The sequence below is a fragment of the Ascaphus truei genome, chromosome 4, assembly GCF_040206685.1.
Source record: "Ascaphus truei isolate aAscTru1 chromosome 4, aAscTru1.hap1, whole genome shotgun sequence".
NCBI classification, from domain to species: domain Eukaryota; kingdom Metazoa; phylum Chordata; class Amphibia; order Anura; family Ascaphidae; genus Ascaphus; species Ascaphus truei.
In genome coordinates this window covers 361984429-362401928 of record NC_134486.1, presented here as the reverse complement: position 1 = coordinate 362401928, position 417500 = coordinate 361984429, and the positions used below count along the sequence as shown (strand labels likewise).

At 45.2% G+C, this 417500-nt stretch overlaps 2 protein-coding genes across 9 annotated transcripts in view; both read left to right on the top strand.

The window, feature by feature from the left end:
• The first annotated feature begins 96120 nt into the window (after positions 1 to 96120).
• MBOAT2 (membrane bound glycerophospholipid O-acyltransferase 2) lies at positions 96121 to 344740 on the top strand. Its single transcript, XM_075598324.1, has 13 exons — positions 96121 to 96617; positions 164854 to 164999; positions 166110 to 166187; positions 253253 to 253348; positions 259283 to 259338; positions 271275 to 271329; positions 292027 to 292210; positions 322158 to 322350; positions 323354 to 323457; positions 327195 to 327259; positions 329308 to 329440; positions 333924 to 334075; positions 343110 to 344740. Exons 1-13 carry the CDS (start codon positions 96546 to 96548, stop codon positions 343330 to 343332), a joined length of 1557 nt encoding a protein of 518 aa, XP_075454439.1. The 5' UTR covers positions 96121 to 96545; the 3' UTR covers positions 343333 to 344740.
• Positions 344741 to 381270: 36530 nt separating this feature from the next.
• The window catches only part of KIDINS220 (kinase D interacting substrate 220), a 175620-nt gene continuing 139390 nt past the window's right edge, over positions 381271 to 417500 (top strand). For 7 of the 8 annotated variants that reach the window (XM_075598322.1, XM_075598321.1, XM_075598320.1 and 4 more), the window contains exons 1-3: positions 381271 to 381389; positions 398189 to 398337; positions 402272 to 402370. In XM_075598322.1, coding sequence (XP_075454437.1) covers positions 398230 to 398337; positions 402272 to 402370 — 207 coding nt within the window. In that variant the 5' untranslated portion in view covers positions 381271 to 381389; positions 398189 to 398229. Of the gene's footprint in view, positions 381418 to 398188; positions 398338 to 402271; positions 402371 to 417500 lie in introns of all 8 variants that reach the window. The other variant, XM_075598316.1, reaches the window with a different exon arrangement.

The window sequence follows — 417500 nt, the reverse complement described above, 5'->3', positions numbered from 1 at the left end:
CGTAGACACGCAGGCACACGTAGACACGCAGGCACACGTAGACACGCAGGCACACGTAGACACGCAGACACACGCAGACACGTACACACACGTATACGTAGACACACACGCACGTGTACACACACACACACGTGTACACACACACACACACACGTGTACACACACACACACACACACACACGTGTACACACACACACACACACGTGTACACACACACACGTGTACACACACACACACACGTGTTACACACACACACACACGTGTACACACACACACACACACATGTACACACACACACACACGTGTACACACACACACACGTGTACACACACACGTGTACACACACACACGTGTACACACACACACACACACACACACACACGTGTACACACGTACACACACACACACGTGTACACACACACACACGTGTACACACACACACACACACGTGTACACACACACACACACACACACACGTGTACACACACACACACACACACACGTTTACACACACACACACGTGTACACACACACAACACACGTGTACACACACACACACATGTACACACACACACACACACACGTGTACACACACACACGTGTACACACACACACGTGTACACACGTGTACACACACACACACACACACACACACACACGTGTACACACACACACACACGCACGTGTACATACACACACACACACGCACGTGTACATACACACACACGTGTACACACACACACACACACGTGTACACACACACGTGTACACACACACACACACACATGTACACACACACACGTGTACACACACACACACACACACACGTGTACACAAACACACGTGTACACACACACACGTGTACACACACACACACACACACGTGTACACACACACACACGTGTACACACACACGTGTACACACACACACGTGTACACACACACACGTGTACACACACACACACACACGTGTAAACACACACGTGTACACACACACACACGTGTACACACACACACGTGTACACACACACACGTGTACACACACACACGTGTACACACACACACGTGTACACACACACACGTGTACACACACACACACACGTGTACACACACACACACACGTGTACACACACACACACACGTACACACACACACACACACGTGTACACACACACACACACACACGTGTACACACACACACGTGTACACACACACACGTGTACACACACACACGTGTACACACACACACACACACGTGTACACACACACACGTGTACACACACACACGTGTACACACACACGTGTACACACACACACATGTACACACACGTACACACACGTGTACACACACACACACACACGTGTACACACACACACACACGTGTACACACACACACACACACGTGTACACACACACACCCACGTGTACACACACACACACGTGCACACACACACCACACACGTGTACACACACACACACACACACACACGTGTACACACACACACGTGTACACACACACGTGTACACACACACGTGTACACACACACACACACACACACGTGTACACACACGTGTACACACACACACACACACACACACATGTACACACACACACGTGTACACACACACGTGTACACACACGTGTACACACACGTGTACACACGTGTACACACACACACGTGTACACACACACGTGTACACACACACGTGTACACACACACGTGTACACACACACGTGTACACACACACGTGTACACACACACGTGTACACACACACACGTGTACACACACACACACGTGTACACACACACACACACACGTGTACACACACACACACACACACACGTGTACACACACACACACACACGTGTACACACACACACACACGTGTACACACGTGTACACACACACACACGTGTACACACACACACACACACACACACGTGTACACACACACACACGTGTACACACACACACGTGTATACACACACACACACACACACGTGTACACACACACGTGTACACACACACGTGTACACACACACACGTGTACACACACACACACGTGTACACACACACACACACGTGTACACACACACACACACACACGTGTACACACACACACACACGTGTACACACACACGTGTACACACACGTGTACACACACACACACGTGTACACACACACACACGTGTACACACGTGTACACACACACGTGTACACACACACACACACGTGTACACACACACACACGTGTACACACACACACACACACACACACACACACACGTGTACACACACACACACACGTGTACACACACACACACACACACACACGTGTACACACACACACACGTGTACACACACACACACGTGTGTACACACACACACACACGTGTGTACACACACACACACGTGTACACACACACACACACACACACACGTGTACACACACACACACACACGTGTACACACACACACACACACACACGTGTACACACACACACGTGTACACACACACACACACACGTGTATACACACACACACACACACACGTGTATACACACACACGTGTATACACACACACACACGTGTATACACACACACACACACGTGTATACACACACACACACACGTGTACACACACACACGTGTACACACACACACACACACGTGTATACACACACACACACACACGTGTATACACACACACGTGTATACACACACACACACGTGTATACACACACACACACACGTGTATACACACACACACGTGTACACACACACACACGTGTACACACACACACGTGTACACACACACGTGTATACACACACACACACGTGTATACACACACGTGTATACACACACACACACGTGTATACACACACACACGTGTATACACACACACACACGTGTATACACACACACACATGTATACACACACACATGTATACACACACACGTACACATACACAATGTATACAAACAAACATGTATACACACACACACACAAACACGTGTACACACACACACACGTGTACACACACACACACGTGTGTACACACACACACACACACGTGTGTACACACACACACACACGTGTACACACACACACACACGTGTACACACACACACACACACACACGTGTACACACACACGTGTACACACACACACACACACACGTGTACACACACATACACTATCCCCAGCACCACCACATCAGCACACCGGTATCCCATGCCCCCCCCCCCCCCAGCACACTGCATTCTCGGCTCCCCACCACTCCCCACCCAAATGCCACCCCCACACCACAAACATCCCGGGCAACGCCGGGGCTCTCAGCTAGTGCTTTATACAGTACAGTGGCATACTTATGTTTACTTCCCTTACATCCATACCCTGTTAATGCAAGATACAATCTCATTTGGCTTTGCAACTACAGCCTGACATTGGGCACTATTGCTAAACCTTTTGTCTACAAGCACTCCTAAACCTTTCTCCATCAAGGATTGACATAAATGGGGCAAAATTAAGTTGTAAATTGCCTGTTTATTCTTGTTTCCCAAATGCATAACCTTACATTTATCTGTATTAAACTTCATCTGCCATTTACCTGCCCAAATTTCCAGTCTATCCAAGTCCAGCTGGAGAGAAATTACATCCCGTCTGATTTAACTACATTACACAATTTACTTTGCTCTCCATGCTGACCTCAAGGTCCTTAATGGACAAGTTAAAATCAGTACAGATCGCTGAGGTAGTCCTTTTACAACTTTAGCCCATTTATGACAACTATTTGTTGTTCATTCTTCAACCAGTTTTCAATCCAGGTGCAAATAATGTTACTACCAATTTCCTTTATTTTGTACACTAACCTCGTGTGCTACGATATCAAAACCCTTTGCAAAATCGAAATAGACCTCACCAACTACATTACCCTGGTCTAAATTCCTACTTACCTCCTCAATGAAAATAATAAGGTTAAATGATCTGCCCTTTATAAATCTATGCTGACTATTACTAATAATGTTGTTATTCATTAGGTAATCCTGAATATTATCCTGTACTAAACCTTGAAGTAGATTCCCCACTATTGATATCAGACTTACAGGTCTGTAATTCCCCGGTTGTGATCTAGCCCCCATTTTTAAATATAGGCACCATGTCTGCTTTACGCCAAACTTGTGGTACTGAGCCTGTGGAAATGGAGTCCATGAATATTAAATGTAATGGTTTGGCCATTACTAAATTTAGCTCCTTACGAACTCTTGAGTGATGCCATCGGCGCCATGTTCTTGATTCACTTTTATTTTATGAAGCCGTCTATCAACTTCTTCCTCAGTGAACCAATATGTTATATCTACTGCTCTTCAATTAAACTCTAACATCTCCTTCCCAGTGAATACTGAGTTTGTTCTTTGCCTCTGTCCTCCTCTTTCTTTTAGCTGTAGGAAACTTAGAAGCCTGATCAGTGCTGAGAATCACTGTGTAAGCCCGTGTGTAACTCCAGTGGTACATGTACTACAGGTTGGGAATCCCTGCTTTATCCCAAAGATATTACAGTCTACTTCTGACAATGACTCCCTCCCCTGCAGTCACATTGCAGACGTACCTTCTACATGATGACATGTGGCTTCCTGCAGTACTGACCGTCCTGTCCTGGGCTGACAAGGAACAGGATCTGTATGATGGGGAAAAAAATGACACTATTTACTGTGGTGTTATCTCTGCAATATGCAATCCATCAATGAGGTAAACTCATAATATGAGAGAGTGACCAACAATGCACTACACAAAGTGTATCCCCCAAACTCTTGACTTGTAAACAATCTTAGTTTTTTTTTTCCAACTTCATTTTTATTGTTTTTTTCACAAGGCATACAGACAGTTATACACTTTATCACATGAGCTCCCCTACCCAATTGTCTGGACCATGCCTCATGACACAGAAAACACTTAACACACATAACCAGGGAGGGTGGAGGAAGGAGGGGGTGAATTGCAATTTTTTTCTCTTCCTTTTGATCACAGATGAGCTGTGACATCTCCAGTCACCTTCCAGAGTCCCTGCCAACGTGTCTCCGGGTTCCCCAATTTCCCTTGCATGTATCCTAGAAGGGACAGTTTAATACTATGCCCTCCCTCTGGCCTTGAGCAAAGGAGAATGCACCTGATTCTATTATAGCCACGCGGTGGCATTGCTCACCCCTTGAATGTCTGTCTGTGCCAGCCTTTGCAACCAAAGCTTTTGGAAATATATGCCAGTGTCGTTAACCAAACTTGTTAACTTTTCCACCTGGCAGACAAACCAAATTCTGTTCCAAATCTTGTCGATAGATGGGATTGTATTTTGTTTCCACAGCGCTGCGATTTCACACCTCGTGGCCGTCGCAAAATGAGCAACTAATTTGTTTTCCGCTCTGGCTAGATCTTGTTCAGGTTTGTTTAACAGAAAGAGCCAGGGGTTCATCTGAATTTCTAGGCCCAAAATACTCTGTAGCCAATAACGAATTTGCTCCCATAGTGGGGATATTCGAGAGCATTATTGAGGATATTCGAGAGAATTCAGGGCATTATTGAAAACCCTGCTCTCTGATTGGATAATGCCCGGAATTTTAACCAATCAGTAATGCCTGGAATTTTAGCAGCTTGCAAAGTGCAGTTTTCAATGTGTTTATTTCCAGTCAATCAGCTTTCAGAACAGCTGAGACAGGGCAGGGGATTGGTTAGAATGAAGTAACAGCTCTGAGACAGGGCACTAAATGGCTGTCGGTACAATCATGTGACCAGATAGTCACTAGATACAATTGGTGCACTGTTAGAGACATGGCAGGGCTCAAAAAGGGAAGTGCCGGAGCCTGTTTCAGAAGAAGGGGTTGGGACTTTGTAAATGGTCGCTATAGAAACAAAAAATGCTTGTTACATTAGAATACATTCAAAACGTCATTTAGAGTTATTTTAAAAAAATGCTACAAGTATTTTCTCATAGTACAGAATTGATTTAAAAAAACACACATGCAAGATATTGCTTGGTCTGTAGCTTTAATAAGGTCGCTCACAGAAAAAGCAGCGGCAGTGTTATAGCGCTAAATTGCTCAGAATGTATTGCTTATGACTTTTTATGCATATGTAACACCCCTATCCCCCCAAGGGAGATCAGTTTGGTAATGGGGGTTACTGGTTCTGTGGTGCTAACCTGTTTGGGGACACAGGAGGCCTAAGCATCCACTCATAGGGGGCTTGGGGTGCAATGTGCAGCGCCTCCACCTGTGAGGATCCCGCCACAGACGAGATGACCCATCACAGGAACCTATATATCTATACCGTGAATAAGCACTCTCACAGCAGTGTAACCAATAGAAGACTTTACCAGCAGGGTCCCACATAAGGCCTCGCTCAGACAGGCTGCTACACGGACGTGCGTCCGCGAGCCTCTGTCTGCTGAGCGATGTGTGAACATCCCCAGCAGACAGAATGACGCGATTAGGGGTGTAACTTGAGAGAGAAAAAAAAGTGTGTGAGTTTCTGATTGGCTGGAGAAGTGCACGTGACGCGGCTGTCGCTTGAAATTTCAACTTCAGTTGAAAGCTTGAGCTACAGCCGCGAAAACGCAGCACTTCCCCGCCGGGGGTCGTTTTCTGTTTGAAAACTCCCACAGAACACAGCGAATGAGCGGGGAACGTGCGCGCGCACGTCGCATCGCGTTCTGTCTGAGCTCAGCCTTACACATATGCATAATAACAGCAGTAATACCAACACAGCAACAATAACAGCAGTAATACAAACACAGCATTAAAAACAGCAGTAATACCAACACCCTCCCCTCTTACAGTTGTGTGCAGCTCTATCCCCAATATCCCTGGGGTTGTATATGTCCGCCCAAGGTCACAGGGGGTTGTGTGTGAGGTAGCGCTACCCCCCTGATGTCGTTAGTGCAGTGTGGGTACCGTCCTTTTAAATACTTAACCAGCAATAGCCTCCCCCTTAGGAGACTGGCATCCGTGGTGTCCCACGATGTGGGGCCTCCAAATAAACTCCCCTCGCTCCTTAACACCGGCAGCCACTCACGTGATCTCTGGGCCTGAGGAGTTCCTTCCTGAAGTCTGCTCCGCTCTGCAGCTGCTATCACTACAGTGAAGGGTCCCTAATTTATGGGCAGCCCTACAACACTCAGGACTACCATGGCTGGGGTCTAACTGGGCCCTCTGGGGAAACCACTAATCTAATCCCTGGTTTGGCCTGATGAAGTGATGTAGGAAGGAATAGTTATATGGAGCAATAGAAGTTATTGGGGCTGTTATATGGAGCAGTAGAAGTTGTAAGTGTGTTTGGATAGGGCAGTGCTGATTCACAGCTGGTAAATGTGGGTCTATTTTCAGATGGGACATGAAGGACAAGTCAAAATGTGTAAGTGATTTCCCTCTCCAGACACTGACCTGGTCCTATATAAGGCTCTGCTTCCTGCAGTACTACCTGCCCCGTTCCCGTGATGTGAGGGGAACAGGGACTTGTGCAAGGAATCCGGGACCTGCAGGAAAACAGAGGAAAACTATAATACTTTCACCCAAATAGTTTACAATCAAGTTCAACTGTGTAAAATTTAGACAACAGATACTTATCCGATATTTGTATTTATGATCCCAAGGAAGGCAAATAAAAAAATCCAATTGAAAAAACCCTATGCTGTCTCATAAGGGAAAAAAAATAATTCCTTCCTGACTCCAATAATGACAATCAGATTTCTCCCTGGATCAACATCCTTCCCATGTTCACTTATTTGGTATATCCCTGTATAACTTTCCTTTCTAAAAAGATGTCCAACCGTTAATTTTTAAGATATTTATTGTATCTGCCATCACAATCTCCATGGGTAATGAATTCCACATTTTAACTGCCCTTACTGTAAAGAACACTTTCCTTTATTGCTGGTGAAATCTCCACTTCTCCAACCGTAAGGGGTGTCCCTGTGTCATTTGTACTGTCCTTTGGATGTAAATAAATCTAATTTAGCTTGCTTTTCCTCAAATAGTAAGTCAGATTTTCCATCCCCTTTATTAATTTGGTGGCTCTTCTATGCACTTATTCTATTTCCATAATGTCTTTTTTATGGACTGGTGTCCAAAACTGTACTCCATATTCAAGGTGTGGTCTTACTAATGCTTTATACAGTACAGTGGCATACTTATGTTTACTTCCCTTACATCCATACCCTGTTAATGCAAGATACAATCTCATTTGGCTTTGCAACTACAGCCTGACATTGGGCACTATTGCTAAACCTTTTGTCTACAAGCACTCCTAAACCTTTCTCCATCAAGGATTGACATAAATGGGGCAAAATTAAGTTGTAAATTGCCTGTTTATTCTTGTTTCCCAAATGCATAACCTTACATTTATCTGTATTAAACTTCATCTGCCATTTACCTGCCCAAATTTCCAGTCTATCCAAGTCCAGCTGGAGAGAAATTACATCCCGTCTGATTTAACTACATTACACAATTTACTTTGCTCTCCATGCTGACCTCAAGGTCCTTAATGGACAAGTTAAAAATCAGTACAGATCGCTGAGGTAGTCCTTTTACAACTTTAGCCCATTTATGACAACTCTCTGTTGTCCATTCTTCAACCAGTTTTCAATCCAGGTGCAAATAATGTTACTACCAATTTCCTTTATTTTGTACACTAACCTCGTGTGCTACGATATCAAACCCTTTGCAAAATCGAAATAGACCTCACCAACTACATTACCCTGGTCTAAATTCCTACTTACCTCCTCAATAAAAATAATAAGGTTAAATGATCTGCCCTTTATAAATCTATGCTGACTATTACTAATAATGTTGTTATTCATTAGGTAATCCTGAATATTATCCTGTACTAAACCTTGAAGTAGATTCCCCACTATTGATATCAGACTTACAGGTCTGTAATTCCCCGGTTGTGATCTAGCCCCCATTTTTAAATATAGGCACCATGTCTGCTTTACGCCAAACTTGTGGTACTGAGCCTGTGGAAATGGAGTCCATGAATATTAAATGTAATGGTTTGGCCATTACTAAATTTAGCTCCTTACGAACTCTTGAGTGATGCCATCTGCGCCATGTTCTTGATTCACTTTTATTTTATGAAGCCGTCTATCAACTTCTTCCTCAGTGAACCAATATGTTATATCTACTGCTCTTCAATTAAACTCTAACATCTCCTTCCCAGTGAATACTGAGTTTGTTCTTTGCCTCTGTCCTCCTCTTTCTTTTAGCTGTAGGAAACTTAGAAGCCTGATCAGTGCTGAGAATCACTGTGTAAGCCCGTGTGTAACTCCAGTGGTACATGTACTACAGGTTGGGAATCCCTGCTTTATCCCAAAGATATTACAGTCTATTTCTGACAATGACTCCCTCCCCTGCAGTCACATTGCAGACGTACCTTCTACATGATGACATGTGGCTTCCTACAGTACTGACCGTCCTGTCCTGGGCTGACAAGGAACAGGATCTGTATGATGGGGAAAAAAATGACACTATTTACTGTGGTGTTTATCTCTGCAATATGCAATCCATCAATGAGGTAAACTCATAATATGAGAGAGTGACCAACAATGCACTACACAAAGTGTATCCCCCAAACTCTTGACTTGTAAACAATCTTAGTTTTTTTTTTCCAACTTCATTTTTATTGTTTTTTTCACAAGGCATACAGACAGTTATACACTTTATCACATGAGCTCCCCTACCCAATTGTCTGGACCATGCCTCATGACACAGAAAACACTTAACACACATAACCAGGGAGGGTGGAGGAAGGAGGGGGTGAATTGCAATTTTTTTCTCTTCCTTTTGATCACAGATGAGCTGTGACATCTCCAGTCACCTTCCAGAGTCCCTGCCAACGTGTCTCCGGGTTCCCCAATTTCCCTTGCATGTATCCTAGAAGGGACAGTTTAATACTATGCCCTCCCTCTGGCCTTGAGCAAAGGAGAATGCACCTGATTCTATTATAGCCACGCAGTGGCATTGCTCACCCCTTGAATGTCTGTCTGTGCCAGCCTTTGCAACCAAACCTTTTGGAAATATATGCCAGTGTCGTTAACCAAACTTGTTAACTTTTCCACCTGGCAGACAAACCAAATTCTGTTCCGAATCTTGTCGATAGATGGGATTGTATTTTGTTTCCACAGCGCTGCGATTTCACACCTCGTGGCCGTCGCAAAATGAGCAACTAATTTGTTTTCCGCTCTGGCTAGATCTTGTTCAGGTTTGTTTAACAGAAAGAGCCAGGGGTTCATCTGAATTTCTAGGCCCAAAATACCCTGTAGCCAATAACGAATTTGCTCCCATAGTGGGGATATTCGAGAGCATTATTGAGGATATTCGAGAGAATTCAGGGCATTATTGAAAACCCTGCTCTCTGATTGGATAATGCCCGGAATTTTAACCAATCAGTAATGCCTGGAATTTTAGCAGCTTGCAAAGTGCAGTTTTCAATGTGTTTATTTCCAGTCAATCAGCTTTCAGAACAGCTGAGACAGGGCAGGGGATTGGTTAGAATGAAGTAACAGCTCTGAGACAGGGCACTAAATGGCTGTCGGTACAATCATGTGACCAGATAGTCACTAGATACAATTGGTGCACTGTTAGAGACATGGCAGGGCTCAAAAAGGGAAGTGCCGGAGACTGTTTCAGAAGAAGGGGATGGGACTTTGTAAATGGTCGCTATAGAAACAAAAAATGCTTGTTACATTAGAATACATTCAAAATGTCATTTAGAGTTATTTTAAAAAAATGCTACAAGTATTTTCTCATAGTACAAAATTGATTTAAAAAAACACACATGCAAGATATTGCTTGGTCTGTAGCTTTAATAAGGTCGCTCACAGAAAAAGCAGCGGCAGTGTTATAGCGCTAAATTGCTCAGAATGTATTGCTTATGACTTTTTATGCATATGTAACACCCCTATCCCCCCAAGGGAGATCAGTTTGGTAATGGGGGTTACTGGTTCTGCTAACCTGTTTGGGGACACAGGAGGCCTAAGCATCCACTCATAGGGGGCTTGGGGTGCAATGTGCAGCGCCTCCACCTGTGAGGATCCCGCCACAGACGAGATGACCCATCACAGGAACCTATATATCTATACCGTGAATAAGCACTCTCACAGCAGTGTAACCAATAGAAGACTTTACCAGCAGGGTCCCACATAAGGCCTCGCTCAGACAGGCTGCTACACGGACGTGCGTCCGCGAGCCTCTGTCTGCTGAGCGATGTGTGAACATCCCCAGCAGACAGAATGACGCGATTAGGGGTGTAACTTGAGAGAAAAAATAGTGTGTGAGTTTCTGATTGGCTGGAGAAGTGCATGTGACGCAGCTGTCGCTTGAAATTTCAACTTCAGTTGAAAGCTTGAGCTACAGCCGCGAAAACGCAGCACGTCGCCGCCTGGGGTCGTTTTCTGTTTGAAAACTCCCACAGAACACAGCGAATGAGCGGGGAACGTGCGCGCGCACGTCGCATCGCGTTCTGTCTGAGCTCAGCCTTACACATATGCATAATAACAGCAGTAATACCAACACAGCAACAATAACAGCAGTAATACCAACACAGCATTAAAAACAGCAGTAATACCAACACCCTCCCCTCTTACAGTTGTGTGCAGCTCTATCCCCAATATCCCTGGGGTTGTATATGTCCGCCCAAGGTCACAGGGTGTTGTGTGTGAGGTAGCGCTACCCCCCTGATGTCGTTAGTGCAGTGTGGGTACCGTCCTTTTAAATACTCAACCAGCAATAGCCTCCCCCTTAGGAGACTGGCATCCGTGGTGTCCCACGATGTGGGGCCTCCAAATAAACTCCCCTCGCTCCTTAACACCGGCAGCCACTCACGTGATCTCTGGGCCTGAGGAGTTCCTTCCTGAAGTCTGCTCCGCTCTGCAGCTGCTATCACTACAGTGAAGGGTCCCTAATTTATGGGCAGCCCTACAACACTCAGGACTACCATGGCTGGGGTCTAACTGGGCCCTCTGGGGAAACCACTAATCTAATCCCAGGCGGCCTCACTGGCTCCCAGGACACTCCTAGCACCTCACGTGCTCTGGCAGCACGGACTGCACATGTCACAGTCCCAGTGTATCATCCCCTGCCTCCTCAGTCAGCCTGAGGAGCTGTGTAACGCCCCTAGTGGTGAGAAGGAATACCCTGCTCCACATAATATACAAATACAATTTTATTGAATAAAAGGTTCTTGGTGAACAAAGGGACTTGGTAAATCTATTCTTGAGGGGAAGCCCTATGCTAAGAGCTTGTGATATAATTACAAGAAGGTGTGTATCTTAAAGTGCTTAAAGTGATGGTGTTGCGACTACCTATTTGCCCAAGATTTGGCAGCCATTTTGTTTACCCTAGAGGGAGATTTAAAGCCGGTAACTTAACCAGTAATTATCTCAAGAAGCAAGGGGTCCCCAGAACTGAAAATAGAGGGGTTCAACCGTGGAAGACGCCCCGATTCCCTACCTTAAACAATACGGTTAGTTAGCAGTAGACTAACTTCCATTCCATTTAACTAAGGCTATAATGCATCATTATCTGTGTGTTATCTTGCTTCTCACCATATTAAACAGCGGTCCGAGCTTAAAATATGTATTATACATGCTCCTCCCAGGGCATTAGTCAGGGTCTGGGACACTAACAGGGCATCTGTGTCACCATCTTTAAATCACTCCTTCCTCCTCTCTTCCCTCACATACTGCTATCACTTTTAGATCTCATATTTTCTGCACTATTTTATAATCTGATCCCATTTATCATCAGGAGGATGAGAGGTTAGAGCAGGCAGATACTCACGCTTCATACTCCACTATAGTGGCTAAGGTGGGTTTCTTCACCACTCTTCTCCCTACTGGAACCCTGTAACAAGATACACAGAAGCTCAGAATGAGATTAGTGCCACCTTTATATGATAAGAGCGGTCCTCACTTACAGAATCCTGGGAGTCAGAACAAGCTCAGATTCACCCCCAGGATTTCCATGCTTAAGACACATTTTTATCACACAAAAGCAACGTGACACTAAGGTGACTATTAATGTATACATACCAACAGGACTGGCTGTTTTTGAATGGTGAGAGATATAACAGGGGAAGGGGTCTCTCTGTGTTAGTCTGCTCTGTGATAGTCTGGCCATGGGGGGGGGGGCTCTGTGACAGCCTGTGCTGGGGAGGGGGTCTCTGTGACAGCCTGTGCTGGGGGAGGGGTCTCTATGTAAAAGCATGTGCAGGGGGGGGGGTCTCTCTGTAACAGTCTGTGCAGGGGGGCGGGGGGTTCTCTCTGTAACAGTCTGTGCAGGGGGAGGGGTCTCTCTGTAACAGTCTGTGCAGGGGGAGGGGTCTCTCTGTAACAGTCTGTGCAGGGGGAGGGGTCTCTCTGTAACAGTCGGTGCAGGGGGAGGGGTCTCTATGTCACAGTCTGTGCAGGGGGAGGGGTCTCCATGTAACATTCTGTGCAAGGGGAGGGGTCTCTCTGTAACAGTCTGTGCAGGGGGAGGGGTCTCTATGTAACAGCCTGTGCAGGGGGAGGGTTCTCTATGTAACAGCCCGTGCAGGGGGAGGGGTCTCTATGTAACAGTCTGTGCAGGGGGAGGGGTCTCTATGTAACAGTCTGTGCAGGGGCAGGGGTCTCTATGTAACAGTCTGTGCAAGGGGAGGGGTCTCTATGTAACAGTCTGTGCAGGGGGCTGGGGTTTCTCTCTGTAACAGTCTGTGCAGGGGGAGGGGTCTCTCTGTAACAGTCTGTGCAGGGGGAGGGGTCTCTCTGTAAGAGCCGGTGCAGGGGGAGGGGTCTCTATGTAACAGCCTGTGCAGGGGGAGGATGTGACGATCATGAGGGTTTGGCCCGGGATTATCGGGGTTACCCCCCAATGGCCCCCTCTAACCTCGCCAGGGAGACAAGAGGTTAACTGGGCTGAGGCCCAGAAATGTGATTTAACCCTTGTTATAACATGAAAATGTATTTTCCCCTGTTCCCCTGTTCCATTGTAATGTCTGGTTAATCAGTGTCTGCATAACACACACACCGGGACTTAAGGGGTTAATAAGCTACAGTTTAAGAAAATACCCCGGTATTGTGTCTTTTCAGAGAATCTGGACTTCAAAAGGCTTAATTGAAGTTGAATGTGAAAAGCAGAAGGTTTTTTTTTAGTGTACAGTATGTTAATACCTGTTTGCAGGCAGCTAGTGTGGATTGTGAGCATTATAACTCACACTAACAAAGGCCTCTGATTAAGGGGGTCTGGGCTTAGGTGTGACACGTAGCCCCAGTGAGCAAAAGGTAATTACCTAATTGTTTATGCGGGAGGCAGGCACAAGGAATGGTTAAGTGTTTGTTATTCACACTTACAATGGAAGCCAAAAGCCTGCTTCAAAGGGTTTATTGATGGGGCCAGGGTGGTGCTACCCCAAGCAGGATATCTGAATGGGTGACCTTATTAAATATAAGAATATTATGAGATGTCCTTGGCTGAACATGCTAAGAATTACATATGTGTATTCGTGGGATTTAGCCCATTTTTTTGAGTGTAAACACTGTGTATCTAACAGCTACTAAGTGCCAGATATTAATATCTCTATTAATTTTCATATTACACTGTAATGTTTGGTCTCTCTGAGAGCACCCGGTGTGACGGAATGAAAACTGAACTGAAGTTAGGAAGTGATTTGCAGTAAATATGAAATTTTGGTTGAGTTCTGAGAAACTGCCAACCCCCTGTTATGATAATGAGCAGGAAAGGCTAGAATTTACATCGGCTGGTCATCAAAGGCTAAATTGCTAATTGCTTATGCTTGGCCCAACTGACCAAAGGAACTAACCAGTTTAAGTGTAACATTTCACACTGGTCAATGGAAGTCCCAAGTCAGCTTCAAAAGCTTCAAAGGGACTTTTGCTAGTCGTCGCGGCACCTATGGTTAAAGAGATGAGTTTGACATAGTACATAAGTCAGAACCACCTTTTACCCATTGTCTTCATGGTCATGCAAATGTCTTCATGTAATGTCTTGATGCCTGCATGCAAAGGCTTCATGTTCTGCATGTGTCCAGCATGTATTGCTGTGATGTCAACTGAAATATGGGAGAAATGGCCCAGTCTGTATCCTGATGGCCTTCTGTCCTAATCTTTAAGTAAGTGTCTATATTTTGCTGTTATTTGTACATTTTTTGTGTGTTCACCTATCCTAAGGAATAAATACAATTTGTTATATCTAAGTCTCGTCCCAGTTCAAACCCAGGTATATATATTTATATATAGTTTTGGTGTAAATTACAGCCTGTCACAAGCTACCGTGACAGAGGGGTCTCTATGTAACAGCCTGTGCAGGGGGAGGGGTCTCTATGTAATAGTCTGTGCAGGGGGGGGTCTCTATGTAACAGTCGGTGCAGGGGGAGGGGTCTCTATGTAACAGTCTGTGCAGGGGGAGGGGTCTCTATGTAACAGTCTGTGCAGGGGGAGGGGTCTCTATGTAACAGTCAGTGTAGGGGGAGGGGTCTCTATGTAACAGTCAGTGTAGGGGGAGGGGTCTCTATGTAACAGTGTGTGAAGGGGAAAGTGTTGCTGTAACAGTCCGTTCAGTCTCTTAATGTTTAGGGTCTGTCTCTGTGTCACTTTCTCGGTCACTCTCCCCCCTCTCAATCACATTGGCTGCTGGATTATGTGGAATAGAGAACCCACAAGAAGGGAACGGGAATATAGAGAAGATAGAGACCATGAAAGAAGAAATTTTAGTAATAGAAGAGAACAGGAAAGATATAGATCCCCATGGAGGAAAGAGAATCGTTTTGATAACCAGGAGCCTCCTTTTTTAGAACAAAGGAGGGGATGGGAGAAGGACAGAGAGCAGGAGGGTTACTACCCCAGAATGTGGAGGGCAACATCAGCCATAACCTCAAAAGGAATGAGAAATGGGGAAAGAAGAGAGGTTGTAGAGGGGGGAAGAAGGGACCTAAGAAGGTAAATAACACAGTTAAAAAAATAGGAATCTTCAATTTAAGTAAATACAAACTAAAAGATGAAGAAGAGGCAGTTTTAAGTAGAGGCCTGAATTTCGCTCCATCTAATAGAACATCATCATTTCAAATGTTCATTGATGCGCAGAAATACGTAAGGCGCCTGACATTGAAAAGGTATTATGCCAAAACAAATCAACAAAGGGAAACGGAAACTATGACTGTACAACATAAAGATGATCCATTTTTACATACCGATTTAAAAAAACCATCTAAATTTTATCCCAGTTTCTGTAAGGGTCCTTATCTGGAAACCTTTCAAAAACTAATTGAAGAAGACCTAAAAAAAATAAGTGTTCAGAAAAATAGGAATAGACCAAATCTTAACAAGAATGAAAGGAAAATACTAGAAGATCTTTCAAAAAATAAAGAGATTGTAATAAAACCAGCAGACAAGGGGGGAGGAGTTGTCATCTTAGATACATCAGACTATGTTACGGAAGCTGAACGTCTTTTGGGAGATGAAACTACATATAAGAAATTAAAATCCAATCCAAAGATAAAATTCACAAAAGACATGTTATCTATGTTAGACGGTGGTCTGGAACAAGGGATTCTTTTAAAGAAAGAATATGACTTTATTAAAATAGAGAACCCAAAGACACCAGTCTTTTATTATCTCCCGAAACTACACAAGTCGCTCATTAATCCCCCGGGAAGGCCAATAATATCGGGGATTAATTCACTAACCCAAAACCTATCTGAATACATAGACATGTTATTACAACCTGCAGTGAAAAAACTTCCATCACACCTAAAAGACACAACTCAGATACTTCAGCTGCTAGAGAAAGTGGTCTGGCAACCAGAATTTCTGCTGGCAACCTGTGATGTAACATCACTGTATACGTGTATAAATCACACACAGGGGTGTAACGCGACCAAATACTGTCTAGAAAAACATTTAACAATAGCACCAATTCAGTTGGACTTTATTATTGATGGGATTAAGTTTATCCTTGACCATAATGCCTTCTGGTTCGGGGATGAATATTACTTACAAACAAGAGGAACTGCGATGGGCACCAAATTTGCCCCCAGTTATGCAAATCTTTTTCTCGGTTGGTGGGAGGACCAAATCATTTGGCCCAACCAGACATGGGAGGCAAATTTGGTGCTCTATCGCCGCTATATTGACGATATTGTGATCATATGGAGGGGAGATATGATCTCCCTACAAAATTTCTTTGACACAATAAATCAGAACAATGTCAATCTGAACTTCACATATAACATTAGTCCCACAAAAGTGGAATTTCTGGATTTGGAGATCTTTATAGAAAAGGATAAAATCAATACAAAAACACACTTTAAATCTGTCAATTGTAATAATTTTATTAAAGCAGATAGCTGCCACAAGAAAAACTGGCTTGAAAACGTCCCCTATGGGGAATTTAGACGTTTAAAAAGAAACTGCACAAAACCAGAAGATTACGAGACTCAGATTGCACCTATGAAGGAAAGATTTCTGGAGAAAGATTATAAAGTCCAGACAGTGGAAACAGCTATGCAAAAAGTAGAAGGTTTAAGCAGAACAGAACTGCTAACATATAATAAGAGAATACCAGCTGATAAATTTAAAAACAATTTTATTCCTTTTATTACAGCTTTTAGTACACAGTCCAACAAAATTATGGGTATTTTAAAGAAACACTGGCATATTTTAAAACAGGATCAATGGCTTGCTGAGATCGTAGGTGAAAAGCCAGATGTGATATTCTCAAAAGCCCCAAACCTGAAACAAAAATTAGTTTCCAGCTACCTTCATCCTAAACAGAACCAATGTTGGTTGGACAAATTGTCTAAAGGGTTCTCACATTGCTTGAACTGCATAGCATGTAAGAACAACACTCAATTAATTAGAAAATGTACAACTTTTAAGAGCAATGTTTCATCACTTGAATATCCAATAAAATCGCACATTAACTGTAACAGTAAGGGTATAGTATATGTGTTGCAATGTGGATGCAATCTCCAATACGTAGGAAGAACAATAAGGAAATTAAAAACACGCATTGGAGAACACATCAGGAACATTAAAAACGGATTAGAAAACCCATAGTGTGTCGAATCACTATAGGCTCAGGCATAATAAAAACCCTGCCTGTTTAAAGTTCATAGGAATTGAAGAGGTAAAAGCAGATTGGAGAGGAGGAGATTTCATTCAAAAAATATCACAAAGGGAATCCTTCTGGATCGTCTCCCTCCAAACACTCACACCAAAAGGGTTAAATCTAGAGTTAGAACTGACATCATTCATTTAATATTAAGACCCTGATTATTCATTCATATTTTATCTCACAGCACAGTTAGAAAGTTATACCAGTTTTAATAATTCATTTAACTAATTATCTAAATTATTGTTTTAATTTTCATTTATGTATTTATCTATGTGCATAAGAACGATCTAAACAATGTAATTACCTATGCAAATGGATAGAATGAGGAACAGCGTTGGATTGGACAATCAATGAACTGATAAGTATAAGGAGTGCTGTTACCCTGCATGTCTCAACGTCACTGAGGAAGCTTTTAGCGAAACGCGTCTGACGGCTTTTTGGTCCTCGCAAGCCACCATACCCAGGAAGAAAGTGAAATCCCAGCTAGTTAAACATTTTCGCCGAAGCGCATGCGCATGCGCGGACGGCAGGCAACGGAAGCAGCAGCAGCAGTGGGGAGTCTGACGACCGGGAGGAAGACCAGGCTGTGCACAAGTCTGGACGAACCACCCGATCCTCACCCGTACCACTGCATTGCCTTCATCATCTACTGGGACAGACTCCACGCGGATACCTAACCATCTGGGAGGCAGTCCAGGCAGAGACTGAAAACTTCACCATTCCATGCCATTTTTTAATGGTCGCTTGTGAGTTGGCAATCTCTTTTTAATCAATTTTGTTAAATAAAAACGGTGTTATACTATGTTTTTTCTGTCTCTCCCCTTTCTCTGAGGTTGTTCTGTGGAACACACACCATACTCAAGGTGGATATAGAGGTTTTAACGTAAGTGTGCTTCCTTAACACCATATCTCCAGCATACCATTGTGTTTAACCCTTCCTGATTGTGGTCCCTCTGTCTGTTTACATTGCATGTGTCCTGGAAACCTGAGTAAGACATCGCGCCGGAGGATCCCCCCTTCTTTACTCGTCTGTAACAATCAAGAGGTTGTTGAATCACCTCTTACAGAGACTCTGGCAGCAGGACTTTACTCTAGATGGGACTGAACTTTGAATCCATTTTATACGGTTGGCGCAGTTATTTTATTTTCTTTGCGGCTGCTGGATTATAACTGAAAAGATGAAAGAAAATAAATTTGTAGGAATTATAATGAAATAAAACACACTTCCTTTAACCCTTACTTACGTAGGTCAATTTACAGAGTTTCTCGTATGTTTCTATAGAGACACTATGTCGAACTGTAGACATGAACCAATCCATATAACTCCTCCTATTAATTAATATAACTGCACTCTATAACTCCTATTGCACCATATAACCACTCCCTATACTGTAACTCCTATTGCTCCATATAACCACTTCCTATAGCTCCTCCTAATGCTTCATAGAACTGCTTTCTATAGCTCCTCCTATTGCTTCATATAACCACTTCCTATCATTTCTACTATTGCTCCATATAACATCTGCCTATTACTCCTCATATTGCTTCATATAACAAGATCCCTATCATTTTTTGTCCTATTGCTCAATATAACTGCCTTTATGAATTACTAAAGGGAATGAGGCCGCTCAACCTATGGTGTACACAATAATAAAGTATCGATAGCAGGTGCTTATGGGATGATTAACATTTAATTACAGATATGATCCAGAGAGGACCAGAAAAGAATCCCCAAAGAAACAAAAGCACTCATGCCAAATAAAGTAGAGTTAGATAACAATGATCTGACAGGTTCAAATTACCTGCATTACAATGTATATGGGGATTAAGTAACCCTTTGAGTCCCACCAGGTCCGATCAGAAAAATAATAAATTTTTATTTAGTTAATTATTTAAAAACACGAACATAACATTCATACTTTTAAAATCCCTCAAAACGGAGGTGGCTATTGTGATCAACAATTGTATCAGGAATATACCCAAGTTAACGTATGTCCTGTTGACTCACAGACATCTCTGTCGGTATAATCTATTGTTTACCGAACTAGTAATGAGATCCTTAAATAATCCCCTGGGTTGTAAATAAACAACAGGCTGTATATCTTTATATAGTGTGCAGCTGGTAAACTTTATTATCTGTGCTGCATACAAATTTGAATAGCAGTACCACTGTGTCCAGTTCGTATATACAGTCAATGTATTGAGTTAATTGTAATGGATACAACCTGTAGTTACTTGTCACATCTAACTGAACTGTATCGTGGGTCAGTATTTCGATTCAGAAATAGAGTGACTATATACATCTAGGACCTTTATAAGTCCTCTTCTAGCTAAGATGACAATGCATTATGCCCAATGGTATGATCTGTGATCTCGGCGGATCATTGCCAGTGTATCTCTTATCCAGCACCGCTGTATATATAAGCCTGTCTTCACTAGGGTCTTAGGATCGCGGGGATGTCGCCACCTCAGATGACGTCAACTAGTGACGTTACTTCCCGACGGCCGTTTCACGTAGGGTTACGCTTCATCAGGGGAGGGCGTAACCCTCCCCTGATGAAGCGTAACCCTACGTGAAACGGCCGTCGGGAAGTAACGTCACTAGTTGACGTCATCTGAGGTGGCGACATCCCCGCGATCCTAAGACCCTAGTGAAGACAGGCTTATATATACAGCGGTGCTGGATAAGAGATACACTGGCAATGATCCGCCGAGATCACAGATCATACCATTGGGCATAATGCATTGTCATCTTAGCTAGAAGAGGACTTATAAAGGTCCTAGATGTATATAGTCACTCTATTTCTGAATCGAAATACTGACCCACGATACAGTTCAGTTAGATGTGACAAGTAACTACAGGTTGTATCCATTACAATTAACTCAATACATTGACTGTATATACGAACTGGACACAGTGGTACTGCTATTCAAATTTGTATGCAGCACAGATAATAAAGTTTACCAGCTGCACACTATATAAAGATATACAGCCTGTTGTTTATTTACAACCCAGGGGATTATTTAAGGATCTCATTACTAGTTCGGTAAACAATAGATTATACCGACAGAGATGTCTGTGAGTCAACAGGACATACGTTAACTTGGGTATATTCCTGATACAATTGTTGATCACAATAGCCACCTCCGTTTTGAGGGATTTTAAAAGTATGAATGTTATGTTCGTGTTTTTAAATAATTAACTAAATAAAAATTTATTATTTTTCTGATCGGACCTGGTGGGACTCAAAGGGTTACTTAATCCCCATATACATTGTAATGCAGGTAATTTGAACCTGTCAGATCATTGTTATCTAACTCTACTTTATTTGGCATGAGTGCTTTTGTTTCTTTGGGGATTCTTTTCTGGTCCTCTCTGGATCATATCTGTAATTCAATATAACTGCCCCCATTAACGTCTCCTATTGCTACAGAGAACCACTACCTATAACTTCTTCTATTGCTCCTCCTATTGCTCCATATACCCCCTCCCTAAAACTTCCCCTATGGCTCCATATAGCCACAAAGAGTGTAACATTACAAGATTATGTAGTCAAGATCAACACCGTACCAAGTATTCTACCCCGCACAGATTTGCCATCTCCATGCAAGGCTGTTACAGGCGATCGTACACTAAATAAATACATTTTAATTATAGTGTACATGAGCAGGGGGTCTCCTGAGCTGAACCGCATTGGTTTCAGGTCCGAGGACCCCCTACTTCAGGAGATACAGGCCGCGTTATGGGGTGCCGGTATCCCAGCAGTTCCCTCTCTTCTCTGGATTGATATTACTCACGGCACTTTCAGCTCAGGCAAGAAATCAGCCCCATAATTTATATTAGTAATTCTAATATTCTGGTTCTACTTTGTCATTTTTATGGCCTTATTTTAGTAGCTTAATCAATTCTATTATGTGCTTTTTGTTACACAATTATCTGTTTACTTGTGCCAGTGACTATTTTATTTACTTAGTATGGGACTTTTAGTTTCAGCTAGAACTTAATAGGTTAACGTTTCTCTTGTCAATTACGGGTTGCCAGGCAACCCACTGGCTATAAGTACACAGATCCTTTGTCCGTTTATTATCAGCCCTTTGAGAAAGTCGCCCTCTGGTGACGAAACACGTCAGGGAATCCGATTGCGCCATTACGTCATCGCGACGCTGCGCACCCGCACGAGGCTGCACTGAGCGCGAGACTACATTGCGGCCATTCAAGTTTGAGAGGCGATCTCTGGGACTTTCATAGACGGATTTTCTGTTGGCGAATTACACCTCTGGCCTCCTGCGAGCAGTACCATCTCCACGCAGCCCTCGGGGAGCTTTCATTTGCGGACGTTTGCAGTTCAGAGACCGGATGGTGGTGATTTATTCACAAATTGCTTTATTGATTGTTACTCTTGTGAGTGCATTTCTTCCCCCCCCCTCCCTTCCCCTCCTTTTTAACATCAAATGTACCATTTTACGCTATGGGGCGTGCGCTCTCTTCTTTTTCTCATAAATATATATACACACACACACACACACACACACACACACACACACACACACACACACACACACACACACACACACACACACACACACACACACACATTATATATGCTTCTCTCTCCCAGGGCATTACAGAGTCAGGGTATGTGGTCTGGGACACTAACAGGGCATCTGTGTCACCATCTTTAATGACTCCTTCCTCCCCTCTTCCCTCACATACTGCTATCACTTTTAGATTTCATATTCTCTGCACTATTTTATCATCTGATCCCATTTATCATCAGGAGGATGAGATGTTAGAGCAGGTAGATACTCACTCTTCAGATTCAACTATTGTGGCTAAGGTGGGTTTCTTTGCCACTCTTCTCCCTACTGGAATTCTGTAACAAGATACACAGAAGCTAAGAATGAGATTAGTGCCACCTTTATATGATAAGAGCGGTCCTCACTTACAGAATCCTGGAAGTCAGAACAAGCTCAGATTCACCTCCAGGATTTCCATGCTTAAGACATTTTATCACACAAAAGCAACGTGACACTAAGGTGACTATAAATGTATAGATACAAACAGGACTGGCTGTTTTTGAATGGTAACTGTTGGGAAAAGGTGACAAAGTGAGAGATATAACAGGGGAAGGGGTCTCTCTGTATTAGTCTGCTCTGTGATAGTCTGGCCATGGGGAGGGGTCTCTGTGACAGCCTGTGCTGGGCAAGGATCACTGTGATAGTCTGTGCAGGGGGAGGGGTATCTCTGTAACAGCCTGTGCAGGGGGAGGGGGTATCTCTGTAACAGTCTGTGCAGAGGGCCTCTCAATGTTTACGCATATCCCTACACTGACGCTTCACAAATAAACGATAATAATAAGTTGGCGCTTCACAAATAAACGATAATAATAATTATAATATTTTTGTAAACTGGGGAAATCATCAATAGCAGTATGAATATGTCTCTTTATGACAGATACGCACCATTTTTATTCACAAGAAGAGCCCAATTTGTGTCCTGGGGAAAAAATCAGAAAACATCGGGTCATTTTTTTACAAACTTAAAGTGTCATTTATTAGGCTGGTAATATTTTCTGTTTGTCACGAAAACCAAATATTGTCTCTAATTTGAGCCGAGGTTGGAATTGTCTGATTTCTCCCGGTGGGAAGAGGTACCACGTCTTGTAGCTGCCACTGTGGGATATTAGATTATTTTTCGGTCTATTCAGTCCCGTTATTGGTATGTTACATAGGAACGCCCAGGGGTGCAATCTCCTGTCTGGCCCAGTATTCTCTGTAGCCAGCCGTGTATTACTGCCCAAAGTTTGCCATCCTTGTGCAGCCCAACCACATGTGTATGAAGGATCCCTGTTCCCTGTATCCTTTGAGGCATAGTGGAGAGGATCCTGGGTATATTTTAGCCCAGGGGTCTGCAATGTCTCAAGGAAGGAAGACATTTTATAAAAATGTCTCTTTCTCCAAAATATTCCGAGAGCTGCAAGACACGCATGAATATTACACCCCCACAAACACATACATATACTGTACACACACACACACACACACACACACCAATAGGTGTATATACTGTATAAGCATTAACACACACCGAAATATGTGGGGGAATAAAATGCATCTCACAATAATAAGTCCCTTTATTTTTTTCCATTTATTTTCTGTGCAAAACAGTGCCATTTGCAAATACACACATACATACACACATACACAGACACACATACACACACACACACACATACACACACACACACATACACACATACATACACTACCCCCAAAAAAACACTTACACGTCCCGGCCCCCCCCCCAAAAAAAATACATACACACACACTCACTCCTCCCCCCCCCAAATACACAAACACAACCCCCCCAAAAAACACACATATATACTGGGCCTCTCTCCCTCAATGTCCTGCCGGTGGCAGCGGGAGGGGTTAGTCGGGCCTCTTGTTGCCACTGGGCCCGACGTCTCCCCAGCTGCTTGCCTGCCTCTCTGTCCCTTGTACTGTCCCATGCTGGGCTCTGTGACGTCAGCTCACGATGGAAGTTGCGACACTCACTTCCGGCGCGCACCAGCTTAGAACAATGGGCAGCAGGTAGGGGGCAGCACCCTGCAGAGAGCCGTAAGTAGGAGTGGAAAGAGCCGCATGCGGCTCGGAGACGCAGGATGCCTAGCACTGTTTTAGCCTGTTTAGTGGGTGGGTCATTTGGGTTTTTATCTTGGAATCTTGAAAGGGTTAAATAAAGCCGCAGCCCATCATGATTTCCAGCAGGGCTTAAAAGTGACAATAATATTAGACTTTTATGCCAATACATGGCAGAAATGCAGAACATACGTCCCGTACCAGTGCAATAAAACAGCAGCAGAACTCTGGGGTTGTTAAGAGTCGGGTAAATCTCTTCCCATTATATACACTTGGTGCGGTTTCTTACATGTGGGCTGTGGACATGTTGCATGCTGCATTTAGAGAGTGGCCTATCATACCAAGTACTCATGTGAAAGGCAACTGAATGGTAACCAACCTCCTGCAGTGGATTATGTACCATATGGCCCTTCCAGAGATCAGAGTGGTCAGGAAAGGAGGTGTATTATCACCAACACTGACCAATGTAATGCAGAATAGCCCTAAAGAACCAAAGGGTTCTGCACGGAGAAAGAAACATTGTATGATAGGTTCAAGTTACTTCTTACCAGAAAATTTATGTAGCTTCTATGTACGACGTATTGCCACCACAGCTTTGCACGCTCTCTGTAAACGAACACAAATAACAATGTTACAGCTCCCAATGTGGATAGGCTCACAGCGCCACACTTTACAGACACAAGACACACCTGAAGTTACAGACAAAGGCAAAACAGTGACAGTAGCAGACATAGGGACCTGTCCATTCAACTTTGATATTGTCAATGCAAAACCACCCAGATACTGCATTAAAATCTGGCGTTATCATCGTACTCATAAGGATTGTCACTGCTAAGACATTGCTCAGTTTAAATAAATTGCATGTCATTTTCTCCCAATTTGCACTGGTTCCCAACCTGTGGCTTGCAAACAACATGGCATGAGTGGCATGAGATAGATACGTTTATAAGGTGCACGGCTTTGTCTCCTACTGTGCTGTCTCTCTTTATACCGCCGCTGTGCTGCTTTGACTTCATGTTGCATTTATATGAAGCCGAAGGAATCGGCATACTGGACCAATATGCTTACCATGAAGGATAGGGTGTACAGTCCAGAATAGAACAGACGACAGGCCCAGATTCTTTCTACAGTCCCTTTAATTAGGATTTCTGCCTTTAAGGGTGTATGGGTGCTGTGAATTTACCTTGGTTCTTCTCAGGGTTGCTCATGGATCCGTGCTGGTTCTTGGCAAGGAGTCGGGTGAAAGAAAGAGGGCGCCAGGAACTTTTTACCTTTTATTAAAAATCGACAGGACCGGCTTTCAGGCTACAGAAGGCAGCTTCTGGCTCTAACATACAGACACCCACAGTCAGTTTTCCTATCATGAGGTTTGTAGATAGAGTGGCTGTTTCAAATCTTCCCTCTACTGCCTAAGGCCTCGGGCATAGACACTTCGCCCGTGCGGAGGCGCGCTGAGACTCAGGGAAAGTGGTGCTTTCCCTGGCCTTTGAGCGCGCGCCTTCCGTGGGCGTGCATGGGGGCGGCCCGGTGACGTCACGGAGCTGGTTCGCCCTCATTGGGCGAACCACTCAGGTGACCGGCCCTGTGCTCCGGCGAGCGCCAAATGTAAAATTTTGCTAAGACACACACTTTCGGACGCTTGCGGAAGCGTGCGCGAGCCCCTGCTAAAGCCACTCTCATTGCGGCTGCAGGGGCTCAGTGCTGAGCGTGGGCGCGCCTCAGCACAGGTCAGCGCATAAGCGCTGACCCTGGATGCAGCCTAAGGCCGAGCTCACTCTGCCTACTGCACGACGTGGTGTGCGCGCATCCGCGTGCCTCTGTCTGCTGGGCGATGTGTGCGCATCCCGAGCAGACTGAACGACGCGACAAGGAGGCGGGACGTCCATACCCTCCGTCATCCATGTAATTTAAACAAAAAGAAAGTGTGTGTGATTTTATTGGCTGGCGAAGTACACGTGACGCTGCTGCCGCTTGAAGTTACAACTTCAGTTGTCTCCCTCAAGTGCAGCAGCGGCAACGCTGTACTTCGCCGCCGGGAGTTGTTTGTAGTTTGACAACTCCCATTGACAAACATTAAGGAGTGACGAGCGTGCGCGTCGCGTAGCAGCCAGAGTGAGCCGGGCCTAAGACAGAGCTGGAACCTTTTCCTTCAATTCCTAGCAGCTCTCTCATCAATGAGCCCCCGCTGTGAGGAAACTACTCCCCAATGTGGTAGGATCCTGCTTTAGTGTAGTATCTAAAAGGACCCATAATGCTGGGAACTTTCCCTAACCTGGAAAACAAAGGTTGTTGCCGATCCTATTAGAGAATTTATAAACTATATACATGACAGATCAACTCCTCTGGTTCCTCCTGGGATCTAAAGACAAAATGGCCTTTTATACCCTGGATGTGGACTACAACCCCACCCCAGTTACTGGGCAGATTAAGAACTGATTTATAGTTGCAACAGGATGACCGCATGCTAAATGACCCTTCTAGCAGCTTCTAGAGGCAAGGCGAGACACTGACTTTTAAAAGACAACATTAAAAGCTCAACTGTGTAACAAATAGGGCCAGTAAGGATTAACCCCTACAATGCCTGCAGGGATCAGGAATAACCAGGGCACAAATTAGCACGGGTGCTACTACACTCTCCCCTCAGTGAAATCCCTCGGGGTCCCTGTGCAAGGTAGACAATTTGTACAATATTATTATTTACACAATAAAAATACAATGGTACAAAATACACTTCCACACTTAAGATAAGCCTGTGCAGTTAGGCCTATAAATAATACACTATAGAGAAGCCCAATGCTGCATCCAACATGACAAAAATACACAGTAAAATACTTATATATTCCCTTGAAAAAGGGTCATTTAGTTTAACCCTTTGGCTAAAGCGTTGTAAGCTTGCGAGCCATGACAAGGCAGACCCTGTTCGCAAGTCCTAACACTACCAGATAAAATACTAATATACCTCTATTAGGATTAAAATTCTCATTTACCTCTATTAGGAGGGAGAAAGACCACAGTGGGTCTATATCCAGCAGAATGAGGCACTTAGACAGAAGGATGATAAATACCCAGTATCGAGGCATTTCTCTTCATGTCCCTCTGGCAGTATAAGCAATTTTACATCTAGTGCCCTTGAAAATATCAAGGTACCTGCCAGGGGTGGTAATAGAGAAAACATCCTCAATCGCAAGGAAATGTTTTGGATCCATTCTCTGGGATCATTGTCTCCACGAGGGATGAACACTGACTGGGAACCGAAACATTTTTTATGTTAGCAACTAGTCAGTGCCCATCCCTCGCTATATGTGTCCAAGATACCCCTTGGTGATGGACAATAATAATAAACATAATGTTCTTTAGCCAAATACAGCATGAAGGTGTGTGCAGTATGGGGTGAGTATCTTTCCTGCATTAGGGGGTTATTAACTCATTCCTTGCTGGTTCATACTGCCAAGTCTTCAAATAAAACACAGTCTTCTTCCAGAATCCTCTTAGGATAAAGTCCAGGGGTTTCAGGTCCAACCCAACAATGCCTTCCTGGACACTTTACAAACTGGCTAAAGTAGCCAATAATCCATGACCCAAAACCCCATGGTCATTTTTCCCCACTAATCCTACTCGATCTGCCTGCTGCCTTCGATACTGCTGATCACTTTTCTCAATATTCTAAACTCTCTTGGAATCTGCAACAAAGCTCAATCCTGATGCTTATTATACAGACGCAGTCACATGTATTGTCGAGCATTCAGCCAGGAAACCGCAGTTGAAAGCTGCCTGACCACTGCCACCTCGCGGATTCGCCGTAGCCAGACTAATTGCCCATCAGGATTAACACAGGGTGGTTCTGAATGAGACTTCTGGTGTGTTAATCCTACCTAAAGATGTCTTTCTGGACTTGCTGGTTCGCCAAATTAAGATTTTCTTCATTAAATTCAATATACTGTATATCAAATAGTCGACAGCACGGTTCTTTTCTTAATTTAATCAGGGACAACATAGAATACATCTTTCACAGCATAATTTCAGTCACCAGGTTGCCCCAGTCAGGCATACTGTATAGTTGTAGAGTGGAGAATCTTAGCTTGTTCTTTGCTTGGTGGTAAAGTGATTGTGAATTCCATCAATTCAAATACAATCTTTATACTTTTCTCTCACGGTTTTCCTTGCTCTGAGCTCAAACTACTCTTGGTTAATTATCAATCTTAGAACACTATTTCTTCATTTACTTTGATGTAGAAGAACCACTTTGTTCTGTTACTAAAAACGTATACTTCTTAATCTTTTAATACCTCTCTCCATTGTATTGTCTTTTACTACTACTGCAGCTATCTATTTAATTAACCTTTGAATTCAAAACTCTTTCAACTTAGCTAATAAACATTTCTTCACCTGCTATTTTCAGACTGATTTAACTTCTTATTATAGCAGCTAATCATTTTTCAGTATTATTCTAACTTAATACTAAATTAACCAGTCACATGCTGAATATATATGAATATAGAGAATATAGTATATTTAATATTTAGGATTGAAATCATCCTATTTCACTACCAGGCCGCACCAGTCTGTAAGAGCTGCGCAGTGAGAGCAGACAGAAGCAGTTCCTCTCTCTGCGCATCTCTGGCAAGCGTTCGCAATGATTTTATTTTAATTACATAGCATTGAAGCAGAGGGACTCTGGAGCTGAACCGGATTCATTTCAGCCCCCTGAACCCTCTGCTTCCCGAGTTACAGGCCCCAGTATAGGGTACCGGTATCTCCTTCAAGTTTAAATGTCCCGGTCACATGACGTGGGAGAATTAAACTTGTTGGAGATACCGGCACCTGTAATTCGGGAAGCAGGGGTCCCTGGGGCTGAAATTAATGCGGTTCAGCTCCAAAGACCCCCTGCTGGAATACTCTGCTATGTTAATTCTGATACACAATTTCCCTCCCTCTCTGGACTTGGCAGTGATCAGGCTGTACTTGGTACACGGTTCACCAGTTCATGTTCAGGGCAGGACTACAATAGAACTGGCTGCATCTGTACTTGTCTCATCACACATATTCATGCTCTGTTGCTAACAGGTCTATGTCTTCTGTTGATCTGTCTGTTGGTGTACCTCAGGGCTCTGTTCTGGGGGTCCCTTTCTCTCTCTCTACACACTATCATTTAGTAAACTTGTCAACTCTTTTAGCCTTAAGTATTATCTCTATGCAGATGATACGCAGGTATATCTATCCACCCCTACCCTCACTCCTGCAATCCAGTCCCTAAGTGTCTCCTGGCTATATCCTTGTGGATGGCACTCAATGAGCTTAAACTTAATATGTCTGCGCAAAAACTGAGCTCTTCATATATCTTCCTAAGCCTGGCCTAATATCTCCTTTTTCCATCACAGTAAATGGTACTACCATCTATCCCGTCGCCACAGCACATTGCCTTCAGTGACATTTGACTCTTCCCTTTCCTTCTCCAGTCACAGCATGGCTAAAATGTGTATATTCTTTCTCCGTAATATTGCCTGTATCCACCCTTCCCGCATTCAGTCTACAGCTAAAACTAATGCATCATGCAGGACCTTATCTTTCCCATACTGCTAACAGGCCTCCCTACCTCACAACTTTCTCCTTTGCAATCTATCCAAAATGTTGCTGCTAGAAAAATTTCCCTTTCTCCCAAAATAGTCGCTGCTCATCTCCTCCTTACTTTTCTCTCCTGGCATTCCATCAAATTTTGGATCACCTATAAAGTTCCCCTTCTTACCCTCATGGCTCTCCACTCATCTGCTCCTCCCTACATACCAGCTTTGTTCTCTCTCTATGCCCCTGTTTGTCTCTTGTTCTCTACCCATAACTGTCTCCTCTCCACCCCTTTCACCTCTACTGCTCGCTTTCGCCTTAAACCTTTTTCCCTCACCTATGGAACTCCCTCACACTCAGTATATGCCACGCACCACCTCCTCCTCACCCCACTAATCTTAAAACTCACCTCTTAAATTAAGCATTTCATTAGCCTGGACTCATGGCTTTGTCCCACACCCACAGTACATCTGTGGGCACTATATAATAAAGATATCTTATTTATTAAAAAAAATGTTTTACCAGGAAGTAATACATTGAGAGTTACCTCTCATTTTCAAGTATGTCCTGGGCACAGAGTTATAAAAAATACATGGTTACATTAAAAGAACAGAGTTATACAGTCAATTCACAGACATTTCATGGACAGATAGCGTTGGAAAATTGGGTACAAGGGATAAAGGGCTTGTGAGTTTCAGATTGAAATAGAGCAGCTTTAGCATCACTTTAACATCACCAAACAGCAGCAAACGACTCACACCCTTTGGCTGCGTCAAAGGCTCTCCACCTTTGGGGCAACATAAATATACACTGGAGTGGTTGAGATTAAATGCAGCTGTAAACAAAAAGTTATTTGTGTCCTCTTGGTTCATTAACATTCCAGTGGATGGGGTTGACATTCCACAAAGTACAGGCAAATGTTAATAGAAAAAGAATAAAGTAGCACTAAAACTAAGCATCAATAACAGTTAATACATGTAGCCCTCTTTCCCCCTAGTGTGAAGAGTCTACTGGTGCTGGCATTACCTGTTGGCTCATGGAGGTCCCAAGCCTCCGCCACGGGGAGCCCGGAGTGATAAAGCACAACCTATCTCGGTGCAGCGCCTCCACTTGGGAGGGATCCCAACTTAGTGGGTGGAGCCCCTCACAGGAACCAAAATACTGATACACACAGTATATAATAACCATAACCTTTACTTGGAACATAGATAAGTGAAGTAAATGAGAACAATAATGCTACTGGTTACAGCTACCCCTTATAGCCTCGAATGGCATTACCCCACCACTGTGTTACCCCCACACCGTGTCCACAGTACCTGATGGGGCCCTCGGGCACCCAACCACCCTGGTGTCCAAAAGAAGATAACTCCTACCCCTAAATGTGGTCAGCGCTGCCACTATGGTGTGTGTGAATTGGTTGGTGCACTTAGTGAGGTAGGTACCTGCCAGGTGCTCCGGCACCCGGGCGCGCCGACTGGTAGCTGAACAGGTTCCGCTGATCCAGCGATGGTGTCTGCCTCTTGGGATGGGTCCTCCTCCGTGTGGGTGGTATCCAGCTGGAGTGTCCCACATACAGACAGTCTCTACAGTCTACACTATGCAGTGTGATCTGGTCCCAGATCACAATCTTCAGGTTTGCACAGCGTTATAACTGTGTCCCTAAACTAAACGGCTAATTGGCCAGTGTCCCTACCTAAGGGCCTGTCCCTATAGCAGCCACAATCTTGGTGTAGGAGTCAGGGCCTAGCGGGGGTCTCTGGCCTAGTGCAGGGGCCACAGACGCCCTGCACATACAACCTACCATATCTGTGTCCCAGCTCCGACTGACTAGCGGGGTGAGAGTGCGCAAAATGTATCCAATCCTTGCAGGGAGCATACTGCAGCCCTATTGGCTCTCGCGCGACATGTGGTTTGCAGCCCTGAAGGTTGCTGGGGGTTGTAGTCCCCACAGAGCACTCTCCTTACTGTTTGCCTTGCGCGCCTGTACTGCACATGAGTGGCATCTCGCGCATGCGCAACATAATCCAAGATGGCGACGCCCTGATCGGGAGCCGCCGGCGCAATCACCTCTCCCCCCTGCAGCAACCATACTCTCCCCAGCTGCAGCTGAGGTAAGGGGAACTGGAAGGGGGAACCCAGGCCACATACAAAACTCAATAAATGTGAAAAAGAACCCTTAATGATCACATATGTATAAATGAAGGGCGGCTGCAAAATAAAACACTGACCAGCTGGTCAGAGAAAAACGATATGTAATAAAGATAAATTTGGCGCCTATAATGCGCTTAACATAACACTAACAATTATAACATTGTTAGTGTTATGTTAAGTGTATTATAGGAGCCAAATGTATCTTTATTACACATGCAAATGTTAACCCAGTGGGTGCGGTTGATGTTCCACAAAGTACAAGCAAATGTTAACCCTTAGCACGCTGGTCCTGTGCAGAGGGGAGCAGCTCTTGGGGAGCCCCATCAGGCTGTCCGCCTTTTATGTATATACAGACATACATAATCAGGTTAATTTAGCGATGGCAATAGAAATAAGTATATACGCATAGATATAGGACGAACAGATAAGAAGAGTAACATTAAGGAAAAACCCAGGGAGCAAAAATACCTAAGAGAAAATATATAAAACTACCATAGTGCAGTTAACGTTTAAACAGAACACAATAGTAATATCAGAACTCTCAAATTAGCATATAGGACACACTAGATAACATTAATAAATGTCCATTCATACTGTAGATATCCAAAAATAGAAAAAATGAGGAACAAAAATAGGAGGTAGTATAAAATCCAGAAGAGAAACACAGAGCCAAAAATAAAATACCAAATAGCATTTATCCGACACTGATAAAAATGGAGGCTTACAAGATTCCAAATTGGTTACAGCATGGGTGTAGGGATAAAGATGTTAGCCGAGTCGCATTCTCGGGATCTCTTCACACCACCGCTGCGTCCACTGGTCTCCGTCCTGCACCTCTGCTCGGAGCCGATACGTCACTTCCGGTTCCTCTAACACTCGAAGTAGACGTCACAGGAACTCCAACACAGACTCTCTTCCTCAAGATACACTGGCGACACACTTTATTCGAGCTCGGCTAGTCCCACGAATTCGGGTATACTCGGGTGTATTGAGGTTTGTGACTGTTTTCTGCCCGAGTGCATTGCGTTATTTTCCAGGCAGGGATTGAAGCATTTTATTCCCGCTGGCTGCAATACTGCACAGTATATATATATATACTGCATTACAATTCATGAATTTATGACATCTGGTAGACACGCGAAGCATTGCAGCCTATTAAATCCTAATCATTATCATTTAACAGATCAGCCGCCCGTCAGCCAGGCATGAACCATGGCTGGGAAGGCAAACGCAACGGGGCTTGTCAGAGGTGAGGAGCGGCGCATTCCAGGTATCTGCCAGGTACATACTGGGTATTTGCTCGAATAAAGTGTGTCGCAGCAGTAATACACTGAGTGCTACGCTCTACGCGTTTCACCGTTCTGAATGACGGCTTCGTCAGGAGTAGCTTTAGCCCATAGGAGTATACTTTATATACCCTTTTAACTAACATTGACCTTTCCTCCTTGTGACAGGAAGGCCTGCAGCCGAGGTCAGGGAACAGTCCACACGTGTAGTTTCAGGATAATGAGAAACGTTCAATGGCTTTATTTCTCCATTAAAACATAACATGCGGGTACACTGTCCCTTTAAACAAATAAATCCTGCTCCATGTTGGGAGAAAAACTAACTAACACAGCAGACCTATCTAGCAGGCTGGCTGGCTAAACCATAACCAAACCTTCAGAGTCTTTTAAGCAGTCATGAAACAAATGAAACAAATCTTACTTTGGCTGCAGTAAGTAGTGTGCTGTATCCGTCTGTCTAGCAGCACATCTATCCATGTGCTCTGGTCTGAGAGAGCCAGCTACTGCTAGTAACAACATCCTTTTCTACCTTGCTGGCTCTCAGGTGTCAGATTACATCCTGACTACCTAACTTCCACCTGAGTTAACCCTTATGAGTGCTGGATGAAGCACTCAGACATATGTCTCCCAGGCGTAACTGATAGGAGTTGACTTCACTCTGTCACATACCTCCCCTGTTTGTGTGTGGCTCGTGTCCCACACGGGTAAAGCCCGACCCTACACTCCTTCTCTTGACAAAAAATCAGCATTTCCATGGTCCTTTCCGGGTCTATGCTGAATGTCAAAAGAGAAGGGTTGGAGGGCCATATACCACCTGGTCAACCTTGAGTTTGTGTCCTTCATGGTGTTTAACCACTTAAAGGGCGCATGGTCAGTGACCAGGGTGAAGTGTACTCCGGCGACATAATGTCTCAAGGCCTCAATTGCCCATTTTACCGCGAGGCACTCCTTCTCAATGACGGAATACCTCACTTCCCTTGGGAACAGCTTCCGGCTGATGAACAGTATGGGATGTTCAACACCATCAAATTGCTGGGACAGCACTGCTCCCAGTCCTACCTCTGAGGCATCCGTCTGGATGATGAAGGGCTCTTTAAAATCTGGGCTCCGAAGAGCGGGGCCCTCTGACAGGCACTTTTTTAGCATGTCAAAGGCGTCTTGGCACTCCCAAGACCATTTAACTTGGGTCGGGCACTCTTTTTTGTCAGATCTGTTAGGGATGCAGAAATTTCTGAAAAATTGGGGATAAACCGCCGGTAATACCCTGCTAACCCCAAAAGGGCGCGGACCTGTGTCTTTGTCTGTGGGGTGGGGACTTCCTTAATGGCGGCCACCTTGCTAGCTAGTGGCCTTACTATCCCTCCCCCAATGGCATAGCCCAAGTACTTTGTAGTGGATTTACCCAGGGCACATTTTTGGGGATTTGCAGTGAGCCCTGCTTCTCTTAAGGACGTTAGGACTGCCCTTAACCTTTTTATATGCGACTGCCAGTGTCTGCTATAGATGACAATGTCATCCAAGTTGGCCGCGTCATATGCCCTATGGGGTCGTAGTACCTTGTCCATTAACCTTTGGAACGTGGCTGGAGCCCCATGTAACCCAAATGGCATAGTGACGAATTGGTATAAACCGAGAGGGGTTGCGAAGGCAGTTTTGCATTTGGATTCTTCTGCTAGAGGTATCTGCCAATATCCTTTCGTGAGATCTAGGGTGGTATACTCTGCTTTACCAAGCGAGTCAAGCAATTCATCCACCCTAGTCATGGGGTATGCATCAAATCTGGATACAGCATTTACCTTTCGCAGATCGACGCAAAACCTCACCTTCCCATCTGGTTTAGGGACCAACACGATAGGGCTACACCATTCGCTGTGGGACTCCTCGATCACGCCCAATTCCAACATGTCTATTATCTCCCTCTCTACCAGGTCTTTTCGGCCCTCTGGCAATCTATAGGGACGGGACCGTACTTTTACGCCAGGTTCTGTCTCAATCCTATGCAACACTAAATCAGTCTGCCCTGGTAGCTCAGAAAAAACATCTGGGAACTGGTCACATACCTCTAGTAGGTCTGACCTTTGTTCCGTTGTTAAATGCCCTCCCATGGGAACCTGACGGTCATTGTACGTACTACCCTTTGGAAGCTGTGGACCTAAATCCGTCTCTCCTTCCCGAGGGTGAATGAACAGCGATTTCATCGTTTTCCAGGGTTTCAGGAGGTTCACGTGGTAGATTTGTTTACCCTTCCTGGACCCTGGTTGAGAGATCTCATAGTTCATCTCCCCAGTGCGGCGGAGAACTTGGAAAGGACCCTGCCACTTCGCAAGGAGTTTACTCTCTGATGTTGGTAGTAGTAGCATCACTTGGTCCCCAGGTTGGAAGACCCTCAAGCGAGCATTTTGGTTGTACTGCCTCTCTTGACGTTCTTGGGCAGATTTGAGGTTTTATTTAGCAAACCGACCTATCATGTCTAGGCGGTTTCTAAGGTCTATGACATACTGAAGGGTATTCTTGGAGGGGGAAGGCTCCTCCTCCCAGGATTACTTCAGTAGGTCGAGAATACCCCGAGGTTGGCATCCATATAGGAGCTCAAACGGGGAGAAGCCTGTGGATGATTGTCGAACTTCACGTACCGCAAACAACAGGAAAGGGAGAAGTTCATCCCAAGCTCGCTTTTCAGTGTCCACAAACTTCCTAAGCATGGTTTTTAAAGTACGGTTAAACCTCTCTACCAATCCATCAGTCTGAGGATGGTAGACCGAGGTCCAGACGGATTTTACCTCCAATAACTTCAGGACATCCTGCATTAACTTTGCCATGAAATTTGTTCCCTGGTCAGTTAACATTACTAGGGGAAGTCCTACCCTAGAAAACAGTTCTAACAGTCTGTCAGCAATCTGTTTAGCAGTGGCTGATCTCAGAGGGAAGGCCTCAGGATATCTGGTGGCATAATCTACAACAACGAGTATAAATTTATGTCCCTTCGCAGAGGGTTCTAAAGGTCCGACCAGATCTACCCCAATTCTCTCGAATGGGACGGCTACCAAGGGCAGAGGAACCAAGGGAGCCGGCTTCTGTCCTTTTTGGCTAGTTAACTGGCATTCAGGACATGTCTCACATAGTTTCATGATGTCACCATGTATGCCTGGCCAGTAAAACCGGGACGAGATGCGGTCCATGGTCTTATCTCTGCCCAAATGACCACCCCATGGGAGAGTATGGGCTAGGGTGAACACTGTTTTAATTAACCCTTTAGGGACTAGCATCTGTTGAATGATCTCCCCTGTTTGTGTAACCTTATTCACACGATATAGGATGTCATTCAACAGTTCAAAATGTGGGAACACTTTTACACCTTGTTCATCCATTATCTTGTTGTTGACCTGTACCACCTTCTCATATTGTCTAGCCAGCGCTGGGTCCTCCCTCTGCCTCTGACGGAAGTCAGGAAGATCCAGGTCTGGCAACATTCCCGTATCTATCTGTTCCCCACCCTGGTCATCCCCGGCCATGACCTGCAGTCCTTTGGGCTGACTAATGTTACCAAGAGTCCCAGCCTTTCTTAACCAGTCCTCTTTTTCCGCACGTCTCTGTTTACGTGTCTTTGGGACATGGTGTCTACGGGGAAAAATGTCTGGGGAAAAAGGGAACAAGTCTCCGGGCTTCTCCGGTACCAGAGAAGTAGGCTCCGTAGGAGTAGGAGCCAACAATGTTTCGAGGTAGGGCCAGTCTCGGCCAAGTAGAACAGGAGCAGGTAGCCAGGGAGCAACTCCCACTAGTAGGCTAGCCTCTTGATCCTGGATACGCAGTAGTACGTTCGCCGTCGGGTATCTCTTTGTATCCCCATGGATACACTCGATATTCCAAGGAGAGTCATAAGATAGTCTATTGCTTGGAATTAGGCCCTCTAGGATCAGGGTTTTTCCAGAGCCCGAGTCCAGCATGGCGTTTACTTTTGTCCCCTCCAGAGATGCTGGGACTAACCACGGATTGTGGTCCCCTCGGAGACAAGCTGTGGCAGTAGTTCTGCCATATGAACAGTCCATCTCATCATCTCCTGAATCCGCAACCTCGGTCGTCAGCGGAAGCTCTCGACGGGGCTCGGTGTTTGGACCTCTCCGCTGTTGGATAGGATCCTCCCTTCTGGTTGGTGGGGTTATCCTCTCCACTGGGTGGGTGACAGGAGTCCAGGTTCTCGGGGAATACTGTGGGTGGCCGCCTCCCTTGAGTGATCCAGTGGCCTCGGACCCGGGACGGGCGTCTCTGCGAGAGTTTGTACCAGGAACCCTCCGAGATGGGAAAGGGTCTTCCGATCGGGTTGACTGGATCTCCCGAGCTGGCGGGTTGTAGACCCCTCGATTGTCTGCTCTCCTGCCTCTAGCATCACCGGAAGCAACTGGTGTTTGCACCGGCCGTTCCCAGCTATCCTGTTGGGTGTCGTCGCCCAGGAAGTTTTGCACCAAGCGGACTGCTGACTCCAGGGAAAATGCAGCGTGTCTTTTTACCCAGGAGCGGGAGGAGGGGGGACAGTATCTGTATGAACTGTTCGAGCACAAACTGTTCAAGGATTTCTGCCTTGGTATGCTTCTCCGGTTGTATCCACCTGGTACATAAGTCTACTAAGCGGTGGGCTACGACCCGGGGTCTGTCTCTGTTTGTATATTTGACTGTCCGGAACCGCTGTTGGTAGGTCTCTGGCGTGAGGCCTAGGCGATCCAGAATAGCAGCCTTTAGTTTCTGATAGTCCATGGCCTTGTCCGCTGGAAGAGCCTGGTAGGCTGCTTGAGCTTCCCCTATGAGGAGTGGAGCCAGAGTCATTACCCAGCGATCAACTGTCCAGCCGTGGGCCGTGGCTACCCTTTCAAAAGTGAGGAGAAATGCCTCTGGGTCTTCGGTTGGCTTCATTTTAGGCAGCATCACCGGTGGGTTATTTGGAATCCCTGGTCTGCATGGGGCTGGGCCTTCAGCCAGCAATTGGAGTAGCTTTTCCTCTCGCCGGGCCTGTTGCTCATCTTGCTGGGCTTGTCGCTCAGCTTGCTTCTCTGCTAGCTGGAGCTGTTGCTCAAGGAACTGAGAAAAAATTGTCTCCATTTTTTTTTGTGTGGCCCTTCAGATACAGGGGCCGTCTGAAATCCCACTTCTGACACCACTTGTGGCAGGACGGCGTGTAGCCGAGGTCAGGGAACAGTCCACACGTGTAGTTTCAGGATAATGAGAAACGTTCAATGGCTTTATTTCTCCATTACAACATAACATGCGGGTACACTGTCCCTTTAAACAAATAAATCCTGCTCCATGTTGGGAGAAAAACTAACTAACTAACACAGCAGACCTATCTAGCAGGCTGGCTGGCTAAACCATAACCAAACCTTCAGAGTCTTTTAAGCAGTCATGAAACAAATGAAACAAATCTTACTTTGGCTGCAGTAAGTAGTGTACTGTATCCGTCTGTCTAGCAGCACATCTATCCATGTGCTCTGGTCTGAGAGAGCCAGCTACTGCTAGTAACAACATCCTTTTCTACCTTGCTGGCTCGCAGGTGTCAGATTACATCCTGACTACCTAACTTCCACCTGAGTTAACCCTTATGAGTGCTGGATGAAGACTCAGACATATGTCTCCCAGGCGTAACTGATAGGAGTTGACTTCACTCTGTCACACTCCTATACGTCAATGAACGATGACATCTAAATTAAGGGTAAATGGCTATGTGGACCCTCCCCAAAATAGAATCATCCCAATATAAATTTTATACATTTCATTAAAATACAACTTTATACTTTTAATTAAAATATAACTTTGACACCTTGTCCTCCTTTACAACATAAGGAACGGACCATTATTAATAATAATAAAAACATAAATTAAATACTACAAATGTATACTGTATTACACATTAAAACACAAATCACCAAATATATCCCCTATCTCTTAAATAAAATATAAGGAAGATGACGATTGTTGAATCTCAAAAATAAAAGAGAATACAGCGTTAGTAGGAAATTACAGCAAACATTAGGGAAATGTATCTTGTCCGTATTTTCATTCAAACTTTTTATACCAACCATTTATATCTTATCTTATATACAGTCCCCTACATACCCCATCAAATAAGGGGCTCTGTATAACAATTTAGCAAAAAAGTCTAAAGGAAAGCACTTAATTCAAAGTCTACATTTAGACCCAATGGTATAAGTGACTTCAACGTGAAAATCCAAAAACTTTCTCTCATTTTCAGGGCAATATTTCTGTCCCCACCTCTCCAATGTGGTAACATCTGTTCAAGTACTGTAAACTTAAGGCCTGATGTATCTCCCTGATGTTTTTGAATAAAGTGGTTTGATAGAAAATGTGTGGTAACCTCTCTTCTCACATTCCCAATATGTTCGAGTATGCGAGTTTTGACAGCTCTAGAGGTTTGGCCGACATATTGTAACCCACATGGGCAATATATAAGATATACAACTGTAACCCATATCCCCCCCCCCCTTAGACTCATTTGACATATCTACAGGCCCGACACAGTTTATTCTACCATTTGCCCGTTTTGTGCCCCTTATGAACGGGGCTTATTCCGGCTGGCGCCAAAACGGAGCCGTGAGCGAGCCGCATCTTTGTGTGTGTGTGTGTGTGTGTGTGTGTATATATGTGTGTGTGTGTGTGTATTTGTGTGTCACCACAAGTACCCAGTCACCCACCCACCCACTCACCCTCTCCCACCCACCCTCTAACGCCCACCCACCCTCTCCTGCCCACCCACCCACTCCCACCCACCCACTCACCCTCTCCCACCCACACACTCACCCTCTCCCGCCCACCCACCCACTCCCGCCCACCCACCCACTCACACTCCCACCCACACACTCACCTTCTCCCGCCCACCCACTCACCCTCTCCCGCCCACCCACTCACCCTCTCCCGCCCACCCACCCACTCCCTCTCCCGCCCACCCACTCACCCTCTCCCGCCCACCCACCCACCCACCCTCTCCTGAACTCACCCTCTCCCGCCCACTCACCCTCGCCCACCCACCCACTCACCCTCTCCCACCCACCCTCTCCCGCCCACCCACCCACTCTCCCTCTCCCGCCCACCCAGTCACCCACCCTCTCCCTCTCCCGCCCACCCAGTCACCCACCCTCTCCCTCTCCCGCCCACCCAGTCACCCACCCTCTCCCTCACCGACCCACCCAGTCACCCACCCTCTCCCTCACCGACCCACCCTCTTCGTCCCACCCTCTCCGTCACCCACCCACCCTCTCCCTCACTCATTTATATCTGGCTTTTTTTACTAGATTAGTAAGGAACTATGTACAGTAACAAGGACTAGTTGTAGTAAAGTATAAATGTAATACAATAAATAAACGGTTATGTCAAAAACAAATGTTATTAGTTCTTACTAGGAATTTTATTCCATTTCTTTTTTTAAAAGGTGGGACTGGGGCGAGTAGATTTTTGGGTGATTTGTCTAGATAGGTGTGTGTGTGTGTGTGTGTACACACACACACACACAAGCAGTCTGACAGAAGTATTCTCTGACTTCCAGTGTCTGCCGCTGCTACAGCGTAACTCCTCCCTACCGCCCTCCTGTCCCGCTCCTGTCCCATTCACATGGTCCTCTTCTCCCTCCGCCACCACTGCTGTCCTCTGCCGCTGTCGAGCTTCGCTGCAGGATGCCGTCCTTCTCTCCCTCCGCTGCCGGCTGCTGACCTTCGCTATATATCCATACATACATATACATATATACATACAGTATATATATAAAAAAAAAATATATATATATATATATATATTTATATATATATATATATATATATATATAGAGTTCTTCAGTATTTATTGATACCTTTTTTTTATTTGGACCAACAATTTGTGTCATGGGACAAGCTTTCAAGAGTTTTCCTCTTCCTCAGGTCAAGCAATACCATAAATATATACGCACATAAACATGCGCGCACACACAGTGTATATGTGTGCGTGTGCGCATGTTTATGTGTGCGTGTGTGCATGTTTGTGTGCGTGTGCGCATGTTTGTGTGCGCATGTTTGTGTGCGCATGTTTGTGTGCGTGTGCGCATGTTTATGTGTGCGTGTATATGTGTGCGTGTGCGCATGTTTGTGTGCGTATGTTTGTGTGCTTGTGCGCATGTTTATGTGTGCGTGTGCGCATGTTTATGTATACGTGTGTGCATGTATATGTGTGCATGTTTGTGTGCGTGTGCGCATGTTTGTGTGCGTGTGCGCATGTATGTGTGCGTGTGTATATGTGTGCGTGTGCGTATGTATGTGTGCGTGTACGCATGTATACGTGTGTGCATGTTTGTGTGTGTATATATGTGCGTTTGCGCATGTTTATGTGCGCGTGTGCGCATGTTTGTGTGTGCCATGTATACGTGTGTGCATGTTTATGTGTGCGTGTGCGCATGTTTTTGTGCGTGTATATGTGTGCATGTATGCGTGCGTGTGCGCATGTATGTGTGCGTGAGCGCATGTATGTGTGTATGTGTGCGTGTGCGCATGTATACGTGTGTGCATGTATATGTGTGCGTGTGCACGTGTATGTGTGCGCGTGCGCATGTATATGCGTGCGTGTGCATATATATATATCTATATCATACTGTACAAACACATACATACACACCTAAGCTCTGCAGGGTCCTGTGCCTGCAAAATGTCTCTGTAAAGTGCTATGTAAAACTAGCAGCGCTATACAAGAACAAGCCATTATTAATTTTAATAACACACATTGAATTGTACACATTCACATACACACAAAATTAAATATACATATTGTTTACAGTATTATATATACAGATTTGATTTTAAATGAGTTGTTAATATTTAACATTAACTACACACGTGCAATGGAATAAGGTTTAATTAATTAATTCTGAGCTACTCCTTTTCTGCTGCTGCTCTGTCAGTTCTGGGGGAAGCTCATGTGACCAGGCAATGACTGATACATTTGTGCTCATGCACGTGCACGGCTGTGGTGGGGGCAGGACTCACAAAGGGGTGTGCCAGAGCCTGTTACAGAAAAGGAAGAGGTTGTGCCTTTCTAAAGGGTTGCTATAGAAACAAAAATGCTCGTTACATTAGAATACATAAAAATTTGTCTTTCAAAGTTGTTTTTTAAAAAAAGAAAATGCTACAAGTATTTTCTCACAGTACAGAATTTATTAAAAAAACCACACATGCAGGATATTGACTGAACTGCAGCTTTAAAAAGTTGATAGGGTGTTAGAGCGCCATCTAGTGTTATTTTTGTATAGCTTCTGTTTTTTTCTATTACTAGCTAGGCTGCACCACTTGTTTATTATGGAAGATATAGAAAATGATAGCAACTTTTCCAATGTTTTTTCTAGAAGGCACACAAGGGTTGTGGACTTCAATAGTATTCTTAAGTTAAATTTGGACTCTGACCCTATTGTAGAGGAGTCTAATACTTTGGAAGCTGAATTTGAACAACTGGAAAAGCTGTTTATCAAAGATATCAAGAAATTTTGGGATTACACTTTTTTAGAACAGTACATTTTAAGTGGTAGAATTCCAAGAGGTTTGAGACTCAAGAAACATCCATCCATAGATCTTGAGGATGAGGTTTTTCTTGAGAAATGGTACAATCTGCTAGAAAAATGTTCACATGATTTAATGAGTCTAATTATTGAACAGCAGAAAAACCATGTTCTGCAAATTGATATTGAGGTCAATGAGATTGAACTGAGAATTGGCAAATTAAATCAAACCTCACTATTCAAAGAGAAAGATACCAATTTGCAGAACAAACTGGATAAGATCAGAAAAGAGACCATTACTAAAAAAGTTAAAAAAAATCCTTAGAGATAAGGAGGATTATAAGGATGGGCCTCCAAGAAAAATTGATCCAGCTGAGAAAGAGAATATAAAGGGGAAAATAAACCCAGATATGAAAAACCCAAATAAATCCCCACAAAAATCCCTGCCCAAGAGAGAAAAATCAAGGGAAAGGAAGAAATCAAATAAAAATACAAAACATATACCCACTAAGTATAGAAAGAGTCCAGAACGGGATAATTGGAGAAATAAACAATTTAAATCTCCTCGCCAGCAAGGAAAAAAGCTAGCTAAGGTACAGATTAATTTAGAAAAAACACCAAAAAGGACAATCAGTATAGATTTTGATTCCGAAGTGGAAATAGTGACTAACAATAGAAAAGAACAGAGGGAAGTTCAAAAAGATAAATTGTTCACTAAGGGTGGTTCCAAACATGGGAATAAAAAGGATTTTTTAGGGGAGGGAGAGTCCACTTCTTTTCAGGGAGCGAATTCATATGCTCCCCTGATAAGAATGGATCCCTCATCAGAAAGGAAAAGAACAAGAAACGACAAAAACGGGGAAGAGGAAGAAAAAAAGAAACATCTCAATAAAAGCAGGAGATAGGGAACAATATCTTCAACCTCAGTTCTAAAGTACTATCTGAACCAGAAAAATCGCTCATCTCAAAGGGGCTGAAGTTTGCTCCTACTGTGGGTCCTAGCAACTTTGGCCTTTTTTTTAGATGCGCAGAGATTTCTAAGAAAACTCACTATCAAAAGATTTTTCAGATTAATAGAAGTAGAACTAAGGACTACTGAAAATGTAGAAAGAGATTCTACTGGGACTAGCAATAATCAATCTCCACAAAGGAGACCTGTGCTGGTTCATTCTGGCCTCAAGTTACCATCAACATTTTACCCCAAACATGTGAAAGGTAAAAATTTAGATATATTCTCACAGTTGGTACAAAAAGATTTTGAAAGATTAGTTGAATCAGAAAATTGGTTTGATAATAATCTGAACAAACTAGAAAGAGAGGCATTAAAAACCCTCCAAGAAGACACCAATGTGGTCATTAAACAGGCCGATAAAGGGGGCGGAGTGGCCATTATAAATAGAAGTGACTATATTGCCGAGTCAAACAGGATTCTAGGGGACACAAATACGTATTTACCTCTGAAAAAAGATCCCACATCAGATTTTCTAAAAGAATTAAAAGTCCTGTTAGATAGGGGTAAAATGGAGGAAGTAATAGATACTAATAAAAATAATTAACTGTATCGAGAGAACCCTGTTAGACCCATATTCTATTACCTTCCCAAACGCCATAAAAGTCTTATCAATCCACCGGGGAGGCCAATAATAGCAGGCAGTGACTCTCTGACTTCCCATCTATCCGCTTATATAGACACCTATCTGCAGAGATATGTAACAGAACTTCCCTCTTATTTTAAAGATACGACGGACATTTTGCGTATCTTAGATAATCAAGTGTGGGAAGAAGGGTGGTTTCTGGTAACTTGTGACATCACCTCACTATATACCTGTATAAGCCACAGAGACGAACATGAGGCAGTTGATAGAGCATTAGCAAAAGACTCTGAAATTCCCAATGAACAGGCTAATTTCATTCTTGATGGCATAAAGTTCATTTTAGAACACAATTACTTAATGTTCGAGGGTACACACTATTTGCATAAATGTGGCACCGCCATGGGCACAAAATTCGCACCCAGCTATGCAAATCTTCTCATGGGAGCATGGGAGGAAGACTATATATGGTCCATTGCAGAGCTGGGTGCGAATTTGTGCCTATGGCGAAGATATATAGATGATATATTCTTCATCTGGAAAGGGGATGAAGAGAGTCTGTTGAGGTTTACCCATTATCTCAATGATAATCCACTTCATTTAAAATTTACGTGTGAATACAGTCAGGAAAGAGTTAATTTCTTGGACCTGACGATTTTCATTGAAGATGGGTTAATAAACACACAGACCTTCTTTAAAGGTGTGGACATTAATAACTACATATCCACTGACAGTTGCCATCAACCTAAATGGTTACAAAATGTCCCATATGGACAAATAAGGCGGACTAGGAGGAATTGTTCAGATGTCAGTAGTTTTCACAAACAATCAGCCTTCCTACAGGATAGATTCAAAGAAAAAAACTATGATGATGAGATCATTACTGAGGCTATAAAAAAAGCAGAGGGATTGGACAGAAAAGATCTATTGAATAATAAAAAGAAAGTGGGATTTAACAAAAATTTTGAACTTTGTTTTTTGACAAACTATAATAGGCAATCTGAAAGAATTTCCAAAATTATTCGTAAGCATTGGCACATTGTCAAAAATGATCCCGTATTAGGAGAAATAGTCCCTGAAAAACCTACAATAATCTTCAAAAGAGCTAAGGTGCTCAAAAAATAGATTAGCCCCAAGTGCATTAACCAAAATTATAAAGGAAGGTAACAGATGGTTAACCCAAACAAAAGTTTTTTTTGGCTGTACCACATGCATGGCATGTAAGCATAGGTCAGATGATAAATTTGGATTTGCTTCAAATGTCTCAGGACAAAGATTTCAAATGAAACAACTTTTAACGTGCAAATCAGACTATGTTGTATATCTTATATATTGCCCATGTGGGTTACAATATGTCGGCCAAACCTCTAGAGCTGTCAAAACTCGCATACTCGAACATATTGGGAATGTGAGAAGAGGGGTTACCACACATTTTCTATCAAACCACTTTATTCAAAAACATCAGGGAGATACATCAGGCCTTAAGTTTACAGTACTTGAACAGGTGTTACCACATTGGAGAGGTGGGGACAGAAATATTGCCCTGAAAAAAAGAGAAAGTTTTTGGATTTTCACGTTGAAGTCACTTATACCATTGGGTCTAAATGTAGACTTTGAATGAAGTGCTTTCCTTTAGACTTTTTTGCTAAATTGTTATACAGAGCCCCTTATTTGATGGGGTATGTAGGGGACTGTATATCAGATAAGATATAAATGGTTGGTATAAAAAGTTTGAATGAAAATACGGACAAGATACATTTCCCTAATGTTTGCTGTAATTTCCTACTAACGCTGTATTCTCTTTTATTTTTGAGATTCAACAATCGTCATCTTCCTTATATTTTATTTAAGAGATAGGGGATATATTTGGTGATTTGTGTTTTAATGTGTAATATACATTTGTAGTATTTAATTTATGTATTACATTTATAATTTTTTATTGTTATTAATAATGGTCCGTTCCTTATGTTGTAAAGGAGGACAAGGTGTCAAAGTTATATTTTAATTAAAAGTATAAAGTTGTATTTTAATGAAATGTATAAAATTTATATTGGGATGATTCTATGTTGGGGAGGGTCCACATAGCCATTTACCCTTAATTTAGATGTCATCGTTCATTGACCTATAGGAGGAAAGGTCAATGTTAGTTAAGAGGGTATATAAAGTATCCTTCTATGGGCTAAAGCTACTTCTGACGAAGCCGTCATTCAGAACGGCGAAACGCGTAGAGCGTAGTCCTCAGTGTATTATCTTGAGGAAGAGAGTCTGTGTTGGAGTTTCTGAGACGTCTACTTCGAGTGTTAGAGGAACCGGAAGTGACGTATCGGCTCCGAGCAGAGGTGCAGGGCGGAGACCGGTGGACGCAGCGGTGGTGTGAAGAGATCCCGAGAACGCGACTCGGCTAACATCTTTATCCCTACACCCATACTGTAACCAATTTGGAATCTTGTAAGCCTCCATTTTTATCAGTGTCGGATAAATGCTATTTGGTATTTTATTTTTGGCTCTGTGTTTCTCTTCTGGATTTTATACTACCTCCTATTTTTGTTCCTCGTTTTTTCTATTTTTGGATATCTATGAATGGACATTTATTAATGTTATCTAGTGTGTCCTATATGCTAATTTGAGAGTTCTGATATTACTATTGTGTTCTGTTTAAACGTTAACTGCACTATGGTAGTTTTATATATTTTCTCTTAGGTATTTTTGCTCCCCGGGTTTTTCCTTATTGCTTCTATTTTGGACCTTGAAACAGTCCTCCAAGAGTTTGAGTATTTTATTTATCACTTTTTATTGCATGGCACAATATTTTGATTTATTGTCACTTTATATGTTCACATTCACTGCTTAAAAGGTTGATAGGGTGTTAGAGCGCCATCTAGTGTTATTTTTGTATAAGAAGAGTAACATATTTATATGTAACTGGTGGACCCCCTTGTCTGACCCCCCCAATCTCACATTGGCCCGTGTGGTCTAACCGGTCCCCATTACGTGATCGTGTATGGTGGTGCACCTGCAAGTAACAGGACTCCTGAGTCTCCCGCTTGATGGTATTAGGGGATGTCATCAGGACAGGCAGCTGAGGTAGTGGGTGCGAGTCCAACTTACTTCATGTGCAGCGCCTCCACCTCATCAGGATCTGTGCTTCCGCAGGGAGATGGTCCTGGTGAGGAACTCCTTGGTGGTGCCATCCACTGCTGAGTAACTTCACTCCCACACAGTGGATGTATATGCGAACAAGACATCTTTATTTGCATGGTATGGGCAAGCTGCCCCTCACAGATAGCAACTCAGCCGCTCATCTCTGTGCAGCACTCCTGTCATGGAGCAAGAATCACATTCCTGCCCGACCCCCCTTCTGCTTGTCAGCTCCTTAAGTTCAGCTGCAGGCATTGGTTCCACATACACACACTGTGCCTGTGTAACATGCAACAATGTTGCATTTCTTGCCTCTGAGCACGTAATCAGTGAACTGCTACCGCAGCTTCTCCAGTCCTCCCAGTTAATGGACTTTCCCATGTTCTCCCCTGTCCTTTGCTGACAGTTAGTGCAGTCCCACTCAACCTTTAGTGTGACCCCTGCCCCTCACTTCCTTTTCCACCCTAGATTACAGTGAGTACAGACCTGTCTGCATCCACCCCTGGTAAGGCCTTTCTCTCTTACCATAGTCTAACCTCATAGAAGCATCCCACATAGAGAAGCACTCTCTGCCTACACTACACCCACAAGTTCCTGTGTTTTCTAATCCAGCAATAAAATTAAGAAAGACATTAAGGACTTGTCATGCTTTGGAAGAGGGAGGACATGAGTTGAGCTTACTGGAACTAATCATACATCATTCGTGACCCTGGTTCCAGGAAAGTAAGAGAGAGACCGTGTATTAGAGGTCTACGCAGAAGCTATCACTCACAGCCTTCATGCTACAAAAGTGCAGCTCTACACACCTATACAGCAAACTGCTACAGCTTTCTGCAAAACAAGCAGCAGTTTAAACAGAATAGTAAAAAGAGGACCGTGTGCCTTGGGAAATACACACAGAGGAGCTGCTACCCACAGCCTTTATGCTAAAGAAACAAGCACGCAGCTTACATAGCAAATAAACAGCAGTCTCTCACCACATTGCACAAGCACGTTGCTACACAGAGCCACAAGCCTCTACACAGCAAACTACCACAGCTTTATGCAAAGACAGTGAGCAGCCTTACTTTGCTAATAGTACACAGAGCAGCCTCTGCAACTGCACACAGTCTGCAGCTTTCACAGACAACCTGTAGCTCAAACTGCACAGCAGCCTTGCAACAAACAGTGCTTCTCTTACAATACCTAACTGCCTTTTTCTCTGTCTGAGTCCACCCGCTGCTCAGCCCCACAGTGAGGAGCCAACGGACACCTGTAAGTACAGCTACCCCAACGCTGCACGCTGCAGGACACCGCTCGGCACCATCTGAGACAGACGCCCATCGCTGACAAGGTAAAAAGACCGCACGCCACACGCACTGGCAAAAGGCCTACACACACCTACAGCATGGCAGAACTCAGAGCCTCACCAGACATCACGCAGGAGAGCGATCACTCAGACACAGAGACCGCCACGCAACTGCAACAGGCGCAGGCAGGCGCAAGGCCCAAACGGACCGTCACACTGACACAAAAGGCCCGCGAAAAATACGAGACTGACATTGAAGCGCACCGCGCTAAATTAGAGTTGGCCTGGAACACTACCACACTTGGGATACGCAACGTCGCCGCCGCTGGCAATTCTGTACAATAGCTCGAGCAGGCAATAACTCAATTAAAGATAGACCACTTATGCTACCAAGGGCTGTCAGAGGCATACGTCACTTACCTGGCCAGGGCTAATACCGGTGAAAGCCTGCATGAAAGGGACTTACAGCACAATACGGACTCGACACGTGATAGCCGCGTGCGAACCGCCATCGCAGACGCCCAAAGCGAGAGAAAAGAGCTCCTCCTGGAGACCGCATCGCAGCGCTCGAGCACATCCAGGCACTCATCAAGGTCAGCGAGATCAGCACAATCTCACGTGTCTAGCGCAAGCACAAACGCCACCAAGGCGCGAGCCACCGCAGAGGCCGCACGTGCCAGGGCCGCATACGCTCAGAAAGAGGCAGCCATGAAACTAGAAAGGGCCCGCATAGAAGAGGAGGAGCAGACCGCGGCTGCCACCGCCGCTGCGGCCACTGCCACCGCCGCTGCCACCGCCACCGCCGCTGCAGCCACTGCAACCGCTGCACGGAAAAAGACAGAGGTGGACGTTAGCCTAGAGGCCATAAATCAAGAAAGAGAAGCTGCTGCCGCTATAGCCCAAGCCGAAGTCCTAGAAGCAGCCGCGCAACAGGATGGCGGGGAGCAACCGTACAGACGGATTGCCTCAGAGGATCCGGCCCGACGCACTGAAGACTACGTAAGGAGCCTCTTCAGTGTAAACACCAGCGCACCATCTCAACACGGATGGAGCGACTCCACAGATACCGAAGACCATGCTAGCCCCACGAGGAGAAGATGCCTTTCCTTCAATGGCACATGCTGCCTGGGATAGCCACAGCCACAACAGTGATCCACACGCCAGCGTGCACACGGATGCACCACAACGGGCTCGCCATCCAGGTACACCCACGCGGGAGAAAACAGCCCCTCACACTAGCCAGCAGCCATCACGCGTCCATGCCAAGGAAGAGGCGACCGCACGACCCTCCCAGCAACTACCTCAGAACGGGACAAACGCGCCGATGTCTCAGGTCTGACAGACATAGCCAAGTACATGATCCGGCGCGACTTGGTGCACGCAGGACTCATCAGCTTCGACGACCGCCCTGAGAACTACCGGACGTGGAAGTTCACGTTCAAAGACGCAATTGACAGCTTGGACTTCTCAGCAAGGGAAGAGCTCAACCTGTTAGTCAAGTTCCTGGGGAACGTATCCAGGGAGCAAGCGCAGAGACTTCGGACGGCAAACGCGCATCAACCCCAAGTAGGTCTTGACCTAGTGTGGGAAAGGCTAGAAGAGACCTATGGCAGCCCTGAAGCAGTCGAGGATTCACTCTTCAAAAGAATCGAGAGCTTCCCCAAGATCACAACTAAAGACTACTCGAAGTTACGAGATCTTGGAGACCTGCTGCAAGAACTGGAGTTCGCAAGGAAAGACCATTCCTTAATAGGTCTCAACGCCCTAGATTCAGCTCGTGGAGTGAGACCCATCCTGGAGAAGCTACCCTTCAACCTCCAAGAAAGGTGGCTTTCACAAGGTTCCAAATACAAAAGGGAGAAGCAGGTTGTCTTCCCCCCATTCTCATTCTTCGTGAGCTTCATCCGCGAAGCGGCAAGGACAAGGAACGATCCCAGTTTCATCTTAGGTGCGCAAACCACATACAGTGCGAGCAGCCTGAAGAACGAGAGACCAGCGACGAGATATGGTAACCCCCAAACACCCATCTCGGCCCGCAGGACGGACGTGCCTCCCACGACCCAAACTACTCCCGATCAGTCGGTCGCCGGAGACAAGGAACCAAGGGACCCAAACAGGGAATGTCCCATACACAAGAAGCCACACCCACTCAACAAGTGCTTTGGGTTCAGGATGAAGTCCTTAGAGGAACGCAAGAGGTTACTTGGAGAATTCGGAGTTTGCTTCAAGTGCTGCGGTTCCACGACTCACCTAGCCAGGGACTGTAAGGAAGAGATCAAATGCACAGTGTGCGAGAGTGACAAGCACGTGACAGCATTACACCCAGAGGCGATGACACTCCACCAACTCAAGAACCCATCCTCCATAGCGGAGCATGGCGGGGAGAAAGAAGGAGAGTCAACATCCGTCACATCTCAGCGCACTGAAGTTTGCGGAAAAGAAGGCGACAAAATGTCCTGCTCCAAAATATGCCTTGTCGCAGTGCACCCCCAGGGACAACCTGAGAAGGCTATTCGGATGTACGCAATCCTCGACGACCAGAGCAACCGATCACTGGTCAGGTCAGAGTTCTTCGACATGTTTAACATACAAGATGGTGCTTCTCCTTACACTCTCAGAACGTGCGCAGGGCAAATGGAGACCACAGGGAGAAGAGTGAATGGCTACACCATATGCTCAATAGACGGCAAAGTGAACATGCCCCTTCCCACACTCATCGAGTGCAACCACATGGCCACAAACAGGGACGAGATACCCACACCAGACTTGGCACTCCATTACCCCCACCTCAAAGGAATAGCCAACCACATCCGGCCGGTGGAACAAGACGCCAAGATCCTGCTGCTGCTCGGTAGGGACATCATGAGGGTACATAAAGTCCGTAAACAGCACAACGGACCCCACAACGCGCCATACGCCCAAAGACTCGACCTAGGATGGGTGATAGTGGGCAACTCGTGCACTAACAAAGAGCACGGGCAAGACTACGTCGATGCCCGCAGAACGGAGGTGACAGAATGTGGACACACATCTCTCTCTGAACCATGTCTTGGCCATCTCCAAGTGACCGAAGGGCCAAGTGAAGAGAAAAGACAAGGTCATACCCCTGAGACCAACAAAGACACCCTCACGCCGATGGGATGCGACAATGGCTTAGGATGCTCAGCAGTCCAGACAGCCAAGGATGATGAGTCGATTCCACCGAAGGAAGAGAGTAACCTCCCAAAGGTGACCGACAAAGGGATCGTCCTAAAAACAACAAACAATCAGACAATGCTCCCGCGAGCAAGGGCACAATTAAGACGTACAGTTGTTCCTCCCCACAGAGTATCAAGCAACAGAGCAACCAATTGCCACGGCTGGCATAGCCGCAAAAGATTGCGCCTCACAGGCGAAGCCACAGTGTCAAAAGGACTGTTCGTTCAAACACGTAAGAGGGGACAGTTGCAGAGACATTTCCCAAAAGGATTTACAAGGACAAAAGAGACTGTTCTTCGTCATGTCCAGGGAGAAAACAACCTCCCGATGGCAGTCAACAAAGAAACACAAAAGCGTTTCACCAAACTACGCGGAGATGTTCTCGTGCAAGAGAAATGTACCGATGAACTACGGTGCACAGCGTTCCAGACAACAAGGAACGATGACAAACAAACACCATCAAGGGAAGATAGAGGATTCCCGAAGTTAACAGTCAAGGAGCTCTCTAAAGACGGACTAAGCAGTCGGGTGACTCCGCTACCATTCCGTTCACCAAGGAGGCGCTTCCCAAACAATGGAGAACATGCCATCTCTAGGTTCACCTCGCACCCCTGCGGCCTACAAAGGGAACCAGAGACCAACAACAACTTTGTGGTCTTCATTCAGAAGATATTCTTTACCGGCCACGCAAAGTCAGCACCTCTAATGGAGGAAGGCGAAGAATGGCGGTACCTCCAATCACCTGGGGCCTACCACCCTCAGGAAATCAAATCCGGGTAATGTTCAACCCCAGCGCTCAGCTTCAGGGAGTCTCCCTGAAAGACGCCCCCTTCATTGGATTACATTCGACAACCAGTTTTCCAGGGACAGTAATCCGCTCCCACAAGGAGCCAAAAGCCCTCTCCTTCTGCCAAACGCCAGGTGATAGAGCAACAGGCTGCCACGGCTGGTATACCTACAAGGGGATACACTCTGTGGGCGAAACTACAGAGACAAAAGGACTGTTCTCTTACAAGACTAAAAGGAAACAGTGCCAGAGACTTTTATACAAAGACATTGTGGTGCAACCAGCAAACCTGGAGCTGTGCATCCACCCTGCATCCTTTGCCAAAGAACCTTGGCCAAGGGACCTTGATACCAGTGTTACCGGCCGGTGTCACATCGCTATGTGGACATGGACTCTTGCATTGTTTGAGAATGTGATGTTATCTTTGTTATGCATTGCACATATGTTCCACATATTCCAGTTATATAGTGGTATCTCCAGATACCAGACGGGGAGTGTCATGGAACAAGAATCACATTCCTGCCCGACCCCCCTTCTGCTTGTCAGCTCCTTAAGTTCAGCTGCAGGCATTGGTTCCACATACACACACTGTGCCTGTGTAACATGCAACAATGTTGCATTTCTTGCCTCTGAGCACGTAATCAGTGAACTGCTACCGCAGCTTCTCCAGTCCTCCCAGTTAATGGACTTTCCCATGTTCTCCCCTGACCTTTGCTGACAGTTAGTGCAGTCCCACTCAACCTTTAGTGTGACCCCTGCCCCTCACTTCCTTTTCCACCCTAGATTACAGTGAGTACAGACCTGTCTGCATCCACCCCTGGTAAGGCCTTTCTCTCTTACCATAGTCTAACCTCATAGAAGCATCCCACATAGAGAAGCACTCTCTGCCTACACTACACCCACAAGTTCCCTTGTTTTCTAATCCAGCAATAAAATTAAGAAAGACATTAAGGACTTGTCATGCTTTGAAAGAGGGAGGACATGAGTTGAGCTTACTGGAACTAATCATACATCATTCGTGACCCTGGTTCCAGGAAAACTCCATTAGGAAGGTCCCTTCTCCCTAATAGTTCTGCTTTCCACCTTTACTCTCAAAGAGATTCCCCAGCTTCTCTGGCTGCTGTAAGCTCCTCTCCTGAGCTGCTTTGTCTCTCTCTTGAGCTGCTCTGTCTCTGTCAGCTCCTCTAACTCTCTCAGCTCCTCTAATTCTGCTGCGTCTGCTCACTGACTCACAGCTAGCATGAGACACTGCAACACTGTTGCAGACCTTCACGTGCCTCTCACTGAACAGAGGCAGCACAACAAAATGGAACTGAACTTCTAACTTTAGGCAGTGCTGTGTCTTATATCACCCCCCAGAGAACAAACCTGCTCTGTACCACTAAGTGTGGGCACATTGCATGTTGTCACTTCCTTTGGGGATATATGACACCTCACCAGGGTTTGAGGGCAAACCTCCATTGATTGTTGCTGGCAATCCTGCATACTTACCAGGTTTACTGCCAGCATGAGAAAGAGATATGTACACCAATCTTACACATGGCTACATATATATATATATGGGAACACAAAAGAAAAAGATACCTCTGAAATAGCACTCAGACAAATAATTGCAAAAATATAAAGGGTACTTTAATTAGATTCAAAAGATAACAGAAAAACAAACAGCTAACCAATGAACCCGCCTGACTATAATAGATTAGTGGACAAAAGAAAATAACAAAAGTTAATGTATACAAAACCCAATAAAAATAAAAGAAAAGTTGATGCCCCAAAGAATAGACCTAACTCACTGAAGGAAAAAGTAATTTCCTGCAGTGAAATAAATCAGACCGGCCGGTCCCAAGGAATATTGCTAACTGAAGGACATCATACAAAAAGGTCAAAGATACAAACTAACAAAAGCATACAATCAAAGAAAACCATGGTGCTGAATTGATGACAGTTGAAGTGTTAAAAAAAACACTATAGTAAGCTGGTTGCAGTACAGATGAGATTAATAAAAAAGCATACATATACAAAACTTCATTTAGTAACCCAAATACATAAAAATACAAATAAGATGGGGAAACAAATGAGAGGTAAATAATCTGAGATACTCAGCTCCTGGAAAACTGAAGTACTGCAACCATCAAACAGCACAGCAAAGTCCACTATTAATGTCCAAGGATATAGGACATAAATGAAGGTTCAAAATAGAACATAGGCAGGCAGGGTCAGCAGCAGCAGAAATTAAAATTAGCCCACTTTTAATTTCTGCTGCTGCTGACCCTGCCTGCCTATGTTCTATTTTGAACCTTCATTTATGTCCTATATCCTTGGACATTAATAGTGGACTTTGCTGTGCTGTTTGATGGTTGCAGTACTTCAGTTTTCCAGGAGCTGAGTATCTCAGATTATTTACCTCTCATTTGTTTCCCCATCTTATTTGTATTTTTATGTATTTGGGTTACTAAATGAAGTTTTGTATATGTATGCTTTTTTATTAATCTCATCTGTACTGCAACCAGCTTACTATAGTGTTTTTTTTAACACTTCAACTGTCATCAATTCAGCACCATGGTTTTCTTTGATTGTATGCTTTTGTTAGTTTGTATCTTTGACCTTTTTGTATGATGTCCTTCAGTTAGCAATATTCCTTGGGACCGGCCGGTCTGATTTATTTCACTGCAGGAAATTACTTTTTCCTTCAGTGAGTTAGGTCTATTCTTTGGGGCATCAACTTTTCTTTTATTTTTATTGGGTTTTGTATACATTAACTTTTGTTATTTTCTTTTGTCCACTAATCTATTATAGTCAGGCGGGTTCATTGGTTAGCTGTTTGTTTTTCTGTTATCTTTTGAATCTAATTAAAGTACCCTTTATATTTTTGCAATTATTTGTCTGAGTGCTATTTCAGAGGTATCTTTTTCTTTTGTGTTCCCATATTTAACTTTTCCTCAAGCACCACCTACAGTTTATTTTTTCTATCTGTTATAATTATTTCAGGTATATTTTTCCTGATTTAAGTAGGTTATTTAGACTTTGCATTAATTTTTTGGAAGTGATGCGGTATTCATTTTTGTGTCTTTGATATATATATATATATATAAAATCGAATGGTTAGTGCTATCTGCGGTGAATCTGATTGGTCCTCAGCCTCTGGCCAATCAGATTGGTGGGTCTGACGTCACCCAACTGCCACTCTCTTCCCCCTCGGCGCCACACACACACACATACACACACACACACACACACCTCTCTCTGGCGCTCATCTCTCTCTCCCCTCCCGGCGCTCATCTCTCCCTCCCGGCGCTCATCTCTTCCTCCCGGCGCTCATCTCTCCCTCCCGGCGCTCATCTCTTCCTCCTGGCGCTCATCTCTCCCTACCTCCGCTCACCTCTCCCTCCCTCTCTCCGCTCACCTCTCCCTCCCTCCGCTTACCTCTCCCTCCCTCCCTCCGCTCACGTCTCCCTCCCTCCGCTCACCTCTGCCTCCGCTCACCTCTCCCTCCTCTCACCTCTCCCTCCGCTCATCTCCATCCCCGGCGGGGGAACAGGCACTGGCCAGGCAGGCTGCAGCTGCCTCGCGGTGCCTAAGATGGCGCCCGGAAGGACCCCCTTAATCCCTCGCGGCACCTAAGATGGCGGCGCCCGGAAGGACCCCCTTCCTCCCTCGCGGTGCCAAAATGAGAAAATGGCGGCGCCCGTAAGTAGAGGTAGGTGTCGCGTGTGTGTCGCTCTAGGTGACGTGTGTGTGTGTGTGTGTGTGGGACTGTGTGTGGGACTGTGTGTGGGACTGTGTGTGGGACTGTGTGTGTGTGTGTGTGGGGGACACTGTGTAAGTGTGTGTGTGGGACACTGTGTAGGTGTGTGTGTGTGTGTGTGTGTGTGGGACACTGTGTAAGTGTGTGTGTGGGACACTGTGTAGGTGTGTGTGTGTGGGACACTGTGTAGGTGTGTGTGTGGGACACTGTGTGTCTGTGGGACACTGTAGGTGTGTGTGTGTGTGGGACACTGTAGGTGTGTGTGTGTGGGACAATGTGTGGGTGTGTGTGGGACACTGTGTAGGTGTGTGTGTGGGACACTGTGTGTGTGTGTGTGTGTGTGTGTGTGTGTGTGTGTGTGTGTGTGTGTGTGTGTGTGTGTGTGTGACACTGTATGTGTGACACTGTGTGTGTCACTGTGTGTGTGTGTGTGTGTGTGTGACACTGTGTGTGTGTGTGTGTGACACTGTGTGTGTGTGCCACTGTGTGTGTGTGTGTGTGCCACTGTGTGTGTGTCGCCCCCCCTGCCTTTCACGCCCCCCCTATCTTTCACGCCCCCCCCTTCCTTTCACGCCACCGCCCCCCCCTGCCTTTCACGCCCCTGCCATTCACGCCCCCGACCCCCCTGCTTTTCACGCACCCACCCCCCCTGCCTTTCACGCCCCCGCCCCCCCCTGCCTTTCACGCCCCCGCCCCCCCTGCCTTTCACGCCCCCTCCCTCCCTGCCTTTCACGCCCCCTCCCCCCCTGCCTTTCACGCCCCCGCCCCCCTGCTTTTCACGCCCCCGCCCCCCTGCCTTTCACGCTCCTGCCCCCCCCCTGCCTTTCACGCCCCCGCCCCCCCTGCCTTTCACGCCCCCGCCCCCCCTGCCTTTCACGCCCCTGCCCCCCCTGCCTTTCACGCCCCTGCCCCCCCTGCCTTTCACGCCCCCGCCCCCCCTGCCTTTCACGCCCCCCCTGCCTTTCACGCCCCCCCCTTCCTTTCACGCCCCCCCCTGCCTTTCACGCCCCCCCCTGCCTTTCACGCCCCGCCCCCCCTGCCTTTCACGCCCCTGCCCCCCCTGCCTTTCACGCCCCCGCCCCCCCTGCCTTTCACGCCCCGCCCCCCCTGCCTTTCACGCCCCCGCCCCCCCTGCCTTTCACGCCCCCCTGCCTTTCACGCCCCCGCCCCCCCTGCCTTTCACGCTCCTGCCCTCCCTGCCTTTCACGCCCCCGCCCTCCCTGCCTTTCACGCCCCCGCCCTCCCTGCCTTTCACGCCCCCGCCCCCCCTGCCTTTCACGCCCCCGCCCCCCCTGCCTTTCACGCCCCCGCCCCCCCTGCCTTTCACGCCCCCGCCCCCCCTGCCTTTCACGCCCCCGCCCCCCCTGCCTTTCACGCCTCCGCGCCCCCCCTGCCTTTCACGCCCCCCTGCCTTTCACGCCCCACCCTGCCTTTCACGCCCCTGCCCCCCCTGCCTTTCACGCCCCCGCCCCCCCTGCCTTTCACGCCCCCGCCCCCCCCTGCCTTTCACGCCTCCGCGCCCCCCCTGCCTTTCACGCCCCCCTGCCTTTCACGCCCCACCCTGCCTTTCACGCCCCTGCCCCCCCTGCCTTTCACGCCCCCGCCCCCCCTGCCTTTCACGCTCCCACCCCCCCCTGCCTTTCACGCCCCCGCCCCCCCCTGCCTTTCACGCCCCCGCCCCCCCTGCCTTTCACGCCCCCGCCCCCCCTGCCTTTCACGCCCCCGCCCCCCCTGCCTTTCACGCCCCCCCTGCCTTTCACGCCCCCCCTGCCTTTCACGCCCCCCTGCCTTTCACGCCCCCCCTGCCTTTCACGCCCCCGCTGCCTTTCACGCCCCCCCTGCCTTTCACGCCCCCCCCTGCCTTTCACACACCCCCTGCCTTTCACGTCCCCCCCTGCCTTTCACACCCCCATCCTACCTTTCACGCCCCCATCCTGCCTTTCACGCCCCCCCTGCCTTTCACACCCCCCCTGCCTTTCACGCCCCCATCCTGCCTTTCACGCCCCCATCCTGCCTTTCACGCCCCCATCCTGCCTTTCACGCCCCCCCCTGCCTTTCACGCCCCCCTGCCTTTCACGCCCCCCCCGCCTTTCACGCCCCCCCCCCCCGCCTTTCACGCCCCCCCGCCTTTCACGCCCCCCCTGCCTTTCACGCCCCCCCCGCCTTTCACGCCCTGCCTCCGGGCAACGCCGGGTATATCAGCTAGTAAGAAATAAACCAATAATAACAAGCACATCATTCGTTCGACAATGTAGAAGAAATAGCCGACATATTAGTGCTTGCATTTCTTCAAAGTCTGTTCATACAAAGAATATTCACTGAAAAAACATATTTCTAAGATGCCAGATAATACAGCAAGAAAACAATAAATGTAAAACATCTGTACAGTATGTAATGGTGGTTGATCAGAAAGTGACTGGTCCAAAAAAGGTAGCAAGTGCAAAACGTAACTGTTACTGGGTCAAACCTCTGCAAGATTGGACTTAAAAAGGATGTCATGCTTTTTCTTATGTAAAAATATGAGATTTGTTCCTCTTAATACTACCCGAGTCCTCCCACGTTACTGTCTGGGCATTTTTAAAAAAAAATCTCTTTATTTGTATTTTCACAAAAAATATCCATTTTAACATATAACAGATACATTGTCTTCTCTCGTTGGCTCTAAATACTTAATTATACTGTCTGGGCTTTTATCAACTTTATTGGAACTAAATGGTGCCTGTTTCTTACACCGCCTTGGGAAACTTGGGAGGGAACACGGTTTAGCTCCAGGCACCCTCTGGGGGCGAACTGCTGCTTTAAACCACATGAGAAATAGTCTTTTTATATTCTGCAACAGGATTCACACTCCCTGCTCCGACTGACACTTGTAATTACACTAGAGCCTCACATTTGAAGGTACCCCAGATGAATAGGAAGTGTGTGCTTTTTCAGGCGCGCAGAGCAGAAGGAAAACGATTCTGTTATTAAAAGCACCGACTTTCTAAAATAAATATAAATATAAAATGCAGACTGGCAGGTTTCAAAGTCAATATTTAAATACAAATATAAAAATATATAATGTACAGGCAGTCCTCGGTTATCCGACACAATGCGTTACTCAAAATGGCGTTGGATAGCGAAACGTTGTAAAGCGAAACACGTTTTCCCATAGGAACACTGTTTAAATGAAAGGTTCTGTTCCTGAAGGCATTTTTAACAATAAAATACACCAAATATTTTACGCAGGCAATAAGATATGCAGCACACACATATTATATAGTGTACTGTATATACTGTATTATATATATAATATAACATAATAAATAATATATTATATAGTATAATATAATATTATATAGTATAATATTATATATATGCTCTTACGACGCTTTGCAACGTTGTTTATGTGTATGTGTGTATATATATAGACACATACACAACGTTGCAAAGCGTCGTAAGAGCGTTGGATAAGCCGTTTTGGCGTTGTATAAATGAATATAGGTATGCATTGCATAGCGTTGGATAAGCCATTCGTTGTAAAGCGAAGCGTTGTAAAACAAGGACTGCCTGTATTAGGTCTTTTCTTCCCTGCACTTTGTTGCACACACACTTATATGTGTACTGTACATACCAAATGTATATTTGGTTCCCCTTACTCCCTCCCTGACTGTGCCTTAATCCCACGCCTGCACTGCAAGTGCTTTTCTCTCGTACCTCCTTCCTTACTGTGACAAAAGCCATTGCTATGGAAACATACACACTTCCATGCTGTGACAGACGGCCAAGAAATACACAGGTTGTCCAACCGTAAACTGAACAGCAAACATATAACTTCAGGGATGTCACCCTCCGAGGACAGAAACCCACGCAGTTTGGGGGTTCTGGGCCAATAAAATGTCAGATTAATACCTTTTTTAAATGGCTCTCTCAAGTTATCACTTTTACCTTACTTTTATTCTTTATGTTTTCCTAGAGCTGTTTTTTCTATTTACAACAGAGTACTGTCCACTTTTTGCAAAAATGGCAGTATATAAAGGGTCAGGTGACCAGAATTTGACACGTTGACTTTTAACGTGCCGCAAATTTATTTAGGCCACCTTTTTACGTTTTTGTTATATTTCTCGTGATAAAAACGGCTAACGTTTTTGAAACGTCACCCAAAAATGTTCACATCCCCATTTAGTTTATAGCCATTCAACTTTGGGGTCGGTTATCTCTTTGTTATGGGCCTCGAATTCTCTGTAGCACTGAGCAAGGGCAGGAAAAGTTATGCAGTGTGTTGAAACATCATTACTCCCTGCTAGGGGGCTTTGCAAAGCAATTTGTTGCAGGCCTTTCTGTTAGTGAAAGGATTAAGCATTAATCCCCCCTCAAAGAAAAGTTTCAATAAAACAAACTACATTTCTGGATATCTTAAAGCAATAATCCCACAGAATTAACCCATTGCGTCTTTTTTTTTTTTTTACAGCATGTGAAGTATGGGTTTTACAGAGCTGAACCGCATTATATTCAACTTTTGGGATCCCCATCTCCAAAGACCAATAGTTACTGGAGTTCTTCCAGGGTATCTAAATGGCCATCCAATAAGGCAAGATGTTGTGGCTATTTTGCATTGCCTGCAGAGTGCAGACACTGGTATCTTGATAACTAGGGGAGATCACTGGTGGTGAAAATAATGCAATTCAGCTCTGGGCTGTCCACCTCCCCGGTTTCCATGCTTTTAGAAAAAAACAATGGATAAAACAAACAGGCGGGATTGCTGCTTTAAAGCGGCATTCCCATCTTCTGTATGTGTATCTTTATTTATATAGCGCCATCCATGTACATAGCGCTTCCCAGCAGTAATTCCCGTGACATAATATTATAACATAAGGGGAATAAACGGTTCAAACGTTAAAGTAACACCAGGAAAAGGAGTCCCTGCCCCAAAGAGCTTACAATCTAAGTGGTAAGTAGGGAGAAGTTAGAGACGGTAGGAGGGTGTTCTGGTAAGTGCGTCTGCAAGGGGTCAAGGTCAGTGCATATGAGATGTATAGTATTGATCTACGGAGCTACCTATATACTTTGTTAAAGAGTTGTGTTTTAAAATGGGTCTTGAAGTTGAAGAGAGCGGGTGCTAGTCGGATATTGAGGAGAAGGGCTTTCCAGAGGTGTGGAGCAGTGGGTGAGAGGTTTTAGGCGGGATAGGGCTCTAGATACAAAAGGGGTAGACAAAATTCCCTTCTGTGTAGACAGAATACATCGTTGAGAAGAACGCAAGATTCTGGTGTATAGCGAGAAATTAGGACTGAGATGTAAGGAGGGGCAGAAAAGTGACTAACAGAGAGGAGTAAAGATCCAGAGAGGATCAGAACAGAATCCCCAAAGAAACAAAAGCACTCATGCCAAATAAAGTAGAGTTAGATAACAATGATCTGACAGGGTCAAATTACCTGCATTGCAATGTATATAGGGATTAAGTAACCCTTTGAGTCCCACCAGGTCCAATCAGAAAAATAATAAATTTTTATTTAGTTAATTATTTAAAAACACAAACATAACATTCATACTTTTAAAATCCCTCAAAACGGAGGTGGCTATTGTGATCAAAAAATATATCAGGAATATATCCAAGTTAACATATGTCCTGTTGACTCACAGACATCCCTGTCGGTATAATCTATTGTTTACCGAACTAGTAATGAGATCCTTAGAAAAATCCCCTAGGTTGTAAATAAACAACAGGCTGTATATCTATGTATAGTGTGCAGCTGATATACTCTGTTGTCTGTGCTGCATACAAATTTGAATAGCAGTACCACTGCGTCCAGTTCGTATATACAATCAATGTGTTAGGTAAATTGTAATGGATACAACCTGTGGTTACTTGTCACATATAACAGAACTGTATCGTGGGTCAGTATATCGGGTCAAAAATAGAGTGACTATATACATCTAGGACCTGTATAAGTCCTATTCTAGCTGAAATGACAATGCATTATGCCCAATAGTAAGATCTGTGATCTCGGCGGATCATTGCCAGTGTATCTCTTATACAGCTCCGCTGTATATACAAGCCTGTCTTCACTAGGGTCTTTGGATCGCGCGGATGTCGCCACCTCAGATGACGTCAGCTAGTGACGTTACTTCCCGACGGCCGTTTCACGTAGGGTTACGCTTCATCAGGGGAGGATGAAGCGTAACCCTACGTGAAACGGCCGTCGGGAAGTAACGTCACTAGCTGACGTCATCTGAGGTGGCGACATCCGCGCGATCCAAAGACCCTAGTGAAGACAGGCTTGTATATACAGCGGAGCTGTATAAGAGATACACTGGCAATGATCCGCCGAGATCACAGATCTTACTATTGGGCATAATGCATTGTCATTTCAGCTAGAATAGGACTTATACAGGTCCTAGATGTATATAGTCACTCTATTTTTGACCCGATATACTGACCCACGATACAGTTCTGTTATATGTGACAAGTAACCACAGGTTGTATCCATTACAATTTACCTAACACATTGATTGTATATACGAACTGGACGCAGTGGTACTGCTATTCAAATTTGTATGCAGCACAGACAACAGAGTATATCAGCTGCACACTATACATAGATATACAGCCTGTTGTTTATTTACAACCTAGGGGATTTTTCTAAGGATCTCATTACTAGTTCGGTAAACAATAGATTATACCGACAGGGATGTCTGTGAGTCAACAGGACATATGTTAACTTGGATATATTCCTGATATATTTTTTGATCACAATAGCCACCTCCGTTTTGAGGGATTTTAAAAGTATGAATGTTATGTTTGTGTTTTTAAATAATTAACTAAATAAAAATTTATTATTTTTCTGATTGGACCTGGTGGGACTCAAAGGGTTACTTAATCCCTATATACATTGCAATGCAGGTAATTTGACCCTGTCAGATCATTGTTATCTAACTCTACTTTATTTGGCATGAGTGCTTTTGTTTCTTTGGGGATTCTTTTCTGATCCTCTCTGGATCATATCTGTAATTATACCTCAATCATCCCTTAAGCACCTGCTATCGATACCTAATTATTGTGTACACTACAGGTTGAGCGGCCTCATTCCCTTTAGTAATAATTAACAGAGAGGAGTACAATTTTGTAAGTAATAAGGGATTTAATAGGAAGCTAGGAGAGGGATTTTCACAGGAGAGACGCTGAGGCAGATTTAGGAGAGAGTAAAGTTATTCTAGCAGCAGCATTAAGGATAGATATGTAGGGTAGACAGATGTGAGAGGCAGGAAGGCCGGACTGCAGAAGGTTGCAATAGTCAAGACGGGAGAGAATAAGGGCCTGTGTTAGAGTTTTAGCAGTAGATCGAGAAAGGAAAGGGCTTATCTTTGCAATGCTGTGGAGGAAAAATCTACAGGTTTTTAGCTACACTGTTAACGTAAGAGGAGAATGTGAGGGAGGAGTCAAATGTGACACAAAGGCAGTATTCTTGGGATACTGGGTGTATGATAGTTCTGCCAAAAGTAATGAAGAAGGATACAGTAGGGTCAGGCTTGGGAGGAAGTATGAGGAGCTCTGTCTTTGACGTTAAGTTTGAGTCGGTAGAGGGCCAACCAGGATGATATAGCAGAGAGACATTCAAAGACTTTGGTCTGTACAGCAGGTGTAAGATATGGGGTTGAAAGGTAAATGTGTGTGTCATCAGCATAGAGGGGATATTGGAACCCAAGAGATGTGATTAGCTCTCTTAGAGAGAGTGTGTAAAGTGAAAAGAGAAGAGGTCCCAGGACAGAGTACTGGTGTACCCCCACAGAGAAATCAATTGAGGAGAAGGTGGTGGCAAACAAGACACTGAAAGTATGATGGGAGAGGTAAGGCTAAGGCCCCAGTCACTCCGCGTGCTGGGATCGGAGCACCTGGCAACGCATGCACCTTGTCAAGCCGCAATCTGTGGTCTGTGAGGGGAAAGACAAGATCGCAATGGTGGGGCGTGGCGTGACATCACATGGCTGAACCGCCGCCGTGACATGGCCTACACTCCGTCGCCACTTGTAAAGACAAAATACTTGTCTTTACAAAATGCGGCCGCATCGCGATCTCTTCACGCACACAGGCAGGTATAGGCCTGGATCTTGTTCCCGCAGTGCACGCCATATCGAGCGCTGCAACTGATACTGGGGACCTAGCCTTAGAGGAGATCCACGATAGAGCTTTGTTACGGATACCGAGTTTGAAGAATGTTAAGGAGAAAAAGGTGGTCCACAGTATCAAGGGCAGCAGAGAGGTTGAGTAATATAAGCAGGACTTTGGTCTTGGCAGCATGGAGGTCATTAATTATCTTGGTGAGGGCTGTTTCGGTGGAGTGAGCAGTGCGGAAGCCAGATTGTAGAGGATTTAGGAGAGTATTGAAGTAAAAAAAATTGAGCAAACGAGAGAATGCAAAGTGTTCAAGGGGTTTAGAGGAAAATGGTAGGAGGGAGATAGGCGATAGTTAGTGAGACAGGTAGGGTCAAGCTTGCTATTTCCAGTATAACTGTTGCATGCTTGAAGGAGGTGGGAAAAGTACCAGTGTGGAGGGAGAAGTTGAAAATATGTGTGAGTAAACGGATAACAATGGAAGCTAGAGGTTTGGGGAGATGGGAGGGAATGGGGTCAAGAGGGCAAGTGGTAGACGGTGATGAGATCAGCAGCAACACTCTCTCCTCTGTGACAGAGGGAAAAGGAGTCAAGAAAGGCAGGAAGAGAGTTAGGAAGAGGAGGTGTAGGATACAGAGGGGATGTCTTGATTAATGGAATCCAAAGAATACTTTGTCAAAGCATGGCAGTGAATGCAAAAAAGCATTTTTCACCCTCTTTTGTGCCAATAAAGTTTTTGTAATCAGTAAACCTGCAGTCCAGTTCAGGAGTTTTCTTGCGTTGTCCACCACCATTCATATCTTCGTTTGCTGCTCTTATGCAGCTGAAGCACACGCATAGATTCATGAAACAGCAGGGACTGAGTGAGTACTTTTTTTTCAATTGTGAGGGGAAGAATGAAAAAAAAATAAAAAAAGGGGGGGGGGACAACAACCATTTTGTGTCAAATTTCTTACAAACACAACAGTCAAATTACGTATCATACACCATTTGGTAAACACCATATTTTACGTTCAGCACTCCCATATCCTCTCTCCCTCAGGGAGCGCACCCCTATCCAGCATCCCAGGGATCCCAGACCCTATCATACTTCCTAGTGGTGTGGTTCAGAAATGAGATAAGTTTCTCCATTAACTGAACATCATTGACCCTTCTAATAACCTCTCTTCTGGAGGGCGGGAGAGTCTTTTTTTACACCGCTGCTACAGTACATCTAGCTGCTGTTAGAATACGCAGGATCAATCTTTGTGTATAATGATTCACCTCTTCCATAGGTTTAGCTAGGATAATCAGAGTTGGGTGTAGCGGGATTTTGATGTCAGTCGCATCTTTTATTAGTTTCAAAACTGTCCTCCAATCCACCTGCAATACTGGGCAATACCACCATATATGTGCCAAATCTCCTAACTGTCCACAACCCCTCCAACATCTATGCGAGGTCCCCAGGAACATCTGCTTTAGTCTTTTGGGGGTGTAGTACAAGCGTAACAAAATGTTATATATATTCTCTTTTGTTACCGTACGTACTGTATAGAGGTTTTAACCTCATTGTCCCAGATATCTTCCTAGTTCTCCCTTGTTATTTCAGTCTGGATGTCCAGAGCCCACTGGTCCATATATTTATGGTTTGGTGTTTCTTTTTTTAAGCGTTAGTCCCTGGTACAGAGATTATATCAAACCTCTTTGGTATTTTTTTATTTTACATAAATCTTCAAATTGTGTATATCTAGGAAATTCCTCATCATGGAGGCCCTGACACACAAAATGTCGGATCTGCACATACCTAAACAGCTCAATTTGGGGCAGACCATACTTTCTCGTCAATTCCTCAAAAGACATTAGTTTGTCCTTTTCTAATAAATCTCCTACCTACAGAATTCCTCTGCCTCTAAATTTCAAAACCCTGACCCTGAAACCCGGGGTAAACCCTGGATTACCGAACAGGGGCGCGAGCCTAGAAGGAGTCGACACAACCTTATATTTCTTTTTTGCCACCTGCCAAATTTTCAAAGTAAATCCAATTACTGTCAGTTCCGACCGTCTTCCAGGACCCGTCTCAGAACTAGACCATAACATAGAAGACAGTCCAATCTGGGTTTTTAGCGAGCTCTCCAGGTCCACCCAGGCATAACCTCCTCTCGGGGAGTGCCAGTAAACCATTTGTTTTATATGGGAGGCTATATAATTGTAACGGGTATTCCCTGTGAATACAGACGCTACTACTGCTGTGTATACCTGTGTGGCTCTCAGGAGCCTAAACCTCCGCTCAGGGAGCCTGGGGTACATACATATAACAATCTCGTGGTGCAACGCCTCCACCTGGGAGGGATCCCAACGGAGTGGGAGGAGGCCCTCACAGGAAACAATCACGGTAAACACACAGTTGTAAAACAGGACAGGCTTTACTGCATATATGTGCATAACATTCAACGTTGCATTTGGGTAAGGTATAACGTACACCCCGCTCCCACCACGTGTATCCCCACACCGTGTCCAATCGCACTATACAAGGCCCTTGGCCACTCTCCACGTCGGTGTCCCCAAGTGATACCCCCACCCTTTAGGCGTGCTTCTTGCGTTGCTGTACAGTGTTGGTGCACTTGAAGAATGATACCTGCCAGGGGCTCCCACCCCGGGTTCCGCAGACTACGACAGGGATTCCGCCCGATCCGACGTCGTCCCCCGCACCGCGTTGGGTGAATTCCGGCGTGGATAATATCACCTTAGTCTCAGTGTCTTTGGTGGCGTTCTGAGCCCAGAACCCACCTCGCAGGGCTGCACGGCTTCAGCTCTGTGTCGCTGGCTATGCAAACAGCTAATGGGGCAGTGTCCCTATCTAGGGCCTGTCCCTATAGCACAACAAGCTACACAGTGGCTCAGGACCTAACTGGGACCTAGGGGGCTGCTGGCCTAATGCAGTGGGTCACTGACCCCTGCACTCACCTCCTACCCTTAGCTTGTTCTGGTCCTGACTAACGTGCAGTTCTAAACCCCGCGAAATGTATCTAAAATCCCTTCGGGAGGGAGATGCTACAGCCCTATTGGCTCCCTGGCGTCACGTGGGGTCCCCTAAGGCTCATGGGACCTGTAGTCCCTATCTAGAGCCCTCCTCTGGTTGGCCCGCGTTTGCGCGCTTGTCCTGCGCATGCGCGAACTTCCCTGCCGGTCACCGCGCTGAAATCCTCACTGCGCATGCGTGCGCAATGCAATATGGCGGCGCCCCGCACCGGGACCCGCCGGGAACCCTCACAACGCGCCCGCGGCCCTAACAACCGGCCGCACGCGTCCCTGGCAACCTCCGCACTAGCTCCTATCCGTCCCCCCTTCCTGAAACCGCCGACGGGTCCGCCATGGGGCTCAGCGGCACCCGCGATCACCAGTCAGGGGAGGGGGTGGGGGGGCGACAGGCAGAGGGGGACCTGGCTACATAATATTTTAGAATATTTGGAACGGCAATACCACCTTCTTCCTTGGCGTCCAACATAATTGACCTTGCTATCCTCGGTTGTTTATGTTTCCAGATAAACTGCATAATTCGATTCTGAATTTCTTTTATATTTGAATGTGGGACAGCTACCGGTAATGTCTGAAAATAGTACAAAAGTCTAGGGAGAATATTCATCATAACTGCAGCTATGCGCCCTATCCAGGATATACAATGAGAATTCCAGACTGTAGATCTTTTTTAATTTTGGAGAATAGGTTAGGGTAATTATATTTATACTGTATAATGAATAATAATCTCTGGTAAGATAAATTCCTAAATATTTCAAATGGGTCTTTTTCCATTTATAGTCAAAATGTCGTTTACTGTAAGTACCTCTACCTCTTTTTCCGTTAGCGTCAAATTTTAGAGCTTCTGATTTTCCCATATTTACTTTATACCCGGAGAGCTCAGCAAACCCCCGAAGGGTGGACTGCAAGTTCAGGAGAGATGTCAATGGGTTGATATACTGTAGTAAGAATAACATAATCTGCAAACAACAATATTTTAGAGCATTCATCTTTTTTTTTTGATCCCTTGTATATTTGGAGAGGTTCTGATGGTGGCCACTAGATGCTCGATTGTCAGAGCGAAAAGAAGGGTGATAGGGGGCACCCCTGCTTGGTCCCATTTTTAATTTTTATTAGATTCTAAAATAGGGAAGGGGAGAGAGGGGGGGAAGCTTAATAAGAAAACGGTAGTGTGTGTAATTAATCAAAATTAGAAAAATGATAATAGGGTGCAAATAGGGATAACGATAATACAAAAGATTCCCCAATGAATGCACTCAAATTATCGAATAATGAAATGGTTGATAAATTAAAATTAATCTTTAATATGAATAAAGTTTAAAATAAATTGGATAGAGGGTTATGGTAATATGTACTTAGACCATTCCCTAATGACAAACCAAATCCTAATCACAAAATTAAGTGTTAATCTAAAAAAATTGCTAATAAAAGACACAAATAATAAATATATAAATATATATATAATAAATATATAAATAAATATATGGTGCCATCTTTGAAAATCCAAGAAGGATGACCGGGTACTTAGCCTGTTAACCCTTTGGCTCCCTAGGATGCCTGCAATGCATTGCTCAGTACTTCAGTGCCTCTTCTGGCAGCTCTGGGGTTAAAATACATGTTTACAATATTTTTTTCTTTATTGAATGTGCTTCTTATTGCATAGAGTTATATTACGATCACAGCCCATACAAGAATTTGTCATAACATGTGTGATGGAGAATCTTACAGTGTTACATATTAATGCAACAGTAAGAGATGTTAATCACTTGGATCTCTTTCATTTGCAGTGGCTATGTCCACAAGGTGGCGCCAGTTACATTGTATTATACTGTGTGGGAAATGCAGGCCAAGCTTGAGTGATGTTGGGATATTCTCTTGCAGTGTCCCCTTACCCTACCTCTGTTGGGGGTGCGGGGGATGAGAGGCTTCTGCAAGGGGGACCGGGTCGCCAGAGCTCCTTGGAGGCACCTCGGACAGGGCGCAACCATCTTGTTTTATGTCACGCATGCGCAGGAGACCCTGTAGCAGCGACTATTATACCCAAAGCTCCGCAAAGGGGAACTACAAGCCCCAGCAGCCCCTGGGACAAAGACCACATGGCACGTAACAGCCAATAGTGCTGCGAGGATGCCCTGCAGCAAGATAGTTACATTTGGTGTGCTAGGAGAGCCACGTCAGTCAGAAGAGGGAGCTGGATCAAGCAGGTAGGTTCTCAGAGATAGTGGCTCTGAGACTAGGCCTAGTATATCCCCCTTTAGGCCCCAGCTAGGCCTCGACTCACAGTAGCTTGTAGTTGCTGCAGGGAAGGCCCCTTAGATAGGGATGCTTCCCCATTGTACTGTCTAGTGTCAGGGACACAGTGAGGATGCCACACGTGATTGCGTTCTGTGATCTGGGACCAGACAACTCCATTGTAAAAGACTCTGTATGGTGATATTATCCATGCCGGAATTCACCCCATGTGGTGGTGGACACCATCGCGGACAACGACAATGTTGGATCAGATGGAACCCCTTGTTAAACTACATTACCCGGGTGCTGGAGCCCCAGGCAGGTACCCAACTAAGTGCACCACCACTTCACGGGATAGCTATCTCCTACACTTTTGGGTTAATCCTGACATTGGGGGGAAAGGACATCAGTGTATTGGTGCCAAGTATCCTATGTGCTTTGGGGACACTCATTGGTGGTACGGGGCTGGGCCTATTATACTGTGTGTAGTACAGGGTACTGTTATAGTGTGTTCAGTAAAGGTTGTTATTATATACCTGAGTGTGTGTATTATTGGTATTGTTTCTGTAAGGGGCCTATCCCACCACGTTGGGATCCCTTGCAGGTGGAGGCGCTGCACCGAGACGTACCAGTATCACCCAGGTTTCCAGTGGCGGAGGCTCAGGCCTCCTGGTTGCCAACAGGTAATAGCAGCATTGGTAGGTCCGTCCCTGGTACGGGGGAACAAGGGCTACACAAGCTTTATCCGTTCACTTCACAGTTTAATACGCTGGTGCAGCTTTTATTATGCAAAATTCAGTCTCATCTTGGTGTGCTTCAGTTTTTATTTCTTTTCTCTGTCTCAAGTTGGAGTTGGGGAAGAATCACCCCGCAAACAGAAGGATCTTTCACATCAAGAGGATCTTTCACATCTACACAGGATCTTTCACAGCTACAAGAGGATCTTTCACATCTTACCCAGGGACATCCTTGAAGGGTTTTTGCACAGAAGTTTAAGTGTCAAAATACTTTTAAAGGGAAACTTTTGTACAAAGATAAACTAATACTATTGATTTGTAGAACAAAAGGTGTACAAACAGCGCTTATACAAACAACAAATGATAAAACCTTAGATAAATTGTCCGAATGGTAGTCCTGGAGCTGCCTGTTGAGATTGTTCTGGTATCTTGCACCCAGACTTGAATTTGTGGACAAAAGCAACCTCCTCTGGCGCTGAGGTGGGGACTTGAATTTTCTTCGTATAGACTGTGACCTCAGGAAAAACAAAAGACAAAACATGCAGGAAGCCTGCAATAGTGTATTACCCAAGGGATACAAAACATATATAAGGAGCAATTTATTAATTGAATTATCTATAAAATATACATAAAAATATACATAAAAATTATATAAAATATATGAACCAGTGCTTGGCACTGACTGGTGATGTGGACAAGCTGCTTGCACACTATCACAGTGGGAGGCTTGAAATTTGTGTCCAAGACTTCTGATCTTTGCTCCGCCTGGTAAAAATTGAAAACCTACTCACCAGATGTGAATAGGTCAAATGCACTGGTTAATGGTCTTTAAGGCCGGGATGCACCGTCCGCCTGGCGGTGTTTGCGTCTCCTGCTGCCGGGATCCTATCTTGTGCTCCGTCGTGAATCACTTCATGGAATGCACCCGATCCGCTCGCGCAATGACGTCACCAATTCTCGTCCACTGCTACGGTGTCCCAACAGTACCAAAAACCATCCAACGCGTTTCGAAAGCTCTATTGGTGTCTTTCTTCGTCAGGGATCAAGATAGGATCCCGGCAGCAGGAGACGCAAACACCGCCAGGCGGACGGTGCATCCCGGCCTTAAAGACCATTAACCAGTGCATTTGACCTATTCACATCTGGTGAGTAGGTTTTCAATTTTTACCAGGCGGAGCAAAGATCAGAAGTCTTGGACACAAATTTCAAGCCTCCCACTGTGATAGTGTGCAAGCAGCTTGTCCACATCACCAGTCAGTGCCAAGCACTGGTTCATATATTTTATATAATTTTTATGTATATTTTTATGTATATTTTATAGATAATCAATCAATAAATTGCTCCTTATATATGTTTTGTATCCCTTGGGTAATACACTATTGCAGGCTTCCTGCATGTTTTGTCTTTTGTTTTTCCTGAGGTCACAGTCTATACGAAGAAAATTCAAGTCCCCACCTCAGCGCCAGAGGAGGTTGCTTTTGTCCACTAATACTATTGATTTACTTTAATAAGGTTGAAAACCTTCTGATTAATTTATAACTGTTTTTGAATGTTCTTTAAAAATGCACTCGCTCAAAATGAAAACTTCTAACCCAGGGGTGTACAATGGGGTGCTCAAGCACCTCCTCCCCCCCCCCCCCACCCAACAGGTCAGGTTTTCAGGTTATCCCAGCTTCAGCACAGTTGGCTCAATTAGAGGCTCAGTCGACTGAGCCTCTGATTGAGCCACCTGTTGTGAAGCAGGGACTGATTGAGCCACCTATACTGAAGCAGGGATATCCTGAAAACCTGACCTGTTGAGGGCAGGAGGGGGCTTGAGGACTGGAGTTGAGCACCCTGTTCTAACCCACCTTCTCTGAACATGAATATGTTGTGTTCTGTGAGAGATGCGGAGTATCCCGACACACTCTACCCACCACACCACTGGATCCTTGGGGATCGCAGCCCCTCTGCTGCACAGTTTAATTTTTTGACCACACAGGCCCTTGTTAGGTCTGCCCTATTGCAATTTGTGTGATAACCCTTAACCAGCTACAATGGCCAACACATCCATCCTTCCCAACAGCAGTGATTTCCCCTTTACTTTGAGCATGGGGCCACAGAGCATTTAGGGCTGTTATATACAGCGTGCGGCCGCGCGTGCCTATGCGAACACGCGTGCACGTGCCGCATGCTTTTCCTGTGTATAGAGCCGGGAGCTGCGGGTAATGTGTATGTGTGTGTGTATGTGTGAGTATATGTGTGTGCATGGGCGTGAGTGAAAGTAAGTCCTAAATAAGATTTTTTAAAGGAGAAAAAAAAAGTTTAATAAATATTTATTTTTTATTTTGCAATCATTGACACACACACACACACACACACACACACACACACACACACACACACACACACACACACACACACACACACACACACATACATTTGAGCGCAGGTAGCGGCGCGAAAAGATGAATTTCTTCATCTTCGCCGCTGTCTGTCGGCTCCCCTCTCCCTGCCGTGCGCGCGCCCTTCTATAGAAAGGCTGACTCACGTCAGCCAACTAAAAATCCGCGCGCGCCCCACACTATAGAACGTGCCTACGGTGGGATCACTCTCAGACAGCTAATTCAGGGAATCTCCAATGCAGTTTTTTCTCCAAAGAGATGAATCTTCAGGCAGTTGGATGTATGTAGTTACACACCTACATTGCTTTACATAGATGCCTGATTTTATATAAGTGTAGCCCCCTGTAAACAGCACGGGCTATATATCTTCCTCCTACTGCGGTAAGTCCTGCTAATGGCAGGCACCAGTAGTAATCATGGTTTTTCCCCCTTGAAAGCCCTGCCTGAGTGATTGAAGCAGGCCCCTAACTCTGCTGCAGGCATGAGACAGAGGGGAGGTCCTGTTGACATCATGAGGGGCGGGGCTGCTTCTATTTAGTAGCCCAGTTCCTGTAAGTGGTAAGTCAGTTCTGCCCTGGGAACGAGAGAGAGAGAAGTGAGTCTGTCCGGGAACCCGGAGGGACGAAGTCAGTTGCACCAGAGTGGGAGAGAGAGATAGCACCTCATACATACATTTGGAGAGTGAGCCGAGGCTCCCATGGACCAATGCCCCTCCCCCTGATATAGGGGCGAAGGGGAGATTCTATACCCGCCCAGGGGATACCCTCTGAAGTGGGCGTTGGGTATTGCGACCCACCACAGACCATCCTGAGGCGAGCACACTTGGAGGGAAGGAGAGGAGGAGAGGCCTATACAGCTGGAGGGTCGAGAGTGAGAATACCGCTGGGTGCTGCTATCCTTGTCGTGTTCTGTTCGGAGCAATAAAGAGACACTACCACTTTACCAAAGACTGTGTGTACTTTTGGAGCATCCCCCTGGGACCAGGGGTTATTCTTCTATACGGGAGTATAGACGATGGAGGCGCTGCACCACCACTAAGGCCATGGAGGCTACTACCCCAGAAGCCTGGTCCTGTCTCCCCAACACTAGCGCGGGAAGCTCAGGCCCTCCTGTTCCTCACAGGTATGCACCACTCAGACACATGTAATCCGCCCTCACGCACCCTAGATACAGCAGATGAGTCTAGGGGGGGGGGGGGGGAATATGGGTTAAATAGGTATAGCTTGCAATACAACATACAGATGTAGCAGACATAACCGCACCCGTTAATGCAAATTTAAACAGTAGCTGTATTTAAAACATGAGTTATTTAAAGCACCAATTTCCCCCCCAGAAGACTAGGCATTTAACTCATATAATGTTAGCGTCTTATCCCCTGAGTGCACGGATGCTTTTTTTTTTTTTTTAAGTGCTTTTCGAGTGTTAAATAACATGAGATTCAGATTTATAATGGTCTGCTTGTAGACTGCCCGAACACTTAATATTTGAAACAATTACATCTCCTAAACAAAGCATCAGATTTTAAAAATATATAAAAAATAAATTAAAAAAAAGCTTTGAAAAAGAGAAAAAAAATAGATGTGTAAAAAAAATTATGCAAAACATGTGAGCTGCTTATTTAGTGAATTATTTCTCTTTAACGAGAGTAAAAATGTCTGCTGCAGCTGTATGAGGGGTTGTCACAAGTCAAACAGAGAGGTGCAAATGTTTTGCGAGTGAGTTAAATCTGATGACTTTTGCCATAGCCATTTTTTTAATTACCCAAATAAATTGACATTGCGTGTGGCAGACAAATCTGATAGGTTATCTAAAGAAATTCCCAAATGCAACAAAATACTCAAATTCAGTTATCCATGTCTACAAGCAATGACCCTTATTCGATACGTTGTGTATCCCGTCTTAGTCTTGCTCATGAAGATTTCATCTCCGTTCATTTGAATCGGGGATGAAATCTCCCCCAGCCTGGGGAATAACATATTTAAAGCATATTGAGCAATGACTGATTGCCAAGATATCTAAAGCCCTCTCCCACGTTAAACATTTCTCACTGACTGCCCCGCACCTCTGGAATGCTCTTCCCCTCAATACCCGACTAGCACCCACTCTAGACACACTTGCTTAAAGAAGCGTATGAATAGCACTGTGGATATTACTGAACACATGATACATAAAGCTTGGCCCCCTGCAGACGCACTTACCAGAATTCCCTCTTACTGTCTCTGTACGTTCTCCCCATCAATTAGATTATAAGCTCCTCGGAGCAGGGACTCCTCTTCCTTAATGTTACTTTTATGCCTGTAGCACTTATTCCCATGACCTGTCATTTATATTATCTGTTATTTATTTGATTACCACATGTATTACTACTGTGAAGCGCTATGTACATTAATGGCGCTATATAAATAAAGACATACTGTACAATACAATACAATATCTACATGTGAAATGTTCTATAGATTTCCACAGATGGCTGCTAGAATGGATATACCGGCAAAAAGGCTTCTGGGAGAAGAGATTAAAATGTCCTGCCAGGCACTTACTGATCAGAGATTACAGTGCTACTTTTAGCAGTCATGATGGTGGAAGTCATTGCTGTTCTGTCAATGTGTGCTGTAGAAATTACTATGATAATGAGTTAACACTGAGTTGCCATGTGCATTCCTTGTAGGCAGGGACATGACACATTGTCATTGCTTTTGTAGTATATACCAGGGGAGCGCAATATTTTTTCCCTGCGTCCCACTGCGACGCATGACCAGGAGCGTCTGAAACAAGGTAAGTAGAAGTTTACAGAGGCCCTGCAGCTCCCCCGGCATTAATTTAAATGTATTCGGGAAGCGTGTAGGGGCCTTTGTAAACCCCACGCCCCCTGCAGTGAGTCTTGCGCCCCCACTTTGCGCACCGCTGTTGTATACTGTATGTACTGTAGCTCACCCACATTTGCTTCAAGGAAATGTCAGGTCTCTGTGGTCTCGAGCCTCGTGAAACACAGTGCAAAGAAAGCCGTAGAAGACTTTGGATGTTTACAAATGATTCTTACTTTCTATTTCGAGCTGTGTGTGCTCATGAATCATATACACTTGTAAGTGGGGAAAATAGGTGTTACAAATAATATTATATTTGGGCCTTCCATTCTCTTATTTATCTTACGACTCTATTAGGGACCCGTACTTTTTTATTTATCTTATTTTTATACTTTTATCTCAAATCCTCTTTAACAAGATTTTTGCCCAATATAACGATGTTCAAGGTTTTATTATACACAGTACATTCGCGTGTTTTCATACAGTACGTTGCCATGTTGCTAGATTTATGGTGGATTTCTGAGCATTCCTTATCAAACATATACTTAAAAATTTGTAGCCGAGTCCCCCTATCCTGCATCCAGTGCAGTGGAGCTGCTCAGCTGGTAGGCCAGAGCTCGAACGATTGGGAGTGTGGGGGAGGCCATTTTGTTAGTCGCGCATGCGCAGTGCGGTGAGGCGTGCATGCGCAGTGTCAGGAGTGCAGTGACCATCTTAGAATGGCTCCGCATATGCAGCAGCGGGACTACATGTCCCAGAATCCTCAGGTGGGAGAGAAGACCACATGAGACTGTCCCAGCCAATGGGATTCGAGCAGGAGAGAGGAACAGGATATACTCCCGCGCTTCAGACTTGACAGAAAAGCGAAGGAAGAATGTAGTGTCCAGGGAGCTGTGCTTCCTGGACTAGGCCTATACTTTGCCCCCTAGGCCCCAGTTAGGCCCTGAGACACTTGTAGAGGAGTGTTGCAGAGTAGGCCCCAGATAGGGACTCTTCCCAGTAGTATTATTACTGCTCCGGTGGTGGACAGGCACGTGGCATTCTGCAGCCTGGGACCAGGCCACAGGATCCTGAGACATTGCGCGAGACCCTCCGGCTGGAGCTCACACTGCGAGGAGGATCAGGACCCTTAGGAGAGAGGGGAATTGTGTCGGAGACCCCGCTACATGGGACCCGCTCCAACACACCCCTCCAAGCAGCACCTGGGTACTGGTGTACCCATGCACGTACCCAACGTGCACAAACATCTACAGGGGGTAGTGCTACCTCACAATTGGGTGGGATTGCTGGGAAGGACACCAGAGGTTATTGGTGCCACAGCCCTTCAGTAATTTGGGGGAACCGCTAAGTGTTGGGGTCATTGCACTATACCATGTTGGTGCCTGATAGTGTGTGTTATCTGTGTTAGTGTGTGTACAGTAAGGATTAGTTATACACATTGTGTGGTGTATTACTTACTACTGTGTATTGGTTCCTGTGAGGGGTTATCCCGCCAATGCTGGGATCCTCATAGGTGGAGGTGCTGCATGCAAGAGAAAAAACCTCACCCCAGGCTCCCAGGCCTCCTGTGAACAGACAGGTACAGCAGTACGCGTAGTCACCCGCGTAGTTCTCTTAGGCATAGGGAAAGGGGGCTGCACACGTAAGGCAAAAAGGAAAACGAAAAAATTAAGGATATGTTTATTTCATTTTTTTATTATTAAATGTGATAGACAAGCAAAATTCCAGGTTTGACTCATTCTGTCATCTAACAAAATATCTCGTACATAAAAAGCAAACTGGGGCTTTCCGTGTAAATTATTGTTCTCTAACCAGGAAACAGTGTATGTCTTCCACTCACCAGAAGAAGGCGAGGAAAAATTGAGATCACTGGGTTTACTTGAGCCAGAAAACCCAGAGGCTCCCCAGCGGGACCGTCTCTCACCCAAACCACAGTGTCCGGCATGGGAGAAGACTCCTACTTCAAGGCGAGCAAAAGTTAAGCCTATCTGATGACCAAGAGCTGACTATCCACTAATAATTTACCCAAGACTACACTTCAGGCTGTGATATGTTTTGGGCTCAAGTTGCAAAGGGGAAACGGTGTCCACTCCAGAAATGTTTTGGAAAGTTAATTAAAAGTTATGAGAAATTCGAAGTTTGCCTAACAGTCTGAACCACTCTGAAAGATCAGAGCTGATTGCAAAACAAGAAGCAACCAAAGACAGTATTTTAAGCTGAGACACGCTCTAAATATGGTTATAGTTTGATGTATTGATCACTCTAGAAACGTTTTCCAGAACTAAACATCGTTTTTGAGATATCTGAGGAGGGTCTGTCAGCTTAAAATGATCTGAAAGACTAGAGCTTATGGTATATTAAGACCTAGCCTAGTACAGTATCTCAGGCCAAGGCGTGTTTCGGATATAAGCTACAGGTTGATATGTTGCCCACTCCAGATAGGTTTTTCTATAAGTCTAGTGGCTAATCTTATGCTATATCAGGTACTAAAAGTTAGGTTCTAAGTATATGTTTTGTTCTATTGAGGGGAAAAAAAAAGGTGATGTAAATAATTGTAATATTTGATTTCCCCCCCCCTCTTGTTTTGAGGTGTATGACCGCCCATACAATGGACCCTGTATTCTATGGTGTATCTCTTATTTTTTACTCTCCAAAGGTTTTGCCCCTGAAAAAAGGAATACTGCGGCGTTGGGCTGCTGGGCCACTGCCTGCCCCCATGTTTATTTACCCTGTGTATGAGATAGCTTCACATCACAGCACTTAATTTGGTTGTTCCCCCCAAACTATGTTTGGAAACCGGGGTCCTCTGTATATTCTACCCCACCTTGTTTACCCTTTCCCCATGTCGAGTTCTACAAGCATTTGTTATTAATGCTTAACAATTTGTGTATCTTCTGGTATATATACTTTTGTTTCAAAAGATTAATGAATGTCGATGCGCTGATTTCTCTGAAGGATACATGTAGGCGGACGCTCACAAAGGTATGCAAGGGAGACTGGTTATAGTGAAATTAAATAAGGCTTTTATTGCGCCTGTTTCCTTAACATCAGGAAACCATCCAAACAAGGGGTAAACAAAGCTTCTATTCACTTGCACGTATTTCTAGTGAAATACTATGCAATCCACCACTCCCTTTAGATAAGCATGTCTCCCAGCCCCAAACATATAGCATGAAATGAACAGATATAAAAAGTCTTATAAATGAAAGTCTTATCTGTTCCTTGTGGTTTGGAGGGAAAATCTTCTCTGTTACTGGTTGCTACCTTTTCTTCAGGATTTGTCAGCATTCAGGTTTAGAAGTTTCCTCTGTGTCTTGCAAGCAGCCTCTTCTGGTACAGTAGACTCAAGACGTCTGTCCCCATGTCATTCTCACAAGTTGTGAGAGTAAGGGACAATCTCTGCTGTCTCCAAGTTCAGCTCAGGTGTGAGCTAAGGAGTCTCACTTCCTGTCTCAAAAGACAGGCTTTTCTAAGCAATCTAATCAGGCAGGTGGTGTTTGTTAATTGACTACCAGCAGTTAACCACCACACTGCTGGATTAGAGGCACATTACCTGAACAGGGATAACTCCCCTGTTACAATACACATTATCACTCTGTTCATCTGGATCATATACCATCGAAATATTACCATGCCAATTAATATAATCTCTCAAACTACCAAGGGCTTAAATACTCCCCGAAAGAGACGAATAGCTCTTTCAGAGGCTAGAAGACCAGGGGGAGATATAATTATGTTGCAAGAAACCCATCGGAAAAAAGGAGATCAATCATTGCTATTTAGTAATGATTATCCTGCAATTTACCACTCATCAACCCCTACGAAAAAAAATGACGTAGCCACACTTTTCCATAAAGATTTAAATTTTAAAGTAGACAAAATCAAAACAGATCTCGCTGGAAGAATTTTGGTTATCACAGGCTCGTTGGACTCCACCTATCTAACGGTAGTCAATATTTATGCCCCTAACGAAAACCAAGAGGCTTTTTTTCCAGGAGTTAACAAATTTAATTTACTCTGTCCAGAACGGTCTTTTAATCCGAGCGGGAGATTTAAATTCAATAATGGATCCAAATTTAGATAAACCTCCCAGTCCCGCACTACCACAAAGAACAGCTTATTCTACTCATGGACTTGTTTCTATGACCAAAGAATTGTTGTTTGTAGACCCCTGGAGATTAATGAATGCTAAAGTTAAGGACTTTTCCTTTTTTTCCCCCATCCTCACAATAGCTACTCACAAATAGACTATATTTTGGTAGATCAACAAATTAGCGACAATATTTCCTCAGCAATAATTGTCCCCTCGGCCTGGTCAGACCACTCTACACTTATGACTAAATTGGACGGCCTCACTACCAAAAATAAAACAAGATCATGGTCTTTAAATTAATCTTTATTGATGAATCCACATAACCTCCAATTAATGGAAGAAGAGCTGGCCCAATATTTTGACATAAATAACACCCCAGAGGTTTCTTCTTTTACTCTTTGGGAGGCACACAAATCAGTGATTAGAGGCAAATTGATAGTGCTGGCTTTCCGGAAAAAAAAAGAAAAACAAAAGAAATTGAAATATTAACACAAAAACTAACAGAACTAGAATCTATCCATAAAACAAACCCCTCCTGGAAAAACTATAGACAAATAATTTCAGTAAGAGGCCAATTAAATCTTCTGTTGGTGACAGACGCACAGAAGGCTATGTGTTGGACTCAACAGAAATACTGATAAAGGGCCACAAGCCCGAAACGCGTAGGTGTTCTCTTTTTGTGCTATTTTTGGTCCATTAAACTTTTATTGTGGGGACGCACCTCTGTGTTTAATCACACTTTAAGTGGAACCAGTGCTTTGTTTTTTTCTCTTTCTCCTCTGAAAAAAGTAACAAGGCAGATAAAATGCTTGAACGCAAGTTAAAACAAAAACAAGAAAAAGCTAAAATTCATAACATATACACTGAAAATGGTCTGATATCCCACAGCCCCAAAATTATAAGCGAAGCATTTAAAGAATATTATACCTCCCTCTATAACTTACCTGGACCAGTGAGAGAGTCTGCCAAAAATAAAAGGGCAAAAAAAATTCGGAACTTTCTAAGTGAATGCCGTCTCCCCACACTTGAATCAAACGATATAATAAATCTCGAAAAACTATAGAGCCACTTTAAATATTTACCCAAGATATTCAATGAGATGCTCCTTGGTCTTCCCCCACCAAGAGAGATATGCTTTGAGCATCTATAGTGGTAATTCCAAAAGAAGGAAAAGACCCCCTGATGTGTTTAATACGCTTGTGCTCCTGCGCACAAGCCGGGGAAGGGAAGGGACCCGGTAGCGAGGTGGGGAGAAACCGCAGGAGACTCGATAGTTGCCGCGCAGCTGGGGAGCGGTGCACGTACTCACGTGAGCGTGCCGTGCGCAGGAGAATGCTCAACGCGTCCGGAGTGGCGGAGCCAAGCTCCGTGGCACGGCTAGGCCAGCTGCATGTGCGCACATGCTCTGACAGCAGAGCGAAGATGCGCGCACTCTCAGGCACCAACGCGGGCGTGTGAGGTGTGCCACTGGTGAGGAGCAAGGGGGAATAGAGTCCAGAGCACGAGGTCACAATAGTGGAGTGCATCCTGGAGGACGTCCAGCCTCCTTAAAGGCATAATGCCAATAACTGTATAGTGCAGCAAAACTAAATATAAAGTAAGGGTTCTTTAGTTAAATGCTTTGGCCAAAGTATTGTAAGCCTGCTACCACGTCAAGGTAAACCCTATTCAGCAGGTCCTACACTACCCGCACGGTAAACAAACCTCAGTAGTAGAATGAGTGACTGTACCAGTCTTCCGGGAATCCAAAGCAGGTGAGTAAAGGTCCCAAGGAAATCCAGGCAGGAACAGTATGTGATGGTAGTACTTGCAGGAACCCAGACAGGTAGCCACTGAGTGCTATTTAAAGGGCAGTGACAGCTGATAGCAATGAGAGTCAGAGTGAGGCTTACTTCCTGTTAGGAGGAAGAGGGCACGATTTGCCAGAAAACAAGATGGCGTCATTTGCTTCAGTATGCTAGAAGTCACTTCCTGTAGAGAAGACAAGGCAGGGGCGGAACAGAGGCGCGGCCTCTGCAGGAGCAGGGAAGAGTTCAGGACAGACAGACATCAGATAAACTTGACTCGCAGCTAGAGGGCGGCGATCAGAAGCTCAACAGGTAAGGAGGGAACACGCTGCAGGGGGCGTGTTCCACGCATCGTAACAGTGTTCTAGCTACAGGCCTATCTCTTTACTAAATACAGACCTAAAAATATATACAAAAATCTTGTCAACTAGACTAAACAGTATTCTCCCTAGACTAGTCCATCCGGACCAAGTGGGTTTTGTCTTGGGCAGACAGGTCCTTGACAACACAAGGAGGACAGTGAATTTGATACATATGGCAAAACAAACAGCATGCCCATCTCTCCTACAGTACTTTCACTAGACGCAGAAAAAGCGTTCGATAGACTAGATTGGAAGTTTATGACGGCCACGCTTTCACAGATGGGATTTACCCCCAAAAATTTAAATCATATAAATACTCTACACTGCTGCCTCAACGGCCATAGTGAGAACCAATAATTATTTGCCTGATCCTTTTCCAATATTAAATGGAACCAGACAGGGGTGCCCGTTGTCCCCCCCTGTTTGCCCTGGCCATAGAACCATTAGCCTGCCAGATAAGATTGAATTCCAATATCTCTGGAATTTCTGTCAAAGAAAGAGTTCAAGATAGCTCTCTTTGCGGATGATATATTATTGACGCTTTCAAAACCTCTTATCTCACTCGCCAATCTATTCCAAATTCTATCGAAATATGGTTCTCTTTCAGGATACAAAATCAACAATACTAAATCTCTGGCCCTTAGTCTAAATCTTCTTAAAGAGATGGTAAAATTACGCCAACTTAACTTCGATTTTAGATGGAAGATTGTGACCGAATCTCGGAGTCCCTACGCCTCGCCCATCGTGGTGGTGAGAAAGAAGAATGGATAAGTAAGATTGTGTGTCGACTACCGGACACTGAACAACCGTACCGTACCCGATCAATACACTCTTCCCCGCATCAAAGAGATTCTCAACGCACTAACTGGGAGTCAGTGGTTCAGTGTTCTGGAGTTGCGATCTGGGTACTACCAGGTACAGATGAGTAAAGAAGACGAGGAGAAGACTGCCTTTGTGTGCCCCCATGGCTTCTAGCAGTCCACGCTCATGCCCCAAGCATCTGCGGGGCTCCAGCAACATTCCAATGCCTAATGGAGAAAACCATTGGAGACATGAATCCTCGGGATTGTTTGGTTTACCTGGACGATATTATTGTCTTCTACTGATACTATTGACCCTGGAAGAACATGAAGAACGGCTGTTTAAAGTGCTGCACCGTCTGGGGCGAGAGGGCCTGAACCTGTCACTCGACAAATGCCGGTTCTGTCGTACCTCGGTGACCTACGTGGGACACATTGTATCTGCTGATGGAATCGCCACTGATCCAGCCAAAGTCGAGGCTGTGGTGAATTGGCCGCAACCCGAGAATGTCATGGAAATACGCTTTTCCTCGGCTTCTGTGGCTACTATCATCGCTTTGTGGAAGGGTATTCCAGTAATTCCAAGCCTCTAAATAATCTCCTTAAGATATACCCCGAAGATACCGGGCGAAAGGCCCCCTCTGCTAGACAGCCGTTTGGTGACAAATGGCCGACTGAATGCGAACGGGCCTTCGTGGGCCTGAAGAGGAGTTTAACCAAAGCACTTGTTCTTGCTTATGGTGATCCAGGACAGCCCTATGTCCTCCATGTAGACGCAAGTCTTAACCGCTTAGGGGCAGTCTTGCACCAGAAGCACCCGGAGGGACTCTGTGTGAGGATTCACCGTTCCGGCATTCAGGGACCATCCCCTCACCTGGCTGTACGTCGTGGGCACTCGTCTAGTCTCCTCGCTGATGCGCGCTGTAGGCTCCGTCCCCGCTCTGTTAAACAACACCAGCATGGCATTGACGCGCGTTCCAGGCTCTGCCCCCGCTCTGATGTCTCAAGGAACCGGCGTGGGAGTATCACACACTCCAAGTCCCGCCATCTGAACCCTGTGACACGTGCGGTGCGAGGAATCGGGGAGTGCGTCCCTTGCGGCGCGTTCCCTCCTCGCCTATCTATAGTACTGCAGCAGCGGCTGCCGAAGATTCGCCCCCCGCTGATGTGCGCATCACCGTTCTTGTTACAGAGTGTGCGCGCACCCGCTCTTTCTATGCACGGTCACTGAGCATAGCTCTGCCCCCTCGGGACGCGCCGCACCTCCGCTGTGCGCGGTGCACGCGCATGACGGCGTGCAACGAGCCCCAGCTACGTGTCAAGCTTGCTATGAGCCTTGTCTCCTGCAGCCTATCCTGGCATCTGCGGAGGCCCCGCCTCTGCTCCCTCTCCTACTGGTTCCTGTCTCCTATATAAGACTGCCTCTTCCTGGTATACCTTGCTGAACATAGACTTTGTGTAGCCTTGTGTGTGCCTGGCTTGTCCAGCCCTGTCTTGCTTTGTTTTTTACAGTTATCTCCCGTGTACCGACCTAGCTTTGGATTTGGATTCTCTCTGGCTCGTGACCCCTGGTTTATGGATTAACCTCTCGTGTACCGACCTGGCTTTGCATTTGGATTCTCTCTGGCTCTTTACCCCTGGCTTACGGATAACGACTACGTGTACCTCTCCTACCCTTGGAACCTGGCGAGTATTGGATTAACCCTTTTTCTTCATACCCAGACCCAGCAACGCTACAAACCATCTACTGGGCCCGCCTTCGCTACTGTGGGTGTGTGGCATTGTCCTTCCCACCTCAGTGCTGGGGTCAGGTCTTGTCTGTGGGCTCGCACAAGCGTGACATGCGGGCTGCAAGTAACCTCTTACCTGATCGGCTGCATCATTGGACAAACCTGTGTGTACCAGCAGCCTATGACGATTCACTTCCTGGTTCTACCCCTGCTTGCTATTGGAACCTCCTTCCTTATATACCCTGCCCTTTCAGATTACCTTTGCTGAGCATAGTCAGTGTGACGCCGTGCCTTGCTGCATTCTGTTCCTGATACCTTGTTTTGCCTTGTCTGCCTAATTAACCCTTTGTTGCCTGAACCCTGCTAGTTACTTGGACTCCGCTTCTCTCCGCTCCTGACCTTGGCAAAGTACCCCGACGATCCGCTCTTCTACAATCCTGACCTTGGCAAAGTACCCCGACGATCCGCTCTTCTACAATCCTGACCTTGGCAAAGTACCCCAACGATCCGCTATTCTCCAATCCTGACCTGGCAAGTATATACGACTACTCTGCACTCTATAACCCTGATCCGGCTTGCACGACCAATCTACATCCTAGACGCGCCCGCGTGGCTGTGGGTTGGCGTTTCTCAATTCCCTACCTCAGCACCGTGGTCGTACTTCGTTTGTGGTGAGCTACTCGTTACAGTATGCTCAGCCATACAAACTTCGACCCCGCTGAGGTAGGAAGAGTCCTGAGCACGCACGCCAATGCTTTGTCTAGCATTGAGGAAAGACTTGCATCTTATGACCATTATATGCAAACTATCTGTAACATACGTGCTTGCCACAAACTGCTACCGGACCGCGGGGCTGAGGTGGGGATATATAAACACTGACCTTAGGCCACGGAGTCAGGTCCGGAGTGCGGATTCCATAATCAGACCCCTGTGTGTGTCGCTGTTTGCTCTCTCTCCTGCACCGCAGCATTCAGAGATCACCTCCAGCAGACCAGCACTGTTTCCAGTGCGATACGTCACTTCCGGTTTCCTCAAAGAGCTCCGTCACGTCACTTCCGGTAGGGCTTGTGATGGTCTGCTGGAGGTGATCTCTGAATGCTGCGGTGCAGGAGAGAGAGCAAACAGCGACACACACAGGGGTCCCGGAGCAGAGGCAGTGTGGCTCCCCCTGGGTTGTGAGAATATATACCTGTGGATTGGTTCCAGTGCTTCCGAGTCGCCTGGATTTCGGTGAGTGGGCATCTATTGTATTGAGACCACGAGGACATCAAGAATTCTCCCCGCATCTAACGAACGGACGTCCGGCGCCCCCCAGCAAGCGGCTATCCCTGGCAAAAGACCCCGTACCACTGCACATGTCCTACTCAAGGACGGTGAGTAGGATTTCAGTTTTTACCATCGGCGGAGCAGCACGGCTTCATTCAGCACAAGCGCTTGGAAGCCATCATTCATTTATATAACAGGAGTTCACCTACTGTTTATTAATCCATTATACTTTTTACATCAATTGTAGATGCAATTGTTTTAATCATTAAATGCTCTTTATACTTTAACATCCAAGTCTTATATTGTCCAAAGGGTAATACACTATTGTGGTGTTTTTTTGCATTTCTCTTGTCTCCCTCTCTGAGGTTTTCACCTAAGAAGAAAATATTGCACAAGACTCTGTTCCATCCACTATCCCTCAGCGCCATAAGAGGTTAATCCACACGCATCTTCTAATCTGGTTGGAAGATCCCAGATCAACCTCTCAGGCAGCTCAAGGACTACCTTCGTCATAGACTGCATCTCTGGTTTTGTTCTTTTGTTTGCATTATCATTTTTGTATATCATTGTTTACACTAGCGCTCATTTACACTTATCATTTACCCCCTCAAGACAGGTACTGGTCACCTGGAGGACATCCAATTTAATGTGATTCATACGCCTTCCGTAGCAGTAATCCTTGGCCTTCCCTGGTTACAGATTCATAATCCTCGGGTGTATTGGCTAAATAAGGATCCCGTTCAATGGAGCTCTTTTTGTACCAAGAACTGTATCATTAAATCCAGTAGCATTTGTGGTACTACCCCGGCTGAGGCAAAGGAAAGGGTACTTTTGCCTGAGGAGTATGCCGAGTTCAGCGACGTTTTCGATAAAGTTAAGTCTGAGGTACTACCCCCACATCGTCCGTACGATTGCCCCATTAAACTACTCCCGGGTTCTTCTCCCCCAGAGGGGTTTCCTACCCTTTGTCCATGCCTGAGACCAAGGCCATGCGAGAGTATATTACTGAGAATCTCCAGAAAGGTTTCATACGTAACTCTACTTCTCCTGCGGGTGCCGGTTTCTTCTTCGTGAAGAAAAAAGACGGTTCTTTACGCCCTTGTATCGACTACTGGATTTAATGATACAGTTCTTGGTACAAAAAGAGCTTCAATAAAATCACCATTAAGAATCGTTACCCTCTTCCTCTTATATCTGAGCTCTTCGATCGCCTACAAGGCGCCAATATCTTCTCTAAGTTGGATCTACGTGGAGCCTACAACCTCATCAGGATTCGCCAGGGTGATGAGTGGAAAGCTGCTTTTAACACCAGAGATGGACATTACGAGTACTTAGTCATGCCATTCGGTCTATGTAATGCCACAGCTGTGTTTCAGGATTTTGTCAACGAAATCTTTCGGGACCTTCTCAATTCTTTTGTGATCATTTATTTAGATGACATTCTGATTTTCTCCAAATCCAAACAAGAACATGTGTCCCATGTAAAGCAGGTACTTCTTCGCCTACGAGAAAACCAACTCTTCGCCAAACTCGAGAAGTGTCAATTTCACCAAGCCTCAACCGTTTTTCTTGGATACATTATCTCCAACACTGGACTTACTATGGATCCTGCTAAGGTCAAAGCGGTACTGGATTGGCCTCAACCCACCACTCTCAAATCCATTCAATGGTTCCTCGGATTTTCGAACTATTATCGTAAATTTATTCAGAACTTTTCTTCATTGGTAGCTCCTATTACTGCCTTGACCAAGAAAGGAGCTGACCCTACTTCTTGGCCTCCCATGGCCATTCAGTCCTTCTCTCGTCTTAAGAGTGCATTTGTCTCCGCACCTATCCTTATTCCTCCTGATCCTAAACTGTCTTTCACCCTAGAAGTAGATGCATCAGACATCGGTGTTGGTGCTGTCCTTTCCCAGAGGAAGAATCCTCAATCCAGATTGCATTCCTGTGCATTTTTCTCCAAAAAAAATTCTTCCGCTGAGTGCAATTACGATATTGGGAATCGGGAACTCCTGGCTGTGAAATTAGCATTAGAAGAATGGAGACATTTTCTGGAGGGCACTGAGAATCCCATAACTATCTTAACAGATCATAAAAATCTGTTATACATCGAAGAGGCACGTCGTCTTGGAGCCCGTCAAGCCAGATGGTCATTATTCTTTTCAGGATTCAATTTCATAATATCATATCTGCCTGGAACAAAAAATGTCAAGGCTAACGCCCTTTCCCGACAATTCTCTTCGGACGATAAATCTGAGGACCAACAAAGGCCTATTCTCCCTGCTAAGTGTATTCTTTCTGCAACCACCTTCAACGTTCTCAAAGATATTGTACGACAACAAGATCACACCCCTGCAGATCTCAATATTCCCGAGGGTCGTCTGTATACTTCTCCTACGCACCGCAGGAAAGTTCTCCAATGGAGTCCAGTGCCGCTGGTCACCCAGGTACCAGAAGAACTTTAGATCTGATTTCCAGAACTTTTTGGTGGCCCAGGATTCAGAAAGATGTCAAGGACTTCGTAGCCGCATGCCCAACTTGTGCCAGGACTAAGACTCCCAGGAATCTTCCTTCAGGACTTCTCCTGCCCCTTCCTGTTCCCAACCGACCATGGACACACCTGTCCATGGATTTCATTGTGGATTTACCGGTATCCAAGGACATGAATACGATCCTGGTGGTCGTGGATCGATTTTCTAAACAGTCCCACTTTATACCTCTCAAAGGTCTTCCCAATTCTTCCAAACTGTCCGATGTATTCATCAGAGAGATCTTTCGATTTCACGGAGTACCCCTGGTTATCGTGTCTGATAGGGGTTCACAGTTTGTGTCTAGCTTTTGGCGTTCTTTTTGCCGACAACCGGGCATTTCTCTATATTTCTCCTCCGGGTACCACCCACAGACGAATGGTCAAACTGAATTGTTTCCCTAGAACAATACATAAGATGTTTTGTTTCAGATTCCCAAGATGACTGGTCTGAACTTTTGCCCTGGGCAGAATTCACCCATAACAACGTACAAAGTGGATCTACTCTGGAATCCCCATTTTTTGTAAATTACGGGTTCCATCCTTCTACACTCCCTCTCTCTGTATCTTCATCAGGGATTTCCGCGGCAGACGACAGGATTAAAGCATTGCAAGATCTTTGTAAAAAGGTTCAGGCAAACATCAATACAGCTACCAATAGGCAGAAGACCCAGGCTGATCGCCACCGCCATCGCCACTGCTCAAGAATTCAAGATTGGCGACAAGGTTTGGCTCTCATCCAAGAACATCAGGCTGAAGGTACCATCTATGAAGTTTGCACCCAGATTTCTCTGTCCTTTTTCTATCTCAGAAAGGATTAATCCCGTGGCGTATCGTCTCGCGTTACCTCCTTCTATGCGGATCCCATCCGTTTTTTCACGTCTCGTTACTTAAGCCAGTGGTCCAGAATACTCACTCGGTTCATTCGCCTCCCACTTCATCTCATATGGTACAAGGCCAACCTGAGTATGAAATATAATCCATTCTGGACTCAAAGTTCTCAAGAGGCTCATTACAGTATTTGGTACACTGGAAGGGTTATGGCCCAGAGGAAAGATTCTGGGTTCCTAGTCATCATGTTCATGCTTCCAGGATGATCTGTAACTTCCATTCCAAATTTCTGGATAAACCTTCATGGAGTCGCCCGGATGTCGCTCCTAGAGGGGGGGGGTACTGTGAGGATTCGCCGTTCTGGCGTTCAGGGACCATCCCCTCACCTGGCTGTACGTTGTGGGCGCTCGTCTAGTCTCCCCGCTGATGCGCGTGGTAGGCTCCGTCCCCGCTCTGTTGTTAAACAACACCAGCATGGCAGTGACGTGCGTTCCAGGCTCTGCCCCCGCTCTGATGTCTCAAGGAACCGGCGTGGGACAATCACACACTCCAAGTCCCGCCCTCTGAACCCTGTGACACGTGCGGGCTGCAAGTAACCTCCTACCCGATCGGCTGCATCATTGGACAAACCTGTGTGTACCAGCAGCCTATGACGATTCACTTCCTGGTTCCACCCCTGCTTGCTATTGGAGCCTCCTTCCTTATATACCCTGCACTTTCAGCTTACCTTTGCTGAGCATAGTCAGTGTGACGCCGTGCCTTGCTGCATTCTGTTCCTGATACCTTGTTTTGCCTTGTCTGCCTGATTAACCCTTTGTTGCCTGAACCCTGCTAGTTACTTGGACTCCGCTTCTCTCTGCTCCTGACCATGGCAAAGTACCCCGACGATCCGCTCTTCTACAATCCTGACCTTGGCAAAGTACCCCGACGATCCGCTCTTCTACAATCCTGACCTTGGCAAAGTACCCCAACGATCCGCTATTCTCCAATCCTGACCTGGCAAGTATATACGACTACTCTGCACTCTATAACCCTGATCCGGCTTGCACGACCAATCTACATCCTAGGCGCGCCCGCGTGGCTGTGGGTTGGCGTTTCTCAATTCCCTACCTCAGCACCGTGGTCGCACTTCGTTTGTGGTGAGCTACGCGTTACACTCTGACCAGTAGCCTACATCAGCTGCAGTTTGACTCCTGGAGAGCAAAATTACCCGGTACACAAGTTGGAGTTCGTTGCCCTCAAGTGGGCCATCGTGGACAAACTCCATGATTATTTGTATGGCGTATCCTTTGAAGTGAGGACGCATAACAAACCCCTCACTTACATACTAACATCAGCCAAATTAGATGCTACCGGCCATCGATGGCTGGCTCTGTTTTCAAATCACCAGTTCACACTGAAGTATAAGCCAGGGCCTCTGAATATAGGAGCAGATACCCTATCCCGACGACCAGGGCTGAGCCCCACTCCCAACGATGACGACTGGGAAGAGATCCCGGGACCAGGGATGGAGAGCCATGTGCAGCACGGCTGCTGTCATAGCAGATAGGCTGGCCTTCTCAGAATTGAGGGTCGTGGACTCATTAGAATTTCAATCTAGGGCCATCCCTGTCGCTTACTGTGATCCAGAAGGGATGAATATCACCCACGATAAAATCATAGTGTGGAGGGATATGGTCCAATACCAGGTCCGGGACTCCATAGCGGGAGTCATTCGTCAAACTGTCCAGAGAAACAAGCCTGGAATCCTGAAATGTGCTCCTAACGACATGGTCGCCATTCTCATGCGAGAAGTCGATAAGTTCGAAATCGACAATGGGCTACTCTACCGGGTGGTGCAACACAACAACCACCCGGATAGACGACAACTGGTTCTCCCCAGGAACCTAAAGCATATGGTCCTGAAAGTCTTGCAAGATGAGCATGGATAGCTCAGAGTGGAAAAGACTTTCGGACTCGTCAGAGACAGCGTTTTCTGGCCAAAAATGCATGAAGCGGTAGAACGACACTGTCAGCGGTGTTCCAGGTGTATTCAATGCAAGACGCTGCCTACCAGAGCTACCCCAATGGCTCACCTGAAGAGCTCGGGTCCCATGGACTTGGTGTGTATGGATTTCCTGTGCATTGAGCCTGATGCCCGAGGTATTGTAACGTCATCACGGACCATTACACGCGATATGCACAAGCCTTTCTGACCAAAGACCAGAAGGCCATCACGGTAGCGAAGATTCTATGGGAAAGGTACTTCGGGCATTATGGCCTACCCTACTGCCTCCGTTCCAATCAAGGCCGGGACTTTGAAAGCAAACTAATCCGGGAGCTACTCAAAATCCTAGACATAACCAAGTCTCGGACCACTCCCTACCATCCGGAGGGTGACGCTCTGCCGGAGTGATTCAACAGGACGTTGCTGGACATGCTCGGCACGTTGAAAGGCGCTCAGAAGATGGAGTGGAGCTGACATGTGGAGACTCTGGCACAATCGTATAACTGTACCCAACATGAGTCCACGGGATTCTCTCCATACTTCCTTATGTTTGGGCGAGAAGCCAGGCTTCCAGTAGATGTATGGTTACGAGTATCAACCGATGGGATACGCAATGCTACGCACTTCAAATACGTGCAAAGGCTTCAGGAAAACCTGCAACAGGCTTACCAGCAAGCCGAGAAGTCTGCGGCTAAACACAACACCAATAACAAGAGGCATTAGGACCATACGGTCAGACACCGGGAAATCCTTCCTGGGGATGCTGTGCTTTTCTGCAACCTAGGGATTCCTGGGAAGCATAAACTCGCTTACCGTTGGCGTGGCGTGTCTATGAGGTCGAATCACAGATGCCGTGCCTCCCAGTCTACCGGATAAAAGATACGGATGGCCGAGTAAAGGTCTGGCACCATAACCATCTTCTTCCCATTCCACAAGTAGGAGACAATGAACCAGAAATACCGGCTGCACCCCTGGATGGTGAACCGGAGCACGTAAATGATAGCCAAGAGACCATTAATGATCATCCAGAGGGTGATGAAACCATAAATGAGATTGTAGAGGATCCAATGGAGGAACCCTCTCAAAGGGGACCCTAAAGTCCCGGAGCACCTCCCGGAGGAGCCACGGGTAAAGGGCCCTGACAACCAACGCCCTCTAGGGTGTCCCTGGACCCCAGAAGCCCATGCTTCAACCCAAACAGAGACTATTCAGAGACATTATTACCCTCTATGGGAGAGGCTTAGCCTCAGGACTTGACATATTACTCCCCAGAGGGAGTAGCTGAAGAACAGCTCCGGCAGAGCCAAAGAGTTAGGTACCCTCCAAATCGGGTAACCTATGATACAATTGGGGCACCCCACTATGAGGCTCAGCAGTGGTCTCGGAGCAAAAGCCAATGTGTGATTGTGATGCTCACACAATTGTGCAACATTGTTTAAAGCCGATTCAATGTGATAAGTTGTAATATTTATACATTGCATTTTCATTATATAAGTTATGTGTGATAAGGTTGTGTTACGCTGTTCCCAAGCGGGATCGTTGGTATTTTTCACTGGGGGAGGATGTAGCTTTGTCCCCCTGCCCCTAACCCCCTTACCTCCGATGTGTGTGCGGGGCAGGAGGAGGCGAAGGCGGCTGTGGCCGGGCAGTGGACGGGGACCCCACTTAACTCCGGTGCGGGTAGTGAGATTGCGGTGGGGTGTGTGGGCAGGAGGAGAGGCGACCGGGTCGCCAGAGGTCTGCGGCGGCTCCCGACACAGGGCGTCGCCATCTTGAGTGTGTGCGCGCATGCACAGTGCGCTTGCGCGTGCGCAGTGGCGTCCAGAGTGCGGTGGCCATTAGCAGGGCCATACGCACTAGTGAGCGCCATGGGGGGCCACCTGATGCCACACAGCCAATAGGGCTGCAGCAATCCCCTGCTCCCTGATATTGATACAATTTGCGTGTTTGGACCACGCCAGTCTATGGAGGGAGCTGAGGTAGTGTCCAGGGAGCTGTGCTCCCCTGGACTAGGCCTAGCTTTATCCCCTTAGGCCCCAGGTAGGCCCTGAGACCCACTAGATTGTGGTTGCTGCAGGGACAGGCCCTTAGATAGGGACACTGCCCCTGTATATTGTAGTGAGGGACAGAGCAGCATCCTGGCTCTTGGTGGTCTGGGACCAGATCACCCTATGGAAGAGACTGTACTTGAGGTGGACACCCCACTGGTGATCACCCCACGCGGAAGCACAGGAGTCACGAATCACTGTTGGGTCCGTGTACCCCATCGCAGGACTCAGTGCCCCCGGGTGTGGACACACCCGGCAGGTACCTTTATCCAGCAAACGCACCATCTCAACACTTTACTGGGGGCAGCACTGTCTCACACATTCAGGTGGGCTGGATCTTGGGGACACTGGGAAGGTTCGGTGTCCAAGAGCACCTCAACACCTTGGGGACGGTATACCCTGTGGGTTGTGGACACAGTGTTGGGAACACGGTGGGGGGGGAGGTTATGTCCCTGCGAGTCTTGGCGGGTGGCTGCACCTCATTAGTGTTCAGTAGAGCTGTTCATAATATAAGTGTGGTTCATGTATATGTCTGTTTGTGTGCTTATAGTGAAGTATCCGTGTTTCTCCATATTATTGCGTATAGTTCATATATGGTCCTGCACGGGTTATCTGACATAGTTAGGATCCCGCGCAGGTGGAGGCGCTGTCACCTATCGAATCAGGTACACCCCAGGCTCCACTCAGCGGAGGTTCAGGCCTCCTGTGAGCCGCAGGTAAAGCACCACACACACCATAGTCGCCTTATCTCCCAGGTGGTGGGGGAAAGTGCGATACAGGTACATGACCCCTACCAGGTTACACTCTTTTCTCCCAGGTGTCTCCCCATTGTGCTGGCGTGGCTGCGGTGAAATGGGGAACATACCGCATGTGTTCTGGTCATATCCTAAAATCTAGACAACGTGGGGGGAAGTGTTTGCTCTCATAAATAAGATCCTGGGGATCACTGTTCCACACGATCCTCTATATATATTGTTGGGAAAACCAATGACCAACAAAAACAAAAGGGAAGCCAAAGTTATTTCTCACATTTTAATTGCCACTAGGTGCACAATCGCCAAGAACGGGAAACAATCTCCCCTCCCCCATCTTTAAATCAAATAAACAATAAAACCTGGCATATAGTTTATATGGAAAACTCTCAGCTTATATGAATGGCTCCATATCTCAATTCTCGGAGATCTGGACCCCTTGGTTCCGGCATGCTGGTATATCTTCATATTTAGATTAAAATATTCTGAAAGTTGTGATTTATGTTGTATCTAAATCGATGTTCACTATATTATATATGTACAAAATGCTGTCCCCTCTCCCCTCCCCCAACTCTTTCCCAAATGTGATATTTTTTGACTATATGAGAGATAGAGTGGCTCAGTGAGTAAAAGACACTGACTGGCACTGAGTTTGAAGCAGGGGAACCTGGTTTAATTCCCGTTGTTGGTTCCTTGTGACCTTGGGCAAGTCACTTTATCTCCGTGTGCCTCAGGCACCAAAAACATAGATTGTAATCTCCACAGGGCAGGGACCTGTGCCTACAAAATTTCTCTGTAAAGCACTACGTAAAACTAGTAGTGCTATACAAGAACATGCTATTATTATTATCATATGTATCAACGTTCCTCACTTCCCTTCCCCTTTTTTATGTATACCCCCCCCTCCCCTTATCTTTGAAAAATTATTAATAAAAACTTAAGTAATAAAAAAAAAAAGAAGCAGAGATTCTACACTTGGAAACACCTGGTTAAGGTGAGTATTATAATTTTTTTAGCAAATTGGGGACAAATGTTTGCTCTAAGACGATATTATCCATATTTAAAGGAGAAATCCATGCAATATCCTACGTGTGTGTGTGTGTGGGGGGGAGCTGCCAAGTTACCCTGACTGAAGAATTGATTGAAACTGAAAGGCGGCCATTTAGTGAACCCTGACAAACAGGATCTTTGCTGATCGATCACGGGAGAACAAATTGATCGGCAGCTTAGGTAAATCATTTTTAGTAAAAGGCAATCAAAGACTGCATATATTAAAACAAAAACAAGTTTTTTTTGTGTGTGTGTGTGTGTGTGTGTGTTTTTTTAAAGTGCAGCTTGGATTGCCTCTTTAAATTAAATATCATCGTCTTTCTCGAGGCTGCATTGACATAATGAAACAGATTTTGCAGAAGTGTCATTCAACAGCAGACGCCTTTTCATTTTCACCTAGTGGGAGTGAGAGGAAGTTGAATCAGACACACGTTGTCAGTTATTTTGAGAATGACTGTAATAAAATGTGCTTTCTAGGCTACCATAGGGCAAGCGTTTGAGGTTTCCTAGCCAAATCCCCCCGTTTCCCTCCCTCCCTCTCTGCCTGCCTGTAATTCTGCATTCAGTACAGTGAGCAGCGAGAGGAGGAGGAGCAGCAGCAGCAGCAGCAGAAGTCTGTGCCTTTGTGATCTCAGTGCGTGCAGATTGTCTTTGCAGTGAAGTGATCCTTGCCCTTGTGCATAATGTGACAAAGTGCCACTACATATATCTGTTTCATTTTTTTTCTTTTTAGGCTTGGATTGCCAAGACATTTTTTTGGTGAGGGGGGAGGAACACAGCATTTCCTTTAGTTTTGGGACTGGCTGTGTTAGTTTGTGCACTGGAGCTGGCTGCACACCTGGGGGTTATCCATTGGTTTGTCTCTTCTTCGGGATCTGAGTGAAGGACCTCGTCCTGCCCTACGGGTCCTGGCTTTAGGAGAGGAGTTAGGACGGAAAAAACGTCTTCAGCATCACCTTCCTCAGCCTCATCAGCAGGATTGTCATGGCTACAAGCACGACAGGCTCTATGCTGCTCCTGCCCCTCAGCAATGCCGTGCAGCTACCTATAGACCAGGTAAAGGTGTCAGAGGAGAAGATGTGGTCACACGGAAACATAGCAGGGGGTTGTGTTGTAGCGGTCACGCTGCTGGACTTGCATGCACGTAGTTTTGGGTTTTGTATGCACATTTACTTAGCCCCCACAGTGTACTCAGCGCTTTACACAGACAATACAGTACAGGGAATTATAGCCCAATAAGCGCAACAAAGTCAGATATAGGAAGGGAAATCCCTGCCCCGGGGAGCTTAACATCTAAGCGGTTAGGAACATATTGCCTTATCTCCTACCCCGTAACCGCAATAGTAATACTGGTCTGCTATTCGGGACTGTTCTGTAGACCCGTGTGCCAGAGATGGGCCACATGGATTGTACTCCAGGTATGACTGCATTTAAAGAAGATGGTAGAACATGTTGCCACTAAAAAGTATGTGTGTGTCTGTGTGTGTGTATGTATGTATGTATGTATATATTAAAAATAGATAGATAAGACCCATGCTTTTTATACTGTGACATCTTGCAATTTATCACACCAGTAATACCACTGAATGCTCCAGATAGGCGGTGATACTCAGCGTTACTTTGTGATAGGTCATGTTACCATTAGTGGCAAGATCTTTAGATATCTTATTCACCTATTTATAGAACATAAAACTATAGACGACTACACTTAAATCCAGTTTTTTTGGGGGGGGGGAATTTTGACTACAATAGGTGAGAATTGATTTGCATAACAAGTATTACAGTCCCATTTGGCAGCAAAATGGTTAATAGGAGCACTTGGAGGGCAGAATACAGATCTCTTAGATGCAGAAGTTTACGCTGCCTCCGGCCTGGCAGATTCAGCTGATTCAGTAAAGAAGGTTGATTAGAGATACTGTACCACCTTTTGAGACATCAAACAAAGATATTGCGGCCGGATTACAACTCCCCAAAACCTTCATTGATGAAGTTGATGTTACATTGATGCAAAGAACCTTAATACTGTACATTGACCCTAAGAAACTTGAAATGAGACACTTCGCTTCCCCAATACCAGCCTTCCCCATAACTAACTACCACATTTATCATTTCTACCTTCTCCCTGAAACACATACTCTCAAGGCAATGGAAATCAATAGAAGATGAAGTGTTCTCCTGCGTTTTTCTACCCAACTTTCCTCAAACCGGTTTTCATGTGTTGGTCAGTATGGTGGCAACTTCATAGCAATGTGTGACACCGTATTCAATGTTCTATATTAAATTCGAAGTAGCAATGTGCAAAATGTGTTTTTTTGTTTTTTTTATTTTTATGTTTATTTGAAACATTACTGTACCTGAAAAGGGGGCCATCTTATTCCTATCAAGTGGGATAAAAACCTCATGTATCTTGGAAGTCCCCCGAGGTTGGGGGACTGTGGATTCCGCTGAGAGGGCTTCCCAAGGTCAGCGAATTTCTGCTTTCAAACTCTGAGCCCCCCATAAACAAACACAATGAACCGGCCATATGCAAATTCCAGTAATCACCTTTATTGACATGGTTTAGGCCATCTTGTTTTCCTCAAACCATGTATTATGGTAGCCTGGCATTATTATACTTATCATAAATGGCAGCATTGTAAGAGTGTGGCCATCTTTAAAGCACCCTGTTGCGTCACTTTTGCAGCACTTTGTGTCATTCAAGGGAAATTACTTATGTCACTTCTATTCTTGCAGTAGTGTGGTACATTTTCCATGGGTTAAAGGACAGCGAGGCTTAAACCGCTGCTATACAAAGAACACAGACATCTGCTCCTTATTTTCTCCACATGCATCATGCAGTGTAGTGTGGGAGTGCACAGTATATGTATAACCATATGTATGAGAGAATACTGGCCAATATGGACGCTCCTATAAATGGAGATTGGAGAAGGAAATGTATTGGTCTTAGAGAATTTCAACCCGGGAGAGACATTTTTAGAATGATACCTTTTTCAGCTACTTGTCACAAGTCAACGTTCAACGCAGGTAGGGACGGCCTGCATAGTATGTATGTGAGGAATAGGAAATGTGTGGACATAATTCACACAAATATGCAGTTAAGGAGTCGAAACTGAATACCCACAAGTGCATAGCCGTCAATAGATTTATTAAACTGTGTTTGTTATATGCACATATATACAGCCATACGTAAGGCCATAGTTTATATATAATGTGTCTACAAATGTTAATTAGGGAAGGTGTGTGTCCGTATAATATATACAGTGTTCGACAAACCTATACATTTGCACGCCCCGGGCGAGTGGATTTAACATTGTGGCGAGCCCCTATTGGCCCAAGCAGCACACGTGTGGAACTAGGTGGTGAGTAGATTTTTTTGTTTGGCGAGTAGATTTTTTGGTGATTTGTCAACAACTGAATATATATATATTCAGTGGTCGACAAATCACCAAAAAATCTACTCGCCAAACAAAAAAAATCTACTCGCCACCTAGTATATATATTATACTCACACTATGTCTACACGTACATGTCAGTGAATGGTAATATACAATTATAATGTTTTATGGCTACCAGCGTAGATGGGAGTGTGAGGGGAGATAAAAGGATTTGTACAAGATCACAAGTAGCAGCCACTTAGTGTATACGCCAAAGTGGCTGTTCTGGCTATTTATTTACCAAAAATCCCCATAGGGTTTGATGGAGATTTAAGGGGGACAATGATTTTATTGGTCACTTCAGCCCATATAGAACAAAGGCCCCTAGGCTCTGGATGAGCTTAAATATTCATAAATATAGAACACTCATGTTAGAGAACTCTTGCAGTGAAATTTGTGTGCGTATGGGAGATAAAGGGATTTGCACAAGATCACAAGTATTAGACTCAGATTGGGTTCCTCTTCTTATTTAAATGTGTTAATTCCATTGCTGCCAGAGGGCCCAGCCAAGCATGTCAGTATGCCAAATGCCATGCGTTGCTGGCACCTTTTGTGAGAACTGAGTTCTTTTTCCACAGTACTATGGCGGCCTTGCTGGACCACAAGTTGCCATTTTTAAAGCACTCAAAGAATTGCTGACCTATCTGTTGGCAAAGCAATTAACAACCAGGCCACTTGTTCCCCAGTGCTATTCATACCAGTAAACAGAATAATTTATACATATATGTGGGTGTGACAGCAGATGTATGTATCTTATTCAAATATGCAAGCTATGGGAATATTCTAAATTGTTTCCATTTGTCACTGTGGGGTTATTTCTTCTGGAGGAATGGCAAACATCCGTATCTTTATTGTTGGGGCTTGGGCAGGGCGAAGTATCCTCTGTTTCTTCCCTATGAGGTCTGTTTGTTTTGCTTCCTGCTATTGGTTATAGCAGAAATACTCTCTGGAGTGGCGTTGCAAGATGTACGTGTGTCAGTATGCAAGGATTCCTCATACAAACGCCAAGTGTCCTGTGGTGCTAGCTTCTAGCAAAGAAGTGCGTAACTGAGAACTTGGGGGGGACTTAGTCATGTCTGCCTGTGTTCAAAATATCCCAAGCACAAGATCTTAGGAAAAGGATTTCATTGCGCCTGTGTTTTTAATTCTACAGTGCAGTGTTACACTTCTACAACCGTCAGCAATCTGCGCTTCATGACTTTCCAAGTCTCCTCCACCATTCTCCAATTCTTATCCTGGAGCACAATGTGGCTGGTGAGCCAATCAGTAGCCAGAAGGCAGTTCTGTGATGTGCAAAGATTGACAGGGTCAGGTTATCTCCCCTGTCCGGAGATGTAGGGGCAGATTTGTTTTGGGATTGCTTATGAATTAGGCCTCGTCCACACTGCTCGCGGCTGCATGCGCTATGGTATGCGCTATGGTTTGCGCTGCGCGAACAAGATATGGCCCCAGTCACTGCCTGCGCGCGCCTGCAGAAAGCGCAATGCGCGGCCACATTTGCTAAAAGACAAGAAATGTGTCTTTTTTTGAGGCAGCTTAGCGCTGGCTACATCATGGCGGCGGTTCAGCCTATGAGGGCGAACCAGTCGCATGCCGTAATTGCCGCGCTCCCACCACGCCCCCGCCACAAATCTTCTGGACGCTTGTCCCATCGCGACTAGGACCGCAGATCGCAGCTTACGCTGGTGCACATGCTGCCAGGCGCTCCGACGCACGCGTGCACGCAGTGACTGGGGCCATAGTCTTAGTCGGTTGTCTCGGTTCTTCGGTAAAGATGAAGATACATCATTAAAGTGAAATACTGGGCGCTCAGAGGTCTTAAACATGGATGCTGTGTAATTATTGAGTGATGGATGTTTCAGTACACAACAGGGACCTTTATCAACACAAACATGGTGGTAAAGGTCCCTGTTGTGAACCGAAACGTCGATCACTCCATAAATACACAACATTCATTTCTAAGACCTGTGAGTACCTAGTATTTACATTTATTAAAATATATACATAAGCATATTGCAGGCGCACCTCAACATTATTCATATAAGGCAAGTACATGTATCATACAAAATGCAATATAAAGCAATACTGTACTACACTTCAAAAGTTATCAAAATAGATATATCGTTTATTAAACAAAACCAATGTTTCGGTCCACGTTGGGATCTTCACCAGGGAAGTTTTTGTTTAATAGACTATCTATTTTGGTCACATTGTCTGTCTGTAGTGCTGTGTCTCCTCCATCGTGTCTGGTTTTAGGTGAAGTATGTAAGTATATGTGTGTGTGTGTGTGTGTGTGTGTGTGTGTGTGACTAAATGATATTATTAATAGTAATAATATCACTCAAAAATCCACATTAGTGGTGTTAGTAATATTAGTAATGATATTATTAAAAAACTATATTCAAAAGTTCTCCTTGTGGGCCAGCTTCACACAGTAGAATAACATATACACATACAGTGCACAACTAAAAAGTAGCAATGGTGCGGGTAGGACTTAAGTGCTAGCAAGACCTCCCCAAAAAAGTCAAAACATCTAAAAAGTCTGCACTTTATTAGCAGAACATACAAAAGCTACACAGCGACGTTTCAGACCCCCATGGTCCTCCATTCCAGCTTGATAAAAGAGCATGGAGTTCTCAAAAGTCACGGTGTCGTTTTTGTATGTTCTGCTAAAAAATGCAGACTTTTTAGATGTTTTGACTTTTCCGACTTAAATTTTAAGTGCTGTGGACTTTTTTTTTTTTTTTTTTGGACAGTGAAAAATGATACTGTATACGATCAACAAATCACTAAATTAAAAGAAATCAGAAAATTAATATAAAAACATATTTTTCACAATACGGTGTGCTAAAAGAATGTGTGTGTGTGTGTATAGCACAGTTAATCAGCGACTCAAAGAATTTATACTTGTGAGTACACTCATGTGGATTTCTTTATCTTAGTGCAATAATAAAGCATACTGTGCAATGTGAAGGTGATATATATTATACATATGCATACATACTATATGTGTATATATGTTAGATTCTGAAGGAGGAGATAAAGGTGACTATAATACATTCGTGATATCACTGAGTGACAGTTTATCTTTATGGGGCTACTCTTTAAACTAATGAACCTTGTTCTTTTTCTTGATTTGCTGTAATAATCTGCATTGTAACAATGCATCAAATACAGGCTGAAAGTGAATGTATTGGAGATAAGATGGCGATTCTTTAAAGCAGCCAGCAGCAGTCCCACCTGGCCACAGCCTTTTTTTTTTTTTTTTTTTTTAACATGGTGGGACCTGGGGGAGGGGATCAGGGTTAGGGGAAGTACTATAGAGCTGAACCATACTTTTTATGAGCTTCAGGGATCCCCCAATTGCAAGATATTAACCAGTGATCTTGCTCCCTGGAAATAAATCAAAATGGCCATGAAATCTCACAGGTCCCACAGTCGGCAGGAATCCGCAGCGCCCTCTGTTCTTATGGGACAGCTAAGCTATTTAAGTCACCAGCAAAAACACTGGTAACTTGACTGGTAAGTATCTGAGGGAAAAGGGTGTCCCCGAAGCTGAAAATAACACGGTTAAGCTCCAAAGGAACGCCGGTGGCAAACACACACTTCTGTCAGGACTGCTGCTTTAAACAAGCATCTACTGTCCTCACATACTGTAAATCAGGAAATATGGTGTATATAACTGTTATGCCAGTGGTTTCCAACCTTCTTTTGTTTTTGTTTAAAGAACCCTATAATTGTATTGTGAAATTCTGCGCATTCCCAACCCTCTCTAATAGTGTGTCTGAGACCAGATGCATTGTAAGGAACCCCAACCCTGAGATGCATTGTAAGGAACCCCAACCCCGAGATGCATTGTAAGGAACTCCAACCCTGAGATGCATTGTAAGGAACCCAACCCTCTCTAATAGCGCGTCTGAGATCAAATGCATTGTAAGGAACTCCTACACACTCTAATTGCGTGTTAGAGATAAAATGCATTGTAAGGTATCCCGACCCCCTCTAATAGCGCATCTGACATCAGATGCATTGTAAGTAACTCCAACCCTCTCTAATAGTGTATCTCAGATAAGAGGTATTGTAAGGAACCCCAACCCTGAGATGCATTGTAAGGAACCCAACCCTCTCTAATAGCGCGTCTGAGATCAAATGCATTGTAAGGAACGCCAACACTCTCTAATTGCGTGTTAGAGATAAAATGCATTGTAAGGTATCCCGACCCCCTCTAATAGCGCATCTGACATCAGATGCATTGTAAGTAACCCCAACCCTCTCTAATAGTGTTTCTCAGATAAGAGGTATTGTAAGGAACCCCAACCCTCTCTAACCTTGTCAAAGAATAGTATAAAATCACCTTCATCTTTAGGAATTGGTAAAAAAAAAAAAAAAAAGTTATACTTTGCGAGAACACTGACGCCTGCCACATCTGTATAAGGAGCAATGTACAGTATGGAGGCCCATTGTGATTTGTATTTTGATATACTACGCTATATTGTACGTCTTCACCTTACAGTGCATGGGACAAATATTTAGCAGAGGTGGCCAGAGCTCAGTTAATAAAGATAATTAAAAAAAAGTTGAATAGAATTAAGAGGTAAGAAATGGCTAATTACATTTCAATTGCTGGCTTTTTTTTAACAGCATTGAGTTGGAGTATATTGGGGATCCAATTGGGGATATGTACGTTGTTGTTGTTTTTACTTTTGCCCTTATTAATTAGAAATGCTTGGGTAATACAGTAGGAAAAAAAAACACATTAATCAAGTGTGGTCAAAGTTTTAACATCAAGTAGACAACAGGGACACGCTACGTGGACCATTATGTGCTGATAAGTTCTCTTTTTTTCATATTCCTCTGTTTAACATTTTCAGCAGCTTTGAATGTGTGAATTCCCGCATATTTCTGAGAAGAGTTGACATGATGACTAGAAAGGCGAGCTTCTGCTTAATGTCATGGTCCACTTCAATTTTTGCGTTTCCACTTCTACTCCTCAAATAGAAATAGAATATTGGGGAAGTACTCATTTTGTGCCTATAATTGCAATATTGACTTGCTATATGAATCACTTGATTTTAAAACTCTAAATATTGCTGTAAGGAAACTGTAGAAAAGTATAAACATGCTCTATTTCATGTTTCCACCTTAAAAGCAGTGGTCCGTTGTTCTCCCCTTATTTCTTTTTTTGTTGTTTTGATGGTGGGGTGTGGTATTGTTATCTTTTTCTATATTACCTGTATGAGGTGCCCTGAGAGACGATCCGTGGTTCACCAACCTCTGAAGATCCCCTGGTTCCCAAGACATTCCATTTTTTTTTCACAATATGTCCGCCAGGGTCAGTCTAGCTGGGGCGACCAATAGAAAGCTCTGATGACATCAGGAGATGATGTTGGGACTTTCTATTGGTTATTCCATGGCAATATTTGTCTTGTATCTTGGAATCAGGGAGTCTGCGCAAGTAGGGGGACTGCGAATCAGCTCCGAGGGAACACCTGGTGCTGAGTACACAGCTCAGGTGGCCTAGAAAAGCAGTGGTTGTGAGTTCTAGTCCGGTTGGGGGTCTCTCTCTCTCTCTTTCTCTCTCTCTCTCTCTCTCTCTCTCTCTCTCTCTCTCTCTCTCTCTCTCTCTCTCTCTCTCTCTCTCTCTCTCTCTCTCTCTCTCTCTCTCTCTTTCTCTCTCTTTTTCTCTCTCTTTTTTTTTTCTAGCATAAGCGGTATGATGGACTTCAGTGAAGTCTCACTGATAAAACCACTACTTTTTCCATTAAAGTGACTCTTTTGTTCTAAAACAGGGACTGTGAGGTTTTAACCTCCAGAATTGCGGTTCTAGAGGTAAGGCTAATACGCTTTTAGGATTGTAAACGCTGAATAGCAAGTATTTGTTGCTGTGCTCCACTTGAAAAGGTTAAGAACTAGTTTAACATGATGTGACATGATTTTTTTTGTAACTTCTGACTAGACGAGTCAGTTCAGTTTCGCTTTGATATGATCTTCATATTTTACAATCCAGTGTGTTATGCTGTGAAAACAAAGTTCAATGATACTGCCATATGTTTTTCCATTGCTAGATTGGTATTTTTTTTCTGCTTAGCATAGGTTTTTTTTTTTTTACAATGAAACTGATGTGGGGCTTGTTTATCCTCTCAACACCAAGTAGAATAATAAGGTGCTTAAGGTAATGGAATTCTTAATGTGGAGTAAAAAATATATTCCCTGTACCTAAATAAAACACCCCCCACATAAGGTTGTACTTAGCATAAAACAAGGCAATAAATATATTGTGTCAAGAAAAGTGGACCAACTTTTCGACCGTTCTCAGGTTCGGTTCTATAAGGGGATAGAAACTTTGGTCCAAATTTCTATGCTCAATATATTTATTTTAAATCAACCCCTGTTCCTATTTACCTGGTAACACACAGGATATACTTAAAGGGCAGCCCTCAAAAGGGCCACACACACACACGTGTAGTCTGCGGCGAGTACTGTCCCACTCCTCTTCTTACACACGGAACCAGTGATTAACAGCGCAGAGCAGCGGGGCAGCACAGTATTTATCAGCGCACTGTTATTAAGCAGCTGAGGGAGTGGTGTGTAGCTACAATTCACGCCAGCATTTCTGCTCCCTCTATACCAAGGAGAAATGGAAAGTGGGCTGCTGGGTTGGCCAGAGGTTGGGGGCCACAGGTGAAGCCCCTGAGGGCTGCATTTAGCCCCCAGCCGCCTGTTGCCCACCAATGTATTAAAGTCCTAATGTATTTTTATTGCCTCAGTATTTAAACAATACAGGCATACCCTGCATTAACGTACGCAATGGGTCCAGACCATGTATGTATAGCGAAAATGTACTTAAAGTGAAGCACTCCCTTTTATCCACTTATCGATGCATGTACTGTACTGCAATCGTCATATACGTGCATAACTGATGTAAATAACGCATGTGTAACAGGCTCTATAGTCTCCCCACTTGTGCACAGCTTCGGTACAGGTAGGGAGCCGGTATTGCTGTTCAGGGCGTGCTGACAGGCGCATGCGCGAACTGCTGTTTGCCTATTGGGCGATATGTCCTTACTCGCAAGTGTACTTAAAGTGAGCGTCCTTAAACCGGGGTATGCCTGTAACTTCTAAAAGATATTATATAGATAATTGTTTCTGGTAGCACATCGAAAATGAAAGCGCTTACAAATGGCTAATTATTATCATCAGGATTTTATCCTAAAATGCCAACATACTTCATCCCACACCACAGCGCATTGGGTAATAGGCCCGTTCCCATTTTTACAATGGTCACAAACCTTTTGCTTGTCAGATTTCTGTAGTAAAACGGGGAGGGAAAAGGATTGCTAAAAAGCTACGCCAACAAGAACAACAAAATCATCATTTTGAAACAGTTTGTACTCGTGCTTAAAAAAAGCCACAGACCGTTTCTTTTTGATGTCACATTACAATCAACATTTTGATATTGTCCATAGATCGTTCGTATCTTTTATGTGGAATTCTGGAGCCGTACGGTAGTATTTTTAATATTTTTGGGGGGCGTGGTGTAAAGGACTATGGAGTTATTGTTTTTATGCACATTGCAAATACATATCAATCATTTTAAGGAGGAGGAACAAGCCGGTGTGCCAAACATGTTAGGAATACGTTTTATGTTTACGTTTTTTGGAAGGATTGCTGCAAATGTAGAAATGTGAAAGAGCTGCAGATTAAATGATGATGTTTATTTGTCATGTTACTGACGCCAGCCAAGCGCCTCAGGTTAAGAAACAGCTGCAACATAACTGGGAGCTGATGTCACGGCTTCCTACTGGACAACCCATGGCCATATTATTCTTTTACTTTAGAAATAAAAAAATAACTCTGCAACCAGTCTTTTTCTGTAACCTAAGGTAGGTGTGTGTGTATGTGTGTGTGTGTGTGTGTGTGTGTGTCTGTGTCTGTGTGTGTGTGTCTAGATAGATAGATTCCACACATTCGTTAGATATGGTGGGTAAAAAAAGTGACAAAAAAAACACTACTGTAAAGCATATAGAAAATAGAAATATTACTGTGTGCTCATTTGCATGTCTTAGACAGGTCTGCAACCCCGCCTTTCACCATTATCACCCAGCATACAGTGCTTCCGCTGCAGCAAGGGATTCTGGGAAATGACATGCAAATGAGCACACAGTGCCACCTTTTGCTTCAAATCCATTTTGACATGGACCCCTGTAAGCTTATGCTTGCTGCATTACACAGATTTTCAGCACAGCCTGAGTTAAGATGCATAGCCAGGAAAACTACCCACAGACAGCTGTTTCGACCTTTTGTGTCCTCAGTGTGAGGCTGGTTACACTGGCTTTGCAATTTGAAGCTTTGATAGATAGCCACCACACATTAGTTAAGTTATGGTGGGTAAAAAAAGTGACAAAAAACCCTCCGCGTAATGCAAATATTTCCATTTGAGATGTGTATATATATACACAGTGTTCGACAAACCTATAGATTTGTACGCCCCGGGTGAGTGGATTTAACATCGTGGTGAGCTCCTATTGGCCCAAGCAGCGCACGTGTGGTACTAGGTGGCAAGTAGATTTTTTTGTTCGGCGAGTAGATTTTTTTGGTGATTTGTCGACCACTGGATATAGATATATAGAGACAGAGAGAGAGAAACACACAAAATGTTACCCGCATTCGCCTGCTTCTCCCCCTGCAACTCCTGTGTCTCCCCCTGTGTTGCCATGACAACGGGACGTTACGCGGCGTCACATTGTCATGACAACTTGACGACGCGCAGCCATGTTCACGGGAGTTTCAGGGGGAGACGCAGGAGAATGCCTGGAGCCGCCGCACCATGCCGCCGGTAAGAGTGCCTTTTTTTTCGAGCGAGTTTCATTTTTCTATACTTTGCCGAGCACTGTAAATAATTATATATATATATTAAATCAGGACTTTAATAAGTAATTCTTTGGGCTCTGAATGAAATGTCTGCGTGTTTTGTAGAGAGTATTTAGATTTCAGACACATTTTACTACAACTGTTATTTGTGTGTTAAGTACATAGCTTTTTCGTTATTAAACAAGGTCCTTAGACTCAAACATATCTTGTTTGCATTTATGTTTTAGTGGTGGCGAGTAGCTATAGGTTGCAATAGAGTAGGGGTAAATATTCACTCATTTGAAGTGCCTTGCAGGGGCAAAAGTTGAGTTAGCTAGTTTATACAGTATGTGTATTAACCCTGGTTACATATCTGTCACATGCGTACTGTTAATGACAATTGTATATTGGGATAGATTGAGGGGAGACATTGTTAATTTGAGGGTCCTTTGTTAAGGTGAAAAGTGGGTCAGCTAGGAGCTGTGTATTAACCCTTGTCCCATATGCAGCTCACATGCTCACAGGGATGCCGTACGTGACAGAGACAATCACATGGTTTTTCTTTAGTGGGAAATGGGGCGTGGAACATCCTTCCAGCTAACATAGCTGAAGTGAATACAATATCATTTAAACAAAAAGCTCGGAATAGGCACAAAAAAATTTGATATTATTTCCAGAAGAGGGTATGAGGTTTACAGTTATTTGGAAGGGCCAAATGAATGTCAATTTCTGTTTCTACTCAATGAAATGAATGTGCTGTCATGTAATTGGAGAGCAAGATACTGCTCTGGGACAACATGTGCAAAACCAAAGCTGTATCAAAGAAATCTCCTGAAACCATTTATTCTCCTCCTTTCAGAAGAAGAGAGACGTTTTGATGTGTGCTTTTCACTGGCAAGTGAAAGGTTTAGTGTAATTTATAACTATAGACAGTGAACATTGTTCAGATGCTGTAATCATTTTATTTATAGAAAGCAGGACGGGGGCCTGTGTACTGAGATCATATTTGCATATTTATTGCGCATCAAAACTTTCGAGCTAAACCGAAGTACAAACCGTTATAAGATTTGCATCGTATGATGATGATGATGATTTGATGAAGCATAGTCCGTTGTTCGAAATGTATTTTGACGCGTTGCGTCATGTTGAATTCCTGATTGCACACAAATTCCGTTTTTAATTAAATTGTATTTTTTCTTTATTACTTGTGTAAGTAGCTCGTATGCTCCGGCTTCGGAGTGTGTATCACCTCAGCAGGCGGCCGACCTCCCCTGAAACGCAACAATGCCCCCAGTCAAGTTAAAGTATTCAACATACTGTATACACATGATGGTAATACACTTAACGTAGCTACAGTAATGCAGTTAAACATGAGTCTTTATCCTTTATACAGGATTACGGGATTTAACCCTTACAGAATGGTTGTGCATCTGACGGTCAGAGGCAGCAGACGGGCTTAACCTATAAGGTGCGGTTGCCAGGCTGCCTCCTCTGTCACTGTGCCATTTTACCAATGATCCATAACGTCACTTCATAATCTCTCCCTCTGGGTGCATCAAAGATGAAGACTCAGGCTGGACTGTGTTTTAAATCTGTAAGGTCACAGACGAAAGAGTCTAGAATAAAATGTCTACACAGAGATGCAGAACAGCTGTTTTCAATGTGTAAACTAAACCAGTGAATTTGATAAGGTGGTATGTATCAAATTCTAAAAGGTTCTTTCCCTTCTCTACTAGAAATACTTAAGCCTTTCATATACATTTCATGCCAAAGGAATTGCCAATCTGTAAGAAGCACGTGTTCTTGAAATTGCTAACGCAAGAGCATGGGTCAAACTCAATCGCCTACTATGATTTCTATCCTCCCAGCCTTGTGTAAAGCCATAGTCTCTTCCCTCTACATGTGTGGTGTCTAGTTAAGGGATCCAGAAGAAAAGAATACGTAAAAGTGGGTTAACTAAGAATGGGCCCAATGGTTAAATCCAGTATCCTCCTCCAGTTGTAATGGTGATAAATGAAATATTTAAGTGAAATAAATACTCATGAATTAGGGTTACATATCATACATGTGGGACTTGAGGCTACAAAACGGAAGTTTTGATATGCCTCCCTGAGTTACCCAAGAGATGCCAAATATGCAACTACCTTTCTGTTATACAATGGTAGTTTGTCAAAAGGATGCCACATCAGAAAGGAGAAGCTAAGCCTGCCTAAGTAGCTATGTATGTAGGAGCATGCTAAGGACTTTTGTAGCAAGGCATTTTTAACATTTAAAATGACTTTTAAGGCCCAGACCCCCAAAAGGGTGCTGAGCTTTAGCACTCCTCGACTCCCATTCATATGAATGAGTAAAAGTGTGCTAAATCTTAGCATCCGCTTGTGGATCTGGGTCTAAAAGATGCATTTTTATCCTGCGTCACTTACAGTAGTGTCCGTGTATGTCTTTTTCTAATGGTTATTATCTTGTTTTTTTTTTCCTTTTTCCTGTCTGTGTATATTTTCTGGTTGCTCATATTATCAAAAAGTATCTGTATGGCTGTCATTTCAGATAATAAAATAAATATATTTACATTAGAGATATTTTTGTGTATGCAACCCCCTCCTTGGCAGGCTCAAGGGAGTGTTACGTCAAGATAGTGTGATTTAGGCATAAATGCTCAGTGTGGTTGGGTTACCTTTCTCAGGGCGTTGGCATCTGTGCAGGCTGGTGCTGTAAGCGTTGGTTGGAATACAGGGAACCAGGAACTTTTACTTAGCCAAACAAGTTTCTTTATTCTACATCTTGGATATCATACACTCTGCCCATGGCTTGTTCACACTTTTTCAGTGGATAAACGGCAATCCCTTGCATGTGGACATGGGGTTTGCTAGCTGCCTACCAGGACTCTATGCACCTTCTATCGAGGACCCCGTTATCCTGTCAGCTCGTGCAGATCCATCCTAGTCCCTACATTGGTTTGCTAGTGTGCTATGTGGGCTTGCTTCTGTAGGCAAGTCCCCTGTATGACACTTTGAAGCCCTTCTCGAGGAATCCCCTAGCATGGGTGTCACACACATCCTCTTTAGGAAGGGTAGGATATTCCTCCATTATAAAGGGCCCTGTTTTTAAGTAAGGGACACTTTTCCCTAAATACAGAAAACAAATAAAGGTGACACATACTGTAGTTACACACTAAAGGACAGGCGATATATACAGTGAGGCTCCTCTTATCCTCCAGGAACCTAAGGAGCTTCTGCAGCTCTATGTATACCCTCCTGTGACGTTACCATCGCCCTGGATACAGGGGGAGGGGTTTGGATGTTGCCTAGGATTTGCTTAGAGTACCGACGACGCGACATCGCAGCAAAACAAATGTATTTCCGCCGTCACATGCGCTTATAGTAGAAGCGACGCGGCAGCGTGATGGATGGTCGCGATCGCCGGAAGTCCATTCAATTTGATTTTTCCAGCAACCGCAGCGAGAAGTCACCGTTGCTGTTGCCGGCGACGACACTATAAGCGCAGCCTAAGTCCTTCTGACTAAGGTGGCAGACTAAACATCTTCTAGAAGGTGGGTGTGGTTACAATTATACACAATGCCCTGCACCTGAGGGCAGAATCCACATCTTCCAGAATGTGGGCGTGGCTAAGCCTCTGCCAAGCTATTCTGCAGCATGCTATGGTAAAGGACAGGTTACCTTGTAACAACCCATGCAGTTAACCCTTTAGGGCCCTTAACCACATAAGTGCACATATTAATACGTTGAGCCTCAGTCATACATTATGTGCTATATGTAGCTCCCCCCTCCCACCCTCCCTTGGGATTACTATGGCATTAATGCAGCAATACTAATTTCCAACTTTTAAAAAATATATATTTTTAAATGTGACAATGTATAATTCTACATTCTTATTTAAACTGGCATTCGTTTTGTGCTCCTGTTATAAATCTGCCAAAATCCTGATTGTGTGCCTAACATATGGCTGTTTTGTTCCATGTAATAACTTGGCAGCCACAATGTACAGTGTATCCTTATATTACTAAGGTGACATTATCTATTGTTACAGGTTACAGCTCAAACTGCTGGGAACATTTGCAACAAATTATCCCAAACAGGAAAGTGTTGCAAATATCTTGCACTGCTGGGGAGGTGGGCTAAAACCTGCTATAGAATTAAAAGGATGCTTTAAAACTCATTAAAAAATTCTCTTGAGTTGAATGAAAACAAAAAAAGTCACTTATCTAATACAACAGAACGGATTTATTAAAAACAAAACAAAAACATAAGTTTTCACGTTTTGCTGTTTGAAAGGATTACTGTGTGGGCTCACACAGCGTAAGCCCCCCCACCCAGTTCTTCCTGGTGACCGTGACATCACAGTAGGGTATATAAAGTGGGGGAGAAGGTTCTAGAGGTCAGGTCCAAGGAGGAGTTCATTGTGGGGGGACATCACTGTGTATAATGTATATAAGTTAGTGCAGGGGTGAGCAAACTTTTTATGCCGAGCCCCCCTTTTCATCCATAAAATTTCTCGGGCCCCCCCTGCCTGATGTAATCAAAATCACATTGGAAAAAAAAAACCTTTATTAAACGGTATACAATATAAATCCAAATATGTCTAAATACTTACATATTTCAACAGCTCGCGCGTGCAAAATTAGGCTGCGTCCACGCTGCCGCTGAGAGCGGTGACATCACCAACTCTCCAAGCATGAGCGCAGGGTGTCCTGCATAATTTTGCAAGGGTGGATCGGGGCTATTTGTGTGTGGCTGTGTGTGTGTTTGTGTGTGTGCATTGACTGGTGCTGAGCGCACTTCAAAGTCAATTTTGTTTGTCTCCCCAAGCGCCAAACTTGGGAGAGCGTACGTGCACAAAGGCAATACTTTTGGGGGGCATTCATCCACCTCTTTGCTACCTCCCTTCCCCCCCCCCCCTTTTTTTCTTCCTTCCCCTCCATGCTTTTTATCTTGCTATCCCCATTGTCATCCACACTCCTACCTACAGTATTATTTTTTTCTGTTTTCAATGTTGTGTTTTCACTTATTTTTTTACATTATTTCTGTACATTCATAGTATGAGTGATATAGTGGCAGCCGACCCTTTCACTCGCAGAGGATCACAGCGAAGCAGGTTGCAAGCAGAGGAGAGCAGGATCACAGCGCTATTGCAGGGCAGACACCGGAAGGAGGGGCGTTTGACTTCACCGAGCTCCTCCTCGTATCTCTGAAGCCCCCGCGAGTGCGCGCACACACCATCACGTAGCCGCCACCTGCACTATCCTGTTCAGCCACCCGCACACATCTTCGGCTGCCCACCCGCTCACATCTTCGGCTGCCCGCCCGTGCACATCTTCTTGGCCGCCCCTCGCGCACAGCTTTTTTGTCCTCCCGTGCACAGAGTCTGCCGGCCCGCTCACCCAGTTTTCGCCACACACCGCCTGCGCCCCCCTAAATAATCTTGCGCCTCATTGCCCCCTAGTTTGCACACCACTGCATTATAACACACACTCTCTCTCAATCAATCACCACATACACACACACACACACTCACACTCACCACATACACTCCATCAATCACCACACACACACTCAATCCCCCCCCCACACACACTCAATCCCCCCCACACACACACTCAATCCCCCCCACACACACACTCAATCCCCCCACACACATAAACTCAATCCCCCCCACACACTCAATCCCCCCCCACATACACACTCAATCCCCCCCACACACACACTTAATCCCCCCCACACACACACTCAATCCCCCCCGCACACACATACTCAATCCCCCCCACACACACACTCAATCCCCCCCACCACACTCAATTCCCTCCCCACACACACACACTCAATGCCCCCCACACACACTCAACCCCCCCCCCCCCCACACACACACACACTCAATCCCCCCCCCACACACACACTCAATCCCCCCCCACACACTCAATCCCCCCACACACACACACAATCACCACACAAACACTCAATCCCCACACACACACACAATTTCACCTGGGGGGGCGACATGCTCCGATCCCCCATCCCCCCATGCTGCTGAAAACTGGTGCGGGAAGCATACAGGAGGAGAAGGAGGGTCTGTCTGTGTGCAGAGAGAAGCCCCGCCCCCTCTGCAAGACACAGACACATAGAAGCAGCAGCACTGAGCTTCTGGCCGCCCGTGCACAGCTCTGTCCGCCCCCAGGTTTCCCTGCATGCAGCCCGCGCCCCCCCTACATAATCTTGCGCCCCCCGCAAGGGAGCACGCCCCACAGTTTGCGCACCGTTGAGTTAGTGTATAGATGATCCTATAATAATTGTATTGTTTTGTAGCTAGGCACAGTGTCCGTGGCCATAGAAATGGTCTCTCGTCTCCCATGGTGGGATCTTATGCCCTGAAGGAATTCCCCCAAACTGTAACCCCACAGCATTGCAGGATCAGCCCTACTGGAGGGTCCTCGAATAACTCTTACCCAGAAGGCCACGCGGTGGCGTGCAGATCCCGAGAGGGGTATACTGATGAGAGGAGAGAGTAAGGCCCCGAAGCCACTCACAAGGGATGGATCACTATCCAGGAAAGGTATCCGTGATGTAACACAGGATGAATGAAGCCTTTGCACCCCCTTTAGCAGGCCGACATCAGGGGAGGCTAGGGGAAGATAAAATAAACAATACAAACAGTGGAGAGATCAAATACTGTACATATTGTGACTGAGCCTTTATCCAAGGCGGTTAATAAAGCACTTGTTTGTATGAATACAGTTCCTGGCGCCCAGGCTGGGCTTTTCCAACGCCCAGCCTGCACAAATCCAGCACCCTGACAAGGTAACAAAGACTGAGTAATGCCATGTAAATAGATCATTGATGTAAACTCCTTAGGAGCCGGGCAAGCAGGGTTACATATACTTCAATGGATTGTTGCCCAGATCACTTTTCTGACAGGTTCAGTGTGTGCTTAACATATTGCAATCACAGTTGTAACTGCTGAATAATAAGGACGACCCAAGTACGTATGCAAATAATACATATTCAAAGCAGGCTGGTCTCCACACCCCCGTGTTTGGGTTCGTTTTGCAAAGTGATGGAACATTGTTCTTTCTTTGCAATCCTACAAGGTATCATGTTTAGAAAACAACACAGAATAGATCTTTAAAGCATTGTACTGACGTGGCAATTGGTCTGTATGTGCCCAGTAACAATTAAGTGAGGCATTTGTTTCTGCTGCGGGTATCTGTTAACCACTGAGGAGAGGCTGACTGCACACAAACTTAACATCAAAACCTGCTTACATGATCATTTGCAATTCGATTACTTACAAGTGTCACAAGAAGGAACACTGCTGCCCAAAATAGCTGGGGCTTGAATATTTCCCACTGAAGCTTAATAGAGAAGTCTTCTTTCTTTGTTCTATAACTAGAACGGGGTCAACAAAAGCTAATCAGAGACCCACAAATGCTGCTCCTACTTACCTCTATGTGCCCTCTAACCAATGTTACAAGTCAAAGTACTGCAGTATATTGGATTATTTCTAAAGATAAGAGATTAAGCAGTGGCGTAACTACAATTTTTGTGCCCCCCAGCAATTTTTTTCTAAAGGCTCCCTTCTGTCACTTTCACTCCCTCTCCTCTGTAATTCTCCCCCCTCCTCTCTAACTCTCTATGCTCTTCCTATAACTCTCCCCCCTCTTTTCTCCAATTCTCCCCCCTTTTCTTTAACTCTCTCCCCCTTTTCTCTAACTCTACCACCCTTTCTATCTCTCACCCCCTCCTCTCTAGCTCTGTCTCTCCATCCTCACTAACTCTCGCACTTTCCCCCACAAATCTCTAAATCTCACTCTTCACCCCTCCTCTTTCACTTATCCAGCTCTCCAACTCTCTCTCCCTCCTCACTAACTCTTTCCCCCTTACTCTCTCACTTTCCACCCTCCTCTCTAACTCTAACACTCAATTCCCCCTTCCTCTCACACTCAATTCCCCCTTCCTCTCACACTCAATTCCCCCTTCCTCTCACACTCCATTCCCCCTTCCTCTCACACTCCATTCCCCCTTCCTCTCACACTCAATCCCCCCTTCCTCTCACACTCAATCCCCCTACTTCCTCTAACACTAATTCCCCCAACTTCCTCTCACACTCAATCAGCCTCTCTTTTACTCTGCAGAAGTTGGGCCCAATTTTTAAGCAGGCCAAACTTCTAGCACCGACCGGGACATGGGTACACCAGCATGAGGGCCTGGCAGCAAAGGAAGGCCCCGGCAGCCCGACACAGAGGTTGGTCCTGACCTCTGGCCCTCCCCAACTTCCAGGACCCCCTGCTCTTGGGCTCCCCTGCCTTGTTGGGTTTTGCAATAGTGTAGTTACGCCTTTGAGATTAAGGGTGATGTATAAAGGTTAATATGTACTGTTCATACTGTGTACACTTAGGCTTCAATTATACCAGGAGCTGCAGAGAGATCCAGTGATGTCATCGTAGCGACGCTACATGCGCACATGCAGTAGCACTTTGTAGCACTGCTGCAGAGAAGAAATGACCAGTTCATCACTTCCTGGTTTATTTAAGATGCACAGTAATTGGCCGTGCCAATCACGTGATGCGGCCGTCGCTTGTGAAAAACAAAATCTCAAATCTCTTCATGACAGAAGCTTTGCAGCACGTCGCGGCGCTACCGTCCCGATTGGTATGTGCGATTTCATTGCATGTGTTTTGAAGCTGCGCAGCGTTGCGCCATCACGCGCGATTTCTGGTATAATCACGGCCTTATTCATGCATGCTTTTGCTCTCTAATGGTTGTGTATAGAAGTGTTACGATTCAGGTCCATTGTGTTACACTTTTAGTTCTTATTTTCTAAATAAATATATCATAATTGGAAAAATGGATATATTTGAGATGGTTTACAGGTGTTCCTAACCAGGTGACAAATCATTCACAATAGTGCTCGCGCGAAAAGTAAAAGGCACTCGCCAACATCCCTGGAAATCCCACACAGAATCCAGACGGCAGCGTCAGCAGGACAGAATCCAGACGGGAGCGGAAGAAGAAGCTGGCGGCGGAAGAAGACGATGACCTGGCAGCAGGAGGCGTTAGAAGGCGGGTTGCGGCAGCGGCAGTGGCAGGAGAGAGAGTATTATTATCCATGTGAGCAGCAGGAGAAAAGCCGGATGCCCGACCCGGAAGTCTTCAATAAGTCACTGAAGACTTTCGGGTCGGGCATCCGGCTTTTCTCCTGCTGCTCACATGGATAGTAATACTCACTCTCCTTTTGCCATCTACCGCCCCCTGCTGCGATGCTCATCGTCTTCTCCCGCCGCCAGCTTCTTCTTCTGCTCCCATCTGAATTCTGTCCTTCTGCTGCCCCGCCTGCTCACAAAATCAACTCGCCCCAAGCAAGGGGGCGAGTGGATTTGTCGAGCACCGTTCATAACGGTCCTTTACATTGGGGGGGTGTGTATATATGTATGTGTGTATCTATATAGTCAGTAAATGTTCTTAATTATTTGTGTAGCGCTGCTTCCCCCCACCCTATGGAAGATTTGTCGATACTAAGTGTATAGTGGTGCGCTTTACCTGTTGGCTGACAGGAGAGCTGAGATTCCGCCGATGGTATTGGGGAACAGGACAGGCTTTTGGAGGTCAATGCAGAGTTCTTTCTTTGGGTGCCAGCGTCTCCATCTTCCACAGGCTCCAGTAGTGCTGGAGGCAGTCCCTGTAGAAGAACGATCATATACTCCCCCCTGATGGACTGCAGACTAACGCCAGGAGTGTAGCAAAGCAGGAACATCTTTATTCAGTATCCACTGCATACAGCATGTTACTACAGTGAATAAAGCCTTCTCACTCAGGTCACAGACATCTATGGTCCCTGTGTCGGATGGTATGATTGAGGCCTTGTCTTTCATCCTTTGCTATGTCAGTCCCCCTATGGGACTGATCATATAGTCCCACCCCACAGGGCAAGACAGCAGCTCAGAGTACTCACTCCATAGCTAGAGTACTCACTGACTGACTAATTTAGGGTTGCTTCTTCCCTAGTACAGAGGGAGAGGTTACAAGGTCTGCACACAGGCCATGTCCCGCCTCCATCCCTGTCACTCAGGGAAGCTGCTTGTGCGGGGGCAAACCCAAGATTGGGCCTGACACTGCCTGCATCTACCAGGACTTGCGTGTCGGGGAGGGCAGACGGTAGCCAGAACCAGCGATGGCTACATTTCGAATCTCAATTCTTCATTCCTAGGAAGCAATGCCTCTTTAGAAATATACTAAGGCAGATGTTACCAATCTGCACACTGTTTCCTTGGCCTCTTAACCTCAGGTTGGTACAGGAGAGGGGCAAACAGAAAATCATGCACAATATTCGCACATTAGCACAACAGGTGTAGATTCTATGCTTTGCTACTATAAATCGTTGGTTGTAGAAGATGTTATGGTGGTAACAATAAGAGATTGGTAACTGCTGTTAAGTCCTTACCTCCTGGTTAGTATGTCAGCCATCTTTCTCCAGAAGAATTTCTGCTTGAGTCACAAACTTTGCAACAAAGGATGCTGGGAGTTTAAAGATGTAATACTCTGTGTGAGTTGGATTAGAGGCGTCTAGTGTGTTGTGTGTTTAATTTCAGGGAGTAGTGTTATTGAAGGAGGCCTGAGTTTACTTCCTTCTCATGCTACGGTGAGATAATATTTGTCACAGTGACTTTACCGTTCCATATTTGTTACCATGGTTCCCAATGTACTTCAATCACAGGAAAGTATATTTTGATAAAAGAGGCAATATTGATAATTGAAGGCTTTGAAAGCATCTGCACATGAAAGCTATTTTCTGTACAAATGCGGAAGAGGAAAAAGTCAAATTACGTTCGCAGAAGTACATAAAATATCTTCAAGTCATAAATTAATTGATTGGGATTCATTTATTAGTCTCGCACTGAAATACTGCAGCAAAAGCAAAGCAAACAACGTCATCAAAATTATCAAAGGAAAACAAAGAATATGTTTTCTATGACATTCAATTATTTCCTTCATAGATACGCTGCTATTTTATGCCCCTGTTTTGCAGATGGTAGACTTTGCTAAATGGAGCCCATTGGGTTCTCTATATCAGGTACAAGAGATCTGATGCACAACTGTTAGCCAGAGAAGGTGCCATTTCAGGCATGTGCACATCTCCGAACTCTTCCTATTTCTACTTCCAGTATCACCACTCCTCAAATCATGAGCTGATATGAGCTATGCAAAGTACCATAAAGTAATGTTTTACACATAGTCTTGTTGTTTCTAAGGTCACTGGCTGCTGGTAGGGCCTCTAGAATGTGTATTGCTGTCTCTCCAGCAGCAAAGGGTTTAGTGCACCTACAGTATAAGGGATTGAACTCCATGAGGTGATACGTTTGCTGCCTTGGAGAAGGGGCCTCCATGTGTATTGAATAGAGAACCTATTCTTGAGCACTGACCACCTCTGAGTTAGAATGGAAGAGAACTTTGGGCATGGAACACCAAGCGCCACATTACAAAATACAAAACATTGAGTTTGTTGCATTGAGTACTGATTTTGCTTTATGAACTTATAAGTTTTTATACATTTGACATTAGTTCACAAGAATCACAACAAATCAGCTTTAGATATTTTATTTATATTTAAAAAAAATGAAGAAATGCTTAATTCTGCTGTATATTTTGGAAAGTGGTTCGTTCGCTATGCATTTGGACACCACTTAAGATATCGTAACACAATTTTGCATGATGGTTCCTGAGATCAAGGAGCAGGTTTTTGTCTGTGTTGGGAAATTGGATACATTCTATGAGTTATTATAATTTCTCTGACAAGCAAGTCAGCCATGAAGTGTTGTACCTGGTAGGCTATGTATCTGGCACGTAACATCATACTGGTGATATCATAATGCACATAGCCTGGTGGCAGATAGCTATAAAGTTTACACAGAGCTGATGGAGAAAGAAAGCGAGGAAGTCAGTTGGCACGTGAGAACGTTAAACATGCTGGAGGAGGAGAGGAAGGGGCGGAAAGAATTGGTGACATAAGGTATTAAAGGAGAAAGATGAAAGGGGTAGTGGTGGGGTGAGAGGAACGAAGGGATTAGGTTGTTTTACTAGAATTCCTGAGGAACGCCAGGTACTTTCAGCTAGTTGGGCTACATACTGTAACGAATACATGTCATACTGTACAGTGTATTTGATCCATATAACAAATATATGTCAATGTGTTGGTTACTCCTTCATCTAAACACTCTTCTTGAAGTTAGCAGAAACAAACAGAAAACTGAGGGGGGGGAAACAGCATCAGCTTTATTAACGGAAAAATAACCTACTTCTCTAGAGCTGTTAAAAAAATGTGCATCATCAAAATAACTCTTGTATTGTATGTTTCACAGCCAAACAGCAAGTCTGGGAATGTTCCTGTATACGAACAGCAACTCTATGTTCCTGCTTTCAAATGTATATTTAACTTAGACAGTCAAACAATATTCAGTACTACAATTAGCAAGACTTTTTTTTTTTTTAATACATATTATTATTTGATTCGCCATGAAAAAGGGAGAAATCACTGTATGCACATACACTAACGAGCCAATTAGTAATGGAGACGTGAGTTGACATTGTCTGTGTCAGTGAAAAGTGCCACTTAACTTCCAGACATTTCAAATACTGGCTTGTGTCGTGAAATACCGAACTCTGCCACTCAAAGTTGCCACACATCATCTTTATTTCAAAAAGCGCAGCATATTTAAAAAAATACCAGCTGTTGGGGCTATCAGAATTGTTAACAACTTGGCCATGCTATGAAAGAGCTGAGCAGTACCACAAATGGCACACAAAAAAATACAATTGTTTATAAATAATGTGTGTTTGTGTACACAGAAGCTCTTAGCAGGAAAAATTTGGAGAGCAGCAAGACGTCTCTCATTGGTGCCTATTCAATATGTTGGGAAACTGTCTTCCCTGTGTTGGAGAACATTTAAGTCCCATTCATGGGAACGGAACGGAGTTCATCTCCAGCACTGGGAAACTTATTTTCATGCGGAAAATGGAAAAAGCGGTACATTTTCTAAGTAATTATGAGCGAGTCTGACTAATAACTAGGTAGACAATTGGAGTTCAGTATGATTTATTGATATTGGATGGGATTGCTGACTTACTGTAACTATAGCTCAGAGTTCTAGGAGCCATACTGGTCCTGGAGAAGTGTACATTTATTGTAGGTTGTGATACTGTTTAGGAGACCAACGTGAATGTTCTTCACAGATGAAATAATAGTGTACAGCGTTTGGTAACCTCAAAGCTCTTTCCTTCTTCAAGTGTACACGTCTTCCTCAAGCGTATACTTGAAGAAAAGACCTGTGAGTCTCCAAAAGCTGTGTACATGCTAATTTAATCTATAAAAACTCTAATTTTAGTCCCGTAGAGAGGTATCAGAACCAACAAGTCTACTTTTAAATATAAATACTTAGACCTTGCTTGGACACAACAAGGGCCAGTACAAGCTATATGCAGCACTGTGCATTCCTACATTAGAGCCTGCTGTGCAGAGACCAGATATAAGGTATAACTGGCAGTAGCATATTATTTTAAAGTAATTTATTCCATATACTGTTAAGGATTCAAATCAAAACGGAGTGTCTTGTAGCAGCAGTTTGCAAAAATCTATTTTATCATTAAGAAAGTCCCCGTGAATGCCAGTCACTTTTTCTACTGCTTCCTACCTTTTATTTGCTGAGCACTCGAGCATCTGCCATCAGTTTGCGCACGTTCCCTTGTTACTCTACTACATATATTTGTGTGTGTGTGTGTGTGTGCTTGAGTGTAAAATGATGCAGATCAAGCACGTCTGCTTTAAAAAGGAACCTGTAATTAAAGATATCAAATGCCTCCTTCCAGAGTTGACGTGGTAGAACCCAGGGCAAGTCTACTAAAATGCAGAATTTACAGAGGTGGGAAATCCACTCTTATTTCCCTAACTACCCCGCCCCCCCTCTCCACCCCGCCCCCCATTCATCTTCTGTCTCCTATCTATTGACACGAGCTCATATTACCTGTATGAATATATACAGCACCTGACTGTTAATTGTTTCAACATGTCCCCCACCCTCTCTTTTCTGTACTCCACAAGATATTGTGGAAATTAACAGTTGGAAAAAAATGCAGGATTTAAACTTTGTTTGATATTTTGGATACTGCCAAAACACATATTTACATATTACATAGTAGCTGAGGTTGAAAAAAGACATTCGTCCATCAAGTTCAACCTATGCTAAATTTAGACAACAGATACTTTATCCTATATCTATACTTACAGTATATTGATCCAGAGGAAGGCAAATAAAAAACCCCAGTGTCATATCATCCAATGATATCTCTTAAGGGGAAAAATAAATTCCTTCCTGACTCCAAGAATTGGCAATCAGATTACTCCCTGGATCAACATCCTTCCCATGTATACTTATTTGGTATATCCCTATATACCTTTCCAAAAAGATGTGCAACATTTTTTTTTAACAAATCTATTGTATCTGTCATCACAGTCTCCATGGGTAATGAATTCAACATTTTAACTGCCCTTACTGTAAAGAACCCTTTCCTTTGTTGCTGGTGAAATCTCCTTTCCTCCAATTGTAAGAGACCCTGAGTCCTTTGTACTTCCCTTGGGATAAATAGTTATTTTGAAAGCTCCTTGTACTGTCCCCGAATATATTTGTATGTAGTTATATCCCCTCTTAGATGCCTCTTTTCTAATGTAAATAAATCTAATTTAGCTAGCCTCTCCTCTTAAATTAGATTGTCCATCCCCTTTATTAATTTGGTGGCTCTTCTCTGCACTCTCTCTAGTTCCATAATGTCTTTTCTAAGGAGTGGTGCACAGAATTGTACTCCATTTTCAAGATGTGGTCTTACTAATGCTTTTTATAGCATTAGTAAGACCATACTATGCACATGGTACATTTGAATGATTACCTGGTGTTTCAAGAGAAGTACTTTGTCTAATGCAGGGACCTATGTGGTCCTACTTGCATTTTCAGTTAGCCATTAAAATGTATCATTTCCACCCCATTTTTGTAATGTTTTACACAATTATTTTTTTTACAGGATAAAATGATACTATTTGTCCCAGCACATATAGTATATACGTTACTATAATTGGTCATTGCAATAGGCTGGTACAGGAGTACTTCTATAACAGGGGTGTGCAACCTGCCGAGGATCAGTTGAAGTTCTTTAGTGTAGAGTCTGTTACTTTATACTGTATCTATGTATAACCCCCATTACAATTGCATTAAAAGGTTAACTGTATAGGTCCATGCAGGGGAGCATCCTATTTCTATCACCTAGTACAGGGTGATGGCATAATTTCAGCCACTCCCCCTGCTGGCATGGTGATCCGTGATGGCACTGAAGGTTCTGGAAGTCAGGTTCCTGGGAGAGTCAAGTGGAGGAGAGTCACTGTATATAGTGTAGCTGGTTTATATGTTTAGGTAGTTTATATCTGATCTATCCCTGTTTTTTTATATTACAGCTACAGAGAGTAACCCACTCGGGTAGTGTCCTTCTCTAAATTTAGAGTTCTGTCCATAAGGAGGCCTATGCACTATAGAGGCCCCACATATAGGATACCAAGTGCATAGAGGGTCGGCAACAGAGGCCGATTCGCAGCTGACTCAGTACCGGAAAGCCAAAAAAAATGGACCCGGGTACAGTACCAGGACACAGATCCCAGAGGACTTGGATATGGTCCGAACCCGTAATGGGACCAACTACGTGGGGTCTGATGGATGCTATACAGAGAAGGGATAGGTCATAGACACTATATTGAGAAACAAGCCATAGTACCTCTCTAGGGGTACGTGAAATGTGCCTAGAGACATTGGATTCAGATCATGTGAAAGTATCAGAACTGTGCTCAGTATGACGAATCCTGTTATCGATTGTAAATAAACCAAACTTATTGCATTAATAAAGTTCCTGGCGCCGTTCATTCCCACATTTGTATACACGCCCAGCCTGCACGAGTTCTGCACCCTGAGGAGGTAATGAAAGAGGCTGAGCACCACTGTGTAAACAAGTTACCTCAATATAAACTCCTTTAGAGCCGGGTAAGGAGGGGTTACATACTGTATGTATCCAACCATACCCCTTATCTGACTAATGGAAAAAGGTTGGTTCCATAGCTAGACTAAGCTTTTGTTGGTACCTGCTGTGTCTTGTCACGCATCAAAGTCAACAAGAGCTGTCAGATCCTCTGAAGATTTTCTCATTTGCCCTTTTTTTTCTGGAGGCTGGGATATGTAGGTATCATAGTGTGCAGCTGAATACATTAAACATGTCTCTAAATGTGCTATTTGCAGTGGTAAATTGTGCTTTGTAGTGCTGAAGCAGTGGTTTAGTGAGTAAAGGCACTGACTGAGAACACCAAGTTTGAAACTAGAGGAGCCTGTTCTAATTCCCCATGTCGACTCCTTGTGACTTCGGGTAAGTCACTTTATCTCCCTGTGCCTCAGGGACAGGGATAGATTTTAAGCTCATCTGTACAGGGGCCTGTGCCTGCATAAATGTTATGTACAGCGCTTGGTGTACACAGTCAGCACTAAAATTTTTTATATATATAATTATATTTGTACTGTATTCTGCGTACTTCAGGCCCCAGTGACCGCAGAAAGGGTTAAGCTACAAGTGTTCATTTCCTACCTCCCACCCTATTGCACTCACCTGCTCGCTTCAAACATTTATAAACTTTTACAGTGTAACCCCTTCACCGCTGTGGGGGCCTTCAACACACTGCAAAATTGGCCTAATATTGGAGAGAAAAAAACACCTGGTTTATAAACAAAAATATAGATATACCATTTATAATAATAATAATAGTAGCTTTACAGATACATTTTGCAGGCCCAGGTCCCTACCCCGTAGAGATTACAATCTATGTTTTTGGTACCTGAGGCACAGGGAGATAAAGTGACTTGCCCAAGGTCACGAGGAGCAAGGTTCCCCTGCTTCAAACTCTGTGCCAGTCTTTAGTCACTGAGCCACTCCCTCTCCTCAGAAATGTAAGCCGGTGCATTTTTCTAATAACTTTTTTTTTTTTTAAATTTGATTTATTTAATCAAACATCCAATCTGGAAGCTAATTACTGCACGAATCCCAAAGACTGCTTCGCTAAAAAAACCTGCCTTATATTATGCAGTATATTGCAGGTCCCATCGGCGCCAACGGGACATGGAAGTTGTCCTGATATCTGATTTTGTTCTCCCTTGTTTCCTGGAAAATGTGCATTTCAGACCCGCATCCCGTATTAATATAGTGTAACGCACAGTTACTAACAAGTAAGTACCGGCACTCACTGTCTAATAGCTAAATGATGAAAACAGTTGTAATGCAGAATAAACATTTAATAATAAAATGAACCAGAAATAAATCAAATGTGTTTGCAGAAACCAGTATCACAAATGGGCATGTCACAAAGTGAGGGGTGGGGGGGGGAAAGAAGGAAAAGGGGAAAAAACATGAAACACAAGGAATATACACAAAAAAACGGAGAACGGAAAGTATGCTAGGGGGGCGACGTTTCGAGGGACTACCTCTTCATCTGGCCCATTCCCCCTGGTCCAAAAGGACCGAGAGGTACTTCCCTAAGCCTCCCTTCCCCTATACCTGGTCAAATCAGACACCCCTGAAAAAAGCTAGTAAACATATGGTGTAAGCTAAATACAGCTAAACAGCTAATAGCAGGGCAGCAAGAATCCACTAATGGTACAGTTAAAGTACTCCACACGAGCAGCTGAAGGAGCAGAGCCACTGAGGGTTTGACCACTTCATTTATTTTTCTAATTAACCTTTCACTGACTTTGTGGACTCTTGGTGCTCATTTGCAAGCTGCTTTCTTGCAAGCTGTGTTCAGCTTTAACTGTACCATTAGTACATTAGTGTTTTTTAATGTTTAACATAGGGTTGAAGCAGCGGGTCCCCGGAGCTGAACCCCCTTAATTTCAGCTCCGGGCACCCCCTACTTCCGGTGATACCTCCTTAGGGGGTGCCGGTCACCGCTCAGCTTGCAGGGTTCATGTAATGGAGTAGTTTCGATGGTCCCGCGCACCGTGCGTTATGTCATCAGGCTCTCTTTCCTATTGGCCCACGTGACACGGGGAGGGTTAAACTTTGCAGAGAAACCGGCGCCCCCTTTTGGAGGTCCGTATCTCGGGAAGCAGGGGGTCCCTAGAGCTGAAATGAATGGCGTTCAGCTCCGGAGACCCCCCTGCATCAAGCCTATATTACAAAATAATAAATAAAAACTGCACATGAATTGCTTTTTTAACCTGTTGTATCATTCTGCTGTAACATGTTATTGTATGTGCTTGGTATATTATTTTTCTGTTGCTGTTGTGAATCCCACATTGTACTGCGCATTGGCGTATGTTAATGCCTCATAAGAAGAAATTAGATATTCAGTGTTTTCCCTGTTTGTTTTACAAATGTTCACACATACACACACATATATACACACACACACATACACACCACACACACACAAACACACACACACACACACACACACACACACACACACACACACACACACACACACACACACACACACACACACTGTATTGAGAATCAAACTTGTTCGACATCAAAAAGTTTGGATTTTTATTTTTATTTTCACACAGTTCATAAAATTGACTTTGTGTTAAAAAATACAAACGTGTTCTGCATGATCACATTTTCACCAAGGCTATTGTGAAAATGGTGAAACTTGACGACCCCATACGATGCTTGCGAATGTTGTAACTATCAGAGTGAAGAAGAGGCATGAAGGAGTCTGCAGAAGTGAAAGGGAAGGCGTGATGATTAAATAGTATTTGGATTCTGTTTGAAGGCACAATCCATGCGATATCCTACATGTGTGTGTTTTTTTCATCAGTTCTGTAGTATTAGATGATGATGAACTCAACCATTTGTAATGAGTTTTAATATACTGCGCATTCTTTGATTTCTATAGCAGGTTTTAACCCACCTCCCCAGCAGTGCAAGATCTTTACAACACTTTCCTGTTTGGGATCATTTGTTGCCAATATTCCCAGCAGTTTAAGCTGCAAACTGTAACAATAGATAATGTTACCTTAGTAATACAAGAATAGATAGTTGCCAGGGCTGGACCGAGATATTACAGCGCCATGGGCAGATAAAGAATAGGGTGCCCCCTCCTCCGGCAGTGTCACGTGGTGACACGTTGCCATGACAACTGTACAATTGTGGGGGTTGGGGGGGGGGGCACGGGAGTGCGGGGACTGCCAGCATGGGGGCGCAGGGAAAAAAGTTTGCGCCCCCCCTGGACTAAGCTATCAAGTAAAGGATATAAGCCTTATTTGTGTGAATTATTTTAAAAGACTGATACATCACAGTAGCAGTTCAAATACGAACTAATGTTAAACATAAGCAATAATGGGACCGATTCTAAATACTCTGTTGCGGACGTTCAGGCCATTGTTGGATGGAAATATGTAGAATTGATCCCAATGTATGTAATACACTTAAACTCGTTCATACCATAACACGGCCTATGCTACTGTTTGCAGTTTCAGTTCTTTTCGCTCGGCTTGTAACAAAATCCCGACTTTATTGTACCTGACGAAGACTTGTGCCCTTCTCTAGAAAAATGGTATGAAAGCAGCGGTCCAGGCGCAACGTCAATTTTTGTCATTTGTTTTTTTACTTGCCCTTTCCAACGCTTTTTTTATTTTCAATACCTAAGGCTGGGGCCATGGTACCGCAGACCGTGCGGAGGCATCCGCACGCTGAGCGAACAGACTGCCTTAAGGCAGTGTTCACATCCATGCGGCGTGCGTCCGCGCGCAAGCAGGAGGGGGTGCGCGTTGCGTGAGAAATCAGTTAAACTGATTTCTCAGCGCGACAGAGGGAGGCGAACCAGCTCCATGATCTCACTGGCACGCCCCTAGACACGCCCACGGACGGCGCACACACCATGGCCAAAAAACGCACCCGCTTCAAGCGGGTGATGTTACGGCGAATGCACTTTGTCCCCAGCCTTAGGCTTCATTCAGGAGATGTAAGCATTTGAAATAATAAGGTTAAAATGGAGGCCAGTGCAGTCCGAAGGTTACCATGGTAACCGCCGAAGCTAGAGATGAGGAAAATCATTATTTTGTAACACAGCAAACAACATACAAAAAAGAGCAATTGCCAAAAATATCAACCTCGTAGGACTAAAATCTGTGAGATTTAAGGGGCTCTACATTAAAACACGACCTGTTAATGGGAAAGTATTCACTTCTACAGTATCAGCGAGACTACAACTGAAGTCAATGCGACTGTTACTGCGAAGGACAGGCTTAGATGGGCCCATTTTATTTTCCTCCTACCATTCAAATAGATTTTTCCTCAGGGTAACTGGCGTGAGAGTGTAATGAATGAGAGCTGCAGGACTGAGCGTGTCAGCAGTAATCAGGAGCAGGTTGTCACTCGATGGCTGTTATTTAATATGTTATGAAGCTTAGGAAGGTTTCAGCTTCGGGCCATATTGAATTGGGTTGATCCAAGAAGGATCAGAAAGAGACCCCAAAAGTTGCACACGTGCCAGTGTATATAGTGGTATTGTATGAAATAGGGATTCGAAATATCCCTGAGATGTAATATCTCATAGAGGCAAGTCTGTTGACCAATGGATCCGCACTTACAATAAAATAATACAATTTTGTTACATAAATCAAATATTACAGTGTGATAAATTCAGTGATATCTTAAAATCCCTAGAGTGGTGCAGAGACACTATAGTACATAGGATAGTATAGACACAACTATTGGTGTAATAATACTGTAGTTGGAAGATGACTATCTCAATATTAACCAGTTAATGTCCTATTATTTAAATAATGGCCAGTCACATGTAAAAATCTTTCTGTCTGCAAGGTATTTCATTTCTTGCCATTCTCTCTCATTATCAGACTGTGTAAAATCACCAAGAGACAAAATAACAAGTTTGTACCACAACGTGGGATCCCCTGCCTTCTATAAAAGATGCCATAAATTAAACTGAAGTTGTTGTTTTTACTGGCTTATAAAAAAGGAGACTTCCTTCCCAGTGTGAAAATCAATCCCTTTCTATTCACCCCCCCCTCTGCGCCCCCTTATCAGTGGGTTAATGGGGTATTCTGCACATCGGGGCCTAGAGGTCTTCTGCAGCGATGGTTGTTGAGCTGTGGTCTGGCAGCGAGCCAGGTTGGCTCACGGGTTGGCTAGCCGTGTTTGCCTATCCCAGAGAACTTTTGGGATTGGCAGTGTTTGGGGGTTGATAAATCCATTGTAGTTAATGCAGCAGTCCGCACTGATCAATATTTAACTTTGCAAGTTGTTTTCTTGCCCTTTACAAAGCTGTTTTTATTTTGCTCTGATGCTTCGTTCGGAAAAAATAAGCATTTGAAATATTCACTGTTGTGAGAGGTTAACATGAAGCTCTCCCCAGAGCCCAGTGCAGTCTAAAGGTTACCAGGGCAACCTCTGAAGCTAGGGATTTAAAAAATCAATCAGAAGAACACTTGGTCGATCCTAGTGAATAGTGAATACATTGTTCCTATAGAAAATGTATGCATGTAAACAGTGGACTACAGAGGTACCCTGGCAGCTATAGATGTCCTAATCATGAACATCAAGACTGCTTTCCAAAAGTACCAACCTGGGATCCATTACAAAAACAACAACAAAACATAGAAAGGGGGATTGCCCATTTGATAAAATGATATCGCTTGATCTTGTTAACCAGAGATATATTATAGTTGGCATCTGTAACCTAGTTTAATAATCATTTCATGGAGAAAAAAAAATGCAGTACAAGCAAATGAGCAAAGGCATTGCCTGTCTGAACAGGATGGTTAGATGGGAACCCTCCAGGTTTGGAGAATTGTACAGCTGATCGGATGGCTCTATGTAAAACCCATATGCCCTCATTCAGATGAGGGAAAGATCTGGCAGCTCTAGAACTTGCTATTGGCTCAAGCATCATTTTCTGTAACAGTGTGTCAAACACGATGAAAAAAAGAAAAATCCCTGGGATCAGCCCTTTTGCTGCCGGAGGGAACAACCAATAGATTATCGTAATAATGTGTCTATAGGTCTGTCACGTATACAGACCGTAATAATACTGAAGCACCTGTCGTCCGCTCCCCTCCACCCCCCCTGACCCCCTCCGAGGCCGTGCAAAGACAAGGTTTCCCTCACTGCCACACACATAGCAGATTTATTCCCAGTGCATGTATTCCCCGGGAGAAATTACAACACCTAATTAGTGCTCTCGCGTAACAATCTCTGGGGTAGGACTACCCTTTGTCCTGTTTCTACTGTACAATCTATTTTGCAACTTGGTAGCCTCCCTTCCATATACCCCGGCGGTAAAGGGCAACATTTTGCTCCTTATTGTAGTCAAAGGGTTAATATTGATCATCAATTATGAACATTTGATTTTTTTGACTGACACGAACAAGGTGTGTTGCTGTGTGATTTATTGTTTTGTGTGTGAATAATTTATTACATTGTCCCTGTCAATATCGACATGTATTATACATTCAGTAATACTTGCCGTGTACTGTCCAATGGCTCTCGGGTCTAAAGCGGGTAATTTGTTAATATTTATATATGTATGTATATGTATATGTATGTGTGTGTGTGTGTGTGTGTGTGTGTGTGAAATAGATACTACAAATCGTACAGGTGCCCTATGGCTAAGCGATTTCACTTCTATGTATTTTTTTTTCTTGCACTTTACAAGTGCCAGTCCTTCTTGTTGATATACAAGCTGCGATAAAATGGAAGCACCCAGCTATGTTGCACCATTATACCATATTTACCATTTTGATTCCCATTTTATGGAAGTCTAACATATTGCAAAATGTAGAGTTATGGCACTGAGCACTCCCCCTAATTCTTTATTTTTTTGGGGGGGGGAGGAGGCAGGGGGACATCTTCAGGGCTGAGCAGCGCTATTCTCTACTGCAGCTGTACGGTTGCCAGGTGTCCAGTATTGAACCGAACTGTCCTGTATTTGGACAATACCCAGTAAAAAGTTACATGTATAGCACTGTTTCCACCCCCCTCCCCCCCACCATATGGGAGATATGGTGGCTAGGGAGTGTGTGGTGCGTTTCCTGTGGCTCACAGGAGGCCTGAACCTCCGTTACTGGGAGCCTGGGGTGAACCTGATCCGTCTGGCGACAGCGCCTCTACCTGTGCGGGATCCTACTAGGTTGGATAACCCCGTCACAGGACCCAATACAATAATACACACACTGATATAGATAAGTTTACTGCATGCGTATGAAAAGGGAATAACAATATACAAATATAACACCCACACCAAATAGGCCACACACGGCCGTAACCCCACAGTGCCCTCCAACACCGTGTCCACACCCTGATGGGATATACCTCAAAGTAATGAGGTGCCACTGGGCACCCAACCACCCTAGTGTCCACAAGAGTCAACCCACCCAATGTGTGCAACAGCGTTGCCCACAACCCATGTTAAAGTTGGTTCACTTGTAGATGTAGGTGTGATACCTGCCGAGTACTCCAACACCCGGTAGAGCTGACTGAAGACACAAGCCCATCCGGTCCCACGTCGTCGTCGTCTGCGACGAGTCCGCCTCCACGTGGGGTGGTGTCCAGCTGGAGGGTTCCACTGTAATAGTCTCTTATCTGTGAGGTGATCTGGTCTCTCACGCTTGTACTACAGGGGCAGTGTCCCTAACTACCGGGCCTGTCCCTGCAACAACCACAGGTTCAACAGGGGAGTCGGGGCCTAAGGGAGTCTCTGGCCTAGTGCAGAGGTCACAGGCGCCCTGCACACACACCCTACCCTCTAATTGTCCCAGCTCCAACTTGTGTGCTCTCCCGCGCGCAAAAAGTAACAATCCTGGTCGCAGGGGAATCTGGCCGCGCAATTGGCTGCTTGCCTGCACCTGACAAACAACCCCAGGGCCTTCTGGGGGCTGTAGTCCCAGAAGAGCCCTGTCCCTCTAATGGCCACCACTTGGAGATATTCTGCGCATGCGCACCAATACTCAACAAGGCGGCACCCTGCAAAGTGGGCCGCTGGTGGCCTCCGGCGACTCAGTCGCCTCCCTGACACTGCCACAACGCTCCATTGGTTCTCCCGCTGTAGCGTAGGTAAGCTGTGAACCGGGAAGGGGACTAGGGGACCCAGGCTGTACAGGTAATACTGGACATGTACGTGTCCAGTATTACCTCTCTGGACATAGTGACCTAACCGGCTTGGGGAGCCGCAGGATTTCCCCCAGCAGCGTGAGAGATGAGCTGTTCGGTGGCTGGGCAGCTTCCTGCATTCTGATTGGCTGCTGTTGGGCAATGCAGACAATCAGGAGGAGGTGTCAGGAGCCTGAGAGTGGGGTTAACTAGAGGAGGAAACCGCATGGAGCAGAGAGATAGGTGTGTGTGTGTCTCGCATGTCCGTGTGTGTGTCGAGTGCATCGCATCTATCACAATTGCGTCCAGTATTTTTGGGAGAAGCTACATGGCAACCCTAACTGCGGGTACAAGAAAGCTACCTGTTTCATTTTTCTTCCATAAGTACTGTAAACACAGAAAACCTGTTGCATTAATTCAAGCGTTAATGTGAATGGGGGCTCCCTGGAGCTGAGATTAGCGCGGTTGAGCTGTGGAGGATACCCATGGTTCCAATTAGAAATCAAATCAAATCTTTAAAAGCAGCAGTTTTATATTTAAAGTGTAATTGCCGAAAATCACAAAAAACAAATCTTCTGGCATTTGCAATACATAATGCTTTGTTAAAGGGTTACATGTGGTCTTTTGAACAACCAAACACATTTATAAACTGCAGTAATAAGAAAAGCAGTCTTAATTAAGGCCGCAATTCCATCTACTTGTTTTTTTTAAGTTGTTTTGTAATTGATTTTTTTAAAATATAATTAAGCTGAAAGCCGAACGGCGCAATTGTTCGCTCCAGGGACTCAGGTCCCTGAGATGCGCGCAGTACCAGTTTAGTTGCCAGTGTTTCTGCTCCCAGTAGGGAAATCTAAGTGTGTACCAAATACCATGGGAATAGAAATGCAACATCATCGGAGGGAAAAGCTACAACATAACATCAGCAACTAAACCGGTAAGTATCGTGGGAACCGAAGGGATCCGTGGAGCTGAACAATAACTCCGGTGGACGCCCTCGTTCAAATTATGTAAAAAAAATAAAATAAACTATTGAGTAAAATGAGGAGGATTGATGCTTTCAAATATCAGTCAGTTTTGTACTGGTATTTGTTAAAAAATATGTACTTGAGATGTTTATAAAAAAAAAAATAACCCCGAGAAAAAATGTGCTGTTGGCGTGGGACTGTATCTTTCCAGCATCCGTGAGATAAGTGGTCAAGTAACTAACAGACTTCTGATTTACCTCAAAATCTTCTAGGCCGAGGCAGAAATCCCAATAACATGCACAGCAGGTCATCTGCCAATGTATACCTGCCTATCCTATGTATATCTGAATGTTTATTTTTTTTAAACCACGAGTCATTTTTTTTAAACATTTTTTTTTAACGATGTCTTTTATCTAACTTTGTCCCTAGGATAGGACGCTCCTTTGCAAGCATTCCAACTTTTTTGCAGCATTTCTTCCTTTCTGAAAAGTTCTTCTCCTGTGACATTGATACCAATGGTTGCTCTCCAGATGTCTGAAAGCCTCTATTATTTCCTGCCTTCTCTCTGTCGGACAGCCACATGCAGACATCCCAAGGACGTCAGCGTAGGCTGGATTATTGCTGCAGGCTTCGTTTTGTCGTTTTAATTAGCTTGCGAGATTATCTCAATAAATACTAGGAGCTAATTTGTTATGATTCAGATATTTCTATTTGCTGAGCAACCAGTGTTAGAGTTAGAGAGAAAGTGGCATTAGCGCTCATCCAGGCTGAGAGCGACAATGTGTTTGACCTGCGTCCACATGCCCGTGAGTGCACGGCGCTCAGATGCTTGGCGAGACAAATCAATTTGATTTTGCCGCTGGCTGGCGTCTCACGTGAACTGTTCGGCCAATGAGGGCGAACCAGCTCCGTGACGTCATAGCCACGCCCCCTGACACACTCTCCCACGTGCGCAACTAGTTGGCCAGCAATAGCCAGCGTGCTCGGTTACACCCTGGCTGCGGCCTAACTGTGCTAGGGTCTGTGATGCAGATGTAGCAGGACTTGCGGTCTCCCCGAGCCGTGGCTGAAACGCTTAAAGCCGCAGGTCTGGAGATCGTGCTGCCGCGGCGTCGCTACGGGAGCTCCAGGCTTCCGGATCGTACCAACCACAGAGATAATCTTCCAGCACTGGGGCAGGCCCGGTCATGAATTAAACTCATTAACCCTTCGAGTGCCCCATGGCCTTGTGCCAAGGTCATCCGACTTCTCGCCCATGTGGCCTTACGACGTTGTCCCAACGTTATGGACTATTTGGTCATTTGTAGAGGAGGTGGTGACCTTGGCTCTCATTGTGATTGGAATGGACCATGTCATCGCTGCACTAGTGATCACATGACCCGAAACCTTCCAGCACACAGAAGGGTTAAGTTATGGGGGGGTGGGGGAGGGGGGAGGGAAGGGGCCAAATGACCCAGTTACACTTTTCCAGCCCACTGCTCTTTCTGTCTGTGAGTCCTATTGTATATTTTTGGTTTCCACACCCCTGGTTGGGTTATATGATCTCTGGGACAGGGACTCCTCATTTTCTATTTTATGTTTGTAGGGGAAAATTATATTGAAGGGAAGAATTATGTGAACTTCACATATAGGGTGTAACCGGAGAGAAACACAAACTAAAGTCAGGATGAAATAAGGTTATTATTCAGTGGGGAAATAATTAGTACTGTGCATGCACTTTTTAGTTGTTAAAGGAAGTAGTGGGGAGTCTAAAGCTGACTCAGCAATAACAGGAACTGGAATTTGTATATTGTGCAAGCAGGTCATGTCAGTACCAACATACCCCGTGTGACTTGCAGTGGTGTGTGATTTCCCCTTAGCTTGTAAATATATATACTGTATATTGAGAGGACTTGCTTAACCCCTTCAGAAGCAGATAGGACAGTTTTGCTTTTCTGCCTCCCCTAACAAACAATAGAATGTACATTTCAGTGCGTCTTTGCCGGCACACACCATTTGTTTTGAAATATTTATGTGATATTAGAAGTGATATATTTCTTCTAACAAAATATTTATCAGTCCTAATGTAAGTTCTACCATGGTCTGGTCCTCAAGGGAAAGAGGCAATGATGACTCATATTGCCCAGATTTTAAGGTGGTGATAACATTGTGGACTAAACGACTTAATTAGGTAACCTTGTATAATAAGCACAGAAGTCAAGGACCATGGCCCGCAGAAATATATGAGCAATGGTATAATACCGTAACCCACCACACAGGTTATTTTGCTTGAAATTAGGCAAACCATAAATAACAGAGCAGCTGCAAATACTAGCAGGATTCTAGGTTGTACTGTATATGGAAAGGTGTACGCGGCAGAAATAGTGTGTTCAGCTCTGGACAGGGCCAGCTTGATGGCGGTGGTTGCACCGGGCCCCACGATTTGCAGAAGCCCTGCTGTCTGCTCTGGGACCCGACCTGGGGCGCAGGACCGGCGGCAGAGGAAGCCCACCCAGGCGGAGATCATGGAAGTCGGGCCCAACTTCTTCTGGTGGGGTCCAACTTCCATGTCAGGACACCCTGGGTGTGTTCCTACCAGTACCGCCGCAGAGGAGCTCAGAACCTAGCCAGCTAAGATTCCCCCTGCATGCCCCTTTTTTAGTCCGTATACTGTAGCTCTTATTTGTGTTCTTGTGTTGTGCTTGCTGGCTCCGGCTGCAATAAATATTATACTGCTTTGTCCTATCTGCTGCCTTGTTCCTGGTGGTAAGGTCTGGTCGCCCGTGACATTCAAGAACCGCAACAATTTAAAACCATTATGACAACATAAAATACATATACAATATATTTCGAATGCTGATTCTTCTGCTAGCTCTACCAATACTTTAAGCCATTGCCGTACATGTTTTTACCTCATGCCATTAGTATTTGATCATCTTGTGATTTGATTTGACCTTAACCGTTGCTTATTTTCTCACTGTTTATTTTACACCATCCGGTAAGCTTCCCAGGCCCTATTAGGATCCTGTATACATAACTGGGATTCAGCATTGTCCTATCTATCATATATATATATATATATATATATATATATATATATATATATATATATATATATATATATATATATATATATATATATGCGCAAATATAGCTGTATGCTCATCTGCATGTCTTAGGCAGGTCTCATCAATGTGGGGTTGATTTTACTGGGAATGCAGCAAGCTTAAGCCTATAGGGAACCATGTTAAAAATGGTTATTGAGGCAAAAAGTGACACTGTGTGCTCATTTGCATGTCATTTCCCAGAATCCCTTGCTGCAGTGGAAGTGCTGTATGCTGGGTGATGATGGGGAAAGGCGGGGTTGCAGACCTGCCTAAGACATGCAGATGAGCATACAGCTATATTTGCATATTTGCTTTCCTGTGGAGGGTTTTTGTCACTTTTTTTACTCACCATAACTTTACTCAGTATTATGTTTTATATATATATATGTATATATACTGTATACTGTACTGGCTCCCTAGAAAAATGTCCTAATTTTATATGTAGGAACCATATACTGTACTGTACCTCTGTATATCTCATATTGATTACATTTAATGGTTTGCCTTATAGCTTGACTGGCGGATTTCAACCTAAAAGTCATGCCAAGAACCAACCCGTACATTGTAAATTGTTGTGTATTAGTTGCTTGAGGTCCCGAGGTAACGTGCTAGTAAAGCTTTCTTCCTTCAGTGGTTGCTTCTACCCAATCCAAATGAAATAGGCGAAACATCTTCTCTTTTCACAATTCTACCGATGCAGGGGTATAGTATAATCATTGCTGGAGGATTGTTTTCCTGGCAGCCATAGCAATGACTTTTGTTATTGGCGCTTGCCTCCTCATTTGTGATATGCCCCCCATCTCCGGGGTCACAGAATTTCCTTATTGTTTCCCAGAAATGTTGGATCCCAGTTCTATAAATCGTGCAGTAGTTCAGCTCCCACAGCCGTGCACATTGGGCATTTGCTATCTGGAGAAAGCTTTGCATTGAACCTACATTTAGGGGTTGTATAAATTATATGCAGGATATTATACTGCATTTCCTTATACATTATTGAAGAGATAAGTTTAAGAGACTTGTTAAATTGACAGAAGCTGTCTTCTATGGTCATATCTGGACATATAAATTAGATTTTAATGGGACCACTTAGCCTTTCAAGAGTGAGACTCCTTGACAACACTTTGAGGAATGTTTGGCACAAGAGCGTTACTTTAAGTAATGAGTTTAACCATTAAGTAGTGAGATCTCACAGGCTTCCGTAAACGTGTCATCAAATCTCAAATGTTCATTTCAGTAGCTGAAGGAACTATTGTATTGTTTTGTGTTCCACTATCCAGCTATGTTGTGAGGTGTCTGGCCCAGGAACTCTTCCATCCCAATGTGTATATGCAGCACGTGCTCACTGGGGGAAAAAGCCTCATCTCCCTGTGAAGAAACAAAAAACCTGATCACAGTGAATAGTTCAAAATTGTAGTAGCTGTATTGGTGTGTACTGTATATTTCTTAGGTTGTGAGCCAACATGAGATTTATACAGAGGTGAAATTCTAGTGTATTTATTTTTTTTAAACTCAAAGGTTTCTTGTGTACACCAGAAGCACTAATTGGGAGCTGGCATTGGTTGAACGCATCGTTAATTATTGATGGGATACTGTTTGGGGGACTTTGGTTGCTAGAACCAAATAATGTAGATAGTCAGAAATGCTTATACTCAAGTATTGTGTTTTTTTTATTTTTTATTTCAGCAAGCCAAGTGAAGACATCAATTAGTTCAGGGGTGTTGAACTCCAGTCCTCAAGGGCCACCAACAGGTCAGGTTTTCAGGATATCCCTGCTTCAGCACAGGAGACTCAATCAGTGGCTCAGTCAAAGACTGAGCCACCTGTGCTGAAACAGGGATATCCTGAAAACCTGACCTGTTGGTGGCCCTTGAGGACTGGAGTTGGCCGCCCCTGAACTAAACTTTGTGGCCACTTTGGGTGTGTATTTGTCTGGTTTTTGTTTGTTTGTGTGTCCTCTGTCCACAGGCCAAACAAGTTGACTCATTGTAATGACATTTTGAGGGTACCTTTCTGCCACCCTAACTCAGATCTGCCAGAAGTTTTAACCAAATCGGTGCAGCCCCCCACCTTGGAATTTATTCTTTCTTTTTTGAAGTGCTAAAAAAAAATATGAAAGGTCCATCTCTTCGACCGGATTCTTGATGCAAAACGTTAAATGCATTATTTTTCCATGTGTTTTACATTTTCAGACAATGTGCTTGCACTAAGAGAAATTAAATATTTGAAATAAAAAACAAATTGGTACGCACAGTAACAAACACTGTGCAATAACCTGGATATTTACTTTGGCATCTAGGTGGCGGTGATAATTATAAATGCGCAAGACGTTTTCCACGATGTCGGTATAACTTCCTGAGAATAATGCGTTTTTGTGTTGTTTGTTTTTCAACTTTCTGACAGTTTGTTGCGAATGAGATTGTTACATGGAAGTGTTTTGCAGTTTGTGATCTTATATTAAACACATTTCTTTTCAAGTCGCAGTAATGTGAGAGTTGAGGTGGTATTCAGTATGTACGTTTCTGTTTGACTTCCGCTTGATCGTTGTGACAGACAATAGCAAACCTTTCTGGACCACTTGGTTGCCGGTGCTTCAAGTGTCTGTGCAAACCAGTCTTATTTATATAATGTCGGAGCAAAAAAGCTCAAAAGTCCGGTGCTCAAGAGTTCCTCACTGGTTAATGTAGGCAGGGGACAGGGTCTGCTGTGTAACACATGCAGTTACTCTCCACGAGAGTCTGTACTCACGGCTTGTTGCGCAGGCTGAAGACAAAGAGAGTCCTGTTGTATAAAACCTCTGTAGTAAGTAGTGCTCCGCTCTGTAGCTCCTATCTGGTCACAAATCTCGACTGGCCCGTCACATCAGGCACCGATGGTGTCGAGTGGGGGATGTCTGCGCCCCCCTCAGTTGTGGATCCGTTCGGTGGCGGTCACTCGGCACACTGCGTCTCCGCTTGTGGAATCCCCACGGGACCTCCAGTCTCTCTTCGGCATCAGACTGACGTCACTCCTTTGCTGGATCAAGCACTAGTATGCTATGGTAGCCTGTAGTTGAAAAGTTCAAATCCCACACAAGTCCCCTGCTCTGCGTGCTCCCTGGTAGACACAAACCAGCATGTAAAACACCCCAATGGGGGAAAAAAACAGACAGTGCACAGCTTCAATCTTGGGTTGAGATAATCAAAAGGATTTATTATATTAAAAACATGGACAAAAAAATACTGATATTGTCACTAACGCGTTTCACACGCAGGGTGCGTTATCAAAGAGTAACAAGTGATCACTGACTGACATTCTTATAGCTCATCTATGACACCTCCTTCCAAAATCTAACCAATCGTAGAGATGATTCTAATCACTAAGAGATGTTAATATGCAAAATAGAGGGAGTAGGTCACAAGAAGCAATCAGTGAATAATCTGAACAAACATTGAACCAAAAACAAAGAGACAATTGTATCTCTATAAACATGTACAAACATTCACAAATATATAAATACTCATATAAAAACAAATAACAAAACTCAGTCTATCTTAATAGACTACCATGTATGTGTATATAATATAATGTAATAGAATAATCTATAGATCATAAGTGTGTTCAGACCAGAATTCCTGGAACCTTAATGAGTAAAATTCATGAACTATATAACCCCATATCACAACATATATGAATTGTAGATTGTAAACAGTGTATCTAATCTAATAACAGTATAATAAATAAATATATGATATGAATGAAATTCATTAAATCCGACATTTCCTATATAACAGAAATAACTTGATTGAGAAAAATACCAGTCTTATTTATAGGCTCGTATAATACCCCAAAATTGTGTGAGAGTTAAATTGGCCAAATATTACTGTTTTAACTGAAGTTTGACATTACGCAGACAATTTGATGACAAAATCCACAGATTAATGGCGTTTCAAATTTTTTTTTGCTTGCGTTATGAATCTTTATCCTATTAAGTTTAATCCCTCATCCCTTAACGTGGTATAAAATATAGCGTTCTACAGCATGTTCATTTTCTGTGGGGGACACTAAACATCATGACCTGCACCTTTAACATCATGTGCACTCATGACAGTCATTTTGTTCCTTGTGATATGCACTGTGACAAGCTTCTAAAATGTTAATAAGCTACAGTACAAACAAACACACTTGTTTTTTGAAGGCGTGTGAGCATTAGTCACGGGTTATGTTTTGTATCGAAGATTTCTATATTACGTTCTGAGGGCCTTTTAATATTGACTTTACCCAGTGCAAAAAGCCCCACTGAGTAACTAAATGCTTAAATGATCGTTTTGTGACGATTGCCTTGCAGACTTATAGCGCAGTACATACAATGTCATTTTAAAAAAAGCAGTATGAAAGCGTACTGTTCTAAAGACCGGGTTGGCAATAAGCAAGAAGTGTTCTGTGTTAAAACAGCAGGACCTGTTCAGCAGTTACTTTAATTGTATGAATTACTGTGCGTCAGAGCAGGAGCACAAACTAGAACTACCTTTTTTCAAAAGTGGAGTATGGAGTTGCTGTACCCATCCCACATCCTAAACATGTTGGGGCAACTACAGTACTACTGTATAACCTGTTACAGACTGACTTTCATGTTTCTCAGGTGCCCTCTTTAAAAAGGAAATCCAAGCGGCACTTTAAATTTAAAAAAATAAATGAAACTTTCTTTTTAGTTGTAATTAATGCAGACTTTGATTATCTTTATTGAAAACGAATTACCAAAGCTGCCGATTGATTAGTTCCCCCCCCCCCTGTGATCGATCAGCAAAGATCCTGCTTCCCAGGGTTCACTAAATGTCAGCCTTTCAGTTTCAATCAATGCTTCAGTCTAGGTACTAGTATTGTTACTAAGGTACCATTATCTATTGTTACAGTTTGCAGCTCAAACTGCTGGGAACATCGGCAACAAATGATCACAAGCAGGAAAGTGTTGCAAAAATCTTGCACCGCTTGGGAGGTGGGCTAAAGCCTGCTATATACAATTATGCTCATTGTATTAAAACTAATTAAGAGTTGAATGAATTTTTTTTTAGTAAGTTATTACAGAACTGGTTTACTTAAAAAAACAAAACACATGTAGAGATACATGGATTGCTACTAAAGAAACTCTATGCTCTTAAATCCTGTATGGTCTTATCCTGTTTTTCTAATCATTACATATATCTGCCCTTCTCACCTCTAATCTCCCCCTGTCCCCAAAAATATGCTCTGTGTTGCTCCTGTAATTTTTGTATTGCCCTTGTCCCTCCCATATGGCTTCCTACAGTACTTCCTATCCTTTCTGCCCCCCTGTATTCCTCATCGTAGGTGCAGGAGAGATGTTGCTATGCTTTATTAAGGTCCAGTTATAAAGTCCAACAAGTCTTCTTGGCACTTCTCATTCTTTTTGTGGGCCAAGTGGTATAGCAACTGGCATCATGTGGATAGAAGTAGAAAGTAGAAGTTTTAACTAAATGTAGCCATGTATCTACTTGGCTACTAATCTGCCCTACCTAACACATAAGCCCTGGTACCAGCGCAGGCAGTGTTAGGGTTAAATCTATGCCCTTGCTGCTGCAGCAAACAACTCCCTTGAGTGACAGGGTGGGTGGGCCAAAGGCCTGTGTTCTGCCCTATCTGGGGCTCAGCTCTAGGACCCTCCCCCTGGCTACAAAGGCGGGCTGCAGATCCAAATTCTAGTCTGTTCTCTGAGTTGTAGGTAGTGTGGAGCCGGGGCTCTGGCCACCTTCCTTCCTCTCCCGCAGGGGAGTTGCACACTACCCTTATTCCACCAGGGGATATGGGAGCTAAGGATAGACCTTTGGGGCCTCAAGATCCTTGGGTTGTTTCCAGGGACCAGAGAGAGAGGAAGTAGTGTACATGTTGTTATGCTGTACTATGAAGAATAGAGAAGTTCCTGTTTTATACTCCTGCCTGAGACTGCAGTTTATCAGGGGGAGTACAAGAGGGTTTTCCTGCAGGGACTGCACCCAGTTCTGCTGGGGCCTGCAGGAGATGGAGGCGCTGCACCAAGTGAAGAACTGAGAAGAACTCTAAAGGCTGTCCTGTTCGTCCTCACAACCACCGGCAGACACGCAGTATCCTGTAAGCCTAGCAGGTGAGCAGCACAACACCACCAGGTAACAGTGACATCTCCCAGAGGCTGGGGGAACACCTGTTACATCAAATAGAACACAAGTAAAATGAGTGCCAGGCAACACTTTAAATCATCTATTGAGTCATCTCACCACTAATCCCTGGACAATATGTTATTCCATGGTATTGACCTACACTTAACATGTTTTCTTTTCCATTAGCTCGCTGTAATGCAGACAGATTAAATGTATAGGCATTTCTGTGAAGTGCTAAGGTCAACAATCCTTCCCGATCTTTGCCGTATCTAAGTGTCTTTACTCTGACAAACACATGCTAACAATAATTTCTACTCCGTTTCCCCATGTCATTATCACTAGGGAAACCCTATATTCTATACTGCGTTGTTGGATGATCCATGAAACCTTGTAGGACTAAGAATAAAACATGGGCGACATTTTAACCACCATCAATTTGTGGATTTTGTCATCAGACTTCTCCTAGTATTCTCAAACTTCCATTAAAACGGTAATGTTTGGCCAATTTAATTCTCACACTATTGTGGGGTATTATACGGGCCTATAAATAAGAATAGTTTCAGCAGACACTCGAGGCACCGGCAACAAAGTTGTCCAGAAAGCCGTCTATTGTCTGTCACGACGATCAAGCGCGGTCTTAAAGGCAAACCAAAGAAAAGACTCTGGAGGACACAAGTTGCAATTGAGTGTTCAGTGACTGGTATATAATGATGGGCAAGGGAAAATAGAAAAGAGATGCACACAACAAAGGGAGGAATTATACAAATAAGAATATCAGCGTGTAAGTGGAGTGCAAATCTCACTTCAGGTGATACACACAGAATAGTGTGAACGTGCAAACAGATAAGGAGCTGTCATTATAATTAAAGTAATTCAATACATGAATTGGAAAAAGCTCCCTTTGGAAATTGAAAGTCTGCTGCTGTTCAATACTGATATCTCGGCCTCACAGACCTAAGATAGGTGCAAAAAAAGAGAAAAAAGCGCAAAAACTCTCATGGTGTAGTGTTTGAGAATATAATGTCGGTAAAAGGTAATCGTAAGATATGCACGTACAGCAAGATTAGTTCAATAAAAAAGGTATAAAGACAGTGAAGGTGAGTCCTCTAGAATGGGGCAGACACTCACGCCGGCACCCGGCGAGGAAAACCATGGCTGGGATGGAAGAATAATATTTTCACATTATTTCTATGCACGGCTATAGCCAGGCTTTTGTTTTCTATAGCTATAAGAAGGGTCATGCTTTTGTGTTTCATTGCGTTATGGGTTTAGTGTGTGTGTGTGTGTGTGTGTGTGTGTGTGTGTGTGTGTGTGTGTGTGTGTGTGTGTGTGTGTGTGTGTGTGTGTGTGTGTGTGTGTGTGTGTGTGTGTGTGTATCTGTAAGTTCTTTGTTTAGCTGGGCTCCTGGTCTTATCTATTAACTTCCCCATGTAGAGTCAGAGATGAACCAGCTGTCGGCCTTGAGAAAGATGAGGTAGCTCAGCACGAGTTTTTTCTTTTGGCTTAATCTGCTAAAATACTGTATATTGCAAAGTGTATAACCAAGAAACTGCAAGAAAAACCAGGGGAAAAAAGTATGTCCAATGAAGTCATATGGGCAGACATTGCAGAAATATGTATGTCCGCCCCTTCTTCTCGTATAAGATAGCTTGCTTAGAGCCTATAGTACAGTGTCTTTGTGTTAAGTCAGACAGCAATGTTTTATATTAAATGCACTCTTGCAAGCAGCTGCAGCAATAAAGTTTTTCAACAGATTGTTTTTGCCTAAAAAGAATACGTGTCGGACTACACTGGTAACACAATGGAGGTAAATGGCTGGTAACCGTGATCATGGGAGCAGTGTTGGGAAAATGTCTTGCTCACGAAACTAATTGTAGTCCAGACCAGGGGAAGCACCACAACCTGCCACTCAAACAGCCGGAGAGACAATTCCGCTCCGCCTCGGGCAACCCGCCTCGGGCAACCCGCCTCGGGCAACCCGCTCCAGGACGCACACCATTGACGTCACTGTCGCACCCACCGGATGAACAATCTGGGAAGTATCTTATAAACAAAATGGAACCTGTTCTTAATATTAAATACCAAAGTAGCGCTGCAATGTTAGGGGATGTCCTGAATCACACATAGTAACTAATAGTGTCCAAAGATATCCAACGCATTGTGTGGCCCTAATGCTTATATTTTTGTCCACCCCCAATATCACAAACAACAAAACACAATGTACCAATGACTATCTCGTTAAAGTCTTTACTTCGCTCGCTCATCCAATAAACCACATTCATTGCCTGAGGGGTTTACAAACTATAACAGCGGACTTTAGCACAAGCCCTTTCTATGCTGGAAGAGCAGCAGTATAGTACTGCCGCCAGTCTTCCTGGTTCGTAACATGTGGGGGCTTGGGGTCGTGGTCGCGACTGGCCCCTAGTTATTCAAATGGATGTGGAGCCGATCAACAAAATCTCCTCCTAGATAATGAGCAAAATTCATATGCCGTTCCTTGAATGTCATAGGCCCCTAGAGTGCTGGCCCCGGTAACGTTCAGGGAAAGTCATAAGTGCACCCCAAGGGTAACCATTTGAGAATGGCACATGTTCAAACCGTTATTCAATCTCCATTCGTGTGAGTAGGGGTAGTTTCTACTTACGGAAAAGTAGTATTAAGGAGCTTATATTGTCCGAAAGGCCAAATCTCAATGTTGGCTTTCTGTAGTGACTTTCTCCCTGCGCCTCAGGCATCAATATTAGATTGTAAGCTTTTTAAGTCAGGGACTCGTGCCAGTACAATTCTATGTACAGCTCTGCATATATTGTCAATAAGAAATACATTTACCTAGTGTGTGTATATAATAAATATATATAAAGCAGAAAGTAGCCGTGTTAGTCCAGTTGCGATAGTGCAGAATAAACGAGTTCTTCAGTATTAGGTGATACCTTTTTTATTGGACTAACAATTTATGTCATAGGACAAGCTTTCGTGAGTTCTCCTCTCTTCTTCAGGTCAAGCAATACTGATATACAAAGGAATCTATGGCTAAAACAGTAGAGAGGGGAAAAAAAAAAACAAACAACAACAGATATGTATGGTAGATAAGGTAGGGTGTTAAAAGTGTTTGAAGCCAGGGGATGGTGACAAGGAAAGGTGGGGAGGGGGGGATGCTTAGCTTAGCGCCCGCTCAGCGGGTATCATCAGTGTGAAGTTGGTTGTACTGCTGGCTTTGCAATTTTCAAGACTGTAGGGGTTACCATACGTATATATACCATACCGTGTATATATACCATACCGTGTATATATACTATATATATATATATATATATACAGTGTTCGACAAATCACCCAAAAATCTACTCGCCCAACCAAAAAAATCTACTCGCCACCTAGTCCCGCCCCCAACCCTCTCTCCCTCCCCTGCATCTCCCATCTCTTTCTCTCCCTCCCCTGCATCTCCCATCTCTTTCTCTCTCCCCCCTGCATCTCCCATCTCCCCCCTGCATCTCCCATCTCTTTCTCTCCCCCCCTGCATCTCCCATCTCTTTCTCTCCCCCCCCTGCATCTCCCATCTCTTTCTCTCCCCCCCTGCATCTCCCATCTTTCTCCCCCCCCCTGCATCTCCCATCTCTTTCTCTCCCCCCTGCATCTCCCATCTCTTTCTCTCCCCCCTGCATCTCCCATCTCTTTCTCTCCCCCCCTGCATCTCCCATCTCTTTCTCTCCCCCCCTGCATCTCCCATCTCTTTCTCTCCCTCCCCTGCATCTCCCATCTCTTTCCCCCCCCTGCATCTCCCATCTCTTTCCCCCCCCTGCATCTCCCATCTCTTTCCCCCCCCTGCATCTCCCATCTCTTTCTCTCCCCCCCCCCTGCATCTCCCATCTCTTTCTCTCTCCCCCCCTGCATCTCCCATCTCTCTCCCCCCTGCATCTCCCATCTCTCTCCCCCCTGCATCTCCCATCTCTCTCCTCCCCCTGCATCTCCCATCTCTCTCCCCCCCCTGCATCTCCCATCTCTCTCCCCCCCTGCATCTCCCATCTCTCTCCCCCCCTGCATCTCCCATCTCTTTCTCTCCCCCCCCCTGCATCTCCCAACTCTCTCCCCCCCTGCATCTCCCATCTCCCATCCGTCCCCCCTCTGCATATCCCATCCGCCCCCCCTCTGCATCTCCCATCCGCCCCCCCTCTGCATCTCCCATCCGCCCCCCCTCTGCATCTCCCATCCGCCCCCCCTCTGCATCTCCCATCCGCCCCCCCTCTGCATCTCCCATCTGCCCCCCCTCTGCATCTCCCATCCGCCCCCCCCCTCTGCATCTCCCATCCGCCCCCCCCCCCTCTGCATCTCCCATCTCCCCCCCCTCTGCATCCTACCTCAGGCAGCTGCGGGTTCGTTCGGCCTAGGCAGCTGATTCGGCGGAGGCACGCGCTCACTAGCAGCAGGTGCCGCACTGCTAGCGAGCGGCTGTGAGCGGGCTCTGGGTGGGGAGAGCGAGCCGCGGGGAGGGAGTGCCGGGACCGGAGGGAGGGCTGGGGAGCGGCAGAACCGGGGTGCCGAGGGAGGAGGAGCTGGGGCACCGGAGGGAGGCAGAACAGGGGTGCCGAGGGAGAGCCGGGGGGAGGGAGTGCCGGGGTGCCTGTGGAAGGAGTGCCAGGAACCAGAAGGAGGGCCGAGGAGCCGGAGTGAGGCAGAACCAGGGTGCCGAGGGAAGAGGAGCCGGGGGAGGGAAGGCAGGGGAGAGCGGGAAGCCATGTGGTCGCCCCTGCGACTGCTTTTTTTTTTTTTGTCAAAGCCCCGGCATCCCATCCAATCCCCTGCGGCCCGGCATTTTAAAGTCCCGCCCCCGGCATCCCACCCAATCCCCTGCGGCACACAGCTCTCGTCCTCCCGCTCGCCCTTCGTGCTCACCTGCGGCGACGCCGGAGTCAGGGTTGCACAGGTGCACGTCCGCTCCCCGTTCCCCTCTCAGATGTCCATCCCCGTCAGTTCTCCCGCTGGTTGGTTATTGTGCGGCGAAGCTTGTTTCAGGTTGTCCACGTGCGGTTGGCGGCCATCTTGGGAGCCTCAGGGGATCTCGGTCGTTGATCGAGAGGATTTATTTATTTTTTTATTTTTAAAAAATTGAAAATTTTGGCGCGAGCAGGGGAAAATTAATAGAGCCGCAGAACGGCTCGCCAGCAACCTAAATCCACTCGCCACGGGCGTGTGATTATCATTAATTGTCGAACACTGTATATATATATAATATATATATATATATATATATATATATAGATAGATATAGATATAGAAAAAATAGAAAGCAGTTGGCACACTGAAAACAGGTTATCCACTGATGCTTATCCCATATATGCACATACACAGAAAGATTTTACCAGATAGAGATCCAGGAAAAACGAGACAGCACACAGTCAGGGAAATCCAAAGCTGATGTATTCAGGATAAATACATAGGCACTACATCCTCATGTAGTGCCTATGTATTTATCCTGAATACATCAGCTTTGTATTTCCGTGACTGTGTGCTGTCTCGTTTTTCCTGGATCTCTATCTGGTAAAATCTTTCTGTATATATATATATATATATATATATATATATATATATATATATATATATATATATATATATATATATATATATATATATATATATATATATATATATATATATATATATATACACATATACACATATACACATATACACATATTTGTAATCTTTTGTGATTTATTGGTTGCTATGCACATTTGGTTGCTAGGTTCACTTGTCTCTAGTCAAGTACAGTACTAGTAAAATCTTTATTTTTTGCCATTCAAGCTTCATGTATTTTTTACTTGTATATTTGCGTGCTGGGAACACAGTTCTTTAAAAACATATGGCTTCTATACAGAGTGAAACAATGGAAGCACATGTTCAATTGTCAGGTTATATGGGACTTTTTCAGTGGGAAGGGACATCGGATAAAGAAATAATGATTTCGTGTATTGCACGCAGAAGAGAATTGGGTTCCCTTATAATGCATGCTTGTGTCAGTCAGCATATTCCCTATACCTATTTAAATAGCAAAACGTTCTCCCATTCCATGTCTAATACATGACAGACTCTTACACAGATCAATGTCATAAACAGAATGGGATTAAAGAGTTTGGATTTGGAATTCAAATCTACCTATAGGCTTCAAAGGTGCAGTCCCATGTACAGTACTTGTGTGATATTGCTTACAAGAAAAATACATGAATCATCTGGATTTAGCCTACTATTATACATTATCACTGGCATCAGAGTGATTTTGCTTCTTTTTAGTTTATATTTGTGCAGTTAGGGGAAATTCTTCTAAAAGACAGTAGTGCCTCAGGTGGTGTAAATAGTGCAAATCTTGATAGTGACCCGCATTTCGTCAGACTTGCGCTAATTAAGAAGTGTTTAATTTGCAGATTTAGCATCATTTACATGCATTTTCACACCTGGCAGTCAAGACACAAACTGTTTACTTGCTGCTTTCATACACTACAGATATTTGAAAGCCAGAGATTAACCACTTCCCACAAGTTTCCATCCCACATTTAAAGACCTGGGTCAGTGTTTTTTTAACATTGCGTTCCCTGGTCTTTCCTAAAGCGTTCCCTGCAAGTCATTGAAAATTGTACCAAATACAGAAGAATGTACAATGCATGTGATCTCAGACACACTATTAGAAAGGGTTGGGGATCCTTACAATGCATCTGATATCAGACACACTATTAGAAAGGGTTGGGTGTTCCTTACAATGCATCTGATATCAGACGCGCTATTAGAAAGGTTTGGGGATCCTTATAATGTATATGATCTCAGACACGCTATTACAGAAGGTTAAGGTTCTACAGTATTTCACAATATAATTATACTGTTCCTGAACCCAAAAAAGTTGAAAACCATTGACCGGGGTAGTGTGACACCCATATACAGTCTTTTAAACCCAATCATTTAAAAATCTTCATGCACAGATTGAAACATACAGTAAAGACTTTTTCATACAATCAGTGCATGTGCAAATGTGAGTACACAAAAGTAAATGAGTATTTTTGTGTGTTTAGGTTTGCATATGAAGAGGGGGGTGTGTTGGAATGACAGGGGTCTGTATACCATTAATGTTAAACATACCTGCTGTCGCCCCTTGACGTGAGATGGGAGCTACTGTCTCCCCTAACGCTGTATTGCATTGGTGCTTGTAATTTTATGATATTACTCAGTGATATTTTTGTAAGGAAAAAAGGTGCTGGAACCATAGGCAAAGAAAAATAATAACATTTACAGATTACAACAAATCCAGCATTAAAGAAAGGTGGCAGTAAAAGCATTTATCCCATCACAGTGCCATTATAGGGCGTTTCTGCAAGAAAAAGGTGTCAGAAATACTGTAGCTTTAGTGTTGGTAGTTCCTACCCTCTGATTCTCAGGAATCTCTGGTACTGAGAAGAGAAAGGGATGGAAGGAAAGTCCATGCGGTATCTTCTGCGCGTCGCCAGTGGTCATAATTTGGAGAGGATCGGAAGAGTAGGGGAGCATGTCGCAATCTGTCACAAGTCTTCTCTGCACCTCCTGGGCCTTCTATCAATGAAGGCGTCATTTCAAAGGAATGGCTTACATTGCAGGCTCCTCTGCCACCACAGTGATTCAGGATACAAACCTGTGTATCATAAAACAAATCACAAAGTGGTAGTGACTTTGGAAGCTCCTGCGGAGATTGATCGCTATACTCCCCACCCTCTGTGCACCTGGGGTGCTGTGTGGCCCCTTGGCACCTTACTTACTGTGCGCCCCCTCCCCCCACCTCCTCCCCCCCCTCCCGACATGCTAAGGAACCAATTCTACTACCTAGGATTGGTTAATAAGGCTGATTTTTCAAATATAAATTAGCAGGCAAAACTTTGCCACTTACTCCCCTGAATTTCTTCTCATTCCGAACGCTTTGTGTACCAGTGTGTGTTAACGAATTTGTGCAGTGGGTTGAATTGGCACCAGTTACTGGCAGTCGGTGTTCGCAGCTATAAATTGCACTATTGCTCCAAGAAAGGCCAGTAAAGCATTACTTTCTAATGCATGGGGGCGCAAGCTTGGGGGGCACGGCACTTACAGAGGCCCCGCACTCTTCCCCAAAGCATTTAAATGAAATGCCGGGGGAGCGCGCGTGACTCTGTAAGTGCCTTACCTTGTCTCCGGTGGCTTCTGGTGACGTGACATCAAATTGCGTCGCGGGGTCACAAGACGTTGCGTTGTCATGGTAACGTGACGTCAGAAAACGCTGGCGAACAGGTAAGGGGGGCAGGTGAGGGAATAAGTGTTCGTAGATGGCAGTCATTGGTAAGAGTGACTTTTACTGTTGTTTTTCTTAGTTCTTCAAAAGTTCTTCACAAGTGACAATGACAGGCAGGAAACTACCAGAAAGGCCCGGTAAGAAGATTGTTTTCCAGTCCAGGGTTGTTATTATGACATCAAATGTAACCAACCCTACTTCTGCTTGAAAAAACAAAAAAATCATATATATATGTCTGTGTCTGACATCACATGCTTCATATCTGATGATTATCGTGCTTAACACATGCTTTCAAGTGACTAAGTCATGCTTGACTATAATCTAACCCCTAATCTGCCAGAAGGGTCATCAACTGTATTTCTCAGCAACATAAAGTGTGGACCAGCAAGCAGCCTATTAAATAGTTCTGCAACAAGGGTGTCAAACTCAGTCCTCAAGGGCCACCAACAAGTCAGCTTTTGTGGATATCCCTGCTTCAGCACAGGTGGCTCAATCACTGGCTCAGATTGAGCCACCTGTGCTGAAGCAGGGATATCAATAAAAGCTGACTTGTTGGTGGCCCTTGAGGACTGAGCTTGAGACCCCTGTTGTGTAAAATCCACCTTCCAGTTGATTTAGCCAGAACAGTTTACACCAAATAAAATAACGGAAAAGAAGAAAAAGAGGTTTAATATAATTGTCCTTTTTGGTACCGTATTGAATCTTTATGTCCGAGTGAGGAAGGTAAATAGATTTACAAACTACACATTGATGTGATTCATAACCCCCAAAGAAGAAGAAAAGATACAGATATAATCTGATGGCAGATAAGAATCTCTCTCTATTTTTTTTTCTTCTTTGCAAAATGTTTAGTATAAAAGAGTAACCTGCTGCACTTGCTTCTGAGTCTTGGGTGTTGGTGCAGAAGTAGAAGGGCGAGCGGAGCGAGTCCCAGATCCACAAAAGGGTGCCACGTTTTAGCACGTCTTTACTCGCCCGCAGATGAATGGGAGGCGAGGCGTGCTAAAGCTTGGTACCCTTTTTTTTTTATCTGGTCCGTAGAGATGCAGTATCTTCAAAGAGAGAGTGAGGTTGGTTAGTGGTGATTGAATGTCAGAGTTTTACTGGGTGATTGTTGGTGAGTGCGAGTTAGTATCAGTGTTTGCTGGTAGAAGTTACAAGTTATAATTCTTTTTTGTTATTTGTTAGTTATGTTATGTTTTTTTGTTAACAGGATTGAAGCAGGGGGTCTCCGGAGCTGAATCCCATTAATTTTATCTCCGGGGACCCACTGTTTTCAGAGATGCTCACCTCCATAGGGGGTGCTGGTACTGTATCTCTCTGCTTTTTAAGGCGCCCGCGTCACATAGGCCAATAGGAAGCCGGACCAGATGATGACACTGCTTCCTATTGGCCCGCAGGATGCAGCAGCTATGAAAAACGGCCATTACGTGATCTCAGCTGGCGAGCCGGAGCGCCTACCGGCACCGCCTATGGAGGCAAGTATCTCCGGAAGCAGGGGATCTTTGTAGCTGAATTTAATGGGGTTCAGCTCCGGAGACTCCAGCTTCAATCCTGCAGTATGAAAAAACCTTTGTCCGTTTGGATTGCCTCTTTAAACTAGTTACATACTATAGTTAAGTTAGTTAATTAAGTCGTTAATTAAATAGTTTATATATATATATATATATATATATATATATATATATATATATATATATATATATATCCATGTAGAGGTATCAGTACCGTGTTAGCCGAGCTTCAATAATCAAAAAATAAATAGATGATACCGTTCTGTGGCTAACGAAATGCTTTTATTTGTGCGAGCTTTCGAGATACACTGATCTCTTCTTCCAGCGATGTTACAATGAATGAAGCAAGCAAAAGCTATACTATAAACAGTGTCTATTGGAATGTTATCTGTGCTGGCCCTTCCCCCGGTGTGGGTGTGTTTTTATTGCTGGAGGTGTCAAAAGGTTCCTGAAAGCAAGTGATGTAAGAGTATGTGTGTGTATCTGTGTGAATATAAATGAATGGAGAGCCCACAGTATATACAGTGCTTTACAAAAGGTGTGTGGAGTGGGAGTGGATATAAATGGTGTGGGTAGGTGTGGAAATGTGAGAGATTGTAGCACAACTAAAAGTGTGTGTGGATACTATGTGATCCCTATAGGTGTATAGGGATGGAAAAACAAGGAGTATGAGTATGTGTGAGAGACAGCTGTGTGTGCATACATATAGCATAGTATGTACAGACATGGCCTATAGCGCTCATGGGAAGAGAGTTCACTTGTGTCAGTAATGACTCATAAAATTTCGATCTCTGTTTAGGCCACCGCTAAGTGGCCCGAATAGTTGCATAAATTTGTATTCATGCAACCGTCTCTCTTTCGGTGTTTTAAGATTACCTTTGAGTATGGCAACCCTCATATCGTTCATCTGATAATTTTGGTTATTATGTCTCACTAAATACAAAACATTTTTGACAACCTCGTGGAGTGCTGCCTCTGATATTCGCTTACACGGTATCGTATCACCTATTTGATTCATATAGGATTTGCACCCACCTTTATCTACCTGACGGAGTGCCTTGTTCTTATCTATTCTATATATATATATATATATATATATATATATATATATATATATATATATATATATATATATATACAGCTCAACCCCACCCCGTTATAACATGATGCAAGCGTGGCTCCCAATTTTTTATTTATGAATACTTTACAACACGATTATTGGTATCTTAAATACTTTATTGTACAATGCATACAATTGTACATTATTTCTAACGCGATCCGCTTATAGCGCGATGTGATTCTTTGGACCCCAAGCACAGCGTTATAAGGGGGTTGAGCTGTATATATTATATTAAAACTTATATTTGTATTTGTTTTGAAAAATAAAGAAGAACGGGGTACAGAAAGAAATGAAAGAAGGGGAAGGGGGACATATCACACACAGACAGTGTTTACATACAATATGGTAACTGGATACGCAGATCCCATGTAACAATATTTGAATAAATATATTGGAACCCAAACTCCATTGTGTGTCCCCGGACTTGCGTGAAGACTATTGATAAATGAAGTAGCAATAAGAGGGAGGGAAGGGGTGTCGGGTTGGACATCCTGAGTTCATCATGAATATAATAGAAGTCATGTTTAAAAAATATGAACAGGCTTTGTGAATAAATGATAGGCATATCCATATTTCCACACAAAGGAATGAACCTGCTGACTTTAAAGCTCAAGTTTAGTTATATTTAATTATAGTTTGATTAGTTAGTTTACATTTTTATAGTTGTACAGGCATACCCCGCATTAACGTACACAATGGGACCGGAGCATGTACTGCACCGACACACTTTATTCGAGCAAATACCCAGTATGTACCTGGCAGATACCTGGAATGCGCCGCTCCTCACCTCTGACAAGCCCCGTTGCGTTTGCCTTCCCAGCCTGGGTTCATGCCTGGCTGACGGGCGGCTGATCTGTTAAATGATAATGATTAGGATTTAATAGGCTGCAATGCTTCGCGTGTCTACCAGATGGCATAAATTCATGAATTGTAATGCAGTATATATATATATACTGTGCAGTGTTGCAGCCAGCGGGAATAAAATGCTTCAATCCCTGCTTGGAAAATACCTCAATGCACTCGGGCAGAAAACAGTCACAAACCTCAATACACCCGGGTATACCCGAATTCGTGGGACTAGCCGAGCTCGAATAAAGTGTGTCGCCAGTGTATGTAAAGCGAAAATGTACTTAAAGTGAAGCACTTCCTTTTCCCCATTTACCGTTGCATGTACTGTTCTGCAATCATCATATACGTGCATAACTGATGTAAATAAGGCATTTGTAACAGGCTCTATAGTCTCCCCGCTTGCGCACAGCTTCGGTGCAGGTAGGAAGCCGGTATTGCTGTTCAGGATGTGCTGAGAGGCGCATGTGTGAGCTGCCGTTTGACTATTGGGCGATATGTACTTACTCACGAGTGTACTTAAAGTGAGTGTCCTTAAAGCGGGGTATGCCTGTATAGTTTTTGTTAGTGTTAGTGTAGTTATTTTAATTATTTTTTAATTTGATAGATTTTTTTAGTAAATGTAATATTTAGTTTTCTCTCAGTGTCTTTATAATTTGGTTCTTTTTTTATATTGGACTTTGACAAGGTGGCACTACAGCGACCCAGTTTAAAGTTCGGCAGCCCTGGGACACCCAAACCACCAACACCATCATCACTGACTCCACTTCCACCACCTTCACCGCTAACACCACCACCGCCTCCATTTCCACCGCTATCACCACCATCACCACCGCCTCCACTTCCATCACCTTCACCGCTAACACCACCGCTGCCTCCACTTCCACCGCTACCACCACCATCACCACCGCCTCCACTTTCATCACCTTCACCGCTAACACCACCGCTGCCTCCACTTCCACCGCTACCACCACCATCACCACCGCCTCCACTTTCATCACCTTCACCGCTAACACCACCGCTGCCTCCACTTCCACCGCTAACACCACCATCACCACCGCCTCCACTTCCAACGCTAACACCACCGCCTCCACTTCCACCGCTACCACCACCACCAGTAGTTGTACCTCTGCCAACACACAAGTAGTAGCAGGGGAAACAGTGGAAGAAGTGGGGGAAGGCACAGTCTCACTCTTCTTAGCCTGGTACACATAGCGCCTTCAGTTTTATTAATATGTTGGCTGAAGACGGAGAGTTGATGTGGACCTAGTGGAGATTTATCCTTCAACCTTATCTTTGTTCGAGCCAGTGTATGAATGGGAGCCACCACCACCAGCGGGACTACCACTATCAAAGTAGAGACTGGGAGGTAGAACGACTCAGGGTCAGGAACTGAGAGTGGAACACCATTGAAGTCATACCTCTGGGTAGTGTTTATAATAGAGTGTATATTCTATAAGAAATCAGTGGGGCTGAGGGAAGAGACGACATACTGGAAGACCACATGCTGAGGTATCCCACAGTGTACTGCACCGACACACTTTATTCGAGCAAATACCCGGTATGTACCTGGCAGATACCTGGAATGCGCCGCTCCTCACCTCTGACAAGCCCCGTTGCATTTGCCTTCCCAGCCTGGGTTCATGCCTGGCTGATGGGCGGCTGATCTGTTAAATGATAATGATTAGGATTTAATAGGCTGCAATGCTTCGCGTGTCTACCAGATGGCATAAATTCATGAATTGTAATGCAGTATATATATATATACTGTGCAGTATTGCAGCCAGCAGGAATAAAATGCTTCAATCCCTGCCTGGAAAATAACTCAATGCACTCGGGCAGAAAACAGTCACAAACCTCAATACACCCGGGTATACCCGAATTCGTGGGACTAGCCGAGCTCGAATAAAGTGTGTCGCCAGTGTATGGGTGACTCAGATAAATGTGGGAGAGGGACAGACCAGGGTGGCCTCCTGCATTACCTCATCAACATCATGAGTCCCTCCAACCGTGCCTTTATAACATTCTACTACACCAGCCACAACAAATACAATTATTTATTTACTTGTATGTATTTCAAGTATTCATTGTCCAACTACAGTACTACTTTGTGGCTGGTGCTTCTAGTGTGCTACTACTGACATTGTGCTGTTGTAGTAACTTAGTAGACACTTTTCTGAATCTTCACATTTAGGTAATAGAAATGGGCAAACTGATGCCAGTATTGTCACTGCTGACCCGAGCTTTGGGCTCCCCAATAGGCCTCAGTAGCCCATACAGCACCACCATCAGATGTCACTTGTATGTCCCCTCAATAAGCTTGGAGTTCTATTACCCTGATGTCGTTAATAATATCTTTGTGCTGCTCGTAGAGCTGCTGAACAACAAAAATAAACACATTAAATTATGCCACTAACAAGTTGGCTACAGACACTGTATTGATGATTAATGATGATGGCGGTGGTGGACACTAGTACAGTAGATAGTAGGTACATGAATGGTGGGGGTAATATTCCATGGGCAGGATTGCTCTGTTGGCAGCTTAGTCAGTGCATCGTCACCCACAGCTTAGCATGTGTCTCAGACTCGTCACTCTCACTGAATTTCTCTTGCAGTAGACCACGCAGCTGGCACACAAAAAAACACTATTCTGTAATAATAGTTTCTCGTCACAGGACACCCAGGCATTACAGATGGAACAGTTATGACACTCAACACGACAAGCACAGGTGCCTTGCTAATATTCTTGTGGTCACACCCACATACAGGGTCTCACAGGGGCATTTCAATATTTATACCACATTATCTGATTGACAGGTAAGGAACTTGTTAATTGCATATAGGATTCCCCGGTACGGGGATGAGAAAACGTTTTCCCTTTTTATGATCGCATTACAATTATCAGGGATGGGGAAACCCTCGGTGGTAACATGGAACCCCCCAAAAGCAATTGAATTGATGGTGTTTAATGCTCAAAGCAAGGTACTGTAGGAACACAAAAGGCAAAACAAAAACTTAATTTTACTGTTGCGTCTGGAGAGATCAACTGGTGATGGTATATCTCGCTCAGTGTCTCCTAACTCCTCAGCACTCCACTCCTTAACAAGCGCTTGTCCTTGTGCCAAGGTAGAAAATAGTGCTTTTAATCTAATCTGTCGAAACAAATCAACATCTAAATCCAATTTGTTACCATAATATGTTGGTACGTTTCCTAGGCCAGGGTTGCGCAAGATTTTTTTTGGGGGGGGGCGCGTCTCTTACAGAGGCCCGTGCTGTTTTCCAAAACAGTTTTAAGTTCCGGGGGACCGAGCGAGACCTCTCTAAGTTCCCTTGACAGATGGCTTCGGGCGACGCATTGTCATAGCAACGCGGTGTGACGTCACATGACCCTGCGGCGTAATTTGATGCTTGAGACAAGTTAAGGGGGACGCGAGCAGTGGGGGAGAGCAGGCAGAGGACACCGGGAAAAAAGTTTGCACACCCCTGTCCTCGGCCATTATTGAGTACCTATATTTCCTTATCCGAAAAACTCCTTCTGATTAATCAGATAATCAAACATGTCCCGTTTAAATGTACATCATTTTCTCTCTTGTTTCTCCTCTCTGTGTCTCTATCATTACATCCAATTCCCCTAAGAGTTTTTATTCCTACAGATAGCTTACCTCCTTCCTAATTTTAACTAGCTCCCCTTGTAATCCTTCTATAGTTAACATAATCAAATCCAGACTACATTTGTTGAGTATCCTTTCCCAGTCTTTAATAAATGTTTCATTATTTTGACAAAATATAGGTCTTACATTAATCCAGACACCCTATGGGATCCTCTTGGCTCTCAGATACTCAACCAATGTACTGCAGAGAATAATTAATAGCTTTTTTTTTTTTTATTAAGGACTCAAGCCGTTTAGTAAGATTATATTTATCATCCAAATTTAAAGTCATACTGTACATTCTGTGTTCTGAAACAATTCTAAAAGTCTGTCTGTATCAGTTTGTGAATAAGCGAGTCAGTCAGCTTTAATACTGTACTTCATAATGCATTTATCTCTCTAAAAAACATGTTGGTGCTGCTTAATTTTGGAAGGAATTCAATAGTGATACAATTTGAATAAGCGCACACACAGTGGGAAATAAAAAATGCAAGGATACCAAATCATAGAAAGCATGAAAAATCCCTCTCCTCTTGATCATGATGTCCAACTCGTATATCCACCAAAACTCCCTTCTCTTTAATGATGTCATGCGATTTCCCCCATGTCTACAGTAGGTTCAATTACTTTCTCTATTTCATGCATTCTATGATTTGGTATCCAGATGTCCAATTCTTTTATTTTATTTTTATCCATAACAACATACTTAAAAAGTGTTTCAAGTTTAATCTGGTTGGAATAGGGATAGGTTATTGCAATTAAAAATACTCCGCTATCTTTAATAAGTAGACCATTGTAAACAACTAGGTTGATAACTGCAGCTGATAAGGTTCATGCAGGTGGATAGGATTTTTTTTTAATCAGTCTTGGTATTGGGTTTTTCATGCGTTACATTAAACAGCATAACATTACAAAACAAATAAACGTGTATATTTATACACAAACATAAATATTAATGTTAAGCATCCAACTTTAAACAATTTACACAAATGTGCAAATGATATTAAATCCAAGACAATGATTTCTTTAAGTCACTTTTCAGCTTTCTGTGTAGTCTTACAAACCATGCACTATTATACTGTAAGTTATTGCCTTTGTCTTGCTACGCTATCTATCCTGGGTTATGTTATATCTTCACGGTATTCTGTTCGCTATGTCCTTCCGATCGTTGTCCGAGGAGGCTCCAGGATGAGTGCTCCAATGTCTGTCTGATCATATCTCAGTCCTGTTGGGGCATTGTATCAATAAACTGTTCCCAATGCTCAAGGAGTTTTTCAGTTTTAAGTTCTTTATTTGTTTCGGATGCAATTTGTCTAATAGCATTTATTTAGCCAAATAGTCCTTTATGATTCCCAGCGTGCGAGAATCATAGTTAATACACTTTCGCATCATCGATTTTGTTGCTACAAGCGGGACAATCTCTGCTAACCTCGGGATAGTTTATACCCAAATTAACCTCCTTCCTGCTTTCATATTACCAAACAGTAGGGACAATGGCTCTTTTACGGTCATTACCACAGTGATGTTGGGTATATATTGCATAACCAGGATCCAAAAGTCAGAAATACCCAAAGTATCCGCCTCCCCGGAAAAAAATGTTTCTTTCGATATCGATTGCCCACCTGTATCAATTTACCAGGATTACAGCGGAAGAAGAAGCTGGCGGTGGGAGAAGACTATCACCATGTCGGGAGCAGCAGCAGGAGGCGTTTGATGGCGGAGGCAGAGGTAGCAGGAGGAAAATATCCATATCTATGTGAGCCGACGGAGAAAAGTCGGGTAGGAGCGCGCCCCTGCATTCCGACCCAGAAATCTTCAGTGACTTTACTGAAAACTTCCGGGTTGGAACGCAGACGGCTTTTCTCCTGCTGCTCACATGGATCTGAATACTCTCCTGCTGCTCACATAGATCTTAATACTCTCCTGCTGCTCACATGGATCTTAATACTCTCCTGCTGCTCACATGGATCTGAATACTCTCCTGCTGCTCACATGGATCTGAATACTCTCCTGCTGCTCTCGTGGATCTGAATACTCTCCTGCTGCTCCTGCTTCCGCTGCCTCCGCCGCTGCCCGCCTTTCGTCATCAAACGCCTCCTGCTCCCGACATGGTGGTCGTCTTCTCCCGCCGCCAGTTTATTTTGCTCCCGTCCTGCCAGTCCTGCCGCCGCCTCGCCAGCTCACAAAATCCCCATGCCCCTGGCGAGGGAGCGAGTGGATTTTTCAAGCACTGTATATAAATATACGTGTATATATATATATGTGTGAATTGGAGTGCTACTGGGATAGTGACGGGAAATACATTTTCCTCAGATTCGATGCTGGCTCGTCGTTGAAAATAAATGATCCAAATGTGGGAAAATACAGATTTCTTGTTTGTAGTTTCCAACTAATACGCCCGACACAGGTTTCTTTCAGTTCCAATAGATTTATTCTTGAGGCAGTTACCACAATACCAAGCTTCAGACAGTGCAGGTAAGATGCAGATTACAAATGGAGAACAGACTTTTTTGGTAGAAATTTCTGTTCTGTTTGAAGAAACTATTCTCCAACAGGCATGATATAGCTTTTTCCAAACTACAAATGAACCCTTACATGGCTTGTTAGTAGGAAGAGACAGCTACTAGAACAAAGAACAAAACATATATTCATTCTTGAAGGTCGTTTATCCGCTATCTGTACACTGGACCCTGGCTTATCTCATTCCGGTGTATACTCCCATTTGTACCACAGCAAATGTCCCATTTGTACCACAGCAAATGTGTTTCTTTTGCATTACATAAAACTTTGTCTCAGCAGTTTTACAGAACATGCAAAATGGAAACTTCAGCGAAACTGAATTGTAAACCCCTAAAATCTGTAAATCCCCCCTCGGTGCCTAATGGCGCTTCTTCTTAGTGGAGTCTTAATAGAAGATGTTTCTGGGACTTGTTGGCCTCAGTGATAAATCTTCTAATGAATACATTTAAAAGACAAGAAAGACCCCAATGCTACATCCAATATGACAAATTAATTAGTACACTACTATGTATTTTATTTACATATTTTTCTTCATAAGTATGGGTTATTTTGTTCAATCCTTTGGTCAAAACAGTTTAAGCCTGCAACCACATCAAGGTAAACCAGGGGTGGGCAAAGGGCAGCTCGTGGGCCACATTGGAGCCGCGGAACGGTTACCTGTGGCCTGCCCAGGTAGGTACCCGCTCCCTATCTGTGCGACGGGGAAGCGTCAGAGGCAGCAGCAGCTCTGCAGTGGCGGAGGAGACAGCAGCGTGGTGAGACCCCACCCAGGTGGTCCTCACGCGAACGTTAGGACCGCCGGAAGTCAGGTCCAACTTCTGTAATCAGCGCCTGGGTGGGCTCCAGCCGCGCTGCTGTCTCCTCCGTTGCAGAGCTGCTGTCTCCTCCGTTGCAGAGCTGCTGTCTCCGCCGTCGCCAAGCTACTGCTGCTACCTCTGATGCTGCCTCTGTTGTCCCGTATCACAGGGCGGGACCGGGGGAGAGGGAGTCAGGGAGAGCAGAGAGAGATAAGGACAGTGAGGGAGAAGGAGAGAAGGGAGAGTGAGGGAGAAGAAAAGTGAGAGAGCAAGGGGAGTGAGTGAGTGAGTGAGTGAGGGAGAAGGGGAGTGAAAAAAGGGAGAGAGGGGGGAGAATTAAAACAGAAGGGTGAGAGTGAGAAAGAGAGTCAGAGAGTGAGGGGGTAAGGGAGATGCATGAGGGGGAGAAGCTGGTGAGGAGGGGAGCTTTGGTAGGCTTTGCTGGCTACCGACTTAATGTAGATTCTACATTAAATATGCGGCTTGCAAAGCTTACCAAAGCTTGTCAAGTGGCCCTCCAGCCAAAATAATTGCCCACCCTTGAGTTAAATCCATGTTGGCAGGTCCTACACTACAAATATCATATGGTCGTATGTATTTCTTCCACTGCATACAGAGAAGAGGAAACAAAACAACACTGGAGCCAACAGCATGGGGTGCGTGACATAACATAACATAGTCTTGGGAGATAAGATGTTCATTCACTTTAATGAATGTAAGCCTTTCCACACTGCTACTAGAAAAATGTGTTCTACGTCCTGTTATAATGGACCCAGCTGTGCTGAACACTCATTCAGATATCATGCTGGCAGGTGAATACAGTAGCGGAGGCATTCTGATGCCTCGTGTGCCAGATGACGAGTCTTCTTTTCATATCCAGTCATTGAGAGAGCCAGTCAGGAGTGAGATAAGTTGTGTCATTTATGTATGCTGGCACCATGTTAACCGCCCTTCCTCCTGTTTGCAGCCTTGCATGCACCGAACCATGTATCAACATGTCCCACAGGCAACTTTCTCGGCTACTGCTACTTACACTATTAGTAGCACAATCACAACCTTCCCCCAAGCCTCGGCCTGACGTTTGGGTACTAATTGAGGTAGACGCATAACTACTTCTACTATTATTATCAGAAGTACCCGTATGCCTACTATTCCCTAAGTTATTTGAATGCTCTTTTAGCGGTCACTGGTGTAGATAAGTGTCGGTCACCCCCTTCCTGTGATGTGTGGCCACAGCCCTTCACATTCCTCCTCCACTCTCTGCCTTTCCTCCTCCATCAAAGCTTGCACTATAGACACCAGTTTACCCCTGCACTGGATACTCCCTGCTTCCGTCTAGGCAGGAAATGCTTCATTTGTTTGGCACATAATAGCAGTTATCTCCACTAACTCCGTAAAGACAGTGGCCATCCTCTCTGTTTATGCAGTACGGAGTTTCAACAGGCTATACTTTATCTTTCAACTGTAGCAATAATAACACAGAGAGTAGCAGGAATCCAAATACAAGTCTCTTACTAATAGGACACCAAGAGAGAGGTAAACCAATCCTAGTCTTGCCAACTAGTTTTTTCTGGACAACCGTTTCCAGCCCAGTGGTGATGGGTTTGTCCTTCTTACCTGAGGAGGAAGACGATGGCAAAACCTGCCTTTCTGATTTATTTATTCTCATACTAGAAGGCTGTTGCCGGGGGTCAAGTACAACTGCCGTTGTTTTCAAAGGAGCAACTACTACTCTTTTCTCTGGGGTCCCACTTAAGTCTTTACCGACTGCTGTCACCATAACCATGATCACAATGACCATCATCACCACCACGCCAGTGCCCTCTTGTATCAATGTAATTGGACGTTGTTATTGTATTATAATTCTCAGAGTGTGAAGGTCACCAAATCACTGTCTACTGTGTAGATAACACTCCCTCTCCCACCCTGAATGTGTTCCCCATGCACAAGCACATGGTGTGTGTGGGTTGTCTCGGCATTGGGCGCATGTAGTAGTAGTTTTAGAGAATTTTGAAATGTGGTGAAATTAGGCAAAATTGCAACGTGCAAAGCACAGATATTGGCTATTTGGACCGTGGTAAATTGCTTGCGAACTCTGGTAAAAATTTATCGCTGGAAACAAATGGCAAATTTCACGCGGTTCACTACCTCCTGTGAATGTTTTGTACATCTCCAAGCCTGCCCATTTTAATCTCCTTTGATAAAGTCTCCTTTGAGACGAAACGCGTTAGTTTTACACTCTCTGTATGCCTTTCCGTTTTTTGGATGAATAAATAATATTTTTTACTTATACTGCGCTTGGTTGATTCCGGAGCTTGGCGAGCAGTGACCACCAATTTTACCACTTTTCCTGCATTTTAATCTCCAGTGTAAAACCTCAGAATTTATTCAATCCTTGGCTTTATTTCATATTTAAGAGAGCCTTATGTCTAGCTCAAGCATTTCTAAATTCCCCTAGTCTTTAAAATTCTACCAACTCTGCTGGAGGCTATTCCATGAATCAAATCTACGTAAGTACCAGCACTCACTGTCTAATAGCTAAATGATGAAAACAGTTGTAATGCAGAATAAACATTTAATAATAAAACGAACCAGAAATAAATCAAATGTGTTTGCAGAAACCAGTATCACAAATGGGCATGTCACAAAGTGAGGGATGGGGGGGGGGGGGGGGAGGAAGGAAAAGGGGAAAAAACATGAAACACAAGGAATATACACAAAAAACGGAGAACGGCAAGTATGCTAGGGGGGCGTTTTTCGAGGGACTACCTCTTCATCTGGCCCATTCCCCCTGGTCCAAAAGGTCCCAGAGGTACTTCCCTAAGCCTCCCTTCCCCTATAACTGGTCAAATCAGACACCCCTGAAAATAGATAGCAAACATACAGTGTAGGCTAAATACAGCTAAACAGCTAATAGCAGGGCAGCAAGAATCCACTAAAGTCCCTCGAAACGTCGCCCCCCTAGCATACTTGCCGTTCTCCGTTTTTTGTGTATATTCCTTGTGTTTCATGTTTTTCCCCTTTTCCTTCCTCCCCCCCCCCCACACCCCTCACTTTGTGACATGCCCATTTGTGATACTGGTTTCTGCAAACACATTTGATTTATTTCTGGTTCGTTTTATTATTAAATGTTTATTCTGCATTACAACTGTTTTCATCATTTAGCTATTAGACAGTGAGTGCTGGTACTTACGTAGATTTGTTAGTACTATACAGGGGAATAAGGGTCCCCTTTTGTTCCGTGCACCCTGCAATTGCATAAATGTAACACTATCAGAGTGCTGTCTATCGTCCCCTTTTACCCTATTCCATGAATCCACCCACTTTTTGTGAAGTACTTCATCATATTTTCCCTACGCCTGCCAACCTTTAGCTTCCCTTCTCTTTCTCTGTAATATGCTACTATCTTGTATTTTGTTGAAAAAAATAAATATATATATATATGTATATAAAAGTTTCTATCAAAGTGTGTGCGTGCGTACGTGTGTGATATATCTAGCAATACGTGTGTGTGTGTGTGTGTGTGTGTGTGTGTGTGTGTGTGTGTGTGCGTGCGTACGTGTGTGATATATCTAGCAATACGTGTGGGTGGGTGTGTGTGTGTTTGTAAATTACTCTATTCACTGAAACACAAATATTACAAATAATACATGGTTCTGTTAGATTTCTTTGCCCTTGTTTATAAATAATATGCCATATATATTGTACTTCTTGTTTTCAGAAGTTTACAGAGTTTCTTTTAAATGTGTGTAACCCGTTGTGTATATTGGTTATAACAATGACGTTTATTGTATGGGTATTTGATTCATTGTGCTGCACTGGAGGGGCCAGTGACTCATTGCACATCTGAAGTGGGTGATCACTTTTCAAGTGGTTCTGTGGGTCCACAATAATACAGATATTTTTATTCTTTCTGCAGGTCAACTTTGTAGTGTGCCAACTGTTTGCCTTGCTTGCTGCTATCTGGTTTCGCATCTACCTTCATTCAAGCAAAACAAGCTCCTTTATCAGACATGTAGTGGCAACACTTCTGGGCCTGTATCTTGCACTTTTTTGCTTTGGATGGTAAGTATGTTACTTTACCTCTAAACTGATGTCATGGGTCCCTCTGACAGCAAATGGGTTAATGCTAGAAAACCCTTAACTGCCTTCATCCCCTGGTGTAGCCCTTTCAATGCTCATGATGCTAACAATATGTTGCATGTCCCCTCTAGTATTGAACAGGTTATGGATGTATCCATTTGTAGTCAAACTCAAATTCATATATATTTTTTTTATTAGCTTCTTGTCTGGTTTTCACTATAATGAAAAAAAAAATATATATATATTTACACACACATCAGGATTTTGGTGTAAATACTAATGAAAATAAATATAAAAAGAAGCATAGGTTGTGGACTATTGTGGGTGCCACATAAGATGCCAGTCCCCATCGCTACCCTTCTCTCTCCCGTCATCTCCTCCATGTTAATTGTTATCCTGCTGGTTCTTTGACTCGGTAATGGGAAATTTGGAGTGGGGGAGGCTGGGCAGAAGGGACGGAAATGGAAGAACTGAATCCCGCAACGAGTGCTGTTATGGAAACGGTTAAAGGACCTACTTTTTACAACATAAAGTATACATTAACCAGTCTTAATATGATAATAATGGAATGCTTTTATCTTGGTTGTGATTACACCATTAACAGGGGAAAAAAATGAAACGGCGTGGGGAATGTGTACAGTAGATCTGGCATGTGGTTTCTGTGGATCCCTTGTGGTTGCATCTGCTTTAGGACCTTATTCTAGATCCTTTGAAGTGGCTCTTTACAGCCGAAATTCCCCATTAACTTAAATGTGGAGTTTTGGCCGGGAAATGGTCCAGTCGGCCGTTTTGGCAAACCTAGAATAAGCCCCTTACTCCGTTGTAACACTGCAAGCACAGCAACGTCTGAGTTCAAGAAAACACAGATTCAGAAAACACACGGAGAAGGGCTCAGCTTTGCCTCAACCTCCTCAGGTGTCCTTGTTTGAAGCGAATTGTGAATGAAAGGCTTCCGGGACTGCAGCTTGAGAACCACTGAGCCTTAGAGTTCTTTAAAACAACTTGGCATTGTAGAGGCAAAGTAAAAGCCAACGAGGTTATTAGTCAGCAGGTTACTAGCCGTGACTGATGCACTGTTGTTTTCCTCCCTAGGTACACCTTACATTTTATTCTGCAAAGCGGAATCTCATATTACATCATGATCGCGGTAGGAATGGAGAGCATGCACAAGTAAGGTTATTTTCCTTCGAGCAGCATATAAAATAGTGAATGTGTAGTGCTGTGTGCTTCATGTCTAGGGTGATGAAGTGTGCATCTAACACAGCCCATCGAACTGCAATCTTCAGAGTGTAGAGTGCCTGTCTAATATAGGCCCTTTGAAGCACTGTACGTATGTGTGTGTAGGACTTGGCGTTTGAAATGACTTTTTTTTGCATAGGTCCTGATGGAACTCTACTTTATACAGTAGAGTACCTTTTTTTTTTTTAATAAAAGCCACATCCATAAAAGGTTGTACATTACCTTTCCATTATACAGTATATGGATTCTATATAGTCTTTCTTTTACTGAGATAGACCCCTTCTGCGCTGGAATTGGATGTATAAAAACCCTTTCACTTCTAGAAAAAACAACAACACGTTGTAGAACTGGTACAGTAGCAAAGGAAAGGTGTTAACTAAAAGAAACAGGTAGAGGTATTAGTCGCCTCCTTGAAGTTATTGAAATACTTAATACTGTAGACTGAGAAAATTTGTGGACGTTGAGGGTTATTCTTTAAATTGGGATAGTGCCTATTGGGGTTGTCCAACGCAATAGAAATTTCCATGCAAGTGTCTCATTGTGTTTTAATGCTGGAGATTCTGTGGAATTGTTCTACTATCACGGGTCCATAATAGGAAGAAAGTATGATGTAGTGGTTAAGATATCTTGACGAGAAATCTCTTGGGTTTGGTTCCAGCCTCTCTCTTTTACTTTACTTATTACATAGTAAGAGGTGGTAAAAGGGTTTCCATTTCCTCACACAGTCAATAATATTTTGGGCGCCTTAGTACATGTTTAAATACAGAATGTGTAGCAAATAAAAACCATTACAAAATTACAGGGCCTTGCTTAATATGCTGCAAAGCTGTCTTCCACGTATCAATGAAGATTTCTGCCCCATTCCAATGAAAAGAACCAACATATTTACAGACAAGGGGAAAGACGAGTGCGATTCAAGACTGAGGCGCTCATCTTTTTAAATGGAAGAAAGGAACCTTTATAAAAACCTTTACCTTTATAAAATGTATACAGAGTGTGCGTTGTTAGACATTGTACCCCAGGGGTGCAACAAACATTGAAGTCCAAAATGTATTTGATTCTGAACCGATGTGAACATCCATATTGCCTTCATAATAGATGTACTTGCTGTGCCAATATGTCACCCTTGTTATAATAATGCTGTCTTGTAGGATTTAGGGAGGCCTGTCGTATGAGGGCAGTGTTCACCCGTCTTGAAAAATAGTCATTTTTTTTCATATCATGATTAGCGAAACGTTGGGTACACTTTCTGATATCTCTAACAGAGCTGGGAAGTGTCTACCTAACTGGAAACCGTATCTGAACAGCCTTTCTCCTGCGCTCTGTAAGGAAGACGTGGCTCTGTGTAAATACTCAGAATGGGTATCGGTTGCATTATTGAGGGGGAACCTGGCAAAACCTGAATTTGATAGACAGTACTGTAAGGAACGAAGCAGAGGTGCAATGGTAGTTGGAACGTTTTGGATTGATATAAAGTGGTTGGAGTTTGTCACCGCTCCCCCATTCCTCCCCCACCCCCATTTTAATTTTATTTATTTATTATTTGTTTTCCCCCCAAATGGAGAGAAGGTGGAGTAGAAAGACTTTCTATTGAACTCTATAATATACACTCCACTTAGAAAAGTATATATCTTTAAGGTGTGAACCAGGCTGTTTGATGGGGAAGATATAGTTTGTTGATTTTTAATTATAGAAGGTATGTTATTGTGACATTCATTCTGTACTTGTAACTTGTAACAGCCATATATCCTTTTACTGGGGTTTGTTTTCAACATTGAAGTGATAACACTGGGAATATTTGTCAGGATCCGTCTTATATTAGGTTCACTTGTAATAAAGAAATGTATATGTGTGTATGTATATGTGTGTGTGTGTATACAGTATGTGTATATATATATATATATATATATATATATATACACACAATTTGAAGAGCCTCCTTTCATAGTCCTGGCAGGCCCATTCTAATTTTCCTTCAACCTTTTAAAGTAGGGGAACCCACAGCCATGCCGCCCTTCAGCTGCCTTTGAGCTGATTGATGATACAATGGCAATCCTTACAACTAGTATTGTTTATAGGTCAATAGATATGGATATTTGTTTGGAATATAATAGACTATTACTTGTAATTGACCACGCTTTGACATCGTCATTGTAGAAGTAAAAGTAATTCTTTGAGTACTGAGGAAAAGGCGATTAAAATGTTCTTTTTTTACAGAAAAAAAAATCTGTATTTAAACAGGAAGATATTTTGATATGACAAGTTCTGAAGATAAGGTGTCTATAGTGAGTCCTTAGAATTTGTTTTCTTTACTATGCCTATTTCCATGAAAAAAAGGTAAAAAATGCACTTAATGAGTTTTCCCTCTACAACGACAATATATAATGGCATGAGATCAAAGTTGAATGTGGCTGGAACTGCACCTTTTAACCAAAGAACATGTGCATCCATTCACTGCATGCTGCAATCCCTAAGGAAACAGCACCGGGTGTTATTACTGTAACAGAATCTGTTTTGATACTGTTGGACTTATCAGGATGCAAAATGCACATCACAATGTACAAAATGTGGAATGTCCCACAGGCCCACATCATTACTCCATAAATAAATGTGTTACTGTTTTGTTGTTGTGTCTGGATGTTTGGACCTTTTTCCGTACACTTGCTTGAGGCTTCTCGTCATCTACTCTGTTGTGTTTGTACTGTATTTTGTTTTTCTGTTACTTCACCTACCGTAACTCTGGTTGTGAAATGTATTTATTGCATATTATGTTACGGGAGTTAGTGAGATCATAACAGGTCATTTATTATCGACTGTACTGGCTTTTTACCATACTATTGACTGGGCATATTAGTAAAATCTATGTTGCGCCATAAACCTATGTACTGTACTTTTAGGGACTTGGGAACATTTATAAATGCCGTTATTTTACTCCTATTTTCATTGGGAAGTCCCTGGGTTGGTACACACCCAAGTTGGTACACACCTGGGTTGGTACACACCTGAGTTGGTACACATCTTAATTAGGACACACCCATGCAATCCCTGTGTATAACTTGCCTCAGTTACTTCTATCTCACCTGTGTGCGATCCAACTTCTTGCTTAATTTGTATAATTAACACTTACTTTCTAATGTAAAGATTGACCTAGATAGTATGGATATCTATCTTATACTGTATGTAGGGCTTAGACCTTGTTTAGTGTTTAATTTATAGGTGTGTGCATTCTACAGGGTGTCCACACTAAAAATGGTACAGACCATTGTAAACATTTTAAAAAGGCACAGTGTGTTTACTTGTAGGCAAATTAAATTACAAAAAATATAATAATTGAATTAAAGAATTATTTTTTTTGTTAAAAAAATGTTTAATCAATTTACAGTACATAAACCTCCCCCGGGTGTTGGTTACTAAATGCACATTAGGAGTTAACAGTAGAGTAGAGGTTAAGATCCACCCAGTGGTGACACAGCAAACTTTGTCACAAGAGGTATAAAGGAGAGAAGCATAGGATTCTGGGAGAGAGCTACAGCATTGCAGCAGAAGAGACGCTTCAGAGATTAGAGGTAGGGGAAATGTTCCCCAAAGTATAGGATAGAACAGGCCCCCCTTTTATTGTTTCAGACAGGTACAGTGCCCCATCAGTTAGGATCCTCTAGTATGGCCATTTGAAGTAAAAGCATGTCCCAGTAACGAGAATGCAGACATGCCTCAGTGGATCAAGCAGAAGTGCCTCCAGGATTTCTGGGGATCAGCCCTGCAAGCAGATCTCCCCCCCCCCCCCCCCAACCGTGTTCAGTACTTCCTGAGGAAGTGGCTGTTCCAAAGCAGGAGTGGGGAAGTAACAGTAACGTTATACAGGATCTCAGCAGGGGCCCACAGTAAAAGGGACTGCAACCATGGTAATAAGAAAGTGGGGCCCAGTCCACCAGATGCGTATCAATAAAGTAACAAGTACATACACCTCCCATGTGTGTTAAGAGTGGGCACTCAAGGAAGACCTGCATAAAGAGTAATATCGGTATGCATGAAAAGTGCAACTATGTTGAAATCTATATGTACTGTGACTGCAGTTAGGGTTGCCAGGTGTCCGGTTTTGAACCCGGAAAGACTGGTATTTTGCCACTGTGTCAAGTAAAAAATGAGAGGTAATACTGGACATGTATGTGTCTGGTATTCTCACTCTTTGGACGTGCGGCGGGAAGCGCGAGTGCAGGCTCCCCGCTCTGACCTCCGATTGAGAACAAAAACCCTGCGCGCAGAGCCAAGGAGAAGACTGACCAATGGGAGGGCTCTATGTCATTAAAGCTGCAGCTCAGTCTCTTTTTTTTTTTTTAATTAATTTTTTTACTTCAATAGTTTCATGTGGGCAATCTCTAATTACCTAAAGAACTGTATAGCTGCCAGTCAATTCGTTCTCCATGTATTGATCGGCAAAATTTGTCAAGATCTTTAGAGATGGCATATGTTTTTCTTCTGCTTCTGTCACTCAGTGGAAGCTCATGAATATTCATGAGCACTCCTGCACTGACATGTGCTAGAGGGGAGATTGCGTGATGCCTCTGCAACAATAACACTTACCGGGATTCAGACGCTGTGACGCATCTCCATGGCAACGCGGCATCATTTGACGCCGCAGGGACATGTGATGTGACATCACATGAGTCAAATGATGCAGCGGGTCACGTGACACAGGGGTGTGCCAGGGCTTGTGACAGGACATGAAGGGGCAGTGCCTTAGCAAATGGCTGTTAAAATACAATACAAGAAAATTGGTCTTTCAAAGTTGTTTTTTTAAAAACAGAAAATGGTAAAAGTATTTTTTCTTACTACAGAACTGATTTATTAAAAAAACCACACATGCAGGATATTGACTGAACTGCAGCTTTAAGGAGCGTGCACAGCACCCCCATCTGCATGCTGGGAAATGTAGTTTCCTTTCATCATATCCCAGCTTTACCTGTGGGAGAGCAGAGAAGAGCTCCACTGTGTGCCTCCTGCCTCCAAAGAAAGCTCTGAGATATTGATAGTGCCACTGTCTGCCGGGAGGACCTCCACAGGTAAGACAATAGGATGAGGAAGGAGGAGGAGGGTGGTGGTGTGAGAGGTGGAGGAGGATGAGTAGGATGGTGGTGTGAGAGGAAGATGAGGGAAGGGGTTGAGAGGATGAGGGGGTTTTTTAGGGAGGGCGAGAGGATGAGGGGTTTGCAACAACCTTGGAAGTAGTGGGAGAGGAGCATTAAAATCAGTATTACTTGCCGTGTATGACTGCATTTATGTTATTTATAAATTATCCGACCGCTATGTCATTTTAAAAAAAATCACTCCAAGTTTGCACCAATTTGCACCATTTCATATTCTATATCGTAGAAAATGCTGGGAGGGCGCTCAATCCCCAAACCCCTCCCCAGAGTTTCTTGCAAAATAGAATTGGTGCAAACTTGGAAAAAATTACATAACGGTCAGGTCATTTATAAATAACATACTCCCCCACAGACTTTTCGAGTGTGTCACGTTTTTCACCATTGTGTCCAGTATTTTTGGAGAAGCCACCTAGCAACCCTAACTGCAGTGTCCCCAAGCCTGGGACATTAATACAGTAATGATTGAGTTTGCACTAGAAACACTCCGGGCGCCCATCTTTTCCATTGCCCAGCAGACCACAGACAACCCGTGAGACAAGGTAAATCAATGCGGATGTCTAATACAGGGGTGCGCAAACTGGGTGGCGCGCCCCCCGAGAGGGGGCGGGAGATTTGTCTGGGGGGAGGGCGGGCGGTTGCAGAGGCCCCGCACTCTTCCCCCAGGCATTTAAATTAAATGCCGGGGAGATTGCGTGATGCCTCTGCAACAATAACACTTACCGGGATTCAGACGCTGTGACGCATCTCCATGGCAACGCGGCATCATTTGACGCCGCAGGGGCATGTGACGTGACATCACAGGAGTCAAATGATGCAGCGGGTCACGTGACACAGCTGCCAGCTAGGAGGGGTGCGCGAGCTCCGGAGCAGGCAGACAGGGGGGCGCAGCAGGAAAGTTTGCGCTCCCCTGGTCTAATACACCGCTATACTGATGTAACGTCCCCAGTGAGCCGGGCAGGGAGGGTTACAAGTATAACACTGTTCTAACAATTGAATACAAAATAAACGATCAGCTGTATAGACAATGCCACCAACGGCGTATTCCGTGCCTCTTCTAGTGAGGACACCGTGTACCTTACCCCACGAGCGGCCGCGGCTGCTGGTAACTGAACAAAGAATATGTGTTTGAAATCAAACCCTTGCAGCTCAGCCAAACTTTGCAACATACAGTATAATGAATCTACAAACAAAGTAACAGCCCTCACTCATGGACTTCTACCGCTCATGTTTAACGTTTGCTTAAATTGCTATGTTTTACAGTTTAGTTCAAGTCCAGGCTCAGAAAAGCAGGGAAACAACTTCAGTGGAATACTTTTACTGGAAGGTTATTTAACCCCTACACTGCCAGGGGGGTTAAGAAATCCTACCTCCGTAAAAAAAAAATAACGCTGCTGCCACACTTCCAGAAGTTACGAGGAGTCTTTTAGTCTGTGTCCTTAATGGCCACAATAATAATACTCTGTTATTTACACCTGCCGGAGGGAGGTTTGAGACGAGGGTTGACATGAAACGTAAAGGAAATAAGTAGCCTTTACATTAGCAGTCTGTGACTTGGTGCCAAGGGCAGTGAAACCTCCTGTCAGTGAGGTGTGGGGAGGAAATAAGTGAGATTGCAGAGTCCCTCATTCACAGGCATCACGATCTTCTTTTATCAGGGAGGTGAATGATATCTTTTTCAGCAACACACTCGGGCATCATTCTGATAAACACAGAGAGATAGGAAATGTGAGAGAGCAAGGTGTAAAGTCATCCAAAGAGATTTTTTATTTTACCATGTTGTGTGAGGGCTACAATTCATATTAATATAAAAATCCATCATACATTTATTTAATCGCAGCAATATTTGAAATGAACAGAAATGATGTTTAAATCCAAGAGAGAGTGGGGATGACTTTAAATGCACAATGTAAAAAGCTGGCAGAAAAAAACAAATCGGTTTTAATGTAACAGATCGCAGTTATTGTGCAACAAAGAAAACATGGAATTGATAAGCAAACTGGCAGAGGTACAGGCATAGTCACGGGAAGTGCAGCGCACAGCAGTAGAGAGGAGCAGGTCTAGCAGTAAAAGTCCTTTATTTAACAATTCATGATGTGGGACAACAGCAAACCTTCAACTTCTTGATAAAGTTCCCTTGAACGAAACGCGTTGAAGGTTTGCTGTTGTCCCACATCATGAATTGTTAAATAAAGGACTTTTACTGCTAGACCTGCTCCTCTCTACTGCTGTGCGCTGCACACCCTGGCTTTGGATTCACACTCAATACAGCTGCACGCTTTGGAAGGGAGACTGGGAAGGAAGGAATATTAAAAACAGTGAGTACTATACCTGGGGCTACCTAATGAGGAAAGAGGGGGCTGTCTATGGGCAACCCACTCCAACCTTCAAGGTACCTTATGCCCATTTAAAGGCACAGTACTAAAAGTAAAACTGTTATTACCCAGATAACTCTCCCTTCCTTCAATACAGTCCCAGCACTTTTTGAGCACCATCACAAACATACAATACATAGTCACGGGAAGGTCCACTGACCACTACATGGTCTGTTTCTGTACAAAAGTGGCCAAGTAGCTATCTACTTGAGTACTAAAACTTGGACACCCTGTCTCCTCGGTGTCTGGATACCAAAAGAAGCCTTTACTTGCAGAGAAGCACACATAAAATAAGGTATGCTGGGTAAAAACGTGACAGCCAGTATGACCATCTGTTGAGACCCAAAAGGTTGAAATAGCTGCTCTGTGAGTAGGGTTACTGGTGATGCACTTCTTTCACCCAGGCTGTGCTGAAGCGCTGTGTAATACAGCAGGCATAAGCTTATAGGGGTCCATGTTAAAATGGACACGAAGCAAAAGGTGACACAGTGTGCTCATTTGCATGTTATTACCCAGAATCCCTGGCTGCAGCGGAAGCATTGTATTCTAAGAGATGATGGGGAAATACATAATTCCGGCCTGTCTGAGACACGCAAATGTGCTCAGAAGTGGTATTTTTTATTTGCGGTACACTTGCAAAGAAGCATACTGAGAGACACACTCACTCTGGTAGTGCTGAGAATGCTGTTTTGCGTGGTTCATCACTAAGCATTTATCTTGTGTGGTCTGCAATAACGCTATCCTATTGCTACAGTACTAGTGCAAGAAGAGGCTTTATTGCTTCTATGCAAATTCAGTGTTCTGTTAATTAAAAACACAGGTTAATGTCCCAAGGAGAGTAACGGTGCGTGGGAAAATACCTAGCAGTCCCACATGCAAAAGCACCAAATAAATGCTTTCTGGGACACTTTAGAGAATGTTAATTGAATTACATTTACAGTTTCATCCATTACCAATCACCAATACTTAATTATAACAGAGCGGTTTAACAAAAAATAAAAATGATCCAAAACGTTCCATTGAATATTTGCAAGCTCTTGTACACTCACCCTCAAAGAGCAACACATTATTTACATGTTCTCTGATGGTGATTAACCTAGAAACCACACCTGAGACACTGCAAATATGTTCTGTTTCAGGCTCTTGTTTAATATGCTGTTGAATGGGTTGCCAGGTGACTTCTCAAAAAAATACTGAACACAATAGTGAAAGGTGCGATGCTTTCGACAAACACAGACACGCGCCTGAGATAAACACACACACACACACACATACACACACACACATACACACACTCGACTCACACCTCACTCTCTGTTCCATTCTGTTTCCTCCTCTCCTTGGTCCCAGACCTTCAGGCTCCTGACACCTCCTCATGATTGGCTGCATTAACCAGCAGCAGCCAATCAAGATGGAGGAAGCTGCCCAGCCCCCTAGCAATAGCCTTGCTCTCTCTCTGCTCGGGGAAATCCGGCGGCTCCCCAAGCCGGCCAAGTAACTATGTCCAGAGAGGTGATACCGGACACATACATGCCCAGTATTATCTATAATTTGTTTACTGGACAGAGTGTACAAATACAGGACAGTCCGGTTCAATAGTGATTGGCAACTCTAGCTGTGGAGATTGTGTCCCACTCACTTGAATGGGGTTGAACTCTTCTCCTGCACTGAGATGGGCTTCACAGCATATTGAGAAGACCATAGTGGTCTGCCTTTCTTTTGCATGCCTTTGATCCTCTCACATCTCCTGACGTCTGAGCTGAGGTGCTGACATCATATGCTGTAAACCAAGGCTGTTTTTCCTGAAGATCCTGACACCTTTCTACCTATTGTGTAGATCAATGCGGTTTACTAATTGACCTGCTGTAAGTAGGCATTGCTACAGAGCCAAGATATATATGCTTTATCCAGATTGAAAAAAACTTATTGCACTATTGTATGCTTTTATTTTCTATTTTTCATGGTGTATCCCTGCTATCTTCGCTCCCTTCCCATCCCGGACAAGCTACTATTGAAAGGAATCTGTACACATTCCTGGAAGGTTGAGAATTTGATCAGTGATCACCTTGACACAATTATTTTGAATTTTATTTTATTTTTGTGCACTATTCAATCACAGATTGGGTGTGGTTAGCGCCGGTAACAAATCACTTTAAGTTTACTAAGTATACAGGATTGCCAGCATCAATCATGGAGGTTTGCCCTCACACCCTGGTGAGGTGTCATATGTACATGAGGGGAGTGATAACAGACCTTGTGTCCATTGTTAGTGACACAGGAGGTGGAGCTATTCCCTTGTTATATAAGACACAGCACTGCCCAAAGTTAGTGTCTCTAAGTTGAAGGTCAAGTGTGTTAACTAAGAGTTCAAGAGAGTGGTTCTACAGCAAGTAGTCAGACCTGCAGCAGTAAGGCTGGCAGGGCCTACACGGTGTCCAGGGACCTGGCACAGGTGGTGATCTCCCTGAGGGGAGAGGTGATCCAACTCCATTGGGAGGGCAGATCTTCTGAAAGGAGAGTGCTGTAGAAGATGAGCGGCTAAGCTGTTTGCTGCGAGGGGCAGTCTGCCTATACCATCAATAAAGATGCCCTTGTTCACAAGAACCCCCATGTGTGTGGGAAGTTACTCCACAGCGGAAGGCACCACAGAGGAGTTCCTCATCAGAACCATCTCCTTGCGGACGCAGAGATCCTGATGAGGTGGAGGCGCTGCACTGTATGTAGGTAGGTCTCGCGCACACTACCTCAGCTGCCTGTCTGGGTTGACATTCCCCATAACAACATCATGCGGGAGACTCAGGAGTCCTGTTGCCAACAGGTGCACCACCAGACACGACCATGTAATGGGGACCGGTTAGACCACAGGGGCCAATGTGAGATTGGGTGAGTCAGGAGGGTCCAGAAAAACCGTTACACCTGTAACAGGGGAACGCGTGTTACCAACAGCTGGAGCTATTGGATGTCGGCCAGGTAATGGTTAATCCCTGCCTGGCGGAAGGCAGAGCTACTAAGGAGCCCAGCTGAGTTTAGCAATGGTTTAAAAAGCAGGAAAGGGAAGTGTTTCTCTCTCCCCTGGTCTGTGTACAGACCACATGTGCGTGTCCTCTACACAGAGACACCAGGTCGTGCAGGCCAGTTCTTCATATAGATATCTATAGCCTGTACTGTATATGGACTTTCATACGCTGAAGAAGCTGAACTTTGGCTAGGAAAAGCCTGTGTTTTTATGTTGTTGAAATTTCGGCTGAATAAAAGCCTACGCTATTTTTCCCAAAACAAGTCTCCTGTCTTCTCCTCTGCAAGCATCGCCTACAGTTGGTGTTTGACGTGGGATGCTATAATTGATGGCATCATAATTGCTATATCAACAAAGAAATAAGTGGGAGCTGACCATTTACAGGTACATTTCAAGACCCACAAATAGGTTAATCATAAAAGACATTAGCCAATATTGTAAAACCCCTCACAAGCATCTGGTTTCCATGAACCATTACAAGTTAAAATACATGGTTAAAGCATATACATTTGTTTGATTTTTAGAAGAACCCCATTCCCACCTTTAATCTATAGAGCATGACTCTGCCATTAGATATGGTTGGAGGTACTGCCCTTTTAAAGAGTGAGTAATAGATACAATAACGTAATTATTTGTGGACATAAACATTACATTCAACTGTGACCAGCTGGGTATTTCTGAGCAAGCATGTACTGTATTTCTATTGCGATGGATATGAGATGCTTCTGAGACACAGCCTCTATTACGCACACTTTCTCATCCACCCACTCTCCAGGACTATTTCCTAATGCAGTAATTCAGCCATCTGATGAGAATTATCGAGCAATAAAACTAGAGATGAGCTGTATTCTTGCAATTGTCTATTTTCAATTTTCACTGAACAGTTAGCAGAATATGAAATAAGTAGTACATGAACTAATGGTAGATTGTGAAAGTTTTTCCTTTTTTGGGGTGGGGGTATTTCCTTTTACATTTGTGGATCCCGCAGAGTACAAACAAGCTGCACCTCTTTCAAGGAATTCCCGATTGCCGTTAAATTATGGCCACTGTTAGCCTCAACTCTGGTTCTACAACAGTAAGAATTGGGAGGTGTTGGACTTCAAGACCCCTGGAAGAAGATACTGAGCAAGCAAGACCCCGAAAGAGATTGAGAGACTATTACAATTCCAGCATGGGTGTAACGGACGTGCTCGCCACAAACCGGGACTGGACCGTGGGTCTGAGGTGGGGATAGATATACACCGACCTTAGGCCACGGAGTCAGGTCCAGAGTGCGGATTCTGTGGCCAAACGTAGCCGGTTCAGGATTGGAGAAGGCAGGGTAATCAATAGACAAGCCGGGGTCAGGGCAGGTGGCACAGGAGTGATGGTCGCGGTCACAAGCTGGGGTCGACATTAGGAAACTTGAGCGAAGCTGCTTCAGCATAGAAGAACTTCAGGAAGGAAGGAACAGGGGATCCAGTGCTTCAGCATAGAACAGCTCTCCCTAGCCGGGTACAGCTGTGAGTAGTGGAGGCTTCTGGAAGCAGGAAGATTACAGAAGGTATAGCACAGAGGAGCCAGTGCTTCAGCACAGAACAGCTCTCCCTAGCCGGGTACAGCTGTGAGTGGTGGAGGCCACTGGGAACCGGAAATGCAGACAGGCAACAGGAACAATGATGCAGGCCTCTGCAAGGAGAATATGCAGACAGGCAACAGGAACATTGATGCAGGCCTCTGGAAGGAGAATATGCAGACAGGCCACTGGAACAACGATGCAGGCCTCTGCAAGGAGAATATGCAGACAGGCCACTGGAACAATGAAGCTTTGGTGCTGGGTACTCCAGCGCTTCAGCACGGGAAGCAGGAATGGCTAATGCAGGAGTGTTTGTGGCAAACACAGTTACATCCAAGTAGAACTTGGTTTATGCTCAGCAACTTCCTGGGGGGAGGGGCAGGAGTTAAATAGAACAGGCAGCCAATGAGACAGAGCTGCATAGCAGGCAGCAAGAAGCAGGTTGCAGTCTAATTGCAGGAGCAGGTGATTCTTGATTGCAGGTTCAGACAGAGGTTTGTCTGGAAACACTATAGCTCTGTAAGGCGGAGTTCCAGCCAAAACCCAGGAGCTGATTCCTTACAATGGGATACCGTATGCGGTTAACAGTATGACACAGCATGGACAGGTGAGTGTACAGATATGTACAGCTGCATGAAACGGCAAAACAGCAAGTTCTTTATCAGTATCCTCGCCCAACAACATGACCAATGTGATGCCAAGCCTGTCTGAAAAGGATTACACTGCTATTGAAACTACAATACCTTCCCCCTACTTACTTCTCAGCGTCTATACATCAAAAATATAGTTGCGGAATTGACAGGAAATATGGGTGTGGACTGGCGTGTGCAGAATGTGAGTGTGGCGGAATAGTTGTTTTAATAGGCATAAATATTGTACCAGGAAAGCTAATTCTTTCTCTAGACCGGTAGCCGTGCTCAAGAGTAGCTCCCTTTCACACAAAGGACTACACCTGTATTATATACTGGGCATATTAAAAGGGAAATTACTTCAAGGAAAATCTTTGTGTCAGAAACATCCTTCTTTCATTAGGGGATCGCTGCTTTAAACTGAGATCATTTCAATACTGTTGGGCTGATCTTTATCGTGCAATACCATCTTTAAGTCTTATCCTATCGTGGCCGTCTGAACACAGCTGTAAGAAGATCCATCCCCTCTTCACCCACTGGTTGTCGGTCCCTTTTCCACTACAGCTCATTGCCTAAAAAAACCCAGCTATTTCGTGAGTTCCTTCAGCGTAGGGGGGTTATCCCTGGTCCCCCCACAGATCAGACTATATTCTGGGGTTTTTTTGTTTTCCTTATCCCAGCGCTATAGGTTCTACCTTCCTGGACACTTTGCTTTCTCTCTGGGTGAGAGAGTGAACCTGAGCTGCAGGGACAGATAAGGACAATGTTTGTCATATTCAGCTTGCTTTATTCTAATCTGTGATTTGTTGCGCAGTTTTTTTTATTTTTCTTTCCTGTAGCCACAGAACTTAGTGACGGTTATTCCTTAAACGGCAATAGTGCCTATCGGGGCACTATTTTGTGAAAACTGCCATTGCAGGCAATAGGAGTTTCTGTGTGATAGTGCCTCGATTGGCACAATGACAGTTTAATGAATAACCCTCAGAGTGTAGTGTTACAGCAAACAGATCATTAGGTTCACAGCAAGGCAGCATTTAAGCAGTCACTCCAGCAGTGTAACAAAAGTTACAATCAAATTAACAAAAATTGAAAATGAAAAATGTTGCACCTGGAAGGTAATGCAGGTGATGTGGTCTACTTAGATTTTGCAAAGGCTTTTGATACGGTTTCACGCAAGAGGTTAGTGTAGAAAATAAAGCAAAATTGGACTCGGTAAAAATATTTGCACCTGGATTGAAAACTGACTAAGTGAATGGAATTACCCTATAACTCAGCGGTGTGACCATTAAATGTGTTAAATAACTAATAATAAAATGATATAAGCGTGATAACCGTATAACTAACAAATAACTCACAAATTTGTATACAGACAATAATGACACAATGCAAAAACCCGGCGCTAGTGATATCAACAGTTACCCCAGTCCTAAGCAATGTCCATGTATGAATTGGAAAAGTTCTCTTTGTGTTTCAAACAAAACTGAAGTGGTGGATCCGCTGCTGGCTGGTCTCTCAAAGTCCCCCGACAGGTAAAAGAAAAAGGGGGAAAAAACCATTGTGCAGCAACAGGCCCCAAATAACAGCTCTAGATGATTCTAAGGTATTCAACTTACAAGAGTAATGTTGTTCAGTGGAGAGAATCTGTGCTTTCACCAACGTTTTCCTGGACCTCACGAATCCCACGTGTTGTCAATCTATGGTCAGCCCCTTCTCCTGGTATCTCATACAATGATAGTCCCAGAATGGAAATGACATAGGAGATGATGGTGCAGATTGCTAAAAAACTTTAATAGAAATAAAAAACAGCCAAAAGCTTACTCACATAAACTAGGCTGCTGTACAACAGCTGACAATGTGCCGTCCGCAACTTGTGTAAAGGTAAGTGATGATAATACTGAGCTGGAAGCGCTCTCACTGCTCACAGCTCCACTACCGGCTCAACCTCCGCGCAATTAGATGACGTCACACGCTGGCGCCCTTGACGATGGACACCTCAGCCTCTCAACTCCTCCTTCCCCAAACGCGTTTCGTGACGCTAATGTCGTCACTTCATCAGTGATGTAGGGGAGTTCATGATTACTGGTGGTATTTATACCATAAAGAGTGACATACACCCCTCATGGTACAATGTTTGATAAAATATAATAAAATGCACCTGAACACTATAGCATGATTACTGCCACTAGGGCTGACCCTGGGATTAAGTGGCACTTATCTAGCAAGTTAAATCAAGGTTATTAACAATTTTAATCACAATTAAACAAATGATGTTAAATCGAAATACAAACAAATGAATTCATATAAATGAATTCATACAGATGAATTCTGATTGACCGATCAAACATTGTACCATGAGGGGTGTATGTCACTCTTGATGATAACTCCTGGCAACCAGCCCTTACCAGGGCTTATACCTGGAGGTATACCTGGAGGAGGATAGAACTATAGCCCTATTTCTTACCAGGGCTACACTAGCATAGGTTGAACTTGATGGAAATATGTCTTGTTTTCTAACCGCATCTACTATGAAACTATGTGAAGAGTAAAAGGTTGGACAGCCACACTTTTCTCATGCAGTCTGTCTGAGCGCTTTGCCTCAGCCCTGATATACTGTAGGGTTCGCAGCCTGGTTAATTAATCCACTGCCCCTATACAGGTGTGCCGATGAGTATTCTAAAACGTATCTGGGGCAATCACCAACATGATCCAGGTACATACTGGGTACATGGGAGGTGGTTATCACTGCTCAACCTTAATATTCAACAATATTATACAAAACATGGCGGTGCATGGGGAATGAGGAACATATGTTTAACAGGTGACCCAGAATGATCACGGAAAAGATTCCCACCAAATTGCACGCAGCCTAAATTATCATAACAGTATCAAGGGAACAAATTGGTCCCAACATCCATATAATGCAAAAAACCAGGAGGTTAAAAAACAAAAATAAAAAATTATTTATTAATCTATGCTAACTCTTCTAAGTGAAACAAAAAAATGTATTTTTAGAATTTTATATATATAAAAATAAAATCATTTAAAAAAGAAAGCACTGGAGTATGCCTAGAGTATTTGTTGCATTCAGGTATATGCATGAAGTATGCAAGTATATGCATAAGGTAATTGTGTGTTCATTCACACCACATGTGAGCAAGGCAAATTCTCAAAACAGTGTGCAGTCTATAGTCAGTGACTCCTCACTGAAATCAGGTAAGTATTAGATGTTAAATACACACATAGTGTATACTTCAATCTTCCATAGAGGATACTAAGTGTAACCATAGACTGTTGGAGAATGACCCGATAGTAATATGGGCAATTGGGCGACGCACTCACTGATGACGTCAGCCGGTTTCGGAGCAGTGAGGGAGTATGCCGGGCAAGAGTAAATTGCAAGCAGACGCAGCTGAACGGTTGTATTAACCATATTACTATCGGGTCATTTTCCAACAGTATGCATACATCTAGCATACTTTGACTGAGTACAGAATATAGTAATTTACAAGCCACGAGGATATTAACCCCTTGTATGGCAGTCAAAATCACTCATTAGATGTGGATACAGCCTATGCAATTGTAAATATATATTTGGGGAATGGCAGCTACAATTGTATCTGTTTTGCTGCTAATGGTTATATTTCAGGTTTATAATGTCACATAATTTGTGGTCTATGGTTACACTTAGTGTATACTTCAATCTTATGCATATACTTGCATACTTCATGCATATACCTGAAGTCATAGAAGAGTGCAACAAATAGGCATACTCCAGTGCTTTCTTTTTTAAATGATTTTATTAATATATATATAAAATTCTAAAAATACATTTTTTTGTTTCACTTAGAAGAGTTAGCATGCTGGGTACATGCTGCAACATTTCAGTGACATTTCTGCAGACAGACTAATGGTCCATTGGATTAACACAGCGGGGGTCCCTGGCAAGTCCCTTCAAACTGAATGGGACTGCCTGGGACCCCCGCGGTGTTAATCCAATGGGCCATTAGTCTTTCTGCAGAAATGTCACTGAAATGTTGCAGCATGTACCCAGCATGTACCTGGGTCTTGTTGGTGATTGCCCCAGATAAGTTTTAGAATACTCGTTGGCGCACCTGTAGCTGACAAATTAACTCTGCAGCTCAATGGGGCGGTAGAAACTGTTTCAGGTGGAGGTAGTTTGCCTTTCAGAAGGGACAGGGTGGAATTTCCTTTCAGTATTTTACTCTCTGAAAATATCAACAAAACTTAAGATGTCTACACCACAAGTTTTATGAAAAAGTCATGAGCCATTTTATGAACATCTACAGTACAGTGTACTGTATGTCATTCTACCCTGTGCCATCTACCGGACCGGTGATAACGTAATGATCTGGAGATCTGGCAAACACCTGTGCTATAGAGTCAATGTTGCATTTGAATAGCACATGGGATAGGGGTGTCACAACCAATCTGGCGGTAACTGCCATTCATATTAATACCAGTTACCACCAGGTCAGGGTGCAATACCTGGCATCACGACTTGATGAATCGCATGGTTTCTTACGGTCTGTTTCCTATTAAACTAAAGCACGCAATGAATCACTAAAGCTTTTTTTTAACAGTTCCTTTCACTGGGGCTCAGCGCGACCTATGGATATTATGGAGCAGGAGTTAAAGAATTCGTGATCCAGCCAGAATGACTTGATTTGCCCATTAAAAAAAAATGTTTGTAGCTGTAGTAAATGAATACTTATATTCAGCCTGATCCCATTATAAGCCTCTGAAAGTTGGGATTTAAACAGAATGGAGCATGTCTCATAATAAAGGGGTTAAACATTTTCATAAATGATAAAAAAAAGGGGATTATTGTACTTTGGAGGAAATCTGAAATGCTCTAATTTAAATAATTATTTCACAGGTTTAATTCATTTTCATCTCCGGTGCTCAGCGAAATTACTTTCCGATCATCTGTTTGTGGATGCTAAACTGCTTATGCTTTGAATGTAGAATAGAGGTCATACCTTCCAATTATTTGCTTATGTTTATTTAGCTACTAGAAAAAGGGCAGCAGTCAGTAGGAGATACATTTCTAAAAACAGACCACAAAGTTTTGCCTTTAGCCTTGGTAGATATGAACATCATGTGCTTGTATCTTGTGTGGAGACAGAAATGATAAATGTATTAAACTGGCTACATCCTGTAGGACAAAGGAAACCCTCTTCCATGCTTGCTGGAGGGCACTGCAGCAGACTACTCTGGAATATATTGCGCACCCACTAGAGGGGATAAAGTTACGTTTATAAAGGTGCAAACCTGTTCACCTGGCCATTTTTTGTTTTTGTTTTGTTGTTGTTGTTTTAATAGATGCAACAGTTGCTTAACTTTTAAGGCAATGTAATTATGCTGCCAATCGATCCATTCTCCCGTTATCGGTCGTCAAAGATCCTGCTATCCAGTGCACCCTATATGGCTGCCTACTTCAAAAGAGGAAGTATTGTGGCTTCCTAAACGATTTCTATAGGAACTCAAGGAAGCCTAATGCATTAAAACTCATTGAAGATCCTGAAACAGAAAACCGAACCGTTCGATAGAGTTTGGGTACTGTGGACTTATAATTAAGGCTGTTAAAAATGGGGCATGGATGACCCAGGTGGGCACCGCATCCACAAGAATAGAGAGCGTTGGTAGCGCACAGCCAGGGGGTCCTGTGATGTTTATACAGGAAAAGGAAACAGCCAGACCACTCCAGAGATGAAAAAATGGTATTAAATTTATTGCATGCTGAATCTACACAAAAAAAAAACGGACAAGTAAACGCACCTACGCGTTTCGTACTCAAGGTACTTTATCACATTGAGTACCTTGAGTACGAAACGCGTAGGTGCATTTACTTGTCCGTTTTTTTTGTGTAGCTTCAGCATGCAATAAATTTAATACCATTTTTTCATCTCTGGAGTGGTCTGGCTGTTTCCTTTTCCTGTATAAACATCACAGGACCCCCTGGCTGTGCGCTATCAACGCTCTCTATTCTTGTGGATCTTCAACAGATGGACCGCACGCTACCAACGACAAGAGTGCCCCCCTGGTAGTACAGGTAAAGTGCCGCAGTGCCTTTTATTTACTCCTGTTTACCACGGTCATTGACCATTCATTTCCAATACACTGGTTGGGTTTGATTATTTCTAATCCTGTGAGAGTCTGGCTGACTCCACTTTTGTCCCACCAGTTGTTAATTAACTTTATTGGGGGCACTCCATCGTAATGAGGATTAACCCATTGTGGATTTATTAACTACTGGACATCCATTACAGGACTGGTCACAATTAGGAGCATCACATCTACTGCACTTCATGGGGCACCGCATCCAGCCCCTGGTCTCTCTGGGTTGGGTTTTTTATCTGTGGTGGGGTCGCCGATGGGGTGGAGGGGGATACACTACCCCCCCCATCCTCTCGGCTCTCCTCTGTTCCCACCCCCTCTATCTCCACTCCCCCTTTCCCTGCTTTCTTCTCTCTTCCCCCCCTCTCTCTCTCCGTCTGTCCTTTAAACTTCTAGACCAAGGGGTCAGATCGAAGATCCTCCTAAAAATGTTAACCCTCCCGTACGGGAGCACATTGAGACAATATAGCACACCTCTGGAAGCATAGGAGGTCTCAAAAGGCAAGGTGCAGGCCGATCGAATTTGATTAATCAACTTTTGGATGTTACTGGTTGTTATATGTATGTGAGGAGTATGTACACTGTCTGCAAACGGCCCTGTGATATGTATGTGCCCCTCTCAGAAAAGCAATAAAAGTGTTTGAAAAAAACAAAACTAATTGAAGAGCACAGGGGTAGATCCTCAAAGGTCTGGCACTTTTGTGCTAAGAACGGATGTTACATTTTTCAGTTTAACGAGTATCCTCAATACTAAGGATATGCAAAACGAACATCCGTTAGTCCGCTCATTTGCATATGGCTAACGTGGCGTTATCCTGCTAATGCAGTATTTGCCATAAGATAAAGAATGCATCTTCCTTCTCAATCAATTTTTTTATTTTTAATCAACCCCTTGGAAGAAATAGTGGCCATGAAGGCATGCATAGTGTAACCCAGGGGTAAATAAACACGTCCTAACTACCCTACTACCCATTGTATGTCATAGCAGTACAACCACAATGGCATAAAACACCGCTCTAACCCCACCACCCAGCAAAACAACCCCCTACAGTAATGGGCAATATTTAGGGTGACCAGATTTCCAAAATGAAAAACCGGGACACATTAAAAAATTATTTATAAAACAAATGACATCACGTGACGCACCCCATTGCCATGACAACGAGACACTGACGTCAGGCGGTGACATGTTGCCATTACAATGTGGCATCACGTGATGCCTCGGCGACATATTACGTCCCGTTGTCATGTCTACTGGATGCCGCGTGACGTCATGGAGTCTCGTTGTTATGGCAATGTGCATTACAGTATGTGACGTCGCGCAGCCATGTTGATGGAATTTGCAGGGGAGGATACAGCCACACACACACACAGAGACAGTGACACACAAACACAGTGACAATGACACAGACACACACAGTGACACACAGACAGTGACACACACACAGACAGTAACACAGACACACACAGACAGTGACACACAGACAGTGACACACACAGTGTCACACGCAGTGACACACACACATAGTGACACACAGACAGACAGTGACACACACAGTGACACACACACACACACACACACACACACACACACACACACACACACACACACACACAGTGACACACACACACACACACACACACACACACACACACACACACACACACACACACACACACACACACACACACACACACACACACAGTGACACACACACACACACACACACACACAGTGACACACACACACACACACACACACACACACACACACACAGTGACACACACAGACACAATCAGCCCACCTCTGCAAACACACACAAAAATAAGGCCTCTCCCCCTTGGGGTGGGTAAGGTGCCTGGGAGGGGGTATAAGGGGGCATGTGGGTTACCTGGGGCCAGTGGATGGGCTGCTGGAGCAGCATAGGTAGCCAGTGCAGCTGAGAGACTGGCAGGCCCGCGGAGCCTAAAGGGAGGGACAGAGGGGCGGAGCCTAAGGAAGGGGAGGACCCGGCATTACTGGAGGAGAGAAGGGAGGGGGGCAGTGCTGAGGGAAGGGCACGGCTTGCAGCACCTCGTCAAAACTCCACACCCCGCCCGGCATTCTCCAACAATCACAGCTGGCATTCTCCTGCTTTCTCCCCAAACCCCCCCCCACTCCCGCCTGCCCACTTGGGAGGGAACTCAGCATCCTCCGCTCCCCGCAGCCCCAAAAGCCGGGACCCCAAGTACAAACCGGGACATTTTGAGAATCAATTGAAAACCGGGACAGCACATGAAAAAACGGTACTGTCCCGGCTAAACTGGGACGACTGGTCACCCTACCAATAGCCACCTTTGGCTAATAGGGCTTTTGGCCATAGAAAACCGCTACATCAAATAGATTACAAATTATAAAGGGAAACATGGGAAAAAGGGACATCAAAGAAAACATGCAAAGTCAGGCATATGTGCATCTAAAGAGGGATGGGATAAAATAATCCATAACCTCTACTGTACCATGGGATTACGCAGCATACAATGTGTGTATAACTGGCCTGTTGGACACTAGCGCCACTTTTCTTGAAGAAACTTCTCTGTTAGTAAAGTTCTCTGGCTGAGGTGTCCCAGTGAAGCTCATTAAAGTTTCTATTAACTTAGTTAGAAACTGTCCCACTTTGCATTTACAGTACGATTGCATTTTCAGTTACAGAGGTATCAGAATTCCTATGTTTAGCAATTCCTATTTTTCTGATATTATAAATAAAATAGGAAAACTTTTAATTAACGACTTCCTAAAACACATGATACAGTATGCTTTTCCATGTGCAACCCTTGAGAATATTCTGAGGAGGCACCTTTAGGCACTGGTTAAAAACCATGGCACCAATGGCTACGGATTGTCTTCATCGCTTTCCCGAAGCAGTGAAAATTGCCTTAACGGAACAGGAGGACCCCCCCCCCCCGCCCTTTTTCTGTTCACGTCAAAATAAGATGCCTTGACCCAAAGAATCACGCAGTTGCGATTTCAGAAGTCCAGCAATATTCGCGTGCCTCCAGACTTCTGACTTTGAAAAAGATTACCTTGCCTGCACTTAAGGTGTTAAACATGTTACTGCAAGTCAGAAAGGGCATGAGTGGACATATATACACACACACACACACACACACACACACACACACACACACACACACACACATATCTCACACAAACTATTTTTCAAAAATGTTGGCCAGCTTGCCTTCTACAAGCATTGTCATATGTCCTAATGTGCTCTTCTTCAGCCGTTACGCTGCAAAACCTTTCAATACATCTTAAATTGTGCAGCAACCATTTAAATGGTATACAAGGTGTTAGATTACCTCAAGTGAGAGAGGAGGAATGGGAGTGGATGAGACTAGAGAGGAGGAGTGGGAGTGGGAGTGGGAGGGGGGTGAGAGAGAATGGGGCAGGGCTATAATAATGGTTTTGGGTTTTGTGGATGGCTAATACCCTTGCACCACCCCTGCCACTACCACGATCACTGTGTGTGTTTGCGCAGTGATTCCTGGGTAGCCTTTGCTGAAGCAAATAGTTATTATCACTTTTTCAGACACTACCAATTTAATAAGGGGCATATGAGAAATGTTCATTTGGGAGCCAATGTCAGACAGCAGAATGAGCAAGGATACGATTGCCATTATTTGGAGTCAGGAAATAATGTATTTTTCCCCTATGAGACAGCATTGGATAATGTTTCACTGTTTTTTGTTGTTTGTCGTCCTATAGATCAATATACTGTAAATACAAATAAAGGATAAGGATCTGTTGCCTAAATATAACATACAGTAGGTTGAACTTGAAGGACATTCAGTATGTCTTTTTACAACCCCATCTCCTATGTAACTAATTCTGTGCTTTATGTTAATTTTGTACAGGGCAGTGTGTGTGTGTGTGTGTGTGTGTGTGTGTGTGTGTGTGTGTGTGTACAGTATATAAATATATATATGTGTATACCACCATGGCCCGTAGATGAACTGCAAGTGATCCGAATTTCAGATGAACAGTCTGTCGTGATTAAGAGGCTTTTTTTTTAAACTGTAAGCAATTAAGTAATTGATAAGACTTCCACAGGGAGCAGTGGAATAAAAACCAGCCAGAGGATTAAAGAGCAGATACTAAATGGGTTTGAGCAAAATGTCACGGTTCCCATTTAAAAAATTTAAAAATAAAATGTTAGTAGAAAGTACTCAAAAAGAACTCCAATGTATGTAACATGACGAGGTAACAAACAAGGTGTGACAGAGACACTTGGGGATTATATATCATCATCATCATCATCATCTTTAGCCACTGCCATACGAAAATGATGTAATGAGCGAGTTACGAGTCACTCCTTGTACATTGATAAAAGCCCCCGATGCAGTGGCAGATGGGAGCTGAAATATGGCATTTCACTTACCTGCCGGCCCTCCTCCCACGTCGTCATGATGTCACTGCATCACGTTATGGCGTATTGCCCTGGCAACGTGTGGCCAAATGACGTTGCGTCGCCATGATGATGCAGCGTCGATGGAGCAGGGCCGCTCAGAAAAGGTAAGTCTTACAGAGGCCCCCCACTGTAAGCCCAGCTATTAGTTTCATTGCTGTGGGGAAGAGCGCGGGGCCCCTGTAAGCACGCCTGCTGGGCTTGTGCTGAGGGGATTATGTGGCATGCCCGCAGCACCGACCCACTGAGGCACGCCCGACAGGGCTATCCGAGCATTTGCCCTGTGTCCCGACAGCCCAATCCGCCCCTGCCCATATGCCTATACTCTTGTAATAGTTATATAGATAACAATGCATGTCGCGTTCTAGGTGAGGTGGAAGTGCACTGTAATAAGAACAGACATTGGGATTGGTGATTTAGCCGTTAGCCGCTAAGAGAAATGCACCTAGAAGAAATATTTAACATGAATGCTATATCCAGTGTTTCTACCCGGCTTCCTCATTACGTTTGCTAGGCAGCATTCAGTACACTTTATGCTTTCCTGGCATGTACAATTGTAATCAGTAGCTGATTAGTGATTTAAAATGAGATTGGATTGGCTACTGAACTCAGGAAGAATTGATTGCAATTTATCAGTAGCACTATCTTTCCTGATTAAACAAAATGGAAAGAGAAATAAAAGGTCTGGTGTTTGTTGCAATGGCACAAGAAGCAGATAACAGCCCTGTGTATTTATTATCATACTAGCTGAAAGTAGCCGGCGTTGCTCGGAAATTCTCGGAAAACCAAAAAATACTGTGATTTATAAATGAGTAATTTAATTTTTTTGTTTCTCATTGTGAATGCCCCAACTAAAACAACAACTCCAGCCATAATAGTTTAATTGCCTCTGAGGTCCTGAAGGGTTTGATGGAGAGCCTCTAAGGCTGCGCTTATACTGCTGGCTATGCGACCGGCTTAAAGGCTTTATGCGCCGCCCCTCCTTTGTGACGCTAAACTAAATAATGGAGACCACACAATGTTGGAAGAAAAGGTCACAGCTTTATTTTAACATCCGCTGTTAAAATCCTACCAGTCTGCCCGCCAGCCAAGCATGCTCCATGCAAAATGGGGGGGAGATCCTTGCCCAGCGGCCAGCGATTGGCCCGCTCCCTCCGCCTGCCCGTAGCATGTGAAATGGGGGGGGGAGATCCTTGCCCAGGCGGCCAGCAATTGGCCTGCTCCCTCCCCCGCCCGTAGCATGTGAATGGGGGGGAGATCCTTGCCCAGGCAGCCAGCAATTGGCCCGCTCCCTCCCCCTGCCCATAGCACTGTAAGATGGGAGGGGGAGATCCTCATTCAGCCGATGTTGGGCTGCTTCCCTCCACCTCCCGCCCCTAGGGTCAGCTTAGGCCAAGCCCTAAAGCTGGTGCCCAGCCTTTTACCAGCGTTGATTGGGCATAGGCCGGCCCGGCCCTAAAGCCGGCGTCTCCAGCCTGCCGAGCTGTTCTAGGGGCTCCAGCTGACAGGCGGACCTTAAAGTCCTCACCCTTTCTCCGTCTCCTGAGCTTGGCTGGCGGGAGCTCTGCTGTGACGAGGAGACAAATTGCTCCTGTGTGATACAAAATCATGTTAATATAACACTCCAACAGTTTAATACAATAGTCAAACATTGGGGATGGGTGGGTGGGAATACCGTTAGCTCTGTCTCTCTCCCCTGGGCCCGCACTCTTTATACCCTCTCCCTCCCCCCCCCTGTTTTGGAGGGGACAAGCAGCCTTCCCCACTCCGAGGGGGAAGGGGGGTTAGCCGACCGCCCCCCCAGCTCTCGCCAATCAGGACGTCACAGCCCTTAAGGAGCCTACAACCCCATGCTGGGGCCTCTGCCTCTTCAACGCGACATCATCCGCCACCGTAGCTATTGTGATTCCTGCACTCTAGTGCAGGAGACCAAGGGAGGGCGACAGGAGGCGTGGCCGTGAGCAGTTCGCCCTCATTGGCTGAACCGCTCACGTGCCGCTGACTTCACGTGGCTATCGATGAAAAAGTCAAACTCCTTTGACTACCGTTGCTCTGAAGTGCCGTCGCACACACTATGGGCACCCGCAGCAGACTGCATGTACTTGCTGCGCGACGTCGCAGTCGCCGTAGTCCGCATTATAAGAGTAGCTTAATGCTGCGTGTTGGTGGGACATTGTACTCTCGTCCCAAACAATGATTTCTCACTCTTAGGCCGCGGTCATGGTGCGGGCGACAGCGCGCGTGGCTCTAAAAAAATGCAGAGTATGTGGTTATTGTATATGCGGGTCCTGTGTAGGTAACCTTTTACATCCCTAGAACCCTACACAGGTGGAGGCGCTGAAACCAAGAAACGTTCCAGAGATTCACCCCAGGCTCTCACTGGCGGAGGCTCAGACCTCCTGTGAGCCTGACAGGTATACTGCACCACACCTGGTAACATATAGGTTCCCCTTCCATATGCCATATATGCGATTGGGTGGGGGGGTATACCCGTTACACATACAAAAAGCATGCGGCACGTGCACACGCGTTTGCATAGGCACGCACGGCTGCATGCTGTATTGAACGACCCTAAAGCCTTGTTCAGGGTGCCAGAGGCAGGAGTTGGAGGGCGGGCGTTCGCGAGGGCGGGCGGCAGTCTGCTGGGTGATGTGTGTTCATCCTCCCAGCAGACTTTTTCAGGAGTTGAGGGGGAGGGGGCGGGGCTACAGGCGTGAGCTTAGGGATCCAAGTTGCAGTCTTGAAATCATTCGCAAGAATGATTTCATTGGCTGCCGAGGTCCCAGTGACGCTGCTGCAGCTTCAAAAAACGAATTGGTTTGTTTATTGAAACTGTAGCCAGCGTCAACTCCGTACTTCGGAGACAGGGCAGCTGCTACCCTGACAACCAGTATTCAATTTGAATACATTGTGTCCCACGGCAGCTCACACGTCAGCACGCCCTCCCTCCGAAGCCTGCACCCTGAACGAGGCCTAAGTGCCACAGCCCCTCCAGCACTCGTGATGACCGATGACGGACCTGAAAAGGAGGAGTCCTCTTCTTCCTGTAAGATCACATTCAACTCAACGCGATCTCCCCTACAAAAACAAGCAACCAGGTTATGACATGCCATGGAGCACCCAAGGGGTTAAGCAGTCATAAAAGGCAGGAAAAGTAGTGGCTGTGTAGTTAAGCTGTTGGCCTCTCTTCAAAGCAAATCTTTCCTCGTTGCCCATCTGTCTTGTCATGTCAGATTGACTGATTGGCATAAAAAAGCAAAAAAATGTTATGTTAAAATAAAATAACAGATTGCGAATTACTGAACTGTGGCTCACACTTAATGCTCCAGAGTCGATTAACTATAGGTTATTGTCAGCTGAAAGTGAATGCACCTTTTAGTTGTATATTCTCGAAAAGACTGAATGTTGGTAACCTTAGGAGTGTGCGGAGGGATTGTGTACAAAGTATATTTGTCTACTTTCCGGTGTGAAGGCTGCAGATCTATTTCTGCTGAAATCTGAAATGCTGCTCTAGCAGGGCTGATTGTTGATTACTTTTGGTTATTAATTTCATTCTTTTTGCAACGGAGCAGGGGTTTTCAAGAACCCATTTCCCCCCCTCTGTTTTTCTGACCAACCATAAATACATTTATATTGATAAATATATACTGTATATTTTTTTATTTTATTAATAAAGATGTGTATTTTAATATTGATTTATCATATATAGCATATCATAGTAGTCGTCAAGGAATCCACCAAAGTGAAAAAAGCAGTGAACTGCAGACGGGCTAAGGCTTAGCCGCTAAGCACAAGGTATGATAAAAACAGGAGTTTATTGAACTCGTGGCACATGGAAAACAATACATGTGCCTATTCACGTATTCATGTTGACATCCGGCTGAGGGGGGCCGCTGTGCGTTACTCGCCTTCCGTCACTTGCAGAACCCGGTTCCTGTTCTTGCCGCTGCTGGTTCGTCAAGCGCACAGCGTCACCTCCCATATGGATGTTTATTTAAGGAGGTGACACGCCAAGGATACCTACTCTTTGACAAAGTGCTGAAGAGCACGAAACACGCCAGAGTATACCTGTCCCGTATTATTTTCCATATGCCAAGGGTTTAATAAACTCCTTTTTTAGCATACTTTGTGCTTAGCTGTCTTTGCAGTGTACTGCTTTTATTCACTTGGGTGGGTTCCTTTATGACTACTTTGATCATTCCAGCAGGAGCACGCTTTTGGAGTCTTTCACCACCAAGCCGTGAGATTACAAAATAGATTGTAAGCTCCACAGGGCAGGGACCTGGGCCTGCAAAATGTCCCTGTAAAGCGCAACGTAAAACTAGCAGCGCTATACAAGAACATGCTAAAAAAAATAATTTGTTCTCAGCTATTTGTCAGCTCCATGGTATTTGACCTGCTCTTATTGGTGTTAGCTACCCTTTGCTAATTGGCAGCTGGAGATTAATAACCTGCTTATTTACATTCACTTCAACAGAATATTTTTTTGTTTGTTTTTTTTAAAACCGAACACATAATCAACATTCTTTTTCATGTTATGCCAACACATTTAGGAATAGCACTGATAAAAGGATAACTGGGCTTCATGCCTAGAACACGAAAATTCCTCATCAATGTTCCGGATTAGACTTTTCTCCATCGTGAGGAAAGGAAACTGAATTTCTTTCAAGAGCATTATCGTGGACTGTAATATTATAGGGCAGGCAGTGGTGGATTTCACATTAGGCCCGATAGGCCAGAGCCGAGGGCTGCAAAATTGCCCATTTCTTTTCCCCTCTATATGCAGAGAATGTTTGGCCACAGCCAAAACACCGCCAGCATTCTGCCGCCGGGACATGTCGCTGCAGGCCAGCTCGCCGCTGGACAACCTAGGTGTGCTGCGTCCAGCCGCCCTTAGGTACTGGCCCGTGTCTGCCGCCCTGCTTCCCCTTCAGTATCCAGCATCAAAAGACGCTGCATACGTCACCAATGTGATGTTGCACGGCGGTGCGTTACCATGGTAATTTGCCATGGCAACGAGACGCCTTGCAACATCTGCGGCGTCATTTGACGCTCGATTTTGAAGGAGAAGCAGGGCGGCAGAACGAACATGGCCAGCACAGGTAAGTCCCTTCCCATTGGGTTCGATAGGCCGAGAGGGCGGCAATGCAAATGAGGGCGGACATTTTTGCTGCCCCAAAAATTTGTCTCCTTAGGCCCGGGCCTAACGGGCCTAGTGAGAAATCTGACACTGGTCGCGACTGACCGCTCCAACAAGCCAGGTCTGATAAGCGCATGTTTAAATGTCCAGCGCGGGACATTTAAAGATGGAGCGGCTGGTCCAGGCAGTGTAGTGTTTGCATGCAAGATATTTAATCCCGCTCTCTTCCCCATGCTGGGGGCGGGGGGCCTCTGTAAAGTTTTTACCTCCCTCCGCCTTCAGCCTTGCAGCGTCAAATGACACTACTACGTCACATGGCGTTGTCATTGAAATGTGGTGTCACATGACACCACGTCAGGAAGGAGGAGACGGCCCCAAGGTAAGTGCCTATGGACAGAGGTTTTTTAAATCTGCTACTGAGGGCAGAGGTGGCCAACTCAAACCCTCAAAGGAAACCAACATGTCAGATGTTAAGGATATCCTTGCTTCAGCACAGGTGGCTTAATCAGTGGCAAGTCTAAACAGCTGGAATTGCTGCGTTAAGACATTTCTGCTCTCATACTGTTATCTTTATTCTTTTTCTGTCTCGCATCTCCTTTCATTTTCTGACTAATTATATTACGAGCTGTTGAATATATTTATTTCCCATGATGTAGTAAGGTGCTCACTACAAAACAAGAATAATTATTATCCAACTCAAAAGCACGTTTAAATTGGTAGCAGGCTTTGCAGCGGCTATAACACCAGCTTTACAATCTTTACATGGCAGTCTCATTGTACCAGGAAAAAGCTATTTTAACATCAAAATGCTATACACACGAATACTACAAATATAAGTCAACATATATTAGACCTTAATAGTAAGGGAGAAAAAAAGGCTTTATTGGACAGTGCTCTTACAGCTGAGTGAACACAGGAGACGTTGTGTCACCAAAGGCTACAGTAACATGGTTCACATATTTATATGGTATGATTGCACGGAAATCGTTGAACGCAGCAGCTAGTATTCACGTAGTTACTTTAAAGGTACAACACATGTTGGCACAGCTGCTACTGGACACCACGCCAGACCAAGATGCTCAGTGCCAAGGCATTATCGTTTAGTTTTATTACCCCATTAAGAAATAAATCGGATATCATGCGAGAGTAAGGGTGATATTGTAGTAGCTGCGAGAAGTGCATATCTGTGAACAAAAAGACCTTTTTTCGCTCGGATAGGCAGGTTCCCGCGTTCTTTAAGCCCTTCTCGCATGTCGAAACCGTGTAGGAAAAAAAGGCTATTTCAGAAGCAATTTCATTCTGGCTCTATAAATCCGAGTGATATGAGAAAAATAGAGCAAACTCGCAATTTCTGTCCAACTCGCTGGAATTCTAACAGCTCTGTTAACGCAGAAAATCAAAACTGCTTCAAATAACTCACAGATTGTGTCTCGCCAACTCAAGGCTGGTGAAATAGATGCATCATTACAAGCATGCTGAGCATGCACTCACTTAGTTACTATGTCTGAATAGAATAGAATAGTTAATGTATTCCCTTCTACATTACTAACTCATGATGTGCATGGCTGCACACATTTTAACCCTTATATGAATATAATATCACACAAATACATGACATGTCTGATGGCCTCATTAAATGACAAGTGTCCTGATCAAAAGGCACAATCCCTAATTAGCTGCCTATTTAAATCCCCATTTTATGATCATTAAAAAAATAAATAAATATGAAGCACATCATGTCGTCGTGTGGAGGCGCTATATCGACGACATAGTCATAAAGATATGGTATGGAACAGAAGAGGATCAGTCTGGGGGGTTTTGCATTATGTTAATGATGATGCATACTTCATTAGGTTTACTTTGGAGTCCAACAGAAATAAGTTTGACTTTCTGGACTTACATTTAAACTGTTCCAAGGGATGGGTGGAGGTTTCCCCTTTTGTTAAACCTACACCTGGGTATACTATCCTTAGAGCTGAATCATGTCACCCATCCCATACAATTAAGGCTATTCTATATGGACAACTATTAAGATTAAGACGTAACTGCTCAGATCCTGTTGAGTTCAGAAGAGAGTGTAATACTGTATATCTGTCGAATTTATTTTTAAGAGGGTATGCCCCTAAAATTAAACATGCTTTAAATAAAGTTGCCAAAATATCTAATTTAAAAAAACCTGAAAAAAAGGAGAAAAATAATTAATCACCATATTTTATTACATCTTTAAGTTCTATTATGCTACATGTATTGAACAGATTATTCATAATAATTCGAATCTACTCGTGGCTGACCCTTATTTTAGGGTAGCTCTGGGTACTGAACCAAAAACGACATATACTGTAGTAAAGCTCCTATGCTCCAAAATCGGTTGGCCCCAAGTAGATTTGCAGATAAAAGAATATGTCAAAGTAGACCTGATAAATGGGTAGAAAATATATAATGTGTGGGATTTTATCCAAGCTATAAATGTACGACCAGCTCGAAACAAAATAAGCAGACAATTGTCTTAAATTTTGTTAATGGTAAAAGTTTTCTAATGAAATCTAGAATTTCATGTAATTCAACATACAGTATGTTGTATATTTACTGCAATGCAACTGTTGTATTCAGTACGTGGGTTGTATATTAGAACATTAAAACTCAGAATACTGGAACATTTTAGAGCTGTTAATAAAAGAGATATTTTATATTCCTTAGGTGCTGCCAGTATCTCCTGCTCAGGTTTAGGTGTCCCATCATATATATGGGTCAATAGGAAGCCGTGACGTCCTAGGCGGCTTCCTACTGCCTGATTCAGCTTTGTAACCGGCCTCCCATGATAGCTACTGAGCCGCTCTGTGGTACCGTCAGCAGGATAACTTACTCAATATGGTCCTCTACCAACCACATGCTGCCTGGTTGCACTTTGATATGTCCTTCTGAAGTCATTCTTCTCTTAAACTTCTGTGACTCCTACCTGGGCCTTTACAGATAGCCCTTTTGGACACGTTTTCTTTTTGAACAAAGAGACTTAGATTGTGTGGATGGTCTTTACCCATTCAGTTCCAACGTGACTTGCAGTGTATTTCTTGGCAATGCCTTGAAAACTCCTCTAAAGCATAAGACATTAGGGTTGTCATGGATTGCCATGGATTGACAAACCCCACTGACATTGCAAATGCATTCAATGATTACTTTGTGGGGTGTGCCACTAACTTATTAGCGAAACGCAGCCCAAACCACAAATCTGAATCTCATCCTGGGAGTACACACATAGCCCCACCCCCTCCCAACACTGCCCACAATTTTCAATTTGGCCCAGTATCTGAAGAGGCGATTACACAAGCGCTCCTCAAACTAAAACTAAGCAGCCAATGTGGACCTGACTTACTACAATCTAGGTTCCTAAGACTTGGTGCCCCAGCCATTGCCAAACCAATTGCGTCCATAGTCAACTCTATCCTGTCTGCAGGCCATATCCCTAAGACCTGGAAAACTGCCAGAGTTGTCCCAATCTTCAAAAGTGGGGACAAAAACACTGTCTCAAACTACAGGCCAATCTCACTTTTCCCAATTCTATCCAAAGTTATGGAAAAATGTGTCCACTCCCAAATAAGCGATTTCTATACCATGACAAATTTCCCTAGCCAATTCCAATCTGGCTTTCGTCCCAAACACTCCACCGTAACTACCCTGCTAAAAGTTTGCAATGAAATCCAGTGTGGAATGGAACTGGGACAACTCACTGGTGCAGTATTCCTAGATTTTGCAAAGGTTTTTGACACAGTTGATCATGCTATCCTGCTTAACAAACTCAAGAGCTCTGGAATAGGGAAGCATGCTTTAAACTGGTGTAGCCCCGGTCCCCTTGAGCTTCCCGAGATCCCCCTCCTTGTGGGCAGCGCAGTCGCGGGTGCCGTCGGAGGCAGCGACGGACCCGCCAGCTGCTTGCAAGGGTGGGGGCCAGAGCAGGGAGCGCTCCGAGTCCTGGGAGTCTCGGCGGCGCACCCGGCTAGCGGGGGCCGCCATTACAAAGGCACGCGCATGCGCAGTGGTCGCGCATGCTCAGAAGACACTAGGGAGCTGCGGCGGCCATTAGGAAGTCGCGCATGCGCAGTACGAGCATGCACGCGGCCCCAATACAGCTATAGCCTCCGCGGGACTACAACTCCCATGAGGCCTAGGGAGACAGGCACCAGGTGCCTCATAGTGGCCAAAAGGAGGCCAGGATTCTCGGCAAGAGCAAAGAGATACATTTCGCGGGCTTGGGAGGAACGTCAGTTGGAGCTGGGAGCTGGGTGAGTTAGGGTGTGGGTGCAGGGAGCAGTAGCTCCTAGCACTAGGCCTAGTTACCCCCCAGAGGCCCCAGATAAGTTACCATTCCCCCAGTTTGTGGTTGCTTCAGGGACAGGCCCTACGTAAGGAGATCTGCCCCTTTAGCTATTTGGTTAAGTTAGGTCACCCTCAGTGTCGCGCAGCCTGATTACTGGGTCTGGGCTCAGACCCCCCCAGAGTTATATAGAGACTATCTTCACGGAGGCCACGCCAAGCCGTGACTGCGGCCGGCCGGTTGCAGATGGATCCCCGTCAAAGTACAGACGGTGCAGAGCCGTGGTGATATTATCCACGCTGGAATTCACCCCACGCATAGGAGGACATCACGTCGGATCAGGCGGATCCACTTCAGTGTATAGCGGCACCAGTGGCTGGAGCACAGGCAGGTATCTATAAAGAGTGCACCAACACGTCCAGGGATAGCGCTATCTCCAACACACGTAGGTGGGTTTGGACAAAAGGGACATCAGGGATCTGGTGTTCGGGGAATATCTATGTTGATGGGTGCACCCGGTGCACGTCCATGTGTATGACTATATGTATTATTCTGTGTGGTACAGGTACCGAAGTTATTATTAGTAGTTACAATAGTAAACAGTTATTAGCATACACTGTGTGCGTGTTTTATTATTGAGGTTCCTGTAAGAGGACCATCCCACTCAGGTGGGAACCCTTGCAGGTGGAGGTGCTGTGTTCGACGAATCAGGTAACCCCAGGCTCCCAGTGGCGGAGGTTCAGGCCTTCTGTGAGCCTATCAGGTGATGCTCCACACCCGGTAACATAAGTGTAGATTTCCCCACATGGTCCCCATCTGCGATAGGGGGGGGGGGGGGAAAGGTGTTACACTGGTTTCAGTCCTACCGATCAGGAAGATCCCAACATGTGTCCATCTCAGGCTCTAACTCCAACCCCCTGGATATCACTTGTGGTGTCCCGCAAGGCTATGTTCTGGGGCCCCTACTCTTCTCAGTGTTCATTAATGATCTTCCCACAGCTTATAAGGAAGCCTCAATACACATGTATGCAGACGACACAATCCTATATGCACACAGCCATAGCCTCTCTGACCTTCAACACATACTTCAGTCTGACTTTTTGAGACTCGAAAACTGGATTTCCCAAAACAAACTGTTTTTAAACACTGACAAGACTGTAACAATGGTATTTGGGACCAAGACTACATCTTTAAAGCTTCCAGTGACTGAACTCCTGATTAGAACCAACGCTAACACCACCCTAACCCCTGTCACTAGTTTTAAATACCTGGGCTTATGGTTTGACTCCCACTTAACATTCAGGATGCACATTGATACCCTGACAACCAAGACCTATGCCAAACTAGGGTTACTTTACAAGAACAAATCCTCCCTAAGTCTTCTGGTCAGAAAGCGTATTTCACAGCAGATGCTAATGCCAATTATTGACTATGGAGACATTAGTATATGGCTCGGCACCTCAAACCCACCTTAGCAAACTTGACACCCTCTACAATTCAATTTGTCGTTTTGTTCTCCAATGCAACTCCAACACACATCACTGCGAAATGCTCAAAGAACTAGATTGGTCATCACTAGAGTCTAGGCGCAAAGTTCACCTTTCCTGTCTTGCCTTTAAATTCTTCATGGGCAAGCAACCCAGCTACCTGAACAAGCTCCTCACCTCTACCACTTGCAGCACTTATCACCTGAGATCAGACTCCAAAAGACTGTTCATGGTCCCAAGGCTCAACAAAGTATCCGGACGTTCCTCCTTCTCCTACCGTGCACCCCAAAACTGGAACAACCTACCAGAGACTCTCACATCCGCCACCAGTTTAAGTTCTTTCAAATCTAAGGCTGTCTAACATTTTAATCTGGTCTGTAACTGTTTCATACGCCCATAATATATATTTTCTTTAACTCTGCATGCAATGTCTTGTATATAATGTATACCCTGTTCATTTATGTAACTGTATTTGTAACCATGTATTATTTGTTTTACTCTGTGCCCAGGATATACTTGAAAACGAGAGGTAACTCTCAATGTATTACTTCTTGGTAAAATATTTTATAAATAAATAATAAATAAATAAATAAGTGGTATATAGCCATATAACAAAGTGCCAAACTATTTATTCCCTGAACTACAATAGTTTCTCCTCATCAGACCAAGACTGAACTTGTGCATATTTCAAGTATGCCTTCCGAACGACAGAGGTTCTTTATCTATGCTATTTACATTTGCTAACTATTATGATCTTGTTGAAGGGGACCCAAGATAAAATAGAACTCAAGTGATTATTCTTCACTGTTAGATGAACAGATTATGTTGTGTAAGCCCTTATTAGTTAAGCCCTTATTAGTGAAAATACACCCAGACTGAAGAATAAACAATTGGGAAGTTTCTGCTATAGACCCCTATTGCTCACTGCATTTTTGTTATTTTTAGGTATTAAAATATATTTAGCCGGAATATATGTATTTCTGACGTATGTGGAGTTAAAAGGTGATTTGCTAATAAAAAAATTAGAGTAACTTTTAAAATACGTGCCAAAAAAGGGAGCAGTGCTTGTTCTAAACCAGTTTGATCTGCCCGCAGTATACTTCAGCCCATAGTCACTAACCGGTGTTATCCATATGTACAGTAGACACGTTATGGTAGAACACCCTTGTTGGCACATTCACTTGAATGATCCATAAAATATCATCTGACACATCTCCAAATCAGCCCTTTCTATGAAGTAAGCATATACCTCAGTAATGAAAATATACTGTATCACCTCAAAACCGGTCCCCGTGACCAGTTACTGAACACTGCATAATTTTCAAATGTCCATCACAGACAGGGCTGGTTCATCCATTAAGCCAATTAGGCAGTTGCCTGGGGCGGCAGAATTTGGGGGCGGCAGCCTTTTAGCGAGAGGATTTCCTGATGTCCAAGAGCAGGGCCTTTGCTTGGGGGCTGGGCAGTTTCCTCCATCCTGATTGACTGAATTACCTAGGAGCAGCCAATCAGGAGGAGGTGTAAGGAGCCTGGGGGCGGGGCTAAGCATGGAGCAGAGGGAGATGAGGCTGTGGGTCTCTGTCCTGTCTGTCCTGCTCTGTTCTTTGTGTGTGTGTGTGTGTGTGTGTGTGTGTGTGTGTGTGTGTGTGTGTGTGTGTGTGTGTGTGTGTGTGTGTGTGTGTGTGTGTGTGTGTGTGTGTGTGTGTGTGTATATTCTTCGGACAGTTACTGCATCCTGACACAAGTTCTTCCAAAGCATATATTGGATAAATCACCCCTTGAATGCCAGAGAACATTGTAGGGCTGCTTTTATAGCAAGAGAGGTGCACCTGGATCGATATAGTTCATATAAATCATTGACGCAGGCATTGAAAAAATGGTTTGATGTTCTTGCAACACTTCATCTTCAGCAGTAAAAAGGTTAATACTTCACCAAGACACCATTGGGATGTACAAAGCAAATGTAAACAGCGGTTGATTTACTATTGACAAAGCAAATCGTAATTGCAATCGACTAAAAAGGCCAGGTTCATTTACATTGCCTTCTCTCTTCGAATATACTGTGGCAATACTCCTCAGAAGAGAGGAGACTTCCTGGAATATACGTTGTCACTGTGGTTAGCATTCCTTGAGCGCAGTGAACTAGTGATAGAATGCTATCTCTTTATTCCAACATGTATTGCTCTCTCTGCACGTACTCCAGATCACATTGTTATTAGGCATATCATTTACTAGCATTGACGCAGCAATCTCCACTCGCTGTTCTCCTGCAATGTTTGATAAAAACGTACCTCGGTAAAGGACGGGACGGTTCAGGAGCATAATTGCAGGCGTCTTCCCCCAAGATCACGGTCTTTGCTTTCTTTTCCTTTATAGGGCATTACCATGATAATTAGTATTGCAATGTATGCATGTTATGTTACGACCTGCAGGTGACACATACAGTATATACACATTCCAACCCCAGTATGCATAGGGGTGCCACATTTACGTTTTGAGAATACGGGACGCCGAAATCCAGTATGAAAGTGTGATGTCATAAGGAGTTAATGACCTTCAAAATTGCTATATCAAATATGGTGAATATTTATACGCTCTTTTTAGTTATATTTGGTTGTTTCGTACCTTTGCAACTGTTTGTTTTCCTGCTTTGGTTTTTATCATCTCTGCTCTTGGCAGGCGGGGAAAGACACGCACTGAGTGATAGGAGGACAAGTAACGCCTATAGGGTTTGGTGTCATGGTATTATCAGATGATCAGGCAGTGTCCTAACGTTATTATTTTAATAATTTAGTAAGGTGACATCTATTGGAAAAGGTAACTACTGTATTACACTCAAGTAGAAATCTATAACATTTTTATGACTAGTTTCATTTCAGTCATTTAAAATGTAGACATTTCACTTCAAGGCACTAAAATACGCAACTATTATGCGTCCCAACAGACCTTTTCGGGACAACGAGACAAGTCAATGAAATATGGGACAATCCCGTATATACGGGACGTCTGGCAACCCTAAGTATGCATTATAAAAACATGACATAGAATTGGTCTTACGTGTGACTACACCTTTAACTAGTGCATTGCTAGAGATGTTCATTGAATGTCAGTAGAGAAGATCGGGAGGTCTACTTATCAAAGTCTCCCAAATGCAGATTTGTCAAAGAAATGAAATTCCATTGAAAACAGTTGGATTTTATCCTTTCATAAATCTAGTGCAGTACACAGTATCTGTTTCAGCATTGGCCTAGATTGGCAGCCAGGAAACATTGATAAAAGAAACCCCTAAGGCTGATGGAGCGCTTAAAATTAACAGGGATGAAAACCTAAAGCCTGTTTAAAATAAATATATGTATAGGAAGGATTCCACCAGGGAAAAACGGAGCACAGCAAGAAGTAAAGGGGGCTAGACACCAGTATATAGAGGGTTAAAAATCCTTTAATCCATGGTAGACATCATGGTGTGGGATAAGTAAAATCTCTAACGCGTTTCGGGCAGTCGCCCTTTGTCAAAGAGAATATATCATAGCCAATCATATTGTAGTATGGCGATTTCGTGCCACTGAATACATACGTCATACATCAGTTGGAGGCGGGGGGGGACGTCTATATCAGCTGTTACAGATCCGGTGTGTAAATATTCTCTTTGACAAAGGGCGACGGCCTGAAACGCGTTAGAGATTTTACTTATCCCACACCATGATGTCTACCATGGATTAAAGGATTTGTAACCCTCTATATACTGGTGTCTAGCCCCCTTTACTTCTTGCTGTGCTCTGTTTTTCCCTGGTGGAATCCTTCCTGCTCTATACCATACGTGATGCATGCCAACGAACCTACCAGCTCTTAACTGTGAGTACCCCACTCCGAATATTATGGATTGGGTCTTCATTTTCAATTGTGTCTTTCTCCAGGGGGACGTTTATTACTGTGACAGTGGTGGGCAAGGGGTATACACTCAGAAGTGGGAGTGAATGACATTGGGACTTTAGAGTATAAGAATATTATATGCATATCAGTAAAGGTTATTCTTGTTTATTCATACCACGTGTGTGTCATTGGTTTGAGTCTTGTGAGGGGCCCCTCCCAGGTGGAGACGTTGCACCATGAGATAGTTATATATATGTACCCCAGGCTCCCCAAGCGGAGGCTTAGGCTCCTGAGAGCCACACAGGTAATATACAGTATCCGTAGCATCTGTGTTCACAGGGAACACCCGTTACATATATATATATATATATATATATGTATGTATGTATGATTGTGTACACATTTTGTACTTGGAAAATGGGACGGCACCATTTAATGAAAAGGTTGGAGATAAATGTCCATCACTGAAAGGGTTAAAGCAGTAACTTTCACTTGCAACCTGATTTCTGTGGTTTAGTTGGCTAAAGGTCACTGTGAAATGGAAATGATAACACTTTGGAACAGTAGATCAGAGGTCGGCAGCTCACATCTCCACTTCCTTTCATTTTGAGCTAACTTTGAGAATATTTGGCATTGTTAGCGCTGACAGCTTTCTGATTACATTTGGTACAAGAAGCTGCAAGCTTTGTTGAAGATAGAACTGGTGAGAGCTGAGTTATGTGCTGTTCCAAGAAGGACGGCTACACTCCAGATACAGGAAAGTCAAATACATAACTCTTTTAGTGCCAAGTGTCATTGGTCTGACTGATAGAACAGTGATTTATGTGTCAGATGTGTACTCCTATGATCAAGGTCCATACAGGGGACCGAAACGTTGATCTTTACAATAAAGCACTTGATTATGTCCTTGAGATTTCAATAATTGCTAATGTGATTGCGATAGACCCTATTATCTATGAACAAGGATGAAACATGATTCTCATCGACTCTTTAAGCATCAGCCACAGGATGCCATTTCCAGAAAGAGAGCTGTGAGCCTCACATTCACCTCTTTCATATATATATATATGGAGAAAGGTCCCAGTGGGGACCGAAACGTTGAGTCAATAAATGTCACTTCTTTGCATATAGGAGTGCCTGTCCCTTTGTTCCTTTTTCCTTTTATATATATATATAACTACATATATATATATATATATATATATATATATATATATATATATATATATATATATGTATATGTATATGTATATGTATATTGTGGCAGGACGGCCTCGCGGCGGGTCAGTAAGACGCTAGACATGAGGAGAAATGTTCAACTATAGTGGTTTATTAGCCACAACCAAATTAAAGTACGGGTGCACTGTCCCTTTAAAAAGACTTTCTTGAAATTAAAGCCTATTCCCGTTAGGGAAACTAACTCACTTCTTGAGCCCTTACTAACAGGGCAGCCAGCTAATCTGGTTATGCCCAAAACATGTGCTACACAAAGGATAACCAATAAGTATCATAACAAAGTCTTATCTGTAATGCAGATCCAACAGCAAACAGGAACACGGTTCCGGGGAGCAGGCTGTGTCCAGCCTCGCAGCAATCTTTATCTTTATCCTTGGTTGGGGTCCCAGCTGGTCCCAGCAGCAAAGCTCCTCACAGGACCGGGGGACCAGAGCAAGAGCTACGGCTTCCTAGCCAGGAGAGGTCTCTCCACCCTCACGTGGAAAAACAAGCTCACCGTGTGTGAGCAACTTCCTGCTTTATAAAGCACTTGTTTCACTGATGAGTTCAGCCCCTGTTTAATCAGTCTTCAGCTGTGCTTTCTCTGTCTGAGGAGATTAACACTCGGTGAACTGGCTGCAGCATCTCTCCATTCACTGTTCCAGCCTACTGAGTCAGTGATTCTATCACAATATGTATATATATATATATATATATGTTTATATATATATGTATATATGTATATGTGTAGAAGTGTCTGTACTGTGTTAGCCGAGCTTAATAATCAAAAATGTAACACCACCGGAAGAAGATATGAGTGTATCTCGAAAGCTTGCACAAATAAAAGCATTTTGTTAGCCACAGAACGGTATTGTCTACTCATTTTTTATTTTATATATATATATATACACAGTGTTCGACAAACATATACATTTGCATGCCCCGGGCGAGTGGATTTAACATCGTGACGAGCTCCTATTGGCCCAAGCAGCACATGTGTGGTACTAGGTGGCGAGTAGATTTTTTTGTTCGGCAAGTAGATTTTTTGGTGATTTGTCGACCACTGTATGTATGTATATATATATATATATATATATATATATATATATATATATATATATATATATATATATATATATATATATATATATATATATATATATATTATATATACATACATACATATATTGCACAATTGGTTCAGCACACTTGGAACCTTGGACCCTTGTCAAGAACCAACAGGGCCCGGGATGTCAATCAACAAATAAAATATATTTTATAGTGTGCTGGACCATTTGTGCAACCCATATTACTAAACCTGCCTGTGACACCTTGGTTTAAAGCCAATAGGTGTGCCTTACCAACAGACTTTTTAATATACATATGTAATCCCCTTTGGGATTACTATGGCCTTAAAGGGTTAATTGTATGGGCCCACACAGACTAACGCCCTTTTCCCTATCAGATGGTGTTGAGTGAGTAGAGTAGAATCATAGCCCCGCTCACTTCTGCCTAGTGATGTGATTGCAGGATATATAGGAGGGAGAGGGTTTTAGAAGGTCATGTTCTAGGAGGAGTCGCAGATGAGGGACCTCATTGTGACTAGTATAAAGGTTTATAAAAATAATATAGATATGTCTAGTTTATGGTAAGTATCCCCTTTATTATGTTATAGTTAGGGATAGTGTTCCCAGGAATGGCTTCACACTACTCTTAGAATTGACATAAAGGCAGTTTATGCCCCAAAAGGGCTCTTCAATCTGCAGCCCCGAGGCATAGTTGGACCAACCCCATCGGAGGGGGTCCTAGTTGACTCTCACCCAGGAGGTGATGGCATTCAGTACCCGAGACGTGGATACTGACCACAAATAGAGAGAGAGTAGTACAAGGCCCAGCAGGGGCCCAAAGGAGATGGAGCATTATCGACGCTACAAAGCAGAGGGATCACTTAGGTCAGGGGTGCACAAACTGGGTGTCGCGGCAGTTACAGAGGTCCCGTGCGAGGCCTCTATATTACTCACTTACCTTCTCTCCGGTTTCGGGCAACGCTTCGCCATGGCAACGCAGCATCAAATGACACTGCTGGGTCATGTGATGTCATGTCACATGACCCCGCTGCATCATTTGATGCTGGATACTAGGTAGGGGGTCGCGAGCACTCGGGCTGAGCAGGCAGGGGGGCGCATGGCCAAAACTTTGCGCACCACTGATTTTGGTAACAGGGATTAGTCAAGCCTCAGAACCTCCCCTAGTGGGCCCAGATTGGGAGCAGCTAGGGAAGAGGATACAGACACCACACGCAGAGAACAGTGAGTTACACAAAGTAATGTGTACAATGTAAATGAGACTGCATGAATCCAGCCCCATTGCAAAGTAATCAACACTGAGCAAGCCAATTCAAGAGACATCTGATGTAAACTCGCTAGGAGACAGGCAGGGAGGGTTACAAATATATACACAATTTTGATTTCAGAACAAGTCAACCCTTATTTCTGGTTTGGTTTCAATTGTATATTTGATCTTGTGACCTCACCAATCTAATTAGTATTCAAAACAGTAAATAATATGGCTACACACATTTTGTGTGTCGGTTACCCATTTTACACTCCCCTACTAATAGGTTTATTTTTTCTTATTTCATTGCAAAACACAGATGAGTCCCATCATCTTAAAGGAGCATCCCAAGCAATATCCAACATTAAAAAAATCAGTTCTGTAGTATTAGATAATACTACTTTTTTAATTATTATTATTATTCAACTTAATGCCATTTAAAATACTGAATTTTAGGTTTTAAACACTATGGGGCCTATGCAGAGAGCAGCGCTATTTCGAAATTCGCCATTTTTTGGAGAAAATCGCGCAGAAAGCAGCAGAAAATGGCGAGTTCCGAAAGACGCGCCAATTTTTCTTTTCTAGTTATAAAACTCGCCTCGCGGCTGGCGAGAACCTCAATCTCGCCAGTTTTAAAAATATCCGTATGCAGAGAGGCGCGAACGGCATCTAGCGGCTGTTCGCGCCAATAAAATGGCGCGATTGTCTCAGTTTTAACTCGCCAGAAAAAACTGCCGCTCGCGGCCATTGCAAAGGGGAAAAAAAAGCCGCGAATTTGTTTTAACACATTTCTGAAGCGCGCATCTCGCCAATTTAAACTCGCCACACGCATCCATGTTAAACATAGCAGAATTCGCACTTTTCTGCATATGGAGATTAAAACTCTCCAAAAAAGCTACTTTTTAATAAATTCGCCAATTTTAAAATTCGCTGCTCTCTGCATAGGCCCCTATAGGTTTTAAACACTTTCCCAGAAGTGCAAGATCTTTTTAACACTTTCCTGTTTGTGATAATTTGTTTCCAGTGTTACCAGCAGTTTGAGCTGCAAACTGTAACAATAGATAATGTTACCTTAGTAATACAAGGATACATTGTAGCTGCTGAGTTACACTGACTGAAGGATTGATTGAACATGAAAGGTAGCCATTATGTTAGGCACACAATCAGGATTTTGACGGAGTTATAACTTAGTAATATAAGAATACATTATACTGTAGCTACTGAGTTAGGCTGCGGCCATGCTAGTTTAGTTTCGGCAATTCAAATTGTCCCTGCTTACACGCTGCTTGAGCGCGGGCAATCAATCAATTAAATAATGGGAACAACACGCTCTCTTAAAAATCCGTATAAAGTTTGAACAAGGCTCAAATGAGCAACCTCACAAAGGATGATGCACAAAAGAAAAGCAAATGTGTGGTGCTCAGAAAAAAAATTATTCTCAATTATTGATCCTTAAACTACTAGATAAACGTGAGCTTTATTGGATATTCACGTTAAAAACAAGAATCCCCTCTGGCCTGAACTCTGATTGGGACATGGCACCTTTTCTACATTGATTAGTGATTAATGTTTAAGGATCAATAATTGAGAATTAATTGTTGTATATGAATTATTTAGGTATTTCCTTAGAATCTATAGGAAGTTTCCTCATTTTTTGCACATTGCCTGCATTTTCATTTTTTACTTAAAACAATGATGTTACAGCTATCTTGTTTTATGAATTTATTAAGACCATTAGCATTATTATAGCTTTAGCATGTGTGGTTATCCCTCATTATGGTTCATCATTTTGATAGTATATCATATAATAATTTTAACACTAACCAATTGGGTAAAACATTACAATTGTTTAGTACTTATTGTTTAATTGTTTAAATTGTTTAAATTGTTGACCATAGTTTAGTCACTTCCTTATATGTCACAGCACATTATACTACTTTTTCATTTTTCAAATGGATTATGACATTTTTTATGTGCATTTATTTAACAGCTTTAATTTATACCTTGTGTATGAATATGCACTTATATATTTAATATCAAGTCTATCCGTTTGATAGGTATGTTTCTTCTTTCTTTTAGTAGGAATATTCATAGTTTTGTTCATGATATTTCTTTTTAATTTGCATTCTGCTTTCTATTTTAGTGTTTTTTTGTTCTTGGGGGACATACCAGGTACTCTTATCTGTATCTTTAGCATTAGATTTGTTTTTTTTGTTATGTTGTTAATAAAGTTTGTATTTTTTGTATTCCCCACGTCGCGCGTTGACGTTATCACGCCGACGTCACTTCTGAGAGTTTCAGGAAGTGGTCGGCTAGTGGATAGCAGTGCGCTTCTGGTGGATATATAAATGGCTAGGTGAGTACTTTTTAGTCACCTTGAAAAAGAGCTTGTGCTCGAAACGCGTTGGTGGGGGGCCCTGTACCCCGTAATGCTGCTGTTATTTTTGTAGATTCCATTAAATACACTTTTTAATGGGCACACGCTCCCTTGGATATCCTTTATTTTTTTGTTTCCTGTGTTATTGGTGCCTGCTTTTTCCTACTGTTTCTCTTATCTAATACTACAGACCTGATTTTTTTTTTAAACACACATGTAGGATATTGCTTGGGATGCTCCTTTAAGATGATGAGACTCATCTGTGTTTTGCAATGAAATAAATAAGAAAAAATAAACCTATTCAGGCTGTTGTGGTTGAGGCCCTGGATGAACGCCTTCAGGGCTAATGTTGTCCCATCCCAAATGATGAAGACGTCATCTATGAACATCAACCACAACAGAACATGTTGAGTCCCGGGATTAGACTCCTCTTGGAACACAACCTCACGTTCCCAGAATCCAAGGAACAGATTGGCATAGGAGGGTGCACATGTGGCGCCCATTGCCGTTCCCTAATCTGCAAATAAAATTGACTTTTGAATACAAAATAATTGTGCGTTAAAATACATTTTAATAATCGCAACAAAAATTCAACCAAATCAGGATCCAGGTTGCCACCGTTTAGAAAATACTGTGCTGCCTGTATTCCATCATTATGATGTATACTGGTATAAAGATTTTCAACATCACAGGTGGCCAGCACGGTACATCCTTCCAGGGCAACCTGGTCCAGCCTAAGTAACAGATCTATTGTATCCATTGCTGGACTTGTGCTAAGTACTTTTATGTACCTCTTATGGCTTTGTTGTTTGTTTGCTGACACTCTACATGCCCTTCTGTGTGTGTCTAATCAATGTGTATTCATTTCTTTATTTTCATGCCAACTTGTTGTTATTTTCACATTGGACCACAGTTAGAGGTTTTATTTTGGTAGCATGTGAGCGTCCGGTCTGAGTGTTTAGAGGCAATTACATTTTGCCTCTACACTTTTACAATCATGGGTATTACTACTATTTAATTAGCACATAGGACCAGCATCTATTAATTTATATTGATCCAGCAGGATATACTGTTGTCTCTCCTCTCAGGTTAGCTAATTTCAGTTTGTTATCTTTATTCTGTCAGGAGTGTTCAGTATTACTTTAGTCTCATGGACACCACTGGTTCTTTTTATTCTGTTTTATGTTTGTATGTGATGAATACATTTTGATATAATTAATGTACGCTAGAGTGCTAATTTTGGGGATTCTTTGTTTCTCTGTAGGTTTACATATTATTCTTATCCCCAGCACCGCCAGTAGTGTTATTCTTTACACTTTATTTAACTGGCTTTAGCACATTTCACTTCTATAGGTCTGTTGCAGGTTCTTTCGTGTCATATATATATATATATATATATATAGCGGCACACTGCTGTATATGGGCTGGACCGCGTTAAAAATAAAATCAATTTATTGGGCTTATCGCAACATCGTAAAAGAGGAACAAAGAGGACAGGCAAAAAGAACCTCTGACGTGTTTAACACCTATGGGTGCTTTATCAAAGAGCACCCATGCACTACACCATTTTTAGTGGTGTGCCACTATAATCAATGATATATAGTTTGGCTACACGACAAATGAATGTAAGCAGACCCTTCTGTTCCCAGCCTCATGCATCTTTTGCTTGGGTGTATACTTACATGCATATACTGTATACATTGTATTGCATTTAATTCAGACGTGCACACCTAATACCTTAGAAGTGCACGCAACAGGTAATCGATAATCACATACAAATATACTATTTATGGCTCATATCAGAAATGTTCTGCAGAAATGTGTACCATGATAATGAAGATAATCCAAAGCAAAACAATGCTGTGGAAACTACCCTCTGATTAAAAAAAAACAAAATCAAGAACATATTTTCTCTGTAAGGGAGGTAGAAGTCATATTACCCCTTCGTTCTATTTTATTCTATTTAAATGCCCGCTCCGTTCCCAATAACAATGACTCCTGAAGAAGGAAGTAGTGAGAAGATTTTCTAACAAAGTATCAGTCTAATATTGTAATCAAGTAAGCAGCTAGGAGAAAAATGCGTGTTTATCATGCTGTATATTACTGAAAATTATATATTTATCAGCTTGTCCTTGGACTTTTAATAATATGTAACTTGTTATGAGAATTTTGTAATTAGAACGTGAGAACAAAAGTGGCAATCCAAGCCGCTTCCCCCCCTTCATTTTTTTTAATATAGGAATGAAACAGGGGTTATCTGGAGCTGGACCCCATTAATTTCAGCTCTGGGGACCCCCTGCTTCCAGAGATACAGACCACTAAAGAGGTGCTGGTAGCCACTCCGGGGTTCAATATATATCTGCTTTTCAAAGCTTCCGGGCCCTGCGGCCCAATAGGAAGCTGTGACGTCATCAGGTTCGTCTTCCTTTTGGCCCATGTGACGAGGATGCTGAAAACTGCAGGAGATACCGGCACGCCCTGTGGAGGTAAGTATCTCCGGGGCGCCCCGGAGCGGAAATGAATGGGATTTAGCTCCGGAGACCCCCTGCTTCAAACCAATATTAAAAAATGAAGAAGAAAAAACTTGTGTGTGCCGAGCTCAGTGCTCCTCCGTGTTGTACCTCGCTTGGGCACCTCGCTTTTTTTTATTATATATATATATACACCCACACATATATGTGGCTATTTGTATGAATGAATCTCTATAGAGAGAGAGAGAGAGACACATATATATTATATTATTATTTATACATTAAAGCACCAATGCTGTACACTGTGCATTACAATATATATATATATATATTTGAAAACAGGGATACATAGACACACACACACACACACACACACACACACACACACACACACACACACACACACACACACACACACACACACACACACACACACACACACACACACACACACACACACACCACCATATACATATACGTGTGTATAAACATAGCCTTGTCTATTTAAAGCAGAGAATAATACATACGGTAATACCCAATGTACTTGGTAAGCTGTTCACAATGTCTCTAAGATCTTTCTTCTAGGTCATTAAGTCATAAATCCCATCACGTTATGTGTACATGTTGGATCTTTTACCCTATGTGCCATACTTTGCAGTTACTAATGCACTTGCTAAATCCACTTTCCCTAGGCCATTACCTTGCACTAACACACTTATTTATGTATTTCTTAGCTACACTCCTTTTGCAAAGTGTATCTCCTGAAAACAAACTACATACAGTCTAGACATTTTTTGCAGCACTGAAGTCTTAAAGGAACATGTACTCAACATCAGTATGAAAAAAGGTTTACATTGTACTCTTTTTTCTTAAGGAACACACTGGGCCTTATTCATTAAGCTGTGCTGTCTTTATTCAGCCTTACTCAATAAACTGCAAGTCAATAGCACTTTTCACAAGATTGAACGGTTATCATCAATGTTGCAGCGTAATAAATAAAGCCCATTGTTTTTAGAAAGTGCCACACAATGTATACTCTTCTTGTAAACTAGAATGTTGGCAATAATATATACTGAATGTATCAATCTATTGGATCTGTAATATTCCATTATGGAAGGAATACGTTTTAATTAAGTTATCTAATTGGGAATATGTTGACCACAGTGCTGCTATATTCCTAATTTCCTACACTTGTTAAGCTCTTCTTTTTCGATCTGCAGTATCCACTGAGCTAAAAAAAAAAATCAACCATTATTGCTTTTGTTGAACTCATTTGACCTAATTTACAGTATTGAATTTATTTGGAATTTTTCTTTTAGCAATGGGATTACGGTTTAGTGCGTCTAGTATATAGTGCATCATCAGGACCCTGGGAATTATATATTGTTATATTATTGATAATATATAGCTTGGTACCACTTTTTACATCCCTTTGTCATTATTTATATATTTAATATATATAATTAGACTGTAAGCTCCTCGGGGCAGGGACTCCTCTTCCTTAATGTTACTTTTATGTCTAAAGCACTTATTCCCATGATCTGTTATTTATTTGATTACCATGTGTATTTCTACTGTGAAGCGCTATGTACATTAATGGCGCTTTATTAATAAAGACATACAATACAATACAATTATAGGCTATTGACAAATAATGGTAGGATAATCGTGGTCTGCCTGTGACTGGCAAGTGGTGGTGTGACCTATTTATCGTAATTTTCCTTGTGCTAAATGTTATTTCCTTGTGCTAACATTAACGGAGTTTACGGGATCTGCATTGTGATGTTATTGGTTCATTAGCATCTTATTCGCACACACATTACCTTAACGTCTATAGAAAATTAGAGATGTTTTTTTCAGGTTTTCATTACGTTCTTCTCTTTAGTGGATAGGCGTTAAGATTATCGTCATGATAATTTGGGCTAAAGCACGTTAAATAGCCTGACGGAGCTTTGTGGATCTGGGTCTGTTATAGAGTCAATGAATATCGTCATGTAGCTCACACAATTGTGACACAATTTCCAGACATAAAGAAAAGGGAATTCTTTTTAAAATGTGGAATTTTACTTTGAATCATTTGAGATTGTAGGGTTGGAAAGAGGAAAAATGAGTGCTTCTCCATATCACTCAGTGCCACAACATTTAGCCATTAAAGGTGCATTTCTGCCTACACGTAGGTCATTTATTAAATATTAGATAGAAAGCAGGGGGTCTCCAGAGCTGTACCCGATTTATTTCAGCTCTGGGGACCCTTTGCTTCCTTAGGTAGTTACCTCCGTAGCCAACGCCAGTAGCAGCCCCGGCTGGACACACAATACGGGGGTTTAAAGCTCCAGCCAGGCCAATGCAGGCCAATCAAGAGCAGCAACATCATCCATCGCGGATTCCTATTGGCCCACGTGACGCGGGACTTTCAAAGTCGCAGAAGATACCGACATGAGCTTTTTGCAGTAAGTGTCTTGGGAAGCACAGGGTCCCCAGAGAAGAAATGAATGGGCTCACTACTGGAACACTTCCTGCTTCATACGTATATTAAAAATAAGATTTTCAGGAAATGCCGCTTTAAATGTTTCCTCTTCAGCCACATGATACTTCTTTTCTATAAGGGGAAAGCTTGCGATAAATAAGCAGGACTTTGTTGTGGGAAAAGCTGAGATCATTTTGTGCCTCGGCAGTGTTGAGAGATACAGAGGATGTTTGAAATATTTGAAAGGCCTAAAGTGCTTCTGTTTCTTCTGGGCATTTGGAAATGTTTGTTAAGAGCCAGCTGTATATTGCCCTTCTGGACACTCACCGTAGCAACTAGGCAATCAGCACAGTGATGAGGTAAAAACATACACAGTCCTTGAATACAATACCAGGGCCACAGGAAATGGGAAATGTCAACAGCTTTCAACTGATAAGTTTCTTATTTTTTTTTCAGTGAACGAGCTAGGAAAGTGTGGAAAAACAGCCAGCCTTTTAGACACATAAGCAGTACATTCACTTTTGCTCGCTAATGCCTCTATTTAATTTGCCGTGAGGCTGGCTTCCCAGTACCGGAGATGATATTAGCTTCATTTAAGCGAAATGGACTCAAATGTTTTCCAGCACAGATTGACCTCTTCATGGTGTGTTAAATAGGCGCCATTAAAAGCCCCAACATAGTTATTTTACAATACATTTTCTAAGTGGCTCTCTCCTTGCCCTGTATACAGTACTACTCAATGGGTCTGCAACTGACTTTAAGCAACTGTGGTTTTGCAGCCCGATTGTTACGTCCCCTGATGTGCAGTGTAGAACTTCGTCCTAGTATTTCCACCACATCAATGGTCAACACAAATATATGCTAAAGCCCTATGGGCCTATTCATTAACCCCTTCATGCACTCACGGTCACATGGCCGCTTCTCCAAAAGTTATAACGTGATAGCCTGTGCCACTGTTGATGGGACGGAAGGGGAGAAGTCTTCTGTTTCTCTCCTGGTATGATCGCGTCCAGGTCCAGAATTTGATCTTTCCTAGAAACACGAGCAGGTAGATTATGACGCCCCTGTAGTGCCAGACCCTACGATGTATCTACGTCAAACGGCACCCAAAGAGTTAAACCGACAGTCCTGCCACGCGAAACCACCTGAAAACAGAATGAGAAGCTCCATGTACCTATTGAGAATGGGGATCATGATTGTTGATAACAACTAACCTGATACAAGAAGGAAATGAATAATTATGGGCAGGAAGTCTTCATAGTGGCAAGTTGGGGGTAAAAGCGTCGCCATTGGCGGGTTTGGATAAGTGGGCGGTGCCAGAACGACAGTTGGACTTACTGACAGAGTAAGTGTCAACCATTTTAGGTTAACACCGAAAGAAGTGTTTCTCTTCCCACCCACTCCTGTTCATATTCTGGAGAAAAAAAAAATGTGTATCATGTATGTATATATTTAAGTGAAACATACAGAACACCCACAAGCTCATATTGAACCCCCAAAAATGTGGTCTGCTGTGCAGTTGGCTCAAGGGCTTACAACAATTTGGCCAAAATGTTAAACTAAAAGACCATTTTATTTAATAGTTATCTATACATGTATATTTAGGCACTGTACCATGTAAGTTTTACTGGATGTGCACTGAGCTCTGTCTGTGTTTTATGTTATGTCTCTGGTTTTAAATATATATTTATGTGAACTTACTATGTTCAACAAAAATGATGTAAAATTGATATATGGCAGGATGTGCTTGTCAGTTGTATGCTGTTAAAGGCTGATAAGATTTCTGTCGGCCATGTACGGGGCTCGGGAAGGTAGCACGACGCCTATATCTTTGCAGCTCGGGTTGCTCTAGCCTTTGGCTTGATAAACTTTAATACATGCCCACTGGCATATGTTAAAATATGTTAAATGGAAAGGGATGGCAAGGACTATGTTTGTATTTGTTTTAATAAATGCTGCGGCCGTTTTAATCCAAATACTTTGTCTACCTGTTTATTACGGTTTTCGGTGTCGACGGCTTGTTTAAGGATAATGGAAGAGTTCTGCGATCATGTCATTTGATGTGGTAAAAACCCTGAGTGTTCACTACTGTATATTCATTAACAATTATTTGTGCCAAAGGCTTGCTGCATGAAAAACATTTCATCTGCATGCGCTTTCCACATAAAATGTTACTTTTTTTTATGTTATACTGTATGTGTTTCACAACCTTCCCCTTTCCTTATATACTGTACCATATTTAACCAATTGAATTTGAAGTGAGATATAAATAATGTATATACTTTGCATACATAATACATTGTTCTGCATATACAGATCATGCACAGCTTTCCATATATAATTCTTATTTTAAACCATCTCACAAGTTGAATAGGTTAAGCATGTTCAATGTATATAATAAACAAGGTATATTACCGTAAAGGACCCTTCCCCCTCCCTCTCTTCTCCGCCTCACAATCCACCGTCCGGCACGCCTTGTGGAGCTGAGATCTGTGGGGGACCATTTCCCTGTGATTACCGGATAGTATGTGAAAACCACATTTTGTGAGGTTTTCTAATTTCCATACAAGATTTGCACAGCCGGAACCAATTCCCGACCTAAAATGCAAGTTGTTTGCATGGTCTGAACACGCGAGATGTTTCCGTGCGACAATGCACATTTTCGCACAGAAACACCTGTCTCTCAATTGTATAAATTAAGCTCCTGAGGGCCTTGTTCTGTATCTGCCGAACTGACTGTGCAGACTGTTTTTGGCTGATTAGACCTATATACTTTGATTGGGATTATCAGATTAAAAAAAAAGCCTGAACTGCCACTCTGGCAGGCCTATAATTCCCCCCTAAATCAGGGCTGTCAAGCTCCCGGCCCACAAGGTGTTGCCATGTGGCACGCACCTGCTGAACCGACAAGGGGATTGCTGGCACAACAGTCCCGTGTCCAGCGAATACGGAGACCCGGTTGGTGCTGGAAGTTGAGTCTGGCTCCTTTCCCCTTGCTGATGTGTGCCGCCGACTCCTCCTCCCGTTGTTGAGCCCACAAGTATGGCCCGGCTAGAAGTTGGGCCCAACTTCCGCGGAGCTTGACATCGGGGACTGCCCCCATGGTTCGGTGTGGGGCTATTGTGGGGAAGGGGAGCTGGTGTGGGGCTATGTATGATGGGGGAGAAAGCAAGAGGTGGGGGAGAGAGGAAGAGTGATAGAGAGATGGGGAAGAGGGAGAGAGAGATGGGGGAGAGAGAAGGGATATGGGGAGAGAGAAGGGATGGGGGAGAGAGAGGGGTTATGCAAAGTAAGAGAGAGAGGGGATATGGAGAGAGGGGATGGGGTAGAAAGAGAAGGGATTGGTGGTAGAGGAGATGTGGGGGAAGAAAAAGAGAGATAGCAGCAACATTTACATATTTTTAATAAGAAAAACTCAATAAAAAAGTGTCCGCGTAGGTTATAATGACTGTTTATTACATTTTTTTCTGGCGTGGCCCGAGTCTTGCAGTCGGACTGAAGAACTGGCCTCCCAGCTATGGGCCTGCCCTAAATAGTTATTGCGTTGGTTGCACGGAGGGAATAATACAAATCAGGATCACAGCATTTTTATAGGCAACTCTGCTGTACACATTCTTCATACATCTTTTTGATGACATCAGTAACATTCCTGATATCTGTGCGCATGAGTCCAGCTGTTTTGTAGTCTGCCTGCATCATCTGTTTTATTAGCCGTAGAAGATCCCCAAAAGAAGCCGTGGAATTGTTTCAGTTGAATCATACACTATGTAGATACCCACAGCTGTGCCAGTTTGCCAGTTTATGATGAGCCACTGAGGTCTGCTACCCAGCACAAGATTAATAAGGCAGCTTGAACAATGCCAGCTGTTAAACTGGACAGACTGAGGCATCCTGTTAACCTCTTCACTGCCCGAACCCATCTGACCGCAAAGGGGATAAATACGAAGCTTTGTTCCCTGAACAGCTTGATCCATTTACATCTATCCTGCTTTGTAAGTTTTCAGTGACTGACATTGTACTTTTGTTTTCTCTAACAAATTATTTATTTCAAAGAGGCAATCCAAGCGTCACTTTAACGTGTTTTTTTTATACATGCAGCCTTTGATTACCATTATTGAAAACGAATTACCTAAGCTGTCGATCATACAGCAATCTGTGATAGATCAGCAAAGATCCTACTTCCATCAGGTCGTTTAATAGCCACCGTTGAGTTTCAATCAATCCTTTAGTCAGTGTAACTCAGCAGCTACAATGTATCCTTGTAACATTGACTATTGTTACAGTTTGCAGTTCAAACTGCTGGGAATATTGGTAACAAACTATCCCAAACAGGAAAGTGTTACAAATATCTTGCACTGCTGTTTAGGCGTGCTTAAACCTCTGATAGAACTCACAGGATGATTAATATATAAAAAGGCATTACAAAATGGCATTACGAGTTGAATAATACAAATTTTAAAAAATGAAGTAAGTATTTAAAACTGTAGTATTTAAAAATACTATAACACTGATTTATTTAAAAAAATTTTTTTAAAAACACCTATTACTCTGACAGCTGACACAAACAAGAGGTAAAAGCAAAACAGGCCCTTAACTCTTTCGCTGCCAGAGGCGGCAGACATACAGTGCTCTGCAATGCGTTACAGGACCCTCTGGCAGCAAAGGGTTAAAATGACATAAGTTTTGCAAGTTTGGATTTGGATTTACATTTGGATATGTATATATATGTGTGTGTGTATATATATATATATGTATGTATATATATATATATATATAATATATATATATTTGCTGCCCGTCTCTGTTGTTACTATTCTATTACCTGTATGTTATGTGGACATCACTTACACGATGTTGCAGCGTCAAATGACGTCACAATACCATGGCAACGAGACGCAGAGAGACGTCAGGTTGGTCACGTCGGTTCAGAAGGAGAAGTCGGGCGGCAGCAAGGATGCGGTGCCAACAGCTACAGTAAGTGCCCGAGAGCGCAGCACATGTATATGGGGGTGGACATTTTTGACACCCCCAAATTTTGCCGCCATAGGCCCCGGCCTAATGGGAAATCTGCCACTGTCCACAGCACTGAGCCAGCACACAATCTTTCCAGCCTTTGTTGAATGAAACTCATTATTTGTATGAAGAGTCCATGCGAATTTCATTAGAAGCCTCCTCCTTTCAATGACGCAAGACATTTCCTGAGCTTCCAGACAATAGCTATTCCCATGACCTCATGGTGACACATATACTTAGGCTTCTACCTGATATACCCTTACAATGTACATTAGTCTCCTCCAAGTAAGTGTTTTTAGAGAGTATATAACATACTCATAAAATTGAAGGCACTGGGTGCCACACTTAGGGGAACGAGTAGGAAGGGGCCCTCCCCAACTTCTTCCACTGTTAACCCTGCTGCTGATGTGGTGACACGGGAGAGTATTAGCCCATTTCAGCGACCCCCTAGCCACTTGCCCCTTTCGTGGCGAGCGGGAGTCAGTGTATCATGCTTATTTAAGCCAAACTGCAGCCCCTCTGATCCACCTTGAGTGGCCTTTTCTGGCTATACTTGCTACCTTGCTACTCAGCTACCTGAACAAGCTCCTCACCCCTACCACATGCAGCACTTATCACCTGAGATCAGACTCCAAAAGACTGTTCATGGTCCCAAGGCTCAACAAAGTATCCGGCCGTTCCTCCTTCTCTTACCGTGCACCCCAAAACTGGAACAACCTACCAGAGACTCTCACATCCACCACCAGTTTAAGTTCTTTCAAATCTAAGGCTGTTTCACATTTTAATCTGGTCTGTAACTGTTTCATTCGCCCATCTTATACTATATTAGTGAAAGCACTGTATGTTTGCCTGCCTGCCTGGATGTCCGGTGTCCCTAGGGGAAATCTCATTGGTCCCTTGGCCCTCCCGCCCCCGCACACCTCTCATTGGCCTGAGGCGGAGTGACACAGGGACACACACACAGGGACACACACACACACAGGGACACACACACACCAGGGAACACAGGGACACACACACACACAGGGAACACAGGGACACACACACACAGGGGGACACACACACACAGGGACACACACACACACAGGGACACACACACACACACACACACACACAAACACACACACACACACACAGGGACACACACACACAGTGACAGACACACACACAGTGTCACACACACACAGTGACACACACACACACACACACACACACACACACACACACACACACACACTGTTACATACATTAGCGGGGCTCACAGTGTTAGCAGCACCCGCGCGCACCTCCTCCTCTCCCCGTGTCTCCCGCGCTTTCACCCCGACCCCCCCCTCCCCCGGCGCCGCTACAGTCAGCGGGACACACACACTATTATTACCCCTTCAGCGCCCCCCCCCCACCCAGTGTCAGCGGCCGTGCGAGACCCCCCTCTATATCTCCCACCTCTCCCACCCCCCCCCCACACATATACATGCCCCCCCTCCCCGGCGCTACAACTCACCCCTCCCCGGCGGGGGAACAGCCAGTGGCCAGGCAGGCTGCCTCGCGGCGCCGAGTGCCCAAGATGGCGGCGCCCGGGACACAGCGGGGGAGCGGCCACAACACGCTGCCTCCCGCCTCAGATCCACGTGGGACCTGCCGGATGGGTGAGTGAGCGGTCTTCATCTCCCCTCCACCACCCCCTTCACCTCCCCTCCACGCCAGTGTCAGTGTCTCCCCGATACCCCCCCCCCCCCGGCGCCGCTACAGTCAGCGGGGGAGCGAGCGAGCGCCCGGGACACAGCGGGGGAGCGGCCACAACACGCTGCCTCCCGCCTCAGATCCACGTGGGACCTGCCGGACGGGTGAGTGAGCGGCCTTCACCTCCCCTCACCCAACCCTCACCCCCCATCACCTCCCCTCACCCCCTTTCACCTCCCCTCACTCCACTTCTCCCTTCCACCCCCCTTCACCTCCCCCCCTCCACCCCCCCTTCACCTCCCCTCCACCCCCCCCTCACCTCCCCTCCACCCCCCCTTCACCTCCCCTCCACCCCCCCCCTTCACCTCCCCTCCACCCCCCCCCTTCACCTCCCTTCCACACCCCCTTAACCTCCCTTCCACCCCCCCCTTCACCTCCCTTCCACTCCCCCCTTCACCTCCCTTCCACTCCCCCCCTTCACCTCCCCTCCATCCCCCCTTCACCTCCCCTCCACCCCCCCCTCCTCCCCCCCACCTTCACCTCCCCTCCACCCCCCCCTTCACCTCCCCTCCACCCCCCCTTCACCTCCCCTCCACCCCCCCCCTTCCCACCGCCTCCCCCCCCTTCCCACCGCCTCCCCCCCCCTTCCCACCGCCCCTTCCCTCCACCTCCCCCCGCCCCTTCCCTCCACCTTCCCACCGCCTCCCCCCCCTTCCCACCGCCCCCCCCCCCTTCCCACCGCCCCCCCCCCTTCCCACCGCCTCCCCCCCCTTCCCACCGCCTCCCCCCCCCTTCCCACCGCCTCCCCCCCCTTCCCACCGCCTCCCAACCCCCTTCCCACCGCCTCCCAGCCCCCCTTCCCACCGCCTTCCCCCACCCCTTCCCACCGCCTCCCCCCACCCCTTCCCACCGCCTCCCCCCACCCCTTCCCACCCCCTTCCCACCGCCTCCCCCCACCCCTTCCCACCCCCTTCCCACCGCCTACCACCCCCCCTTCCCACCGCCTCCCCCCCCCTTCCCACCGCCTCCCACCCCCCTTCCCACCGCCTCCCACCCCCCGCCATCCCACCCACCGCCTCCCACCCCCCGCCTTCCCTCCGCCTACCCCTTCCCACCACCTCACCCCTCCCCCCCCATCCCACCACCTCCCCCCCCTTTCCACCACCTCCCCCCCTTCCCACCACCTCCCCCCCCTTCCCACCACCTCCCCCCCTTCCCACCACCTCCTCCCCCTTCCCCCTCCTCCCCCTTCCCACCACCTTCACCCTCCTCCCCCTTCCCACCACATCCCCCCTTCTCTCCCTTTCCACCACCTTCCCCCTCCTCCTCCTTCCCACCACCTCCCCCCTTCCCACCACCTCCCCCCTTCTCCCCCTTCCCACCACCTCCCCCCTTCTCCCCCTTTCCACCACCTCCCCCCTTCTCCCCCTTTCCACCACCTCCCCCCTTCTCCCCCTTTCCACCACCTCCCCCCTCCTCCCCCTTCCCACCACTTCTCCCCTTCCCCCCCCCCGCTCCCCTTCCCCCCCTCCGCTCCCCTTCCCCCCCTCCGCTCCCCTTCCCCCCCTCCGCTCCCCTTCACCCCCCCTCCGCTCCCCTTCACCCCCCCTCCGCTCCCCTTCACCCCCCCTCCGCTCCCCTTTCCACACCCCCCTCCGCTCCTCTTCCCCCCCCCCCTCCACCTCTTTTTCCCCTTTCCCCTCCCACCCCCTCCCACACTTCCACCCCCTCTAACACTTCCCCCCCTCCTCTAACCCTTCCCCCCCCCTCTAACCCTTCCCCCCCCTCCTCTAACCCTTCCCCCCCCTCCTCTAACCCTTCCCCCCCTCCTCTAACCGTTCCCCCCCCTCCTCTAACCCTTCCCCCCCCTCCTCTAACCCTTCCCCCCCCCCCTCTAACCCTTCCCCCCCCCTCTAACCCTTCCCCCCTCCTCCACCCCTTGCCCCCCTCCTCCACCCCTTGCCCCCCTCCTCCACCCCCTCCTCCCCTTCCCGCCGCCCTTCGCCTTCATGCCCGCCTTACCGCCTCCCCACCCCCGCCTCTGCCTTTCACCCGCCCTTACTCGGCCGCCTTTGCCTTTCACCCACCGCCTCACAGCCGCTGCACGCACTCAACAGACACCCGCCACACTCGACACATACCTGCCGCCACACACACCTGCTGCCTCCCGCCCCTACGCACCGACATCACTGACCCACCGCCTCACACCCTAGCAGGACCCCCACTCACAGACAGCACTCACAACCCACGCGCCAGCCGCCGCCTCACACCCTTGCAGGACCCCCACTCACAGACAGCACTCACAACCCACGCACCACCCGCCGCCTCACACCCTAGCAGGACCCCCACTCGCACACAGCACTCACAACCCACGCGCCACCCGCCGCCTCACACCCTAGCAGGACACACGACTCAGATTTTTACATCACTTATGCCACCAAAATATACATTGTACTGTGGTGTGGTTACATTAAACCATTTTTATACAACATCGTATTACATTTTCTTCCATCTTTCTTTTCAATATTATTATCCAACCTTTACAACAAACAGTCACCTATTGTTCCACGATTTATAAATAATACTACCTATTACGCATTTACATCCCGGGCAACGCCGGGTCTCTCAGCTAGTAACATATATTATCTTTAACTGTGCATGCAATGTCTTGTATATAATGTATACCCTGTTCACTTATGTAACTGTACTTGTAACCATGTATTATTTGTCTTAACTCTGTGTCCAGGACATACTTGAAAACGAGAGGTAAATCTCAATGTATTACTTCCTGGTAAAAATTTTAATAAATAAATTAATAATACTTTTCCTCTCATCTCTTTATTTTTGGGTGCCCAGCGTCTCGGAACAACAAGCCTGGAGATCTCCTCCCCAAACTGCTCCTGGCATTTGTTAAGATGGTCATATATAAGACCAGGAAGCAGTGTTTGGAAGGAGGAGTCCCAACGGACCTTGCGGAGTTGTTCTGGGGAACTGGTGCGCTCCCGTATCAGGGCAGAGTACGCCTACGCCGAGTCTCCTAGGATGGTTTCAGAGTTTGCCTCTCTGTGAGCGTCATGCGTTGTCCCCCACCATGGATTCTTTTACCTTCGCCTCCTTTATGTAATGCACTTTATTTTGTTTTACAGTAGATTACAATCTGGTTTCTGATCATTTTTTTTATACCGGTATTCTTTTCTCATTGGTTAAAACCAATAAGTTTTCTGTTCCACTGATTGCCGGCCAACCAGATTCTGCCAGTGTTAAATAGACTGTTACTACTACTGGTGTTGATGGTAATAGAGGTAGTGGGGGTTGTGGTTTGGGACTCCCAGGACTACTGAATTTTAATCGAGGTTGCAGGAGTGCCAAGCTGTGGCTGCTTCCTCCCAGTCCTCTCCTATTTTTCTCTCCTCTTCTCTTCCTCTGTATAGTACCAAAAATAAAGAAAATAACCAACAATACAATATATGAAAAGTAACTAAATAATAAAGAAAAGAAAATAACATTAACATTAATAAAAAAAATCTATACAATTTAAAAAAACAAACAATTACATTGAAAAAAATGAAAAGTATTCTAACTTATTAATAAAAGTATTATTATTATTAATAATAATAAAAGTAACGTTCTAAGTGACTCTTTCAGCAGTGAAAGGTTTTATCTGTTATGAGGGTTGACCATTAACGCTGAGACTTTCTTCTGTTGTGTTATCTTACTGATGGTGTTATTTAATCTAGAAATAGACTAATAAATGACACGTGAGCAGGTTGCAATAAGGAAAATGTTCAAGGACAGTTAATCAGTTCATCCTTCTGTAAATATAACATGTTTATGGGGTCAGCAGGTCTTTGCATAAGCGATTGTGTGTGCTGAGTAGGTAGAAGCTGTAGCACGATCCATCACTTACCCCACCACGTGGCTTATGTGTGAGTTATATATGGAACCTAATTTATTGTGTTCGTACCAGACTCCTGCCGACCCTTCAACATTATTCTCCTAATTAAAATAGTTCACAGCTCATGAAATGGTGCTATAGCTGTACTTTTTGTTTTTCTTTTATTTTCAAATGTTTTGATAGTTCTCAAGTTAATCACATAAGCTTAAGCAATAAGGTGAAGGGTTTCTTTGTACCTTCATCAGGCCTGACTTTTGAAAGCAGGGGAAACTTCATTATTGTCCTGATGCCAGTCTATGAATGTTACAATGTACAGTAGAATGTACAAGGTTCTGTGGGTTCTCTCATCAGGTTCTCTCATCAGGTCCTTACCGGAGCACTCGGAGCTGCTTGTAACCCTGAACAAGAAATGAATCCTCTTCAGTACAAGTAGAAGATAGTCATGTGATCAATATAATTACTTTTTAGGTAATATGCCCGAGGCAATCTGGTCATCTTAATTATTGGGCACGCAAAGGCCCAGATCCACAAGGCTCCTTTAAGTTCGGGCTCATAACGTCATGTTATCAAAATCAGTACCGGACATTCTGCTCCCTGAGGTTAATGCCAATCCACAAAGATAATTATATATGCCAAAACAATGTCTGTATGTTATCTCATTAGAATAGGCTTAATGCCATGCTAAGTTAGCACTGCCTTGTGTTAAAGTTGCATGACTGGTGGAGGGGGGAGGAGAGATCTATTATTTTACTAGAGTCTGAGACCCCTATTTAAATAGTCTCACGTGCTAGTTAGATCACCTCAAACCAACCATGAACCAATACGTGAAGAGACACCTGTTCACAAAAGATGCCAATAGGATATGCAAAGTATATCGTAATGACTCCTATAAACATATTTCCCAGGTATCTCCGGTGTCTCTCTCATGGTGTTTCAAGGTTGGTTCCGCTCCTCCAAAACCCATATTACATAGCCTGGACAGAGCTAACTCCACCTTTAGGTATGACTTAAGTAACTTCTTATTAAATCCCTGTGGTAACTATAACGGAGCTCTGTGGATAAGCATTGATAGAGGGAACGCCTCTTTTGCATAGCTTTAGCACTAATGCCTGTTTACGAGCGGAAAGGGTCTGGATGATAACAGCACTTAGCCCTGAAGCTTTGAAGATACTTGTTAGCTGTTAGCACATAATGAGGCATTAACGTAAGTTAACGCCTTGTTAAGTAAAAAACTGAGCTTTGTGGATCTGGGTTTAAGCAGAACTTCTTGATTGCTGACCTATAAATGAAAGGGTGTTTTTGATTTCGGTAATGTATGGATCTTATCACACTTGGCCTTACGACATTACTTTGTTCTGTTCCATTTGCCACTGAAATATGTAGGGTGTGGGATATAATAGAGATATACACTGTGTAGTACATAGATTAACACTCCACCTACATAACTGTGTGCTGGGAGGGCAGAGTTTGGTAGTACATAAAAACTTCCTCAACTTTTGTTTTATATAGGGAATGGGAAACAATGCATAGTAGGAATGCAAGTCTAGTAACATATTCTTAGAGAATGATAGTGCTATTTAACCTGTAGTAAGCCCCAATGACATAAATGAAAAAGGTAGAATGAACCAACTTTAGTGATTGCCCCAGGTCCTCATGACATTTTTCTGGTAGCTATGGTTGCCATCTTTAGACAATGCCAGGTCTGCGGAACTTGTGATGACCGCAGAAAACAGCATGTTACTTGGGTTACCACAGTTCTTGTGGTTGACTAGTAATTGTTTTTGCCAGTAGTCGCTACCTTGCATCTTTTTAATGCAGGGCTGACAGCTGACGGGCTGACTTCTATTGTCTAGGTCAGGGGTGGCCAACTCCAGTCCTCAAGGGCCACCAATAGGTCAGGTTTTAAGGATATCCCTGCTTCAGCACAGGTGGTCATTGATATCCTTAAAACCTGACCTGTTGGTGACCCTTGAGGACTGGAGTTGGCCACCCCTGGTCTAGGTTTTCCAGTCCACAATATAAAGTATAGGAAGTGACGCCGCCTCCTAACTCATGACAGGTGGCAGTCCTGACCAACTTGAGTTGACACTTTTCAGGCACTTCAGTTAAATTCAGGAACGTTGGCACCTTTAGCAGCACCTCGCAGATGTCCCATGTTTCATCTGATTTCTGTGACGCTCCTAATGCAGAGTGCGGGGAGGCAGGTTGCTACCGATTCAGACCCATTGAGGATTTTGTGGGTTCTGTGCTTTGGGTCGGCCTCTGATCTCAAAGAGACAAATAAGTGTCACTATTTCTATAAAGCTTTCCATATCTTTGCATAATACAGCTGTAGCAGTCTTCATTGTCCGCTGTGGTGTGATATTCTGAACCAGCTCTAGCATTGAATCGCGTGGAAACTGTGATATTCTATTTTATAATGGTGGATGCTGGTTATCTGGGGGAACAATGTAATGTGATCTTGCTGTATCCCTGAATTATTCCATAGAATAGATAGACTTATCAGATCCTTGTTGACTAGTTTAGTGAAAACATCAACATTTGTACTAGTTTCTGTAGGGGGCACAAATTATGACTTTCTCCTCAAATCAGTGATAGGACCTTCTCCTAGTGGTCTTTCATTCTCTTCCCAAAGATCTTTGAGGGTATTAAGATTGGAGAAATCCCTGTGCTAAAAGTCCTCATAGGGAGTATTGCGATTGCTCCATTGCATGTGTCTATGGAAAAATTTGCGGAAAGACAATATTCTTGAATATAAATGTAAGTCTAACGCATTCAGACAAATCTAGTTGGTTTGTTGGGAGAGTCCTTTAGACAACACCGTCAAATGATCTGAATGTAATATTTTAGTAGACAGATTGATTACTTGGGTTTTTTCGTTTTGCGGTTTCCGAGAACCTTTCTTCTGTTCTTGATAAGCTCATTTCTCTCTGTCTCGCAGAAAGTCTACCCTGGCCCCTTCTGGTTTTCCTCTTTTAGGGGAACTGGTATATAGGCCCATTTCGTCAAAAAAAGGCCTACTCCTTGCAGGTAGTGGCAATGGAAGATTAGAATTACTAGATGTAGTCTCAGGTCTATCTGAATTAGGTTCAGATTCAATATCACTTGTAGTTCTTTCCCATTCAGTTGAGGATTCATAATTTCTCATATGGGGTCTACCATTTTGATATCGATTTTTGAAGCGGAAAACTTTCCCTTCTTTGAAACAGTTCTATCACGTAAAAAATGTCTTGATGTATCCCTGAATGATTCCATAGAACCACATTGCAATATTTTTCTTTGCAATATGGGCACAATCACTAAATCACATTAATAAATTTGCTTTTGAGCAGTGCATGCTCTCTCTGTCTTGTTCAATATTTTTAATTGTAGGCATTATGGTTTCACATTGATTTGTTCCTTCTTAAAGCCTACCCTCACAGCTTTAATCCTCCCGACCTGCTTACTGTTCTCGAGCCGCGGCTGCCGGAACGCACGTAAACGCGACACCGAAAACAGTAAGCTTTGCTACATCTGTATATGGGAAACTCAAACCTCTTTTATTAGATACTGTTAATGGGGGTGTGGGGGAGATATGTATAAAAACAATATGAAAAAAAAATGCTACGTACACTATACAGCAATTATTATGTATGTTATGTATTGTTCACCTTTCAATAAAAAAGAATTATTAAAAAACAAATCTCTCCATGGTACACCTCTCAGTTTAATTACTTTATCTTTACCTGTCTGATTTTGTTCTAGCAAAGTTCATACATCTTTGTGTGTAACAATGTGATTTATACCTTCCTTTTCTTGGGCAATTTCCCCCCCTTTTTTTTTATGTTTCCGTTGCTAATGGAATATGTGATTTTGGGGGTTTATGTCTTAATGTATAAATTACATTTAATATCTTTAAGGTTGTTTCAGCTTTGCAACACCAAGCTAATGGATCAAATCTTGTAAGTTTTCTGGTGTGAAAAATGTAATGCAACTTTCTGAGACAGAATATTGTGGCATCTAAATTGACCTGCCGATATTTTCACAGTTTTAAAACAGATTTCTAAACTTAAGCCAGGTAACATTATTTCTGGGAAAAAAATGATTTATTCTGATTCTTTATTCAGTTTCAGAAATTACTTGAATTCTAAACAATGAATATTGGGGACTACGTATCAAAGTCTCACGTCGGCGGGATTAAAACAAACAACAACAAAAAACAAGATGTCTCAAAGGAAGATTATTCAATGTGTACATATAATGTACCATTTTCTTTTAGCTGGAAGTCTAATAGTAATATTTTGATGGCGGTGCCATGTGCCAGGGATTTACTATTTGTAGCTGTTTACTGTATATGATCAAAAGCAATGTATCTTTTTACCATTTTTCTCAGACTGTCTGAAAAGTGGTTTCACTCAGAAACGGAAATAGTCATCGGTGGGCAAGTAAAAAAGGCCCACCGGGGGCCCTACATGTGGAGCGGGTCCTTACAGTGACAGAGGTGGCCCACCCAGGCGGTGATTGGCTAAGTTGGGCCTGGCCTCCAGTGGGACCACCTGGGTGCGCACCCTCTGCAGCCGCTGGGTAGGGTCTCGCACCACACGTAGGGGGTGTGGGAGACAGGGGGACCTTAAACGCTGGAACACTGTTCAAGCTGCTAAAATAAATGCTAGGTAAGCGTTTCCAAATAAAATGCTAGGTAAGCTGCACATAAGGTAGTTCCGCCACTGGTTTCAATGCAGGACTATTATAATCCTCCCCAGGACTTCTGCTTTTTTCCTGGTGCTCCGAACATTGTGGTCCAGCCTGTTTCTGTTTTTCCATTCCTAAATTAGGGAGGTACAGATGTAGCAAGGAGTACTGTTTCCAGAGCCGTGGCCGAAAAAGTAAAAATCTGCGACTCGGGAGACAGCGTCTGCCATGGTCACGCAGCGTGGAGCGTCAAGGTTTACGGATTGCCACCCACCCCGCAGTGTTAATCCTTCAGCACTGAGGTCACCGCAGGCATGTGGCCGCAGCTTGCCCCGATGCGGAAGATACTCTTCTTTGCCACATCTTTTTTTTTTTTCAGGGAGTTGCAAGTGTACAGTGATTCTCAATATGAAGATACATTGCCAATGCGTTCATATTTATGGAGAGATTAAATGTGGTTTTACTCATGAAAATTAAGTGCTGTGTAGACACAATTAACATGGTTCAGTACCTGTTTATTAACTAGGTACAGTACCTGTTTAGCACCTAGTTACCTAGATATGCCTAGTTATATACCTTGTTAAGTTCTATACTTGTTGAAACCGAAGTGTACAACTTGTACCTAATTTTGCCAGCATATGGTACCAAAGGAGAGCTCCATTGACTAATTCCCATTGGTTGAAACTTGAAACCTTCAGTTAAATACAGCAGCTTGGTGTTTGATGGCTGATTTGAGAAATGATCACCAGGTTATAGGGAATTTATCACAACTTCTATAGCGTGTGCGTGTGCGTGTGTGCATAGGTACTGTACAAACAAATACATGCAAAAATAAATGTTTTATTTGTATTGTCATCTTTGCATAGAGCAAACAATTCATGTTAAGGTGCCTTGCTTACTTGTTTGGAAGGTGCTCACTTGTTTGGAATCTTTCTATCCACTGTGACAGAGGAAGTAAGTACTCTATGTTCATGCATCCAGTGTTGTCTGAATGTACTGTACCTATAATATGCTCTCTGGTAAATCAAAATACATTATTCTGATTCCTAATCAGCTTCCTTTGGGAGCTCTTTGTCCTTCATACCCCTGATTAGGTTAAGAAAGTAAGCATCTTGTTCAAAATCTGTTTTATATAATGAATATAATGGACTTCATGTTAAATTAAGACATTGAGTGTGGATTACAAGTGACAAATATAAAAAAGAACCATGGAATAAATCTTACTTTTTATTAGGGCTTATTTTTTAATAATTTAGATCTCCATTACACTACTGAAATAAATACCTTTAAGAAGTATAGATATTGTGCTGATACAACACTATCCCCTACTATACCAAGATAATAACCATGGTTACAGTGTCGTTTTCATGCAGATTATCCAGAAACATAATAGCCCAACCAGCATGTGAAGCTAGCATAGACTGGCGAGCCATTAACCAAACCAGGAGCTGCGAACACATGAACAACACATCATGCAAAAACCCTTTAGCAATCTTGAAACAGGATGCAAAGGAAGAGGGAGAATGGGGAAATGTAAAGAACAAATGTGTGTGTATTAAGAGAGAGCACTGCAATAGATGGACAAGGGTCTTTTCAATCATAAAGAATTTATTGTGCCATAGAAAAACACAACATTTCGGCCTGCTGGGACTTCACTTGAGAAAGGCCAGCAGGCCCAAACGTTGTGTGTTTCTATGGCACAATACATTCTTTATGATTGAAAATCCGCAGTGCCCTTGTCTATCTATTGCATTGGATACATTGGTTGATACGCAGATCATCCCTGGGACTAAAGCAGCACCAGTAAATGTATCAAAATCTATTACTTTTTCGGTGTGCAGGAAACATCCTGAATTTTTGCATTAAGAGAACGCACAACACATTGGAGCAGTTATTTGCCACCATTTTGTTCTTGTAAACTTTAAACCTCCGATGTATTTTACCCCTTCCACGCCAGATGGGCCAGCAAAGCATTTCTCTAGCAGGAACATTCTGTATTTTCTTTTTAAGGGCATGGTTATATGGAAAAGAAGAGGGAAGGACTGAAGAAGTTACAGACTGGGGTTAGAAATTGTGTCACGTTTAATATCCTGTCCAAAATTACGGTTAAAAGAAAAGCGTTTAGAAGCTTGTAACATTGTAACATGGACAAGCGCTTAATCAGTAAACACTCAGTCACATACTGCACCGACACACTTTATTCGAGCAAATACCCAGTATGTACCTGGCAGATACCTGGAATGCGCCGCTCCTCACCTCTGACAAGCCCCGTTGCGTTTGCCTTCCCAGCCTGGGTTCATGCCTGGCTGACGGGAGGCTGATCTGTTAAATGATAATGATTAGGATTTAATAGGCTGCAATGCTTCGCGTGTCTACCAGATGGCATAAATTCATGAATTGTAATGCAGTATATATATATATACTGTGCAGTATTGCAGCCAGCGGGAATAAAATGCTTCAATCCCTGCTTGGAAAATACCTCAATGCACTCGGGCAGAAAACAGTCACAAACCTCAATACACCCGGGTATACCCGAATTCGTGGGACTAGCCAAGCTCGAATAAAGTGTGTCGCCAGTGTACTGTAGAAACATTGACATTGGAAGCAGGTTACATTGACGTGGTCCATCTAATCTGCTCATTTTTATACTTTGCTGAGAAGCCTCGGACCGTATTGGTTCACTGGCTTTTTCCCCATGTTTAGGTTACCATTGTGCCTATCCCAAGCAGCTGTGACTCATATTACTTTATTACCCCCACCAGCACCACCACTGTGGGTGTTCCATGAATCCACTACCATTTCACTAATAAAATAACATTGTCACGTTGCCCATGAGCCTTCCATGTTCAGAGTAGGACCTCTATGTCCTCTCGTTCCTCTCTCTGAAGAATGCTTTCCTCATGCCTTGTAAAAAAATCTTGATATAATGAAAAGTTTATTTGGCAGGCCGACCCGCCTTTCTTCTTCCACACAGTTTTGAGGCCCACTAGCGTTTCCTATTCCATTTACCAAGCAAACCATATATTATTTAGTTTTTCTACACTACACTGCTAATGTGTGTTGTGTTTTCAGAAGATTCTGCATGGCCTCCAAAACGGCAGATACTCTAGCTGAGGTCTGTACCGTGAAATTATTACTTGATTAATTCTATTTATATCACTTTCCATATATAGCCAAGCAATCTGCTGGCTTTTCCTGTTGGATTGTTTGTCTTTTTTATGTCAATAGACATAACCCCCAGGTCTCTTTCCTCTGTGACAATTGGCAGTATTGCACCATTGCTCATGTATTTTGCCTAGTTCCTGTTTTTGTATTGATCACAGTCTGTAAGAAACATCCACAATAGAAATTCAAAACAATTTTTAGAGGCCTACTGCAAGTCCTGGAGAGATTAAACTTGTGTTTAATTTCAGAGATCATGATTTTTTTTTCTAATTAGTCCTCTAACTGGCCTCAAAGTGTTAATTTACCGTGCACCCCACATCTGGAACAATCTTCCAGAGAGACTCCCATCACCACCAGTCTAAGTTCTTTCAAAACTAAAGCTGTCTCACATTTTAATCTGGTCTTTAACTGTTACTTACGCCTATAACATTTATTATCTCTAACTGTGTGTAACGGGTATTCCCTCCTTCCTGACCACCCCAATCTCGCATTGGCCCCTGTGGTCTAACCAGCCCCCATTACATGGTCGTGTTTGGTGGTGCACCTGTAGGCAACAGGCCTCCTGAGTCTCCCGCATGATGGTGTGTGGGGATATCAACCAGAAGGCAGCTGAGGTAGTGGTGCCGAGTCCAACTTACTTCAAGTGCAGCGCCTCCACCTCATCGGGATCTGTGCTTCCGCAGGGAGATGGTCCTGGTGAGGAACTCCTTCTTGGTGGTCTCATCCACTGTTGAGTAACTTCACACTCACACAGTGGGGGTATCTTTGAATAGGGCATCTTTATTGACGTGATTGATGTGATAGACTGCCCCTTGCAGCTCTCAGCTTTAGCCGCACATCTCGCCGTGCTATCCCTTTGCCAGGTACGCCCTTCCAATTTGAAGTGGGATCCCCTCTCCCCGTAGGGAGATCACCCCTGTGTCAAGTCTCTGGACACAGTGTGGCCTTGACAGGCTTGATTTGGAAACCCGTGCCACTAGTTACAGCACTAGTGGGCACCAAGCTATTCCGCAATCCCTTTCACAGGAGCCAAAACACTTTAGCAGCAACACTAACTTTGACAGTGTTGTGCCTTATATACCTCAGGGGGCAGGCACATCTCTGACGTCATTATCCAGGGACTCAGAGCATGCAGCCACTCCCATCCATACATAGGGCACCTCACCAGGGTGTGAGGGAAAAACCTCCATAACTACTGCTGGCATACCTGTACTTACCAGGGTTTACTGCCAACAGGGAAGATGTCTGCAGTCCATTATTATGCATGGCTACATGTGCATGCAATGTCTTGTATATAATATGTACCTTTGATCACTTAATGTAACTATGTATTTGTCATCATAACCCATAGCCCAGGATATACGTGAAAACGAGCGGTAACCCTCACTGTATTACTACCTGGTAAAATATTTTATAAAGAAATAAATACATGTACAGATTTGGGGACTGGAACCAGTGAAGGAAGTAAAGTAATTGCAGTTGGACCATTGCACAAATGAGAGTATTACACTAAACACTCTTTAGCAGAGCTGTATAAAATATAGTGTGTATCTTTTGTCTTTTTCCTGCTGGTCAAAAAATGTTGGTCAGGAGTATTAGAGAAATGGACGAGAGGTAAGAAAACACTTCCATGTGTCTGTGTCAAGATTCCTGGCTGTCTCTTTACATTAATTACATATTAAACCCTGTTTAGGTGATGCATCAGTGTTTGCTTTGCTTAGTCAGCATGTGATAAAGGGATTGGCTAGATGCGTAGAGGTAGGAGCCAGTATGCACACATTTGTTAAGGAAATGCAGGCCCGCTGAGCGGTTCGGTGGGGCCAAGGACTCCAGCCAGGTCCTGACCCATGGACGATTTGTCGAGTTGTGTTTCCGTGGGCATATTTGTTGAGTGGGAGAGACCTGTTAAAGGGGGGGGGGGGGGGAGGGGCAAGGACCCATTACCGGCTGCCCTCCCTGTTGACAGCACGGAGAGGATGCACCAATATCTGGTGTTATTGTCTTAGCATACTTCTTTTTTATATGTCATTTAACCCCAGTGCAAACATTCTCTGCTTAAAAACCCGTGTACCGTATCTTGCATTAATGATTAAGCGTCTCATTTATACACCGAATGGGTCACAATCACACAATTGGATACTCCCATATGCTACTAGAAAAAAGGTATTTATACCTACAAACAGCATAGGATAGTCTTAAAAACTAACAGGATAGAATAGCCACACAGGCATGCAGAATTGGACAGTCACATATACATACAGAATAAGACAACCACACATCCACAAAAGGATCATCTCACTAAAACAGAATAGTGACATATACTCAGAATAGAGAAGACACACTTTAAAGAGCACAAAAGGACATAGATATGATTCTACTGAAAATAATTATAAATAAAGGACACATTGTGGACTAATTATTTATTTGACCTAGAAATTTCTTATACATTGCAAGATTCTCTTTCAGACTTGGGTAATTCTATATGGTCTAAAGCGGTCGATCAAGTCAATGGGATTTTTCAGCCGATTGCAGTGCAGTTTACCCCTTCAGACAATACAGAATTACCCGCTAAGAGGGAATTGTCTTTTTTCTTAATGTAGTATATCATATTTAAAAAAAAAACAAAAACTACACCCTATAAACGAAAAGCAGAACAGCGGTTTGGATGCTATACTGGATCAAAAGTGCAGCATACTTTCAATGTCACTTTTAAGGGGACTCCTGCTTTCACTGGGAATATGCTTTGATCTTTGTCAATTTTTTCTGTTTTGAACCTTCCAACCCAGCCTCTCTGCTGTGACAATGCTATTTATCATGTGTCAGAATCTATTCTGTCCTTCCATAAAATGAAAGCTTTTTTTTGTCTTGACATCAATGTTGAATTCAATTAAATCATGTTGAGCACAACCGTTTGTAATATGACCTCAAGATGTATTTTAGCAGAACCGCATATAGATCAGATGTAGCGAACTACAGTCCTCAAGAGCTACCAACCAGGATATCCTGAAAACCTGACCTGTTGGTAGCTCATCAGGACTGGAGCTGGCCACCCCTGATATGTAGTACAGTTTCAAAGTGCAGGGAATAAGTTTCAGGCGAGGAGAATCCCCCTCGTGCAGCCAACACAACGTAGACCAGTGATTTCCAAACTTTTTTGTTTGGAGGAACCCTTGAAGTATTTCGAAAAATCTCGGGGAACCCCTATCTGGCTGACACATAATAGGTTTGACAGGGGTCTATCACAAAATTTCACACCTCACGAGCCACCTCTATTTCCTACAATCTACCCATGTATTTCTCTCCCATCCGTCTCACTGACTCTCCCCCTCTCCCGCCTTGCATGTATTTATCCCTTGCGTCTCACTCCTTTTCCTCACTCACTCCCTCCCGCCCCCTCCCTTCTCTCACTCGCCCCTACCTTCCGTCAATTACCCCACTCTCACTCAATCCACCGTACAAAATACATACCAAAAAAAACCCACCCCCATTGGGGGGGAGGGGGTCTGTGGTCTGTAGGAGGAACCCCTAGGACTGCTTCAAGGAGCCCCTGGTTGGGAATCACTGACGTAGACAAACAAATTCTTCAGAGTGCAGGTCTCCTCTGGGACAGACATACAAGGAGAGCTCTACTCACACGTTCATCATGCAATTCTCCCTTTAATGTGACAGCCAAGAGCAGTGGAAAGACTGTTCCACTGTTACCTGTCACATTAAAGGGAGAATTGCATGATGAACTGGTGTGTAGGGCTCTCCTTTATATGCCTGTCCCAGAGGAGACCTGCACTCTGAAGAATTTGTTTGTCTACCCCTGATATGGCCATTTTAAAGCATTTAGCAAAATGCAGGCGTAATATAATATTTACTTTGTGCTATTTATATACGGCGGCTGTGTACACAGCACTTTACAGACTAACGTTAGTAATCCAGCCATAACACAAGAAGATAAGGCACAAAATAGGAAGAGGTGTGTCAAGAACAAGCATACATTAGGAGAGTTTCTACTCTAAAGAGATTCCTTTTGTAATGGTAATTTGGAAATGTACTGGGGCAGTAGACAAGCAGTATATGCTGTGGATTATTTAATAGAGCGTGTGTTAGGGGGAGAAAGTGCATCGGGTAAGTAAGAGAGTGGATATTGCAGTGATATGGAGTTGGAAAAGGAAAACGATTTGAAGCATGAAGAATCAGTAGAGATGAGGCTTAGAGCAGACAGCCTTTATCAGAGTGCAAGAGGCAGGCAGAGACATAGGCGGTTATTCAATAGACTGCGATAGTGCCTACTAGGTCACTATCGCCAGAGCCTCCCATTGCAGTCAATAGGGGTTGCCATGTGCTTAGCGTCCCGAATCTGGCACTATCACAGTTTAATAATTAACACCCATAGTGAGTAAGCTGGAGAGGCAGAGGAGTGTAGAGGCCTGAACAGGTGCGGATAATTTAGTAGTTAAAATAGAATTTAATGAGAAGCCAAACAACTGATCTGAGGAGGAGAGAGGCAGAGGCGGGTTCAAAGAAACCCAGACAAATCTAGCCATTTGAACAGATTTTGAGCCGGGAAGACCAGATAATAGAAGGATGCAATGATCAAGACAAGCTAGAATGTGAATGTGCATTAGCTGTAGTTACAGAAGAAAGCATGTATGTAAGCAATGCTGCGTAGGAAGAAGTGGGAATGTAGCACTTAAGCAACAAGCCCTGGGGATAGGAATGGGCAAAACTGTTGAGAGAGAGACAGACAGACCTTTCTAATTTTATTAGCAGTCATTAGTTGTGTGTGTCATGTGACGTCACGGCACTTGACCCTGCGACGTCATGAGCATGAAATTCTGCTACCAAGTTATATGGTAATATTTAATATGTACCTAATGACATTTCACAGATAACAGGACCCTACTGTGTATGTGGGGACTTGGAAATAGGTCATTGACCAAATATCAGATGCAATGAAATGTTAATCATTACATTTTACAATGCCAATTGGAAAGATTGAACTGCTTCTAATGTGATGACCTCAGTTCTATATAGAACGAGGGGCATGTGTAATACCGTCATAAACATTTACAGGTTTCAACCACAACACAGAAACACTGAGCAATTCACATTGAAATACATTGCACTACTGCTTTAGTCAGTCTCAAGCAAAACTGGAGACAACAGGTCTAAGGCTTTGCCTATAGTGCCGGCGACGGCGATATGATGGGTGACGTCACCCATCGTGTCGCAGTCGCCACCGGCGAAAGTTATGTTTCGCCTTCGGCCGCATCGCGGGATTCCCGCAATTTGATTTGTTCAAGGACCGTCACGTGATGCGACAGGCCCTTGAAAAATCCAAATTTGCCGGCGCCGGGTTTTAGCGACGGCGTCGTCGCTCGTCGCCATTGCGTGCACTATAAGCGCACGCGGTGGCGGCAATGCTTTTGTTTTTGGGCGAATTGGCGTCGCCGGCACTATAAGCACGGCCTAAGGCTGAGCTCAGACAGGCTGCTACGCTGCCGCGCGTCCGCGGTGTCCGTGTGTGCTCATCCCCAGCAGACAGAATGACAATTGGCAGCAGGCTTTAAAAAAAAAAAAAGTGTGTTTGTGATTGGCTGGCGAAGTACACGTGACGCGGCTGCCGCTTGAAATCACAACTTAATTTGTCTTCTTCAAGTGCAGCGGCGTCAACGCTGTACGTCGCAGCCGGGTGTCGGAAAACTCCCACCCACCAAAGCGAAAGAGTGGCGAACGTGCGCGTCGCATCGCAGCCTGTATGAGCTCAGCCCAAGGAAAGTGGAAGGCTATTCAGTTACAACGTAGTAATGCGTTGACGAAAGACAATCCGAGATTGAAATGTTCAGGAGGAGAGATGAACACTGGGCTCTTTTAACATGATGATATTTGCTGGTCTTGATGGCACTGGTGAGAACTATAAATCAGGGTTATTGACTATTTGGAATAATCCATTGTGATCTTCACGCAATCATTGTTTGTGTTTTGACTCTTATCACTTGCACAGATCTCAAGCATGGAACGCAGTTGGAGCCATAGTTACTAAGGGGTGCTAAGCCGTAAGGCACCTCACTGCCCATTCAAGAGAATGGGTCGTGTGATGCCTTACCGCTTAGCATTGCCTAGTGACTCTGGTCCCTAGTGCCTGAGTCAGCTGTTCTCTTTAGAGTGTTCCACGTATACACACTTTATGGTGAGGTTCAACTTTTTTTTATTTTAGTTTTGGTATTCCATTGACACCCTGAAATATAATATATAAATAAGGATGACGGCACACAGACATGTTGCATACAGGATGTGGCATAGCCAGAAAGCCTCGGCTTTGCAATGCTTACCTCCAATAATCTTGTTGGCGAGGCACCTTCCTATTGCATAAGAGTAATGCCACTAACCTTAATATTTACAAACTGCGCGTTAGCTGGGCCTGGGGGACAGGTATCAACAGAACAGGAAATGCAAAGAAAGGGTTGTTCTGATGCACAGCTCCATTTTCTGGCTGCTTGCACCTAACGTAAGAGAGTTTCCTACATGTGAATTGTTAGCACCACTTCACACGTGGCAGATGTGCGTGACTCCAGCAATACATCAAAAAGTGACACACATGGTTTGATACATCTCATAATCTTTGCGTCCTATAACTCCTTTTTATTGACATTTCCTAAATTGCGTACTGATGCATATGACATGAAGTGGAGGAAAGAGTTTAGAAGACGCAAGATGCCAATTAAGCAATTTGCCTCAATTTTGTTCCAATGTTCTCTCCCCAGTGTTTTTTGAGAAATGTAATGGCCTGTGACAGGGTTGGCCAACTCCATTCCTCAAGGGCCACCAACTGGTCAGGTTTTAATGATATCCCTGCTTCAGCACAGGTGGCTCAGTTATTGACTGAGCCACCTGTGCTGAAGTCAGGGATATCCTGAAAACCTGACCCGTTAGTGGCCCTTGAAGACTGGAGTTGGCCACACCTGGGCTTTGAGAAGACTTCCCATCCATGAACAGCATCTGCACTGTTATACAGCGAATGCGATCATTGGAAACATCACAGGGGAGGGGGGCTGTACAGTTTTGTTTTTTAATTTGGGCAAGTTCAATAGTTTAAGATCAGCAATCCCAACAATAATAAAAACTACATAGCCACATAAAAACTTCGCCACCCGCGAAAGTTGAATTTCGCGCTGCAGTGACGTCGCCAGCGACCTGGCCATTGAATGGTTCAGAGGCTGTCACATGTGGCGATAGCCACTGAAAAATCAAATTTGACTGTCTACCAAATTTTTGGTCGTGACGTCGCTCCGTCGCGCTTACTAAAAGCGCTTGCAACGGCGACAATGCATTTGTTTTAGAGAGACGTCGCGTTGCCGTCGACAGGCACTATAAGCGCAGCATTATGCTTGTGGGTGGTAAAGTCCCCAGTGTTTAAGACCACAGAAATGCTACCTTAAAAATGTTGTTTGGGGGATGACACGACTTGATGAAAAGATCTAAAAATTAGGTACAGAGAATAAGAAATCATTTCTGAAATAATAGGGTGATAGAGACAAATAGAAAATACACAACAATGAGCTGAGACCCTCATCAATGCTTCTCTTATAATAGTGCTTTCTAACTGAATGATATGCCCTTTTATTTGAATGCGGTAGAAGTGTATAGTAGATTAACTTCAATTCAGCAATGCTCATTGATTTATGATTGATTCTACAAGGTATTGTACACTGTAATACCATTGTGTACAGCATTTAGTAAGAATGAAACATATACAGATTACGGATGTTGAAGGAAAACAAAAACAAATCTAATTGAATTTGTTATAACAGCCAGCTAACAATTTTACAATGCTGAGTGTGTGTTGCTGAGATTCATTGCATGAGACTCTCCATTCTAACAAGCCTTGTTACCATGGCATCTTGAAGGCATGGAACTTGACGAGAGTACATTAAAATCACCCTGGCTGATATAAAGCTGAAGCGTCTTGTGTAAACCATGAGTCATACTGGATTTTTCAAAATGCGTTTGCATGATCCTTAATAAAAAGAAAGTGTAATATTGTAATGATAGATTTCTTTTAGGTTAATGTTACTATTTGAGCCCTTTTGTTGCTGTTGGAAACTGCAATATGTGGCATTGCACACCCTTCTGTCTTAGTTATTTAACCACTATTTTTAGTCTGAATTTCCCTTGGTAATGTTATATGACAAAACAGTGACATCCCGGTGAACTCATTTCTTAAGAGCTCTATCTTCTGAATGCCTCAGCTCATTGCTTTCAGAGAAGATTTGTGGTGTAGTGGTTAATGTGTTGGTCATGAACCAAGTGTACCGTGTTGTGAGGTTGATATTAGCATCAACTTAATACAATTTAAATACAAGTCGGTTGCCATGTCTGATATAAAATTACAACATGTACCCATTGTGCTTACAATTCGATTTTTTGTGCATTTTGGAGATGAGATAAAATGCCAAACAAAATGGCCGCTTTCTGACTATGCTGCTGTCAGTGACATGCTGCAGCTGATATGTAACATTATATTACTAAGTATAACACATTATTGTTCCAGCTTTCAGAGTAATACAGTCTGCTGTTTGGAATACAGCAACAGATCTGTTTGTGATACTTTGTTGCCAAAGTGCAGAGCTCAAAAGGTGTATGTGAGAGCCTGTTTCAAAAGAGGAAGTGGACATGACTTTCTAGATGATTGCTTTAGCAACCAAAGTATGATCAGTACATTAAAAAAAAAATGGCAGGAGTTAAACAAAAAAGGCAGACAGTATTATCTAATACTACAGCACTGATTTATTTAAAGAAAACATAGGGTTTTACTGCTTTAATGTGTGCATTGGTTTAGCGCACTCTGAATTGTATCATTATTGGTTTTGCAGCTACTGTTGCTCTAACGAGTTAATCAGGCTTGAAGGTAATGCACAGTTGCAATAAGCAGTGTTACAATGAAACAGCTGCCTCCAAAATACAAAGTATCACAGAAACCCAGGACAGGCTTTAGGGATCTTCCCAGTTCTTCATGGGTGCAGCGCCTCCATTTTCAGCAGGCCCCAGCAGGGATGGGTGCAGTTCCTGCAGGAAAACCCTCTTGCACTCTCCCTGATAACCTGAAGTCTCAGTCAAACAATGTTTTTTTTATTCTCCATACAGCGTACCAACATGTACACTCTGTTCTCTCGCTCTGGTCCCTGGAAATAACCCCCAGGGCTTGAGAACCCCAAATGGTCTATCATTGGCTCCTTTACTTCCTGGTGGAATAAGGGGTGTATCCCACTCCCCTGAGGGAGGGGAAGGAAGGTGGCCATAGCCCTGGCTCCACACTTCCAACTACCACTACATTTATTCTGAGATGCTGCAAAAGTCCCGCAAAATATATTCAGTAAAACATCTTTTAGCATATATGCTTGTAACTGGAACCAGTGAATAATAGGCTGTATACAATTCCAATAGTATAGTAAATAGTATAAATAGCCTACATACAGTGTACGGTATTGCGTGGCATGAGGTGGTATATCCGTAGGTCTCTGGTCACATGTTGAACCTCCGTTAACCTCCTCTGGTTAACCCATGTATGTATTAACCCCTCTGTCCCCTTGCTCCGTATGTTATATACGCCGTAGAATAAGGGCTTACCGGGGTCCTCTCTGGCAACGGGGATGGGGTAGACCGTCTGTATAGACCTCCGAAGTCCTGTTTATAGGACCCGACCACCGCCGTCACCTGCTGGTAATAAATTACCTTTGCTGTTTGGCTCCGTGCAGTCCCGTTGTGTATCTTAGGCGTAGTATGCGTCTCCCTGGGGTTCCACCTGGCCGGGAGGGGATTTGGCAGTAAACTCTTACCACCCCAAAAGATACACTGCAGAACTAGAAAAAGACACTGCATTCAGGCAATATTCATTTAAACAGTATATTATCAAAAATATTATTTATTTTGTTTATATTTATTTATAAAAATGTTTTACCAGGAAGTAATGCATTGCGAGTTACCTCTTATTTTCACGTATGTCCTGGGCACAGAGTTATGATGACAAATAATACGTAGTTATATTAAAGTGAGAAGGGTTAATAAAATACGCAGATCAATACCAGATTATAATACCTCACATCCAATTTCCAAAGCAAGTGTACAAATAAGACATTAAGAATAATAAGTACAACAGTGTGACATCCTACCTATGGAGAGGAGGCAGGCGGACCCCTTCAGTCGAGATTGAAAAATAAATCTTAGTAGATTGTACAATCTTGGGGTATGTGAGAAACATATGGGAGATTTCCCCTCTCCCGTCCAATTTTGCACCTTGCATGTGAATACTTTATTTGACAAGATTTCCTCATTTGCATATCACGCCAAACTGACAAGTCAAATAAAAAGTTTAGTAGAGGACCCATTAACTTATACAACCCCCAATCACCCATCTATACAACAGAGTAGAGATACATGTGAGCACACTGTAAGATACCTGGGAAATAGGCCGATTTGCATATTTAAATTAGCCTGTTTCCCAGGGATCTCTGCACATGTTTTTTTGTGAGGTATAAAAGACCCAATAGCACTCTCTATCCCTCCCTGAAAGCAATTATGTACATGATTTATCATTCATAGCCTGAGCTTTTATCATCTTTTTAAATATCCCTGCAGGAACAATGGCCCTAAGGCACATGCAGAAGAAGCAGAACAAATAGAATAAGGCTGGACTGTGCTCCCAGCTTGATTTGATATTCATACATGCACATAGTTGATTACTACAATTGGTGAACTCTTGCAAGTTTATACTAACTCCTAATTGTACAATAGCAGGAGAGAGGAATAAACCTCAATGGTAGGCGCTACTAACCCCATAGACAGGCGTACATCACGCAGAGACATCCACAGTTAACCCTATAGGTACCGGAGCCAGGAACACATAATTCCAGAGCAACACTGCAGCCGCGATGATTAAAGCCAGTGAGGCGATCACAGAGATTCGGGACAATCTGACCACGGCAATCATGAGGTCCTCGACGGGAACCAGCAGACCCACACAATGCCAGAAAGACACCCCTAGTGATGCACAAAGCGGTATAAAGCAGTCAATGGTCGGTGTACTCACGAAACCATCCACAGGTGAACCGAGGGCATCCGGTAGGCAGCATGCATCCACAGGTAAGCAGTCACGAGGTAGGAGTGTAGAGAGAACTAAGAGCACAACAACAACAAAAATAATAATCGTATATTAAAATTTTTTGTTTTTTGCCTTCTACTCCTTTCCAAAAATGAACATGCTACAATAGTAAGAGAATGGAGACCAAAAGACATTATTGGGGCTTTGTAAGGATTACAATCTCAGGCTGCCTTTATTTACCATAATATTATTCAGTGGGAATTTCCATGCCATAGTGCACCGATCTGCACTATCACAGTTTAGTAACTAGCTCCAAATGTCCTATAAGACCCTCTGCTAACCAACCAAGAAAGCCCTACTGGGGAGCTATGTGGTTGGGTGCTATTCTGGATAAGGTGTGCAGTGAATAAAATCAGGATTTTAAGTGGTAACACTGGGAATTGTGGTTACTTCATTTATTTACTCCAAGACAAGGAAGCTATGGCAGGCTAGGATAGGAATGATATACTTCTATAACGTTGCTGACTGCAGAACAGGATACGGACCCGCAGGGCAGAGGTAGGGAGTAATACATCGACTTTGGCCTGGGATCAGAGGCCTGAGATGCAGGGATAGTCATGTCCGGTTCCAGGGTCGAGGCAGGCGGCAGGCAAAGGGTAGCCAGGTCCGGTTCCGAGGTCTTGGCAGTCAGCAGGCAAAGGTTAATCAGGTCCAGTTCTGAGGTCGAGGCAGGCAAAGAGTAATCAGGTCTGGTTCTGAGGTTGAGATAGGCAGCAGGCAAGACAGAGCTCAGACAGGACAAGTACTTTGCACGAGCAAGGTTGGATAGCAACTGCCTGCTACTTAAAGGCCAGAGGCAGCTGCTGGCAATGAAAGTTCAAAGTGAGGCTTACTTCCTCTGAGGGCAGGGATTGCCAGGAGGCAAGATGGCCATGGTAGCTTTGGAGAAGGGGATGTCACTTCCTGTAAGCATTCATCCAGAATGTTCGGACAGATCCCTTATAACTTTGAGTGGTTAGCTTTCATCCTTTGGGTTTGATACAGTATGTGGTTTACAGGTATCTCAATTTTTATGGGTAATATGAATTTGCAGTGATCCCGTTGAGAGAGAAACTCAAATTGAGTCATGTTTTCACATTTTTTGCCCAGGGAGTGTTCATGAAAGGTATTAGATAGTGCCTCTTAAGAACTAGAACCAAGCCAATGCTGATTAAAGGGGAAATACAGATTTTACCATATGTACAAAGATACAATACCAGATCTACTAGAGTAGCAAAAAGACCAGACAATTATGGAATATAATGAATAGTGATTGTGAGATAAGGCAACAATAGTACTTTCAAACCCTTTTCTACTTTTTTTCTTTCTTATTTGAATAAGTAAAGCATGTGACAATGTATAATTGTACATTCTTACCTAAGCTGGCAATCGCTTGGTGCTCCTGTTATAAATCTGTCAAAATCCTGATTGTGTGCCTAACATAATAGCTGCTTCAGTTAGTGTAACTCAGCAGTATTCTGTACAATATTACTAAGGTAGCAGTATCTATTGTTACAGTTTGCAGCTCAAACTGCTGGGAACATTGGTAACAATGTATCACAAACAGGAAAGTGTTGAAAGATCCTGCACTGCCTTGGAGGAGCTAAAACCTGCTATAGAAATCAAATGATGCTTTAAAACTCTCTAACAAAAATAACATTAAGAGTTGAATGAAAACAAAAAAACAGTCATTATTATTTAATACTACAGAACTAATTTATTAAAAAAAAATTTTTTTTTAAACCCCATAAGATTTCACATGTTTTGCTGCTTTAACAATTTAGATTAAGACTAATCCGATGATTGGTATATATAAAGAATACAAGCCTTAGAGAGATTTTGGTTCTGGCCCTTTTCAGAAGTATACAGTAGATAATTGGGTAACCCCTTTTCACAAAAAAGGGGATGTTATTCTTGTATGAATTGTGGATTATGTAATAATCATGTCATCTGTATAGTGCAGGGGTCTGCAACCTCTCAAGGAAGAAAAAAAAAATCCTCCAAAATATTCCGCGAGGCGCAACACATTCATGAATATTACACCCCCACAAACACATACTGTACACACCAATAGGTATATACTGTATAAGCATTAACGTACACCAAAATATGTGGGGGAATAAAATGCCTCACAATAATAAGTCCCTTTATTTAGTTTTTTTCATACATACATACATACTCTATCCTCCCCATAAAACACATACACCCCCCCCCCAATACACACACACACATACACACACATATATACACACACAGATACCCAGCAAGCTCTCAGAAACTCCCAAAATTACGTGTGTGTGTGTGTGTGTGTGTGTGTGTGTGTGTGTGTGTGTGTGTGTGTGTGTGTGTGTGTGTGTGTGTGTGTGTGTGTGTGTGTGTGTGTGTGTGTGTGTGTGTGTGTGTGTGTGTGTGTGTGTGTGTGTCAAAAGGAGTGCTACTGGGCGTGGCTAATTGTATAAAACAAGAAACAAAGAAGTCCACAGCAACATCCAATGTGACAAAAATACACTGAAATATCTATACAGTACATCTCTTGAAAATATACGCCAATAGAAATCTTGGGGCCCAGGTTAAATTAAAGGAGCAGGCCCCCCCTGATTAATCCCCCCCATCTTCCCCTTCTAATCCCCACATCTCACCCCCCCCTCCACCATTAAGCCCCACACTGCACAGCGTATTGTGTTTTGGGATATGGGGAAAGACAGAGGGGGGAGGGGGGAAGAAGGGCGGGGGGAGGGGGGAAGAAGGGCGGGGGGAGATAGACGGGGGGTGGAAGAGAGAGAGAGGGGGGGAAGAGAGGGGTGGGAAAGAGGGGGAAGGAGGAGAGAGAGGGGGGGGGAGAGAGGGGGAGAGGGAAAGAGAGAGAGGGGGGGGAAAGAGAGAGAGGGGGGGGAAGAGAGAGAGAGGGGGGGAAGAGAGAGAGGGGGGGAAGAGAGAGAGGGGGGGAAGAGAGAGAGGGGAAAGAGAGAGAGGGGAAAGAGAGAGAGAGAGGGGGGGGAAAGAGAGAGAGGGGGGGAAAGAGAGAGAGGGGGGGAAAGAGAGAGAGGGGGGGAAAGAGAGAGAGGGGGGGAAGAGAGGGGGGGGCAAGAGAGAGGGGGGGAGAGAGAGGGGGGGGAGAGAGAGGAGGGGGGAAGAGAGAGAGGGGGGGGGGGGGAAGAGAGAGGGGGAGGAAAGAGAGGGGGGGGAAGAGAAGGGGGGAAAGAGAGGAGGGGGGGGAGAGAGATAGGGGGAAGGAGAGAGAGAGGGGGGCGTGAAGGAGAGGGAGAGAGGGTGAAGACAGGGATATTGGGAGATAGGATCTGAGTGTGCTGCTGCCCTGGAGGATTGAGGGGTCCTGTTAGAAACTTGTAGATGGGGGGCCTGCCGAGCTGCCTGCTGAAAGGTGCACACAGAGGTGCATGTCAGGGGAACCTCCCTTCTAGCAGTCCACAGCAAGTTGCCTGGACAGGCACTTCCACGGACACCTTCCAGCAGGCAACCTCTGTGGATCAGATTGCAGAGAGCCACAAGTAGCAGCGGAAAGAGCTGCATGCGGTTCGGGAGACGCAGGTTGGCGACCCCTGGTATAGTGGTTACAAATTCCGTGTTGGATATTATGAATTGTTCAAATACCATTGTACCAATTATTTGCATCAGATTGCAGAGAGCCACAAGTAGCAGATTCTCCACAAAGTTGGGGAAAGGGCAGGAGAGCCCCCATTATGTGCACTTGGTTACCCCTGGGTATGAACAGTAAATACAAAATTGCAATTCTGTATAGGTCATTCTGTACAGCACATATATATTCTATCTGAGTTTACCTTGGACATTGTAACTTGTATGGTATAAACAGTCCTGGTGTCCCCTTATGGAGGGTAATTCGGTAATATAGTATGTAGCCCTTGTACCCCCCCGCCCCCCCCTAGTGAGAATTAGGGTGTACTCTGTAAAATATGCTACCGGTGCTGCCTTTACCTGCTGGCTCACAGAGTTCCCAAGCCTCCACCACGGGGAGCCTGGGGTGACGTAACGATAGTTTCGGTGCAGTGCCTCCATCTGTGAGGGATCCCAGCGTACTGGGAGGAGCCACTCACAGGACCCAACAACAATAGTCACACACACAGTGTAAAAGAACAATAACCTTTACTTGCCACATATATATCTTAACCGCTCTATAATGACTAAGATGTACAACTACCCACACGCCTCGCACGGCTGTAAGCCACCACCTTGTAGCCCACACCGTGTCCCAAGAGTCCCACACCCAACCCCAATGTTTGAGACAGCGCTGCCCACTAGATGAGGTGTATTGGTTGGTGCACTTGGTGTATGATACCTGCCAGGTGTGTCCACACCCGGCCATGCCAAAAGGAAGACAGAGTGGATCCGCTGATCCTGCGATGAGTCCGCCTCCGTGTGGGGTGGTGTCCCGCTGGATGGTCCCACCATGAAGACAGTCTCTGTATCTTGAAGGGGGTCTAGTCCCAGACCACAATTATCAGGGCCGTGCAGCGTTGCAGCTGTGTCCCTGAACTATCAAACAGCTAATGGGGCAGGGTCCCTACCTAAGGGCCTGTCCCTAAAGCAGCCACAATCTTTACTTGATGAGTCGGGGCCTAGCTGGGGCCTATGGGGATTACCTGGCCTAGTGCAGAGGGTCACGGACCCCTGCATCAACAACCTCCCCTATCATTGTCCCAGCTCCGACTGTCTCATCTTCCTGAGCGCGCCAAAGGTATCTCTCCCAAGCAGGGGATCCGGCCGCGCGATTGGCTCCCTGGCGTCATATGGTTAACAGCCCCAGTGGCTGGTGGATGTTTTAGTCCCCGCAGAGCCTCTTGACTATTGCCGCCTCGTGCGCTGCTTTGTAATGACCGCCGCTACTCGCATCTGCGCATGCGCAAACTTGGTAAGGCCCTGCACTATTGAGTGCCGCATCTGTACATGCGCGAGCCTCCACGTGTGCGCACGCACCCAAAACATGCCTGCGCCCTGTGAGGGGAGCCGCCGGCGAGCCCGTCACCTCCAGCACCTCCCCGCTACACCCCCCACGGCAGCGGAGGTAAGGGGGGACGGGGGGACGGAGCACTGGTGAGTCAGAGGGGACCTGGCTACTGGTATATACTAAAAATATTGTTTTAACAGTAAACAAAGTTCAAATACAGCGGGGCTATTAACACCACGAAGTAGTCTTCGTGGAGAATCTCTTCGGACAGACCCCCCTTTTCTGACTCCAAGATCTATGTGGGTAAGAGCCAGAAACAGCGCAGATATAATGAGCACAAGAATAATATCAAATGCATTAAAGAGTGAGAACAGGAGAGAGATTAGGGATGAAGAGAGCACGATGGTGGTTCATTTTTTGTAGAAGCGACTCACTTATGGTTGCTAGGTGGCTTCTTCAAAAATACTGGACAAAATCAGGAAATGTGCAACGCACTCGACACACACACACCACACCTCCCTCGCGCCAATCTCTGCTCCATGCAGTTTCCCCCTCTCCTTGGCACAACCCCCAGGCTCCTGACACCACCTCCTGATTGGCTGCATTAACCGGTAGCGGCCAATCAGGATGTAGGAAGCTGCCTAGCCCCGCTCCGGGAAATCCCGCAGCCCCCGCCGCCAGTCAGGTCACTATGTCCAGAGGGGTAATACCGGTATACACATACATGTCCAGTACTACATCTCATTTTTTACTGGACAGAGTGTCCAAACACAGGACAGTCCAGGACAGTCCGGTTCAATACTGGACACCTGACAACCGTATTTAAGAGCTACGATAATTGAGCATGTCCAGCCCCTGTGGAGGGACAGCGACAGGGATAAGCTGCTATTGCAACAAGAGGCTTTTTCGATCATTACGCTCGGTGATTTGGCACCGAAATGAATGAGTACAAGCTTGAATTATAGTTCCTTTGTTTAACAGCGTTGAATTGTGCCAAATTAGATATGTATGGGTTCATCAGCATAAGCTAAACGTGTGCCTGAAAGTGGTTACACCGTGCGGTGCCAATCATTTCATTGGTCTCCAAAGCTGCTTTATATACAAAATGTTTGTTTGTGCCTGTCGGTTGTTAACTTATGTACTTGTTGAAGGATGTGGCTGAAGAACATGTGTAGGAGTTGCTCAATTGTAGTTCCTTAGCCTCCCATCTGTCTGCTCTAGTAAATGCTTTTTAGGACAGCAGTTTTTATTTATGATGTCTTGTTGTTCTTCCTTTTCCATAAAACCTTGACCTTGGAGCCTGCGAGAAAGCTCACCGCCCTCCTCCCCCCACACACACTCTCGGTGAACCATACACGCAACACCATAACATAAATAAATAAATGCAAACAACGTCTGGAGGTACAAGGCCGCAGATTTTATTAAAACAAGTGCCAGAGTGCTCGATCACTGGGTAAAGCCCAAATAGTACTCCAACCATGGCCCACAACACCCCCCAAGCCAGGCACCACCAGTCCCAGCCGTTTAGCGAGAATGGGCCCTGGGAACTCACATTTAAATGAGCCCCGCCTGGCAAGGTTAAACGCACTTACCCCACCCACTGCCGTCACAACAAAGGCAACAACCCGCTTCAAAATTGACCCTATAAAAGGTATTGTAAACAGAGGAACTTCCGATCTTTTCTCATAACATATCAACATCATACCCCAAAAAGGGGAGTGGGCGGGTGGGAATTTTTGGGCAGGGCGCGATCTGACCTCCACTCCCCTGCTACAGCTATGCATAACCTCCCTTGCGTCACCCTGCCGCCAGGGGGTGGGGGGGGGAAGGAGAGTAGCCAGGGGGGGGGGGGGGGGGAGGGAGAGAAGCCAGGGGGGGGGAGAGTAGCCAGGAGGATGCTGCCCAAACCCTCCAGGTAAAGGGAACCTAGTGCCATCAGTCATGGCACCCTGTCACTTAGGGCTCAATGATACTTTCTTGCTGTGGTGAGGGTTTAGTGTTGGCTGTTGATTAAAGATATAAAACACAGGTTGTTCAGGGGTTAAATATGGATGGTGAGGTACTTTAATCAGTTTATGTGAATGTATAAAACAAAGTGACAATGACATTTGTATCTTAGAGTATGAGGTTATTAATAGTATATGCCACTCAAATGGAGATACAGTTTCTATTTTATGGATTAGTGATGTTTGTACATATAGGTATGATGTTGTGTGTCATGATTATTGTATTGTGATACAAATAGATATGTTCAAAAAAAGGTTGGGCATCTTTTTAGAAAGGAAAGGTATACAGGGATATACCAAATAAGTAAACATGGGAAGGATGTTGATCCAGGGAGTAATCTGATTGCCAATTCTTGGAGACAGGAAGGAATGTATTTTTCCCTTATGAGACATTATTGGATGATATGACTCTTTATCTGTCGTCTAAATTTAGCATAGGTTGAACTTGATGGACGTATGTCTTTTTTTCAACCACATCTACTATGTAACTGTAACTATGTGTCAGATATTTAGCTTTTAGTCTCTTGTGTGTTTTAATAGCTTTGTATGTCACATTACTGTATGTCACAATATGTTGACGTGCAGCACTGCAGCTGTGTCACTTTGTTTTTCCTAACGATTGTTTACATTGGGACACTAGGGCATGTAATCATCGGGGACGATGTGGTATTGGCAGTATCCAGCTGATGACGGGAGTGGGGTACATTTAACTGCTCCGCCTTGCCCAGCCTATTTATAGCACTCTCACATTTTCACTAATGTAAGTCCTGATGAAGGTGTTCTAGAGACACCAAAATGTTGATACAGGAGATGTTTTAATAAAGAACTTTTAAAAAGAGTGTTTCAAGACTGGAGTTCCACAGCATCTATTTTTTTTTACCTATGGCCGGCTAGACATACTTTATGTAGAGGTACTCATAGTCATTATGCATATATACAGCACGCTTATTTATACAGCGGTTAAATGTCCTTCTTTTGTTAAAGAGGCAGTCCAAGCTATGCGTTTAAAAAAAAATAGGATTGAAGCAGGAGGTCTTTGGAGCTGATCCTCATTAATTCCGTGGACCCCTGGTTCTCAAAAAACGTACCTACTTAGGGGGTGCTGGTAGCAGCATCGGCTGGGTTAGCGGGGGTTTTGTAATGGCGGCTTAAATGTCCCGTGTCACACGTGATGCCATACCTTGCGGCTTCCCATTTTCCCGCGTGATCGGACATTTAAACTTTGCAGAGATAACTGGCACCCCCTACAGAGATAAGTATCACGGGAAACAGGGGGTCCTCGGAGCTGAAATGAATGTGGTTCAGCTCTGGAGAACCAGTGCTTCCAACCTATATAGTTTTTTATTTTTTTTAAACAAATCACTTGGAGGTCTACTTTAAGGGATGTTTGTGTGTCCAGGTATTCATTCTGTGATATAATAATTAATATTACATTTCCTCTGATTGGATGAGAAATACCAGATACTGTAAGTTACAAAATCAACGATCTGAACGGTTGTAAATTCAGTTTAATTTGATCTATAAACACTCCTGTCTTTTCAGATACTGCTTTGTGTTTGCTTTGGGATACCTCACACTGTGCCAAATTACAAGAGTCTATATTTCTGATTATGGACAGTATTCAGCAGACTTTTCTGGGTAAGTAGAATAATTACATGCTCATAAGCACACGTCACACCTCCTGTATCCCCAAGGACTTGCAGAAAAAGAGGTTGCACCTTGACGTGGTCTGCAAGCTTACAAATGGTTTGGCCAAAGAATTTAACTAAGTGACCCTCACGTATGAGAAAAGAACAGATAAGTATATAACTATATGATTTGTCATGTTGGATGTTGCATTTATTTATCAGACGTTTTACCAGGAAGTAATACATTGAGAGTTACCTCTCGTGTTTATGTATGTCCTGGGCACAGAGTTAAGATGACAGATACATGGTTACATTTAGTGAAGAGGATTATACATTATATATGAAGACATTGAATGAACAGTTAAAGATAATACATGTTATAGGCGTATGTAACAGATACAGACCAGATTAAAATGTCAGACAGCTTTAGTTTTGAAAGAACTTAGAATGGCGGCGACTTTCAGAGTCTCAGGTAGATTGTTCCAGTTTGGGTGCACAGTAAATTAAGGAGGAGTGGCTGGATTCTTTGTTGAATCTTGGGATCGTGAACAGTCTTGGAGTCAGATCTCAGGGGGTAAGTGCTGCATGTGGTAGGGCTGAGGTGTGGTAGTGGTGAGAAGTTTCTTCTGATAAGCGGGTAGCTTGCCCAGAAAGTATTTGAAGGCAAGACAAGAAAGATGAACTTTGCGCCTAGACTCCAGTGATGACCAATCTAGTTCTCTGAGCATTTTTCAGTGATGTGTGTTGTAGTTATATTGGAGGACAAAGCGGTATATTGAGTTGTAGAGGATGTCTCATTTGCTAAGGTGAGTTTGGGGTGCTGTGCTATATACAATGTCTCCATAGTCTATAATTGGTATTAGCATCTGCTGTGTGAAGCGCTTTCTGACCAGCGGGCTTAGGGAGGATTTGTTCCTATAAAGTACACCTAGTTTGGCATAGGTTTTAGATGTCGGGGTATCAATGTGCTTCCCAAATATTAAATGGGAGTCAAACTATATACCCAGATATTTGAAATTATTGACATGGACTAGGATGGTATTAGACAATACTGAAATAGTCCAGCACTCCCTAAATGGAAAAATTGAAATCACTAGTATGCAACCAATAAGTAAATTTTAATGAAAACACAAATGAATCAAAAAACATGCAACGTCACAAATATAGAACATAAACATATATTTATAATCACATATAACGTGTGTGAAGGAAGGATATACAAGGGAGACAAGTTGTAAAAAAAATTGTTATAGTGTATGTGTCGGGGTGGGGCAAAACAGCACAAAAATGGGGGGTAACTGGGTATAAAGGGGGAGTGCAGGGGGCAACGTTTCGGGAATTAACCCTTCGTCAGGCCCGTTCCCCTATGTCCCAGAGGGACAAAGGGTACTTCCCTAGCCCCTAAACCCACAAGCACCTGTAAATGCCCAAAATAAAAACAAGAAAAAACTGCACTAATCCTGTGATAAATAATGTCTAAGTCAAAAGATGCAATATCCCCGAACCTACTAACAATACAGTCCTCCACTAAACCTGGGTCAGATCTTAATTGTCAGAAGAAAAAGGCAAAAAGGAACAGTGTATCCAGCAACACCAGAGTAAATGCAGGTCTAAGCGTTCAGATAATCAATAAAGTAAATTAGCAACAAATGCACCTGCTGCTTTCACCAGTAGCTACAAACTTTCACTGGTGATACAGCAGGCGCATTTGAGCACATCCCTGTGGACTGACTGGTTTGCATGTTGCTAATTTACTTTATTGATTATCTGAACGCTTAGACCTGCATTTACTCTGGTGTTGCTGGATACACTGTTCCTTTTTGCCTTTTTCTTCTGACAATTAAGATCTGACCCAGGTTTCGTGGAGGACTGTATTGTTACTAGGTTCAGGGATATTGCATCTTTTGACTTAGATATTATTTATCACAGGATTAGTGGAGTTTTTTCTTGTTTTTATTTTGGGCATTTACAGGTGCTTGTGGGTTTAGGGGCTAGGGAAGTACCCTTTGTCCCTCTGGGACATAGGGGAACGGGCCTGACGAAGGGTTAATTCCCGAAACGTTGCCCCCCTGCACTCCCCCTATATACCCACTTACCCCCCATTTTTGTGCTGTTTTGCCCCCACCCCGACACATACACTATCCCCATTTTTTTTACAACTTGTCTCCCTTGTATATCCTTCCTTCACACACGTTATATGTGATTATACCTATATGTTTATGTTCTATATTTGTGACGTTGCATGTTTTTTGATTCATTTGTGTTTTCATTAAAATTTACTTATTGGTTGCATACTAGTGATTTCAATTTTTCCATTTAGGGAGTGCTGGACTATTTCAGTATTGTGTATTGTGTTTGAGAGGGTTTGGGTCTTCTCTTGTCCACGGCACCCCGCATTATATATCTACTCTCTATTGTGAGTGCTGTTTATAATTTTGTGTTACATAGGATGGTATTACAGTTGGTTCTGATCTGAATCCATTGGGGTTCTCTATCTTTTATTTATACATTGTCACATACCCAGTACCACTCTTTTGACATAAGTATATATGGTGAGGTGGATCTGGGTTTGAGCTTACAGGGGTTGTGTGTCTACACTTGCACACAAACAGGTACTCAACATGCATTTGAATTGAGCATTGGTCTATATCAGTGGTGCACAAACTTGGGGACGCTGGATTGTTCAGGGGGGCGCGGCGGTTGCAGAGGCCCCACGCTCATCCCCATGACATTAAAATTAAACGGGGATCGCGTGAGGCCTCTGCAGCTCTACTTACCATGATTCAGATGGCTGGTGTGACGCATCGCCATGGCAACACGGCGTCAAATGACGCTGTGAGGTCACGTGACGTCACATGACCCTGCGGCGTCATTTGACGCCGACCAAAGAGGTAAGGGGGCGTGAGCAATTAAAAGAGCAGGCAGGGGGGCGCAGCTTCAAAAGTTTGCGCACCCCTGGTCTATATTATAGTCTGCACATTGTAGAGGAGCAGAATAAAGCAATAATATATAATACAGTTAAATGTTGCATAGTATATTGAGTATAGTATATTGAGTGATTATCATAAGGATTTATTATCATCCTCAATACCCAGTGCTACAGTGCATAAAAGTGTGTAAAATTAGTAGATTAGTAGTGCGCAACCTTTTTTAGCTTCAACTCCAAAATGTAAATTTCCACTGTGCGAGACCCCCCCCCACCCGCGGCCATGAAAACATTAGAGGATTAACTCCGTTGGGCTCCATGCTTCTGAATGGGACCCCCCGCAGCATTAATCTTCTGAACTACCGAAACTAACACCATCCTGTCTCTCCCTCCGTCCCTTTTACTATGTCTCTCTCTCTCTACCTGTGTCTCTCTCTCTCTCTCCCTCCCCCTGTGTCTCTCTCTCCCTCCCCCTGTGTCTCTCTATCCCTCCCCCTGTGTCTCTCTATCCCTCCCCCTGTGTTTCTCTCTCCCTCCCCCTGTGTTTCTCTCTCCCTCCCCCTGTGTGTGTCCTTCCAGCTGTGTCTCTCCCTCCCTCTGTGTCTCTCTATCCCTCCCCCGGTGTTTCTCTCTCCCTCCCCCTGTGTATCTCTCTCCCTCCCACTGTGTCTCTCTCCTTCCAGCTGTGTCTATCCCTCCCCCTGTGTCTCTCCATCCCTCCCCCTGTGTCTCTCCATCCCTCCCCCTGTGTTTCTCTCTCCCTCCCCCTGTGTTTCTCTCTCCCTCCCCCTGTGTGTGTCCTTCCCTCTGTGTCTCTCCCTCCCTCTGTGTCTCTCTATCCCTCCCCCTGTGTTTCTCTCTCTCTCCCCCTGTGTTTCTCTCTCCCTCCCCCTGTGTCTCTCTCCTTCCCTCTGTGTCTCTCCCTCCCTCTGTGTGTCTCTCTTCCTCCCCCTGTCTCTCTTCAGCCTGGATGATGATGTGGTAGATTCCTGAATATGTATTTGCCCATATTCGGGCATCTACGATGTCATCATCCAGGCTGAACGGAGCGGAGAGAGCTACGTTCAGAGTGCTTCTTTTGCTGGGAATATGGAGAAACAGGGAGAGAGACAGGGAGGGAGAGAGTCAGGGATACACGGGCTGCTGGCTGGGGGGGGGGGGGTCTTTTGGCGACCCCCAGGAATTTTCCAATGATCCCCAAAGAGGTTGTGCACCACTGATACCGGGGCCTGTTACTCGGGAAGCAGGGGGTCCCTGACCAAGAAATCAAGTGGTTCAGCTCAGGAGACCCCCTGCTCCCGCACACTATTAAAAAAAATCATTAAAGCAGCTTCATTACCATAGCAACTATCTGCTAAGGCAATGAAAGGGTTACGGCATAATAGCCGCTTTATTGGGGGCAATTGCCCCCAATAAACATTGCAATATGTAATACCCACCCCCTGTAACCCCTATACCTCCCTAACATACATACATTGTTTTTTTTAAGCACAGGAATGATATTACAGGCCGGTGGGGTTCCTCGGGTGGTCCTTGCAAGTGTCCGTGGGCCCTCGGGTGGTCCCTGCGTGTGTCCGTGGGCTCCACAGGGGTCCCTGGGGGGTGTCCGGGCGTCCCTGCTGGCCTGCGGTTCCAATCCTGTGCCCACAAAAACACAACATCCAATTCTTTTAAATAAATACAATTTTTTTGGTAAAAAATTGCCTTTTAAGAGCGATACTGCACTGTTATCACTGCTTTGTGAATCGCGCAGCAGGCAGTATCGGTCTTAAAAGCCGTTTATCTCACGTAAAAGCAGTTATCACTGCTTAGTGCAAAGCCCCCTATATCTGATGAAAGTTTAATATTGGCATTGAATGGGGGCACAAACTTTAAAATAATGGACAAAGAATGATCTGCAATATGTGGCACTAAGGTTCAGCGCATCAGTCCCCAAATGTCATGTTTTTGAATCTACCAAAACTACCGTATCAAACATTTGGTTTTGAAAGTCCTGTGAAGCAATGAGTTTCAGCAGAGCAGCGGGCTTCTGAAAATCGCAATAATAACTTTATTTCATTTAGCGCTTTTCTCCCAATGGGACTCAGAGCACGTTACAATTACAGTATAGTGCGCGGTACGCAGCGCTTAGGAGTTTTACAGACACTGTGGGGCTTATGCAGAGACGTCCGTTAAGGACAATCTCGCCAGGTTTTTGCCAAAAATGTCCGCTGTGAAAGTGTTCGTGGCGAGAACTTGGCGGGAAAATTCAAATCCGCCATAATTATTTAATTTCCAAACATATTAGCCAGACGGGTGGCGAGAAGCTTGAATTCGCCATTTTCAGAACGCGCAGTATGCCAGTAGCTCCGATGCGCTTGTATGCGCCAATCGGGGCTATTAAATGGCGCGTTTGTGTACTATTTAGCCCACCAACAAAAGTTGGCTTTATGCTGGCTAACGACTGCACGTCTCTGCATTCCGTGTTTCACGCCAAGTGAAACTCGGCAAATTTACCATTTACTTTACACACGGCTACCGGAGTACCCTGCATAGGACGCATTTAAAAGGCAATCCTATGGCGAATTTATTGCCGTTACGCCCGTACCTCTCTGCATAAGCCCCTGTGTCCACATGAGCTGGCAATCTGTTTTTTGGTGCCCGCGACACAGGGAGATAAAGTGACTTGCCTAAGGTCACAAGGAGCTGACACCAGGAAATGAACCAGGGTCCCCTGCTTCAAGCTCAGTGTCATTGGTTACAGAAGTAATGTTTTTCTGACTGAGGCTCTGTGGGTTTTGACTCTACTGACCCCCTCATTACACAAGACTTATGTGATCCGATATTATTTTCTTTTCCTATTAGTTCATCGCGCCTTTTATATTAAAATATGATTACAACGTGAAGTAAGCGTGTTGAATTGTTTGAATGTCACCGCGATTCCCTGTAATCTGCATAAATGAATATAACGCTGCATCATGTAGCAATTCTACAATTCTCACCACAAATCTTTTTCATTTTTATTTTCTTTCAATGTAGACCAATGATGATAATGACACAGAAAATAACCAGCTTGGCTTTTGAGATCCGGGATGGTAAGATCACATCATATACTGTATTTTCCTTTATGGGTTTATCACCTGATCAGCACTTGGCTCTTTATGATACTAATCTATGAGTTTGTTTTGGATTTTTATTGAGTTATTCATTCGCCTTTATTCTCCAGACATTTATTAGCATAGAATATGAGGGGGGGTATTACATTGTATAATCTGCATTTATTGTGTTTGCATGATTATAGGGTGCCCCTGAATATAAGGCGACCCCCATATTTCAGTACTCGCTGGAAAGAAAAAAGTTTAGACACACACTTACATATACACAAACACACTCTGTCTCTCTCTGTGTCTCTCTCTGTGTCTGTGTCTCTCTCTCTCTGTGTCTGTGTCTCTCTCTCTCTGTGTCTGTGTCTCTCTCTCTCTGTGTCTGTGTCTCTCTCTCTCTGTGTCTGTGTCTCTCTCTCTCTCTCTCTGTCTGTCTCTCTCTCTCTCTGTCTGTGTCTCTCTCTCTGTGCATCTATTTCTCTCAGTTTGAGCTTCCTGCCACCAGCAATATGGCTGCTTCAGGCCTCCAAGGTGGAGCTTCCTCTGTTTTACCCTCCTACCTAATACAGTACATCAGACTGCTAATTGGCTCGCAAAGTGGGCGGGGCCCGATTATAAAGCGAGTATGTACTTTTTAACTTACCTTTTATTGAAAAAACCTCGCCGCAAAACCATAACTGTATGGAAAAAATAAAATGAATGTCTAGTATCTCTAATGAATAGAAGCCAAGTAGTCTCAACCTTACCTCTGTTTTGTAATACACTCCTTGGCTCTTTGTGAAGGAGTTAATTGTTGGTGAGAGACCTACTGTACGTCAACTTCTTGGTCTTATTTAGAAGAGCAATGTTGCTGAACTGCTGATATTAGGACATGCTTCTCATGTACTTACCATATTACCTCTCAACTGATCTGGCTGTCTAGAGTTTGTTTGACATATTCTTTAGCCCAGAAAATATATAACGAATGAATGTTCTCACAACATAAATGAATGGTATGTCGCAGACCTACAGTAGTAGTCAAATATGCAAATCTAGTCCAGCCATAATTTTCTCCTGTGTCGACCTGGCCTGGAATATGACATTGTGGATGAATGATACCCATTTAAGAAGGATCTCATTATCAAGAGGTCCTCATGCATGGTACAGTATGAATGTTCCAGTTGAAGAAGGACTATGAATCTGATGACAACACTCTACTTTATATTGTTTTACTATCCTACTTTGTTAGTGTTCTACTGTCATATTTCAAAACATTCAGGTAAGAGAGAGTAAGACAGAGCAGAGAGAGAGAAACAGGTAACATAACACACCAGGGCAATGTTTGAAGCTCCAAGACTTAGCTTGTTGTCATTGCAACTACAACATGCAATCCCATCAATGCATTACTTTGTGCTGTTTGGGTTGCTTTTCATAACCAAGAGACTTGTTTACATGGAGAAGTGGAAGTCCGGATTTATTTACACACAGGCAAAGGTGGTGCAAATCTGGCGCAGAACAATTGCTCCAGATAAATCAAAGAAACAAATCCTATTCATTTCTGTAACCTCTCTTCTCCCCCGGCTCCAAGGTTCACATCAGAATGATCTATAACAATACTTTCTCTGCATGTCAGGAAAACTGCCCTCTTAGGTTGTTGCATTGGCTGGGTATGGTTGAAAGCTGTGGGAACACAATGAACACCAGGGACTTTTGCAAAAACACAAACATTTATGAATAAAATCACATTTTCAGAGCAGTTTGCAAAAATAAAAATATTTACATTATGGGAAAAAGATGAATCCTCTGATTGGTCGTGGATCTCATTCAGACAAGGCACATGCTTGAGAGATATTGTGATAGTTGCCTAAGTGCTATGTACTAATGTAGCTATATCATGGAAGGGACTATCTCTGCTGTTTTTGGGAGGTTAGTGGCCCCTCCCCCCAAGATTTAAGCTCGCCCCTCCCCACTTTCCAAGTTGGCAGGTCAGTTTCATTTTGCTGGGTTACAACAGATCGAATGCTGATCATTCTTCGTGTAATTATACAGGTAAATAAGAATTTTAACTCCGGGAGTGTTAGGACCTGCTAATGGTCATGCCTTGAAGTTGGCTAGCAAGCTTAAGACGCTTTGGCCAAAGGGTTGAACTAAATGACCCTTTTTCAAGAGAATATATAGGTATTGCACTGTGTGTTTTTGTCACATTCGAAGTAGCTTTGGGCATCTTTGTTTGTTTGTTTTTGTTGTATCTATCTCTGCAGAGCCCTATAACTAGAGATGGGCGAAACGCTACATCTTCCCGAGCTTTCCATTCAAAATCCGTTCCATGGTGTAAAATCCGTCGATGGATTGTTCAATCCGTGCGGCTTAATCAAAAAACTCCATTGGATACAATCTGTCGATGGATTTGTAGACTCCAATCCACAGATTCAGCAATCCATTGGAGGATCTTTAAGAATCTTGCCAACGGATTGTGGAGTCCGAGGATTGTTTTCTAAAATCCTCCAACGGATTGTGGAATCCGCAGATTGTGTTATAAAATCCTCCAACGGATTGTGGAATCCGCAGATTGTGTTATAAAATCCTCCAACGGATTGTGGAGTCCGAGGATTGTTTTCTAAAATCCTCCAACGGATTGTGGAGTCTGAGGATTGTATTCTAAAATCCTCCAACGGATTGTGGAATCCGCGAATGGGATTATCAACGATAAAAAAAAAAATATATGGAAAAGGCAAATTGCCCTTTTTGAGACTGATTCGCGGAAATCTGTGGACCAATGGAACCGGTTGATTCGAGGCGGATCGAAATCCGCAAACAAAATTCGCCCATCTCTATCTATAGTATAACTATTCAGTTCCTTTTGACAAGGAACTTTGTGGATATGACAATTCTTCTAGATTCCTTTTGATACAGTAGGTGCTTCTCGTAAATCATACTGTACGTCTTCCCGGTTCCGTTGGACACGAATCTTGCTGGGATTCTTGGTAATCTTCATCCTACTGTCCTCTTAATCCATATCCCTGATATCTCAATAAATACATTGCCAGTTAAAAAAAATAATAAGCTAATGGAATAAACACATTGGATTTAAACTAAGAGCTCTGCTACAACTACATAACTTAATATACTACAACTACATAACTTAATATACTACAACTACATAACTTAATATACTACAACTACATAACTTAATATACTGCAACTACATAACTTAATATGCTACAACCAAACTTCTAATCACCTGTAATATTCTCCTATTATTGGGTCTTTTATAACTTTTTTGTCCACCTTCAAGAATATAGTAGGTTGATGGGAGGGGAAATTTTCAGATGACTAATATTTGAACTTTTAATATTACTCCCACCCGATAATCCCAACTATGAGGGGCTACTTAATGCATAGGCCTCATTATGACATTTTAATATATTATTGATTATGGCTTCTTAGTATACTGTATGGTTAGCCATTTCACATCACATACAATCTCATGTGGTGTCCCTTACTTGTTTAAAGAGACACTCCTAGGGACCATTTAAAAAGAATAGGGTTGAAGCAAGGGGTCTTTGGAGCTGAACCATGTTATTTTCAGCTCCAGGGACCCTCTTCTTCCAGAGATACATACCTCTGTAGGGGGTGCCCGTAGCAGCCCAGATTGAGGCAGTGTTTAAATGTCCCGCATAACGCGAGCCAATAGGAAGCTGTGACGTCATTCCTTGCGGCTTCCTCTTGGCCCACATGATGCAGAACATTTAAAAAGCAGAGAGATATCAGCACCCTCTGCGGAGTAAAGTATCTCTAGAAGCAGGGGGTCCCCGGAGTTGAAATTAACACGGTTCAGCTCTGGAGACCCCCTGCTTCAATCCTATTTAAAAATAAAAAAATAAATGGTCCCTAGGAATGCTTCTTTAAAACTTGACTTATAGAATAGGAAAGCTCACTTACAGATTGTATTGTATTGTATGTCTTTATTTATATAGCGCCATTAGTGTACATAGCGCTTCACAGTAGTAATACATGTGGTAATCAAATAAATAACAGATAATATAAATAACAGATCATGGGAATAAGTGCTTTAGACATAAAAGTAACATTTCGGAAGAGGAGTCCCTGCCCCGAGGAGCTTACAGTCTAATTGGTAGGTAGGGAGAACGTACAGAGACAGTAGGAGGGAGTTCTGGTAAGTGCGTCTGCAGGGGGCCAAGCATTATGTATCGTGTTTAGAATATCCACAGTGCTATTCATATGCTTCTTTAAGCAAGTGTGTCTTAAGGTGGGTCTTAAAGGTGGATAGAGAGGGTGCTAGTCGGGTACTGAGGGGAAGGGCATTCCAGAGGTGTGGGGCAGTCAGTGAAAAAGGTTTAAGGCGGGAGAGGGCTTTAGATACAAAGGGGGTAGAAAGAAGACATCCTTGAGAAGAACGCAAGAGTCTGGATGGTGCATACCGAGAAATTGGGGATGAGATGTAAGGAGGGGCAGAAGAATGTAAAGCTTTAAAAGTGAGGAGAAGAATGGAGTGTGAGATGCGGGATTTGATCGGAAGCCAGGAGAGGGATTTCATGAGGGGAGATGCTGAGACAGATCTAGGAAAGAGTAGAGTGATTCTGGCAGCAGCATTTAGGATAGATTGTAGGGGAGACAGGTGAGAGGCAGGAAGGCCGGACAGCAGGAGGTTACAGTAATCAAGACGGGAGAGAATGAGGGCCTGAGTCAGAGTTTTAGCAGTCGAAAAACAGAGGAAAGGGCGTATCTTAGTTATATTGCGGAGGAAAAAGCGACAAGTTTTAGAAATGTTTTGAATGTGAGGGGCGAATGTGAGAGAGGAGTCGAATGTGACCCCTAGGCAGCGTGCTTGGGCTACTGGGTGAATGATTGTAGTTCCAACAGTAATGTGGAAGGAGGTAGTAGGGCCAGGTTTGGGAGGAAGTATGAGGAGCTCTGTTTTAGCCATGTTGAGTTTAAGGCGTCGGAGGGCCATCCAGGATGATATAGCAGAGAGACATTCAGAAACTTTGGTTTGTACAGCAGGTGTAAGGTCAGGTGTTGAAAAGTATATTTGTGTGTCGTCGGCATAGAGGTGATAATTAAACCCAAAAGATGTTATTAGGTCACCTAGAGAGAGTGTGTACAGAGAAAAGAGAAGAGAAGAGGTCCCAGGACATCATCTTACTGCATGGCTCGTTAACTGGTGGCCCTTGGATTCTCAGCTGCCCAAGCAACTAGCATGAAATTAGCAGGAGCAAAGGGCAATTTTTCACTAATAAATCTATGGTACAGATGTCATTCATGCCGGCAAAATGTTCAAATATTAAAATTGTCAAGTTTTTAAACGTATCTAAAATTACATTTTGATAAGTTTATGGCCCTTCTACTCCTTAATGTTTTCTGGTCTGCCCCCTTGAAGAACTAGTTGAAGATCCCTGGTCCACTGCATGAAGAATGCTGATAATCATGGCCCTATCGCTACTTGCAATGGAACAATACCTCTCCACAATTAGGAATTAGGAGCTAAAGTAAATATTAGAATTGAGGGCCATGCAGTATCCATAGAGGCTTCTAGAACTAAACTACAAGCAGTGGTGGATTTACGTATAAGCTAACTAAGCTACAGGTTAGGGCCTCACAATTTGAAGGGCCTCCAAATACTAAGATATTTTTTCCCCCTCAAATACCAATAATATATGTGAGAGGCCCTGTAAATCCAAATGGTTTATTCGCACTAAAAATAAACTAGAATAAAATCAATAGTGGTTTTAATCTTTATTATAGGCTAAAGCTGGTAAATTCTGGGCATTATTGAAATGCCTGCTCTCTGATTGGTTAAAATTCCGGCCATTATCCAATCATCAATGGCCCGGAATTTTTGGCAGCTTGCCAAGTTTTTCAGCCATTCAGCTTTCAGTTCTCATTCACAAATAGTGAGATCAGCTCTCAGACAGGGGAGGTGATTGGACAGGAGGCAGCAGCAAGGCACTGACTCCTCCCCCACCCTGCCTGCAGAGAGCTCCGCACAGGAGAGTGAGGGGAAAGGTGTGTGTCTGTTGTGTGTTTTGTGGGTGTAGAGGGGGCAGCAAAGTCTGTTTTGTTGGTGTGTGTCTGCTGTGTGTGGGTGTAGAGGGGGGGCTGCAGTGTGTGTTTTGTGGGTGGAGGAGGGGTGCTGAGTGAGTGTGTGTGTGTGTGTGTGTGTGTATGTGTGTCTGCAGTGTGTGGGTTCACAGGTGGGTTGCAGTGCGTGTAGAGAGGGGGCTGCTGGTGTGTGTTTTTGTGGATGTAGAGGTGGTAGAGTGTTTTGTTGGTTCGTGTGCAGTGTGTGTTGTGGGTGGAGGAGGGGTGCAGAGTGTTTTATGTGTGTGGGTGTCAGTGGGTGTAGTTTGTGGAGGAGGGCTGCAGTGTGTTTTGGTATGTGTGTCTGCCGTTTTGTGAGGTTACAGGGGGCTGCAGTGGGTGTAGAGGGGAGGGCTGCTTCGTATGTTGTGTGTGTGTGTGTTTTGTGAGTGTAAAGGGTGGAGGAGGGCTGCAATGTGCTTTTTGGGTTTAGAGGGGGCTGCAGAGTGTTTAGAGGGGACTGCAGAGTGTGTTTGTGTATAGAGTGGGGCTGCAGTGTGTGTGTGTGTGTGTGTGTGTGTGTGTGTGTGTGTGTGTGTGTGTATATACAATTTCCTTTTAATAAACTAGCAGTAAAAGCAAAAGAATGTATACAATCATGCTGATAAAAATCAATATGACTACAAAAGTGTCTATTTTATGAAAATTTAAAAAAAATTATTTTTTAAAAGCCTACATTTAGCCTATAATAGTAATAATCCCCTCAGAAAAGGGCATTACTGGCCAATAATGCCCTGACTGGGTTAAAGTCCCTCTGCTTCGCCTCGGGCCTTCAACTCTTCCAGCCAGGGCATTATTGCCCAGTAATGCCCTCTTCTTCGGGGATTATTACTTAAGTAACAGAAGTTGTATGGACGTAAAAGCAACTTATGTCATTCAGGGCCGCTAGTTTGCTTAATGAGGGGATTTTCTCGGTCTCCCAGAACACGGCCGTTACTAGGGGTCTGGGCAGTTTCCTCCATCCTGATTGGCTACTGCTGGGTAATGCAGCCAATCAGAAGGAGGTGTAATGTGCCTGGGGGCGGGGCTAAGCATGGAGAGGTGAGGCTGTGTCCTTGTCCTTTTTCCTGCTCTGTTTTGTGTGTCTGTGTGTGTCCTGTTCTTTTGTGTGTGTTTTCTGTGGCTGTCCTGTGTGTATTTGTTATGTTTTGTGTCTGTGTGTCAGGGGGAGAGAGAGAATAGCAGAGAGGGGAGGGGGGAAGAGCATGACAGAGAAAGGAGGGGGGAGAGAGAATGACAGGGAGAAGGGGGAGTATGTATGAAGGAATCTATTACAGTGGTGAGAAAGTTTGTGAACCCCAATGATAATTACGGAAACTGCAGTTCTGTAGTTTCACTTCAGCTACAGCTCACGGAAGGTTGGCCTGACATTCTCCTCTAGAATCTTCTGATTCAATACAGAATTTATGGTTGTGTCAGTGATAGCAAGCCATCCAGGCCCTGAGGCAGCAAAGCGGCCAAAAACCATCACACTGTCACAAGGAGATTCCAAGAGCAGATATGACCCCGATGACTGGAACAGCAGCAGAGGTAGGCAAGAATTGTTGGGGTCACAGGTGACTGGATACATCATCGGGGTCACAGGCGCCAGATAACGTAGACAGGGACACAGGCAGAGGTCAGCAGCGAGGAAGCAGGAACATGACAAAGGAACAGGACTGGAACCAGGGGGCAGGAACTGGGACCGGGAAGCAGAAACAGACAGGGACAAGCCAATTCATAGGCAAGAACCTTTAATACGTAATCGGGACTCACACGGAACAGAAACGGAATGGCACAGGTCAAATTAGATCCGGGCAGAAGGAGTCAGGATCACAGAACAAAGGCAACCAAGAAACAGAAAACAGGAAGCTATAAAGACAGACAGAGACAGAGGACAGGAGAACCAAGAAGAGACAGACAGAGGAAAACCCAGAGCAGGCAGAAACAGCAGCACACCCGGTGGATAGATAAGGAACAGAAGTGGAAAGAGAGAACTCCTAAACTGTGTCAGGATTATTTCTGGCACAGTCCCACCGCCCTGCTTGATGGTTGGGATGAGGTTCTTCTGTTTGAAAGCAGTGTTTGGTTTTTGCCAAACATAACGTTTCTCATTGAGGCCAAAAACTTCCACCTTTGACTCTTCTTTCCAGAGAATATTGTTCTAGAATTCTTGTGGATCATCTATCTTGGAGAACAGCAGACGGGCAGCAAAGTTCTTTTTAGTGAGCAGTGATTTCCTCCTGGCTATCTTTCCATGAACACCATTCTTGTTCAGTCTTTTTCTAATAGTTGAGTCATGAACACACACATTAGCCAATGCGAGAGTGGCCCGCAGATCCTTTGATGTTACTCCGGGGTTCTTTGTAACTTCTTGGATGATTTGCAGGTTTGTTCTTGGAGAGATTTTGGTAGGATGACCGCTCCTGAGTAGAGTGATTGTGGTCATCCAGCAAGACAATAATCCTAAACATACAAGCAGATCAACAAAAGAATTGCTGCAGAAGAAGAAATTCCACGTTTTAGAATGGCATAGTCAAAGTCCAGACCTAAACTCCATTGAAAGTTGTGGCAGGACCTGAAGCGAGCTAACCATGCAATGAAGCCCTCAAATACCTGTATCACTGCGTTGTAGCAGTTCTGTAATTAGGAATGGGACAAAATTCCTCAAAATCGATGTGAGAGACTAACCATCAGTTAAAGGAAACAGTTAGTTGCCGTTATTGCTGCTCAAGGTGGTGCCACCAGTAACTGAATCTAAGGTTCACATACTTTTCACACATGGATATTGAATGTTGAATAATTTATGGATAAATAAATGTTGAAAAAGTATCATTTATCTGTGTCATTTGCTTGACCAGGTTTTCTTTATCTAGGATTAGGACTTAGATTGAGATCTAGTAACATTTTATGTTTGAAATATGTGAAAATCCTAAATGGCTCACAAGTTTTTTCGCCACTGTAAGTATAACATTTTAATCTTTCCGTTAGATATAAAAAAAATAAATCTGAAAGTTAATTGTGTGTGTGTATGTGGTCAAATTGAAGGTTTGGCTTAGGACACCAAATGCCCTTGCACCGGCCTTGTTGTCATGTAAAGAAAAGACGGACAACAATGACTCAACTACATTTCACAGAAGAACATTATGCATTAGTAAATTCTTTCCTTCAACTTCATATCCACAGTCCCTGTTTTGTTTAAGTTCTAAGAATTAACTCTCATACCACCTTTCAATTTTGAGGAGCACTGAGTACAAGTGTAACATGAACGTCAGTGCATCCACGGAATTGCATGTACAGCGAACCACGATAAATATCCCAGAAGCTACAGTAGTAATGAGTGTAGTATAGGGAGTAAGTGGGAGCTTGTAAAAGGAGTTCTCTAGATTGGTAGGATTATATATTTGTGTCTTTTTTTTTTACAGACAAAATAAAGTCAGTTGGCATCATTAGATGGCACATGTTGCTAGATGTATGGAAAATATACTCCCCGTGTTTCTACACATATTGTAAAGAATAACTGATTTTCCTAAATTGACTTCAAGAGTATATACCAGATTTCTCTTCATATTATTCCACTGTAGTTGCAGGTTTTTTTTTAATCTTTTGAGCTTCTCTGCTTTCTCTCTAAAACACTATTATGTACAGAACATTACTCAAATAGCTTGTATTGATTGCTAATGGATCATATTGTCCGGAGAAATCTGTGCTAGGTGTCCACAGTTTTTAAAATAGTGCTGTCACTTTATCATAATGTTTTAAGATTTCTTAAGTCTTTTCTTCATACAATTGCTGTAACTGTAATAATAAATGTGGATTTGTACTTATTTGTAGTCATTTTACATGTTATGTATACTGGAAGTAAACGATGCTAGTTATATAATAATAATAGCATGTTCCTGTATAGTGCTGCTAGTTTTACGTAGCGCTTTACAGAGACATTTTGCAGACAGAGCCCCTGCCCCGTGGAGCTTACAATCTAAGTTTTTTTGTGCCTGAGGCCCTGGGAGATAAAGTGACTTGCCCAAGGTCACAAGGAGCCGACACCGGGAATTGAACCAGGTTCCCCTGCTTCAAACTCAGTAATGTTTTTTTGTGTCTCTGTTCCCTAAGATTACATTGCAATTTGGTGTCTGGCAAAAATATACTGCCCCTTGTTCTGCTTGTAAAATGTAAGGACTTTGGTAATGAAAGGTTTTATATTTCATGAAGAGGGGCATATTTACTAAGCTGTGCTACACCATAAGACACTTTCCAGTCCATTAAAGTGAGTTCCGGTGCTGGAAGGTGTCTTGTAGAGTAACTATTCTGGAACCATGTAAGATGTGAATGAGGCCAGATAGCTTAACTCGTCCTCCTTTGAAAGCACACCAAGTTCTGTTATATTTTCTTATCTTTACTGAGAAAGCATCACACATAAAGGCACTTGTAGATGGTATGGTGTGGTGAGAGAGTGCTTCTCTAGGGTGAAGGTGCTTTGTAGTTAGAGGAAGGTAAATACGGAATGACCTTGCCAGGGAGTCGATAACATAAGAGGTACTCACTCAGCCTGCTTAGGATAGAAAGGAAGTGAGGGGTGCCTGGGAAACAGGAATAGTCTCAGGACCAAACTAACTTGTCAGCAAGGACAGGGGGGGGGGGGGTGGGTGGAATGACCCAATCTCAGCTAGGAGAATTGGTAGGTTGTCAGGGCAACCAACTACAGGCTGTGTGGAGAAGGAACATGTAACAAAATGTATCAATTACACAGGCACTGTGTGTTTTCAGAGCAGAGAAGCATGCAACTGAAATATAGAAAGCTTGGCAGTGAGAGGGCTGCAAAGGGGGGAACAAAAATAAACAATCCTGTTCCAGGACAGTAACACTACTTAGTAAATTTGGGCCAGAACGTTATGCTACCTCAGACCTGGCAGATCTTTTTCATCACATAAAGGGGAATAAAAATGGTGGACAGAGATGCAGAATTTGATCTAACCTACATATGGAGCAGACTTTGTTGTTCCCGTTAAGGTGATTTGGTGAGTAATTGCTGGCACATTATTTAGCAGTAGTTCCAGTGAATACAATGGTTAAGGAGATACCACACGTGTTATTTAACCCGTTATTGTGTTCGTTAAGAGGGGTAATAACATTTGCTACATCTGTATTATAATATGAGGATCATTTAATGCATACAATCAAGAACTGTATCCTGTGGCACTCAAAAACTCAGTGACAAAAGCCAAATAGGGATTTCAAGTCTTTTTAATAATACAGACATAATGCACAATGTTTCGGGGAAATCCCTTCTTCAGGTGTAAAACACGTACAGGTCTGAACCTGAATTAGGGAGTTCCCCGAAACAGGGTTTGTGAGTGCCACAGGATACTGTTCTCTATTGAAGATTATGGAGCGATTTCGGCTGGGAGTCTTGCTTTCCTGCTAGGCCAGGGGTGCTGAACTCCAGTCCTCAAGACCCCCCAACAGGTCAGGTTTTAAGGCTATCCCAACTTCAGCACAGGTGGCTCAATCAGTGGCTCAGTGAAAGACTATGGCTGCGCGTATAGTGCACAGACCAAAAATTGGTCTTGTGTGCAACTTGTATGTACTAAATGTATCTTTCCCCTAACTTCGTGTTGTGTCGGTAATTTAGATCACTTCTGTTCTTATTCTTGCTACCTCTTAGTCTTTGATTAAGGGATAGACTTGTGAGCTAATTCTGACTAAATAAATAAATATGTATGTATGTGTGTATGTGTATATAAGAATATATATTAATTATAGGATGCAGGCTGGTCTATAGTCTTATTATGTATTTATATTTACCGTCGGAGGAAGGCTAGGTCTTAGTAAAAAAAAGTGTTTTTTATTTTTTTTTTGCCATTAAGGAATGTTTTGTAAAGAAGAGGAGCTGACCCCATCTCAGAGAAGCTTCGCGGTTAGGTAAGATTGAATTATTTTTTTTCTGTGTGCTGTAATTATTTATTTATTTGCTTCTGCATATTAACCTTTGCTGCAATTACCGGTAACGTTGCTGCATTTCACCTGCTGATGCCATTGTTTGAGCTGTTTCATGTTGCTGATCTCTCCAACAGTAAGTGAGACCCAAAGTGCAAGACCGTGCCGAATGCATGATTTCGCCTTAGTGTAATGCAGGGAGTTTTTTTGGTTAATGAACCCTATAATTATATTGTTAAATTCTGCGGAACCCAAACCCTCTCTAATAGCGCGTCTGAGATCAGATGCATTGTAAGGAATCCCAACCCTCTCTAATAGCGCGTCTGAGATCAGATGCATTTAAGGAACCCCAACCCTCTCTAATAGCGCGTCTGAGATCACATGCATTGTAAGGAACCCCAACCCTCTCTAATAGTGTGTCTGAGATCAGATGCATTGTAAGGAACCCCAACCCTCTCTAATAGCGCGTCTGAGATCACATGCATTGTAAGGAACCCCAACCCTCTCTAATAGTGTGTCTGAGATCAGATTCATTGTAAGGAACCCCAACCCTCTCTAATAGTGCGTCTGAGATCACATGCATTGTAAGGAACCCCAACCCTCTCTAATAGCGCGTCTGAGATCACATGTATTGTAAAGAACCCCAACCCTCTCTAATAGCACGTCTGAGATCAGATGCATTGTAAGGAACCCCAACCCTCTCTAATAGCGTGTCTGATATCAGATGCATTGTAAGGAACCCAGCTCTCTCTAATAATGAGTTCAAAATGGCACATATCCCTTTAGGGAAGCCCGGGGAACCCCGATTGAAAAACACTGGTGTATGGATAGGGCTGAATTACGAAGGATGTCCTATACATTTCTCTAATAAACTCGATTTGTGAAAAGACTTTCCCCAGCTGCATGTTGCTAAAAAAAATCTACTGCATCCAAGATACTGCACAACATCTATTCATTATTCCATTAGGAAACAATATAAGCGGGTAGTACCGTAATGTGCGCTGCGCTTCTGTCTTTGGATTCAGCAAATAAAAATATCACTTGTGAGCACATTCACTTGTCTCAGACAGGTGTACAAACCTGCTATCTCCTAGCATGCAGGACTTGCACTGCAGCCAGGGGGTTCAAGGAAATGACACGCGAATGGATTGAAACATACGGGCAGAATTCTTATGGCGTTTCATACACTCAAAGCCTTGGTCATAACTGGGTTGAAGATCTTAGCTTCTCGGCTGTTACTTTTTTTTCACGTCTGTACCCACACTGAGCAACATCAGAAAGATTCTCATGGAGAGATTTGGGATGGAAATGAAGAAACACGATACAGTTTCAGTACAACAAAACTGAACAGGTAGCGTTTTGCCAGTCGGTATTATTTCTTGAAGGTGCTGCGCCACACGAGACCAGACTTCACTAATGATAGCAAGAAGTTAATTGGGTTACAATCAAGTCTAGACAAATCATGGAAATGTAATTATTTTTAAAGTAACTGTGTTAAATGCACCAATTTTCCCATGGCTTTCACTTGGAACTAGAACTGGGAAAAGGCGGCACACGACTGTCACTCTTCTTTACACAACCTTAGATAACCTGATTTGTTCACAGCACCTACACGTTAAATAGCCAACTGAATAATACAGGACCCAATACGATGAGAGCACGAGATTCTGCACTATATAGAGAATGTACAAGTAAAAGAGTTGGACAGTTGCAATGATAATGTGTTGTACCAGTTGTGATAAATGTAAAGCTACTTCCCCCTGTATCCCCACACCCCTCCCATTTTTGTTATTTCTGTATCCACCGAACCACTATCTCCTTCTTACTTTTTGTACCCCATAAATGTGAACAAAATAATATTAAAAAAATGATTGTTTAAAAAAAAAAAATACAGGACAAGCAATGATAAGGCAGAAAAGCCCACGCGATGTTTCAGATCACAGCGTCTACAGACATTGCCAGAAAATTGTTCAGTATCATTTAAAAGTACTGGTTTTAAAAGGAGTTTAAATCCCCCAAGTGTTTACCTAGTAAACATGACCTTAGTGTCATGTTGTCCTACACTGACCTGCACCTTCAATGTGCAGACGAAGCTCCGTGTCTGCCAGACTCGCATGTAAAACCACACGGGGTGGGGACTTGCTTAATACCCTCATACAGGCACCTTCCTCCTTTACCACTGTTCTCTGCCCAAATAAAAGCAGCTACAGATGTAGAAGGCGTTATTGCTTCTGTTAACGCGACGTCTTGCACATACATTTCACGTGTTTGGAAAAATAATGCGCGTTTGACCATTTGTTTCAGTGGAGCTGTGTTAAATGTCACAACTGGCGCCAGTGTTGGCGCAGTGTGTCGTGGTAACGGGAGCAATAAAATCTTCTAAGTCCGTATGTTGTTCATTCCTAACTACGATCAGGCTGTGACTAGCAACTTGCAGTTTTCACTGTATACACAAGACAACAAGCCCACATTTATGAGACTATTTCTACATGATCACTCTAATTAGGTGCCCCTTAAATGAGTGGTCCCCAATTCACACTGGACCACATCAAGAGCAATTGTTTTGCTATACGGACTCCTATTCTGTATCTGGCACAGATATCTGAACGCTGGGTGCCTCTCACACGAAATGCATTCCCATTCAACATAATAAGGGTTCCACATAGTGGAAACTTTGACTTGGGTAAGGAAACTGCCTGCTATCTTCTTGTCCCGCTCTCCGACTCCACTTCTCTGTCATTGTTATCATACTCTCACTTCTCTTTCTTTGCCTCTTTCTGGAGGAGATTCAACTAAGCGCTGATGCAGGGTATTGCACCCCGATCCTGTGTTAACTGTTATACAACTCTGTCACTGTTAATGCCTAATTGGGGTGTGATACACTGCATCAGTGCTTAGTTGATCGTGGCATCTGTCTCGTAGTGGACATGTCCCCCTTGTCATTCTGAGCTCCCCTCCCCCCCCCCCCATCACCCTTGTTCTAAGTCCCATGGGCGCCTCTGGTTTGGGAAACACGGTCTCTGAGTTTATTATTCCAACATTGGTTAATTATCAAAGTCTCCTGGCTGTAAATCTGAAGCAAGATTAAATAAATGGATATCAAAGTACAAAGCCCGATAGATTTCAGTTGGGATTTTGTTTTTGAATAAATCTGTTGGGTTTTTTCGGGATTTTTTGCATCAGTCTGCAGCTGAAACTCTCTGATAAATAGTCTCCATAGTCTTCTGCAAGGAGTATTATTAGTATATTTCAGTGTCTGTTTTTTGTCCTCATGTCTGTTACTCGGACACTATGTATTCTTCCATAACTACACCTTCTGCCGGGCTATCGGAAGTGTCCCCTATACACAGCATGTGTTAAAAGTGCTTCCCCATTGACTCAACTTGAGCCATGTTTGTGAAGAATTAGAGCGGCTTTCACTGCTGTAGAGGTCCGATTTCACAAGGAAAGAAAAGGCACTAATCCCATTGCTCTCAGAGCGGCCTGGAAAACATGGCTGTGTATTGCTTTGTATGTATCTCTTACAGAAAATGGGTTAAACAATATGACCAGCTCTTCTTTGCGGTGTAATACGGATGTAGCCATTGTTGTTGCTCCTGTTGGTGTGTCATGGTGGGATGTTGCGATATTCTGCCAGTAAACCATCCTCACACCGATAAGAACCAAAAGGTCGAAACAGCTGTCTGTGAGTAGGATTACTGGCTATGCACTTCTTTAACCCATGTGGTGCTGAAAAGCTGCGTAATATGGCAGGCATAAGCTTAAAGAGCTCCATGTTAAAATGGATTTGAAGCAAAACGTGACACTGTGTGCTCATTTGCATGTCATTTCCCAGAATCCCTCGCTACAGTGGAAGCACTGTATGTTAGGAGATAATGGTGAAAGGCAGGGCTGCAGACCTGTCTGAGACATGTGAATGTGCTCACAAGTGGTATTTTTATTTGCTGTATCTTGTTTATCACTAAACCACTCATTATAATTTGTCCTGAGCGTTCCTCCAGTGAAGTCTGTCAACAGAAATCCCTAGAGAGCTCCAATAGAGTAATTCTTGCCATTGGTACATAATGACGCAAGAAGCTACAACATACTCCTGATCAGTTTGTAAGTTTTAGATTGACTGGGAATTCATATTTGAAGCCAGGACAAATTAAAATAATGATCTGCAAAACATTTTCAACCTCACTGAAGTTTGGAGAACCAGTTGCTGGAGAATGTGTGGCTGTACAGAACCTCCCACCCTCTGGCACTCAAGGGGTTAATGTGCAGGAGGTGATCAATGGCAAAGTTAAATTGTAACACACTGGACAGGGACTTGCTTAATGCCATTGTACAGACATCTGCCCCCTTTGTCCAAATGAAAGCAGCTGTGTTGTTCCTTGCTAACTATGCTCAGGCCATGACAGAGCAACTAGAAAATCTCAGTGTTTACCCAGAACATTAAGAAAATAAGCAGCAACTCACACATAGGTAGCTGTTTCTAAAAAAACCTCTCAGTTTAGGTGCCCTTACACTCAATTGCAATATCATTGTAAAATGTGTTATTTACCAAGTCTCACAACGTTATAATAGGAGGTTGTGGTGGTCACTCCTCAGGGATCCCTGTTAGTAAGTCAGGGGCAGCCCAGCATCAATATACTGGAGTGCATTTTGATCTATTCAATAGAGACTCAAAGTCTTTGAGTGCCACGGCCTGCCTGGCACTCGCTATCACTGATGATGGAACGGAAGGGTGGAGAAAGTCCTCCTCTTACTGATAGATGGCGTTCTGCACTCCACAGAAGAGCAGAGCATGATCCCCCATAGAAAAATGAGCAGAGGTTCCAGACCCCATCATGTAGTAGCTTTGTCTAAAGGACATTCAAAGGGTTAAAGCAGCAGCTCCCATTCCCCCTCCCCCCAAAAAATGGTGTAGCTTATCTGAACCAGCTAGTTTCTACAAGCTAATCTGTGGTCCCCAGACCTCCCGGGACCACCTGGTTTACGAGTGGCAACAGAAACCAATACAAAAAACCCAACACACACGGGGTCACCAATATGAGGCTGCAATGTCATTAGCTTCCGACCCCGCAGCCATTTTGTGTATACCGGGCAAATATTACTGTCCAGTGGAAAAAAACATCTTGCCGCTTGGGAACTAGGGGGCCCTGGATGTCGGGGGACCGGAGATGAGCTCTGGGCGACACCCTGGTTCAGGTTAGTTGCCATAGACAATGATAAAGCTGCAGTCCATCCCAAGTTTTTTTTTACACAGTAAGCTTGGAAACACAGGAGGAAATGTGCTGTATGAAGGTTGCAAACTGTACAGTAATTATGACGTTGGCACTAAGAGCATCATTTTTATACATTATGTTTCAAGGTGCCTTGCACCAAATTTGGTCCAGTTGCATCAGTGATCAATTTGCTTTTTGGAGCAATTAAGGGAGTAGTTGCTCCGCACAATATTATAATTGGATGTTCCAAAACTTGCTCTTGTAAATGGGGCAGCTCTCCCCTCTTAAAGGGGTTATTCATTGAACTGCAATAGTGCCGACTGGAACATCATCAAATGAAAACTTCCATCACACCCCACACACACAGCCATCACCCCCCCTGTGGCAGGACAGCCTGTTGGCGAGGTCAGACAATAGTCCACACGTGCAGTTTCAGGGTAAACCAAATGTTGAGTGGTTTTATTTCTCCACAACACAAATAAACATTTGGGCACACTGTCCTTTTAAGGCAAAACAAAACTCATAAAAAGAACACCTACTCCCCATAGGGAGAACTTGCTTAACACTCCAAGTCCTATCTATTGGGCTGGCTGGCTTTGTCCAGTTCCCAACCCCTAAACATACACCACAATAGTCATTGAACAATATCAAAGTTCTTACTGTGTCTTTGTGTGGGATTCTCTGTCCCTAGAGAGAGGCTAGGAAATCCATCTGGATAGCAGCTTGCACAGGACAGCTCTGTAGTATGAGTCAGCCACATACTACAAGCATTAGCCTCCTTATCAAGCTGGTTTTCAGCTCTGTTAGCTTACTTCCTGATTGCCCAACTATTCTTACTGGGTAACCTTCTGAGTGCTGGATGAAGGACTCAGGTGTAGGTTTCCCCGGCATAATTATCAGTACCTGACTTCACCTTGTCACATACCTCCCCTGTTTGTGTGTGGCTATGGCTCCAAATGGCTAAAGCCCGACCCTCCACTCCTCTTGACAAAAAAAAAATCGGCATTTCCATGCTCCTTCCCAGGTCTATGCTGTATATCAAAAGAGAATGTCTGGAGGGCCATGTACCACCGGGTCAACCTCGAGTCTTTATCCTTCATGGTATTTAACCATTTCAAGGGTGCGTGGTCAATGACCAGGGTGAAGTGTACCCCCGCGACATAATGACTCAAGGCCTCAATTGCCCATCTTACGGTGAGGCACTCCTTCTCAATGACAGAATACCTAATTTCCCATGGAAACAGATTCCGGCTGATGAACAATATGGAGTGTTCAATACCTTCAAATTGTTGGGACAGAACTGCTCCCAGTCCTACCTCGGAGGCATCCGTCTGAATTATGAAGACTCCTTAAAATGTGGGTTCCGAAGAGCAGGGCCCTCTGAGAGGCACTTTTTTAACGTATCAAAAGCACTTTGGCACTCCAAGACCATCTAACGGGTCGGGGCACTCTTTTTTTGTCAAATCTTTTAGAGATGCTGTAATCGCTGAGAAATTTGGTATAAACCGCCTGTAGTACCCTGCTAACAATAGGGAGCGGAACTGCGTCTTTGTTTGTGGGGCTGGGACTTCCTTTATGGCGGCCACCTTACTGGTCCCTCCTCCAACGGCATAGCCAAAATATTTTGTAGTGGCTTTTCCCAGGGCACATTTTTTTGGATTGGCTGTGAGCCCTGCTTCTCTTAAGGACGTTAGGACTGCCTTTACCCTTTTTATATGGGACTGCCAGTGCCTACTATAGATGACAATGTCATCCAAGTAGGTAGCGGCATATGTCTTATGGGGTCGTAGCACTTTGTCCATTAATCTTTGGAACGTGGCTGGAGCCCAATGTAACCCAAACGGCAAAGTGACAAAATTGTATAAACCGAGAGGGGTGGCGAAGGCAGTTTTGCATTTGGATTCCTCTGCTAAAGGTATCTGCCAATATCCTTTTGTGAGGTCTAGGGTGAAGATATTCTCTGGTTTACCAAGGGAGTCAAGCAATTCATCCACCCTTGGCATTGGGTATGCATCGAATCTGGATATGGCGTTTACCTTTCGGAGGTCACACAAAACCTCACCTTCCCATCTGGTTTAGGGAACAACACTATAGGGCTACACCATTCACTGTAGGACTCCTTGATCACACCCAATTCTAACATGTCTATTATCTCCCTCTCTACAAGGTCTTTCCGGCCTTCTGGCAATCTGTAAGGACGAGGCCGTACTTTTACGCCAGGTTCCGTTTCAATCCTATGGGACACTAAATCAGTCTGCCCTGGCAGTTCGGAAAATACATCTGGAAACTGGGCACATAATTCCAGTAGGTCTGACCTTTGTTCCGTTGTTAACTGCTCTCCCATAGGGAATTGAGAATGGTTTGGGAATGGTTATTGTAAGTACAGGCATACCCCGCATTAACGTACGCAATGGGACTGGAGCATGTATGTAAAGCGAAAATGTACTTAAAGTGAAGCATTACCTTTTTTCCACTTATCGATGCATGTACTGTACAGCAATCGTCTTATACATGCATAACTGATATAAATAACGCATTTGTAACAGGCTCTATAGTCTCCCCGCTTGTGCACAGCTTCGGTACAGGTAGGGAGCCGGCGTTGCTGTTCAGGACGTGCTAACAGGCGCATGTGTGAGCTGCCGTTTGCCTATTGGGCGATATGTCCTTACTCGCGAGTGTACTTAAAGTTAGTGTCCTTAAACCGGGGTATGCCTGTACTACCTTTTGGAAGCTGTGGACCCAAATCTGTCTCTCTTACCAGAGGGTGGATGAATAGCGATCTCATAGTTTTCCAGGGTTTCAGGAGGTTTACGTGGTAGATTTGTTTACCCTTCCTGGACCCTGGTTGAGAGATCTCATAGTTCACCTCCCCGGTGCGGCGGGGAACTTGGAAGGGACCCTGCCACTTCGCTAGGAATTTACTCTCTGAAGTCGGTAATAGCAGCATCACTTGGTCTCCAGGTTGGAAGACCCTTATGCGGGCATTTTGGTTATACTGCCTCTCTTGACGTTCTTGAGCAGACTTAAGATTTTCCTTAGGTTGTTTTGCTATCATGTCTAGGCTGTTTCTAAGGTCTATGACATACTGAAGGGTATTCTTGGAGGGGGTGGCTCCTCCTCCCAGGATTCCTTCAGTAGGTCCAGAATACCCCGAGGCTGACGTCCATATAGGAGCTCAAACGGGGAGAAGCCTGTGGATGATTGGGGAACTTCTCGTACCGCAAACAATAGGAAAGGGAGAAATCCATCCCAAGCTCGCTTTTCAGAGTCCACAAGCATGGTTTTTAAAGTGCGGTTAAACCTCTCTACCAATCCATCAGTCGGAGGATGGTAAACCGAGGTCCGGACGGATTTAACATCCAATAACTTCTGGACATCCTGCATTAACTTCGCCATGAAATTTGTTCCCTGCTCGGTTAACATTACCTGGGGCAGTCCTACCCAAGAGAACAGCTCTAACAGCCTGTGAGCAACCTGTTTAGCAGTGGCTGATCTCAGAGGGAAGGCCTCAGGATATCTGGTGGCATAATCAACAACAACTAGTATGAATTTATGTCCCTTCGCAGAGGGTTCTAAAGGTCTTACCACATCTACACCAATCCTCTCGAATGGGACCGAGACAAAGGGCAGAGGAACCAAGGGAGCAGACTTCTGCCCCTTTTGGCTAGTTGTATTGTATTGTTTGTCTTTATTTATACAGTATAGCGCCATAAATGTACATAGCGCTTCACAGTAGTAATACATGTTGTAATCATATAAATAACAAATAATATAAATAACAGGTCATGGGAATAAGTGCTTCAGACATAAAAGTAACATTAAGGAAGAGGAGTCCCTGCTCCGAGGAGCTTACAATCTAATTGGTAGGGGAACGTATAGAGACAGTGGGAGGGAATTCTAGTAAGTGCGTCTGCAGGGGGCCAAGCTTTATGTATCATGTGTCCAGGATTGTCCACAGTGCTATTCATATGCTTCTTTAAGCAAATGTGTCTTAAGGTGGGTCTTAAAGGTGGATAGAGAGGGTGATAGTCGGGTATTGAGGGGAAGGACATTCCAGAGGTGCGGGGCAGTCAGTGAGAAAGGTTTAAGGCGGGAGAGGGCTTTAGATACAAAGGGGGTAGAAAGAAGACATCCTTGAGAAGAACGCAAGAGTCCGGATGGTGCATAGCGAGAAATTAGGGCCGAGATGTAAGGAGGAGCAGAAGAGTGTAAAGCTTTAGAAGTGAGGAGGAGAATGAGTGTGAGATGCGGGATTTGATCGGAAGCCAGGAGGGATTTCAGGCGGGGAGACGCGGAGACAGATTTAGGAAAGAGTAGAGTGATTCTGGCAGCAGCGTTTAGAATAGATTGTAGGGGAGACAGGTGAGAGGCAGGGAGGCCGGACAGCAGGAGGTTGCAGTAATCGAGACGGGAGAGAATGAGGGCCTGAGTCAGAGTTTTAGCAGTCGAGTAACAGAGGAAAAGGCGTATCTTTGTTATATTGCGGAGGAAAAAGCGACAAGTTTTAGAATTCAGGACATGTCTCACATAGTTTCATGATATCACCATGTATGCCTGGCCAGTAAAACCAGGACGAGATGCGGTCCGTGTCTTATCTCTGCCCAGATGACCACCCCATGGGAAGTGTGTATGTATATATATGTGCATATGTGTGTGTTGTGTGTGGGGGGTGGACCGGGAGGACGGACGGACTGACCGACCGGGGAGGGAGCAGCACGGAGAGCAAGCAGCAGAGGGCATACGTGGGGGCTCACTGCACCCTCTTGCAGCCCGGGTGTCCTCTAGAGATGAAACACACTAAAACCTACAAACCCCATGTTCCTGAGATACTTACCTTTTTAGTTGCCGGGGGTAAATATCTTGTTCGGGAAATCAAATTGGCTGACAAGTGACGTGTGTCTTGGGGGCCAACAAGAAGCAGCAACCAATGACGTAGCGGCTTCATATTGGATGACTGCGGGTGCCATCTTTGAAAATCCAAGCTGTGGACCGGCAACTATGACTTAATGTATCTTTGGGAATCAGAGTGTGGGGGGGGGGTGTTCATAGAGCTAATAATAGCGTTTCTCCGCTCCTGAGGACTCCCCTCTTTCATGTTCTGTGTGAAAATCAGTGTCCAAAATGGTTGGGATTTCTGATTTAAAGCAGCAATTCCCCCACATAGAAGTTGAACTCTTCCAGTATAGTACAGTTAATATCTTGCCTCTAAGCATATCCTGCTTTTAAAGCAGCAAAACAAGAAATATATATATAAGTTTTTTATAAGTATAAGCATAAGACAGTGCTGTCTGCATTTTTTTTTAACGCCTAGTGCAATTCTTAATGATTTTTTCAAATGCATCTTTTGTTTGCTATATCAAACATTTAGAGAGTCATGTCCACTTCCTCTTTTGAAACAGGCTCTGACATACACCTTTTTGAGCTCTGCCCTTTGGTAACAAAGTATCACAAACAGATCTGTTGCAGTGTTTCAAACAGCAGACTGTCTATTACTATGAAAGCTGGAACAATAATATGTTACACTTAGTAATATAATGTTACATATCAGCTGCAGCATTTCACAGACTGCAGCACAAAGTTAGAAGGCGGCCATTTCATTAGGCACACAATCAGGATTTTTACAGATTTATAACAGGAGCACCAAACGATTGTCAGCGTAGATAAGAATGTAGGATTATACATTGTCACATGCTTTGCATATACAAATAAGAAAAAAAAAGAACGTAAAAAAGGGGGGGATTTAGTATTACTGCTTTAAATAAAAAATCATAATCTTCTTAATCACTAGCTTTAGACTGCACTGGGCTTTGAGAAGAGCTCCATCATAACCTCTGAACACTTAATATTTCAAATGCTTCTATATATCTACTAGCTGATATACCCGGCGTTGCCCGTGATTGCTGGGGCGGGGGGGGGGTGCTTTTAGGGAGGGGGGAGGGGGCAAAGGCAGGGAGGGGGGCGAGGGGGCGAAGGGCAGGGAGGGGGGAGAGGGGGCGAAGGGCAGGGAGGGGGAAGAGGGGGCGAAGGGCAGGGAGGGGGGAGAGGGGGCGAAGGGCAGGGAGGGGGCGAATGGGCAAAGGGCAGGGAGGGGGCGAAGGGGCAAAGGGCAGGGAGGGGGAGAAGGGGCAAAGGGCAGGGAGGGGGAAAGGGCAGGGAGGGGGCGAAAGGCAGGCGAAGGGGCGAAAGGCAGGCGAAGGGGCGAAGGGCAGGGAGGGGGCGAAGGGCAGGGAGGGGGCGAAGGGCAGGGAGGGGGCGAAGGGCAGGGAGGGGGCGAAGGGCAGGGAGGGGGCGAAGGGCAGGCGGGGGCAAAGGGCAGGGAGGGGGCGAGGGGGCGAAGGGCAGGGAGGGGGCAAAGGGGCGAAGGGCAGGGAGGGGGCAAAGGGGTGAAGGGCAGGGAGGGGGCGAGGGGGCGAAGGGCAGGGAGGGGGCAAAGGGCAGGGAGGGGGCAAAGGGCAGGGAGGGGGGAGAGGGGGCAAAGGGCAGGGAGGGGGGAGAGGGGGCGAAGGGCAGGGAGGGGGGAGAGGGGGCGAAGGGCAGGGAGGGGGCGAAGGGGCAAAGGGCAGGGAGGGGGCGAAGGGGCAAAGGGCAGGGAGGGGGCGAAGGGGCAAAGGGCAGGGAGGGGGCGAAGGGGCAAAGGGCAGGGAGGGGGCGAAGGGGCAAAGGGCAGGGAGGGGGAGAAGGGGCAAAGGGCAGGGAGGGGGCGAAGGGCAGGGAGGGGGTGAAGGACAGGGAGGGGGCGAAAGGCAGGCGAAGGGGCGAAGGGCAGGGAGGGGGTGAAGGGCAGGGAGGGGGCGAAGGGCAGGGAGCGGGCGAGGGGGTGAAGGGCAGGGAGGGGGCGAAGGGGCGAAGGGCAGGGAGGAGGCAGGGAAGGGGCAAAGGGGCGAAGGGCAGGGAGGGGGCGAAGGGCAGGGAGGAGGCGAAGGGCAGGGAGGGGGCGAAGGGCAGGGAGGGGGCGAGGAGGCGAAGGGCAGGGAGGGGGCGAAGGGCAGGGAGGGGGCGAAGGGCAGGGAGGGGGCGAAGGGCAGGGAGGGGGCGAGGAGGCGAAGGGCAGGGAAGGGGCGAAGGGCAGGGAGGGGGCAAAGGGGCGAAAAGGCAGGCGAAGGGGCGAAGGGCAGGGAGGGGGCGAAGGGCAGGGAGGGGGCGAAGGGCAGGGAGGGGGCGAAGGGCAGGGAGGGGGCGAAGGGCAGGGAGGGGGCGAAGGGCAGGGAGGGGGCGAAGAGCAGGGAGGGGGCAAAGGGCAGGGAGGGGGCAAAGGGGTGAAGGGCAGGGAGGGGGCAAAGGGGCGAAGGGCAGGGAGGGGGTGAAGGGTAGGGAGGGGGCGAAGGGTAGGGAGGGGGCGAAGGGCAGGGAGGGGGCGAAGGGCAGGGAGGGGGCGAAGGGCAGCGAGGGGGCGAAGGGCAGGGAGGGGGGCAAGGGGGCAAAGGGCAGGGAGGGGGCGAAGGGCAGGGAGGGGGCGAAGGGCAGGGGCGAAAGGCAGGGAGGGGGCGAAGAGCAGGGAAGGGGCAAAGGGCAGGGAGGGGGCGAAAGGCAGGGAGGGGGGGCAGGGAAGGGGGGGCAGGGAAGGAGCGAAGGGCAGGGAGGGGGGGCAGGAAAGTGGTGAAGGGCAGGGAGGGGGGGCAGTGCAGGGAGGGGGCGGAGGGCAGGCAGGGGGCGCAGGGCAGGGAGTGGGCGAAGGGCAGGGAGGGGGCAAAGGGCAGGGAGGGTGGGGGTGAAGGGCAGGGAGGGTGGGGGTGAAGGGCAGGGAGGGTGGGGGTGAAGGGCTGGGAGGGTGAGGTTGAAGGGCAGGACCGGGGGGGGGGGTGAAGGGCAGGGCCAAAGGGGGGGGTGAAGTGCAGGGCCGAAGGGGGGGGGTGAAGGGCAGGGCCGAAGGGGGGGTGAAGGGCAGGGCCGAAGGGGGGGGTGAAGGGCAGGGTCGAAGGGGGGGGGGGTGAAGGGCAGGGTCGAAGGGGGGGGTGAAGGGCAGGGCCGGGGGGGGTGAAGGGCAGAGCCGGGGGTGAAAGGCAGGGCCGGGGTGGGGGTGAAAGGGAGGGCCGGGGTGGGGGTGAAAGGCAGGGCCAGGGTGGGGGTGAAAGGCAGGGCCAGGGTGGGGGTGAAAGGCAGGGCCGGGATGTTGCGTGAAAGATCCCTTCCCTTGCGTTTACTTACCTCGCACCGGGCCGCACTCCTCCTCTTCCTCCGGGTACCGGCCGGGGTGGGGGTGAAAGGCAGGGCCGGGGTGGGGGTGAAAGATCCCTTCCCCTGCGTTTACTTACCTCATACCGGGCCGCACTCCTCCTCTTCCTCCGGGTACCCGCCCTCCTCCTCGGGTTCCTCTGCGGTCTCTGTTCCCCCCGGCGAGGCGGAGCTGAGACGGTCAGATGAGGAGGTGGTGTGGGCAGCCGGCCAGTACAGCTCCCGACTGAGAGAGCCGGAGGAGCGCTCTCGGGGATGGTGAGCTGGGTGCGCAGCCTCTAAGCCTGTGTTAGGTGAGAGCGGAGAGAGCGTGCTCTTGGGGGGGGGGGGGAGGGAATGGGAGCAGTCTGTGGGAGCAAGCACCGAGGGAGAGGGTGAGCGCCGGGGGAGAGGGTGAGCACCGGGGGAGAGGGTAAGCGCCGGGGGAGAGGGTGAGCGCCGGGGGAAGAGGGTGAGCGCCGGGAGAGAGGGTGATCTTTGTGAGATCCCGCAGAGTGGTGATAGGGGGTGGTTCCGTTGTTGCGGGCCAGCGCCGGGAAGGGCGGAGGGGTGATAAGGTGGATGGGCGAGGGTGGATGGGTGAGGATGGGCGAGGGTGGGCGGGCCAGGGCGGCCAGCCGTTGAGGGGTGAGAGGGTGGGTGGTCAAGGCCGGGCAGCCGTTGAGGAGGGCCAGAGGGTGTGTGTGTGTGTGTGTGTGTGTGTGTGTGTGTGTGTGTGTGTGTGTGTGTGTGTGTGTGTGTGTGTGTGTGTGTGTGTGTGTGTGTGTGTGTGTGACCGGCCAATGAGAGGTGTGCGGGCCAAGGGAGCCATCTCATTGGCCTGAGGCGGAGTGACGGGCCAAAGGTCCAATGTGATTGCCCCTAGGGACAGGACAAACAGACTCGCATACAACGGTTTGAGAAATATATAGATAGATCTATATATATTCCTTCTCTTATGGGAAGACAGGGTTTCTATATCTATATATATATATATATATATATATATCTTTTAGAGATTTTTATTTTTTTAAACGCCCTGGCAAAGGGTAGGAAGAGATCACTAGGATAAAGGGTAATTAGCATGGACTGCTGCTATAATTTGGGTCTTTCCATTTGTATGCGTATTGCTCCGTGTTTAAATAATCCACAGATTCACCAATACTGACCTAAAAGTAGCTGCGTGAGCAAGTCTTCTGTCACAGTGGCTGCCTCCGCGCTCTCTGGTGTCACTCGCCAAACAGCTCAGCGGAGCAATATCGAGCAGGACATTTGCAGCCCTGTGAAAATCCCATTTGTTACCCCTTTGACACCAGGCTGCAGTTGAACTCTGCAGGCGCATTCTTTAACCCTTCTGATGCCAGAGGGGCCAACGCTTTGTTTGTAATCTGGCCAATGCCATTATCTTATTTTAAAACCCTTACTTCCCAGGTCTCAGACCTCCGTAGGGGGTGCCGGTATCTCCTGCAAGTTTAAATCTCCTGCGTCACGCCCCACGTGACAAGGACATTTACACAGCCCCAAGATACCAACACCCCCTATGGAGCTCTGAACCTTGAGAAGCAGGGGGTCCCCAGACCTGAAATTAATGGGATTCAGTTCTGGAGACCCCCTGCTTCAATACTGCATACTGAAAATACATTAATTACCTTAGTGGCTTACGGCTTAGGTAATAGAGGTTAACCCCCCCCCCCTCCCCTGGGAGGCCTAACCACCCACCCCCAATCTAGACTAATGCCCAAGATCCCTATAACCAAAATGGGGCTAATAGTGGTTTTGGGCATTAACCAAAATAAAATACACATAGAGTATTTACCCCAAAAAATAAAAAATACATTTGAAACATAAAACCATTCATTATCACTATGGATAACTAGACCTTCTCAATGGAGAGTCTATATATCCACACTGGCAATCAATATTAAGCTGTAATTAAAAAAAATACATTAACAATTAAAATACATTAATAACCCTCCTTCATTATCTTAGTGGCTAACCGCTAAGGTAATGAAGGGTTAAAACCTTCAGAGGCCGAACCACCCTCTCCAGGGCAACTACCCCATCAATTAGTCCTTCTACCCCAAACAACATCCCTCCCACCACCAACACAGACCGTAATGGGCTCTATTAGCTAAATATGGCTAATAGTTCTTTTGCCCATTTCAAAGCATACAAAATACACAATAAAATACAAATCACAAAATAATATAAACAAACACTAGCCACTAAGTCCATTGATTGTCACTGAGGTAACCTATGCCCTCAACGGGGGCACAGATACCCACATTGGCAATCAATAGACACCCCATAGTCAATAAATGTGTTACCTCATCCAACCGCGACACCAATCTCCTCAACTTGACCCACAAAGCAATGATTCTCAACTTGACCCAAGAAGCAATGTTACTCAACTTGCATTAAAATTATTAAACATACAAAAAAACATAAAAATACAATTATACCCAATGGCTCAACCCCCCTCTCATAAATAACAATCCCTGGCTGATGGCCAAAAGAAAAGAAGCAATGACCCTCAACTTTAGCCACAAAGCAATGTTCCCCAGCTTGCATTAAAATTGAACAAACAAAAAAATAATCCAATGGCATTAAACAAAACAAAAAAGAAGCAGCAATGATCTTCAGCTTGACCCAAGTAGAGTAGCAAAGATCCTCAACATGACTCACAAAGCAATGATCATCAACTTGGACCAGAAGCAATGATCCTCAACATGATCCACAAAGTAATGATCTCCAGCTTGCATTACAATTAAATAAACAACATTTTTTTTTACAAATCCATGCCTGGTGGCACAAAACCCCATCAAAAACATAAAAAATACTCCTTGCCCAATGGCACAAAAAAAAAAATGGTTGATGCGCAGAAGTGTAGGATCCTCCACTTCTTGGAGAGAAGTCACCAATGAGTACTTCTTTTCTTCTTACTGGGAGGTGTTGACATGTCCTCCACTTCCTGTCAAATGAAATGTGACAGGCCTTATATAAGGCCTGTGACGTTACTTTTGACAGACACATAGAAAAAACAGAACAGGTAGCGCTGACTAGATAAATAGGGCAAAATCACAATATGAGACCTTGAATGGGGATATTGTCCACATATAAGGGGCTGCCTAAAATACAACGGCTGACCACCTGGTCAGAAGAGTAACAGAGAAAAAGGAATGTGTATTTAATAGGCGCCTGCTGGTAAAAAGGATATATATATCAAACCAGTTGGAAGGCCAGGGATAGGCTCCAGACGATGAGGATGTGCTTAGAAAAAGAAAAAAACACAATACATAGCGTAATACTGTATGGTGAATGGACAAACAACATATAATACAAACAACATATATGACTAATATCTATCAGCTGAGAGATCAAGAGGTGAAAGAAATATTAAAAAACATTTAATAAAACATTACTTAAAACATTGGACATATGAAAAATAAAAAAAGAATATTATAGGACAATGGAATATGTCAGATCGACACACTGCTGCAACGGGTGAAATGCCCACTCACCAGACAGATGATGTAGGCAAGCGGTGGATAATTTAGAGAGTATCCCCTCTCTACTGCTCAAACAGCCATTGCACCTGGTCGGATCCGTAGGCGGAGAGTTGCACACGCCCGCCGGCGTGTGTGTGTGTAGCCTCTCTCGACACTCTGTGAAGGACGTGCAGGTATGTTCAGTTTAGCCACAGCAGATTCGCTAGATGTTTGGCAATGAGCGTCGGCTTATATCAGCTGATTCGCCACCGGATCCGTTGGGAAAGTTGGAATAAAGCCTGATGCTGCAGTTGAAGTCTCAAAGGTCACCCTACACGTTTCGCAAGCGTGCTGTTTTCTTCCTCAGGGGTTATAAAAATGTGTCCACGAGTGTCCTTTAAATAGGAGTCCATTAATTAGTCAGATTTCACCTGGTACTTCTTGCACATGCGCATTGAGCACTCTGAACATTCAGTGATCGTGCTATAATGTTAGGCACATGCGCAGTGATTAGTTCACACATTGAATGGGTATGTTACTATTAGTAACAATCTCAGCTGAAACATATAACTACTCTAAGACAAACCAAGAAAAAAGAATGATATAAAATAATATCATGTGTATAGTAAAAGTGATAGTGTATTTATACCACTAATGGTGCTTATAATATTATACCTATAATGAAATGTGTGAAAGAAAATAATAAATGTAATTATAATTATGTATCAATTATATATATTATGCTGTGTGTGCTACCATATAACTAATTTCTAAATATAGGTGTTTAGTGTAGAAATTATAAAAGGATGTATACAAAGATACATCCCTAGTGAAGTAATGTGACTTGTAGTGAATTTCTTAAATAGTCAAACTAAATAGTGTATTGAATCATTAATTTCATAGATGTATAAACATATATTATATAACCTAGTTATATAATATATGTTTATACATCTATAAAATTAATATAACTTAGTTATATATGTTTATACATCTATTAAATTAATGATTCAATACACTATTTAGTGTACCACCAGTACACACTCAAGTGTACCGTTCCTGCTTATTTCCGATCGTTTCTATGCTATCAAAAACGGACAGGCATCCTAAGGACACCTATTGAAGGCCCCGGTTCCTGCACATGCGCGCTACACTCCGCACCACGCTACCACACGTGGAGGACAGGAGAGTGAACAGAGACAGCCCCAGCGCGCGGGTCTGATCTCTTAGAACTGAGATTACCCTTCATACTTCCTATGTGATGCCCTACTCCTGTGATAGACACCAGAATCGGGGATTATTAAAGAAATTTTATATGTAAGTTACTAATTTTATTATTTGTTGCTAATACAATATCTATCTCTCATCTTGGTGCGCTTTTGTGTTTTTTCTTGTTTTGCTGATATTGGTATCACCATCGGGGTTCCGGTGGAGACCACATTTGGAGGTGGGGGAGACACCTCATAAACACAGAAGCAGCAAGAGAACTGAGAGGGACCAACACTCCAAGTTTAAAGAGCCAGAGCGCGGACTGAACTTTTCATTATCAGGGAGATGGTCACTGGAAGTTTTCAGACCCGCCTCAGTAGTGACCACTCCAACTGTGAGCCAGTCCAGTGGAGTGTCCACTCCACTTGAGGCTCTGGTGACTCCACCTTGGAGCCAGGGCATGGCTTAAGAAGGCAACATTGGAGCAGAGCAACCACTCCTTCCTGACACGTCACTCATAATGACTTTTTCCCCCTGTTATTTAGCCATTTGTGTCAAGTTATTGTTATTTGTTATAAATTTGCATATTTAATACAGTGAAGTAACAGTTTTTTAAAAAAAACTTACAATGTGTGTCTTATTATTACATAATGTATGAATATTTACACATGTATCCTGACACACAACACTATAGTTCATTTTCTCAACAGGGGTAATAGGAAAGATTATGCAGCTATGCATGGATATAATAATTACGTACAGTAATGTAAGGGAAAAAATTCACGTGCTGTAATTACACATCATTTTCCTCAGCTACATGAGCTATTAAATGCTAAATTGGTTGTCTTACATGATCTAAAATACATTATTTCCAAGCATTAAGGCAGTGTTGTTGATCACAATATTTCACTTTTCAATATATGTTTAACAGAAATGAAGCCCATTGGGTGTAAATAATTATCTGAGTAATCAATGCAAAGTATGTGATTTTCATATATACAGCAGCTTTATATGCAAGGAATGTTAGATTCTGAAAGCAGTGGTCCTGTAGTAAGTGTACATTTAATATCCGTCTCTTTACTCCTATGTGAAGATGATGTTTTACATAGTGTAACGTGCAGCTTCGTTAAGGGTCTGGATATGATTAACTCAACATGAGTAGCGTAAACTCAGTGTAAGGCCCCAAGTATTCACTTATCTGCCGGCCCTCTTCCCGCGATGTCATGACGTCGCTGCTTCAGGTGATGACACGTTGTCATGACAACGCAGCGTCATATGACACCACAACGTCGATGGAGTAGGGCTGCTCTCTTACAGAGGCCCCGCTCTCTCCCCCGGCAATCAGTTTAATTGCTGTGGGAAGAGCACAAGACCTCCGGTTACCGCTGGGGGGCTTAATCTCGAGTGCGAAGGGAGGGTCCCGACCCCCTTTGGCCTCCCCCTCCCGGGCTGGGGCCACCGAGATGTGCCCGGCATTCTGGGCGGTAGTTACTCCGTTGCTCCAAGTTGAAGGGTGACCTAACTAGCACATTGTTACATAGCCATGTTAAGTTTACCGGAGGTCAGTGGATTTGCGATGTGAAGAGGGATCGCCTCTTTTACATGTGATTATCACTAAAGTCCATTATAGCTAACGTAATGTCCTGTCTTAACCAAAACTGTGCTCAACTCTGCTTTACGGTGCTTTGAAGATCCCCGTTATCACTTAACGTTATGTTAGCTTCTGTTAGCGTAGCGTTAAGTCAATAACGGAATTCTGAGGATCTGGGGCTAAGTGTCTGCAAAGGCGAAGTTCTCCCCAGACCCCAGGGCAGGCTAAAGGTTATCATGTGACCTCATGAGCTGCAGGCCAAGAAAATCCTGATTTGTAACTTATACAAATGCTCCAGTAGTGGCCACATCATGCCCAAGGAAAGCCTCTTTTTTTTAGCTTAGATCACATCCTGCATTACCATGGAGCGCAGGGCGCAACCTCAAGCGAAGGGGAGGTTTAAGGGCCATTTCCGGTTTAAGGGCCGCCGGGGTCACGTGACTGTTTTGAAAAGCAGTTACGTGACCGTGCTGTGCCACAGGGGTCATGGCTCTCGGGCACTCTAAAGGGTTAAGGGTGCAAACATTAATATGATGGGTATTTGATGTATAGCAAACAGATAAAAAGCATTTACTGTAAGGATCTCTAAGCCATTGTAGCTAGATGCAGCTGTTGGTGGAAGTCCATGGCGGTCATTTCTCCCCATTCAGGAGCTGCTGGCCGAGTTGAATGAATTAATTCCCGTCCACTTCTATGTTAGGAATACAAAGGGACTTCATTAAAATCAATATGTTCCCTGGTTTGGCAACTGAAATAGTTTTGAAATTAAGTGCATGTGATACTTTAGCAGTCTTATTAGTAATCAAATTAATGATAACACAATAAAGGCAATTATTATTATTAAACCATCTAGACTTATGTTCACAATGATGCTTTAAATATTGTTTTGCATCTTCATTACCAGTGTAATCATGCTCCTAATTATGACGTCGGTTTAAGAACAACTAAGATCCATTAACCCTTCATTCATGTTTTTATTTTTATTTTTTTTCAAAACAATACATCTCACCAGTTGCTTATCTTTGAATTGCAGACGCATGCCAAGTCCACTGGAGTATTTAAGTTACAACTGTAATTTCATGGGTATCCTGGCAGGCCCGTTATGCTCTTATAAAGACTATATTACTTTCATTGAAGGCAGATCATATCCACTGAAACAGTCTGAAGCCAACGGAAAAGAAGACATAAAATATGAACAAAAAGAACCGTCTCCAAATGTAAGACTTTCATTTTTCTTCCACAATGTTGCTGTTTTGTTTGGTCATTGCTTGGAATACTTGGGTTGCTTGTATTATAAACAGGCACATTTTGCAGGGTGCAAAATGTGTTTTATGATGTGAAATGTTTCACAGCAATGCACAAGCTGTTCTGTAACTTAGGGTATTCAAACTTTTTAGTCTGCGCCCCCCTGCTCATGCCCTCCCCCCCCTTACCTGTTTGCTGGTGTTTTCTGACATCACAATGATGAAAAGATGTCACTCCCACTGTATGCATAGTGGTGAGTGATGTCACTATCAGGGTATATATTGTGAAACTGAAGGTTCCAGAGGTTAGGTTCCTGGGAGTGACTGTTGGAGGAGCCTCACAGTTGGTAATGCAAATATGTTCTTGTGTATAGATCATGTATAGTGATAATGTCCGGTCCCTGTTTGTAGTTAGGGAACGTGTCCTAACCAGTTAACGTCCGTAGCCATATAAGTGCAGAAGCTTTAGATTACTATGTAGGAAGCCTATGTCCTATTGGGGTTCTTGAAGTTATGGCCCTGGGATCTAATTGGAGCAGCCCTGCTGAGAGGCCCATGGTTGTCTCCAAAACAGAGGGCCTATGAGAGGCACGAAGTACCTTGCACCGGGGATAGTGATCCCACCGCTCAGGAGAGAAAGGGTAACCTAAGATGGGGCCCTATTGAGATAAAGAGTTACAGAAGCTACGCACAGGATGGCAGTAGCAGAACAGCAACAAAAACAAGCCTATGCACTTCCCTAGCATGAGAGAGTTAGGATTAACTAGGGAAAAATTATAAGGTACCAACATGTTTGTTCACCAGTTAAAGTGTATATAGTAACGAATGTCATGCTGTGAAGAGCATTATCAACAGCTGTTAATAAAGCTCCTATTGGTACTATAAAAGTTCCTGGCACCCTTTATTATTCCATCAGTATATCTACGCACAGCCTGCGCAGATCCAGCACCCTGATAAGGTATGAGACTGAGAAAAGCCATGTACATAGTCAACTGATGTGAACTCCTTTAAGAGCTGGGAGGGTTATATAGAATATATTATAACATATATATTATAACAGCTATCTGGGGGTGGGTTTACTGGCTATGCACCTTAACCCAGGCTGGGCTGAAAAGCTGTGCAATGCAGCATGCATAAGCTTATAGGGGTCCATGTCAAAATGGATTTGAAGCAAAAGATGGCACTGTGTGCTCATTTGCATGTCATTTCCCAGAATCCCTTGCTGCAGTGGAAGTGCTGTATGCTGGGTGACAATGGGTTGCAGACCTGTCTAAGACATGCAAATGAGCATACAGTAATATTTCCACACTAAGAACTACAAATGTCACACTCATGTGGGTGTGAGACATGAATCACTATGCATTAGCAGTGATGACCTCTTTACAAGATGGCCTGCAATGTGTTGAGGAACGTGACCGTATCATTTTTTGTATTTTTAGACACAGAGGGCTATATTTAGTAAGCAGTGCTTTGCCAGAAGACACTGTCCAGCACATTCAGTGGAATACTCTGTAAGATGTCTTCCGGTGCTGGAACATGTTTATGGCATAGCACTGCTTAGTGAATAAGGGCTAGCGTGTCTTTTCTTTCCGTGCGGTTATATTTAGATGGAAAATTCGCTGCCTAGTTTTACTTCTGCATAATGTTTATCATCTGCTATATATTTTGGAAATCTGTCTGTCTGTTCGCTATGCATTTGGACACCTCACATTTTGCATGATGGTTCCTGAGATCAAGGAGCAGGTTTTTGTCTGTGTTTGGAAATTGGATAAATTCTATTTTTAATTCTATGATTTATTTATGACAATTTCTAAAGCAAAACAGTGTTGTACCTGGTAGGCTATGTATCTGGCAAGTGACATCATAATGTACATAGCCTGGTGTCAGATAACTGTAAACTTTACACCGAAAGCAGATGAACAAAGAAAGCGAGGAAGTCAGTTGGCATGTGAGAATAAAGTAAGAATACTGGAGAAGGAGAGAGAGGTGGAAAGAATGGAGGACATCAAGGTATTTAAGGAAAGTGATGGGAGAGAGATGAGGGGGAGAAGAAGGCGGTATGGGGGCTAAGAAGAGGAGGGATGAGGTTGGTTTCTTAGAATTCCCAAGCAACACCAGGTACTTTCAGCTAGTGTTTTATATTTCACTGAAGTTCAAATTGATCGAATTGTAACCCTGTCAGTGCTAGATGGGCCGGCATCACATCTCAAAAGCAATGTGTTGCCACAGCGTCTGTCAGTGAAGGGGTAACATTCAGGAAGCAGCACCTTGAGGTGGCAAATAGGCATATATATATATATATATATCATACATTACCAGCAAAGGTAAGGAGACAACAGCACTCAGAAGGTATAAGCAGCTATAAACTGTATTAAAGAAACTTGCACATATATCCAACGTTTCGGTCCGCTGAACGGGACCTTCCTCCCTGAAACGTTGGATATATGTGCAAGTTTCTTTAATACAGTTTATAGCTGCTTATACCTTCTGAGTGCTGTTGTCTCCTTACCTTTGCTGGTAATGTATGCTTTATTATTTTTTATGACATAAGCACCAGGTCATTATATCACTACAGGAGTGCCAGATATTCATGATTTGTATGTTTAATATATATATATGTCCGCATTATCCTACAAACATAAGTTCCTCCTGTTCAGTTTCAATCTCTTCGATGCCAGAGGAGTTGGCAGCAAATTGCGCTCGTCACATCACTCCACATTCCTGCACTATCGACCTAAACTTCCCTGAACTTTTTTAAGTGGGAGAAATTCCCTCTTAAGACCAATACTGCCTGGAATAGAACAACATGACAGAATATAATCAGATGAAGCAACATTCTGGTCTTATGGCATCACTGCCCTCACCTGGAAGGTAGAGTCAATACTGTGGCAATAAGACAAGCCGAGGATTCTGGGAGAGGAAATATGAACCAATAAGTCTCACTAATACACTTGGCTATCCTTAAAAATAAAATTGTCGGTGTCAGTAAATTTGAATATGTTTAATATGAGTTGGTTTCCGGTGGGATTGAAACCATTAACAAATTAACATGTTTTTTCTACTCAAATTCATTTGAATGATTCAGGAAGTATTTTTCACGAGTGGCGTTTACTGCCTGAGATGCTAAATTACGGCAACAATAAATGACAAGTCCAATATGCATTGCAATGCTAAATGTTATTTATAATTCCATATATGTATGCATGTGTATTATTGTTTATATTGCAGCACCAGCAACAATGCATGAAGCACCTTACTAAATAAACATTAGAATATAGGGAATATAATACAATGAGTGCATCAAACATAAAACCCCATGCCCCAAGGAGCTTACAATATAAGTGACACGGATAACATGTAAATATACATACACTTATATTTTATTCATATTCAACATATGTCGAAGTGAGTGTAATGCTAGCACTGTTTGGAAATATGACATGGTTTGCTTTACAGTATTTTGAGCAAAAGTGAATGAGTAGTGGTGGTACAGGTATATTAAATGTTGGATGTTGACTGGAGCTTCAACCTTGTCAGGGCTGGAAGGCTTACAGGGCATAAGAAGTTCCCTGAATATCATACCAATTTAGGATATTCTACTGTACTGTTTACTGCAGGGTATTTTCACGTACAGTTAGCTGTGTAGATACAGTTGTACATAGATGGAAAGAATAGGTGGGATTGTTATAGCGATGCAGGTTAATCCAGTGTGTTCCCTGCATCAGCCAGTAATGTATGACTGCGTGGCGGAGAATATAACCTATAAACTTGTACAGTATGTTTAGGGTCAGCGACTTTTCCTCTCTTTGTATGCAATGCTTTAATGGGGAGGTATTAAAGAAAGTTATACATTATATTACTACAAAGTGAACATTTATTATAAAAATAACTGAGACTCTAAAAAGGATTGCAGAGCAACCTCAGGAAAGCATGCGTTTCAAGGGAATCGAGATATGCTGCAGCCTAAAGTGAGTAGCAGAATCGTCCCGGTGGTGGTGGCAATGAAAAGGTTTGGGCAAAACAAAGCTGAAACCTTGAACCTAGATGAAAATGCTTTTACTCGGGCACTTCAATCTGCATGGCATGAGATTGATTGCCTCTGGGGACGATTGGATAAAGAGCAAAAAGCCTAGGCTGCACTACAAAAGTGTCTGTGTGTATTTTTGGAAAAAGAAAATAATCCGTTGAAGAGTGACATGGAGGACATGTCGAATAATCTGGAGAGGTCATACACTTATGCTGCCAAGGACCAGAGTTTCATTGACCAAGTTGGCACAGAGCTGGAAGTCTCTCGGGAGAGGATTCGTAGTTTCGACACAAAGGTTTGTTCATAGAGAGAGATCTTTAAAGGATTTAGTAGTAGTGAGTCAGGTCAGTGAAGGAAATACAAAACTCCATGAATTAGGAGAGGAAAAGAAACTATTAGTAGAAGAAAAGTCAAGGATGCTATTGGCACTGGAAGAAGCAGAAGGGCGCCTTGGAAAAGGAAAGAGGTAATGCCCTATGTTTCCAGTTTCTAAAATCAGATCAGACTCTGAAAGAAAGAATAGAAACATCGCAACACTTCAGAGATACTACAGAACCCTTATCCAAGGAAGGATAGAGAGAGAGTTATCTGCGCAAATGCTCCGCAGCTGGCGTCATAGAGGCTGCCTATTGAGGGATGAAAGTTTAGCTTTATCGCCGGAATAAAGCAGCCGGCATTCTTCAGTTGCTTTGGAGAATGCAATGACAAAGGAGGAAGTATGAACATTTGAAGCAATTTGTGATTGTACTCCAGTCAAATGTTAGAAAGTTTCAGCAACAAAGACACTACAGGAATATGAAGAAAGCTGCTTGTATGATTGTCTGGATACAGATCCTTTGTCCCAACCAAGCAAAGTGTGTGTTCCTATACAGGTGCGTCGACGAGTATTCTAAAACTTGCCTTGGAAATTCTGGGGTAATATCCAGGTAATGCTGCCAACATTTCAGTGAAATTTCTGCAGACAGACTAATGGCCCATCGGATTAACACAGAGGGGGTCCCTGGCTGTCCCATTCAAACTGAATGGGACTGCCTGGGACCCCTGCTGTGTTAATCCGATGGGTCATTAGATTTTCTGCAGAAATGTCACAGAAAATGTTGCAGCATTACTGGGGTATTGTTGGTGATTGCCCCAGATTTTCTAAGGCAAGTTTTAGAATACTCGTCGGCGCACCTGTACATGCATTTGTAATGCTGTCTCAGTGCTACAGTCTGCTTTATTCAAAATGCTAGAAAGAAGAGCCAAGTTACAACTGAGAAGTGTAATTCAGATCCAGATCTTTCTACCGTGCCCACGTGGTTCAAAATAGATTCCTCATTATGCAAGTCGCTACTATCAAGATTCAGTCTGTGACTAGAATGAGAAAGGCATCACTGGTTATTCAGCTGTGCTTTTGTCTGAATAAATTAATGCATCGAGAAAGGGAGGCATAAGGCTACAAATCTGCCGACTGCAAAAGAGATATGCCACGGGATACAGTCAAAGCTGTTAAAAGCTCCACCAAGGTTTAGCTGCTGGAGATCAGTGATGCTGAGCCAGATGTAGATGATTCCTGTACAGAGCCTGATGTATCTGTTGCTGATTACTGTGCTTCCACTTTGAAGACAGGGGCACCTCTCTTGGGTTTTTCTGCAACACCTGATGTGGCCATTGCTGATTCCTATGCTCCTGCTGTGAAGACAAATGCACTTCCTTCTGATTACCCATCAGTATCTGATGCATCCTCTGCTAATTATATGACCCATACTGCAAAGAAAAGTGTTCTGCACACTGATTCTCTTGCAGACCCTGAAGTATCTATAGTGTATCTGATTACTTCGCCTGTCAATGGACCATCGGAGATAGCCCACGTTAAGTTGGATTTCCATCAAGGACACCCTGCCAAATCTAGAGGGTTGTCTGGAGGACCTCCCTGGAGAGGTGGGGAGTAATGTCAGGAACATTCTTGACACACACATCTAGTTGCCTCCCTCTCACAATTCCCTTGTTTGTGCTGATGCTCCTGTCTTCTGTGGGATTTCCTCTGTCTGTCTTCTCTTTGTTCTCCTAAAGTTTCCTATCTTCTGTCTTTGCCTGCCTTTACAGTTTCCTGTCTTCTGATTACCTTTGCCTTTGTTTTGTACGTTCTGAGCCTGTTTCTGCCATAGCATGTTTCTAATATAGTTACAAAGTTTAGGGAAACAGTTTCAGGCGAGGAGAATCCTGCTTGTGCAGCCAACACACCATAGACGTACACATTCTTCAAAGTTCAGGTCTCCTCTGGGACAGAGATACAAAGTAGAATTCTACTCATAAGTTCATAATGCAATTCCGCATTTAATGTGACAGGCAAGAACAGTGGAAAGACAATGTTTCATGTCCCATATGGAGTTTTTATCAGGTAAAAGGACAATATGGGACCTGAAACATTGTCTTTCCACTACAATTATATAGTTGTGAGAATCAGCATGCACAAGATAGGTAGAGTAAAGTCAAGGTGCAAGGAACCTAAAGAGACCTCTCGCTTCCTTAATATATATGAACAAAACATAAAAGAAGGGAACCCGCAGACTCAAAAAGAGGAACAGAGAAGGTATGTAAATCAAAAAACTATTTTACTGAACGTAAGCAAAAAAGACACACACAGATAAGTGAGCTCTAATACAAAATAGGGCTAAGGATAGGACAAGGTTAATGCAGAGAGAACTTAACTCGGCTCACTATAATGGCTGTGGACTGGGCAAAAAAAAGGTACTGGTGAACAAAACAGGTGGGTCACACTGAGGTAGGCAAGCCGTAAAAAAGAAAAAGCAAAGGGGACGGGGAGGAATAAAAAAACAAAAAGAGGGGCAGGTGGGGTAAAAGGGGGTGGGTAAGTAACAAAAATAAATATTAAAGGGGGGCAACATTTCAGGAATAGTCCCGTCTTCAGGCCCGTTCCCAATGGTTCTAGGTCACCGCAGTAGTTCCCTTTACTGGATTGTCTGTGTGAGAGCCCCCAAAATAAATTGTTACCAGATGCCAGTATTGAAGCCAAAATGCAGCAAATTCAGCAGAAGAAAATGTCCTACTCAGGGAGAAGTCCATCCGAAATGCAGCCTTGTCTTTCCACTGTTCTTGGCTGTCATTAAATGGAGAATTACATTATGAACTTGTGAGTAGAGCTCTACTTTGTATTTCTGTCCTAGAGGAGACTTGTACTTTGAAGAATTATCGTAGCCTGTTTCTGTCATAGTCCTAGTTCACGTTTTAATGGTCCTTGCCAGTAATTCAGCTTGTCCAATTCTGTCCATATGCCCTGTTCCTGTGCCCTGCCCCTGTGGATTCCCTGTTGCTGACCCCAGACAACGCTACATTGCTACCTGCCTCTTTGCCCGTGACCCGACTACGATACCTTGAGGCGGCGGTGCTCAAACTGGGGGGTGGGCACGAAACTTTATTGCTGGGCATGGCGATTACAGAGGCCCTGCGCTGAGAGCCTGAGACCTCTGTAAATTTACTTACCGGCTTCAGTCCACGCATCTCCATGGCAACGGGGTGTCAAATAACCCCCGTTACCATTGAGACGTGACTTCAAATTACGCCCGTATTTGACACTTCATTGCAGGTAAGGGGGGGCTCGACCGAGGAGGAGAGCAGGCAGGGGAGGCGCAGCGTAGGAAGTTTGCCTTGAGTTCTGCCTTGGACCCCTGCCTGTCATCCCGACTATGCCTTTGCCTACTCCCTGCTGTTCCAGCCACTGAGGTCCATCTTGCACCCGGAGTCCTGACAGTAAAATTAAATGAACAGGGTTATACATTATATTTAAAGACCTTGCGTGAACATAAGATTATGGGAGTATTAACGGTTACAGACCAGATTAACATGAGAAAGCTTTCGTTTTGAAAAAACTTAGACTGGTGGCGGCTTTGATAGTCTCAGGTAGATTGTTCCAGTTGTGAGTGGCTGGATTCTTTGTTCAAACTTTTGTACTGTGAAAAGTCTTTTCGCGTCAGGTCTCAGTTGATAAGTAGTTATCTGGTTGCCAAAATGTAGGATAACTTTTCTTTTTTATCGTTGATATTTTTTATTGCATTTTTCATAACAAAACATATTACAATTCTACAAGACCACAAAATACCAGTTTACAGTGATTACAATATTCCTTTACATTCCACATTTTACATTTACATTTCACAGTGCAGTGCAGTAAATAATATATTAAAATCACATATGTACTTTAGACAATGACAAATAAAAAATGAAACAAAATTTGAAATCAATGAGTCAGTTCTATCTGCATCATTTCCCTCTGTACCTCCCCCCTCCCCCCGCCCCCCCCCCCCCCCCCCCGAGTTCCTTTTGTTGTTTCTGTGTTATAGGTCCTAACCTTATCTAGGGATAACAGACATGACATATTTTATTCTTTTCCCCTCTCATCACCTTCTGTGCCTCTCACGTACCAGACTTCTTAGTAAATACACGACATCCTCTTTGTCCCTGTCTGGTAAAATTTCAATAATGGTATCCGTTTGGTATAATTTTTTCCGTTTTTAGCTCTTTATTGGTCTCGGCTTCCATTTTATCTAACATGAATAATTGTGTTACATTTTTGTTTAGCATCCCCATGTTAGGGGGTATATCCTTTATCCGTTGTAACGTTATGGTTTTTCTGGCTGCCAATAATGTAATTTCTACGAATGTAGGTATTTCTCACCCCGTTATTCATGAGCTTCCATTCCTCCAAGTTGCCAAATATCAAAGAAACTGGTTCTATAACCGCAGTTATTTTAACATTCTGCTGTATATAATCCAGCACTTGGTCCAAAAATGCGCAATCTTGGGGCAGTCCCTGTGCCTCAGGCACCAAAAACATAAGATTGTAAACTCCACGGGGCAGCTCTATTTGCGGACGATATGCTGCTCCTAGTGTCTAATCCGGAGGAGGCGTTGCCCAACATATTTAAAGCTATTGGACCTGTGCCTGCAAAATGTCTCTGTAAAGCGCTACGTAATACAAGCAGCGCTATACAAGAACATGCTAGTATTATTATAAGCAGTGTTTTAGGTCTGCTTTAGGCTGTTGACACTTTGGACATCTATTCCTGGATTTGTCTGTATTCTTGTAACTTATGTTAAAAGCACGATATGCCCTGTGTGTCCCCAGAGGAAGTTATTATTTCCAGGGGCAGTGCTTTATTAATTAGAATTGCTACACCTCCCTCCTTTCCCACTGCTGGGGAATAAATACATTCTCCCACCCAGTCCCGCTTGAGTTTTTTTTACTTTCGTCTTCATTCAGATGGGTTTCCTGAACGAGTGCAATATCTGTTCTTAATTTTTTCAGGTGTCTTAGAGTTTTGTTTCTTTTTATTGGAGAATTTGACCTTTACGTTCTAAGAGACTATTTTCATGTACATTTTACTGTGTGTTTGTGAGTATATACGTGCGGTTCTCCTACTGCCTTTGAGGTTATCTTACTCTCTCTTCCACAGTGCATCAGGCATGCAGTCCTTTTATTTATTTTGCTGCTGATGACCTTAATTCCATGAACTGAAACACATCTGACAATACTATAACATAACACACACATACAAAGAAAAACATTAACATCACTTGTATTGACTTTCCTTTTTCCCAGGTGCAGCTCCTGCCTCCCATCCTCTTGTGATACTTCACTCCTCCCGCTCCACCATATAATATATATCCTTCAATGTATGCCTGACTAATAAGCTTTTGGCTTTTCTAACAACTTGTTAGGCCTTATAAACCTGTTATACCCCTTACCGCTTCCTTATATAAACATATTTAACTGCTGCTTGTATTAGCAAAACTTTTTTTTTTTAAGTACTTAGTTACTTTACGCACCTAGCTTGGGCTTGAACGTCGGCCTTCCCTAATAACTGTTAACAAGGCAATTCTTCTAGTCCCCTCTACTCCACAAACTTTTTCCCTCTTTCAATCTTTTATCTCACGATACCCCAAGAAGTACTTTTAGTCCTTTGCACCATTCCAAGTCCTCAAGATACTTTTAAAGCCCGGCGCTCTCTTCCCCTGCACCGTTTTTTTCTCTTGCTCCCTTGCTGGCCTCACTCCTTTTGGGTCTTTAGTCGTTTCTTCCGTTGCTCCTTGATTCGCCACCAGAGCCTTTATCTTGTGCCTTTGCTTCGGGTCTCTGTAAGAACTTTTCCGCTTCTTCTGCCGTGTTGAACACTCTTGTTCCTGCCTGCGTGAAGACTCTCAGTGTGGCAGGGTAGCTTAGTGAAACTTTTTGTTGCCCTTAAAGAGATCGCTCCACACCTTGCTGAATTCCCTTCTTTTATCTGACACCGCTGCTGAATAGTCTTGGTATAACAGGATCCTATGTCCCTCAAATATTAGGCTGCCAGCACTTTTATATGCCCGTAGCAGGTTCGCTTTTTCTCCATCTTGACCTTGGGCTCCACCATGAGTAATTCCCAGTGTCTCTGTTATCCATTTGGAGCAAATCCATTAGTTGTATTGGTTTCACAGATTCAGGGATCCTAATAATGCGCACATTATTTCTCCATGATATATTTTCCAGATCATCTATTTTTTTTCCTCTAGGGACTAATTCTTTCTTTTTAAAGTCTGCATTTCTAGTTGGTGCTGCAGGGTTTTCCTCCAGGTCACTCACTCTATTTTCAGCCTCCGCTATTCTTGTGCTCTGTGAGGTGAGTTCCCCTTTAAAATCCTCTATGGCTTTCTGCAACTTTTCAAAGCTTTTAGTCGGAGTTGGCATGATTTCCCTCCCCACAGCTCTGGCCACCTCACCATGCTCACTCTGCTCCATGTCCCTCACTCTGCTGTGGGTCTCAGACATCCTGCTGATTCTCTGCATGCTGCTCCATGAGGTCAGCAGCCATCTTGGATTTTTCCTTTTTCTTCTCAGTGTTCTCAGGCCGTTGCTGCTGCTTTGGAGGCATTTTGGATTTTTTGAGAGATATTTTTCCATCCAGCTCACTTGGAACCCTTTCCTCTCTCCTTGCCTGTCACTTTTTGTTTAGGTTAGTGCTGTTTTGGGTGATTACTAGCTGGGTTTCTGCAGAGCTAAGCACTCTGTTTTCACTTTGCCTAGCACCAAAACAGAACCCCTCCCTCGATTTTTTTTTTTGGGGGGGAAGGGGGTAAACTGACTTTAAAATGCTAAGGAGCCTCTCCTCTAGCTTTCCCTACTCCTCTGGTGCTTTTTTTTGTGTTTGTTTATTGCCTTTTGGCTGCGATTTGGCGGAGCCTTCACAGATCTCAATCTTCTGTTGCTGCTCTGTCTGGTGCCATACCGGAAGCCTAGGATAACTTTTGATTAACAATTTAAGTCTTAGTTAGTCATGGTAAGAATAAGAAAATCCTGCCAGTTAGCAGTATTCCATTTCTAGAAGTACTCCAAATGGTTTGGTGGTGTAAAGACAAGGGAGTAATCAATTTCAAACATTTACCTTTTATAATGCTGGTCGTTATATTTTGTATTTCTAGAGAACATACAGAGTTTAAGCGACCCAATGCAGAATTTGAAATCGCAAGCTTATGGGTTTTTTTTAGAATAGCAACTGTCCAATTGACCAAATAAGAGGAATTTTAAGATAAGTGCAGCCCTGCCTGCCTGGCTCCTAGGGAGCTTACATCGATGTGTAGTATTTGGCTACTCAGCATAATTTACCTTAATTCAGTGTACTGGATTCAGACGGCTGTGCAATGAGATAGCAAGGGTGTAAATGATGGGCACCAGGAACTTTAATATTACAACTCAGTTTTAATTCAGGTCCCCAGACACCGGGACTCTTCACACACACTTGACAGCGTTGTATGTCAGTTTAGATACTCGTAGTTACTCATTGACACAGTGCTTCTGCAGGTGCCCATTCTAACACTCAAAGGAAGGTGCATTTAATTGGTTGCATTACTTGTATTGGACTGGGTTCCCCTTCGGAGTAACATCCGTTGTACCCCTTCTGCTGTGGGCCCTTACGGGCATCATTTCCGGTTCTGAGCAGGTACTGATTATACTCCATTCCTGAGAGGAAACAGCCACTCCCCTACTGATTGAGGGGAATCTGCCTGTAGGACTGATCCACTGACACCCAGAACCCTCTTCATATGGCCCACTGTGGTGTGTCAGTCTCTCCCTCTGTGGTACCTGCATTTTACCGTTGGCCACATTATTGGGATCATTTTTATAAGGGCATTGTCCCTATCTGTAACATAACAAACAGGGGGGGGAGCCTGATCTCTTCTATAACTTCATAAACATAATCCCTATCTACACTCCCGAGGCTCCTCTCCTCTTGTCCTCCAGGAACCTATCTTCCAGAACCTTCCTCCTATCCTATATACTCCCCTGTGATGTCAGTATCCCTTTGGCAACAAAGGGTGAGGCCCAGCAAATGCTATTCTGCTATTAACACTTTGCAGAGAACCGGTAAACCCATTCGGGAGGGAGGGGGGGGGGGTGGGTGGGTTTACATCAGTTTTAATTACAGGATTATAAAACCACATGTGAAGAACACTACTAGAATTCCAAACTAGTGTTCAGTCAGGAGTACACACACTCAGGAAAGCAGACGACATTTGCAGATCTCATACGGGTAGATGGGCACTTTCGCATCCAATGTCAGAGGCGCACAGTTTCTGATCTTTATAATAAGGAACTAATCCTACCAAGTTGTGCCCTCATCTGTCTGTAATCGAAAGCAGTATTCATTTGGTTGATACATTTTCTGCAGCAAGTGCAGAACATCAGATATAGTGATCAGACAAAGATCAATAATTTGTTATCAGCAGGTCAGTGGCCACAAAGTTATCAGAAATGCGCATAGAAGCTCAAGGACATTGGAGCTATGAATATGCCGGGATATATCTACAAGATTGTTTCAGGTTTCATGAACAAAGCGTAAAAATGCAGCTTTCCTGCTGCTTGTAGTATCAAGTGTTGGCATTGGGCAAACGAGGCTGTTTGCCAAAATGTCAGCAATTCTATGAACACACAACCAACTTGCCATTGTTATTTGTGATGCATTCTGTGCTATATACAGTACGTTCTGATTTTCTCTCCGGTGTGCTTATATGACATCATTTTCCACACAATCAGCACTGTACCTAAACATGAATATCAGAAGTGCTTACAAATCAAGTTTTAAATGCTAGGACTAATTTGCTCATAAGGCCTCGGCCATGTTACTTGCTTGCTGGCGGAAGCGCGCTGAGGCGCGCTCCCGCTCAGCACTGAGCCCCTACAGCCGCAATTAGAGCGGCTTTAGTAGGGGCTCACCTGCGCTTACGCGCGCTTGCGGAAGCGCAGGTCTTGGGGGAATTTAAAATTCCCCCGCTTGCCGGCGAGACAGGCCGGTCACGTGAGCGGTTCGCCCAATGAGGGCGAACCAGCTCCGTGACGTCACTGGCCCGCCCCCGGCCAGTGACGCGACCGCCCCCGGACCGCCCCCTGACGGCTGCTGAGAGCGCTTGCGGTAAGCAACCGCAAGGCCAGGGAAAGCACCCGCTTTCCCTGCGCCTCAGCGCGCCTCAGCACGCCAGCAGGGACCGTGGACTCGGCCTAAGGGAAAACAGAAAGCAGATCCCTATTAGGTAATATAATTGTAAGAATAAATGTGGTCCTCACGGTGACTTGGTACTGGGAGATACTGTTATAGCCGGGGTGCACAAACTTGTTGCGCCCCCCCCCTGCCTGCTCTCCCCCTGTTTTGCGCCCCCTGCTGCGTCAAATGACGCTTCAGGGTCATGTGACGTCACGTGACCTAAAGCAGCATTTGACACCGTGTCTCCATGGCAACGGGCGTCAAATGATGCCGCGGGGCCATGTGACGTCACATCACATGGCCCTGCCGCGTTGTCATGGAGATGAGTGGACACGGAAACCGGGTAAGTGAGCCATGTCCCCCCCCAAAAATAGTTTTGTGACCCACGGGGGGCGCGCTCCCCAGTTTGCGCACCGCTGTGTTATAGTACTTGATGCCCTATCTAACATCTCTTAGGCCCGTAATATAGTGTGTGTGCGCACGCGTGCCTGTGCGAATGCACGTGCACGTGACGCACAGTTTTTGTGTGTGTGCTGTGAGCGACAGGTTTGGAAGGTACTGTGTGTGTGTATATGTGTGTGTGTATATGTGTGTGTATAGATTGTGTCAGTTAATAATTTATTAAATAATATTTTTAATATAAAAAAAAAACATGTTGAAAAAACAAAAATTATTTTTATTGTGCAACTTTGACACATGCACACATATACACACACACACACACACACACACACACACACACACACACACACACACACACACACACACACACACACACACACACATATATTACAGCGCCAGTAGCAGCGCAAAAATATTCTTTTCCCTGTCTTCTCCTCTGTCGCCCGGCTCCACGCTCACTGCCGTGCGCGCATATAGAAAGGCTGATTTTTGCTCAGTGAGCATCTGCTTGGGATTTGGGAAGTGTCAGTAAGAGAAGCTAGGACTTGCATTTTATAACTGGATGCATCACATTCTGCATAGTTTATTTTTGTTCTGTGCCCCACAAATGACAACATTTGAGATCTTGGAAAACTCTTTGGTTAACAATCTGCTCCAGGTGAAAAGAAAGTGATATTTTTTTTTCTTAAAAAACACTTGTTATTTATATAATATAAATCTATATATATCTATATACCGTGTGTGTGTGTGTGTGTGTGTGTGTGTGTGTGTGTGTGTGTGTGTATGGATATATATATATATATATATCTATATACATGTAGAGGTATCAGTACCGTGTTAGCCGAGCTTCAATAATCAAAAAATAAATAGATGATACCGTTCTGTGGCTAACGAAATGCTTTTATTTGTGCGAGCTTTCGAGATACACTGATCTCTTCTTCCGCGATGTTACAATGAATGAAGCAAGGATTACTTAAAAACAGTGTCTCTTGGAATGTTATCTGTGCTGGTCCTTCCCCCGGTGTGGATGTGTTTTATGGCTAGAAGTGTCAAAGGGTTACTGAAAGCAAGTGAAGAAAGACTGTGTATGTGTATCAGTGTGAATAAAAATGAATGGAGAGCCCACAGTATAAACAGTGCTCTACACAAGGTGTGTGTGGAGTGAGAGGGGATATAAATGATGTGGGTGGGTGTGGAAATGTGAGAGTTTGTAGCACAACTAAAAGTGTGTGTGGATACTATGTGGTCCCTATTGGTGTATAGGGATGGAAATATAAGGAGTATTAGTATGTGTGAGAGACAGCTGTGTGTGCATACATATAGCACAGTATGTACAGACATGGCCTTTAGCGCTCATGGGAAGAGAGTTCGCTAGTGTCAGTAATGACTCATAAAATTTCGATCTCTGTTTAGGCCACTGCTAAGTGTCCCGAACAGTTGCATAAATTTGTATTCATGCAACCGTCTCTCTTTCGGGGTTTTAAGATTACCTTTGAGTATGGCAACCCTCAGATCGTTCATCTTATGGCCAGAGTCAGTGAAATGTTCGCCAACAGGACTGTCTCTTGTTCCGCGTGTGATGCTGTGGCGATGCAGGTTCATTCTCTTGTTTAGCCCCTGTCCTGTCTCACCTATGTAGTAGCAGCCCCCTGGGCATTTCATGCACATGATGAGGTACACGACATTGCTGGAGGAACAGGTGAACCCGCCTCTGATTTTGTATTCCCGATTCTTGTGTGGTATTTGTATTGTGTCCGCTGTGTAGAGCATTGCGCAGGTTTTGCATCTTGGGTCCTGGCATGGTTTTGTCCCGCATTCAGTTGTACTGCTGAATACTTTACTCCTCACCATAATATTCTTGAGATTATGGGGTTGTCTGTATGATAATAAGGGTGCTTCAGGAAAGACCTGTTGCAGTCTTGTATCTTCCTGGAGGATGGGTTGTAGTTTCCTGGCGATCTTGCGTAGGGCTCCTAGGTGTGGGTTATATGTGACCACCAAAGGTACCCTGTCGCTTGTCTCCTTATGTTTGTATTCAAGGAGATCACTTCTTGGTATTCTGGTGGCTTTGTGAATTTGCTGGTCTACAATTCTGTGGTTATATCCACGGTTTATAAAGTCTGATCTCAAGGCTTTAATCCGCTGGTCTCTGTCTGCTGTGTCGGAGCATATCCGGTTGTATCGTATGGCTTGACTGTAGATGGTTGCATGTTTGGTGTGTGTCGGGTGGAAGCTGTTGTACCTCAAATAGCTGGCTCTGTCTGTAGGTTTGCGGTATACAGAAGTCTACAAGAAACTACAGACTTCTGTATACCGCAAACCTACAGACAGAGCCAGCTATTTGAGGGACAACAGCTTCCACCCGACACACACCAAACATGCAACCATCTACAGTCAAGCCATACGATACAACCGGATATGCTCCGACACAGCAGACAGAGACCAGCGGATTAAAGCCTTGAGATCAGACTTTATAAACCGTGGATATAACCACAGAATTGTAGACCAGCAAATTCACAAAGCCACCAGAATACCAAGAAGTGATCTCCTTGAATACAAACAGAAGGAGACAAGCGACAGGGTACCTTTGGTGGTCACATATAACCCACACCTAGGAGCCCTACGCAAGATCGCCAGGAAACTACAACCCATCCTCCAGGAAGATACAAGACTACAACAGGTCTTCCCTGAAGCACCCTTATTATCATACAGACAACCCCATAATCTCAAGAATATTATGGTGAGGAGTAAAGTATTCAGCAGTACAACTGAATGCGGGACAAAACCATGCCAGGACCCAAGATGCAAAACCTGCGCAATGCTCTACACAGAGGACACAATACAAATACCACACAAGAATCGGGAATACAAAATCAGAGGCGGGTTCACCTGTTCCTCCAGCAATGTCGTGTACCTCATCATGTGCATGAAATGCCCAGGGGGCTGCTACTACATAGGTGAGACAGGACAGGGGCTAAACAAGAGAATGAACCTGCATCGCCACAGCATCACACGCGGAACAAGAGACAGTCCTGTTGGCGAACATTTCACTTCTGGCCATAAGATGAACGATCTGAGGGTTGCCATACTCAAAGGTAATCTTAAAACCTCGAAAGAGAGACGGTTGCATGAATACAAATTTATGCAACTGTTCGGGACACTTAGCAGTGGCCTAAACAGAGATCGAAATTTTATGAGTCATTACTGACACTAGCGAACTCTCTTCCCATGAGCGCTAAAGGCCATGTCTGTACATACTGTGCTATATGTATGCACACACAGCTGTCTCTCACACATACTAATACTCCTTATATTTCCATCCCTATACACCAATAGGGACCACATAGTATCCACACACACTTTTAGTTGTGCTACAAACTCTCACATTTCCACACCCACCCACATCATTTATATCCCCTCTCACTCCACACACACCTTGTGTAGAGCACTGTTTATACTGTGGGCTCTCCATTCATTTTTATTCACACTGATACACATACACAGTCTTTCTTCACTTGCTTTCAGTAACCCTTTGACACTTCTAGCCATAAAACACATCCACACCGGGGGAAGGACCAGCACAGATAACATTCCAAGAGACACTGTTTTTAAGTAATCCTTGCTTCATTCATTGTAACATCGCCAGAAGAAGAGATCAGTGTATCTCGAAAGCTCGCACAAATAAAAGCATTTCGTTAGCCACAGAACGGTATCATCTATTTATTTTTTGATTATATATATATATATCTATATATATATAGATATATATAGTGCAGAATAAATGGCTATTTTCTGCTTTATATATATGTATATATATATATGTGTATATGTATATGTATATATATATATCTATATACATAAATACATACATACATACACACAGTTGTGTGAAAAAGAAAGTACACCCTCTTTGAATTCTATGGTTTTACATATCAGGACATAATAACAATAATTTGTTACTTAGCAGGTCTTAAAATTAGGTAAATACAACCTCAGATGAACAACATCACATGACATATTACACTGTGTCATGATTTATTTAACAAAAATAAAGCCAAAATGGAGAAGCTATGTGTGAAAAACCAAGTACACCCTTACTGCTTCCATAAGAATTAAGATGCTAAGTAGCAGACAGGTGCTGCTAATCAAATGCCCTTGATTAATTGATCATCAACAAGTGTGACCACCTCTATAAAAGCCGAAGTTTTAGCAGTTTGCTGGTCTGGAGCATTCAGGTGTGTGTTAACACAATGCCAAGGAGGAAAGACATCAGCAATGATCTTAGAGAAGCAATTGTTGCTGCCCATCAATCTGGGAAGAGTTATAAGGCCATTTCCAAACAATTTAAAGTCCATCATTCTACAGTGAGAAAGATTATTCAAAAGTGGAAAACATTCAAGACAGTTGCCAATCTTCCCAGGAGTGGACATCCAAGCAAATTCACCCCATGGTCAGACCGTGCAATGCTCAGAGAAATTGCAAAAGACCCAAGAGTTACATCACAGACTCTACAGGCCTCAGTTAGCATGTTAAATGTTAAAGTTCATGACAGTACAATTAGAAAAAGACTGAACAAGTATGGTTTGTTTGGAAGGTTGCCAGGAGAAAGCCTCTTCTCTCTAAAAAGAACATGCAAAGTTGCATCTGAACAAACCATAAGACTTCTGGAACAATGTCCTTTGGACAGACGAGACCAAAGTGGAGATGTTGAGCCATAATGCACAGGACCACGTTTGGCAAAAACCAAACACAGCATATCAGCACAAACACCTCATACCAACTGTCAAGCACGGTGGTGGAGGGGTGATGATTTGGGCTTTTTGTACAGCCACAGGACCTGGGAACCTTGCAGTCATTAAGTCGACCATGAACTCCTCTGTATACCAAAGTATTCTAAAGTCAAATGTGAGGCCATCTGTCCGACAGCTAAAGCTTGGCCGAAATTGGGTCATGCAACAGGACAATGATCCCAAGCACACCAGCAAATCTACAACAGAATGGCTGATAAAAGAAAAAAATCAAGGTGTTGCAATGGCCTAGTCAAAGTCCAGACCTCAACCCGATTGAAATGCTGTGGCTGGACCTTAAGAGAGCTGTGCATAAACAAATGCCCGCAAACCTCAATGAACTGAAGCAACGTTGTAATGAAGAGTGGGCCAAAATTCCTCCACAACGATGTGACAGACTGATAAAGTCATACAGAAAACGATTACTTCAAGTTATTGCTGCTAAAGGTGGTTCTACAAGCTATTGAATCATAAGGTATACTTAGTTTTTCACACATGGCTTCTCCATTTTGGATTTATTTTTGTTAAATAAATCATGGCACGATGTAATATGTCATGTGTTGTTGTTCATCTGAGGTTGTATTTACCTAATTTCAAGACCTGCTAAGGAACAGATGATTGTTATGTCCTGATATGTAAAACCATAGAATTCAAGGAGGGTGTACTTTCTTTTTCACACAACTGTGTGTGTGTATATATATATATATATATATATAAAAAGAAAGGGTGTAATTTCTGCTCAGCCAAATCTTTTTGCTGCCAAAAATGTTGTTCTTTAATTATTCCGCTATATGCAGATTTGTTTGTTATACCTCTTTTCTGTGTACAGTGAGGTTTCAGAAGCGAGATGCACTGTAATGTCATCAATGAAGAACTATGTTGTAAGGCTGTAATTCCTTTTAATGTACAGTATTAGTACATTCATTTAATGTAATGTATTAAGACAAATCTACACTTCCCCAGAACCACAATGGCTACTAGGAGTACATCTCTAAATGTATAATCAATAAATAAATGAGGACACTGAACCATAAGCTTAGTGTCTTTGCTGAAGGGTATACATTGGTGTAATTGCTGTTTTCTTTCACACGTTTTCTAAGTCTCGTTTAACAATGTACCCACGTGTGTATTCTATCTCTGGTGATAGGAGTGACTGCTCTCTATCACATCTTATACTGCTCTGAGCACAGCAGACCTGCATCTGCTAGCAAGTTATTTTGTAAGGGCAGCATATTCTCTCTCTCACAATACACACCGTGCAATATAATGACACATTAGATCATTATCTCCTCAGTGGCAGGTTGTTATTGCTGTTACAGGTAACATAGGGGTCTATTTATCAGTTTTCTGGCTGCACAACTGGTACATAAGGAAAGCAAAAAGAATATTCTCCACATGTTTACGTATATATATATATATATATATACACACACAGTTAGGTCCGTAAATAATTGGACACTGATGCAAGTTTTGTTATTTCGGCTGTGTACCAAAATAAATTCAAGTTACAGTTAAATAATGAATATGGAGTTAAAGGGCAGTCTATCAGCTTTAATTTGAGGGTATTCACATCCAATTGGAGAAAGGGTTTAGGAATTACATTTCTTTAATATGTAGCCCCCTCTTTTTAAGGGACCAAAAGTAATTGGACAATTGAGTCAAAAGCTGTTTCATGGACAGGTGTGGGCTACTCCTTCGTTATTTCATCATCAATTAAGCAGGTAAAAGGTCGAGTTGATTCCAGGTGTGGCATTCGCATTTGGAAGCTGTTGCTGTGAACCCACAACATACGGTCAAAGGAGCTCTCAATGCAAGTGAAACAGGGCATCCTTAGGCTGCAAAAAAAAAGAAAATCCATCAGAGAGATAGCAGGAACATTAGGAGGGTCAAGTCAACAGTTTGGTACAATCTGGGGAAAAAAGAACGCACTGGTGAGCTCTGCAACACAAAAAGGCCTGGGTGTCCACGGAAGACAACAGTGGTGGATGATCGTAGGATCCTTTCCATGGTAAAGAAAAACCCCTTCACAACATCCAGCCAAGTGAAGAACACTCTCCAGGAGGTAGGCATATCATTATCTAAGTCTACCATAAAGAGAAGACTTCACAAGAGCAAATACAGAGGGATCACCATAAGGTGCAAACCATTCATAAGCCTCAAGAATAGAAAGGCCAGATTAGACTTTGCCAAACAATATCTAAAAAAGCCAGCCCAGTTCTGGAACAGCATTCTTTGGACATATGAAACTAAGATCAACCTGTACCAGAATGATGGGAATAAAAAAGTATGGAGAAGGCTTGGAACGGCTCATGATCCAAAGCATACCACATCATCTGTAAAACACGGGGGAGGCAGTGTGATGGCATGGGCATGCATGGCTTACAATGGTACTGGGTCACTAGTGTTTATTGTTGATGTGACAGAAGACAGAAGCAGCCGGATGAATTCTGAAGTGTATAGGGATATATTGTCTGCTTAGATTCAGCCAAATTCAGCGAAGTTGATTGGACAGTGCTTCACTTTACAGATGAACAATGACCCAAAACATACTGCGAAAGCAACCCTGGAGTTTTTTAAGGCAAAGAAGTGGAATATTCTGCAATGGCCAAGTCAATCACATGACCTCAACCCGATCGAGCATGCATTTCACTTGCTGAAGACAAATCTTAAGGCAGAAAGACCCACGAACAAACAACAACTTAAGACAGCTGCATTAAATGCCTGGCAAAGCACCACAAACGAGAAAACCCAGCGTTTGGTGATGTCCATGCGTTCCAGACTTCAAGCAGTCATTTCCTGCAAAGGATTCTCGACAAAGTATTAAAAATGAACATTTTATTTATGATTGTGTTAATTTGTCCAATTACATTTGAGCCCCTAAAATAAGGGGACTGTGTATGAAAATGGTTGCAATTCCTAAATGTTTCATACAATATTTTTGTTCAACCCATTAAATTAAAGCTGAAAGTCTGCACTGCTATTGCATCTCGGTTATTTCATTTCAAATTCATTGTGGTAGCGTACAGAGCCAAAATTATGAAAATTGTGTCAGTGCCCAATTATTTACGGACCTAACTGTATATATATATTAAACAAATTCCCATTACTGTACATAATTTTCTTTGATAAATCAGGTGCAGTACTTTAGCTCTAGTTTTGCCCCTTTTATGCAACCAGGAAACATAACCCCTGTAGAATGTTTACTTAACTTTTTTTTTTTTTTTTTATTTCCTTTAACCATAAGTTATTGCCAAATTGAAGACTCATCTACTACATGCTGTCCCTGTGTTCCCACCTTGCGTTAGTTTTAAAAGCTTATCAGATGTTTCTCCAGCTGTGCCACAACTTGACTCTGTCACCAACCTTCATGTGTGGCTCTCATTGGTGCCAGGCCATGCAGAAGTCTTCTGGAGATCAAGTGCTCTTGATGTCAATGTTTAGAACGGGTGTCCTCTTCTCAGAGGGTGTTCTGTACTTGTTTTCTTATTTCATTCTGACTGAGTAGTAGGCATTGTTCCTGGAACATCTTATTGTGTCACACAAGACAGGGACCCAACATGTACATCCGGGAAGAAAAAGATGGGGCTAAAATAGAAACATAGAGCGTGTCTATAGCTTTCAAAAGACCATCACTTTTAATATTAAAAGTAGTTATTCACTGCATGGGCGTGGAGAAAAATACAGTAAAATAACTTCAAAAAGTGTTGTGATAGGCAAAAATGAATCCTATAAATATGAAAAATAACAAAATGTAGTAGGGAGAGTGGGCAGAATAGGCCAGTCAAATAGTCTAACCACTGCCAATCTTTTTGCTTGTTGCATACAACATTACAACTTTTCAATTGGCTCCTTCAAACGATGGATCAGCCATATGAACCCTGCCATTCAAAGCATCATTAACTTTAACAATTATTAAACTAAAATATTGTTATTATTGATTTATTGTGTGTAGAGTGTTGCTTACAATACTGCATTTCTAAGGTTTCTTTAAGGAGGTGATGTTGTTGGCACAATTGCATTCTTGAACAAACTGAAAAACCTTTAATATACTGTCCCCAGCATGATGTAACATGACAAATCATAATGTAACTCCGAGTATCCCATACTTTCCTTGTGATTGAGCGGTGATGCTGGCAGAGAACCATAAGTTAAAGCTTATCATGTTTTAGTGGCCAGCAGAGCCCATCACATCTGTAATTTCCTATAAACAAAATACAGAATAAGAGTAACATTCTCTTCACTTAACCATGCCGCGAGTTTTGTTCCATAACATCATACATAATATAAATAAACATAAGCAACACATAAATAACACACGTACAATGTCTTGGAAGAAATTGGTCGCAGCTTTATTTATAAATACTGTACATATTATACCCAAAACTAGGGGGTACCTGTCTAAGTTGCACCACCCATCACAACATAAAGCCCAGGGGATACCCCCAGCTTGATCCTCTATATGCCAACAGCTGTCCAAGCCACTTGGTTCAAAACACACCACCACTGGAAGGTCACCGCCATACCGGCCGCCCAAGCGAGCATGACACCGCCTTCCCCATAACCAACAATTTGGAGATATCAAAGACCTCCTAATAAAGAGCCAACTTTTATCCGGGTCCCTCAACGATCTAACACTTTACCGCCACTAGCAAGAGCATGTAACCCCCTTTAAACTGGCCCTTGCAGCTGCCACCAAACAAAATATCTTTTCCAGAGCCGACTGCAGATTCATCTTAAAGATATTGTCCCTCCTGTAAAGATCCACTGGGTCACCTTCTAGTTCCGAGTGCTTCAACTCCACACCCCTTAAGTCGGTTACAAATTCAGCCATAGCCTTATTCAAATTTCTACGTGACCTCTCAATTGCCTTAAAACTCTGAGCTTTCGCACTACCCATTGGGCAAACTCCGACCATACTAACACAGGATTCCCGAAATCCCTCAACACTTGCAGTATCTCCCTTTGCGTAACCTCCACAAGTTCAACGATTGAATAGATGTCAAGTTGTTACCCTCGATGTTCCAAACCAGCACCTTCGGCGACCCATATACATACTTCTTCGTCCTTAACTTTGACACTAGCTGCCACATCCTCATGCCATCCTTGCCCAACAAACAAAACTGAAACTGATCCTGCCTGAACCCCAACTACTTCCCACCAGGTCTTCTTGCCACTCTACTGTACATGCCACCCAGTAAACGTAGGTGCCCTACAAATCTCGGCCTCAATGCAGGAACTACCTATAACACCAAGATAACTTATGCACGGTCTTATATAAAGCTTCAATCTTGACGAATACCATCATCCTACCGGCATGATGGCCTTCCCCCTCATACCCAGCTACACTGATTCAGACGCTGCCCCATCCTGAACGAAAGTGAACTCATCCAGACAAAACTTACGCAGGCATTTCTGCAAAATCTTCATAGACCCGTCCCCATGTAACAGCGAGGGGACCCACACCAAAGGTCTAACCCTTAAATAGACCCCGACCAGCTTAACAGGGCATATAGCATTGAAACCAAGCTCTCCCTATCGTCACCCATTTTTCTTTCTCTGGAGAGTTTTAGACCGCCTGATCAAGAAGCTCAAACACCCTTGGCGCATTACCACATCTTCACTCCACAAACCCAGTTTACCCCTTCTAGACACGCAAACCAGTTCCTTAACCTCATAGCACCAAAAAGGCTAAAGAAAATGCTGTAGGAAACAACTTGGCCCCAAAACCGGAACTACATGCCCACTGGCTTCCCCAGCATGTCAACTAAGATTGGTAACCTATCATAATTCCTACGAGACTGCCTCTTCCATCCAGCTACCACCCATCGAACCAGGAAATCTTTTGTTAAATCTATACCCCAATAGTCTGAAGAAAAAAAGCTAAACCGGCCATCCATCTTTTCACTGAAGCCGCTGATCGGCCCTTATTCTGCATGCCCAAGACAATACTCTCAAACTGATCCCTAGAACCTTACCACCTTAAGCCTTTTCAGCTTCCATCTATCACCGTCTGATACAAAAATTCCACCGCTCTCCAATACATTACTCTCTGAACGTAAAACTTATTTACAATTTTATTCTCCACACCTGATACCTGCTTTTCCCTGAACCAGCTATTATGTGCCAAGCTATACAGCACCAATGTGCGAAGCTGTCTCACCACTGGGGGGTAAGCTCAATCTGCTCACTCTACCTCAGTTCCCACAGGAAATCTCCCCAAACCAACCAATCTTTCCTGATACCTTGTCACCCTGATAAAATAATGCGCCGCCATGACCCTTGCCACCGGCAAAACACACACCCCATGGGGAATACTCGTGTCGCAAAGTTAAAATGCCCCAACACCGACTGGAATTGCCTAAGCATAGCCTTTTTCCATCCCACGAAAACACGCACCTTCTATATTTTACCAATTTATCCCTGGCCAGCGGAAGACGAAAACTACATAAGGTCCTAAAATTTGTGCAATAACCTTGTGCACACACCCAACCCTGCCTTACAACCAAACCGGAAATCATCGAGATAATGCAATACGCTATGTCGTCGAGACACGTCACTCAAGATACGAAATATGGAAAAGTAACAGAGCACAACCAGAGGTATCCAAATAGAACATAATTAGAAGGAACGTGCGTTTACCATAAAATGATTATTTCGTGGTCATAATAGAAAAAAATAGCAAGGCGTTGCCCCACCAACACGTTTCGCGCTACACAGAGCGCTTTCTCAAGGTTTACCTGTATACCAAGGTGGGGCAACGTCTTGCTAAATAATCATTTTATGGTAAACGCACTTTCCTTCTAATTATCTTCTTTTTGGAAACCTCTGGTTGTGCTCTGTTACTTTTTCATATCTCGTATCCTGTATCATACCAACAGAGGCACACCAAGATTGCCTGGAGTCTGGATCAACATGGACGTTGCAGCAGACTTGTGAATTTTTGCTTGATAAATGTTTTCCCACTGTGATTGTAAGGATATTAAGTACTTTTTAGGGTGATCATATTGCATTGTTTTCTGGATAGATTGTGTACCGTATTTTTATTTTCTCAATTGACGGTTTACCAACCAGGATACCACACCCAGTACCTATTCTCATTTCAAGATATGCAATCCATTTATCTTCACACATCACTTGCTCTGTATATGGTCTGTAGCACCACGCATCTATAGTTATCACGTCACTCAAGAGCCTAATCCAACAGAAACTGAACGTTTCAAAATAAAAAAACAGAACAAAGAGCACCCTATCGGCAAACATAGATCTACAAAACCTTTGCCGTCTAAACATCCAGGAAACAAAAGGGGTGCACTGCAAGTAAACAAAAACCAGTCCATGTCCGGCTTAGCCAACAATGCTCCTGAACCCGTTAACTCTACTAACTCCTGCACTCTGTCAAACGAAGCATATTACACCTTGCATAAGCCCCAATCAGTCCAGTCATTCACCGACAAAACTTCCATCATTCATAATGCCTGTTGCTGCCCTTATTAGGGAAGCGCACAAAGCCATGGCGCCATCATTCCTAAGTTCACCGGCGTCCTTGCCTTTTGCTCGCACCTCGCCACCTGCTCCCCACTTAAAGCCTGGCTTGCTTTTCCTAAACACTTACTCCCAGGGGTGGCCCTGCACACCCGTTACACTGACTTCAGATACAACAGCTAAGTTACCACTTGCATCGGGATTCGTTGTACTAAACACATGCCCTTGCACCCTGCGGCCAACTGCCCCACCCTGAAAGGGAGATGACCTCTGTAAAATCATCAAAGACATCTACAGGTTCATGTAATTTATGTCCCAATGCCAACGTTTTTTGAACCGCCATCCTCCGACGGAAGTCCTATTGTTCTTCCACCTAGCGATGCCCACATAAACCTTGCACGCCTCCCTGACTTTAAAAAGTGCTGTGCACCTCTCCGGCGCCACCTCCTCCCACAAAACTAGCTAGAATAATGAAAGCCTGTAACCGGTGTCCTCTTCCTCTACCTTAGCATCCTTCTTCTCTGACTTATTGGGCTCGGTATAGTTGGAAAGCAAAGTCCGGATATTTACATATCCCCTTTCCATAATTTTCTTTTATTGCCTGTGCCAAGAGCACACCCAACGGGCGTAACACAGAAATAAGCATCATGATAGATACTATCTGCTACTTTCACCTCTCACTATTTCATCTTCTTGCTTGTCCTGCCACTGTCTACTGTCTTTCTAAAGACACACCACCCAATCTTGCCCCCAGCAGCGGACAAAGGCCCGCCCCCAATTACTGCTTGAGCTGCCGACCCCACTGCTGCTTCCCTGGTCAGAGCACCGCATGCTCCACCCCTCCTGCCAAAATCTGTGACATTTAGGCCCAGACCAGAGGTCCTGCCGATCCCACCTACTCTTCGCTCTGCGCGTCTGCTCCCAGCACTGCCCGCTGGCTCCCAGACACCATGAAATCCCTTAATGGGCTTAATAATAAATTGCTGCCCCCCAAGCTTACCAAGTCTGCCACCCCAGCCCGTGCCGGAGACTGTCTTTGCGCCCACATACCTTCTACCACAGGCAAGTACTTACCCGCAACCTCCACACCTTACTCATGGGAACACTGCTTCTGCAGGCCTACTGACCCAGAGTGGCATTCCTTCCACCTCACCACCACTACTGACTGCCTCGCCACGCTAAGACGTGAACCTCACCACCCCCGCTTTGGCCTTGAACACCACTGCCCCCCTTGTCACCAGAGTCACCCCCACTAGATCCCTCCCTGACTACTCCTCTGCTATCCAGGGACAACCTGCTATCCAGGCTCCTACCACCCCCCGCTGCACCCCCCTTTAAGCTCCCCTCCCTTCTGCTGTGCGGCTGTTAACAGGTGTGTGTGTGACCTGTTCATGTACATTTATATACATATGTTGCTTGCCTATATATATATATATATATATATATATATATATATATATATGTATACAATGTTTAGCATTATCTATGCTTTTTATCCAAAGGTGATTGCAAGAGTATGCTACACAGTTCTGTGTGTGTTTTGTTTGTCTGGTAGCTATGGCTACCGTTGTTTTATTATCACTGTTCACTTTACGGCAGCTGACACTTTGTGGCCTTGTTGCTGCATTTTGCAGCATAGGATTCATTGAAATTTTCGTTGCCGTTTTATAATGATGCACCCATAGATTGTATATATGAGATGCACTGAAACGGTCATTTTATCTTGACAAAGGTTCGCAAGCGGACCAAAACATTGATCCTTGTGCAATAAATGTATTACCTTTTGGAAGACCAGTGAAGTGCCTCTATTTCTATTCCTGTCCTAAACATGTACATTACATGCAATACATAATACTACTTTTAGAGATACCGAGCCATGTTTATTAAGCGGTGCCATTCCAGAAGACAACTACCGGTGCTAGAAAACACCCAACGGGTCGTTCATTTGAATAGGCTGTAAGGTGTCTTCTGGTGTCCTATGGCAGAGCACCACTTAGTAAATATGGGCTACAGTAGTATCCAAATGTGCTACGATAAAGACTGTGCAAGCAAAATATTTCTAAAATACGCAGCACCTCTGTGCCAAGCTATAGCACATAGTGGGAGGGGAGTGCAAATCAAAGTGGAATGTATACCCAAGTAATATAGATTATCACTGACATTAGGATTCTGACTACAATGCAGTGAGTTGCAGTGTAATGTCAGAAGAATGACTGGGTCTCACTCTCACTTAGGACCACACGTGGTTGCTATATAGTTTACATCTACTTTACTTCTTGAAAAGATAAGAGACAACAGGCCAATATTTGCTAAGTGCTGCTGCAATTTATTTGCATAGGCACAGGTTAGTTTATATGGCCCAAGGTAGCTGGCACGAAACAAGCACAGGCCATCTACGGCATCCTGATCTCTGGTGTAGAAGTAAAGAAGCCTAACAATATTACCTCAACCAAATCAACTTTGACTGTGATTTACGACTTCATGTGTATGATCTCTGTGACGGCTGTGGGAAAATCTGGAATGTGTAAAAGATTGAAGTTAGGGAGGGTATCTGAGGGTATCTCATGTGTGAGAGGTTGGTCATACTTAAGGTATATGGGCTTACTTATGACCGCGTCCATACTGTGAGTGACCGTGCATGATCAACAGGCCGCACCTCTATGAGGCAGGCCATAGAGCGCGCGATGGCGCGGCAGCGTTTACAGCAGACAAGTGAATTTGTTTTTGTCGCGCGACGGGCGGGTCACGTGAGCAGTTCAGCCAATGAGGGCGAACCAGCCCCGCCTTCGCCACGCCTTCCTGTCACTGTGGATCTCAGGCCACAGGTCGCTCGGCCAACAGGCACACGTGACGCCATGCGCTCCGTCACGCACGCGTGTCCACTATTGTATGTCTTTATATAGCGCCAAAAGTGTACTCAGCACTTCACAAAGAATACAGTACAGGGAATTATAATAATACAATAAGCGCAGCAAAATCAAACAATAGAAATGGAAATCTCTGCCCCGAAGAGCTTACAATCTAAGAGGTATAATGGGAATCTTATAGAGACAGCAGGAGAGGAATACATGCTGTAGATGGCAATGTTTGGCCACAATGGGTGGTAGGAGTGACTGTGAGTGTGGGACAATAGCCATGAGTGCAGGATATTGGGATGCTTGATTTGTGGGGCGAGTTTTAAGGTTAGTCAGAATTAAATCAGAAGGTTAACACCATTTACAGGTGAAGAGATTGCAGGGAGGCAAGTGGTGAGAGCAGGTGTGTACGTCTGGGTTCAGGCCTAAGAGGGTAATATATATATATATATCCGAGGCCTAAGGGGGTAATTTCTTTGGATATTATGAGGGAAACAGATGTGTCAGAGATTGATACTATTGAGCTTATTGGTTTTTATCTTGGTTCAGATGTCCTTTCTTATTATCTCATAATGTGAGAGTGGGGGACATGTTGAACTCTTACCGATGTGCATTGTTTTTAGACTATTTTGACGAATCTTCCTCTCCGTACCTCATTTCCAGGCAACACTCGTACAGGCTTAGTCTGTAGCTGCCGAAGCCGACCTTTCCCATTGCAGTGAATGGGGAATTTGGGCTGTAAATTGCACAATTGGCCAACTCGGCGGATATAGAAAAGGCGCCTTAATCTCTGCTCTTGGGTGAGGATGTTCCGTAATAAGATTAACCGTACAAATTCTTATTTCTTTCTCTTTTCAGACAGTCGTGGTGCATAAGGTGTTAGTTTGTGCAATCTCTTTAGCATTTTATATGACTGCCACACGAATATTACCTGTGGAGTACAACATAGACGGTCACTTCAGAGACACCTCATCGGTACCCACAAGAGTAATTTATCTCTACTTGTCTCTATTGGCTGCAAGACCAAAGTATTATTTTGCTTGGACACTAGGTAAGAGATGTATGTTACATGTAGTGAAAGAGTGTCATCTAGTGGTCATAATGTGAACTGTTAAAGTTAAGTAATTTTTTTAAAACGTTCATAGTAGTGGAAAGGATATATTAACGTTATTGTACAATGTAAAACATACAGCAAAGTGAGGTCCAAACGCTAGGTGTGAAAATCACAGCATCTAATGTAGAATATTATCTCTAGTATCTACAAATGTCAGTAAAGGTTTGTACCAGGTTCATCCCTCATTAGGGACAAGGAACGGCTCAGTGAGTAAAGACACTGACTGGCACTGAGTTTGAAACTGGTTCAATTCCCGATGTCAGCTCTTTGTGACCTTGGGCAAGTCACTATCTCCCTGTGCCTCAGGCACCAAGAACAATGATTGTAAGCTCCACAGGGCAGGGACCTGTGCCTGCCAAATGTCTCTGTAAAGCGCTATGTACACTGGCGTCCGCCTTTATTCTAAAGCGGCCGCCACCGCAAAGTGTGGCTGTCTCGCGGCTGTTTCCTGGCGCGTGCCGCGCGTCACAGTGGTGCTGGTCACACCGTGCCAGGGTTCCCCGGCATCCCCGAAGGCCCCGAATGTTGATGGGCTAAGGGGAAGATGCGGAACAGCCAGGGGGAGCAAGGGGATCGCGAGGTGAGCAGATGCGATGCGCACGCGGGGAAGGAGATGCGCACGCGGGGAAGGAGAAGGCGGCTGGCGCGCGGCCAAGTTCGCAAACTGCCGAAAACAATTCCGGGCAAACGTTAGAATAAAGCTGGTCGCAGCATTAAACTAGCAGCGCTATACAAGAACATGCTATTATTATTATTATTAATAATGAAAGACTTCCGCTGGAGTTAAAACATGTAGGTAATTAAGGTTTATTTATAAAAGCAGCTTTTAGGTATTATTATTTATCTAGTTCAACAATTCTGTGGGTGATTTTACAATGAAATATGTTCAGTATAAAAAAAAAACAGCTACAAAATGTGCTTTTTTGGTGTTCCATTTCAGCCGATGCGATCAATAATGCTGCAGGGTTTGGTTTCCAAGGCTACGACAAGAATGGAGAACAAAACTGGGATTTAATTTCAAATTTGAACATTAAACATATAGAGGTAGGTGGTCCTCGTCCTTATCAATATACTATGTGACTGGCAGCTTATGACACTATCCATGGTACTGCAGCTGAGGTTCTACGTGTGAGTGGATCTACTGTAGCCAATGTTCTCTATACAAGAGGTTCTGCTGCAGCTGAAGCTCTCTGTATGAATGGTTCTATTGTAGCTTAGGTTCTCTACATGAGTGGTTCTACTGCAGCTGAAGTTCTAAACACGGGTGGTTCTATTGTAGCTTAGGTTCTTTTCTCAAGTGGTTCTACTCCAGATGAGGTTGTGTACATGAGTGGTTCCATTGTTGCTGAGGTTCTCTGTATGAGAGGTTCTAATTTGGCTGAGGTTCTTTATATGAGTGGTTCTAATGCAGTTGATATTCTCTGTATGAGTGGTTCTAATGTGGCTTGAATGTGGCTTGAGGTTCTCAATATGTGTGGTTCTTCTGCAGCTGAGCTTCTCTACATGGTTCTCAAATTGTATGAACCCCTGGCTGGTGGTCACTGAAATCCTTTCAAATTCCTTAATGTGTTGGGTCAGGCTAGAATGAACATGTATGATTTGTATTATATATTTAAGAACAGGGCTGAGGAAGTATGTATGGTCGTCCACACAATTAGTAACATCTACATTGTCATTGATAAGTTAAATTAAAAACTTTGCTCTGTACTTTATACCTTGCCCATGATCTGTGTTTCATAATTCAACTCTGCTGCTAAAACAAGGCGCTTTTCCGTATTAGCTATATCATTGTTATTATTTTTTGCTTTACTCTTCCTAAATTTCCTGGAAAGGCTACCTGACTATCCGAGAAACATACTCAGTGGCAGAACTATGAGGGGTCGAGCAGGGCAGCTGCCCCAGGCACAGAAATCCACCCTGGCACCTGTGTTGTATTGCTTGCGTTGATTTAATTAGGCTGATCGTCTGTCAGTCAGTGCTACAGGGCCTGACCCTGCATGGCTAGCGCTGGTCAGTGGGTTAGTGTAGCGCTAGTCGGTGAAAACGGAGGGTGGGGAAGCAGAGAGTGGGACCAGGCAGATGCAGGGACTGGGAGTGAGACGGAGACCTGAAGAACTCTGCCTGCCCTTCCTCTCCATGACGTCAGTGGAAGGAGTGTCTGTGCGCTGTGTGTCAGTGTGTGTAAGTATGCTGACGTGTATGAGTGTGCTGTGTGTCAATGTCTGTCAGTTTGCTGTGTGCTCTGTGTTTTGTCAGTGGTCTGTGTGTTTCTCAATGCCTGCCAGAGTGCTGTGAGTCAGTGTGCTATGTTGCAGTGCGTCAGTGTGCTCTGTGCTGTGTCAGTGTACTGTGTATCTGTCAGTGTGCTGTGTGTTTGTGAATGTCTGTCTGTGCGTTGTGTCGCAGCGCGTCAGTGTTCTGTGTGCTGTAACAGTGTGCTGTGTCGCAGTGCGTCAGCGTGCTCTGTGCTGTATTAGTGTGCTGTGCCGCAGTGCGTCAGCGTGCTCTGTGCTGTATTAGTGTGCTGTGTCGCAGTGCGTCAGCGTGCTCTGTGCTGTATTAGTGTGCTGTGTCGCAGTGCGTCAGCGTGCTTTGTGCTGTATTAGTGTGCTGTGTTGCAGTGCGTCAGCGTGCTCTGTGCTGTATTAGTGTGCTGTGTCGCAGTGCGTCAGCGTGCTTTGTGCTGTATTAGTGTGCTGTGTTGCAGTGCGTCAGCGTGCTTTGTGCTGTATTAGTGTGCTGTGTTGCAGTGCGTCAGCGTGCTCTGTGGTGCAAATCTCCAATCGCCATAAAATGGGCATCTTTTGATTCCATCCACAAGGAAGAATTTACTGATATTCTGATGATATTTTGCGCTCTCTAAAGTTAGTGTCAGTCTGATTAATGCATTCGAATGTTTGCAAAAAACTACACCAGTTAAAGCAGCAATTGCACAATTTTACATCAGGGGTGGCCAACTCCAGTCCTCAAGGGCCACCAAAAGGTCAAGTTTTAAGGATATCCCTGCTTCAGCACATCGACTGAGCCACTTGTGCTGAAGCAGGGATATCCTTAAAACCTGAGCTGTTGGTGGCCCTTGAGGACTGGAGTTGACCACTCCTGTTTTACACAATTGGAGCCTCTTGTGCTATTTTCAGTGCCGGAGACCTCTGGTTCCCGAGGTAAGTACTGCTGATGCTCCTCAGGAAGGAAACAAATTGTCCGCCAGTGTTGAGCAATAGCAATCCACAACCAATGGCATTATGGCTTCCTATTGGCTCTTGGATCCTGAGTGATTTAGCGGCCATATTGTTTGCCTAGGAGAACTTTAAACCCTGTATTTACACCATTAATTATCTCGGGGAACAAGGTGGTCTACGGAGCTGAAAATAGCAATTATGTTTAAAAAAAAAGAAGAAAATTCCAGGCGGGATTTCTGCTTTAAATAAATTGTTTGACATGTACTGGCACTGACACTTTATTCAGAGGACATGCCAGTGTGTGATTTTCTAATAGCATCCCTGCAGGCGAAAGAAACATTAAGAAAAATGATGGAAAATATCAGGAACAAAATAGATATTATGACGCCTTTTATTGGACCAGCCAGCAGTTTACAGTGTACAAGCATTCAGCCCTCAGTGTCAATCCGGTGTGGCAGTAGATCAGAAAGTCAGTGACATACATTTTGTGAATGATTTACAATGGTAGTTGACAGGATGTAGGATTGAGACACATTTTCTGAGCACAGTGAGAGAGTAAGAATAAGTGATCCCGCATACAGTATTATTATGTGCAGTAATTGCTCTTCAGACACACTGGAGTTAGAGTTAGCAGTCAGACTCACTTCTATATTTTATACAGTTATACAATAGACAGTCAGTGGTTTCTGTAAATACTGTATGTGTTATTGTGTTGTGCACAGGCTAAATACGTTGTTTGAAACCCATGTCACAGGGTAAATATTTCTGCTTGACTTCTACTACGTTCAAGGTCAAATATTCATAGGACATTGCAGGTTAAGATGTGTATAAGCTGCAGAATGCAGCATGCTGGAGATGTGACATCTTATGTTTTTCTTAAATAAATCAGTTCTTTAGTATTAGATAATAGTGAGGTTTTATTTATTTGTATTCAACTCTTAATGCCATTTTAGTGAGTTTTAAAGCATCCTTTGATATCTATAGCAGGTTTTTGTCCACCTCCCCAGCAGTGCAAGATCTTTGCAACACTTGCCTGTTTGGGATAATTTGTTGCAAATGTTTCCAGCAGTTTGAGCTGCAAACTGTAACAATAGATAATGTTATCTTACTAATAAATATAGAGATACATTGTAGCTACTGCGTTACACTGACTGAAGCAGCCATTGTTAGGCACACAATTAGGATTGTTACAGATTTACAACAGGAGCATCAAACGGTTGTCAGCGTAGGTAAGAACGTGCATTATACATTGTACATTATACATTATACACTTTACATACAGTATACAAATAATAAATTTAAAAAAAGTTGGAAAGTGGTATTGCGGCTTTAAATAGAGCTATCAATACCTACAGGTGTTCTAATGACCAGATTAGCTTACTCTGTGTATGTGTACAGTACACTAGTGAAGTAAGTTGTCACTAGGTACAGACTGTCTGTATATAGATGTTTGGTTGCATAAGTCTAGTTATTATTCCTTAAATGTTTTCTAAGCAAGGGGTTTATTCATAATGTTAAATCATTCCCATGCAAAATGGATTTCATTTACCTATTTTAAAGTGTTATTGTGCAGAAAACCTTAACAATGTTTTTGAATTACAGTTCTCAACCAGCTTTAAGATGTTTATCGATAACTGGAATATACAGACTGCATTGTGGCTCAAGAGGTAATATAGGTCATTATTCTGGGGCTCGCTCTGAAACCTGAATCTGTTTTTGCATTCTCTCTCTCCCTCTCTCTCTCTCTCTCTCCCTCTCTCTCTCTCTCTCCCATTCTCTCTCTCTCTCTCTCTCTCTCTCTCTCTCTCTCTCTCTCTCTCTGTCTGTTTCTCTGTCTCTGTCTCTGTCTCTGTCTCTCTCTCTCTCTCTCTCTCTCTCTCCCATTCTCTCTCTCTCTCCCCTTCTCTCTCTCTCTCTCTCCCATTTTCTCTCTCTCTCTCCCATTCTCTCTCTCTCCCATTCTCTCTCTCCCATTCTCTCTCTCCCATTCTCTCTCTCTCTCTCCCATTCTCTCTCATTCTCTCTCATTCTCTCATTCTCTCTCTCTCTCATTGTAATTGTGCAGTTTTTGGGACATTTATGTCACAGTCACAGACTTTCCCAGTCAAACAATATAAAGCAGCATGTCAGTTGTTCCCATGGTCCTGTTGGCTCATGGAACCTGAGCTATTTGGCGGCCATATTGTTTGCCTAGGAAGGAAAACTTGATATGCCAATTACGAGTATGATGTTTGTCCTATTTCTTACCTCCTCACATCCACAATATTACATTGTTTCCCTCCCCATAGGTGACAAAGTGACGATTGTATGGTTAGAAATAATAAACTGAAATAAACGGTTGTGCAGTTTGTTGATGTGGGGGTGCTTGGTGATTTCAGGATAACACTGTCTCCTATCTAGCTGTACGCTGATGTGTGAATCCTTCACAATATAAACACTGGCAAGTCTCAGATTGTACTAAGCGGGTAATTATATATACGCCAGAGCCGCTGGCCGGGCATTTTTTGGCTGAATATAACTTGTACACTACAACAGGGATTTTTAGCTGAAAAGTCCAGAACTGCTGCTTTGGCGTATATAGAATAAGGACCTAAATGTCACCGCTTTTTTATTTAATGGCGCAGTCTAGTGAACAATAGCGATGACATTTAAAATACTGTAACTAAAGCCTTTTTAAATACAAAAATAATAAATTAGACAACTATAAGTTTTAAATATTTTGTATATAGTATACTGTTTACACAGCTTTCTAATGTTGCAAGGCGTTTTTCCCTTTTATTGTAGTGTGTGTTACAAACAAATGTTACTTATATCTATATACTATACTATACTTTGCTTATATATATTGTGGTTTTTACCACCTGGCAGATTTTGAGGCAGACGAAAGGGGAAAATAATGACGCACAGAGCCGTACCTTATGAGTAATCCCATTATACCGTGTCCGGCATTTAACCTATGCCTAACTTCTCTCATTGTCCCTCTCTATACCACGTGCTGACACACCAGGTGCGGCATGAAATCCCAAACACCTTCATACATTGCCGCTAAGAGGCACAAAATGAACATAATGCTCATTGTGTTAACATAGCCCCAGGATGCCTAGAATGAGAGACCTTCCCTTTAACATTACGGGCCTTCTACATGTAAAGGATTGTTATCCTGGGGGCGAGACCACACGGGGGAGGATTCTTTCCATTGCAAGCAGACACAGGCGCCACTAAAATGGGGGGTGGGGGGGGAAATACATTAAACTAAAAAAAAATACCGTTATTGCTATAAAGATAATTGTGTGTGTAACACTGTTGCTCTCCCTGGAGCCTGCAGGGTTATAGCTGATCAGTGAAGTGGCTTTAAAAAAAAGCACTATGTCTGTCTTCAAAATATTCTACATTATTTCACATGGAGGAAAAAACTTTAGTGACCATATTTGCTATATTTTTTAATATCTACACTTAGAAAGCAGGTTTGGAGAGAGGCTTCCTAAAATAAACAGCTTTTTCTATAAATAGTGGGACCATGTCAATACAATGAAGTCGTGGTACTCGTGGTATATAAATGAAAAGGTAGTGGCACGCTTTACTCCCTAATACCATCAGATTGTGACCGCAAAAGGGTTAATTAAGGAAGCTAATTTCGGCAATATGTTACAATACAATAAAACGAATGTTCCCCTGAACCCCCTCTACAAATGACAGTATTTTGCGTCTCCTTTAGAGTATGTTATGAGCGCGCCACTTTCAGCCCTACAGCGCAAACATTTCTGCTCTCGGCTATTTGGCATGGAGTGTACCCAGGATATTATTTGACATTTTTTACGGGAAGTCTGATGACGCTGGCAGCACGAAATGTAAGTATTTCCAGTCATGCGTTATACAACGTAAAGAACAAAAACGCCAGAACTTGTTGCTATACACTGTGGGGGGGGGGGGGAGGCGGTCGCTGGTTTTCTCGTTGTGGTTCTTAAAACGATATTTGTGGTTTGGTTTTGCCAAAGTTTGATTTGTTTTGGTTTGGATTTTGGAAACATTCTAACAAATATATATATATATATATATATATATATATATATATATATATATATATATATATATATATATATATATATATATATATATACAATTAAGGACTGCGCTTGGGTGAGGTATGACAACAAAAAATAGAAAATAAAAATAATAAAATTAAATAAAAACCTATAGATCACCCCCATATTTAGCAACTCTGAGTTTATCCCAGGCTGCCTCCCAAAGGGACTTAGTAAATATAAAGAGCTAAGGTTGGTAATGGCTGATGACTATGTATCCAAAAATAAGATTCTTGTACTCCCAGAGTTGGAGAAAAAGCATAAAATTACAAATTTACCGGTGTTTGGTTATTTACAAATTCGACATTACCTACAAACAGTTTCAAAAGACACAGCGTTTGCTGCTATGACAAAATTTGAGAGATTATGCAGAAGAGGCTATTATTGCAAAGGTCTGATTTCTGAGGTATATCTGGGCCTGGCGTCAGCTGCGGCACAATCTAAACACAGCTACATGCTAAAATGGGCAGAGGACTTAAACCTAGAATTAGATAGAGATGACTGGGAGGATATCTGGGAAGCGGCCTCTAAAAAATCAATCTGCACAACTATAAAAGAAAACATATACAAAATTATGTTTCATTGGTACCTAGCCCCAAATAGGTTGAGCCAGATTTTCCCCGGGTCCTCATATTTGTGTTGGAGAGGATGTGGGCAAAAAGGAGACATGGCTCATATCTGGTGGAATTGCCCCAAAATTCAGGGGTTCTGGATCATGATACAAACAATGATACGAGAGCTCCTGGGGCAAGAGATAGAGGTGGACCCACTGATCCTGGTGCTGGCTAAACCAATAGAGGACCTACAACCCCAAGAGAACAAAATAATAAGCCACGTCCTGACTGCAGCTCGATGCTCGGTAGCCGCGGCATGGAAAAAAATAAACACCCCCTCCAAGCAGACAGTACTGAGACGTGTCAGGGAAATAAGACTAGTGGAACTCCTCTCGGCACAGTTGAGTCAAAAGGTTGATAAGTTCCATAAGGTTTGGTCAGTATGGCCAGACAATTATCAATAAAACATAGGGACCATACAAGACTGGAGTTAATAGGCCACCCCCCCTACCCCCCATCTCTCATTTCCCCTCCCCCACCCACTCCCCCTCCCTCTTCTTTCTTGCTTTTTTCTCCACTATCCTTGATTTTCTCTGAGAGAGATGACCGGAAGCGGCTGCTTCCTAAATAGGTTGTTAAAATTTCAAAAAAATATACAACAAATGTTTTGTAGAATTCAACGGATGTAAGTTAATTTATAAGAAAAAGAAGACAACAAGAGTATTATTTATGTTGTAATATAATGTTTAATATTTTTTCTTTTTATACACTGTGAAGTTGTAACAGATGTATGCTGAAACCTGTTATTTGATGTCATTCTCTCAAAAAACAATAAAAAATTTGAAACAAAAAAAAACCTATAAATCAATACATAATCTCTTACTGAATAATCAATGAAACCCAATAAATTGTGCATGAATAATTACACAAGGTGTGCTGTGGACCCTCCTATATACACACACTATGAATAGTCCTTTGGAGTCCAAAATGTGTCCAGTATGGGGAAAAAAACAAAGCACTATCAGGAAAATGGCAGCTTCTTAAAAGGGCACAACGACCTTCCCTCTCCACCTGCATAGAAAAAAAGAAGAAAAAAGCGCCCAATCCTAGTGCATTACTGTGCAAAAAATAAATTTAATTCCCATAGAAGGCTCATAAAATGAACTCACAAACATAGAATATAAAAAGGATGTTATGAGATAATACTCATGCTCCAAAGGATCAGGAAACGCCGCTTGTCTGCTACACTGCTCCGTGACTCCACTGTATCCGATATGGCCCTCGTTGTTCACCGCCAGCAGGAACTCACGATGTTAGGCTCTCCACGAACTCCTCTCCCCGGGAATACACCAACAGATGATTTTGGTTCCCACCGGGGACGATGGATGCGGCGGAACAGCGGATGACGTCACACGCTAAGTATGGATACCGAACAGGTTTGAATACCGAGCAGGTTTGAGAACGACGCTTGAAGATCCACAGCACACCTTGCCCCAGGGGAGAGGAGTTCGTGGAGAGCCTAACATCGTGAGTTCCTGCTGGCGGTGAACAACGAGGGCCTTATCGGATACAGTGGAGTCACGGAGCAGTGTAGCAGACAAGCGGCGTTTCCTGATCCTTTGGAGCATGAGTGTTATCTCATAACATGCTTTTTTATATTCTATTTTTGTGAGTTCATTTTATGAGCCTTTTTTGGGAATTAAATTTATTTTTTGCACAGTAATGCACTAGGATTGGGCACTTTTTTCTTCTTATATATATATATATATATATATATATATATATATATATATATATATATATGTATTTATTTATTTTGTTGCAAGAATGTGTGTTTTTCTTAAGTTTCACCATTTTATTTAAAGACTTGCTGATTACAGTCCTCGTTTCACTTTGTGTATTATCACTTAATTGTGTGAGTATTTTTCTAGAAGCGCTGTCACCTGTTTGTCTTTGTGTCCTGTATTTCTGACTTGTATCAGTCAGTATTGTCTTTCTGGGCAGCTTCGTGATCACACATTTATTACTAATGTCAGATCATATCAATGGTCTTTTATTTGGATATATTCACTATAGGCTAGAAGTCCATTTTAAAGCCTCAAATTTGCACATTAGTGCTATATATCACTATTCTGTTTTAGTAGGTTCCTAATAGCGTGTTTACAAATCAAACATAATATGTGCAGTTAAATAAAAGGGTTATAGGTTTATCAGTAAAATAGATGTGAAAAAAAGGAGATCTTTCAAAGACATAGAAAATAAGTAGAAAGTAGTATTACCAGGAGACCTATTTAATACAGACAGGGAGACCAAAATCTATTGCTGGAACTAAACTTTAGATTTGTTTGGATCAGTGTTTCTCAGCCAAGGTGTCGGGGAACCCTCTGCCAAGGAAGCCGCTGCCCCAGGGGAAACACTCTGCAGACTGCTCAGCGGTCACGTCCCGCGCTGCCTGGAAAACACCCCTCCTCTCAGCCCAGCACAGAGGAGCCTCTCCATATCCAAACAGCGCAGCACGCACCCGCTGAGCAGCTGACGTGTTTTATATGTGTGGGAGGGAAGATGGAAAGAGGGAGGGATCTGTGTGTGGGGAGCAGAGTGTGATGGCTGTTTTGTTTGTGTATGGGGAGGAGTGTGATGGCTGTGTGTATATGTGGGGGGTGATGGATTTGTGTGTGGGGAGGAGAGTGTGATGGCGTTTTGTGTGTGTGAGGTAGTGTGTTATGGCTTTGTGTGTGGGGAGGAGTGTGTGATGGCTTTCAGTGTGTGTAGGAGAGTGTGATGGCGTGTGTGTGTGTGTGGCGGGGGTGTGAGGGTGTGTGATGGCATTTTGTGTGTGTGTGTGAGGGGGTGTCTGATGGCTTTGTGTGTGGGGAGGGAGGCGAGTACTTTTTGTGGGGTGGAGGTAAGTAGAGTGGTGTATGTAAGAGGGGGTGACTTGTATTTATGATTAAGAAAGAGAGTGAGTGTGCTGTGTAAGAGAGGGGGGATACATGTCAGGTGTGTTTTGAGTAAAGGGGAGAGCATGATGTGTAAGGGTGAATGGAGTGTGTAAGAAGAGGTTGGTGAGTATGTGGGTTGTGTGCTTGTGAAAAGGAAGGTGAGTGTGTACGGAGGGGAAGAGCAGGTACGCCCTGAGATTGTAAAAATCCTTCAGGGGTGCCCCTGCTTAAAAAAGATTAAGAACCACTGGTTTGTCATTTTCATAGCGTTGTTCCTCTGCAAAATGACCTATCTTGAAAATAAGCTCAATGTCATACCCTTTAAATGAGATTACCAGACTATTTGTTATTTGTGTCCCCTAGCTCTTACTTTATTTTCGTTTGTATTTAAAAGGGCTGAAGCCTGCAGCAGGGTTCACATTGTAATCGATGCTGCTTTTTAATACATGCTCCATCCGTAGGAGACAGCACAGAGCTGTTTTCCATGCAGGCTTGAAAGAGGCTTATCATAGAAATTGTCTTATCCTGAACATTTGTGCTAAGGCTCCAGTAATGTCACAAAGTGGGAGAAGCTTAGAAGCCAGGATAACCTGGTATCTGGGCTCAGGTGTCATTAAAAAAATACACCGTTAAAAAAAATCAGTACTTAGAGAGAGGGGAGAACAGGCACCGCAAGGAACAGTATCGTGAAGATAAAAACGCAGGGTGAACTGCCCTTAAATAGTTAATAGTTGTTCCTTTTTCTCTTTTTAGATAAGAAACAACATCAGACACGTCTTTCTACAGTCTTCTGACCTTAAATTAATGTATGATGTAATAACGTGGCTCACAACTCAAGTGGCAATAAGTTACACCGTGGCACCATTTGTGCTCTTATCAGTGAAACCGTCTCTAACATTTTACAGGTGAGTTCAAATCCGACTTATGTCTTCGAAAATATCTTTCGTAAGGAGATGGGTTAATGCCGGGGTGCTCAACACCGGTCCTCAAGCCCCCCCCCCCCCCCCCCAACAGGCTAGGTTTTCAGGATATCCCAGCTTCAGCACAGGTGGCTCAATCAGTCCCTGCTTCAGCACAGTTGGCTCAGTAAGTCCTTGCTTCATTACAGGTGGCTTAATCAGTCCCTGCTTAAGCTGCTATATCCTGGAAACCTGACCACTTGGAGGGGAGGGGACTTGAGGACTTGAGGACTGGAGTCGAGCACCCCTGGGTTAATGTATCATTAGCCCCTTAACATAGATTCACATTAAAGGACACAAATCATATGCCAGAAGGGGACAGAAAGATATTTAACTACATACACTTAAAACATAACTTAAAAAAAAAAAAACAGCTCTGTAGTATTTTATAATACTTATTGCATTTTTTAAATCATTATTATTCAACTCTTAATGCCATTTTTTGTATGAGTTTTAAAGCATCCTTTGATTTCTAGAGCCGGTTTTGATTCCTCACATACTAGTCTCTGTACATATCCTCGTCTACTAACGATTTTTCTACCACCATGGCAAATCTGTGAGTTCACGCTATCGGGTATTCCTGTCTCTTTCCGCCTGTGGAAAAAAAGAGACACCTCTCTCCTCTGTTGCTAGTGTAGCCAGCCTAGTTGTCACAACAGTGGTGTCCAGCTTCAAAATCACAAATGAACTTATTAGCAATGTTGTAACCAGCTACACACAGAGAAAGGGGTGCCCCGCACAGCTAAGGGTATAGGGGTGAGGTGCTCACTAGGTCAGGTACATTCACAATAAACCAAAAGAGAAAGAAAACCTAGTGAGTGAGCACTCAGTCACAGAAATGTAATATGGTTAGTATTAAAATTCTTTATTGTCATCAATGAATATAAAATATAGGGGTTTAAAATAGAACAGCATTAAACGTAACTGTAGTCAAAATAACATGGCTATAAAAGTCATGTTGATAGTACATATGGGAGATCCGTGACAGATAGTCAAAATCTCGTGCTGTAAATGACAGCCTAATTATAATTAGAGTGAAGGGGGCAATATCAATCACCGCTGTACAATAACTGCCCAGATGGCCAGTGGTATAGGTACAGTAGCTGGAGACTAGGATATCAGAAGCCAGCCTACTAATACCCTGACTGAATGTGAGTGCAGGTGTACCTCAAAATATATGAAGAGGAAACCGGCAGAGATAACCTTGCAGAAAATATCCCTTAGTGGGGGTATGTAGCCCCTATTCCATCATTGGGGATTAGGAAGTGTTGACTGCTGCAGGGGATAAGTGTCAAAAAGGCAGTTAATGTATATATAACACAGGGATCCGTCGAGATCACCAGTGGAGAGGGCAAGGAATGCCTTGCATAAGGTAGTGTCCCTAGGTAGGGATTATGTGAAGTGTCAGCTCCAAAGGCACGGATGCCTGGTGTGCACGCCTGTGTTGTGATAAGGGGTGTATATCCCGTCACCCCACTGATCACAGAAATAACAGCAACCTGATGTACATAAGCTGCTGTACTCAAGTGTATAGCGGTGTTTGTTAATAAATCACCCGACCTGTTACCGAAACACAGTAACCCACTGTAGGTAGACTGCTGTGTTGTAAGGTGGGTATAGTCCGATCGCCAGATCGATCACAGCTGATCCACAGCAAGGCAAAATACTGTCGTGAGTAGGATGACTCGGCAGCTTCCTGCAGAGACCGCTCGCTCGGGAGAATGACACAGAGAGTACACACAGTAACAAAATTGTAACTGTGTATCGAGCGCAACCGGAGCCAAACTTAAGCATGCAATGTCCCCTACATCAGCACTGATCATAGGATATCTATGCTGATGTGCTCGAGGACATGCCTAATATAAAAAACAGCAATGATTGAGACCCTTAATAGTAGGAGAGAGCCTGCACTGCTAAGGCTGCTCTCGCAGGATTGTTGTAGTGATACAGAGAACGCTTGGACTCCGCCACTGAATTGAATATCACTGAATGTTGCGGTCACAATGATAGCGTCCCGCGTGTGTGGGGGTGTGGCCAACGCGCGCGTTTCACGTAGGAACGCTTCTTCAGGGCACGTAACATATAGGGGGAGGTCCCCTTGGGTTAGTGGGGGTTTCAATAGTTACCACACATGTAGCTGTCAGAGTTAACCCCTGAATTGCTGGATCTAAACAAGCACTTAGCTTCCATTGTGATTATGCACTAAATGGTGGTCAGATATTCAGCAATTCCAAATGCCAGACCCTTGTGTCCTTTGCTACATACATAGAATATGTCAGTGAATTAAGCAGTAGGACTGAGTATCAATGGCACAATAATTGTATTGGTGGGTTGTAATGCAATTACTTACATAATTGGGGTTAACATATAATGATGGTATATTCATTTAGTATGTCAGTGATATTTAGTCACTATGATGACATGGTTGTAGGGATGACCCTAATTTGAACAATCCCTGATTGATATGTGTTATCAACCAAATGTAAATAAAATGCACACAAATCCGGAGATCCTTGGTGTATTTGATTTCCAGGCATATGAAGACAGAGGTCCATGGCAGATAATGTAGATGTTGAGGGTGCTGGTATACGCAGGAGATTCAAATGAAGGGGCTGAAAACAAACCCCTCGTTGAGTCCAGATGGACTCAGAGTTCCCAGGGTATAGATCCATCTGGATTATCTTTTCAAAAGTTCAGTGTCCCAGTCACCCCGTCTGATTCCAGGAGAAAATTGATCTATTCCAATGAAGGTTATAGCCCTCAAGTCCCCACTTTGACACTTGATGACATGGTTCGCAACAGGGGTGTCCAGTTTGTTACGTATAGATCCTATGTGTTCTAATATACGTGTTTTGAATTGACGGCGTGTCTTGCCCACATATTTTTTGCCACATGTACAGACCCCCATATATATCACTCCGACGGTGTTACAGTTTATAAACTTCCGTATTTGATATTCTTTAGAGTTGTTGAAGTTGCTGAAAGTTTTGGACACAGTGATATGTTGACAGGCTTTGCACTTTTGGCATTGAAAAGAACCCTCTATGCGTCGTGGTAGCCACGTGGCTCTTTGTACCCCCCCAGTATGGTGGCTATGGACCAGGTGATCTTTCAAATTCCTGGCCCGTCTGCTCACCATAGAGGGATAGGGAGGTATGGCGTCACGCAGGTCCTCATCGGCCCTTAGGATATGCCAATGTTTTTGTAACACTTCCTTGGCCACTTGCCATTGTTTGTTAAAGGTGCCTATAAACCTCACTATTTTCTGATCTGTTTTGATGGAGTTGTTATTGACCAACTCAGATCTTGGTCTATACTTAGCACGTTTGTAGGCCTTCTTTATAGTTTTTTGGCTGTAGCCTCTTGCTGTAAAGTGATTTTTCATGTCAATGGCCTGTTGTTCAAAATCCGTATCATCACTGCAGTTCCTACTTAATCTGAGGAACTGTCCCACTGGTATCCCTTCAATCAGGGACCTGGGGTGATGGCTGCTGGCCAGAAGGATACTATTTGTGGCGGTGTTCTTACGGTAGATAGTTGTCTCCAATAGGCCATTGTTACCTTTTAAGATTGCTAAATCAAGAAAGCAGATTTTCTCAAAACTATACTCCAGGGTTAGGTGTAGGTTGAGGTCATTTGTGTTAAGGGTCTCAATAAATTGCTTGAGCATAACCTCTGACCCCCGCCACACCATTAGCACATCATCAATGAATCGAAGCCATAGTTCCACATGTGTGGTGAGATGTTCAAGTTCTTGAGAGAACACTACCTCTGATTCCCACCATCCCAGATACAGGTTAGCGTATATGGGGGCACACTTCGTGCCCATAGCAGTACCCTGTATCTGGTGGTAGATAGTCTTGTTGAACCAGAAGTAGTTTCTCTGTAACACACATTGCAGGAGTTCCACAATGAAGTCATTGTGGTTGTGATACCACTGGCTTCGTGTGTTCAAGAAATATTTAATTGCCTTGATGCCCTGATCGTGTTTAATGCTTGAATATAATCCCTCCACATCAAGGAAGGGCCCTTCACTGACCTTAGGCCCAAATCAAAATGTATGCCCTATGGGGATCAATATGCCCACATTGATACATTTGTCAATATGGTTACTAGAGACCTTGAGTCTTTACCATGGACTAAAAAAATTGATAACATGAGTGGTAGTGAAAAACAAGCCCTTAAAGAACTGGCTGATGACAAGAATATAGTCATCAAACCATCAGACAAAGGGGGCAATCTGGTCATTATGAAATCAGAAGACTATGTAAAAGAGAATATCAGGATATTATCTGACCAGGCATGCTATGAGATCCTACAGACAGATCCAACTTTGAAATACAATAAAGAGTTGATCAACATACTTAACAGGGGTCTTGTACAGAAATTGATCTCAAAAAAAGAGTATAATTATATCCTGGTCAGGAAACCTAAGATTGCCACTTTTTATAGTCTTCCAAAGGTTCATAAAAATAAAACACCACCTCCTGGGAGACCAATAGTCTCCGGGATTGGCAATCTAACAGAGAAAGTCAGTTCATATGTGGACAAAGTACTGAGACCTTTTGTAACCGCCCTACCGTCATTTATAAAGGACACCAAAGATGTCCTGAAGAGATTAGAGGGCATCATGGTAGCAGAAGACTGCATTTTGGTCACCCTTGATGTGGAGGGATTATATTCAAGCATTAAACACGATCAGGGCATCAAGGCAATTAAATATTTCTTGAACACACGAAGCCAGTGGTATCACAACCACAATGACTTCATTGTGGAACTCCTGCAATTTGTGTTACATAGAAACTGCTTCTGGTTCAACAAGACTATCTACCACCAGATACAGGGTACTGCTTTGGGCACGAAGTGTGCCCCCACATACGCTAACCTGTATCTGGGATGGTGGGAATCAGAGGTAGTGTTTTCTGAAGAACTTGAACATCTCACCACACATGTGGAACTATGGCTTTGATTCATTGATGATGTGCTAATGGTGTGGCGGGGGTCAGAGGTTATGCTCAAGCAATTTATTAACACAAATGACCTCAACCTACACCTAACCCTGGAGTATAGTTTTGAGAAAATCTGCTTTCTTGATTTAGCAATCTTAAAAGGTAACAATGGCCTATTGGAGACAACTATCTACCGTAAGAACACCGCCACAAATAGTATCCTTCTGGCCAGCAGCCATCACCCCAGGTCCCTGATTGAAGGAACACCAGTGGGACAGTTCCTCAGATTAAGTAGGAACTGCAGTGATGATAAGGATTTTGAACAACAGGCCATTGACATGAAAAATCGCTTTACAGCAAGAGGCTACAGCCAAAAAACTATAAAGAAGGCCTACAAACGTGCTAAGTATAGACCAAGATCTGAGTTGGTCAATAACAACTCCATCAAAACAGATCAGAAAATAGTGAGGTTTATAGGCACCTTTAACAAACAATGGCAAGTGGCCAAGGAAGTGTTACAAAAACATTGGCATATCCTAAGGGCCGATGAGGACCTGCGTGACGCCATACCTCCCTATCCCTCTATGGTGAGCAGACGGGCCAGGAATTTGAAAGATCACCTGGTCCATAGCCACCATACTAGGGGGGTACAAAGAGCCACGTGGCTACCACGACGCATAAAGGGTTCTTTTCAATGCCAAAAGTGCAAAGCCTGTCAACATATCACTGTGTCCAAAACTTTCAACAACTCTAAAGAATATAAAATACGGAAGTTTATAAACTGTAACACCGTCGGAGTGATATATATGGGGGTCTGTTCATGTGGCAAAAAATATGTGGGCAAGACACGCCGTCAATTCAAACCACGCATATTAGAACACATAGGATCTATACGTAACAAACTGGACACCCCTGTTGCGAACCATGTCATCAAGTGTCAAAGTGGGGACTTGAGGGCTATAACCTTCATTGGAATAGATCAATTTTCTCCTGGAATCAGACGGGGTAACTGGGATACTGAACTTTTGAAAAGATAATCCAGATGGATCTATACCCTGGGAACTCTGAGTCCATCTGGACTCAACGAGGGATTTGTTTTCAGCCCCTTCATTTGAATCTCCTGCGTATACCAGCACCCTCAACATCTACATTATCTGCCATGGACCTCTGTCTTCATATGCCTGGAAATCAAATACACCAAGGATCTCCAGATTTGTGTGTATTTTATTAACATTTGGTTGATAACACATATCAATCAGGGATTGTTCAAATTAGGGTCATCCCTACAACCATGTCATCATAGTGACTAAATATCACTGACATACTAAATGAATATACCATCATTATATGTTAACCCCAATTATGTAAGTAATTGCATTACAACCCACCAATACAATTATTGTGCCATTGATACTCAGTCCTACTGCTTAATTCACTGACATATTCTATGTATGTAGCAAAGGACACAAGGGTCTGGCATTTGGAATTGCTGAATATCTGACCACCATTTAGTGCATAATCACAATGGAAGCTAAGTGCTTGTTTAGATCCAGCAATTCAGGGGTAAATTCTGACAGCTACATGTGTGGTAACTATTGAAACCCCCACTAAGCCAAGGGGACCTCCCCCTATTTGTTACGTGCCCTGAAGAAGCGTTCCTACGTGAAACGCGCGCGTTGGCCACACTCCCCCACACACGCAGGACGCTATCATTGTGACCGCAACATTCAGTGATATTCAATTCAGTGGCGGAGTCCAAGCGTTCTCTGTATCACTACAACAATCCTGCGAGAGCAGCCTTAGCAGTGCAGGCTCTCTCCTACTATTAAGGGTCTCAATCATTGCTGTTTTTTATATTAGGCATGTCCTCGAGCACATCAGCATAGATATCCTATGATCAGTGCTGATGTAGGGGACATTGCATGCTTAAGAGAGTGTCCTTGTTTTGCTCCGGTTGCGCTCGATACACAGTTACAATTTTGTTACTGTGTGTACTCTCTGTGTCATTCTCCTGAGCGGTCTCTGCAGGAAGCTGCCGAGTCATCCTACTCACGGCAGTATTTTGCCTTGCTGTGGATCCGCAGTCAGCTGTGATCGATCGGGCGATCGGACTATACCCACCTTACAACACAGCAGTCTACCTACAGTGGGTTACTGTGCTTCGGTAACAGGTCGGGTGATTTATTAACAAACACCGCTATACACTTGAGTACAGCAGCTTACTGCTGCGGCCGAGTTTATTCGAGCATTTGCCCGTTCTCGGCCGCAGCAGTAACCTGGCGCGCGCCGGAGGGTGCCGGGCGCGCGCCGAAGCCTTGGAGGAGAGGCCCGCCGATCGGGGCTTCCCCCTCTCCTTACCGGGTCCGCCGGGTCCCCCGGAATGTCCCGCCGCCGTAAGTAGATCCACGCGACACCAGGGCTCCCTCGGGGAGCCCTGGGCACGCGTACAGGCGGCACAGGCACCCGATGATGCGTGACCGCGCATCGGTGATGCGCGGCACTCTGAGGGAGTGCGGCTCGCAAGCCGGGACATTTCCCGGCTTGCGGAATGAGCCGCACTCGAATAAAGTGTGCCGCCTGTGTATGTACATCAGGTTGCTGTTATTTCTGTGATCAGTGAGGTGACGGGATTTACACCCCTTATCACAACACAGGCGCGCACACCAGGCTTCCGTGCCTTTGGAGCTGACACTTCACATAATCCCTACCTAGGGACACTACCTTATGCAAGGCATTCCTTGCCCTCTCCACTGGTGATCTCGACGGATCCCTGTGTTATATATACATTAACTGCCTTTTTGACACTTATCCCCTGCAACAGTCAACACTGCCTAATCCCTAATGATGGAATAGGGGCTACATACCCCCACTAAGGGATATTTTCTGCCAGGTTATCTCTGCCGGTTTCCTCTTCATATATTTTGAGGTACACCTGCACTCACATTCAGTCAGGGTATTAGTAGGCTGGCTTCTGATATCCTAGTATCCAGCTACTGTACCTATACCACTGGCCATCTGGGCAGTTATTGTACAGCGGTGATTGATATTGGCCCCTTCACTCTAATTATATTTAGGCTGTCATTTACAGCACGAGATTTTTACTATTTGTCACGGATCTCCCATATGTACTGTCAACATGACTTTTATAGCCATGTTATTTTGACTACAGTTACGTTTAATGCTGTTCTATTTTAAACCCCTATATTTTATATTCATTGATGACAATAAAGAATTTTAATACCAACCATATTACATTTCTGTGACTAAGTGCTCACTCACTAGGTTTTCTTTCTCTTTTGGTTTATTGTCAATGTTGTAACCAGTCAATTATTGAACAGTGATGATGGCTGTTGGTTAAAATGTGACATACAGTAATAGCTGTGAACACAAGTTAATCAAAGCAAGTTAAAATAGCAATTGTAACTTGTAGTGACTCAATGTAGCCGTTAGTATAAATATCATTAATGTATACCCTAGTTAAGGCAGGATGAGAACTAGATGTAAACTGAGATAAGAGACAGCAGCAGATAAATGTCTCTATTCCAAAACGTCTATGTGCCTAATATGTCAATATTTATCTTTCTAATAATGAATTGTTAATCCAGAGGAAACAATCTAAAATGCAAACTGTCCCTGTCTCAGTCTCAATGGAGACATGCTCCATGTGCTGCAACCTCACAAGGGAGCAGTGTTCTCCTTCTCTGCCTGCCTCTTCTCTACAGAGGACTTAACCGATGCGCGTTTCGCGTGAACTAAGCTTCTTCCTGGATGCAATCAATGTGTGTGTGTATGCATATTATATATGTGTGTGTGTATATGCATATTGTGTGTGTGTGTGTGTGTGTGTGTGTGTGTGTGTGTGTGTGTGTGTGTGTGTGTGTGTGTGTGTGTGTGTGTGACATAATCGCACAACAAGCACTCTAACTGTTTGGCTGTATAAAACCTTCTAGATATTCTATATAATATTGTATTTGTAATTGTTATACATCTCATTGTAATACATATGTAATTATCCCATGTTCTTTACCTAGTTCCTGGTATTACTGCCTCCATATTACCTGCCTATTGGTGCTGTTGACACTGCCAGCCAGGACAAGGAAAAAGGGACTGAATGAAAGAGAATCCATCTCTCCTCCATCGGGGAAAACAAGGGAAGAAGAAGCAGTTTCTCAACATAACAGCCATTCCACCACAAATAATAACTGCAATCAGATAGAGGAGACATCCTGGAGACGCCAGAGTGCCACTCAATGACTGGGACATAATAACATTTTGTATGTTTTTAAATTCCATTTTTAGAACCTTCAACTGGTTTGTAATTATGCACAGAATACGATGGTAATACAAAACATTCTATGTAACGATAGCACTGCAAAGGAAGATCGTTAACCCCACAATGCCACGCCATGTGGGCCTAGCCTTGCACAAAATATTTCCATTATTTTTTAATGGGCACTCAGGACTTAAAACATACGTCCCAAGGACCATGTTATATGTTGTATCAAGGCATTGAAGGGGTTAAATGACGTGGTCACAAAAAGTAGAGAAACAGAAAATACTTATGAACCCTTTGCCTTAATCCCTCTATGTACTGAAAGAAATAACTGGGCAGTGTAGTTACAGTATGGGTCTGTGTAATCGTTTTGCAAGTGGTGCTGCCAACAAGGGTAGTAATTGTAGAAAGAAAAAGCGAATAAATACCACCTATGAGCACATTCATGTCTCACACTGGTCCACACACCTGTCTTTCCCTCATTTCCACTGCAGCCAGGGATTCTGGGTAATGACATGCAAATGAACACTCAGTGTGTCACTTTTTGCTTCATACCCATTTTAATAGGGATCCCTATAAGCCGCATTACACAGCTTCTTGAGCACAGCGTGGGTTAAAGAAGTGCATAGCCAGTAAGACTACACTCAGACAGCTGTTTCAACCTGTTGGGTCTCATCAGTGTGAGGCTGGTTACTGGCCTTGCAATGTGAGGCTGGGAGTGGCTACAACCAGACACCAAGAAAGTTATAGTGAGTAAAATAGTGACAAACCCTCCACTGTACAGTGTACAGCAAATACAGATACCACGTACCAGCACATTCACATGTCTCAGACAGGCCCACAAACCTGCCTTTCCCCATTATCTCTTATCATACCGACATTTTCAGTGTTCCAAACACTAAACAAATAGTAAATAGCGATCTAAATGAGTGTTTTTATTACAAGCAAAATAGCCAGTGCACAAGTCTGCCACTTTCTTCTGGGATACCCCAGCCTCACCGGGATTTACCCAAACCAGTTAATACACCTTTCAATACACCTTTCAATACACTTAGTATATCAATGACTTAGACAGTTATCCTAGAACATACTGTACGGTCTGGCATTTGTAGTTCCAAGTTCCAGTGGCCTTACTGGTCCTGGAGATGTGTACCATTGATGGAAGTCATAATACCTCTTAACAATCGATGCGGGAGTTCTTCATAGATGAAATTATAATATATAGAACTTTCTAAACCTCAAAGGTCACTCCAGCTGCAGAATTGTAGAAGAATTGTAGACGCAGCGTGCTCATGTAGTCGCATTTGATGAGATACTGCTGCGGCCAAGTTTATTCGAGCATTTGCCCGTTCTTGGCCGCAGCAGTAGCCTGGCGCGCGCCCGAGAGTGACGGGCGCGCGCCGAAGCAGTGGAAGAGCGCCCTCCGATCGGGGCGCTCTCCCTACCGCTGCCGGGTCCGCCGGGTCCCCCGGAACCCCCTGCCGCCGTCCCGCGATCGCGGGACACCAGGGCTCCCTCGGGGAGCCCCTGGACGCGCGTGCAGGGGGCGCACGCTCCCGAAGACGCGTGACCGCGCGTCTATGACGTGCGGCACGCCGAGGGGCGGCCACTAGCAAGCCGGGAAATCTCCCGGCTTGCGGATCTGGCCGCAGAGTGATAAAGCGTGTCGGTAGTGTACACCATGTTGCTGGAGTGGCAAATGAATGGTCCACGTGTGTTGACGTTCTTGCTGTTAACGTTGGGCGTGGTGGGTGCAGTGCATACACTTTCATGTTTTGCATTTCTTTTGGGAGCTGTGTCCCTTGTGTTCTCTCATGTGATCACCATTCCATTTGAACACTCGGTGCATTTTATCTTCTAAGCCTGGGGTGCTCAACTCCAGCTCTCAAGCCCCCTTCTCCCACCCCAAACAGGTCAAGTTTTAAGGATATCCCATCTTCAGCACAGGGGCCTGATTGAGCCACCTGTGTTGAAGCAGTGACTGATTGAGCCACCTGTGTTAAAGCAGTGACTGATTGAGCCACCTGTGCTGAAGCTGGGATATCCTGAAAACTTGACCTGGGGGGAGGGGGGGGGGGGCTTGAGGACTGGAGTTGAGCACCACGGTGGAGCTCTGTAAACTTTAACTTTAATTTCATCGATGAAGAACTTCCTTTTTCAGTCCAGTAAAAGCATATATTGGAAACTGTGGAGTTCTGGTAATATAAATCACAGGCAGCTGATAGAGTTGTCTGGGAGAACTGTTTTTATTCGGCAGCTTATGGCCACGACCTGTCCTAATGTTCGCTACTGTAGCTCTCTCCAGCTAATTGACCCAAGTCCAGGCTTGGATTAGAGGTAAGACACCCTGAATTTGCGTCAATTGCCTGTCATCCCCCAAGTTAAAAGCAAAATGTGGGCTTTTAAATCCCCTAACCCAATTTAAGAGCCTAGTATAACCTTTTCATTTGAAATGAAACCAACTGGAAAAATAATTCGTGAGGGATCCATTTAGAATCTCCTAATGTCATATTTGACACAGAAGAAGCAATGCTTTGGGGCCATGTTGTACTTCTGAGCTTTCAAAACTCACCTTCAACTACAGTTTTTCATAGCCATGGGGAGGGGTGCGCAAACTGGGGGACGCGAGATTTTATGGGGGGGCGCAGCGCTTACAGAGGCCCCGTGTTCGTCCCCCAAAGCATTTAAACGAAATGCCGGGGATCACACGCAAAGACTCTGTAAGTTCCCTTACCTTTTCTCTGGCGGATTCTGGTGATGCATCGCCATGGCGCCGTGGGGTCACATGACGTTGTGACGTCAGAACGCCGGAGACAGGTAAGGAGAAGGGTGGGGGGCACGAGCAAGGGAGTGAGTGCAGGCAGGGGGGCGCAGGGGAAAACGTTTGCGCACCCCTGGCTTAGGGATCTATTTATCAAGGCAATTTTGGTTCCAAACCGGTGCGTTTTCATCCTGCACTTGAGTGTCAAAGTATTTTGTACTAATTTTGCTAAGTCTCACTTGGCTTGGGGGGGTGTCAGCAGGAGGAGTTATAGACATGAACCCTTCAAACTGTGGGGGGTTTTGTACATAAAATGCAACCTTTTAAGTATTTTTGCGGTCCCTCTTTACCACATAGGTTGGCATACTAGCCAACATTCAAAAACTCTTAGCAGGAAGATTTGGGAATTAAATTCGTGATTTCTTAATATTCTATTGTTTTGCCTTTGGATGAATGAGATTTTATCAAAATAAATTAGGAAAATGAAAGTTACAGCACTTTTTTTTTTTTACATTTCTGCGCGTTTGCGATCAGCGCTGTAGCTGGTCGTTTCATAATGACTTCTATACTAAATATAGTAAGTCCCAGGGAGGGTAGTGGCGTTTACCTTACTGGGGTATATCACTGATCCCATTTCACAGGTTCAAGGTATTCATATTTGTTGTTTCGCATTTAAAAAATACAACATTTTTATTTTAAAAAATGCCATTACTGCTACATATAATATATAAGAGCACCATCTTCAGTTATCGGTGCCGGAAGGCTGTCTGTGATAGCGTTTTCTAAATAGACATTTTTTTTTAATGAAAAAGCATGAATATTTTTAGTATGCCAATGGTAATGAATACAAGATAATGACTTGTATAGTTAATATTACAATAAATATGAAGTGACCTGCAACATAGTGTAGCTGTATCTTATTTGATCATTTTTAAGACACTATCACGTAATCACTATAGTAGAGTTTACTCCACACACACACACACACACACACACACACACACACACACACACACACACACACACACACACACACACACACACACACACACACACACACACACACACACATACAGTATATATATATATATATATATACACATATATATATATATATACATATATATATATATATATACATATATATATATATATATACATACAGTATATATATATATATATATATATATATATATATATATATATATATATATATATATAACGTGTAGATCCAGATATCATGCATAACATGAGGTTATATTGGCTGATTGCCCTGTGTTTAAAGTAGGTTGCAACTGATTCCAAGACAGTCTTCCTGTCAAATAGGAACAGTTTGCAGGTATGCTTTGTAGATATTACAACTGCACACAAAATGGCTACTGTAATACCAACACTGATGAGAAAACACCGTGCACCAGGTTACCAGCAGAATCATTTTTACCTGTGATTCTGAACTGTATTTTGAATAAGTTCACACATTCTATTCTTATTTACACTAAAGTTTGAAAATAGAACAGATAAGCACATTACAGTAGGTGACTTTAGAAGACTAGTAGCTGAAGTAGGCTTCCTGTTTTATGAACGGGGAGACTTGTTTGAAGGCTCATTGGCACTGGAAGTGTTTGGGTTACAGTCTTCTCACCTCATAAGGTTTTTTACTATATGTATATATTTCTTTTGTTTTATTATTATTCGTTTCTACTGTAAATGATGGTTTCCTGAATTGGATACAAGTTGAAAAGTCATAGGGGGGAGAGGGGGAATATTCCTTCTTTTACCAACTCATAGTGCACATACAAAGACCTGCAGTAAGTACTTCCATAATATGAATGACAACGTCCTGTTTGAATTGTTTGTTTCCAACTTAAGCCACATCATTTTGTGCTTCAATTGCTGCAGTAGAGGTAAAATAAGCATTTTTTGCTGACAAATGCAAACTGTGTCTTTGTACCATGACACAAAAAACCTTTCCATACTTGATCAGAGATATTAGAAGTACGTATAACAAAATGTAAAAGAACAACATTATTTCAGACGGAGTCAGGAAGGGGCCATATTGAATCTGCTGGTGTCATTTCTGGCATAGAAATACTTTTTATTGCACTAAATGGCCAAAGAAGCATCAGGATGAAAGTTGGTGAGGAATAGATGGATGACTGGATTCCAGGCTACTAAGTTTTTAGATTTCTTCTACCATTGAATTTACTAGTCTGTAAGGTCTGTTCCAAATGTCGGAAGGCATGTTATAGAACAGCACTGCCTAGTACTGTAAATGTGGTTTAATATCTATATTTCAAGTATGTTTCACAATGATCCAAGTAACGTATTAAAAAAAGCATCTGTGTGGCAATTTGAAGGATTTCTGTCATCTCAATAAAATCCATTCAGTTTCATCCGGAAACTAAAATAGTAATTCCCTGTCTTCTATTATCGGTTCCTTCCCATAACTCCACCCCACTCCACCTCATCATGGGAACCGGCTGTAGTGTCCTAGGGGACAGCTCTTGTGAGTTGGTTTTTACATGCCGGCTGAACAAGAAGACATAGTCAGGTGTTTCTATGAGAACAGCAGCACCAGTGAGCAGGGGTTTATTGCGAAGGGGGGGAAACGACAGGAAGGATGCAGTTTCATAACCATGTGTCAGATGTTATATCTGGTTTGTCAACATCAGAATGCTATTGGCAATTCAGGTTGTCATGGAGACAGCTGTTAAAATAACCGGAAAAAAAAGTTTTACCATTTTTGATGGAATATTCATCATAGCTATATAATTACTACATGGCACAAGCTTTAATACAATTCCCTTCCAGGCACGCCTGTACCTTTATGTCAGGGCAGAAATGTAGGCACCACAGGTGGCTGCCTTTGGTTTTAGAATCATGCAAAGACAGGTGGCAAAAAGATGGTCATAGTGGCACGTTGATGCTGCAGCGGTTGCTGTCTGGCTTTTAATCATCCATGTTCCAGATATTTTTTCATATTATGATAAACAATTGAAAGCGATCACAGTGTCCATAGTGCGTAACGAGTAGATGCTCATGTTCGAGCCTTTGCCGCAGCCGTCTTGATTGTAGAGCCTGACATTGACTTACATTTCAAGGTGATTATCATAAGCTGCTTTGGCACCACAGCTCCTCACAACTTGGCCTCATGAGAGGTCTCCGGCTCAACAGCTGCTTCCTGATCCCCATGTCAGATATAACATCAGCAGCATCAAGAGGACCCCCTGCGTACATAGCTTATTTTATTCATGTAATCCTTTTCATTTATCACATTATTACCAGTTTATCATTTCGTTTTTGTATATTTTGTCAGTTCACACAAGATTCAGTTTAATTACGGCGCAGCTTGAAAAGAAATGAAATTCCGCGGTCTTTGGCTGTCAGCGGTTTAGACATACAGCACACGTATACTTGCTTTGTAGGGGTATGCGTGCTGTACTGTGCTAGAACCCTTCACTCGAAACAAAAGTATAAAGCCCTTGAAGAAATGTGTGTTGTAATCTTTCTCAAGGGAAGAAGCCTAAAGCAATGAATGGCATTAAGAAGTGGAAACAGTGTTTGAAATGAAATGTTTCTTACATGGTACGTTTGGATCACATCAGATGTTGTCGTTTTATATGTTGTAGACAGTGTGTTACTGTATTGATTTCTCCATATTAAACATCCACGAATACGTCGATTTCTTCTCTCTGTATACAATTATTTTGAACTTCCAGATCATGAAAGGGCCCGGGGGCCTGATATTTAATAAAACCAGCACAGTATGTGAAGGTAACACTTCACATCTCCTTCATTTAACTGGAGCCCTTCACTGAAGCTCTAGTATTTCCCTGGCTTCTATAAAGAAGGCTATGCATGTCAGCCTGTAAACCCCAAGACTCATTCTCCTTTTCTTAGCCCTGAAGTGAAATATCACATTTCAGCAGCACATTGATGGGTACGCTCACGTTTCCATAGCAACGGTGCTGCTAGAAGTCACCGTTTGTTTTTTTCTCAGCAGAGCAAAATTATAGACAATCATTTTTAAATACCAGCAGAATAAGTAGCACAAGAATGTTAGTCACGTCCAATATACATTTATATGTTGTTGAGACAGCATTTGCATTTAGCCATCAGAGGAAATAACGACACTCTATTTGCTCATTTAAACCGTGCCACCCACATATTTCTACGTTATGGAACTTGGAGATAAACAGGTTGAAGTCCCCCCCCCCCACCCCTTAGGACGGGTAACAGCAGAACATGCTCTGGGAGAGACGTGACATTTTCAGGATGAGAATCCCAGGACTGCAAACACATTTATAGTTTTCCCAAGCTCATTCCTCTAGAGCAATAGTTCCCAACTCCAGTCCTCAAGGACCCCCAGCAGTCCAGTTTAAGGGGGCATACTGCCGCTGAGCGGAGTTGCTAGTCAAGTTTGTGTTTATTTACAATAAGACATGTCCGTTCGAGATCTTCAGGTTGTAGACCTCTAGGAATGTATCTGGCTATACAGTAGAAAGCGGTCTCGTGTGTTCGACTTGGCAACCTGGTCGTAGTCACTGGCAGCCATGTTTCAATATACTAGGTCACTGGGACTTTGGTTATCAATAAAACAAAAGTAGAGATTTTGGTTTTAATGACAGGAACCTCCTTGGGCCTCGTGGTAGTTTCCTCAAAACAATCTGTTGAAAAATAAAAAAGGATTGACATCCTTAAGTGTAGTGCATTCTACTTTTAAAATGCGTTATAATTGCTCACAAAATATGCACCTGTAATCATCAGATAATAATGGTATACACTTTGGGAATAAGTAAACCCAGGGACAAGAGAATTCTACTCAGGGAATGGTTTCAAATGTAAGTGCTACGGTAAAAGACGCAGAGGTTGTTGGCGCAATTGGTAAGGATCTCAGTGCATCGTACAGTAAGATAAGTGTATTTGACCAGTAATGTACAAATTGTAGTGAAGAAGTTGACCACTAAACTGAACCCTGCAAATGTTAGCATTACACCTTGTTTATTCTAGTATTTAATAGTGGTAATATGTTGTGGACTTTACTGTAAAAGTAAAATAATGTATAAATAGTTTACATTAACGTGTGTGTGTGTGTGTGTGCGCGCGTGTGTGTGTGTGTGTGTAATGAGGTACAGCACTTTGCCTGCAGCTGCAGGGCTAGAACTGGCAGTTAGAAGCATGTATAGTTTACAGTGAAGTGCAACCTCTAATAATAAGTCACCATGTTAGATATCTAGCAAATAATACAGGGATAACAGAGTTAATTAGTATATTTGATTCAAAGCTCTATGCCCAGCCAGTATAGCATTTGGGTTCCATTGCTGTCTAACCCATTCTGTCCTTCTATTTACACGGTTCTGCTTTTGACTTTCTTCTTTAAAGGTTAATGGCCATATGCAGTCTTCATTATGGTGTGCCATTAGACAGGAGCTGGAATGGAAGACATCTTACAGCCCATTCAAGTCTTTTGGCTGTAACATGTGTTATGGCAAATAACTGCTTAGTAAATATGGGCCTAAACCTTTTGCTGTGAAGTATTTATCAGCAGTGAACACTGTCATTCTCTTAGCATTCACATGTTCCTCTCCGCACAGCTGTTTAGATAATGTTTACTTCTTAAGAGGGACAGAGTAGATATATATTGTGTTTATTACTCTTAACACAATTAGTCAAATATCTAAAATTGCCTTGACAATTGCCGGGTTGGAAACTTTTTTCCACTAAACTTCAAACTTAAGATGTTACAAAAATCTTGCTTTTCCTTTTATACCTAACAAGAACATTAGACGCATTTATTCACACGCGACGGAGAAAATGCCACACTATATTTCACCAGTCACGACCATATTGATGTTGTTGCTATCTGCATTATTCATGTAGGCATTGCAATGTAATTTACTTTGGAGTTTAACACCACAATGCCTTTCTTGTGTAGTGAATATTCAGGGTCTGTCATGTTGGTATTTGTAAGTTGTCCCTTTTTCTTTGCCATGTTTGGTCTTTCTGTAACCGCATTGCTGCCAGATGGGCCATTCATTGTAGGTTTCCATTGCAAAGAATGGGTTATGGTCAACTCTATTGTTTCTCTTTGGATCTTTCCTTTACGATCATTTGGCCTGCGAGACTAAGGGCTTGAGTAAATATGACTGTTTTCACAAAGGAGCAACTTGTGGATTCCTATCCTACATTTCTATACCTAATGATTGTCATAAGGATGCAAATTCAAGAAACAGGTTGTAAGTGCGGAAATGTGATCAATAGTTACAATTTACCTGTTGTACATTGCTTGTCTGTGTTTGCAAACTACAGCCTCCTGAGCCTTGCACCCTCAACTTCCCCCATTCTGTTCCTCATCCACCCAAAATAAAACACAGACCCTTTAGTTTGATACAAATGGCCACAGCCTTTTTTTAAAATCAAATCATAACATTCCTGGACCTGGTGAGAAAGTAGCCCCACTACTTAAACCATGGTCCATGCCCACCGCCACTACATGACCCAGTAGGCCTCATGGTTCATAATATGTGGGGTCCGAATTCGGTGCACACCCTTAGGCCCACCACATTTGGCCAGAACCCAAGAGCGCCGCCTGTTGGGCCCTTTGCATACCTGCCCGTTTTACCACCTGGTCAGAACTGACCAGTCCCCAACCTCTGGCTGTGACAATAACACCGCCTTTACCATACCCTTGCCTTTTTTAATTTTATATATATATATATATATATATAAATTATTTTGTTCATAATGGGTTACACATTGTCATACAACCACATATTATCATCCTACTTCCCTCCCCAACTGAAACCAAAAGGTGGTGGGTGGTCAGGAACCTTTTGGGGTGGACTTCGTCTGAGGAGATCAGGGCTGATGTCCCTTAAGTACACTATCCTCCCTCCTCCTCCCCTACCCCACGCATCAGTCCTAGCTCCTCGGGTCAAGGGTCATGTTACCTTTCCCTAATTGGTCCGGGTTGTCTTCATAGTGGCTGCATTTGGTAACTGCTGTGATTTGGGTATGTGGTTGAAGGGAGGGTCTAATCAAGAACAAACTATGTCTGTGTAGAACAGAGCACAACCGCAACAGGACAGGAACAAAAGATCATGACAGGGTAACTCCCATAAAAATAGTATTTATTTAGCCCACATAAGCAATATACAGGTTAAAAAAAACACCTACGCGTTTCGCACTCCTGCGCTTTATCAAGGTGTGTAATAAATCAAGAACAGAATGTTTCCGTTAGGGCTGAAGGGAGTAGTGTAGCTTAGTGGTCATTTCACTGCCTTTGAAGTGAGTGGACTGTTTCAATCCTAGTGCCAGGTCCTTGTGACCTTCCGTAAGTTACTTTGTCTCCTTGTGCCTCATGCGCCACAAATGAGATTGTACGCTTTTGGGGAAACCCCTAATTATGCCGGTAAATATTGCACTAAGTAAGGTATAAATATGATTAAAGACAGAATGCTGGGTTTCTTAGTGTTGATATGATTTACAAGTAGCAGCACTGTTGCATATTAAAGCAACTTATACCAATAAACTGCATGGGCGACTGGCCATCTTACTCCTGTGCTTTTGCAAGGTCATACTGTACGTACAGTACCTACAATTAACCATGTGAAGGATTTCCATCATATAAAAAGGGACTACGATTGTATTGCAGAATATGTGGTGGCCTCTGGGACTAATACATCTTCATAAATTCATTACTATTGGGATCATGCATAAATAGTTTGCAATACATTGTACAACACATAAGCACAGGAATGCTTTCTAGACCCTTTTGCCAGTAAAGAGGATAACATAAATAGTGCGCACATCAAAAGTATCTAGACATTGTTTTATTCTTTAATAGGTTTTACTGTCATTGGGCAGAGTTCCAGTAGTCATGTTGGTCCTGAAGAAGTGTGTATTTGTTTTAGATTGTGGTACATTTTAATGGCCCAACATAAAGAGTGATTCAGGGACGTAGTTATATATGTGCCGTGCCAATAAAGGAGTAGTGTAACTCTGGGGTTGTAAAGGGAAAAGTAGCGGTTCTCCACACCTACTAGTACCATCACGCTTCAACCACTGGTTACTGTAATATAAAGCTTCTGTTGTCAACACTTCTACATATCCCACTGTCTCATTCAGCGTTTAGGCTCAGAGCCTATGAGCCTTATTAAATAAAGTGCAACAGAGCTGATCCAAGTCAATGTGGGTTTCCATGTGCTGGCACCGGATGGGTGATGTTGCCCTTTATATAATGCCTCTGTAACTCTGGCTAATTCTAAGGTGGCTCACATGAAAGTTATACATACTTAAATATATATGATGCCCATTCACTTTGGGAGAATGAATTACGTTGCTAGATCTGCTGTATTGTGGTTTGTATTCCTGTTCTCAACATAAATCACACTTCATTCACAAAAACTGTAGCTCAGGTTGACTATATGATGCAAAATCTATTGCACATTTAAGCCCAAAATGGACCCTAAGGGGTGTATTCATTTAACTGTGATGATGCCGGTCAGGGCACTCTCGCACGGAAACTCTATTTGAAGTCAGTGGGAGTCTCTCTGCAAAGTGCCTAGATCGGCAATATTGCAATTGAATAAAAATCCCTCTAAGGTTTAGTGCCATTTAGTAAATGTGACCACTTGATTGCCACAGAGCTCCTGTTATGAAGCTGACATTGGTACATTCTGTGCATAGAAAACAATTTGAATGGTGTCTGTGTGATTCTTCTACAAGAGCTGATGGTGCTGCTTTTGTAATGTTACACAATACATGTTTCCTAAGCATACCTAACAAGTTATTTGGGTACTGTTCAGATGGCTGCTAAATGACAGATTAAGGTGGTACATTGTATGTACTCCAAACGGCTGTTCAGGCTGTTTTTGGACAAAAATCCCCATAGACTTTAATTGGGATTTGAGTCCGAAAAAGGCCCGAATGGCCACCTAGGAGTCTATAGAAATTACCCCTAAGATTAAGTCCCCGCTAGCGCTGAGCGGGCGGTGCTTGCGGAGGAGACTTACATATATAGATGTAAGTCCCCGCTCACGCGTTGCGCGTGCACACACGCTCTGCCGCGATCTGCGCGTAAGTAAACAAAAAATCTATACTTAGCCGTGCGCTGAACTACCCGCAATGCGCGCCCCACCCTCCCCCCCGCACGCACGTACAAGCCGGACACCCAGCGCTCATGGTTGGAGCGCTCTCCAAGCATGAGCGCGCTCAGCGCCAGCGGGGACTTAAGCCTACGGTGTTCTGCGCAGCATGATAAGGTCTTCAGTTCTTCAGCACAGCACAATGCTGACATCCGTACAGCATACTGTATCTTCTTGTATGTGAACTTTACAGTAGATGAGCTAGAAAAATAGCAAGGGTTCTATGTATCAAGAGGTATGTGTGCGCTGCCACAGGTATGTTAAAAAAAAAATCTACTTTTTTCGTGTTTGAAACAGGACATATTTATTAGGTGTATTTCTGCTGTTGTAGAATTTGGCGCAGGCTGCTCTAGTATTCTGCGCTAAAAAAAGAGATTTACGCCACCTTGAAGGTGAGGGAGAAAACCAACGCAGACAATCATCAAGGAAAGTAACGCAAGCCGCAGATTTGTTTAATACATAGACCTGCGGCAATATGCAAATGTGACTCCGCCCTAACTCCTCCCACTTGCTGCATAAACCACTCATCTCATCACAGGCAGAAGCAAACGCACCCGGAAATGGCACATCTGAGATTAATGCATAGAGGCTGCCTGGCGCGGGTATATTTCAGCGCGAGTTGCGACAAAGTAACACGTTGGTGCCAGAATTTGCCCTGTGATAGATAGCACCCCAAGTGTGTGGATGACAGTGTGAACTACAGACTAGTGAGCTTTTTTGCTGCCCAAGTAGTAGTGAGAGACATTTGCTTTGTTTTTGTTTGTTTTTTATTGAAGTTATGTTAGTTTTACTGTGTTCAAAGTCAACTGCTTTCTCCATGGACTATATCAGGAGTGACCAACTCCAGTTCTCAACGGCCACCAACAGGGCAGGTTTTAAGGATATCCCTGCTTAGCACAGGTGGCTCAATCAGTTTTCGACTGAGCCACTGATTCAGGCACCTGTGCTGAAGCAGGACTATCCTGAAAACCAGACCTATCCTGAAAACCAGACCTGTTGGTGGCCCTTGACGACTGGCGTTGGCCACCCCTGGACTATATATTGCTTCCAACATCTCCTAGCAGTGCCGTCAGGTTATGGGGAATGTGAACAAAATCAAAACACAGATTCAAATCTTTAAAAAAAATTATCTGAAAAGATTATCAAGGGACAAAAACAGCAAGATGCAAACTGGCCAAAGACTGCCTTGTGTTTTACATAAGGGTACCATATTGCTCAATGTTTTTTGGACATATTGAGTCAGTGCTAAATATTTTTGTATTTATTACTCAATGAACATTAGGCTGCACAGCCTTAATTCCCCCTGTTGTAAAGGAGGTAAAATCAGGACTGCCTTAATCTGTCCCAGTGAACGGAAACTATGTAGTAATCTTGCTTTTAGGGGTTGCATTTTGTGTATTTTCCTAGCACGGTCATTATTGGGGATGCGTGATCATGTAGGAAATAATTCTATACATTATTCACTGTATATTGTATGTTTTTTGTAGCTTTGTATATTCAGTTTATAAAAGTTGGTCTCGGTTATGTCCAGCCCTGGATTCATTGATGGGCTTAATTGAACGAGTGATTATTCATTAGTTGGAAAAAGAGTTTAAAACAAATCCCTGATTCAAGAATATATAAAATTTTAATCTTTTCAACCCGGTATCTTTATTTACAGTATTATGAGATCTCCCTGCTTAAATTCAAATGCATAATGCAGTGTATGTGACTTTCATTTTTAATATTCCAGAATATATTTTTTGAAAAGTGTTCTTTTTTTTAAATAGATGCATAATCCAGGCCTTGATGTATAGTGTATTCAAATACCGCTGTGTACATTGCACTGTGACGTCATAGTTTAAAGATCACACTGATTTTGGGTTATCAGCAGTGCTTTGTTTGTAGTCTTCTTCTATCTGCTATGTACTGTATGTTTTTATCTTTCTGTCTAAATGTTTTTTTAATCGTGTATCTTCAACATTTGATTAAACTATAAATAAAACATTTCAAAAAGTCTTTAACTGGCGTCTTTAATGAAGAACAAAATTATTGCTTTTAACTTGTTATAAAATATTTGAAACAAGTATTACTTCTGTAAATATGTTAAAGGTTTGTTCTCACAAATTCTGCATCTGTTTAATGTACTCTGCAACTTTGTCTTAATTCAGGGGTCTGCAACCTTTCAAGGAAGAAGAGCCATTTTCTAAAAAAATGCCATTGTCTTTGTCCAAAATATTCTGTGAGCCGCAACACATGCATGAATATTACACCCCCACAAACACATATACTGTACACCCACTAATGGATATATACTGTATGTAACCCTGTTCCACCCCCCCCCCCCCCAATCGCAGATAGGGTGTAATACTGGGAAAACTATACTGTTATATGGAGTAGTGTGGTGCATACCTGCTGGCTTACAGTTGTCCTGAGTCTCCCTCATGATGGTTGGGGATGTCAGAACAGGCTTCTGGGGCATAACTGAATCGTACTCACGGTGACAGCGCCTCCATCTCATGCAGACCCCAGGGATGCGGGGTGAAATCCCTGCAAGAGAACTCTTCACTCTCCCCCCTGATAGATTTCAGTCTCGGGCAAGGAGGTATAATGAACAACTGGAACACTTTATTCTCACTGTACACTGCACAACATACACAGCAACCACATGATACTGTAGCTTAGGGCCTTCACCCTCAGGATGCCCCTGGACCTTCACTCCCAGCCACAGGCCACCAGGAGCAGTCTCAGCTCTTCCCTTACTCCCTGATAGAGTAAGGGGAACAGTCTCCAACCACTCCCCTAAAGGAGGGCACACAGTAGGCAGCGCCCTGCACAACTGATCAAGGGAAGACTAGCCTCTCTCTAAGGTAGAGGCAACTGATTAAATTGAGGATGTATAACCCCTTAAGTACAGATCCAGCAGGAACCAGCCCATTGCCCCTGATTGGATACCAGGCCTGATTACACTGCCTTCTCTGTGACTCACTGAGCTGCAGAGCTGTGGGGAAAAACCATGATTACTCCTGGCATACCTGCCCTTACCAGGGATTACTGCAAGGAGGAGGGCACACTGATAGCCAAAACAAGCCAGGGCTACATGTATAAGAATTAACATACAACAAACTTACTTCAATCAGAATTAGGGAAAGCAAAAAATATGTGGAGGAATAAAATGCAACTCACAATAATAAATCCCTTTTATTTAGGTTTTTCATTGTTTTTCCATGCAAAGTAGTTTGCCATTTTCAAATACACAGTACATATGTAGCACTGCTCCCCCCCTCCCCCGCCCCCTCTGGGAGATTTACCCTGGCTACAGTCCTGTGTGGTACTCGGTACCTGTTTGGCTCAGGAGATGATAACAGTTCCACAATGGCATGGGGAAACAGGACAGGCTCATGGTGATCCTGGATGTTCTTTCTCGGTGTCAGCACCTCCAGCCATAGTGGGCTCCAGTAGAAATGAAGGCAATCCCCACGATGACAGTCTTTTATCCCCAAACATCCAGCCAATAGATTGAGACTCAGTCAGATATATTAACAGGGATGGTCTTTATTCTGCAGCCACAGCGACTGCAATCAGTTGTCAGGATAGCTTCCATGCTCCTGGAAATGATGAGGCCTCACTAGAGTAGTGATTGCACCCAGTCCATGATGGACAGAGCACATGTCTCCCTCCCAGCCGGGTGGAGACTTGGCTTACATCCTCATCCTTTGAAGGGGAAGAGGGAATGCCTGAACCCCACCCTGTGAGGGCTGGGTTCATCTCAATGATTTAGGACACCTCCTCCTTGGTGCAAAAGGGGAGGGCACAGGATCTTCATCCTTATTGGACACATGCAGGCTCCCAGGTCACCTCCACTTCTGTCACTCAAAGAGGCTGTAGGAGGAGGGGAAAGTCCCACAGGATAGCCTGTCACTGTCTGGATCTTACTAGAACTTACATGACAGGGAAGGCAGAAAGGTAGCTGGCCCAGCTATGGCTACACATACATACACTACCCCCCCAATACACATATACTACCCCCCCCCCAAATACATGCACATACACTACCCCCCAAATACACAATACATACATACACTACCTCCCCAAATACACCCACACATACTACCCCCAAATACAAACACACACAACCCCCCATACATATACACACACGCTAACATACTTACCTTGGGCCTCTCTCCACACTGTCCTGGTGGTGGATGGGGGTGGGCACTTCCGCCGCGCACCGGCATGAGAGAGGCCTGGTGTGGGATATTGTAGGAGACAGGCCAGCAGCTGGGGAGATGCCCGGCGGCAGCAAGAAGCCCGACCAGCGCCGGCCGGGCCCCCACATCCACCGCCAGGTCAGTGAGGGAGAGAGGCAGCAGCTGGCGAGCGGCAATCCAGGACCCTGAGGAGAGCAGCATGTAGGTGCGGAAAGAGCCACATGCAGGTTGCCGACCCTGGTCTAATGTATACAGTAGGTGCCCGCACTAGTGGACATGTGCAGAACATACAGTACCTGTCTGCAGTTGAAATTAAATAGCCCTCAGTAAGAAAACGATAGACATTATGCAATGACCCCCCCAAAATTTTGTAATACTAAATTGCTGACCGGTAATGTACAAATTGTAGTGAAGAGGTTGACCCCGAAACTGAACCCTGCAAATATTAGCATTAGCGCTTTGTTTAATCTTTATTGATCATCTTTAATAGTGGTAATACATTGTGGGCTTTACATCACCAGACAACACCAGGACTGACAAACTACTGCATGTCACCCCCTTTTCCGCCTGGTTTTACAGCGATTCATGTCCGCAGATCTCAGAAAGCTGTGAATGTGTGTGAAGCAGAAGAGGACTCCTGATGTCATGGTCTCAGTGCCAGGAAGTCCATGGCACCTGGGTTAATACAACACTTCTGTAAAGCATGAAATCTCACTGATCTGTTGTGGCATGGAAAGCCCTGTTGACTTCAATAGGGTTTTCCATGTTATTGCGCCATATTGGTGCAATTCGCACATTACAGAATGAGGACCTGAGAGTCAGAATGTGTGTTGGGCAGAAGTGGCCAACTCCATTCCTCAAGGGCCACCAACAGGTCAGGTTTTAAGGATATCCCTGCTTCAGCACAGGTGGCTCAATCAGTGACTCAGTCAAATGGACGGGAGTTGGCCACTCCTGCTCTAGGTGCACTTCTGTTAATGTGCCAAAAACTGTAGTCTAGAACTATAAACTATGAAACATTTCTTGAAACACAACAATCTGTTTGAGCATCAGTAATATTACCCACGTAACCACATATTATCATGACATTTTGTAGGCTTCTCTGGCAACAGAGTGGTCTGATGTCTGATCAGTATAGCTAGGGGCAGATTTACCATTTAGAGATCATGACAAAGATGAATAAGTAATTTCATTGTTTCAACAACCCAATTAGGTAAAAGAAAAACGTAACTCTTTCAAATGACATGTGAGTGCCAAAGGCAAAACTTTTGCTTTTGATGAACCCAGTATACAAAGTTTGGGAACCAGTGCTGTACACGTAGGTATGATCTTGGCAGAATTGATCATAACTTGATCAGTACCATCTTAGTACTCACTGGATTTACAACTTTCTATTGGTGGTAGTAGTGGGATCCCCATCGTCACAGTAAGGCATAAATTATGAATATCTAAAGACATTGATTTAAAATGGAAATTCTGCTTGACTCAAAACTGCATGCACAGGCATCATTAAACACACAGGTAAAACGAATGTTTCCAAAAAAGTTATGTTTTTAAGAAGTGAAAGAGAAAGTTCATAGATTTGTGCCTGGAGAGAAAAAAAAATCAGTTTCAGCACTTTTACAAAAGCTGACAATTCATAATTTTCAGAAGAGTTGAAAAATTGATGAAAAGCTTCTGAAACTCTTAAAAGGTACGAATCTTGTGTGCAGCTGCGGTCACAGCGGTTTACTTCTTAGTGTGCACAACTACTACAAAATAGAGTGATTTTTGTGCATAATTAATACACACAAATGGAGCATGAGTCAAGTAAATTCATCTACTGAAGGCTGGGTGGACAGTGACCGGTATTATTCTGATTAATATTTTAACTGATTCTCTCATTTAAGTCTTCAAAATGGCATGCCTGTACATTACTGTGCCTATTTCATGGATAGTATTCTGTGAATGTCCCAAAGTTTAATGCCATTAAAGTTACAGAATGTAAAAGCTGTAACACCCTTCCCCTCACCCTCCCACCCCCCCCCCCCCCCTGCACCCCTAAGGGAAATTTGCAGGCAATGGGTGTTATAGTGCTACCTGCAGGCTTGTGCAAGAAAGGTGCAATAAAGGCGCTAAGTGCCCTGTATATACCAAGTGACTGTGTAATATTCAGTGCTTATATAATAACTCACAAGTGAAAATAAAATATGAAATATAATATAATGTAAAGACCCCCTGCTTCAACCCTCTGGTGGGGTTGTCTTCCCTCTTCCCCAAACTGTAGAACTTGTATCACACGATCCAGGGGGAGCATAGGGGAAAAAACATAAAAAGAACGCTCTAAGTGCAGATATAGAATACAGTGCTGGGAATAATCCTATCAATCTTGGCTCTTATGTTGATCCTACTCACAAGAGGTAAGAATTTTTCAGGCAATGGAGATCAATAATAGATGGATAATAATTAAAACAGCATTGCAGCTTAAAAGCTAGATGATGTAGCCTGGGCGAAAGCCCACACCGTCTCTCACCGCACCACCTCCCTCTGGAGCTCCGGTTTAGTAACCCGATTCTGCTGCCGCTTGCGGGAGATGCCGCTCCACTTCCGGTCGCTGGATGGTGTTGTCACTTCGGCCATGACGTTTACAACGGGGACTGGGTGTAGGTGTAGAGTACAGGGGCGCCTTCTTCCACAGCTACGTCACGTTGTGGGTGGTACAGCTCTACGCGTTTTGCCTGTTGATTGGTTTGGCTTCCTCAGGAGTGTACCTGCCCCTATCCCTTAACTGGTATATATATTGTAACATTTAATAAATTAAACAATTAGCAATAAAATTATCAATAAAAAAGCCTGATCTGGATCGGAGAATGGATGTATAATCACAAAATGCTCTACAAATTGGCTTAATGTGATTTATATTTAGATTTTCTTTGACTGCTATACCTGTGGGAATATTATCATCCCTCAATTGATACTATTGTTATATCATGTGTGGCATATATCCCATGTATGGCTGCCTCCTTTGTAGAGCATTTTGTGATTATACATCCATTCTCCAATCATATGATCCAGATCAGGCTTTTTTATTGATCATTTTATTGCTAATTGTTTAATTGATTAAATGTTACAATTGTAGCCCTGGTTCCTAGCGAACACAGACCACTACCATATGCTGTATAACCTGTAGGCTCACAGGGCCTAAGCCTCTGCCACGGAGAGCCTGGGGCACGCGCAATACTTGATACTTGGTGCAGCGCCTCCACCTGCGACAGCTTCCGCCAGAGGGGAAGTGGTTCTTCGCAGGACCTTATGTACATCAACACACACACACACAGCAATATAACCAACAAATAACTTTACTAGCATGAATAATATGGCGTAACCTCACTCTTCCTTTATCATCAACCGGTGTCCCTCTCTGAGGCAGACACTATACACTGCGTCTCACAGGACGCTCACTACCCTCCTTCACCGGGTGATCCCACCCCGTGTCCAGTTCCCTCGTCCAGTATTTCCCCCACCCTCAAGGGAGACAGTGAATCTATATGTGTGTGTGACTGCGCACCCACTGTGTCCTGAATAACTGGTGATACCGTTGGTGCATTTGTAGTTTACCTGCCAAGCACTCCAGTACCCGGTCCTGCAACAGTCTTCACAAAGGATCGATGTGGGCCTAGATGACGTCGCCCGTAGGCGTCCGGGGCGATTCCACCCAGACGCGCAGCAACACAGCCGCGGGGTCTGAGCCCAGACCTCCCGCTGACTTGGAAATGTCCCGATAGTGATCACACACAAAGTAAGGGAACCGGAACCTATCTATGCTTCACACTACTGGGGCTCAGGGTCTAACTGGGCCTGGGGTATAAGGCCTAGGTGGGGGCGGAATGCCTCCCTACAACGGAGCTTCTTCTCCTTCCTCCTACCGCTCGCTCTGACTCACGTGCGCGCCCCACCACCCATTTTCCTCCCTTCCTAGCATCTCATTGGTCCTCGCGCGTCACGAGGGTCCGCGGGGCTGCTGGGACCCGTAGTTCCCTGGCCTCCCTCCTATCAGAGCTCTCCTCCTTCGTGGGCTTTTGCCATATGCCCGTGCATGCGCAACCTCCTGTCGGGCCGGTCCTGCGCCAACCTTCAACATGGCGGCTCCCTCTATCGCGGAACCTCCGATATCGGAGCATTCCCTACTGCGGCACTCTCCCACCCCACAACAACAAATGTCGGTCAAAGGGGGTCCCGGCTACATCCTCCCCCCTGTGGATTCCAACGACACCGCTTGGACAATACCTTTAAACTGGTACAACGTTATATAATGAAAATGCATAACATACGACATTCTCCCCATTCTACTGTACATCAGATTGTACATTTCGCTAAACATCACAATCACTGATTTTACTCGATTGCGAGCCCAATGCTGAGCCTCATAGTGGGGTGCCCCAAACTGATCATAGGACATCTTCATTGGAGGCTGCTCGGTCACTCCCTCGGGAGAGTGACTATCTTGGTCTTTAGGCTCAGGTTCTTCCCTTGTGGGGATTACACTCTCTATATTATCATGACTTGGTACAAAGCATGGACTCAGCGGGTCCAGTGACGAACTTTCCGGAGCCACCCCATGAGGCGTGTGCTCCCCAGGCCCTTTACCCGTAGCTCCACCGGGAGGTGCTGTCTGTTGAGGGCCCCTTTGGGAGGTTCCCTCTTGTGGGTCTTCCTGAAAGACTGAGCTCCCTGGCCCCGGCTCGTCTTCCCCCAATGTCGTCTCCCCATCCAATGATGATGCAGTGCACTCCAAATCTCCCTCTTCGACTCTTGGGATAGGGAGCAAATGATTTCGGTGCCAGGTCTTCACCCGACCCTCTGAGTCCTTAATACGATAAACCGGAAGGCCGGGCATCTGTGATGCTACCTCGTACACTCCCTCCCTCCATCGGTCAGCCAGATTACGGAGGAGCACGGCGTCTCCCGGTTTAATGTCTCTGTGTTTGACTTTATGATCATACCGCCGTTTATTCCCAGCATTCAGCTTTTCGGTAGATTTCTCGGCCTGCAGGTAGGCCCGTTGCAGATTCTCTTGCAGCCTCTGTACATATCGGAAATGAGTAGTATTATGCACCCCGTCCGTGGAGACTCTCAACCGTATATCCACAGGCAGTCGCGCTTCTCGACCAAACATTAGAAAGTACGGAGAGAACCCCGTGGAATCGTGTCGAGTGGAATTGTAAGTGTGCACTAATGTTTCCACATGGCGACTCCATTCAGTTTTTTTTACTCCCGTTAACGTGCCTAACATGTCCAGCAACGTGCGGTTGAATCGCTCCGGCAGTGCATCCCCTTCTGGGTGATATGGGGTAGTTCGGGATTTAGCGATATGTAAGATTTTTAGTAGTTCTCTTATCAAGTTACTTTCAAAGTCTCGACCTTGATCGGAGTGTAGTCGTTGGAGAAGCCCATAATGCATGAAGTACTTTTCCCAGAGCACCTTGGCAACCGTAATGGCTATTTGGTCTTTCGTCGGGAAGGCCTGGGCGTATCTAGTGTAGTGATCAGTGATGACCAGCACGTTGCCGATGCCTCGGCTATCGGGTTCAATACATAGGAAATCCATGTATACTAAGTCCATGGGTCCGGTGCTTTTTAAGTGGCCCTTTGGGGCGGCCCTGGTGGGCAATGTTTTCCGCTGAATGCACCGCACACACCGTCGACAGTGATGCTCTACTGCTTCTCTCATTTTTGGCCAGAAAAAACGATCTCTCACCAATCCAAAAGTCTTGTCAACCCCCAGATGACCGTGTTCATTGTGTAGTGCCCTCAGTACCAAGTACTGTAATCTTTTCTGTAGTACTAATTGCCTCCTATTCGGGTGATTATGGTACTCTACAACTCGGTATAGCAAATTGTCCCGTATTTCGAATTTGTCGGCTTCTCGCATCAGTATAACTCCTACCTCCTGTCTGAGGAGGGCCGGGCGGTTTTGCCGGATAGCATAGCGAATGGCCCCCGCGACCGGGTCTTGTTCTTGGTAGCACACCATATCTTTCCAGGCTATGATCTTGTCCGGAGTGACGTGCATACCACTTGGGTCTCGATAGGCTTCCGGGGTAGCGTTGGATGCGCATCTTAGAGAGTCGGCCACCCTTAATTCAGAGAACGCCACTTGATCATTGACTATGGCAGCGATACAACACAGAGCCCTTATCCCAGGCCCCAGGATTTCTTCCCATTGGTCATCATCGGGGGTAGCGGCCAGCCCGGTCGTCTAGATAGGGCGTCAGCCCCAATGTTCAAGGGTACAGAACACCTACAAGCTCATATTGAACCCCCAAAATATCCACAACATATATATAAGCATATACGTTTCACAGAGGAGTGCTACTGAGCATGGCAATATATATATTTAAAACCAGAGACATAACATAAAACACAGACAAAGCTCAGTGCACATCCAGAAAAACTTATATACGGTACAGTGCCTAAATATACATGTATAAATAACTAATAAATAAAATGGTCTTTTAGTTTAACATTTTGGCCAAATTGTTGTAAGCCCTTGAGCCAACTACACGGCAGACCACGTTTCAAGGGTCCCTACACTAATATAGATTCTTAATAACCTGTGCATTGCCAGGAAGAATGATTTATAATAAATCTGTCAATATAAGTTGCAAAAGTTCTAAGTCTGATTGAAGCTTTTATTAACCTGTACATTACTAGGAAAAGCACTCTGTAATAGATTTGTCACAATCACACTGCATGCAGGCAAGTTCCCCTGATAGTTGGAGATGCCATGGAGTGAGCTTTTAACCATTTAAATGTCGGAGGGAGTGAGCTTCAATTGGATTGGAGGTTGCCACCCTCCAATCAGCCAAGACTAGCTGAACAAGAATTATAAAACATACAGAACACCTACAAGCTCATATTGAACCCCCAAAATACCCACAACATATATATAAGCATATAAGTTTCACAGAGGAGTGCTACTGAGCATGGCAATATATATATTTAAAACCAGAGACATAACATAAAACACAGACAAAGCTCAGTGCACATCCAGAAAAACTTATATACGGTACAGTGCCTAAATATACATGTATAAATAACTAATAAATAAAATGGTCTTTTAGTTTAACATTTTGGCCAAATTGTTGTAAGCCCTTGAGCTGTCCCCGAAGGCTGTCGGGCAGGCGTGGCCTTCCGGCCGGTGTCTTCCGGATATATTCTGAGAAGACCGTAAAGGGCTTTGGCCCGTCGGGATTATCCCTGCACAAACCTGCGATAGTATCCGCAGAACCCCAGGAATGACCGCAACTCCCTCACATTGTCAGGTCGGGGCCAATTGACGACGGCTTCTATTTTGGCGGGATCAGTGGCAATCCCCTCGGCGGACACTATGTGTCCCACGTAAATCACCGATGTCCTGCAGAAGCGGCATTTATCCAGTGAGAGCTTGAGTCCTTCTTGAGCTAATCGGTCAAGTACTTTCAGGAGCCGCGCCTCGTGTTCCTCCAGGGTTTTCCCAAAGACTATGATGTCATCCAAATACACGAGACATTCTCGGGGATTCAAGTCACCTAAAGTCTTCTCCATTAGCCACTGGAAAGTGGCGGGGGCACCACATATACCTTGGGGCATACGGGTGACTTGGTAGAACCGCAGTGGGCAAATGAACGCTGTTTTCTCTTGGTCCGCGGGACTCATGGGTACCTGGTAGTATTTAAAACCAGAGACAGAACATAAAACACAGACAGAGCTCAGTGCACATCCAGTGAAACTCATGCATGGTACAGTGCCTAAATATATATGTATAAATATCTATTAAATAAAATGGTCTTTTAGTTTAACATTTTTGGCCAAAATTGTTGTAAGCCCCAGAGCCACTGCACGGCAGACCACATTTCCAGGGGTCCCTAACACTAATATAAATTCTTAATAACCTGTGCAATACCAGGAAGAATGATTTATAATAAATCTGTCAATATTAGTTGCAAAGTTCTAAATCTGATTGAAGCTTTTAATAACCTGTACATTACCAGGAAAAGTACTCCCTCCCACATTTAAATGGTTAAAAGCTCACTCCATAGCATCTTCCACTCTTCCACAATTTTGGCCAAAAATGTTAAACTAAAAGACCAACGCAGGAGCGTTGTGCGCTGTTTTTTGTTTCCATAGGAGATATGTCCCTTCTTACCGCACTTGTAGCAGGACATATCCCTGGGTGGGGTACGGCGATCATACGGAGGCGAGGTTCGTCCGGCGTACTTCAGCCGTTCCGGGCCTGGTTTATCCGGAGGATCCTCCTTCTTTTCAGCACTCCCCTTGGGTTTGGGGTTGCTGGCTGCTTTAGCCTTCTGTGGGGAGTGAAGCATGAGATGCGTTTCGTGCTCTTTGACTTGCTGTAATAGTTTGATAAACGAGGGGGGAAGCCCTCGAGTGAGGTTATCGCGAATCATGTTTGCAATGGGGTGACTAGGACTGGATCCCAGTAGGTATTGTTTGCGGAGGTATTCGTCCATCTGTGAGGCGGTCACATACTTATGGTGCAGCAGGGGCCCTAATAAAATTTGCACACGGTGGATGTAGGCAGACAAATCTTCTCCATCTTTTTGGTTGATGGCATAGTATTTGGCCCACAAGGCCCCATCATCCTCAGTCGCGCTATAGGCCCCGACGAGGAACTCGATCATCATCCGAGAGGTCAGGTCGGGATACTGTTCTTGGTGAATGCTGATCAGGGTGGACGCCGGGGGTCTCAAGCACTCCATGAGCCGTTGACGTTTCATGACGTCTGTACAGGACCATTCTTCCATTACCACCCGAGTGTGCTCCTTCCAGGGGTCTATCCCATCTTCCCCCGTGGGTACAGGTAGAGTCCCAGAGAAGGCCTTCAATTTCCTGTAGCTTTTGGAATGTGTGGCCAGGGTGAGTGCTTCTACTAACGGAGGTAAACTTGATGGGGTGGTTAACCGGTCTATCTTATCATTTAGTTTCTGCAGCATGTCACCCCCGCTTCTTCGGATACGCTAGACCCGGGATAGCTAGATTCTGACTGACAGCTGCCCGCTTCGCTCACGGGGTAGTGAGCAAAAGGGAATGTAGGGTCGTCATCACCCAGTTCCCCCACAGGGGGGTCCCGGAGTGGATAGACAAAGGGGCTGCCGCCGGGCGGAGTTGGGAAGCGGCAGATATTGAGGAACTGCAGGTTCGAGGACTACTAGATCTTGCCGGCAATCTACTAGCAAGGTGTTCCACTTAGCATCTTGGTCTATGAGGACATCTACCAGGCGAGCTTTGGCAAAACCCGGTAGTTGTCGTAGGGCTGTTTGCAATGTCTCTAAAGGTAGGGCCATGGGTACTTGGGTCACAGCCACGGCACGCCGGGCGTTCGCATTTGCCGCGCCCAGTCGCGTACTTTCTGACGCGAGGGAAGGGCCATGGTGGTGGTATTTTTGGCTCCAGGGGCACCCCAGGTCTAAGCTCTCAGCAGCGCCTCCAAATGTAGCCCTGGTTCCTAGCGAACACAGACCACTACCATATGCTGTATAACCTGTAGGCTCACAGGGCCTAAGCCTCTGCCACGGAGAGCCTGGGGCACGCGCAATACTTGATACTTGGTGCAGCGCCTCCACCTGCGACAGCTTCCGCCAGAGGGGAAGTGGTTCTTCGCAGGACCTTATGTACATCAACACACACACACACACACACACACACACACAGCAATATAACCAACAAATAACTTTACTAGCATGAATAATCTGGCGTAACCTCACTCTTCCTTTATCATCAACCGGTATCCCTCTTTGACACTATACACTGCGTCTCACAGGACGCTCACTACCCTCCTTCACCGGGTGATCCCACCCCGTGTCTAGTTTCCTCGTCCAGTATTTCCCCCACCCTCAAGGGAGACAGTGAATCTATATGTGTGTGTGACTGCGCAGCCACTGTGTCCTGAATAACTGGTGATACCGTTGGTGCACTTGTAGTTTACCTGCCAGGCACTCCAGTACCCGGTCCTGCAACAGTCTTCACAAAGGATCGATGTGGGCCTAGATGACGTCGCCCGTAGGCGTCCAGGTCGATCCCACCCAGACGCGCAGCAACACGGCCACGGGGTCTGAGCCCAGACCTCCCGCTGACTTGGAAATGTCCCGATAGTGATCATACACAAAGTAAGGGAACCGGAACCTATCTATGGCCGGTCCCTAGCTCATCTTCACACTACTGGGGCTCAGGGTCTAACTGGGCCTGGGGTATAAGGCGTAGGTGGGGGCGGAATGCCTCCGTACATCGGAGCTCCTTCTCCTTCCTCGTACCGCTCGCTCTGACTCACGTGCGCGCCCCAACACCCATTTCCCTCCCTTCCTAGCATCTCATTGGTCCTCGCGCATCACGAGGCTCCACGGGGCTGCTGGGACCCGTAGTTCCCTGGCCTCCCTTCTATCAGAGCTCTCCTCCTTCACGGGCTTTTGCCATATGCCCGCCCATGCGCAACCTCCTGTCGGGCCGGTCCTGCGCCTGCGCCAACCTTCAACATGGCGGCTCCCTCTATCGCGGAACCTCCGATATCGGAGCGTTCCCTACTGCGGCACTCTCCCATCCCACAACAACAAATGTCGGTCAAAGGGGGTCCCGGCTACACAATATATATACCAGTTAAGGGATAGGGGCAGGTACAGTCCTGAGGAAGCCAAACCAATCAACAGGTGAAACGCGTAGAGCTGTACCACCCACAACATGACGTAGCTGTGGAAGAAGGCGCCCCTGTACTCTACACCTACACCCAGTGCCCATTGTAAATGTCGTGGCCGGAAGTGACGACACCATCCAGCGAGCGGAATCTCCCGCAAGCGGCAGCAGAATCGGGTGACTAAACCGGAGCTCCAGAGGGAGGTGGTGCGGTGAGAGACGGTGTGGGCTTTCGCCCAGGCTACATCATCTAGCTTTTAAGCTGCAATGCTGTTTTATACACTGTAAGTGTGCATTTTATAAGGTTTATCGATAAATGAAGTTTTTTCTGCCAGATCTGTGCTATGTGCATTTTTCTCCCTCTCCCGCTGAGGTACATCCCCTGAGTGACGGAGGCCATTGGTACTTCTCCATCTATAATTGATCTCCATTGCCTGAAAAATTCTTACCTCTTGTGAGTAGGATCAACATAAGAGCCAAGATTGATAGGATTATTCCCAGCACTGTATTCTACATCTGCTACCTGCAGGCTTACAGAAGGACTAAGCCTCCGGTCATAGGGAACTTGTGGGTGCGTGGTGCAGCACCTTCACCCGTGGGGATTCCAGTGTAGACGGGATGGCTCCTCACGGGAACGTATGTAAATACACAGCAAATAACCACAGACACAATAGTAATAAACAATAACTCTTTACTGCAGGGTCCCCAACAGATACACATATACCATACAATACAATATAGTATTATCCAATCCCTTCCTCCTATCCAAGGGAGCTGTTATACCCCCAAGGATCCAAGTTGCACCCTATCCCTTCGGCACCTTAGAACCACAGATGTCCACAAGGTATCCCCAAATGTATATGTGAGGGTAGCGCTACCCTCCCTTGTGCATTGGTGGTGCACGTGGGTACCGCAATGGTTACTCTCGGTTAACCAGGGAATCCTTATGCGGGAGGAGAACCGCATCCGTGATCCCACAATGCAGGGACTCCCACCAATGTCCCTTCTCGCCTTACGTTCGGCAGCTGCATGGTCGTTCCTCCAGGCTTAGGGAATCCTCCCCTGCAGTTTGTCCTGATCCGCTAGTGATCGAGCTAATGAGAAATCCCTGAGCTATGGCCGTCCCTACAATAGAGTGACTCAGGGCCTAACAATGGTCTATGGGGTGGTCTCTGGCCTAGTCCCAGGCAGGCTGACTGGTTCCCAGGACACAACCTTCCTCTCTGCAGTCCCAGGCAGCTCTGACCTTGCGGTCTCCAGTCCCCCAGGATATCCTGTTCTCCAGATGATATTCTGTCTCTCTCTTGCCAGCCCCAACATGGCCGCCGTGCCTCCGCATAGCAAGGAGAATGCCCTGCCAACCCCAACATGGCCGACGCACACCGCAGAACATGCCTGCAGAGCCAAATCAAATCTCCAAATAGGTGAGGAGGACTACCCTGCTACATAGCTAAAACCATAAATGTCCCCAAGTTTTAGTTTTCTGGTTGAGTCCGCAGAACCAGTCTACCAATAGGAAGTTTTTTGGAATAAGGTCCCCTTTATGAACCCATTTAGTTGCCTGTAGCAATAGGGTGCATTAGTGGGAAGTCATGTCCCATAGACAGGGCAAAACACATTACATCAGCCGTAACAAATATCCAAGTGGCCCATTATAAGTGGCATGACTAGTGAACAACTGAAGTTTAAAAGGAAGGAACTCTTACCCTAATGGATCTTATCCTTCTTCTCTCCTCAGGTAAAAACCATCTCTAAATCCTCATTGAAGCCTTTGCTGTGTGTATTATATAGTATATGCAAGTGATCCAATGCTAGGTAAAAACCATCTCTAAATCCTCATTGAAGCCTTTGCTGTGTGTATTATATAGTATATGCAAGTGATCCAATGCTAGGTAAAAACCATCTCTAAATCCTCATTGAAGCCTTTGCTGTGTGTATTATATAGTATATGCAAGTGATCCAATGCAAGGTAAAAACCATCTCTAAATCCTCATTGAAGCCTTTGCTGTGTGTATTATATAGTATATGCAAGTGATCCAATGCTAGGTAAAAACCATCTCTAAATCCTCATTGAAGCCTTTGCTGTGTGTATTATATAGTATATGCAAGTGATCCAATGCTAGGTACAAACCATATTTGAATGCTGTTTTATGTCTACCCCTAATCAAATTAAGTGTTGCCACCTAGGCAGGGAACACCCTGTGTAGAAAACATTTGTTTGAATGTGCCTCAGATGTGCTAATTAAGCAGACAGAACCACACTGTCAGGTGACTTTTTAGGCCCATATAACCCCAGGTAGAACAGCCTTATGCTGCTTGCAGCACATATCCAAGTGGCACATTATAAGTGGCATGACTACTGAACAACTGAAGTTTAAAAGGAAGGAACTCTTACCCTAATGGATCTTATCCTTCTTCTCTCCTCAGGTAAAAACCATCTCTAAATCCTCATTGAAGCCTTTGCTGTGTGTATTATATAGTATATGCAAGTGATCCAATGCTAGGTAAAAACCATCTCTAAATCCTCATTGAAGCCTACTGAACAATTGAAGTTTAAAAGGAAGTTCAAAGGAAGTGAGGAAGAAGTGGACACCCCATCTGGCCCTGATTCCTGCATTTGAACTACGCTGTAAAGGAGGATATCATCAATACCAGACTGCATCATTACTGCTGTGATGCTGCCTTTACCATTTATATTTGCTGTGACTTCACTTCTTCTCAAATTATGCACTTCTTTTTACCAGCCTCAGTATGTCTCTAACTCTATTCATATATCTCCATCTCTCCTTCCTTCACCACTTCTCTTTTCACATGAACTCCTTTCTTACCTGCGTCCTCTGACACCACACAGCTATATCCCCTGCACTAAAAAACTCCCCTACAAATCATCCTCACACATTCTTTTTCTATCCATGCTTCTCCTCCTTGCTTCTGGGGATATCTCTCCCAATCCTGGTCCCTGTCTTATTCCTACATGCGCTCGTCCTCGCCTGCCAACTGCAACCTCTACTCCTTCTGGTGTCAACCCCTCCAACCTCATACCCATCCCCTGCCACCCTCCCTCCTCTCTCCCTTTCTCCTGTGCTCTTTGGAATGCTCGCTCCCTTTCTAACAAGTTGCTCTCTGTGCATGACTTCTTTCTCTCTCACTCCCTGCTTCTCTTTGCTATAACTGAGACCTGGCTCACTCAGTCTGACTCTGCTCTGGAAGCTGCCCTCTCCTATGGTGGCCTTTCCTTCTCCCACACTCCGCGCCCTGATGGCAGGGGTGGAGGCGTGGGGCTCCTGCTCTCCTCTCTCTGCCGTTACCGAACCCTTCCTATTCCCCCCTCTCTTGCTTTTCCCTCCTTTGAGGCTCACACTGTCCAGATCTTCTCTCCTCTCCTTGTCCATGTGGCGGTCATCTATCGCTCACCTACCTCTACTCATCCCCCTTCTGCCTTTCTCTCTCACTTTGAATCCTGGCTCTCTTTCTTCCTCTCCTCAGACTCCCCTGTTCTTCTCCTTGGGGACTTCAATTGCCACATTGACGACCCCTCTCTCCCTTGGGCTTCCCGCTTTCTTTCTCTAACCTCTTCTTTTGGCCTTCAACAGTGGACTGCAGCCAGCACCCACAAGGATGGGCACTACTTAGACCTGGTTTTCACTAATAACTTCTCTCTCTCCGATTTCTCCATTTCCCCTTTTCCTCTCTCTGACCATCATCTCATCTCATTCTCTCTATCTCGCTTCTCCCCTTCTCCACCTCCATCTACCCCCCCGGTTCTGCAGAAACCTGCGCTCTATTCACTTACATGACTTTGAGTCCACTTTACGCTCCTCCCTCTCCTCTCTCAGCTCTGCTACAGACCCCGACAACCTGGTCAGGAACTACAACTCTGTCTTGTCCTCCTCTCTTGATCTACATGCCCCACTTTCTCTCTGCCGCACTCGCCCTTCTAACCCTAGACCCTGGCTAAATTCCCACACACGCATGCTGCGTTCCTCCACTCGTTCCTCTGAACGCCTCTGGAGGAAGTCTCACACTCTCGCAGACTTCCTTCACTACAAATTTATGCTATCCTGTTTCAACTCTGCCCTCTCGCAAGCTAAACAAGCCTACTTTTCTGCACTAATCAACATGCACAAGTCTAACCCACGCCGACTGTTCTCTGTCTTTGATACTCTACTCAAACCACCCTCAGCTGCCTCTCCTTCCTCCATCTCCACTCAGGACTTTGCTGACTATTTTAAGGAAAAGGTGGAATCCATACGTCAGAACATACCCTCTGTTTCTTCTTCCCATCCTACACCTCTTCCTAACTCTCCTCCTGCCTTCCTTGACTCTTTTTCCACTGTCTCAGAGGAGGATGTGTCGCTGTTGATTGCCTCTTCTCCCTCTACCACTTGTCCTCTTGACCCCATTCCCTCTCATCTCCTAAAACCTCTAGCTCCTACTATAATCCCTACGCTCACACACATTTTTAACTCCTCCCTCTGCTCTGGAACCTTTCCATCCTCCTTCAAACATGCAACAGTCATACCATTACTCAAAAACAGCAAGCTTGACCCTACCTGTCTTTCTAACTATCGACCTGTCTCCCTCCTGCCTTTTGCCTCTAAACTCCTTGAACGTCTTGTATTCTCTCGCTTGCTCCATTTTCTCAACACCTATTCTCTCCTAGACCCTCTACAATCTGGCTTCCGCACTGCTCACTCCACGGAAACAGCCCTCACTAAAATAACTGACGACCTCCATGCTGCCAAAAACAGAGGTCATTACACTCTGCTCATATTACTCGACCTCTCTGCAGCATTTGACACCGTGGACCACCCTCTTCTCCTTCACATTCTCCATACTCTTGGTATTCGGAACAAAGCTCTATCCTGGATCTCATCCTACCTCTCCCATCGTACTTTCAGTGTCTCTTCTGCTAACACCTCCTCCTCTATTGATCTCTCTGTGGGGGTACCCCAGGGCTCTGTCCTGGGACCTCTTCTCTTTTCTCTGTACACACTCTCTCTAGGTGACCTAATAACATCTTTTGGATTTAAATATCACCTCTATGCGGACGACACACAAATATACTTTTCAACACCCGACCTTACACCTGCTATACAGACCAAAGTTTCTGAATGTCTCTCTGCTATATCATCCTGGATGGCCCTCCGTCGCCTTAAACTCAACATGGCTAAAACAGAGCTCCTCATACTTCCTCCCAAACCTGGCCCTACTACCTCCTTCCACATTACTGTTGGAACTACGATCATTCACCCAGTAGCCCAAGCACGCTGCCTAGGGGTCACACTCGACTCCTCTCTCACATTCGCCCCTCACATTCAAAACATTTCTAAAACTTGTCGCTTTTTCCTCCGCAATATAACAAAGATACGCCCTTTCCTCTGTTGCTCGACTGCTAAAACTCTGACTCAGGCCCTCATTCTCTCCCGTAAAAAAATAGGTGATAGTGCGCAGCTTATACCTAGTAAGACACAACCTGTGAATAGTGCACAGTGAAATAAAAAACAATATTGTTGACCTTAAAGGTGAGGATATCACTAGATGTGGGTCTGGAGCCTTTCTTGGGGGTGGCTCGACACCCCTGGAACTAGAAAAAAAACAAAAGAACAGGGCACACAACGCACATAGTGATGTAAAGTTTAAAAGGTGACTTTATGATTAAAAGTAAATAGTTCTGCGTACATCAAAGTGAAATAAACAAGCAGTTGGTTAATAGGTTTACCACACCAGGAGACAACCGGAGGCGACACTCTTCATTTGATCTCAGCAGGTGGTGGGTCAGCAAGCGTTTTGTCTGCTATTCACTCCACACTTGTGAAATCCAGAGTTCTCCGTCTCAGGGTGGCAGATGGGTCAATCCCAAGATGAAAGTCCCGGAGCACAAGGCTCAAAGCAGCATATACCAGCCTCAGTCAGTGTCCACACGGCTAGCACGCCACTCGCTTGCCTCTACTCCTCGTGGGGCGCCCGGCGATGACGTCACAAGTCGACCGTCGACTTCCGGGAGGAGTCTGCTGGAACGCACAGCATGCGGGCCGTGCTGGATGCTCACAGCGACTTGGAGTACAATGCACGTAGTGGCAAAAGTGGAATAAGCAAAAACTGACTGGCACTTACATACGGGGGAAAATGCACAAAGTGTGTTCTGAACACACAGGGGTACAGAAATACGAGCAGAGACACCAGGAAGGGTGAATAGCAGACAAAACGCTTGCTGACCCACCACCTGCTGAGATCAAATGAAGAGTGTCGCCTCCGGTTGTCTCCTGGTGTGGTAAACCTATTAACCAACTGCTTGTTTATTTCACTTTGATGTACGCAGAACTATTTACTTTTAATCATAAAGTCACCTTTTAAACTTTACATCACTATGTGCGTTGTGCGCCCTGTTCTTTTGTTTTTTGCCTCATTCTCTCCCGTCTTGATTTCTGTAACCTCCTGCTGTCCGGCCTTCCTGCCTCTCACCTGTCTCCCCTACAATCTATCCTAAATGCTGCTGCCAGAATTACTCTACTCTTTCCTAGATCTGTCTCAGCATCTCCCCTCCTGAAATCCCTCTCCTGGCTTCCAATCAAATCCCGCATCTCACACTCCATTCTTCTCCTCACTTTTAAAGCTTTACACTCTTCTGCCCCTCCTTACATCTCAGCCCTAATTTCTCGCTATGCACCATCCCGGCTCTTGCGTTCTGCTCAAGGATGTCTTCTTTCTACCCCCTTTTTATCTAAAGCCCTCTCCAGCCTTAAACCTTTTTCACTGACTGCCCCACACCTCTGGAATACCCTTCACCTCAGTACTCGACTATCCACCTTTAACACCCACCTTAAGACACACTTGCTTAAAGAAGCATACGAATAGCACTGTGAACATTCTGAACACTTGATACATAAAGCTTGGCCCCCTGCAGACGCACTTACCAGAACTCCCTTCTACTGTCTCTGTACGTTCTCCCTACCTACCAATTAGATTGTAAGCTCCTCGGGGCAGGGACTCCTCTTCCTTAATGTTATGTTTATGTCTAAAGCACTTATTCCCATGATCTGTTATTTATATTATCTGTTATTTATTCGATTACCACATGTATTACTACTGTGAAGCGCTATGTACATTAATGGCGCTATATAAATAAAGACATACAATACAATACAAATACTAATACACCCCAAAAATACATTAGTTACTTGCATATTATAGTGCAAACAACATTACAGTGCAAATGTTTCGGTCCCTATCCATGGCCATCTTCAAGTGTACAGTACTTGTCTGATTTGCTGATCCTTTTAAAGGCCACCAACTGTTTTACACAGATGTAGCAGGTGCATATCTATTTGTTTAATAAAAAGTTGTTGAAATACAATTTACAACAAATAAATGGGCACTGTTCTGTCCCAGGCTCACTGTGGCATACAGAGTAGAAACAGGCAGCTAAACTCATCTACCTTTCCAGCACACAGAGACCTTCTTGAATTTCTGAAAACTTTATTGGAGAATACAAACAGAAAAAAGGGGCACTTGGGGTAGCAGAACTAGGGAACGGCAAAAAGACAAAGCTATCCCAGTGGAGCAATGAAGGAGGAACCACTCACAATGGCTGCTGGCTTAAAAAGGAAGGTGCTACATCCAGACAAGCAGGAAATAGGGCAGGGTGAAACCAAGTGTAAGGGGTACAATGGATTATACCAAATCAGCAGCCAGATGAAGGGATTGCAAGGCAACAGGCTAAAACAGCATGGAGTTACACAGTAACACAACTAGTGGTAAGAGAACTGCAGCCATAGACAAAGAAAAACCATACAGGGGACAGAAGAGGCACCGCTTGTGCATGGTTGGATCTCAACAACTCAATATATTCACTTCGTAGTACTAATGGCTTCACATTTTCAAGATCATAAATGTCAGAGTTGTCCAGAGAGATTTTCTAATAAGATGAGGGAGATATCCCCCGTCTACACCTGACGAAGGGGTTAAGCCCCACAACGTTGTGCACTTTATTGTGTGCTATAATTAATCTATTCAAATGGACACGTCTATCTGACTCGTGGTTTAATCCGAATGTGACTGGGTGATTTCTCAGACCTCTACATCTTCCACTGACTTGGATGATAGAGCAGAGGTGCTCAACTCGTCCTCAAGCCACCCCAACAGGTCAGGTTTAGTCACCTGTGCTGTAGCAGGGACTGATTGAGTCACCTGTGCTGAGGCAGGGATGTCCAGAAAACCTGACATGTTGAGGGGGGATGGGGGGGAGGTCCTTGTGGACTGCAGTTGAGTACCCATGCCATAGATTGTATTCTCTAATTTGTGGTGCTTGAAAAACAGGGAAACATAATGACTTATCCAAGGTTACAAGGCACTAGTTCACTCACTTCAAACACAGTGCAGTTACCAATGTCCCATTCCTCTCATGGAATGATGTATTACTCTGCACTCTTGTTCGTTCTCCTCCAATTTTCTGTCCTAATGGACGCTTTGTGTTTGGTGGGAAACGCGTCCGAGGATTCGTTCTATTTTTTTATTCATGGCACTGGCCTAAATTTTTTTATTTATTTTTTGTCCAGTCTGGCTGCTTTTTCTTCTTGTGTTGTACTCATTTTTTCACCTTGATTTCTTCATCTCAGGCCTTGATTATACCAGATGCCGCTGGGCGGCAGGGCGATTTGGTGATGTCATCCACACACTGACGCCAAGCTGCATCTTGAACAAGCAGAGTAGACAGGGAGGCGTAGCGGTGAGTGGTTCGTCCTCATTGGCTGAACCACTCGTGACGCGGCAGTCGCCTGTCAAGTACAAATTCCTCTGTCTCCTCTCCAGTCTGCCGTCCTGCAGTTCCACTGGGTATGTTTACCTCAATTGGATTAATGCATTTTGTTTTTGCGCCGTACAGCGTTTTTTGGTAGAATCACGGCTTCACGGATGCACGCTATGGAGCTCCCTGTGTTCTTCCAATAGTGAGTAGCTTGTCCATTTGCCTTACAACTATGCCCTTTGCCCGCACTTATTTGCTGACTCCGTTATCGCTGATTATCTGAGGGGGGGGGGGGGGGGGTGGGACTCGCCTGCACCCGAGGACGCCGAGAAATCAGTGTCAGCCGGTAGGAAGGTTCAGTTTCTGTACCCTGGCAAACATTGGGCAAACCGCTCACGTGACGCGCTTGCGAGCGGCAAAATCAAATTTACTTGCTCTGCAATCATCTAAGCACCGAGCATGCGCGGGCGCTTGCTCACACTGGCCACACACATTGCCTCAATGTGTTTCAGAGCATCCAGTGTGAGTGCGCCCGCCCGCTCAGCGCAACCCTGACCGAGGCCTTAGCTTGCACACACCTGACAGAAGGTACAAATGTTAATATAAGGAAACTGCAGTTACAAAAGGATAAATGTGGTAGTAACTGCAGTTACAAATGGATAAATGTCTGGCTTCACATCAGGGCCGGTCTCTCAGTCCGGAGTTAGGCTAAGGCCCCGCTCCCAGAGTCAGCGCACCCGCACTGCAGACAGGCGGTGCGCTGAGATACACAGACCGCGATATGCAGTCTGTAGGGAGCGGGAGCCGGAGCGGGAGGTGGGCGGGAGTGGGAGGCTTGACAGGGAGGGGGGGCGTGGCTTGAGCGGACAGACCCGCTACTCTTCCCCCCCCCACTCCCTCCACGGACTCGGGCTGGAGCTGCTGAGGGTAACTTTAAACACAGGCAGGCACTCACGCACTCATACACACACGCGCGCACACACAGGCAGAACACTCACGCACTCATACACACACACACACACACAGACAGAGGCAGGCACTCACGCACTCGGGCACACACATACACACACAGACAGGCACGCACGCACACAGACAGGCACTCACCTGCTTTCACTCCACACTCCTCCCCGCAGCCTCTCCTCCTCCCGAAGCCTCCCCTCCCCATTGGCTCACAGCCACACCACGTGACGCGTCAACGCTAGGAAACACCATTCTCTTGAGTCTCCTAGCGGCTGACGCGCCACAGCGTGTAGTCAGCTGTGCCGCCAGGGGGGACCGGGACCGGCTCGCGAGGATTCCCCTGCTGGTGGGGAACTCGCGACATGGCCGCCCGCGCCAACGAGCGCAGCGGGACCGAGGCCTTATGCATTATTTCTCACTACATATTTTGCTTTGGGGGAAATGGTTTTGGACCTCATTGTGGATGGGGGACAGAGAGCAGGGCTGCAGACCTATGAAATCAAACTACCAGCCAGTCTCCCTTATTTGAATTCTCACACATTTTAGCATGAACGACCTTACAGGCTTCAGATCTGAAGTAGCAGACAGTGCTGCGGCTTTATTATTAACCACGAGTAGTCCCCAACAGCCGATCCGCAGTCCCTCAACCTCCAGGTACTGAGATATTTGCCATTTTATCCCCGACGGCTGAGAGATAACCACATTGCCATCAGGACACTAGTTGACGTTGCGGCTTTTCTATTGGTGACCCCGCAGCCATTTTTGTGTCAGCTTCTGACACAAATACCACAGGAACCCAGTCACCTGTGGAAGTTTGGGGACTGCGTATGAGCAGCAGGGTACTTTAAGCCACCCCTCCCCGCCCCCAATAGAATCATTTTAATTTTAACCCTTGATGTAAAAAGTGCTGAATTCAGTTAATAAGACTACATTTAAATATGCTAAAAATAATCAAGTCTAATTGGTCCAGGTTTTAGGATATCAGACGGGCCTCACAGTAATTTGGAATTTTTCTCCCTAAAAGTCAAATTATCAAGGGCAACCAAAAAAAATGATTTTAGGAGCTCTCTTCCGAGCAAATTACATTGGAATAGAAAAGCAATGACAGAGAAGAGTGAGACTACATTCAAAGCGGAGGAATCAGCTTCCAGGAAACTTAAAGTCAGTCACAATTTAGAGATTTGGGACTAAAAAAAAAGGAACTGCTTTAACCCTGGTGCTACCTTCGCTCTGGCACCGAAGGGGTGAAGGCCCCATACCAGTGCTGATGCTAGAAATGAGTGAGACTGACACGGTAAGTAAGTGAGACTCTGTGAGACACGGCACGTGCCGGTCTGTGCAACCTGGAGGTGCCCAGCAGGCGGTCACCATGGTAACGGCTGGGCTCCTACACAGGATCGCCCAGAACCCTGCAAGCCACGCCCCCTATGTGGTTTGAACCCGCCCTCACCAGCGCCCCTGGGTGTCACGTGACATCCACTTTGCTCCTCCCCTCCACAGTGAGAAAGACAAGATGTCTGCTGCCGGTGGAGGAAGGCTGTGACAGTGAGGATACACCCGGGTACCTGCGGTGAGGAGGAAGCTGCCTGTTTGTTATTGTAAGACTGTGACAGCGGTGATCAGAGAGACACCCTCCATGTACCGCTCATATCGCAGTGTGACACCCTCCCTGTACCGCTCATATCGCAGTGTGACATCCCCCTGTCTTGTCATTATATCGCAGTGTGACATCCCCCTGTCTTGTCATTATATCGCAGTGTGATGTCCCCCTGTCTTGTCATTATATCGCAGTGTGACACCCACCCTGTCTTGTCATTATATCGCAGTGTGACACCCCCTGTCTTGTCATTATATCGCAGTGTGACACCCACCCTGTCTTGTCATTATATCGCAGTGTGACACCCCCTGTCTTGTCATTATATCGCAGTGTGACACCCCCTGTCTTGTCATTATATCGCACTGGGACACCCCCCTGTCTTGTCATTATATCGCGCTGGGACAGCCCCCTGTCTTGTCATTATATCGCGCTGGGACACCCCCCTGTCTTGTCATTATATCGCACTGGGACACCGCCCTGTCTTGTCATATCGCAGTGTCACATCCCCCTGAACCGGTCATATCACACTGTGACATCCCCCTGTTTTGTCATATCGCAGCGTGACACCCCGTCTTGTCATATCTCCCCCTGTCTTGTCATTATATCGCACTGTGACACCCCCTGTCTTGTCATTATATCGCAGCGTGACATCCCCCTGTCTTGTCATTATATCGCAGCGTGACATCCCCGTCTTGTCATATCAGTGTGACATGCCCATGTCTTGTCATTATCAGTGTGACATCCCCCTGTCTTGTCCTTATATCACAGTGTGACATCTGCCCCCCCCCCCCCCACACCCTGTCATTATCACCAGTGACACATCCCCCTGTCCCTTCCTTGTATCTGGTGTGACATCCCTCCGCCTAGTAATTATCCCAGTGTAATATTGGTCCACTTTAGAGTGGCAGCCCCTGCCTTGTCCTTATTCCCAGCTTGAATGTCAAAACCACACCACCATACTCCAGTACCTGTACAGTATGTATTTTCAAAAGAGATCTGTGCAATTACTGACTAGACACTCAATGTACACACACAAACAAATGCACAATTAACTTACAATGCATTACCAGTATGTTGAATGATATCCCGTTAATGAATTGAATGTTAAGTGTGCTTGTGTTGTGTGTTTGACTTATTTACACAGGGACACCCTACCTGTCAATATTGACAGTGGGATGTTCTTTCCCCTCATCCCATCTCTGTGCTTCAACATTCCCCACCCCCTCTCCTAATGTTCTGTTGTCCTCCACTCTGCATGCGTGACATCTCCCAGTGTCACATCACCTCATACAGTGAGAGACATCTCACGCTTTTCCTCCTTCCATCCAAGGTATGGCTCCTTCCCAGCCTTTCATCAGCTGTGGCTTGTTTCCCATGTTCCTCCTGTGTCACTTTTATCCTGGCTATGACCTATTCCCTGTCACATTTCCCAGATTTATACTCTCCCCTGTCTCCCATCATGGGTGTGGTCCCCTCCACTATCCTTAATTCTCATCCGTAGTGTGTCATATGCAGCTTTTTGTCTCTTGTTACCCTGTGGGTTTGCGATGTTCCTAGCTATTGTTGATGGTCTCTGTGTGCTAGTTATGTGGTCTCAGGCATTTTTTTTGTTTATGGCTATACTGTCTATATTTGGTTAGTATGTTCATGGCAGGCTGTACAAATCCATTAGTATATTTAAATGTAATTGTACTGAATAGATACATATAACATCTCAAGCCACAAAACCTGTGTTTAAAAATAAAATATAAATATATATATATATATATCTATATCTATATCTCATAACAACATACTATGCAGTAATACAAGGAATCTGCTTTGTCTGTCAACTGCTTCATACAACCGATCAGTCAGACAAAAGCCTGGGAGAGGCAATGCAGTCATCATACTGCATGTCTTCTCAATGAGGGCACAAATACCACTGACCTACTACTGCTAATCACATAAACAAATATATATTCATGATGTGGTGGATGTAGGAGTTTGAGCTATCTGGGAATATGTGTGTTAATCACATCATTTGTCTCCTTCAAAGCAAACACACTGCACAAAAATCCAGAACTGCCATCTGATATGTGTCCTTCATAATGCCGAACCGGCCTCTCTAGCAGTGAAAGGGTTCGCTTAATAGTGTTTCTGTTTTGTTCAAGATGATAATAGTGCACATGACATATAAATATGTATACAACACACCCTTTTAAGCGCTTCGCTATGCCCTCTAAAAGCAAAATGTCATGTCACAACTGTACATTTCCAATTTGTAATACAATTGTATCACATTATACTACAGTACAGTATGTACATTTTGTTAGTAAATACAATTATGCTTTTCATGGGCTTGTTTGGTGCCATCTACTGTATATTTAATTCTGTCTCAGAAAACAATAAATTGTAATGCATATTTGTTTGAACTAAATATTACCAAGAGGGTATCCATTAATTTATTAAATGTTTTTGTGTGGAAATTATAAGGGTTAGGGGATTGTTGTGTATAATCTCACGGGTGGAAAAGCAAAGTGAACTGTCTCGATTTCCTTGAGAGCGATCTTCAACTACTTCTGCCAAGGGGCCAGATTGGAAAACATTTAAGGGTAGAAGAGCCACAAGCTTATTAAAATGTAATTTGAAAACTTGAAAAGAATATTTCAACATTTTGCCAGCATCTGTACCATATATATATATTTACATGACCTTAACTTAAAAGTGAATTTTTAGTGTGAAAAATTGCACTTGGCTGCTAATTTCATACTATTTGCTTGGGCAGATGAAAGTCCGAGGATCACATCAAGGTCCTTCATGGGCCTCCAGGTAAGAGCATTGGATAGTACATATCACAGAGGGCCTACCTTATATTGTTTTTGTACAATAGTTTTTATTTTATACTCTGTGATATTTCAGTTAAATGTGACTAATATACTTTTTTTTTTTTTAAAGTGTATATGTGTATAGATTACAAAAAGCACACACTGGTGCTAATTAACCAAACTTTCATAGTTTAAATTAGATTAAATTAGATTTCAATGTGAATAATATTTGTCAAAAAGCTTGACTCTATCTCCCTCCATTTTTTCACCTACGCAAGGTCCCTTCAAATGAATAATATCCCCCCCCCTCTATCTGTCACAATATCTATCTTTACTCGCAGTCACCACCAAAGAGATATCAAGATTTGCTTGTAGCGTCTTTAGTCGCTGTTTACCAAGAAAAATATGAACTTAACACACAAATGTATTGTAGCGAAATGTGTCTGAAAATGTAATCACTCTCCGTAGCGTACAAAGATAAATCAGAACTCAAAGCATTACTTATTCAATTTTAGATTTAATATACAAAATAGTACAGTGCTTAGGTTACATAGAAAATGTGTACAAGCGCATCAATAATTGTGTGTAGTATGAATCATGATTATACGGTCATAATAGACCTATAGTGAAAATATATAACATATATAAAATGTAAAACGCAGTTAAACGAATACTGTTTAACATATACTTGTGAGTTATCAACCATGTAAGTGATGGAAAATAAATTAACACCACAGTGCAAAAAAATTGTGAAAAACTTCTCTGTAAGTAGAGGGTCTGCAGCTACACTGGAAAAGCTAAGGTCAGGGTAACGCCAGCTAAATAGATCAAAAAAGAAGAAAGCGCAAAACCCTCATAGTGTAGTATATAACAATCAAGTTTATGTAAAAAAGGTAGATATGCACGTACAGAATAGAAAATTAAATGAGCGTGTAGGTATAAAAACCAACAAAGGACAGTATGCTTCACTGTCTGTTGCACAGGAACCACAGTGAGTGCCACGTTCTCTTTCACGGTCTGAGTTATGGCTGCAGTGGTTCGCCCCCACCTTCCTATCCCTCCAGGAACCAGAGCAGTCAGGGCCAGACAGATAGATGGAGGAACGCAGATCGGAACCCGCTCTCTCCAGCAGCTGCACTACACAGACACTGCGTGTGTCTTCCTCCGGCCGTCACAGCCCAGGGAAGGAGCTCTGTACGTCAGTGGGCGGCACCACCTGATGACGTAATCCGCGTCACACCCAATCTCGGCTCAGAGCACGGAAGGGAGACAACACATATGAATAAAAGTCCAGAAAAGCTCAACTGAGCTAAGTAGACCCAATAAATTTATCAGATCACAATATTTAAAGCGCTGCATTGCTGTGCCCGTGTAGAGACTGTGTTGTCTCCCTTCCACGATCTGTGCTGAGATTGGCTGTGACGCTGATTACGTGAAATGTCTCCGGACAAAGCTCTTTCAATCTCTACCCATCTATGGTGGTCCCCCAATGCGTGCCACATTATTATTTATTTCAAGTGTGATGCTAAGTAATACTTAGTGATATTTGGAACTGCTACTCCCCCCCTCTCTTCTGAGGACATAAGTACTGCCCTAACTATTCTTTGTCTCTTGTTCTGCCAGATTAAATCAAAACATTTGTTTTGTATGTCTTTCAGGGTCTTATAGGACACTGGAATCGGGAGAGTCTGGAAATAGTAGTGAGGGTAGAATATTCATTTTTTAGTGAGCACGCTCGGCCCAGCCATGAAACCTGGTAATTGTCCCATGAGGTCAGGTCTTCCTTGATCTGTGTATTTAGCTCTGGATAGTTATGTTTTATATAACGTTCTATATGGGCTTGTCAGATATAAGCCTAAATATTTTAGCCGGGACTCCTTCCATCGATAATTGAAATTCGCTTTTATAAGTATCAGTTCGTTAGTAGGGAGAGTCAGATTTTAAAGCTTCCGATTTTGTATGAATTTATCTTGCATCCTGAGAGGGACCTGAATTCTGTCAGCATCGCGTGTAGATTATCAGGAATTGGGAAAAGAGAACCCTTTTGAAAGCACTCTGTGTGTCTGAATGTAAGATGAGGGAATTAAAAAAATTATTATAATCAAAGAAATATAAAAATAGGATACACTTGGTAAAGTGAAGTCTATGACCAACAGGTGAACAGAATACACAAACAAATAAACATATACGCTATATATACAAACGGTAGTTGTCAGTCACAATGGGTGAACATACCTTTACCATTTAATGAAATCATTGGACTCCTCCAATGAGAGGTAAAGTGGTATGCTTAGAGTGTACTGGCAACCAGATAAATGCTTGTTATAAACTAAAGACGTAACAACATGAGTAATAATAAAAACCTGTATCAATACAAACAGGTAAGCACATATAGGTGCCTATAATGGTAAGTCACGTGTTCATGCAACCAGTAATCTATCTAAACAGAAATATTGCAAATAGATACAATGTACATATGCAATACATTCTTATGATAACATCTCTGTTTCTGTTTGGAATGTTGCTGCGTGGGACAGAGCCCACAGAGCCCTCACCCATCATTAGAGTATCCTCTTTGAGGTCTGGGACTAGGGATTTAAACAACCTGCAGATATATTGTTGTAAGTCCACCATTGGAACAGATTCGGGGATATTTCTGATCCTTAGAATTTGGCGTCTTTCCCTGTTCTCAAGGTCTTCTACATTATCTTTGAACTGGGAGAATTCAGATGAGATCCCAGAAACCTCCTCCTCCAAGTTGGTTTGTCTTTGGAGGGAGTCCGCCATTTTTACCTCCAATTTTCCGGTTCTGGGCCCCAAAGCCGCTATTTCTTGTTTAAGGTCAGAGACAGCCTTTTGAATTTCACGTTGGATCGTTGACAAATTTATTTGAAATAATGCTTCCAGATCTACTTTTGTTATCCTTGTTTCTTGCGTCTGGATTTGGGGGTGACCCCGAGCGTCCGCTCTGGGAGCCTCCGTCTTTTTGACTTTCGCCTGGCATAATATTCTTCGTGAAGTGTTTGGTCACTTCTTGAGTGGCTGGTCTCTTGGCTTTTGTTGATGGCATCTTTATTGACAAATTACGTATATGTACTGCATGTGACTTTAAGGATTATGCTTTTCTTTCGTTATATGCTTGTTGGTCTGGGTGGGTGCAGGTTGACGGAGCAAATACTTTATAAGTTGCCATCTCCTTGCTTAGCATGTCTCTCTTAGGCCGAGTCCATAGGACAGGCCGCGCTGAGCCGTGCGGACGCTCAGCGCTGAGCCGCCGCATCCTCAATGAGGATGCCTTGAGAGGGGGCTCACGCGAGCGTCCGCAGGCGTGCGGAGGCTTTGGAGTTTTCAGCCGAGCGCCAAGCTGTTTTTCAGCGCGCTGTCGGCTGAAAACATCCAATCAGCCTGAAGCAGCGTCAACGTCACGGCGCCGTGATGTCGGCGCAGTGACGTTGATGTCAGTGCGTCGCGGGCGATTGGCCCAGCGACGTCACTGCCCCGCCTCCAACCACCTCCCCCCGGCTCCCTTCGCGCACGCTGGCTCGCCTGCAAGTCCTTGGAATCGCGCTGACTTAAGCAGGCGAGCCTCAGCGTTAGCGCTCCTCCGCTCTCCTGAAGCCTCTATGGCCCCGGCCTTAGACTTCCCGATGCCCCCAGTCCAGAACTGGCTGTAGACGTCACCCTCTGCCTACGTCAGCAACTCCTGTGCTTCAGGGCAAAATGGCTGCCCCTCCCCCCTCTCCCGCACCAGCCCCCCGCAGGTATGAATATCACTGGGGGTGAAGGGAAACACGTGGGATGCCTTCAAGGCTTAGGCTCTTTAGAACTGTTTATTTGGGGGGGGGGGGGGAATTTATTTCTGCTTTATTGTCTTTTGGGAGGCCGATGTATAAGGATCTATTGTAGTCTCCTTGTGCCAATTTGACTGGGGCGAGGTTTGTGCTGCAGGGGAAGCGCCTCTTACTTTTTCCTGCTTTTCTATAATGACTGTTTTGTGTCGACGGCGTTAGGCTTGTACGCTCGTTTGAATGGGTCTCCATTATAGGCCCCTGAAACGTGGCTTCTCCAACTAGGCCCCAAAGCGTTGTTTTTATTAAAGTATCTTGGCAATGTTCAAATTGATCAATTTTAGCATCAAAATAGTCATGGCTACCCAGGCTGTTCAGCTATGCATGCCATTGATCCATATGATTGAAACTGGACCCGGATTTGATTGGATTATTGATCCCTGCTTGTGGAGCTGCAGTCTCATGCATCCATCTTGGTCTAGCTCCAGACCACGCCGAATTTCTGCTTTTATATCTGAATTTTATGGCTTATAGCTAACTTCCTGCATTGGAACTTGGCCAACTCCTGGACATATTTTGAAACCCCCCTTCTCATCAAGCTGCAGCGAGTGATATTTTTATGACTTTAGGAAAAAAAGAACTTTTAAAAAGCTGCCTGGATATATAAAATGTCCCATATCTTTATTCATATATTACTTATAAGAATGCCATGTTTACTGTTGCATCTGTATAATTAAAATGCACCCATGGATATAAAATATGGCCACACAACTTCTACTATTGCATGAGAAAACTACTATCGGAGATATAACATAGACCAACCTGCCATTGTTGGTATTAATTTAATCGGCTGATCGCAACTGTTACAAAGCTTCATCTGTAATTCTCGTGTATTGTTGTTAGATGTATGATATCTTTATATTTAGTAAATCTACACAATTCAGTAATACCTTCCTGACCACACACCTTGATATTTACAGACTCTTTCAGGAATCCCTTTTAAAATACATAAGAGGGTTTTTGTTTATTTCTACGTCAGAAGAATTGCAACGCCAGGTTTCAATCGGCTAAGTTCCAAAACCAGGCATTTACCTTCGATAACCACATTTCTGGACTAACACAGAAACGGGCAGGGCCAGTGGCCTGATCTGCCATAAAACCATTCATGTATTTTTAATGCAATCTACAACTAAAATTAACCTCTGGTGTGCCAGATTTATTACAATACTGAATATTTTCTGGTATTTTTATTTCATGGAGAGAGATACTTTTGAGTTCCCACAGGGTATTTCCAGGAGTCTTAGTGCAGCTGTTTGAATCTGACCAATAAGACATATATGAAATATAAACAAAAAGAGAGAGCATGCTCCATGGTAACATTGTTATTAATTTAATATTGTTCTTAATAAAGACTTGAAATTGATTTGAAAAATATATAAACAATTGTAACCTCTCTACTTTTAGCTCTGACTTATGACTATTGCTGAGGTTGGGGCCTGAGTCCCTGTTAATAACTTACTGGGCCACACATGGTATACGGTCAGACAGTAAGAAGTATACGGACACATTATACAGGTGGCACAACTAGTTTACTTATCCACTACCAAGTCTGGTACCTTGTGATCCTCAGCCGAGGGACACTACACACAGTATACAAATACAGCAGAATCCAAAAATGTAGAAAAAATAAGGCGCAAACTTAAACTGGTGACAATAAACAAATACTTAATGTGCAATATATTTAAATGATTCCTCTAGGCACCGCCTAGATCCCAGCATGACTCCAGAAGTAGCCTACTGATTTGGCGAAACACATTGGGCTTTTTGGACCTTGGTGGCCACCATACCAACCCCTCGACAATACAGCGCTTACGTCAGAGATCTCTGGTGTGCCTGCTAGCGAGGGAAGCAGACGGGAAAGACTCCGTGTGGATGACCTTACAGCAGGGGAGCGGAAACTTTTTGTGCTGCGCCCCCCTGTCTCTCTGCCCCCGGCTCTCACGCCCCCTGCCTACCTTTATCCGCGTCAGATGACGCTGCGTGGGCGTGTGACGTCAGGTCACATGGTGCCGCGGCGTCTATTGATGCCGCGTTGCCATGGCGACGCAACACAGACTGCTTAATCCCGGTATGTAAACAGTTGCAGGGGCCTCAGGCGATTCCCCCGGCATTTAATTTAAATGCCTGGGGGAAGAGCGCGGGGCCTCTGCAACTGCCCGTGCCCCCCCAGCACAATCTCCGCCCCCCCTGGGGGTCGCGCCCCCCACTTTGCGCACCGCTGCCTTACAGGACAGGAATACAAGCTGCTGACGAGAGCCGAGTTAGGGTTGGAGTGTGCCCCAAGTCACTCCCTGCACGCTACCTTGGGGGAGAGTGTGAGTTTACTGTATCCCCACTGTGTTGTTTGCTGCTTGGAGATAAAACGTTATTGCACCAGCATTTCTGTATGCGTTTCTTCCCACATGTATCAGTGATGGTGATTTGATTCATGATGCCCTGGTTCAACGTAGGAGTGTGCAGCATCATCGTTTAGCAGGGCTGGTATCATTAGTTACTTTGTAATCACTATCACTTTTATCCCATTTCACCTTTATTCAGTTTGCGCCGTAAACACTCATTTATTCACTCAAAATCCCCAAATGATGCTGCGCTGGCGTGAGTCAGTCAGCGGTGTATTAGCCACCCAATCCTGGATATGTTTGCTTGTGATGGTGCCGGCACACGGTGGGAGCTCGTTATGTACTAACTGTTGCCGGTCTGTACTTCGAAAAGAGTGCTTCTGTACCACTGTGCATTGTAGACTTTGAGGATCCTCTGACGATTCTTTAACCCTCGACCATGTCTGATACTGTAGCTCTCTGCTCTGGCTGCCACGTGCATTCTCTGCAATCCTCGGCCAAACCTGATAGCCCTCAGGTCAGCACAGATCTGACTCAACATGGCCATCCCCCTTTTTTAAGGCTCCTCGCCTCATAATCCCTCCTCTTCCACAGCCGTTATTGGCTGCTCGTGTCCATTACAGTCGCATACCCAGAGCATACTGGAGAGGAACCTGCCAGGGGGCAGTATGAGTGTGTGGAGCTTAACACACGGGGTTACAGCCTACCCTCTCCAAGCAAAATGTTAATGTCCTCATCAACCAGGTTATAGTCCTGGTGGCACATGACATAACTATCTAACACATCTTACTTTCTAGATACATACTGTAGAATTATAGGTAGTGTGGAACCAACACACATCCAATTTTTTGCAGATTGCACTAATGATGCACCACATGGTCCTACAGCTCCCAGGGTCGCCTATCTCTTGGGTCATAGGTACCACCCATTTTGCCACACTAACCACGAGAATCTCTAGATACCCCTGGAGAATCATAGGTCAGTCTAATGGGGTTTCTAGTCTCCCTTTTTTGGACATGTTCTGCAGACCTTACTCTTGAGGGGGGCTCGCAACTAGCTAGCACTAATACATCTTCCGTTTCGCTATACTGTTCAATGGGACCCACTGGGGGGAATTCCTCTGCTTCGGGATCCAACTCTGTGATAATATCTCTGTCCTGAGGCCCCTGCTGGTTGCATTGTGGACTGCCCTACACCTCTGGAATGCCCTTCCCCTCAATACCTGACTAGCACCCTCTCTATCCTCATTTAAGACCCTCCTTTAGACACACTTGGTTAAAGAAGCATATGAGTAGCACCATGGATAATACTAGACACACAATACATAAAGCTTGACCCCCTGCAGACACACGTGAATGTCCTCCTACTGTCTCTGTACGTTCTCCCTACCTACCAATTAGATTGTAAGCTCCTCGGAGCAGGGACTCGTCTTCCTAAATGATACTTTTATGTCTGAAGCACTTATTCCCATGACCTGTTATTTATATGATTATCACATGTATTACTACTGTGAAGCGCTATGTACATTAATGGCGCTATATAAATAAAGACATACATACATACAGCGGCCGTTATTCAAACACTTCACGCGTTGTATACCTCGGAATACCCATGTCAGCGGGATTTCTTCCAACCGTACCGCCTTAAGACGCGAGTGCAGAAAATGGCTTTTTAGTGTTCTGGTTTTTAAACACCTGAAATTGACACAGTAGCACAGTACTGTGCACATTACAATTCATTCATTTTATTGCACACAAAGAAACAGAACCCATGAAATTCCAACAAAGCAACCGCGATAAACACGTGTGCCTGGGGCGATAGGCGGCGTTAATTCCGTGTGGAATACAGCAGAGCACACGAAAACGGCTCCGTGATTTGTTCGAATAATGACTGCTGCATCTGTACATACACCTTGAGGACCATGCCGCTGTTCCTGATCCAGGATATTCGATAAGTGCCCTATCATTCTCCCTCCTTTTGGTATCCCTCATCCTGATCCGACTCCTTATCAATGTCCTGCCTATAGTGGCTTGGTGGGCTACTCCCAGGAGGACCCTGTCCTCGGTTTAGTCAATTACTTCTCCTAGGCCGACTTGCTACTCCTGGAATACTTTCTTTCTCAGGGCATCACACCAACTGACCTGTTGGCAGGAGATGATTCTTATGCAGGTTCTTCTCTGGTCCACTTCCTTTTTCGGATTTCCAGCGATTCGCTATTTTGTGTTTACCATGTATGCCCAGGTTTTGGATATGGACTCTGTCATGCACGTGTAGCTTTTGCTCGATTACTCTTTTGCTATAACGGCCTTTATTTACCCAATTGTTTGTATTGGCAGCAGTTGTGGCCAGTCTGTATGCTTCTTGCAACTGTTCCTTGAGTCTCTGTACATACTGCATGTGCGTGGATGGAGATGTGCCATCTGCCACTACTCCAAAACACGGGTCAATGGGTAATTGGGCTTCCAGTACAAACATCAAGTAATACGAATATCCTGTAGTTATTTCGGGTGCAGTTATATGCATGTACCAGGTGGTGCACATGCTAACTCCATAGTTTCTTCCATGAGTATTTAATGTGCCCATCATATTCAATAGGGTCCTATTGAATCTCACGGGTTGAGTATCCCCCTGTGGGTGGTAAGGCATTGTTCGTGATTTATTTATTTATTTTAATCCCGCAGGGGCGCAGTAGTTCGTTGATGTGTTGACTTTCAAAGGCCCGCCCTTGATCGATATGCATCATAGCCGGCAATCCATAATTGACAAAGTACTTGTCCCACAGCACCTTGGCGACAGGAGACTATGAATCTTCTCTGGCGTAAGCCCAATCTCAAAAAGTTAGAGATCTCTGTGGCTTGCTCTAGCCAACATTCAAAGTTGTTTGAAAGTTGAATCTCATCAATGATTTTCTAACATTAATTTTCTAACGTTAAAAGTTCTAACATTTGGAAATGTTAGAACTTTTTTATCTATCTATCTAATCATGCACATATATATATATATATATATATATATATATATATATACACACACACACACACACACACACACACACACACACACACACACACACACACACACACACACACACACGTCAACCCCGTTATAACGCGGTCATCAGGGACCACCCAATCCGACCTCGCTATAACCCGGATCGCTCTAATTTTTTTTTTAAATGGCCGCCGCGCGCCCGATCGGGAGGAGGCGGAGTGAGGCGCAAGCAGCCACCGCACTACCCCAGCAGCTACCGCACTACCCCAGCAGCCACCGCACTACCCCAGCAGTCCCACACGATGCCCCAGCAGCAGCACTACCAGAGGTGGGGGGATGCTGTGTGCTGGCTGTGTGCCTGTGGTTAAAAAAAACCAAAACATTTTTTTACATTTCGGGGTCCACGCTCAAACCGCGCTATAACCGGGTTAAGAGATTAGAATATATATATATATATATATATTCTATCTCTCTCTCTCTCTCTCTCTCTCTCTCTCTCTCTCTCTCTCTCTCTCTCTCTCTCTCTGTCTCTGTGATTATATATATATATATATATATATATATATATATATATATATATATATATATATATATATATATATATATACATACACACACACACACACACACACACACTATTCTCTACTTGTTTGTGTTTCAATAATTCACAGTGTTTTCTTATTAGAAAATCATTGAAATAACACTGAGTCACTTTGTTTTGTAATTACTGTAAGCACTTAAAGTGCTTTGTCAATAGATGAAATAGCCATTTACCAAATAGTGACAGGTTTATCTGAGTGATTTCCCAATTAACCTGTTCTTGTAGTCTGAAATATGTCAGTACATTTTATGGTGATTATTCATCAAAGTATTTTGTTCAACAATTGCGTGCCATAAACAGCCTATTTTATCAAATGAATGCTAAATGTCCTTAATTAAAGACATTGTGTTTGCTGATTTTTTGGGGATATAGTGTGAAAGAGGAGAAACCTATTGGTTAAAATTCCCAAGTTTTCTAATACTAGATTGACTAAACAAGAGGTTATCAAACCTGTTTAGGGGATCATTAACCACAGTAGGTCCCTGGAATAACCAATGCATTTCAGTGCCCCTAATTTCTATATCAATAGGATATGAATGGTTGGCCATAAAAAGACTGGTCTGGCTCAGAACTCTAACGAGCTGTGAGGACCACCATGATAACGGTGTTAGATCAGGTGGGAAAATGCATGGTGACGTGATCACAAGCTGTGCATCACTAATGCAAAATGTGTTGTGTCATCGGAATAGGATATACAGTATGGATATGGTCGTGTGTATGTATATATATACATTCACACACTCGCACATCACACACAGTCATACATACCCCTACACTGTGTGTCTGTACACACACATATATATTGTAGCAGGTTGATTGTGGTTAGTGAAGAGGCAACACAATTCTTTCGGTAAAATAATATGCTGGTGGTTTTATTTGTCCAAAAATTTAACAAAACAATGGGTGCTCTGTCCCTTTAAGTAAAACAAAACATAAACCAAAAGCCTATCCCCGTTAGAGTGAACTTTTTGTTTAGTTAGTTCCCCTATCTACCTGGCTGGTTAGCTAAACTAGACTAGACCAACAATATTCAGTAACACCACGTGGCTCCTTACCTGGGAGCTTTATTCCATTTGGGACAGCATAAATATGAGCAGCCTGTGTCGGTCTGTCAGCTCTTTTCTGTCCTCTCCATGTCTGAGAGAGATTGCCGCCCCAGAGGCATTTCCTCTTCCTTTTTTAAAAGCAGATGAGCTCACTTAATTAGGATCCCCTGTGGACTAGTCAGTGGGGTTAACTCCTCGCATACTCTGGAAAGCAGGCATACTGTCACCTCCTACTAATGTATACAGAGCCTGACTGTCAAAATATATATACACACACGTTATGGTATGTAAAAAAAGTGACAAAAACTCCACAGCAAAGCATATAGCAAATGGAAATATTACTGTATGCTCATTTGCATGTCTTTGACAAGTCTGCAACCCCGCCTTTCACCATTATCACCCAGCACTTCCACTGCAGCAAGGGATTCTGGGAAATGACATGCAAATTAGGTAAAATAAGTCAATGGTCAATGCAAATAAGGTCAAAACAGTCTGTCTGTGGGTGGGTTTGCTGGCTATGCTTCTTAACCCTGGCTGTGCTCAAAGCTGTGACCATGCAGCAAGCTTAAGCACATAGGGAACCATATTTATGGTTTTAAGCAAAAGGTGGCACTGTGTGCTCATTTGCATGTCATTTCCCAGAATCCCTTGCTGCAGTGGAAGTGCTGTGTGCTGGGTGATAATGGTGAAAGGCGGGGTTGCAGACCTGTCTAAGACATGCAAATGAGCATACAGTAATATTTCCATTTGAGATATCTATATCTAATAAGGAAAAAAGACACACTGCGCAAATCCCATACAATATCAAACTCAATAAATGCAATAAAACCACATATATCGGAAGGTAATAACCCTTACAATTCCACATGTGGCGACAGCCTCTGAAAAATCAAATCTGACTGGCTACCAAATTTTTGGTTGCTCCGTCGGGTCATGCTTAATATAAGCGCTTGCGACGGTGACAATGCTTCTGTTTGGAGCAACGTCGCCAGGCACTATAAGCGCAGCCTTACTGTGTACTAAGATGTCGACACTTCCTGGTTTAATGCGTCTCGCTGTGTACACACACACACACACACACACACTGTGGAAAAATAATAATAAAACAAGCACATTAATTGATCCTTGAATTTTAGAAACAAAAAAGTTAACATCTGAAAGTGTCATCTGGCCTGACATGCGTGAAGTAACTCAAAGGCCAGTTATGTAGGCCGCTTTGAAAGAAGATGTTACAACAGGAGCTCATGCTCTGGAGCTAGGCTCCCTGACAATGTGAGCTAGTACTTAACAGGAAGGATGGGGGGACGAGCCTCCCAACAGAGGTGGTGGAGGCTAATCCTGCAAGGGAATTGAAAACATGCTTGGGATAGACACAATTTAAGAAATATGATGAGGTAAAGATCTAACGAAATTGGAGGTTTTGCAGAATATACAGATGCAGCGCTATGGGCGGTCGCTTGCCTGCGAGCATGGCAACCGCGCAATGCCTTGACAGTCTGCGCCACACCGCTTATGTCCCATTGGGATTAACACAGCGGGGGTCCTTGCGTCTGAATGGGACACGCGCTGTGTGAATTCTATCGGGCTGCACTTGTCTGTAAGTGACGCGTAGTAAGAGTGAGACTGAATCAGTCACTCTCCCTGCCCGCCTCTATTAGGCGATTGTATGGCTTTTATTTTATTTTAAGAAATCTGTATTGGAGCAGGGGCACAATCGCATTCATTTCAGGTTCGGGGACCCCCTGCTTCCTGAGTTACAGGCTTAGTTACGAGGTGCCGGTATCCCCCTGCTTTTTTTAATTGTCCCGCACGTGGGCCGTGAGGTGGGAGAATTTAAACATGGGGATACAGACACACCATACCGGCCTGTAAGGGCCGTTCTATGCAGTGTGCGGCCGTGCGTGCCTGTGCGAACGCGCGTGCACGTGCCGCACGCTTTTTGTGGGTATACAGTCCGTGCTTTCAGGACCGACGGGAAGGTGTGTGTGTGTGTGTGTGTGTGTGTGTGTGTGTGTGTGTGTGTGTGTGTGTGTGATTTATTATTAAAAAAAAAATTACATTTGTAAAAATAAAATATTTATTAACATTGTGCATACATACACATGCAGAAATACACACACACACACATACTGTATACATACATTTCAGCGGAGGTAGCGGCGCAAAATCTTTATTTTCCTACTCTTCCCCTGTCTCCCGGCTGCACTCTCACTGCCGTGCATGCGCGCGGTCCTATTATAGAAAGGTTGACTAACCTCAGCCATGTATAATTGCCGTGCGCGCACGTTGCAGCAAGCACACGCACTATAGAACAGCCCTAACTCTTGAACCAGGGGGTCCCCAGACCTGAAATTAATGCGATTCTGCTACGGAGACCCCCTGCTTCAATACCGTGTTATTAAAATAAAATAAAAGCCGTGCGATCGCCTATTAGAGGGGCGTAGGTAGAGTGACTGATTCAATCTCACTGTGCGTCTCGTACAGACAGGTGCAGCCCAGTAGGATTCACACAGCGCGAGTCCCATTCAGATGCATGGACCCCCTCTGTGTTAATCCCGACGGGCCATTAAGTCTCCGTACTGAGACCGCGAGCACAGATTGAAAAAATACGGGGCCACAGCGGGTTTAGGGTGTCGGCGCAACCTACAATAGTGCTGCATCTGTAGGAAAATGGGCAGAGTAGATTGGCCAAGTAGTTCCTAACTGTTGTCTGTTTTTTGTTTCTATATAATACGTAATTATATGTATATATTCCAATATATTAACCTGCAACGTTCTCTAGTATTTGTGTGCATTAAATATTTAAGTAAAATCCATTTAATGGACATGACCTCTAATGTGAGTTTTCTGAGTGTCTTGTTGACTACAAATCCCAGAAATAATTGCAGAATCCTTTACTTAAGTAGCTGTTAAAAATAAAAAAAAATAAAGTACTATTCTATACTTTTATTGATTTAGTGTTATTCCAGTCCCAGTTTCATTTGAATCATTCAAGAACAATGTTTTTAAATGTTACATGATTGAGTGTAACCCGTGTTTTCTAAGCAGAATTACAACAACAGAAAAGTCTAAATATTGTTTTTCTTTAAAAAAAAAAAAAAAAAGTAATTTAACCAATTTATATATGCTTTTATTTGCAGTTGTTTACAGCTGTTGCAGACCCCGACACACACCCAGGGACATGGCGGGCCTGGGTCCTCAGACCCTGCTGACCTACGTGGAAGAGGGGAACATTGCTGCGCTGAAAACGCTCCTGGAAAAGTGCAAGGATGTGGACGAAAGAAATGAGGTATTAAATTAAATGCACAGATTCTCAAATCACCCTGCGGAGACCAGCAGCCACAGCAGCAAGCGTTCAAAGCATTTGCAAAGCTGCATGGGATGTTTCATTTGCATATGACTAATACAAGGGTGGCCAACTCCAGTCCTCAAGGGCCACCAACAGGTCAGATATTCAGGATATCCCTGCTTCAGCACAGGTGACTTAGTCTTTGAATTAGCCTCTGATTGAGCCACCTGTGCTGAAGCTGGGATGGTGGCCCTTGAGGACTGGAATTGGCCACTCCTGGTCTAGTATTTTTCATTTGCTGTGCGTAGAAACTTGTTCCATCTCAGGACCATGAGGAGAGGTGTGAGACTTGGAGATTCCATGTATCCTGGTATATTCTGGAGTAAAGTTCATATTTATGTTTTTGTTTTTTTTTAAAAAATTTTTTTAGGCCTAGATTGGATTGTGCTGTGTTAATTTTATTGATATTGTGCAAAAACTAATAACTTGATCAATACATTATGCTTTTTCGTTAGCATTCACAGAGTTGTCTCTGAAGACCTGCCATAGTTTCTTCCTCTGGTCTATTTGGCATGGTCTACAACAGTCTCCTCAATCCTTTTTCCACAAGGAAGATGATTACATTGCTCACAACTTCCCATCAGTTTATCAATAAGCAAGTTCAGTAATGTGACTATGAAACTGGTTAGGGTGCTAGTTAGCCGTATTAGTCCTGGAAAGGGTCACTTTGTAAGCTAAACACCTCCTTCACGAATCAATACCCCAGATGGACAATACCCCAGCTGCGGTATGCTAATCTTCTAAACACCTCATTCACAGAGGAAGGGTCCTGCTGTGGTGAACCTGCAGTCTTAAAGGCTACAAAGTTTAAACATATAAATAAATAAATCTGATTAAATATGTAATACTATAGATTTATTTTTGCAGCTTATTGTATAATAGGCACACTTTGACTTGAGGACCAATGTTTCATCTGCAGAAGGGGGGATTTGTGTGTGCATATGTGGAAGGTATACTGGCAGGGTTGACTACTGCTAGCGGGACTCTGATTATCCCTTTGTTTAAATAGTTTTATTAATATGCTTAAGGCATTGGACAGAAGGTAGGCGCGTGCATGGAGTCGCGTGCATGGAGTTGCGCACGCCTGTCGCCCGAGCGATCTGTGGACTGATTGGGAGGCGTGGCCGTGACATCACCAGGCTGGTTTGCCCTCATTGGCTCAACCCCTCATGACGCGGCCGTCACGCGAAAAAACAAAATTATTTGTCTCTTCAAAATTTTGCTGCGCCATCGCGCGCACTATGGCCGTCCTGATAGTGTATTTTGTTTGCGCCGCACGTGTGGGATCACATACACTATGGCCGCAGCCTAAGTATTTCTCAGAAGGATTTAATGCTGCAAAACATGACATATTATTTATTATTATTATTTTTTTAATCATTTCATTAGTATTAAAACTTACTGCATTTTTTTTAAATTGAACTCAATGCCATATTTAATGAGTTTTAAAGCGTCCTTTGATTTTTATAGCAGGTTTTATCCCACCTCCCCAGCAGTGCAAGATATTTGCAACACTTGCCTGTGTGGGATAATTTGTTGCAAATGTTTTCAGCAGTTTCAGCTGCAAACTGTAACAATAGATAATGTTACCTTACTAATAAATATACAGATACATTGTAGCTGCTGAGTTGTACTGACTGAAGCAGCTATTTTCACAGGCCGCGTCCATAGTAGAGCGCGCTAGCTTCCGCGCTCTCCATGTGACCCGGCGTCGCGTTTGGAATACAAACTTGTTTGTATTGTGAAGCGCCACTTTCCCTGTAGCACATGTGCACATGTTAGCGCGCACTATGCGCTTATGCATTGGCGTCATAGTGCTTGTTTCGGCTGCAGCCATTATCTTAGGCAGCCGAACAAATTCATTAAGTGCACCAGTCGTGATGCGACGTGTGCGGCAGGATTTGGAGGTGATGTCACGGCCACGCCTCTCCATCGCGCGCGTCAATGGAGGACATGGAACGCTCAGGTGAGAGGTGCACACGCCTACTTGCGCTCTGTGCGCGCGCACTATGTCCGCAGCCTTAGTCACACAATCAGGATTTTTACACATTTATAACAGGAGCACAAAATGATTGCCAGCTCAGGTAAGAATGTAGAATTATACATTGTTACATATACAGGCATACCCCGTTTTAAGTACACTCACTTAACTCGCTTCACGAGTACGTACCTTCAATTTTCAGTCATTTAACAAATATATTATAATACACCATGCTGGAATTGAACCCTCGATCGTTTCATATGCTCTAAGCACTAGACCACAGTGTGGATGGAAGGCTGTCCTCTTTATTAAACAACCCTACGGTTGTTCGGAAGGTATATTTTAATTGTGGTGTAGCAGTTAGAGGATTGCACCAGCATATGAAGTATCAGGGGTTCAATTCATGCATGGTGTAGTATAATAATAATAATAATAATAGATATTATTATATTATATACTTTATATAATACACCATGCTGGAATTGTAAAAACAAGGAAATGTACAGTAAATCTACAGCACATAACACATAGCAAGTCAAATCCGCTGACAAAAGAGTTTGTTTCAATAAAGCCTACTGTATTTATTTTGGTTACAAATGTGTTATTTACATCAGGTATGCACATATATGACGATTACAGTACATGCATCGATAAGTGGTAAAAAGGCAGTGCTTCACTTTACATACAGTACATGCTCCGGACACATTGCGCATGTTAATTCGGGGTATGCCTATACATGCTTTATATATACAGGTAAGAAAGAGGATAAAACAGGGGAATGTTGTGTTGTAGCTGTAACAGCTTTTTTCTGCTGTGCAAAAGCTACATTGAAAAAGAAACGCATTCTCTGATCCTTGTACCCACATTATCTCTTAATACCCAGCATAACTGGGAGAGAAGCCCTGGTCACGTTGTTTCCCTGTTTGTGCTGAGGGATACAGCTTGGTTGGTGCATTTGTTGTGCACTAGGTGGCATCAACTGAACAGCAATTAAATGTTTGTTTTCTACAGATAAAAAACAAGACATGCTCCGGGGGCAATTTAGTAAGACTATATAAATTAAACTTGTATATGCTTCTGGGGGGGGGGGGGGGGGTGGGTGGCTGATTTAAATTGACATTTTCATCCTGGGACAATGTTCTTTTATAACTGGCTGCTGTCTAAATCAGGGATGCTCAACTCCAGTCCTCAACAACCCCAACAGGCCAGGTTTTCAGGATATCCCTGCTTCAGCACAGGTGGCTCAATCAGTCTCTGCTTCAGCACAGGTGGCTCAGTCCTCGACTGAGACACAGAGTGAGCCACCTGTGCTAAAGCTGGGATATCCTTAAAACCTGTGCTGTTGGGGGGGGGGGGGGGGGGGAGAGTTGAGCACTTCTGGTCTATGTGAAGGAGTAATGTCTCCTGATCTGGGAGAGAACCGGGAGAAAATGTTGTATTCTGCAGCATCAAAAATGGATTGATTGAAAGTAAATGATAATGTTGCAATAAACAACTTGAGAAGTGTCCACTGTATGTTTAGAGTTTGACAAAAATAAAATGACACATTTTGTTTTTTATGATTGAGAAATGAAATTGTTTTATTTGTGAGAAATTGGCAAACAAATGGGAAGCGCTAAAATGACTCGAGAAATAGCTCGGATGGCTTAGTCGTAGTTATTGACATATTCAAGACATTTTCAAATTGACATCCATGAGGCAATGGTTAATAGGAAAATATACATATTTGTCTAATTTCGAGAAGTGTGGTACAATATATTTGTCATGGGTCTTCATAGAGTATTGCAAAAAGTGTATCTTCACTGTATTTTACAGTAAAATGTGTGTGTGTATATGGAATCTATTTTTAATATATCTAGAAACTTGCTAGCTGTAATATACATTCTGTTTCAGAGTGGGCAAACTGCATTGATGCTGTCCGCTGAACAAGGCAATTTGGAAATGGTCCAAGAGCTGCTCAGCAAAAGAGCCAACTGCAACCTTGAGGATATAGTAAGTATTTTTAATCATACTCTGCGTCCTAAAGTTATTAAACTCGCATGTTATTGAAGTTTTTATGGGGGGGGGGAGGAGTGGGAAAAAATAAAAAAGGAAAGAAGGGGGGTACAAAAAATAACGACAGAGGAGGGGGGTGGGGGGAATACACGCCCAGTTATAATTTGACAGAACAAAGCGTCTTGTAACATTCAATCACACCACTGGTATATATAACAGTTTGTTTACAATAGAATTGAGTGGGTATCTGTTCCTGGTTGTCCAGCACCCAGAATCCATGGCACCCATACCTTCTGAAAGTCTGATCAGGTGTCGATGTTAAGACTGACCAGCTTTTCCATGCAGCAAATCTGCCAGACTTTATTTTTAACTTTGGAGATTGGGGGGATAATGGATTGCTTCCATACTGCTGCTATGTGTCCTAAAGTTAAGTCTTGGTTCTACCAAATAAAATACTGTACAGTCCCCAGTGTGATTCTGCAATCGCCCCCAAACAAACATGTGTTGAGTGACCCTTAAGGCTCCCTCTCTGGAAATCTATAGAAGCCTGCTCGACCTCCCTATTTATCCAGGCATTTAATTAATGAACCACTACCTGTCCAGGATTTAATAGGTACAGTACCGTCCAGTGGTGGGATTCAAATTTTTTAGCAACAGGTTCTCTCTCACCATGGGGGAAGGGGGAAGGGAGGCGGGGGGGGGGGGCTGGGTAGAGAGAGCCGGCGGGAGTGGGAGGAGTGAGAGACAGACGGGGGAGATGTTTTGTGTTTGTTTTATATATTTTTTTAAATGTTTTTTTCAGTTGAACTGGACTGCATGTGGGGGGGGTGCAGCCCCCCTCGCATCTCTCCCAGCCCCCCCTCGCATCTCTCCCAGCCCCCCCTCGCATCTCTCCCAGCCCCCCTCACATCTCTGCCAGCCTCCCCTCACATCTCTCCCAGCCCCCCCTCACATCTCTCCCAGCCCCCCCTCACATCTCTCCCAGCCCCCCCTCACATCTCTCCCAGCCCCCCCTCACATCTCTCCCAGCCCCCCCTCACATCTCTCCCAGCCCCCCCTCACATCTCTCCCAGCCCCCCCTCACATCTCTCCCAGCCCCCCCTCACATCTCTCCCAGCCCCCCCTCACATCTCTCCCAGCCCCCCCTCACATCTCTCCCAGCCCCCCCTCGCATCTCTCCCAGCCCCCCCTCGCATCTCTCCCAGCCGCCGCTCGCATCTCTCCCAGCCGCCGCTCGCATCTCTCCCAGCCGCCGCTCGCATCCCAGCCGCCGCTCGCATCCCAGCCCCCCCTCGCATCCCAGCCACCCCTCGCATCCCAGCCCCCCCTCGCATCCCAGCCCCCCCTCGCATCCAAGCCCCCCCTCGCATCCCAGCCCCCCATCGCATCCAAGCCCCCCATCGCATCCAAGCCCCCCTCGCATCTCTCCCAGCCCCCCTCGCATCTCTCCCAGCCCCCCTCGCATCTCTCCCAGCCCCCCTCGCATCTCTCGCAGCCGCCGCTCGCATCTCTCCCAGCCGCCGCTCGCATCTCTCCCAGCCGCCGCTCGCATCTCTCCCAGCCGCCGCTCGCATCTCTCCCAGCCGCCGCTCGCATCTCTCCCAGCCGCCGCTCGCATCTCTCCCAGCCGCCGCTCGCATCTCTCCCAGCCGCCGCTCGCATCCCAGCCCCCCCTCGCATCCCAGCCCCCCCTCGCATCCCAGCCCCCCCTCGCATCCCAGCCCCCCCTCGCATCCCAGCCCCCCCTCGCATCCCAGCCCCCCCTCGCATCCCAGCCCCCCCTCGCATCCCAGCCCCCCCTCGCATCCCAGCCCCCCCTCGCATCCCAGCCCCCCCTCGCATCCCAGCCCCCCCTCGCATCTCTCCCAGCCCCCCCTCGCATCTCTCCCAGCCCCCCTCGCATCTCTCCCAGCCCCCCCTCGCATCTCTCCCAGCCCCCCTCGCATCTCTCCCAGCCCCCCCCGCATCTCTCCCAGCCCCCCCGCATCTCTCCCAGCCCCCCCTCGCATCTCTCCCAGCCCCCCCTCGCATCTCTCCCAGCCCCCTCACTCCCAGCCCCACCAATCCCAGCCCCCCCTCACTCCCAGCCCCCCCTCACTCCCAGCCCCCCTCACTCCCAGCCCCCCTCACTCCCAGCCCCCCCTCACTCCCAGCCCCCCCTCACTCCCAGCCCCCCCTCACTCCCAGCCCCCCCTCACTTCCAGCCCCCCCTCACATCCAACCCCCCTCACATCTCTCCCAGCCCCCTCACTCCCAGCCCCCTCACTCCCAGCCCCCTCACTCCCAGCCCCCCCTCACTCCCAGCCCCCCCTCACTCCCAGCCCCCCCTCACTCCCAGCCCCCCCTCACTCCCAGCCCCCCCTCACATCCAGCCCCCCCTCACATCTCTCCCAGCCCCCTCACTCCCAGCCCCCTCACTCCCAGCCCCCTCACTCCCAGCCCCTCCTCACTCCCAGCCCCCCCTCACTCCCAGCCCCCCTCACTCCCAGCCCCCCTCACTCCCAGCCCCCCTCACTCCCAGCCCCCCTCACTCCCAGCCCCCCCTCACTCCCAGCCCCCCTCACTCCCAGCCCCCCTCACTCCCAGCCCCCCTCACTCCCAGCCCCCCTCACTCCCAGCCCCCCTCACTCCCAGCCCCCCCTCACTCCCAGCCCCCCCTCACTCCCAGCCCCCCCTCACTCCCAGCCCCCCCTCACATCCAGCCCCCCCTCACATCAGCCCCCCTCTCATCTCTCCCAGCCCCCTCACTCCCAGCCCCCCCTCACTCCCAGCCCCCCATCACTTCCAGCCCCCCATCACTTCCAGCCCCCCCTCACATCACTCCCAGCCCCCCTCACTCCCAGCCCCCCCTCACTCCCAGCCCCCCCTCACTCCCAGCCCCCCCTCACTTCCAGCCCTCCTCACTCCCAGCCCCCCCTCACTCCCAGCCCCCCCTCACTCCCAGCCCCCCCTCACTCCCAGCCCCCCCTCACTCCCGCCCCCCCCTCGCATCTCTCCCAGCCCCCCCCTCGCATCTCTCCCAGCCCCCCCCTCGCATCTCTCCCAGCCGCCGCTCGCATCTCTCCCAGCCGCCGCTCGCATCTCTCCCAGCCGCCGCTCGCATCTCTCCCAGCCGCCGCTCGCATCTCTCCCAGCCGCCGCTCGCATCTCTCCCAGCCGCCGCTCGCATCTCTCCCAGCCGCCGCTCGCATCTCTCCCAGCCGCCGCTCGCATCTCTCCCAGCCGCCGCTCGCATCCCAGCCCCCCCTCGCATCCCAGCCCCCCCTCGCATCCCAGCCCCCCCTCGCATCCCAGCCCCCCCTCGCATCCCAGCCCCCCCTCGCATCCCAGCCCCCCCTCGCATCCCAGCCCCCCCTCGCATCCCAGCCCCCCCTCGCATCCCAGCCCCCCCTCGCATCCCAGCCCCCCCTCGCATCTCTCCCAGCCCCCCCTCGCATCTCTCCCAGCCCCCCTCGCATCTCTCCCAGCCCCCCCTCGCATCTCTCCCAGCCCCCCTCGCATCTCTCCCAGCCCCCCCCGCATCTCTCCCAGCCCCCCCGCATCTCTCCCAGCCCCCCCTCGCATCTCTCCCAGCCCCCCCTCGCATCTCTCCCAGCCCCCTCACTCCCAGCCCCACCAATCCCAGCCCCCCCTCACTCCCAGCCCCCCCTCACTCCCAGCCCCCCTCACTCCCAGCCCCCCTCACTCCCAGCCCCCCCTCACTCCCAGCCCCCCCTCACTCCCAGCCCCCCCTCACTCCCAGCCCCCCCTCACTTCCAGCCCCCCCTCACATCCAACCCCCCTCACATCTCTCCCAGCCCCCTCACTCCCAGCCCCCTCACTCCCAGCCCCCTCACTCCCAGCCCCCCCTCACTCCCAGCCCCCCCTCACTCCCAGCCCCCCCTCACTCCCAGCCCCCCCTCACTCCCAGCCCCCCCTCACATCCAGCCCCCCCTCACATCTCTCCCAGCCCCCTCACTCCCAGCCCCCTCACTCCCAGCCCCCTCACTCCCAGCCCCTCCTCACTCCCAGCCCCCCCTCACTCCCAGCCCCCCTCACTCCCAGCCCCCCTCACTCCCAGCCCCCCTCACTCCCAGCCCCCCTCACTCCCAGCCCCCCCTCACTCCCAGCCCCCCTCACTCCCAGCCCCCCTCACTCCCAGCCCCCCTCACTCCCAGCCCCCCTCACTCCCAGCCCCCCTCACTCCCAGCCCCCCCTCACTCCCAGCCCCCCCTCACTCCCAGCCCCCCCTCACTCCCAGCCCCCCCTCACTCCCAGCCCCCCCTCACTCCCAGCCCCCTCACATCCAGCCCCCCCTCACATCAGCCCCCCTCTCATCTCTCCCAGCCCCCTCACTCCCAGCCCCCCCTCACTCCCAGCCCCCCATCACTTCCAGCCCCCCATCACTTCCAGCCCCCCCTCACATCACTCCCAGCCCCCCTCACTCCCAGCCCCCCCTCACTCCCAGCCCCCCCTCACTCCCAGCCCCCCCTCACTTCCAGCCCTCCTCACTCCCAGCCCCCCCTCACTCCCAGCCCCCCCTCACTCCCAGCCCCCCCTCACTCCCAGCCCCCCCTCACTCCCGCCCCCCCCTCGCATCTCTCCCAGCCCCCCCCTCGCATCTCTCCCAGCCCCCCCCTCGCATCTCTCCCAGCCCCCCCCTCGCATCTCTCCCAGCACCCCCTCGCATCTCTCCCAGCCCCCCTCGCATCTCTCCCAGCCCCCCCTCACTCCCAGCCCCCCCCAGCCCCCCCTCACTCCCAGCCCCCCTCACTCCCAGCCCCCCTCACTCCCAGCCCCCCTCACTCCCAGCCCCCCTCACTCCCAGCCAACCTCACTCCCAGCCCCCCTCACTCCCAGCCCCCTCACTCCCAGCCTCCCTCACTCCCAGCCCCCCTCACTCCCAGCCCCCCTCACTCCCAGCCCCCCTCACTCCCAGCCCCCCTCACTCCCAGCCCCCCCTCACTCCCAGCCCCCCCTCACTCCCAGCCCCCCCTCACTCCCAGCCCCCCCTCACTCCCAGCCCCCCCTCACTCCCAGCCCCCCTTCACTCCCAGCCCCCCTTCACTCCCAGCCCCCCCTCACATCCCTCCCAGTCCCCCTCACATCCCTCCCAGTCCCCCTCACATCACTCCCAGCCCCCCTCACATCACTCCCAGCCCCCCTCACATCACTCCCAGCCCCACCTCACATCCAGCTCCACCTCACATCCAGCCCCCCCCTCACATCCAGCCCCCCCCTCACATCCAGCCCCCCCCTCACATCCAGCCCCCCCCTCACATCCAGCCCCCCCCTCACATCCAGCCCCCCCTCACATCCAGCCCCCCTCACATCCAGCCCCCCCTCACATCTAGCCCCCCTCACTCCCAGCCCAGCCCCCTCACATCACTCCCAGCCCCCCTCACATCACTCCCAGCCCCCCTCACATCTCTCCCAGCCCCCCTCACTCCCAGCCCCCCCCCTCACTCCCAGCCCCCCCCTCACTCCCAGGCCACCCTCACTCCCAGGCCCCCCTCACTCCCAGCCCCCCCCTCACTCCCAGCCCCCCCCTCACTCCGAGCCCCCCCCCTCACTCCCAGCCCCCCCCCTCACTCCCAGCCCCCCCTCACTCCCAGCCCCCCATCACATCACACCCGGCCCCCCATCACATCACTCCCGGCCCCCCATCACATCACTCCCGGCCCACCCATCACATCACTCCCGGCCCCCCCATCACATCACTCCCGGCCCCCCCATCACATCACTCCCGGCCCCCCCTCACTCCCAGCCCCCCCTCACTCCCAGCCCCCCCTCATTCCCAGCCCCCCCTCGCATCTCTCCCAGCCCCCCTCGCATCTCTCCCAGCCCCCCCCGCATCTCTCCCAGCCCCCCCGCATCTCTCCCAGCCCCCCCTCGCATCTCTCCCAGCCCCCCCTCGCATCTCTCCCAGCCCCCTCACTCCCAGCCCCACCAATCCCAGCCCCCCCTCACTCCCAGCCCCCCCTCACTCCCAGCCCCCCTCACTCCCAGCCCCCCCTCACTCCCAGCCCCCCTCACTCCCAGCCCCCCTCACTCCCAGCCCCCCCTCACTCCCAGCCCCCCTCACTCCCAGCCCCCCCTCACTCCCAGCCCCCCCTCACTCCCAGCCCCCCCTCACTTCCAGCCCCCCTCACTTCCAGCCCCCCCTCACATCCAACCCCCCTCACATCTCTCCCAGCCCCCTCACTCCCAGCCCCCTCACTCCCAGCCCCCTCACTCCCAGCCCCCTCACTCCCAGCCCCCCCTCACTCCCAGCCCCCCCTCACTCCCAGCCCCCCCTCACTCCCAGCCCCCCCTCACTCCCAGCCCCCCCTCACATCCAGCCCCCCCTCACATCAGCCCCCCTCTCATCTCTCCCAGCCCCCTCACTCCCAGCCCCCCCTCACTCCCAACCCCCCATCACTTCCAGCCCCCCATCACTTCCAGCCCCCCCTCACATCACTCCCAGCCCCCCTCACTCCCAGCCCCCCCTCACTCCCAGCCCCCCCTCACTCCCAGCCCCCCCTCACTTCCAGCCCTCCTCACTCCCAGCCCCCCCTCACTCCCAGCCCCCCCTCACTCCCAGCCCCCCCTCACTCCCAGCCCCCCCTCACTCCCGCCCCCCCCTCGCATCTCTCCCAGCCCCCCCCTCGCATCTCTCCCAGCCCCCCCCTCGCATCTCTCCCAGCCCCCCCCTCGCATCTCTCCCAGCCCCCCCTCGCATCTCTCCCAGCCCCCCTCGCATCTCTCCCAGCCCCCCCTCACTCCCAGCCCCCCCCAGCCCCCCCTCACTCCCAGCCCCCCTCACTCCCAGCCCCCCTCACTCCCAGCCCCCCTCACTCCCAGCCCCCCTCACTCCCAGCCAACCTCACTCCCAGCCCCCCTCACTCCCAGCCCCCTCACTCCCAGCCTCCCTCACTCCCAGCCCCCCTCACTCCCAGCCCCCCTCACTCCCAGCCCCCCTCACTCCCAGCCCCCCTCACTCCCAGCCCCCCTCACTCCCAGCCCCCCCTCACTCCCAGCCCCCCCTCACTCCCAGCCCCCCCTCACTCCCAGCCCCCCCTCACTCCCAGCCCCCCTTCACTCCCAGCCCCCCTTCACTCCCAGCCCCCCCTCACATCCCTCCCAGTCCCCCTCACATCACTCCCAGCCCCCCTCACATCACTCCCAGCCCCCCTCACATCACTCCCAGCCCCACCTCACATCCAGCTCCACCTCACATCCAGCCCCCCCCTCACATCCAGCCCCCCCCTCACATCCAGCCCCCCCCTCACATCCAGCCCCCCCCTCACATCCAGCCCCCCCCTCACATCCAGCCCCCCCCTCACATCCAGCCCCCCCTCACATCCAGCCCCCCTCACATCCAGCCCCCCCTCACATCTAGCCCCCCTCACTCCCAGCCCAGCCCCCTCACATCACTCCCAGCCCCCCTCACATCACTCCCAGCCCCCCTCACATCTCTCCCAGCCCCCCTCACTCCCAGCCCCCCCCCTCACTCCCAGCCCCCCCCTCACTCCCAGGCCACCCTCACTCCCAGGCCCCCCTCACTCCCAGCCCCCCCCTCACTCCCAGCCCCCCCCTCACTCCCAGCCCCCCCCTCACTCCCAGCCCCCCCCTCACTCCGAGCCCCCCCCCTCACTCCCAGCCCCCCCCCTCACTCCCAGCCCCCCCTCACTCCCAGCCCCCCATCACATCACACCCGGCCCCCCATCACATCACTCCCGGCCCCCCATCACATCACTCCCGGCCCACCCATCACATCACTCCCGGCCCCCCCATCACATCACTCCTGGCCCCCCCTCACTCCCAGCCCCCCCCCTCACTCCCAGCCCCCCCTCACTCCCAGCCCCCCATCACATCACACCCGGCCCCCCATCACATCACTCCCGGCCCCCCATCACATCACTCCCGGCCCACCCATCACATCACTCCCGGCCCCCCCATCACATCACTCCTGGCCCCCCCTCACTCCCAGCCCCCCCTCACTCCCAGCCCCCCCTCATTCCCAGCCCCCCCTCGCATCTCTCCCAGCCCCCCTCGCATCTCTCCCAGCCCCCCCCGCATCTCTCCCAGCCCCCCCGCATCTCTCCCAGCCCCCCCTCGCATCTCTCCCAGCCCCCCCTCGCATCTCTCCCAGCCCCCTCACTCCCAGCCCCACCAATCCCAGCCCCCCCTCACTCCCAGCCCCCCCTCACTCCCAGCCCCCCTCACTCCCAGCCCCCCTCACTCCCAGCCCCCCCTCACTCCCAGCCCCCCTCACTCCCAGCCCCCCCTCACTCCCAGCCCCCCCTCACTCCCAGCCCCCCCTCACTTCCAGCCCCCCCTCACTTCCAGCCCCCCCTCACATCCAACCCCCCTCACATCTCTCCCAGCCCCCTCACTCCCAGCCCCCTCACTCCCAGCCCCCTCACTCCCAGCCCCCCCTCACTCCCAGCCCCCCCTCACTCCCAGCCCCCCCTCACTCCCAGCCCCCCCTCACTCCCAGCCCCCCCTCACTCCCAGCCCCCCCTCACACCCAGCCCCCCCTCACATCAGCCCCCCTCTCATCTCTCCCAGCCCCCTCACTCCCAGCCCCCCCTCACTCCCAGCCCCCCATCACTTCCAGCCCCCCATCACTTCCAGCCCCCCATCACTTCCAGCCCCCCCTCACATCACTCCCAGCCCCCCTCACTCCCAGCCCCCCCTCACTCCCAGCCCCCCCTCACTCCCAGCCCCCCCTCACTTCCAGCCCTCCTCACTCCCAGCCCCCCCTCACTCTCAGCCCCCCCTCACTCCCAGCCCCCCCTCACTCCCAGCCCCCCCTCACTCCCGCCCCCCCCTCGCATCTCTCCCAGCCCCCCCCTCGCATCTCTCCCAGCCCCCCTCGCATCTCTCCCAGCCCCCCCCTCGCATCTCTCCCAGCCCCCCCTCGCATCTCTCCCAGCCCCCCTCGCATCTCTCCCAGCCCCCCCTCACTCCCAGCCCCCCCCAGCCCCCCCTCACTCCCAGCCCCCCTCACTCCCAGCCCCCCTCACTCCCAGCCAACCTCACTCCCAGCCCCCCTCACTCCCAGCCCCCTCACTCCCAGCCTCCCTCACTCCCAGCCCCCCTCACTCCCAGCCCCCCTCACTCCCAGCCCCCCTCACTCCCAGCCCCCCTCACTCCCAGCCCCCCCTCACTCCCAGCCCCCCCTCACTCCCAGCCCCCCCTCACTCCCAGCCCCCCCTCACTCCCAGCCCCCCCTCACTCCCAGCCCCCCTTCACTCCCAGCCCCCCTTCACTCCCAGCCCCCCCTCACATCCCTCCCAGTCCCCCTCACATCACTCCCAGCCCCCCTCACATCACTCCCAGCCCCCCTCACATCACTCCCAGCCCCACCTCACATCCAGCTCCACCTCACATCCAGCCCCCCCCTCACATCCAGCCCCCCCCTCACATCCAGCCCCCCCCTCACATCCAGCCCCCCCCTCACATCCAGCCCCCCCCTCACATCCAGCCCCCCCTCACATCCAGCCCCCCTCACATCCAGCCCCCCCTCACATCTAGCCCCCCTCACTCCCAGCCCAGCCCCCTCACATCACTCCCAGCCCCCCTCACATCACTCCCAGCCCCCCTCACATCTCTCCCAGCCCCCCTCACTCCCAGCCCCCCCCTCACTCCCAGCCCCCCCTCACTCCCAGGCCACCCTCACTCCCAGGCCCCCCTCACTCCCAGCCCCCCCCTCACTCCCAGCCCCCCCCTCACTCCGAGCCCCCCCCCTCACTCCCAGCCCCCCCCCTCACTCCCAGCCCCCCCTCACTCCCAGCCCCCCATCACATCACACCCGGCCCCCCATCACATCACTCCCGGCCCCCCATCACATCACTCCCGGCCCACCCATCACATCACTCCCGGCCCCCCCATCACATCACTCCTGGCCCCCCCTCACTCCCAGCCCCCCCTCACTCCCAGCCCCCCCTCATTCCCAGCCCCCCCTCGCATCTCTCCCAGCCCCCCTCGCATCTCTCCCAGCCCCCCCCGCATCTCTCCCAGCCCCCCCGCATCTCTCCCAGCCCCCCCTCGCATCTCTCCCAGCCCCCCCTCGCATCTCTCCCAGCCCCCTCACTCCCAGCCCCACCAATCCCAGCCCCCCCTCACTCCCAGCCCCCCCTCACTCCCAGCCCCCCTCACTCCCAGCCCCCCTCACTCCCAGCCCCCCCTCACTCCCAGCCCCCCTCACTCCCAGCCCCCCCTCACTCCCAGCCCCCCCTCACTCCCAGCCCCCCCTCACTTCCAGCCCCCCCTCACTTCCAGCCCCCCCTCACATCCAACCCCCCTCACATCTCTCCCAGCCCCCTCACTCCCAGCCCCCTCACTCCCAGCCCCCTCACTCCCAGCCCCCCCTCACTCCCAGCCCCCCCTCACTCCCAGCCCCCCCTCACTCCCAGCCCCCCCTCACTCCCAGCCCCCCCTCACTCCCAGCCCCCCCTCACTCCCAGCCCCCCCTCACATCCAGCCCCCCCTCACATCTCTCCCAGCCCCCTCACTCCCAGCCCCCTCACTCCCAGCCCCCTCACTCCCAGCCCCTCCTCACTCCCAGCCCCCCCTCACTCCCAGCCCCCCTCACTCCCAGCCCCCCTCACTCCCAGCCCCCCTCACTCCCAGCCCCCCTCACTCCCAGCCCCCCCTCACTCCCAGCCCCCCTCACTCCCAGCCCCCCTCACTCCCAGCCCCCCTCACTCCCAGCCCCCCTCACTCCCAGCCCCCCCTCACTCCCAGCCCCCCCTCACTCCCAGCCCCCCCTCACATCCAGCCCCCCCTCACATCAGCCCCCCTCTCATCTCTCCCAGCCCCCTCACTCCCAGCCCCCCCTCACTCCCAGCCCCCCATCACTTCCAGCCCCCCATCACTTCCAGCCCCCCCTCACATCACTCCCAGCCCCCCTCACTCCCAGCCCCCCCTCACTCCCAGCCCCCCCTCACTCCCAGCCCCCCCTCACTCCCAGGCCTCCTCACTCCCAGCCCCCCCTCACTCCCAGCCCCCCCTCACTCCCAGCCCCCCCTCACTCCCAGCCCCCCCTCGCATCTCTCCCAGCCCCCCCCTCGCATCTCTCCCAGCCCCCCCCTCGCATCTCTCCCAGCCCCCCCCTCGCATCTCTCCCAGCCCCCCCTCGCATCTCTCCCAGCCCCCCTCGCATCTCTCCCAGCCCCCCCTCACTCCCAGCCCCCCCCAGCCTCCCCTCACTCCCAGCCCCCCTCACTCCCAGCCCCCCTCACTCCCAGCCCCCCTCACTCCCAGCCCCCCTCACTCCCAGCCAACCTCACTCCCAGCCCCCCTCACTCCCAGCCCCCTCACTCCCAGCCTCCCTCACTCCCAGCCTCCCTCACTCCCAGCCCCCCTCACTCCCAGCCCCCCTCACTCCCAGCCCCCCTCACTCCCAGCCCCCCCTCACTCCCAGCCCCCCCTCACTCCCAGCCCCCCCTCACTCCCAGCCCCCCCTCACTCCCAGCCCCCCTTCACTCCCAGCCCCCCTTCACTCCCAGCCCCCCCTCACTCCCAGCCCCCCCTCACTCCCAGCCCCCCATCACATCACACCCGGCCCCCCATCACATCACTCCCGGCCCCCCATCACATCACTCCCGGCCCACCCATCACATCACTCCCGGCCCCCCCCATCACATCACTCCTGCCCCCCCCTCACTCCCAGCCCCCCCTCACTCCCAGCCCCCCCTCATTCCCAGCCCCCCCTCGCATCTCTCCCAGCCCCCCTCGCATCTCTCCCAGCCCCCCCCGCATCTCTCCCAGCCCCCCCGCATCTCTCCCAGCCCCCCCTCGCATCTCTCCCAGCCCCCCCTCGCATCTCTCCCAGCCCCCTCACTCCCAGCCCCACCAATCCCAGCCCCCCCTCACTCCCAGCCCCCCCTCACTCCCAGCCCCCCTCACTCCCAGCCCCCCTCACTCCCAGCCCCCCCTCACTCCCAGCCCCCCTCACTCCCAGCCCCCCCTCACTCCCAGCCCCCCCTCACTCCCAGCCCCCCCTCACTTCCAGCCCCCCCTCACTTCCAGCCCCCCCTCACATCCAACCCCCCTCACATCTCTCCCAGCCCCCTCACTCCCAGCCCCCTCACTCCCAGCCCCCCCTCACTCCCAGCCCCCCCTCACTCCCAGCCCCCCCTCACTCCCAGCCCCCCCTCACTCCCAGCCCCCCCTCACTCCCAGCCCCCCCTCACACCCAGCCCCCCCTCACATCAGCCCCCCTCTCATCTCTCCCAGCCCCCTCACTCCCAGCCCCCCCTCACTCCCAGCCCCCCATCACTTCCAGCCCCCCATCACTTCCAGCCCCCCCTCACATCACTCCCAGCCCCCCTCACTCCCAGCCCCCCCTCACTCCCAGCCCCCCCTCACTCCCAGCCCCCCCTCACTTCCAGCCCTCCTCACTCCCAGCCCCCCCTCACTCTCAGCCCCCCCTCACTCCCAGCCCCCCCTCACTCCCAGCCCCCCCTCACTCCCGCCCCCCCCTCGCATCTCTCCCAGCCCCCCCCTCGCATCTCTCCCAGCCCCCCTCGCATCTCTCCCAGCCCCCCCCTCGCATCTCTCCCAGCCCCCCCTCGCATCTCTCCCAGCCCCCCTCGCATCTCTCCCAGCCCCCCCTCACTCCCAGCCCCCCCCAGCCCCCCCTCACTCCCAGCCCCCCTCACTCCCAGCCCCCCTCACTCCCAGCCCCCCTCACTCCCAGCCCCCCTCACTCCCAGCCCCCCTCACTCCCAGCCCCCCTCACTCCCAGCCCCCTCACTCCCAGCCTCCCTCACTCCCAGCCCCCCTCACTCCCAGCCCCCCTCACTCCCAGCCCCCCCTCACTCCCAGCCCCCCTCACTCCCAGCCCCCCCTCACTCCCAGCCCCCCTCACTCCCAGCCCCCCCTCACTCCCAGCCCCCCCCTCACTCCCAGCCCCCCTTCACTCCCAGCCCCCCTTCACTCCCAGCCCCCCCTCACATCCCTCCCAGTCCCCCTCACATCACTCCCAGCCCCCCTCACATCACTCCCAGCCCCCCTCACATCACTCCCAGCCCCACCTCACATCCAGCTCCACCTCACATCCAGCCCCCCCCTCACATCCAGCCCCCCCCTCACATCCAGCCCCCCCCTCACATCCAGCCCCCCCCTCACATCCAGCCCCCCCCTCACATCCAGCCCCCCCTCACATCCAGCCCCCCTCACATCCAGCCCCCCCTCACATCTAGCCCCCTCACTCCCAGCCCAGCCCCCTCACATCACTCCCAGCCCCCCTCACATCACTCCCAGCCCCCCTCACATCTCTCCCAGCCCCCCTCACTCCCAGCCCCCCCCTCACTCCCAGCCCCCCCTCACTCCCAGGCCACCCTCACTCCCAGGCCCCCCTCACTCCCAGCCCCCCCCTCACTCCCAGCCCCCCCCTCACTCCGAGCCCCCCCCCTCACTCCCAGCCCCCCCCCTCACTCCCAGCCCCCCCTCACTCCCAGCCCCCCATCACATCACACCCGGCCCCCCATCACATCACTCCCGGCCCCCCATCACATCACTCCCGGCCCACCCATCACATCACTCCCGGCCCCCCCATCACATCACTCCTGGCCCCCCCTCACTCCCAGCCCCCCCCTCACTCCCAGCCCCCCCTCATTCCCAGCCCCCCCTCGCATCTCTCCCAGCCCCCCTCGCATCTCTCCCAGCCCCCCCCGCATCTCTCCCAGCCCCCCCGCATCTCTCCCAGCCCCCCCTCGCATCTCTCCCAGCCCCCCCTTCGCATCTCTCCCAGCCCCCTCACTCCCAGCCCCACCAATCCCAGCCCCCCCTCACTCCCAGCCCCCCCTCACTCCCAGCCCCCCTCACTCCCAGCCCCCCCTCACTCCCAGCCCCCCCTCACTCCCAGCCCCCTCACTCCCAGCCCCCCCCTCACTCCCAGCCCCCCCTCACTCCCAGCCCCCCCTCACTTCCAGCCCCCCCTCACTTCCAGCCCCCCCTCACATCCAACCCCCCTCACATCTCTCCCAGCCCCCTCACTCCCAGCCCCCTCACTCCCAGCCCCCTCACTCCCAGCCCCCCCTCACTCCCAGCCCCCCCTCACTCCCCAGCCCCCCCTCACTCCCAGCCCCCCTCACTCCCAGCCCCCCCTCACTCCCAGCCCCCCCTCACATCCAGCCCCCCCTCACATCTCTCCCAGCCCCCTCACTCCCAGCCCCCCTCACTCCCAGCCCCCTCACTCCCAGCCCCTCCTCACTCCCAGCCCCCCCTCACTCCCAGCCCCCCTCACTCCCAGCCCCCCTCACTCCCAGCCCCCCTCACTCCCAGCCCCCCTCACTCCCAGCCCCCCCTCACTCCCAGCCCCCCTCACTCCAGCCCCCCTCACTCCCAGCCCCCCTCACACTCCCAGCCCCCCTCACTCCCAGCCCCCCCTCACTCCCAGCCCCCCCTCACTCCCAGCCCCCCCTCACATCCAGCCCCCCTCACATCAGCCCCCCTCTCATCTCTCCCAGCCCCCTCACTCCCCAGCCCCCCCTCACTCCCAGCCCCCCATCACTTCCAGCCCCCCATCACTTCCAGCCCCCCCTCACATCACTCCCAGCCCCCCTCACTCCCAGCCCCCCCCTCACTCCCAGCCCCCCCTCACTCCCAGCCCCCCCTCACTCCCAGGCCTCCTCACTCCCAGCCCCCCCTCACTCCCAGCCCCCCCTCACTCCCAGCCCCCCCTCACTCCCAGCCCCCCCTCACTCCCGCCCCCCCCTCGCATCTCTCCCAGCCCCCCCCCTCGCATCTCTCCCAGCCCCCCCCTCGCATCTCTCCCAGCCCCCCCCTCGCATCTCTCCCAGCCCCCCCTCGCATCTCTCCCAGCCCCCCTCGCATCTCTCCCAGCCCCCCCTCACTCCCAGCCCCCCCAGCCTCCCCTCACTCCCAGCCCCCCTCACTCCCAGCCCCCCTCACTCCCAGCCCCCCTCACTCCCAGCCCCCCTCACTCCCAGCCAACCCTCACTCCCAGCCCCCCCTCACTCCCAGCCCCCTCACTCCCAGCCTCCCTCACTCCCAGCCTCCCTCACTCCCAGCCCCCCTCACTCCCAGCCCCCCTCACTCCAGCCCCCCCTCACTCCCAGCCCCCCCTCACTCCCAGCCCCCCCTCACTCCCAGCCCCCCTCACTCCCAGCCCCCCCTCACTCCCAGCCCC

Coding starts and splice junctions, on each gene's coding strand:
- MBOAT2 (XM_075598324.1), top strand. CDS start 96,546: ATGGCTACAAGCACGACAGGCTCTATGCTGCTCCTGCCCCTCAGCAAT. Junction 322,351..323,353: donor TTATTTTGCTTGGACACTAG/GTAAGAGATGTA, acceptor GTTCCATTTCAG/CCGATGCGATCAATAATGCT. Junction 329,441..333,923: donor TGACGCTGGCAGCACGAAAT/GTAAGTATTTCC, acceptor TTCTCTTTTTAG/ATAAGAAACAACATCAGACA.